Genomic DNA, 576716 nt, shown 5'->3' on the forward strand with positions numbered 1-576716 from the left:
TGAGCCAAAATGACAGTGACGTTTACAATTGCTGTACAGTTGAGGTCTTCATAACCGTATAAAGACACTCCGTAAGCACGTTTCTGACCAGTCCAGCTCGATTCAGCACCTCAAATGAGTGTGAACGCGGCTACCAGTTCAGTTTGACATAACTAGTGTTAACAGAGGTCATCAACATGCTTCAGCAAAGCATCTGCATTTGATAGCCTCTTCTCTCTCTCTTTTTTTACTGTAAGTGTTTTTCACCACCACTGCCTGCTCATAATGACAAAAGCTACAGCTGGTTAACATGTCTTGTATTTGGCAACAGCATGGCAGGACAGCCTAATACATTTGTAGCGAAGTCGCCAGAACAAGTTGTGGTACTATGTATTGCTGAACTTGGCATCACCGTATGAGGGTATTGTGAAATAACATTGAGTGGTAATAAAGTCTTGGTGCGTTTTCCTCAGATCTATCTGCTGTAGGCCAAAGTTTGGGCAGATGAGTGCAAAACAGATTTGTTGAAAATACTTTTCATGAAAACAGTTACTTACGGTACTGTGTACTGTGTAACAAGAAAGTATCTGCTGAGACTATGTTCAACTGTAAAAAATGTCTGGGCAGTGAAAAGTAAATCATTTCATAGTGTTGTGGCGCAGGGGTTCACTCTAACCCGGGCTCCGTTGGGTAACGTGTCCGAGCCTTCAGGTTGAAGAAATGTGGAACTTCAAGCTTGGGAAAACGAAAAACAAACGGGTTTACTGGCACTTTTCATGAAACTTGATTACATAATTTAAAAGGAAACAGAAAGAGCAAACAGTCAAGAATTAAAAGTTCATAGCGTCGAGCAACTGGATGAGCCTTGTCGTCAGGGCCCAGAGCGATCGTTCGTACTCGGGACACTCGTTAAATACACTGAGGCTCCACCGCTTTCACCACACGATTCACAGATCGGTAGAGTCGCCGCACATAGCACGCTGAGCCCTGTGGGAATGGGCGAGGAGGATACGGAGGTCCGCTGCTACTTCGTCCTCGGGAATGCGCTTCTGCCCGCTTCCTTTCGTCATCTTGTCCATCGTCAGTCGCGTCTCACGGTCCGACACAAGGGTAGCGTGCGTGGGAGATTCCACGGGTAGTTTCCCCGAGACATCTTTTTCTCTTTTTCGTAAGGTCAACGAGGGGTCAAACAACGTGCCCCTAGCAGGGTTGTAACAATAGTTAACAGCAAATTGAGATTAAGAAAAGGAGCATTACAAAAAAACCTGTGTTTACTTATAAGAACAGATAACACAGTGTCCCCAAAAATATCTGGGAGGAATGTATGCAAAAGGACGTAGCAAACATGTTACTGTAGAAGCTTGGGCAAGTTGGTGTGACATTGTTTTTTAGCAGCGCAGGGGACAAAGGACGTGACGAGTGCACAGACACGGCGCTGAACTTACAACTGGTTTATTGAGGCGATTTCCACTACTTAAATACAGTGGCAACCAATCTCAATTGAAAAGACAGATACACAAAACATATTGACGAAAATGACAATTCCTGAGCACAGGTCTACAGAGGCACAAGACCAGCTGCGCACGTTTTTCTATTCTCATCAAGGAAACGTAGTTCTTTATCAGAAAGAGCTATTGAGGCAACGCTTACGCATTCATCTTTGAATTTATGGATTTCATGAGCTTCAATGATTTCACGAGTGATTTTTGTTCTATTATCTGTGTCGAGACTGTCAGGTAATAGAACAAAAATCACTCGTGAAATCATTGAAGCTCATGAAATCCATAAATTCAAAGATGAATGCGTAAGCGTTGATCAATAGCTGTCTGATAAAGAACTAGGTTTCCTTGATGAAAATAGAAAAACGTGCGCAGCTGGTCTTGTGCCACTGTAGACCTGTGCTCAGGAATTGTCATTTTCGTCAATATGTTTTGTGTATCTGTCTTTTCATTTGAGATTGGTTGCCACTGTATTTAAGTAGTGGAAATCGCCTCAATAAACCAGTTGCAAGTTCAGCGCCATGTCTGTGCACTTGTCACGTCCTTTGTCCCCTGCATTGCTGAAAAACCATGTAACAAACATGTTTGAAGTTTTCTGCCAGCAACTTGCCTCCCCCCCCCCTCTTCCCAGAAAAAAAAAATCTTGAAGCATGTTATGAGTAATTCAAGAATGGGTACAAGTGTTTAAGTTCATTCTAAATATAGATTTTTTTAAAGTATTTGCAAGATACCAGGTTATCATGAGAAGTACTGGATATAGAATATTCAATCTCTGGTCGAAGAAGCAACAAAAGATATTGACAGAAGAACTAGGGGGCTGTGCTGATCCTGTGCCATTGTCTTGTGGTGCTGCTGTTGCCATGGTATACCAACAACTCACCAATGTACGGTTCTCCTCTGTTGTATGTTAGCTATGTGCATGTTTGACAGTTTTTTCCATGGCCACTTTTGTTAAATCCTATCATCCAGAAATGTTGAGTCACAGTCATGACCTTGTGCTGCACTGCTATCTTCTGTTTTGTCAGCCTCAAAGGTTTGCAGAATGTGGCTGTGTAGGAAAAACTTCAATGATGTGCTGGTGCCTTGTGTACCAGTTGCCTGGCATTATGCCAGTGAATGGAGCGTGCACGTTCCCTCATGATTACCTTGGAAATGTTGCTATGGGTTATCGCGCATGTATATGGGTTTTTCTGCGCACCCAAATTTCACTGAGTTTTGTAAGGATCATACATGTCAGAAGGGCTGGTAGTTATATCAGAGCAGTGTGAATGTGAAAAAACATACTGCGGTGGGTAAATGGAAACTAAAAAGACTGGTACGATGTAAAGCTGCTGAAACCGCTCACCAGTTCTTGAAAAAGTGAACATATCACCACTAAATTAAAGCTTGTGTTTGGGCGAGTTGGTAATGATCCAGTTGCTTCAGTGGTTGTGTTGCTTGTCTTCCTTTCATGTGTCCCGTCTTCCCGCACTCTTTAACAATGACATCACTACTACGCTTCACAATTTTTTACCTAATGTGTTTGTCTTGGGTGGCTTGCAAAAATGGCTCAAGCTTGCAAATCTGCAATGTCAACAGGCCGGCATATCAAGGTCCACAGAATGTTAAATTATGGAATAACTTGGACGGTGATCTGCGTGCATTGCTAAATAATCAATTTCAAAAAGAACTGCCTAAGTATGTTATTGACATTCTTGTAATCAAATGATGTGTAGCCCGCCCCTGTTATGCCTCTATGAGAAGAGACAGCAGTATGTGTAAATAAATAAAAAATACTCGAATGCTTCCTTCCCAAAAAATTGATGCCATGCAATGGCACCATTTTTTAGACATCACCTGATAATCCTTATCGCATGCTTTGTAGCATTTCCAGCCTTTGTAGCGTTTCCAGCACTGAGCCTGTCTGTAAAAGCGTTTTTTGTTATTGTTTCGGCGATGTCGGTGCCGATTAAACCAAGGCGCAGTGTTAGTGCATGAAGCTGTCAATAAGAACAGCATGTTTATTACTGTTTATCAACGTGTACTGTACGCGTTAAGTGGCATATGAACCAAGTCACTCACACATGGATAATCTAGTCCGCAGAAAATGTTGCTTATTTCGCACGAAACGCGATTATAGTCTGGAGTTTTTTTCGACATTGTGTCCCCATGCATGGATCTCATTTTTTACACCCACAACACTTCGATTACCTCTTCTCGCTGCTGAATTGGCTTTTTCCTACCTGTTGTCGTGTTTCGTGCGAAGTAAGCATTTTTAAAAGTTTGAATTAAACTTGAACCTTGCGTTGTTCTGTAATTTAATAAAAAGTACATAGATTTCTGCGGAAATGGCCACATTGAGGACCAGAAAACGCTATGTGGGTAACGGTGCTAGACAAAAAAATTAGCCAGATAGTCAACCCATTTAGTTTAACATATTAAAAAAACTAGAAAAATATTTTTTGTTGGCGAGAAATAAATTTTTATAAAGGAGTTCCAGCGATGTGGTGCCAGCACCTGTTATGGTCCGTCAGGTAAAAGGCTGCTTTGATTTCCGGCCTTGATAAACTCTAGCAATTGCCATTAGCATTGACATATTGTGAGAAGATGGCGCAATGGAGCCATTTCAGTGTTTTCATTTATTCTTAGAGAATATGTTTGGGCGGAATACTCATGGTATACAGGGTGTGCCACGTTATTCCCTATATATATGACTTAAACGCAGGATTTAAAAAGCCAATCTGAAAGTGTTATATGGATAAGCATTTATTATTTACATTGCACTTGACTGAGGCATGAGCCTCACTGATTATTCAACTTCCAAAGCTGTGGTGTACAGCAAATGCAATGTTTAATAAACCATTTGTATTGAATTAAATCGGACACCTTGTACATGCACAAAATATGAAGGGGAGACTGCATACTACAGCAAAAAAAAAGGGGTTATAACATCATGTGGTCTGAACTGGGAACAGCTGGGGATAACAGTTAATGGAAAATACCTAAATAATCTGTGATTTGCTGATGACATTGCCTTGCTGAGTCACTCACGAGATGAATTGCAAAGCATGCTCAATGATTTAGACAGGCAGAGCAAAACGGTGGGTCTAAAAATTAACATCCAGAGAAGCAAAGTAATGTTCAATAGCCTAGCAAGGGAACAGCAGTTCACAATTGGAAGCGAGATGCTGGAAGTGGTAAGGGAATATGTCTACTTAGGGCAGGCAGAGACTCTTAATCCGGATCATGAGAGGGATATAACTAGGATAAGAAGGGTGGAGCGTATATGGCAGGTTCTCTCGGATCATGAATAGCAGTTTACCAATATCCCTCAACAGAAAAGTGTACAACAGCTGTATCTTGCTGGTACTCGCCTATGGGGCAGAAACGTAGAGGCTAACGAAAAGGGTTCAGCTTAAGTTAAGGACAATACAGCGAGCTATGGAAAGAAAAATGTTAGGTGTAACGTTATGAGACCAGAAGCGGGCAGAGTGGGTGAGGGAACAAACACGGGTTAATGACATCCTAGTCGAAATTAAGAGGAAGAAATGGGCTTGGGCAGGGCGTGTAATGCGAAGGCAAGGCAACTGCTGGTCCTTAGGGGTAACGGAGTGGATTTCAAGAGAAGGCGAGCGTATCAGGGGACGGCAGAAAGCTAAGTGGGCGGATGAGATTAGTAAGTTTACGGGGATACGGTGGCTGCAGCTGGCAAAGAACAGGGTTAATGGGAGAGACATGGGAGAGGTTTTTGCCCTGCAGTGGGCGCAGTCATGCTGATGATGATAATGATGAAGATAGATGGCGTGCTCATATATTTTTTTCGGCATTCTTGGCGATATGAAAGCCTCAGTTACCTTCCTTTCAGCTTTACCTTTTGCCTTTGCAAAGAACACTGTGTTTTCAAGGGCAGGGCAGCAGCCATGTTTCTTGCATATACTACAGTGCATTGCCAAATGGGCATACTCCCACACGGTAGGCGAATCTCGGCCTGTATTCCAATTTGTTTCCCTTCAATCTGGCTATCCTACTCTGCTCAGTTGCCAAAGTGTTACTGAAAACGGTTAACAAAAGAAAAGTGTAATAACAGTGCAAAAAACGATGTTGCCAAACAGAAAACTAGACCTGTGATAATTCCTTATATTCATAAGATGGCACACAATCTGAAACATGTTGAGGCAAAGTTTAAAGTTCGTGTAGTTTTTCCACCCCCAAGAAGCTGTTCTCCTTGTGTGGCAAAATGGATTCAAACAAACCGAAAAAGCAGAATGCCAGAAAAAGCATGTGACCCCATTTGTGAAATGTGTAGCGGGCGTGGTTTATCAGATCACGCTGACGTGTGTGAAATCTTACATTGACCAAACGGGCTGATGTATTAATGATAGCCTTGCTGGCCATAATCACGCATTAAAGAATGGCACGGGTTCTTTCTTACCACGTTACTGTAAAGCCTGCAGAGAAAAAGAAGAAAAAATGCCAGGCGAAGCTGAAGGAAACAAAAATCCTAAACAGGGGCAAAGATACTACAGCCTGTGAACTTATAGAGGCGTTGCACATCAACAAAGGCGGAAGAGATTACGTAAGCACACCCTCGCTTACAATTGACAGAAAAGAAAGTGTCTTTTTAGATATGTGCGGAGACACATTTTTTTCTATAGCCATTTGTTACCTTTTTGTTTCTACTTGTGCGCATGTGTAGGTCCCTCTCTGCTCTTGCCTTTTTGTCTATATATTCACTTGCTTCAATAGGTCAATAAACAGTTGCACTTGTTTCGTATATCTTCCCCCAGCGTTGTCTGTTTTGCACGTCTGTTTTCAAAACCATGCACCAACTTAGCCCCATAGACAGTATTACCAAAGGGGATGTTTTTGAGTGAGCCTCAAGTTGGAATAAAGGGCCTTGTTGATGGCCGCGAGGCGCATTGTTTGCTTATGTCTTTTTTTGTTAATTCTTTCAGCTCTTAATCTTTTGCTCAACCTTGGGTACACCTTGGCAAGCCTACGAGAGGAGGTATAAAATTTGTGGCCGTTAGTTGATGGAACGAAGGACAAAGGTTGTACCAAAAGAGTCTATTCATTCAAACATCTTTCAACATATTTGCCATTGATGTCAGTGTGTTTCTTGTTGTGACAGATTAATCCTTTGTAGCTTTTGCAATTCACTGTTCCGAGTGGCAGTGGTCTCATTTCTGGAAATAAACAGTGGTCCTAGATGAATCTTCATTCACAAAATGCTGTTGGAATTCAACAAATCAATAGGTGGGCCCGAACTCATAGTGAAAATGGTACAGTATCCTTGTTTATTTTTGTTCTTTCATGAATGTCGCCGTTGTCTTTGCACTATCTCCCCATTTTTCTCATATTTATAGTCAGTATGTGTATTTGGAAAAGCGCCATGAAGCAGTTATGCCTCTAAAACGACATAGGAATGCCACTATAAGCTTGACAAGACAGAACATTCATGCAGCAAAATGTATTGCCAAATTCCACAAAAAGTTGGAGCTCCTCGCATAAATGGCATCAAAAACATAGGCTTACTCGTTACCTGCCTGCAGCTTTCTTGACGTGAGAAACATATTGCAGGTAAGGCATGGAACACACTCGCTTCCTCTCTTCATTGCTCTTCAAATGCTTTTTGTGTGTGTGTGTGTGTGTGTGTGTGTGTGTGTGTGTGTGTGTGTGTGTGTGTGTGTGTGTGTGTGTGTGTGTGTGTGTGTGTGTGTGTGTGTGTGTGTGTGTGTGTGTGTGTGTGTGTGTGTGTGTGTGTGTGTGTGTGCGTGTGTGTGTGTGCGTGTGTGCGTGTGTGCGTGTGTGCGTGTGTGCGTGTGTGTGTGTGTGTGTGTGTGTGTGTGTGTGTGTGTGTGTGTGTGTGTGTGTGTGTGTGTGTGTGTGTGTGTGTGTGTGTGTGTGTTTCTCATTTCTCCTCCTTCCTTTCTTGCTTTTTCACTGTTTTCTTTTACAGGACTATACCCACCAAATCTTTGCTTGCGTGTTTTCTTGTTTGAAACGATGCGTTAGAAATTAGTATATATGGATCACCCAACACATCAGAGTCGCTAAATGATTTACAATCGAATTTCCTCTTGATGCTGTTTTGATTCCAGCGGCTAGGAGATGGTTGTGATATCAAAGGTCGGTGTACGCCACATGCGGCATAAAAAAAACTGCAATATAACTGCTCCTTCTTTGTTTTCATTAACTGCAATGCTAAAACCAGCCTGTCTCAAGTGCGAGAATGACTACCAATGAAGAAGCAGTGACCTATACGACCTTTGATGTCATAGCCATTGTTCAGCTGCCTAAACCGAAACAGCATGAGAAAATAAATTGAATTTTAAATCACATAGCAGGCCTAGCTAAATACCATGTGGTGATCCGTGTATTCTAATATCTTATGCTTCACTACAGAGAAAACAAGATGTAACTATAATTAGGTGTCATTTTCGAAAGTGAGTGACAGTATGACATTTACTGTGTCCTCCCTTTATTCTTGTTTAACCATGTTCACAATACATCAACCTTTTCATGCAGTTCAGATTATAGTAACTGCATGAAGCTTATCTATGTAATAAAGTACACTACTTGTGCAATGTATGAAAGGACTCTGACTGGCACATACAAAATGTGCCAACTTTCTTCTTCTGTCATGAGCATGTTTGCAATTCGCAGCGGTTGGAGAAAGCTTAGCTAGCAGCACAAGCGGCCATCTCAGCAAGAATGAAACAATTAATGACCTCACTGACACCATGCCTGGCCTCATCTTTTTTTTAAATGCATATAATTTCATACATGTAAAATTGCAAGGGAAATTAGCACAGCTCAAAACGGGACTAAGCCTTTGCAAGTTTGTTCAGCGTTACACTATGTGTATGACCCTTTCAAATGCCGAGAACTGGAAGTGATTTCCTCACTAAATTCCCTTCAGATATAGTTTCATGCACCTACATTTCGAGCAATCTATCTCGAGTCAACATACACTGAAGCTGGGTGCAACACTAATGAGGTGTATATTTCAGTGTTTGCCGTTCAGAAAATTTGTACGCCACAGCTCTCTGGAATATGAAATTGCACATATGAAGGATCTGGTTTTTAGATGAACTAGCTTATTATTAGTCAATATACAACCTCACTTATACAGCTTTAGACTCAATATCTAAAATCAATCTTTGTACAACGTACAAGTTTTATTGCTCTCTCAGTGCATAGCAATCGTGAACCTCATGTTAACTAAAAAATTTAAGGAGAAAGTGCACTTTTGAGAGTAATTTTAAAGTGCTCTGAAAAATTTCAGCCCCCAAATGAATGCTGCATAATTACACACAATATAAGCTTCAGTTATGATTGGGCACAAATCAAACAAAACTTAAAAGAACATTGAGGATAAATTAAAGTTGACCTGCTACTCGGCACACTATGATATTCTATTGTCAAAGGAACTGCTGTCACCGAAAACTGAGCTTTAATAAGACGGAAAACACCAAAAGGTGAACTACAGGTGTTGTCATCACCAGCTGATTTTGCAAGTAAACTGCATGCGTGCGTAGGCACCAAATTTTGGGCATGTCCAAAAAAAGCCAGAAAATACCAGGAGGTTTTAAAACATTTCCATGATTGAACAAGATGAAAATAGCCCAAGTTGTGGCAAATTTCTAAAAAAAAAAGCATTACCCAGAATATTTACCTGTACCATTCACGGCGTTTAAAGCCAGAAAATACCAGGAGGTTCTAAAACACTTGCATGATTGAACAAGATGAAAATAGCCCAAGTTGTGAAAAATTTCTAATAAAAAAGCATTACCTAGAATATTTACCTGTACCATTCACGGTACCTTGTTCTTCACAACTTCTTTCTGTTCCGCTCTAAGAAGGAAGTCCACAGGGTAAACTGTTCTGTGGTCGTGGAACGCACTAAAAAAAAACGGACAGCCTAGTTGTCCCAGATAAATTGCTCAAACGGCACTCTTTTACGCCATGTATCCATGTAGTCTCTTACGCACTAAAAAAACGGACAGCACAGTTGTCCCAGATAAACTATTCACCTTCATTAAGCTTATCCCATACCACCCTTTCGGCAGACATCGTTGCTTCACCGCCTCACCGGCGTCGAGGCAAAGAATGAAAGCGAAAAAAATGCCCACCTTGAATTAAGCTTGTCCAAACGGCACTCGCATAGTCTGATAGTCGCCGCAAGCGGCAGTCATCGTTGCTGTCATCGAAAAGCACGAACACCCAGAGGCGGCTGGGCGCCGCCATTTGCAATTACCGGCGTCGCGTCTATTTTCCACACTTTGCCATGGGAACAGCTGCTCCGTGTGCGCGTTGGCGTAGGCAACCATGGCATGTACATAGTTGTCATGGCAACAGCTGCTCCGCGCGCGCGTTGGCGTGGGCAACATTGAGCTTGTCTGCAGCGGCTAACAAACGGAAATACGCTACCCGGCCACTGTTTCATGCTCGCACCCTCCTTCGTCCCCCGCATCTGCCTAGACGAGGTTTGAGGCGGCCATTGGTTAGATTCTTTCAGACGTCAGGCAGCTACCCTCGCTGCGGCCAATAAGCCGCCTATCTCCGGCGGGTCGGGAAGCTCCGCTCCCAGAGCGGAGCGGCTATTCAGAGGAAGATGATCCTCGTTGCGATTGGCCAACTGAAAACAGACGTCACTGCTCTGCGCTACGTCACTCTGTGGGGACTTTTGGGGAGCATTGTGCTTCAACCGATAGGGAGAATTTCAACTCTTTGCGAAAATCCTTGCTTGCGCCGCGTTCCTTGGTACGATAGGTGCCCATATCCCAAGGTGCATCTCTCTCTCTCCCGCCATTTCCTTTCGCCTCAAGCATGCAGACGGACGTGAGCGCTGGTGCTGCTTCAGCGGCCACCGGCAAAAATTCCGAACGGAAGTGGTGCAAGTTTTGCGACAAGGCGTTCTCCAACACTAGTAATTTAAGAAAACACGTAAAGAACGTTCACGGGGAAGGAGCTTTGCAGCATGTAAAATACGAGGAAGCGCTGACGATGAAGGTACGGTCGTTCTCGTGCGACTTGTGTCCGAAGCATTTTGTCATTCTTCGTGACCTGCGGCGGCACCATGTGGACGAACACAACTTCGAGGAAGAAGTGGAGAATCTAGTCTTCGACTCTAATACAGGTAAGAAACGAAGTCGATGCTATTGCATGCATGCACGCAGTGGTCACGACAACAAAGGGGCAGAGCGGGAGGCAGTCGGACGCTCGTTATAGCTTCGATTACTGTTTTAAAAGTTGCAGTTTACTGACCTTTCGAGTGCGCGCTTTTGAAGTGTGTTAATACAAAGCCCGTTCGTTTTTTATTTTTTATTTACGGGCTTACACTCACCCGGGGAAACGTGCACGTGGTTTTGCGCATAAAAACTTCGCGATGACATGCGCGTTTTAGTCAAATTTGAAACGCAGCGTACTATGACCTATGGACGTCATGATTGTAGTCAGTCATTCTGCAATGTATCATGACTCGGCACTTTACAAGCGACGTAATGACCGCCGCGGTGGCCAAGTGGTTGAGCATCCGCCTCGCATGCGGGAGGTGCGGGGCTCGATCCCCAGTGCCGCCGGGCACTCACCGGTGATACAATGGGTACAAGTTTTCCCCTGGCCTGGTGCTCGCCTTATCTGGGGTGAACTGCTTGGAAACGGGGTCTTTGACCCCAGCCTGAGAAGTCAAAAATACCTTGTGTCATGGCGCTCCTTGGCCATAGATGCCTTTGCGCCATAAAAATCGATAATCATCATACAAGCGACGTAATGAAATTTACAAAGTATGCGTAGTCATAGCCGCGACTCATAATGGTTATGAAGCATAGCATGACTCAGCACTTAAGTAATGCAATGTGTACAGAGGTTGTACAAAGTTTGCTTAGTTATGCTACGTAGCCGTGACTCAATGATTTCGCATTCTCGCTTAAGTGTGTTTGCAGATTTTTTTTTTGGTATCCTAGGTCCTCCATAAGGGGCTCTCTTTCATATTTAAATTAGCCACTGCAGGAAAAAAAACTGCTCGTGCAGCCTATCCTAGCAGCAAGACTCGGTGCTACAGGCCTTGCTTATGCTCTGTTGCACCTGCGATGTCTTGACCGAACTGCACTTCATATCTCCATCACAACCGCAATGTGACAGAGGTACACACATACAGGACATACGACATTGTCGCGGCATGCACTGGCTTGGCAGTGCTGTAGCCATTGCAGTTGCAACACACAGAAGTGTGCAGGAGGAATGCCCAGTGTTATTCTAGCCTCTGGAAGTCAACAAAGCTGCCCTGAATTTGTGGTCCAAGGACAGGGCCACGTAAAAGGTTGCCATGCAGGAATGAGCTTTGCAGAGGTAGACTATGTAACAGTTCGTGTAATCAGTTAACCTAGTATATTAAACAATATTCTCCAGAAATTGTTGCTCATGCACCAGTAGCATGAAAAAACCGTAAGTGAATGACTGATCAATTTTTTAATAGTAAAAATAAGCTGGGAAACGCAGTTCTGCACGACTGGCAAAAGGCAAAAAATGGTCAACTAAATCCGTGATTGTCATGTGGACTTGGCACAAGCAGAGCGCCAGTAGTAGCGCGGGAGTATTGCCCGTGTTCCCAATCCATAGTGCTTGCATTTTTCATTAGTCTATGTAAAAAGAGCAAACTTCACTTTGCACTTGCCTTTCAAAAAAATGAAAGTGGTGTGATGCACAAAAAAAAAGAATTTTTGCCAAAATTCTATAAACATGCAAAAGCAGAATTGCATGAACGTTGCCTTGTCTTGTTACTTCACTGTTGGCTTTCTAATGTTGCCTTATGCCGTTTTTCATGCACTGTCATTGTGTACATTTTTATCAAAATGAAGCACATGTATGTTTAGGCCTGTTTTTTCTTTTACTTTTTTAGTCATGGACTTCGATCACGTCATAACTATGCTGTAATGCTGCTATGACACTGTGGTTGCTATGTTGCCGTTGCTATGCTCTTGGCACAGACCCACATACTTCACAAAATCTTGCTCGGGTGTTTACGCATCAGAATAGTGCTCTTGCACCAATAATTAACTTCTACTGTGTGGAGTGCTTAGTTATGTTTATAATTTTTCCATTTCAGAATTTTGCACCTGGAAAGATGGAGAAGAAAGCAGAACATGCTGTCATTTCATAGCTTCAACAGGAAGGAAAGAAAGCGCATCAAGCGTTTTCAAACGCTACCTGCATTGCCACCGTTCCGGCACGCACAAAGAGCTTCCTATAGAACAGCGCCAAAGGCAGAAAAAGGGGCAAGGAAGCTGCAGAATTGGCAAGCATTGCTTTGCAACTCTGGAGGTTACGGAGAAAGACAGCAAAGTATATGTAGTGTTTCAAAAGAAACACTACGGACACTTCAATGAAGTCTGCCACCAGAGGCTGTCCCAGGATGAGGCCAGAGTGCTTGCAGGTTAGCCACTCCTCTTGTACAAAGCGTTTGTGCATGCAGTGTTCACTGTACCAGAATGTAAAAACATTTAGAGGCTACACTCTATCAACCCTTCATATGGTTTCAGACAAAAGTGCATTACTAGAAATTTAGGGAAATAATTTGTTCATTGAACTGAAGAGTGATCATTACAATGAATTTTCATTCTCCTGCAATGCACTCATGGCACAAAAGAGGTGGTACGACACATGAAAACACCTATTGTAAAGTGGGAAAAAGGTATGTCCCACAAAACGAGGGGGCAGAATAAGTTATAGTAGGATACAACTTAAGAACCAAGTGACCAATGCCCCTCAAAGGAAGCCTTCTAGGCAGTGGTGTCGACCAATTCTTATGATGTCACGTTAATCCTAAGGAGTAGCATTGCAGGATGGTGGCAGATGAACGGGGATTAGTTGCGGCTTAACTGCTGGGTCATGAAAATCAGCTGATACCATTGAATGGAGGGTCTTCTTTGAGGGCCATGCGCCACTTTGTTCTTGAGCTGTATCTGACTATAGTGCAATACACTTGAGCTTGCTTGGTCGCATGGAAGGGTGAAAAACAATTGATCCACAATGGCACATTGCAGGCGCATTGCGCGTACGAACTTCATGCTGTTTAGTTTAGAGATGCTTTGTGGAAGTGGTCCAGTCTTTCGAATTGAACATGATTAGGAATGCCGTCTAGAACTGAACCACTGCAGTGTCTGTTTTCTTTTGTAGCGACAGCTACATTACGGTAGCATTTCGAGCCTTTAGCGTGGTGGTGGCACGTGACCATGGCCACCGCAACATGGCCACGTGGTTCGTCACGTGACCAGCCACATGGTGCAGAACAGGCGAAACCGAGCTGCAACATTTGTGCGCATGCGCCATGTCAAGTGGGACGAAGGTGAAGATGAAACGCCCAGCAAAACGGAGCGGCGAAAGACTGACTTTGCAATTCGACTAAGCGAGTTCCACTCGGCCAGCTGTAGCTATCGCGTCACACCAGGTTTAACCAGAGCTAAACCACCGCCAATTTTTTTCTGCTGGTTTCATTGACTATCCTAGGTTTGTCTCTCAGTCGGCTGACATTAAACTTCAGCCACAAGAATTTGGCTTGAGCTCCATGAAATGCGTCTTGAATGACAATTGCAGCATCAAGAGCCAAATAAAAAATTAAATGCTAGCCCCCATTTTGGCCGCCTGTCGAAAGCGTAGGCATTTTGTTCTGATAAGAGCAACAACGCTACCAGGCTAACGGTTGTATAAGGGGCATGTTTTTTCTCACAAGACAGGTTCGTCTGCAGTGAACTTTCATTAATTCGGACTATTTCACTGTGTTGTCACTTCATTACTAATGCTCGCAGGAATGTCAGTAAGCTTTACAGCAGCCCCTCCCATTGTCATTTTCCCTACCATCGCCAACTGGTTGAGCATGCATTTAGAGATCCTGCAGCTTCCTTTGGTGTTGGCTTTGCACAATCTAATGTCTCCGTGAGGACCAAAGTGGAGGGTGCTCGAAAACCACTGCCCAAATCATTCAGTGCCTTGCTTTTAATCGTCTAGAAAGCTGAAGAACAGTTCTAAGGTCTCCTCAGTTATTGGATCCCCCTTAACTATGAACAATGAAAACCTGTTAGGTCACTAGGTGAATGCAATACCAAGAAAAATTACTAAGGGCGCTTAAACTACTTACATGGGTGTGAAAGCATTTTTATTTCAGTTCCTTTTCATTTCAAATTTTTCTCTTTCTATTTACACACCTACTCATTAGCATACATTTGTAAGGTAACGCATAAACTTGGTTCACCTCTGCTCGCCCAGACGCAACATGGTTTTGTGGCCCGTGGGTTCCCCGCTCGCTTTGCAATCTGGAAGTCCTGGGCTCAATTCCCTGCACCTTCGAAATTTTATTTTTATTTGATGTCACAGAGACATCATCTGGGATTTTTGGGATCACTGCTGGTTAACGCCGCTGCAGAGTTTCGTTGCATTAAAAATGTATGCCTGGAACAGAGTCATTGCTAATCGTAATGATTCCTCACTGACGCCCACACTTTCAAACATAAAACAGAGTAGTGTGCATCCAGTTACGAAATCCACTCACAAACAGGGTCCCGACATTCCTGTTGACATGCGGAATATAACAAAAATGTTCTTGGAAGCCCGGATCAAGATTGTGTCGCTTCCAAAAAATGCCAGCTGGAAACATCACTCGTCAGAAATGAGCACGAAGTTTAACTGCTGATATTGCTTTCACCATGACACAAAAGAAAAATAATACATTTATAGTTCAGTGCAGTGTTCATATGAGGAATTTCCGGTCCTAGAGTGGCAATGGCCATCTCACAAGCTATACACAAATTGTAAAGTTGTGCAGGTGGGAGACACCAGTGTCCGCTGTTGCCACATAAATAGTTAAAGGTTATTATGGTATCAGTTAAAGGTTTTGTTTTTTCATGTATTACTTTGCGTGACCATAACTGCATTTCTATCCTCTCCAAATTTTGTACTACGTGCAGAAAATTTTTGTTTCGTGAACCCATGTTAATAAGCCGTTTAGAGTACTTATAACAGGCTGCATTAAAGCAGTAGAATACCAAATTTTAGCTGTACGTTCAGTCTTTGCAACGATGCACAGCACATGAGAAGATATTGACAACCATGTGAATTGTGCCAACAAGCGACAATAACTGAATGTTTTTCTCTTATGCTGTTACGGTTTCAACAGCTGAACGGTGGCTGTGACGTCACAGATGATTTGATGGTCACTGCTTTCGTCGTTTTAATTCGCAGCATTTGTTATGCAAGCCTAACCCGCTGAAGTGGTTCAGTGGTTTGAATGCTACTGAGCCGGAATACCCGGGTTCGAACGCGGCCGCAACAGCTGCGTTTCGATGGAGGCGAAATGCAAGAGGTGCCCATGTGCTGCACATTGTCAGTGCCCAAAGATTCCAAGATGGTTGGAATTATTGCGGAGCCCTCCACTACAGCTTTCCCTTGCTTCGTTCACTCCCACGTTCCTGCCTTCCCTCATGGCACGTTCAGGTGCCCACAGTGCCATTTCCATTCCTCAAAAACCACTAAACACAAGCCTGGACAAGAGTTCAAATCACAAAAAAAGAACAAGCAGATTATATTGCAGTTTATGCATAACTTGCACACCCTTAAATAGTCTCTTACTTAGCAGCAGTCATTCGGTTGCTGAAGCCGAAACAGCTTGAGAAAAATATTCACTTAGAAATTATTCAGGATTTTACATTGCGCCTCATGCACAGTATTGTGCTCCAGTCCAAAGAAACAAAGAACGCATTCAGAAATTTGGTTTGTCTACTCCTTTAAAGGTGCAGTCAGGTCAATTGGTGCACTTTCTGAATATGTAGAATGAAACGGGACTGAATGAGAACCAGATGTCCTTGTTCTTTTCTTGTCCACATTTTCAGAGCTTTTATATCCTGCATTTATAACAGGCTGTATATAACTTTCCTGTTTTGCATTCTATGCATGTTTAAACACTCAAGCAGATAAAATGAATACCATCTGGCTGTGAAACAAGCATTTTGTCGTGTGCTGTGCAGTTCCACAAAAGTGAAATTAAAGTTATGATGTAATTTGTGTCATCTGTAAAAAAGGAACAAGGCTGAAGACAAAAGAATCTGACAAGAAGTATCTGTCACTTTATTACATGGCAGTAAGCAAATGTACCAGAGATGCTAAGTTTTTTTTTCTGTACAATTTTCAGGTCGGTTAGCAGAAGGAGTGCCCGCAAAAACCGTTGTGCACAACATCCGAGCAGGCACAAGTGGATCAAGCCCACGGATGCAACTTGTGACCACTAAGGACCTCCGCAACATTGCAGATAAGTTTAGGATTGGCAAAGAAGAGCAGAGAGATCCAGACGATTTTAAAAGTGTTGACTTATGGGTCGAAGAAATGAGGGCGGAAAACGAGTCACCACTGTTGTATTACATGAAGGGTGACCCCAACAGTCATGATGGTGACTTTGAGCTAGCGTTAATGACATTCCCACAACGAGAGTTACTTTCTAAATTGGGGACAGAGAAACTGTGCATTGAATCCACCCATGGCACAAATAAGTACAAATTTCAACTGACAACCCTGCTCACAATTTCTGAAGACGGATCTGGTATCCCGTGTGCCTATGTGATTTCAAAAAGGGTGAACATGGGCACCATGGTGAGGTTTTTCGAGGCCATCAAAGAAAAAACAAACACAGTACAGTGTCAGGCATTTATGTCTGATGATGCCCCTGTTTATGGCAATGCATGGGAGCAGGTGATGGGTACCCTGAAGAGTCGACTGCTTTGCAGCTGGCACGTGCTGCACAACTGGGGCGTGCGCCTGAATACGGTCACAAACAAGGACTACAGGGATACAATAAGGTACATGCTACACACTCTGATGAAGTGCACAGATGAGACAGAGTTTCAACAGTTGCTCCCTGCGTTTCTTAGCATTTATTCCAAAGAGCAGCAGCTTAATCGCCTTGCTCCAAAGGAGCTGGAAGAGCTGGATGGCTTCATCAGATATTTTGAAAAAACATACGCAAAGAGGGCATGTCAGTGGGCTTACTGCTATCGGCAGTACATTGGATTAACAACAAATAATCACTTGGAGTCAATGCACAAGACACTGAAGTACTCTCACTTTGGTGGCAAGATAAATGGGCGACTGGATAAATTAATCAAAGTACTTTTTTATTTGACGTCTGACAAGCTTTACAACAGGGCTATTGCACTTATGAAAGGAGGAGCAGACCACCGCAAATCTGCCCTATTTGGGAGGCATAAAGTGGGGATTGAGCTTTGTAAGACCAGTACTGAGAGAGTGGGAGATGGCCAGTGGCATGTAAAGTCACAAAGCTTGGTGAACTTCAAGCACACAGTGCAAAGGACTAGCAAATCATGCAGTGGCTGTGAGCTTCATTGCAAGCAGTGTGAGGCTTGCCACAACATGTTCACATGCACATGTGTTGACCATGCAATGCATGCGCAGATGTGCAAGCACATGCATGCTGTTGCTTTAATGGAGCTGCAGTCGCGCAAGTTGCAGAGCAGCCAGGCCACCTGTTCCAAATGTCCTTCCAAAGATGGCATCCAAGACTATGCTATCGATGATGCAGGCTCCTTAATGGCCAGTGCTCAACATATTATGCAGAGCACTCAGCAAGGCTCCACACTAAAAATATCACCAGAAAGAACTAATGTGCTGAAATTGAAAGCTGGGTCTACCTTCCAAATGCTGATTAACCAGCTTCCAGAGAAAACTGCCGAGGAGCAAAAGATGATAGACGAAGACCTGACAAAGTTTGCTGCAAAGCATAGCCTTGCAACCGCAAAGCATAGCCTTGCAACCGCAAAGCAGCCAACAGAAAAAAAACCACGGCTGGTGCCTGCAAATAAGAACGTTGAAAAGCAGCCACGGTATGGAGCACTGAAATATGGCAAAATCAAGCCTGCATTGGGCCGTCCTCCCACTATGCTGCAGCAGGAAACAGTAAAACGGCAGCTTCTCTCTCATGGACTGGACGAAGAAGTCTTGATTATTCATACCGGAAATGACCACGATTACTGTAAAGTAAAAAAGTAAAATAATGCTTCCTTGCTGATTGAACTTTGTCCAAAGCTGAGAAATGTGCAGTTTATCCCTGTGTAGCAAAATGTTCATGGAGTGCATTGACTGAAAACAGTAAATAGCAAGCATAAATAAGGGAAGTCATAGATAGTGCATCTGTTATAACATAAGAGGCATCTCGAACTTAATTTGTGCTGTTGCTTGTGTAACATACAAGTGCAACCATTATGAAAGGGAACACGCAAGCATGCCCCAAAGCGAGCCAGTGCTTTACCCAACATGTCTTTAAAAAACAAGTATGTCATGCTTTTCAGTTGTCTTCCATGAAAAGCGGAACAGCAGTGCTCACTGAATTGATAAATTGGAATAACTGTTCTTGACCACATGTTCCTTTTTGTACTGCCTGCACTTGTACATAGATGTGGTATGGTGTGCAGCCATGTGGCAGTGGCTTGGATGGTGTGTGCGTTAGAGCGCGAGAGGCACCTCCAACCTTGTCACGTGTGCTGCTGGTAAGTATGTGTGCATGGAGTGTACATAGATGTGTGGTATGGTGTGCAGCCACGTGGCGGTGGCTTGGATGGTGTGTGAGAGAGAGGCACCTCCAACCTTGTCACGTGTGCTGCTGGTAAGTGTGTGCATGGAGTGTACATAGATGTGTGGTATGGTGTGCAGCCACGTGGCGGTGGCTTGGATGGTGTGTGCGTTAGAGCGCGAGAGGCACCTCCAACCTTGTCACGTGTGCTGCTGGTAAGTATGTGTGCATGGAGTGTACATAGATGTGTGGTATGGTGTGCAGCCACGTGGCGGTGGCTTGGATGGTGTGTGAGAGAGAGGCACCTCCAACCTTGTCACGTGTGCTGCTGGTAAGTGTGTGCATGGAGTGTACATAGATGTGTGGTATGGTGTGCAGCCACGTGGCGGTGGCTTGGATGGTGTGTGCGTTAGAGCGCGAGAGGCACCTCCAACCTTGTCACGTGTGCTGCTGGTAAGTATGTGTGCATGGAGTGTACATAGATGTGTGGTATGGTGTGCAGCCACGTGGCGGTGGCTTGGATGGTGTGTGAGAGAGAGGCACCTCCAACCTTGTCACGTGTGCTGCTGGTAAGTGTGTGCATGGAGTGTACATAGATGTGTGGTATGGTGTGCAGCCACGTGGCGGTGGCTTGGATGGTGTGTGCGTTAGAGCGCGAGAGGCACCTCCAACCTTGTCACGTGTGCTGCTGGTAAGTATGTGTGCATGGAGTGTACATAGATGTGTGGTATGGTGTGCAGCCACGTGGCGGTGGCTTGGATGGTGTGTGCGTTAGAGCGCGAGAGGCACCTCCAACCTTGTCACGTGTGCTGCTGGTAAGTATGTGTGCATGGAGTGTACATAGATGTGTGGTATGGTGTGCAGCCACGTGGCGGTGGCTTGGATGGTGTGTGAGAGAGAGGCACCTCCAACCTTGTCACGTGTGCTGCTGGTAAGTGTGTGCATGGAGTGTACATAGATGTGTGGTATGGTGTGCAGCCACGTGGCGGTGGCTTGGATGGTGTGTGCGTTAGAGCGCGAGAGGCACCTCCAACCTTGTCACGTGTGCTCCTGGTAAGTATGTGTGCATGGAGTGTACATAGATGTGTGGTATGGTGTGCAGCCACGTGGCGGTGGCTTGGATGGTGTGTGAGAGAGAGGCACCTCCAACCTTGTCACGTGTGCTGCTGGTAAGTGTGTGCATGGAGTGTACATAGATGTGTGGTATGGTGTGCAGCCACGTGGCGGTGGCTTGGATGGTGTGTGCGTTAGAGCGCGAGAGGCACCTCCAACCTTGTCACGTGTGCTGCTGGTGTGTGCATGGAGTGTACATAGATGTGTAACATAGTGTACAGCGGTGTGGCAGTGGCTTGGATGGTGTGTGTGTGTTGAAGAGCATGAGAGGCATCTCCAACAGTGCCACAGGTGGAGCTGACATAAAGTATATAGCAAGCTCTCAATGCAAGCCCAGTTAAATTCTAGAATATGTTGAAGTGAGAAAACAGTCTTTTGGTTGCGTATATATGCAGTCTAAGGAAGCATGTGCAAATTAAACTCAGCTGTCACTTTTCTGTTAACCAGAACTTTCACAATACACATTGTTGCAATACTTCTGCCCAGGTATAACATGCCATTAAGGTCAAAAAGCATAGGACAGCAGATGTGTTAGCTCAAAACAGCGATGAAACATGCTCACAAGCTGTTGACGATTTGGACAGCACAAAGGGAACTAAGATTTAAAAAAAAAACTGGCTGAAAATGTCCATGAGACATGCTCACAAGCTGCCGATGATGACTCAGACACCAGAGATGCCGTTACTGAGGGAGCACCAGTGATGTGTATGGCTGTTCTCAAAGAGTCTGAATTTTATTTTCGCAGCATGACTGCACTGAACACTTTCCAAGGAAAGTGCAGCAAATGAAGTGTTAGCATGTTTCATCACTGTTTTCAGCTCACAAGCTGTTGATGATTTGGACAGCACAAAGGGAACTAAGATTTAAAAAAAACTGGCTGAAAATGTCCATGAGACATGCTCACAAGCTGCCGATGATGACTCGGACACCAGAGATGCCGTTACTGAGGGAGCACCAGTGATGTGTATGGCTGTTCTCAAAGAGTCTGAATTTTATTTTCGCAGCATGACTGCACTGAACAATTTCCAAGGAAAGTGCAGCAAATGCCATATTGTTGTTTTGATGGACCAGTTGCTGTGGCATAGGCAAGCTTACAGTAAAGACTTACCCTAAGTGCATATGAATGCATTGCTGGTAATGTACTGAAGTATTTGCCTAACTCTTTCCTAACTGTATGTTTCATTCTCACTTAGTAAAAACTATTTAAGCAAAAGGTTTGTGCAATGCCAGACAGTATTTGGGTGGAACTTTTAAAATTCTAATGTAGCAGGCCAAAGCGGGCTGTTTGTATAAAGTGCAGTCAGGTAACGGAAGAACCCTGGTGCCCTGAATTATAGTGAGCCTACCTTGTCATTCAAGTGGCAATATCAATGATCCTGAGTACAACTCCATTTAATGCTACGGGCTTGCAGGTTGCTGACTTGAGCCATGCTAACATCTGGGGCAATGTACAGCTGCAGAGCTGCGGGTTCAGGTTGAGGGAAGCCAGCACCTCCACTAACTATAAGGAGGCATTCTAATCCTAGGCATTGTTGATACAGTCCAGCAATACATAGTCCTTGTCATGCTTGCATTGCAGGAAGCTTGCTGTATCTTTGTGTGCAGAGCAGAATGGGCTGCAAAACTTTTTTATAGAGAACTAAATTTTTACACCAGACTAGCCATCCAAATTTTAGGCTGAACCACACTGGTCATAGGGACAGGTGCTCACTTGTCCTTGACTAGAGAAAATGTAGCTTTTTCACAAGTTGTGTGCTTGCCTTGCTTGTGTTTGTTTTTTGCAGATTTGATGAGGGAAAATATTTAATGCAGAAAGTAGCACCTGAATGTGCTGGCTGTTTGTAGACCCTGCCAACTGAAGATGGCAGATTTCAGGTGAGGATTATTTTGTGAGGTAGTTGCTGGGCTGCTTTGACAAAGTTCTTCAGCATAGCAAGCTCAAAACACAGCAGGGAAGAGGAGTGCCATTTGCTAATTTTCTTGAAGCCCGCATGGTCATAACAAGGGAACTGATATCCCATGTCAAGCAGCACCAGTAAGGGTACACTACAGGCCTCAAGTAATTCCTTTCTAGTCATTCATCCCGAACTTTTCCTCCTAGGAATGGAGAACTCATCCCGCTATGGCACCTCAGTGGCTCTGGCGTCTTTAGACTGCTTACCCCAGGGTTTGATCCTGGCCGTGGCGGCTGTATTTCAGTGAAGGAAAAATACAAGAATGCCAATATGTTGTGCAAAGTCAGCGCACGTTAAAAAGCCTCAGGTGGTGCAAATTAATCCGGAGACCTCCATTATGGTGTCCCTCATAGCCCATGTGTCGCTCTCAAATATAAACCCCACAGTTTAAAAAGATATTTCAGGCCCCTCATTCCCCACTCAGAATCTGCATGTGTGAGTAAATTTTCTCTGGTGCTGCTCAACAGAGAACCTCTTGACAATTAGCAAGCATTTCTCATCTTTAGGCAATTAGTGCACTCTGTTGCTTGTGCATACCTGCCTTGCATTCACTATCATTTTTGTTTGCATGTGGTGCACTTCAGGAAAAGCAGTATCAAGTGGCACTCCATGCTGCATACATACCTCTTTGTCATGTCGTGATGTCACAGTGAACTGCCCTTTTAGAGGACAGTTAAGAATATGTAGTTATCGTGGAGCACATAACTACCATTCATCTTATTTAACAAAGACAATACTGCTGCAGCAGACAAACAGTATTACTCATTTTTCGGAACATTGCTGGCGCAATGTGTCACACGGACTTATATTGCCGTGGTAGAACTAGTTGAGAATGGCCTTCCCTCACAATAGTAAAGCACTTCATAAATGAATTTGCTTGGCAGTCATAGGTATGGTGCTGTGGCAAAGTTGCTAGGAATTTGTTCCACTCATGCAGATACTTATTTCTATTTTTGTTTCAGGCTTTCGTACACCATATTTACTTACATAATGGATGCACTTGCATAATAAATGCCTTGCCTACTTCAGTCGCCAAAATTTGGGGAAGTTTAATTGACCACACCAAGTTTTACAGCATGTAATAAATGCACCAAAATTACCATTCAAATTTTTTCCCACAGACTGCATCCATTATGCAAGTAACTGTGGTATTAGGTTACAGAATGAAGCACTGTCAACCGTAATATGTGGCCGCAAAACTGCCTGGAGCCACGTGAAGAGGAAGGCTCCCAAGGCTCATCACACCACATTTTCTCCAGTATCCAGACATGGCACCCGTTTCATCCTGCACCTCACATTCACCTCGGGATATTGATAACCTGTCAGCTAGATAACGAATGTTGCAAATAAAATGTCTAACAGAAAGTTGCGGTTGTATGTATCATTAACAGCATTTTTGCTGCAACTTCCAGTTATTGTCCGAACACAATAATGATGGGAATACTTGAAGATTAGAAAAGTTTCTTTCATTTGAACAAAACGTGCCTGTAGGGTCAAAGCCTTTGTCAATATTGTTCACGTGTAGTAGTATCTCACTTCTTTTGCAGAAAATAGTTTCGCGCTAGTTCAATCTAAATGGTCACAATCAGCCTGTGGTGTCAGTATAAGGTGATGTCAAAATAAGGACTGTTACATTAATTAGGTTTTTTGAAATTAATCATGAAATATAGTACAAAATGCATGAGCTTGTTACTTGTAGCAAACGTGAAGATGGCATACGCATGAATGTCGCGAAGCTGGTCCCTGCAGTGCCGCATGAAAACCGATAAAATTTAATCACGAATGGTACATGTGTTAAATGCTGATCAATTAAGGCTAAAAATAAATCACAGACCATCAATGTGACTCATGCGGCACAGTATGCGTCAGCATTATGTTCCTGCCAGACGGAGCGCAGCAGCTGCTGACAGGTTCAGACTACGAATGGGTCCCATCAATCACCACGTGACACGCCCACTCCACTCACCTAATGAAATCCAGCTATCTGTGACACATCCACTCTCCCCACCCCTCGACTGTGATTGTCAACCGCTTGCCAACCATCTCCACCTACCCTCTCTTCTCTTTCCACTCTGCCACCTGAGGCTTCAGACGGATGGATGGACGAATTATTCCAACATGGGGGTTCTGATGCTGACGCATTACAATGATATTTTTGAATCACAGCTACAGTTTGTTACATGCCAAGTAGAAAAGTACTCGCTACACCATGCATCACAAGGAAGTACATTTGGCGCCTAAATTGAAATGTGCAGTGTAGCGAGCAGTTAGCACCAGGTGCTGTACACAGACACGAGCGCGAAATGGACAATGTTTATTACCTTATTAAGGCCTTTTCTGTGCAGCAGTTGCATGTGCACTCCCCCTGTACAGAGTGTGAAGACTGCTTTTGAAGCTAAGGTTGATCACATTGCAACGAATAAAGACAGCACAAACACGAGAACCGAACACACATCACTGACTCAACTCTTCGATGGTCAGTGCTATGCGTCTGGTTCCTGTGTCATCCCTTTTTGTTCTGCGACCAACCTTAACTAAAACAAACAACTTGCCCGAACCCTTGCTTTTGAAGCATACCATGCGCTAGCACGCAGTAGAGTGCACAGACTGAGCCATGTGTGCTATTGTAGCAGCAGTAAACCACGGGCAAAAAATACCTTTGTCCGTAAAGTTTCGAGACTGATTTATTTTCTTCTCTAGAAATAATTCCCCAAAACAAATGTTGGTGCGTATGTGTAGCACAATCTTTTCGGGCTAACCTGAGCTATTTATGTTAGTTGCTGAGGGAGCCGCTAGATGGCACTACATGTAAATACGTTGTCACTTGTCGTCTGCACATGACAGCCACACAGATGTAGCAGCTCCTTCGTGGCGCTTACGGCAATGAGACATTATCGCGGGCACAAGTTTTCGAGTTCCACAAGAGGTTCGTTTCGGGGAGAACGTCTGTGGAAGACAACACAAGGCAGGGGCACCCTTAAACCTCACAGAATGAAAACAACGTGGCTCGGATCAGGAAAATCATACAGCAAGACCGCACCATTACAAGGTACAATGCACCAACTGGCCCGCATTTCAACCCTTCTGCATACCAGCATGACACAAAGGTGTTCTGTGATGCCTGCAAACTTCTAAAACATTCTGCAAGACGCATCAGACTTGCCTACTAGACTTGCTGAGCTATTGCTGGCACAGCAGTGCCACAGAAAAGGTTACTGCACAAACACGACTACCAGTTTGTTACTATCACTCAGCAATGCAATGGTGCTAATATCAGCAATCAAAACCTGCCACATTTAAGAACATGATTATTTATCCAGCAAAATGGCAAATGAGCTTCCATACGATAAATTCAGAGCCAACGTCTCGTTGATGCAGCCAATATAAAGCTAACATCATGTGCTTGTAAACAACAAACGTATCCTTAAGGGACACAAGTGAGCCATACAGCAGTGGTTTCCACTAATGATGCATATGCCTAAGTATGGCAGGAGTCTACTACTACAGCTTCGTTTACAGGAACCCAAGGTAAGTCGGGAAAAGGCCTCAACAAGAACACTTGTACTTGATGGCGAATTTTCCTGAACTTAATCTTGGTGAGTAAGGACCGGCGTAGGTACAGTAATGCCCAGTGTTAAGCAAGACAGAACATGCAAAAGTGCCACCCACAACTGTGGCATGCTCCCTCTGTCCCAGAAGTGCCAGTACAAAACAGTTTCCGAATGATCTGACTCTATGACTTGACAATGCTTGTGTGCACATTGCCAAGAAGATGGGGCTGAGCAACGAACTGCTTGCAATTTGGTTGACTTAGCCCGACCCAACGATTACTAAGCATTTACACAAGCCTGAATGGCCAACTTGACCCGACATTGTCAGGTTCATGCAAACACCTAGTATTACACATGTGTAAACCCATGCAAGAGCCAATTAGGTCACATACAGTCCCAGGAGTGCCTACTCCGTGGTCCATTTGCCTAAAATTTCGGGCACGGCGCGCCCAGATGACACCACAATTGATTAATAAAAGCATAACAGAATATTAACAAAAGCATTACAACAGCACACAGAGCTCATAACAGGTTTGAAAACACAAATGCTAGGCATTATATAACACTTTCTTCTAAAGCACGAAAATTCCAATAATTCCGCCCTCCTGCACTTGCTGCAATAGGCTCTCGAATTTGCATGCATGCCATGCAAAAGCTCTTACGAGTCCCACTGCCCAGCAGGTGGTTACAACATACCGCATCACCAGCAGCCTTCACATGCATTCGCACTTCACTGGCTTCCTTGAGAACTTCGCTCACAGCTATACCATCTGCAGACAAGTAGGGAGTTCCGAACAAAGCTCAAAATCACACAGCCCGCCACTTCAGCCACCGGTGCAAAACCAGCAGAGCACAGTGCGGCCAGTGGAGTTGATGCGCGCTTGGTGCAGTCTGGCACAGCTGTCTTCACAACGTGCAACTTACCGGAATGCACCTAGAATGCCTCCTGACTTGCCTTACTAACGCTGAACACTAGTTAATTTCAGCACTACCTTCCCTCTTTTCCCCTTTCCTCTAGTCACGAAATTCACAGCAAAAACGACTCCAGATTCTTTTCCTCCTTACTCTGCTTGATTACAACTAAACCCTAAGATGCGCGACCATTTTTTGACAGTCTTCTAAATTAGGCTGGCAAGTATGACCATGCCAGCACAACTCCATCTAACGTCTGGTCTTCTGGTTATGTTGATGTTTGCTGCATTCACCGAAAATAAAATCAGATTTACAAATTTTTCCGAGCACTCGATTCAAACTCGTGATATAAACATAGAGAAGGGCTCCGTGATTACTGTTAGAAAGTGAATAGCAATGTTGTCTGGCTTTGGTGCACTGCGCTCAAAAACTTGGCACAGGTTGCTTGTAAAAACGGCCAGGATGATGACACTTCCATTTCACCTTTTGGCCTATTATAGCCTATAAAAGCTTCATCCTCAGCAAAAGCAGCCCCTTTTCATTAGAATGACGTAACCTATCATCGCTATGACCCAACTCTAATGTGTCCTCCTTGGTATCCCGTGAAGTCTGGCCGCACTGAGCTGCTCTGTAACGCAGTAAGCATAGCGCGGAAAGAACGCAGGACGAAGAGGAAACAGGACAAGAATAGTGCTTGTCCCCTCTCGTTCTTCCCGTGCTATGCTCACTGTGTTACAATGAATTACCAACCTGCCCAAGCCTATTCCATTCTGAGCTACTCTTTGTTATTACCAACTTTCTTTACATTGAACAAAAAGATGCCGGACACGAAGAATCACTCGCAGCTGAAGTCTGACAAAATGCGACACTTGTACATAGCATCAGGGTATGCATGGTCTGGGCACCTGTCTATCACCTACTTGATACACCAGTTCTGTCCCCACTCATAAACACCCAAACACTTGCTTCAGTCTCTTTAGCAATGAAGGCAAACACACTGGCTTACACAAACATCGAAATTACTTGCTATTACATCTTAACAAAAGTGTTCAGTGTCACATTGTTACTATGCTATTTTAATTTATACATGCCACCACATCATCTTTGGCAGACAATAAAAATCTCGCTTTTCAACAGTATGTGGGCAGTCACTGATTGCACAAACCAAATATGACTGTATACCAACAGAACGTGAACTCGCAGGATTACCTTAGAACTCCTACGTCGATGAAAGCGTGCAGTGAACATGGAAACACTTTTCACTTTTTCAGATGCGCCGCTCAGCGTGTGCACACGCGTTCAGTACACTCTGCCTGCGCCATGAAGGAAGACGGGTCACTCGGCCCCAAGAGCAGAAGTACGCATTGCCAGTGCATTCCGCAGAATACTCAATTCCAATAGCTACTATACGAGACGTAAGCACGGTTTTCGATAATCCAGCGTTCGCACTGTGCAGCTTTATTTCTTCGCTCTGTCCCAAGCATTCGGACCGCTGAGGTGGTTGCAAGCTACAGTCGGGTAAGCCTTGCGATTGTTCTGCCGACAATTGCTTCACTCTGCGATCTGGCAGATCAATGCAATTTCGCACACAAGCACCCACAACAGTCGTCAATCGGTACTGTCGCCATTTGGTGTCCAGATCAGTGCCTTGGACTGTTAGAGGGCGGGCTAGAAAAGACATGCTGCAACGTTCTCCAACCCTTGCTCCATGAGATAGTCACGGCGATGACGTATCACAGCCTACACACTGCATCGTGATGATTATAACAAGAGCTATATGTACAGATCTTTTCCGCAATGAGCTTGAAACACCCAGATCTGGGACGCCAATACTGGACGGCACGCGCTTGCATCCTGTTCACTCACCTTTAGGGACGCATGGGAGGTAAACACGCATTCTACGGGCGGTCTGCTGGTCACAAACAAAAAGGGCAAATTTAAATATCTACACAGGCCACAAAGACGCGACGCCGGCGAATTCTTCTCTCGCAACGACCGCCGACCGCGATTCGAAGCACGTAAACAACCGCCATGTTGTTGTTTTTCTTCTTAGCTCACTGACTGTAGGGGGCGCTTTAAGAGCGCTACCATCATCATCATCGCGATCTTCCTCAAAGAGGCGCAAATAAAAATAGCCTATATTGGGAATAAACTAGAAAAAAAACAATGAGTTAGAATTTACATTATAAATAAGATAGTCACTTATGCAGCTGTCGATAATCAACACACTCATTGAAAGGAAGCGCCAATAAAATTGATACAGCAGTGTCATTCACGAAAATAAAACCAAAACATTATGAATATGTGCGCTTTCTCCAAAGCTGCCTGGTTAGACTAAAGCTGAGACGTGCGACCATGTTTAGCAGATTTCTAAATCAGCCCATAAGAAAATTAAGCAAAAAAAACTGTAATAGGAGCTGGAAACGTACGACACAAAAGGGTCAACATTGCATGATCAACAATATGCACGCTTTGTCTCTTGCTGCGCATCCAAGGCTTCAGTGCATGTCTCTTTGCTGTTTCAAAGCAGCACAGTCTTCTATCATTGTAGCGGATAGAACCAAACCAAATGTAGTGTCATGAACAAAGCGGTCACATAATTTTCACTTATACGGCTCAAAATCACCTTATTTGTTATTCGAGTTTAGTTTCAATGACATGAAGCAACCACAAGAACCATTATAAAAGGTACTTTTCATCAGAGCACTTCGGATGGACTGGAAGCCTCACTCCCAACAGTGTACAATAAAACCACTCACACTAATCATGTTAATTGGCAGTAATGTGTACTTTACACTGCAACAGATGCAAGTCAAAAGATTTGACCATTCAAAATCATAGTGTGCTGATATATTGCTGCAATCTTCAACATAATCATGCTTGCCATTACAATGAAAATGACTCATCAGCACATGTAAACACGAGAATTTTTTGCTTTACACACATTTTGACACCACGCCTAGTTCACTACTTATAGGCTCCGTACAGTCAAGTTTGGTCACGAGCCCTGCGCCAACTAGCGCAGCTTTCACAAAACTGTGGGGCGGGGGAGCGGAAGCGCCGTGTGCTGCAGCACTCTCTCAGATGCTTTCACGGCACTGCAACTATTGCGAGTACTAGCGGAAACGACCTAAGAAATTTCAGGAAGCAAAATACACTACTGCCGGTTATGCTGCGTCCAGAATTATTACAGCCGGGCAGGAAGCTTGGCATCAAAATGTGCAAGTTTTCTGGTAGGCTGCACGACCGAGAGGTGGACTGTAGCAGTACGGAGAGTCAAGTCAACAACCTCTGTCAAGTTCAACGTCAGTCATACTGCCGCGCATTTAAAGCTACATTTTCAAATTGCATACACGTTACAACTCCTGCAACATGCATTTAGAATTTTGATAGCGCTAGAGCTACTTTCTAATTGTGGGCATCTAACCGCACTTTCGGCGTTTGTGTGGCTTCTCACCGTGCTTTAGTTTCTTTGATGTTTGTGATCATATCAAACACGTACGTGCTGTCGGAATCAGAAGCTAACGTAATGCGAGAGGGGGTGGGATTATTTCTGCACTGTGGGATTATTTCAGCACGCAAGCATATCACCTGAAATGTACGAATGCATGACGGGGCGTTCCTTCCACTGGTAATACTACCTAGCGACTGGGTAAGAGGTAGCGCTACAACTTCTTTTTAAATCCGAGAACTTGCGTCCTGTAACCTTTGCTGCCAATAGCACGTACTGACGACCACAAGTTTTCTGAATATCGAAATCACGAAAAAGCTGGATTTCCTCGCCTGCTGGAGGAGGGGTGCACTGTGCAGTTCGTGCAGGGAAGTGTAACGAACATGTTCCAGTTTGTGGCTGCATGCTTAGATCGAGTGCCAAGCAATTGCGCTTTTTTTAAATCTGTATGTCCCATAAACTTTAGTGTTTGCCTGTGTTGCGCGGCTTACGCATACCGCGCCATAGTGCAAATTAGCTGTTGTCGCTTTATTTCATCTTATTTTATATTCAGAGCGATGGCTGCAAATTTGTGTCGAATTAGTCAACAAGCATCTACACTAACCACCTCGTGAAAATATGCAAAAAAGTGCAATTTGAACGCATGCCAATTACTACAGTTAGCCGAGTCTATGCAACCAAGAGACCTTCAAGAGATGATAGGTATCTGACATGTTTCATACACCATAATCGTCCCTTAACAACCATGGTATGCACTACTCATTGGAGTCCTGCATTCCACTGATGCCAAAGAGTGAATTTCCGCAATAAAATAAAGCGCAACTGAATTAAGCCCTTCAGAGCGGTGGGAACAACGCATTGTTAAAAGCCTTTAATAGGCATAAAACCAGAAAAGGCCACTTGCGACATTGGAAAGCACAGCGCATGATGCAGCAAGAACACGGCCGGCGGTCATGTACAAAACGCAGCAAGGACTTGAGAGCAAGTAGTGCAGCCAGCGTGTTCGCCTTCCCAGTATCGTCATACCTGCCACGGTAGTGCTGAAAGCAGTGCTGCTCCGCAGCGCTCTCTGGCCACTGTATGGAGCCTGTGCTACTTACATTTATTTACATGACAGGCATGAATGCACACATGCATGCCAATCATAGCATGGGTGGCATGCATATGTAATAGTTGATATGCACCTCGTCAACACCACATATTGTGCATTTGCACACACAAATACTCATGAAAATTTAAGATAGGTAAATTTAATGAAACGAGGGCAAAGAGGTCGGCCAGAAAGATTGATATCTGGCCTGCTTCTCTGCACTCAGGAAGGGGAGGAGGAGAAGAAAGAGGGTCCTGATGGGTGCCGATCTGGTGAGAAGAGAGGTGAGAGTACGTGTACGCACATCTGATGGCGTCAAAATTCAAGAGTGCTAGCAATTACTGCAGCTTAAATGGTCAAGCACACAGAACACACACCAAAGTTATGGTATGGTATGGAATATGAGGTTTAATGCCCCAAGGCAACAGGGTTATAAGGGATACCATAGTGCAGGGTTACGGATTAGTTTTGACCACATGGGGCTCTTTATCGTGCACTGATATCGCTCAGTACACAGGCGCCTTGCATTTCACCTCCACTGAAACACGGCTGCCGCAATTGGGATTGAGCCCGTGTCCTTGGGCTCAGTTGTCAGGCACCCTAACCATTCAGCCACTGTGGCGGCACGACGGTGGCGGCATAGTGTACTTTTACTATACCTGCAATGTAAAAATTAACAAAAGGCAATTTCCCCACTTCATTTAAATTATTACAATTGCCCAAAGCCCTCCTTGGTTTCCATTGCTCTTGGTTTGCTACACACTTGAGCCTTTTAATTTTTCGTCAGTTCAGGTCCCGTGAGGCATGCAAAAAATTGAGATATAATCGTTGCCAGTTCACTTTATGTCATTCCAACTCTTCGCAGGTTTGTGTACGAGTTGATATAAATAACAACGAACAAAGTTGTGACAATACTGCAGTCTTTGCATGCCTCACGTGACCTGAACGCACCGCTGACTTCATAGTCGTCGTTCGGTTGTTTAAGCTAAACAGTGTGAGAGAAAAATACAGTTATAAATATACTGTCTCTTGTTGGAGCAATCCATGCAGTTGTCTAGGTTTTCCAAGCTACTGCGAATCATTCTAACTGAAAGAAAACAACTAAAATTTTGGTGCCTCTGCTCCTTTAATACCTACTGGGCCTTAACAATATAAAACGCACCTAAACATATCAGCAAACTGAGCTGTCTACCTTCAAAAATGTATCGATAAGCTCTTTTCTCATTGCACTTTTAACCATGTTGCCTCATACTTGTGGTGTGCATATGTTCTGACTGTGCATGTTACAGAACCAGTAATTCAAAAACCAGCAGATCCATCCATTCAGCAGCATGTCAAGTGAGGAAGTAAAAATAGAATGCAGATAGAAAGGAAAGGCACACAGTTTTTTCAGACCTTCCAAGTTGAAGACTTCATACTCATATGTGGCCAATTGTAACTGTTTCCTTATTGAAATTGCACTCCAGTCTAGACGTTTGCCTTAAACCATAGAAAAATTTGTCAACATGCTTCCTTCTACAAGGAATAACCAAATATAAGTAGACAAGCCATGCTTACATTTTCATGCATTTTTAAGCTCTTCACTATATGCACAGAAGCATGTCACATGTATGATGTGTTGATATTGGTTTATGCTGGTTCTTCACTTTATATTAAAAGATCATGGCTACTCTTTTTTTTAGCGTCCATTGCCCCATAGAGCTGCCATCTAAGGTGCAAGCTCATTTGAAGTTAAAGGTAGCTTGCCTAGTCACTTCTGAGTACCCATTCCAAAAAAAAAACAGATTTTCCACTCAAAAGTGGCAACATGCTGTAATACCAGGCATGCAATTAATGTGACACCTCATGCACTTCGTAATGATCCATAGACCTACATAAGGCCAAGCCAGCATGTTGTTCACGTACGTGCATAAATTATATTCACTTATACAGCGGTAACGTCAAAAAGAAACCCTTCTAGCTACAAATGCTAGCACAAAGTTCATGCAACAGATTACAGCATGCATGGCATCCAACGTCCATATGTACAGCATACTTTTACTAATAAGGCTAAAACGGCGCACCTCCACAGGGACAAAGGAAGATAAGACAAGACACAGTCTCGCCCTTGTACAGGTGTGCTGTTTTATCCTTATTATGCCATACTAACTAGCCTATCAGTCTGCGTTTTTACTAACTGCAGCAGCAGAAACAACAGCTGTGAAATTTGGAATGCATTCATGGTGTCTAGGAATTTAAGCTAAGAAAATGTTACACACAGAAGGTGCAAGAGACTGCTCATTCAGAGTGTTTACTTTTCTCTCTGTATTATGTTTTACTTACCATGCAATAACCCAACGTTTCCAAGCGAACCCTAAGGCCACATTGTGCTGACTCTGGCTACGCAGATGCTGAAAGCCTGTCATGCCTCCCACATTATCACAAACCACTACAGGAATGACAGAGCCAGCAAAACAAGTTTTAGCCTTGTCTGGCTTCATTCCAATGCTGAACGTTAGAAAAAATACACCAAGAACCATGTTACTTTCACAAGTTCTACTTATAGGTTATAAAAACACTTCACCAACAGCTTTCACAGATATTACAAGGTTAGGTGGTGTGACCATACTACAAAATTCGCTAAAAGCCTATCAGTGAAGAAAGCGGCGTAGGGACCACAGCTCATATGTGGCACGATGCGTCGCGTTGCGTGAGGTCTCTCCGCGGGAAACGCTGCGGCGTCGTGCAAAGCAGCTGTGGCCTACCGTGTGCTTTGCGCAACATGGGCGTCAATGCGAAGTAATCCATTACAGCTTGGCTAGTTGGTGGTTAGACTTTGCAGGCATATCAAACATGTAAGACGGAAGATATGTCCTTTCACAGGCTAGTGCAGTACTTCTTGTCCGCCTTCCTTCGGTACACAAGTGCCTTTTTTGCGCATAGCTTGCCGCCGGTGGGCACATATGCAGGACTATAGGAACATGGTAAATACCACAACTGACAAATGGGATGACAGAATACAGACATCGCACAGGGCATAGAGATGACATTATGCATGCGAGGTTGCCGTATCAGTACGTACAGGTCAGAATCAGTTACGCGGAACACAAGGAAACCATAATTCTCGACACACTCATTCAATGCAGGCACCGCCTTGCAAAATGTAGTCTTTACGAGCTTCCCATATCATACCACTAGCTGGAACCGGTCGCACTGCAAGCTTACATAATAAAGACAGCACTAGGGCACAAGTCCGGACGTTAGCGCGGTCAATATCACTCGCCTTTGCGCTAACCTTCCATGCCTTTGACGACACCACTTCTTTCACACGTCAATGCACCGCGCGCTAAACAACCATGTAAACAAACCACCGTGGCGATGGCAGCGATGGTCACCGTGGCAACCATGGAGACGCCAGCGACCTAGGAACTGTGGCTAGAGACGTTTCAAAAGTTTTCAGCGCCATTTTTACCTAATTTTGCGACAAAAAGTACCCAAAAAAGTACCGAGATAAACGCCATTTTGAAATGACGTCATTAAAAACCACGTGACATGAGGATCAGGTTCCTCCGTTTAGCCCTACGCCTCCCAGAGGGGGGTCGGCGAAGGAGCGCCTGCCTTCCAGGGTGCAAAATGTGACGAGAGGAGAGGGAAAGGCGCGGAGACGCTTAAATTCAAATTTTAAGTACAGATAACTCAGCTTCTACAAAGCGCATTTAAAAAATCCTTGCTGGACACTATTCGTGAAGCGGCGTGCATCAACATCCCAGGCATGCCGCAACTTTATTAGAGCCCCCTTCACAGCCCCTTTAACGTACACCATTAAGCTCGAGTTACGAGCTGATGCAGTTCAGTATACCTGAAACCATAGTATTCGGCTGGGGAGACATTTCAGGTATAGGTGTATAAGTATTGAAGGCCCCGTTGCACACAGAAAATAATTTAGGTTCCCAGTGAATAACATGCTTCAACGCTCGTTGAAGGACGAAGGGGAACACGGCGAGAAACTGACAGCAGAGCAAGTGCCATGCAGCCACTTAAAGAGGACAGGGAACAATTATTGCAAAGCTGCTCAGAGGGTCAGGGAAAATTTCAAAGGCTACTTCAACGATGAGGGACTTCTTGGGCCGCAGCGGTAGCGGAAGCATGGTCAAACGTTCTTATGCCTAAGCGCACCCCGCAAGTCATTGCAGGTTTTCGAAAAACTTCACCTCATTTCATGTACTATAACTCCAAATAAGCTACTGCTACTGCTGCTGCCCTTACCGTCTTGATCGGTTTTTGGGCCCTAACTTGCTAAATGTGTACTATGCCTGATAAGTGGTTGTACTGTAATGAAGTATTTGATGCAGACGACTTGACAATGACATGTTCGGAATGTGACCTGCAGTGCCTGATAAGTGGTTGTACTGCCATGAAGTATTTGATGCAGACGACTTGACAATGACATGTTCGGAATGTGACCTGCAGTTCCGTCTTGGCAAAGTGCAGTGGCATATCTATACAGTCGTTTCGAGCAATGAAAGAATCAACTAGAAAAAAAAACAAAAATGCTAATCTTACAAGCCTTCTGTTAGCGAACACGAAGCACAAAATTTGTCGGAAAATATACAGGCAGAACTGGCGGAAATCAACACAAAGCTGTCCCTAATTCCGGCACTCGGAGAAGCAAAATTGGATAAGTTGATGAACTTGCAGGAAACTGTAACAAGTATTGAGAAATCCGTTCGGAATTTGTCGGATACTTATGCAAGCCTTCTGCTAGCGAACACGAAGCACAAAATTCGTCGGAAAATATACAGGCAGAACTGGCGGAAATCAACAGAAAGCTGTCCCTAATTCCGGCACTCGAAGCAAAATTGGATAAGTTGATGAACTTGCAGGAAACTGTAACAAGTATTGAGAAATCCGTTCAGCATTTGTCGGATACTTGTGACGACATAAGAAGCACACAAGACAGGCACGAACAGGAAATTAGCGACTTGCGTCGACGGGTAGAGGCTATAGAAAATTCGCCTGAACTGAAAGCTGTACCCGGACTACAACAACAGATAAATGATCTAGAGCAATACAGTCGGAGGCAAAACATTGAAATCCACGGTCTTAAGCCACAGGAAGATGAGGACCTCTTGCAAGAAGTAAATAAAATAGCTGAGCACCTTGAGATCGCAGAACTGTCTAGAGATGACATTGAAGAATTGCGCAAACTACCCTCTAAACCTGGCAGGCCAGATGTGGTAATTGTCAGATTTCCGTCGCGAACTCTCAGATCAAAATGGTTTCAAACAAGGAAGCAATGGCAGACTAAGAAACCTGGAGTCATAATCTTTGACAACCAACAAAAGTCTGCGCTTGCTCGCAAAACGTAAAGCGAAAGAAAATGGGTATCCATATGTTTGGATTTCAGAAGGGCGAGTCTTCATGCGTAACTGTTGTCAGGATCTCAAATGAAGATGACCTCGAACGAATTGTCTAATGCTCAGTTCATGCCCAGTACCGCATTCAGATCAAATCATGGCCACTTTCACGGCAGAATCCTTTAACAGACTGCATAGCAGTGAAAACTGGTTGCGTAGGAAGCACGTTTTATATTTCATATGAACGCGAGAAGCCTCCGAAACAAACATGTGGAAATCGATACATATCTGTCTCTTATGGTGTGTGCTTTTGACTTTTTTTTCAGAAACCTGGTATTCTGATAGCGCTGAAGTACTCAGTTTTTGTGATTATAGGCACGCTTCTGTTTATCGCTCGGAAAGACGCGGTGGGGGCTGTTGAAGGTGGGGATCGGGGTCGCTTCTCGACACAACCTCGGTCAAGATGACGCCCGCTCCGTCCAGGACAGGAGTGCCGCTGAGTGAAGGATTCGTTAGTGGAGGAAGAAGACTTGGTTTATTTTACATATTTACAAGCTTTTGAGTTCTGAAGTGAGCTCCCTCAACTGCATCTGCAGTCGTTTTATACACTGCGTCTTCCCTAGATTCCCCAGGTAGGGGACGCCCTCGCAGTGGTGGGTGTGGCCAAAACTTTCACTATCACACACAAACAGACACCTCCGCACACATGGACAAGCCCCTGGCATAAGTTGAGTCCGAGGAAAAGGGATATGCGGCCAGGACCCCGTCGAGCTGGCAGGAGACGTCAGGTGGTTCGCCCGCTCTCCGCCGGTCGGTGAACTTCGAAGAAACCGAGGCACAGCCCCGTCGGGAGATAATCCCCAGGGCTGCGTTCCAATACTCTAGACGTCTAACAAGACGTCTAGTGTGACGTCTAGTAAGCCGTCTACATGTCCATGTACTGGAACTTGTCTACTTCTCACGCCGCCTCGCGGCGTAATAATGTAACTAAAGCTTATGAACAGTTGTACTACAATTTTTCTCAAACTGGGCAATAACGATCATTAATAACGTGTTTTCAACAAGTTTGCGCATTTTTTTCTGCAATGACTGCGCGTAAACCGGACTGATGGATGTGCCTATCGGTCAGTCTACTTGTAGCAGACTACAATTGTAGCAGACTACAATTTTTCTCAAACTGGGCAATAACGATCATTAATAACGTGTTTTCAAGAAGTTTGCACATTTTTTTCTGCAATGACTTTGCGCGTAAACCGGACTGATGGATGTGCCTATCGGTCAGTCTACTTGTAGCAGACGAGGCCGCTCTCCGAAGACGACGCTAAAGAGATATGCGATTTTTCTTTTATTATTGATACTAAACTGTACATGCTCCTCGAACGTGCTCGTCCAGACGGTCCTGTAAACATAAGAAAGAATACGAAAGACTGTAATCAATATGCGCGAAATGCGATACGGCTAATATACACTGCAACAGGAAAACATGCATGCCATTAAACCTGCTGTCTGCCGTACGTGGTACTCGGAGACGGCGAGAAAGTTAAAGACAGCAGCGAGCTTTAATCCTGCAAAGACTAAAATCAATTCGCAACATGCCGGCGTGTTTGTTCTGAGAGTGTAGAGATAAAAAGAATGTACGCGAAAGAGTTGATACAACTAATACAGCAACAGAAGGACACATTTTTTAACCGTCACGCCAGCCGTCTTAACGGCCGTCGAGGAACCCAACGACAGCGACGAGTATTAATCTCTAAAATCAAAGTGCTGACGATGCCGGATCACGTAAACAGACCTACAGCGTCCGCTGCTGTAGCAAAGCTCTCAACTGGACGATTTTCTCCTGCGTGATTCACTGCTAGGAATCGCACGTCCACGAAGATTAATTAGCCACTAGTTTGCGTACCAAATAACACAATGGAATGACTCACATTTTTTCTTTCCTATACTCCGTGTACAGTCCGACGCCCGCAAGAGCACGACTCGCTCATCCGCGTACATCAACTCCGCCATCTTTAGACAGCAAGTTAGCCTGCATCGATGTGGACTTCGGCGAAGCAGTCTTATTAGACTGCTTCGTGAGAAATGGAACGCGTCCCAAGATGGCGGCTGTCCGGTTAGACGTCTAAGTAGCCGTCTACTTGGGAGTATTGGAAAGCACCCCAGTTGTTCGGCCATTAGCGATGGCCGGCGAAGCCTGCAGACAAGCCACTCTGGCGATCCGTTCCCACGCTGGTGCTGTGCCCGTGAGGCCAGGGGTAGCCGGGTCGGTGGAGACGTCGGGGAAAATCGGAAGACAGCCGGCACCACTTCGCGGCCGGCGACAGCGACTCCTTAAAGGGATTTTCGCAGAACCTTGCTCCCCGCTTGTCCCACGCAGCAACGACCGGGCGAGCGCGGTAAATTCACCCCGCAGACATCTGACGAGATATTCTGTCTTGGTGGCAATCCTCGAGACAACGGCCGGGTGAGCGCGGCAAATGCATACTGCAGACACATGGCGAGAGATTCTGTCTTGGTGGCAATCCTCGAGACATGTTGGCGCCAATCCTAATACCAGCTGGCGGCCATTCCTAATAGGGTGTTTCCATTCATGTTCGGGAGCATCATCGGTTTGAATGTTTGCCAGATTTCACATGCGTGAACAACGAGTTTGAAACAGTTGAAACTGTGTGTCGTAATGTACTCGTTGTTGCAGTTCACCGCCATCCCCATGGCATCCTTGATAATTTTATTAGTCTTGTTGAAGGACTGCTGGTTCTTGCAAATGTCAAAAAATGGCATGCAGCTAGTTGTCGGCGACTTCAATGTTGACCTGTTTTCAGCTGAACAACCGAAACGCCAACTTCTAGAGGCTACGCTCGCAAATAGTTGTGAAAAGCTAATTACCGATGGCACTAGAGTAACTGCTATTGAAACACTTCGATTGATTTGCGTTTCACGAACATTCCAAAGGATACAACTTTGTCCGGTGTCCTGTGTTCTGATATTAGCGACACCTATCCATATTTGCAGCACTTCCAAAGATGGAAATTCTCAAAGTATAAAATACACTAGAAGACATATTAATCACCACATGTCAGTTTGTTCGCGTCTTTAGTTGCTAGCTCACAATGGGTAAATGTGTACTCTGAATGTGGTCCCTCTGAGTCATACGATGCATTCATTTCCACACTACAACATTACTATAATGTTGCCTTTCCTTTATCAACTGTGCCTCAGTACAAAAAAGCCCGGAAACCATGGATAACTGAGGATCTTTATAAGTGCATCAAACAAAAGGAAAAAATCTTTTGTGCTTCTAAAAACCTGTGACGTTGAAACACCGCATGAATTTAAACGCTTCAGGAACAGGTTAAAACCAGATTTAAAAATAGCCAAATTCGTGCTTTTTCAACATAAGCTTGAGAACTTAGCGCGAAATAGCAGCAGAACGTGGAAAGTTTTTCGTGAGTTGACCAACGCGCCGACAGCAGACTTACCGTCTGAACTACAAATAAATGGAAAAATATATTCTCGCGAATCGTTAGCCTGTCTGTTTAATAATTATTTCATAAATGTCTGAACTCCAGAGGCCGTGCACGATAACCAACCAGTGTGCAGCCCTTTACATTATATTAATGATGTCGTAAATGACAGTGTATTTCTTGTCCTACATCTGAAGATGAAGTTGTTTCTCTGTTGAGCTCCCTTGACAACAAATCCGCAGCTGGCGAAGATGATACTAAACCTTACCAATTGAAGTAGTTGCCAGTGTTATTTCAAAGCCCCTAACCCATATTTACAATCATAAGCTATCCCTTGGTGTTTTTCCACAAAGATTAAAAATTGCTCGTGTTACATTAATACGCAAAGGTGTTAAATACTGTGAGTTAAACAATTCCAGGCCAACCTCAGTCTTATCACTGTTCTCCAAAGTTGCATAGCGTATCCTATATAAACGATTTAGTACTTTTTTATTGTCAAAGAAAGTTATCGTCGAACAGCAGTACGGATTTCAAAAAGGAAAGTCAACTGAAACAGCCCTACTGCGCATTAAAGACAATATCATTTGTGATATGGAAGGTAAGTTTTTTAAATTTGGAATTTACTCAGATTTTCGGAAGGCATTCGATTCTATACAGCACCATATTTGTGTTCAACACGATCGAAACATATGGCTTTAGAGGCATCACACAAAGTCTTATACGAAGTTATCTACATGCGAGGTCCCAGTTCACATCCATCCGTACACGGCATTGCATCGGCGAAAGGTGACATCAGATACGGCGTTCCTCAGGGCTCTATCCTAGGCCTGTTGTTATTCGCTCTGTACACAAATTACCTCGTTAACATTTCGACAGCGGGAGAAGTGTGGCTGTATGCTGATGATGCAAGTGTACTTTCTTTCCGGAGGGAGCCTCGAGGAACTTGAGGCCACGTCAAACGCATGGCTGCATGAGCTCAGTTTATGGGTATCAACAAACAAGCTTCAAATAAATGCAAAGAAAACAAAATACATATTTTTTTTTTCAAAAAATAAGCCCAATGTCTTTAATAGAAACCTGAACTTTAATGATGCATTGCTTGAGAGCGTAGATCGTAATTCATTTTTAGGTGTTACTTTTCAGTCGAACCTAACGTGATCCTACATGCAGAAAATATACGAATGAAAGTAGCGAGATGTATTGGAATGTTATGCCGCCTTCGTAATCTTGTCCCTCTCAGGCTCAAAAAGCAGCTTTATTTTTCACTTGTACACTCACACTTTAATTACTGCGCCTTAGTATGGGGAACCGGAATTAAGACTGATAATGATAGACTGCAGCGAAGGGCAATTCGAACGCTATATAAAGATAATGTACACTGTGTAACCTTAATGAGAACCCAAAATATTCGACCTTTTCACGATATATACATGAAGAAATTATATGCGTGCATATTTTCTGAAGTATCAAGCAATTACAGTCGATTTGTTAGTCATTATCTAAATAGAGATACTGGTCACAATTTGCGTAGGACTTTCATTGTTATAGAAAAGCCAACGACAAATTATGCTAAACAGACAATTGATCAACAAATTATGAAATTATGTAATAATTATTCAGACATTCTCGAGATCGCAAAAACATGTAGAAGTCTCAGAACTTTCAAACGCAGAATGCGACTTCTGTTCACTTCAAATAGAAGGCCAAACGCTTACGAATAATGATTTCAGATTGCATAGTTATTGTGTTCTGATTTCTATATTTGCGCACAAAGTGTTAACAATAACATGTGTTTCTCTTTTTTTTTAACTTGCCACATGCTTCATGTGCATTTTTGTACGGTGATGATTGTTATGTCCAATTGTATATGCACTGTCTACATATATTTTGGAACCGCTGCTGTTGCACCCAGAGGGGCCAGGGCCTCGTTAGTAGACTAATTACCTCCTTTTGTCCTCCCCAAGGGCAGTACCATGTATTGCCCATGCAATAAGCAAATGAATAAATAAAAGTCAGTTGGCAGTGGATATCAGTGGCCGAGTATGTTCTCATGACTTTATTGCAGATCAATGTGACCAACATGTGCGGCGGTCCCATGAAGCGATTCGCTGTCGTTGATTAGTGACGGATAGGTTTGCAACATTGCCAGCTGTTCTCCCTCGTCATCTCCGTTTTTCCTTTTTGTTTTAGTCCTCGATAGGCATTTAGCCCTGGCCGGAGTTTCCTTCTTCTTCTTCTGTGATTCTATTCTTGTTGGAAATAGTTCTGTGCAGCGCGTGCAACTGTCTCTCTCAATTTAGAGATCACCTTCGCTGCGCGGCACATGGGGAGGGGGGAAAGGGGGAGAAAAGAGTAGAAAACGGCTCTGGTCGGGGGAAACTGACGAAGGGAGAGGGCACAAACAGCCCGGGGTCAACGCACGGCGGTGCGAGGGGGGCAGCGGGTCTGCTGGCATCCGAAGAGGGGGCGCACGGGCTTTGTGTCAGCGCTGGCGGGCACAATACGAGGAAGTGGACTTCTGTCAAAAGCGTCTGAGGAGACCCGCCTTGTCAATGTGGCGAGCCAGCGCGCAAAGTGCGAGCCCCTACGTTGTCCGAAGGGAGCCCTAGTTCTTTGAATGTCGCGGTCATTTCTGCTCGCGCACTCGCGTGGATGGGGCACGAACACAACAGGTGCTCCACAGTTTCTGTTGCACCGCAGTCCGCGCAGAGTGGGTCGCCCTCCTGGGTGAGGCGGTGTCGGCGTTCTGCTGTCCAAACGCAGCCGATTCTCAGCCGCAGGAGAGCAGAGACAGCGCGGTTGCCGAGGGCGAGGAATGGGAGCGGCCGAGGCATTCTTCCCGATGCCACTCGTGGGTCCGGGTGGCACATGTTTATCTTGTAGCGGATGATGTGGCGTGCCACATCGAAGGCTGTGATATTTGCGCAATATGGCACAGTCGGGTCACCGTGCGCAGCCTTCGCTAGTCGGTCGGCTGCCTCGTTGCCAGGGAGCCCCACGTGTGCTGGCACCCACTGCAGCACGATGTCGCAGCCTCGCGCACTTAGCGAACACAGCTTATGGAACAGCCACTGCACACACATCGCGGCGCGGTAGGGACGCTGCAGCTGCACGAGAGCTGATCGCGAGTCGCTGAGCATAGCGACGTGCTTCAGGTCTGGCGTCTCGGCGATCACATCAGCTGCCAGATGTAGCGCAGAGATTTCCGCCGTTGTTGACGACGCAAAGAAGCGCACGCGGCACTGCTTGGTGATGCCGATCGCGGGCGCGGTGCAGGCAGCTGTGGCCGAGTTGCCATCCTGTGAGACGGACCCGTCCGTGTAGAGATGGACACGGGAGGCGTAGTCCAATTCCACTCGCTGAGCGGTCTCCTGCCGGATTGCGCAGTGCGGCGTGCGTTGCTTGCTCTGCACTCCCGGGATGGTTGTCTCGATTCGGAGCGCCGGTGCTCGATGGGGCGGCTGGCGAGGTGGTGCTGGGGCTGGCTTCGCGCGAACAACAAAGTCGAAATCTCGTCGCGCCTGTCCCATGCGTGAGCGCGGCGACGCTCTCAGGTCGGCGATGATTTCTGCCGTGCCAGTTGCTCGATGCAGGCGCTCGATATGATTGAGCGCCGTGCGCTCCGCGCGAAGCGAGACCGGCCAGACACAGAGTTCCGCGTGAGTTGGACCGATGTTGAATCCCTTCGGGAGGCCCGCGAATCTCCGCATTGCTGTGCGCTGGTCGCGGTCCAGTTGTTCCCACTGCGCGGGGCGAAGCTGCAGGAGCGGCAGCGCGTATAGTACGCGCGCCGATGCGGTACCCTCGTACAGGCGAAGGGGAAGGGTGGGCGTGGCTCCCTCTCCGCGCGCGAGCAGACGGGACGCGAAAGCGGCGACGCGCTTGTTGATCAATCTCAGCTCACCTACCGCAGCCTTGTAGCTGAGCTTGGAGTCGATGCTCAGGCCCAGGTACTTTCCTCTGTGCTGCCATGGGAGGGGAGTGCCTTGTAGCTGCAGGGGCGGTGTGGTGTTGGTTGCCAGTCGCCTCGGGCTGAACAGCATCGCCACAGTCTTTTCCGGGGAGGCTGATAGGCCGATTCCCGTCAGATACCGTGAGATGGCATCCAGCGACGCCTGCACCTCTCTCCGAAGATCGGGTCCATGCAGGGTAGGGGCCGTAGCGACGATGGCGATGTCGTCGGCGTAGATGGCCACCCGGATGGAATGCTTGGAGCTCGGCAGAGAGAGCGGCAGCCGTGCGAGCGCCAAGTAGAACAGAAATGGGCTGATGACGCTGCCCTGCGGGACTCCCTTGGTGACCGCTCGCTCGGTGCTGCAGGTGCTGCCCACTCGCACTTGGAATGTGCGGCCAGTCAAAAAGGCCTCCACGTAGCGGAGTAGCCGCGCGGAAACGCCCAGCCAGCGGAGTGCGTCCATGATGGCCTCGTGCGGCAGCATGTCGAAAGCGCTGCGCACATCGAGAAGCACCAGATATGCCTCCTGGCGCTCTGCCTTTGCCTGCTCCAGCATACACACCACTTGGGCGATGCAGTCCGCTGTGCAGCGTCCGGCGCGGAAACCGCTTTGCTCGGGAGACAGGGCCTCGCGAACGGCGGCTATCCATTCCAGTCTGTGGAGCGCCACCGCCTCCAGGATCTTGCCCGCCGCTGAGGTAAGCGGCCGGTACGAGGAAGTCACAACACCCTGTGGCTTGCCCTTCTTGTGGATGGGGACCACGATCGCGCTCCTCCACTCGGCCGGAATGTCTCCACTGCGGCAGATCTCGTTGTACGCCGCGAGCAGAGCTGGCCGCTGCCCTCTGTCGATGTTTAGCAGCATCTTGTATGTGATGCCATTGGCACCGGGGGCACTGCGGCTGTCGCGGCGTGATTCGAGCGCACGCTCCAGTTCGTGGGCAGCCAAGTCTGCCCTGCACAGCCTCGCGATGGTGACGCCCAGCCGGCTGCTGACAGGTGGCAGAGGGAGGTTGGGGGGAGCGATGTTTTGCGCCCCGCAGTTCGGTGCAGCGAAGCTGTCTGCCAGCGTCTCCACGAGCGTCGCGGTGTCGTAGCCGTGGGCGATGGCCAGTGCAGGGCAGCGCGTCACAGGGGGGTGCAGCATGGCGTGGAGAATTCGCCACGCTCGGTCAGGGCGGCGAGTGTCTCCCAGGGCAGCGCAGAGGCGCTTCCAGCTCTGCTTGAGGTACTGCGTGGCGACGACAGGCCGCGTCCAACCGGTTGCAGAGCGTCCAGTGCTCCGGTTTGCGCGTCCGGATCGCGCTGCGCGGCTCGCCCGAAGGTTGAGTAGCTTGACGTCAGGAACCGGGGCGCCGATCGGTACCGTGCACCGGGCTGTCGCCGTGCGCGCAGATTGCGCTACGTGAGCGAAATAGTCCTTCCCGACGGGAAACGGGGCACTGGATAGTTCGCCGAACTTCACCCACCTCACCACACTGTAGCAGCGCGTTGCTGCTCGATCACGGTAGGAGGGGATGAGGGTCGTCGGGTAATGATCCGACCCCTGCGTGTCAGCTTCGCGCTCCCACAGGTAGGCGCCAGTGACGAGGGAGAGGTCGATGGCGCTGTGTTGCCCCACGCGCTGTATATGCGTGGGGCTGCCATCATTGATGATGTTCAGGCGCGCCGCCTGAGTCGCGGCCAGAAGCTCCCTTCCCCGTCGGTTGGTTCCCTGGCACCCCCAGTGTGTGTTGTGGGCGTTAAAGTCCCCGCAGATGACGGCGTCCTTGCCCAGGCGGTCGCTTAGCTTTTCCACGAAGGCCGCATTCCAACTCACGCCGGGACGCCACACTTGCCACAGCTGTGTCTGTGTTACGCACCCGGACGATCACCGCACAGCACTCGACGGCGTCGCTCACCAGGTCACCCACGGACACAACCACATGTGGTAGGGACGTTCTCACATAGATTGCCGTGCGAGGGGCCCCAGTTCGATGAGCGGCGTCGTAGCATGGCACAGCGCTGCAGGACGTAGTGGCGCAACTGGTTGGTCCGCTGTAGCCAATGTCTCCTGGTATTTTAATCTCCTCCGCGCGCACGTGCGTTTCTTGCAGAGCAAACACGTCGCAGTCGATACGCGGGAGGAGTTGGACCAGATCAGCGTGGCGGCGGCGCAATGAACGACAGTTCCACTGCCTTATGCGCGGCCTGGGCACGTTTCTCTCACTGGCCATCTCGGTTCAGGGCTTGGTGGGCCGCCAGGGCTGCGTCGCATAGCTGACGCGCTGGTGAGTCGACTGGCAGGAAGTCTGCCAGTGCCCTGACGGCTGCCGAGAGGGCGGCGATGACTGCGTCCTTGCGTTGTTCCGTCGCTTGGCTGCGCACCTTCGTCGTCGCACCGGTCCGTCCTCGCAGGGCGTCGCTGTAACTTGGCCCCATCTGCTGCAGTTGAGGGGGTCTTGTCGCGCCGTCTGTTCCGTTGGAGGATGGCTGCCCGGTGGTGGTGATTGTGGCGGGAGGTGCCGGATGTTTTGCCCTCACCGCTCGTAGGGCTTCGCGGCGTGTCATGGAATCACTCGCGGTGGCGAGGAGTGACGCAACCTTGCGCTCCTCCTGCCATCGTGGGCAGCGCGGCTCACTTGATGCGTGGGCGCCGTTGCAGTTCACGCACCTTGGAGATTCGGCACTGCAGTCATTAGTCTGGTGACCGCTGCCGCATCGGAGACAGCGCGCAGGAGATGTGCACGCCGCCGTCGCGTGTCCAAGAATCCCACACTGTCGGCACTGCACCGGGCGCGGGAGACAGGCGCGCACAGGGCGTCGGAGTTTATAGAGTGCCACTTCCTCGGGGGGGGGGGGGGGGGGGGGGGCACAAAGCGCAGGACAAGGTTTCGGCCTCTCCTTGTGCATCCGACGACTGGCACTCTGCTCTGGATGTTGGCCGCCAGATCGTCCTCCGTGATGGTGGGGTCAAAGCCGTATAGCACTCCCGCGCATGTGTTCGTGCGAGCCTCGCGAGCGCGATCCCGCACGCCGCACACCGTGTCAACAGCCAGGAGGGGCTGCAGGTCCGTTGCGTTGTTGGCATCCACCGCCACTACATTGCGGCGGTGGTTGACGCGCACGGCCTGTACTCCCGGCAGCTTGGACAGCTCGGCAGCTATTGCCTCCTTTGTTGAGGAAAGGAAGTTCCCCCTGCTGCCGATGGGTCTATATAGCAGTCTCAGAGCCACGGGAGACTTCTGTCTGCCGAAACCGTGCAGCGAAGCGGGCGGCTACGGCGGCGAACGGTGCGGCGGGCGCGCCTTCGCTAGCAGACGACGCTCGCGGGGAGTGGCCGCTGCTATCCGGCTGGCGCTGCTGTTGCGAGAGCGTTGGAGAGGGGAAGGTGGCTGCGCCTGGGCGCCGTGCGGTCTCGTTTTCCCGGCTAGCAGACGACACTCGCGGGGAGTGGCCGCTGCTATCCCGTTGGCGCTGCTGTTGCGGCTTCGTTAGAGTCACTGGAACTCTAAAAACACCAGCCTAATGGCGCCATCTGGTTGTTAGGACGTGAACGATTTCTGTCAACAATTATACAGTCTTCTAAGCCAAGGAGCGGCAAAATCGTCTCTAAATAAAAATAAACGAAATTTATCACTCATACGTTTTCTTATAGGCGAGATGAGACCAAGCGAAAGATCTGTGCCCCATTTATGACCAGTGAACGCAACAAAAAAAAATTTTGAGGACGCTTAAGCTGTCTTTAGTGAGGAGGGACAGCGTGTTGCAGCGTTGCCAAAATGTCCACGGAATGGCACCGCCCGTTCATTGCGACGCGTGGCCCGTTGCACAATTTAAGGAAAGCACGCCTGTCTCACATATCTCAGTGGACAACCGAACCGGGCCGTAAAGGAAGGAAAATGATCTGAAAATTGGTTTTAAGGAAAGGAAATGACGCCTGTCTCACAATTCTCGCTGGACACCTGTACCGCGCCGTAAGGGAAGGAAAATCTCTTCCCTTTCGGCGCGGTTCAGGAGTCCACCGAGATGCGACATATACTGCGCCATTCTTCGCTCAAGTCCAACGCCTACGACACCGGCTTTTCTGCGACACGGGGCCCTTAACGTTGTCGCGTTAAAAGGCAGTAACAAACGACGAATTGAGTCCGAAGCGAGGGGTCCTGCTTCGAATCGCGTCGCCATGTTTGTTGCTTCCTGCTTGCCGCGGCAGAAATCGGTCCCGGAGCGATCGAGCTTCCGCTGGGATTCCGCTTGCTCTAGCCGCGAAATGCCGAAGCGTGAACGCGCCATGAGAAGAGCGCTACTGCAAGCGGATAACAGACCTTTGACGTCGGGATGTATACCACGCCTTGTCGCCTGCTCTTTTGGTCCGTCGTGTGGATGCTGTCGACGGCCAGGACACGCGCGGTAGACCTCACGCGACCGGTCCTCGGTCTCGTCCGTGGCCCGCCGTCTGGATACGCCTTTACCATCTGTCAGTCCTGCTTAGCGAACAGGATTGCTTGCTAGGCTGAAGCTCTCACGTCATGACTTCACAAGTCGCGACTACCAATTGTAGACGAGGAAAAAGTTGAAGCTGGAAAAAAAGCTGTTCAAAGTGCGACTTTTGGCAAATGCTCCTTAATTGCCACCACCCGGGCTGTGCGAACTTACCTTGCTTCGCTGTTTAGGCGAGTCCCTTTCAGCTCAGGTGAACACTTAGAGCGATACAATTACCGTAACTCGCCCTACTCCATCACCTCTTACTTACACTATAGCGATAGGGAAGAAGGCTACGAAAATAACAAACGGTCGCCTCTAATCGATAGACCGACTATATGCAAAATATGTCCCTCCCTTGATTCTTATCAGCAATAAATGCAACGCATTAATGCCACAAATGCCCGTAGGGCTTAAACACGTTAAAAGAGCACTAACCACTTTACATCGGTCCATAGAGAAAGAACTTGCAAAAACAGCTGGAGAGCTCATTTTTAGCCCACAAACTCGGATGTGCAAAAAATTTATGGAAACTAAATTATAAAACGGAATAACAAATGGACAACCTACAAAATGAACTATTATTATCCATTGGAACTTATACATATAGGAGTGCTAAAGTGCACCTCCTTATATCACAGAAAAAGCACATGGAACTCGAAGTGCAGCGGGTTTTATTTAGCAGGCAAGTATCGGCAAGCGACCGGAGCTCAACGACGGCTGTGGATTGACTACATTCGAATAGACGAAAGCTCCGCGGAGAGACCAAGAATTTGCGCACAATCTCGGCTACGACGTCTTCGGCCCCACCATTTCTGTTACTGCCAAAGTTTCTGCCACCACCTAATGCATATTCAACAATCCGCAGTGGTCAAAATAATTGCACACTATCAACATGCAAAACCAACAAGCTTCAAACAAACAAATTACAGCAAATCACATCATTGAAACAGACGCTGTGAAATATACAAAAGGAGCAACCAGGGACAGTACATATGAAAAATCCACAATGGCGCGAACCCCAATAAGAAAAAATACAGCAAATCACATCAAAGAAACAAACACACTGAAGCTACATGCGCACTACCAACATGCAAACAAACTGGATGCACGAACGCTTCAACCGAGGCATTTTGTTACACGTAGACTTCACCATCGAAGGAGCCTGCGGTGTAAAATCTCGTACACAATACGCCTGCGCAAGTACGGTATGTGCCTCTGCTTGAACAAAATGGGTGCGTCCCGGGTCAGGCACTCGGCGTACCGACATATAAAGACACCACAGTCGCTGGCGTTCTTCTGGAGCGGCACTGTGCGAGGGTAAAAACGCCAGCCGCCCCAGTCCAGGTCACGGCCACGCAAGTGGCTCTCCTCTTGCAGGTAATGCGCCAATGCATCGATGCTTTCGGCATGCTTCTCGCTTGGGCCCAGACTGTCGTAGATGACCATTTCGTGCGTCCGGAAGTCCACCACGGCGAGACACCAGTGGGAGGCGTCCGCAAAGTTCACGGGCACCAGCAGAATATCGTAAGCGAAGAGGTCGACGCCTCGCGTCCAGCGTTTCACGCCCTCATATCCACAGCGGTACAACTTGGTGAAGAAATGTGTACTGAACGCGTACACGCGCGGACCCCCTCGCTTCTCTGAGCGTTCCGCGATCAAGGCCAGGTAAAAGTTCACGACAGTGTCATTAAGCCACTGTCCTTCCCTTAGCGTGGCTACGTCACGCCGACGGACCGCAATAGAGAAGGCCTCGACCAGCACCTGTTGCGGCGGGCCCGGCTTCAACGCTTCCGACACTTCTTCTTGCATGCCGAAAGTGAGTCGGCTATGGTGCTTGACGTCTCCCTCCAAGTGGGCGACGATGGTTGACGTCTCCATCTTGCTGTTGCGCGTTTGTATTACACGGGCGCTCAGAAGACTAGATCACTCTCCAAACAATCGATCCTGAACGGCCGTGGGTTCGAGCACCGATCGACGGACACACGCGTGCGAGGATAAAGGCTCCGAGGACGCGCAAGACGTGAACCTAGTCCACTCGCAAAATCTCACTAAACGCGGCTCGGGCGTCCACCGAAATATGCAAGACAGGAGGCCATATTACGCAACTGTCGATTACGAAAACTCAAAAAGGTGCCAATAAGCCTCGCTCCTATTGGTCGGTAGTGGCCGGCGGCCATTTTGCATTTTTGCGCCATGGGTGGCTGCAGATTACGTCACGGATGTGGCAGAAGTGGTGACGTTGCACAACTAATTATGCAAGCGCTGACAGTTTCTTGACAGTCTCGAGGCGGTCAATTTCACCGTTGCGTTTCTTACAGAAAATGGGGGCGGTGTACGCGGCCATACGACTGAGGCGGTGCGTCGGCGCGAGCAACGGCGAAGGAGGGCGCACGAAGACGCGTTTGACTTGCCGGACGAGCTGTTTCGACGCCTTTTTCGACTGGAGAAGCAGACGGTGGAGTGGCTATGCGACGAAGTCGCCGATGAACTGGGAGATTTGCGTGCGAGTGCGCTGTCGGTGCGGCGGCAGGTGCTGTGTGCACTGCGGTGCACACAGCGGTTCTTTGCTACGGGCGGCTTTCAAGCTGCCGTTAGTTACGAGGCGCACGTCGGCATCGCACAACCGATGGTAAGCAAATGCGTGCGGCAGGTGTTCGAGGCAATGTGCAAAGTTAGCGCGCACAAGGGGTTGGCTCCCGCGGTCACCTCTGTGCCACAGATGAATAAATAAAGCACGCCTATGCTGGCAAAGCACTTTATTTGTCCCAGGAAATCGCACTTCGTGGTCGTCTTCTGTTTCCCGAGGGAAAAGAAACAGACGACCACGCATCACATACTGCAACATCTCAACTTTTGGCATTTTTGTCATCGATCGAAAGAGCCGAAAAACGCAGACTTCAACAAGTTGTCTTCCTCGACTTCGCACCAAGTGCTTCTTGCAAGTTCGCTCGGTAGGCACGTAGCCTTCACTGCAATCGTTCAAATTTTTCTGCACACTTAGGTCAACTGCACAGTAGCTTAATTGATTTCAGACGCCGCGCAAAAAACAATAACAGGGCGTGGAATCGGTTGCTTTCTTGTTTTCGTGTGCTGTGCGATGTCAGTGCAGGTTAATGATCCCCAGGTGGTCGAAATTATTCCAGAGCCCTCCACTACGGCACCATCCCTTACGGCACCCTTCAGGTGTCCAACGCTATATGAGACATACTGCGCCATTTCCTTTCCCCAAAAACCAATCATATAATTCGTGCAAAGCGGCTTGACGTTTTACCGCCGTCAGCGCATCCCCGCGGGAACAAAAGTTGCCCAAAAGCAAATTTAAAGTACATCTTCGAACGCTTTTGAAGCAAAAAGCTTCACTACACCTCGACACTTGTACTCTTAATCCCTTCCCGCGTTATTTCAACTTTATTTTCGCGATATATTTCCCGTAGAAAATCAATTACCTCGTGACCGATACCTTCATCTTTCAATATGTTCCCCAGGAGTTCCCTGTTAACGTTGTCGTATGCACCGCTTATGTCCAGGAAGGCTAAATACAGAGGTCTGTTTTCCAACTTAGCTATTTCTATGCATTGGGTAAGCACGAACAAGCTATCATTTAAGCGCCTACTTCTGAACCCGTCCTGAAGTTCTCCGAGTATTCTATTACATTATACCCATGACTGCTTTTTCAATTTCACCGCCTGCATCGCCAGGTGGTTCATAACTGTTATCGTAATTGGTCGGAAGGATGTTATATGTTCATCTTATCGCCTTTCCCTTTATAAATGAAATTCATTTTACTCTGTTTCCAGCTATGCGGGATTTGCTTACTTCTTATGATTGCCTACAATGCTTTTATCAGCGTTTTCTTGCCTCTTGGGCGAAACTCATTAATGAGCTTGATTGGAATTTGTCTATTCCTGCGGATGTGCATTTTGGAATATTTGCTTCTGCCTTTTTCCAGTTAAGACTGGTCAGTTCTAAGCTGTTTTCAATTGTGCAGTCCTGTGTTGCTCCCTCGTTTGGGGAGATTACCCTTTCATCGCTCCTAAATGACTCATTCTATATATAACTGTGCAATTTATTTCACAGCATCGTCTCCCTCTAAACATTTTCCCTCAACATCTTGAATCTGTTCCTGGTTTCTTTGATTTGTTTTACCCAGCCAGTTTATATGGTTCCAGAACTTTCTTGACCCCCCCCTTTAGTTGCATCGCGAACTTCAGCCAGCCAGTGATCAGAGGAGTGCTTTATTTTAGCCTGGACGAGGACCTGCACTTGCTGTTTCTTTTGTCGATAAGATTCCCATTTTTGGCCTATTTCCTGTTCAGATAACTCAACCCTCTTTGCTTCTCTGTGTTCCCTTGAATCCAACCGTTGTTGTTCGATGGCCTCCCTAATTTTCTTATTACACCAACTTCGTGGCTTCCTCTTTCCACTCCAACGGTTTACTTCTTTTACTTGTTTTATTTTTGTACTAATGAGTAGTTCTAACTGATTATAATCCCACTTTTCCATGGGGCGTTTCTCGATTGCTTCCTCTACGCCGGCCGCCATTAACGCTATTTGTTCATCATTTAATTTTGCGTTCTCTTTTTGACTTCTATGCATTTGTCTTTTGATCAGGGCTCCCAATTTTAGACTAATACGCTTACAATCACTTCCCAGGCTGTGCTTCCCCTCTCGTCTATTGCCATTATTGCGAGCTTGCTAGATCTTCTGCGACATTAGGCAGTAGTCAATGGTCGTCTGCCTGTTACGGGATTCCCACGTGATTTGTCCCTCACACTTAGTTTCTTTATTTATAATAACTAAGTTGTATTGCTCACAGAAGTCTAGCATTAACTTCCCGCTACAATTTTCCGCCGACTGGCGCGCCGTGGTGCGGGCGTTTCTTTGAGGATCGCGGGACTGCGGCGGCTCCGCGGCGATTTAGTGCCCTTAGGGCGCTAAAGAAACATTGCCGAGCATACTTCCACAGCGCAGTTGTATTGCAGAAGTCATTGTGTTATCAAAAGGATGAAACTGATGCGTTAATCATGACATTCAGTTTGACATTTACGTTTATTGTGCCGGCACTTAGCATGTGCTCGTGCTAAGCGCCTTGGTGCTCAATCGCAGAGAAAGCTCTTTTGGTCAGTATCAAGCATTAGGTGCATGACTAGCCTGCAGTTTCAATTTTAATGCACTCTTATCCTTTGCGCGGGCCATAAACCATCCCCCACAAATAGGGCTTTGTTGTCGCCTTCGTAGTGGTGAGCCAGTTACATCAACAAATTATCGTTGTGAGCTCAACTATGGTGGCTAGAAGCTTCCAGCCACCATAGCTCAACTGAGTTGCAGGGTTATCATCAGGCAACAAATTTTGACAGTTTATGCTATCTGGCGGATAAAAACGTATTTTCGCTTAATTTATCAAGCTTGAATCAATATTCGCAGAGAAACCAGGTTTCATGAATTCTGCAGCCTGAAGCCGCATTTATTTTATCCGGAAGCTCTCGGTGCGTGTGACAGCGTCACGTATCCGTTTCGCTAATTGTCAGATCGTAAGAAAATCGTGCGTATTTTGCTGTGATTCCAGCAGATACGAACTGCAGAAAGATACTACAGGCAGTCCTTTGCTCCGTCAATCCCCCTGACATGAACACGGAAATAGCAACTTAAATAGGCAGCGGTCGTGCTTATATTCACCTACATGAAATGTGCTTAATGGGAACAATGGCAAGCTCTGCGCATGGATGCCAGAGACATACGGTGATCGAAAACATGCACTTCGCCAGGACAACCTTCAGTCTGCAGCTGGCCGATCTGGTTACTGCTTGCACATCGCTACACCACCGAGTCAAACCAATAAATATACATGCTGATGCATAAAATTATCGCAGACGGCAGTGCACGTAAAATACAGCAACAAACGACACGCCAGTTCAGAAATCTGCTTGTAAGCATTGGTTTCCAGTCCACAACCTACCTGGTCGACTACCCTCGGATGTCGCCTTAACGAGTAAAAATGCGCATCATATAAGCACAGAACAGTTTGGTGGAGGGAAAATGTGAGTAATGATGCACAGCACAAACATAGGTTAGGTGACGGAGCGCATCAACGACGGAAGTAAAGAAGACGTAAACATGTATTCTATGCGTGGCACCGGTGCGACCCGCAGTCCACCGGGCCGCGCGCACCGACAGATGGCAGTTGGTGTCAAAGAGTAGGAGCGCACCCAAAGCCTGCATGTGAGGGTAAAAGAATGTGGTGCGTGTCGGAGTAAGTGAAACGCAGCCATAGTGGGAGTCCAACAACCTAACTGCGCGAAGATCTATCCACTTTTCATTGACAATTGCTTTTTTTCAGTTAGTCCTCCAAAAATTTTCTAAAAACGTGTTCTATTGTCTCTGGTTGTTTCTAAGTTTAAAAAAAGAACCTCCATGGTACAAACAAGCCCGTTTCCACAAAGAATGTTTTCAGTGATAATTTTCCGCAAGAAAAAGCAGTTTACACCCCTTGGGGAACTAGCAGTTTACGATTCGCTTTAATATGTTCTGACCTGGGGCTCTGCTGTACAGTTATGTGCAAAGGAAAACCCCTTTTTCCTTCTAACACCTAGAATTTAAATTTTGCTCCAAAAAACTCGCGCACAAAAACCGGACGCTGCTTACCTCTTCAAAGAAACAAACAAGAAAAGAAAAAGTCCTTCTGCAGTGTTTGTAATGGTGACTGCAAAATTGCGGAAGGCCTTACTCGGAAAACCATGCAATATAGTGTCAGTGACATCGCGACAAAAAACAAATCCGTTTACAGTATGGCTCAATAAACCTGGCTTCCCTTCCCAACATCTAAGCTCTAACATGGAAAAAACTCCCTGTAACTATTGCACACTCTTATCCTCGAAGAGTACAGAATTTGCATGACACATTAGAGCTTTACTAAGCAGGTTGGTTGGGTCTTCAAACACTTTATGACAGTGCTTTTCAGCCTCCTATCAAGATATGCACGGTAGACTTTATGCCTGAAATCAACAAGAGCTGCTTACTTTAGTCACCTGTGAGAACAGCTTTTCCAAGCAAAAAGTTGCCGACAAGCGCGGTTGTCTGAAATGCACTGTCTGACCGCTGCAGCTGCACTGACAGCATCTTGTAGAGCATCGCAGAACAGACGAAGCCTGGGAACCATATATACGGTTCCGTTCAGTCAGTGGAGTGGGAGAAGGGGCGGTACCCTGATGATCCACTGATTTCCCTACACAACTGCGGGGTGTACAGGCCTCCTTGTTTTTGTAAAGGCGCCCCCTTAATTCGTAATGATTTTTTTTTACACAAGACGGGGAATTTTTGTCCTCTTTGTCAGGAGTGCTCCAGTCATAAACATTGCTAGTCCTACGCGACGCATTCATGACACAAAAAATTAAAAATGACTACCGCTTCTGCTCTACCCTCAACACACCGTCCCATGTAGAAATTTAGACATCCTTCCTAATCTCAATTCCTGGGGAAACTCCTGAGTCTGTCCCACACTAAAGAAGTGTGTCTCAACTGGTAACGTCGCTCACACTCGCAACATCTTGGGGATCCAAGCCTTCTGATACTGTACTGGACAGGCCTCATATATGTGCCTTCGGTGTAGTAGAACGTCAGGGAAACTGATTTCCCCCCTTTATACTGAGGAATCTCAGTAAGAAGGTCCGCTGGTACTGGACGCCACTCACCAAACACGGCCCTGCAACGCCTCGGCGGTTGGCCGCGCCGCCTCAATCACAAACACGGTGTGCATGGCCAGCGCTCCTGCTCTGAACACCACTGGTGGGCCGATCTCTTCACCGTTATGCAGCCACTGCTGCGGTCACACGTGCATTCACCTCGCTCCTGGTGAAGAACTTGCCATACATGCCCAGTGGTGTCACACCTGAGCACACATGCCTGCCCCCGAACGCTTCCGAATCTGCGCACGTGTTGCGCCCAACACATGGGCCCCACAAGGCCCACATGAAGATTTATGAATGAATGAATGAGGCCGGATCTGCAGCCTCCGATCAGGTTACGCGTGCTATATACATGCATGCAGTCACCACGAGCGGCTTTTATGGAACTTCCAGACATAGTAAAAATATGGATTGCAGAAACGGACACCTTTGTATCGTGAGGTGCCAATCATATTCTAAGCTGAAAGCCAAATGATATTGAACATGTGCTTTTAGATTGTTGGGACAGGGTGTTCCTTTGAAGCGTTATTACACTGTGCTTTACAATGATTTCTCTCTAAATCCTTAGAGAATTGGATTTTTACCTGTGCAAGGTGGCGCGCAGTGCTCCATATGATTTTGTAACACCAATAAAGAGGTGATGCTGACCACACAGAAGATAAGGAGAATCAGGTTGAGGCGTCTCGCGCTAAACTGGGCCCAGCTGATTTCAGTCACCGGTTATGGACTCAATGAACCCCTGCTTCTAACAATATGTTGATGCCAATAGTGTTACCTAACACGTGGGAACGCCAAATGGCTATTCGGCGTGGTGATGGTGACGTGATTTTAGCGAATCCGTGCACAAACTAAAAGTGAGGAAATTTCGTTACATAAACCTTACATAAAATGTGCGTGAGAAAATTACAAATTTCGAGCAGCTCTAATAACACTAAGTTACCCGTAATCGGCTGACTGTTGCGATTCGAACATTGTTTTCATTGTTTGTTTCCTGTGTAGGCAATAAAAGTAAGAGGGTGTAATTCAGCAGTAGAGCGTTCGCTTTGCACGTGAAAGGACTCGGCTTCAATCTCAGTCACCTCCACGTGGCGTGCACTCTTTTTTTGTTTCATCATTGCCCATGCGTGAAGAGGAGGAGGAAAATCATTTATTAAGGGTATAAATACTGGGTGGGTTCAGTAGGAGAACCCATTTGTCACCGTCATAATCCGGCCCCTCTCAACCAATTATTTCTGGTCGAGGGGACTGTGGTTATGAAGGGTTGCCTCCCAGCGCTCGTATGTCCGATCGGCGATATTGAAAGAACGAAAAAATCACAAATGCTACAAATTAATGTATACCGCCTTTGCCGAAAGTAACCAAGGTGTTGCGACCGCCGCCGCCCCGGGCCTGCTCTCGCCTGCTGCAATAGCCAAGGTAGATTGGAATAACCTGGAATAACACAGCATTTGCCATACAAATTTGCTGGGATTCTCCTCATACACGTGCATTTCGAGATGATCGCCTCGAAGGTTTCAACTCAACATGCATAGTTACGCATGCATGCATGGTGGTGGCGATCGACGTCGAAACTACTCCCTAGTCTGAGGCAGCTGTTGTGTAGTGCCTTGCACAATCACTCCTTGTGAGAAGGCAGTTAAGACGGTTCAGGGAAACGAAGTGTAAGCATGCATAGGTTACACCACTGAGGCATTTTCAGCGTGTTGCCCTCCACGGGTTCTGCCACCGTCGTTGGGACGAGCCGGTGGAGTGCACTGATTCACACACCATATCTTACAACGCTGCGTCGAGGAATACACATTCTTCACACAATGGGGGCATCACCTGAGGACGGACTGGATCAAGCTTCGATCTGTGCAAGGCACACAGCCTGCTCCGTTCTTGTGATGCGTTGGGTGAGCCACTAGGCCCAGAAAACCGGTCCCGCTCGGATTCCACGTCCAGCAATAGGTCTTCGTCCGAAGAGCCGCCACCACTGCAGCAGGGACTACGAACCCCGTGCTTCAGTGCGCGTCTTTCGGCCGAGGAAACGGCCCCGACAAGGGCGGAGGCGTGACTGATGGCCACGCTAGACCGCGCCCCGACAGAGATGGACAACGCTTGAGGCAGGGGCGTCGAGAATGCAGGCGGCAGAAGTGAGGGCAAACCGGCCACTACCAGCATGCTGGGAGCTGAAGTGGTGTGGCAGGGCACCTGCGGCCACAGCTGAACGGCAGCCGCAGCTGGTGGTCCCGCCGCGTCCTTCTGCAGCGCCTCCTGGACAGCCAGGAACTGGACTTCAAGTCGAGCTGCATCAGAAAGATCCAATGGGGGTCGGCCAAACTTTCGTGAAACGTTTCTCAACTTTCTGAACAGTGTGTCTAAAGAGAGTATTAACACTCCTCTTGGTCGGGCTCATTTCGCTGTAGGCGAAATGCAAGGACGCCTGTGCACTTCGCGATGTCAGTCAAACCTCAGGTGGTCGAAATTGACCAGCAACCATAGAACACGGAGTCTGTTATAGGCCCCATGTGTAGGTTCGGGGCGTTAAACCCCACACATCACTATGAAATACTCTACTAAATGTCAAACAGCATTTTTGTGAAGCGTCAACTGTCCAAAGAGACAGGTGGCCCTTTATAAAAATGTTCTTTGAAGAAACCACTTGGCAGTGTTCATTCTAACCCTTTCAGACACACATTATTTCCTATTATTGACAAACACCTGAAAATTTACGCGCATGTTTAGAACCTTATGTTTCAAAAAACGAACATGAATGGCTCAAGAACTTTAAGAATTCACGGACGCCGCACACTTGCACGCTCACGGAATGCCAAACTTATTCTTCTATGGAACACATTAATGCCCCAAAATTATTTTCCTTATCATCCAAAGCTGGTTCCGGAACTAAAACTCAGCTTCAGTGTCCTTTAGTAAAACATTTAACCGCGTAAGAGAAGCAATAAGTGAGAGCAACAGACAGCACGTCCTCGGCGCTCCGTAGAACTTTGCGACGTCTATCTGTATTCCATGTTTGCAAAAGCGATCCTTTTTTGCAGACCCGAAATGGCCCTGCTGTTCTGTCCAGTATGGATTTCAAATGTAGCCGGTATCAATTACTTCGTGAAAACAGCGCTAGACGCTCAGAAAAAAAATTATAAATCATGTGCACAATCATAGACGCCATTCCACAAATAGATAAGGAGCATATTTGCTTGTCTAGGCAAAAATTTGCTTCCCTGTGGAGACACTGAGTTAAGACAGTAACAAAGTGATCAAGTCATACTTTGGTTCTGGCTAGCTGGTTCATATTTTTAACGGATTGTGAAGGCGGTGTACATAAGAGAGAGTGGAACAGAGAAGGCTCGAAGGCACCAGTCCCGTCGTTTCTATCTGCCTTCTTGTCCCCTTTTGTGCAGTCTTCAGAATCCATTAGAGACTGAGTGAAACAAGAATGCGGTGATATAAATGCAACGAGAATAATTACAATATTTCGGTTCATGAAGAAATCAGCGGTTTGGTTTGCTTTCAGTTATTGTGCGAGATCGGAGGATCGGTACTTGTTCTCAAATTTGATTTGCGGCCTTTTCGGGTTTTATTACTTTAAACGGATTTATATTTGAAACGAGGAAATGGCGCAGAGACGATGCAAACTAAGAAGAACAATTCCTCACTTTTAATCTTTAGACTTGTCTCAATGCAGAGACTCCGTTTTAAATATAATCAGCAAGCCAGCACTTCCTAGCTGCCTTCAGCTACGTGCAAGTCACCTGTAACAATGAGAGGTTTACCAAGCTGTGAAAAATAACCTGCGTTCAATAAAACATAACATCTATTATGCCCGAAGGTGGCCTTTAAATAACTACAAGCATAACATTGGCACATTCGATAATCAGAGATTCGTAGTCTTCATGTATAACAGAGACATCAGGAATGACATCAAAGCATAAGTTGCATTTGACCCTAAAAGGCTACACCACCTTCTTTTTTATTTTTTGCGGACAGTGAAGAGCACCTATACCCCGAGAAGTGCACTGCATAGTAATTATCTCGAAACAAAGTCTCAGAGGAAGCTAAAATGTCAAATTCAGGATCTAATTCACCTAGGAGCATGCAAACAGAATTGTGCTACTTTTTAAACTTTGTGCATTCAATTAGAACAAGAAGAACTGGTTATTGTGACACAAGGCTCTGCTCTCTCTAAAAGAATGCTGACCATAGTACTTGCATCCTTGACAAAGGACTTAATTTGAGAGATGAGTAAGCAAATAACTAAAACTGTTGAGTCCCTCTATCATATTTTGTCGAAGTCATCCATGGTGACAACTCTAATAACTCAGGGCCGAGGACAGCGGCGCATGAATACTTGATCATTTTTGTGCCAGAAAAGTTTTTTGTAGCGTAAGCTACACTGGCCGAGGCTGACCAGTTTCGCGTGGCTCCTGGAGAGCCATGCTGCGCTTGTGCGAGGAGCAGTGACGTCACAAAGTGCACAGCTGGCGTGTCGGAGCCGCCACCGCGCGCGCCTGGCCGGTCTGCGCATCCTCTGGAAACTGCACCATGTGGCCAACCATGTGACTGGTTACGTGACCAACTGTGTGACAAATCACGTGACCAGCCACGGCGCCGCGCCGGCGGCAGCTGCTCCACACCATGTGACCAACTACGTGGCCAACCACGTCATCAACTCCCACCGCACACTCACTGAATAAAAAAAACCCTGTGTCGAGGCTGGAAATCGAATCAGGGCCTTTGGCATTTGAGGTGGAGACGCTGCTCTTTTTTCTTTATTGCATGGAAATAGTGCCGAAAAAGAAAGTATAATCATGCTTACGCCACAAAACACCAGGCCACCTTACCCCTGCAGGACCCCTCCTTCTAAAACATCAAAAGTCTGGGAGGCACAAACATGCATCCAGATAGGGGAGCCAGCTAGGCAGCTCTTGCAGGGTAGCATACACTCCTCGTGTCAAAGTGCAATGTTCATGAAACAAAGATTTTGACGACAGTGGTGATTCGGCGTGGTGGTCCTTCATGCGGCTCTTCCAGAGAATAAATAGTCCCAGCAACATAAATAGATCATACCGCACAACACTGTTTTTCTCCACAGGCAAAAAACGAATACTGTAGGGTGTGATGTCAATGTCCTTCTTAATTGTTCGTTGTGAAATGTCCCAGAAGAAGATAGCATCAATGCACAGAATAAAGAAATGGTCAATTGTCTCTGGTGTATTGCACAGGCAGAAATTCACCGTCCATGGCGCAAGCATCTCCTTAGCATGAAGCCATGCCTTCACAGGCAGCGTTGACGCGTGCAGCTTAAAAAAGAATGTTTTCACAGCAGAAGAAATGCACATTCGCCTAACAAGTTTTAAAATACCGGCGTCAAGGAACTCCAGAAAAGGTTGCTGATACAACGGTACAGGGAACAAATACTCTGTAAGTGCCTGAGTCATCTGCCGTCTGGAGAGGCTACACAGGTAGACTAAAAAAAAGTGGACAGTGAGGAAATTGAAGGTGTCAGCAACTTCCTTAAGGAGTCCCCATAAAGGCCCCTCAAGAGTGTGTCCCATCGGTGTGTATAGGAAAGGCAAATGAGCACTGAGACGCCTAATAAGCACAGCTACTAAAAAAGGGTGGTTTGACGATTTGAAAAAGAAAAAACACGAAACAAGCTGACGCACGATTAAGTGAACAAGGCCGATTCCACCAGATTCTAGAAAAAAAATAGGTTATCGCAACAAGAGTTCCGATTGGGAACGCCATACGAATGTAGCAAATATTCTGTGCATCACCTGCACTTTCTTCCTCGCACAGTGGAGAACCTGCAACACACAGGCAAATTTTGCAAATAAAAACTGTATCAGACTTAAGCCCAAGCAAACACTCATAGTTCCCTACCCATCCAAGCCAGGGTTCGTCACCTCATGGAGACTATCTGTGAATCCCAGTAGGTGCCACTGTTGCAAATTTGATGAAGGGGAACTCCCAGGTAGTGAAGGGGCCTGCAGTCCCAGCTTATGCTACCATAATGACTTGTCATTGTACCCCAATGACCCAACCAAAACCCCTTGGATTTATCTAGATTAAGAGCCGCACCTGAAACCTTGCAAATCTGTTCAGTCAAATGCAATGCCTCAAGCACGCTCTTTCTGTCAGAACAAAAGAGGGCGACATCATCGGCATAGGCTAAAATCTTAATTTCACACTGCGCCAGGGAGAAACCACGGATAGATATGCAGTTAATAATACTGAGGCAAAGGGATTCAAGGCAAACAACAAAAGCGATAAGGGACAGCCTTGGCGAACAGATAATTTCAATAGAATAGGTTTTGTTAGCCCTTGGTTAACAAATAGCATTGTATGAGACTCCTTAAAACACAGTCTTATGCCCCGAAGCAAAACATCTCCAATATTTGCATGCTCTAAGACCGCAAACAAGAAATCGTGACGGACTTTATCAAAGGCCTTGGCAAGGTCAATCTGAATTAGAGCTACTTGTCCGATCTCATCTGATACTGTCTCCACTACTGAACGTGCAGTATGAATAAGGGTTTGGATGCGGTGGCCTCTGATACCGCAGACCTGATGCGTGCCTGTTAAGTGAGCGACAACTAGCTGCAGACGATTGCAAAAAACCTTTGAAAAAAGTTTGTAATCTACACTACAGAGGGAAATCGGACGATATCCCTCAACTGTTTTCTACCAATTTGAATCTGTGCTTTTTGGAATCATTATAGTATGCCCAGAATAGAAAGTGGGGGGCAAAAAACCAACATTGTAAGAAGCCTGGAAAACCTCCATCAAGACAGGCGCTAGGCAAGTGGAAAATGTTTTATAGAACTCGCTAGCTATGCCATCTGGCCCAGGAGATTTCTGAGCCATCAGGTAAGAAATGGCAGCTTTAATTTTGTCCGAAGTGATAGGCCCCTCCACTACAGCACGCTGCTCATCGTCAAGTCGGGGCAAGGCTTCGAATAAGTGACTGTAATCTGATGTTGCATTTGTCCCCGCACAACCACCAAACAGCTTCCAATAATAGTCAAAGAAAGCCTCAATAATACCAGGACTACCGCTGTATGTGCAACCACCATACTGAATTTCCAATATTTCTTTAGCTAGAGCAGTCTGCCTTTCATCACTCAGGGCCCGACGAGATGGTTGCTCATCCAGAAATCTATGGGTCCTAGATCTTATCAAGGCCCCTTTGTATCTTTTGGTTTCAAACTGCTGAAGCTCTGCTTTTATGGCAGTGACATCTTCTACATAGGCACCTGGGCTAATCCTCTCTAACTCATGTAGCTCAACCAAAGTATGGCTGAGCTCTCGAAGGTGATGTCTCTTCAAAAACACGATTCTTGCTGAGGCTTCAATAGCAATGTTTTTTGTTTCTTGTTTAAATAAGTCACATTTTTGCAAAACTGAGAGATGAACGCGTGACCATGTGTTCTTCAAGCAATTAGATACAGCACGTTTGAAGGTTTCATCTGAGAGTAGGCAGCTATTCAGCTTCCACAGCTCCCATCGAGGATGGAGTATGCACCGACTGTACCTCCCTATCTGAAGAGACACCATGCAGTGATCACTGAAGAATATGGGCGGCATCCAGTAACCAAAAACGCTGGATAACATGTCTGCTGAAACGTAAATCCTGTCAAGCCGAGCACTAGAGGAGCACTGAAAGTGAGTGAAATGGATGTTATGTCCCTTATCTTGCCCAACATCCGGCAGGTTGTATTCGCATGCCAAATCAGTGAGTAAAGCAGCACTAGGGTCATATCGCTTACTTAACACTGCTCGGTCTTCATCCCTACAAACACAATTGAAATCACCCAACAGCATAATTTTACGATACGCGGACAAATGGTCGACTAATGACAAGAAAAATAGCCTTCTATCACTCTGCATTAGAGGGGCATATACACAAACAATTCGTCACTGTGCACCAGAAACTTCGAAGTCACAGCAGATAGGTCACCCGTCATCACCTTTGCTATACGCAGTAATTGCTATATTGCAGTAATCCCCAAAGTGACAGCCAGGAATAGCATGCACCCACCTGATAAGCCTCTCGAGTGACTAATGATAACATTGAATTTTGACATGAAAGGCTCGACAGCAGCTTCAGTGACAGCTTGGTTTCAGAGGACAGCTTGGTTACCTGGATGGCTGCCATTGTCACACCCCATTTCTTTAAAAGATGCCGTAACTGATGTTGCCTTCGACGACTACGCAAACCCCTAATGTTAAAGGGGCTGCGAAACACTGCTTGAACGGATGCCGGATACACTACAAATGAATTCTTTATGTCACACAGACGCTGACTCAAAAAGAATTACGAGAATCGATGCATAGGAACGTGAGTTATTCAAAGAAATTTAAAAATACAAGCAAACAAAATGCTGCCCTCAACTCGATTTTCGCACAGCTTCCCATTTCACTCTCCCAATGACGACACTTGGTGCGACCAATCAAGACATCCTATCTGAGCACGTGGCGGAAGTCTGCACTCCATGGTTGCCTGTTCTCTGTAAGTCGCTCATGCCAAGGCTGGCAGCGCCGTTTGCATGGTTACAAGAACCGTGTGAAAGCCCGGCTGGCACAGCGCTGCTTCATCGTCACGTCGACGGAGCAGAAGGGAACACTATCAGTGATGTTCCCTTATGGAATTGAACACGAGCGCGAGATACTGCAACGGTGTGACAGCCTGTGCAAGATATCAGCCACATTTAGCATAGCGTGTACAGCTACTGCTTACCGCCTACCATCGCTCGTCACTCCTAGCGCACTGGTTGGTCACGGCGAGCAAGGAGCGCGCGCTGTTGACTGGAACGTGGCGCCATCTGGCGCCGCCGCCCGGTGATCCTCAACAAGCTGACGATGCGCACTGTCTGCTAAATGTGAAATGAACGCATCCTTCCTTGGGACCGAAACGAACACTTATAGAGTGCAATGGCTTGATCCGATCGATTCTGCAAAGCCGCTCCCAAATATATAGAGTTCCATAAGTGTTGAGTGCTAGGTCGTAGGATGTTTACAGAGGCGCAAAGTCCTTTGATGCAAAAAGTAGCCAGAGCCTCTGGTGGTGTATTTTTGTTTTACTGGCTTACTGGCTTAACAGTGATTTTAACTAAGACAAACAAGTTGGTTTTGTTAATGTAATATAAAACACAAAACTTGACAAAACGTATCTCTAGTTATTAACACAATTTGTGGTATATTTAATCTTTGTCCAATCATCAAGCTCCCACTAAGTGATGTCATATCCGCTGCTAAAAACCGCCACTGTATGCTGACACCGTCAGCGCCACGAATTTGTTTTTGCAAGCTAATTAAAATATTAAAACCGCAGTATACATGGTACAAACAATGCTAATAGCATCACTATAACTCATTCTATGCAACCAACAGGCAAAACAATGCACTGAAAATGTGTTTCGGGGCCCCGTTAAGGGCAGTGACCTGAAATGCTGTGACGCCCGCCAGTTTTGGTGCTTTTCTTATTGAAGGCCATCCCCTGTACTGCGGTGGCCGGCCTGCAAATCGGCGGCTTGTAGGGCAGACGCCACCCTTCGTTTTGACGTGACCTTTCCCAATGCCACCACACCAGGAGCCTTTTGCACATCGCGACCTCATCATCTGCAGGACGCTTCAAAGGTGCACTGTTGTCCATCGCCTCTTCTGAGACAGCCAAGGCTTCGGCCTATGAAGCCGAGTGGACCACGTCCCTTGCAACCATGCTGACAGCCGACGGGGCACCGAACATACTAGAAGCTGACAGTTCAGGCAACACACTGCTGCACTCTGGTGACGCAGGGGCATCGCCAGTGCAGAAGGCATGTCGCACATTCACTGGCTGAAGCGCCTCCACTGACTCTACAGCAGGCGCGTTCTGCTCTCGTGATGGTTGGGTGACAGGTGGCTCCTGAGCAGCAAGCACAGGACTCACCAAGTAGCAGACCCGGGTAGACACGGGTCCGGTGGCTTTGGGTCCGGAGACGGGGATTCCTGTTTGTCCGTACTCGCAGGCGGGCCCCTGCCATTATTCGGTGCAGAAGCCTTTGGTTCATCTTCTGTTTGGAGCTCATGAGTCAGTTCACCCGACGCTTCCACAACATCCGACACATCCATAATGTGCTCTGACACCACTTTATCCTCATGTGCCCAGATGCCTTGGCGTAACCTGTCAGCATAACACATAACACAATTGTCTACTGCGTGCCCAAAGTGTCGGCACTGGGTGCATCGAGGCACACGACACTGACGCCGTACATGGCCCACACAATTACAACGAAGACACAGCGGAGGCCTGCGTGGGATCACAACGAAAGCTTGTACCCCGAAAAAGTTGAGCGTGTAAGGAATTGAACTCGCTGACACTCCATCCTGGAGCGTGAGCGAGATTACATGGTCCGCTCCAGGGCGCCGCCATATTGTACAGTTCCAAAAGGCTCCAAAGCTTCCACACTCCTCCGGTGCTCCATTTAGCACGGGAGCCAAAGAAGCTTAAACTTCACCTTTGTGGCGTCCGGGTCAAACACGATACATTTTACACCTTTGACATTTAACTATGCTTTGTCAATAAGCTTCTGTTTTGAGGAACTGCTCTCGCAGGTAAACATCCAAACGTGGCTCATTTGGTACTGGCCAATACACAGAATTTCACGGAGGTCCACAATCTGCACAAGCGTGTCTCGGAAGTCGGGAGCATGGTATGGGCGACCCTTGAGGTCAGCATACAGAAGGAAGGTGTTGAGGACAACATTACTGGTAGGTAGTCGAGGGAGGACAAATTTGTACAAGTCCGTGGCAACTTCAGGTGTCAGGAGACCTCGGCCTATGGCCGATACACTGTTTCCAGCTAGAAGAATTTCAACACACAGGCCGTTCAGAACGGCTTCCTCTTCCCCCACAATGGCTCAATGTTTAACTGGGAATAAAGGCGCAAATAAATAAGCGCAAGATATTTGACATAAGAAAGTTTAATATGGAGAGAATCGAGCATGCTCTAAAGAACGGAGGTAGCCTGAATGCGGTGAACAGGAAACTACGCATAGAGAAAAACCAGATGTATGCGTTAAGACACAAGGAGGGCAATGCCATTAGCAATATGAATAAGACGGTTAAAGTAGTCAGAGATTCTACACAAATCTATACAGTAACCAACGTAATCAGAACGTTAATGATAGAGATAATAGCGCACAGCAATGCGTCATCCCGCCAGTAATGAAAGAGGAGATAAAGAAAGCCTTAGTGGCAATACAAAGGGGAAAACCAGCTGGTGAGGATCAGGTAACAGTAGATGTGTTGAAAGACAGAGGGGAGATTCTGCTAGAAAAACTAGCCGCCATGTATACGCAAAGCCTTATGACCTCAACCGTACAAGAAGGTTGGAAGAACGAAATATAATCTTAATTTATAAGAAAGGAGACGCCAAGGACTTGAAAAATTACAAACCGATATGCTTACTGTCCGTTGCCTACAAGATATTTACTAAGGTAATCGCTAATATTTACTAAGGTAACATTAGACTTTAATCAAGCAAATGATCAGGCAGGCTTTCATAAAGGATATTCCACAATAGATGATATTCACACTATCAATCAGATGATAAGAGAAATGCGCAGAATATAACCAACCCCTGTATATAGCCTTCATTGATTATGAGAAAGCATTTGACTCAATGGAAACCTCAGCAGTCATACAGGCATTGCGGAATCAGGGTTTAGATGAGCCTTATGTCAAAATACTGAAAGATATATAGGTATAGGAACTGTACAGCTCCTCCATAAAGTCAGCAATGAAATTCCAACAAGGAAGGGCGTTGTTGTGTCTGCACTTCATTTATTGCACAACTAAGAACATGGTACAATACTGACACACAACATGGAAGCCATGCCGCCGGCACAACACACACACACAGCGTCAATACGCACGCATGCAGCTTGTGTCCACAGTTGCCAACACACGCACGGTACGCCGCTGCTTTTGGCACACAACACTTCCGCCCTTGTAAATTTTTTACAAGTCCAGTTTCGATGGTGGTCGACGTACCCTCACTGGGCGACCTGTGATAGGATCAGGGAGGCTCACGGGAACTGCTACCCGAGGAGTATTAAGTTTGTCTTCTGGTGCACTCACACATGGATCACGTTGAGGTGATGCAGATTTGTTTTCATCTGGAAACACAAGCAGGTGATGTCTCGTTGTCCGGGGAGGTTTGCATACTGGGTAGGAATTCAGGTTCCGGATCCAGATGGCGTTTGTCGTCCGTGTAACCCTTGCGCAGTTGATCAGTGTGACATTTCCAGGTTGTTCCTCCAACTTCCACTTTATATGATAGAGGCCCTGTTCTGGTTGTGATTGTTCCGGGCACCCATTTACTCGTACCCCTATAGGAGTGCACAGAAACTTCTTCCCCCTCAGAAAAGGAGCGCTGAGGCTTACTTGGTTGAGATGACCCTTGTTTCTCATACGTACGTCCACTGAGTTGTGGGCGTAATAGTGCTAGTCGAGTGCGTAGCTCGCGCCCGAGATAAAGGTTTGCTGGTGTCTCACCAGTAGCACAGTGGGGTGTCATACGGTATGCCAAAAGGAAGTTTGTCAACTTCTTGATGATGGATCCCTCTCCTTTCATGGCCTTCATACTGTGCTTGAAGGACTGCACGAACCTTTCTGCAAGACCGTTCGTCGCCGGATGATATGGCGCGCTAAATGTGTGTCGTACACCATTCTGCATGAGAAAGGTCCGAAGCTCTTCCGATGTGAATTGAGGACCATTGTCCGTGACAATGCGTTCTGGAATGCCGTGAGATGCAAACATAACGCGCAGTGCATCCACGGTGTGCTCTGCCGTAGTTGAACTCATCACATGTATTTCAGGCCATTTTGAGGATGAGTCAACAGCAATAAGAAACATTTTGCCCAGGAATGGCCCTGCAAAGTCTAAATGAACTCGGCGCCATGGTCCACTCGGCACTTCCCACGGGTGCAGAGAGACCTTTGGTGGCATGTTGCTCTCGCTGGAGCACCCTGCACATTTCTTAGTGATGGCTTCGATATCGGTGTCAACAGATGGCCACCACACAAACGAACGTGCAAGCGCTTTCATTTTTACAGTGCCTTGATGTCCAGAGTGCAGGTCGCTGAGGACTGCTTCTCGCAATACAGCTGGAATGACAGTTCTTATGCCCCAAACAATGATGCCGTGGTGTAAAGAGGGTTCATCTCTACGCCTGTAGAATGGAAGGATTTCGTTGTCTTGTTTGCACGAGTCCCACCCGTTCACAACATGGTAGCGGACTCTCAATAGCAGACGGTCAAGCTCTGTGGCTTGTCTGACTTGATGAGCTGTCACAGGTAGTTGCTCCATTTGGTTCAGGTAGAAAAGTTAAGCTTCATCTGGTTTGTCTTCAGGACTGTCTAGAAGAGGAACGCGTGACAATGTATCTGCATTGGCATTATCCGATGACTTGCGGTACTGTATCTCGTAGTCGAGCCCAGCTAGAAACAAGGCATAACGTTGAATGCGTGCTGTTTGCATCGCACGAACACTGCTGGTTGGGCCAAAGATATGTGTCAGAGGCTGATGATCTGTGATCAGCTTGAAGTGTCTTCCATACAGGTATGCATAGAACTTTTGTATACCCCAGACAATGGCTAGTGCTTCTTTATCTATCTGAGAGTACTGCTTTTCCGAAGCCTTCAAGGTTCGAGATGCAAATGCGATGGGTCTTTCACTCCCATTAGGCATTTTGTGCGAAAGGACTGCTCAGAGTCCGTGGGGGCCAGCATCACATGCTAGATGTACTTCCAGGTTTGGGTTGTAGTGCACAAGGACAGTTTCTGAGGCTATAATCTTCTCTGCTCGCTGAAATGCCACCTCACATTCTTTTGTCCACTTCCATGGTGATTATTTCTCCAGAAGCGCATGCAGTGGTCTGAGAAGATTAGCACTATCTGGAATAAAATTCCCGTAATAGTTCACAAGGCCAAGGAATGACCTCAACTCAGACGTGGACTTGGGTGTAGGGGCACGTATCACTGCTTTGATCTTGTCCTGTCTTGTGTAACCCGGTTCCATCGAGCTTGTAACCACAGTATGTTACAGAGTCTTCAAAGAACGAACATTTCTGGAGGTTAGCTCTGAGCCCATACTCTTGCAGTCTTCTGAGCACTAGCTCTAGGTTTTTGAGATGAGAATCTTCTGACTCACCAGTGACAAGAATGTCATCTTGAGTAGCATGGCACATTGGGATTCCCTGCAGGATTTGATCTATTGTTCTCTGCCACACAGCTGGTGCACGAGAGATGCCAAAAATCATTCTGTTGTACTGATACAGCCCTTTTTCTGTGTTGATGGTCAAGAGCGGCTTGGACTCATCTACTTCCATTTGTAGGTAGGCTTGTCTCAGATCTATCTTTGAAAACTTCTGTCCTCCTGCTAACTTTGCAAAGATGTCCTCAATGCAGGGTAAGGGATACTGGTCCACCACCAAGTGAGGGTTGATTGTGGTTTTGAAGTCTCCACATATGCGAACAGTTCCATTTGCTTTCACTACAGGCACTATGGGCGTGGCCCAATCACTGTGATTCACTTTTGCCAGGATGCTGACTGCTTCCAACCGTTCAAACTCAGTGTTCACTTTCTCCTTCAAGGCATAGGGCACTTGTCGTGGCCTGTAGAACTTCGGTTGCACACCACTTTGAAGACGCAGTTTCAGTTTGATGTGCTTGAGTTTTCCAATGCTATCATCAAAGACGTCCCTGTATTCTGCGAGGATCTTGTTCAGTTGATCTGCACGTGGCCCCAGTTGGTTGTCGATCCTCAATACACTGCTCAGCTCGAGAAGGTTGAGTTAGTTATATTGATTTTAATGGCGCAAAAGCAACTGAGGCTATGATGCGCCAAACACACGGTTAGAGCTCTTCTTAAAGGTTACGCTTTTTATATCTAAAGTTTGTTTAAAACATTGGCTTCTCTGAGAAACTTAAAAATGTTTGAAAAATCAACCAGTGCTTGATCTCCTAAAAGTAACATGGGGTGTAGTGTGATGTATTCATTGTAGAATGTTGTGAAATATTTTTTCCTCAGTTGCTCCAGTTTTGTGCATACAATTAAAATGAGGTTTACCGTGAGTTCATCACCACACATTTCGCAGAGAGGTTTGTCTTTTTTTGTCAGTAAGAAGTTGTGTGTAAGGTGTGTGTGTCCAATGCGTAGTCGACACAAAATAACATCTGTAAAACGCTCCTGATGTTTACATGATCTCCATTCTCCCAAAACAAGTTTTATAGAATGTAGTTTGTTGTTTGTCTGTTCGTCGCATGCAACCTGGCACTTATTTCTGAGTTCACTGTGCAGTAATTTAGAAAAATCCCTCTGTGGTATGCTAACTTGTTTCATATGACCAATTCGAGCTTGTGCTACGCAAGTATCTGCTCTCTCATTACCTAAAATTTTAACATGGCTAGGGACCCAGCAGAATATAATGTTATGTTTTTGCTTCGTGATTTTAACTATGTTATGTATGATTTTTCCTATTATGGGTTCAGCAGCATTTGTAGAGTGCAGCGCTTTGAGCATACTCAGTGAATCGGTGTAAATGATGCTATTTTTTATATTTTGTTATACTATTTGTTCTACGGCTACGAGGATGGCATAACACTTCGCAGTAAATACCGATGCATACTGTGGTAATCGTGTCATTTTTTCGTTTTTTCCTTGAATTACTGCACTTCCGACATGACTCTGTTTTTGAGCCATCAGTGCAAAAATTCAGTGTAGGTGTCATATTTTTCTTGTAAGGCAAAGAACTCTTGCAGTATGTGCTCATGTGGCATTTGCTCTTTGTTTACGTGTGTTAGTGTGAAGTCACACACCGTAGGAAGGCTGTACCATGGTGGCAGATATTCATGTCCTTGTGCAATATTCGGTATGGCATCCAGCACTGCTAACTCTTCATATTTATCTTCCAAGCGCATTATTAGTGGCCTGATGAAATGTGGTTTATTATTGAATAATCTTCTCAATGGGCACTTGGTAACAATGGGATAGCAGAGATGTTTAGGAAGAGAACGGGTTTTAAGGATGTACTTGCATGTAAGTGTGACTCTTCTATCCTCTAGTGTGGGCTCATTAGCTTCAACATAAATACTATTTACCGGGGATGTTCTACATGCTCCATTTGATAGGCGCAAACCAAGATTATGAACAGGGTCCAGTCGTTTCAAGTAGGATGCTCTTGCCGAACCATATACCACACACCCGTAGTCCAGCTTGGAGCGCACCAAAGAGCGATATATTTGCAATAAGCATGCTCTATCGGACCCCCACCGTTTTCGCGAGAGTACCTTTAATACATTGAGGGCTTGGGATGCTTTCTTTTTAAGGATGTTAATGTGTGGTAGAAATGTAAGTTTCTTGTCATAAGTGACGCCTAAAAATTTATGTTCCTGTTTGACTGGCAGTGTGGTTTGATTCAAGCACAGATTGGGATCAACCTGTAGACCTCGTCATAATGAGAACAGAACAGCTACTGTTTTTTGAGGGGAGAACCTGAATCCATTTTTCTCTGCCCAAGCAGCCAGTTTATTTAGTGATTTGTATTTGTCTCTCGCAGGACAGTATGCTGGAAGAAGTGTATGCTATCTGTAGGTCATCTACATAAACTGAATACATTACGGACTTGGGTATTACTTTGGCCAAGGAATTCATTTTTACTATGAAGAGTGTCGTAATTAAAATGCATCCCTGGCGTACGCCATTCTCTTGGGTGAATGTCATTGACAGAGTTGCTCCCAGACGGACTCTGAATGTGCGGTTGGTCAGGAAGTTGTCCAAGCAGTTCAGCATCCTGCCGCGGATCCCTAGCTCTGCTAGGTCATGGAGGATGCCGAACTTCCACGTGGTATCATAGGCCTTCTCCAAATCGAAGAAGACCCCGACACAGTGCTGTTTGTGGATAAACGCCTCTCGGATGGTGTTTCCTAGGTGGACAAGGTGATCAGTGGTCGAGCATGCTTTCCCAAATCCAAATTGATGTACATCTAAGAGTCGACGAGATTCAAGTGTGAAGGTCAGTCTAATGCTTATTATGCTTTCGAAAGATTTAGCAATGCAGCTGGTGAGGGCTATCGGTCTGTAATTGTTAGGACTTGTTGGTGGTTTTCCGGGTTTCAGAAAAGGTACTATTATTGCTTACTTCCACTCCTCAGGTATACACCCAGTTGTCCATATTTTGTTAAAGAATTTCAACAATGCCTGCACGGCAGCCTCAGAGAGATGGGCGAGCATAGTGTAATGCACACTGTCTGGGCCTGGTGCAGTCTTTTTACCCGAAGATAATGCCCTGATCAATTCCTGGAGTGTGATGGGTTGATTGTAGTCCTCGTGCATACCTGCTGCAAATGGAAGTTTTTGTTTTTCTGCTATTGCTTTGTGCTTCTGGAACGTGTTTGTGTAATTGGACAAACTGGAAACTTCAGCAAAATGCTCACCCAATATGTTGGCCTGTTCCTCTAATGATGTTTGTGTCCTAGGTGTAGTCAATAGAGGAAATGTGAAAGGGGTATGGTCACTACTGAATCTACGAACTTTTTCCCACATCTTTTTTGAGGTTATTGAGCTGTTTATTGAGGACACATATTTCTGCCAAGAGGATTTCTCGGCATTTCTTCGAATGAATCGCGCTCTGGCCTTGGCCCTCTTAAAGGCAATCAAGTTCTCCGCTGTTGGATACCGACGCAGAGAGCCCCAAGCTTTATTTTGTTGTTTTTTTGCTAATGTGCATTCTTGTGTCCACCATACTTTATGTTTTTTGTGTACGAGTCCTGTTGTTTGTGGTATGGCTAGTGTAGCGGCTGATATTATGCATGTAGTAAACCTTTCGTTAATTTCGTCTACGGTGAGGTCTTCACAAAATTTCTTTTCTAGTGTGGCATTAGCTGTAAAAAGTGACCAGTCAGCGAGGTGAAGTTTCCAGCGCCATGGTCTTGTGGGTGTGAATGGAGTAGACGATGAGAGGCTGATGATAATAGGTAAGTGAACACTTCCCAGAGGGTCATTTAAAATATCCCATTTAAAATCGTTAAAAAGCGATGGTGATGCGAAAGCTAAATGAGGAAGCTCATTTTTGCCGAGCTTGGGCAACAATAAGTGGCTTTTCCTGTATTTAAAAGACAGATGTTATTTGAGAGGATAAAATCTTCGATTGTTTGCCCCCTAGAGTCGCAGCGCTCGCTTCCCCAAAAAGGGGAGTGAGCGTTAAAATCCCCAACTACCAGATATGGTTCTGGAAGTTCATCTATCAATTCTTCTAGATCATAGACTGTTAATGTAAAATATGGAGGAATGTATACGGAACAGATTGTTAGTGTTTTATAGCTGACAATGCTGACTGCAACCGCCTCAAGTTTTGTATCGAGCTCGATTTCTCGAGCAGGGACGCCGCTTTGGACAACAATTGCGACGCCTCCCGAGAGTCGATTTGCCTGCTCGCGATCGCGTCTAAAAGTTTTATAATGTTTCAGGATATGCACATGTTGTGGACCAAGATTGGTCTCCTGAAGACATAAAACTATGGCTAAGTAGAACGTTCATTTGGGCAAGTTGGTATAGATGCATCTTTAGTAAAACAGCGCGAACAACGTAGGAAAGATCAAGGAGGACACAGGACGGGCGCTGACTCTCAGCTAAAGTTTATTAGGCAACACCTGGTGTTTATAAAGAAAAAATCACATAGACAAAGTACATGACATGTCACACTAAAAGCGATAAAACAAGAGGCAGAGATGCATACGACGCTCAAATGCCACCAAGAAAGGCTATCTCTTTGTCACAAAGAATGACTGACGGTTTGCTGACACAACTGGCCTCTTGACTGATATAAAAGGCTTCCATTAATTCCCGCGTGGTCTGTTCACTGTGCGTATAAAGCACCTTCGTGCTATGCCAGATGGCCGTGCATTTTTTCTTTTTCTTTTTCATTACCTCACACTTTTTGCAGTGGCTGACCAAGTAAGAAAGATCCTTGTCATTTTCCAGATTATTTTTGTGCTCCTGTAACCTTTTATTTAAGCATCGTCCTGTCTGCCCAATGTACTGGGCTCCGCAGGAGAGTGGAATTTTGTACACAACTCCTTTGCGACAAGCTTGTTCCTGTGCTCGGTGCCACAACCTTTCCTTTTTCTCGACCGTTCCTTCTCCCTTTGGATCGCCGGACACAACTGTTTTAGTTTGTTGGGAGCTGATATTGCTACATTAACCTTATATCTATTTGCCACATTTTTTAGCCCATGGGTGATACGATGTAGATAAGGAAGAATAGCAACTTTTTTTTTTTTTCCTGTTGGTTGTTACGTGTATGCTGAGTGTCCTGCTGTTTCACCCACTTGAGCAAACGAGAGCAGGCGTCGCTTACCGTAAAACTTGGGTACCCGGCAAGCCTAATTCTGGATAGCTGAGATTGGAAACTGTCGCTGAGAGAATGGTGGCAGGATTTTGTCAAGGAATTACGGAGGCAGGAACTAATAATACCATTTTTTACAATTTTGGAATGACCTGAGTGGGATCTAAGGAGCGGTTTAGTAGATCTGGGGTTATACTTCCAGCAGACATGATCGGGACTGAATTGCAGGCGCAAATCTAAGAACTGCAACTCTTCCTCGGAAGGTGCCTCGAAGGTGAATTCCAGCCCTGCTCCCCATTTTCTGAAAACATTCAAAATGTCAGCCATGCGCGTTGTTAAGCGATCGCGTTCAGTAAACACCAGGTAGTCGTCCACATACCTAACGGTCTTTAGGTGCATTCCCGATAGTTCCCTCTCGAGGTCCCTATCCACGTACATCAAAAATATTTCGCTAAGGACCGGGGCGACGCTTGACCCGATACATACTCCTGCCTTCTGTGAATACAGTTTGCCCTGCCAACCTACGACGGTCGAACACAGGTAAAAACGGAGTAGCTCTAGGAAGCTTTCAACTGTCAGACCACACAAGGAGGACACAGGACGGGCACTGACTCTCAACTGTGTCAGCAAACCGTCAGTCATTCTTTGTGACAAAGAGATAGCCTTTCTTGGTGGCATTTGAGCGTCGTATGCATCTCTGCCTCTTGTTTTATCGCTTTTAGTGTGACATGTCATGTACTTTGTCTATGTGATTTTTTCTTTATAAACACCAGGTGTTGCTTAATAAACTTTAGTTGAGAGTCAGCGCCCGTCCTGTGTCCTCCTTCATCTTGTCCTACGTTGTTCGCGCTGTTTTACTAAAGATGCATCTATACCAACTCGCCCAAATGAACGTTCTACTTAGCCATATTTCTTGTGCAACGGGCTCTGTTATTTGTGGGAACTTACCTTTCTACAACCCGGCAGTGATTGCGCCGCTCATCGCCGTTTGTGTCTGCCAAGCCAGGAAAGCATCTTGGTATGGGAAGCTACGAGTGGCTCCCCCGGAAGCCCTTGCCGCATGCGGGTTTTTGCAACCATCCGCCGGGCACAGCAGAAGGTTGTGCCGCATCTTGGCCTCGGAGTACTAGCAAAAGGCTCGACATTTCAAGGATTGCTTGCGGGTAGCCTGCGGACTTACGGACAGACAAAGAGCAGGGAGATCGTTCCGTGGATGGTGCGCAACGTCGGACCGGCTCACCCAGTTCCTTTGGAGTACAGTGCGTCCCCGACTGCCGCCCAAGAAGAAAAGGAACTACCCCCAAGAAGGCAAGGTTTTCATCTTTTGCGATGAACAAGTCCCGCCGGACTTAACTGACGTCCTGAAGCTCGGCCCCAAGCATGCCTTCGAGCCTAGACTAGACAAGGCGGAAAAACTTTCAATGTCAAGATCAATTGCAGGATAATGAAAGACATCGATGTATCACAGAGTGTGTGCAAGTCCTTGACCGCATGAAGGAGGAAAAGAAGAAGCCTAGTCCGGTACATGCCATTGCCAAGTGGATGTGTTCGAATGACATAAGGGCGGTTCAATCGGATAAAGAAGGCGGCTTTGCTGTTTTTTCTGAACAGCAATTCCAAGAAAAAGCGTTAGCAGCAGTGGTCAAGAACTTCGAGGTATCACCATTGAAGGAAGCGGAGACCAAGAAGCAAGCCGTGACGCTTCTCAACAACCTTGGCCTTGAACGGCTGTGCACACAGGTTGGCAAGTGCAAAAAACTCTACCTCGAGTTATTTTTCAATGCGAAAACGCATAAGGTCGACGTCCCGTTTCGGGCAATCGTCTCGGAGAAGAACACGTGGCAACAACATGTGTCACTTTTTCTGCAACGACACCTTTCGTCCCTGTGCCTGAATGATCCATTAAGGATTCCAAATTACGCTACGCTTGTTTCTTTCCTGAAGGATCACAACCCAGGAAGCCGTGTCGCCTTCAGTATTGATGTCATAGACTTATATTACAGCCTCCCGCATGACAAACTGTTGAAACGTGTAAAAATGTGCATTACAGAAGATAATGATGAGCTATAAATTCGTCATGAAGTGTGGTCTGACAGTTGAAAGCTTCCTAGAGCTACTCCGTTTTTACCTATGTTCGACCGTCGTAGGTTGGCAGGGCAAACTGTATTCACAGAAGGCAGGAGTATGTATCGGGTCAAGCGTCGCCCCGGTCGAGAGGGAACTATCGGGAATGCACCTAAAGACCGTTAGGTATGTGGACGACTACCTGGTGTTTACTGAACGCGATCGCTTAACAACGCGCATGGCTGACATTTTGAAGGTTTTCAGAAAATGGGGAGCAGGGCTGGAATTCACCTTCGAGGCACCTTCCGAGGAAGAGTTGCAGTTCTTAGATTTGCGCCTGCGATTCAGTCCCGCTCATGTCTGCTGGAAGTATAACCCCGGATCTACTAAACCGCTCCTTAGTTCCCACTCGGGTCATTCCAAAATTGTAAAAAATGGTATTATTAGTTCCTGCCTCCGTAATTCTGTGACAAAATCCTGTCACCATTCTCTCAGCGACAGTTTCCAATCTCAGCTATCCAGAATTAGGCTTGCCGGGTACCCAAGTTTTACGGTAAGCGACGCCTGCTCTCGTTTGCTCAAGTGGGTGAAACAGCAGGACACTCAGCATATACGTAACAACCAACAGGAAAAAAAGAAAAAAGTTGCTATTCTTCCTTATCTACATCGTATCACCCATGGGCTAAAAAATGTGGCAAATAGATATAAGGTTAATGTAGCAATATCAGCTCCCAACAAACTAAAACAGTTGTGTCCGGCGATCCAAAGGGAGAAGAAACGGTCGAGAAAAAGGAAAGGTTGTGGCACCGAGCACAGGAACAAGCTTGTCGCAAAGGAGTTGTGTACAAAATTCCACTCTCCTGCGGAGCCCAGTACATTGGGCAGACAGGACGATGCTTAAATAAAAGGTTACAGGAGCACAAAAATAATCTGGAAAATGACAAGGATCTTTCTTACTTGGTCAGCCACTGCAAAAAGTGTGAGGTAATGAAAAAGAAAAAGAAAAAATGCACGGCCATCTGGCGTAGCACGAAGGTGCTTTATACGCACAGTGAACAGACCACGCGGGAATTAATGGAAGCCTTTTATATCAGTCAAGAGGCCAGTTGTGTCAGCAAACCGTCAGTCATTCTTTGTGACAAAGAGATAGCCTTTCTTGGTGGCATTTGAGCGTCGTATGCATCTCTGCCTCTTGTTTTATCGCTTTTAGTGTGACATGTCATGTACTTTGTCTATGTGATTTTTTCTTTATAAACACCAGGTGTTGCCTAATAAACTTTAGTTGAGAGTCAGCGCCCGTCCTGTGTCCTCCTTCATCTTGTCCTATGTTGTTCGCGCTGTTTTACTAAAGATAAAACTATGGGTAACATTGACCCTAAAATATGTGTTTCTGAAAGAAAATGAAAGGGGATTTACTTATGTGGTGGGCCCGTTATGAGGGGCCTGTCTTTTTTTCGCTCAAGAGAGCTGTTCCGCCATTGTAATGGAGGCGGAGTGGGTGTTGTATCCATCACCTCAACAGAGGTGCTGGAGGACCGCGCAGCCGCGGTTAGTTTCAGGCTTCTCCCAACGGGGGGATGTCCTGCGGGATGCCGACCCATGGAACGGCAGTCCCTGCTTTGGCAATGACAGGGCAGCTTTCGCTGACCCTGCCTGGGGCGTGGATGGCCTTGCCATAGGCTCGGTAGCACCAGCCTTGGCAGGTGCCGGAGTGCTGTGTGGTGCTACGCCCCTGCACACCACATCAGCGAAGTTTTGTTTTGCTGTGAAGGAAAATGTGTTTGTAAGTGCAAAATGCCTTCTCGCTTCTTTAAATGAAATGTTTTCTTTTGTCTTTATGGTGATTATCTTTTTCTTTCTTCTAGGACGGACACGCCCTGGAGTATGCAGCATGTTCTCCTTCACAGTTTGCACAGCGCAGGGCTGCGTCACATACATCAGACTGGTGATCATTCGAGGCACATTTTGCGCATGTTTTGCGACCGCGGCAGCTCTGTGAGCCATGACCGAACCTTTGGCAGTTGAAACATCTGCGAGGGTTTGGTATGTATGGTCTTACATTGATTTTCAAATATCCCACGTCGATTGTGTCGGGCAGGGTGCTGGTGTTGAACGCCAGGATCATGTGTTTTGTGTCTATTTCCTTGTTGTCCTTCCGGATTTTGATTCAGTGGACATCTGTGACGTCTTGGTCGATGAGCCCTTCGAGCATTTCTTTTTCAGTTATGTGAAGAAAATCATTTTCCGATATTACGCCTCGGACAGTGTTAAGTGAGCAATGAGGAGTCATGGAGACCGGGATTTCCCCTATGGACGTTAGGTTGGAGAGCTTAGAGTGCTGGACATTGTCACACAGTTCGAGAAATAAGTCGCCGCTGGCCATTTTTGACAGCTTATAGCCAATGCCTAAGGTTTCAGTCAAGCACTTTGCCACAAGGAAGGGGGATATTATTCTTGCCTGTTTATCTTGTTGTTCACTGTGGATCACATGATATTTGGGGAAAGTTACTTTTCTTTTTTGAAAGAAGTTGTCTGCCTCGTTCCGCCCTCTTTTGAGAGAGCGATCAGGTTTTGAAAGTTGGGGAGCCATAAAAAAATTTTGTTTTTCGGTCATGGTGTCAGCCACCCACCACGGAGTCCAACAAGGGGACGGGACAGGAACTTGATAGCAAGTCCTGCCCACGCCAGCTGTACAGCTCAACTATAACCAAATATGACACAACTCAGGGTAGTTGGTCACACAACGTTAACCCTCGCCGCCAGGAAAAAAGGAAAAACCAAGAAGCGAGTAGGAGATAGCAGAGTTGTGAGAAAGACATAGGAACGTGAAAGATGGAGGGGAGGACAGGAAAAGGCGACTGCCCATTCCCCCCGGTCGGGTCAGGCCGGAGGTGCCGTCTACAGGAAGCTGGGGCCAAAGTGGTGTGTTGCCTCCGCCGAGGGGCCTTAAAGGTCCAAACGCTCAGCATCGGCTCAACCACCAGGATCCCCTTTTCCCCGGACACGGTGATGCCACGCACGGCTAGGTGCGGGTGCTCGGGTCCATGGTGATGCACGGTTCACCATCATCCCCTTGTGGGGATGTCCCTGCGGATGCTCGAGAACCCGCGGTGTCGCCACTCACTGACGCCTGCAAGCTGCAGGTGCCCCCCAGCGGGGTTAAGATCAGTGCATCCAAACAGCACAGGTTATGCCCTTGAAATATTGGTTTTAACTTGAAGCACCTTAACTTGAAGCACCCTACGCAGTGAAGCTTAAAGGGGCTGTGAAGGGGGCTCTAATAAAGTTGCGGCATGCCTGGGATATTGAAGCACGCCGCTTCGCGAATAGTGTCCAGCAAGGATTTTTTAAATGCGCTTTGTAGAGGCTAAGTTATCTGTAGTTAAAATTTGATTTCAGCGCCTTCGCGCCTTTCCCTCTCCTCTCGTCACCTTTTGCATGCTGGAAGGTAGGTGCACCGACCCCCCTCTGGGAGCGGAGCTTCCCGACCCACCAGAGCTAAGCGGCTTATTGGCCGCGGGCTTCGTAGCTGCTTGACGTCTGAAAGAATCTAACCAATCGCCACCTCTCACCTTGTTTACGCAGATGCGGGGGACGGAGGAGGGTGCGAGCATAAAAATGTCGCCAGGAAGGGCTCGTAAACTTTGGCGCATGATTGTGGGTCATCTCCTGCATGTAGAAGAGTATTATTTGGCTCTGGTTTTCATGGCAATACAGTGCAGTGATTAAGTGAGTTAATGTGTTCTCCTCGGAAGGCATTTCAGAGCCCCTTTAAAGGACCGTATACGTGCCCTACAAGCATCAACCAACAGGCAGGCCTTCCTTGCTTGCCCAACAACATGCGGTTCCTGTGCTTAACGGGAGCAATTTATTGGATGATGACGAAAAGAAGTAAAGCTTAGGGACAGAGAAAGAATTACAGGTTAAATCCCGGCCCGTTATGTGCGCTTCCGCCATGCAGACAAGGCCGAACTGGCACGCACAGTCGTCCACACACCTGTCTGTCAACGACAGCGCTCGAATTCTGTGCCGTCTGCACTCGACCGCGTGGAGAGCGACGTCTAGCGGCAGTGCCTGGTTCAAGATAGCGCATCTTTCTCAATATCGTCTGAGCATCAAACACGCCCTATCTCGAACCAGGCGCGCCACTAGACATCGCTCTGACCACAGAGGAGAGCAGACTGCATGGAGTTCGAGCGCTGTCGTTGACGGACAGGGCTGTGCATGACTGTGCGTGCACTGCCAGTGCCAGCCACGCCGGCCAGCGGGCAGGTGTGAGTGTGGGGTAGTGTGAGGAGCTGATGGACGACTCCTTTTCATTCCACTTAGAAGCTGGACACAGGGAGCGAGGATGAATTAACATATGGCATGAACAACTGAATGTTCATTCTGCACGCAACGGAATTTAAAGAACGAATTATGACAGAAGCTTTTGAAATCATCGCAGAATAAATTTTGGACCTGGGTTCGTCAGCGTCACTTTTAGACGCATAGTAAGTTCTCATTATGGAAGCAGCTCACTGTTGGAAGCCATCACTTTCTATGCACTATCCCATATGCAAGCATAACCAAAAATGCCTTGGACTTCAAAGTATGCACCCTTGTTCCGCGTAAATTATCATGGCACATGACCAACGCAATAATCATGTCTCTCACTTTACGAAATACACAAAATAAATCAGCATTATGCAGTATCAGCGCCTCTACCTAAAGTGCGCTCCTAGCGTTGGGCCGAGGTCACCAGATGCACGCAGTGACTGCCCATTGAGCACAGTGTTCCCAAATGGCCAGCGTGAGTGCTTATTACAGAATTCACATATTACTTCAAATTTTTGGAATTATTTGTTTGGCTCAGCAAGCCTATGCCGTAGTGAACACTCAAATCGACTATGAACGTCAGCTCGGTTGCCGTCGATGACGGGTGGGGTTGGAAAGCGACAGGATTTTGCCATATTAAGATACCGAGACTTGAGAAAACTGGAAACACTGAGTGCGCTTCTGTTGGGCTAGCTTAGACTGTCTTACTATTACTTAGAAGGAAAGCTGGTGCCCCGTCTATGGGAATTCGCATGGAGCTTCCTCGAGACCTCTTCAGCCACCATGGGCGCTCTAAGCATCATGGGACGGAGAGCTACCGACTGCCGAACAAACGTTTATTGTGCGGAACCACAACTTTTGGCCAAAAAATAATGCAAAAATAAATGTTCTTCTAACATTCAATATCCTGTCAAATTGCAACAAATGGCCACAAAACCATGTAAATGCAAAGTTTTCCCAAAATAATAGATGGCTTGCTCTCCTATTGACCAAGTACTGCCCACCACAAAAAACAATATTTCGGGCTTAACAGGAACATAATGTTGTTACTTAAACATGTTAAGACGTTTTTTTAAAGGGTCTTCTGAAAACAAATTTTTATTGGCGTCATGTGCTGTTGCGTTTTCGCTACTATGGCCTTTGCACACTACGTTCGCGCCAAAGTTGCCTGCGTGCGGGGCACGCCATGGACGGAATGACACATCTCAGTAACGCCACTGTGCGTTTCCGAAAAAATCCAACTGTCCCGCATTAGGTAGCTCACCGGCCCACGATGCTATGAGTGTCCATGGTGGCTGAAGTGCATCGCCGCCAGCTGTCCCTCTAGTTAATAGTAAGAAACTCTATGGGGCCAGCCTCCTAAAAACAAGCTTGACGCAAGTTCCCAGCACATGGTTTGAGAACTCAGTAGTACTGAGTGTAGCGTTGCTCAAAGAGCATAGAAAAAAAAAATCCTCTTGCCTTAATCGCTCGCTTCGTCAGGATGAAATTTCGCACAGAGGTGTTATTTGGTGGTCAGCTTTGTTTTATACTGACTACCAGCGCACTAAACTCTCGAAGGCCTTAGGTATGTTAAGGAAGTGCATGTTTTCTCTACCTGTCCACCAAAACCGTTAATATAAGTAGCCCTGTTTGAATCACATTTGCGATACTGCCATCTAGGGGAAACGGCACCAAGAAGGCAATGTTAACCTAAAAATAATGCAAAAAAAAGCACTACAAGTGGTTTCAAAGCAGCCTTATAATGACCACACATCTCCATTGTTCACTAAACTCAAAATTGTGAAATTACAGAAGTTGTATGACTAAGCAACTGTCAACACTTAAAACTGATATACGTAAAGACACTGATACTTTGAAAACATTAGCGAATCTAAGAAGTAGCACATCTTTATGCTCAATGAGGCACACAGAACTCTGGCATGTTCCAAGATCTTGCACAAATTATGGATTTCAGATGGTTCAGTATAGCACTCCACAGGCTTTAAATAAATACCACTTCACAATAGACAAATTGCGTGCACTTTCTAAGCTTGACTTGTATTCGCTTTTTGTATAATGCTTGCTAATATTTTGCTGTTTACTCCAATTTGCGAGGTAACAGGGTTGCTTGCATTTTATGTCAATTGTTTACAAACTAACATCGCAGTTGTGATATTTGTAGTGTGAATCTGTGCTACTCATCTCTGTCAAAGCATCCGCTGTCAGTTATTGGGAGGTGGGGCTAGTCAAGCTACTTGTATGTAGCTTTTTCTCACCTCCCCTACCACATCTCATGTATCATTTTGCTTTGTGGTAAAACAGACTTCAAACAAGAGAGGGCGCCGGCGTCACAGTGACAAGAACATCACGGACGGCGTGACTGCTGCATGCACACATGGGAGAGGACTCTCTCCGGCTCAGGAACACTGCGTGCATGGACTGTTTGGCGCGGCTCTCCATTCTCCACCAGCGGTGCGAGGCCCTGTGGTGGGAACATTTCCCTGCCAGCTTGTCCCGTCCAGCCTCGGAGTTTCTCTCTTGCCCTAACATGGGCGAACGTTCGCTCGTAACCGTGCTGGTCAGTCGGACGAACTCGATTCCGTAGCGTATTTTGTTGATAGCTAGTGCTGTTGTAGCAATAAATGCCTGTTTGTGTCAGCCAGAGTGTTGTTCTTTTGCCTCCCTCAAAGCAAGGGCCGCCGTGGCCATCATGCACTCGGTAGCGTACGCGATCATGGGGTGGGGTCTGGCACTACTGAACTGTGTCAGTCATGGTTAAGCGGGGAGAACATATTTATCCTCCCTTATAAAAACCCCACAGCTCATACGTGCCCATTAATTCTGATTCCACAGGGAATGTCAGCTGCACTATAGAAACTGTCTTTAACAGCCGTTTTTGGTGAAACCCAACAAGATACATAGGCATACGTGGATGCAAAAAAGAACAAAAAATCAGCCACTTACTCAAAAATTTTCTTGATGCGGAACCTCACTCTAAAAATTGTTCATTGTCTGGGGAAATAATTGCGTTTCCTTGTATGGTTTGCTGACGGGGATTCGAAAATACTTGGTTGTGGCAGAAATTTCGCTGTCGTAGCATTCGTTGTAGCAGGGGTTTGACTGTACAAGCTTTTACTGTACATAGAGGAAAGATTAGTCCAGCTGCTTTGCTCTGAGCAGAGAGGTTTAATATGCAGGAAATTAAACACCTTCATTGCACAGTTAAATGTGAATCATTCTGCTTGTTGCACTGTGTGCACTCAAACTGGTCCCTCTGCCTGCGAACTGCCAGGTGCGTTGACTCCTGTTTACACAGTTTCTAAATGCCAGGCAGGACACTTCTCTCTGGTGTTTGATTTTGCTGCCAGTGAGGTGCCAACAAAGCCTTGCTAGCTCAAGTCTCAGGCGCACGTTGGTCACATTACACAAGCGCACCACAAGTGCTCTCAAGACCAAGCTGCAACCACAGTCAGAGGTGGCCACTGACCAACAACCACATTTGCAAGCACTCGCACTTCTGTGCAGTCAAAGTAGTCCATCTGCAGCACTTGTCTCGCCACAACTTCAAAGGATGCACTCTTGGGTAACCAGATGTCAAACCTCACAATGGCCCTCTTTTCAGGGCTGATTCACACTTGAGAGTCGGATGCCAACAGTCACCTGCGACTACACCGCAGTTTGACAACACCGATGTTCACACTTCCAAGGGCGACCTGCGGGTCGCCTTCTCGTTCGATTCTCGTTTGAAATGAGAACTCTTGGGAATGATGCCGTTCGCACGCTTTCGAGAGTTTCGTCTGCTTTGGCCGCGTCTCCTGTGCTTGTGCTTGGCCCTCGAAAGTGCTCTGGTCCCTCGGTATTAGCAATGTGCTGCGACCACCTGAGCGAAGAGGGAGATATAGCGGCAACGTGCACTGCGGCCGTATGTACAAGCGGCCTGCCAGCCAGCCTGGACGCCAGCCGCTAGCGTGAGAAAAGTTCGCTATAATGTGGTTTGCTCGTGTTCATACGATGCTCTGGAAAGTAGAAATTCAAAAATGAATCAGTTTTGGGGGTCGTTGGCCAATACCGAGCTGTTGGATACAAGCAAATTTCTTCTCATAGCAGCTTTGCTGCTATTGCCCAAAGCGGCTCGATCGCCTGGCGTCTGCTTTATCCGCTGCAGAAGGCGTTGCGGAAATCGAGCATATTTTTATATAATCATGAGACGGTGTTCGCAATAAAGCCGTGACGAAAGTAGCATCTTGATTACAGCGCTGGTCATTTCCGAAACACCCTCAGCTGTGGCATCGATGTGAAACCGGCTTGGCTTAGCGATGACTACAGCAGCCAAGGAGCGGATAGCGGAGCTCGTCGCTCGGCGCACCCGCGAGCGGCATCGTTGCTGAAAGCTCAGCTTGCTCGCTGATTGGTTCAGCGGTTTGCGACTCGCAGTCGCTGGGCTGCAAAATCGAGCAGCGAGCGACTGGCCCGCGACTGTCGCTTTTCGACCAACACGACCGATTGCGACTGTCGCTTTTCGACCAACACGACCGATTGCGACTGTCGCTTTTCGACCAACACGACCGATTGCGACCTCTGCAACTCTCAAGTGTGAATGAGCCCTTAAAAGAAGAGAAATGCATTACTAACAGTGTAACTGAACTCTCATCTCAGAAGAGTTATTCTTGGAACAAAGGCACCCTTCAAAAGGTCAAGGCCTTGCTTTGAAAGCTCATCCATGCATGTGCTGACTGTGCAGCATTAAGAGGGTTCACCAGTGACAGTGTCCATAGCAAATACATGAGAACTCTCAGAAGCTATAACGTGTCTGAATATAGTTCAATTTTCATGAGGCTTGTAGCATCGTTTTCTTCTTTAGTGAATAGAGGAAATAATATGGACAGAATTTATTTTTTCAGTTTCTTTTTTTACAAACCAGAAGTAAATATCCAGAAAAATTGTGCTTTTACATATGTCAGTCTTTCATGTCATCTCGTAAAAAAGTAAGCTAAATATCAAGATTTCACCCGCAACATTTCTTCTTTTTCTTTCGTGACTATTTAGCCGGAATTTTCATCCATATCGAACCTAGTGTTTGCATTTTACAGGCTCTAAAAGTTATGTATTTTCTGCGGGAATTTGAAATTCGCAGCAAATTTAACTGGTGCGATGTGGCTCCATATGTGATCAGCCTATTTTGTCGCTACTACACTATCACCAACATCATGCTTGTCCGTGTGTTCGTGTGCACAGGTGTTTCTCAGAATTTCGACGAACTTGACTTCTTTCCTTTTCTTCTTGCTTGAGCTGTATTTCTAAAGCATTTCTGCCTTCCTTTTTTTGCTCGACCTTGTGGTGTGGTTTCCCATCTTTTCTTCTATGCAGATTGCAATTATTATTATTCTTAACCATTAATAGCAACCTCGTCGAAAACAGTAGGAACTCGCTTGTGCAAGGGCGAAACTTGCGTCCAAAATCACCATGAGTAGCAACAGGATGATCTCAGTGCTTTTAAAAACCACACCTCTCCCCCTTTTACCCAACTTTGATTTCTTTCGTTATGAAATTATAAGCACTGAAGGAGACATGAAAGAAAGTATTTCTGCTGTAATTCAGTTAAATGTTGTCACGAGGTGGTGACAATCCAGTGAATAAACAGATGAGCAGAGAACTGAAACAAACTTGTTATTGGGCTCACCAGCACCCATAAATAAACTGAAGAAATCGGCGGCGGCGATAGCAAGAAACGTGCTCGGCGGTCATCGAAGAAAACGCAGTCAGGTTCGTCACGGAATAAACATATGAAGTGCAGAAGGAGAGGTGTGTCCAAGGTGTGTCAAAAGATGACCCACACTTACCTGCTCTGGCTAGGTGAAACCAGCATTGCTCTTAGCTGCAGCCTGTATGCCCCACCCTACCACTGTAAATGAATTTTCACAGAAAAGATGCGAGGGAGCTTAGGGGACCCAAATTGGAAAATGTATTTCCTCTATAGGCAGACAGAATGGTGGCGACTGGAAAATGGTCCATTCTCTGACCCCAACCACTTCTTTTTCTTTTCTTAATGGCTTGAGAGGGGTTAATTCTTAGGTGCTTCAGTCCCCAGCTTTGGCTACATATCTACAAAGTTCTCAGCTCTGCTTTTTGTGGGCAGAAAAACTAATACTTTCGTGTCACGGTGAAATTTACATGCCTATAGGGGAAATAGAAGTTACTTCCTTTTTGTGATACTTAAGTGCTGCCACCTATCGACACAAAAAGTTGAAATCCGATTTGTCTTGTTGCTGGTGAGCCCCCTTAAACACACAAAACACTAATGATAAGGACTAGCGCCAACCACCAAATACATTTATTCATTTGACCATACGCAAATTTTTAGGAAGGCCCCATGACGGCCACCTCGACACCATCCGAGAGAGGATCAGCGCTTCAAAAGAAGTCAAGATTCAAAATGTTTTGGGCTTCAACAGTAATAATTTGTGGCCGTCCTCTGCCTTCACACCAATATTGTATAATACGCATCAAGATATGGTAAGTTTAATTGCTTAAAAACTTTCGTTTAGCTTGTGGTGTCTGATTTCATGCCATCAGTTTGCCTTCGGCCAAACATATTTCACGATTTGTTGGATTCTCAGCCTTTGACACGTTATTGAATGCATGGCCATTGTCAGGTGGACTATCTTAAAAACAAATCAAATGATAGCCTCTTGTTGCTTCAGAACACTTAGTACAGTCAAGCCTGGATATATCGATCCACGATATTTAGAATTATTGGCTCTATCAAACACAGAAATTAACCCCCTGAAAATATGTGTCGTACAAATTATCCCCTTCAAAATACTGCATAAAAGTGCTGGAAAGTTGTGTAGTACATTGAACTCCAATTTCGACGGTCGTTAGATATATCAAACTTCGTGCCATGCCCCTGGAAATGGCACTTTGCCTAACAGGATTCTTCGATCACTTTTTGCACACAGAGACAGGTCGGCTGCACGGCATTAGGCACCTGCCCATGTTAACGAGGTGAACAGGGCACTGTGCTGGAGGGTGGCCTTCATTCTATGGTACTCATTTTTCACAACACATCGCTGTCCTGTAACAAAGCCAACATATTTGACAGAAGCCTAGCGGCAGACTTCATCTGGCATGCTTCGTTGCCGAAGGTGTTGCGGGAACCAACTGTGGCTTAATTTTAATGAGCAATTATGCTATTTGTACTGCACTGGTAACAGGACCGTCATCTCATGATAGGCAATGGCTAGCCCCAAAGGACAGTCTGCTGCAGCTTCGATGCTAAGCAGGTTAGGCCTAGCAACGCTTACTGAGCGCTATGTGCTGCCCGCACACCAGAAGACTGCAGGCCGCTGTAAAAAGCGCGTCACTAGCATGGGTGCAACGCAGCGCATTCTTGCTCCTAGCTTACAGATAAGCATATCTATAGCCATTTTTATATGTATCGAATTATGAATACATCGAACTAATTCATGATCACCTTCAAGTTTGGTATATCCGGGTTTGACTGTACACGATTGCTTACGTTTGCCATATTAAGATGTTTTCCTATAACCTGGTGTGAGGTTCAAAGAATAAATTTAAGGAGGTTCGTACAGTAAAACCTCTTCAGACAGCCTATCCAGTCCCACCAACCACATATACTATTCTATTTACGTACACCTCCCGTTAATCTGGACAAATTTGGCCGTCCTTCGGTCAATTCGGACATGTGGCAGAGCTTGCATGTGTACAGGCATGCCATGAGTGCAGTGGAGGTGAGCTGCTGATGATGATACTGGGAGCAGCGCTGGTCTTAAACCGAAATGTAAAGGCGCCATCCGCATCGCTGTAAACATCAGCCAAGAAGACAGAGGATGGGTTATTTTTTGTTTTTTGTTGGGCTGCGCCGCTGCGCCTCGACAATTTTTTTTTTCCTGTATGCGCCGTGGAGCAAGATGTGCAGGTGCTGGAGGTGGTGTGTGAACAGTGTTCTTCTCGGCAACAATCCCATTAACTGCGTTCTTCGGCTCCTGCGATGGTCACCAGCAAAGGGGCCAAAGTATGTGGCGAAGGACTTTGCAGGGAAGGTCGAAATATTGAAGGCTATCAAGGAAGGAATTCCACGACAGGCCATCATGACAAGATTTAACGGAGCATGCTGAGCTCATACATGAAAAATGAAGCTCAAATTTTGCAAGCTTACGATGGGCAACAGTTCTCCGACAAGCGGAAGGGACTCCGAACGGCAGTGCAATCGAAGCTGGAAGAAGCACTGCTTCGATAGATTGTGAATGCGCAAAATTCACAGCTGCCCTTGAGCGGAACTCTCATCTGCGCACAAGCAGAAAACTATGCCCTAATGATGGACATCAAAGGTTTCAGTGCATCAGAAGGGTGGTCTGACCGCTTCAAGAAGAGGCATAACTTGGTCTTCCGCAGTGTCTGTGGCGAGAAAGGTGCTGTGGATGCAAGTGTGGAAAACAATTGGAGGACTGAGCTGCCAAGGCACCTTGCTGCTTATGAGTCCTGCAACGTATTTATTGCCGATGAGATGGCACTTTTCTACAAGGCCCTGCCACAGAACACACTCGCTTTTAAAGAAGACCCTTACATCAGCGGCAAGCAAAGTAAGAACAGGGTGACAGTTTTGTTTGCTGCGAATGTGGCAGGCACAGAGCGGCTGCCCGCGGCTGGTTATTGGAAAATCGCAGAAACCGCAGTGCTTCAAGAATATAAAACAGCTACCCACAGACTACCGATCCAACAAAAATGCTTGGATGACATCCAAAATATTTCAAGCCTGGCTATGCCAACTAGACCGCAACTTTTGTGCGAAAAAACACAAGGCACTGCTTGTCCTTGACAGCTGCAGTGCACACAACGTGTCAGGGCTGGAGAATACCGAGCTTCTCTTTCTGCCTCCTAACACCACTGCTTCCCTCCAACCCATGGATAAGCGAATAATTCAGTACCTAAAACCCTGTACAGCAAGCAGGTGCTTGAACACATGTTGTTATGTTTGGAAGCTGGTCAAAAGTATGACATCACTCTTCTTAGTGCAATGCATATATTAGTGCATGTGTGGCGCAATACACCACCTGCAGTAATTCAAACACAGTGGTTTCACTGAGAGCACTGGCACCACCTATGTGGATGAACCAGACGCCAACTACAAAGAGACTATAAAAGCATTCTGCCACCGAATGTTCAGCTGTGCGATTATGTCGCAATTGACAGTAACGTTGCTGTTGCCGACCATCTCACCGACAGCGAAATCGTTGAAGAAGCTTTAGGGAGTGAACAGCAGAGTTCCGAAGATGCCAACGCGTGTGATCTTGGGAACTATGTGCAGCTGGCAAAGAATAGGGTTAATTGGAGAGACATGGGAGAGGCCGTTGCCGTGCAGTGGGCATAGTCAGATTGATGGTGGTGATGGCTCTGAAAGGCTTTATGAGGCCCTGAGCGTTCTGGAAGACATACAGTAAACCCTCGTTAATTTATTCAAAATCCCGCGTAATTCGAAGGTTTGCGGTGGTTCCAACATTTTCCATGCGAATTTTGCCGGACAATTGGAACAGCCAGCACGCCCCTACCTGGATAATTCTTCTGTTTTGATCGTGACCTCCGAGATTTGTTGATGCCTCAGTGATCAGCACCAAGCATTGCCAGTCTCGAAGGCCAGTTCAGTTGCAGGAGCAGTAGCTAGGTGGCAGTCTAAATCAACTTTCTGTTTCTGGTGCTTTGTTGTGCCTCAATGACCCCGCATTCAGATCATACCAGTCTTGAAGGCTAGCTTTAGTTGATAGAGCGACAACCAGGTGACACTAGGTCACAATTTTTCTAGTTACGTTTTTGTTGTTTCTTTGTCTAGCTTGTGGCAGGCACTGCTCATGGTGTTTTGATTGTTAGGTTCTGCACCCAGACGTGTTCTGTGCTCTGCTAGTTATTCTTGACCACAGGTGCGGTATTGGTGTGAAGAAAATGACGAAGTACAAAACTCTGACTCCCTACCAGAAAGTGCGCCTAAATGATGAGGCTGAAAAAAAACGAGCTCCAAAACACAGCTGGCAGAAAAGCACAAGGCGCCTCTATCGACCCTTTTGACGATATTGAAGAATAAGACAAAGATCCTCGAGGCCTATGGGAAGACGCATTCAACGAAGCAGACAAGGATTCGTTTTCCAAAGTATCTGGATGTTGAAGACGCCTTGATAAAGTGGCTTCAGCATGCAAATGCAGCACGCCTGCCTGTGAATGGCACGCTGCTGCGCGAAAAAACCAACGAGCTTGCACTGCGGCTGCGCCATGAAGAATTCACATGCAGCAATGCCTGGCTGTCAAGATTTAAAGACCACAATAACCTCACGTTCGTGACAGTGTGCGGCGAAAGTTGAAGCGTCGACACCAATGTTGTCGACATTGGCTCCATTGCTTCAGCAGTACGCGGAGGACGATGTTTACAACTTGGATGAGGCCGCATCATTTTATAAAATGCTGCAACAAAGACACTTGCCCCAAAGGATGCTATAGTCACCGGAAAAAAACAACCTAAGGACAGAGTAACCGTTCTGTTTGGCACAAATATGTCCGGCAGTCAGAAACTCCCACTGCCGATTATCAGAAAAGTGGAGAAACCTTGGTGCTTAAAGAATGCATGACGTCCTCCTAAGGATGACATGCTGTACATGGGCTGTATTCTGTACCGCTCTCAATCATAAAACACTACTAAAACGCTCATAATGCTGCCATATTGCCCGCTCCCATTGGTCGGCCTTGGCCGACGATTTTTGCGTCACCAGCGGCTTCTATTTACGTAGTGAACACTGCTGAAGTGATGATGTTGCGCGCCTAATTATGCAGACTTATAATTAAAAGTGAAAAAGGTAGCTCCTAAACTGTTCACAATCTTTGTGAGCGAAAATGGCGGCTGTTTACAGCATCTAATACGCGGGTGGCCCAGCGAGCAACGGTGTAGGGGGGTGCATGAAGACGATTTTGACGCATGGGACGAATTATTTTGACGCTTCGACTTAGGAAGGAGACTGCAGAGTGGCTATGCGACGAACTCGCTGTTGAACTGGGAGGTGTGTGGATGAGTGTGCTGTCAGTGGAGTGGCAGGTGCTGTGCGCGCTGCGCTTCTTTACCACTGATGGGTGTTAAGGCACTGTACGAAATGAAGAAAACATCGGTGCAGCCGAACCAACTGTAAACAAGTGTTTGCAGCGGAAGGCGGAGACCAATGTCAATGCTGCATCACAGAAGGGGTGTGTTTGCTTTCTGGGAGACCCGAACAGAAGGCGGAGGCGAAGGAGAGCTTCCTTTGCCTAAACTTTCGCCGCGGCAACATCCCCAGCATCGTCGGGTGTGTCGATTGCACACTCATCGCAGTCAGGGAGCCACGAGGCAGTGCTACGTACAAGCCGCAAGGGGTTCTATGCTGCGAACATGACAGTGAGTAGACCATAGCCACTGTTTTTGACCGCATGAGTTTGGCTACAAGTGCAGGCCTCGAAAACGGGAGAAAGTTCATGCTGTGCGTGTTTTTTATCAGATCTGTGGCGTAAACATGCGCATTCTGGCCGCGGACACGCGCTGACCCGGATCCTTCCATGACGCGTTCGTCTGGCAGCACTCCAAGGCAGAGGGAGGCCGGATAGACGACGGTGAGTTTTTTCTGGGTAATGGAAAAAAAGAAGTGTCAACCTTCGGGCCACCTCCGTCACATATATTGAGCTCCAGCACTATGCATTTACCCGGATCTGCTAACGCTACAAGAATCAGTCTGGCTAGTTACACCTATGCAATCACGTTACAGTATGATACAGTGTATCATCGCACTTTTGTTTATAATTGCAGCAGAAACACAGGACACACATAACATTGTTGATATACATGTCTAAGAAACCAAGACAAAATGCACCTGACGGCCCTTGTGTCGTGCAGGCAATCATAGCACATCATTTATATCAGTATAATGGTAAAGGTCTGACCTTACAGCAGTGCTCACTTATACACCTCAATCATGCGTTGTCCGGCTGTGGGCTACTTAGCACGAATCTCTATTTTATAGTAGAACTTCCTGTAATGCTGTTGAGATCACCGAGAAAGGACATGCCTATCTGCGTCATTTTTTGTTATGCAGGAGACGATTTCTACCCACTGGAGCCATGGCTGCCTGCGCCACACGGTGCCATATACACAACCTCTCAATGCTAAGGCACACCATGGTGCTTTGGATTCTCACAGCACATAACTGCATCTGACTGCATGAAGTATTATGCAAAAGCAAACAACAAGACGCACAGCTGCGAATGCAAAATTAAGGCCGATTTCATAGCGTGCCCTACCTGCAGTCTTTTGCAACACACATTAAATTGGCAGTCAGGAACTCTGCCAGCAACTATCACACTGCTTACCAAGCATATATTCAGGCAGAGAGCAGTCCCACGAAACCAGTGGCCCCGAGATACCCACCTGGGAGATTCTGTACTAAGCCAGCCAGCAGACCCACAGGCGGCCAGGTGCAGCTGGTCTCTGGCCACACATGGATGCCATCACCACCACAGCTGGCCAGCGGCGTGCAGAGCCCAGCCGGGCCCACACCAGGGCACCCACCTGCATGCAAAGATTGCTCACGAGGGGCCTCTGAGTACTGCAGGCATGCTGTGTCAGTTCCACTTTATCGAAGATAAACCTTTCCCCTGGGCTGATTGATTGGTGACTTTGCCATCCTGGCAGTACAAAAAGGTTGGGATCAGGCAAAGACAAACACACAAGGATGGCACTCAGCTTTCAAGTGCATTTTGTTTCATGCATTTATGTGCGTTCTCTGACCAACCTTTAAGCATGCCCACTGAGTCATATCAAAATGGTATAACTGCAATAAAAATCGAAAGAAAACAGTGCCAGGAAACAGGCAGTACAAAAAAAAATTATGGGAAGACCATACATCTGAAGGGACAATTCTGCAAAGCAGCTGAATTTATCCCCAATGATTGCTTTGATGGTTTTACCCACACTCTGTGACTCAGCATCTACGATTCTGCACGCAACTGTTGGAACTTTTTTCGAAGCGTCTAGAGCTGTTTTCACGATGTCAGTGATCAGGATGCTGAAACATTTGGAAGACCTGCTCGACAGATTGGTAGGGCCATTTCGTGCCTAGAAAAAAAGAATCACTTTACAAAAACAAGAAATAAAGACTGACATCAAGAAGTTCTATGGTGCGCCTAGCAAGTGCTGTCTGGTGCTGTAACTTTTTTCTTCTCTCGTGCAGTGGAATGTTTTATTTTTTCAAAAACATTGTAGTTGATTTTTTGTCGCTGTAGCTACTGAAAAAAAAATAATTAACTGGGCATAAATGTTTTTTTTAGGATAGGCCTGGAATCGCATGAGCATGGAAGTGCGTGGTGTGCATGAATTTAAAAAATTTTTGAGGCGTTTCTGTTATCTCATTATAGCAAACACATAAAGAACTGCAATAGTCTGATATAGCCACAGATCATAACATAACATTTCATCAAAAACACGCACAACAGCAGAGCAGTTCATTTAGTCAAGGCATCACAACACAGACGATGTTACTAAAGAAACAGGGAGACATTTTCGCAAGTTTTAGCGGAGTTTCTGAAGGCATTCTTGGTGATTCCACAAGCCGAAAATGAACTGAGCGCCAGTTAGGATGTCTTCCCCCCATAACAATGCCAGTTGGTCAAAAACCAGCTAGAGTGGCATCCCCACACAGCTCTACCAGCTGGTCAAGAGCCAGCTATGGTGGCTTTCCCGCTTCACAACTGTGTTGCATGAAAAATGGTACGTCAAAGCGAAAGCTATCGGCATTTTCATCACTCCTGTGACGGCCGATAAGAGTACAGGACAGTTACTGCAATAGCGCAGCTGTCTACACCACTCTTTCCGGGGTAGTGTCGACAAACGCGAGAGGTTCAACACATGCTGACCTACCAACCTTCCATACCGCTCTGTCTCCCCTGGCGCAGCTGGCGAGTGCGAGATTTCAACACTAGCATGAGATCAAAGCGTGAACCTTGACATAAACTCTAGCCGCACCACCTCCGGTCAGCTGTGTAGAGTGGCGAAGTGTGCCACCTGCCTTTGTGAGTGGGTGCCGCTTATTACTGGGGGGTTAGATATATTCGTTTTAGGGCCAACCGTGTTTGATATATCAAGTGAAAATTACATGTGTCTATTCAGAATTCACAAAGAGTTTGATATAGCCAATAAATTGTAATATCCATCTTCGTGATATCAAGGTTTGCCTGCATACAAACAAATTTTCAGATTTTCCTGGATAGCAGAACATAATGCAAGTCTGAAAGGGCTCATGAATGCTTTTCTCAAAGATGAGGCTTCACACATGCAACAGAATTTTTCTGAAGGCTGGGGCCGACGGAGATGGGTGGGTGGGTGGTGGACGGCAATTCGGGAGGGTGAAAGAGTGGTGTGAAAGTGGAGTAAGGGTGGTGGTACAGTGTTCTCGAAGGTTGTGTAGGGGCAAAACCAGCACTCTCCCCATGAGGCTTTAGAAGAGGTTGCCGCGCCACGGCGCTGGCGTAGACTCCTGGAGCAGCAACAGCGCATCGTCAGTACGCATGCTGCGTGGCTAAGAGGGGCCGACAGGACAGTCGCAGACAGTTTTTTATTGCATCACCGCTTGGCTGCCAATGAAGATGCAAGAAACCAATGGAAAATTACTTTTAACCTTTCAAAGAGAAATCAGTGGCTGTGTTTCAGTGACGGCACCAACGGGAGGCAAGGGATGGCGGCCGCTACCTCGAAAATTTTCCTGGCGCTCCTTTCTGTCACTGGAAGAATTAATTTTGTTTGCTCACAAGCACCTAAGCAGCTTAATCTTTGCGTTGTGTTATGTGAAACCAATATATCACTGTCTCATACCGCAATTTGTTCTTTTTATTTCGTTTTGAAGAGGAACAATGCCCAAAAAATAACTCCCCCTTCGACGTACACCATCCGCGTACGATATCCTGGGCAGCCTTTGGAATGGTAAAACCATAACCTACAACGTTTGGCTGCAAATTTCTTCTATTTGAAAAAAGGCAACTGCCAATCTTGATTTTTCCGGGGTTTTGTTTCATTACTTTTTTTTTTCAAGAAGGTCAGGTGGAATATCTTCCGCACGAAATAGGATAGTGCTTGAACGACCAGTCCGCAAGTGCCTTTTACTGTTTCGCTCACTTGTTGAGGTTCACAACACAGGACACTGGATCCTTGATTTTTTTCCTATGCAATAATTTACCACCATTCTGAATGTCTTATGCTACGATGTATTAAGTTCATGCTATCTTTTAATGGAATATTTACTTTCTTTATTTGCTTGTCACGTCCTTGAGCAGCACATAAGTCTGCTCTCTCGTTGCCTCTAATTCTGATATGACTCAGTACCCAGCAGAGTTTTAGGTCTTGTCCTTTAGCTGTGGCTATTACTATGTTGTGTATGATATCACCAAGCATAGCAATGACTGCATTTCTAGAGTGGAGAGCTGTAAGTAAACATAGGGAGTCTGTGTAAATAATGCTGTTTGCGAGGTTCTCTTTTACTATTTTTTCAATCGCTACAGACACGGCGTAACATTCGGCGGTGAAGATTGATGCACACTATGGTAGCCTCACTGTATGATTGATATTACCTTGTACGACTGCACTTCCAACGTAAAGATCTGTTTTTGAGTCATTTGTATAAAAAGCTGTGAAAGTACTGTATTTTTCCTGAAGTGCAAAAAATTCTTGTATTATATGCTGTGGTGGAGTTTGTTTTTTGCTGAAATGTGCAAGAGTGAGATCATAGATTTCCGGGAAATTGTACCATAGCAGCAGTGAATCTAATCTTCCAGCAATGCCAGGCAATGTGTCCAGTACGCCGAGATTTTGGCACATCTCTTCAAAACGCAAGAGCGGTTTGTTGTTAAACAGTATTCTGGATGGGCACTTTGTGACTATTTGGTGACAGATGTGTTTGGGTACCGAACGGATTTTTAGAATGTAGGAACACGTGAGCATCGTTCCTCTGTCTGTAAATGATGATTCGTTCATTTCTGCATACAGACTGTCTATGGGCGACGTCCTGTATCCACCAGTGGAAAGACGCAAGCCTAAATTATGTACTGGATCTGGCCGTTTAAGGTACGATGGCCTCGCTGACCCATACACTATACATCCGTAATCCAGTGTGGAGCGGACTACAGAGCGATAAATTTGTAAGAGGCATGTCCTATCGGCTCAACAGTGTTTTCTCGACAGCACTTTGAGTATGTTTAGGGATCGAGAAGCCTTCTTTTTCAATGCATTTATGTGAGGTAGGAAAGTGACCTTTTTGTCAAATGTTATACCAAGAAATTTATGCTCATTTTTCACTGGTAACTCTATTTCGTTCAGGCGTAGGGTGGGATCTGTATGTATGCCTCGTCTGAGTGAGAACAGAATTGCCACCGATTTCTGTGGGCAAAACCGGAAGCCATTTCTCTCCGCCCATGCTGCCAGTTTATTTATTGTTATTTGTATTTGTCTTTCACATGTTGATACATTGGAGGATGTACAAGCTATTTGAAGGTCGTCCACATAGACTGAGTACATAACGGAGCTTGGTATTATTTTTCCAACAAAGAGAGTTGTGCTTAAAATACACCCCTGAGGTCCTCCATTTTTCTGAATGAAATTCCTCGAAAGGGTTGTACCCAGGCGGACATGAAATGAATAACGGTTAGATAAGAAGTCTTTTAGGCAGTTCAACATTCTTTCTCGGATGCCAAGCTCGGCAAGGTCTTGAAGAATTCCGAACCGCCAGGCCGTATCGTATGCCCTTTCTAAATCAAAAAATACAGCGAGACAGTGTTGCTTATGAACGAAAGCTTCTCAAACAGTATTTTCAAGACGGACTAGGTGATCTGTTGCGCAGCAATCTTTTTAAAACCACACTGATGGGCATCAAGAAGTTCAGAGGATTGAAAGACTAACGTTAATCTTATATTAAGGACACTTTCAAAGGATTTTGCGAGGCAACTAGTCAGGGCGATGGGTCTATAACTGCTGGGAGAGGTTGGGGGTTTTTCAAGTTTAAGGGACGGTACAAAAATAGCTTTTTTCCAGGCATGAGGTATTTTCCCCGAAACCCATACTTTGTTAAAAAATCTTAAAAGTGCCTCTACAGCAGGCTTGGAAAGATGGGCAAGCATTTCATGGTGTATTTGGTCAGGTCCTGGAGCAGTTTTCTTACCAGCAGACAGTACAGTGTTGATTTCTTGGAGTGTAATAAGACCATAATATTTTTCATTAGCACCTCCACTTGTTGGGAGCCTTTGTTTTTCGCCTATACTTCTGTATTTTAGAAATGACTGCATATACAGTTGAACCTCGTTATAACAAACACTGACATAGCGGACATCATCCGGACGTGGAAGCGGCTTTGCTTTCATGGTTTAACGACGTGAGGGCACGAAACTTGCCAGTATCGGGAGCACTTCTTCAAACGAAGGCCGTCAGCCTGGCCTGTGCACTAGGGCATGAAGGTTTTCGTGCGAGCAGCGGTTGGCTGCCACGTTTTCAAGACAGACACGAGATCGCGTGCCACACATTGTCTCGCGAAGGGGCTGCTGTCGACGTGGAGACATGTGAAAAGTGGCTAGAGGACTTTCGGCCTCTGCTTCAGGAATACGACCAGCGCAACGTGTACAACGTTGACGAAACCGGAGTGTTTTTCAAGTTGTAGCCAGAGCAGTCACTGGCAGTAAAGAATGAAACCTGCCATGGAGGAAAAAAGAACAAAGACCGGGTGACGGTTGTCGTTGCTGTGAACATGGATGGCTCACACAAAAGACGACTCACCGTAATCGGCAAGTCTGCACGTCCCAGGTGACTGATAGTCGTCCGTAATTTGCAGGTTGCGTACTTGTCTAACAAAAAGGCCTGGATGACGTCCAAGCTTTTCGAAGACTGGCTCAAAGATTTCGACCAGGACATGTAGAGGCAGCACAGGAAGGTCCTGTTGCTCCTGGACAACTGTTCGGCGCACAAAGTCTCGACCATGCTGAAGGCAGTTTGTTTGGTGTTTCTGCCACCAAACGCAACTTCTGCTTTGCAACCGTTGGACAAGGGCATTATCCGTTCGCTCAAGTGCAATTACCGGAAGCGTTTGGTGATGCAACTGGGTTTCGATATCGATCGACGCAGATCAACAACCATCAACATCAAGACGACGCTTGAAATGTTGTATGGATCTTGGAATGAGGTGAGGCAGTCAACAATAAGGAACTGTTTCGCGGATGCCGGTTTTGTTTTGCCTGCCGTCGAAGACAAAGCTCAGCCTGATGAAAGCCTGGTAGAGCTGCACAAACTTGGGATCGACTGGCACTCCCAGGCATCGCATTTGACAATTTCGTTTCGGCCGATGAGAACTTGGCCGTGGCGCCTGAGATGACGGATCAAGAAATTTTGGATCGCGTCGTGGTCCCCGAGGATAACAGCAGCAGTGATAGCGAAGGTGACAGCGAACGTGATGAACCACCAATAAGCAGTACGGATGCCGCGGACATGGCCAGGAGGCTGAAAAAGGCTATTTAGAAAAACTGCCGACGACCAAACTGCTGAGGTAGAAAAGACCCTCTTGTGCATGGACACTGTGGAAAACCTTATTCTGCTCAGTGTTGTGAAAACCCCCCAGACAAATATCACATCCTTCTTGAAATAAAGGAATGCAGACCTGTTTTGTCGAACCTTGTTCTTTTGTAATTCGACTTTCCTATACTACGCTCTATTTTGTTTTAAATGCCACAAACCATAAGGAGACAGGTAAGGATTACCTCGTTTATAGTGGGTTCGAAGCCCGGAATAATGCATTTTACTATTTAGAGTATTTGCGCGAGCCAAATTGTGGATTTGTCAGAGCCGATATTTATGCATACTGTTACAACGAATATCGAGTATAACAAACTCATTTACGGTCCCGATGCTACTTCGTTAAAACGACGTTCGACTGTAGTGTGATGAACCGGAAACTACAGCGAAGTGCTCCCCCGATATGTCTGCCTGTTCCCCTACACTCGTTTGTGTACCAGGTGTAGTGAAAAGAAGAATTGTGAAAGGTGAGTAGCGGCCATTTAATTTTCAAACTTGCTCCCACATTTTTTTTTGATGTGGTTGAGCTGTTTATAGAAGAGACACAAATTTGCCATGATGTTTTCTCTGCCTTGCACCAGATACCCCTCGCATGTGCTCTTGCCTTTTTGAAAAAAATAAGGTTCTCATGAGTTGGGTATCTGCGAAACACTCCCCAAGCATTATTCTGCAGTTTTTTTGCCTCCTTACAATCCCGTGTGTACCAAATTTTGTGGTTCTGGCACACCACTCCTGTGGATTTTGAAATTGATACATGTGCAGCAGAAAGAATGCATGTTGTGAACATTTCATTTATCTGATCTATGCTGTGGTTTTCTAAAATTATATCCTGTAAACTGGACTTTTTTTTTAAAACAATGCCAAATCAGCTAAATGTAGTTTCTAGCGCCGCGGTTTCGTTGAAATAACTGTTGGCGAGGATGACAGAACTATTATAACAGGAAGATGATCGCTTCCATATGGATTGTCTAAAACACTCCAGTTCAAATCGCTAAAAACAGGCGGTAAACTAAAAGACAAATCTAATACGCTCATTCTCCCCGAGGATGGGGAACAGTATGTGGGTTTACACAAGTTCAGCAAACAGATATTAGTGGATAGAAAAAAATCCTCGATGAGCTGCCCACTAGCGTCAGTTTTCTCGCTTCCAAAAAACGAGAATGTGCATTAAAGTCGCCAACTACCAGGTATGGCTCTGGTAGCTGCTTTCAAAGACCCTCCAAGCCAAGCAGTGTTATTTTCAGCTGTGGCTCGATATATACAGAGCACACCGTAATGGTTTTATGTGCAAGCAGAGTGGCTGCTACAGCCTCAAGTCTTGTTTATAGTTTAAGCTCACTAGCCAGGACATCATTTTTCACTATAATTGACACACCTCCTGACAGCCTGCTCGCCTGCTCTCGGTGGCGGCAGAAAACAGTATAATTCTTAAGAAAATTATTGTTTTGAGGCCCTAAATTTGGCTCTTGTAGACATAACGCAACAGGAGCGTGTGCTCCTAGGATATCTTTTATGTCACTATAGTTATTCATAAGTCCTCTATAGTTCCATTGCATCATGAAAGCCATCTTAATTTTGTTTTCCTATGTAGTTAAAACTAGATCAAGTTATTTATGGCCCCTTGATTCGGGGCCTGTCTGTTTTTGACCGATCCAGACAGCTCCGCCGACCACCTGACGTGGATGGCACGGGGCTACCGTGGGTCGTGTCCATTGCCTCTGCAGAGGCGCTCGACGACCGTGCAGAGGGCACGTGGACATAAGAGTTGGACCTCGACCTGTGGGAGGAGGTCTTGGGGGCCACGGACACGGGGGTCTGCGAGGCCTCTTTTTGGCTTGGCGGGGTAGTGTTACCTACTCCACCTGGGGGCCCGGATGGCCTCGCTACAGGTTCACTGCGAGTGGCCTGGGCAGGTGCCGAAGCCAGTTGTGGTGCACCGCGCCCACGCACCACATCGCCGAAGTTTGTTTTTGCTGTGAAGGAGTATGAGCTTGTTTGTGTGCATGACCTTCTTGCTTCTTTGAACGAAATGTTTCAGTAGTTTTGAGTGTGATTATTGCTTTTTCTTTCTTCCAGTACGGACACGCCCTGGAGTATGCAGCATGGTCTCCCCTACAGTTTTGCACAGCGTCGGGCACCGTCGCAGTCATCAGAAGAGCGATCTTTTGAAGCACATTTTGCATAACTTTTACGACCGTGGGAACTCACTGAACCGTGGCCGAACCTTTGGCAGTTAAAGCATCGTCGAGGGTTAGGAATGCAGGGTCTCACATTTATTTTTAGATAACCCACTTCATTTGAGTCTGGGAGAGTACTATGTGCAAATGTCAAGACTAGGTGCTTTGTTGGGATTTCTTTGCCCTCTTATCTTATTTTTATCCCGTGGACATCAACGACGTTTTGTTCAGCAAGCCCTTCTTTGATTTCTTCTTCAGTGAGGTAGAGAAAATCATTCTCTGAAATTACACCACGGACTGTACTGAGGGATCGGTGGGCAGATATCGATACAGGGATGTCACCTATAGACACAATGTTGGAAAGTTTTGACTGTTGGATGCTTTCTTGGAGTTCCAGTAAGAGGTCTCCACTAGCCATTTTCGTAAACTTATAGCCAAAGCCCAAGGCGCCCGTCAAACATTTTTCTACAATGAAAAGGGGGATTATTCTAGCAGATTTATCAGTTTGCTCACTATGAATCACCTCAAACTTAGGGAAACTTTGTTTCTTTTTTTTAATGAAATTCTGAGTTACATCGGTACTCCCTCTCTTGTTAGGGCGATCAGTTGCTGAGAGAACGTTAGCCATAGAATAAATGTGTTTTTTGGATACGATGCCAGCCACCCACCATGGAGCCCAACTTGGGGACGGGACAGGAACTTGCAAGCAAGTCCTGCCCACGCCAGCTGTACACCCCAACTATAACCCAATATGACGCAACTCAGGGTGGTTGGCCACACAAGGTTATCCCTCGCCGCCAGGAAAAAAGGAAGAAACTAGAAGTGAGTAGGAGAAAGGAGACTTGTGAGAAAGGGGTAGGAAAGTGAAAGATAGAGGGGAGGATAGGAAAAGGCAACTGCCGATTTCCCCCGGTCGGGTCAGGCCGGAGGTGCCGTCTACAGGAAGCTGGGCCAAAGTGGTGCGTTGCCTCCGCCGAGGGGCCTTAAAGGTCCAAACGCTCGGCATCGGCTCAACCGCCAAGATCCCCTTTTCCCCGAACACAGCAATGCCACGCACGGCGAAGCGCGGGTGCTCGGCTCCGTGGTGATGCACTGTTCACCATCATCCCCCTGCGGGGATGTCCTAGCTTGCGGATGCTCGGGAACCCGCGGTGTCACCACTCACCAACGCCTGCAAGCTGCAGACACCCCCCTGAGGGGCCCGGGATACTGTTTACACGTCCTGGCAACCTCGATTTTAGATGTTTTTAATTGTTGTTCTGCGACCCTTAATTTTACCCTTGAACTACCTCAACTTGAGTCACTCCAGTTTTTAGATATTCGTTTTTATTTCAATGACCCTGGGCATGTATGCTGGACGTATGCGCTGCGTACCAAGATGTCTTTGCTTCCTTTTGTCTCAGCCCATTCAAAGCTAGTAAAAAGAGGGATAGCCATGTCATGCCTTCATGCAGCACTCTTGAAATCGTGTCATCACAAAACAAACGAAAGCTTCAGCACCCAAGTCAAGCGTCTAGAAAATTCTGGATACCCTCTTGACGTGATTATCGCCGTGACGGAAACGTCGACAAAAAAGATAAAAAGACTTTCGCAAAGGCGTACAGAAGAGGAAAAGAAAAGAAGCGTCATTGTCACGCCGTACATGCATCATGTGTCCCGTAATCTCAAGAGAATTGGAGCAAAATTCGAAGTCGATGTCGTTTTTAACGCGCCGTGCAGAATATCGATGCTTTGTCGCATGGTGACAGGCAAGGGCCAGAAGAAATATGGGCGCTGTAAAAATCATGCAGAAAGTTTTGTTCTGTGCAACGAAGGTGAGAGAGAGAGAGAGCTCTTTATTGGAAGGCATAGAATTTAGCCTCGCTGACATGCTACTCTGCGTGGCGATGAGAATGTGGGAGATAAATACTGACGGAAAGCATTGCGGGAGAGGTTAAATTAAAGAGAAAAAAAAAAGAGGAAGAAGGTGTTGTTTATACTATCCCACTGAGCTGTGGTCAAGTCTACATCGGTCGGACGGGCCGCTGTCTAAACGACCAATTAAGGGAGCATGACGATTCCCTAGGTAACGGTTACGGCTCGAATCTATCGCCTCCTTGTAAGGACTGCAAATGCCACCCTCTGCTGACAAACACTTCTATAATAGGTCGGCACGAAAGAAAGCTCGAACGTGAGCTGTTTCAAGTGGTAAAAATCGCTCAGAGTGGCAGATGTCTCGGCACACCCTCAGTACTTGTGACTCAGAAAGAGCAGCGTTTTCTGATTTCTTAACAATCCCACTACTCTTGCCCTTTAAGTTTATTTTCACCATTCTTACGAATGAGGAATTGCGCATGCGTGACGGCTCCTGTGAGGTACTGCGTACTTCAATAAATGTTTTGAAAGTTTGCACTCGTCCCATACACTTCTCTGCTGTGTCCTTGTGTCTTCGCGCTACCAACACATCATCATGACCTACCAACAGGCTCGAATTTCTGCTCTATTAGAATGTTCAGCCACAACTGACCATATTCGTGGCAACGATAACCTAACTGTGTCTGAGCAGTGTAATCAAGTATGCAATCACTGCAATAAAGTGATGTGGGGCATGCTCCGGTGTGCAAGCACCGCCAGCCAAGTGCACACCTCACCCCGTGGATGCAGCTTGTTTTTCTCTTTTCCATGAGAGAATGAGGAGCTCGTCGGGTCGTCTGGAGGTGTCGCCATCTCATGTCACGTCTGTCATGGCAAGCATACCTGAGGCGTGACATGACTTGCAATGACTGAACAAGCGAGACATCACACATCACGTGACATCACTGTGATGATGTGGATTATGCCACTGTGTGGTTCCAGGCTGACAACGAAAAAGTGTGGCCGCGTGCGCTGCGAGCCGGTGTACATGCAGGATCGAATGTCAGAGCTAGGCTTCGAGATAGTCGTGGCAGTGTGTCGTTGAGTGGCATGATGTTCTTTTTGGAGCTCAGCGTTTTCCCCAAGGCCAGCTAGCCTGCACCGGTCGGGTACCGAGGTTCAGGGTCTGGCTGCCCGCACAGCACCACAGTACCCTGCTGCAGACTCATGCCTGCTTTTCCATGGCCAGGCAGCCTACCAACAAGCACCTGCCTGCTGATGCCAGCTTACCGGCAGCCAGGCGGCCCACAGACGCACTCCTGCCTGCTGATGCAGGTCTGCCGTTGGCCAGGCTCTTTCTGCCACCTGGCTACCTGCTGATACCGGCCTCCTGGTATCCAGGACGTTACCGCGAGCCGATTGCCTGTGGATACCTTCCCCAGTGACCACTCGTCGCCGACAACCAACGTCGACAGTCATCTACCTGCAGCACATGGTGGCAGCACAACGGAGCAGCACGCACCGGAACCCACAGTAGGACATTGGTGTTCCTCTTGTCGAACCCCTCTAGGCTGCTTTAAGTGCCCCGTAGTGTATGTGTGTTAGCGTGCTAGTGGGCTAGATATGCCGAATTTTGTCCTCGTTGTCGAAGAAAAACAGTGCTTCGATGCTGAATGCGACCTCTTTATTGCCCAGAGCTCCTGAACGGACCTGGACCCTTAACTACATCACAATATGGTGAGCCTGCCAGGATTCGTCAGTGAGAGGGCCAAGTAACAGCCCCATATTCACGCAAAGCGCTAAGCTTGAGCGACGATGGACCTAGAGCATTTAGCCACGTTGGGCGCGCAACTGGGTTTCTAGGGTGCTGAGCTGAGGGAGTGGGTAGACAATGAACGTGCAGCGCAGAGGGCAGAGCAGGCTGCAGAAAGAGAGGAAAGTCAGGCAGCCACTGCGAGAGAGAAAGAGATTCTGGAATTGAAACTCAGATTCCAAGAATAAACTTGCAGTAATGAGACTGATCATGTCGAAACCCTTCCAGCATCAAACCATGACATTTCTCTCAACCCACAAAAACTGTTACAGTTGTTCGGTCAGCGGCACGATGATTTGCATGCATACGTTCAGCGTTTTGAGCCTGCAGCAATGGGACAGGACTGGACTCAAGATAAATGGGCTTTGGCCGTAAGCATGTGCCTCACAGGCGAGGCGTTAACTGTGATCGGTCGAATGACTGCCACTGAGTCGGCAGATTATCAAAAAATAAAGAAGGCGTTCCAGCAGCGATTTAGATTCACTGCTCAGGGTTACAATGGCAAATTTCGGAGGGCTCGAGCTCAGGATGGTGAGACAGGGAAACAGTTAGCAGCCAGGCTTTCTCTTACTTCGACCACCGGATTGAAACGGCAAATGTTACCAAGATATTCGAAGACCTGCGCAACCATATGATTGCTGAGCAGTTCCTCCGATGTTGCCATCCGAAGCTCGTTATCTTCTTGAAGGAGTGAGAGTGCAAGACACTTGATGGGCTGGCCGACAAAGCTGATTGCTTCCAGGAAGCACACAACTTTTCTAATTCCAGCAAAGTCCCTGATGTAGCGAAAGAACCCAGTAAGGTCTCTGTCGACCCGCTGAAGAAGGCACAATTAAGGTGTGCATGCTAAGCAATCGTCCGGGGCATCGGGCTTCCGACTGTCACAGCTCCACTAAAGAGGTACCCAGATGCAATTCTTGCGGCAAGATCGGGCACCGGACGGAGAATTGCAGAAGTCGGCACCCGAAGAAAGAGCAGAGTGCTGCTTCCCGTCTTACTCGTGCTCTCCCACCTGCCCCGCCTGCCAGCACTAAACAGCCAAAACATGTAAAACAAAAAAGCTCCGTTCCTAGTGGTCATGACCAAAACATGGGGAACGTGCTTCAGCCTACAACGGGTAGGATGTGAGGTGCGGAATGATTAGCGACTACAAAACTCGTTCGCGTTCTTCAAGACAAGGGCAGTAATGCTGTCGTTATCCGCCGGAGTTTGGTTCCAAAGAACTGCGTGACAGGACGCACAGGGACACAATATCTCCTTGACGGTACCGTCACCCAATTAGCTGAGGCAAGAGTGCAAGTGCAAGTGCATACGCAATACTACTCTGGCGAGGTGACAGCACTTTCCATGAAATGCCCCTTGTACGACCTCGTGCTCGGAAACATCCCAGGTGTCAGGGAACCACACGACCCGAACCCAGGCTGGATGAACGCACGTGTTAGCATGACGCGGCACCAGTTCCCCAGGAACACCTAATGCCGGTAAAATCGGAGCGTTGTGTTAACGCCGTGGCCAAGACACAAGAGGACACGTTATCCCCGTTGCACGTGTCACGAATCCAGTGCTGTTAGCTGAAAATACCAGTTAGCTGAAGAGCAGCGGAAGGATGCAACACTCAAATGGCTCTTTCCTAAAATCAGTAAGGAGTTTATATCCAGTAAGGGTCATAAATACTTCTTCCGTGAAGAAGGAAATATTCTTTACCGGCATTACTCCATGTCGACTGGCAGGAATTTCGAACAGGTTGTTGTACCCCTTGCGTTCAGGTCGCCAATTCTACACAGAGCCCATGAAAGCATTATGGCCGGGCACCAAAAAATACGACGAACGACCGATCGTGTACCAGAGAATTTTTATTGGCCCCACCTACACGGAGATGTCGCCCGATTCGTTAAGTCGTGTGATAAATGCCAAAGAACAACACCAAAGGGCAAGGTTGGCATTGCACCACTCGGCAACATGCCACTGATCACTACTCATTTCGAGCATGTTGCCATCGACCTCATCGGGCCTTTCTCACCCAAGTCCGATAAAGGCAACTGATATATGCTCACGCTGATGGATTTTTTTACACGTTATCCTGACGCCGTCGCGCTTCCTGCCATGTGCACGTTGCGGAAGCGCTAGCCGAAATGTTTTCCCGCATTGGTATCCAAAAGGAAATTGTGACTGAGCAGGGGGCCATGTTTACCTCCGACCTCATGAAGGAAGTCAGCTGACTTCTCTCCATCAAGCTGCTCAAGAAGTCACCTTATCACGTGATGGCGAATGGCCTCGTGGAGAAATTTAATGGAACTTTAAAGACAATGCTTAAGAGAATGTGCCAAGAAAAGCCTCGGTCATGGGATAGGTATTTGGCACTGTTGCTCTTCACTTACCGTGAAGTTCCACAGGTTAGTCTTGGGTTTTCCCCGTTCCAATTGATCTATAAATGCCATGTGTGAGGGCCACTGACAGTACTCAAGGAGCTCAGGACAAATCAGATTATCGATGGAGAAAGTTGCTCAACGTACACCTATCTCATCGACCTCAGAAACTGCCTGGAAGACACATGGAAACTTGCTCATGAGAAACTGCAGAAAGCAAGCCAGAAGCAGAAAACATACTATGACGGGGAGAGTCACCCCAAAAGGTTAAGTCCGGGCACAAGGTTCTGATTTTTCTGCCCACAGACTCCAACAAGCTGTTCATGCAGTGGAAAGGTCCATACGATGTCCCTAAACGCAAAAATGACGTGGATTACCTTGTGGAGCTGGGGCAAAAGAGCAAAGTTTTTCACATAAATATGCTTAAGGAGTACAAAGAGCACAATCCTTTGGTGATGCAGCAAGTATCGACCGCATCCGAAACCGACCAGCCAGGGGCTACTAATTCGAATTACCGTAAAAACCCGCGTAGAGTACGAGGTTTTTTTCCAATAATTAGCACCTCAAATTTCCGCCTCGTATTATTTGCGGATCCGAACAAAAATTTCAGTTTTGCTCGAAGTTTTGGTTTTGTTATTGCCACGTGGCTACGGCTTGGCTTTGTTATTGATTTGTTGCTACGGCTTGGCTTCGTTACCCGTGACGGCGTGGCTTGGGCTAGCGTGGCCTTCCTGACAGCGTACGCGCCGACGCATAAACCACGCTTCGCGAAGGGAAGGTTCTTTTTTTCTGCCGTGGAGGAGCACGATGTCAGGGCCACGAAAACAGTATTCGGCTGCTTTCAAGAGAAAGGCTATTTTAGTTGCCGAGAACATCGGCAACAGTGCGGCCTGGAGGCAGTTCGGCGTCACCGAGGGAAGCATCCGCGGATGGCGACGACAAAAGGAAGCACTTTTCGCATGCAGCGGAACGCGAAGAAGCTTTCGCGGCTCGAAGAATGGGTCATACCCAGAAATTGAACTGGCCCTGACGGAGTTCATAAGAGAACAGCGAGCCGCACATCTACCTGTGAGCGTGGAGCTCATGCAGGTAAAAGCTAGGGAGCTTGCTAGAGAAAAAGGTATTCCAAGCACCGCGTCCAAAGCGAGCAAGCACTGGATATACCGCTACATGTGCCGTGCTGGCTTTTCGTTACGGCGGCAAACGTCGATTTCCCAAAAACTGCCCGAATCGTTTGAAGAGCTGCTGGTGGCTTTTCAGCGCCACATTATTTCTTTACGGAAGTCCAAGAACTTTCAGCTAGGGCAAACAGGCAACGCTGACCAAACGCGAGTTTATCTGGACATGCCATCACCCCTCACAGTGCACGAGAAGGGTTCCAAACAAGTTTGCGTCCGGTCTACCGGCAACGAGAAGATGCGGGTTACGGTCATGCTATCGTGCACAGCTCCCACCCTATGTCGCGTTCAAACGCAAAACAATGCCCAAAGGTGAGGAGCTGCCAAAGAATGTTATCGTGAGATGCCACAAGAAAGGTTGGATGAACGAGGGTCTTGTCCTTGACTGGGTGAAGTCCGTGTGGTGTAGGCGGCCCGGTGCACTATTGTCCTTCCTGTCGATCCTCGCGCTGGACGCGTTTCGCTGCCATTTGGCCGACTCGGTCAAGAGAGTTACGCGATTGCGGCACTGAACTTGTCGTCATCCCAGGCGGAATGACTTCCCAGCTGCAGCCACTTGACGTTTGCGTAAACAAGCCTTTCAAGGACGCGGTCAAGCGGTGCTACGCTGAGTGGATGCGCTCAGGTGAGCCTGCAGTGACGCCGACTGGGCGGCTGAAGTGGGCATCGCCAGCCATGCTGTGCAAGTGGATTGCGGACGCGTGGGCGAGCATTCCTGCGGACCTTGTGCGTCGGTCTTTCAAAAAGTGTGGCATATCAAACGCCCTCGATGGCACAGAAGATGAGTGCCTGTGGGAAGATTTGTCGGACAAGGAAATCTCCGAAGAAAGCGCTGTTGAGGATGAGAGCGATTGAAGTGCGGTGTCCGATTGCAATAAATGCCTTTCTTCGTGCTTACCTGGTTTACCTCACTCGTATTATACGCGGATAAATTTTTTTTTCTATTTCGTGTCTCTAAAATTTCACCTCGTATTATATTCGGGTTCGTATTATACGTGGGTTTTTACGGTAACTGTTGTGAATACCGACATCTTCGAATTACGGAGGTTTTGCCCCACTGAAATGCACAAGGCTGTGCTGGGACCCCAGCATCAGTTCGAATTAACCGTCAGTTCAAATTAATCGAGTCCGAATTACCGAGCTGTACAACACCTTAGAGAACAGTGACAAAAAAGCTCATGCGACATTTGTAGCTTGGTTACAAATATAATGCGAAGTGCTTCCTGAAACAGACAATTTGAAGGGGCCATGACATGGTCGTTCTTCATATTGCAGTTTTGTGCTTCAGTAACTAATACAAGAGCTTATGATTCAGTTTCTGAAATTTGGCTGCCCTGGACGCACTCTATATTCCGAAAAATGCAATCGAAACTGAGAACGGGAAACTCCTCCCACCGGCAGCGACCTCCATATTGAATGCTATCGCGACGTCACCAGGCCATACACGGAGCAACGTCGTCTGCTCTCGTCGCTGCAATGTGCGCAGCCAGGTGTCTTGCCCCCGTAATTCAGCGGACGATCGAAGTAGCAGTCCTCCCCCATATATGAGTGACTGGCGCCGCAAAAGCGCTAATAATAGTCACGCAGTTATTCTCCGGTATAGGTATAGGGTCTGGTTACACTAGGCCTATGGGACGGCAGTCGGCGGTCAGTTGGCTGGTCGGTATGAAAAATGCCATCACTGACGCACTGGTCTGTCAAGCTAGACCAACGACAACGCCAGAACGATCAACGACCCCGTATCGCAGTAGTGTAAAAAGTGAACTTAGTGGGAACCGGAATAGCGGACTAGTTGGTATGACATTCTAAAAACTTAAGAATTTTAAAACTTATTCAACCTGATGCTAGCCACGGCTACATACGCGATGTGCGTGCACCAGCGAAGAGGTGCTTTCATTCGGTGCCTGCGCATAGAACCTATCGGCGAGGCAATTGAGCGACACGGGCAGAAAACGCCGCACAACGGTGCCCCTCGTCGCCGTCGCCTGGGCTTGCGCAGCCGAGCGAAAGCTGCACTCCCGGTGAATAGACGGCCCGAAAAACTGCGCTTGTGTACCTTACCGTTATCGAAAAAAGCGAAACGAGCGGCCGCACTTCATATCTTCACACTGTCTGACTAATCAGCGGGGAACTCTTGCCAGATGCTTGAATTTCAGCTCGGATGGCGGACCACTGGCCCCTGTCGTGACGAGGCCTAGCGAGTGCGATTCGTGTGTGCGATTTCGGTGATTGCGGACAGCGAATTCGCAAGTTTTAGAGCCTGAAAATAGCTGTAGAGAGTAGTTTTGGCCAGAGTGCCCTCAAAGCGAACTCTACCTACATCGCAGGGCACGAGTACAATAAGGGGAAAGCGCAGATATGTGACCCGGTCTGCACAGCATGTGCTGAAGGCAGCCGGGAGCAGCCATCAGCGTCAACTGTGGACAACAAATCTCGTTGTTTTCATTAATTCAAGTAATTCCCGAACGTATCTTTAGCTAGAGTGCTTCAATATCAAATACTGATGACATAAGAGGAAGCAGATACAATTAGCGGGAAGCGCCAGATACGCGAAGCGTTTCTCGTGCAGGCGATATAGCATCAGCGGCAGTTCTTGCAGTGATATCATAGTGTGTAAATGAATAAAACTACAATTTGTGAGCAATACTACGTAATATTTAAGATAAGGAGAGCCCACCTGACGTTTTATCCCAAGCAAACGAGCAGTACTGTTGGCGCATAGCTATGTAAACAACCCCTGCGCGGGGCTGCAGTTGTCGTGATCGTCGCATTCCTAGGTCACAATGTGCACGCACAGTAAACGCTAAATGATGTACTATTTTTTTCAAGCACTCAATTAGCATTCGAGTCGCGTAGGGTTTTGCAAGCGGCTTAGTTCCTGCAAAACGGTTCTACGAGCCGAAGGGGATGTATGTTCAACTTACAAATGCACACACACCACGGGGAAGTCGTCTCATTCGGCACTTTTCTCTGCTCCTTTCGTGCCTCAAGGTTATTCTAGTGCCACCTTGTGATAACTTGTTTAATTATCGAACCGATGAATAGCAGACAAGAAATTGGTAGCCAGCTACAAAGCGCCGCGGCTTTCACGGTGCACATCGGCAAAGGCATGCACAGCACGTGCCGCTTTTCACATACGGGAGCACTTGATTGCGCAAAAGGGACCATACTCATAACATAAAACTAACATGTTTCACAGCGTAAATAATAAAGCAGGGGTGCATCGATTTCTGTTTCCTCAACAATCACATGTCGGGCGCCACGAGCAAGTCCGCTTTCTTAAGGATCACTCAGCTCGCGTACTACGCTGAAGGCTTCTGAAAAGAAAACACGGAAAATACATTTTATTTCGATAAGCTAAAAAAGGATAACTTTTCGAGTGACCGCCGTCTACGGTGTGCATGCAAGCACCTCAACAGCGCGCAGCAAACAACGCGGGGCGGGTATGCCCCTCTGACGTCAGTGATCAGAGGTTGCCAGACCAGCAAGCAGTTCGCAGAAGAAACTGAGAAAATTCGTTTTAAAAACGTTTACCGCACAGAATCAACTGAAACTTGGGGGAATTTTAATCTAACAATTTGAGAATTAAATGCGATAAACAGGGTATGCGCGAAAATAGGCTGTCATGGCTCCTTTAAGGAAACATTTGGTGTTATAATGTATGAATATGGCAACACTGTTTTGACAGGCGCCAATGTCGTGAATCTTCCCATACAAGCCGCCGCGGTGGCTGAGTGGTTATGGCGCTCGGCTGCTGGCCCAAAAGACGCGGGTTCGATGCCGGCCGCGGCGGTCGATTTCGATGAAGGCGAAATTCTAGAGGCCCGTGTGCTGTGCGATGTCAGTGCACGTTAAAGAACCCCAGGTGGTAGAAATTTCCGGAGCCCTTCACGACGGCGTCTCTCATAGCCTGAGTCGCTTTGGGACGTTAAACCCCCATAAACTAAACCAAACCATCATCTCCATACAAGCGTGTGGGCCTGTTACCACCAGAGCCATGGCATTTGAAGCACTAGCTGGCTTGAGCAGACGGGGGCGCAAGCATATTAAGACATAGACAGAACTTCATTCGTTACCAGGTTCTGCCTTTCAAGAGAACTCAGACAATTAAATTCATCAAATTTCTATCACTCCATTACTTCTGCTGATGTCCACAAACACAATACAATCAAAAAATAAAATGTTACCACTAACACACAATTTTGCAAAAAATGTAAAATGCATGAATTTTGGAAGAAACACTAAAAATATAGGGGGTTTTAAGTATCCCACACAAATTGCTAGAACCACATTTCATCGAAAAGGAAGGCATCATATTGCCGCACACAAGAGCTCGCACAGCGCGCAGAGGAAGCTCGCCAACTAGCGCGTGTGCGCACCAGACCTCAGCGGAGTATGATGCACGACGCTACAATCTTCGCCACAGACGTGTCATATATGAACCTGGCGACAAGGGGTGGGTCTGGACGCCTATTCGCCGCCGTGGGCTCTCCGAAAAACGATTACGGCGATACTTCGGGCCCTATGTTGTGCTGAGACGTTTAACCGACGTAACGTATGAGGTGGTGCCAGACGGGTTATCGACATCCAAACGACGCCAGCAACAAGTCGACGCCGTCCATCTTGTACGTATGAAGCCATACTACTCGGACCGATCTTGACCTCCTACTTCCTTTTCTTATCACCGAGACTATGCTTCCTGAGGAGGGGGGCAAGTGCCGCATGCAAGAAGACGCAAAAGATGACGACTGGATCTACGAGCGCAATGCTAAAAGAGGAAGAAGCTGTAAACGCGCAGGGACTCTGTCTGGTTGACCAGTAAACCGTTTTTATCCTCGGGGTTTTACCGAGTCGTGACAATATGAACAAGTGATGCGCTTATTGTTTCCTACGACAGCCCATAAGTTTCCCTCATGCAGTGATGTGACCATTTACCTGGTCTATGTCTATAAATGCCTCGCATGTGGACTGCTTTGTGGCTCACAGGCTGTGGAATGTGATGCACATGTGTGTATGAAATCGGTGTGCAGATCATATCAATTGAGCTAGAACTGCACAACCTCCAATCTGTTTTTCTACACAGTATTGTTTTCTGCATTCAACACATTCCGTGGCACCCCATCATGAAACGCAAGCCCCAAAGGAACCGTTTTTGGTAAGGGAAACACTTGCTGCAAGTGAAACTGACTATGCGATTTGTGTCACTGAGTCTATAGTATCAACCACATGCGGAGACCACATGCAAAGCAAACAGACAGCGCCAGCGCATACACTAAACCTGCAGTGCACCCAACCACCATGGCTACTGCAAATGAGCATCACCTGGTCCTGCTGTATGTGCCGCCACGGCCGCGTTGTGGGCCAGGAAAATGGCCTGGGCCCTGGCCATTGGATCAGCGCATGGAGACGTACATGACCTTGCCGCTATCTCCTGCAGAGAAACCAGTGTGGGAGCCACACATTATTACTACTAGAAGCACTGCATGTGGCAACAGGCCAACTAAATGACCAGCCAGCCCATCCCGTTTGCAAAGTGACTTTTTATCCAAGCAACATTCACACATATCCATCACTAGTGTCTCCGCTAAGATGCTGAAACATGTTAGGCACTTCACCAGCACCTTTCATCATATATGTACAGTGAAAGCACGTGAATTCAGATTTCATTAATCTGAACTTCTATATCATTCGAAAAGTGCGACATGGTCCGCCCACACACTATCAGAGTCTATGTAAACCATGCGGCGGGCTCTGTTGCGGGCTATATCTATGTGCCACCACGCCTAGGCAGCCTGTGCAAACGGGAGGCTCCACTGCCTCTAAGGAGGATATGTGGAGAGGGCAAAAACGGCAGGATGACCGGACCGGAGAGCGGGGGAGGCTCTAGCTCATGTTAGCGGCAGCATGGCAGCGGCAACTGGCTGCGTGACCTCCGAGATGTGTACCTGACTGTTGCTTGTAGCTACTGATTTTGAAGGCTTCAGTAGCTTGCTACGTTAGGCTTTGCTGTTGAGCAGTGGACGACACGACCAGTGCCAAGATACAACGAATAAGGCACATCGCAGTGTCTCCGGCACTCCGAAACCACAGCCGTGCACAAAACCCCGTGTGCTAAACCAGAGAATTGAAGCTTTCGCTGATATTTGCTGTGTGTCTTTGTCTCAATTTTCCAGTGCCCTCTGCATCATATTCCGTGCAATTGGTAGCAGCAGTCACCCCAAGTTAAACATACGGAGAGTACAAGTGTGCAGTAATTTAGAAATGTCATCCATCTGCGGTAAATACCTTGCCAAAACGCCTAAAAGGAAGACTGAAACCATGTGTGAAGTCAGCATTGGTCTGTTATCGAAACAGGATATTCCCTTTTAAAAAGCACACTCATTCGTTCAGTGCCTCACAGCAACCCGGGGTCAGAAGGATGGAAAATTGGGCAAAATGCAACTGCCGTGGAGACTTTTGCTTCTCAACATAAACGGTTGAGCAGCTCCCGCGGCTCAAAGGTGTGAAAATGCGAGTCGCAGAGGTTACATAGCCATTTTGGTCAAAAACCAGCAGTCGCAGAATGGCCACATGCTGCCGTATATTTCAGCCTTCCCGACCATGCTCACGGGCAATAGCCCTTCCTTCACGCCTCCGACACAGCCCTCCACTACAAAAATCGGATACGTTGAAAGTCGCCTGTCTCTTCTTCAGTTTTCTAGTTGAAGAGGAGGCCTTCTGCTCAGGTCCAGCTTTAGAACAGAAAGTGTTGGCCGTTACCTTCCGGGGAAGAAAAAAAAAGAAAGGCAATCGTGGAAATTTTTAGAACAATAAAAAGGGAAAATCTCACTACCTGGCTGCTTCACGATGGCAGTTAACCATATCTTTTGTTCGCTTTCATTTGTTCGGACTTTGAATTATTCAAACTGCGTGCATTACGAATTAATCAGTTTTACCTTCTTTCACACTAACCTGTACAAATATTCAAATCGCCAATTTAGTAAAGCTCATCAACATCTGCAATTCTTCAGGACTTACAAGACTTGACCTTGAAATTACCATTGATATCCTCATTTCTCAATCTTTAAATGTCCTTCACATTACTTGAGCTTTAATGCCTCACCTTACCACAGTTTGTCTTCAAGGAAACTCACCATTCTTGAACTCATCTCCACGTTTCTTCCAGCTACTTTTCGCTTGTCGCTACACTTCATGCCCCCACGATACCATGCTGGGGCTCCTTTTTCTTCTCTTCCACACAATGAGGCTTCCTACTCAATGCACTGCTTTTAGGAATCTGCTTTATGCAGCACATCCCCAGTCAGATCACACAATAGCCACACATCCCAATGTTAAAACTCTGCATAAACGATACAAATCGCACTGTCCATAATCAATGACAACCAACCCCAGTTTAAACTTGCTATCAAAGAAGACAAATACTGTGTATCCATTAATGCCTTTTAACATTAACAAAAAAACACACGGTGCCAAATACACAGCCTCTCAAAGCTGAGGCACACCATGGTGCTTTGGATTCTCGCAGCACATAACTGCACCTGACTGCATGCAGTATTACGCAAAAGCAAATAACAAGATGCACAGCTGCGAATGCAAAATTAAGGCCGATTTCGTAGCGTGCCCTACCTGCAGTCTTTTGCAACACACATTAAATTGGCACTCAGGAACTCTGCCAGCAACTATCACACTGCTTACCAAGCATATATTCAGGCAGAGAGCAGTCCCACGAAGCCAGTGGCCCCGAGATACCCACCTGGGAGATTCTGTACTAAGCCAGCCAGCAGACCCACAGGCGGCCAGGTGCAGCTGGTCTCTGGCCACAAATGGAAACTCCGTGACCACCACAGCTGGCCAGCGGCGTGCAGAGCCCAGCCGGGCCCACACCAGGGCACCCACCTGCATGCAAAGATTGCTCACTAGGGGCCTCTGAATACTGCAGGCATGCTGTGTCAGTTCCACTGTATCGAAGATAAACCTTTCCCCTGGGCTGATTGATTGGTGACTTTGCCATCCTGGCAGTACAAAAAGGTTGGGATCAGGCAAAGACAAACAGACAAACACACAAGGATGGCACTCAGCTTTCAAGTGCATTTTGTTTCATGCATTGATGTGCGTTCTCTGACCAACTTTTAAGCATGCCCACTGAGTCATATCAAAATGGTATGAATGCAATAAAAATCGAAAGAAAACAGTGCCAGGAATCAGGCAGTACAAAAAAAAATTACGGGAAAATCATACATCTGAAGTGACAATTCTGCAAAGCAGCTGAATTTATCCCCAATGATTACCTTGACGGTTTTACCCACCCTCTCTGTGACTCAGCATCTACGATTGTGCACACCACTTTTGGAACTTTATTCGAAGCATCTAGAGCTGTTTTCACGATGTCAGAAACATTTGGAATCCCTGCTCGACAGAATGGTAGGGCCATTTCGTGCCTAGAAAAAAAAGAATCACTTTTCAAAAACAAGAAATAAAGACTGACATCACAAAGTTCTATGGTGCGCCTAGCAAGTGCTGTCTGGTGCTGTAACTTTTTTCTTCTCTTGTGCAGTGGAATGTTTTACTTTGTTAAAAACATTGTAGTTGATTTTTTGTTGCCGTAGCTGCTGATAAAAAAAATAATTAACTGGGCATAAATGTTTTTTTTTTAGGATAGGCCTGGAATCGCATGAGCATGGACGTGCGTGGTGTACATGAATTTAAAAAATTTTTGAGGCGCTTCTGTTATCTCATTATAGCAAACACAAAAAAAACTGCAATAGTTTGATATAGCCAAAGTTTATAACATAAAATTTCGTCAAAAACACGCACAACAGCAGAGCAGTTCAGTTAGTCAAGGCATCACAAAACAGGTGATGTTGTTAAAGAAACTGGGAGACATTTTCGCAAGTTTTACTGGAGTTTCTGAAGGCATTCATGGTGATTCCACAAACAAAAAAGAACTGAGCGCCAGTTAGGTTGTCTTCCCCACATAACAATGCCAGTTGGTCAAAACCCAGCTATAGCGGTATCCCCAAACAGCTCTACCAGCTGCTGGTCAAGAGCCAGCAATAGTGGCTTCCCCGCTTCACAACTGTGTTGCATGAAAAATGGTGCGTCAAAGCAAAAGCTATCGTCATTTTCAACACTCCTGTGACGGCCGAGATGAGTGCAGGACAGTTACTGCAAAGGGCAGCTGCCTACTCCACTGCTTCCGGGGTAGTGTCGGCAAACGCGAGAGGTTCAACACGTGCTGACCTCCTAGCTACCAACCTTCCGTACTGCTCTATCTTCTCTGGCGCAGCTGGCGAGTGCGAGATTTCAACACTAGCATGAGATCAAAGCGTGAACCTTGACACGAACTCCAGCCGCACCACCTCCAGTCACTTGTGTAGAGTGGCGAAGTGTGCCACCTGCCGTCCGAGTGGGTGCCGCTTATTGCTGGGGGGTTAGATATATCCGTTTTAGGGCCAACCGTGTTTGATATATCAAGTGAAAATTACATGTGTCTATTGAGAATATTCACGAAGAGTTTGATATAGCCAATAAATCGTAACATCCATGTTCGTGATATCAAGGTTTGCCTGCATACAAACAAATTTTCAGATTTTCTTCGATAGCAGAACATAATGCAATTCTGAAAGGGCTAATGAATGCTTTGCTCAAAGATGGGGCTTCACACATGCAACAGAATTTTTCTGAAGGCTGGGGCCGACGGAGATGAGTGGGTGGGTGGTGGACGGCAATTCGGGAGGGTGAAAGAGTGGTGTGAAAGTGGAGTAAGGGTGGTGGTACAGTGTTCTCGAAGGTTGTGTAGGGGCAAAACCAGCACTCTCCCCGTGAGGCTTTAGAAGAGGTTGCCGCGCCACGGCACTGGCCTAGACTCCTGGAGCAGCAACAGCGCATCGTCAGTACGCATGCTGCGTGGCTAAGAGGGGCCGACAGGACAGTCGCAGACAGTTTTTTATTGCATCACCGCTTGGCTGCCAATGAAGATGCAAGAAACCAATGGAAAATTACTTTTAACCTTTCAAAGAGAAATCAGTGGCTGTGTTTCAGTGACGGCACCAACGGGAGGCAAGGGATGGCGGCCGCTACCTCGAAAATTTTCCTGGCGCTCCTTTCTGTCACTGGAAGAATTAATTTTGTTTGCTCACAAGCACCTAAGCAGCTTAATCTTTGCGTTGTGTTATGTGAAACCAATATATCACTGTCTCATACCGCAATTTGTTCTTTTTATTTCGTTTTGAAGAGGAACAATGCCCAAAAAATAACTCCCCCTTCGACGTACACCATCCGCGTACGATATCCTGGGCAGCCTTTGGAATGGTAAAACCATAACCTACAACGTTTGGCTGCAAATTTCTTCTATTTGAAAAAAGGCAACTGCCAATCTTGATTTTTCCGGGGTTTTGTTTCATTACTTTTTTTTTTCAAGAAGGTCAGGTGGAATATCTTCCAAACGAAATAGGATAGCGCTTGAACGACGAGTCCGCAAGTGCCTTTTACTGTTTCGCTCACTTGTTGAGGTTCATAACACAGGACACTGGATCCTTGATTTTTTTCCTATGCAATAATTTACCACCGTTCTGACTGTCATATGCTACGATGTATTAAATTCATGCAATCTTTTAATGGAATATTTACTTTCTTGATTTGCTTGTCACGTGCTTGAGCAGCACAAAAGTCTTCTCTCTCGTTGCCTCTAAATCCGATATGACTCGGTACCCAGCAGAGTTTTAGGCTTTGTCCTTTAGCTGTGGCTATTACTAGGTTGTGTATGATATCACCAAGCATAGCAATGACTGCATTTCTAGAGTGGAGAGCTGTAAGCAAACATAGGGAGTCTGTGTAAATAATGCTGTCTGCGAGGTTCTCTTTTACTATTTTTTCAATGGCTACAGACACGGCGTAACATTCGGCAGTGAAGATTGATGCACACTGTGGTAGCCTCACTGTATGATTGCAATTACCTTGTGCGACTGCACTTCCAACGTAAAGATCGGTTTTTGAGCCATCTGTATAAAAAGCTGTGCAAGTACTGTATTTTTCCTGGAGTGCAAAAAATTCTTGTATTATATGCTGTGGTGGAGCTTGTTTTTTGCTGAAATGTGCAAGAGTGAGATCATAGATTTCCGGGAAATTGTACCATAGCGGCAGTGAATCTAGTCTTCCAGCAATGCCAGGCAATGTGTCCAGTACGCCGAGATTTTGGCACATCTCTTCAAAACGCAAGAGCGGTTTGTTGTTAAACAGTATTCTGGATGGGCACTTTGTGACTATTTGGTGACAGATGTGTTTGGGTAGCGAATGGATTTTTAGAATGTAGGAACACGTGAGCATCGTTACTCTGTCTGTAAGTGATGGTTCGTTCGTTTCTACATACAGACTGTCTATGGGCGACGTCCTGTATGCACCAGTGGAAAGACGCAAGCCTAAATTATGTACTGGATCTGGCCGTTTAAGGTACGATGGCCTCGCTGACCCATACACTATACATCCGTAATCCAGTGTGGAGCGGACTACAGAGCGATAAATTTGTAAGAGGCATGTCCTATCGGCTCAACAGTGTTTTCTCGACAGCACTTTGAGTAAGTTTACGGATCGAGAAGCCTTCTTTTTCAATGCATTTATGTGAGGTAAGAAAGTGACCTTTCTGTCAAATGTTATACCAAGAATTTTATGCTCATTTTTCACTGGTAACTCTAATTCGTTCAGGCGTAGTGTGGGATCTGTATGTATGCCTCGTCTGAGTGAGAACAGAATTGCCACCGATTTCTGTGGGCAAAACCGGAAACCATTTCTCTCCGCCCATGTTGCCAGTTTATATACTGTTATTTGTATTTGTATTTCACACGTTGATACATTGGAGGAAGTAGAAGCTATTTGAAGGTCGTCCACATAGACTGAGTACATAACGGAGCTTGGGATTATTTTCGTAAGAGAGTTCATTTTTCCAACAAAGAGAGTTGTGCCTAAAATACACCCCTGAGGTACTCCGTTTTCCTGAATGAAACTCCTCGAAAGGATTGTACCCAGGCGGACATGAAATGAATAACGGTTAGATAAGAAGTCTTTTAGGCAGTTCAACATTCTTCCTCGGATGCCAAGCTCGGCAAGGTCTTGAAGAATTCCGAACCGCCAGGCCGTATCGTATGCCCTTTCTAAATCGAAAAATACAGCGAAACAGTGTTGCTTATGAACGAAAGCTTCTCGAACAGTATTTTCAAGACAGACTAGGTGATCTGTTTAAAATCTTTTTAAAACCACACTCATGGGCATCAAGAAGTTCAGAGGATCGAAAGACAAACGTTAATCTTATATTAAGGACACTTTCAAAGGATTTTGCGAGGCAACTAGTCAGGGCGATGGGTTTGTAACTGCTAGGAGAGGTTGGGGGTTTTTCAGGTTTAAGGAACGGTACAATAAGAGCTTTTTTCCAGGCTTGAGGTATTTTCCCCGAAACCCATACTTTGTAAAAAAATCTTAAAAGTGCCTCTACAGCAGGCTTGGAAAGATGGGCAAGCATTTCATGGTGTATTTGGTCGGGTCCTGGAGCAGTTTTCTTACCAGCAGACAGTACAGTGTTGATTTCCTGGAGTGCAATAAGACCATCATATTTTTCATTAGCACCTCCACTTGTTGGGAGCCTTTGTTTTTCGGCTATTACTTCTGTATTTTAGAAATGACTGCATATACAGTTGAACCTCGTTATAATGAACACTGACATAGCGAATTATCGGTTATAGCAAACTAAATTCGAACTTTGGTTGGTTATGCTTCAGTTTTACGAAATTTATTTTTTTATAACGAAACCGAAAATGCGAGATCCACCGCGATATCGGCTGTAATGAAGAAATATTAGGTTTACGCAAGGCTCAAAATGCTAAAGGTAGCATAAAAAGAGCAAAATAAATATTGGAAGCGAATTCACAAGCACACTTTTTTTTTTATCATTTGAAAAGGTTGCAGAAAGTTCCGCGGCCAGGCACATCAATTGCGCGTTTGACTGGTCGCGCCACCTACGAACAGAGTGCAAAAACTCTGAAAGCTCATATGACGACAAAGATCCGAAGGGCGGCACCACTTGTCCAGCGGTGAAGACAAGCGCGGCAACACTGGCAACAGCGAGGCGGCGGTGGCGAGCCGGCATTGCGTAGAGAGCCTGCTTTGCGGCACCCTCGACATCATCTCAGTGCAGCGCCAGGTCGACATGGCAACGAAGCGGAAGGCGGTCTCGCTCGAGACAAAACTGCAGATATTGAGAGCTGTGGACAGTGGCCGCAAGAAAAAGGATGTTCCAGCGGAGTTCAGCGTTCCCCCAAGTACCTTATCCACCATTTTAGCCGCAAGAAAGAAGATTGAGGGCAACACCGAGGACGCTATAAAAGCTGACCGTAAGCGAGTTAGGCTTTACCATCACCCGGACGTGGAAGCGGGTTCGCTTTCATGGTTTAACGAGGTGAGGGCACGAAACTTGCCAGTATCGGGAGCACTTCTTCAAACGAAGGCCATCAGCCTGGCCTGTGCACTAGGGCATGAAGATTTCCGTGCGAGCAGCGGTTGGCTGCCACGTTTTCAAGACAGACACGAGATCGCGTGCCACACATTGTCTGGCGAAGGGGCTGCTGTCGACGTGGAGACATGTGAAAAGTGGCTAGAGAACTTTCGGCCTCTGCTCCAGGAATACGACGAGCGCAACGTGCACAACGTTGACGAAACCGGCGTGTTTTTCAAGTTGTTGCCAGAGCAGTAACTGGCAGTAAAGAATGAAACCTGCCATGGAGGAAAAAAGAACAAAGACCGGGTGACGGTTGTCGTTGCCGTGAACATGGATGGCTCACACAAAAGACGACTCACCGTAATCGGCAAGTCTGCACGTCCCAGGTGCCTGATAGGAGTCCGTAATTTGCAGGTTGCGTACTTGTCTAACAAAAAGGCCTGAATGACGTCCAAGCTTTTCGAAGACTGGCTCAAAGATTTCGACCAGGACATGGAGAGGCAGCACAGGAAGGCCCTGTTGCTCTTGGACAACTATTCGGCGCACAAAGTCTCGATCGTGCTGAAGGCAGTTTGTTTGGTGTTTCTGCCACCAAACGCAACTTCTGCTTTGCAACCGTTGGACAAGGGCATTATCCGTTCGCTCAAGTGCAATTACCGGAAGCATTTGGTGATGCAACTGGTTTTCGAAATCGATCGACGCAGATCAACAACCATCAACATCAAGACGACGCTTGAAATGTTGTATGGATCTTGGAATGAGGTGAGGCAGTCAACAATAAGGAACTGTATTGCAGAATGCGGTTTTGTTTTGCCTGACGTCGAAGACGAAGTTCAGCCTGATGAAAGCCTGGTAGAGCTGGACAATACTTGAGATCGACTGGCACTCCCAGGCATCGCAATTGATGATTTCGTTTCAGCCGATGAGAACTTGGCCGTGGCGCCTGAGATGATGGATCAAGAAATTGTGGATCGCGTCGAGGTCCCCGAGGATAACAGCAGCAGCGATAGCGCAAGGTGACAGCGAACGTGATGAACCACCAATAAGCAGTGCGGACGCCGCAGACATGGCCAGGAGGCTGAAAGGCTATTTGGAAAAACTGCCGACGACCAAACTGCTGAGGTAGAAAAGGCCCTCGTGTGCATGGACACTGGAAAACTTTACTCTGTTCAGTGTTATATTCTGTTCAAGCAGTGTTATATTCAGCTGTGGCTCGATATATACAGAGCACACCGTAATGGTTTTATGTGCAAGCAGAGTGGCTGCTACAGCCTCAAGTCTTGTTTATAGTTTAAGCTCACTAGCCAGGACACCATTTTTCACTATAATTGCCCCACCTCCTGACAGCCTGCTCGCCTGTTCTCGGTCGCGGCGGAAAACCGTATAATTCTTAAGAAAATTATTGTTTTGAGGCCCTAAATTTGGCTCTTGTAGACATAACGCAACAGGAGCGTGTGCTCCTAGGATATCTTTTATGTCACTGTAGTTATTCATAAGTCCTCTATAGTTCTATTGCATCATGAAAGCCATCTTAATTTTATTTTCCTATGTAGTTAAAACTAGATCAAGTTATTTATGGCCCCTTGATTCGGGGCCTGTCTGTTTTTGACCGATCCAGACAGCTCCGCCGACCACCCGACGTGGATGGCACGGGGCTACCGTGGGTCGTGTCCATTGGCTCTGCAGAGGCGCTCGACGACCGTGCAGAGGGCACGTGGACATTAGAGTTGGACCTCGACCTGTGGGAGGAGGTCTTGGGGGCCACGGACACGGGGGTCTGCGAGGCCTCTTCTTGGCTTGGCGGGGTAGTGTTACCTACTCCACCTGGGGGCGCGGATGGCCTCGCTACAGGTTCACTGCGAGTGGCCTGGGCAGGTGCCGAAGCCTGTTGTGGTGCGCCGCGCCCACGCACCACATCGCCGAAGTTTGTTTTTGCTGTGAAGGAGTATGAGCTTGTTTGTGTGCATCACCTTCTTGCTTCTCTGAACGAAATGTTTCAGTAGTTTTGAGTGTGATTATTGCTTTTTCTTTCTTCCAGTACGGACACGCCCTGGAGTATGCAGCCTGGTCTCCCTCACAGTTTGCACAGAGTCGGGCGCCGTCGCAGTCATCAGAAGAGCGATCTTTTGAAGCACATTTTGCATAACTTTTACCATCGTGGCAACTCACTGAACCGCGGCCGAACCTTTGGCAGTTAAAGCATCGTCGAGGGTTAGGAATGCAGGGTCTCACATTTATTTTTAGATAACCCACTTCATTTGAGTCAGGGAGAGTACTATGTGCAAATGTCAAGACTATGTGCTTTGCTGAGATTTCTTTGCCCTCTTTTCTTATTCTTATCCCGTGGACATCAACGACGTTTTGTTCAGCAAGCCCTTCTTTGATTTCTTCTTCAGTGAGGTGGAGAAAATCATTCTCTGAAATTACACCACGGACCGTACTGAGGGATCGGTGGGCAGATATCGATACAGGGATGTCACCTATAGACACAATGTTGGAAAGTTTTGACTGTTGGACGCTTTCTTGGAGTTCCAGTAAGAGGTCTCCACTAGCCATTTTTGTAAACTTATAGCCATAGCCCAAGACACCCGTCAAACATTTTTCTACAATGAATAGGGGGATTATTCTAGGAGATTTATCAGTTTCCTCAATATGAATCACCTCAAACTTAGGGAAACTTTGTTTCTTTTTTTAATGAAATTCTGAGTTACATCGGTACTCCCTCTCTTGTTAGGGCGATCAGTTGCTGAGAGAACGTTAGCCATAGAATAAATGTGTTTTTTGGATACGATGCCAGCCACCCACCATGGAGCCCAACTTGGGGACGGGACAGGAACTTGCAAGCAAGTCCTGCCCACGCCAGCTGTACACCCCAACTATAACCCAATATGACGCAACTCAGGGTGGTTGGCCACACAAGGTTATCCCTCGCCGCCAGGAAAAAAGGAAGAAACTAGAAGTGAGTAGGAGACAGGAGACTTGTGAGAAAGGGGTAGGAAAGTGAAAGATAGAGGGGAGGATAGGAAAAGGAGACTGCCGATTTCCCCCGGTCGGGTCAGGCCGGAGGTGCCGTCTACAGGAAGCTGGGGCCGAAGTGGTGCGTTGCGTCCGCCGAGGGGCCTTAAAGGTCCAAACGCTCGGCATCGGCTCAACCACCAAGATCCCCTTTTCCCCGAACACGGCAATGCCACGCACGGCGAAGCGCGGGTGCTCGGCTCCGTGGTGATGCACTGTTCACCATCATCCCCTGCGAGAATGTCCTTGCTTGCGGATGCTCGGGAACCCGTGGTGTCACCACTCACCAATGCCTGCAAGCTGCAGACACCCCCCTGAGGGGCCCGGGATACTGTTTACACGTCCTGGCAACCTCGATTTTAGATGTTTTTAATTGTTGTCCTGCGAGCCTTAATTTTACCCTTGAACTACCTCAGCTTGAGTCACTGCAGTTTTTAGATATTCGTTTTTATTTCAATGACCCTGGGCACGTATGTATGCTGGACGTATGAGCTGCGTACCAAGATGTCTTTGCTTCCTTTTGTCTCAGCCCATTCAAAGCTAGTAAAAAGAGGGATAGCCATGTCACGCCTTCATGCAGCACTCTTGAAATCGTGTCATCACAAGTTCACTGCAGTTTTTAGATATTCGTTTTTATTTCAATGACCCTGGGCACGTATGCTGGACGTATGAGCTGCGTACCAAGATGTCTTTGCTTCCTTTTGTCTCGGCCCATTCAAAGCTAGTAAAAAGAGGGATAGCCATGTCACGCCTTCATGCAGCACTCTTGAAATCGTGTCATCACAAGACAAACGAAAGCTTCAGCACCCAAGTCAAGCGTCTAGAAAATTCTGGATACCCTCTTGACGTGATTGTCGCCGTGGCAGAAACGTTGACAAAAAAGAAAAAAAGACTTTCGCAAAGGCGCACAGAAGAGGAAAAGAAAAGAAGCGTCATTGTCACGCCGTACATGCCTCATGTGTCCCATAATCTCAAGAGAATTGGAGCAAAATTCGAAGTTGATGTCGTTATTAACGCGCCGTGCAGAATATCGATGCTTTGTCGCATGGTGACAGGCAAGGGCCAGAAGAAATATGGGCGCTGTAAAAATCATGCAGAACGTTTTGTTCTGTGCAACGAAGGTGAGAGAGAGAGAGAGCTCTTTATTGGAAGGCATAGAATTTAGCCTCGCTGGCATGCTACTCTGCGTGGCGATGAGAATGTGGGAGATAAATACTGACGGTAAGCATTGCGGGAGAGGTTAAATTAAAGAGAAAAAAAAAAGGAAGAAGGTGTTGTTTATAGTATCCCTCTGAGCTGTGGTCAAGTCTACATCGGTCAGACGGGCCGCTGTCTAAACGACCGATTAAGGGAGCATGATGATTCCCTAGGTAACGGTTACGGCTCGAATCTATCGCCTCATTGTAAGGACTGCAAATGCCACCCTCTGCTGACAAACACTTCGATAATCGGTCGGCACGAAGGAAGGCTCGAACGTGAGCTGTTTCAAGTGGTAAAAATCGCTCAGAGTGGCAGATGTCTCAGCACGCCCTCAGTACTTGTGACCCAGAAAGAGCAGCATTTTCTGATTTCTTAACAATCTGTTATGTATTCATTGTCTCCACCCTTCCCACAACTCTTGCCCTTTAAGTTTATTTTCACCATTCTTACGAATGAGGCTTTGCGCATGCGTGACGGCTCCTGTACGGTACTGCGTACTTCAATAAATGTTTCGAAAGTTTGCACTCGTCCCATACACTTCTCTGCTGTGTCCTTGTGTCTTCGCGCTACCAACACATCATGATGACCTACCAACAGGCTCGAATTTCTGCTCTATTAGAATGTTCAGTCACAACTGACCATACTCGTGGCAACGATAACCTAACTGTGTCTGAGCAGTATAATCAAGTATGCAATCACTGCAATAAAGTGATGTGGGGCATGCTCCGGTGTGCAAGCACCGCCAGCCAAGTGCACACCTCACCCCGTGGATGCAGCTTGTTTTTCTCTTTTCCATGAGAGAATGAGGAGCTCGTCGGGTCGTCTGGAGGTGTCGCCATCTCATGTCACGTCTGTCATGGCAAGCATACCTGAGACGTGAAATGACTTGCAATGACTGAACAAGCGAGACATCACATATAACGTGACATCACTGTGATGATGTGGATTATGCCACTGTGTGGTTCCAGGAGGACAAAAAAAAGGGTGGCCGCGTGCGCTGCGAGCCGGTGTACATGCAGGATCGAATGTCAGAGCTAGGCTTCGAGATAGTCGTGGCAGCATGTCGCTGAGTGGCAGGATGTTCTTTTTGGAGCTCGGCATTCTCCCCAAGGCCAGCTAGGCTGCACCGGTCGGGTACCGAGGTTCAGGGTCTGGCTGCCCGCACAGCACCACAGTACCCTGCTGCAGACTCATGCCTGCTTTTCCATGGCCAGGCAGCCTACCAACAAGCACCTGCCTGCTGATGCCAGCTTACCAGCAGCCAGGCGGCCCACAGACGCACTCCTCCCTGCTGATGCAGGTCTGCCGTTGGCCAGGCTGTTTCTGCCACCTGCCTACCTGCTGATACCGGCCTCCTGGTATGCAGGACGTTACCACGAGCTGATTGCCTGTGGATACCTTCCCCGGTGACCAGTTGTCGCCGACAACCAACGTCGACAGTCATCTACCTGCAGCACATGGTGGCAGCACAACGGAGCAGCACGCACCGGAACCTACAGTAGGACATTGGTGTTCCTCTTGTCGAACCCCTCTAGGCTCCTTTAAGTGCCCTGTAGTGTATGTGTGTGTGTGTTAGCGTGCTAGTGGGCTAGATATGCCGAATTTTGTCCCCGCTGCTGAAGAAAAACAGTGCTTCGATGCTGAATGCGACCTGTTTATTGCCCAGAGCTCCTGAACGGACCTGGACCCTTAACTACATCACAATATGGTGAGCCTGCCAGGATTCGTCAGCGAGAGGGCCGAGTAAGAGCCCCATATTCACGCAAAGCACTAAGCTTGAGCGACGATGGACCTAGAGCATTTAGCCACGTAGGGCGCGCAACTGGGTTTCTCGGGTGCTGAGCTGAGGGAGTGGGTAGACAATGAACGTGTAGCGCAGAGGGCAGAGCAGGCTGCAGAAAGAGAGGAAAGTCAGGCAGCCACTGCGAGAGAGAAAGAGATTCTGGAATTGAAACTCAGATTCCAAGAAGAAACTTGCAGTAATGAGACTGATCATGTCGAAACCTTTCCAGCATCAAATCATGACATTTCTCTCAACCCACAAAAACTGTTACAGTTGTTCGATCAGCGGCGCGATGATTTGCATACATACGTTCAGCGTTTTGAGCCTGCAGCAATGGGACAGGACTGGACTCAAGATAAATGGGCTTTGGCCTGTAAGCATGTGCCTCACAGGCGAGGCGTGAACTGTGATCGGTCGAATGACTGCCACTGAGTCGGCAGATTATCAAAAAATAAAGAAGGCGTTCCAGCAGCGATTTAGATTCACTGCTCAGGGTTAAAATGGCAAATTTCGGAGGGATCGAGCTCAGGATGGTGAGACAGGGAAACAGTTAGCAGCCAGGCTTTCTGGTTACTTCGACCACCGGATTGAAACAGCAAATGTTACCAAGACATTCGAAGACCTGCGCAACCATATGATTTCTGAGCAGTTCCTCCGATGTTGCCATCCGAAGCTCGTTATCTTCTTGAAGGAGCGAGAGTGCAAGACACTTGATGGGCTGGCCGACACAGCTGATTGCTTCCAGGAAGCGCACAACTTTTCTAATCCCAGCAAAGTCCCTGATGTAGCGAAAGAACCCAGTAAGGCCTCTGTCGACCCACTGAAGAAGGCACAATTAAGGTGTGCATGCTAAGCAATCGTCCGGGGCATCGGGCTTCCGACTGTCACAGCTCCACTAAAGAGGTACCCAGGTGCAATTCTTGCGGCAAGATCGGGCACCGGACGGAGAATTGCAGAAGTCGGCACCCGAAGAAAGAGCAGAGTGCCGCTTCCCGTCTTACTCGTGCTCTCCCACCTGCCCCGCCTGCCAGCACTAAACAGCCAAAACATGTAAAACAAAAGGCTCCGTTCCTAGTGGTCATGACCAAAACATGGGGAACGTGCATCAGCCTACAACGGGTAGGATGCATGGTGCGGAATGATTAGCGACGACAAAACTCGTTCGCGTTCTTCAAGACAAGGGCAGTAATGCTGTCGTTATCCGCCGGAGTTTGGTTCCAAAGAACTACGTGACAGGACGCACAGGGACACAATATCTCCTTCACGGTACCGTCGCCCAAATAGCCGAGGCAAGAGTGCAAGTGCATACGCAATACTGCTCTGGAGAGGTGACAGCACTTTGCATGAAATGCCCCTTGTACGACCCCGTGCTCGGAAACATCCCAGGTGTCAGGGAACCACACGACCCGAACCCAGGCTGGATGAACCCACGTATTAGCATGACGCGGCACCAGTTCCTCAGGAACACCTAATGCCGGGAAAATCGGAGCGTTGTGTTAACGCCGTGGCCAAGACACAAGAGGACACGTTATCCCCGTTGCACGTGCCACGAATCCAGTGCTGTTAGCTGAAAATACCAGTTAGCTGAAGAGCAGCGGAAGGGTGCAACACTCAAACAGCTCTTCCCTAAAATCAGTAAGGAGTTTATATCCAGTAAGGGTCATAAATACTTCTTCTGTGAAGAACGAAATTTTCTTTACCGGCATTATTCCATGTCGACTGGCAGGAATTTCGAAGAGGTTGTTGTACCCCTTGCGTTCAGGTCGCAAGTTCTACACAGAGCCCATGAAAGCATTATGGCCGGGCACCAAAAAATACGACAAACGACCGATCGTGTACCAGAGGATTTTTATTGGCCCCACCTACACGGAGATGTCGCCCGATTCGTTAAGTCGTGTCATAAATGCCAAAGAACAACACCAAAGGGCAAGGTTGGCATTGCACCACTCGGCAACATGCCACTGATCACTACTCCTTTCGAGCGTGTTGCCATCGAACTCATCGGGCCTTTCTCACCCAAGTCCGATAAAGGCAACTGATATATGCTCACGCTGATGGATTTTTTTACACGTTATCCTGACGCCGTCGCGCTTCCTGCCATGTGCACGTTGCGGAAGCGCTAGCCGAAAAGTTTTCCCGCATTGGTATCCAAAAGGAAATTGTGACTGAGCATGGGGCCATGTTTACCTCCGACCTCATGAAGGAAGTCAGCTGACTTCTCTCCATCAAGCTGCTCAAGAAGTCACCTTATCACGTGATGGCGAATGGCCTCGTGGAGAAATTTAATGGAACTTTGAAGACAATGCTTAAGAGAATGTGCCAAGAAAAGCCTCGGTCATGGGATAGGTATTTGGCACTGTTGCTCTTCACTTACCGTTGTTACGTCTCGCCTACAGCGCGCGGTATAGCCGGCGCGGATGCACCGGATGCCGCGGCTTCGTTCATCGCTGCCGCAACGCCTCCCGCCAAGCGCGTCCAGGCAGGTTTCAGTGCCACGTGTCGTCGTGCGTGCGTGTGTGTGTGTGTGCATGTTTTGCCCACGCTTGTCAAAGCGCGGCAGCCGGGGAGAGAAGCTCCCCAACTGGGAGGCGAGGAGGTCTGACCGGCGCCTGCCCGGCGGACGCGCACGTCACGCCTGAACATGTTCAAGCGTCGCCGTATCGGATGACTCTTCCCAAGCCGTTCCCTCTTGCCCTCGACTCCGAGCGTATAAAACGCCGCTGCCCCGGACGCCGAGAGGGACTTCGATTCCTTCCTTCGAGTAACGTGGTCGCCCTGACCGGCTGCTCTTTTGCGATGCCAGAATAAACAAGTTGTTCTGTTGCCAGTCGACTCATCCTTTGCCGGCACCTTCGGATGTTTCCAGCTTTGCCCCAGGCCGCCAGGCCAACGCTACCCTTGGGGCTTGCAACCCAAATGCAACAACTGGTTGCCAGCGGTGGGATCCCGACAACGGAGGCCAGCAGCGAAGATATGCGGTCAACTGTATGCTGAGCAGCACAACGACCATCCGGGAGCAGTGCAACGAGCCCTGTGTGATGACTGGTTGCCTGCAGCGGAACGACTGCGCTGAATTCTTGGCTGCGAGGTTTGGTGAGTGCGGGACTTTCTTCTTCTGAGTTTTGCCAGGCTTTTGTTAGTGTCAGAAACAGAGCTGGTAATTGTGTTGTCGTTGCTGCCGGGTTAGTTTGCGGCAAGACAATAGTAGGCAGTAGAGAAAGCAGCATTCGGAGCAGCCATGGATTTGAAGTCGTTGCGCAAACCGAAATTGCTGGAGCTTGCAAGAGAGTTGGGTCTGGATATCTCAGACAAACTCAGAAAACCAGAACTGCTAAGGGCTATTCTTGAGTTGGAGGCTGAGGATGACGAGCTGTCGGAATGCCTTGAGACCATTGAGGAGAGGGAGCAAAAAGAGGAGCGCGAACGTAAAGAGCAAAAAGACGAGCGCGACCGTCAACACGCTTTGGAAATGAAGCGTCTCGAGGTAGAGATGGAACGCGCTCGTAATGGAAGTCAGGCACACGGTGCAGGAGAACGGGTATCGTTCAAAATGACTGACCTGATGCGGCCGTTTAAGCTTGGAGAGGACATTGGTTTGTTCCTGGTTAACTTTGAGCGAACGTGCGAGAAGCAGGGGTTCTCTCGGGAAACGTGGCCACAGCGCTTGCTCACTTTGTTACCCGGCGAGGCGGCCGACGTAGTCGCTCGCTTGAAGAGAGAGGAGGCAGAGGATTTCGACCAAGTGAAATTGAGTCTGCTAAAAAAGTACAGGCTGTCAGCGGAGGCGTTCCGTCGGAAGTTTCGGGAAAATGAAAAAGGCAGAAATGAGTCATATACAGAGTTTGCCTACAGGCTTATGTCAAACATGCAGGAGTGGCTCAAAGAAGAGAAAGCGTTTGGTGACCACGAGAAAATTATGCAGTGTTTCGGGCTAGAACAGTTTTATAGTCGGTTACCTGAGAACGTGCGGTACTGGGTCTTGGATAGGCCAGACGTTAGTACAGTGGCTAAAGCCGCCGAGCTAGCCGAGGAGTTTGTGACGCGTCGGGCTCGCGGAGCTAAGGACGGTCAAAAGGGTGAATTTGGCTCCAAGTCTGAGAGGCCGAAGTTCACACCCATGAGAGCAAGGGGGGACACGCGTAGTGCGGATGCGAGTGAAAGCAGTCCGACCGAACGTAAGGAGACGGCGGCAGCCGAAGCCGAACGCAGAAAGCGGTTCGAGGCGAGGCAAGCGCGCGTGTGTTATACGTGCCAGAAGCCGGGTCACTTTTCGGCGCAGTGTCCAGAAACAAAAAGAGAAGTCGTGTGTTTGTCATTATGTAGCACTGACGAGAACATGAAGCTTCTCGAGCCTTACATGCGAGACTTCCTCGTGAACGGGAAAGAGTGCCGAGTGCTTCGTGATTCCGCAGCTACAATGGATGTAGTTCACTCCTCTTACGTAGAACCCGATATGTTCACGGGCGAGTGCGCATGGATCAAGCAAGCCGTGGAAGCTCATAGCGTGTGTCTGCCCGTAGCAAAAGTGCTTATTGAAGGACCTTTCGGAGCACTTGAGACGGAGGCCGTAGTGTCATCTAGGCTGCCCCCCCAGTACCCGTACCTATTTTCGAACAGGTCCGATCACCTCCTGCGCGAGAAGGGTCTTTTGTTTGGTGAGGCTAGCGTTCAGGCCTTAACCAGATCGAGAGTTCGGGAGCTCGCTGCAAAGGCGGTAGTTGCGGGGCCGACGTTGTCGAACAATGAGAAAGGGTCGGAGGCGCAGCAAGCTGATACTCAGAGCACGTCCGAACTGAATAAAATTGAGCCTGTAGCGTTGAAGGCACCAGGTACTGGAGAGGAAATGCCCGACACGGGAAAGTTAGAAGAGCTTCCAGTCGAGCTTCCGGGACTAGGCTCAGTGATGAACAGGGAAGACACTGATCAGGTCATTAGTGACTTAATCATTAAAGCACCGCTGTCGCCTGAGCAGAAAACCGAACTACACCAACTCTTACAAGAGTTTCAAGGTCAGTTCTCTGAGAGGCCTGGTAGGACTTCTGTCCTTACTCATGATATAGAACTTACCTCCCCAGAGCCAGTACGATCCAAGGCGTACCGGGTGTCACCCCGCCAGCGCGATATTATGGAGGCTGAGGTAAAGAAAATGCTACAGCTCGGTGTTATTGAGGCGGGTGAGAGTGATTATACCTCCCCTTTGATTTTAGTTGAGGTACCGGGCAAGGAACCTCGTCCTTGCGTCGACTACCGCAGGCTTAATTCCATCACTAAGGATCAAATTTATCCGATCCCTAACATCGAGGAGCGCCTTGAGAAAGTTAGTAGCGCTCAGTTTATTTCCACCCTAGATCTTGTCAGGGGTTATTGGCAGGTTCCACTTACAGAAGAGGCTAGTAGGTATGCGGCGTTCATTTCACCAATGGGAACATTCCGTCCTAAAGTTTTGAGTTTTGGTTTGAAGAACGCGCCATACTGCTTTTCAAGCCTCATGGACAAAGTGTTGCGGGGACAGGAAGAATTCGCTTTACCGTATTTAGACGACGTAGCGATATTCTCCGCCTCCTGGTCTGAGCATATGGCACACTTGCGGGCAGTGCTAACCCGCCTGCGCGAAGCGGGCTTGACAGTCAAGGCTCCTAAGTGCCAATTAGCACAGGCCGAGGTTGTCTACCTCGGTCACGTGATTGGACAGGGTCGTCGCCGCCCCTCTGAAATAAAGGTGGCCGCTGTGCGAGACTTCCCGCAACCGCGCACGAAGACCGATATTCGGTCGTTCTTAGGTGTCGCCGGCTACTATCAGAGGTACATCCCCAGGTACTCCGATATCGCGGCTCCCCTGACGGATGCTCTAAGAAAAACAGAGCCCCAAACAGTCGTCTGGAGCGAGACAAAGGAAAGAGCTTTTAGCGCCTTAAAGAGCGCCCTAACAAGCCAGCCTGTGCTACGATCGCCAGACTACACAAAAGGGTTCGTTGTTCAGTGCGATGCTAGTGAGCGAGGCATGGGCGTTGTACTGTGCCAAAGGGACAATGGAGAAGTGGAACACCCCGTCCTGTATGCTAGTCGTAAGCTGACCTGTCGTGAGCAGGCGTACAGCGCCACCGAGAAAGAGTGTGCGTGTCTCGTGTGGGCCGTTCAGAAATTGTCTTGCTACCTAGCCGGCTCGAGGTTTATCATTGAGACGGATCACTGCCCTCTCCAATGGCTGCAGACCATATCTCCCAAAAATGGCCGCCTCCTGCGCTGGAGCCTCGCTTTGCAACAATATTCCTTTGAGGTGCGTTACAAAAAGGGGAGTCTCAACGGTAACGCCGATGGCTTAAGTCGAAGCCCCTAACGTAGGAATCCGCCTCACAGTTGTTGGTTACTGATGTTTTCTTCCTGAGGCAGGATTTTTAACATATTGCTTTTGTTTAGTGTTTCAAAGTGATTATGTGCTTTCTAGTGCAATTTTCCAATTTGTGGACGCGTTCTGAGTGCTGCTTGACTACTGTATGGAACTAGGCAGTAGTATAAAAGGGGAAAGAGCCTGGCAGAGCTTAGTGAGGGTTGTCTCGTGCTTGCTGACTGAGCGGTTGCGTTTCGGCGTAGTTCTAACACTTGCTGGAAACGAGCACAAAAATGGCAACTCTCCCGAAGTGACTTTGCAGTGTCCTATGTGATCCTGAACCTGAGAACGAGGCCTTCTCTGTGCGCTGCGCTCAAGCAACGTCGAGGGACGACCGGTTTCGTTTACGAGCATCATCGAGCGACATCCCTCTGGACAGCGGATGCAGTCCCCTGACCATCGGGATCTCCTTCTCCCGGCGGGGCGGTCTGTTACGTCTCGCCTACAGCGCGCGGTATAGCCGGCGCGGATGCACCGGATGCCGCGGCTTCGTTCATCGCTGCCGCAACGCCTCCCGCCAAGCGCGTCCAGGCAGGTTTCAGTGCCACGTGTCGTCGTGCGTGCGTGCGTGTGTGTGTGCATGTTTTGCCCACGCTTGTCAAAGCGCGGCAGCCGGGGAGAGAAGCTCCCCAACTGGGAGGCGAGGAGGTCTGACCGGCGCCTGCCCGGCGGACGCGCACGTCACGCCTGAACATGTTCAAGCGTCGCCGTATCGGATGACTCTTCCCAAGCCGTTCCCTCTTGCCCTCGACTCCGAGCGTATAAAACGCCGCTGCCCCGGACGCCGAGAGGGACTTCGATTCCTTCCTTCGAGTAACGTGGTCGCCCTGACCGGCTGCTCTTTTGCGATGCCAGAATAAACAAGTTGTTCTGTTGCCAGTCGACTCATCCTTTGCCGGCACCTTCGGATGTTTCCAGCTTTGCCCCAGGCCGCCAGGCCAACGCTACCCTTGGGGCTTGCAACCCAAATGCAACACCGTGAAGTTCCACAGGTTAGTCTTGGGTTTTCCCCGTTCCAATTGATCTATAGATGCCATGTGCGAGGGCCACTGACAGTACTCAAGGAGCTCTGGACAAATCAGATTATCGATGGAGAAAGTTGCTCAACGTACACCTATCTCATCAACCTCAGAAACCGCCTGGAAGACACATGGAAACTTGCTCATGAGAAACTGCAGAAAGCAAGCCAGAAGCAGAAAATATACTACGACGGGGAGAGTCACCCCAAAAGGTTAAGCCCGGGCACAATGTTCTGATTTTTCTGCCCACAGACTCCAACAAGCTGTTCATGCAGTGGAAAGGTCCATACGATGCCCCTAAACGCAAAAACGACGTGGATTACCTTGTGGAGCTGGGGCAAAAGAGCAAAGTTTTTCACATAAATATGCTTAAGGAGTACAAAGAGCACAATCCTTTGGTGATACAGCAAGTATCGACCGCATCCGAAACCGACCAGCCAGGGGCTACTAATTCGAAATAACTGCTGTGAATACCGACATCTTCGAATTACGGAGGTTTTGCCCCACTGAAATGCACAAGGCTGTGCAGGAACCCCAGCATCAGTTCGAATTAACCGTCAGTTCAAATTAATCGAGTCCGAATTACCGAGCTGTACTACACCTCAGAGAACAGTGAAAAAAAAAGCTCATGCGACATTTGTAGCTTGGTTACAAATATAATGCGAAGTGCTTCCTGAAACAGACAATTTGAAGGGGCCATGACATGGTCGTTCTTCATATTGCAGTTTTGTGCTTCAGTAACTAATACAAGAGCTTATGATTCAGTTTCCGAAATTTGGCTGCCCTGGAAGCACTCTATATTCCGAAAAATGCAATCGAAACTGAGAACGGGAAACTCCTCCCACCGGCAGCGACCGCCATATTGAATGCTATCGCGACGTCACCAGGCCATACACAGAGCAACGTCGTCTGCTCTCGTCGCTGCAATGTGCGCAGCCAGGTGTCTTGCCCCCATAATTCCGCGGGTGATCGAAGTAGCAATTCTCCCCCACATATGAGTGACTGGCGCCGCAAAAGCGTTAATAATAGTAACGCAGTTATTCTCCGGTATAGGTATAGGTTCCGGTTACACTAGGCCGATGGGACGGCAATCGGCGGTCAGTTGGCTGGTCGGTATGAAAAATGCCATCACTGATGCACTGGTCTGTCAAGCTAGACCAACGACAATGCCAGCACGATCAACGACCCCGTATCGCAGTAGTGTAAAAAGTGAACTTAGTGGGAACCGGAATAGCGGACTAGTTGGTATGACATTCTAAAAACTTAAGAATTTTAAAACTTAATCAACCTGATGCTAGCCACGGCTACATACGCGATGTGCATGCACCAGCGAAGAGGTGCTTTCATTCGGTGCCTGCGCATAGAACCTATCGGCGAGGCAATTGAGCGACACGGGCAGAAAACGCCGCACAACGGTGCCCCTCGTCGCCGTCGCCTGGGCTTGCGCAGCCGAGCGAAAGCTGCACTCCCGGTGAATAGACGGCCCGAAAAACTGCGCTTGTGTACCTTACCGTTATCGAAAAAAGCGAAACGAGCGGCCGCACTTCATATCTTCACACTGTCTAACTAATCAGCGGGGAACACTTGCCAGATGCTTGAATTTCAGCTAGGATGGCGGACCACTGGCCCCTGTCGTGACGAGGCCTAGCGAGTGCGATTCGTGTGTGCGATTTCGGTGATTGCGGACAGCGAATTCGCAAGTTTTAGAGCCTGAAAATAGCTGTAGAGAGTAGTTTTGGCCAGAGTGCCCTCAAAGCGAACTCTACCTACATCGCAGGGCACGAGTACAATAAGGGGAAAGCGCAGATATGTGACCCGGTCTGCACAGCATGTGCTGAAGGCAGCCGGGAGCAGCCATCAGCGTCAACTGTGGACAACAAATCTCGTTGTTTTCATTAATTCAAGTAATTCCCGAACGTATCTTTAGCTAGAGTGCTTCAATATCAAATACTGATGACATAAGAGGAAGCAGATACAATTAGCGGGAAGCGCCAGATACGCGAAGCGTTTCTCGTGCAGGCGATATAGCATCAGCGGCAGTTCTTGCAGTGATATCATAGTGTGTAAATGAATAAAACTACAATTTGTGAGCAATACTACGTAATATTTAAGATAAGGAGAGCCCACCTGACGTTTTATCCCAAGCAAACGAGCAGTACTGTTGGCGCATAGCTATGTAAACAACCCCTGCGCGGGGCTGCAGTTGTCGTGATCGTCGCATTCCTAGGTCACAATGTGCACGCACAGTAAACGCTAAATGATGTACTATTTTTTTCAAGCACTCAATTAGCATTCGAGTCGCGTAGGGTTTTGCAAGCGGCTTGGTTCCTGCAAAACGGTTCTACGAGCCGAAGGGGATGCATGTTCAACTTACAAATGCACACACACCACGGGGAAGTCGTCTCATTCGGCACTTTTCTCTGCTCCTTTCGTGCCTCAAGGTTATTCTAGTGCCACCTTGTGATAACTTGTTTAATTATCGAACCGATGAATAGCAGACAAGAAATTGGTAGCCAGCTACAAAGCGCCGCGGCTTTCACGGTGCACATCGGCAAAGGCATGCACAGCACGTGCCGCTTTTCACATACGGGAGCACTTGATTGCGCAAAAGGGACCATACTCATAACATAAAACTAACATGTTTCACAGCGTAAATAATAAAGCAGGGGTGCATCGATTTCTGTTTCCTCAACAATCACATGTCGGGCGCCACGAGCAAGTCCGCTTTCTTAAGGATCACTCAGCTCGCGTACTACGCTGAAGGCTTCTGAAAAGAAAACACGGAAAATACATTTTATTTCGATAAGCTAAAAAAGGATAACTTTTCGAGTGACCGCCGTCTACGGTGTGCATGCAAGCACCTCAACAGCGCGCAGCAAACAACGCGGGGCGGGTATGCCCCTCTGACGTCAGTGATCAGAGGTTGCCAGACCAGCAAGCAGTTCGCAGAAGAAACGGAGAAAATTCGTTTTAAAAACGTTTACCGCACAGAATCAACTGAAACTTGGGGGAATTTTATTTTAACAATTTGAGAATTAAATGCGATAGACAGGGTATGCGTGAAGATAGGCTGTCACGGCTCCTTTAAGGAAACATTTGGTGTTATAATGTATGAATATGGCAACACTGTTTTGACAGGCGCCAATGTCGTGACTCTTCCCATACAAGCCGCCGCGGTGGCTGAGTGGTTATGGCGCTCGGCTGCTGGCCCAAAAGACGCGGGTTCGATGCCGGCTGCGGCGGTCGAATTTCGATGAAGGCGAAATTCTAGAGGCCCGTGTGCTGTGCGATGTCAGTGCACGTTAAAGAACCCCAGGTGGTAGAAATTTCCGGAGCCCTTCACTATGGCGTCTCTCATAGCCTGAGTCGCTTTGGGACGTTAAACCCCCATAAACTAATCCAAACCATCTTCCCATACAAGCGTGTGGGCATGTTAACACCAGAGCCACGGCATTTGAAGCACTAGCTGGTTTGAGCAGATGGGGGAGCAAGCATGTCAAGACATAGACAGAACTTCATTCATTACCAGGTTTTACCTTTCAAGAGAACTCAGACAATTAAATTCATCAAATTTCTATCACTCCATTACTTCTGCTGATGTCCACAAACACAATACAATCAAAAAATAAAATGTTACCACTAACACACAATTTTGCAAAAAATGTAAAATGCATGAATTTTGGAAGAAACACTAAAAATATATGGGGTTTTAAGTATCCCACACAAATTGCTAGAACCACATTTCATCGAAAAGGAAGGCATCATATTGCCGCACACAAGAGCTCGCACAGCGCGCAGAGGAAGCTCGCCAACTAGCGCGTGTGCGCACCAGACCTCAGCGGAGTATGATGCACGACGCTACAATCTTCGCCACAGACGTGTCATATATGAACCTGGCGACAAGGGGTGGGTCTGGACGCCTATTCGCCGCCGTGGGCTCTCCGAAAAACGATTACGGCGATACTTCGGGCCCTATGTTGTGCTGAGACGTTTAACCGACGTAACGTATGAGGTGGTGCCAGACGGGTTATCGACATCCAAACGACGCCAGCAACAAGTCGACGCCGTCCATCTTGTACGTATGAAGCCATACTACTCGGACCGATCTTGACCTCCTACTTCCTTTTCTTATCACCGAGACTATGCTTCCTGAGGAGGGGGGCAAGTGCCGCATGCAAGAAGACGCAAAAGATGACTGGATCTACGAGCGCAATGCTAAAAGAGGAAGAAGCTGTAAACGCGCAGGGACTCTGTCTGGTTGACCAGTAAACCGTTTTTATCCTCGGGGTTTTACCGAGTCGTGACAATATGAACAAGTGATGCGCTTATTGTTTCCTACGACAGCCCATAAGTTTCCCTCATGCAGTGATGTGACCATTTACCTGGTCTATGTCTATAAATGCCTCGCATGTGGACTGCTTTGTGGCTCACAGGCTGTGGAATGTGATGCACATGTGTGTATGAAATCGGTGTGCAGATCATATCAATTGAGCTAGAACTGCACAACCTCCAATCTGTTTTTCTACACAGTATTGTTTTCTGCATTCAACACATTCCGTGGCACCCCATCATGAAACGCAAGCCCCAAAGGAACCGTTTTTGGTGAGGGAAACACTCGCTGCAAGTGAAACTGACTATGCGATTTGTGTCACTGAGTCTATAGTATCAACCACATGCGGAGATCACATGCAAAGCAAACAGACAGCGCCAGCGCATACACTAAACCTGCAGTGCACCCAACCACCATGGCTACTGCAAATGAGCATCACCTGGTCCTGCTGTATGTGCCGCCACGGCCGCGTTGTGGGCCAGGAAAGTGGCCTGGGCCCTGGCCATTGGATCAGCGCATGGAGACGTACATGACCTTGCCGCTATCTCCTGCAGAGAAACCAGTGTGGGAGCCACACATTATTACTACTAGAAGCACTGCACGTGGCAACAGGCCAACTAAATGACCAGCCAGCCCATCCCGTTTGCAAAGTGACTTTTTATCCAAGCAACATTCACACATATCCATCACTAGTGTCTCCGCTAAGATGCTGAAAACATGTTAGGCACTTCACCAGCACCTTTCATCATATATGTACAGTGAAAGCAAGTGAATTCAGATTTCATTAATCTGAACTTCTATATCATTCGAAAAGTGCGACATGGTCCGCCCACACACTATCAGAGTCTATGTAAACCATGCGGCGGGCTCTGTTGCGGGCTATATCTATGTGCCACCACGCCTAGGCAGCCTGTGCAAACGGGAGGCTCCACTGCCTCTAAGGAGGATATGTGGAGAGGGCAAAAACGGCAGGATGACCGGACCGGAGAGCGGGGGAGGCTCTAGCTCATGTTAGCGGCAGCATGGCAGCGGCAACTGGCTGCGTGACCTCCGAGATGTGTACCTGACTGTTGCTTGTAGCTACTGATTTTGAAGGCTTCAGTAGCTTGCTACGTTAGGCTTTGCTGTTGAGCAGTGGACGACACGACCAGTGCCAAGATACAACGAATAAGGCACATCGCAGTGTCTCCGGCACTCCGAAACCACAGCCGTGCACAAAACCCCGTGTGCTAAACCAGAGAATTGAAGCTTCCGCTGATATTTGCTGTGTGTCTTTGTCTCAATTTTCCAGTGCCCTGTGCATCATATTCCGTGCAATTGGTAGCAGCAGTCACCTCAAGTTAAACATACGGAGAGTACAAGTGTGCAGTAATTTAGAAATGTCATCCATCTGCGGTAAATACCTTGCCAAAACGCCTAAAAGGAAGACTGAAACCATGTGTGAAGTCAACGTTGGTCTGTTATCGAAACAGGATATTCCCTTATAAAGAGCACACTCATTCGTTCAGTGCCTCACAGCAACCCGGGGTCAGAAGGATGGAAAATTGGGCAAAATGCAACTGTCGTGGAGACTTTTGCTTCTCAACATAAACGGTTGAGCAGCTCCCGCGGCTCAAAGGTGTGAAAATGCGAGTCGCAGAGGTTACATAGCCATTTTGGTCAAAAAGCAGCAGTCGCAGAATGGCCACATGCTGCCGTATTTTTCAGCCTTCCCGACCATGCTCACAGGCAATAGCCCTTCCTTCGCGACTCCGACACAGCCCTCCACTACAAAAATCGGATGCGTTGAAAGAGCCGCCTGTCTCTTCTTCAGTTTTCTAGTTGAAGAGGAGGCCTTCTGCTCAGGTCCAGCTTTAGAACAGAAAGTGTTGGCCGTTACCTTCCGGGGAAGAAAAAAAAAGAAAGGCAATCGTGGAAATTTTTAGAAGAATAAAAAGGGAAAATCTCACTACCTGGCTGCTTCACGATGGCAGTTAACCATATCTTTTGTTCGCTTTCATTTGTTCGGACTTTGAATTATTCAAACTGCGTGCATTACGAATTAATCAGTTTTACCTTCTTTCACACTAACCTGTACAAATATTCAAACCGCCACTTTAGTAAAGCTCATCAACATCTGCAATTCTTCGGGACTTACAAGCCTTGACCTTGAAATTACCATTGATATCCTGATTTCTCAATCTTTAAATGTCCTTCACATTACTTGAGCTTTAATGCCTCACCTTACCACAGTGTGTCTTCAAGGAAACTCACCATTCTTGAACTCATCTCCACGTTTCTTCCAGCTACTTTTCGCTTGTCGCTACACTTCATGCCCCCACGATACCATGCTGGGGCTCCTTTTTCTTCTCTTCCACACAATGAGGCTTCCTACTCAATGCACTGCTTTTAGGAATCTGCTTTATGCAGCACATCCCCAGTCAGATCACACAATAGCCACACATCCCAATGTTAAAACTCTGCATAAACGATACAAATCGCACAGTCCATAACCAATGACAACCAACCCCAGTTTAAACTTGCTATCAAAGAAGACAAATACTGTGTATCCATTAATGCCTTTTAACATTAACAAAAAAACACACGGTGCCAAATACACAGCCTCTCAAAGCTGAGGCACACCATGGTGCTTTGGATTCTCGCAGCACATAACTGCACCTGACTGCATGCAGTATTACGCAAAAGCAAATAACAAGATGCACAGCTGCGAATGCAAAATTAAGGCCGATTTCGTAGCGTGCCCTACCTGCAGTCTTTTGCAACACACATTAAATTGGCACTCAGGAACTCTGCCAGCAACTATCACACTGCTTACCAAGCATATATTCAGGCAGAGAGCAGTCCCACGAAGCCAGTGGCCCCGAGATACCCACCTGGGAGATTCTGTACTAAGCCAGCCAGCAGACCCACAGGCGGCCAGGTGCAGCTGGTCTCTGGCCACAAATGGAAACTCCGTGACCACCACAGCTGGCCAGCGGCGTGCAGAGCCCAGCCGGGCCCACACCAGGGCACCCACCTGCATGCAAAGATTGCTCACTAGGGGCCTCTGAATACTGCAGGCATGCTGTGTCAGTTCCACTGTATCGAAGATAAACCTTTCCCCTGGGCTGATTGATTGGTGACTTTGCCATCCTGGCAGTACAAAAAGGTTGGGATCAGGCAAAGACAAACAGACAAACACACAAGGATGGCACTCAGCTTTCAAGTGCATTTTGTTTCATGCATTGATGTGCGTTCTCTGACCAACTTTTAAGCATGCCCACTGAGTCATATCAAAATGGTATGAATGCAATAAAAATCGAAAGAAAACAGTGCCAGGAATCAGGCAGTACAAAAAAAAATTACGGGAAAATCATACATCTGAAGTGACAATTCTGCAAAGCAGCTGAATTTATCCCCAATGATTACCTTGACGGTTTTACCCACCCTCTCTGTGACTCAGCATCTACGATTGTGCACACCACTTTTGGAACTTTATTCGAAGCATCTAGAGCTGTTTTCACGATGTCAGAAACATTTGGAATCCCTGCTCGACAGAATGGTAGGGCCATTTCGTGCCTAGAAAAAAAAGAATCACTTTTCAAAAACAAGAAATAAAGACTGACATCACAAAGTTCTATGGTGCGCCTAGCAAGTGCTGTCTGGTGCTGTAACTTTTTTCTTCTCTTGTGCAGTGGAATGTTTTACTTTGTTAAAAACATTGTAGTTGATTTTTTGTTGCCCTAGCTGCTGATCAAAAAAATAATTAACTGGGCATAAATGTTTTTTTTTTTAGGATAGGCCTGGAATCGCATGAGCATGGACGTGCGTGGTGTACATGAATTTTAAAAATTTTTGAGGCGCTTCTGTTATCTCATTATAGCAAACACAAAAAAAACTGCAATAGTTTGATATAGCCAAAGTTTATAACATAAAATTTCGTCAAAAACACGCACAACAGCAGAGCAGTTCAGTTAGTCAAGGCATCACAAAACAGGTGATGTTGTTAAAGAAACTGGGAGACATTTTCGCAAGTTTTACTGGAGTTTCTGAAGGCATTCATGGCGATTCCACAAACAAAAAAGAACTGAGCGCCAGTTAGGTTGTCTTCCCCACATAACAATGCCAGTTGGTCAAAACCCAGCTATAGCGGTATCCCCAAACAGCTCTACCAGCTGCTGGTCAAGAGCCAGCAATAGTGGCTTCCCCGCTTCACAACTGTGTTGCATGAAAAATGGTGCGTCAAAGCAAAAGCTATCGTCATTTTCAACACTCCTGTGACGGCCGAGATGAGTGCAGGACAGTTACTGCAAAGGGCAGCTGCCTACTCCACTGCTTCCGGGGTAGTGTCGGCAAACGCGAGAGGTTCAACACGTGCTGACCTCCTAGCTACCAACCTTCCGTACCGCTCTATCTTCTCTGGCGCAGCTGGCGAGTGCGAGATTTCAACACTAGCATGAGATCAAAGCGTGAACCTTGACACGAACTCCAGCCGCACCACCTCCAGTCACTTGTGTAGAGTGGCGAAGTGTGCCACCTGCCGTCCGAGTGGGTGCCGCTTATTGCTGGGGGGTTAGATATATCCGTTTTAGGGCCAACCGTGTTTGATATATCAAGTGAAAATTACATGTGTCTATTGAGAATATTCACGAAGAGTTTGATATAGCCAATAAATCGTAACATCCATGTTCGTGATATCAAGGTTTGCCTGCATACAAACAAATTTTCAGATTTTCTTCGATAGCAGAACATAATGCAATTCTGAAAGGGCTAATGAATGCTTTGCTCAAAGATGGGGCTTCACACATGCAACAGAATTTTTCTGAAGGCTGGGGCCGACGGAGATGAGTGGGTGGGTGGTGGACGGCAATTCGGGAGGGTGAAAGAGTGGTGTGAAAGTGGAGTAAGGGTGGTGGTACAGTGTTCTCGAAGGTTGTGTAGGGGCAAAACCAGCACTCTCCCCATGAGGCTTTAGAAGAGGTTGCCGCGCCACGGCGCTGGCGTAGACTCCTGGAGCAGCAACAGCGCATCGTCAGTACGCATGCTGCGTGGCTAAGAGGGGCCGACAGGACAGTCGCAGACAGTTTTTTAATGCATCACCGCTTGGCTGCCAATGAAGATGCAAGAAACCAATGGAAAATTACTTTTAACCTTTCAAAGAGAAATCAGTGGCTGTGTTTCAGTGACGGCACCAACGGGAGGCAAGGGATGGCGGCCGCTACCTCGAAAATTTTCCTGGCGCTCCTTTCTGTCACTGGAAGAATTAATTTTGTTCGCTCACAAGCACCTAAGCAGCTTAATCTTTGCGTTGTGTTATGTGAAACCAATATATCACTGTCTCATACCGCAATTTGTTCTTTTTATTTCGTTTTGAAGAGGAACAATGCCCAAAAAATAACTCCCCCTTCGACGTACACCATCCGCGTACGCTATCCTGGGCAGCCTTTGGAATGGTAAAACCATAACCTACAACGTTTGGCTGCAAATTTCTTCTATTTGAAAAAAGGCAACTGCCAATCTTGATTTTTCCGGGGTTTTGTTTCATTACTTTTTTTTTTCAAGAAGGTCAGGTGGAATATCTTCCACACGAAATAGGATAGCGCTTGAACGACGAGTCCGCAAGTGCCTTTTACTGTTTCGCTCACTTGTTGAGGTTCATAACACAGGACACTGGATCCTTGATTTTTTTCCTATGCAATAATTTACCACCGTTCTGACTGTCATATGCTACGATGTATTAAATTCATGCAATCTTTTAATGGAATATTTACTTTCTTGATTTGCTTGTCACGTGCTTGAGCAGCACAAAAGTCTTCTCTCTCGTTGCCTCTAAATCCGATATGACTCGGTACCCAGCAGAGTTTTAGGCTTTGTCCTTTAGCTGTGGCTATTACTAGGTTGTGTATGATATCACCAAGCATAGCAATGACTGCATTTCTAGAGTGGAGAGCTGTAAGCAAACGTAGGGAGTCTGTGTAAATAATGCTGTCTGCGAGGTTCTCTTTTACTATTTTTTCAATGGCTACAGACACGGCGTAACATTCGGCAGTGAAGATTGATGCACACTGTGGTAGCCTCACTGTATGATTGCAATTACCTTGTGCGACTGCACTTCCAACGTAAAGATCGGTTTTTGAGCCATCTGTATAAAAAGCTGTGCAAGTACTGTATTTTTCCTGGAGTGCAAAAAATTCTTGTATTATATGCTGTGGTGGAGCTTGTTTTTTGCTGAAATGTGCAAGAGTGAGATCATAGATTTCCGGGAAATTGTACCATAGCGGCAGTGAATCTAGTCTTCCAGCAATGCCAGGCAATGTGTCCAGTACGCCGAGATTTTGGCACATCTCTTCAAAACGCAAGAGCGGTTTGTTGTTAAACAGTATTCTGGATGGGCACTTTGTGACTATTTGGTGACAGATGTGTTTGGGTAGCGAATGGATTTTTAGAATGTAGGAACACGTGAGCATCGTTACTCTGTCTGTAAGTGATGGTTCGTTCGTTTCTACATACAGACTGTCTATGGGCGACGTCCTGTATGCACCAGTGGAAAGACGCAAGCCTAAATTATGTACTGGATCTGGCCGTTTAAGGTACGATGGCCTCGCTGACCCATACACTATACATCCGTAATCCAGTGTGGAGCGGACTACAGAGCGATAAATTTGTAAGAGGCATGTCCTATCGGCTCAACAGTGTTTTCTCGACAGCACTTTGAGTAAGTTTACGGATCGAGAAGCCTTCTTTTTCAATGCATTTATGTGAGGTAAGAAAGTGACCTTTCTGTCAAATGTTATACCAAGAATTTTATGCTCATTTTTCACTGGTAACTCTAATTCGTTCAGGCGTAGTGTGGGATCTGTATGTATGCCTCGTCTGAGTGAGAACAGAATTGCCACCGATTTCTGTGGGCAAAACCGGAAACCATTTCTCTCCGCCCATGTTGCCAGTTTATATACTGTTATTTGTATTTGTATTTCACACGTTGATACATTGGAGGAAGTAGAAGCTATTTGAAGGTCGTCCACATAGACTGAGTACATAACGGAGCTTGGGATTATTTTCGTAAGAGAGTTCATTTTTCCAACAAAGAGAGTTGTGCCTAAAATACACCCCTGAGGTACTCCGTTTTCCTGAATGAAACTCCTCGAAAGGATTGTACCCAGGCGGACATGAAATGAATAACGGTTAGATAAGAAGTCTTTTAGGCAGTTCAACATTCTTCCTCGGATGCCAAGCTCGGCAAGGTCTTGAAGAATTCCGAACCGCCAGGCCGTATCGTATGCCCTTTCTAAATCGAAAAATACAGCGAAACAGTGTTGCTTATGAACGAAAGCTTCTCGAACAGTATTTTCAAGACAGACTAGGTGATCTGTTTAAAATCTTTTTAAAACCACACTCATGGGCATCAAGAAGTTCAGAGGATCGAAAGACAAACGTTAATCTTATATTAAGGACACTTTCAAAGGATTTTGCGAGGCAACTAGTCAGGGCGATGGGTTTGTAACTGCTAGGAGAGGTTGGGGGTTTTTCAGGTTTAAGGAACGGTACAATAAGAGCTTTTTTCCAGGCTTGAGGTATTTTCCCCGAAACCCATACTTTGTAAAAAAATCTTAAAAGTGCCTCTACAGCAGGCTTGGAAAGATGGGCAAGCATTTCATGGTGTATTTGGTCGGGTCCTGGAGCAGTTTTCTTACCAGCAGACAGTACAGTGTTGATTTCCTGGAGTGCAATAAGACCATCATATTTTTCATTAGCACCTCCACTTGTTGGGAGCCTTTGTTTTTCGGCTATTACTTCTGTATTTTAGAAATGACTGCATATACAGTTGAACCTCGTTATAATGAACACTGACATAGCGAATTATCGGTTATAGCAAACTAAATTCGAACTTTGGTTGGTTATGCTTCAGTTTTACGAAATTTATTTTTTTATAACGAAACCGAAAATGCGAGATCCACCGCGATATCGGCTGTAATGAAGAAATATTAGGTTTACGCAAGGCTCAAAACGCTAAAGGTAGCATAAAAAGAGCAAAATAAATATTGGAAGCCAATTCACAAGCACACTTTTTTTTTATCGTTTGAAAAGGTTGCAGAAAGTTCCGCGGCCAGGCACATCAATTGCGCGTTTGACTGGTCGCGCCACCTACGAACAGAGTGCAAAAACTCTGAAAGCTCATATGACGACAAAGATCCGAAGGGCGGCACCACTTGTCCAGCGGTGAAGACAAGCGCGGCAACACTGGCAACAGCGAGGCGGCGGTGGCGAGCCGGCATTGCGTAGAGAGCCTGCTTTGCGGCACCCTCGACATCATCTCAGTGCAGCGCCAGGTCGACATGGCAACGAAGCGGAAGGCGGTCTCGCTCGAGACAAAACTGCAGATATTGAGAGCTGTGGACAGTGGCCGCAAGAAAAAGGATGTTCCAGCGGAGTTCAGCGTTCCCCCAAGTACCTTATCCACCATTTTAGCCGCAAGAAAGAAGATTGAGGGCAACACCGAGGACGCTATAAAAGCTGACCGTAAGCGAGTTAGGCTTTACCATCACCCGGACGTGGAAGCGGGTTCGCTTTCATGGTTTAACGAGGTGAGGGCACGAAACTTGCCAGTATCGGGAGCACTTCTTCAAACGAAGGCCATCAGCCTGGCCTGTGCACTAGGGCATGAAGATTTCCGTGCGAGCAGCGGTTGGCTGCCACGTTTTCAAGACAGACACGAGATCGCGTGCCACACATTGTCTGGCGAAGGGGCTGCTGTCGACGTGGAGACATGTGAAAAGTGGCTAGAGAACTTTCGGCCTCTGCTCCAGGAATACGACGAGCGCAATGTGCACAACGTTGACGAAACCGGCGTGTTTTTCAAGTTGTTGCCAGAGCAGTAACTGGCAGTAAAGAATGAAACCTGCCATGGAGAAAAAAAGAACAAAGACCGGGTGACGGTTGTCGTTGCCGTGAACATGGATGGCTCACACAAAAGACGACTCACCGTAATCGGCAAGTCTGCACGTCCCAGGTGCCTGATAGGAGTCCGTAATTTGCAGGTTGCGTACTTGTCTAACAAAAAGGCCTGGATGACGTCCAAGCTTTTCGAAGACTGGCTCAAAGATTTCGACCAGGACATGGAGAGGCAGCACAGGAAGGCCCTGTTGCTCTTGGACAACTATTCGGCGCACAAAGTCTCGATCGTGCTGAAGGCAGTTTGTTTGGTGTTTCTGCCACCAAACGCAACTTCTGCTTTGCAACCGTTGGACAAGGGCATTATCCGTTCGCTCAAGTGCAATTACCGGAAGCATTTGGTGATGCAACTGGTTTTCGAAATCGATCGACGCAGAGAAACAACCATCAACATCAAGACGACGCTTGAAATGTTGTATGGATCTTGGAATGAGGTGAGGCAGTCAACAATAAGGAACTGTATTGCAGAATGCGGTTTTGTTTTGCCTGACGTCGAAGACGAAGTTCAGCCTGATGAAAGCCTGGTAGAGCTGGACAATACTTGAGATCGACTGGCACTCCCAGGCATCGCAATTGATGATTTCGTTTCAGCCGATGAGAACTTGGCCGTGGCGCCTGAGATGATGGATCAAGAAATTGTGGATCGCGTCGAGGTCCCCGAGGATAACAGCAGCAGCGATAGCGCAAGGTGACAGCGAACGTGATGAACCACCAATAAGCAGTGCGGACGCCGCAGACATGGCCAGGAGGCTGAAAGGCTATTTGGAAAAACTGCCGACGACCAAACTGCTGAGGTAGAAAAGGCCCTCGTGTGCATGGACACTGGAAAACTTTACTCTGTTCAGTGCTGTGAAAAGCCACCAGACGAATATCACATCCTTCTTCAAATAAACGAATGTAGACCTGTTTTGTCGAACCTTGTTCTTTTGTAATTTGACTTTCCCATACTACGCTCTATTTTGTTTTAAATGCCACAAACCATAAGGAGACAGGTAAGCATTACCTAGTTTATAGTGGGTTCGAAGCCCGGAATAATGCATTTTAGTATTTAGAGTATTTGCGAGAGCCAAATTGCGGATTTGTCAGAGCCGATATTTGCGCACACTGTTAAAACGAATATCGAGTATAACAAACTCATTTACGGTCCCTATGCTACTTCGTTAAAACGACGTTCGACTGTAGTGTGATGAACCGGAAACTACAGCGAAGTGCTCCCCCGATATGTCTGCCTGGTCCCCTAAACTCGTTTGTGTACCAGGTGTAGTGAAAAGAGGAATTGTGAAAGGTGAGTAGCGGCCATCTAATTTTCGAACTTGCTCCCACATTTTTTTTTGATGTGGTTGAGCTGTTTATAGAAGAGACACAAATTTGCCATGATGTTTTCTCTGCCTTGCACCAGATACCCCTCGCATGTGCTCTTGCGTTCATGAAAAAAATTAGGTTCTCATGAGTTGGGTATCTGCGAAACACTCCCCAAGCATTATTCTGCAGTTTTTTTGCCTCCTTACAATCCCGTGTGTACCAAATTTTGTGGTTCTGGCACACCACTCCTGTGGATTTTGAAATTGATACATGTGCAGCAGAAAGAATGCATGTTGTGAACATTTCATTTATCTCATCTATGCTGTGGTTTTCTAAAATTAAATCCTGTAAACTGGACTTTTTTTTCAAAACAATGCCAAATCAGCTAAATGTAGTTTCTAACGCCGCGGTTTTGTAGAAATAACTGTTGGCGAGGATGACAGAACTATTATAACAGGAAGATGATCACTTCCATATGGATTGTCTAAAACACTCCACTTCAAATCGCTAAAAACAGGCGGTAAACTAAAAGACAAATCTAATACGCTCATTCTCCCCGAGGATGGGGAACAGTATGTGGGTTTACACAAGTTCAGCAAACAGATATTAGTGGATAGAAAAAAATCCTCGATGAGCTGCCCTCTAGCGTCAGTTTTCTCGCTTCCCCAAAAACGAGAATGTGCATTAAAGTCGCCAACTACCAGGTATGGCTCTGGTAGCTGCTTTCAAAGACCCTCCAAGCCAAGCAGTGTTATTTTCAGCTGTGGCTCGATATATACAGAGCACACCGTAATGGTTTTATGTGCAAGCAGAGTGGCTGCTACAGCCTCAAGTCTTGTTTATAGTTTAAGCTCACTAGCCAGGACACCATTTTTCACTATAATTGCCCCACCTCCTGACAGCCTGCTCGCCTGTTCTCGGTCGCGGCGGAAAACCGTATAATTCTTAAGAAAATTATTGTTTTGTGGCCCTAAATTTGGCTCTTGTAGACATAACGCAACAGGAGCGTGTGCTCCTAGGATATCTTTTATGTCACTGTAGTTATTCATAAGTCCTCTATAGTTCCATTGCATCATGAAAGCCATCTTAATTTTATTTTCCTATGTAGTTAAAACTAGATCAAGTTATTTATGGCCCCTTGATTCGGGGCCTGTCTGTTTTTGACCGATCCAGACAGCTCCGCCGACCACCCGACGTGGATGGCACGGGGCTACCGTGAGTCGTGTCCATTGCCTCTGCAGAGGCGCTCGACGACCGTGCAGAGGGCACGTGGACATTAGAGTTGGACCTCGACCTGTGGGAGGAGGTCTTGGGGGCCACGGACACGGGGGTCTGCGAGGCCTCTTCTTGGCTTGGCGGGGTAGTGTTACCTACTCCACCTGGGGGCGCGGATGGCCTCGCTACAGGTTCACTGCGAGTGGCCTGGGCAGGTGCCGAAGCCTGTTGTGGTGCGCCGCGCCCACGCACCACATCGCCGAAGTTTGTTTTTGCTGTGAAGGAGTATGAGCATGTTTGTGTGCATCACCTTCTTGCTTCTCTGAACGAAATGTTTCAGTAGTTTTGAGTGTGATTATTGCTTTTTCTTTCTTCCAGTACGGACACGCCCTGGAGTATGCAGCATGGTCTCCCTCACAGTTTGCACAGAGTCGGGCGCCGTCGCAGTCATCAGAAGAGCGATCTTTTGAAGCACATTTTGCATAACTTTTTCCATCGTGGCAACTCACTGAACCGCGGCCGAACCTTTGGCAGTTAAAGCATCGTCGAGGGTTAGGAATGCAGGGTCTCACATTTATTTTTAGATAACCCACTTCATTTGAGTCAGGGAGAGTACTATGTGCAAATGTCAAGACTATGTGCTTTGCTGAGATTTCTTTGCCCTCTTTTCTTATTCTTATCCCGTGGACATCAACGACGTTTTGTTCAGCAAGCCCTTCTTTGATTTCTTCTTCAGTGAGGTGGAGAAAATCATTCTCTGAAATTACACCACGGACCGTACTGAGGGATCGGTGGGCAGATATCGATACAGGGATGTCACCTATAGACACAATGTTGGAAAGTTTTGACTGTTGGACGCTTTCTTGGAGTTCCAGTAAGAGGTCTCCACTAGCCATTTTTGTAAACTTATAGCCAAAGCCCAAGACACCCGTCAAACATTTTTCTACAATGAATAGGGGGATTATTCTAGGAGATTTATCAGTTTCCTCAATATGAATCACCTCAAACTTAGGGAAACTTTGTTTCTTTTTTTTAATGAACTTCTGAGTTACATCGGTACTCCCTCTCTTGTTAGGGCGATCAGTTGCTGAGAGAACGTTAGCCATAGAATAAATGTGTTTTTTGGATACGATGCCAGCCACCCACCATGGAGCCCAACTTGGGGACGGGACAGGAACTTGCAAGCAAGTCCTGCCCACGCCAGCTGTACACCCCAACTATAACCCAATATGACGCAACTCAGGGTGGTTGGCCACACAAGGTTATCCCTCGCCGCCAGGAAAAAAGGAAGAAACTAGAAGTGAGTAGGAGACAGGAGACTTGTGAGAAAGGGGTAGGAAAGTGAAAGATAGAGGGGAGGATAGGAAAAGGAGACTGCCGATTTCCCCCGGTCGGGTCAGGCCGGAGGTGCCGTCTACAGGAAGCTGGGGCCAAAGTGGTGCGTTGCGTCCGCCGAGGGGCCTTAAAGGTCCAAACGCTCGGCATCGGCTCAACCACCAAGATCCCCTTTTCCCCGAACACGGCAATGCCACGCACGGCGAAGCGCGGGTGCTCGGCTCCGTGGTGATGCACTGTTCACCATCATCCCCTGCGAGAATGTCCTTGCTTGCGGATGCTCGGGAACCCGTGGTGTCACCACTCACCAATGCCTGCAAGCTGCAGACACCCCCCTGAGGGGCCCGGGATACTGTTTACACGTCCTGGCAACCTCGATTTTAGATGTTTTTAATTGTTGTTCTGCGAGCCTTAATTTTACCCTTGAACTACCTCAGCTTGAGTCACTGCAGTTTTTAGATATTCGTTTTTATTTCAATGACCCTGGGCACGTATGCTGGACGTATGCGCTGCGTACCAAGATGTCTTTGCTTCCTTTTGTCTCAGCCCATTCAAAGCTAGTAAAAAGAGGGATAGCCATGTCACGCCTTCATGCAGCACTCTTGAAATCGTGTCATCACAAGACAAACGAAAGCTTCAGCACCCAAGTCAAGCGTCTAGAAAATTCTGGATACCCTCTTGACGTGATTGTCGCCATGGCAGAAACGTTGACAAAAAAGAAAAAAAGACTTTCGCAAAGGCGCACAGAAGAGGAAAAGAAAAGAAGCGTCATTGTCACGCCGTACATGCCTCATGTGTCCCATAATCTCAAGAGAATTGGAGCAAAATTCGAAGTCGATGTCGTTATTAACGCGCCGTGCAGAATATCGATGCTTTGTCGCATGGTGACAGGCAAGGGCCAGAAGAAATATGGGTGATGTAAAAATCATGCAGAAAGTTTTGTTCTGTGCAACGAAGGTGAGAGAGAGAGAGAGCTCTTTATTGGAAGGCATAGAATTTAGCCTCGCTGGCATGCTACTCTGCGTGGCGATGAGAATGTGGGAGATAAATACTGACGGTAAGCATTGCGGGAGAGGTTAAATTAAAGAGAAAAAAAAAAGGAAGAAGGTGTTGTTTATAGTATCCCTCTGAGCTGTGGTCAAGTCTACATCGGTCAGACGGGCCGCTGTCTAAACGACCGATTAAGGGAGCATGATGATTCCCTAGGTAACGGTTACGGCTCAAATCTATCCCCTCATTGTAAGGACCGCAAATGCCACCCTCTGCTGACAAACACTTCGATAATCGGTCGGCACGAAGGAAGGCTCGAACGTGAGCTGTTTCAAGTGGTAAAAATCGCTCAGAGTGGCAGATGTCTCAGCACGCCCTCAGTACTTGCGACCCAGAAAGAGCAGCGTTTTCTGATTTCTTAACAATCTGTTATCTATTCATTGTCTCCACCCTTCCCACAACTCTTGCCCTTTAAGTTTATTTTCGCCATTCTTACGAATGAGGCTTTGCGCATGCGTGACGGCTACTGTGAGGTACTGCGTACTTCAATAAATGTTTCGAAAGTTTGCACTCGTCCCATACACTTCTCTGCTGTGTCCTTGTGTCTTCGCGCTACCAACACATCATGATGACCTACCAACAGGCTCGAATTTCTGCTCTATTAGAATGTTCAGTCACAACTGACCATACTCGTGGCAACGATAACCTAACTGTGTCTGAGCAGTATAATCAAGTATGCAATCACTGCAATAAAGTGATGTGGGGCATTCTCCGGTGTGCAAGCACCGCCAGCCAAGTGCACACCTCACCCCGTGGATGCAGCTTGTTTTTCTCTTTTCCATGAGAGAATGAGGAGCTCGTCGGGTCGTCTGGAGGTGTCGCCATCTCATGTCACGTCTGTCATGGCAAGCATACCTGAGGCGTGACATGACTTGCAATGACTGAACAAGCGAGACATCACACATCACGTGACATCACTGTGATGATGTGGATTATGCCACTGTGTGGTTCCAGGCTGACAACGAAAAAGTGTGGCCGCGTGCGCTGCGAGCCGGTGTACATGCAGGATCGAATGTCAGAGCTAGGCTTCGAGATAGTCGTGGCAGTGTGTCGCTGAGTGGCATGATGTTCTTTTTGGAGCTCAGCGTTTTCCCCAAGGCCAGCTAGCCTGCACCGGTCGGGTACCGAGGTTCAGGGTCTGGCTGCCCGCACAGCACCACAGTACCCTGCTGCAGACTCATGCCTGCTTTTCCATGGCCAGGCAGCCTACCAACAAGCACCTGCCTGCTGATGCCAGCTTACCGGCAGCCAGGCGGCCCACAGACGCACTCCTGCCTGCTGATGCAGGTCTGCCGTTGGCCAGGCTCTTTCTGCCACCTGGCTACCTGCTGATACCGGCCTCCTGGTATCCAGGACGTTACCGCGAGCCGATTGCCTGTGGATACCTTCCCCAGTGACCACTCGTCGCCGACAACCAACGTCGACAGTCATCTACCTGCAGCACATGGTGGCAGCACAACGGAGCAGCACGCACCGGAACCCACAGTAGGACATTGGTGTTCCTCTTGTCGAACCCCTCTAGGCTGCTTTAAGTGCCCCGTAGTGTATGTGTGTTAGCGTGCTAGTGGGCTAGATATGCCGAATTTTGTCCTCGTTGTCGAAGAAAAACAGTGCTTCGATGCTGAATGCGACCTCTTTATTGCCCAGAGCTCCTGAACGGACCTGGACCCTTAACTACATCACAATATGGTGAGCCTGCCAGGATTCGTCAGTGAGAGGGCCAAGTAACAGCCCCATATTCACGCAAAGCGCTAAGCTTGAGCGACGATGGACCTAGAGCATTTAGCCACGTTGGGCGCGCAACTGGGTTTCTAGGGTGCTGAGCTGAGGGAGTGGGTAGACAATGAACGTGCAGCGCAGAGGGCAGAGCAGGCTGCAGAAAGAGAGGAAAGTCAGGCAGCCACTGCGAGAGAGAAAGAGATTCTGGAATTGAAACTCAGATTCCAAGAATAAACTTGCAGTAATGAGACTGATCATGTCGAAACCCTTCCAGCATCAAACCATGACATTTCTCTCAACCCACAAAAACTGTTACAGTTGTTCGGTCAGCGGCACGATGATTTGCATGCATACGTTCAGCGTTTTGAGCCTGCAGCAATGGGACAGGACTGGACTCAAGATAAATGGGCTTTGGCCGTAAGCATGTGCCTCACAGGCGAGGCGTTAACTGTGATCGGTCGAATGACTGCCACTGAGTCGGCAGATTATCAAAAAATAAAGAAGGCGTTCCAGCAGCGATTTAGATTCACTGCTCAGGGTTACAATGGCAAATTTCGGAGGGCTCGAGCTCAGGATGGTGAGACAGGGAAACAGTTAGCAGCCAGGCTTTCTCTTACTTCGACCACCGGATTGAAACGGCAAATGTTACCAAGATATTCGAAGACCTGCGCAACCATATGATTGCTGAGCAGTTCCTCCGATGTTGCCATCCGAAGCTCGTTATCTTCTTGAAGGAGTGAGAGTGCAAGACACTTGATGGGCTGGCCGACAAAGCTGATTGCTTCCAGGAAGCACACAACTTTTCTAATTCCAGCAAAGTCCCTGATGTAGCGAAAGAACCCAGTAAGGTCTCTGTCGACCCGCTGAAGAAGGCACAATTAAGGTGTGCATGCTAAGCAATCGTCCGGGGCATCGGGCTTCCGACTGTCACAGCTCCACTAAAGAGGTACCCAGATGCAATTCTTGCGGCAAGATCGGGCACCGGACGGAGAATTGCAGAAGTCGGCACCCGAAGAAAGAGCAGAGTGCTGCTTCCCGTCTTACTCGTGCTCTCCCACCTGCCCCGCCTGCCAGCACTAAACAGCCAAAACATGTAAAACAAAAAAGCTCCGTTCCTAGTGGTCATGACCAAAACATGGGGAACGTGCTTCAGCCTACAAAGGGTAGGATGTGAGGTGCGGAATGATTAGCGACTACAAAACTCGTTCGCGTTCTTCAAGACAAGGGCAGTAATGCTGTCGTTATCCGCCGGAGTTTGGTTCCAAAGAACTGCGTGACAGGACGCACAGGGACACAATATCTCCTTGACGGTACCGTCACCCAATTAGCTGAGGCAAGAGTGCAAGTGCAAGTGCATACGCAATACTACTCTGGCGAGGTGACAGCACTTTCCATGAAATGCCCCTTGTACGACCTCGTGCTCGGAAACATCCCAGGTGTCAGGGAACCACACGACCCGAACCCAGGCTGGATGAACGCACGTGTTAGCATGACGCGGCACCAGTTCCCCAGGAACACCTAATGCCGGTAAAATCGGAGCGTTGTGTTAACGCCGTGGCCAAGACACAAGAGGACACGTTATCCCCGTTGCACGTGTCACGAATCCAGTGCTGTTAGCTGAAAATACCAGTTAGCTGAAGAGCAGCGGAAGGATGCAACACTCAAATGGCTCTTTCCTAAAATCAGTAAGGAGTTTATATCCAGTAAGGGTCATAAATACTTCTTCCGTGAAGAAGGAAATATTCTTTACCGGCATTACTCCATGTCGACTGGCAGGAATTTCGAACAGGTTGTTGTACCCCTTGCGTTCAGGTCGCCAATTCTACACAGAGCCCATGAAAGCATTATGGCCGGGCACCAAAAAATACGACGAACGACCGATCGTGTACCAGAGAATTTTTATTGGCCCCACCTACACGGAGATGTCGCCCGATTCGTTAAGTCGTGTGATAAATGCCAAAGAACAACACCAAAGGGCAAGGTTGGCATTGCACCACTCGGCAACATGCCACTGATCACTACTCATTTCGAGCATGTTGCCATCGACCTCATCGGGCCTTTCTCACCCAAGTCCGATAAAGGCAACTGATATATGCTCACGCTGATGGATTTTTTTACACGTTATCCTGACGCCGTCGCGCTTCCTGCCATGTGCACGTTGCGGAAGCGCTAGCCGAAATGTTTTCCCGCATTGGTATCCAAAAGGAAATTGTGACTGAGCAGGGGGCCATGTTTACCTCCAACCTCATGAAGGAAGTCAGCTGACTTCTCTCCATCAAGCTGCTCAAGAAGTCACCTTATCACGTGATGGCGAATGGCCTCGTGGAGAAATTTAATGGAACTTTAAAGACAATGCTTAAGAGAATGTGCCAAGAAAAGCCTCGGTCATGGGATAGGTATTTGGCACTGTTGCTCTTCACTTACCGTGAAGTTCCACAGGTTAGTCTTGGGTTTTCCCCGTTCCAATTGATCTATAAATGCCATGTGTGAGGGCCACTGACAGTACTCAAGGAGCTCAGGACAAATCAGATTATCGATGGAGAAAGTTGCTCAACGTACACCTATCTCATCGACCTCAGAAACTGCCTGGAAGACACATGGAAACTTGCTCATGAGAAACTGCAGAAAGCAAGCCAGAAGCAGAAAACATACTATGACGGGGAGAGTCACCCCAAAAGGTTAAGTCCGGGCACAAGGTTCTGATTTTTCTGCCCACAGACTCCAACAAGCTGTTCATGCAGTGGAAAGGTCCATACGATGTCCCTAAACGCAAAAATGACGTGGATTACCTTGTGGAGCTGGGGCAAAAGAGCAAAGTTTTTCACATAAATATGCTTAAGGAGTACAAAGAGCACAATCCTTTGGTGATGCAGCAAGTATCGACCGCATCCGAAACCGACCAGCCAGGGGCTACTAATTCGAATTACCGTAAAAACCCGCGTAGAGTACGAGGTTTTTTTCCAATAATTAGCACCTCAAATTTCCGCCTCGTATTATTTGCGGATCCGAACAAAAATTTCAGTTTTGCTCGAAGTTTTGGTTTTGTTATTGCCACGTGGCTACGGCTTGGCTTTGTTATTGATTTGTTGCTACGGCTTGGCTTCGTTACCCGTGACGGCGTGGCTTGGGCTAGCGTGGCCTTCCTGACAGCGTACGCGCCGACGCATAAACCACGCTTCGCGAAGGGAAGGTTCTTTTTTTCTGCCGTGGAGGAGCACGATGTCAGGGCCACGAAAACAGTATTCGGCTGCTTTCAAGAGAAAGGCTATTTTAGTTGCCGAGAACATCGGCAACAGTGCGGCCTGGAGGCAGTTCGGCGTCACCGAGGGAAGCATCCGCGGATGGCGACGACAAAAGGAAGCACTTTTCGCATGCAGCGGAACGCGAAGAAGCTTTCGCGGCTCGAAGAATGGGTCATACCCAGAAATTGAACTGGCCCTGACGGAGTTCATAAGAGAACAGCGAGCCGCACATCTACCTGTGAGCGTGGAGCTCATGCAGGTAAAAGCTAGGGAGCTTGCTAGAGAAAAAGGTATTCCAAGCACCGCGTCCAAAGCGAGCAAGCACTGGATATACCGCTACATGTGCCGTGCTGGCTTTTCGTTACGGCGGCAAACGTCGATTTCCCAAAAACTGCCCGAATCGTTTGAAGAGCTGCTGGTGGCTTTTCAGCGCCACATTATTTCTTTACGGAAGTCCAAGAACTTTCAGCTAGGGCAAACAGGCAACGCTGACCAAACGCGAGTTTATCTGGACATGCCATCACCCCTCACAGTGCACGAGAAGGGTTCCAAACAAGTTTGCGTCCGGTCTACCGGCAACGAGAAGATGCGGGTTACGGTCATGCTATCGTGCACAGCTCCCACCCTATGTCGCGTTCAAACGCAAAACAATGCCCAAAGGTGAGGAGCTGCCAAAGAATGTTATCGTGAGATGCCACAAGAAAGGTTGGATGAACGAGGGTCTTGTCCTTGACTGGGTGAAGTCCGTGTGGTGTAGGCGGCCCGGTGCACTATTGTCCTTCCTGTCGATCCTCGCGCTGGACGCGTTTCGCTGCCATTTGGCCGACTCGGTCAAGAGAGTTACGCGATTGCGGCACTGAACTTGTCGTCATCCCAGGCGGAATGACTTCCCAGCTGCAGCCACTTGACGTTTGCGTAAACAAGCCTTTCAAGGACGCGGTCAAGCGGTGCTACGCTGAGTGGATGCGCTCAGGTGAGCCTGCAGTGACGCCGACTGGGCGGCTGAAGTGGGCATCGCCAGCCATGCTGTGCAAGTGGATTGCGGACGCGTGGGCGAGCATTCCTGCGGACCTTGTGCGTCGGTCTTTCAAAAAGTGTGGCATATCAAACGCCCTCGATGGCACAGAAGATGAGTGCCTGTGGGAAGATTTGTCGGACAAGGAAATCTCCGAAGAAAGCGCTGTTGAGGATGAGAGCGATTGAAGTGCGGTGTCCGATTGCAATAAATGCCTTTCTTCGTGCTTACCTGGTTTACCTCACTCGTATTATACGCGGATAAATTTTTTTTTCTATTTCGTGTCTCTAAAATTTCACCTCGTATTATATTCGGGTTCGTATTATACGTGGGTTTTTACGGTAACTGTTGTGAATACCGACATCTTCGAATTACGGAGGTTTTGCCCCACTGAAATGCACAAGGCTGTGCTGGGACCCCAGCATCAGTTCGAATTAACCGTCAGTTCAAATTAATCGAGTCCGAATTACCGAGCTGTACAACACCTTAGAGAACAGTGACAAAAAAGCTCATGCGACATTTGTAGCTTGGTTACAAATATAATGCGAAGTGCTTCCTGAAACAGACAATTTGAAGGGGCCATGACATGGTCGTTCTTCATATTGCAGTTTTGTGCTTCAGTAACTAATACAAGAGCTTATGATTCAGTTTCTGAAATTTGGCTGCCCTGGACGCACTCTATATTCCGAAAAATGCAATCGAAACTGAGAACGGGAAACTCCTCCCACCGGCAGCGACCTCCATATTGAATGCTATCGCGACGTCACCAGGCCATACACGGAGCAACGTCGTCTGCTCTCGTCGCTGCAATGTGCGCAGCCAGGTGTCTTGCCCCCGTAATTCAGCGGACGATCGAAGTAGCAGTCCTCCCCCATATATGAGTGACTGGCGCCGCAAAAGCGTTAATAATAGTAACGCAGTTATTCTCCGGTATAGGTATAGGGTCTGGTTACACTAGGCCTATGGGACGGCAGTCGGCGGTCAGTTGGCTGGTCGGTATGAAAAATGCCATCACTGACGCACTGGTCTGTCAAGCTAGACCAACGACAACGCCAGAACGATCAACGACCCCGTATCGCAGTAGTGTAAAAAGTGAACTTAGTGGGAACCGGAATAGCGGACTAGTTGGTATGACATTCTAAAAACTTAAGAATTTTAAAACTTATTCAACCTGATGCTAGCCACGGCTACATACGCGATGTGCGTGCACCAGCGAAGAGGTGCTTTCATTCGGTGCCTGCGCATAGAACCTATCGGCGAGGCAATTGAGCGACACGGGCAGAAAACGCCGCACAACGGTGCCCCTCGTCGCCGTCGCCTGGGCTTGCGCAGCCGAGCGAAAGCTGCACTCCCGGTGAATAGACGGCCCGAAAAACTGCGCTTGTGTACCTTACCGTTATCGAAAAAAGCGAAACGAGCGGCCGCACTTCATATCTTCACACTGTCTGACTAATCAGCGGGGAACTCTTGCCAGATGCTTGAATTTCAGCTCGGATGGCGGACCACTGGCCCCTGTCGTGACGAGGCCTAGCGAGTGCGATTCGTGTGTGCGATTTCGGTGATTGCGGACAGCGAATTCGCAAGTTTTAGAGCCTGAAAATAGCTGTAGAGAGTAGTTTTGGCCAGAGTGCCCTCAAAGCGAACTCTACCTACATCGCAGGGCACGAGTACAATAAGGGGAAAGCGCAGATATGTGACCCGGTCTGCACAGCATGTGCTGAAGGCAGCCGGGAGCAGCCATCAGCGTCAACTGTGGACAACAAATCTCGTTGTTTTCATTAATTCAAGTAATTCCCGAACGTATCTTTAGCTAGAGTGCTTCAATATCAAATACTGATGACATAAGAGGAAGCAGATACAATTAGCGGGAAGCGCCAGATACGCGAAGCGTTTCTCGTGCAGGCGATATAGCATCAGCGGCAGTTCTTGCAGTGATATCATAGTGTGTAAATGAATAAAACTACAATTTGTGAGCAATACTACGTAATATTTAAGATAAGGAGAGCCCACCTGACGTTTTATCCCAAGCAAACGAGCAGTACTGTTGGCGCATAGCTATGTAAACAACCCCTGCGTGGGGCTGCAGTTGTCGTGATCGTCGCATTCCTAGGTCACAATGTGCACGCACAGTAAACGCTAAATGATGTACTATTTTTTTCAAGCACTCAATTAGCATTCGAGTCGCGTAGGGTTTTGCAAGCGGCTTAGTTCCTGCAAAACGGTTCTACGAGCCGAAGGGGATGTATGTTCAACTTACAAATGCACACACACCACGGGGAAGTCGTCTCATTCGGCACTTTTCTCTGCTCCTTTCGTGCCTCAAGGTTATTCTAGTGCCACCTTGTGATAACTTGTTTAATTATCGAACCGATGAATAGCAGACAAGAAATTGGTAGCCAGCTACAAAGCGCCGCGGCTTTCACGGTGCACATCGGCAAAGGCATGCACAGCACGTGCCGCTTTTCACATACGGGAGCACTTGATTGCGCAAAAGGGACCATACTCATAACATAAAACTAACATGTTTCACAGCGTAAATAATAAAGCAGGGGTGCATCGATTTCTGTTTCCTCAACAATCACATGTCGGGCGCCACGAGCAAGTCCGCTTTCTTAAGGATCACTCAGCTCGCGTACTACGCTGAAGGCTTCTGAAAAGAAAACACGGAAAATACATTTTATTTCGATAAGCTAAAAAAGGATAACTTTTCGAGTGACCGCCGTCTACGGTGTGCATGCAAGCACCTCAACAGCGCGCAGCAAACAACGCGGGGCGGGTATGCCCCTCTGACGTCAGTGATCAGAGGTTGCCAGACCAGCAAGCAGTTCGCAGAAGAAACTGAGAAAATTCGTTTTAAAAACGTTTACCGCACAGAATCAACTGAAACTTGGGGGAATTTTAATCTAACAATTTGAGAATTAAATGCGATAAACAGGGTATGCGCGAAAATAGGCTGTCATGGCTCCTTTAAGGAAACATTTGGTGTTATAATGTATGAATATGGCAACACTGTTTTGACAGGCGCCAATGTCGTGAATCTTCCCATACAAGCCGCCGCGGTGGCTGAGTGGTTATGGCGCTCGGCTGCTGGCCCAAAAGACGCGGGTTCGATGCCGGCCGCGGCGGTCGGATTTCGATGAAGGCGAAATTCTAGAGGCCCGTGTGCTGTGCGATGTCAGTGCACGTTAAAGAACCCCAGGTGGTAGAAATTTCCGGAGCCCTTCACGACGGCGTCTCTCATAGCCTGAGTCGCTTTGGGACGTTAAACCCCCATAAACTAATCCAAACCATCTTCCCATACAAGCGTGTGGGCATGTTAACACCAGAGCCACGGCATTTGAAGCACTAGCTGGCTTGAGCAGACGGGGGCGCAAGCATATCAAGACATAGACAGAACTTCATTCGTTACCAGGTTCTGCCTTTCAAGAGAACTCAGACAATTAAATTCATCAAATTTCTATCACTCCATTACTTCTGCTGATGTCCACAAACACAATACAATCAAAAAATAAAATGTTACCACTAACACACAATTTTGCAAAAAATGTAAAATGCATGAATTTTGGAAGAAACACTAAAAATATAGGGGGTTTTAAGTATCCCACACAAATTGCTAGAACCACATTTCATCGAAAAGGAAGGCATCATATTGCCGCACACAAGAGCTCGCACAGCGCGCAGAGGAAGCTCGCCAACTAGCGCGTGTGCGCACCAGACCTCAGCGGAGTATGATGCACGACGCTACAATCTTCGCCACAGACGTGTCATATATGAACCTGGCGACAAGGGGTGGGTCTGGACGCCTATTCGCCGCCGTGGGCTCTCCGAAAAACGATTACGGCGATACTTCGGGCCCTATGTTGTGCTGAGACGTTTAACCGACGTAACGTATGAGGTGGTGCCAGACGGGTTATCGACATCCAAACGACGCCAGCAACAAGTCGACGCCGTCCATCTTGTACGTATGAAGCCATACTACTCGGACCGATCTTGACCTCCTACTTCCTTTTCTTATCACCGAGACTATGCTTCCTGAGGAGGGGGGCAAGTGCCGCATGCAAGAAGACGCAAAAGATGACTGGATCTACGAGCGCAATGCTAAAAGAGGAAGAAGCTGTAAACGCGCAGGGACTCTGTCTGGTTGACCAGTAAACCGTTTTTATCCTCGGGGTTTTACCGAGTCGTGACAATATGAACAAGTGATGCGCTTATTGTTTCCTACGACAGCCCATAAGTTTCCCTCATGCAGTGATGTGACCATTTACCTGGTCTATGTCTATAAATGCCTCGCATGTGGACTGCTTTGTGGCTCACAGGCTGTGGAATGTGATGCACATGTGTGTATGAAATCGGTGTGCAGATCATATCAATTGAGCTAGAACTGCACAACCTCCAATCTGTTTTTCTACACAGTATTGTTTTCTGCATTCAACACATTCCGTGGCACCCCATCATGAAACGCAAGCCCCAAAGGAACCGTTTTTGGTGAGGGAAACACTCGCTGCAAGTGAAACTGACTATGCGATTTGTGTCACTGAGTCTATAGTATCAACCACATGCGGAGATCACATGCAAAGCAAACAGACAGCGCCAGCGCATACACTAAACCTGCAGTGCACCCAACCACCATGGCTACTGCAAATGAGCATCACCTGGTCCTGCTGTATGTGCCGCCACGGCCGCGTTGTGGGCCAGGAAAGTGGCCTGGGCCCTGGCCATTGGATCAGCGCATGGAGACGTACATGACCTTGCCGCTATCTCCTGCAGAGAAACCAGTGTGGGAGCCACACATTATTACTACTAGAAGCACTGCACGTGGCAACAGGCCAACTAAATGACCAGCCAGCCCATCCCGTTTGCAAAGTGACTTTTTATCCAAGCAACATTCACACATATCCATCACTAGTGTCTCCGCTAAGATGCTGAAAACATGTTAGGCACTTCACCAGCACCTTTCATCATATATGTACAGTGAAAGCAAGTGAATTCAGATTTCATTAATCTGAACTTCTATATCATTCGAAAAGTGCGACATGGTCCGCCCACACACTATCAGAGTCTATGTAAACCATGCGGCGGGCTCTGTTGCGGGCTATATCTATGTGCCACCACGCCTAGGCAGCCTGTGCAAACGGGAGGCTCCACTGCCTCTAAGGAGGATATGTGGAGAGGGCAAAAACGGCAGGATGACCGGACCGGAGAGCGGGGGAGGCTCTAGCTCATGTTAGCGGCAGCATGGCAGCGGCAACTGGCTGCGTGACCTCCGAGATGTGTACCTGACTGTTGCTTGTAGCTACTGATTTTGAAGGCTTCAGTAGCTTGCTACGTTAGGCTTTGCTGTTGAGCAGTGGACGACACGACCAGTGCCAAGATACAACGAATAAGGCACATCGCAGTGTCTCCGGCACTCCGAAACCACAGCCGTGCACAAAACCCCGTGTGCTAAACCAGAGAATTGAAGCTTCCGCTGATATTTGCTGTGTGTCTTTGTCTCAATTTTCCAGTGCCCTGTGCATCATATTCCGTGCAATTGGTAGCAGCAGTCACCTCAAGTTAAACATACGGAGAGTACAAGTGTGCAGTAATTTAGAAATGTCATCCATCTGCGGTAAATACCTTGCCAAAACGCCTAAAAGGAAGACTGAAACCATGTGTGAAGTCAACGTTGGTCTGTTATCGAAACAGGATATTCCCTTATAAAGAGCACACTCATTCGTTCAGTGCCTCACAGCAACCCGGGGTCAGAAGGATGGAAAATTGGGCAAAATGCAACTGTCGTGGAGACTTTTGCTTCTCAACATAAACGGTTGAGCAGCTCCCGCGGCTCAAAGGTGTGAAAATGCGAGTCGCAGAGGTTACATAGCCATTTTGGTCAAAAAGCAGCAGTCGCAGAATGGCCACATGCTGCCGTATTTTTAAGCCTTCCCGACCATGCTCACAGGCAATAGCCCTTCCTTCGCGACTCCGACACAGCCCTCCACTACAAAAATCGGATGCGTTGAAAGCCGCCTGTCTCTTCTTCAGTTTTCTAGTTGAAGAGGAGGCCTTCTGCTCAGGTCCAGCTTTAGAACAGAAAGTGTTGGCCGTTACCTTCCGGGGAAGAAAAAAAAAGAAAGGCAATCGTGGAAATTTTTAGAAGAATAAAAAGGGAAAATCTCACTACCTGGCTGCTTCACGATGGCAGTTAACCATATCTTTTGTTCGCTTTCATTTGTTCGGACTTTGAATTATTCAAACTGCGTGCATTACGAATTAATCAGTTTTACCTTCTTTCACACTAACCTGTACAAATATTCAAACCGCCACTTTAGTAAAGCTCATCAACATCTGCAATTCTTCGGGACTTACAAGCCTTGACCTTGAAATTACCATTGATATCCTGATTTCTCAATCTTTAAATGTCCTTCACATTACTTGAGCTTTAATGCCTCACCTTACCACAGTGTGTCTTCAAGGAAACTCACCATTCTTGAACTCATCTCCACGTTTCTTCCAGCTACTTTTCGCTTGTCGCTACACTTCATGCCCCCACGATACCATGCTGGGGCTCCTTTTTCTTCTCTTCCACACAATGAGGCTTCCTACTCAATGCACTGCTTTTAGGAATCTGCTTTATGCAGCACATCCCCAGTCAGATCACACAATAGCCACACATCCCAATGTTAAAACTCTGCATAAACGATACAAATCGCACTGTCCATAACCAATGACAACCAACCCCAGTTTAAACTTGCTATCAAAGAAGACAAATACTGTGTATCCATTAATGCCTTTTAACATTAACAAAAAAACACACGGTGCCAAATACACAGCCTCTCAAAGCTGAGGCACACCATGGTGCTTTGGATTCTCGCAGCACATAACTGCACCTGACTGCATGCAGTATTACGCAAAAGCAAATAACAAGATGCACAGCTGCGAATGCAAAATTAAGGCCGATTTCGTAGCGTGCCCTACCTGCAGTCTTTTGCAACACACATTAAATTGGCACTCAGGAACTCTGCCAGCAACTATCACACTGCTTACCAAGCATATATTCAGGCAGAGAGCAGTCCCACGAAGCCAGTGGCCCCGAGATACCCACCTGGGAGATTCTGTACTAAGCCAGCCAGCAGACCCACAGGCGGCCAGGTGCAGCTGGTCTCTGGCCACAAATGGAAACTCCGTGACCACCACAGCTGGCCAGCGGCGTGCAGAGCCCAGCCGGGCCCACACCAGGGCACCCACCTGCATGCAAAGATTGCTCACTAGGGGCCTCTGAATACTGCAGGCATGCTGTGTCAGTTCCACTGTATCGAAGATAAACCTTTCCCCTGGGCTGATTGATTGGTGACTTTGCCATCCTGGCAGTACAAAAAGGTTGGGATCAGGCAAAGACAAACAGACAAACACACAAGGATGGCACTCAGCTTTCAAGTGCATTTTGTTTCATGCATTGATGTGCGTTCTCTGACCAACTTTTAAGCATGCCCACTGAGTCATATCAAAATGGTATGAATGCAATAAAAATCGAAAGAAAACAGTGCCAGGAATCAGGCAGTACAAAAAAAAATTACGGGAAAATCATACATCTGAAGTGACAATTCTGCAAAGCAGCTGAATTTATCCCCAATGATTACCTTGACGGTTTTACCCACCCTCTCTGTGACTCAGCATCTACGATTGTGCACACCACTTTTGGAACTTTATTCGAAGCATCTAGAGCTGTTTTCACGATGTCAGAAACATTTGGAATCCCTGCTCGACAGAATGGTAGGGCCATTTCGTGCCTAGAAAAAAAAGAATCACTTTTCAAAAACAAGAAATAAAGACTGACATCACAAAGTTCTATGGTGCGCCTAGCATGTGCTGTCTGGTGCTGTAACTTTTTTCTTCTCTTGTGCAGTGGAATGTTTTACTTTGTTAAAAACATTGTAGTTGATTTTTTGTTGCCCTAGCTGCTGATCAAAAAAATAATTAACTGGGCATAAATGTTTTTTTTTTTAGGATAGGCCTGGAATCGCATGAGCATGGACGTGCGTGGTGTACATGAATTTTAAAAATTTTTGAGGCGCTTCTGTTATCTCATTATAGCAAACACAAAAAAAACTGCAATAGTTTGATATAGCCAAAGTTTATAACATAAAATTTCGTCAAAAACACGCACAACAGCAGAGCAGTTCAGTTAGTCAAGGCATCACAAAACAGGTGATGTTGTTAAAGAAACTGGGAGACATTTTCGCAAGTTTTACTGGAGTTTCTGAAGGCATTCATGGCGATTCCACAAACAAAAAAGAACTGAGCGCCAGTTAGGTTGTCTTCCCCACATAACAATGCCAGTTGGTCAAAACCCAGCTATAGCGGTATCCCCAAACAGCTCTACCAGCTGCTGGTCAAGAGCCAGCAATAGTGGCTTCCCCGCTTCACAACTGTGTTGCATGAAAAATGGTGCGTCAAAGCAAAAGCTATCGTCATTTTCAACACTCCTGTGACGGCCGAGATGAGTGCAGGACAGTTACTGCAAAGGGCAGCTGCCTACTCCACTGCTTCCGGGGTAGTGTCGGCAAACGCGAGAGGTTCAACACGTGCTGACCTCCTAGCTACCAACCTTCCGTACCGCTCTATCTTCTCTGGCGCAGCTGGCGAGTGCGAGATTTCAACACTAGCATGAGATCAAAGCGTGAACCTTGACACGAACTCCAGCCGCACCACCTCCAGTCACTTGTGTAGAGTGGCGAAGTGTGCCACCTGCCGTCCGAGTGGGTGCCGCTTATTGCTGGGGGGTTAGATATATCCGTTTTAGGGCCAACCGTGTTTGATATATCAAGTGAAAATTACATGTGTCTATTGAGAATATTCACGAAGAGTTTGATATAGCCAATAAATCGTAACATCCATGTTCGTGATATCAAGGTTTGCCTGCATACAAACAAATTTTCAGATTTTCTTCGATAGCAGAACATAATGCAATTCTGAAAGGGCTAATGAATGCTTTGCTCAAAGATGGGGCTTCACACATGCAACAGAATTTTTCTGAAGGCTGGGGCCGACGGAGATGAGTGGGTGGGTGGTGGACGGCAATTCGGGAGGGTGAAAGAGTGGTGTGAAAGTGGAGTAAGGGTGGTGGTACAGTGTTCTCGAAGGTTGTGTAGGGGCAAAACCAGCACTCTCCCCATGAGGCTTTAGAAGAGGTTGCCGCGCCACGGCGCTGGCGTAGACTCCTGGAGCAGCAACAGCGCATCGTCAGTACGCATGCTGCGTGGCTAAGAGGGGCCGACAGGACAGTCGCAGACAGTTTTTTAATGCATCACCGCTTGGCTGCCAATGAAGATGCAAGAAACCAATGGAAAATTACTTTTAACCTTTCAAAGAGAAATCAGTGGCTGTGTTTCAGTGACGGCACCAACGGGAGGCAAGGGATGGCGGCCGCTACCTCGAAAATTTTCCTGGCGCTCCTTTCTGTCACTGGAAGAATTAATTTTGTTCGCTCACAAGCACCTAAGCAGCTTAATCTTTGCGTTGTGTTATGTGAAACCAATATATCACTGTCTCATACCGCAATTTGTTCTTTTTATTTCGTTTTGAAGAGGAACAATGCCCAAAAAATAACTCCCCCTTCGACGTACACCATCCGCGTACGATATCCTGGGCAGCCTTTGGAATGGTAAAACCATAACCTACAACGTTTGGCTGCAAATTTCTTCTATTTGAAAAAAGGCAACTGCCAATCTTGATTTTTCCGGGGTTTTGTTTCATTACTTTTTTTTTTCAAGAAGGTCAGGTGGAATATCTTCCACACGAAATAGGATAGCGCTTGAACGACGAGTCCGCAAGTGCCTTTTACTGTTTCGCTCACTTGTTGAGGTTCATAACACAGGACACTGGATCCTTGATTTTTTTCCTATGCAATAATTTACCACCGTTCTGACTGTCATATGCTACGATGTATTAAATTCATGCAATCTTTTAATGGAATATTTACTTTCTTGATTTGCTTGTCACGTGCTTGAGCAGCACAAAAGTCTTCTCTCTCGTTGCCTCTAAATCCGATATGACTCGGTACCCAGCAGAGTTTTAGGCTTTGTCCTTTAGCTGTGGCTATTACTAGGTTGTGTATGATATCACCAAGCATAGCAATGACTGCATTTCTAGAGTGGAGAGCTGTAAGCAAACATAGGGAGTCTGTGTAAATAATGCTGTCTGCGAGGTTCTCTTTTACTATTTTTTCAATGGCTACAGACACGGCGTAACATTCGGCAGTGAAGATTGATGCACACTGTGGTAGCCTCACTGTATGATTGCAATTACCTTGTGCGACTGCACTTCCAACGTAAAGATCGGTTTTTGAGCCATCTGTATAAAAAGCTGTGCAAGTACTGTATTTTTCCTGGAGTGCAAAAAATTCTTGTATTATATGCTGTGGTGGAGCTTGTTTTTTGCTGAAATGTGCAAGAGTGAGATCATAGATTTCCGGGAAATTGTACCATAGCGGCAGTGAATCTAGTCTTCCAGCAATGCCAGGCAATGTGTCCAGTACGCCGAGATTTTGGCACATCTCTTCAAAACGCAAGAGCGGTTTGTTGTTAAACAGTATTCTGGATGGGCACTTTGTGACTATTTGGTGACAGATGTGTTTGGGTAGCGAATGGATTTTTAGAATGTAGGAACACGTGAGCATCGTTACTCTGTCTGTAAGTGATGGTTCGTTCGTTTCTACATACAGACTGTCTATGGGCGACGTCCTGTATGCACCAGTGGAAAGACGCAAGCCTAAATTATGTACTGGATCTGGCCGTTTAAGGTACGATGGCCTCGCTGACCCATACACTATACATCCGTAATCCAGTGTGGAGCGGACTACAGAGCGATAAATTTGTAAGAGGCATGTCCTATCGGCTCAACAGTGTTTTCTCGACAGCACTTTGAGTAAGTTTACGGATCGAGAAGCCTTCTTTTTCAATGCATTTATGTGAGGTAAGAAAGTGACCTTTCTGTCAAATGTTATACCAAGAATTTTATGCTCATTTTTCACTGGTAACTCTAATTCGTTCAGGCGTAGTGTGGGATCTGTATGTATGCCTCGTCTGAGTGAGAACAGAATTGCCACCGATTTCTGTGGGCAAAACCGGAAACCATTTCTCTCCGCCCATGTTGCCAGTTTATATATTGTTATTTGTATTTGTATTTCACACGTTGATACATTGGAGGAAGTAGAAGCTATTTGAAGGTCGTCCACATAGACTGAGTACATAACGGAGCTTGGGATTATTTTCGTAAGAGAGTTCATTTTTCCAACAAAGAGAGTTGTGCCTAAAATACACCCCTGAGGTACTCCGTTTTCCTGAATGAAACTCCTCGAAAGGATTGTACCCAGGCGGACATGAAATGAATAACGGTTAGATAAGAAGTCTTTTAGGCAGTTCAACATTCTTCCTCGGATGCCAAGCTCGGCAAGGTCTTGAAGAATTCCGAACCGCCAGGCCGTATCGTATGCCCTTTCTAAATCGAAAAATACAGCGAAACAGTGTTGCTTATGAACGAAAGCTTCTCGAACAGTATTTTCAAGACAGACTAGGTGATCTGTTTAAAATCTTTTTAAAACCACACTCATGGGCATCAAGAAGTTCAGAGGATCGAAAGACAAACGTTAATCTTATATTAAGGACACTTTCAAAGGATTTTGCGAGGCAACTAGTCAGGGCGATGGGTTTGTAACTGCTAGGAGAGGTTGGGGGTTTTTCAGGTTTAAGGAACGGTACAATAAGAGCTTTTTTCCAGGCTTGAGGTATTTTCCCCGAAACCCATACTTTGTAAAAAAATCTTAAAAGTGCCTCTACAGCAGGCTTGGAAAGATGGGCAAGCATTTCATGGTGTATTTGGTCGGGTCCTGGAGCAGTTTTCTTACCAGCAGACAGTACAGTGTTGATTTCCTGGAGTGCAATAAGACCATCATATTTTTCATTAGCACCTCCACTTGTTGGGAGCCTTTGTTTTTCGGCTATTACTTCTGTATTTTAGAAATGACTGCATATACAGTTGAACCTCGTTATAATGAACACTGACATAGCGAATTATCGGTTATAGCAAACTAAATTCGAACTTTGGTTGGTTATGCTTCAGTTTTACGAAATTTATTTTTTTATAACGAAACCGAAAATGCGAGATCCACCGCGATATCGGCTGTAATGAAGAAATATTAGGTTTACGCAAGGCTCAAAACGCTAAAGGTAGCATAAAAAGAGCAAAATAAATATTGGAAGCCAATTCACAAGCACACTTTTTTTTTATCGTTTGAAAAGGTTGCAGAAAGTTCCGCGGCCAGGCACATCAATTGCGCGTTTGACTGGTCGCGCCACCTACGAACAGAGTGCAAAAACTCTGAAAGCTCATATGACGACAAAGATCCGAAGGGCGGCACCACTTGTCCAGCGGTGAAGACAAGCGCGGCAACACTGGCAACAGCGAGGCGGCGGTGGCGAGCCGGCATTGCGTAGAGAGCCTGCTTTGCGGCACCCTCGACATCATCTCAGTGCAGCGCCAGGTCGACATGGCAACGAAGCGGAAGGCGGTCTCGCTCGAGACAAAACTGCAGATATTGAGAGCTGTGGACAGTGGCCGCAAGAAAAAGGATGTTCCAGCGGAGTTCAGCGTTCCCCCAAGTACCTTATCCACCATTTTAGCCGCAAGAAAGAAGATTGAGGGCAACACCGAGGACGCTATAAAAGCTGACCGTAAGCGAGTTAGGCTTTACCATCACCCGGACGTGGAAGCGGGTTCGCTTTCATGGTTTAACGAGGTGAGGGCACGAAACTTGCCAGTATCGGGAGCACTTCTTCAAACGAAGGCCATCAGCCTGGCCTGTGCACTAGGGCATGAAGATTTCCGTGCGAGCAGCGGTTGGCTGCCACGTTTTCAAGACAGACACGAGATCGCGTGCCACACATTGTCTGGCGAAGGGGCTGCTGTCGACGTGGAGACATGTGAAAAGTGGCTAGAGAACTTTCGGCCTCTGCTCCAGGAATACGACGAGCGCAATGTGCACAACGTTGACGAAACCGGCGTGTTTTTCAAGTTGTTGCCAGAGCAGTAACTGGCAGTAAAGAATGAAACCTGCCATGGAGAAAAAAAGAACAAAGACCGGGTGACGGTTGTCGTTGCCGTGAACATGGATGGCTCACACAAAAGACGACTCACCGTAATCGGCAAGTCTGCACGTCCCAGGTGCCTGATAGGAGTCCGTAATTTGCAGGTTGCGTACTTGTCTAACAAAAAGGCCTGGATGACGTCCAAGCTTTTCGAAGACTGGCTCAAAGATTTCGACCAGGACATGGAGAGGCAGCACAGGAAGGCCCTGTTGCTCTTGGACAACTATTCGGCGCACAAAGTCTCGATCGTGCTGAAGGCAGTTTGTTTGGTGTTTCTGCCACCAAACGCAACTTCTGCTTTGCAACCGTTGGACAAGGGCATTATCCGTTCGCTCAAGTGCAATTACCGGAAGCATTTGGTGATGCAACTGGTTTTCGAAATCGATCGACGCAGAGAAACAACCATCAACATCAAGACGACGCTTGAAATGTTGTATGGATCTTGGAATGAGGTGAGGCAGTCAACAATAAGGAACTGTATTGCAGAATGCGGTTTTGTTTTGCCTGACGTCGAAGACGAAGTTCAGCCTGATGAAAGCCTGGTAGAGCTGGACAATACTTGAGATCGACTGGCACTCCCAGGCATCGCAATTGATGATTTCGTTTCAGCCGATGAGAACTTGGCCGTGGCGCCTGAGATGATGGATCAAGAAATTGTGGATCGCGTCGAGGTCCCCGAGGATAACAGCAGCAGCGATAGCGCAAGGTGACAGCGAACGTGATGAACCACCAATAAGCAGTGCGGACGCCGCAGACATGGCCAGGAGGCTGAAAGGCTATTTGGAAAAACTGCCGACGACCAAACTGCTGAGGTAGAAAAGGCCCTCGTGTGCATGGACACTGGAAAACTTTACTCTGTTCAGTGCTGTGAAAAGCCACCAGACGAATATCACATCCTTCTTCAAATAAACGAATGTAGACCTGTTTTGTCGAACCTTGTTCTTTTGTAATTTGACTTTCCCATACTACGCTCTATTTTGTTTTAAATGCCACAAACCATAAGGAGACAGGTAAGCATTACCTAGTTTATAGTGGGTTCGAAGCCCGGAATAATGCATTTTAGTATTTAGAGTATTTGCGAGAGCCAAATTGCGGATTTGTCAGAGCCGATATTTGCGCACACTGTTAAAACGAATATCGAGTATAACAAACTCATTTACGGTCCCTATGCTACTTCGTTAAAACGACGTTCGACTGTAGTGTGATGAACCGGAAACTACAGCGAAGTGCTCCCCCGATATGTCTGCCTGGTCCCCTAAACTCGTTTGTGTACCAGGTGTAGTGAAAAGAGGAATTGTGAAAGGTGAGTAGCGGCCATCTAATTTTCGAACTTGCTCCCACATTTTTTTTTGATGTGGTTGAGCTGTTTATAGAAGAGACACAAATTTGCCATGATGTTTTCTCTGCCTTGCACCAGATACCCCTCGCATGTGCTCTTGCGTTCATGAAAAAAATTAGGTTCTCATGAGTTGGGTATCTGCGAAACACTCCCCAAGCATTATTCTGCAGTTTTTTTGCCTCCTTACAATCCCGTGTGTACCAAATTTTGTGGTTCTGGCACACCACTCCTGTGGATTTTGAAATTGATACATGTGCAGCAGAAAGAATGCATGTTGTGAACATTTCATTTATCTCATCTATGCTGTGGTTTTCTAAAATTAAATCCTGTAAACTGGACTTTTTTTTCAAAACAATGCCAAATCAGCTAAATGTAGTTTCTAACGCCGCGGTTTTGTAGAAATAACTGTTGGCGAGGATGACAGAACTATTATAACAGGAAGATGATCACTTCCATATGGATTGTCTAAAACACTCCACTTCAAATCGCTAAAAACAGGCGGTAAACTAAAAGACAAATCTAATACGCTCATTCTCCCCGAGGATGGGGAACAGTATGTGGGTTTACACAAGTTCAGCAAACAGATATTAGTGGATAGAAAAAAATCCTCGATGAGCTGCCCTCTAGCGTCAGTTTTCTCGCTTCCCCAAAAACGAGAATGTGCATTAAAGTCGCCAACTACCAGGTATGGCTCTGGTAGCTGCTTTCAAAGACCCTCCAAGCCAAGCAGTGTTATTTTCAGCTGTGGCTCGATATATACAGAGCACACCGTAATGGTTTTATGTGCAAGCAGAGTGGCTGCTACAGCCTCAAGTCTTGTTTATAGTTTAAGCTCACTAGCCAGGACACCATTTTTCACTATAATTGCCCCACCTCCTGACAGCCTGCTCGCCTGTTCTCGGTCGCGGCGGAAAACCGTATAATTCTTAAGAAAATTATTGTTTTGTGGCCCTAAATTTGGCTCTTGTAGACATAACGCAACAGGAGCGTGTGCTCCTAGGATATCTTTTATGTCACTGTAGTTATTCATAAGTCCTCTATAGTTCCATTGCATCATGAAAGCCATCTTAATTTTATTTTCCTATGTAGTTAAAACTAGATCAAGTTATTTATGGCCCCTTGATTCGGGGCCTGTCTGTTTTTGACCGATCCAGACAGCTCCGCCGACCACCCGACGTGGATGGCACGGGGCTACCGTGAGTCGTGTCCATTGCCTCTGCAGAGGCGCTCGACGACCGTGCAGAGGGCACGTGGACATTAGAGTTGGACCTCGACCTGTGGGAGGAGGTCTTGGGGGCCACGGACACGGGGGTCTGCGAGGCCTCTTCTTGGCTTGGCGGGGTAGTGTTACCTACTCCACCTGGGGGCGCGGATGGCCTCGCTACAGGTTCACTGCGAGTGGCCTGGGCAGGTGCCGAAGCCTGTTGTGGTGCGCCGCGCCCACGCACCACATCGCCGAAGTTTGTTTTTGCTGTGAAGGAGTATGAGCATGTTTGTGTGCATCACCTTCTTGCTTCTCTGAACGAAATGTTTCAGTAGTTTTGAGTGTGATTATTGCTTTTTCTTTCTTCCAGTACGGACACGCCCTGGAGTATGCAGCATGGTCTCCCTCACAGTTTGCACAGAGTCGGGCGCCGTCGCAGTCATCAGAAGAGCGATCTTTTGAAGCACATTTTGCATAACTTTTTCCATCGTGGCAACTCACTGAACCGCGGCCGAACCTTTGGCAGTTAAAGCATCGTCGAGGGTTAGGAATGCAGGGTCTCACATTTATTTTTAGATAACCCACTTCATTTGAGTCAGGGAGAGTACTATGTGCAAATGTCAAGACTATGTGCTTTGCTGAGATTTCTTTGCCCTCTTTTCTTATTCTTATCCCGTGGACATCAACGACGTTTTGTTCAGCAAGCCCTTCTTTGATTTCTTCTTCAGTGAGGTGGAGAAAATCATTCTCTGAAATTACACCACGGACCGTACTGAGGGATCGGTGGGCAGATATCGATACAGGGATGTCACCTATAGACACAATGTTGGAAAGTTTTGACTGTTGGACGCTTTCTTGGAGTTCCAGTAAGAGGTCTCCACTAGCCATTTTTGTAAACTTATAGCCAAAGCCCAAGACACCCGTCAAACATTTTTCTACAATGAATAGGGGGATTATTCTAGGAGATTTATCAGTTTCCTCAATATGAATCACCTCAAACTTAGGGAAACTTTGTTTCTTTTTTTTAATGAACTTCTGAGTTACATCGGTACTCCCTCTCTTGTTAGGGCGATCAGTTGCTGAGAGAACGTTAGCCATAGAATAAATGTGTTTTTTGGATACGATGCCAGCCACCCACCATGGAGCCCAACTTGGGGACGGGACAGGAACTTGCAAGCAAGTCCTGCCCACGCCAGCTGTACACCCCAACTATAACCCAATATGACGCAACTCAGGGTGGTTGGCCACACAAGGTTATCCCTCGCCGCCAGGAAAAAAGGAAGAAACTAGAAGTGAGTAGGAGACAGGAGACTTGTGAGAAAGGGGTAGGAAAGTGAAAGATAGAGGGGAGGATAGGAAAAGGAGACTGCCGATTTCCCCCGGTCGGGTCAGGCCGGAGGTGCCGTCTACAGGAAGCTGGGGCCAAAGTGGTGCGTTGCGTCCGCCGAGGGGCCTTAAAGGTCCAAACGCTCGGCATCGGCTCAACCACCAAGATCCCCTTTTCCCCGAACACGGCAATGCCACGCACGGCGAAGCGCGGGTGCTCGGCTCCGTGGTGATGCACTGTTCACCATCATCCCCTGCGAGAATGTCCTTGCTTGCGGATGCTCGGGAACCCGTGGTGTCACCACTCACCAATGCCTGCAAGCTGCAGACACCCCCCTGAGGGGCCCGGGATACTGTTTACACGTCCTGGCAACCTCGATTTTAGATGTTTTTAATTGTTGTTCTGCGAGCCTTAATTTTACCCTTGAACTACCTCAGCTTGAGTCACTGCAGTTTTTAGATATTCGTTTTTATTTCAATGACCCTGGGCACGTATGCTGGACGTATGCGCTGCGTACCAAGATGTCTTTGCTTCCTTTTGTCTCAGCCCATTCAAAGCTAGTAAAAAGAGGGATAGCCATGTCACGCCTTCATGCAGCACTCTTGAAATCGTGTCATCACAAGACAAACGAAAGCTTCAGCACCCAAGTCAAGCGTCTAGAAAATTCTGGATACCCTCTTGACGTGATTGTCGCCATGGCAGAAACGTTGACAAAAAAGAAAAAAAGACTTTCGCAAAGGCGCACAGAAGAGGAAAAGAAAAGAAGCGTCATTGTCACGCCGTACATGCCTCATGTGTCCCATAATCTCAAGAGAATTGGAGCAAAATTCGAAGTCGATGTCGTTATTAACGCGCCGTGCAGAATATCGATGCTTTGTCGCATGGTGACAGGCAAGGGCCAGAAGAAATATGGGTGATGTAAAAATCATGCAGAAAGTTTTGTTCTGTGCAACGAAGGTGAGAGAGAGAGAGAGAGAGAGCTCTTTATTGGAAGGCATAGAATTTAGCCTCGCTGGCATGCTACTCTGCGTGGCGATGAGAATGTGGGAGATAAATACTGACGGTAAGCATTGCGGGAGAGGTTAAATTAAAGAGAAAAAAAAAAGGAAGAAGGTGTTGTTTATAGTATCCCTCTGAGCTGTGGTCAAGTCTACATCGGTCAGACGGGCCGCTGTCTAAACGACCGATTAAGGGAGCATGATGATTCCCTAGGTAACGGTTACGGCTCAAATCTATCCCCTCATTGTAAGGACCGCAAATGCCACCCTCTGCTGACAAACACTTCGATAATCGGTCGGCACGAAGGAAGGCTCGAACGTGAGCTGTTTCAAGTGGTAAAAATCGCTCAGAGTGGCAGATGTCTCAGCACGCCCTCAGTACTTGCGACCCAGAAAGAGCAGCGTTTTCTGATTTCTTAACAATCTGTTATCTATTCATTGTCTCCACCCTTCCCACAACTCTTGCCCTTTAAGTTTATTTTCGCCATTCTTACGAATGAGGCTTTGCGCATGCGTGACGGCTACTGTGAGGTACTGCGTACTTCAATAAATGTTTCGAAAGTTTGCACTCGTCCCATACACTTCTCTGCTGTGTCCTTGTGTCTTCGCGCTACCAACACATCATGATGACCTACCAACAGGCTCGAATTTCTGCTCTATTAGAATGTTCAGTCACAACTGACCATACTCGTGGCAACGATAACCTAACTGTGTCTGAGCAGTATAATCAAGTATGCAATCACTGCAATAAAGTGATGTGGGGCATTCTCCGGTGTGCAAGCACCGCCAGCCAAGTGCACACCTCACCCCGTGGATGCAGCTTGTTTTTCTCTTTTCCATGAGAGAATGAGGAGCTCGTCGGGTCGTCTGGAGGTGTCGCCATCTCATGTCACGTCTGTCATGGCAAGCACACCTGAGGCGTGACATGACTTGCAATGACTGAACAAGCGAGACATCACACATCACGTGACATCACTGTGATGATGTGGATTATGCCACTGTGTGGTTCCAGGCTGACAACGAAAAAGTGTGGCCGCGTGCGCTGCGAGCCGGTGTACATGCAGGATCGAATGTCAGAGCTAGGCTTCGAGATAGTCGTGGCAGTGTGTCGCTGAGTGGCATGATGTTCTTTTTGGAGCTCAGCGTTTTCCCCAAGGCCAGCTAGCCTGCACCGGTCGGGTACCGAGGTTCAGGGTCTGGCTGCCCGCACAGCACCACAGTACCCTGCTGCAGACTCATGCCTGCTTTTCCATGGCCAGGCAGCCTACCAACAAGCACCTGCCTGCTGATGCCAGCTTACCGGCAGCCAGGCGGCCCACAGACGCACTCCTGCCTGCTGATGCAGGTCTGCCGTTGGCCAGGCTCTTTCTGCCACCTGGCTACCTGCTGATACCGGCCTCCTGGTATCCAGGACGTTACCGCGAGCCGATTGCCTGTGGATACCTTCCCCAGTGACCACTCGTCGCCGACAACCAACGTCGACAGTCATCTACCTGCAGCACATGGTGGCAGCACAACGGAGCAGCACGCACCGGAACCCACAGTAGGACATTGGTGTTCCTCTTGTCGAACCCCTCTAGGCTGCTTTAAGTGCCCCGTAGTGTATGTGTGTTAGCGTGCTAGTGGGCTAGATATGCCGAATTTTGTCCTCGTTGTCGAAGAAAAACAGTGCTTCGATGCTGAATGCGACCTCTTTATTGCCCAGAGCTCCTGAACGGACCTGGACCCTTAACTACATCACAATATGGTGAGCCTGCCAGGATTCGTCAGTGAGAGGGCCAAGTAACAGCCCCATATTCACGCAAAGCGCTAAGCTTGAGCGACGATGGACCTAGAGCATTTAGCCACGTTGGGCGCGCAACTGGGTTTCTAGGGTGCTGAGCTGAGGGAGTGGGTAGACAATGAACGTGCAGCGCAGAGGGCAGAGCAGGCTGCAGAAAGAGAGGAAAGTCAGGCAGCCACTGCGAGAGAGAAAGAGATTCTGGAATTGAAACTCAGATTCCAAGAATAAACTTGCAGTAATGAGACTGATCATGTCGAAACCCTTCCAGCATCAAACCATGACATTTCTCTCAACCCACAAAAACTGTTACAGTTGTTCGGTCAGCGGCACGATGATTTGCATGCATACGTTCAGCGTTTTGAGCCTGCAGCAATGGGACAGGACTGGACTCAAGATAAATGGGCTTTGGCCGTAAGCATGTGCCTCACAGGCGAGGCGTTAACTGTGATCGGTCGAATGACTGCCACTGAGTCGGCAGATTATCAAAAAATAAAGAAGGCGTTCCAGCAGCGATTTAGATTCACTGCTCAGGGTTACAATGGCAAATTTCGGAGGGCTCGAGCTCAGGATGGTGAGACAGGGAAACAGTTAGCAGCCAGGCTTTCTCTTACTTCGACCACCGGATTGAAACGGCAAATGTTACCAAGATATTCGAAGACCTGCGCAACCATATGATTGCTGAGCAGTTCCTCCGATGTTGCCATCCGAAGCTCGTTATCTTCTTGAAGGAGTGAGAGTGCAAGACACTTGATGGGCTGGCCGACAAAGCTGATTGCTTCCAGGAAGCACACAACTTTTCTAATTCCAGCAAAGTCCCTGATGTAGCGAAAGAACCCAGTAAGGTCTCTGTCGACCCGCTGAAGAAGGCACAATTAAGGTGTGCATGCTAAGCAATCGTCCGGGGCATCGGGCTTCCGACTGTCACAGCTCCACTAAAGAGGTACCCAGATGCAATTCTTGCGGCAAGATCGGGCACCGGACGGAGAATTGCAGAAGTCGGCACCCGAAGAAAGAGCAGAGTGCTGCTTCCCGTCTTACTCGTGCTCTCCCACCTGCCCCGCCTGCCAGCACTAAACAGCCAAAACATGTAAAACAAAAAAGCTCCGTTCCTAGTGGTCATGACCAAAACATGGGGAACGTGCTTCAGCCTACAAAGGGTAGGATGTGAGGTGCGGAATGATTAGCGACTACAAAACTCGTTCGCGTTCTTCAAGACAAGGGCAGTAATGCTGTCGTTATCCGCCGGAGTTTGGTTCCAAAGAACTGCGTGACAGGACGCACAGGGACACAATATCTCCTTGACGGTACCGTCACCCAATTAGCTGAGGCAAGAGTGCAAGTGCAAGTGCATACGCAATACTACTCTGGCGAGGTGACAGCACTTTCCATGAAATGCCCCTTGTACGACCTCGTGCTCGGAAACATCCCAGGTGTCAGGGAACCACACGACCCGAACCCAGGCTGGATGAACGCACGTGTTAGCATGACGCGGCACCAGTTCCCCAGGAACACCTAATGCCGGTAAAATCGGAGCGTTGTGTTAACGCCGTGGCCAAGACACAAGAGGACACGTTATCCCCGTTGCACGTGTCACGAATCCAGTGCTGTTAGCTGAAAATACCAGTTAGCTGAAGAGCAGCGGAAGGATGCAACACTCAAATGGCTCTTTCCTAAAATCAGTAAGGAGTTTATATCCAGTAAGGGTCATAAATACTTCTTCCGTGAAGAAGGAAATATTCTTTACCGGCATTACTCCATGTCGACTGGCAGGAATTTCGAACAGGTTGTTGTACCCCTTGCGTTCAGGTCGCCAATTCTACACAGAGCCCATGAAAGCATTATGGCCGGGCACCAAAAAATACGACGAACGACCGATCGTGTACCAGAGAATTTTTATTGGCCCCACCTACACGGAGATGTCGCCCGATTCGTTAAGTCGTGTGATAAATGCCAAAGAACAACACCAAAGGGCAAGGTTGGCATTGCACCACTCGGCAACATGCCACTGATCACTACTCATTTCGAGCATGTTGCCATCGACCTCATCGGGCCTTTCTCACCCAAGTCCGATAAAGGCAACTGATATATGCTCACGCTGATGGATTTTTTTACACGTTATCCTGACGCCGTCGCGCTTCCTGCCATGTGCACGTTGCGGAAGCGCTAGCCGAAATGTTTTCCCGCATTGGTATCCAAAAGGAAATTGTGACTGAGCAGGGGGCCATGTTTACCTCCAACCTCATGAAGGAAGTCAGCTGACTTCTCTCCATCAAGCTGCTCAAGAAGTCACCTTATCACGTGATGGCGAATGGCCTCGTGGAGAAATTTAATGGAACTTTAAAGACAATGCTTAAGAGAATGTGCCAAGAAAAGCCTCGGTCATGGGATAGGTATTTGGCACTGTTGCTCTTCACTTACCGTGAAGTTCCACAGGTTAGTCTTGGGTTTTCCCCGTTCCAATTGATCTATAAATGCCATGTGTGAGGGCCACTGACAGTACTCAAGGAGCTCAGGACAAATCAGATTATCGATGGAGAAAGTTGCTCAACGTACACCTATCTCATCGACCTCAGAAACTGCCTGGAAGACACATGGAAACTTGCTCATGAGAAACTGCAGAAAGCAAGCCAGAAGCAGAAAACATACTATGACGGGGAGAGTCACCCCAAAAGGTTAAGTCCGGGCACAAGGTTCTGATTTTTCTGCCCACAGACTCCAACAAGCTGTTCATGCAGTGGAAAGGTCCATACGATGTCCCTAAACGCAAAAATGACGTGGATTACCTTGTGGAGCTGGGGCAAAAGAGCAAAGTTTTTCACATAAATATGCTTAAGGAGTACAAAGAGCACAATCCTTTGGTGATGCAGCAAGTATCGACCGCATCCGAAACCGACCAGCCAGGGGCTACTAATTCGAATTACCGTAAAAACCCGCGTAGAGTACGAGGTTTTTTTCCAATAATTAGCACCTCAAATTTCCGCCTCGTATTATTTGCGGATCCGAACAAAAATTTCAGTTTTGCTCGAAGTTTTGGTTTTGTTATTGCCACGTGGCTACGGCTTGGCTTTGTTATTGATTTGTTGCTACGGCTTGGCTTCGTTACCCGTGACGGCGTGGCTTGGGCTAGCGTGGCCTTCCTGACAGCGTACGCGCCGACGCATAAACCACGCTTCGCGAAGGGAAGGTTCTTTTTTTCTGCCGTGGAGGAGCACGATGTCAGGGCCACGAAAACAGTATTCGGCTGCTTTCAAGAGAAAGGCTATTTTAGTTGCCGAGAACATCGGCAACAGTGCGGCCTGGAGGCAGTTCGGCGTCACCGAGGGAAGCATCCGCGGATGGCGACGACAAAAGGAAGCACTTTTCGCATGCAGCGGAACGCGAAGAAGCTTTCGCGGCTCGAAGAATGGGTCATACCCAGAAATTGAACTGGCCCTGACGGAGTTCATAAGAGAACAGCGAGCCGCACATCTACCTGTGAGCGTGGAGCTCATGCAGGTAAAAGCTAGGGAGCTTGCTAGAGAAAAAGGTATTCCAAGCACCGCGTCCAAAGCGAGCAAGCACTGGATATACCGCTACATGTGCCGTGCTGGCTTTTCGTTACGGCGGCAAACGTCGATTTCCCAAAAACTGCCCGAATCGTTTGAAGAGCTGCTGGTGGCTTTTCAGCGCCACATTATTTCTTTACGGAAGTCCAAGAACTTTCAGCTAGGGCAAACAGGCAACGCTGACCAAACGCGAGTTTATCTGGACATGCCATCACCCCTCACAGTGCACGAGAAGGGTTCCAAACAAGTTTGCGTCCGGTCTACCGGCAACGAGAAGATGCGGGTTACGGTCATGCTATCGTGCACAGCTCCCACCCTATGTCGCGTTCAAACGCAAAACAATGCCCAAAGGTGAGGAGCTGCCAAAGAATGTTATCGTGAGATGCCACAAGAAAGGTTGGATGAACGAGGGTCTTGTCCTTGACTGGGTGAAGTCCGTGTGGTGTAGGCGGCCCGGTGCACTATTGTCCTTCCTGTCGATCCTCGCGCTGGACGCGTTTCGCTGCCATTTGGCCGACTCGGTCAAGAGAGTTACGCGATTGCGGCACTGAACTTGTCGTCATCCCAGGCGGAATGACTTCCCAGCTGCAGCCACTTGACGTTTGCGTAAACAAGCCTTTCAAGGACGCGGTCAAGCGGTGCTACGCTGAGTGGATGCGCTCAGGTGAGCCTGCAGTGACGCCGACTGGGCGGCTGAAGTGGGCATCGCCAGCCATGCTGTGCAAGTGGATTGCGGACGCGTGGGCGAGCATTCCTGCGGACCTTGTGCGTCGGTCTTTCAAAAAGTGTGGCATATCAAACGCCCTCGATGGCACAGAAGATGAGTGCCTGTGGGAAGATTTGTCGGACAAGGAAATCTCCGAAGAAAGCGCTGTTGAGGATGAGAGCGATTGAAGTGCGGTGTCCGATTGCAATAAATGCCTTTCTTCGTGCTTACCTGGTTTACCTCACTCGTATTATACGCGGATAAATTTTTTTTTCTATTTCGTGTCTCTAAAATTTCACCTCGTATTATATTCGGGTTCGTATTATACGTGGGTTTTTACGGTAACTGTTGTGAATACCGACATCTTCGAATTACGGAGGTTTTGCCCCACTGAAATGCACAAGGCTGTGCTGGGACCCCAGCATCAGTTCGAATTAACCGTCAGTTCAAATTAATCGAGTCCGAATTACCGAGCTGTACAACACCTTAGAGAACAGTGACAAAAAAGCTCATGCGACATTTGTAGCTTGGTTACAAATATAATGCGAAGTGCTTCCTGAAACAGACAATTTGAAGGGGCCATGACATGGTCGTTCTTCATATTGCAGTTTTGTGCTTCAGTAACTAATACAAGAGCTTATGATTCAGTTTCTGAAATTTGGCTGCCCTGGACGCACTCTATATTCCGAAAAATGCAATCGAAACTGAGAACGGGAAACTCCTCCCACCGGCAGCGACCTCCATATTGAATGCTATCGCGACGTCACCAGGCCATACACGGAGCAACGTCGTCTGCTCTCGTCGCTGCAATGTGCGCAGCCAGGTGTCTTGCCCCCGTAATTCAGCGGACGATCGAAGTAGCAGTCCTCCCCCATATATGAGTGACTGGCGCCGCAAAAGCGTTAATAATAGTAACGCAGTTATTCTCCGGTATAGGTATAGGGTCTGGTTACACTAGGCCTATGGGACGGCAGTCGGCGGTCAGTTGGCTGGTCGGTATGAAAAATGCCATCACTGACGCACTGGTCTGTCAAGCTAGACCAACGACAACGCCAGAACGATCAACGACCCCGTATCGCAGTAGTGTAAAAAGTGAACTTAGTGGGAACCGGAATAGCGGACTAGTTGGTATGACATTCTAAAAACTTAAGAATTTTAAAACTTATTCAACCTGATGCTAGCCACGGCTACATACGCGATGTGCGTGCACCAGCGAAGAGGTGCTTTCATTCGGTGCCTGCGCATAGAACCTATCGGCGAGGCAATTGAGCGACACGGGCAGAAAACGCCGCACAACGGTGCCCCTCGTCGCCGTCGCCTGGGCTTGCGCAGCCGAGCGAAAGCTGCACTCCCGGTGAATAGACGGCCCGAAAAACTGCGCTTGTGTACCTTACCGTTATCGAAAAAAGCGAAACGAGCGGCCGCACTTCATATCTTCACACTGTCTGACTAATCAGCGGGGAACTCTTGCCAGATGCTTGAATTTCAGCTCGGATGGCGGACCACTGGCCCCTGTCGTGACGAGGCCTAGCGAGTGCGATTCGTGTGTGCGATTTCGGTGATTGCGGACAGCGAATTCGCAAGTTTTAGAGCCTGAAAATAGCTGTAGAGAGTAGTTTTGGCCAGAGTGCCCTCAAAGCGAACTCTACCTACATCGCAGGGCACGAGTACAATAAGGGGAAAGCGCAGATATGTGACCCGGTCTGCACAGCATGTGCTGAAGGCAGCCGGGAGCAGCCATCAGCGTCAACTGTGGACAACAAATCTCGTTGTTTTCATTAATTCAAGTAATTCCCGAACGTATCTTTAGCTAGAGTGCTTCAATATCAAATACTGATGACATAAGAGGAAGCAGATACAATTAGCGGGAAGCGCCAGATACGCGAAGCGTTTCTCGTGCAGGCGATATAGCATCAGCGGCAGTTCTTGCAGTGATATCATAGTGTGTAAATGAATAAAACTACAATTTGTGAGCAATACTACGTAATATTTAAGATAAGGAGAGCCCACCTGACGTTTTATCCCAAGCAAACGAGCAGTACTGTTGGCGCATAGCTATGTAAACAACCCCTGCGTGGGGCTGCAGTTGTCGTGATCGTCGCATTCCTAGGTCACAATGTGCACGCACAGTAAACGCTAAATGATGTACTATTTTTTTCAAGCACTCAATTAGCATTCGAGTCGCGTAGGGTTTTGCAAGCGGCTTAGTTCCTGCAAAACGGTTCTACGAGCCGAAGGGGATGTATGTTCAACTTACAAATGCACACACACCACGGGGAAGTCGTCTCATTCGGCACTTTTCTCTGCTCCTTTCGTGCCTCAAGGTTATTCTAGTGCCACCTTGTGATAACTTGTTTAATTATCGAACCGATGAATAGCAGACAAGAAATTGGTAGCCAGCTACAAAGCGCCGCGGCTTTCACGGTGCACATCGGCAAAGGCATGCACAGCACGTGCCGCTTTTCACATACGGGAGCACTTGATTGCGCAAAAGGGACCATACTCATAACATAAAACTAACATGTTTCACAGCGTAAATAATAAAGCAGGGGTGCATCGATTTCTGTTTCCTCAACAATCACATGTCGGGCGCCACGAGCAAGTCCGCTTTCTTAAGGATCACTCAGCTCGCGTACTACGCTGAAGGCTTCTGAAAAGAAAACACGGAAAATACATTTTATTTCGATAAGCTAAAAAAGGATAACTTTTCGAGTGACCGCCGTCTACGGTGTGCATGCAAGCACCTCAACAGCGCGCAGCAAACAACGCGGGGCGGGTATGCCCCTCTGACGTCAGTGATCAGAGGTTGCCAGACCAGCAAGCAGTTCGCAGAAGAAACTGAGAAAATTCGTTTTAAAAACGTTTACCGCACAGAATCAACTGAAACTTGGGGGAATTTTAGTCTAACAGTTTGAGAATTAAATGCGATAAACAGGGTATGCGCGAAAATAGGCTGTCATGGCTCCTTTAAGGAAACATTTGGTGTTATAATGTATGAATATGGCAACACTGTTTTGACAGGCGCCAATGTCGTGAATCTTCCCATACAAGCCGCCGCGGTGGCTGAGTGGTTATGGCGCTCGGCTGCTGGCCCAAAAGACGCGGGTTCGATGCCGGCCGCGGCGGTCGGATTTCGATGAAGGCGAAATTCTAGAGGCCCGTGTGCTGTGCGATGTCAGTGCACGTTAAAGAACCCCAGGTGGTAGAAATTTCCGGAGCCCTTCACGACGGCGTCTCTCATAGCCTGAGTCGCATTGGGACGTTAAACCCCCATAAACTAAACCAAACCATCATCCCATACAAGCGTGTGGGCATGTTACCACCAGAGCCATGGCATTTGAAGCACTAGCTGGCTTGAGCAGACGGGGGCGCAAGCATATCAAGACATAGACAGAACTTCATTCGTTACCAGGTTCTGCCTTTCAAGAGAACTCAGACAATTAAATTCATCAAATTTCTATCACTCCATTACTTCTGCTGATGTCCACAAACACAATACAATCAAAAAATAAAATGTTACCACTAACACACAATTTTGCAAAAAATGTAAAATGCATGAATTTTGGAAGAAACACTAAAAATATAGGGGGTTTTAAGTATCCCACACAAATTGCTAGAACCACATTTCATCGAAAAGGAAGGCATCATATTGCCGCACACAAGAGCTCGCACAGCGCGCAGAGGAAGCTCGCCAACTAGCGCGTGTGCGCACCAGACCTCAGCGGAGTATGATGCACGACGCTACAATCTTCGCCACAGACGTGTCATATATGAACCTGGCGACAAGGGGTGGGTCTGGACGCCTATTCGCCGCCGTGGGCTCTCCGAAAAACGATTACGGCGATACTTCGGGCCCTATGTTGTGCTGAGACGTTTAACCGACGTAACGTATGAGGTGGTGCCAGACGGGTTATCGACATCCAAACGACGCCAGCAACAAGTCGACGCCGTCCATCTTGTACGTATGAAGCCATACTACTCGGACCGATCTTGACCTCCTACTTCCTTTTCTTATCACCGAGACTATGCTTCCTGAGGAGGGGGGCAAGTGCCGCATGCAAGAAGACGCAAAAGATGACGACTGGATCTACGAGCGCAATGCTAAAAGAGGAAGAAGCTGTAAACGCGCAGGGACTCTGTCTGGTTGACCAGTAAACCGTTTTTATCCTCGGGGTTTTACCGAGTCGTGACAATATGAACAAGTGATGCGCTTATTGTTTCCTACGACAGCCCATAAGTTTCCCTCATGCAGTGATGTGACCATTTACCTGGTCTATGTCTATAAATGCCTTGCATGTGGACTGCTTTGTGGCTCACAGGCTGTGGAATGTGATGCACATGTGTGTATGAAATCGGTGTGCAGATCATATCAATTGAGCTAGAACTGCACAACCTCCAATCTGTTTTTCTACACAGTATTGTTTTCTGCATTCAACACATTCCGTGGCACCCCATCATGAAACGCAAGCCCCAAAGGAACCGTTTTTGGTGAGGGAAACACTTGCTGCAAGTGAAACTGACTATGCGATTTGTGTCACTGAGTCTATAGTATCAACCACATGCGGAGACCACATGCAAAGCAAACAGACAGCGCCAGCGCATACACTAAACCTGCAGTGCACCCAACCACCATGGCTACTGCAAATGAGCATCACCTGGTCCTGCTGTATGTGCCGCCACGGCCGCGTTGTGGGCCAGGAAAGTGGCCTGGGCCCTGGCCATTGGATCAGCGCATGGAGACGTACATGACCTTGCCGCTATCTCCTGCAGAGAAACCAGTGTGGGAGCCACACATTATTACTACTAGAAGCACTGCACGTGGCAACAGGCCAACTAAATGACCAGCCAGCCCATCCCGTTTGCAAAGTGACTTTTTATCCAAGCAACATTCACACATATCCATCACTAGTGTCTCCGCTAAGATGCTGAAACATGTTAGGCACTTCACCAGCACCTTTCATCATATATGTACAGTGAAAGCACGTGAATTCAGATTTCATTAATCTGAACTTCTATATCATTCGAAAAGTGCGACATGGTCCGCCCACACACTATCAGAGTCTATGTAAACCATGCGGCGGGCTCTGTTGCGGGCTATATCTATGTGCCACCACGCCTAGGCAGCCTGTGCAAACGGGAGGCTCCACTGCCTCTAAGGAGGATGTGTGGAGAGGGCAAAAACGGCAGGATGACCGGACCGGAGAGCGGGGGAGGCTCTAGCTCATGTTAGCGGCAGCATGGCAGCGGCAACTGGCTGCGTGACCTCCGAGATGTGTACCTGACTGTTGCTTGTAGCTACTGATTTTGAAGGCTTCAGTAGCTTGCTACGTTAGGCTTTGCTGTTGAGCAGTGGACGACACGACCAGTGCCAAGATACAACGAATAAGGCACATCGCAGTGTCTCCGGCACTCCGAAACCACAGCCGTGCACAAAACCCCGTGTGCTAAACCAGAGAATTGAAGCTTTCGCTGATATTTGCTGTGTGTCTTTGTCTCAATTTTCCAATGCCCTCTGCATCATATTCCGTGCAATTGGTAGCAGCAGTCACCCCAAGTTAAACATACGGAGAGTACAAGTGTGCAGTAATTTAGAAATGTCATCCATCTGCGGTAAATACCTTGCCAAAACGCCTAAAAGGAAGACTGAAACCATGTGTGAAGTCAGCATTGGTCTGTTATCGAAACAGGATATTCCCTTTTAAAAAGCACACTCATTCGTTCAGTGCCTCACAGCAACCCGGGGTCAGAAGGATGGAAAATTGGGCAAAATGCAACTGCCGTGGAGACTTTTGCTTCTCAACATAAACGGATGAGCAGCTCCCGCGGCTCAAAGGTGTGAAAATGCGAGTCGCAGAGGTTACATAGCCATTTTGGTCAAAAACCAGCAGTCGCAGAATGGCCACATGCTGCCGTATATTTCAGCCTTCCCGACCATGCTCACGGGCAATAGCCCTTCCTTCACGCCTCCGACACAGCCCTCCACTACAAAAATCGGATACGTTGAAAGTCGCCTGTCTCTTCTTCAGTTTTCTAGTTGAAGAGGAGGCCTTCTGCTCAGGTCCAGCTTTAGAACAGAAAGTGTTGGCCGTTACCTTCCGGGGAAGAAAAAAAAAGAAAGGCAATCGTGGAAATTTTTAGAACAATAAAAAGGGAAAATCTCACTACCTGGCTGCTTCACGATGGCAGTTAACCATATCTTTTGTTCGCTTTCATTTGTTCGGACTTTGAATTATTCAAACTGCGTGCATTACGAATTAATCAGTTTTACCTTCTTTCACACTAACCTGTACAAATATTCAAATCGCCAATTTAGTAAAGCTCATCAACATCTGCAATTCTTCAGGACTTACAAGACTTGACCTTGAAATTACCATTGATATCCTCATTTCTCAATCTTTAAATGTCCTTCACATTACTTGAGCTTTAATGCCTCACCTTACCACAGTTTGTCTTCAAGGAAACTCACCATTCTTGAACTCATCTCCACGTTTCTTCCAGCTACTTTTCGCTTGTCGCTACACTTCATGCCCCCACGATACCATGCTGGGGCTCCTTTTTCTTCTCTTCCACACAATGAGGCTTCCTACTCAATGCACTGCTTTTAGGAATCTGCTTTATGCAGCACATCCCCAGTCAGATCACACAATAGCCACACATCCCAATGTTAAAACTCTGCATAAACGATACAAATCGCACTGTCCATAATCAATGACAACCAACCCCAGTTTAAACTTGCTATCAAAGAAGACAAATACTGTGTATCCATTAATGCCTTTTAACATTAACAAAAAAACACACGGTGCCAAATACACAGCCTCTCAAAGCTGAGGCACACCATGGTGCTTTGGATTCTCGCAGCACATAACTGCACCTGACTGCATGCAGTATTACGCAAAAGCAAATAACAAGATGCACAGCTGCGAATGCAAAATTAAGGCCGATTTCGTAGCGTGCCCTACCTGCAGTCTTTTGCAACACACATTAAATTGGCACTCAGGAACTCTGCCAGCAACTATCACACTGCTTACCAAGCATATATTCAGGCAGAGAGCAGTCCCACGAAGCCAGTGGCCCCGAGATACCCACCTGGGAGATTCTGTACTAAGCCAGCCAGCAGACCCACAGGCGGCCAGGTGCAGCTGGTCTCTGGCCACAAATGGAAACTCCGTGACCACCACAGCTGGCCAGCGGCGTGCAGAGCCCAGCCGGGCCCACACCAGGGCACCCACCTGCATGCAAAGATTGCTCACTAGGGGCCTCTGAATACTGCAGGCATGCTGTGTCAGTTCCACTGTATCGAAGATAAACCTTTCCCCTGGGCTGATTGATTGGTGACTTTGCCATCCTGGCAGTACAAAAAGGTTGGGATCAGGCAAAGACAAACAGACAAACACACAAGGATGGCACTCAGCTTTCAAGTGCATTTTGTTTCATGCATTGATGTGCGTTCTCTGACCAACTTTTAAGCATGCCCACTGAGTCATATCAAAATGGTATGAATGCAATAAAAATCGAAAGAAAACAGTGCCAGGAATCAGGCAGTACAAAAAAAAATTACGGGAAAATCATACATCTGAAGTGACAATTCTGCAAAGCAGCTGAATTTATCCCCAATGATTACCTTGACGGTTTTACCCACCCTCTCTGTGACTCAGCATCTACGATTGTGCACACCACTTTTGGAACTTTATTCGAAGCATCTAGAGCTGTTTTCACGATGTCAGAAACATTTGGAATCCCTGCTCGACAGAATGGTAGGGCCATTTCGTGCCTAGAAAAAAAAGAATCACTTTTCAAAAACAAGAAATAAAGACTGACATCACAAAGTTCTATGGTGCGCCTAGCAAGTGCTGTCTGGTGCTGTAACTTTTTTCTTCTCTTGTGCAGTGGAATGTTTTACTTTGTTAAAAACATTGTAGTTGATTTTTTGTTGCCGTAGCTGCTGATAAAAAAAATAATTAACTGGGCATAAATGTTTTTTTTTTTTAGGATAGGCCTGGAATCGCATGAGCATGGACGTGCGTGGTGTACATGAATTTTAAAAATTTTTGAGGCGCTTCTGTTATCTCATTATAGCAAACACAAAAAAAACTGCAATAGTTTGATATAGCCAAAGTTTATAACATAAAATTTCGTCAAAAACACGCACAACAGCAGAGCAGTTCAGTTAGTCAAGGCATCACAAAACAGGTGATGTTGTTAAAGAAACTGGGAGACATTTTCGCAAGTTTTACTGGAGTTTCTGAAGGCATTCATGGCGATTCCACAAACAAAAAAGAACTGAGCGCCAGTTAGGTTGTCTTCCCCACATAACAATGCCAGTTGGTCAAAACCCAGCTATAGCGGTATCCCCAAACAGCTCTACCAGCTGCTGGTCAAGAGCCAGCAATAGTGGCTTCCCCGCTTCACAACTGTGTTGCATGAAAAATGGTGCGTCAAAGCAAAAGCTATCGTCATTTTCAACACTCCTGTGACGGCCGAGATGAGTGCAGGACAGTTACTGCAAAGGGCAGCTGCCTACTCCACTGCTTCCGGGGTAGTGTCGGCAAACGCGAGAGGTTCAACACGTGCTGACCTCCTAGCTACCAACCTTCCGTACCGCTCTATCTTCTCTGGCGCAGCTGGCGAGTGCGAGATTTCAACACTAGCATGAGATCAAAGCGTGAACCTTGACATGAACTCCAGCCGCACCACCTCCAGTCACTTGTGTAGAGTGGCGAAGTGTGCCACCTGCCGTCCGAGTGGGTGCCGCTTATTGCTGGGGGGTTAGATATATCCGTTTTAGGGCCAACCGTGTTTGATATATCAAGTGAAAATTACATGTGTCTATTGAGAATATTCACGAAGAGTTTGATATAGCCAATAAATCGTAACATCCATGTTCGTGATATCAAGGTTTGCCTGCATACAAACAAATTTTCAGATTTTCTTCGATAGCAGAACATAATGCAATTCTGAAAGGGCTAATGAATGCTTTGCTCAAAGATGGGGCTTCACACATGCAACAGAATTTTTCTGAAGGCTGGGGCCGACGGAGATGAGTGGGTGGGTGGTGGACGGCAATTCGGGAGGGTGAAAGAGTGGTGTGAAAGTGGAGTAAGGGTGGTGGTACAGTGTTCTCGAAGGTTGTGTAGGGGCAAAACCAGCACTCTCCCCGTGAGGCTTTAGAAGAGGTTGCCGCGCCACGGCACTGGCCTAGACTCCTGGAGCAGCAACAGCGCATCGTCAGTACGCATGCTGCGTGGCTAAGAGGGGCCGACAGGACAATCGCAGACAGTTTTTTATTGCATCACCGCTTGGCTGCCAATGAAGATGCAAGAAACCAATGGAAAATTACTTTTAACCTTTCAAAGAGAAATCAGTGGCTGTGTTTCAGTGACGGCACCAACGGGAGGCAAGGGATGGCGGCCGCTACCTCGAAAATTTTCCTGGCGCTCCTTTCTGTCACTGGAAGAATTAATTTTGTTTGCTCACAAGCACCTAAGCAGCTTAATCTTTGCGTTGTGTTATGTGAAACCAATATATCACTGTCTCATACCGCAATTTGTTCTTTTTATTTCGTTTTGAAGAGGAACAATGCCCAAAAAATAACTCCCCCTTCGACGTACACCATCCGCGTACGATATCCTGGGCAGCCTTTGGAATGGTAAAACCATAACCTACAACGTTTGGCTGCAAATTTCTTCTATTTGAAAAAAGGCAACTGCCAATCTTGATTTTTCCGGGGTTTTGTTTCATTACTTTTTTTTTTCAAGAAGGTCAGGTGGAATATCTTCCAAACGAAATAGGATAGCGCTTGAACGACGAGTCCGCAAGTGCCTTTTACTGTTTCGCTCACTTGTTGAGGTTCATAACACAGGACACTGGATCCTTGATTTTTTTCCTATGCAATAATTTACCACCGTTCTGACTGTCATATGCTACGATGTATTAAATTCATGCAATCTTTTAATGGAATATTTACTTTCTTGATTTGCTTGTCACGTGCTTGAGCAGCACAAAAGTCTTCTCTCTCGTTGCCTCTAAATCCGATATGACTCGGTACCCAGCAGAGTTTTAGGCTTTGTCCTTTAGCTGTGGCTATTACTAGGTTGTGTATGATATCACCAAGCATAGCAATGACTGCATTTCTAGAGTGGAGAGCTGTAAGCAAACATAGGGAGTCTGTGTAAATAATGCTGTCTGCGAGGTTCTCTTTTACTATTTTTTCAATGGCTACAGACACGGCGTAACATTCGGCAGTGAAGATTGATGCACACTGTGGTAGCCTCACTGTATGATTGCAATTACCTTGTGCGACTGCACTTCCAACGTAAAGATCGGTTTTTGAGCCATCTGTATAAAAAGCTGTGCAAGTACTGTATTTTTCCTGCAGTGCAAAAAATTCTTGTATTATATGCTGTGGTGGAGCTTGTTTTTTGCTGAAATGTGCAAGAGTGAGATCATAGATTTCCGGGAAATTGTACCATAGCGGCAGTGAATCTAGTCTTCCAGCAATGCCAGGCAATGTGTCCAGTACGCCGAGATTTTGGCACATCTCTTCAAAACGCAAGAGCGGTTTGTTGTTAAACAGTATTCTGGATGGGCACTTTGTGACTATTTGGTGACAGATGTGTTTGGGTAGCGAATGGATTTTTAGATGGTAGGAACACGTGAGCATCGTTACTCTGTAAGTGATGGTTCGTTCGTTTCTACATACAGACTGTCTATGGGCGACGTCCTGTATGCACCAGTGGAAAGACGCAAGCCTGAATTATGTACTGGATCTGGCCGTTTAAGGTACGATGGCCTCGCTGACCCATACACTATACATCCGTAATCCAGTGTGGAGCGGACTACAGAGCGATAAATTTGTAAGAGGCATGTCCTATCGGCTCAACAGTGTTTTCTCGACAGCACTTTGAGTAAGTTTACGGATCGAGAAGCCTTCTTTTTCAATGCATTTATGTGAGGTAAGAAAGTGACCTTTCTGTCAAATGTTATACCAAGAATTTTATGCTCATTTTTCACTGGTAACTCTAATTCGTTCAGGCGTAGTGTGGGATCTGTATGTATGCCTCGTCTGAGTGAGAACAGAATTGCCACCGATTTCTGTGGGCAAAACCGGAAACCATTTCTCTCCGCCCATGTTGCCAGTTTATATATTGTTATTTGTATTTGTAATTCACACGTTGATACATTGGAGGAAGTAGAAGCTATTTGAAGGTCGTCCACATAGACTGAGTACATAACGGAGCTTGGGATTATTTTCGTAAGAGAGTTCATTTTTCCAACAAAGAGAGTTGTGCCTAAAATACACCCCTGAGGTACTCCGTTTTCCTGAATGAAACTCCTCGAAAGGATTGTACCCAGGCGGACATGAAATGAATAACGGTTAGATAAGAAGTCTTTTAGGCAGTTCAACATTCTTCCTCGGATGCCAAGCTCGGCAAGGTCTTGAAGAATTCCAAACCGCCAGGCCGTATCGTATGCCCTTTCTAAATCGAAAAATACAGCGAAACAGTGTTGCTTATGAACGAAAGCTTCTCGAACAGTATTTTCAAGACAGACTAGGTGATCTGTTTAAAATCTTTTTAAAACCACACTCATGGGCATCAAGAAGTTCAGAGGATCGAAAGACAAACGTTAATCTTATATTAAGGACACTTTCAAAGGATTTTGCGAGGCAACTAGTCAGGGCGATGGGTTTGTAACTGCTAGGAGAGGTTGGGGGTTTTTCAGGTTTCAAGGAACGGTACAATAAGAGCTTTTTTCCAGGCTTGAGGTATTTTCCCCGAAACCCATACTTTGTAAAAAAATCTTAAAAGTGCCTCTACAGCAGGCTTGGAAAGATGGGCAAGCATTTCATGGTGTATTTGGTCGGGTCCTGGAGCAGTTTTCTTACCAGCAGACAGGACAGTGTTGATTTCCTGGAGTGCAATAAGACCATCATATTTTTCATTAGCACCTCCACTTGTTGGGAGCCTTTGTTTTTCGGCTATTACTTCTGTATTTTAGAAATGACTGCATATACAGTTGAACCTCGTTATAATGAACACTGACATAGCGAATTATCGGTTATAGCAAACTAAATTCGAACTTTGGTTGGTTATGCTTCAGTTTTACGAAATTTATTTTTTTATAACGAAACCGAAAATGCGAGATCCACCGCGATATCGGCTGTAATGAAGAAATATTAGGTTTACGCAAGGCTCAAAATGCTAAAGGTAGCATAAAAAGAGCAAAATAAATATTGGAAGCGAATTCACAAGCACACTTTTTTTTTTATCGTTTGAAAAGGTTGCAGAAAGTTCCGCGGCCAGGCACATCAATTGCGCGTTTGACTGGTCGCGCCACCTACGAACAGAGTGCAAAAACTCTGAAAGCTCATATGACGACAAAGATCCGAAGGGCGGCACCACTTGTCCAGCGGTGAAGACAAGCGCGGCAACACTGGCAACAGCGAGGCGGCGGTGGCGAGCCGGCATTGCGTAGAGAGCCTGCTTTGCGGCACCCTCGACATCATCTCAGTGCAGCGCCAGGTCGACATGGCAACGAAGCGGAAGGCGGTCTCGCTCGAGACAAAACTGCAGATATTGAGAGCTGTGGACAGTGGCCGCAAGAAAAAGGATGTTCCAGCGGAGTTCAGCGTTCCCCCAAGTACCTTATCCACCATTTTAGCCGCAAGAAAGAAGATTGAGGGCAACACCGAGGACGCTATAAAAGCTGACCGTAAGCGAGTTAGGCTTTACCATCACCCGGACGTGGAAGCGGGTTCGCTTTCATGGTTTAACGAGGTGAGGGCACGAAACTTGCCAGTATCGGGAGCACTTCTTCAAACGAAGGCCATCAGCCTGGCCTGTGCACTAGGGCATGAAGATTTCCGTGCGAGCAGCGGTTGGCTGCCACGTTTTCAAGACAGACACGAGATCGCGTGCCACACATTGTCTGGCGAAGGGGCTGCTGTCGACGTGGAGACATGTGAAAAGTGGCTAGAGAACTTTCGGCCTCTGCTCCAGGAATACGACGAGCGCAACGTGCACAACGTTGACGAAACCGGCGTGTTTTTCAAGTTGTTGCCAGAGCAGTAACTGGCAGTAAAGAATGAAACCTGCCATGGAGGAAAAAAGAACAAAGACCGGGTGACGGTTGTCGTTGCCGTGAACATGGATGGCTCACACAAAAGACGACTCACCGTAATCGGCAAGTCTGCACGTCCCAGGTGCCTGATAGGAGTCCGTAATTTGCAGGTTGCGTACTTGTCTAACAAAAAGGCCTGGATGACGTCCAAGCTTTTCGAAGACTGGCTCAAAGATTTCGACCAGGACATGGAGAGGCAGCACAGGAAGGCCCTGTTGCTCTTGGACAACTATTCGGCGCACAAAGTCTCGATCGTGCTGAAGGCAGTTTGTTTGGTGTTTCTGCCACCAAACGCAACTTCTGCTTTGCAACCGTTGGACAAGGGCATTATCCGTTCGCTCAAGTGGAATTACCGGAAGCATTTGGTGATGCAACTGGTTTTCGAAATCGATCGACGCAGATCAACAACCATCAACATCAAGACGACGCTTGAAATGTTGTATGGATCTTGGAATGAGGTGAGGCAGTCAACAATAAGGAACTGTATTGCAGAATGCGGTTTTGTTTTGCCTGACGTCGAAGACGAAGTTCAGCCTGATGAAAGCCTGGTAGAGCTGGACAATACTTGAGATCGACTGGCACTCCCAGGCATCGCAATTGATGATTTCGTTTCAGCCGATGAGAACTTGGCCGTGGCGCCTGAGATGATGGATCAAGAAATTGTGGATCGCGTCGAGGTCCCCGAGGATAACAGCAGCAGCGATAGCGCAAGGTGACAGCGAACGTGATGAACCACCAATAAGCATTGCGGACGCCGCAGACATGGCCAGGAGGCTGAAAGGCTATTTGGAAAAACTGCCGACGACCAAACTGCTGAGGTAGAAAAGGCCCTCGTGTGCATGGACACTGGAAAACTTTACTCTGTTCAGTGCTGTGAAAAGCCACCAGACGAATATCACATCCTTCTTCAAATAAACGAATGTAGACCTGTTTTGTCGAACCTTGTTCTTTTGTAATTTGACTTTCCCATACTACGCTCTATTTTGTTTTAAATGCCACAAACCATAAGGAGACAGGTAAGCATTACCTAGTTTATAGTGGGTTCGAAGCCCGGAATAATGCATTTTAGTATTTAGAGTATTTGCGAGAGCCAAATTGCGGATTTGTCAGAGCCGATATTTGCGCACACTGTTAAAACGAATATCGAGTATAACAAACTCATTTACGGTCCCTATGCTACTTCGTTAAAACGACGTTCGACTGTAGTGTGATGAACCGGAAACTACAGCGAAGTGCTCCCCCGATATGTCTGCCTGGTCCCCTAAACTCGTTTGTGTACCAGGTGTAGTGAAAAGAGGAATTGTGAAAGGTGAGTAGCGGCCATCTAATTTTCGAACTTGCTCCCACATTTTTTTTTGATGTGGTTGAGCTGTTTATAGAAGAGACACAAATTTGCCATGATATTTTCTCTGCCTTGAACCAGATACCCCTCGCATGTGCTCTTGCGTTCATGAAAAAAATTAGGTTCTCATGAGTTGGGTATCTGCGAAACACTCCCCAAGCATTATTCTGCAGTTTTTTTGCCTCCTTACAATCCCGTGTGTACCAAATTTTGTGGTTCTGGCACACCACTCCTGTGGATTTTGAAATTGATACATGTGCAGCAGAAAGAATGCATGTTGTGAACATTTCATTTATCTCATCTATGCTGTGGTTTTCTAAAATTAAATCCTGTAAACTGGACTTTTTTTTTAAAACAATGCCAAATCAGCTAAATGTAGTTTCTAACGCTGCGGTTTTGTAGAAATAACTGTTGGCGAGGATGACAGAACTATTATAACAGGAAGATGATCACTTCCATATGGATTGTCTAAAACACTCCACTTCAAATCGCTAAAAACAGGCGGTAAACTAAAAGACAAATCTAATACGCTCATTCTCCCCGAGGATGGGGAACAGTATGTGGGTTTACACAAGTTCAGCAAACAGATATTAGTGGATAGAAAAAAATCCTCGATGAGCTGCCCTCTAGCGTCAGTTTTCTCGCTTCCCCAAAAACGAGAATGTGCATTAAAGTCGCCAACTACCAGGTATGGCTCTGGTAGCTGCTTTCAAAGACCCTCCAAGCCAAGCAGTGTTATATTCAGCTGTGGCTCGATATATACAGAGCACACCGTAATGGTTTTATGTGCAAGCAGAGTGGCTGCTACAGCCTCAAGTCTTGTTTATAGTTTAAGCTCACTAGCCAGGACACCATTTTTCACTATAATTGCCCCACCTCCTGACAGCCTGCTCGCCTGTTCTCGGTCGCGGCGGAAAACCGTATAATTCTTAAGAAAATTATTGTTTTGAGGCCCTAAATTTGGCTCTTGTAGACATAACGCAACAGGAGCGTGTGCTCCTAGGATATCTTTTATGTCACTGTAGTTATTCATAAGTCCTCTATAGTTCTATTGCATCATGAAAGCCATCTTAATTTTATTTTCCTATGTAGTTAAAACTAGATCAAGTTATTTATGGCCCCTTGATTCGGGGCCTGTCTGTTTTTGACCGATCCAGACAGCTCCGCCGACCACCCGACGTGGATGGCACGGGGCTACCGTGGGTCGTGTCCATTGCCTCTGCAGAGGCGCTCGACGACCGTGCAGAGGGCACGTGGACATTAGAGTTGGACCTCGACCTGTGGGAGGAGGTCTTGGGGGCCACGGACACGGGGGTCTGCGAGGCCTCTTCTTGGCTTGGCGGGGTAGTGTTACCTACTCCACCTGGGGGCGCGGATGGCCTCGCTACAGGTTCACTGCGAGTGGCCTGGGCAGGTGCCGAAGCCTGTTGTGGTGCGCCGCGCCCACGCACCACATCGCCGAAGTTTGTTTTTGCTGTGAAGGAGTATGAGCTTGTTTGTGTGCATCACCTTCTTGCTTCTCTGAACGAAATGTTTCAGTAGTTTTGAGTGTGATTATTGCTTTTTCTTTCTTCCAGTACGGACACGCCCTGGAGTATGCAGCATGGTCTCCCTCACAGTTTGCACAGAGTCGGGCGCCGTCGCAGTCATCAGAAGAGCGATCTTTTGAAGCACATTTTGCATAACTTTTACCATCGTGGCAACTCACTGAACCGCGGCCGAACCTTTGGCAGTTAAAGCATCGTCGAGGGTTAGGAATGCAGGGTCTCACATTTATTTTTAGATAACCCACTTCATTTGAGTCAGGGAGAGTACTATGTGCAAATGTCAAGACTATGTGCTTTGCTGAGATTTCTTTGCCCTCTTTTCTTATTCTTATCCCGTGGACATCAACGACGTTTTGTTCAGCAAGCCCTTCTTTGATTTCTTCTTCAGTGAGGTGGAGAAAATCATTCTCTGAAATTACACCACGGACCGTACTGAGGGATCGGTGGGCAGATATCGATACAGGGATGTCACCTATAGACACAATGTTGGAAAGTTTTGACTGTTGGACGCTTTCTTGGAGTTCCAGTAAGAGGTCTCCACTAGCCATTTTTGTAAACTTATAGCCATAGCCCAAGACACCCGTCAAACATTTTTCTACAATGAATAGGGGGATTATTCTAGGAGATTTATCAGTTTCCTCAATATGAATCACCTCAAACTTAGGGAAACTTTGTTTCTTTTTTTAATGAAATTCTGAGTTACATCGGTACTCCCTCTCTTGTTAGGGCGATCAGTTGCTGAGAGAACGTTAGCCATAGAATAAATGTGTTTTTTGGATACGATGCCAGCCACCCACCATGGAGCCCAACTTGGGGACGGGACAGGAACTTGCAAGCAAGTCCTGCCCACGCCAGCTGTACACCCCAACTATAACCCAATATGACGCAACTCAGGGTGGTTGGCCACACAAGGTTATCCCTCGCCGCCAGGAAAAAAGGAAGAAACTAGAAGTGAGTAGGAGACAGGAGACTTGTGAGAAAGGGGTAGGAAAGTGAAAGATAGAGGGGAGGATAGGAAAAGGAGACTGCCGATTTCCCCCGGTCGGGTCAGGCCGGAGGTGCCGTCTACAGGAAGCTGGGGCCAAAGTGGTGCGTTGCGTCCGCCGAGGGGCCTTAAAGGTCCAAACGCTCGGCATCGGCTCAACCACCAAGATCCCCTTTTCCCCGAACACGGCAATGCCACGCACGGCGAAGCGCGGGTGCTCGGCTCCGTGGTGATGCACTGTTCACCATCATCCCCTGCGAGAATGTCCTTGCTTGCGGATGCTCGGGAACCCGTGGTGTCACCACTCACCAATGCCTGCAAGCTGCAGACACCCCCCTGAGGGGCCCGGGATACTGTTTACACGTCCTGGCAACCTCGATTTTAGATGTTTTTAATTGTTGTCCTGCGAGCCTTAATTTTACCCTTGAACTACCTCAGCTTGAGTCACTGCAGTTTTTAGATATTCGTTTTTATTTCAATGACCCTGGGCACGTATGTATGCTGGACGTATGAGCTGCGTACCAAGATGTCTTTGCTTCCTTTTGTCTCAGCCCATTCAAAGCTAGTAAAAAGAGGGATAGCCATGTCACGCCTTCATGCAGCACTCTTGAAATCGTGTCATCACAAGTTCACTGCAGTTTTTAGATATTCGTTTTTATTTCAATGACCCTGGGCACGTATGCTGGACGTATGAGCTGCGTACCAAGATGTCTTTGCTTCCTTTTGTCTCAGCCCATTCAAAGCTAGTAAAAAGAGGGATAGCCATGTCACGCCTTCATGCAGCACTCTTGAAATCGTGTCATCACAAGACAAACGAAAGCTTCAGCACCCAAGTCAAGCGTCTAGAAAATTCTGGATACCCTCTTGACGTGATTGTCGCCGTGGCAGAAACGTTGACAAAAAAGAAAAAAAGACTTTCGCAAAGGCGCACAGAAGAGGAAAAGAAAAGAAGCGTCATTGTCACGCCGTACATGCCTCATGTGTCCCATAATCTCAAGAGAATTGGAGCAAAATTCGAAGTTGATGTCGTTATTAACGCGCCGTGCAGAATATCGATGCTTTGTCGCATGGTGACAGGCAAGGGCCAGAAGAAATATGGGCGCTGTAAAAATCATGCAGAACGTTTTGTTCTGTGCAACGAAGGTGAGAGAGAGAGAGAGCTCTTTATTGGAAGGCATAGAATTTAGCCTCGCTGGCATGCTACTCTGCGTGGCGATGAGAATGTGGGAGATAAATACTGACGGTAAGCATTGCGGGAGAGGTTAAATTAAAGAGAAAAAAAAAAGGAAGAAGGTGTTGTTTATAGTATCCCTCTGAGCTGTGGTCAAGTCTACACCGGTCAGACGGGCCGCTGTCTAAACGACCGATTAAGGGAGCATGATGATTCCCTAGGTAACGGTTACGGCTCGAATCTATCGCCTCATTGTAAGGACTGCAAATGCCACCCTCTGCTGACAAACACTTCGATAATCGGTCGGCACGAAGGAAGGCTCGAACGTGAGCTGTTTCAAGTGGTAAAAATCGCTCAGAGTGGCAGATGTCTCAGCACGCCCTCAGTACTTGTGACCCAGAAAGAGCAGCATTTTCTGATTTCTTAACAATCTGTTATGTATTCATTGTCTCCACCCTTCCCACAACTCTTGCCCTTTAAGTTTATTTTCACCATTCTTACGAATGAGGCTTTGCGCATGCGTGACGGCTCCTGTACGGTACTGCGTACTTCAATAAATGTTTCGAAAGTTTGCACTCGTCCCATACACTTCTCTGCTGTGTCCTTGTGTCTTCGCGCTACCAACACATCATGATGACCTACCAACAGGCTCGAATTTCTGCTCTATTAGAATGTTCAGTCACAACTGACCATACTCGTGGCAACGATAACCTAACTGTGTCTGAGCAGTATAATCAAGTATGCAATCACTGCAATAAAGTGATGTGGGGCATTCTCCGGTGTGCAAGCACCGCCAGCCAAGTGCACACCTCACCCCGTGGATGCAGCTTGTTTTTCTCTTTTCCATGAGAGAATGAGGAGCTCGTCGGGTCGTCTGGAGGTGTCGCCATCTCATGTCACGTCTGTCATGGCAAGCATACCTGAGACGTGAAATGACTTGCAATGACTGAACAAGCGAGACATCACATATAACGTGACATCACTGTGATGATGTGGATTATGCCACTGTGTGGTTCCAGGAGGACAAAAAAAAGGGTGGCCGCGTGCGCTGCGAGCCGGTGTACATGCAGGATCGAATGTCAGAGCTAGGCTTCGAGATAGTCGTGGCAGCATGTCGCTGAGTGGCAGGATGTTCTTTTTGGAGCTCGGCATTCTCCCCAAGGCCAGCTAGGCTGCACCGGTCGGGTACCGAGGTTCAGGGTCTGGCTGCCCGCACAGCACCACAGTACCCTGCTGCAGACTCATGCCTGCTTTTCCATGGCCAGGCAGCCTACCAACAAGCACCTGCCTGCTGATGCCAGCTTACCAGCAGCCAGGCGGCCCACAGACGCACTCCTCCCTGCTGATGCAGGTCTGCCGTTGGCCAGGCTGTTTCTGCCACCTGCCTACCTGCTGATACCGGCCTCCTGGTATCCAGGACGTTACCACGAGCTGATTGCCTGTGGATACCTTCCCCGGTGACCAGTTGTCGCCGACAACCAACGTCGACAGTCATCTACCTGCAGCACATGGTGGCAGCACAACGGAGCAGCACGCACCGGAACCTACAGTAGGACATTGGTGTTCCTCTTGTCGAACCCCTCTAGGCTCCTTTAAGTGCCCTGTAGTGTATGTGTGTGTGTGTTAGCGTGCTAGTGGGCTAGATATGCCGAATTTTGTCCCCGCTGCTGAAGAAAAACAGTGCTTCGATGCTGAATGCGACCTGTTTATTGCCCAGAGCTCCTGAACGGACCTGGACCCTTAACTACATCACAATATGGTGAGCCTGCCAGGATTCGTCAGCGAGAGGGCTGAGTAAGAGCCCCATATTCACGCAAAGCACTAAGCTTGAGCGACGATGGACCTAGAGCATTTAGCCACGTAGGGCGCGCAACTGGGTTTCTCGGGTGCTGAGCTGAGGGAGTGGGTAGACAATGAACGTGTAGCGCAGAGGGCAGAGCAGGCTGCAGAAAGAGAGGAAAGTCAGGCAGCCACTGCGAGAGAGAAAGAGATTCTGGAATTGAAACTCAGATTCCAAGAAGAAACTTGCAGTAATGAGACTGATCATGTCGAAACCTTTCCAGCATCAAATCATGACATTTCTCTCAACCCACAAAAACTGTTACAGTTGTTCGATCAGCGGCGCGATGATTTGCATACATACGTTCAGCGTTTTGAGCCTGCAGCAATGGGACAGGACTGGACTCAAGATAAATGGGCTTTGGCCTGTAAGCATGTGCCTCACAGGCGAGGCGTGAACTGTGATCGGTCGAATGACTGCCACTGAGTCGGCAGATTATCAAAAAATAAAGAAGGCGTTCCAGCAGCGATTTAGATTCACTGCTCAGGGTTAAAATGGCAAATTTCGGAGGGCTCGAGCTCAGGATGGTGAGACAGGGAAACAGTTAGCAGCCAGGCTTTCTGCTTACTTCGACCACCGGATTGAAACGGCAAATGTTACCAAGACATTCGAAGACCTGCGCAACCATATGATTTCTGAGCAGTTCCTCCGATGTTGCCATCCGAAGCTCGTTATCTTCTTGAAGGAGCGAGAGTGCAAGACACTTGATGGGCTGGCCGACACAGCTGATTGCTTCCAGGAAGCGCACAACTTTTCTAATCCCAGCAAAGTCCCTGATGTAGCGAAAGAACCCAGTAAGGCCTCTGTCGACCCACTGAAGAAGGCACAATTAAGGTGTGCATGCTAAGCAATCGTCCGGGGCATCGGGCTTCCGACTGTCACAGCTCCACTAAAGAGGTACCCAGGTGCAATTCTTGCGGCAAGATCGGGCACCGGACGGAGAATTGCAGAAGTCGGCACCCGAAGAAAGAGCAGAGTGCCGCTTCCCGTCTTACTCGTGCTCTCCCACCTGCCCCGCCTGCCAGCACTAAACAGCCAAAACATGTAAAACAAAAGGCTCCGTTCCTAGTGGTCATGACCAAAACATGGGGAACGTGCATCAGCCTACAACGGGTAGGATGCATGGTGCGGAATGATTAGCGACGACAAAACTCGTTCGCGTTCTTCAAGACAAGGGCAGTAATGCTGTCGTTATCCGCCGGAGTTTGGTTCCAAAGAACTACGTGACAGGACGCACAGGGACACAATATCTCCTTCACGGTACCGTCGCCCAAATAGCCGAGGCAAGAGTGCAAGTGCATACGCAATACTGCTCTGGAGAGGTGACAGCACTTTGCATGAAATGCCCCTTGTACGACCCCGTGCTCGGAAACATCCCAGGTGTCAGGGAACCACACGACCCGAACCCAGGCTGGATGAACCCACGTATTAGCATGACGCGGCACCAGTTCCTCAGGAACACCTAATGCCGGGAAAATCGGAGCGTTGTGTTAACGCCGTGGCCAAGACACAAGAGGACACGTTATCCCCGTTGCACGTGCCACGAATCCAGTGCTGTTAGCTGAAAATACCAGTTAGCTGAAGAGCAGCGGAAGGGTGCAACACTCAAACAGCTCTTCCCTAAAATCAGTAAGGAGTTTATATCCAGTAAGGGTCATAAATACTTCTTCTGTGAAGAACGAAATTTTCTTTACCGGCATTATTCCATGTCGACTGGCAGGAATTTCGAAGAGGTTGTTGTACCCCTTGCGTTCAGGTCGCAAGTTCTACACAGAGCCCATGAAAGCATTATGGCCGGGCACCAAAAAATACGACAAACGACCGATCGTGTACCAGAGAATTTTTATTTGCCCCACCTACACGGAGATGTCGCCCGATTCGTTAAGTCGTGTCATAAATGCCAAAGAACAACACCAAAGGGCAAGGTTGGCATTGCACCACTCGGCAACATGCCACTGATCACTACTCCTTTCGAGCGTGTTGCCATCGAACTCATCGTGCCTTTCTCACCCAAGTCCGATAAAGGCAACTGATATATGCTCACGCTGATGGATTTTTTTACACGTTATCCTGACGCCGTCGCGCTTCCTGCCATGTGCACGTTGCGGAAGCGCTAGCCGAAAAGTTTTCCCGCATTGGTATCCAAAAGGAAATTGTGACTGAGCATGGGGCCATGTTTACCTCCGACCTCATGAAGGAAGTCAGCTGACTTCTCTCCATCAAGCTGCTCAAGAAGTCACCTTATCACGTGATGGCGAATGGCCTCGTGGAGAAATTTAATGGAACTTTGAAGACAATGCTTAAGAGAATGTGCCAAGAAAAGCCTCGGTCATGGGATAGGTATTTGGCACTGTTGCTCTTCACTTACCGTTGTTACGTCTCGCCTACAGCGCGCGGTATAGCCGGCGCGGATGCACCGGATGCCGCGGCTTCGTTCATCGCTGCCGCAACGCCTCCCGCCAAGCGCGTCCAGGCAGGTTTCAGTGCCACGTGTCGTCGTGCGTGCGTGTGTGTGTGTGTGCATGTTTTGCCCACGCTTGTCAAAGCGCGGCAGCCGGGGAGAGAAGCTCCCCAACTGGGAGGCGAGGAGGTCTGACCGGCGCCTGCCCGGCGGACGCGCACGTCACGCCTGAACATGTTCAAGCGTCGCCGTATCGGATGACTCTTCCCAAGCCGTTCCCTCTTGCCCTCGACTCCGAGCGTATAAAACGCCGCTGCCCCGGACGCCGAGAGGGACTTCGATTCCTTCCTTCGAGTAACGTGGTCGCCCTGACCGGCTGCTCTTTTGCGATGCCAGAATAAACAAGTTGTTCTGTTGCCAGTCGACTCATCCTTTGCCGGCACCTTCGGATGTTTCCAGCTTTGCCCCAGGCCGCCAGGCCAACGCTACCCTTGGGGCTTGCAACCCAAATGCAACAACTGGTTGCCAGCGGTGGGATCCCGACAACGGAGGCCAGCAGCGAAGATATGCGGTCAACTGTATGCTGAGCAGCACAACGACCATCCGGGAGCAGTGCAACGAGCCCTGTGTGATGACTGGTTGCCTGCAGCGGAACGACTGCGCTGAATTCTTGGCTGCGAGGTTTGGTGAGTGCGGGACTTTCTTCTTCTGAGTTTTGCCAGGCTTTTGTTAGTGTCAGAAACAGAGCTGGTAATTGTGTTGTCGTTGCTGCCGGGTTAGTTTGCGGCAAGACAATAGTAGGCAGTAGAGAAAGCAGCATTCGGAGCAGCCATGGATTTGAAGTCGTTGCGCAAACCGAAATTGCTGGAGCTTGCAAGAGAGTTGGGTCTGGATATCTCAGACAAACTCAGAAAACCAGAACTGCTAAGGGCTATTCTTGAGTTGGAGGCTGAGGATGACGAGCTGTCGGAATGCCTTGAGACCATTGAGGAGAGGGAGCAAAAAGAGGAGCGCGAACGTAAAGAGCAAAAAGACGAGCGCGACCGTCAACACGCTTTGGAAATGAAGCGTCTCGAGGTAGAGATGGAACGCGCTCGTAATGGAAGTCAGGCACACGGTGCAGGAGAACGGGTATCGTTCAAAATGACTGACCTGATGCGGCCGTTTAAGCTTGGAGAGGACATTGGTTTGTTCCTGGTTAACTTTGAGCGAACGTGCGAGAAGCAGGGGTTCTCTCGGGAAACGTGGCCACAGCGCTTGCTCACTTTGTTACCCGGCGAGGCGGCCGACGTAGTCGCTCGCTTGAAGAGAGAGGAGGCAGAGGATTTCGACCAAGTGAAATTGAGTCTGCTAAAAAAGTACAGGCTGTCAGCGGAGGCGTTCCGTCGGAAGTTTCGGGAAAATGAAAAAGGCAGAAATGAGTCATATACAGAGTTTGCCTACAGGCTTATGTCAAACATGCAGGAGTGGCTCAAAGAAGAGAAAGCGTTTGGTGACCACGAGAAAATTATGCAGTGTTTCGGGCTAGAACAGTTTTATAGTCGGTTACCTGAGAACGTGCGGTACTGGGTCTTGGATAGGCCAGACGTTAGTACAGTGGCTAAAGCCGCCGAGCTAGCCGAGGAGTTTGTGACGCGTCGGGCTCGCGGAGCTAAGGACGGTCAAAAGGGTGAATTTGGCTCCAAGTCTGAGAGGCCGAAGTTCACACCCATGAGAGCAAGGGGGGACACGCGTAGTGCGGATGCGAGTGAAAGCAGTCCGACCGAACGTAAGGAGACGGCGGCAGCCGAAGCCGAACGCAGAAAGCGGTTCGAGGCGAGGCAAGCGCGCGTGTGTTATACGTGCCAGAAGCCGGGTCACTTTTCGGCGCAGTGTCCAGAAACAAAAAGAGAAGTCGTGTGTTTGTCATTATGTAGCACTGACGAGAACATGAAGCTTCTCGAGCCTTACATGCGAGACTTCCTCGTGAACGGGAAAGAGTGCCGAGTGCTTCGTGATTCCGCAGCTACAATGGATGTAGTTCACTCCTCTTACGTAGAACCCGATATGTTCACGGGCGAGTGCGCATGGATCAAGCAAGCCGTGGAAGCTCATAGCGTGTGTCTGCCCGTAGCAAAAGTGCTTATTGAAGGACCTTTCGGAGCACTTGAGACGGAGGCCGTAGTGTCATCTAGGCTGCCCCCCCAGTACCCGTACCTATTTTCGAACAGGTCCGATCACCTCCTGCGCGAGAAGGGTCTTTTGTTTGGTGAGGCTAGCGTTCAGGCCTTAACCAGATCGAGAGTTCGGGAGCTCGCTGCAAAGGCGGTAGTTGCGGGGCCGACGTTGTCGAACAATGAGAAAGGGTCGGAGGCGCAGCAAGCTGATACTCAGAGCACGTCCGAACTGAATAAAATTGAGCCTGTAGCGTTGAAGGCACCAGGTACTGGAGAGGAAATGCCCGACACGGGAAAGTTAGAAGAGCTTCCAGTCGAGCTTCCGGGACTAGGCTCAGTGATGAACAGGGAAGACACTGATCAGGTCATTAGTGACTTAATCATTAAAGCACCGCTGTCGCCTGAGCAGAAAACCGAACTACACCAACTCTTACAAGAGTTTCAAGGTCAGTTCTCTGAGAGGCCTGGTAGGACTTCTGTCCTTACTCATGATATAGAACTTACCTCCCCAGAGCCAGTACGATCCAAGGCGTACCGGGTGTCACCCCGCCAGCGCGATATTATGGAGGCTGAGGTAAAGAAAATGCTACAGCTCGGTGTTATTGAGGCGGGTGAGAGTGATTATACCTCCCCTTTGATTTTAGTTGAGGTACCGGGCAAGGAACCTCGTCCTTGCGTCGACTACCGCAGGCTTAATTCCATCACTAAGGATCAAATTTATCCGATCCCTAACATCGAGGAGCGCCTTGAGAAAGTTAGTAGCGCTCAGTTTATTTCCACCCTAGATCTTGTCAGGGGTTATTGGCAGGTTCCACTTACAGAAGAGGCTAGTAGGTATGCGGCGTTCATTTCACCAATGGGAACATTCCGTCCTAAAGTTTTGAGTTTTGGTTTGAAGAACGCGCCATACTGCTTTTCAAGCCTCATGGACAAAGTGTTGCGGGGACAGGAAGAATTCGCTTTACCGTATTTAGACGACGTAGCGATATTCTCCGCCTCCTGGTCTGAGCATATGGCACACTTGCGGGCAGTGCTAACCCGCCTGCGCGAAGCGGGCTTGACAGTCAAGGCTCCTAAGTGCCAATTAGCACAGGCCGAGGTTGTCTACCTCGGTCACGTGATTGGACAGGGTCGTCGCCGCCCCTCTGAAATAAAGGTGGCCGCTGTGCGAGACTTCCCGCAACCGCGCACGAAGACCGATATTCGGTCGTTCTTAGGTGTCGCCGGCTACTATCAGAGGTACATCCCCAGGTACTCCGATATCGCGGCTCCCCTGACGGATGCTCTAAGAAAAACAGAGCCCCAAACAGTCGTCTGGAGCGAGACAAAGGAAAGAGCTTTTAGCGCCTTAAAGAGCGCCCTAACAAGCCAGCCTGTGCTACGATCGCCAGACTACACAAAAGGGTTCGTTGTTCAGTGCGATGCTAGTGAGCGAGGCATGGGCGTTGTACTGTGCCAAAGGGACAATGGAGAAGTGGAACACCCCGTCCTGTATGCTAGTCGTAAGCTGACCTGTCGTGAGCAGGCGTACAGCGCCACCGAGAAAGAGTGTGCGTGTCTCGTGTGGGCCGTTCAGAAATTGTCTTGCTACCTAGCCGGCTCGAGGTTTATCATTGAGACGGATCACTGCCCTCTCCAATGGCTGCAGACCATATCTCCCAAAAATGGCCGCCTCCTGCGCTGGAGCCTCGCTTTGCAACAATATTCCTTTGAGGTGCGTTACAAAAAGGGGAGTCTCAACGGTAACGCCGATGGCTTAAGTCGAAGCCCCTAACGTAGGAATCCGCCTCACAGTTGTTGGTTACTGATGTTTTCTTCCTGAGGCAGGATTTTTAACATATTGCTTTTGTTTAGTGTTTCAAAGTGATTATGTGCTTTCTAGTGCAATTTTCCAATTTGTGGACGCGTTCTGAGTGCTGCTTGACTACTGTATGGAACTAGGCAGTAGTATAAAAGGGGAAAGAGCCTGGCAGAGCTTAGTGAGGGTTGTCTCGTGCTTGCTGACTGAGCGGTTGCGTTTCGGCGTAGTTCTAACGCTTGCTGGAAACGAGCACAAAAATGGCAACTCTCCCGAAGTGACTTTGCAGTGTCCTATGTGATCCTGAACCTGAGAACGAGGCCTTCTCTGTGCGCTGCGCTCAAGCAACGTCGAGGGACGACCGGTTTCGTTTACGAGCATCATCGAGCGACATCCCTCTGGACAGCGGATGCAGTCCCCTGACCATCGGGATCTCCTTCTCCCGGCGGGGCGGTCTGTTACGTCTCGCCTACAGCGCGCGGTATAGCCGGCGCGGATGCACCGGATGCCGCGGCTTCGTTCATCGCTGCCGCAACGCCTCCCGCCAAGCGCGTCCAGGCAGGCTTCAGTGCCACGTGTCGTCGTGCGTGCGTGCGTGTGTGTGTGCATGTTTTGCCCACGCTTGTCAAAGCGCGGCAGCCGGGGAGAGAAGCTCCCCAACTGGGAGGCGAGGAGGTCTGACCGGCGCCTGCCCGGCGGACGCGCACGTCACGCCTGAACATGTTCAAGCGTCGCCGTATCGGATGACTCTTCCCAAGCCGTTCCCTCTTGCCCTCGACTCCGAGCGTATAAAACGCCGCTGCCCCGGACGCCGAGAGGGACTTCGATTCCTTCCTTCGAGTAACGTGGTCGCCCTGACCGGCTGCTCTTTTGCGATGCCAGAATAAACAAGTTGTTCTGTTGCCAGTCGACTCATCCTTTGCCGGCACCTTCGGATGTTTCCAGCTTTGCCCCAGGCCGCCAGGCCAACGCTACCCTTGGGGCTTGCAACCCAAATGCAACACCGTGAAGTTCCACAGGTTAGTCTTGGGTTTTCCCCGTTCCAATTGATCTATAGATGCCATGTGCGAGGGCCACTGACAGTACTCAAGGAGCTCTGGACAAATCAGATTATCGATGGAGAAAGTTGCTCAACGTACACCTATCTCATCAACCTCAGAAACCGCCTGGAAGACACATGGAAACTTGCTCATGAGAAACTGCAGAAAGCAAGCCAGAAGCAGAAAATATACTACGACGGGGAGAGTCACCCCAAAAGGTTAAGCCCGGGCACAATGTTCTGATTTTTCTGCCCACAGACTCCAACAAGCTGTTCATGCAGTGGAAAGGTCCATACGATGCCCCTAAACGCAAAAACGACGTGGATTACCTTGTGGAGCTGGGGCAAAAGAGCAAAGTTTTTCACATAAATATGCTTAAGGAGTACAAAGAGCACAAGCCTTTGGTGATGCAGCAAGTATCGACCGAATCCGAAACCGAGCAGCCAGGGGCTACTAATTCGAAATAACTGCTGTGAATACCGACATCTTCGAATTACGGAGGTTTTGCCCCACTGAAATGCACAAGGCTGTGCAGGAACCCCAGCATCAGTTTGAATTAACCGTCAGTTCAAATTAATCGAGTCCGAATTACCGAGCTGTACTACACCTCAGAGAACAGTGAAAAAAAAAGCTCATGCGACATTTGTAGCTTGGTTACAAATATAATGCGAAGTGCTTCCTGAAACAGACAATTTGAAGGGGCCATGACATGGTCGTTCTTCATATTGCAGTTTTGTGCTTCAGTAACTAATACAAGAGCTTATGATTCAGTTTCCGAAATTTGGCTGCCCTGGAAGCACTCTATATTCCGAAAAATGCAATCGAAACTGAGAACGGGAAACTCCTCCCACCGGCAGCGACCGCCATATTGAATGCTATCGCGACGTCACCAGGCCATACACAGAGCAACGTCGTCTGCTCTCGTCGCTGCAATGTGCGCAGCCAGGTGTCTTGCCCCCATAATTCAGCGGGTGATCGAAGTAGCAATTCTCCCCCACATATGAGTGACTGGCGCCGCAAAAGCGTTAATAATAGTAACGCAGTTATTCTCCGGTATAGGTATAGGTTCCGGTTACACTAGGCCGATGGGACGGCAATCGGCGGTCAGTTGGCTGGTCGGTATGAAAAATGCCATCACTGATGCACTGGTCTGTCAAGCTAGACCAACGACAATGCCAGCACGATCAACGACCCCGTATCGCAGTAGTGTAAAAAGTGAACTTAGTGGGAACCGGAATAGCGGACTAGTTGGTATGACATTCTAAAAACTTAAGAATTTTAAAACTTAATCAACCTGATGCTAGCCACGGCTACATACGCGATGTGCATGCACCAGCGAAGAGGTGCTTTCATTCGGTGCCTGCGCATAGAACCTATCGGCGAGGCAATTGAGCGACACGGGCAGAAAACGCCGCACAACGGTGCCCCTCGTCGCCGTCGCCTGGGCTTGCGCAGCCGAGCGAAAGCTGCACTCCCGGTGAATAGACGGCCCGAAAAACTGCGCTTGTGTACCTTACCGTTATCGAAAAAAGCGAAACGAGCGGCCGCACTTCATATCTTCACACTGTCTAACTAATCAGCGGGGAACACTTGCCAGATGCTTGAATTTCAGCTAGGATGGCGGACCACTGGCCCCTGTCGTGACGAGGCCTAGCGAGTGCGATTCGTGTGTGCGATTTCGGTGATTGCGGACAGCGAATTCGCAAGTTTTAGAGCCTGAAAATAGCTGTAGAGAGTAGTTTTGGCCAGAGTGCCCTCAAAGCGAACTCTACCTACATCGCAGGGCACGAGTACAATAAGGGGAAAGCGCAGATATGTGACCCGGTCTGCACAGCATGTGCTGAAGGCAGCCGGGAGCAGCCATCAGCGTCAACTGTGGACAACAAATCTCGTTGTTTTCATTAATTCAAGTAATTCCCGAACGTATCTTTAGCTAGAGTGCTTCAATATCAAATACTGATGACATAAGAGGAAGCAGATACAATTAGCGGGAAGCGCCAGATACGCGAAGCGTTTCTCGTGCAGGCGATATAGCATCAGCGGCAGTTCTTGCAGTGATATCATAGTGTGTAAATGAATAAAACTACTATTTGTGAGCAATACTACGTAATATTTAAGATAAGGAGAGCCCACCTGACGTTTTATCCCAAGCAAACGAGCAGTACTGTTGGCGCATAGCTATGTAAACAACCCCTGCGCGGGGCTGCAGTTGTCGTGATCGTCGCATTCCTAGGTCACAATGTGCACGCACAGTAAACGCTAAATGATGTACTATTTTTTTCAAGCACTCAATTAGCATTCGAGTCGCGTAGGGTTTTGCAAGCGGCTTGGTTCCTGCAAAACGGTTCTACGAGCCGAAGGGGATGTATGTTCAACTTACAAATGCACACACACCACGGGGAAGTCGTCTCATTCGGCACTTTTCTCTGCTCCTTTCGTGCCTCAAGGTTATTCTAGTGCCACCTTGTGATAACTTGTTTAATTATCGAACCGATGAATAGCAGACAAGAAATTGGTAGCCAGCTACAAAGCGCCGCGGCTTTCACGGTGCACATCGGCAAAGGCATGCACAGCACGTGCCGCTTTTCACATACGGGAGCACTTGATTGCGCAAAAGGGACCATACTCATAACATAAAACTAACATGTTTCACAGCGTAAATAATAAAGCAGGGGTGCATCGATTTCTGTTTCCTCAACAATCACATGTCGGGCGCCACGAGCAAGTCCGCTTTCTTAAGGATCACTCAGCTCGCGTACTACGCTGAAGGCTTCTGAAAAGAAAACACGGAAAATACATTTTATTTCGATAAGCTAAAAAAGGATAACTTTTCGAGTGACCGCCGTCTACGGTGTGCATGCAAGCACCTCAACAGCGCGCAGCAAACAACGCGGGGCGGGTATGCCCCTCTGGCGTCAGTGATCAGAGGTTGCCAGACCAGCAAGCAGTTCGCAGAAGAAACGGAGAAAATTCGTTTTAAAAACGTTTACCGCACAGAATCAACTGAAACTTGGGGGAATTTTATTTTAACAATTTGAGAATTAAATGCGATAGACAGGGTATGCGTGAAGATAGGCTGTCACGGCTCCTTTAAGGAAACATTTGGTGTTATAATGTATGAATATGGCAACACTGTTTTGACAGGCGCCAATGTCGTGACTCTTCCCATACAAGCCGCCGCGGTGGCTGAGTGGTTATGGCGCTCGGCTGCTGGCCCAAAAGACGCGGGTTCGATGCCGGCTGCGGCGGTCGAATTTCGATGAAGGCGAAATTCTAGAGGCCCGTGTGCTGTGCGATGTCAGTGCACGTTAAAGAACCCCAGGTGGTAGAAATTTCCGGAGCCCTTCACTATGGCGTCTCTCATAGCCTGAGTCGCTTTGGGACGTTAAACCCCCATAAACTAATCCAAACCATCTTCCCATACAAGCGTGTGGGCATGTTAACACCAGAGCCACGGCATTTGAAGCACTAGCTGGCTTGAGCAGATGGGGGAGCAAGCATGTCAAGACATAGACAGAACTTCATTCATTACCAGGTTTTACCTTTCAAGAGAACTCAGACAATTAAATTCATCAAATTTCTATCACTCCATTACTTCTGCTGATGTCCACAAACACAATACAATCAAAAAATAAAATGTTACCACTAACACACAATTTTGCAAAAAATGTAAAATGCATGAATTTTGGAAGAAACACTAAAAATATAGGGGGTTTTAAGTATCCCACACAAATTGCTAGAACCACATTTCATCGAAAAGGAAGGCATCATATTGCCGCACACAAGAGCTCGCACAGCGCGCAGAGGAAGCTCGCCAACTAGCGCGTGTGCGCACCAGACCTCAGCGGAGTATGATGCACGACGCTACAATCTTCGCCACAGACGTGTCATATATGAACCTGGCGACAAGGGGTGGGTCTGGACGCCTATTCGCCGCCGTGGGCTCTCCGAAAAACGATTACGGCGATACTTCGGGCCCTATGTTGTGCTGAGACGTTTAACCGACGTAACGTATGAGGTGGTGCCAGACGGGTTATCGACATCCAAACGACGCCAGCAACAAGTCGACGCCGTCCATCTTGTACGTATGAAGCCATACTACTCGGACCGATCTTGACCTCCTACTTCCTTTTTTTATCACCGAGACTATGCTTCCTGAGGAGGGGGGCAAGTGCCGCATGCAAGAAGACGCAAAAGATGACGACTGGATCTACGAGCGCAATGCTAAAAGAGGAAGAAGCTGTAAACGCGCAGGGACTCTGTCTGGTTGACCAGTAAACCGTTTTTATCCTCGGGGTTTTACCGAGTCGTGACAATATGAACAAGTGATGCGCTTATTGTTTCCTACGACAGCCCATAAGTTTCCCTCATGCAGTGATGTGACCATTTACCTGGTCTATGTCTATAAATGCCTCGCATGTGGACTGCTTTGTGGCTCACAGGCTGTGGAATGTGATGCACATGTGTGTATGAAATCGGTGTGCAGATCATATCAATTGAGCTAGAACTGCACAACCTCCAATCTGTTTTTCTACACAGTATTGTTTTCTGCATTCAACACATTCCGTGGCACCCCATCATGAAACGCAAGCCCCAAAGGAACCGTTTTTGGTGAGGGAAACACTCGCTGCAAGTGAAACTGACTATGCGATTTGTGTCACTGAGTCTATAGTATCAACCACATGCGGAGATCACATGCAAAGCAAACAGACAGCGCCAGCGCATACACTAAACCTGCAGTGCACCCAACCACCATGGCTACTGCAAATGAGCATCACCTGGTCCTGCTGTATGTGCCGCCACGGCCGCGTTGTGGGCCAGGAAAGTGGCCTGGGCCCTGGCCATTGGATCAGCGCATGGAGACGTACATGACCTTGCCGCTATCTCCTGCAGAGAAACCAGTGTGGGAGCCACACATTATTACTACTAGAAGCACTGCACGTGGCAACAGGCCAACTAAATGACCAGCCAGCCCATCCCGTTTGCAAAGTGACTTTTTATCCAAGCAACATTCACACATATCCATCACTAGTGTCTCCGCTAAGATGCTGAAAACATGTTAGGCACTTCACCAGCACCTTTCATCATATATGTACAGTGAAAGCAAGTGAATTCAGATTTCATTAATCTGAACTTCTATATCATTCGAAAAGTGCGACATGGTCCGCCCACACACTATCAGAGTCTATGTAAACCATGCGGCGGGCTCTGTTGCGGGCTATATCTATGTGCCACCACGCCTAGGCAGCCTGTGCAAACGGGAGGCTCCACTGCCTCTAAGGAGGATATGTGGAGAGGGCAAAAACGGCAGGATGACCGGACCGGAGAGCGGGGGAGGCTCTAGCTCATGTTAGCGGCAGCATGGCAGCGGCAACTGGCTGCGTGACCTCCGAGATGTGTACCTGACTGTTGCTTGTAGCTACTGATTTTGAAGGCTTCAGTAGCTTGCTACGTTAGGCTTTGCTGTTGAGCAGTGGACGACACGACCAGTGCCAAGATACAACGAATAAGGCACATCGCAGTGTCTCCGGCACTCCGAAACCACAGCCGTGCACAAAACCCCGTGTGCTAAACCAGAGAATTGAAGCTTCCGCTGATATTTGCTGTGTGTCTTTGTCTCAATTTTCCAGTGCCCTGTGCATCATATTCCGTGCAATTGGTAGCAGCAGTCACCTCAAGTTAAACATACGGAGAGTACAAGTGTGCAGTAATTTAGAAATGTCATCCATCTGCGGTAAATACCTTGCCAAAACGCCTAAAAGGAAGACTGAAACCATGTGTGAAGTCAACGTTGGTCTGTTATCGAAACAGGATATTCCCTTATAAAGAGCACACTCATTCGTTCAGTGCCTCACAGCAACCCGGGGTCAGAAGGATGGAAAATTGGGCAAAATGCAACTGTCGTGGAGACTTTTGCTTCTCAACATAAACGGTTGAGCAGCTCCCGCGGCTCAAAGGTGTGAAAATGCGAGTCGCAGAGGTTACATAGCCATTTTGGTCAAAAACCAGCAGTCGCAGAATGGCCACATGCTGCCGTATTTTTCAGCCTTCCCGACCATGCTCACAGGCAATAGCCCTTCCTTCGCGACTCCGACACAGCCCTCCACTACAAAAATCGGATGCGTTGAAAGCCGCCTGTCTCTTCTTCAGTTTTCTAGTTGAAGAGGAGGCCTTCTGCTCAGGTCCAGCTTTAGAACAGAAAGTGTTGGCCGTTACCTTCCGGGGAAGAAAAAAAAAGAAAGGCAATCGTGGAAATTTTTAGAACAATAAAAAGGGAAAATCTCACTACCTGGCTGCTTCACGATGGCAGTTAACCATATCTTTTGTTCGCTTTCATTTGTTCGGACTTTGAATTATTCAAACTGCGTGCATTACGAATTAATCAGTTTTACCTTCTTTCACACTAACCTGTACAAATATTCAAACCGCCACTTTAGTAAAGCTCATCAACATCTGCAATTCTTCGGGACTTACAAGCCTTGACCTTGAAATTACCATTGATATCCTGATTTCTCAATCTTTAAATGTCCTTCACATTACTTGAGCTTTAATGCCTCACCTTACCACAGTGTGTCTTCAAGGAAACTCACCATTCTTGAACTCATCTCCACGTTTCTTCCAGCTACTTTTCGCTTGTCGCTACACTTCATGCCCCCACGATACCATGCTGGGGCTCCTTTTTCTTCTCTTCCACACAATGAGGCTTCCTACTCAATGCACTGCTTTTAGGAATCTGCTTTATGCAGCACATCCCCAGTCAGATCACACAATAGCCACACATCCCAATGTTAAAACTCTGCATAAACGATACAAATCGCACTGTCCATAACCAATGACAACCAACCCCAGTTTAAACTTGCTATCAAAGAAGACAAATACTGTGTATCCATTAATGCCTTTTAACATTAACAAAAAAACACACGGTGCCAAATACACAGCCTCTCAAAGCTGAGGCACACCATGGTGCTTTGGATTCTCGCAGCACATAACTGCATGCAGTATTACGCAAAAGCAAATAACAAGATGCACAGCTGCGAATGCAAAATTAAGGCCGATTTCGTAGCGTGCCCTACCTGCAGTCTTTTGCAACACACATTAAATTGGCACTCAGGAACTCTGCCAGCAACTATCACACTGCTTACCAAGCATATATTCAGGCAGAGAGCAGTCCCACGAAGCCAGTGGCCCCGAGATACCCACCTGGGAGATTCTGTACTAAGCCAGCCAGCAGACCCACAGGCGGCCAGGTGCAGCTGGTCTCTGGCCACAAATGGAAACTCCGTGACCACCACAGCTGGCCAGCGGCGTGCAGAGCCCAGCCGGGCCCACACCAGGGCACCCACCTGCATGCAAAGATTGCTCACTAGGGGCCTCTGAATACTGCAGGCATGCTGTGTCAGTTCCACTGTATCGAAGATAAACCTTTCCCCTGGGCTGATTGATTGGTGACTTTGCCATCCTGGCAGTACAAAAAGGTTGGGATCAGGCAAAGACAAACAGACAAACACACAAGGATGGCACTCAGCTTTCAAGTGCATTTTGTTTCATGCATTGATGTGCGTTCTCTGACCAACTTTTAAGCATGCCCACTGAGTCATATCAAAATGGTATGAATGCAATAAAAATCGAAAGAAAACAGTGCCAGGAATCAGGCAGTACAAAAAAAAATTACGGGAAAATCATACATCTGAAGTGACAATTCTGCAAAGCAGCTGAATTTATCCCCAATGATTACCTTGACGGTTTTACCCACCCTCTCTGTGACTCAGCATCTACGATTGTGCACACCACTTTTGGAACTTTATTCGAAGCATCTAGAGCTGTTTTCACGATGTCAGAAACATTTGGAATCCCTGCTCGACAGAATGGTAGGGCCATTTCGTGCCTAGAAAAAAAAGAATCACTTTTCAAAAACAAGAAATAAAGACTGACATCACAAAGTTCTATGGTGCGCCTAGCAAGTGCTGTCTGGTGCTGTAACTTTTTTCTTCTCTTGTGCAGTGGAATGTTTTACTTTGTTAAAAACATTGTAGTTGATTTTTTGTTGCCCTAGCTGCTGATCAAAAAAATAATTAACTGGGCATAAATGTTTTTTTTTTTAGGATAGGCCTGGAATCGCATGAGCATGGACGTGCGTGGTGTACATGAATTTTAAAAATTTTTGAGGCGCTTCTGTTATCTCATTATAGCAAACACAAAAAAAACTGCAATAGTTTGATATAGCCAAAGTTTATAACATAAAATTTCGTCAAAAACACGCACAACAGCAGAGCAGTTCAGTTAGTCAAGGCATCACAAAACAGGTGATGTTGTTAAAGAAACTGGGAGACATTTTCGCAAGTTTTACTGGAGTTTCTGAAGGCATTCATGGCGATTCCACAAGAAAAAAGAACTGAGTGCCAGTTAGGTTGTCTTCCCCACATAACAATGCCAGTTGGTCAAAACCCAGCTAGAGCGGTATCCCCAAACAGCTCTACCAGCTGCTGGTCAAGAGCCAGCAATAGTGGCTTCCCCGCTTCACAACTGTGTTGCATGAAAAATGGTGCGTCAAAGCAAAAGCTATCGTCATTTTCAACACTCCTGTGACGGCCGAGATGAGTGCAGGACAGTTACTGCAAAGGGCAGCTGCCTACTCCACTGCTTCCGGGGTAGTGTCGGCAAACGCGAGAGGTTCAACACGTGCTGACCTCCTAGCTACCAACCTTCCGTACCGCTCTATCTTCTCTGGCGCAGCTGGCGAGTGCGAGATTTCAACACTAGCATGAGATCAAAGCGTGAACCTTGACACGAACTCCAGCCGCACCACCTCCAGTCACTTGTGTAGAGTGGCGAAGTGTGCCACCTGCCGTCCGAGTGGGTGCCGCTTATTGCTGGGGGGTTAGATATATCCGTTTTAGGGCCAACCGTGTTTGATATATCAAGTGAAAATTACATGTGTCTATTGAGAATATTCACGAAGAGTTTGATATAGCCAATAAATCGTAACATCCATGTTCGTGATATCAAGGTTTGCCTGCATACAAACAAATTTTCAGATTTTCTTCGATAGCAGAACATAATGCAATTCTGAAAGGGCTAATGAATGCTTTGCTCAAAGATGGGGCTTCACACATGCAACAGAATTTTTCTGAAGGGTGGGGCCGACGGAGATGAGTGGGTGGGTGGTGGACGGCAATTCGGGAGGGTGAAAGAGTGGTGTGAAAGTGGAGTAAGGGTGGTGGTACAGTGTTCTCGAAGGTTGTGTAGGGGCAAAACCAGCACTCTCCCCGTGAGGCTTTAGAAGAGGTTGCCGCGCCACGGCACTGGCCTAGACTCCTGGAGCAGCAACAGCGCATCGTCAGTACGCATGCTGCGTGGCTAAGAGGGGCCGACAGGACAGTCGCAGACAGTTTTTTATTGCATCACCGCTTGGCTGCCAATGAAGATGCAAGAAACCAATGGAAAATTACTTTTAACCTTTCAAAGAGAAATCAGTGGCTGTGTTTCAGTGACGGCACCAACGGGAGGCAAGGGATGGCGGCCGCTACCTCGAAAATTTTCCTGGCGCTCCTTTCTGTCACTGGAAGAATTAATTTTGTTTGCTCACAAGCACCTAAGCAGCTTAATCTTTGCGTTGTGTTATGTGAAACCAATATATCACTGTCTCATACCGCAATTTGTTCTTTTTATTTCGTTTTGAAGAGGAACAATGCCCAAAAAATAACTCCCCCTTCGACGTACACCATCCGCGTACGATATCCTGGGCAGCCTTTGGAATGGTAAAACCATAACCTACAACGTTTGGCTGCAAATTTCTTCTATTTGAAAAAAGGCAACTGCCAATCTTGATTTTTCCGGGGTTTTGTTTCATTACTTTTTTTTTTCAAGAAGGTCAGGTGGAATATCTTCCAAACGAAATAGGATAGCGCTTGAACGACGAGTCCGCAAGTGCCTTTTACTGTCTCGCTCACTTGTTGAGGTTCATAACACAGGACACTGGATCCTTGATTTTTTTCCTATGCAATAATTTACCACCGTTCTGACTGTCATATGCTACGATGTATTAAATTCATGCAATCTTTTAATGGAATATTTACTTTCTTGATTTGCTTGTCACGTGCTTGAGCAGCACAAAAGTCTTCTCTCTCGTTGCCTCTAAATCCGATATGACTCGGTACCCAGCAGAGTTTTAGGCTTTGTCCTTTAGCTGTGGCTATTACTAGGTTGTGTATGATATCACCAAGCATAGCAATGACTGCATTTCTAGAGTGGAGAGCTGTAAGCAAACATAGGGAGTCTGTGTAAATAATGCTGTCTGCGAGGTTCTCTTTTACTATTTTTTCAATGGCTACAGACACGGCGTAACATTCGGCAGTGAAGATTGATGCACACTGTGGTAGCCTCACTGTATGATTGCAATTACCTTGTGCGACTGCACTTCCAACGTAAAGATCGGTTTTTGAGCCATCTGTATAAAAAGCTGTGCAAGTACTGTATTTTTCCTGCAGTGCAAAAAATTCTTGTATTATATGCTGTGGTGGAGCTTGTTTTTTGCTGAAATGTGCAAGAGTGAGATCATAGATTTCCGGGAAATTGTACCATAGCGGCAGTGAATCTAGTCTTCCAGCAATGCCAGGCAATGTGTCCAGTACGCCGAGATTTTGGCACATCTCTTCAAAACGCAAGAGCGGTTTGTTGTTAAACAGTATTCTGGATGGGCACTTTGTGACTATTTGGTGACAGATGTGTTTGGGTAGCGAATGGATTTTTAGATGGTAGGAACACGTGAGCATCGTTACTCTGTAAGTGATGGTTCGTTCGTTTCTACATACAGACTGTCTATGGGCGACGTCCTGTATGCACCAGTGGAAAGACGCAAGCCTGAATTATGTACTGGATCTGGCCGTTTAAGGTACGATGGCCTCGCTGACCCATACACTATACATCCGTAATCCAGTGTGGAGCGGACTACAGAGCGATAAATTTGTAAGAGGCATGTCCTATCGGCTCAACAGTGTTTTCTCGACAGCACTTTGAGTAAGTTTACGGATCGAGAAGCCTTCTTTTTCAATGCATTTATGTGAGGTAAGAAAGTGACCTTTCTGTCAAATGTTATACCAAGAATTTTATGCTCATTTTTCACTGGTAACTCTAATTCGTTCAGGCGTAGTGTGGGACCTGTATGTATGCCTCGTCTGAGTGAGAACAGAATTGCCACCGATTTCTGTGGGCAAAACCGGAAACCATTTCTCTCCGCCCATGTTGCCAGTTTATATATTGTTATTTGTATTTGTATTTCACACGTTGATACATTGGAGGAAGTAGAAGCTATTTGAAGGTCGTCCACATAGACTGAGTACAAAACGGAGCTTGGGATTATTTTCGTAAGAGAGTTCATTTTTCCAACAAAGAGAGTTGTGCCTAAAATACACCCCTGAGGTACTCCGTTTTCCTGAATGAAACTCCTCGAAAGGATTGTACCCAGGCGGACATGAAATGAATAACGGTTAGATAAGAAGTCTTTTAGGCAGTTCAACATTCTTCCTCGGATGCCAAGCTCGGCAAGGTCTTGAAGAATTCCGAACCGCCAGGCCGTATCGTATGCCCTTTCTAAATCGAAAAATACAGCGAAACAGTGTTGCTTATGAACGAAAGCTTCTCGAACAGTATTTTCAAGACAGACTAGGTGATCTGTTTAAAATCTTTTTAAAACCACACTCATGGGCATCAAGAAGTTCAGAGGATCGAAAGACAAACGTTAATCTTATATTAAGGACACTTTCAAAGGATTTTGCGAGGCAACTAGTCAGGGCGATGGGTTTGTAACTGGTAGGAGAGGTTGGGGGTTTTTCAGGTTTAAGGAACGGTACAATAAGAGCTTTTTTCCAGGCTTGAGGTATTTTCCCCGAAACCCATACTTTGTAAAAAAATCTTAAAAGTGCCTCTACAGCAGGCTTGGAAAGATGGGCAAGCATTTCATGGTGTATTTGGTCGGGTCCTGGAGCAGTTTTCTTACCAGCAGACAGTACAGTGTTGATTTCCTGGAGTGCAATAAGACCATCATATTTTTCATTAGCACCTCCACTTGTTGGGAGCCTTTGTTTTTCGGCTATTACTTCTGTATTTTAGAAATGACTGCATATACAGTTGAACCTCGTTATAATGAACACTGACATAGCGAATTATCGGTTATAGCAAACTAAATTCGAACTTTGGTTGGTTATGCTTCAGTTTTACGAAATTTATTTTTTTATAACGAAACCGAAAATGCGAGATCCACCGCGATATCGGCTGTAATGAAGAAATATTAGGTTTACGCAAGGCTCAAAACGCTAAAGGTAGCATAAAAAGAGCAAAATAAATATTGGAAGCCAATTCACAAGCACACTTTTTTTTTATCGTTTGAAAAGGTTGCAGAAAGTTCCGCGGCCAGGCACATCAATTGCGCGTTTGACTGGTCGCGCCACCTACGAACAGAGTGCAAAAACTCTGAAAGCTCATATGACGACAAAGATCCGAAGGGCGGCACCACTTGTCCAGCGGTGAAGACAAGCGCGGCAACACTGGCAACAGCGAGGCGGCGGTGGCGAGCCGGCATTGCGTAGAGAGCCTGCTTTGCGGCACCCTCGACATCATCTCAGTGCAGCGCCAGGTCGACATGGCAACGAAGCGGAAGGCGGTCTCGCTCGAGACAAAACTGCAGATATTGAGAGCTGTGGACAGTGGCCGCAAGAAAAAGGATGTTCCAGCGGAGTTCAGCGTTCCCCCAAGTACCTTATCCACCATTTTAGCCGCAAGAAAGAAGATTGAGGGCAACACCGAGGACGCTATAAAAGCTGACCGTAAGCGAGTTAGGCTTTACCATCACCCGGACGTGGAAGCGGGTTCGCTTTCATGGTTTAACGAGGTGAGGGCACGAAACTTGCCAGTATCGGGAGCACTTCTTCAAACGAAGGCCATCAGCCTGGCCTGTGCACTAGGGCATGAAGATTTCCGTGCGAGCAGCGGTTGGCTGCCACGTTTTCAAGACAGACACGAGATCGCGTGCCACACATTGTCTGGCGAAGGGGCTGCTGTCGACGTGGAGACATGTGAAAAGTGGCTAGAGAACTTTCGGCCTCTGCTCCAGGAATACGACGAGCGCAACGTGCACAACGTTGACGAAACCGGCGTGTTTTTCAAGTTGTTGCCAGAGCAGTAACTGGCAGTAAAGAATGAAACCTGCCATGGAGGAAAAAAGAACAAAGACCGGGTGACGGTTGTCGTTGCCGTGAACATGGATGGCTCACACAAAAGACGACTCACCGTAATCGGCAAGTCTGCACGTCCCAGGTGCCTGATAGGAGTCCGTAATTTGCAGGTTGCGTACTTGTCTAACAAAAAGGCCTGGATGACGTCCAAGCTTTTCGAAGACTGGCTCAAAGATTTCGACCAGGACATGGAGAGGCAGCACAGGAAGGCCCTGTTGCTCTTGGACAACTATTCGGCGCACAAAGTCTCGATCGTGCTGAAGGCAGTTTGTTTGGTGTTTCTGCCACCAAACGCAACTTCTGCTTTGCAACCGTTGGACAAGGGCATTATCCGTTCGCTCAAGTGGAATTACCGGAAGCATTTGGTGATGCAACTGGTTTTCGAAATCGATCGACGCAGATCAACAACCATCAACATCAAGACGACGCTTGAAATGTTGTATGGATCTTGGAATGAGGTGAGGCAGTCAACAATAAGGAACTGTATTGCAGAATGCGGTTTTGTTTTGCCTGACGTCGAAGACGAAGTTCAGCGTGATGAAAGCCTGGTAGAGCTGGACAATACTTGAGATCGACTGGCACTCCCAGGCATCGCAATTGATGATTTCGTTTCAGCCGATGAGAACTTGGCCGTGGCGCCTGAGATGATGGATCAAGAAATTGTGGATCGCGTCGAGGTCCCCGAGGATAACAGCAGCAGCGATAGCGCAAGGTGACAGCGAATGTGATGAACCACCAATAAGCAGTGCGGACGCCGCAGACATGGCCAGGAGGCTGAAAGGCTATTTGGAAAAACTGCCGACGACCAAACTGCTGAGGTAGAAAAGGCCCTCGTGTGCATGGACACTGGAAAACTTTACTCTGTTCAGTGCTGTGAAAAGCCACCAGACGAATATCACATCCTTCTTCAAATAAACGAATGTAGACCTGTTTTGTCGAACCTTGTTCTTTTGTAATTTGACTTTCCCATACTACGCTCTATTTTGTTTTAAATGCCACAAACCATAAGGAGACAGGTAAGCATTACCTAGTTTATAGTGGGTTCGAAGCCCGGAATAATGCATTTTAGTATTTAGAGTATTTGCGAGAGCCAAATTGCGGATTTGTCAGAGCCGATATTTGCGCACACTGTTAAAACGAATATCGAGTATAACAAACTCATTTACGGTCCCTATGCTACTTCGTTAAAACGACGTTCGACTGTAGTGTGATGAACCGGAAACTACAGCGAAGTGCTCCCCCGATATGTCTGCCTGGTCCCCTAAACTCGTTTGTGTACCAGGTGTAGTGAAAAGAGGAATTGTGAAAGGTGAGTAGCGGCCATCTAATTTTCGAACTTGCTCCCACATTTTTTTTTGATGTGGTTGAGCTGTTTATAGAAGAGACACAAATTTGCCATGATGTTTTCTCTGCCTTGCACCAGATACTCCTCGCATGTGCTCTTGCGTTCATGAAAAAAATTAGGTTCTCATGAGTTGGGTATCTGCGAAACACTCCCCAAGCATTATTCTGCAGTTTTTTTGCCTCCTTACAATCCCGTGTGTACCAAATTTTGTGGTTCTGGCACACCACTCCTGTGGATTTTGAAATTGATACATGTGCAGCAGAAAGAATGCATGTTGTGAACATTTCATTTATCTCATCTATGCTGTGGTTTTCTAAAATTAAATCCTGTAAACTGGACTTTTTTTTCAAAACAATGCCAAATCAGCTAAATGTAGTTTCTAACGCCGCGGTTTTGTAGAAATAACTGTTGGCGAGGATGACAGAACTATTATAACAGGAAGATGATCACTTCCATATGGATTGTCTAAAACACTCCACTTCAAATCGCTAAAAACAGGCGGTAAACTAAAAGACAAATCTAATACGCTCATTCTCCCCGAGGATGGGGAACAGTATGTGGGTTTACACAAGTTCAGCAAACAGATATTAGTGGATAGAAAAAAATCCTCGATGAGCTGCCCTCTAGCGTCAGTTTTCTCGCTTCCCCAAAAACGAGAATGTGCATTAAAGTCGCCAACTACCAGGTATGGCTCTGGTAGCTGCTTTCAAAGACCCTCCAAGCCAAGCAGTGTTATTTTCAGCTGTGGCTCGATATATACAGAGCACACCGTAATGGTTTTATGTGCAAGCAGAGTGGCTGCTACAGCCTGAAGTCTTGTTTATAGTTTAAGCTCACTAGCCAGGACACCATTTTTCACTATAATTGCCCCACCTCCTGACAGCCTGCTCGCCTGTTCTCGGTCGCGGCGGAAAACCGTATAATTCTTAAGAAAATTATTGTTTTGTGGCCCTAAATTTGGCTCTTGTAGACATAACGCAACAGGAGCGTGTGCTCCTAGGATATCTTTTATGTCACTGTAGTTATTCATAAGTCCTCTATAGTTCCATTGCATCATGAAAGCCATCTTAATTTTATTTTCCTATGTAGTTAAAACTAGATCAAGTTATTTATGGCCCCTTGATTCGGGGCCTGTCTGTTTTTGACCGATCCAGACAGCTCCGCCGACCACCCGACGTGGATGGCACGGGGCTACCGTGAGTCGTGTCCATTGCCTCTGCAGAGGCGCTCGACGACCGTGCAGAGGGCACGTGGACATTAGAGTTGGACCTCGACCTGTGGGAGGAGGTCTTGGGGGCCACGGACACGGGGGTCTGCGAGGCCTCTTCTTGGCTTGGCGGGGTAGTGTTACCTACTCCACCTGGGGGCGCGGATGGCCTCGCTACAGGTTCACTGCGAGTGGCCTGGGCAGGTGCCGAAGCCTGTTGTGGTGCGCCGCGCCCACGCACCACATCGCCGAAGTTTGTTTTTGCTGTGAAGGAGTATGAGCATGTTTGTGTGCATCACCTTCTTGCTTCTCTGAACGAAATGTTTCAGTAGTTTTGAGTGTGATTATTGCTTTTTCTTTCTTCCAGTACGGACACGCCCTGGAGTATGCAGCATGGTCTCCCTCACAGTTTGCACAGAGTCGGGCACCGTCGCAGTCATCAGAAGAGCGATCTTTTGAAGCACATTTTGCATAACTTTTTCCATCGTGGCAACTCACTGAACCGCGGCCGAACCTTTGGCAGTTAAAGCGTCGTCGAGGGTTAGGAATGCAGGGTCTCACATTTTTAGATAACCCACTTCATTTGAGTCAGGGAGAGTACTATGTGCAAATGTCAAGACTATGTGCTTTGCTGAGATTTCTTTGCCCTCTTTTCTTATTCTTATCCCGTGGACATCAACGACGTTTTGTTCAGCAAGCCCTTCTTTGATTTCTTCTTCAGTGAGGTGGAGAAAATCATTCTCTGAAATTACACCACGGACCGTACTGAGGGATCGGTGGGCAGATATCGATACAGGGATGTCACCTATAGACACAATGTTGGAAAGTTTTGACTGTTGGACGCTTTCTTGGAGTTCCAGTAAGAGGTCTCCACTAGCCATTTTTGTAAACTTATAGCCAAAGCCCAAGACACCCGTCAAACATTTTTCTACAATGAATAGGGGGATTATTCTAGGAGATTTATCAGTTTCCTCAATATGAATCACCTCAAACTTAGGGAAACTTTGTTTCTTTTTTTTAATGAACTTCTGAGTTACATCGGTACTCCCTCTCTTGTTAGGGCGATCAGTTGCTGAGAGAACGTTAGCCATAGAATAAATGTGTTTTTTGGATACGATGCCAGCCACCCACCATGGAGCCCAACTTGGGGACGGGACAGGAACTTGCAAGCAAGTCCTGCCCACGCCAGCTGTACACCCCAACTATAACCCAATATGACGCAACTCAGGGTGGTTGGCCACACAAGGTTATCCCTCGCCGCCAGGAAAAAAGGAAGAAACTAGAAGTGAGTAGGAGACAGGAGACTTGTGAGAAAGGGGTAGGAAAGTGAAAGATAGAGGGGAGGATAGGAAAAGGAGACTGCCGATTTCCCCCGGTCGGGTCAGGCCGGAGGTGCCGTCTACAGGAAGCTGGGGCCAAAGTGGTGCGTTGCGTCCGCCGAGGGGCCTTAAAGGTCCAAACGCTCGGCATCGGCTCAACCACCAAGATCCCCTTTTCCCCGAACACGGCAATGCCACGCACGGCGAAGCGCGGGTGCTCGGCTCCGTGGTGATGCACTGTTCACCATCATCCCCTGCGAGAATGTCCTTGCTTGCGGATGCTCGGGAACCCGTGGTGTCACCACTCACCAATGCCTGCAAGCTGCAGACACCCCCCTGAGGGGCCCGGGATACTGTTTACACGTCCTGGCAACCTCGATTTTAGATGTTTTTAATTGTTGTTCTGCGAGCCTTAATTTTACCCTTGAACTACCTCAGCTTGAGTCACTGCAGTTTTTAGATATTCGTTTTTATTTCAATGACCCTGGGCACGTATGCTGGACGTATGCGCTGCGTACCAAGATGTCTTTGCTTCCTTTTGTCTCAGCCCATTCAAAGCTAGTAAAAAGAGGGATAGCCATGTCACGCCTTCATGCAGCACTCTTGAAATCGTGTCATCACAAGACAAACGAAAGCTTCAGCACCCAAGTCAAGTGTCTAGAAAATTCTGGATACCCTCTTGACGTGATTGTCGCCATGGCAGAAACGTTGACAAAAAAGAAAAAAAGACTTTCGCAAAGGCGCACAGAAGAGGAAAAGAAAAGAAGCGTCATTGTCACGCCGTACATGCCTCATGTGTCCCATAATCTCAAGAGAATTGGAGCAAAATTCGAAGTCGATGTCGTTATTAACGCGCCGTGCAGAATATCGATGCTTTGTCGCATGGTGACAGGCAAGGGCCAGAAGAAATATGGGTGATGTAAAAATCATGCAGAAAGTTTTGTTCTGTGCAACGAAGGTGAGAGAGAGAGAGAGAGAGAGCTCTTTATTGGAAGGCATAGAATTTAGCCTCGCTGGCATGCTACTCTGCGTGGCGATGAGAATGTGGGAGATAAATACTGACGGTAAGCATTGCGGGAGAGGTTAAATTAAAGAGAAAAAAAAAAGGAAGAAGGTGTTGTTTATAGTATCCCTCTGAGCTGTGGTCAAGTCTACATCGGTCAGACGGGCCGCTGTCTAAACGACCGATTAAGGGAGCATGACGATTCCCTAGGTAACGGTTACGGCTCAAATCTATCCCCTCATTGTAAGGACCGCAAATGCCACCCTCTGCTGACAAACACTTCGATAATCGGTCGGCACGAAGGAAGGCTCGAACGTGAGCTGTTTCAAGTGGTAAAAATCGCTCAGAGTGGCAGATGTCTCAGCACGCCCTCAGTACTTGCGACCCAGAAAGAGCAGCGTTTTCTGATTTCTTAACAATCTGTTATCTATTCATTGTCTCCACCCTTCCCACAACTCTTGCCCTTTAAGTTTATTTTCGCCATTCTTACGAATGAGGCTTTGCGCATGCGTGACGGCTACTGTGAGGTACTGCGTACTTCAATAAATGTTTCGAAAGTTTGCACTCGTCCCATACACTTCTCTGCTGTGTCCTTGTGTCTTCGCGCTACCAACACATCATGATGACCTACCAACAGGCTCGAATTTCTGCTCTATTAGAATGTTCAGTCACAACTGACCATATTCGTGGCAACGATAACCTAACTGTGTCTGAGCAGTGTAATCAAGTATGCAATCACTGCAATAAAGTGATGTGGGGCATGCTCCGGTGTGCAAGCACCGCCAGCCAAGTGCACACCTCACCCCGTGGATGCAGCTTGTTTTTCTCTTTTCCATGAGAGAATGAGGAGCTCGTCGGGTCGTCTGGAGGTGTCGCCATCTCATGTCACGTCTGTCATGGCAAGCATACCTGAGACGTGAAATGACTTGCAATGACTGAACAAGCGAGACATCACATATCACGTGACATCACTGTGATGATGTGGATTATGCCACTGTGTGGTTCCAGGAGGACAAAAAAAATGGTGGCCGCGTGCGCTGCGAGCCGGTGTACATGCAGGATCGAATGTCAGAGCTAGGCTTCGAGATAGTCGTGGCAGCATGTCGCTGAGTGGCATGATGTTCTTTTTGGAGCTCAGCGTTTTCCCCAAGGCCAGCTAGCCTGCACCGGTCGGGTACCGAGGTTCAGGGTCTGGCTGCCCGCACAGCACCACAGTACCCTGCTGCAGACTCATGCCTGCTTTTCCATGGCCAGGCAGCCTACCAACAAGCACCTGCCTGCTGATGCCAGCTTACCGGCAGCCAGGCGGCCCACAGACGCACTCCTGCCTGCTGATGCAGGTCTGCCGTTGGCCAGGCTCTTTCTGCCACCTGGCTACCTGCTGATACCGGCCTCCTGGTATCCAGGACGTTACCGCGAGCCGATTGCCTGTGGATACCTTCCCCAGTGACCACTCGTCGCCGACAACCAACGTCGACAGTCATCTACCTGCAGCACATGGTGGCAGCACAACGGAGCAGCACGCATCGGAACCCACAGTAGGACATTGGTGTTCCTCTTGTCGAACCCCTCTAGGCTGCTTTAAGTGCCCCGTAGTGTATGTGTGTTAGCGTGCTAGTGGGCTAGATATGCCGAATTTTGTCCTCGTTGTCGAAGAAAAACAGTGCTTCGATGCTGAATGCGACCTCTTTATTGCCCAGAGCTCCTGAACGGACCTGGACCCTTAACTACATCACAATATGGTGAGCCTGCCAGGATTCGTCAGTGAGAGGGCCAAGTAACAGCCCCATATTCACGCAAAGCGCTAAGCTTGAGCGACGATGGACCTAGAGCATTTAGCCACGTTGGGCGCGCAACTGGGTTTCTAGGGTGCTGAGCTGAGGGAGTGGGTAGACAATGAACGTGCAGCGCAGAGGGCAGAGCAGGCTGCAGAAAGAGAGGAAAGTCAGGCAGCCACTGCGAGAGAGAAAGAGATTCTGGAATTGAAACTCAGATTCCAAGAATAAACTTGCAGTAATGAGACTGATCATGTCGAAACCCTTCCAGCATCAAACCATGACATTTCTCTCAACCCACAAAAACTGTTACAGTTGTTCGGTCAGCGGCACGATGATTTGCATGCATACGTTCAGCGTTTTGAGCCTGCAGCAATGGGACAGGACTGGACTCAAGATAAATGGGCTTTGGCCGTAAGCATGTGCCTCACAGGCGAGGCGTTAACTGTGATCGGTCGAATGACTGCCACTGAGTCGGCAGATTATCAAAAAATAAAGAAGGCGTTCCAGCAGCGATTTAGATTCACTGCTCAGGGTTACAATGGCAAATTTCGGAGGGCTCGAGCTCAGGATGGTGAGACAGGGAAACAGTTAGCAGCCAGGCTTTCTCTTACTTCGACCACCGGATTGAAACGGCAAATGTTACCAAGATATTCGAAGACCTGCGCAACCATATGATTGCTGAGCAGTTCCTCCGATGTTGCCATCCGAAGCTCGTTATCTTCTTGAAGGAGTGAGAGTGCAAGACACTTGATGGGCTGGCCGACAAAGCTGATTGCTTCCAGGAAGCACACAACTTTTCTAATTCCAGCAAAGTCCCTGATGTAGCGAAAGAACCCAGTAAGGTCTCTGTCGACCCGCTGAAGAAGGCACAATTAAGGTGTGCATGCTAAGCAATCGTCCGGGGCATCGGGCTTCCGACTGTCACAGCTCCACTAAAGAGGTACCCAGATGCAATTCTTGCGGCAAGATCGGGCACCGGACGGAGAATTGCAGAAGTCGGCACCCGAAGAAAGAGCAGAGTGCTGCTTCCCGTCTTACTCGTGCTCTCCCACCTGCCCCGCCTGCCAGCACTAAACAGCCAAAACATGTAAAACAAAAAAGCTCCGTTCCTAGTGGTCATGACCAAAACATGGGGAACGTGCTTCAGCCTACAACGGGTAGGATGTGAGGTGCGGAATGATTAGCGACTACAAAACTCGTTCGCGTTCTTCAAGACAAGGGCAGTAATGCTGTCGTTATCCGCCGGAGTTTGGTTCCAAAGAACTGCGTGACAGGACGCACAGGGACACAATATCTCCTTGACGGTACCGTCACCCAATTAGCTGAGGCAAGAGTGCAAGTGCAAGTGCATACGCAATACTACTCTGGCGAGGTGACAGCACTTTCCATGAAATGCCCCTTGTACGACCTCGTGCTCGGAAACATCCCAGGTGTCAGGGAACCACACGACCCGAACCCAGGCTGGATGAACGCACGTGTTAGCATGACGCGGCACCAGTTCCCCAGGAACACCTAATGCCGGTAAAATCGGAGCGTTGTGTTAACGCCGTGGCCAAGACACAAGAGGACACGTTATCCCCGTTGCACGTGTCACGAATCCAGTGCTGTTAGCTGAAAATACCAGTTAGCTGAAGAGCAGCGGAAGGATGCAACACTCAAATGGCTCTTTCCTAAAATCAGTAAGGAGTTTATATCCAGTAAGGGTCATAAATACTTCTTCCGTGAAGAAGGAAATATTCTTTACCGGCATTACTCCATGTCGACTGGCAGGAATTTCGAACAGGTTGTTGTACCCCTTGCGTTCAGGTCGCCAATTCTACACAGAGCCCATGAAAGCATTATGGCCGGGCACCAAAAAATACGACGAACGACCGATCGTGTACCAGAGAATTTTTATTGGCCCCACCTACACGGAGATGTCGCCCGATTCGTTAAGTCGTGTGATAAATGCCAAAGAACAACACCAAAGGGCAAGGTTGGCATTGCACCACTCGGCAACATGCCACTGATCACTACTCATTTCGAGCATGTTGCCATCGACCTCATCGGGCCTTTCTCACCCAAGTCCGATAAAGGCAACTGATATATGCTCACGCTGATGGATTTTTTTACACGTTATCCTGACGCCGTCGCGCTTCCTGCCATGTGCACGTTGCGGAAGCGCTAGCCGAAATGTTTTCCCGCATTGGTATCCAAAAGGAAATTGTGACTGAGCAGGGGGCCATGTTTACCTCCGACCTCATGAAGGAAGTCAGCTGACTTCTCTCCATCAAGCTGCTCAAGAAGTCACCTTATCACGTGATGGCGAATGGCCTCGTGGAGAAATTTAATGGAACTTTAAAGACAATGCTTAAGAGAATGTGCCAAGAAAAGCCTCGGTCATGGGATAGGTATTTGGCACTGTTGCTCTTCACTTACCGTGAAGTTCCACAGGTTAGTCTTGGGTTTTCCCCGTTCCAATTGATCTATAAATGCCATGTGTGAGGGCCACTGACAGTACTCAAGGAGCTCAGGACAAATCAGATTATCGATGGAGAAAGTTGCTCAACGTACACCTATCTCATCGACCTCAGAAACTGCCTGGAAGACACATGGAAACTTGCTCATGAGAAACTGCAGAAAGCAAGCCAGAAGCAGAAAACATACTACGACGGGGAGAGTCACCCCAAAAGGTTAAGTCCGGGCACAAGGTTCTGATTTGTCTGCCCACAGACTCCAACAAGCTGTTCATGCAGTGGAAAGGTCCATACGATGTCCCTAAACGCAAAAATGACGTGGATTACCTTGTGGAGCTGGGGCAAAAGAGCAAAGTTTTTCACATAAATATGCTTAAGGAGTACAAAGAGCACAATCCTTTGGTGATGCAGCAAGTATCGACCGCATCCGAAACCGACCAGCCAGGGGCTACTAATTCGAATTACCGTAAAAACCCGCGTAGAGTACGAGGTTTTTTTCCAATAATTAGCACCTCAAATTTCCGCCTCGTATTATTTGCGGATCCGAACAAAAATTTCAGTTTTGCTCGAAGTTTTGGTTTTGTTATTGCCACGTGGCTACGGCTTGGCTTTGTTATTGATTTGTTGCTACGGCTTGGCTTCGTTACCCGTGACGGCGTGGCTTGGGCTAGCGTGGCCTTCCTGACAGCGTACGCGCCGACGCATAAACCACGCTTCGCGAAGGGAAGGTTCTTTTTTTCTGCCGTGGAGGAGCACGATGTCAGGGCCACGAAAACAGTATTCGGCTGCTTTCAAGAGAAAGGCTATTTTAGTTGCCGAGAACATCGGCAACAGTGCGGCCTGGAGGCAGTTCGGCGTCACCGAGGGAAGCATCCGCGGATGGCGACGACAAAAGGAAGCACTTTTCGCATGCAGCGGAACGCGAAGAAGCTTTCGCGGCTCGAAGAATGGGTCATACCCAGAAATTGAACTGGCCCTGACGGAGTTCATAAGAGAACAGCGAGCCGCACATCTACCTGTGAGCGTGGAGCTCATGCAGGTAAAAGCTAGGGAGCTTGCTAGAGAAAAAGGTATTCCAAGCACCGCGTCCAAAGCGAGCAAGCACTGGATATACCGCTACATGTGCCGTGCTGGCTTTTCGTTACGGCGGCAAACGTCGATTTCCCAAAAACTGCCCGAATCGTTTGAAGAGCTGCTGGTGGCTTTTCAGCGCCACATTATTTCTTTACGGAAGTCCAAGAACTTTCAGCTAGGGCAAACAGGCAACGCTGACCAAACGCGAGTTTATCTGGACATGCCATCACCCCTCACAGTGCACGAGAAGGGTTCCAAACAAGTTTGCGTCCGGTCTACCGGCAACGAGAAGATGCGGGTTACGGTCATGCTATCGTGCACAGCTCCCACCCTATGTCGCGTTCAAACGCAAAACAATGCCCAAAGGTGAGGAGCTGCCAAAGAATGTTATCGTGAGATGCCACAAGAAAGGTTGGATGAACGAGGGTCTTGTCCTTGACTGGGTGAAGTCCGTGTGGTGTAGGCGGCCCGGTGCACTATTGTCCTTCCTGTCGATCCTCGCGCTGGACGCGTTTCGCTGCCATTTGGCCGACTCGGTCAAGAGAGTTACGCGATTGCGGCACTGAACTTGTCGTCATCCCAGGCGGAATGACTTCCCAGCTGCAGCCACTTGACGTTTGCGTAAACAAGCCTTTCAAGGACGCGGTCAAGCGGTGCTACGCTGAGTGGATGCGCTCAGGTGAGCCTGCAGTGACGCCGACTGGGCGGCTGAAGTGGGCATCGCCAGCCATGCTGTGCAAGTGGATTGCGGACGCGTGGGCGAGCATTCCTGCGGACCTTGTGCGTCGGTCTTTCAAAAAGTGTGGCATATCAAACGCCCTCGATGGCACAGAAGATGAGTGCCTGTGGGAAGATTTGTCGGACAAGGAAATCTCCGAAGAAAGCGCTGTTGAGGATGAGAGCGATTGAAGTGCGGTGTCCGATTGCAATAAATGCCTTTCTTCGTGCTTACCTGGTTTACCTCACTCGTATTATACGCGGATAAATTTTTTTTTCTATTTCGTGTCTCTAAAATTTCACCTCGTATTATATTCGGGTTCGTATTATACGTGGGTTTTTACGGTAACTGTTGTGAATACCGACATCTTCGAATTACGGAGGTTTTGCCCCACTGAAATGCACAAGGCTGTGCTGGGACCCCAGCATCAGTTCGAATTAACCGTCAGTTCAAATTAATCGAGTCCGAATTACCGAGCTGTACAACACCTTAGAGAACAGTGACAAAAAAGCTCATGCGACATTTGTAGCTTGGTTACAAATATAATGCGAAGTGCTTCCTGAAACAGACAATTTGAAGGGGCCATGACATGGTCGTTCTTCATATTGCAGTTTTGTGCTTCAGTAACTAATACAAGAGCTTATGATTCAGTTTCTGAAATTTGGCTGCCCTGGACGCACTCTATATTCCGAAAAATGCAATCGAAACTGAGAACGGGAAACTCCTCCCACCGGCAGCGACCTCCATATTGAATGCTATCGCGACGTCACCAGGCCATACACGGAGCAACGTCGTCTGCTCTCGTCGCTGCAATGTGCGCAGCCAGGTGTCTTGCCCCCGTAATTCAGCGGACGATCGAAGTAGCAGTCCTCCCCCATATATGAGTGACTGGCGCCGCAAAAGCGTTAATAATAGTCACGCAGTTATTCTCCGGTATAGGTATAGGGTCTGGTTACACTAGGCCTATGGGACGGCAGTCGGCGGTCAGTTGGCTGGTCGGTATGAAAAATGCCATCACTGACGCACTGGTCTGTCAAGCTAGACCAACGACAACGCCAGAACGATCAACGACCCCGTATCGCAGTAGTGTAAAAAGTGAACTTAGTGGGAACCGGAATAGCGGACTAGTTGGTATGACATTCTAAAAACTTAAGAATTTTAAAACTTATTCAACCTGATGCTAGCCACGGCTACATACGCGATGTGCGTGCACCAGCGAAGAGGTGCTTTCATTCGGTGCCTGCGCATAGAACCTATCGGCGAGGCAATTGAGCGACACGGGCAGAAAACGCCGCACAACGGTGCCCCTCGTCGCCGTCGCCTGGGCTTGCGCAGCCGAGCGAAAGCTGCACTCCCGGTGAATAGACGGCCCGAAAAACTGCGCTTGTGTACCTTACCGTTATCGAAAAAAGCGAAACGAGCGGCCGCACTTCATATCTTCACACTGTCTGACTAATCAGCGGGGAACTCTTGCCAGATGCTTGAATTTCAGCTCGGATGGCGGACCACTGGCCCCTGTCGTGACGAGGCCTAGCGAGTGCGATTCGTGTGTGCGATTTCGGTGATTGCGGACAGCGAATTCGCAAGTTTTAGAGCCTGAAAATAGCTGTAGAGAGTAGTTTTGGCCAGAGTGCCCTCAAAGCGAACTCTACCTACATCGCAGGGCACGAGTACAATAAGGGGAAAGCGCAGATATGTGACCCGGTCTGCACAGCATGTGCTGAAGGCAGCCGGGAGCAGCCATCAGCGTCAACTGTGGACAACAAATCTCGTTGTTTTCATTAATTCAAGTAATTCCCGAACGTATCTTTAGCTAGAGTGCTTCAATATCAAATACTGATGACATAAGAGGAAGCAGATACAATTAGCGGGAAGCGCCAGATACGCGAAGCGTTTCTCGTGCAGGCGATATAGCATCAGCGGCAGTTCTTGCAGTGATATCATAGTGTGTAAATGAATAAAACTACAATTTGTGAGCAATACTACGTAATATTTAAGATAAGGAGAGCCCACCTGACGTTTTATCCCAAGCAAACGAGCAGTACTGTTGGCGCATAGCTATGTAAACAACCCCTGCGCGGGGCTGCAGTTGTCGTGATCGTCGCATTCCTAGGTCACAATGTGCACGCACAGTAAACGCTAAATGATGTACTATTTTTTTCAAGCACTCAATTAGCATTCGAGTCGCGTAGGGTTTTGCAAGCGGCTTGGTTCCTGCAAAACGGTTCTACGAGCCGAAGGGGATGTATGTTCAACTTACAAATGCACACACACCACGGGGAAGTCGTCTCATTCGGCACTTTTCTCTGCTCCTTTCGTGCCTCAAGGTTATTCTAGTGCCACCTTGTGATAACTTGTTTAATTATCGAACCGATGAATAGCAGACAAGAAATTGGTAGCCAGCTACAAAGCGCCGCGGCTTTCACGGTGCACATCGGCAAAGGCATGCACAGCACGTGCCGCTTTTCACATACGGGAGCACTTGATTGCGCAAAAGGGACCATACTCATAACATAAAACTAACATGTTTCACAGCGTAAATAATAAAGCAGGGGTGCATCGATTTCTGTTTCCTCAACAATCACATGTCGGGCGCCACGAGCAAGTCCGCTTTCTTAAGGATCACTCAGCTCGCGTACTACGCTGAAGGCTTCTGAAAAGAAAACACGGAAAATACATTTTATTTCGATAAGCTAAAAAAGGATAACTTTTCGAGTGACCGCCGTCTACGGTGTGCATGCAAGCACCTCAACAGCGCGCAGCAAACAACGCGGGGCGGGTATGCCCCTCTGACGTCAGTGATCAGAGGTTGCCAGACCAGCAAGCAGTTCGCAGAAGAAACTGAGAAAATTCGTTTTAAAAACGTTTACCGCACAGAATCAACTGAAACTTGGGGGAATTTTAATCTAACAGTTTGAGAATTAAATGCGATAAACAGGGTATGCGCGAAAATAGGCTGTCATGGCTCCTTTAAGGAAACATTTGGTGTTATAATGTATGAATATGGCAACACTGTTTTGACAGGCGCCAATGTCGTGAATCTTCCCATACAAGCCGCCGCGGTGGCTGAGTGGTTATGGCGCTCGGCTGCTGGCCCAAAAGACGCGGGTTCGATGCCGGCCGCGGCGGTCGGATTTCGATGAAGGCGAAATTCTAGAGGCCCGTGTGCTGTGCGATGTCAGTGCACGTTAAAGAACCCCAGGTGGTAGAAATTTCCGGAGCCCTTCACGACGGCGTCTCTCATAGCCTGAGTCGCTTTGGGACGTTAAACCCCCATAAACTAAACCAAACCATCATCCCATACAAGCGTGTGGGCATGTTACCACCAGAGCCATGGCATTTGAAGCACTAGCTGGCTTGAGCAGACGGGGGCGCAAGCATATCAAGACATAGACAGAACTTCATTCGTTACCAGGTTCTGCCTTTCAAGAGAACTCAGACAATTAAATTCATCAAATTTCTATCACTCCATTACTTCTGCTGATGTCCACAAACACAATACAATCAAAAAATAAAATGTTACCACTAACACACAATTTTGCAAAAAATGTAAAATGCATGAATTTTGGAAGAAACACTAAAAATATAGGGGGTTTTAAGTATCCCACACAAATTGCTAGAACCACATTTCATCGAAAAGGAAGGCATCATATTGCCGCACACAAGAGCTCGCACAGCGCGCAGAGGAAGCTCGCCAACTAGCGCGTGTGCGCACCAGACCTCAGCGGAGTATGATGCACGACGCTACAATCTTCGCCACAGACGTGTCATATATGAACCTGGCGACAAGGGGTGGGTCTGGACGCCTATTCGCCGCCGTGGGCTCTCCGAAAAACGATTACGGCGATACTTCGGGCCCTATGTTGTGCTGAGACGTTTAACCGACGTAACGTATGAGGTGGTGCCAGACGGGTTATCGACATCCAAACGACGCCAGCAACAAGTCGACGCCGTCCATCTTGTACGTATGAAGCCATACTACTCGGACCGATCTTGACCTCCTACTTCCTTTTCTTATCACCGAGACTATGCTTCCTGAGGAGGGGGGCAAGTGCCGCATGCAAGAAGACGCAAAAGATGACGACTGGATCTACGAGCGCAATGCTAAAAGAGGAAGAAGCTGTAAACGCGCAGGGACTCTGTCTGGTTGACCAGTAAACCGTTTTTATCCTCGGGGTTTTACCGAGTCGTGACAATATGAACAAGTGATGCGCTTATTGTTTCCTACGACAGCCCATAAGTTTCCCTCATGCAGTGATGTGACCATTTACCTGGTCTATGTCTATAAATGCCTCGCATGTGGACTGCTTTGTGGCTCACAGGCTGTGGAATGTGATGCACATGTGTGTATGAAATCGGTGTGCAGATCATATCAATTGAGCTAGAACTGCACAACCTCCAATCTGTTTTTCTACACAGTATTGTTTTCTGCATTCAACACATTCCGTGGCACCCCATCATGAAACGCAAGCCCCAAAGGAACCGTTTTTGGTGAGGGAAACACTTGCTGCAAGTGAAACTGACTATGCGATTTGTGTCACTGAGTCTATAGTATCAACCACATGCGGAGACCACATGCAAAGCAAACAGACAGCGCCAGCGCATACACTAAACCTGCAGTGCACCCAACCACCATGGCTACTGCAAATGAGCATCACCTGGTCCTGCTGTATGTGCCGCCACGGCCGCGTTGTGGGCCAGGAAAGTGGCCTGGGCCCAGGCCATTGGATCAGCGCATGGAGACGTACATGACCTTGCCGCTATCTCCTGCAGAGAAACCAGTGTGGGAGCCACACATTATTACTACTAGAAGCACTGCACGTGGCAACAGGCCAACTAAATGACCAGCCAGCCCATCCCGTTTGCAAAGTGACTTTTTATCCAAGCAACATTCACACATATCCATCACTAGTGTCTCCGCTAAGATGCTGAAACATGTTAGGCACTTCACCAGCACCTTTCATCATATATGTACAGTGAAAGCACGTGAATTCAGATTTCATTAATCTGAACTTCTATATCATTCGAAAAGTGCGACATGGTCCGCCCACACACTATCGGAGTCTATGTAAACCATGCGGCGGGCTCTGTTGCGGGCTATATCTATGTGCCACCACGCCTAGGCAGCCTGTGCAAACGGGAGGCTCCACTGCCTCTAAGGAGGATATGTGGAGAGGGCAAAAACGGCAGGATGACCGGACCGGAGAGCGGGGGAGGCTCTAGCTCATGTTAGCGGCAGCATGGCAGCGGCAACTGGCTGCGTGACCTCCGAGATGTGTACCTGACTGTTGCTTGTAGCTACTGATTTTGAAGGCTTCAGTAGCTTGCTACGTTAGGCTTTGCTGTTGAGCAGTGGACGACACGACCAGTGCCAAGATACAACGAATAAGGCACATCGCAGTGTCTCCGGCACTCCGAAACCACAGCCGTGCACAAAACCCCGTGTGCTAAACCAGAGAATTGAAGCTTTCGCTGATATTTGCTGTGTGTCTTTGTCTCAATTTTCCAGTGCCCTCTGCATCATATTCCGTGCAATTGGTAGCAGCAGTCACCCCAAGTTAAACATACGGAGAGTACAAGTGTGCAGTAATTTAGAAATGTCATCCATCTGCGGTAAATACCTTGCCAAAACGCCTAAAAGGAAGACTGAAACCATGTGTGAAGTCAGCATTGGTCTGTTATCGAAACAGGATATTCCCTTTTAAAAAGCACACTCATTCGTTCAGTGCCTCACAGCAACCCGGGGTCAGAAGGATGGAAAATTGGGCAAAATGCAACTGCCGTGGAGACTTTTGCTTCTCAACATAAACGGTTGAGCAGCTCCCGCGGCTCAAAGGTGTGAAAATGCGAGTCGCAGAGGTTACATAGCCATTTTGGTCAAAAACCAGCAGTCGCAGAATGGCCACATGCTGCCGTATATTTCAGCCTTCCCGACCATGCTCACGGGCAATAGCCCTTCCTTCACGCCTCCGACACAGCCCTCCACTACAAAAATCGGATACGTTGAAAGTCGCCTGTCTCTTCTTCAGTTTTCTAGTTGAAGAGGAGGCCTTCTGCTCAGGTCCAGCTTTAGAACAGAAAGTGTTGGCCGTTACCTTCCGGGGAAGAAAAAAAAAGAAAGGCAATCGTGGAAATTTTTAGAACAATAAAAAGGGAAAATCTCACTACCTGGCTGCTTCACGATGGCAGTTAACCATATCTTTTGTTCGCTTTCATTTGTTCGGACTTTGAATTATTCAAACTGCGTGCATTACGAATTAATCAGTTTTACCTTCTTTCACACTAACCTGTACAAATATTCAAATCGCCAATTTAGTAAAGCTCATCAACATCTGCAATTCTTCAGGACTTACAAGACTTGACCTTGAAATTACCATTGATATCCTCATTTCTCAATCTTTAAATGTCCTTCACATTACTTGAGCTTTAATGCCTCACCTTACCACAGTGTGTCTTCAAGGAAACTCACCATTCTTGAACTCATCTCCACGTTTCTTCCAGCTACTTTTCGCTTGTCGCTACACTTCATGCCCCCACGATACCATGCTGGGGCTCCTTTTTCTTCTCTTCCACACAATGAGGCTTCCTACTCAATGCACTGCTTTTAGGAATCTGCTTTATGCAGCACATCCCCAGTCAGATCACACAATAGCCACACATCCCAATGTTAAAACTCTGCATAAACGATACAAATCGCACAGTCCATAACCAATGACAACCAACCCCAGTTTAAACTTGCTATCAAAGAAGACAAATACTGTGTATCCATTAATGCCTTTTAACATTAACAAAAAAACACACGGTGCCAAATACACAGCCTCTCAAAGCTGAGGCACACCATGGTGCTTTGGATTCTCGCAGCACATAACTGCACCTGACTGCATGCAGTATTACGCAAAAGCAAATAACAAGATGCACAGCTGCGAATGCAAAATTAAGGCCGATTTCGTAGCGTGCCCTACCTGCAGTCTTTTGCAACACACATTAAATTGGCACTCAGGAACTCTGCCAGCAACTATCACACTGCTTACCAAGCATATATTCAGGCAGAGAGCAGTCCCACGAAGCCAGTGGCCCCGAGATACCCACCTGGGAGATTCTGTACTAAGCCAGCCAGCAGACCCACAGGCGGCCAGGTGCAGCTGGTCTCTGGCCACAAATGGAAACTCCGTGACCACCACAGCTGGCCAGCGGCGTGCAGAGCCCAGCCGGGCCCACACCAGGGCACCCACCTGCATGCAAAGATTGCTCACTAGGGGCCTCTGAATACTGCAGGCATGCTGTGTCAGTTCCACTGTATCGAAGATAAACCTTTCCCCTGGGCTGATTGATTGGTGACTTTGCCATCCTGGCAGTACAAAAAGGTTGGGATCAGGCAAAGACAAACAGACAAACACACAAGGATGGCACTCAGCTTTCAAGTGCATTTTGTTTCATGCATTGATGTGCGTTCTCTGACCAACTTTTAAGCATGCCCACTGAGTCATATCAAAATGGTATGAATGCAATAAAAATCGAAAGAAAACAGTGCCAGGAATCAGGCAGTACAAAAAAAAATTACGGGAAAATCATACATCTGAAGTGACAATTCTGCAAAGCAGCTGAATTTATCCCCAATGATTACCTTGACGGTTTTACCCACCCTCTCTGTGACTCAGCATCTACGATTGTGCACACCACTTTTGGAACTTTATTCGAAGCATCTAGAGCTGTTTTCACGATGTCAGAAACATTTGGAATCCCTGCTCGACAGAATGGTAGGGCCATTTCGTGCCTAGAAAAAAAAGAATCACTTTTCAAAAACAAGAAATAAAGACTGACATCACAAAGTTCTATGGTGCGCCTAGCAAGTGCTGTCTGGTGCTGTAACTTTTTTCTTCTCTTGTGCAGTGGAATGTTTTACTTTGTTAAAAACATTGTAGTTGATTTTTTGTTGCCGTAGCTGCTGATAAAAAAAATAATTAACTGGGCATAAATGTTTTTTTTTTTAGGATAGGCCTGGAATCGCATGAGCATGGACGTGCGTGGTGTACATGAATTTAAAAAATTTTTGAGGCGCTTCTGTTATCTCATTATAGCAAACACAAAAAAAACTGCAATAGTTTGATATAGCCAAAGTTTATAACATAAAATTTCGTCAAAAACACGCACAACAGCAGAGCAGTTCAGTTAGTCAAGGCATCACAAAACAGGTGATGTTGTTAAAGAAACTGGGAGACATTTTCGCAAGTTTTACTGGAGTTTCTGAAGGCATTCATGGCGATTCCACAAACAAAAAAGAACTGAGCGCCAGTTAGGTTGTCTTCCCCACATAACAATGCCAGTTGGTCAAAACCCAGCTATAGCGGTATCCCCAAACAGCTCTACCAGCTGCTGGTCAAGAGCCAGCAATAGTGGCTTCCCCGCTTCACAACTGTGTTGCATGAAAAATGGTGCGTCAAAGCAAAAGCTATCGTCATTTTCAACACTCCTGTGACGGCCGAGATGAGTGCAGGACAGTTACTGCAAAGGGCAGCTGCCTACTCCACTGCTTCCGGGGTAGTGTCGGCAAACGCGAGAGGTTCAACACGTGCTGACCTCCTAGCTACCAACCTTCCGTACCGCTCTATCTTCTCTGGCGCAGCTGGCGAGTGCGAGATTTCAACACTAGCATGAGATCAAAGCGTGAACCTTGACACGAACTCCAGCCGCACCACCTCCAGTCACTTGTGTAGAGTGGCGAAGTGTGCCACCTGCCGTCCGAGTGGGTGCCGCTTATTGCTGGGGGGTTAGATATATCCGTTTTAGGGCCAACCGTGTTTGATATATCAAGTGAAAATTACATGTGTCTATTGAGAATATTCACGAAGAGTTTGATATAGCCAATAAATCGTAACATCCATGTTCGTGATATCAAGGTTTGCCTGCATACAAACAAATTTTCAGATTTTCTTCGATAGCAGAACATAATGCAATTCTGAAAGGGCTAATGAATGCTTTGCTCAAAGATGGGGCTTCACACATGCAACAGAATTTTTCTGAAGGCTGGGGCCGACGGAGATGAGTGGGTGGGTGGTGGACGGCAATTCGGGAGGGTGAAAGAGTGGTGTGAAAGTGGAGTAAGGGTGGTGGTACAGTGTTCTCGAAGGTTGTGTAGGGGCAAAACCAGCACTCTCCCCGTGAGGCTTTAGAAGAGGTTGCCGCGCCACGGCACTGGCCTAGACTCCTGGAGCAGCAACAGCGCATCGTCAGTACGCATGCTGCGTGGCTAAGAGGGGCCGACAGGACAGTCGCAGACAGTTTTTTATTGCATCACCGCTTGGCTGCCAATGAAGATGCAAGAAACCAATGGAAAATTACTTTTAACCTTTCAAAGAGAAATCAGTGGCTGTGTTTCAGTGACGGCACCAACGGGAGGCAAGGGATGGCGGCCGCTACCTCGAAAATTTTCCTGGCGCTCCTTTCTGTCACTGGAAGAATTAATTTTGTTTGCTCACAAGCACCTAAGCAGCTTAATCTTTGCGTTGTGTTATGTGAAACCAATATATCACTGTCTCATACCGCAATTTGTTCTTTTTATTTCGTTTTGAAGAGGAACAATGCCCAAAAAATAACTCCCCCTTCGACGTACACCATCCGCGTACGATATCCTGGGCAGCCTTTGGAATGGTAAAACCATAACCTACAACATTTGGCTGCAAATTTCTTCTATTTGAAAAAAGGCAACTGCCAATCTTGATTTTTCCGGGGTTTTGTTTCATTACTTTTTTTTTTCAAGAAGGTCAGGTGGAATATCTTCCAAACGAAATAGGATAGCGCTTGAACGACGAGTCCGCAAGTGCCTTTTACTGTTTCGCTCACTTGTTGAGGTTCATAACACAGGACACTGGATCCTTGATTTTTTTCCTATGCAATAATTTACCACCGTTCTGACTGTCATATGCTACGATGTATTAAATTCATGCAATCTTTTAATGGAATATTTACTTTCTTGATTTGCTTGTCACGTGCTTGAGCAGCACAAAAGTCTTCTCTCTCGTTGCCTCTAAATCCGATATGACTCGGTACCCAGCAGAGTTTTAGGCTTTGTCCTTTAGCTGTGGCTATTACTAGGTTGTGTATGATATCACCAAGCATAGCAATGACTGCATTTCTAGAGTGGAGAGCTGTAAGCAAACATAGGGAGTCTGTGTAAATAATGCTGTCTGCGAGGTTCTCTTTTACTATTTTTTCAATGGCTACAGACACGGCGTAACATTCGGCAGTGAAGATTGATGCACACTGTGGTAGCCTCACTGTATGATTGCAATTACCTTGTGCGACTGCACTTCCAACGTAAAGATCGGTTTTTGAGCCATCTGTATAAAAAGCTGTGCAAGTACTGTATTTTTCCTGCAGTGCAAAAAATTCTTGTATTATATGCTGTGGTGGAGCTTGTTTTTTGCTGAAATGTGCAAGAGTGAGATCATAGATTTCCGGGAAATTGTACCATAGCGGCAGTGAATCTAGTCTTCCAGCAATGCCAGGCAATGTGTCCAGTACGCCGAGATTTTGGCACATCTCTTCAAAACGCAAGAGCGGTTTGTTGTTAAACAGTATTCTGGATGGGCACTTTGTGACTATTTGGTGACAGATGTGTTTGGGTAGCGAATGGATTTTTAGATGGTAGGAACACGTGAGCATCGTTACTCTGTAAGTGATGGTTCGTTCGTTTCTACATACAGACTGTCTATGGGCGACGTCCTGTATGCACCAGTGGAAAGACGCAAGCCTGAATTATGTACTGGATCTGGCCGTTTAAGGTACGATGGCCTCGCTGACCCATACACTATACATCCGTAATCCAGTGTGGAGCGGACTACAGAGCGATAAATTTGTAAGAGGCATGTCCTATCGGCTCAACAGTGTTTTCTCGACAGCACTTTGAGTAAGTTTACGGATCGAGAAGCCTTCTTTTTCAATGCATTTATGTGAGGTAAGAAAGTGACCTTTCTGTCAAATGTTATACCAAGAATTTTATGCTCATTTTTCACTGGTAACTCTAATTCGTTCAGGCGTAGTGTGGGATCTGTATGTATGCCTCGTCTGAGTGAGAACAGAATTGCCACCGATTTCTGTGGGCAAAACCGGAAACCATTTCTCTCCGCCCATGTTGCCAGTTTATATATTGTTATTTGTATTTGTAATTCACACGTTGATACATTGGAGGAAGTAGAAGCTATTTGAAGGTCGTCCACATAGACTGAGTACATAACGGAGCTTGGGATTATTTTCGTAAGAGAGTTCATTTTTCCAACAAAGAGAGTTGTGCCTAAAATACACCCCTGAGGTACTCCGTTTTCCTGAATGAAACTCCTCGAAAGGATTGTACCCAGGCGGACATGAAATGAATAACGGTTAGATAAGAAGTCTTTTAGGCAGTTCAACATTCTTCCTCGGATGCCAAGCTCGGCAAGGTCTTGAAGAATTCCAAACCGCCAGGCCGTATCGTATGCCCTTTCTAAATCGAAAAATACAGCGAAACAGTGTTGCTTATGAACGAAAGCTTCTCGAACAGTATTTTCAAGACAGACTAGGTGATCTGTTTAAAATCTTTTTAAAACCACACTCATGGGCATCAAGAAGTTCAGAGGATCGAAAGACAAACGTTAATCTTATATTAAGGACACTTTCAAAGGATTTTGCGAGGCAACTAGTCAGGGCGATGGGTTTGTAACTGCTAGGAGAGGTTGGGGGTTTTTCAGGTTTCAAGGAACGGTACAATAAGAGCTTTTTTCCAGGCTTGAGGTATTTTCCCCGAAACCCATACTTTGTAAAAAAATCTTAAAAGTGCCTCTACAGCAGGCTTGGAAAGATGGGCAAGCATTTCATGGTGTATTTGGTCGGGTCCTGGAGCAGTTTTCTTACCAGCAGACAGTACAGTGTTGATTTCCTGGAGTGCAATAAGACCATCATATTTTTCATTAGCACCTCCACTTGTTGGGAGCCTTTGTTTTTCGGCTATTACTTCTGTATTTTAGAAATGACTGCATATACAGTTGAACCTCGTTATAATGAACACTGACATAGCGAATTATCGGTTATAGCAAACTAAATTCGAACTTTGGTTGGTTATGCTTCAGTTTTACGAAATTTATTTTTTTATAACGAAACCGAAAATGCGAGATCCACCGCGATATCGGCTGTAATGAAGAAATATTAGGTTTACGCAAGGCTCAAAATGCTAAAGGTAGCATAAAAAGAGCAAAATAAATATTGGAAGCGAATTCACAAGCACACTTTTCTTTTTATCGTTTGAAAAGGTTGCAGAAAGTTCCGCGGCCAGGCACATCAATTGCGCGTTTGACTGGTCGCGCCACCTACGAACAGAGTGCAAAAACTCTGAAAGCTCATATGACGACAAAGATCCGAAGGGCGGCACCACTTGTCCAGCGGTGAAGACAAGCGCGGCAACACTGGCAACAGCGAGGCGGCGGTGGCGAGCCGGCATTGCGTAGAGAGCCTGCTTTGCGGCACCCTCGACATCATCTCAGTGCAGCGCCAGGTCGACATGGCAACGAAGCGGAAGGCGGTCTCGCTCGAGACAAAACTGCAGATATTGAGAGCTGTGGACAGTGGCCGCAAGAAAAAGGATGTTCCAGCGGAGTTCAGCGTTCCCCCAAGTACCTTATCCACCATTTTAGCCGCAAGAAAGAAGATTGAGGGCAACACCGAGGACGCTATAAAAGCTGACCGTAAGCGAGTTAGGCTTTACCATCACCCGGACGTGGAAGCGGGTTCGCTTTCATGGTTTAACGAGGTGAGGGCACGAAACTTGCCAGTATCGGGAGCACTTCTTCAAACGAAGGCCATCAGCCTGGCCTGTGCACTAGGGCATGAAGATTTCCGTGCGAGCAGCGGTTGGCTGCCACGTTTTCAAGACAGACACGAGATCGCGTGCCACACAATGTCTGGCGAAGGGGCTGCTGTCGACGTGGAGACATGTGAAAAGTGGCTAGAGAACTTTCGGCCTCTGCTCCAGGAATACGACGAGCGCAACGTGCACAACGTTGACGAAACCGGCGTGTTTTTCAAGTTGTTGCCAGAGCAGTAACTGGCAGTAAAGAATGAAACCTGCCATGGAGGAAAAAAGAACAAAGACCGGGTGACGGTTGTCGTTGCCGTGAACATGGATGGCTCACACAAAAGACGACTCACCGTAATCGGCAAGTCTGCACGTCCCAGGTGCCTGATAGGAGTCCGTAATTTGCAGGTTGCGTACTTGTCTAACAAAAAGGCCTGGATGACGTCCAAGCTTTTCGAAGACTGGCTCAAAGATTTCGACCAGGACATGGAGAGGCAGCACAGGAAGGCCCTGTTGCTCTTGGACAACTATTCGGCGCACAAAGTCTCGATCGTGCTGAAGGCAGTTTGTTTGGTGTTTCTGCCACCAAACGCAACTTCTGCTTTGCAACCGTTGGACAAGGGCATTATCCGTTCGCTCAAGTGCAATTACCGGAAGCATTTGGTGATGCAACTGGTTTTCGAAATCGATCGACGCAGATCAACAACCATCAACATCAAGACGACGCTTGAAATGTTGTATGGATCTTGGAATGAGGTGAGGCAGTCAACAATAAGGAACTGTATTGCAGAATGCGGTTTTGTTTTGCCTGACGTCGAAGACGAAGTTCAGCCTGATGAAAGCCTGGTAGAGCTGGACAATACTTGAGATCGACTGGCACTCCCAGGCATCGCAATTGATGATTTCGTTTCAGCCGATGAGAACTTGGCCGTGGCGCCTGAGATGATGGATCAAGAAATTGTGGATCGCGTCGAGGTCCCCGAGGATAACAGCAGCAGCGATAGCGCAAGGTGACAGCGAACGTGATGAACCACCAATAAGCACTGCGGACGCCGCAGACATGGCCAGGAGGCTGAAAGGCTATTTGGAAAAACTGCCGACGACCAAACTGCTGAGGTAGAAAAGGCCCTCGTGTGCATGGACACTGGAAAACTTTACTCTGTTCAGTGCTGTGAAAAGCCACCAGACGAATATCACATCCTTCTTCAAATAAACGAATGTAGACCTGTTTTGTCGAACCTTGTTCTTTTGTAATTTGACTTTCCCATACTACGCTCTATTTTGTTTTAAATGCCACAAACCATAAGGAGACAGGTAAGCATTACCTAGTTTATAGTGGGTTCGAAGCCCGGAATAATGCATTTTAGTATTTAGAGTATTTGCGAGAGCCAAATTGCGGATTTGTCAGAGCCGATATTTGCGCACACTGTTAAAACGAATATCGAGTATAACAAACTCATTTACGGTCCCTATGCTACTTCGTTAAAACGACGTTCGACTGTAGTGTGATGAACCGGAAACTACAGCGAAGTGCTCCCCCGATATGTCTGCCTGGTCCCCTAAACTCGTTTGTGTACCAGGTGTAGTGAAAAGAGGAATTGTGAAAGGTGAGTAGCGGCCATCTAATTTTCGAACTTGCTCCCACATTTTTTTTTGATGTGGTTGAGCTGTTTATAGAAGAGACACAAATTTGCCATGATATTTTCTCTGCCTTGAACCAGATACCCCTCGCATGTGCTCTTGCGTTCATGAAAAAAATTAGGTTCTCATGAGTTGGGTATCTGCGAAACACTCCCCAAGCATTATTCTGCAGTTTTTTTGCCTCCTTACAATCCCGTGTGTACCAAATTTTGTGGTTCTGGCACACCACTCCTGTGGATTTTGAAATTGATACATGTGCAGCAGAAAGAATGCATGTTGTGAACATTTCATTTATCTCATCTATGCTGTGGTTTTCTAAAATTAAATCCTGTAAACTGGACTTTTTTTTAAAACAATGCCAAATCAGCTAAATGTAGTTTCTAACGCCGCGGTTTTGTAGAAATAACTGTTGGCGAGGATGACAGAACTATTATAACAGGAATCACTTCCATATGGATTGTCTAAAACACTCCACTTCAAATCGCTAAAAACAGGCGGTAAACTAAAAGACAAATCTAATACGCTCATTCTCCCCGAGGATGGGGAACAGTATGTGGGTTTACACAAGTTCAGCAAACAGATATTAGTGGATAGAAAAAAATCCTCGATGAGCTGCCCTCTAGCGTCAGTTTTCTCGCTTCCCCAAAAACGAGAATGTGCATTAAAGTCGCCAACTACCAGGTATGGCTCTGGTAGCTGCTTTCAAAGACCCTCCAAGCCAAGCAGTGTTATATTCAGCTGTGGCTCGATATATACAGAGCACACCGTAATGGTTTTATGTGCAAGCAGAGTGGCTGCTACAGCCTCAAGTCTTGTTTATAGTTTAAGCTCACTAGCCAGGACACCATTTTTCACTATAATTGCCCCACCTCCTGACAGCCTGCTCGCCTGTTCTCGGTCGCGGCGGAAAACCGTATAATTCTTAAGAAAATTATTGTTTTGAGGCCCTAAATTTGGCTCTTGTAGACATAACGCAACAGGAGCGTGTGCTCCTAGGATATCTTTTATGTCACTGTAGTTATTCATAAGTCCTCTATAGTTCTATTGCATCATGAAAGCCATCTTAATTTTATTTTCCTATGTAGTTAAAACTAGATCAAGTTATTCATGGCCCCTTGATTCGGGGCCTGTCTGTTTTTGACCGATCCAGACAGCTCCGCCGACCACCCGACGTGGATGGCACGGGGCTACCGTGGGTCGTGTCCATTGCCTCTGCAGAGGCGCTCGACGACCGTGCAGAGGGCACGTGGACATTAGAGTTGGACCTCGACCTGTGGGAGGAGGTCTTGGGGGCCACGGACACGGGGGTCTGCGAGGCCTCTTCTTGGCTTGGCGGGGTAGTGTTACCTACTCCACCTGGGGGCGCGGATGGCCTCGCTACAGGTTCACTGCGAGTGGCCTGGGCAGGTGCCGAAGCCTGTTGTGGTGCGCCGCGCCCACGCACCACATCGCCGAAGTTTGTTTTTGCTGTGAAGGAGTATGAGCTTGTTTGTGTGCATCACCTTCTTGCTTCTCTGAACGAAATGTTTCAGTAGTTTTGAGTGTGATTATTGCTTTTTCTTTCTTCCAGTACGGACACGCCCTGGAGTATGCAGCCTGGTCTCCCTCACAGTTTGCACAGAGTCGGGCGCCGTCGCAGTCATCAGAAGAGCGATCTTTTGAAGCACATTTTGCATAACTTTTACCATCGTGGCAACTCACTGAACCGCGGCCGAACCTTTGGCAGTTAAAGCATCGTCGAGGGTTAGGAATGCAGGGTCTCACATTTATTTTTAGATAACCCACTTCATTTGAGTCAGGGAGAGTACTATGTGCAAATGTCAAGACTATGTGCTTTGCTGAGATTTCTTTGCCCTCTTTTCTTATTCTTATCCCGTGGACATCAACGACGTTTTGTTCAGCAAGCCCTTCTTTGATTTCTTCTTCAGTGAGGTGGAGAAAATCATTCTCTGAAATTACACCACGGACCGTACTGAGGGATCGGTGGGCAGATATCGATACAGGGATGTCACCTATAGACACAATGTTGGAAAGTTTTGACTGTTGGACGCTTTCTTGGAGTTCCAGTAAGAGGTCTCCACTAGCCATTTTTGTAAACTTATAGCCATAGCCCAAGACACCCGTCAAACATTTTTCTACAATGAATAGGGGGATTATTCTAGGAGATTTATCAGTTTCCTCAATATGAATCACCTCAAACTTAGGGAAACTTTGTTTCTTTTTTTAATGAAATTCTGAGTTACATCGGTACTCCCTCTCTTGTTAGGGCGATCAGTTGCTGAGAGAACGTTAGCCATAGAATAAATGTGTTTTTTGGATACGATGCCAGCCACCCACCATGGAGCCCAACTTGGGAACGGGACAGGAACTTGCAAGCAAGTCCTGCCCACGCCAGCTGTACACCCCAACTATAACCCAATATGACGCAACTCAGGGTGGTTGGCCACACAAGGTTATCCCTCGCCGCCAGGAAAAAAGGAAGAAACTAGAAGTGAGTAGGAGACAGGAGACTTGTGAGAAAGGGGTAGGAAAGTGAAAGATAGAGGGGAGGATAGGAAAAGGAGACTGCCGATTTCCCCCGGTCGGGTCAGGCCGGAGGTGCCGTCTACAGGAAGCTGGGGCCAAAGTGGTGCGTTGCGTCCGCCGAGGGGCCTTAAAGGTCCAAACGCTCGGCATCGGCTCAACCACCAAGATCCCCTTTTCCCCGAACACGGCAATGCCACGCACGGCGAAGCGCGGGTGCTCGGCTCCGTGGTGATGCACTGTTCACCATCATCCCCTGCGAGAATGTCCTTGCTTGCGGATGCTCGGGAACCCGTGGTGTCACCACTCACCAATGCCTGCAAGCTGCAGACACCCCCCTGAGGGGCCCGGGATACTGTTTACACGTCCTGGCAACCTCGATTTTAGATGTTTTTAATTGTTGTTCTGCGAGCCTTAATTTTACCCTTGAACTACCTCAGCTTGAGTCACTGCAGTTTTTAGATATTCGTTTTTATTTCAATGACCCTGGGCACGTATGCTGGACGTATGCGCTGCGTACCAAGATGTCTTTGCTTCCTTTTGTCTCAGCCCATTCAAAGCTAGTAAAAAGACGGATAGCCATGTCACGCCTTCATGCAGCACTCTTGAAATCGTGTCATCACAAGACAAACGAAAGCTTCAGCACCCAAGTCAAGCGTCTAGAAAATTCTGGATACCCTCTTGACGTGATTGTCGCCATGGCAGAAACGTTGACAAAAAAGAAAAAAAGACTTTCGCAAAGGCGCACAGAAGAGGAAAAGAAAAGAAGCGTCATTGTCACGCCGTACATGCCTCATGTGTCCCATAATCTCAAGAGAATTGGAGCAAAATTCGAAGTCGATGTCGTTATTAACGCGCCGTGCAGAATATCGATGCTTTGTCGCATGGTGACAGGCAAGGGCCAGAAGAAATATGGGTGATGTAAAAATCATGCAGAAAGTTTTGTTCTGTGCAACGAAGGTGAGAGAGAGAGAGAGAGAGAGCTCTTTATTGGAAGGCATAGAATTTAGCCTCGCTGGCATGCTACTCTGCGTGGCGATGAGAATGTGGGAGATAAATACTGACGGTAAGCATTGCGGGAGAGGTTAAATTAAAGAGAAAAAAAAAAGGAAGAAGGTGTTGTTTATAGTATCCCTCTGAGCTGTGGTCAAGTCTACATCGGTCAGACGGGCCGCTGTCTAAACGACCGATTAAGGGAGCATGACGATTCCCTAGGTAACGGTTACGGCTCAAATCTATCCCCTCATTGTAAGGACCGCAAATGCCACCCTCTGCTGACAAACACTTCGATAATCGGTCGGCACGAAGGAAGGCTCGAACGTGAGCTGTTTCAAGTGGTAAAAATCGCTCAGAGTGGCAGATGTCTCAGCACGCCCTCAGTACTTGCGACCCAGAAAGAGCAGCGTTTTCTGATTTCTTAACAATCTGTTATCTATTCATTGTCTCCACCCTTCCCACAACTCTTGCCCTTTAAGTTTATTTTCGCCATTCTTACGAATGAGGCTTTGCGCATGCGTGACGGCTACTGTGAGGTACTGCGTACTTCAATAAATGTTTCGAAAGTTTGCACTCGTCCCATACACTTCTCTGCTGTGTCCTTGTGTCTTCGCGCTACCAACACATCATGATGACCTACCAACAGGCTCGAATTTCTGCTCTATTAGAATGTTCAGTCACAACTGACCATATTCGTGGCAACGATAACCTAACTGTGTCTGAGCAGTGTAATCAAGTATGCAATCACTGCAATAAAGTGATGTGGGGCATGCTCCGGTGTGCAAGCACCGCCAGCCAAGTGCACACCTCACCCCGTGGATGCAGCTTGTTTTTCTCTTTTCCATGAGAGAATGAGGAGCTCGTCGGGTCGTCTGGAGGTGTCGCCATCTCATGTCACGTCTGTCATGGCAAGCATACCTGAGACGTGAAATGACTTGCAATGACTGAACAAGCGAGACATCACATATCACGTGACATCACTGTGATGATGTGGATTATGCCACTGTGTGGTTCCAGGAGGACAAAAAAAATGGTGGCCGCGTGCGCTGCGAGCCGGTGTACATGCAGGATCGAATGTCAGAGCTAGGCTTCGAGATAGTCGTGGCAGCATGTCGCTGAGTGGCATGATGTTCTTTTTGGAGCTCAGCGTTTTCCCCAAGGCCAGCTAGCCTGCACCGGTCGGGTACCGAGGTTCAGGGTCTGGCTGCCCGCACAGCACCACAGTACCCTGCTGCAGACTCATGCCTGCTTTTCCATGGCCAGGCAGCCTACCAACAAGCACCTGCCTGCTGATGCCAGCTTACCGGCAGCCAGGCGGCCCACAGACGCACTCCTGCCTGCTGATGCAGGTCTGCCGTTGGCCAGGCTCTTTCTGCCACCTGGCTACCTGCTGATACCGGCCTCCTGGTATCCAGGACGTTACCGCGAGCCGATTGCCTGTGGATACCTTCCCCAGTGACCACTCGTCGCCGACAACCAACGTCGACAGTCATCTACCTGCAGCACATGGTGGCAGCACAACGGAGCAGCACGCATCGGAACCCACAGTAGGACATTGGTGTTCCTCTTGTCGAACCCCTCTAGGCTGCTTTAAGTGCCCCGTAGTGTATGTGTGTTAGCGTGCTAGTGGGCTAGATATGCCGAATTTTGTCCTCGTTGTCGAAGAAAAACAGTGCTTCGATGCTGAATGCGACCTCTTTATTGCCCAGAGCTCCTGAACGGACCTGGACCCTTAACTACATCACAATATGGTGAGCCTGCCAGGATTCGTCAGTGAGAGGGCCAAGTAACAGCCCCATATTCACGCAAAGCGCTAAGCTTGAGCGACGATGGACCTAGAGCATTTAGCCACGTTGGGCGCGCAACTGGGTTTCTAGGGTGCTGAGCTGAGGGAGTGGGTAGACAATGAACGTGCAGCGCAGAGGGCAGAGCAGGCTGCAGAAAGAGAGGAAAGTCAGGCAGCCACTGCGAGAGAGAAAGAGATTCTGGAATTGAAACTCAGATTCCAAGAATAAACTTGCAGTAATGAGACTGATCATGTCGAAACCCTTCCAGCATCAAACCATGACATTTCTCTCAACCCACAAAAACTGTTACAGTTGTTCGGTCAGCGGCACGATGATTTGCATGCATACGTTCAGCGTTTTGAGCCTGCAGCAATGGGACAGGACTGGACTCAAGATAAATGGGCTTTGGCCGTAAGCATGTGCCTCACAGGCGAGGCGTTAACTGTGATCGGTCGAATGACTGCCACTGAGTCGGCAGATTATCAAAAAATAAAGAAGGCGTTCCAGCAGCGATTTAGATTCACTGCTCAGGGTTACAATGGCAAATTTCGGAGGGCTCGAGCTCAGGATGGTGAGACAGGGAAACAGTTAGCAGCCAGGCTTTCTCTTACTTCGACCACCGGATTGAAACGGCAAATGTTACCAAGATATTCGAAGACCTGCGCAACCATATGATTGCTGAGCAGTTCCTCCGATGTTGCCATCCGAAGCTCGTTATCTTCTTGAAGGAGTGAGAGTGCAAGACACTTGATGGGCTGGCCGACAAAGCTGATTGCTTCCAGGAAGCACACAACTTTTCTAATTCCAGCAAAGTCCCTGATGTAGCGAAAGAACCCAGTAAGGTCTCTGTCGACCCGCTGAAGAAGGCACAATTAAGGTGTGCATGCTAAGCAATCGTCCGGGGCATCGGGCTTCCGACTGTCACAGCTCCACTAAAGAGGTACCCAGATGCAATTCTTGCGGCAAGATCGGGCACCGGACGGAGAATTGCAGAAGTCGGCACCCGAAGAAAGAGCAGAGTGCTGCTTCCCGTCTTACTCGTGCACTCCCACCTGCCCCGCCTGCCAGCACTAAACAGCCAAAACATGTAAAACAAAAAAGCTCCGTTCCTAGTGGTCATGACCAAAACATGGGGAACGTGCTTCAGCCTACAACGGGTAGGATGTGAGGTGCGGAATGATTAGCGACTACAAAACTCATTCGCGTTCTTCAAGACAAGGGCAGTAATGCTGTCGTTATCCGCCGGAGTTTGGTTCCAAAGAACTGCGTGACAGGACGCACAGGGACACAATATCTCCTTGACGGTACCGTCACCCAATTAGCTGAGGCAAGAGTGCAAGTGCAAGTGCATACGCAATACTACTCTGGCGAGGTGACAGCACTTTCCATGAAATGCCCCTTGTACGACCTCGTGCTCGGAAACATCCCAGGTGTCAGGGAACCACACGACCCGAACCCAGGCTGGATGAACGCACGTGTTAGCATGACGCGGCACCAGTTCCCCAGGAACACCTAATGCCGGTAAAATCGGAGCGTTGTGTTAACGCCGTGGCCAAGACACAAGAGGACACGTTATCCCCGTTGCACGTGTCACGAATCCAGTGCTGTTAGCTGAAAATACCAGTTAGCTGAAGAGCAGCGGAAGGATGCAACACTCAAATGGCTCTTTCCTAAAATCAGTAAGGAGTTTATATCCAGTAAGGGTCATAAATACTTCTTCCGTGAAGAAGGAAATATTCTTTACCGGCATTACTCCATGTCGACTGGCAGGAATTTCGAACAGGTTGTTGTACCCCTTGCGTTCAGGTCGCCAATTCTACACAGAGCCCATGAAAGCATTATGGCCGGGCACCAAAAAATACGACGAACGACCGATCGTGTACCAGAGAATTTTTATTGGCCCCACCTACACGGAGATGTCGCCCGATTCGTTAAGTCGTGTGATAAATGCCAAAGAACAACACCAAAGGGCAAGGTTGGCATTGCACCACTCGGCAACATGCCACTGATCACTACTCATTTCGAGCATGTTGCCATCGACCTCATCGGGCCTTTCTCACCCAAGTCCGATAAAGGCAACTGATATATGCTCACGCTGATGGATTTTTTTACACGTTATCCTGACGCCGTCGCGCTTCCTGCCATGTGCACGTTGCGGAAGCGCTAGCCGAAATGTTTTCCCGCATTGGTATCCAAAAGGAAATTGTGACTGAGCAGGGGGCCATGTTTACCTCCGACCTCATGAAGGAAGTCAGCTGACTTCTCTCCATCAAGCTGCTCAAGAAGTCACCTTATCACGTGATGGCGAATGGCCTCGTGGAGAAATTTAATGGAACTTTAAAGACAATGCTTAAGAGAATGTGCCAAGAAAAGCCTCGGTCATGGGATAGGTATTTGGCACTGTTGCTCTTCACTTACCGTGAAGTTCCACAGGTTAGTCTTGGGTTTTCCCCGTTCCAATTGATCTATAAATGCCATGTGTGAGGGCCACTGACAGTACTCAAGGAGCTCAGGACAAATCAGATTATCGATGGAGAAAGTTGCTCAACGTACACCTATCTCATCGACCTCAGAAACTGCCTGGAAGACACATGGAAACTTGCTCATGAGAAACTGCAGAAAGCAAGCCAGAAGCAGAAAACATACTACGACGGGGAGAGTCACCCCAAAAGGTTAAGTCCGGGCACAAGGTTCTGATTTGTCTGCCCACAGACTCCAACAAGCTGTTCATGCAGTGGAAAGGTCCATACGATGTCCCTAAACGCAAAAATGACGTGGATTACCTTGTGGAGCTGGGGCAAAAGAGCAAAGTTTTTCACATAAATATGCTTAAGGAGTACAAAGAGCACAATCCTTTGGTGATGCAGCAAGTATCGACCGCATCCGAAACCGACCAGCCAGGGGCTACTAATTCGAATTACCGTAAAAACCCGCGTAGAGTACGAGGTTTTTTTCCAATAATTAGCACCTCAAATTTCCGCCTCGTATTATTTGCGGATCCGAACAAAAATTTCAGTTTTGCTCGAAGTTTTGGTTTTGTTATTGCCACGTGGCTACGGCTTGGCTTTGTTATTGATTTGTTGCTACGGCTTGGCTTCGTTACCCGTGACGGCGTGGCTTGGGCTAGCGTGGCCTTCCTGACAGCGTACGCGCCGACGCATAAACCACGCTTCGCGAAGGGAAGGTTCTTTTTTTCTGCCGTGGAGGAGCACGATGTCAGGGCCACGAAAACAGTATTCGGCTGCTTTCAAGAGAAAGGCTATTTTAGTTGCCGAGAACATCGGCAACAGTGCGGCCTGGAGGCAGTTCGGCGTCACCGAGGGAAGCATCCGCGGATGGCGACGACAAAAGGAAGCACTTTTCGCATGCAGCGGAACGCGAAGAAGCTTTCGCGGCTCGAAGAATGGGTCATACCCAGAAATTGAACTGGCCCTGACGGAGTTCATAAGAGAACAGCGAGCCGCACATCTACCTGTGAGCGTGGAGCTCATGCAGGTAAAAGCTAGGGAGCTTGCTAGAGAAAAAGGTATTCCAAGCACCGCGTCCAAAGCGAGCAAGCACTGGATATACCGCTACATGTGCCGTGCTGGCTTTTCGTTACGGCGGCAAACGTCGATTTCCCAAAAACTGCCCGAATCGTTTGAAGAGCTGCTGGTGGCTTTTCAGCGCCACATTATTTCTTTACGGAAGTCCAAGAACTTTCAGCTAGGGCAAACAGGCAACGCTGACCAAACGCGAGTTTATCTGGACATGCCATCACCCCTCACAGTGCACGAGAAGGGTTCCAAACAAGTTTGCGTCCGGTCTACCGGCAACGAGAAGATGCGGGTTACGGTCATGCTATCGTGCACAGCTCCCACCCTATGTCGCGTTCAAACGCAAAACAATGCCCAAAGGTGAGGAGCTGCCAAAGAATGTTATCGTGAAATGCCACAAGAAAGGTTGGATGAACGAGGGTCTTGTCCTTGACTGGGTGAAGTCCGTGTGGTGTAGGCGGCCCGGTGCACTATTGTCCTTCCTGTCGATCCTCGCGCTGGACGCGTTTCGCTGCCATTTGGCCGACTCGGTCAAGAGAGTTACGCGATTGCGGCACTGAACTTGTCGTCATCCCAGGCGGAATGACTTCCCAGCTGCAGCCACTTGACGTTTGCGTAAACAAGCCTTTCAAGGACGCGGTCAAGCGGTGCTACGCTGAGTGGATGCGCTCAGGTGAGCCTGCAGTGACGCCGACTGGGCGGCTGAAGTGGGCATCGCCAGCCATGCTGTGCAAGTGGATTGCGGACGCGTGGGCGAGCATTCCTGCGGACCTTGTGCGTCGGTCTTTCAAAAAGTGTGGCATATCAAACGCCCTCGATGGCACAGAAGATGAGTGCCTGTGGGAAGATTTGTCGGACAAGGAAATCTCCGAAGAAAGCGCTGTTGAGGATGAGAGCGATTGAAGTGCGGTGTCCGATTGCAATAAATGCCTTTCTTCGTGCTTACCTGGTTTACCTCACTCGTATTATACGCGGATAAATTTTTTTTTCTATTTCGTGTCTCTAAAATTTCACCTCGTATTATATTCGGGTTCGTATTATACGTGGGTTTTTACGGTAACTGTTGTGAATACCGACATCTTCGAATTACGGAGGTTTTGCCCCACTGAAATGCACAAGGCTGTGCTGGGACCCCAGCATCAGTTCGAATTAACCGTCAGTTCAAATTAATCGAGTCCGAATTACCGAGCTGTACAACACCTTAGAGAACAGTGACAAAAAAGCTCATGCGACATTTGTAGCTTGGTTACAAATATAATGCGAAGTGCTTCCTGAAACAGACAATTTGAAGGGGCCATGACATGGTCGTTCTTCATATTGCAGTTTTGTGCTTCAGTAACTAATACAAGAGCTTATGATTCAGTTTCTGAAATTTGGCTGCCCTGGACGCACTCTATATTCCGAAAAATGCAATCGAAACTGAGAACGGGAAACTCCTCCCACCGGCAGCGACCTCCATATTGAATGCTATCGCGACGTCACCAGGCCATACACGGAGCAACGTCGTCTGCTCTCGTCGCTGCAATGTGCGCAGCCAGGTGTCTTGCCCCCGTAATTCAGCGGACGATCGAAGTAGCAGTCCTCCCCCATATATGAGTGACTGGCGCCGCAAAAGCGTTAATAATAGTAACGCAGTTATTCTCCGGTATAGGTATAGGGTCTGGTTACACTAGGCCTATGGGACGGCAGTCGGCGGTCAGTTGGCTGGTCGGTATGAAAAATGCCATCACTGACGCACTGGTCTGTCAAGCTAGACCAACGACAACGCCAGAACGATCAACGACCCCGTATCGCAGTAGTGTAAAAAGTGAACTTAGTGGGAACCGGAATAGCGGACTAGTTGGTATGACATTCTAAAAACTTAAGAATTTTAAAACTTATTCAACCTGATGCTAGCCACGGCTACATACGCGATGTGCGTGCACCAGCGAAGAGGTGCTTTCATTCGGTGCCTGCGCATAGAACCTATCGGCGAGGCAATTGAGCGACACGGGCAGAAAACGCCGCACAACGGTGCCCCTCGTCGCCGTCGCCTGGGCTTGCGCAGCCGAGCGAAAGCTGCACTCCCGGTGAATAGACGGCCCGAAAAACTGCGCTTGTGTACCTTACCGTTATCGAAAAAAGCGAAACGAGCGGCCGCACTTCATATCTTCACACTGTCTGACTAATCAGCGGGGAACTCTTGCCAGATGCTTGAATTTCAGCTCGGATGGCGGACCACTGGCCCCTGTCGTGACGAGGCCTAGCGAGTGCGATTCGTGTGTGCGATTTCGGTGATTGCGGACAGCGAATTCGCAAGTTTTAGAGCCTGAAAATAGCTGTAGAGAGTAGTTTTGGCCAGAGTGCCCTCAAAGCGAACTCTACCTACATCGCAGGGCACGAGTACAATAAGGGGAAAGCGCAGATATGTGACCCGGTCTGCACAGCATGTGCTGAAGGCAGCCGGGAGCAGCCATCAGCGTCAACTGTGGACAACAAATCTCGTTGTTTTCATTAATTCAAGTAATTCCCGAACGTATCTTTAGCTAGAGTGCTTCAATATCAAATACTGATGACATAAGAGGAAGCAGATACAATTAGCGGGAAGCGCCAGATACGCGAAGCGTTTCTCGTGCAGGCGATATAGCATCAGCGGCAGTTCTTGCAGTGATATCATAGTGTGTAAATGAATAAAACTACAATTTGTGAGCAATACTACGTAATATTTAAGATAAGGAGAGCCCACCTGACGTTTTATCCCAAGCAAACGAGCAGTACTGTTGGCGCATAGCTATGTAAACAACCCCTGCGCGGGGCTGCAGTTGTCGTGATCGTCGCATTCCTAGGTCACAATGTGCACGCACAGTAAACGCTAAATGATGTACTATTTTTTTCAAGCACTCAATTAGCATTCGAGTCGCGTAGGGTTTTGCAAGCGGCTTGGTTCCTGCAAAACGGTTCTACGAGCCGAAGGGGATGTATGTTCAACTTACAAATGCACACACACCACGGGGAAGTCGTCTCATTCGGCACTTTTCTCTGCTCCTTTCGTGCCTCAAGGTTATTCTAGTGCCACCTTGTGATAACTTGTTTAATTATCGAACCGATGAATAGCAGACAAGAAATTGGTAGCCAGCTACAAAGCGCCGCGGCTTTCACGGTGCACATCGGCAAAGGCATGCACAGCACGTGCCGCTTTTCACATACGGGAGCACTTGATTGCGCAAAAGGGACCATACTCATAACATAAAACTAACATGTTTCACAGCGTAAATAATAAAGCAGGGGTGCATCGATTTCTGTTTCCTCAACAATCACATGTCGGGCGCCACGAGCAAGTCCGCTTTCTTAAGGATCACTCAGCTCGCGTACTACGCTGAAGGCTTCTGAAAAGAAAACACGGAAAATACATTTTATTTCGATAAGCTAAAAAAGGATAACTTTTCGAGTGACCGCCGTCTACGGTGTGCATGCAAGCACCTCAACAGCGCGCAGCAAACAACGCGGGGCGGGTATGCCCCTCTGACGTCAGTGATCAGAGGTTGCCAGACCAGCAAGCAGTTCGCAGAAGAAACTGAGAAAATTCGTTTTAAAAACGTTTACCGCACAGAATCAACTGAAACTTGGGGGAATTTTAATCTAACAGTTTGAGAATTAAATGCGATAAACAGGGTATGCGCGAAAATAGGCTGTCATGGCTCCTTTAAGGAAACATTTGGTGTTATAATGTATGAATATGGCAACACTGTTTTGACAGGCGCCAATGTCGTGAATCTTCCCATACAAGCCGCCGCGGTGGCTGAGTGGTTATGGCGCTCGGCTGCTGGCCCAAAAGACGCGGGTTCGATGCCGGCCGCGGCGGTCGGATTTCGATGAAGGCGAAATTCTAGAGGCCCGTGTGCTGTGCGATGTCAGTGCACGTTAAAGAACCCCAGGTGGTAGAAATTTCCGGAGCCCTTCACGACGGCGTCTCTCATAGCCTGAGTCGCTTTGGGACGTTAAACCCCCATAAACTAAACCAAACCATCATCCCATACAAGCGTGTGGGCATGTTACCACCAGAGCCATGGCATTTGAAGCACTAGCTGGCTTGAGCAGACGGGGGCGCAAGCATATCAAGACATAGACAGAACTTCATTCGTTACCAGGTTCTGCCTTTCAAGAGAACTCAGACAATTAAATTCATCAAATTTCTATCACTCCATTACTTCTGCTGATGTCCACAAACACAATACAATCAAAAAATAAAATGTTACCACTAACACACAATTTTGCAAAAAATGTAAAATGCATGAATTTTGGAAGAAACACTAAAAATATAGGGGGTTTTAAGTATCCCACACAAATTGCTAGAACCACATTTCATCGAAAAGGAAGGCATCATATTGCCGCACACAAGAGCTCGCACAGCGCGCAGAGGAAGCTCGCCAACTAGCGCGTGTGCGCACCAGACCTCAGCGGAGTATGATGCACGACGCTACAATCTTCGCCACAGACGTGTCATATATGAACCTGGCGACAAGGGGTGGGTCTGGACGCCTATTCGCCGCCGTGGGCTCTCCGAAAAACGATTACGGCGATACTTCGGGCCCTATGTTGTGCTGAGACGTTTAACCGACGTAACGTATGAGGTGGTGCCAGACGGGTTATCGACATCCAAACGACGCCAGCAACAAGTCGACGCCGTCCATCTTGTACGTATGAAGCCATACTACTCGGACCGATCTTGACCTCCTACTTCCTTTTCTTATCACCGAGACTATGCTTCCTGAGGAGGGGGGCAAGTGCCGCATGCAAGAAGACGCAAAAGATGACGACTGGATCTACGAGCGCAATGCTAAAAGAGGAAGAAGCTGTAAACGCGCAGGGACTCTGTCTGGTTGACCAGTAAACCGTTTTTATCCTCGGGGTTTTACCGAGTCGTGACAATATGAACAAGTGATGCGCTTATTGTTTCCTACGACAGCCCATGAGTTTCCCTCATGCAGTGATGTGACCATTTACCTGGTCTATGTCTATAAATGCCTCGCATGTGGACTGCTTTGTGGCTCACAGGCTGTGGAATGTGATGCACATGTGTGTATGAAATCGGTGTGCAGATCATATCAATTGAGCTAGAACTGCACAACCTCCAATCTGTTTTTCTACACAGTATTGTTTTCTGCATTCAACACATTCCGTGGCACCCCATCATGAAACGCAAGCCCCAAAGGAACCGTTTTTGGTGAGGGAAACACTTGCTGCAAGTGAAACTGACTATGCGATTTGTGTCACTGAGTCTATAGTATCAACCACATGCGGAGACCACATGCAAAGCAAACAGACAGCGCCAGCGCATACACTAAACCTGCAGTGCACCCAACCACCATGGCTACTGCAAATGAGCATCACCTGGTCCTGCTGTATGTGCCGCCACGGCCGCGTTGTGGGCCAGGAAAGTGGCCTGGGCCCAGGCCATTGGATCAGCGCATGGAGACGTACATGACCTTGCCGCTATCTCCTGCAGAGAAACCAGTGTGGGAGCCACACATTATTACTACTAGAAGCACTGCACGTGGCAACAGGCCAACTAAATGACCAGCCAGCCCATCCCGTTTGCAAAGTGACTTTTTATCCAAGCAACATTCACACATATCCATCACTAGTGTCTCCGCTAAGATGCTGAAACATGTTAGGCACTTCACCAGCACCTTTCATCATATATGTACAGTGAAAGCACGTGAATTCAGATTTCATTAATCTGAACTTCTATATCATTCGAAAAGTGCGACATGGTCCGCCCACACACTATCAGAGTCTATGTAAACCATGCGGCGGGCTCTGTTGCGGGCTATATCTATGTGCCACCACGCCTAGGCAGCCTGTGCAAACGGGAGGCTCCACTGCCTCTAAGGAGGATATGTGGAGAGGGCAAAAACGGCAGGATGACCGGACCGGAGAGCGGGGGAGGCTCTAGCTCATGTTAGCGGCAGCATGGCAGCGGCAACTGGCTGCGTGACCTCCGAGATGTGTACCTGACTGTTGCTTGTAGCTACTGATTTTGAAGGCTTCAGTAGCTTGCTACGTTAGGCTTTGCTGTTGAGCAGTGGACGACACGACCAGTGCCAAGATACAACGAATAAGGCACATCGCAGTGTCTCCGGCACTCCGAAACCACAGCCGTGCACAAAACCCCGTGTGCTAAACCAGAGAATTGAAGCTTTCGCTGATATTTGCTGTGTGTCTTTGTCTCAATTTTCCAGTGCCCTCTGCATCATATTCCGTGCAATTGGTAGCAGCAGTCACCCCAAGTTAAACATACGGAGAGTACAAGTGTGCAGTAATTTAGAAATGTCATCCATCTGCGGTAAATACCTTGCCAAAACGCCTAAAAGGAAGACTGAAACCATGTGTGAAGTCAGCATTGGTCTGTTATCGAAACAGGATATTCCCTTTTAAAAAGCACACTCATTCGTTCAGTGCCTCACAGCAACCCGGGGTCAGAAGGATGGAAAATTGGGCAAAATGCAACTGCCGTGGAGACTTTTGCTTCTCAACATAAACGGTTGAGCAGCTCCCGCGGCTCAAAGGTGTGAAAATGCGAGTCGCAGAGGTTACATAGCCATTTTGGTCAAAAACCAGCAGTCGCAGAATGGCCACATGCTGCCGTATATTTCAGCCTTCCCGACCATGCTCACGGGCAATAGCCCTTCCTTCACGCCTCCGACACAGCCCTCCACTACAAAAATCGGATACGTTGAAAGTCGCCTGTCTCTTCTTCAGTTTTCTAGTTGAAGAGGAGGCCTTCTGCTCAGGTCCAGCTTTAGAACAGAAAGTGTTGGCCGTTACCTTCCGGGGAAGAAAAAAAAAGAAAGGCAATCGTGGAAATTTTTAGAACAATAAAAAGGGAAAATCTCACTACCTGGCTGCTTCACGATGGCAGTTAACCATATCTTTTGTTCGCTTTCATTTGTTCGGACTTTGAATTATTCAAACTGCGTGCATTACGAATTAATCAGTTTTACCTTCTTTCACACTAACCTGTACAAATATTCAAATCGCCAATTTAGTAAAGCTCATCAACATCTGCAATTCTTCAGGACTTACAAGACTTGACCTTGAAATTACCATTGATATCCTCATTTCTCAATCTTTAAATGTCCTTCACATTACTTGAGCTTTAATGCCTCACCTTACCACAGTGTGTCTTCAAGGAAACTCACCATTCTTGAACTCATCTCCACGTTTCTTCCAGCTACTTTTCGCTTGTCGCTACACTTCATGCCCCCACGATACCATGCTGGGGCTCCTTTTTCTTCTCTTCCACACAACGAGGCTTCCAACTCAATGCACTGCTTTTAGGAATCTGCTTTATGCAGCACATCCCCAGTCAGATCACACAATAGCCACACATCCCAATGTTAAAACTCTGCATAAACGATACAAATCGCACAGTCCATAACCAATGACAACCAACCCCAGTTTAAACTTGCTATCAAAGAAGACAAATACTGTGTATCCATTAATGCCTTTTAACATTAACAAAAAAACACACGGTGCCAAATACACAGCCTCTCAAAGCTGAGGCACACCATGGTGCTTTGGATTCTCGCAGCACATAACTGCACCTGACTGCATGCAGTATTACGCAAAAGCAAATAACAAGATGCACAGCTGCGAATGCAAAATTAAGGCCGATTTCGTAGCGTGCCCTACCTGCAGTCTTTTGCAACACACATTAAATTGGCACTCAGGAACTCTGCCAGCAACTATCACACTGCTTACCAAGCATATATTCAGGCAGAGAGCAGTCCCACGAAGCCAGTGGCCCCGAGATACCCACCTGGGAGATTCTGTACTAAGCCAGCCAGCAGACCCACAGGCGGCCAGGTGCAGCTGGTCTCTGGCCACAAATGGAAACTCCGTGACCACCACAGCTGGCCAGCGGCGTGCAGAGCCCAGCCGGGCCCACACCAGGGCACCCACCTGCATGCAAAGATTGCTCACTAGGGGCCTCTGAATACTGCAGGCATGCTGTGTCAGTTCCACTGTATCGAAGATAAACCTTTCCCCTGGGCTGATTGATTGGTGACTTTGCCATCCTGGCAGTACAAAAAGGTTGGGATCAGGCAAAGACAAACAGACAAACACACAAGGATGGCACTCAGCTTTCAAGTGCATTTTGTTTCATGCATTGATGTGCGTTCTCTGACCAACTTTTAAGCATGCCCACTGAGTCATATCAAAATGGTATGAATGCAATAAAAATCGAAAGAAAACAGTGCCAGGAATCAGGCAGTACAAAAAAAAATTACGGGAAAATCATACATCTGAAGTGACAATTCTGCAAAGCAGCTGAATTTATCCCCAATGATTACCTTGACGGTTTTACCCACCCTCTCTGTGACTCAGCATCTACGATTGTGCACACCACTTTTGGAACTTTATTCGAAGCATCTAGAGCTGTTTTCACGATGTCAGAAACATTTGGAATCCCTGCTCGACAGAATGGTAGGGCCATTTCGTGCCTAGAAAAAAAAGAATCACTTTTCAAAAACAAGAAATAAAGACTGACATCACAAAGTTCTATGGTGCGCCTAGCAAGTGCTGTCTGGTGCTGTAACTTTTTTCTTCTCTTGTGCAGTGGAATGTTTTACTTTGTTAAAAACATTGTAGTTGATTTTTTGTTGCCGTAGCTGCTGATAAAAAAAATAATTAACTGGGCATAAATGTTTTTTTTTTTAGGATAGGCCTGGAATCGCATGAGCATGGACGTGCGTGGTGTACATGAATTTAAAAAATTTTTGAGGCGCTTCTGTTATCTCATTATAGCAAACACAAAAAAAACTGCAATAGTTTGATATAGCCAAAGTTTATAACATAAAATTTCGTCAAAAACACGCACAACAGCAGAGCAGTTCAGTTAGTCAAGGCATCACAAAACAGGTGATGTTGTTAAAGAAACTGGGAGACATTTTCGCAAGTTTTACTGGAGTTTCTGAAGGCATTCATGGCGATTCCACAAACAAAAAAGAACTGAGCGCCAGTTAGGTTGTCTTCCCCACATAACAATGCCAGTTGGTCAAAACCCAGCTATAGCGGTATCCCCAAACAGCTCTACCAGCTGCTGGTCAAGAGCCAGCAATAGTGGCTTCCCCGCTTCACAACTGTGTTGCATGAAAAATGGTGCGTCAAAGCAAAAGCTATCGTCATTTTCAACACTCCTGTGACGGCCGAGATGAGTGCAGGACAGTTACTGCAAAGGGCAGCTGCCTACTCCACTGCTTCCGGGGTAGTGTCGGCAAACGCGAGAGGTTCAACACGTGCTGACCTCCTAGCTACCAACCTTCCGTACCGCTCTATCTTCTCTGGCGCAGCTGGCGAGTGCGAGATTTCAACACTAGCATGAGATCAAAGCGTGAACCTTGACACGAACTCCAGCCGCACCACCTCCAGTCACTTGTGTAGAGTGGCGAAGTGTGCCACCTGCCGTCCGAGTGGGTGCCGCTTATTGCTGGGGGGTTAGATATATCCGTTTTAGGGCCAACCGTGTTTGATATATCAAGTGAAAATTACATGTGTCTATTGAGAATATTCACGAAGAGTTTGATATAGCCAATAAATCGTAACATCCATGTTCGTGATATCAAGGTTTGCCTGCATACAAACAAATTTTCAGATTTTCTTCGATAGCAGAACATAATGCAATTCTGAAAGGGCTAATGAATGCTTTGCTCAAAGATGGGGCTTCACACATGCAACAGAATTTTTCTGAAGGCTGGGGCCGACGGAGATGAGTGGGTGGGTGGTGGACGGCAATTCGGGAGGGTGAAAGAGTGGTGTGAAAGTGGAGTAAGGGTGGTGGTACAGTGTTCTCGAAGGTTGTGTAGGGGCAAAACCAGCACTCTCCCCGTGAGGCTTTAGAAGAGGTTGCCGCGCCACGGCACTGGCCTAGACTCCTGGAGCAGCAACAGCGCATCGTCAGTACGCATGCTGCGTGGCTAAGAGGGGCCGACAGGACAGTCGCAGACAGTTTTTTATTGCATCACCGCTTGGCTGCCAATGAAGATGCAAGAAACCAATGGAAAATTACTTTTAACCTTTCAAAGAGAAATCAGTGGCTGTGTTTCAGTGACGGCACCAACGGGAGGCAAGGGATGGCGGCCGCTACCTCGAAAATTTTCCTGGCGCTCCTTTCTGTCACTGGAAGAATTAATTTTGTTTGCTCACAAGCACCTAAGCAGCTTAATCTTTGCGTTGTGTTATGTGAAACCAATATATCACTGTCTCATACCGCAATTTGTTCTTTTTATTTCGTTTTGAAGAGGAACAATGCCCAAAAAATAACTCCCCCTTCGACGTACACCATCCGCGTACGATATCCTGGGCAGCCTTTGGAATGGTAAAACCATAACCTACAACGTTTGGCTGCAAATTTCTTCTATTTGAAAAAAGGCAACTGCCAATCTTGATTTTTCCGGGGTTTTGTTTCATTACTTTTTTTTTTCAAGAAGGTCAGGTGGAATATCTTCCAAACGAAATAGGATAGCGCTTGAACGACGAGTCCGCAAGTGCCTTTTACTGTTTCGCTCACTTGTTGAGGTTCATAACACAGGACACTGGATCCTTGATTTTTTTCCTATGCAATAATTTACCACCGTTCTGACTGTCATATGCTACGATGTATTAAATTCATGCAATCTTTTAATGGAATATTTACTTTCTTGATTTGCTTGTCACGTGCTTGAGCAGCACAAAAGTCTTCTCTCTCGTTGCCTCTAAATCCGATATGACTCGGTACCCAGCAGAGTTTTAGGCTTTGTCCTTTAGCTGTGGCTATTACTAGGTTGTGTATGATATCACCAAGCATAGCAATGACTGCATTTCTAGAGTGGAGAGCTGTAAGCAAACATAGGGAGTCTGTGTAAATAATGCTGTCTGCGAGGTTCTCTTTTACTATTTTTTCAATGGCTACAGACACGGCGTAACATTCGGCAGTGAAGATTGATGCACACTGTGGTAGCCTCACTGTATGATTGCAATTACCTTGTGCGACTGCACTTCCAACGTAAAGATCGGTTTTTGAGCCATCTGTATAAAAAGCTGTGCAAGTACTGTATTTTTCCTGCAGTGCAAAAAATTCTTGTATTATATGCTGTGGTGGAGCTTGTTTTTTGCTGAAATGTGCAAGAGTGAGATCATAGATTTCCGGGAAATTGTACCATAGCGGCAGTGAATCTAGTCTTCCAGCAATGCCAGGCAATGTGTCCAGTACGCCGAGATTTTGGCACATCTCTTCAAAACGCAAGAGCGGTTTGTTGTTAAACAGTATTCTGGATGGGCACTTTGTGACTATTTGGTGACAGATGTGTTTGGGTAGCGAATGGATTTTTAGATGGTAGGAACACGTGAGCATCGTTACTCTGTAAGTGATGGTTCGTTCGTTTCTACATACAGACTGTCTATGGGCGACGTCCTGTATGCACCAGTGGAAAGACGCAAGCCTGAATTATGTACTGGATCTGGCCGTTTAAGGTACGATGGCCTCGCTGACCCATACACTATACATCCGTAATCCAGTGTGGAGCGGACTACAGAGCGATAAATTTGTAAGAGGCATGTCCTATCGGCTCAACAGTGTTTTCTCGACAGCACTTTGAGTAAGTTTACGGATCGAGAAGCCTTCTTTTTCAATGCATTTATGTGAGGTAAGAAAGTGACCTTTCTGTCAAATGTTATACCAAGAATTTTATGCTCATTTTTCACTGGTAACTCTAATTCGTTCAGGCGTAGTGTGGGATCTGTATGTATGCCTCGTCTGAGTGAGAACAGAATTGCCACCGATTTCTGTGGGCAAAACCGGAAACCATTTCTCTCCGCCCATGTTGCCAGTTTATATATTGTTATTTGTATTTGTAATTCACACGTTGATACATTGGAGGAAGTAGAAGCTATTTGAAGGTCGTCCACATAGACTGAGTACATAACGGAGCTTGGGATTATTTTCGTAAGAGAGTTCATTTTTCCAACAAAGAGAGTTGTGCCTAAAATACACCCCTGAGGTACTCCGTTTTCCTGAATGAAACTCCTCGAAAGGATTGTACCCAGGCGGACATGAAATGAATAACGGTTAGATAAGAAGTCTTTTAGGCAGTTCAACATTCTTCCTCGGATGCCAAGCTCGGCAAGGTCTTGAAGAATTCCAAACCGCCAGGCCGTATCGTATGCCCTTTCTAAATCGAAAAATACAGCGAAACAGTGTTGCTTATGAACGAAAGCTTCTCGAACAGTATTTTCAAGACAGACTAGGTGATCTGTTTAAAATCTTTTTAAAACCACACTCATGGGCATCAAGAAGTTCAGAGGATCGAAAGACAAACGTTAATCTTATATTAAGGACACTTTCAAAGGATTTTGCGAGGCAACTAGTCAGGGCGATGGGTTTGTAACTGCTAGGAGAGGTTGGGGGTTTTTCAGGTTTCAAGGAACGGTACAATAAGAGCTTTTTTCCAGGCTTGAGGTATTTTCCCCGAAACCCATACTTTGTAAAAAAATCTTAAAAGTGCCTCTACAGCAGGCTTGGAAAGATGGGCAAGCATTTCATGGTGTATTTGGTCGGGTCCTGGAGCAGTTTTCTTACCAGCAGACAGTACAGTGTTGATTTCCTGGAGTGCAATAAGACCATCATATTTTTCATTAGCACCTCCACTTGTTGGGAGCCTTTGTTTTTCGGCTATTACTTCTGTATTTTAGAAATGACTGCATATACAGTTGAACCTCGTTATAATGAACACTGACATAGCGAATTATCGGTTATAGCAAACTAAATTCGAACTTTGGTTGGTTATGCTTCAGTTTTACGAAATTTATTTTTTTATAACGAAACCGAAAATGCGAGATCCACCGCGATATCGGCTGTAATGAAGAAATATTAGGTTTACGCAAGGCTCAAAATGCTAAAGGTAGCATAAAAAGAGCAAAATAAATATTGGAAGCGAATTCACAAGCACACTTTTTTTTTTATCGTTTGAAAAGGTTGCAGAAAGTTCCGCGGCCAGGCACATCAATTGCGCGTTTGACTGGTCGCGCCACCTACGAACAGAGTGCAAAAACTCTGAAAGCTCATATGACGACAAAGATCCGAAGGGCGGCACCACTTGTCCAGCGGTGAAGACAAGCGCGGCAACACTGGCAACAGCGAGGCGGCGGTGGCGAGCCGGCATTGCGTAGAGAGCCTGCTTTGCGGCACCCTCGACATCATCTCAGTGCAGCGCCAGGTCGACATGGCAACGAAGCGGAAGGCGGTCTCGCTCGAGACAAAACTGCAGATATTGAGAGCTGTGGACAGTGGCCGCAAGAAAAAGGATGTTCCAGCGGAGTTCAGCGTTCCCCCAAGTACCTTATCCACCATTTTAGCCGCAAGAAAGAAGATTGAGGGCAACACCGAGGACGCTATAAAAGCTGACCGTAAGCGAGTTAGGCTTTACCATCACCCGGACGTGGAAGCGGGTTCGCTTTCATGGTTTAACGAGGTGAGGGCACGAAACTTGCCAGTATCGGGAGCACTTCTTCAAACGAAGGCCATCAGCCTGGCCTGTGCACTAGGGCATGAAGATTTCCGTGCGAGCAGCGGTTGGCTGCCACGTTTTCAAGACAGACACGAGATCGCGTGCCACACATTGTCTGGCGAAGGGGCTGCTGTCGACGTGGAGACATGTGAAAAGTGGCTAGAGAACTTTCGGCCTCTGCTCCAGGAATACGACGAGCGCAACGTGCACAACGTTGACGAAACCGGCGTGTTTTTCAAGTTGTTGCCAGAGCAGTAACTGGCAGTAAAGAATGAAACCTGCCATGGAGGAAAAAAGAACAAAGACCGGGTGACGGTTGTCGTTGCCGTGAACATGGATGGCTCACACAAAAGACGACTCACCGTAATCGGCAAGTCTGCACGTCCCAGGTGCCTGATAGGAGTCCGTAATTTGCAGGTTGCGTACTTGTCTAACAAAAAGGCCTGGATGACGTCCAAGCTTTTCGAAGACTGGCTCAAAGATTTCGACCAGGACATGGAGAGGCAGCACAGGAAGGCCCTGTTGCTCTTGGACAACTATTCGGCGCACAAAGTCTCGATCGTGCTGAAGGCAGTTTGTTTGGTGTTTCTGCCACCAAACGCAACTTCTGCTTTGCAACCGTTGGACAAGGGCATTATCCGTTCGCTCAAGTGCAATTACCGGAAGCATTTGGTGATGCAACTGGTTTTCGAAATCGATCGACGCAGATCAACAACCATCAACATCAAGACGACGCTTGAAATGTTGTATGGATCTTGGAATGAGGTGAGGCAGTCAACAATAAGGAACTGTATTGCAGAATGCGGTTTTGTTTTGCCTGACGTCGAAGACGAAGTTCAGCCTGATGAAAGCCTGGTAGAGCTGGACAATACTTGAGATCGACTGGCACTCCCAGGCATCGCAATTGATGATTTCGTTTCAGCCGATGAGAACTTGGCCGTGGCGCCTGAGATGATGGATCAAGAAATTGTGGATCGCGTCGAGGTCCCCGAGGATAACAGCAGCAGCGATAGCGCAAGGTGACAGCGAACGTGATGAACCACCAATAAGCACTGCGGACGCCGCAGACATGGCCAGGAGGCTGAAAGGCTATTTGGAAAAACTGCCGACGACCAAACTGCTGAGGTAGAAAAGGCCCTCGTGTGCATGGACACTGGAAAACTTTACTCTGTTCAGTGCTGTGAAAAGCCACCAGACGAATATCACATCCTTCTTCAAATAAACGAATGTAGACCTGTTTTGTCGAACCTTGTTCTTTTGTAATTTGACTTTCCCATACTACGCTCTATTTTGTTTTAAATGCCACAAACCATAAGGAGACAGGTAAGCATTACCTAGTTTATAGTGGGTTCGAAGCCCGGAATAATGCATTTTAGTATTTAGAGTATTTGCGAGAGCCAAATTGCGGATTTGTCAGAGCCGATATTTGCGCACACTGTTAAAACGAATATCGAGTATAACAAACTCATTTACGGTCCCTATGCTACTTCGTTAAAACGACGTTCGACTGTAGTGTGATGAACCGGAAACTACAGCGAAGTGCTCCCCCGATATGTCTGCCTGGTCCCCTAAACTCGTTTGTGTACCAGGTGTAGTGAAAAGAGGAATTGTGAAAGGTGAGTAGCGGCCATCTAATTTTCGAACTTGCTCCCACATTTTTTTTTGATGTGGTTGAGCTGTTTATAGAAGAGACACAAATTTGCCATGATATTTTCTCTGCCTTGAACCAGATACCCCTCGCATGTGCTCTTGCGTTCATGAAAAAAATTAGGTTCTCATGAGTTGGGTATCTGCGAAACACTCCCCAAGCATTATTCTGCAGTTTTTTTGCCTCCTTACAATCCCGTGTGTACCAAATTTTGTGGTTCTGGCACACCACTCCTGTGGATTTTGAAATTGATACATGTGCAGCAGAAAGAATGCATGTTGTGAACATTTCATTTATCTCATCTATGCTGTGGTTTTCTAAAATTAAATCCTGTAAACTGGACTTTTTTTTAAAACAATGCCAAATCAGCTAAATGTAGTTTCTAACGCCGCGGTTTTGTAGAAATAACTGTTGGCGAGGATGACAGAACTATTATAACAGGAATCACTTCCATATGGATTGTCTAAAACACTCCACTTAAAATCGCTAAAAACAGGCGGTAAACTAAAAGACAAATCTAATACGCTCATTCTCCCCGAGGATGGGGAACAGTATGTGGGTTTACACAAGTTCAGCAAACAGATATTAGTGGATAGAAAAAAATCCTCGATGAGCTGCCCTCTAGCGTCAGTTTTCTCGCTTCCCCAAAAACGAGAATGTGCATTAAAGTCGCCAACTACCAGGTATGGCTCTGGTAGCTGCTTTCAAAGACCCTCCAAGCCAAGCAGTGTTATATTCAGCTGTGGCTCGATATATACAGAGCACACCGTAATGGTTTTATGTGCAAGCAGAGTGGCTGCTACAGCCTCAAGTCTTGTTTATAGTTTAAGCTCACTAGCCAGGACACCATTTTTCACTATAATTGCCCCACCTCCTGACAGCCTGCTCGCCTGTTCTCGGTCGCGGCGGAAAACCGTATAATTCTTAAGAAAATTATTGTTTTGAGGCCCTAAATTTGGCTCTTGTAGACATAACGCAACAGGAGCGTGTGCTCCTAGGATATCTTTTATGTCACTGTAGTTATTCATAAGTCCTCTATAGTTCTATTGCATCATGAAAGCCATCTTAATTTTATTTTCCTATGTAGTTAAAACTAGATCAAGTTATTCATGGCCCCTTGATTCGGGGCCTGTCTGTTTTTGACCGATCCAGACAGCTCCGCCGACCACCCGACGTGGATGGCACGGGGCTACCGTGGGTCGTGTCCATTGCCTCTGCAGAGGCGCTCGACGACCGTGCAGAGGGCACGTGGACATTAGAGTTGGACCTCGACCTGTGGGAGGAGGTCTTGGGGGCCACGGACACGGGGGTCTGCGAGGCCTCTTCTTGGCTTGGCGGGGTAGTGTTACCTACTCCACCTGGGGGCGCGGATGGCCTCGCTACAGGTTCACTGCGAGTGGCCTGGGCAGGTGCCGAAGCCTGTTGTGGTGCGCCGCGCCCACGCACCACATCGCCGAAGTTTGTTTTTGCTGTGAAGGAGTATGAGCTTGTTTGTGTGCATCACCTTCTTGCTTCTCTGAACGAAATGTTTCAGTAGTTTTGAGTGTGATTATTGCTTTTTCTTTCTTCCAGTACGGACACGCCCTGGAGTATGCAGCCTGGTCTCCCTCACAGTTTGCACAGAGTCGGGCGCCGTCGCAGTCATCAGAAGAGCGATCTTTTGAAGCACATTTTGCATAACTTTTACCATCGTGGCAACTCACTGAACCGCGGCCGAACCTTTGGCAGTTAAAGCATCGTCGAGGGTTAGGAATGCAGGGTCTCACATTTATTTTTAGATAACCCACTTCATTTGAGTCAGGGAGAGTACTATGTGCAAATGTCAAGACTATGTGCTTTGCTGAGATTTCTTTGCCCTCTTTTCTTATTCTTATCCCGTGGACATCAACGACGTTTTGTTCAGCAAGCCCTTCTTTGATTTCTTCTTCAGTGAGGTGGAGAAAATCATTCTCTGAAATTACACCACGGACCGTACTGAGGGATCGGTGGGCAGATATCGATACAGGGATGTCACCTATAGACACAATGTTGGAAAGTTTTGACTGTTGGACGCTTTCTTGGAGTTCCAGTAAGAGGTCTCCACTAGCCATTTTTGTAAACTTATAGCCATAGCCCAAGACACCCGTCAAACATTTTTCTACAATGAATAGGGGGATTATTCTAGGAGATTTATCAGTTTCCTCAATATGAATCACCTCAAACTTAGGGAAACTTTGTTTCTTTTTTTAATGAAATTCTGAGTTACATCGGTACTCCCTCTCTTGTTAGGGCGATCAGTTGCTGAGAGAACGTTAGCCATAGAATAAATGTGTTTTTTGGATACGATGCCAGCCACCCACCATGGAGCCCAACTTGGGAACGGGACAGGAACTTGCAAGCAAGTCCTGCCCACGCCAGCTGTACACCCCAACTATAACCCAATATGACGCAACTCAGGGTGGTTGGCCACACAAGGTTATCCCTCGCCGCCAGGAAAAAAGGAAGAAACTAGAAGTGAGTAGGAGACAGGAGACTTGTGAGAAAGGGGTAGGAAAGTGAAAGATAGAGGGGAGGATAGGAAAAGGAGACTGCCGATTTCCCCCGGTCGGGTCAGGCCGGAGGTGCCGTCTACAGGAAGCTGGGGCCAAAGTGGTGCGTTGCGTCCGCCGAGGGGCCTTAAAGGTCCAAACGCTCGGCATCGGCTCAACCACCAAGATCCCCTTTTCCCCGAACACGGCAATGCCACGCACGGCGAAGCGCGGGTGCTCGGCTCCGTGGTGATGCACTGTTCACCATCATCCCCTGCGAGAATGTCCTTGCTTGCGGATGCTCGGGAACCCGTGGTGTCACCACTCACCAATGCCTGCAAGCTGCAGACACCCCCCTGAGGGGCCCGGGATACTGTTTACACGTCCTGGCAACCTCGATTTTAGATGTTTTTAATTGTTGTTCTGCGAGCCTTAATTTTACCCTTGAACTACCTCAGCTTGAGTCACTGCAGTTTTTAGATATTCGTTTTTATTTCAATGACCCTGGGCACGTATGCTGGACGTATGCGCTGCGTACCAAGATGTCTTTGCTTCCTTTTGTCTCAGCCCATTCAAAGCTAGTAAAAAGACGGATAGCCATGTCACGCCTTCATGCAGCACTCTTGAAATCGTGTCATCACAAGACAAACGAAAGCTTCAGCACCCAAGTCAAGCGTCTAGAAAATTCTGGATACCCTCTTGACGTGATTGTCGCCATGGCAGAAACGTTGACAAAAAAGAAAAAAAGACTTTCGCAAAGGCGCACAGAAGAGGAAAAGAAAAGAAGCGTCATTGTCACGCCGTACATGCCTCATGTGTCCCATAATCTCAAGAGAATTGGAGCAAAATTCGAAGTCGATGTCGTTATTAACGCGCCGTGCAGAATATCGATGCTTTGTCGCATGGTGACAGGCAAGGGCCAGAAGAAATATGGGTGATGTAAAAATCATGCAGAAAGTTTTGTTCTGTGCAACGAAGGTGAGAGAGAGAGAGAGAGAGAGCTCTTTATTGGAAGGCATAGAATTTAGCCTCGCTGGCATGCTACTCTGCGTGGCGATGAGAATGTGGGAGATAAATACTGACGGTAAGCATTGCGGGAGAGGTTAAATTAAAGAGAAAAAAAAAAGGAAGAAGGTGTTGTTTATAGTATCCCTCTGAGCTGTGGTCAAGTCTACATCGGTCAGACGGGCCGCTGTCTAAACGACCGATTAAGGGAGCATGACGATTCCCTAGGTAACGGTTACGGCTCAAATCTATCCCCTCATTGTAAGGACCGCAAATGCCACCCTCTGCTGACAAACACTTCGATAATCGGTCGGCACGAAGGAAGGCTCGAACGTGAGCTGTTTCAAGTGGTAAAAATCGCTCAGAGTGGCAGATGTCTCAGCACGCCCTCAGTACTTGCGACCCAGAAAGAGCAGCGTTTTCTGATTTCTTAACAATCTGTTATCTATTCATTGTCTCCACCCTTCCCACAACTCTTGCCCTTTAAGTTTATTTTCGCCATTCTTACGAATGAGGCTTTGCGCATGCGTGACGGCTACTGTGAGGTACTGCGTACTTCAATAAATGTTTCGAAAGTTTGCACTCGTCCCATACACTTCTCTGCTGTGTCCTTGTGTCTTCGCGCTACCAACACATCATGATGACCTACCAACAGGCTCGAATTTCTGCTCTATTAGAATGTTCAGTCACAACTGACCATATTCGTGGCAACGATAACCTAACTGTGTCTGAGCAGTGTAATCAAGTATGCAATCACTGCAATAAAGTGATGTGGGGCATGCTCCGGTGTGCAAGCACCGCCAGCCAAGTGCACACCTCACCCCGTGGATGCAGCTTGTTTTTCTCTTTTCCATGAGAGAATGAGGAGCTCGTCGGGTCGTCTGGAGGTGTCGCCATCTCATGTCACGTCTGTCATGGCAAGCATACCTGAGACGTGAAATGACTTGCAATGACTGAACAAGCGAGACATCACATATCACGTGACATCACTGTGATGATGTGGATTATGCCACTGTGTGGTTCCAGGAGGACAAAAAAAATGGTGGCCGCGTGCGCTGCGAGCCGGTGTACATGCAGGATCGAATGTCAGAGCTAGGCTTCGAGATAGTCGTGGCAGCATGTCGCTGAGTGGCATGATGTTCTTTTTGGAGCTCAGCGTTTTCCCCAAGGCCAGCTAGCCTGCACCGGTCGGGTACCGAGGTTCAGGGTCTGGCTGCCCGCACAGCACCACAGTACCCTGCTGCAGACTCATGCCTGCTTTTCCATGGCCAGGCAGCCTACCAACAAGCACCTGCCTGCTGATGCCAGCTTACCGGCAGCCAGGCGGCCCACAGACGCACTCCTGCCTGCTGATGCAGGTCTGCCGTTGGCCAGGCTCTTTCTGCCACCTGGCTACCTGCTGATACCGGCCTCCTGGTATCCAGGACGTTACCGCGAGCCGATTGCCTGTGGATACCTTCCCCAGTGACCACTCGTCGCCGACAACCAACGTCGACAGTCATCTACCTGCAGCACATGGTGGCAGCACAACGGAGCAGCACGCATCGGAACCCACAGTAGGACATTGGTGTTCCTCTTGTCGAACCCCTCTAGGCTGCTTTAAGTGCCCCGTAGTGTATGTGTGTTAGCGTGCTAGTGGGCTAGATATGCCGAATTTTGTCCTCGTTGTCGAAGAAAAACAGTGCTTCGATGCTGAATGCGACCTCTTTATTGCCCAGAGCTCCTGAACGGACCTGGACCCTTAACTACATCACAATATGGTGAGCCTGCCAGGATTCGTCAGTGAGAGGGCCAAGTAACAGCCCCATATTCACGCAAAGCGCTAAGCTTGAGCGACGATGGACCTAGAGCATTTAGCCACGTTGGGCGCGCAACTGGGTTTCTAGGGTGCTGAGCTGAGGGAGTGGGTAGACAATGAACGTGCAGCGCAGAGGGCAGAGCAGGCTGCAGAAAGAGAGGAAAGTCAGGCAGCCACTGCGAGAGAGAAAGAGATTCTGGAATTGAAACTCAGATTCCAAGAATAAACTTGCAGTAATGAGACTGATCATGTCGAAACCCTTCCAGCATCAAACCATGACATTTCTCTCAACCCACAAAAACTGTTACAGTTGTTCGGTCAGCGGCACGATGATTTGCATGCATACGTTCAGCGTTTTGAGCCTGCAGCAATGGGACAGGACTGGACTCAAGATAAATGGGCTTTGGCCGTAAGCATGTGCCTCACAGGCGAGGCGTTAACTGTGATCGGTCGAATGACTGCCACTGAGTCGGCAGATTATCAAAAAATAAAGAAGGCGTTCCAGCAGCGATTTAGATTCACTGCTCAGGGTTACAATGGCAAATTTCGGAGGGCTCGAGCTCAGGATGGTGAGACAGGGAAACAGTTAGCAGCCAGGCTTTCTCTTACTTCGACCACCGGATTGAAACGGCAAATGTTACCAAGATATTCGAAGACCTGCGCAACCATATGATTGCTGAGCAGTTCCTCCGATGTTGCCATCCGAAGCTCGTTATCTTCTTGAAGGAGTGAGAGTGCAAGACACTTGATGGGCTGGCCGACAAAGCTGATTGCTTCCAGGAAGCACACAACTTTTCTAATTCCAGCAAAGTCCCTGATGTAGCGAAAGAACCCAGTAAGGTCTCTGTCGACCCGCTGAAGAAGGCACAATTAAGGTGTGCATGCTAAGCAATCGTCCGGGGCATCGGGCTTCCGACTGTCACAGCTCCACTAAAGAGGTACCCAGATGCAATTCTTGCGGCAAGATCGGGCACCGGACGGAGAATTGCAGAAGTCGGCACCCGAAGAAAGAGCAGAGTGCTGCTTCCCGTCTTACTCGTGCACTCCCACCTGCCCCGCCTGCCAGCACTAAACAGCCAAAACATGTAAAACAAAAAAGCTCCGTTCCTAGTGGTCATGACCAAAACATGGGGAACGTGCTTCAGCCTACAACGGGTAGGATGTGAGGTGCGGAATGATTAGCGACTACAAAACTCATTCGCGTTCTTCAAGACAAGGGCAGTAATGCTGTCGTTATCCGCCGGAGTTTGGTTCCAAAGAACTGCGTGACAGGACGCACAGGGACACAATATCTCCTTGACGGTACCGTCACCCAATTAGCTGAGGCAAGAGTGCAAGTGCAAGTGCATACGCAATACTACTCTGGCGAGGTGACAGCACTTTCCATGAAATGCCCCTTGTACGACCTCGTGCTCGGAAACATCCCAGGTGTCAGGGAACCACACGACCCGAACCCAGGCTGGATGAACGCACGTGTTAGCATGACGCGGCACCAGTTCCCCAGGAACACCTAATGCCGGTAAAATCGGAGCGTTGTGTTAACGCCGTGGCCAAGACACAAGAGGACACGTTATCCCCGTTGCACGTGTCACGAATCCAGTGCTGTTAGCTGAAAATACCAGTTAGCTGAAGAGCAGCGGAAGGATGCAACACTCAAATGGCTCTTTCCTAAAATCAGTAAGGAGTTTATATCCAGTAAGGGTCATAAATACTTCTTCCGTGAAGAAGGAAATATTCTTTACCGGCATTACTCCATGTCGACTGGCAGGAATTTCGAACAGGTTGTTGTACCCCTTGCGTTCAGGTCGCCAATTCTACACAGAGCCCATGAAAGCATTATGGCCGGGCACCAAAAAATACGACGAACGACCGATCGTGTACCAGAGAATTTTTATTGGCCCCACCTACACGGAGATGTCGCCCGATTCGTTAAGTCGTGTGATAAATGCCAAAGAACAACACCAAAGGGCAAGGTTGGCATTGCACCACTCGGCAACATGCCACTGATCACTACTCATTTCGAGCATGTTGCCATCGACCTCATCGGGCCTTTCTCACCCAAGTCCGATAAAGGCAACTGATATATGCTCACGCTGATGGATTTTTTTACACGTTATCCTGACGCCGTCGCGCTTCCTGCCATGTGCACGTTGCGGAAGCGCTAGCCGAAATGTTTTCCCGCATTGGTATCCAAAAGGAAATTGTGACTGAGCAGGGGGCCATGTTTACCTCCGACCTCATGAAGGAAGTCAGCTGACTTCTCTCCATCAAGCTGCTCAAGAAGTCACCTTATCACGTGATGGCGAATGGCCTCGTGGAGAAATTTAATGGAACTTTAAAGACAATGCTTAAGAGAATGTGCCAAGAAAAGCCTCGGTCATGGGATAGGTATTTGGCACTGTTGCTCTTCACTTACCGTGAAGTTCCACAGGTTAGTCTTGGGTTTTCCCCGTTCCAATTGATCTATAAATGCCATGTGTGAGGGCCACTGACAGTACTCAAGGAGCTCAGGACAAATCAGATTATCGATGGAGAAAGTTGCTCAACGTACACCTATCTCATCGACCTCAGAAACTGCCTGGAAGACACATGGAAACTTGCTCATGAGAAACTGCAGAAAGCAAGCCAGAAGCAGAAAACATACTACGACGGGGAGAGTCACCCCAAAAGGTTAAGTCCGGGCACAAGGTTCTGATTTGTCTGCCCACAGACTCCAACAAGCTGTTCATGCAGTGGAAAGGTCCATACGATGTCCCTAAACGCAAAAATGACGTGGATTACCTTGTGGAGCTGGGGCAAAAGAGCAAAGTTTTTCACATAAATATGCTTAAGGAGTACAAAGAGCACAATCCTTTGGTGATGCAGCAAGTATCGACCGCATCCGAAACCGACCAGCCAGGGGCTACTAATTCGAATTACCGTAAAAACCCGCGTAGAGTACGAGGTTTTTTTCCAATAATTAGCACCTCAAATTTCCGCCTCGTATTATTTGCGGATCCGAACAAAAATTTCAGTTTTGCTCGAAGTTTTGGTTTTGTTATTGCCACGTGGCTACGGCTTGGCTTTGTTATTGATTTGTTGCTACGGCTTGGCTTCGTTACCCGTGACGGCGTGGCTTGGGCTAGCGTGGCCTTCCTGACAGCGTACGCGCCGACGCATAAACCACGCTTCGCGAAGGGAAGGTTCTTTTTTTCTGCCGTGGAGGAGCACGATGTCAGGGCCACGAAAACAGTATTCGGCTGCTTTCAAGAGAAAGGCTATTTTAGTTGCCGAGAACATCGGCAACAGTGCGGCCTGGAGGCAGTTCGGCGTCACCGAGGGAAGCATCCGCGGATGGCGACGACAAAAGGAAGCACTTTTCGCATGCAGCGGAACGCGAAGAAGCTTTCGCGGCTCGAAGAATGGGTCATACCCAGAAATTGAACTGGCCCTGACGGAGTTCATAAGAGAACAGCGAGCCGCACATCTACCTGTGAGCGTGGAGCTCATGCAGGTAAAAGCTAGGGAGCTTGCTAGAGAAAAAGGTATTCCAAGCACCGCGTCCAAAGCGAGCAAGCACTGGATATACCGCTACATGTGCCGTGCTGGCTTTTCGTTACGGCGGCAAACGTCGATTTCCCAAAAACTGCCCGAATCGTTTGAAGAGCTGCTGGTGGCTTTTCAGCGCCACATTATTTCTTTACGGAAGTCCAAGAACTTTCAGCTAGGGCAAACAGGCAACGCTGACCAAACGCGAGTTTATCTGGACATGCCATCACCCCTCACAGTGCACGAGAAGGGTTCCAAACAAGTTTGCGTCCGGTCTACCGGCAACGAGAAGATGCGGGTTACGGTCATGCTATCGTGCACAGCTCCCACCCTATGTCGCGTTCAAACGCAAAACAATGCCCAAAGGTGAGGAGCTGCCAAAGAATGTTATCGTGAAATGCCACAAGAAAGGTTGGATGAACGAGGGTCTTGTCCTTGACTGGGTGAAGTCCGTGTGGTGTAGGCGGCCCGGTGCACTATTGTCCTTCCTGTCGATCCTCGCGCTGGACGCGTTTCGCTGCCATTTGGCCGACTCGGTCAAGAGAGTTACGCGATTGCGGCACTGAACTTGTCGTCATCCCAGGCGGAATGACTTCCCAGCTGCAGCCACTTGACGTTTGCGTAAACAAGCCTTTCAAGGACGCGGTCAAGCGGTGCTACGCTGAGTGGATGCGCTCAGGTGAGCCTGCAGTGACGCCGACTGGGCGGCTGAAGTGGGCATCGCCAGCCATGCTGTGCAAGTGGATTGCGGACGCGTGGGCGAGCATTCCTGCGGACCTTGTGCGTCGGTCTTTCAAAAAGTGTGGCATATCAAACGCCCTCGATGGCACAGAAGATGAGTGCCTGTGGGAAGATTTGTCGGACAAGGAAATCTCCGAAGAAAGCGCTGTTGAGGATGAGAGCGATTGAAGTGCGGTGTCCGATTGCAATAAATGCCTTTCTTCGTGCTTACCTGGTTTACCTCACTCGTATTATACGCGGATAAATTTTTTTTTCTATTTCGTGTCTCTAAAATTTCACCTCGTATTATATTCGGGTTCGTATTATACGTGGGTTTTTACGGTAACTGTTGTGAATACCGACATCTTCGAATTACGGAGGTTTTGCCCCACTGAAATGCACAAGGCTGTGCTGGGACCCCAGCATCAGTTCGAATTAACCGTCAGTTCAAATTAATCGAGTCCGAATTACCGAGCTGTACAACACCTTAGAGAACAGTGACAAAAAAGCTCATGCGACATTTGTAGCTTGGTTACAAATATAATGCGAAGTGCTTCCTGAAACAGACAATTTGAAGGGGCCATGACATGGTCGTTCTTCATATTGCAGTTTTGTGCTTCAGTAACTAATACAAGAGCTTATGATTCAGTTTCTGAAATTTGGCTGCCCTGGACGCACTCTATATTCCGAAAAATGCAATCGAAACTGAGAACGGGAAACTCCTCCCACCGGCAGCGACCTCCATATTGAATGCTATCGCGACGTCACCAGGCCATACACGGAGCAACGTCGTCTGCTCTCGTCGCTGCAATGTGCGCAGCCAGGTGTCTTGCCCCCGTAATTCAGCGGACGATCGAAGTAGCAGTCCTCCCCCATATATGAGTGACTGGCGCCGCAAAAGCGTTAATAATAGTAACGCAGTTATTCTCCGGTATAGGTATAGGGTCTGGTTACACTAGGCCTATGGGACGGCAGTCGGCGGTCAGTTGGCTGGTCGGTATGAAAAATGCCATCACTGACGCACTGGTCTGTCAAGCTAGACCAACGACAACGCCAGAACGATCAACGACCCCGTATCGCAGTAGTGTAAAAAGTGAACTTAGTGGGAACCGGAATAGCGGACTAGTTGGTATGACATTCTAAAAACTTAAGAATTTTAAAACTTATTCAACCTGATGCTAGCCACGGCTACATACGCGATGTGCGTGCACCAGCGAAGAGGTGCTTTCATTCGGTGCCTGCGCATAGAACCTATCGGCGAGGCAATTGAGCGACACGGGCAGAAAACGCCGCACAACGGTGCCCCTCGTCGCCGTCGCCTGGGCTTGCGCAGCCGAGCGAAAGCTGCACTCCCGGTGAATAGACGGCCCGAAAAACTGCGCTTGTGTACCTTACCGTTATCGAAAAAAGCGAAACGAGCGGCCGCACTTCATATCTTCACACTGTCTGACTAATCAGCGGGGAACTCTTGCCAGATGCTTGAATTTCAGCTCGGATGGCGGACCACTGGCCCCTGTCGTGACGAGGCCTAGCGAGTGCGATTCGTGTGTGCGATTTCGGTGATTGCGGACAGCGAATTCGCAAGTTTTAGAGCCTGAAAATAGCTGTAGAGAGTAGTTTTGGCCAGAGTGCCCTCAAAGCGAACTCTACCTACATCGCAGGGCACGAGTACAATAAGGGGAAAGCGCAGATATGTGACCCGGTCTGCACAGCATGTGCTGAAGGCAGCCGGGAGCAGCCATCAGCGTCAACTGTGGACAACAAATCTCGTTGTTTTCATTAATTCAAGTAATTCCCGAACGTATCTTTAGCTAGAGTGCTTCAATATCAAATACTGATGACATAAGAGGAAGCAGATACAATTAGCGGGAAGCGCCAGATACGCGAAGCGTTTCTCGTGCAGGCGATATAGCATCAGCGGCAGTTCTTGCAGTGATATCATAGTGTGTAAATGAATAAAACTACAATTTGTGAGCAATACTACGTAATATTTAAGATAAGGAGAGCCCACCTGACGTTTTATCCCAAGCAAACGAGCAGTACTGTTGGCGCATAGCTATGTAAACAACCCCTGCGCGGGGCTGCAGTTGTCGTGATCGTCGCATTCCTAGGTCACAATGTGCACGCACAGTAAACGCTAAATGATGTACTATTTTTTTCAAGCACTCAATTAGCATTCGAGTCGCGTAGGGTTTTGCAAGCGGCTTGGTTCCTGCAAAACGGTTCTACGAGCCGAAGGGGATGTATGTTCAACTTACAAATGCACACACACCACGGGGAAGTCGTCTCATTCGGCACTTTTCTCTGCTCCTTTCGTGCCTCAAGGTTATTCTAGTGCCACCTTGTGATAACTTGTTTAATTATCGAACCGATGAATAGCAGACAAGAAATTGGTAGCCAGCTACAAAGCGCCGCGGCTTTCACGGTGCACATCGGCAAAGGCATGCACAGCACGTGCCGCTTTTCACATACGGGAGCACTTGATTGCGCAAAAGGGACCATACTCATAACATAAAACTAACATGTTTCACAGCGTAAATAATAAAGCAGGGGTGCATCGATTTCTGTTTCCTCAACAATCACATGTCGGGCGCCACGAGCAAGTCCGCTTTCTTAAGGATCACTCAGCTCGCGTACTACGCTGAAGGCTTCTGAAAAGAAAACACGGAAAATACATTTTATTTCGATAAGCTAAAAAAGGATAACTTTTCGAGTGACCGCCGTCTACGGTGTGCATGCAAGCACCTCAACAGCGCGCAGCAAACAACGCGGGGCGGGTATGCCCCTCTGACGTCAGTGATCAGAGGTTGCCAGACCAGCAAGCAGTTCGCAGAAGAAACTGAGAAAATTCGTTTTAAAAACGTTTACCGCACAGAATCAACTGAAACTTGGGGGAATTTTAATCTAACAGTTTGAGAATTAAATGCGATAAACAGGGTATGCGCGAAAATAGGCTGTCATGGCTCCTTTAAGGAAACATTTGGTGTTATAATGTATGAATATGGCAACACTGTTTTGACAGGCGCCAATGTCGTGAATCTTCCCATACAAGCCGCCGCGGTGGCTGAGTGGTTATGGCGCTCGGCTGCTGGCCCAAAAGACGCGGGTTCGATGCCGGCCGCGGCGGTCGGATTTCGATGAAGGCGAAATTCTAGAGGCCCGTGTGCTGTGCGATGTCAGTGCACGTTAAAGAACCCCAGGTGGTAGAAATTTCCGGAGCCCTTCACGACGGCGTCTCTCATAGCCTGAGTCGCTTTGGGACGTTAAACCCCCATAAACTAAACCAAACCATCATCCCATACAAGCGTGTGGGCATGTTACCACCAGAGCCATGGCATTTGAAGCACTAGCTGGCTTGAGCAGACGGGGGCGCAAGCATATCAAGACATAGACAGAACTTCATTCGTTACCAGGTTCTGCCTTTCAAGAGAACTCAGACAATTAAATTCATCAAATTTCTATCACTCCATTACTTCTGCTGATGTCCACAAACACAATACAATCAAAAAATAAAATGTTACCACTAACACACAATTTTGCAAAAAATGTAAAATGCATGAATTTTGGAAGAAACACTAAAAATATAGGGGGTTTTAAGTATCCCACACAAATTGCTAGAACCACATTTCATCGAAAAGGAAGGCATCATATTGCCGCACACAAGAGCTCGCACAGCGCGCAGAGGAAGCTCGCCAACTAGCGCGTGTGCGCACCAGACCTCAGCGGAGTATGATGCACGACGCTACAATCTTCGCCACAGACGTGTCATATATGAACCTGGCGACAAGGGGTGGGTCTGGACGCCTATTCGCCGCCGTGGGCTCTCCGAAAAACGATTACGGCGATACTTCGGGCCCTATGTTGTGCTGAGACGTTTAACCGACGTAACGTATGAGGTGGTGCCAGACGGGTTATCGACATCCAAACGACGCCAGCAACAAGTCGACGCCGTCCATCTTGTACGTATGAAGCCATACTACTCGGACCGATCTTGACCTCCTACTTCCTTTTCTTATCACCGAGACTATGCTTCCTGAGGAGGGGGGCAAGTGCCGCATGCAAGAAGACGCAAAAGATGACGACTGGATCTACGAGCGCAATGCTAAAAGAGGAAGAAGCTGTAAACGCGCAGGGACTCTGTCTGGTTGACCAGTAAACCGTTTTTATCCTCGGGGTTTTACCGAGTCGTGACAATATGAACAAGTGATGCGCTTATTGTTTCCTACGACAGCCCATGAGTTTCCCTCATGCAGTGATGTGACCATTTACCTGGTCTATGTCTATAAATGCCTCGCATGTGGACTGCTTTGTGGCTCACAGGCTGTGGAATGTGATGCACATGTGTGTATGAAATCGGTGTGCAGATCATATCAATTGAGCTAGAACTGCACAACCTCCAATCTGTTTTTCTACACAGTATTGTTTTCTGCATTCAACACATTCCGTGGCACCCCATCATGAAACGCAAGCCCCAAAGGAACCGTTTTTGGTGAGGGAAACACTTGCTGCAAGTGAAACTGACTATGCGATTTGTGTCACTGAGTCTATAGTATCAACCACATGCGGAGACCACATGCAAAGCAAACAGACAGCGCCAGCGCATACACTAAACCTGCAGTGCACCCAACCACCATGGCTACTGCAAATGAGCATCACCTGGTCCTGCTGTATGTGCCGCCACGGCCGCGTTGTGGGCCAGGAAAGTGGCCTGGGCCCAGGCCATTGGATCAGCGCATGGAGACGTACATGACCTTGCCGCTATCTCCTGCAGAGAAACCAGTGTGGGAGCCACACATTATTACTACTAGAAGCACTGCACGTGGCAACAGGCCAACTAAATGACCAGCCAGCCCATCCCGTTTGCAAAGTGACTTTTTATCCAAGCAACATTCACACATATCCATCACTAGTGTCTCCGCTAAGATGCTGAAACATGTTAGGCACTTCACCAGCACCTTTCATCATATATGTACAGTGAAAGCACGTGAATTCAGATTTCATTAATCTGAACTTCTATATCATTCGAAAAGTGCGACATGGTCCGCCCACACACTATCAGAGTCTATGTAAACCATGCGGCGGGCTCTGTTGCGGGCTATATCTATGTGCCACCACGCCTAGGCAGCCTGTGCAAACGGGAGGCTCCACTGCCTCTAAGGAGGATATGTGGAGAGGGCAAAAACGGCAGGATGACCGGACCGGAGAGCGGGGGAGGCTCTAGCTCATGTTAGCGGCAGCATGGCAGCGGCAACTGGCTGCGTGACCTCCGAGATGTGTACCTGACTGTTGCTTGTAGCTACTGATTTTGAAGGCTTCAGTAGCTTGCTACGTTAGGCTTTGCTGTTGAGCAGTGGACGACACGACCAGTGCCAAGATACAACGAATAAGGCACATCGCAGTGTCTCCGGCACTCCGAAACCACAGCCGTGCACAAAACCCCGTGTGCTAAACCAGAGAATTGAAGCTTTCGCTGATATTTGCTGTGTGTCTTTGTCTCAATTTTCCAGTGCCCTCTGCATCATATTCCGTGCAATTGGTAGCAGCAGTCACCCCAAGTTAAACATACGGAGAGTACAAGTGTGCAGTAATTTAGAAATGTCATCCATCTGCGGTAAATACCTTGCCAAAACGCCTAAAAGGAAGACTGAAACCATGTGTGAAGTCAGCATTGGTCTGTTATCGAAACAGGATATTCCCTTTTAAAAAGCACACTCATTCGTTCAGTGCCTCACAGCAACCCGGGGTCAGAAGGATGGAAAATTGGGCAAAATGCAACTGCCGTGGAGACTTTTGCTTCTCAACATAAACGGTTGAGCAGCTCCCGCGGCTCAAAGGTGTGAAAATGCGAGTCGCAGAGGTTACATAGCCATTTTGGTCAAAAACCAGCAGTCGCAGAATGGCCACATGCTGCCGTATATTTCAGCCTTCCCGACCATGCTCACGGGCAATAGCCCTTCCTTCACGCCTCCGACACAGCCCTCCACTACAAAAATCGGATACGTTGAAAGTCGCCTGTCTCTTCTTCAGTTTTCTAGTTGAAGAGGAGGCCTTCTGCTCAGGTCCAGCTTTAGAACAGAAAGTGTTGGCCGTTACCTTCCGGGGAAGAAAAAAAAAGAAAGGCAATCGTGGAAATTTTTAGAACAATAAAAAGGGAAAATCTCACTACCTGGCTGCTTCACGATGGCAGTTAACCATATCTTTTGTTCGCTTTCATTTGTTCGGACTTTGAATTATTCAAACTGCGTGCATTACGAATTAATCAGTTTTACCTTCTTTCACACTAACCTGTACAAATATTCAAATCGCCAATTTAGTAAAGCTCATCAACATCTGCAATTCTTCAGGACTTACAAGACTTGACCTTGAAATTACCATTGATATCCTCATTTCTCAATCTTTAAATGTCCTTCACATTACTTGAGCTTTAATGCCTCACCTTACCACAGTGTGTCTTCAAGGAAACTCACCATTCTTGAACTCATCTCCACGTTTCTTCCAGCTACTTTTCGCTTGTCGCTACACTTCATGCCCCCACGATACCATGCTGGGGCTCCTTTTTCTTCTCTTCCACACAATGAGGCTTCCTACTCAATGCACTGCTTTTAGGAATCTGCTTTATGCAGCACATCCCCAGTCAGATCACACAATAGCCACACATCCCAATGTTAAAACTCTGCATAAACGATACAAATCGCACAGTCCATAACCAATGACAACCAACCCCAGTTTAAACTTGCTATCAAAGAAGACAAATACTGTGTATCCATTAATGCCTTTTAACATTAACAAAAAAACACACGGTGCCAAATACACAGCCTCTCAAAGCTGAGGCACACCATGGTGCTTTGGATTCTCGCAGCACATAACTGCACCTGACTGCATGCAGTATTACGCAAAAGCAAATAACAAGATGCACAGCTGCGAATGCAAAATTAAGGCCGATTTCGTAGCGTGCCCTACCTGCAGTCTTTTGCAACACACATTAAATTGGCACTCAGGAACTCTGCCAGCAACTATCACACTGCTTACCAAGCATATATTCAGGCAGAGAGCAGTCCCACGAAGCCAGTGGCCCCGAGATACCCACCTGGGAGATTCTGTACTAAGCCAGCCAGCAGACCCACAGGCGGCCAGGTGCAGCTGGTCTCTGGCCACAAATGGAAACTCCGTGACCACCACAGCTGGCCAGCGGCGTGCAGAGCCCAGCCGGGCCCACACCAGGGCACCCACCTGCATGCAAAGATTGCTCACTAGGGGCCTCTGAATACTGCAGGCATGCTGTGTCAGTTCCACTGTATCGAAGATAAACCTTTCCCCTGGGCTGATTGATTGGTGACTTTGCCATCCTGGCAGTACAAAAAGGTTGGGATCAGGCAAAGACAAACAGACAAACACACAAGGATGGCACTCAGCTTTCAAGTGCATTTTGTTTCATGCATTGATGTGCGTTCTCTGACCAACTTTTAAGCATGCCCACTGAGTCATATCAAAATGGTATGAATGCAATAAAAATCGAAAGAAAACAGTGCCAGGAATCAGGCAGTACAAAAAAAAATTACGGGAAAATCATACATCTGAAGTGACAATTCTGCAAAGCAGCTGAATTTATCCCCAATGATTACCTTGACGGTTTTACCCACCCTCTCTGTGACTCAGCATCTACGATTGTGCACACCACTTTTGGAACTTTATTCGAAGCATCTAGAGCTGTTTTCACGATGTCAGAAACATTTGGAATCCCTGCTCGACAGAATGGTAGGGCCATTTCGTGCCTAGAAAAAAAAGAATCACTTTTCAAAAACAAGAAATAAAGACTGACATCACAAAGTTCTATGGTGCGCCTAGCAAGTGCTGTCTGGTGCTGTAACTTTTTTCTTCTCTTGTGCAGTGGAATGTTTTACTTTGTTAAAAACATTGTAGTTGATTTTTTGTTGCCGTAGCTGCTGATAAAAAAAATAATTAACTGGGCATAAATGTTTTTTTTTTTAGGATAGGCCTGGAATCGCATGAGCATGGACGTGCGTGGTGTACATGAATTTAAAAAATTTTTGAGGCGCTTCTGTTATCTCATTATAGCAAACACAAAAAAAACTGCAATAGTTTGATATAGCCAAAGTTTATAACATAAAATTTCGTCAAAAACACGCACAACAGCAGAGCAGTTCAGTTAGTCAAGGCATCACAAAACAGGTGATGTTGTTAAAGAAACTGGGAGACATTTTCGCAAGTTTTACTGGAGTTTCTGAAGGCATTCATGGCGATTCCACAAACAAAAAAGAACTGAGCGCCAGTTAGGTTGTCTTCCCCACATAACAATGCCAGTTGGTCAAAACCCAGCTATAGCGGTATCCCCAAACAGCTCTACCAGCTGCTGGTCAAGAGCCAGCAATAGTGGCTTCCCCGCTTCACAACTGTGTTGCATGAAAAATGGTGCGTCAAAGCAAAAGCTATCGTCATTTTCAACACTCCTGTGACGGCCGAGATGAGTGCAGGACAGTTACTGCAAAGGGCAGCTGCCTACTCCACTGCTTCCGGGGTAGTGTCGGCAAACGCGAGAGGTTCAACACGTGCTGACCTCCTAGCTACCAACCTTCCGTACCGCTCTATCTTCTCTGGCGCAGCTGGCGAGTGCGAGATTTCAACACTAGCATGAGATCAAAGCGTGAACCTTGACACGAACTCCAGCCGCACCACCTCCAGTCACTTGTGTAGAGTGGCGAAGTGTGCCACCTGCCGTCCGAGTGGGTGCCGCTTATTGCTGGGGGGTTAGATATATCCGTTTTAGGGCCAACCGTGTTTGATATATCAAGTGAAAATTACATGTGTCTATTGAGAATATTCACGAAGAGTTTGATATAGCCAATAAATCGTAACATCCATGTTCGTGATATCAAGGTTTGCCTGCATACAAACAAATTTTCAGATTTTCTTCGATAGCAGAACATAATGCAATTCTGAAAGGGCTAATGAATGCTTTGCTCAAAGATGGGGCTTCACACATGCAACAGAATTTTTCTGAAGGCTGGGGCCGACGGAGATGAGTGGGTGGGTGGTGGACGGCAATTCGGGAGGGTGAAAGAGTGGTGTGAAAGTGGAGTAAGGGTGGTGGTACAGTGTTCTCGAAGGTTGTGTAGGGGCAAAACCAGCACTCTCCCCGTGAGGCTTTAGAAGAGGTTGCCGCGCCACGGCACTGGCCTAGACTCCTGGAGCAGCAACAGCGCATCGTCAGTACGCATGCTGCGTGGCTAAGAGGGGCCGACAGGACAGTCGCAGACAGTTTTTTATTGCATCACCGCTTGGCTGCCAATGAAGATGCAAGAAACCAATGGAAAATTACTTTTAACCTTTCAAAGAGAAATCAGTGGCTGTGTTTCAGTGACGGCACCAACGGGAGGCAAGGGATGGCGGCCGCTACCTCGAAAATTTTCCTGGCGCTCCTTTCTGTCACTGGAAGAATTAATTTTGTTTGCTCACAAGCACCTAAGCAGCTTAATCTTTGCGTTGTGTTATGTGAAACCAATATATCACTGTCTCATACCGCAATTTGTTCTTTTTATTTCGTTTTGAAGAGGAACAATGCCCAAAAAATAACTCCCCCTTCGACGTACACCATCCGCGTACGATATCCTGGGCAGCCTTTGGAATGGTAAAACCATAACCTACAACGTTTGGCTGCAAATTTCTTCTATTTGAAAAAAGGCAACTGCCAATCTTGATTTTTCCGGGGTTTTGTTTCATTACTTTTTTTTTTCAAGAAGGTCAGGTGGAATATCTTCCAAACGAAATAGGATAGCGCTTGAACGACGAGTCCGCAAGTGCCTTTTACTGTTTCGCTCACTTGTTGAGGTTCATAACACAGGACACTGGATCCTTGATTTTTTTCCTATGCAATAATTTACCACCGTTCTGACTGTCATATGCTACGATGTATTAAATTCATGCAATCTTTTAATGGAATATTTACTTTCTTGATTTGCTTGTCACGTGCTTGAGCAGCACAAAAGTCTTCTCTCTCGTTGCCTCTAAATCCGATATGACTCGGTACCCAGCAGAGTTTTAGGCTTTGTCCTTTAGCTGTGGCTATTACTAGGTTGTGTATGATATCACCAAGCATAGCAATGACTGCATTTCTAGAGTGGAGAGCTGTAAGCAAACATAGGGAGTCTGTGTAAATAATGCTGTCTGCGAGGTTCTCTTTTACTATTTTTTCAATGGCTACAGACACGGCGTAACATTCGGCAGTGAAGATTGATGCACACTGTGGTAGCCTCACTGTATGATTGCAATTACCTTGTGCGACTGCACTTCCAACGTAAAGATCGGTTTTTGAGCCATCTGTATAAAAAGCTGTGCAAGTACTGTATTTTTCCTGCAGTGCAAAAAATTCTTGTATTATATGCTGTGGTGGAGCTTGTTTTTTGCTGAAATGTGCAAGAGTGAGATCATAGATTTCCGGGAAATTGTACCATAGCGGCAGTGAATCTAGTCTTCCAGCAATGCCAGGCAATGTGTCCAGTACGCCGAGATTTTGGCACATCTCTTCAAAACGCAAGAGCGGTTTGTTGTTAAACAGTATTCTGGATGGGCACTTTGTGACTATTTGGTGACAGATGTGTTTGGGTAGCGAATGGATTTTTAGATGGTAGGAACACGTGAGCATCGTTACTCTGTAAGTGATGGTTCGTTCGTTTCTACATACAGACTGTCTATGGGCGACGTCCTGTATGCACCAGTGGAAAGACGCAAGCCTGAATTATGTACTGGATCTGGCCGTTTAAGGTACGATGGCCTCGCTGACCCATACACTATACATCCGTAATCCAGTGTGGAGCGGACTACAGAGCGATAAATTTGTAAGAGGCATGTCCTATCGGCTCAACAGTGTTTTCTCGACAGCACTTTGAGTAAGTTTACGGATCGAGAAGCCTTCTTTTTCAATGCATTTATGTGAGGTAAGAAAGTGACCTTTCTGTCAAATGTTATACCAAGAATTTTATGCTCATTTTTCACTGGTAACTCTAATTCGTTCAGGCGTAGTGTGGGATCTGTATGTATGCCTCGTCTGAGTGAGAACAGAATTGCCACCGATTTCTGTGGGCAAAACCGGAAACCATTTCTCTCCGCCCATGTTGCCAGTTTATATATTGTTATTTGTATTTGTAATTCACACGTTGATACATTGGAGGAAGTAGAAGCTATTTGAAGGTCGTCCACATAGACTGAGTACATAACGGAGCTTGGGATTATTTTCGTAAGAGAGTTCATTTTTCCAACAAAGAGAGTTGTGCCTAAAATACACCCCTGAGGTACTCCGTTTTCCTGAATGAAACTCCTCGAAAGGATTGTACCCAGGCGGACATGAAATGAATAACGGTTAGATAAGAAGTCTTTTAGGCAGTTCAACATTCTTCCTCGGATGCCAAGCTCGGCAAGGTCTTGAAGAATTCCAAACCGCCAGGCCGTATCGTATGCCCTTTCTAAATCGAAAAATACAGCGAAACAGTGTTGCTTATGAACGAAAGCTTCTCGAACAGTATTTTCAAGACAGACTAGGTGATCTGTTTAAAATCTTTTTAAAACCACACTCATGGGCATCAAGAAGTTCAGAGGATCGAAAGACAAACGTTAATCTTATATTAAGGACACTTTCAAAGGATTTTGCGAGGCAACTAGTCAGGGCGATGGGTTTGTAACTGCTAGGAGAGGTTGGGGGTTTTTCAGGTTTCAAGGAACGGTACAATAAGAGCTTTTTTCCAGGCTTGAGGTATTTTCCCCGAAACCCATACTTTGTAAAAAAATCTTAAAAGTGCCTCTACAGCAGGCTTGGAAAGATGGGCAAGCATTTCATGGTGTATTTGGTCGGGTCCTGGAGCAGTTTTCTTACCAGCAGACAGTACAGTGTTGATTTCCTGGAGTGCAATAAGACCATCATATTTTTCATTAGCACCTCCACTTGTTGGGAGCCTTTGTTTTTCGGCTATTACTTCTGTATTTTAGAAATGACTGCATATACAGTTGAACCTCGTTATAATGAACACTGACATAGCGAATTATCGGTTATAGCAAACTAAATTCGAACTTTGGTTGGTTATGCTTCAGTTTTACGAAATTTATTTTTTTATAACGAAACCGAAAATGCGAGATCCACCGCGATATCGGCTGTAATGAAGAAATATTAGGTTTACGCAAGGCTCAAAATGCTAAAGGTAGCATAAAAAGAGCAAAATAAATATTGGAAGCGAATTCACAAGCACACTTTTTTTTTTATCGTTTGAAAAGGTTGCAGAAAGTTCCGCGGCCAGGCACATCAATTGCGCGTTTGACTGGTCGCGCCACCTACGAACAGAGTGCAAAAACTCTGAAAGCTCATATGACGACAAAGATCCGAAGGGCGGCACCACTTGTCCAGCGGTGAAGACAAGCGCGGCAACACTGGCAACAGCGAGGCGGCGGTGGCGAGCCGGCATTGCGTAGAGAGCCTGCTTTGCGGCACCCTCGACATCATCTCAGTGCAGCGCCAGGTCGACATGGCAACGAAGCGGAAGGCGGTCTCGCTCGAGACAAAACTGCAGATATTGAGAGCTGTGGACAGTGGCCGCAAGAAAAAGGATGTTCCAGCGGAGTTCAGCGTTCCCCCAAGTACCTTATCCACCATTTTAGCCGCAAGAAAGAAGATTGAGGGCAACACCGAGGACGCTATAAAAGCTGACCGTAAGCGAGTTAGGCTTTACCATCACCCGGACGTGGAAGCGGGTTCGCTTTCATGGTTTAACGAGGTGAGGGCACGAAACTTGCCAGTATCGGGAGCACTTCTTCAAACGAAGGCCATCAGCCTGGCCTGTGCACTAGGGCATGAAGATTTCCGTGCGAGCAGCGGTTGGCTGCCACGTTTTCAAGACAGACACGAGATCGCGTGCCACACATTGTCTGGCGAAGGGGCTGCTGTCGACGTGGAGACATGTGAAAAGTGGCTAGAGAACTTTCGGCCTCTGCTCCAGGAATACGACGAGCGCAACGTGCACAACGTTGACGAAACCGGCGTGTTTTTCAAGTTGTTGCCAGAGCAGTAACTGGCAGTAAAGAATGAAACCTGCCATGGAGGAAAAAAGAACAAAGACCGGGTGACGGTTGTCGTTGCCGTGAACATGGATGGCTCACACAAAAGACGACTCACCGTAATCGGCAAGTCTGCACGTCCCAGGTGCCTGATAGGAGTCCGTAATTTGCAGGTTGCGTACTTGTCTAACAAAAAGGCCTGGATGACGTCCAAGCTTTTCGAAGACTGGCTCAAAGATTTCGACCAGGACATGGAGAGGCAGCACAGGAAGGCCCTGTTGCTCTTGGACAACTATTCGGCGCACAAAGTCTCGATCGTGCTGAAGGCAGTTTGTTTGGTGTTTCTGCCACCAAACGCAACTTCTGCTTTGCAACCGTTGGACAAGGGCATTATCCGTTCGCTCAAGTGCAATTACCGGAAGCATTTGGTGATGCAACTGGTTTTCGAAATCGATCGACGCAGATCAACAACCATCAACATCAAGACGACGCTTGAAATGTTGTATGGATCTTGGAATGAGGTGAGGCAGTCAACAATAAGGAACTGTATTGCAGAATGCGGTTTTGTTTTGCCTGACGTCGAAGACGAAGTTCAGCCTGATGAAAGCCTGGTAGAGCTGGACAATACTTGAGATCGACTGGCACTCCCAGGCATCGCAATTGATGATTTCGTTTCAGCCGATGAGAACTTGGCCGTGGCGCCTGAGATGATGGATCAAGAAATTGTGGATCGCGTCGAGGTCCCCGAGGATAACAGCAGCAGCGATAGCGCAAGGTGACAGCGAACGTGATGAACCACCAATAAGCACTGCGGACGCCGCAGACATGGCCAGGAGGCTGAAAGGCTATTTGGAAAAACTGCCGACGACCAAACTGCTGAGGTAGAAAAGGCCCTCGTGTGCATGGACACTGGAAAACTTTACTCTGTTCAGTGCTGTGAAAAGCCACCAGACGAATATCACATCCTTCTTCAAATAAACGAATGTAGACCTGTTTTGTCGAACCTTGTTCTTTTGTAATTTGACTTTCCCATACTACGCTCTATTTTGTTTTAAATGCCACAAACCATAAGGAGACAGGTAAGCATTACCTAGTTTATAGTGGGTTCGAAGCCCGGAATAATGCATTTTAGTATTTAGAGTATTTGCGAGAGCCAAATTGCGGATTTGTCAGAGCCGATATTTGCGCACACTGTTAAAACGAATATCGAGTATAACAAACTCATTTACGGTCCCTATGCTACTTCGTTAAAACGACGTTCGACTGTAGTGTGATGAACCGGAAACTACAGCGAAGTGCTCCCCCGATATGTCTGCCTGGTCCCCTAAACTCGTTTGTGTACCAGGTGTAGTGAAAAGAGGAATTGTGAAAGGTGAGTAGCGGCCATCTAATTTTCGAACTTGCTCCCACATTTTTTTTTGATGTGGTTGAGCTGTTTATAGAAGAGACACAAATTTGCCATGATATTTTCTCTGCCTTGAACCAGATACCCCTCGCATGTGCTCTTGCGTTCATGAAAAAAATTAGGTTCTCATGAGTTGGGTATCTGCGAAACACTCCCCAAGCATTATTCTGCAGTTTTTTTGCCTCCTTACAATCCCGTGTGTACCAAATTTTGTGGTTCTGGCACACCACTCCTGTGGATTTTGAAATTGATACATGTGCAGCAGAAAGAATGCATGTTGTGAACATTTCATTTATCTCATCTATGCTGTGGTTTTCTAAAATTAAATCCTGTAAACTGGACTTTTTTTTAAAACAATGCCAAATCAGCTAAATGTAGTTTCTAACGCCGCGGTTTTGTAGAAATAACTGTTGGCGAGGATGACAGAACTATTATAACAGGAATCACTTCCATATGGATTGTCTAAAACACTCCACTTCAAATCGCTAAAAACAGGCGGTAAACTAAAAGACAAATCTAATACGCTCATTCTCCCCGAGGATGGGGAACAGTATGTGGGTTTACACAAGTTCAGCAAACAGATATTAGTGGATAGAAAAAAATCCTCGATGAGCTGCCCTCTAGCGTCAGTTTTCTCGCTTCCCCAAAAACGAGAATGTGCATTAAAGTCGCCAACTACCAGGTATGGCTCTGGTAGCTGCTTTCAAAGACCCTCCAAGCCAAGCAGTGTTATATTCAGCTGTGGCTCGATATATACAGAGCACACCGTAATGGTTTTATGTGCAAGCAGAGTGGCTGCTACAGCCTCAAGTCTTGTTTATAGTTTAAGCTCACTAGCCAGGACACCATTTTTCACTATAATTGCCCCACCTCCTGACAGCCTGCTCGCCTGTTCTCGGTCGCGGCGGAAAACCGTATAATTCTTAAGAAAATTATTGTTTTGAGGCCCTAAATTTGGCTCTTGTAGACATAACGCAACAGGAGCGTGTGCTCCTAGGATATCTTTTATGTCACTGTAGTTATTCATAAGTCCTCTATAGTTCTATTGCATCATGAAAGCCATCTTAATTTTATTTTCCTATGTAGTTAAAACTAGATCAAGTTATTCATGGCCCCTTGATTCGGGGCCTGTCTGTTTTTGACCGATCCAGACAGCTCCGCCGACCACCCGACGTGGATGGCACGGGGCTACCGTGGGTCGTGTCCATTGCCTCTGCAGAGGCGCTCGACGACCGTGCAGAGGGCACGTGGACATTAGAGTTGGACCTCGACCTGTGGGAGGAGGTCTTGGGGGCCACGGACACGGGGGTCTGCGAGGCCTCTTCTTGGCTTGGCGGGGTAGTGTTACCTACTCCACCTGGGGGCGCGGATGGCCTCGCTACAGGTTCACTGCGAGTGGCCTGGGCAGGTGCCGAAGCCTGTTGTGGTGCGCCGCGCCCACGCACCACATCGCCGAAGTTTGTTTTTGCTGTGAAGGAGTATGAGCTTGTTTGTGTGCATCACCTTCTTGCTTCTCTGAACGAAATGTTTCAGTAGTTTTGAGTGTGATTATTGCTTTTTCTTTCTTCCAGTACGGACACGCCCTGGAGTATGCAGCCTGGTCTCCCTCACAGTTTGCACAGAGTCGGGCGCCGTCGCAGTCATCAGAAGAGCGATCTTTTGAAGCACATTTTGCATAACTTTTACCATCGTGGCAACTCACTGAACCGCGGCCGAACCTTTGGCAGTTAAAGCATCGTCGAGGGTTAGGAATGCAGGGTCTCACATTTATTTTTAGATAACCCACTTCATTTGAGTCAGGGAGAGTACTATGTGCAAATGTCAAGACTATGTGCTTTGCTGAGATTTCTTTGCCCTCTTTTCTTATTCTTATCCCGTGGACATCAACGACGTTTTGTTCAGCAAGCCCTTCTTTGATTTCTTCTTCAGTGAGGTGGAGAAAATCATTCTCTGAAATTACACCACGGACCGTACTGAGGGATCGGTGGGCAGATATCGATACAGGGATGTCACCTATAGACACAATGTTGGAAAGTTTTGACTGTTGGACGCTTTCTTGGAGTTCCAGTAAGAGGTCTCCACTAGCCATTTTTGTAAACTTATAGCCATAGCCCAAGACACCCGTCAAACATTTTTCTACAATGAATAGGGGGATTATTCTAGGAGATTTATCAGTTTCCTCAATATGAATCACCTCAAACTTAGGGAAACTTTGTTTCTTTTTTTAATGAAATTCTGAGTTACATCGGTACTCCCTCTCTTGTTAGGGCGATCAGTTGCTGAGAGAACGTTAGCCATAGAATAAATGTGTTTTTTGGATACGATGCCAGCCACCCACCATGGAGCCCAACTTGGGAACGGGACAGGAACTTGCAAGCAAGTCCTGCCCACGCCAGCTGTACACCCCAACTATAACCCAATATGACGCAACTCAGGGTGGTTGGCCACACAAGGTTATCCCTCGCCGCCAGGAAAAAAGGAAGAAACTAGAAGTGAGTAGGAGACAGGAGACTTGTGAGAAAGGGGTAGGAAAGTGAAAGATAGAGGGGAGGATAGGAAAAGGAGACTGCCGATTTCCCCCGGTCGGGTCAGGCCGGAGGTGCCGTCTACAGGAAGCTGGGGCCAAAGTGGTGCGTTGCGTCCGCCGAGGGGCCTTAAAGGTCCAAACGCTCGGCATCGGCTCAACCACCAAGATCCCCTTTTCCCCGAACACGGCAATGCCACGCACGGCGAAGCGCGGGTGCTCGGCTCCGTGGTGATGCACTGTTCACCATCATCCCCTGCGAGAATGTCCTTGCTTGCGGATGCTCGGGAACCCGTGGTGTCACCACTCACCAATGCCTGCAAGCTGCAGACACCCCCCTGAGGGGCCCGGGATACTGTTTACACGTCCTGGCAACCTCGATTTTAGATGTTTTTAATTGTTGTCCTGCGAGCCTTAATTTTACCCTTGAACTACCTCAGCTTGAGTCACTGCAGTTTTTAGATATTCGTTTTTATTTCAATGACCCTGGGCACGTATGTATGCTGGACGTATGAGCTGCGTACCAAGATGTCTTTGCTTCCTTTTGTCTCAGCCCATTCAAAGCTAGTAAAAAGAGGGATAGCCATGTCACGCCTTCATGCAGCACTCTTGAAATCGTGTCATCACAAGTTCACTGCAGTTTTTAGATATTCGTTTTTATTTCAATGACCCTGGGCACGTATGCTGGACGTATGAGCTGCGTACCAAGATGTCTTTGCTTCCTTTTGTCTCAGCCCATTCAAAGCTAGTAAAAAGAGGGATAGCCATGTCACGCCTTCATGCAGCACTCTTGAAATCGTGTCATCACAAGACAAACGAAAGCTTCAGCACCCAAGTCAAGCGTCTAGAAAATTCTGGATACCCTCTTGACGTGATTGTCGCCGTGGCAGAAACGTTGACAAAAAAGAAAAAAAGACTTTCGCAAAGGCGCACAGAAGAGGAAAAGAAAAGAAGCGTCATTGTCACGCCGTACATGCCTCATGTGTCCCATAATCTCAAGAGAATTGGAGCAAAATTCGAAGTTGATGTCGTTATTAACGCGCCGTGCAGAATATCGATGCTTTGTCGCATGGTGACAGGCAAGGGCCAGAAGAAATATGGGCGCTGTAAAAATCATGCAGAACGTTTTGTTCTGTGCAACGAAGGTGAGAGAGAGAGAGAGCTCTTTATTGGAAGGCATAGAATTTAGCCTCGCTGGCATGCTACTCTGCGTGGCGATGAGAATGTGGGAGATAAATACTGACGGTAAGCATTGCGGGAGAGGTTAAATTAAAGAGAAAAAAAAAAGGAAGAAGGTGTTGTTTATAGTATCCCTCTGAGCTGTGGTCAAGTCTACATCGGTCAGACGGGCCGCTGTCTAAACGACCGATTAAGGGAGCATGATGATTCCCTAGGTAACGGTTACGGCTCGAATCTATCGCCTCATTGTAAGGACTGCAAATGCCACCCTCTGCTGACAAACACTTCGATAATCGGTCGGCACGAAGGAAGGCTCGAACGTGAGCTGTTTCAAGTGGTAAAAATCGCTCAGAGTGGCAGATGTCTCAGCACGCCCTCAGTACTTGTGACCCAGAAAGAGCAGCATTTTCTGATTTCTTAACAATCTGTTATGTATTCATTGTCTCCACCCTTCCCACAACTCTTGCCCTTTAAGTTTATTTTCACCATTCTTACGAATGAGGCTTTGCGCATGCGTGACGGCTCCTGTACGGTACTGCGTACTTCAATAAATGTTTCGAAAGTTTGCACTCGTCCCATACACTTCTCTGCTGTGTCCTTGTGTCTTCGCGCTACCAACACATCATGATGACCTACCAACAGGCTCGAATTTCTGCTCTATTAGAATGTTCAGTCACAACTGACCATACTCGTGGCAACGATAACCTAACTGTGTCTGAGCAGTATAATCAAGTATGCAATCACTGCAATAAAGTGATGTGGGGCATGCTCCGGTGTGCAAGCACCGCCAGCCAAGTGCACACCTCACCCCGTGGATGCAGCTTGTTTTTCTCTTTTCCATGAGAGAATGAGGAGCTCGTCGGGTCGTCTGGAGGTGTCGCCATCTCATGTCACGTCTGTCATGGCAAGCATACCTGAGACGTGAAATGACTTGCAATGACTGAACAAGCGAGACATCACATATAACGTGACATCACTGTGATGATGTGGATTATGCCACTGTGTGGTTCCAGGAGGACAAAAAAAAGGGTGGCCGCGTGCGCTGCGAGCCGGTGTACATGCAGGATCGAATGTCAGAGCTAGGCTTCGAGATAGTCGTGGCAGCATGTCGCTGAGTGGCAGGATGTTCTTTTTGGAGCTCGGCATTCTCCCCAAGGCCAGCTAGGCTGCACCGGTCGGGTACCGAGGTTCAGGGTCTGGCTGCCCGCACAGCACCACAGTACCCTGCTGCAGACTCATGCCTGCTTTTCCATGGCCAGGCAGCCTACCAACAAGCACCTGCCTGCTGATGCCAGCTTACCAGCAGCCAGGCGGCCCACAGACGCACTCCTCCCTGCTGATGCAGGTCTGCCGTTGGCCAGGCTGTTTCTGCCACCTGCCTACCTGCTGATACCGGCCTCCTGGTATCCAGGACGTTACCACGAGCTGATTGCCTGTGGATACCTTCCCCGGTGACCAGTTGTCGCCGACAACCAACGTCGACAGTCATCTACCTGCAGCACATGGTGGCAGCACAACGGAGCAGCACGCACCGGAACCTACAGTAGGACATTGGTGTTCCTCTTGTCGAACCCCTCTAGGCTCCTTTAAGTGCCCTGTAGTGTATGTGTGTGTGTGTTAGCGTGCTAGTGGGCTAGATATGCCGAATTTTGTCCCCGCTGCTGAAGAAAAACAGTGCTTCGATGCTGAATGCGACCTGTTTATTGCCCAGAGCTCCTGAACGGACCTGGACCCTTAACTACATCACAATATGGTGAGCCTGCCAGGATTCGTCAGCGAGAGGGCTGAGTAAGAGCCCCATATTCACGCAAAGCACTAAGCTTGAGCGACGATGGACCTAGAGCATTTAGCCACGTAGGGCGCGCAACTGGGTTTCTCGGGTGCTGAGCTGAGGGAGTGGGTAGACAATGAACGTGTAGCGCAGAGGGCAGAGCAGGCTGCAGAAAGAGAGGAAAGTCAGGCAGCCACTGCGAGAGAGAAAGAGATTCTGGAATTGAAACTCAGATTCCAAGAAGAAACTTGCAGTAATGAGACTGATCATGTCGAAACCTTTCCAGCATCAAATCATGACATTTCTCTCAACCCACAAAAACTGTTACAGTTGTTCGATCAGCGGCGCGATGATTTGCATACATACGTTCAGCGTTTTGAGCCTGCAGCAATGGGACAGGACTGGACTCAAGATAAATGGGCTTTGGCCTGTAAGCATGTGCCTCACAGGCGAGGCGTGAACTGTGATCGGTCGAATGACTGCCACTGAGTCGGCAGATTATCAAAAAATAAAGAAGGCGTTCCAGCAGCGATTTAGATTCACTGCTCAGGGTTAAAATGGCAAATTTCGGAGGGCTCGAGCTCAGGATGGTGAGACAGGGAAACAGTTAGCAGCCAGGCTTTCTGCTTACTTCGACCACCGGATTGAAACGGCAAATGTTACCAAGACATTCGAAGACCTGCGCAACCATATGATTTCTGAGCAGTTCCTCCGATGTTGCCATCCGAAGCTCGTTATCTTCTTGAAGGAGCGAGAGTGCAAGACACTTGATGGGCTGGCCGACACAGCTGATTGCTTCCAGGAAGCGCACAACTTTTCTAATCCCAGCAAAGTCCCTGATGTAGCGAAAGAACCCAGTAAGGCCTCTGTCGACCCACTGAAGAAGGCACAATTAAGGTGTGCATGCTAAGCAATCGTCCGGGGCATCGGGCTTCCGACTGTCACAGCTCCACTAAAGAGGTACCCAGGTGCAATTCTTGCGGCAAGATCGGGCACCGGACGGAGAATTGCAGAAGTCGGCACCCGAAGAAAGAGCAGAGTGCCGCTTCCCGTCTTACTCGTGCTCTCCCACCTGCCCCGCCTGCCAGCACTAAACAGCCAAAACATGTAAAACAAAAGGCTCCGTTCCTAGTGGTCATGACCAAAACATGGGGAACGTGCATCAGCCTACAACGGGTAGGATGCATGGTGCGGAATGATTAGCGACGACAAAACTCGTTCGCGTTCTTCAAGACAAGGGCAGTAATGCTGTCGTTATCCGCCGGAGTTTGGTTCCAAAGAACTACGTGACAGGACGCACAGGGACACAATATCTCCTTCACGGTACCGTCGCCCAAATAGCCGAGGCAAGAGTGCAAGTGCATACGCAATACTGCTCTGGAGAGGTGACAGCACTTTGCATGAAATGCCCCTTGTACGACCCCGTGCTCGGAAACATCCCAGGTGTCAGGGAACCACACGACCCGAACCCAGGCTGGATGAACCCACGTATTAGCATGACGCGGCACCAGTTCCTCAGGAACACCTAATGCCGGGAAAATCGGAGCGTTGTGTTAACGCCGTGGCCAAGACACAAGAGGACACGTTATCCCCGTTGCACGTGCCACGAATCCAGTGCTGTTAGCTGAAAATACCAGTTAGCTGAAGAGCAGCGGAAGGGTGCAACACTCAAACAGCTCTTCCCTAAAATCAGTAAGGAGTTTATATCCAGTAAGGGTCATAAATACTTCTTCTGTGAAGAACGAAATTTTCTTTACCGGCATTATTCCATGTCGACTGGCAGGAATTTCGAAGAGGTTGTTGTACCCCTTGCGTTCAGGTCGCAAGTTCTACACAGAGCCCATGAAAGCATTATGGCCGGGCACCAAAAAATACGACAAACGACCGATCGTGTACCAGAGAATTTTTATTGGCCCCACCTACACGGAGATGTCGCCCGATTCGTTAAGTCGTGTCATAAATGCCAAAGAACAACACCAAAGGGCAAGGTTGGCATTGCACCACTCGGCAACATGCCACTGATCACTACTCCTTTCGAGCGTGTTGCCATCGAACTCATCGTGCCTTTCTCACCCAAGTCCGATAAAGGCAACTGATATATGCTCACGCTGATGGATTTTTTTACACGTTATCCTGACGCCGTCGCGCTTCCTGCCATGTGCACGTTGCGGAAGCGCTAGCCGAAAAGTTTTCCCGCATTGGTATCCAAAAGGAAATTGTGACTGAGCATGGGGCCATGTTTACCTCCGACCTCATGAAGGAAGTCAGCTGACTTCTCTCCATCAAGCTGCTCAAGAAGTCACCTTATCACGTGATGGCGAATGGCCTCGTGGAGAAATTTAATGGAACTTTGAAGACAATGCTTAAGAGAATGTGCCAAGAAAAGCCTCGGTCATGGGATAGGTATTTGGCACTGTTGCTCTTCACTTACCGTTGTTACGTCTCGCCTACAGCGCGCGGTATAGCCGGCGCGGATGCACCGGATGCCGCGGCTTCGTTCATCGCTGCCGCAACGCCTCCCGCCAAGCGCGTCCAGGCAGGTTTCAGTGCCACGTGTCGTCGTGCGTGCGTGTGTGTGTGTGTGCATGTTTTGCCCACGCTTGTCAAAGCGCGGCAGCCGGGGAGAGAAGCTCCCCAACTGGGAGGCGAGGAGGTCTGACCGGCGCCTGCCCGGCGGACGCGCACGTCACGCCTGAACATGTTCAAGCGTCGCCGTATCGGATGACTCTTCCCAAGCCGTTCCCTCTTGCCCTCGACTCCGAGCGTATAAAACGCCGCTGCCCCGGACGCCGAGAGGGACTTCGATTCCTTCCTTCGAGTAACGTGGTCGCCCTGACCGGCTGCTCTTTTGCGATGCCAGAATAAACAAGTTGTTCTGTTGCCAGTCGACTCATCCTTTGCCGGCACCTTCGGATGTTTCCAGCTTTGCCCCAGGCCGCCAGGCCAACGCTACCCTTGGGGCTTGCAACCCAAATGCAACAACTGGTTGCCAGCGGTGGGATCCCGACAACGGAGGCCAGCAGCGAAGATATGCGGTCAACTGTATGCTGAGCAGCACAACGACCATCCGGGAGCAGTGCAACGAGCCCTGTGTGATGACTGGTTGCCTGCAGCGGAACGACTGCGCTGAATTCTTGGCTGCGAGGTTTGGTGAGTGCGGGACTTTCTTCTTCTGAGTTTTGCCAGGCTTTTGTTAGTGTCAGAAACAGAGCTGGTAATTGTGTTGTCGTTGCTGCCGGGTTAGTTTGCGGCAAGACAATAGTAGGCAGTAGAGAAAGCAGCATTCGGAGCAGCCATGGATTTGAAGTCGTTGCGCAAACCGAAATTGCTGGAGCTTGCAAGAGAGTTGGGTCTGGATATCTCAGACAAACTCAGAAAACCAGAACTGCTAAGGGCTATTCTTGAGTTGGAGGCTGAGGATGACGAGCTGTCGGAATGCCTTGAGACCATTGAGGAGAGGGAGCAAAAAGAGGAGCGCGAACGTAAAGAGCAAAAAGACGAGCGCGACCGTCAACACGCTTTGGAAATGAAGCGTCTCGAGGTAGAGATGGAACGCGCTCGTAATGGAAGTCAGGCACACGGTGCAGGAGAACGGGTATCGTTCAAAATGACTGACCTGATGCGGCCGTTTAAGCTTGGAGAGGACATTGGTTTGTTCCTGGTTAACTTTGAGCGAACGTGCGAGAAGCAGGGGTTCTCTCGGGAAACGTGGCCACAGCGCTTGCTCACTTTGTTACCCGGCGAGGCGGCCGACGTAGTCGCTCGCTTGAAGAGAGAGGAGGCAGAGGATTTCGACCAAGTGAAATTGAGTCTGCTAAAAAAGTACAGGCTGTCAGCGGAGGCGTTCCGTCGGAAGTTTCGGGAAAATGAAAAAGGCAGAAATGAGTCATATACAGAGTTTGCCTACAGGCTTATGTCAAACATGCAGGAGTGGCTCAAAGAAGAGAAAGCGTTTGGTGACCACGAGAAAATTATGCAGTGTTTCGGGCTAGAACAGTTTTATAGTCGGTTACCTGAGAACGTGCGGTACTGGGTCTTGGATAGGCCAGACGTTAGTACAGTGGCTAAAGCCGCCGAGCTAGCCGAGGAGTTTGTGACGCGTCGGGCTCGCGGAGCTAAGGACGGTCAAAAGGGTGAATTTGGCTCCAAGTCTGAGAGGCCGAAGTTCACACCCATGAGAGCAAGGGGGGACACGCGTAGTGCGGATGCGAGTGAAAGCAGTCCGACCGAACGTAAGGAGACGGCGGCAGCCGAAGCCGAACGCAGAAAGCGGTTCGAGGCGAGGCAAGCACGCGTGTGTTATACGTGCCAGAAGCCGGGTCACTTTTCGGCGCAGTGTCCAGAAACAAAAAGAGAAGTCGTGTGTTTGTCATTATGTAGCACTGACGAGAACATGAAGCTTCTCGAGCCTTACATGCGAGACTTCCTCGTGAACGGGAAAGAGTGCCGAGTGCTTCGTGATTCCGCAGCTACAATGGATGTAGTTCACTCCTCTTACGTAGAACCCGATATGTTCACGGGCGAGTGCGCATGGATCAAGCAAGCCGTGGAAGCTCATAGCGTGTGTCTGCCCGTAGCAAAAGTGCTTATTGAAGGACCTTTCGGAGCACTTGAGACGGAGGCCGTAGTGTCATCTAGGCTGCCCCCCCAGTACCCGTACCTATTTTCGAACAGGTCCGATCACCTCCTGCGCGAGAAGGGTCTTTTGTTTGGTGAGGCTAGCGTTCAGGCCTTAACCAGATCGAGAGTTCGGGAGCTCGCTGCAAAGGCGGTAGTTGCGGGGCCGACGTTGTCGAACAATGAGAAAGGGTCGGAGGCGCAGCAAGCTGATACTCAGAGCACGTCCGAACTGAATAAAATTGAGCCTGTAGCGTTGAAGGCACCAGGTACTGGAGAGGAAATGCCCGACACGGGAAAGTTAGAAGAGCTTCCAGTCGAGCTTCCGGGACTAGGCTCAGTGATGAACAGGGAAGACACTGATCAGGTCATTAGTGACTTAATCATTAAAGCACCGCTGTCGCCTGAGCAGAAAACCGAACTACACCAACTCTTACAAGAGTTTCAAGGTCAGTTCTCTGAGAGGCCTGGTAGGACTTCTGTCCTTACTCATGATATAGAACTTACCTCCCCAGAGCCAGTACGATCCAAGGCGTACCGGGTGTCACCCCGCCAGCGCGATATTATGGAGGCTGAGGTAAAGAAAATGCTACAGCTCGGTGTTATTGAGGCGGGTGAGAGTGATTATACCTCCCCTTTGATTTTAGCTGAGGTACCGGGCAAGGAACCTCGTCCTTGCGTCGACTACCGCAGGCTTAATTCCATCACTAAGGATCAAATTTATCCGATCCCTAACATCGAGGAGCGCCTTGAGAAAGTTAGTAGCGCTCAGTTTATTTCCACCCTAGATCTTGTCAGGGGTTATTGGCAGGTTCCACTTACAGAAGCGGCTAGTAGGTATGCGGCGTTCATTTCACCAATGGGAACATTCCGTCCTAAAGTTTTGAGTTTTGGTTTGAAGAACGCGCCATACTGCTTTTCAAGCCTCATGGACAAAGTGTTGCGGGGACAGGAAGAATTCGCTTTACCGTATTTAGACGACGTAGCGATATTCTCCGCCTCCTGGTCTGAGCATATGGCACACTTGCGGGCAGTGCTAACCCGCCTGCGCGAAGCGGGCTTGACAGTCAAGGCTCCTAAGTGCCAATTAGCACAGGCCGAGGTTGTCTACCTCGGTCACGTGATTGGACAGGGTCGTCGCCGCCCCTCTGAAATAAAGGTGGCCGCTGTGCGAGACTTCCCGCAACCGCGCACGAAGACCGATATTCGGTCGTTCTTAGGTGTCGCCGGCTACTATCAGAGGTACATCCCCAGGTACTCCGATATCGCGGCTCCCCTGACGGATGCTCTAAGAAAAACAGAGCCCCAAACAGTCGTCTGGAGCGAGACAAAGGAAAGAGCTTTTAGCGCCTTAAAGAGCGCCCTAACAAGCCAGCCTGTGCTACGATCGCCAGACTACACAAAAGGGTTCGTTGTTCAGTGCGATGCTAGTGAGCGAGGCATGGGCGTTGTACTGTGCCAAAGGGACAATGGAGAAGTGGAACACCCCGTCCTGTATGCTAGTCGTAAGCTGACCTGTCGTGAGCAGGCGTACAGCGCCACCGAGAAAGAGTGTGCGTGTCTCGTGTGGGCCGTTCAGAAATTGTCTTGCTACCTAGCCGGCTCGAGGTTTATCATTGAGACGGATCACTGCCCTCTCCAATGGCTGCAGACCATATCTCCCAAAAATGGCCGCCTCCTGCGCTGGAGCCTCGCTTTGCAACAATATTCCTTTGAGGTGCGTTACAAAAAGGGGAGTCTCAACGGTAACGCCGATGGCTTAAGTCGAAGCCCCTAACGTAGGAATCCGCCTCACAGTTGTTGGTTACTGATGTTTTCTTCCTGAGGCAGGATTTTTAACATATTGCTTTTGTTTAGTGTTTCAAAGTGATTATGTGCTTTCTAGTGCAATTTTCCAATTTGTGGACGCGTTCTGAGTGCTGCTTGACTACTGTATGGAACTAGGCAGTAGTATAAAAGGGGAAAGAGCCTGGCAGAGCTTAGTGAGGGTTGTCTCGTGCTTGCTGACTGAGCGGTTGCGTTTCGGCGTAGTTCTAACACTTGCTGGAAACGAGCACAAAAATGGCAACTCTCCCGAAGTGACTTTGCAGTGTCCTATGTGATCCTGAACCTGAGAACGAGGCCTTCTCTGTGCGCTGCGCTCAAGCAACGTCGAGGGACGACCGGTTTCGTTTACGAGCATCATCGAGCGACATCCCTCTGGACAGCGGATGCAGTCCCCTGACCATCGGGATCTCCTTCTCCCGGCGGGGCGGTCTGTTACGTCTCGCCTACAGCGCGCGGTATAGCCGGCGCGGATGCACCGGATGCCGCGGCTTCGTTCATCGCTGCCGCAACGCCTCCCGCCAAGCGCGTCCAGGCAGGTTTCAGTGCCACGTGTCGTCGTGCATGCGTGCGTGTGTGTGTGCATGTTTTGCCCACGCTTGTCAAAGCGCGGCAGCCGGGGAGAGAAGCTCCCCAACTGGGAGGCGAGGAGGTCTGACCGGCGCCTGCCCGGCGGACGCGCACGTCACGCCTGAACATGTTCAAGCGTCGCCGTATCGGATGACTCTTCCCAAGCCGTTCCCTCTTGCCCTCGACTCCGAGCGTATAAAACGCCGCTGCCCCGGACGCCGAGAGGGACTTCGATTCCTTCCTTCGAGTAACGTGGTCGCCCTGACCGGCTGCTCTTTTGCGATGCCAGAATAAACAAGTTGTTCTGTTGCCAGTCGACTCATCCTTTGCCGGCACCTTCGGATGTTTCCAGCTTTGCCCCAGGCCGCCAGGCCAACGCTACCCTTGGGGCTTGCAACCCAAATGCAACACCGTGAAGTTCCACAGGTTAGTCTTGGGTTTTCCCCGTTCCAATTGATCTATAGATGCCATGTGCGAGGGCCACTGACAGTACTCAAGGAGCTCTGGACAAATCAGATTATCGATGGAGAAAGTTGCTCAACGTACACCTATCTCATCAACCTCAGAAACCGCCTGGAAGACACATGGAAACTTGCTCATGAGAAACTGCAGAAAGCAAGCCAGAAGCAGAAAATATACTACGACGGGGAGAGTCACCCCAAAAGGTTAAGCCCGGGCACAATGTTCTGATTTTTCTGCCCACAGACTCCAACAAGCTGTTCATGCAGTGGAAAGGTCCATACGATGCCCCTAAACGCAAAAACGACGTGGATTACCTTGTGGAGCTGGGGCAAAAGAGCAAAGTTTTTCACATAAATATGCTTAAGGAGTACAAAGAGCACAATCCTTTGGTGATACAGCAAGTATCGACCGCATCCGAAACCGACCAGCCAGGGGCTACTAATTCGAAATAACTGCTGTGAATACCGACATCTTCGAATTACGGAGGTTTTGCCCCACTGAAATGCACAAGGCTGTGCAGGAACCCCAGCATCAGTTCGAATTAACCGTCAGTTCAAATTAATCGAGTCCGAATTACCGAGCTGTACTACACCTCAGAGAACAGTGAAAAAAAAAGCTCATGCGACATTTGTAGCTTGGTTACAAATATAATGCGAAGTGCTTCCTGAAACAGACAATTTGAAGGGGCCATGACATGGTCGTTCTTCATATTGCAGTTTTGTGCTTCAGTAACTAATACAAGAGCTTATGATTCAGTTTCCGAAATTTGGCTGCCCTGGAAGCACTCTATATTCCGAAAAATGCAATCGAAACTGAGAACGGGAAACTCCTCCCACCGGCAGCGACCGCCATATTGAATGCTATCGCGACGTCACCAGGCCATACACAGAGCAACGTCGTCTGCTCTCGTCGCTGCAATGTGCGCAGCCAGGTGTCTTGCCCCCATAATTCCGCGGGTGATCGAAGTAGCAATTCTCCCCCACATATGAGTGACTGGCGCCGCAAAAGCGTTAATAATAGTAACGCAGTTATTCTCCGGTATAGGTATAGGTTCCGGTTACACTAGGCCGATGGGACGGCAATCGGCGGTCAGTTGGCTGGTCGGTATGAAAAATGCCATCACTGATGCACTGGTCTGTCAAGCTAGACCAACGACAATGCCAGCACGATCAACGACCCCGTATCGCAGTAGTGTAAAAAGTGAACTTAGTGGGAACCGGAATAGCGGACTAGTTGGTATGACATTCTAAAAACTTAAGAATTTTAAAACTTAATCAACCTGATGCTAGCCACGGCTACATACGCGATGTGCATGCACCAGCGAAGAGGTGCTTTCATTCGGTGCCTGCGCATAGAACCTATCGGCGAGGCAATTGAGCGACACGGGCAGAAAACGCCGCACAACGGTGCCCCTCGTCGCCGTCGCCTGGGCTTGCGCAGCCGAGCGAAAGCTGCACTCCCGGTGAATAGACGGCCCGAAAAACTGCGCTTGTGTACTTTACCGTTATCGAAAAAAGCGAAACGAGCGGCCGCACTTCATATCTTCACACTGTCTAACTAATCAGCGGGGAACACTTGCCAGATGCTTGAATTTCAGCTAGGATGGCGGACCACTGGCCCCTGTCGTGACGAGGCCTAGCGAGTGCGATTCGTGTGTGCGATTTCGGTGATTGCGGACAGCGAATTCGCAAGTTTTAGAGCCTGAAAATAGCTGTAGAGAGTAGTTTTGGCCAGAGTGCCCTCAAAGCGAACTCTACCTACATCGCAGGGCACGAGTACAATAAGGGGAAAGCGCAGATATGTGACCCGGTCTGCACAGCATGTGCTGAAGGCAGCCGGGAGCAGCCATCAGCGTCAACTGTGGACAACAAATCTCGTTGTTTTCATTAATTCAAGTAATTCCCGAACGTATCTTTAGCTAGAGTGCTTCAATATCAAATACTGATGACATAAGAGGAAGCAGATACAATTAGCGGGAAGCGCCAGATACGCGAAGCGTTTCTCGTGCAGGCGATATAGCATCAGCGGCAGTTCTTGCAGTGATATCATAGTGTGTAAATGAATAAAACTACAATTTGTGAGCAATACTACGTAATATTTAAGATAAGGAGAGCCCACCTGACGTTTTATCCCAAGCAAACGAGCAGTACTGTTGGCGCATAGCTATGTAAACAACCCCTGCGCGGGGCTGCAGTTGTCGTGATCGTCGCATTCCTAGGTCACAATGTGCACGCACAGTAAACGCTAAATGATGTACTATTTTTTTCAAGCACTCAATTAGCATTCGAGTCGCGTAGGGTTTTGCAAGCGGCTTGGTTCCTGCAAAACGGTTCTACGAGCCGAAGGGGATGTATGTTCAACTTACAAATGCACACACACCACGGGGAAGTCGTCTCATTCGGCACTTTTCTCTGCTCCTTTCGTGCCTCAAGGTTATTCTAGTGCCACCTTGTGATAACTTGTTTAATTATCGAACCGATGAATAGCAGACAAGAAATTGGTAGCCAGCTACAAAGCGCCGCGGCTTTCACGGTGCACATCGGCAAAGGCATGCACAGCACGTGCCGCTTTTCACATACGGGAGCACTTGATTGCGCAAAAGGGACCATACTCATAACATAAAACTAACATGTTTCACAGCGTAAATAATAAAGCAGGGGTGCATCGATTTCTGTTTCCTCAACAATCACATGTCGGGCGCCACGAGCAAGTCCGCTTTCTTAAGGATCACTCAGCTCGCGTACTACGCTGAAGGCTTCTGAAAAGAAAACACGGAAAATACATTTTATTTCGATAAGCTAAAAAAGGATAACTTTTCGAGTGACCGCCGTCTACGGTGTGCATGCAAGCACCTCAACAGCGCGCAGCAAACAACGCGGGGCGGGTATGCCCCTCTGACGTCAGTGATCAGAGGTTGCCAGACCAGCAAGCAGTTCGCAGAAGAAACGGAGAAAATTCGTTTTAAAAACGTTTACCGCACAGAATCAACTGAAACTTGGGGGAATTTTATTTTAACAATTTGAGAATTAAATGCGATAGACAGGGTATGCGTGAAGATAGGCTGTCACGGCTCCTTTAAGGAAACATTTGGTGTTATAATGTATGAATATGGCAACACTGTTTTGACAGGCGCCAATGTCGTGACTCTTCCCATACAAGCCGCCGCGGTGGCTGAGTGGTTATGGCGCTCGGCTGCTGGCCCAAAAGACGCGGGTTCGATGCCGGCCGCGGCGGTCGAATTTCGATGAAGGCGAAATTCTAGAGGCCCGTGTGCTGTGCGATGTCAGTGCACGTTAAAGAACCCCAGGTGGTAGAAATTTCCGGAGCCCTTCACTATGGCGTCTCTCATAGCCTGAGTCGCTTTGGGACGTTAAACCCCCATAAACTAATCCAAACCATCTTCCCATACAAGCGTGTGGGCATGTTAACACCAGAGCCACGGCATTTGAAGCACTAGCTGGTTTGAGCAGATGGGGGAGCAAGCATGTCAAGACATAGACAGAACTTCATTCATTACCAGGTTTTACCTTTCAAGAGAACTCAGACAATTAAATTCATCAAATTTCTATCACTCCATTACTTCTGCTGATGTCCACAAACACAATACAATCAAAAAATAAAATGTTACCACTAACACACAATTTTGCAAAAAATGTAAAATGCATGAATTTTGGAAGAAACACTAAAAATATAGGGGGTTTTAAGTATCCCACACAAATTGCTAGAACCACATTTCATCGAAAAGGAAGGCATCATATTGCCGCACACAAGAGCTCGCACAGCGCGCAGAGGAAGCTCGCCAACTAGCGCGTGTGCGCACCAGACCTCAGCGGAGTATGATGCACGACGCTACAATCTTCGCCACAGACGTGTCATATATGAACCTGGCGACAAGGGGTGGGTCTGGACGCCTATTCGCCGCCGTGGGCTCTCCGAAAAACGATTACGGCGATACTTCGGGCCCTATGTTGTGCTGAGACGTTTAACCGACGTAACGTATGAGGTGGTGCCAGACGGGTTATCGACATCCAAACGACGCCAGCAACAAGTCGACGCCGTCCATCTTGTACGTATGAAGCCATACTACTCGGACCGATCTTGACCTCCTACTTCCTTTTCTTATCACCGAGACTATGCTTCCTGAGGAGGGGGGCAAGTGCCGCATGCAAGAAGACGCAAAAGATGACGACTGGATCTACGAGCGCAATGCTAAAAGAGGAAGAAGCTGTAAACGCGCAGGGACTCTGTCTGGTTGACCAGTAAACCGTTTTTATCCTCGGGGTTTTACCGAGTCGTGACAATATGAACAAGTGATGCGCTTATTGTTTCCTACGACAGCCCATAAGTTTCCCTCATGCAGTGATGTGACCATTTACCTGGTCTATGTCTATAAATCCCTCGCATGTGGACTGCTTTGTGGCTCACAGGCTGTGGAATGTGATGCACATGTGTGTATGAAATCGGTGTGCAGATCATATCAATTGAGCTAGAACTGCACAACCTCCAATCTGTTTTTCTACACAGTATTGTTTTCTGCATTCAACACATTCCGTGGCACCCCATCATGAAACGCAAGCCCCAAAGGAACCGTTTTTGGTGAGGGAAACACTCGCTGCAAGTGAAACTGACTATGCGATTTGTGTCACTGAGTCTATAGTATCAACCACATGCGGAGATCACATGCAAAGCAAACAGACAGCGCCAGCGCATACACTAAACCTGCAGTGCACCCAACCACCATGGCTACTGCAAATGAGCATCACCTGGTCCTGCTGTATGTGCCGCCACGGCCGCGTTGTGGGCCAGGAAAGTGGCCTGGGCCCTGGCCATTGGATCAGCGCATGGAGACGTACATGACCTTGCCGCTATCTCCTGCAGAGAAACCAGTGTGGGAGCCACACATTATTACTACTAGAAGCACTGCACGTGGCAACAGGCCAACTAAATGACCAGCCAGCCCATCCCGTTTGCAAAGTGACTTTTTATCCAAGCAACATTCACACATATCCATCACTAGTGTCTCTGCTAAATGCTGAAACATGTTAGGCACTTCACCAGCACCTTTCATCATATATGTACAGTGAAAGCATGTGAATTCAGATTTCATTAATCTGAACTTCTATATCATTCGAAAAGTGTGACATGGTCCGCCCACACACTATTAGAGTCTATGTAAACCATGCGGCGGGCTCTGTTGCGGGCTATATCTATGTGCCACCACGACTAGGCAGCCTGTGCAAATGGGAGGCTCCACTGCCTCTAAGGAGGATATGTGGAGAGGGCAAAAACGGCAGGATGACCGGACCGGAGAGCGGGGGAGGCTCTAGCTCATGTTAGCGGCAGCATGGCAGCGGCAACTGGCTGCGTGACCTCCGAGATGTGTACCTGACTGTTGCTTGTAGCTACTGATTTTGAAGGCTTCAGTAGCTTGCTACGTTAGGCTTTGCTGTTGAGCAGTGGACGACACGACCAGTGCCAAGATACAACGAATAAGGCACATCGCAGTGTCTCCGGCACTCCGAAACCACAGCCGTGCACAAAACCCCGTGTGCTAAACCAGAGAATTGAAGCTTCCGCTGATATTTGCTGTGTGTCTTTGTCTCAATTTTCCAGTGCCCTGTGCATCATATTCCGTGCAATTGGTAGCAGCAGTCACCTCAAGTTAAACATACGGAGAGTACAAGTGTGCAGTAATTTAGAAATGTCATCCATCTGCGGTAAATACCTTGCCAAAACGCCTAAAAGGAAGACTGAAACCATGTGTGAAGTCAACGTTGGTCTGTTATCGAAACAGGATATTCCCTTTTAAAAAGCACACTCATTCATTCAGTGCCTCACAGCAACCCGGGGTCAGAAGGATGGAAAATTGGGCAAAATGCAACTGTCGTGGAGACTTTTGCTTCTCAACATAAACGGTTGAGCAGCTCCCGCGGCTCAAAGGTGTGAAAATGCGAGTCGCAGAGGTTACATAGCCATTTTGGTCAAAAACCAGCAGTCGCAGAATGGCCACATGCTGCCGTATTTTTCAGCCTTCCCGACCATGCTCACAGGCAATAGCCCTTCCTTCGCGACTCCGACACAGCCCTCCACTACAAAAATCGGATGCGTTGAAAGCCGCCTGTCTCTTCTTCAGTTTTCTAGTTGAAGAGGAGGCCTTCTGCTCAGGTCCAGCTTTAGAACAGAAAGTGTTGGCCGTTACCTTCCGGGGAAGAAAAAAAAAGAAAGGCAATCGTGGAAATTTTTAGAAGAATAAAAAGGGAAAATCTCACTACCTGGCTGCTTCACGATGGCAGTTAACCATATCTTTTGTTCGCTTTCATTTGTTCGGACTTTGAATTATTCAAACTGCGTGCATTACGAATTAATCAGTTTTACCTTCTTTCACACTAACCTGTACAAATATTCAAACCGCCAATTTAGTAAAGCTCATCAACATCTGCAATTCTTCAGGACTTACAAGCCTTGACCTTGAAATTACCATTGATATCCTCATTTCTCAATCTTTAAATGTCCTTCACATTACTTGAGCTTTAATGCCTCACGTTACCACAGTTTGTCTTCAAGGAAACTCACCATTCTTGAACTCATCTCCATGTTTCTTCCAGCTACTTACCGCTTGTCGCTACACTTCATGCCCCCACGATACCATGCTGGGGCTCCTTTTTCTTCTCTTCCACACAATGAGGCTTCCTACTCAATGCACTGCTTTTAGGAATCTGCTTTATGCAGCACATCCCCAGTCAGATCACACAATAGCCACACATCCCAATGTTAAAACTCTGCATAAACGATACAAATCGCACTGTCCATAATCAATGACAACCAACCCCAGTTTAAACTTACTATCAAAGAAGACAAATACTGTGTATCCATTAATGCCTTCTAACATTAACAAAAAAAACACACGGTGCCAAATACACAGCCTCTCAAAGCTGAGGCACACCATGGTGCTTTGGATTCTCGCAGCACATAACTGCACCTGACTGCATGCAGTATTACGCAAAAGCAAATAACAAGATGCACAGCTGCGAATGCAAAATTAAGGCCGATTTCGTAGCGTGCCCTACCTGCAGTCTTTTGCAACACACATTAAATTGGCACTCAGGAACTCTGCCAGCAACTATCACACTGCTTACCAAGCATATATTCAGGCAGAGAGCAGTCCCACGAAACCAGTGGCCCCGAGATACCCACCTGGGAGATTCTGTACTAAGCCAGCCAGCAGACCCACAGGCGGCCAGGTGCAGCTGGTCTCTGGCCACAAATGGAAACTCCGTGACCACCACAGCTGGCCAGCGGCGTGCAGAGCCCAGCCGGGCCCACACCAGGGCACCCACCTGCATGCAAAGATTGCTCACTAGGGGCCTCTGAATACTGCAGGCATGCTGTGTCAGTTCCACTGTATCGAAGATAAACCTTTCCCCTGGGCTGATTGATTGGTGACTTTGCCATCCTGGCAGTACAAAAAGGTTGGGATCAGGCAAAGACAAACAGACAAACACACAAGGATGGCACTCAGCTTTCAAGTGCATTTTGTTTCATGCATTGATGTGCGTTCTCTGACCAACTTTTAAGCATGCCCACTGAGTCATATCAAAATGGTATGAATGCAATAAAAATCGAAAGAAAACAGTGCCAGGAATCAGGCAGTACAAAAAAAAATTACGGGAAAATCATACATCTGAAGTGACAATTCTGCAAAGCAGCTGAATTTATCCCCAATGATTACCTTGACGGTTTTACCCACCCTCTCTGTGACTCAGCATCTACGATTGTGCACACCACTTTTGGAACTTTATTCGAAGCATCTAGAGCTGTTTTCACGATGTCAGAAACATTTGGAATCCCTGCTCGACAGAATGGTAGGGCCATTTCGTGCCTAGAAAAAAAAGAATCACTTTTCAAAAACAAGAAATAAAGACTGACATCACAAAGTTCTATGGTGCGCCTAGCAAGTGCTGTCTGGTGCTGTAACTTTTTTCTTCTCTTGTGCAGTGGAATGTTTTACTTTGTTAAAAACATTGTAGTTGATTTTTTGTTGCCGTAGCTGCTGATAAAAAAAATAATTAACTGGGCATAAATGTTTTTTTTTTTAGGATAGGCCTGGAATCGCATGAGCATGGACGTGCGTGGTGTACATGAATTTTAAAAATTTTTGAGGCGCTTCTGTTATCTCATTATAGCAAACACAAAAAAAACTGCAATAGTTTGATATAGCCAAAGTTCATAACATAAAATTTCGTCAAAAACACGCACAACAGCAGAGCAGTTCAGTTAGTCAAGGCATCACAAAACAGGTGATGTTGTTAAAGAAACTGGGAGACATTTTCGCAAGTTTTACTGGAGTTTCTGAAGGCATTCATGGCGATTCCACAAGAAAAAAGAACTGAGTGCCAGTTAGGTTGTCTTCCCCACATAACAATGCCAGTTGGTCAAAACCCAGCTAGAGCGGTATCCCCAAACAGCTCTACCAGCTGCTGGTCAAGAGCCAGCAATAGTGGCTTCCCCGCTTCACAACTGTGTTGCATGAAAAATGGTGCGTCAAAGCAAAAGCTATCGTCATTTTCAACACTCCTGTGACGGCCGAGATGAGTGCAGGACAGTTACTGCAAAGGGCAGCTGCCTACTCCACTGCTTCCGGGGTAGTGTCGGCAAACGCGAGAGGTTCAACACGTGCTGACCTCCTAGCTACCAACCTTCCGTACCGCTCTATCTTCTCTGGCGCAGCTGGCGAGTGCGAGATTTCAACACTAGCATGAGATCAAAGCGTGAACCTTGACACGAACTCCAGCCGCACCACCTCCAGTCACTTGTGTAGAGTGGCGAAGTGTGCCACCTGCCGTCCGAGTGGGTGCCGCTTATTGCTGGGGGGTTAGATATATCCGTTTTAGGGCCAACCGTGTTTGATATATCAAGTGAAAATTACATGTGTCTATTGAGAATATTCACGAAGAGTTTGATATAGCCAATAAATCGTAACATCCATGTTCGTGATATCAAGGTTTGCCTGCATACAAACAAATTTTCAGATTTTCTTCGATAGCAGAACATAATGCAATTCTGAAAGGGCTAATGAATGCTTTGCTCAAAGATGGGGCTTCACACATGCAACAGAATTTTTCTGAAGGGTGGGGCCGACGGAGATGAGTGGGTGGGTGGTGGACGGCAATTCGGGAGGGTGAAAGAGTGGTGTGAAAGTGGAGTAAGGGTGGTGGTACAGTGTTCTCGAAGGTTGTGTAGGGGCAAAACCAGCACTCTCCCCATGAGGCTTTAGAAGAGGTTGCCGCGCCACGGCACTGGCCTAGACTCCTGGAGCAGCAACAGCGCATCGTCAGTACGCATGCTGCGTGGCTAAGAGGGGCCGACAGGACAGTCGCAGACAGTTTTTTAATGCATCACCGCTTGGCTGCCAATGAAGATGCAAGAAACCAATGGAAAATTACTTTTAACCTTTCAAAGAGAAATCAGTGGCTGTGTTTCAGTGACGGCACCAACGGGAGGCAAGGGATGGCGGCCGCTACCTCGAAAATTTTCCTGGCGCTCCTTTCTGTCACTGGAAGAATTAATTTTGTTCGCTCACAAGCACCTAAGCAGCTTAATCTTTGCGTTGTGTTATGTGAAACCAATATATCACTGTCTCATACCGCAATTTGTTCTTTTTATTTCGTTTTGAAGAGGAACAATGCCCAAAAAATAACTCCCCCTTCGACGTACACCATCCGCGTACGATATCCTGGGCAGCCTTTGGAATGGTAAAACCATAACCTACAACGTTTGGCTGCAAATTTCTTCTATTTGAAAAATGCAACTGCCAATCTTGATTTTTCCGGGGTTTTGTTTCATTACTTTTTTTTTCAAGAAGGTCAGGTGGAATATCTTCCACACGAAATAGGATAGCGCTTGAACGACGAGTCCGCAAGTGCCTTTTACTGTTTCGCTCACTTGTTGAGGTTCATAACACAGGACACTGGATCCTTGATTTTTTTCCTATGCAATAATTTACCACCGTTCTGACTGTCATATGCTACGATGTATTAAATTCATGCAATCTTTTAATGGAATATTTACTTTCTTGATTTGCTTGTCACGTGCTTGAGCAGCACAAAAGTCTTCTCTCTCGTTGCCTCTAAATCCGATATGACTTGGTACCCAGCAGAGTTTTAGGCTTTGTCCTTTAGCTGTGGCTATTACTATGTTGTGTATGATATCACCAAGCATAGCAATGACTGCATTTCTAGAGTGGAGAGCTGTAAGCAAACACAGGGAGTCTGTGTAAATAATGCTGTCTGCGAGGTTCTCTTTTACTATTTTTTCAATGGCTACAGACACGGCGTAACATTCGGCAGTGAAGATTGATGCACACTGTGGTAGCCTCACTGTATGATTGCAATTACCTTGTGCGACTGCACTTCCAACGTAAAGATCGGTTTTTGAGCCATCTGTATAAAAAGCTGTGCAAGTACTGTATTTTTCCTGGAGTGCAAAAAATTCTTGTATTATATGCTGTGGTGGAGCTTGTTTTTTGCTGAAATGTGCAAGAGTGAGATCATAGATTTCCGGGAAATTGTACCATAGCGGCAGTGAATCTAGTCTTCCAGCAATGCCAGGCAATGTGTCCAGTACGCCGAGATTTTGGCACATCTCTTCAAAACGCAAGAGCGGTTTGTTGTTAAACAGTATTCTGGATGGGCACTTTGTGACTATTTGGTGACAGATGTGCCTGGGTAGCGAATGGATTTTTAGAATGTAGGAACACGTGAGCATCGTTACTCTGTCTGTAAGTGATGGTTCGTTCGTTTCTACATACAGACTGTCTATGGGCGACGTCCTGTATGCACCAGTGGAAAGACGCAAGCCTAAATTATGTACTGGATCTGGCCGTTTAAGGTACGATGGCCTCTCTGATCCATACACTATACATCCGTAATCCAGGGTGGAGCGGACTACAGAGCGATAAATTTGTAAGAGGCATGTCCTATCGGCTCAACAGTGTTTTCTCGACAGCACTTTGAGTAAGTTTACGGATCGAGAAGCCTTCTTTTACAATGCATTCATGTGAGGTAAGAAAGTGACCTTTCTGTCAAATGTTATACCAAGAATTTTATGCTCATTTTTCACTGGTAACTCTAATTCGTTCAGGCGTAGTGTGGGATCTGTATGTATGCCTCGTCTGAGTGAGAACAGAATTGCCACCGATTTCTGTGGGTAAAACCGGAAACAATTTCTCTCCGCCCATGTTGCCAGTTTATATATTGTTATTTGTATTTGTAATTCAGACGTTGATAGATTGGAGGAAGTAGAAGCTATTTGAAGGTCGTCCACATAGACTGAGTACATAACGGAGCTTGGGATTATTTTCGTAAGAGTTCATTTTTCCAACAAAGAGAGTTGTGCCTAAAATACACCCCTGCTGAGGTACTCCGTTTTCCTGAATGAAATTCCTCGAAAGGATTGTACCCAGGCGGACATGAAATGAATAACGGTTAGATAAGAAGTCTTTTAGGCAGTTCAACATTCTTCCTCGGATGCCAAGCTCGGCAAGGTCTTGAAGAATTCCGAACCGCCAGGCCGTATCGTATGCCCTTTCTAAATCGAAAAATACAGCGAAACAGTGTTGCTTATGAACGAAAGCTTCTCGAACAGTATTTTCAAGACAGACTAGGTGATCTGTTTAAAATCTTTTTAAAACCACACTCATGGGCATCAAGAAGTTCAGAGGATCGAAAGACAAACGTTAATCTTATATTAAGGACACTTTCAAAGGATTTTGCGAGGCAACTAGTCAGGGCGATGGGTTTGTAACTGCTAGGAGAGGTTGGGGGTTTTTCAGGTTTAAGGAACGGTACAATAAGAGCTTTTTTCCAGGCTTGAGGTATTTTCCCCGAAACCCATACTTTGTTAAAAAATCTTAAAAGTGCCTCTACAGCAGGCTTGGAAAGATGGGCAAGCATTTCATGGTGTATTTGGTCGGGTCCTGGAGCAGTTTTCTTACCAGCAGACAGTACAGTGTTGATTTCCTGGAGTGCAATAAGACAACCATATTTTTCATTAGCACCTCCACTTGTTGGGAGCCTTTGTTTTTCGGCTATTACTTCTGTATTTTAGAAATGACTGCATATACAGTTGAACCTCAATATAATGAACACTGACATAGCGAATTATCGGTTATAGCAAACTAAATTCGAACTTTGGTTGGTTATGCTTCAGTTTTACGAAATTTATTTTTTTATAACGAAACCGAAAATGCGAGATCCACCGCGATATCGGCTGTAATGAAGAAATATTAGGTTTACGCAAGGCTCAAAACGCTAAAGGTAGCATAAAAAGAGCAAAATAAATATTGGAAGCCAATTCACAAGCACACTTTTTTTTTATCGTTTGAAAAGGTTGCAGAAAGTTCCGCGGCCAGGCACATCAATTGCGCGTTTGACTGGTCGCGCCACCTACGAACAGAGTGCAAAAACTCTGAAAGCTCATATGACGACAAAGATCCGAAGGGCGGCACCACTTGTCCAGTGGTGAAGACAAGCGCGGCAACACTGGCAACAGCGAGGCGGCGGTGGCGAGCCGGCATTGCGTAGAGAGCCTGCTTTGCGGCACCCTCGACATCATCTCAGTGCAGCGCCAGGTCGACATGGCAACGAAGCGGAAGGCGGTCTCGCTCGAGACAAAACTGCAGATATTGAGAGCTGTGGACAGTGGCCGCAAGAAAAAGGATGTTCCAGCGGAGTTCAGCGTTCCCCCAAGTACCTTATCCACCATTTTAGCCGCAAGAAAGAAGATTGAGGGCAACACCGAGGACGCTATAAAAGCTGACCGTAAGCGAGTTAGGCTTTACCATCACCCGGACGTGGAAGCGGGTTCGCTTTCATGGTTTAACGAGGTGAGGGCACGAAACTTGCCAGTATCGGGAGCACTTCTTCAAACGAAGGCCATCAGCCTGGCCTGTGCACTAGGGCATGAAGATTTCCGTGCGAGCAGCGGTTGGCTGCCACGTTTTCAAGACAGACACGAGATCGCGTGCCACACATTGTCTGGCGAAGGGGCTGCTGTCGACGAGGAGACATGTGAAAAGTGGCTAGAGAACTTTCGGCCTCTGCTCCAGGAATACGACGAGCGCAACGTGCACAACGTTGACGAAACCGGCGTGTTTTTCAAGTTGTTGCCAGAGCAGTAACTGGCAGTAAAGAATGAAACCTGCCATGGAGGAAAAAAGAACAAAGACCGGGTGACGGTTGTCGTTGCCGTGAACATGGATGGCTCACACAAAAGACGACTCACCGTAATCGGCAAGTCTGCACGTCCCAGGTGCCTGATAGGAGTCCGTAATTTGCAGGTTGCATACTTGTCTAACAAAAAGGCCTGGGTGACGTCCAAGCTTTTCGAAGACTGGCTCAAAGATTTCGACCAGGACATGGAGAGGCAGCACAGGAAGGCCCTGTTGCTCTTGGACAACTATTCGGCGCACAAAGTCTCGATCGTGCTGAAGGCAGTTTGTTTGGTGTTTCTGCCACCAAACGCAACTTCTGCTTTGCAACCGTTGGACAAGGGCATTATCCGTTCGCTCAAGTGGAATTACCGGAAGCATTTGGTGATGCAACTGGTTTTCGAAATCGATCGACGCAGATCAACAACCATCAACATCAAGACGACGCTTGAAATGTTGTATGGATCTTGGAATGAGGTGAGGCAGTCAACAATAAGGAACTGTATTGCAGAATGCGGTTTTGTTTTGCCTGACGTCGAAGACGAAGTTCAGCCTGATGAAAGCCTGGTAGAGCTGGACAATACTTGAGATCGACTGGCACTCCCAGGCATCGCAATTGATGATTTCGTTTCAGCCGATGAGAACTTGGCCGTGGCGCCTGAGATGATGGATCAAGAAATTGTGGATCGCGTCGAGGTCCCCGAGGATAACAGCAGCAGCGATAGCGCAAGGTGACAGCGAACGTGATGAACCACCAATAAGCACTGCGGACGCCGCAGACATGGCCAGGAGACTGAAAGGCTATTTGGAAAAACTGCCGACGACCAAACTGCTGAGGTAGAAAAGGCCCTCGTGTGCATGGACACTGTGGAAAACTTTACTCTGTTCAGTGCTGTGAAAAGCCACCAGACGAATATCACATCCTTCTTCAAATAAACGAATGCAGACCTGTTTTGTCGAACCTTGTTCTTTTGTAATTTGACTTTCCCATACTACGCTCTATTTTGTTTTAAATGCCACAAACCATAAGGAGACAGGTAAGCATTACCTAGTTTATAGTGGGTTCGAAGCCCGGAATAATGCATTTTAGTATTTAGAGTATTTGCGAGAGCCAAATTGCGGATTTGTCAGAGCCGATATTTACGCACACTGTTAAAACGAATATCGAGTATAACAAACTCATTTACGGTCCCTATGCTACTTCGTTAAAACGACGTTCGACTGTAGTGTGATGAACCGGAAACTACAGCGAAGTGCTCCCCCGATATGTCTGCCTGGTCCCCTAAACTCGTTTGTGTACCAGGTGTAGTGAAAAGAGGAATTGTGAAAGGTGAGTAGCGGCCATCTAATTTTCGAACTTGCTCCCACATTTTTTTTTGATGTGGTTGAGCTGTTTATAGAAGAGACACAAATTTGCCATGATGTTTTCTCTGCCTTGCACCAGATACCCCTCGCATGTGCTCTTGCCTTTTTGAAAAAAATAAGGTTCTCATGAGTTGGGTATCTGCGAAACACTCCCCAAGCATTATTCTGCAGTTTTTTTGCCTCCTTACAATCCCGTGTGTACCAAATTTTGTGGTTCTGGCACACCACTCCTGTGGATTTTGAAATTGATACATGTGCAGCAGAAGGAATGCATGTTGTGAACATTTCATTTATCTCATCTACGCTGTGGTTTTCTAAAATTAAATCCTGTAAACTGGACTTTTTTTTTTAAAACAATGCCAAATCAGCTAAATGTAGTTTCTAACGCCGCGGTTTTGTAGAAATAACTGTTGGCGAGGATGACAGACCTATTATAACAGGAAGATGATCACTTCCATATGGATTGTCTAAAACACTCCACTTCAAATCGCTAAAAACAGGCGGTAAACTAAAAGACAAATCTAATACGCTCATTCTCCCCGAGGATGGGGAACAGTATGTGGGTTTACACAAGTTCAGCAAACAGATATTAGTGGATAGAAAAAAATCCTCGATGAGCTGCCCTCTAGCGTCAGTTTTCTCGCTTCCCCAAAAACGAGAATGTGCATTAAAGTCGCCAACTACCAGGTATGGCTCTGGTAGGTGCTTTCAAAGACCCTCCAAGCCAAGCAGTGTTATTTTCAGCTGTGGCTCGATATAGACAGAGCACACCGTAATGGTTTTATGTGCAAGCAGAGTGGCTGCTACAGCCTCAAGTCTTGTTTATAGTTTAAGCTCTCTAGCCAGGACACCATTTTTCACTATAATTGCCCCACCTCCTGACAGCCTGCTCGCCTGTTCTCGGTCGCGGCGGAAAACCGTATAATTCTTAAGAAAATTATTGTTTTGAGGCCCTAAATTTGGCTCTTGTAGACATAACGCAACAGGAGCGTGTGCTCCTAGGATATCTTTTATGTCACTGTAGTTATTCATAAGTCCTCTATAGTTCCATTGCATCATGAAAGCCATCTTAATTTTATTTTCCTATGTAGTTAAAACTAGATCAAGTTATTTATGGCCCCTTGATTCGGGGCCTGTCTGTTTTTGACCGATCCAGACAGCTCCGCCGACCACCCGACGTGGATGGCACGGGGCTACCGTGGGTCGTGTCCATTGCCTCTGCAGAGGCGCTCGACGACCGTGCAGAGGGCACGTGGACATTAGAGTTGGACCTCGACCTGTGGGAGGAGGTCTTGGGGGCCACGGACACGGGGGTCTGCGAGGCCTCTTCTTGGCTTGGCGGGGTAGTGTTACCTACTCCACCTGGGGGCGCGGATGGCCTCGCTACAGGTTCACTGCGAGTGGCCTGGGCAGGTGCCGAAGCCTGTTGTGGTGCGCCGCGCCCACGCACCACATCGCCGAAGTTTGTTTTTGCTGTGAAGGAGTATGAGCTTGTTTGTGTGCATCACCTTCTTGCTTCTCTGAACGAAATGTTTCAGTAGTTTTGAGTGTGATTATTGCTTTTTCTTTCTTCCAGTACGGACACGCCCTGGAGTATGCAGCCTGGTCTCCCTCACAGTTTGCACAGAGTCGGGCGCCGTCGCAGTCATCAGAAGAGCGATCTTTTGAAGCACATTTTGCATAACTTTTACCATCGTGGCAACTCACTGAACCGCGGCCGAACCTTTGGCAGTTAAAGCGTCGTCGAGGGTTAGGAATGCAGGGTCTCACATTTATTTTTAGATAACCCACTTCATTTGAGTCAGGGAGAGTACTATGTGCAAATGTCAAGACTCTGTGCTTTGCTGAGATTTCTTTGCCCTCTTTTCTTATTCTTATCCCGTGGACATCAACGACATTTTGTTCAGCAAGCCCTTCTTTGATTTCTTCTTCAGTGAGGTGGAGAAAATCATTCTCTGAATTTACACCACGGACTGTACTGAGGGATCGGTGGGCAGATATCGATACAGGGATGTCACCTATAGACACAATGTTGGAAAGTTTTGACTGTTGGACGCTTTCTTGGAGTTCCAGTAAGAGGTCTCCACTAGCCATTTTTGTAAACTTATAGCCAAAGCCCAAGACACCCGTCAAACATTTTTCTACAATGAATAGGGGGATTATTCTAGGAGATTTATCAGTTTCCTCACTATGAATCACCTCAAACTTAGGGAAACTTTGTTTCTTTTTTTAATGAAATTCTGAGTTACATCGGTACTCCCTCTCTTGTTAGGGCGATCAGTTGCTGAGAGAACGTTAGCCATAGAATAAATGTGTTTTTTGGATACGATGCCAGCCACCCACCATGGAGCCCAACTTGGGGACGGGACAGAAACTTGCAAGCAAGTCCTGCCCACGCCAGCTGTACACCCCAACTATAACCCAATATGACGCAACTCAGGGTGGTTGGCCACACAAGGTTATCCCTCGCCGCCAGGAAAAAAGGAAGAAACTAGAAGTGAGTAGGAGACAGGAGACTTGTGAGAAAGGGGTAGGAAAGTGAAAGATAGAGGGGAGGATAGGAAAAGGAGACTGCCGATTTCCCCCGGTCGTGTCAGGCCGGAGGTGCCGTCTACAGGAAGCTGGGGCCAAAGTGGTGCGTTGCCTCCGCCGAGGGGCCTTAAAGGTCCAAACGCTCGGCATCGGCTCAACCACTAAGATCCCCTTTTCCCCGAACACGGCAATGCCACGCACGGCGAAGCGCGGGTGCTCGGCTCCGTGGTGATGCACTGTTCACCATCATCCCCTGCGAGAATGTCCTTGCTTGCGGATGCTCGGGAACCCGTGGTGTCACCACTCACCAATGCCTGCAAGCTGCAGACACCCCCCTGAGGGGCCCGGGATACTGTTTACACGTCCTGGCAACCTCGATTTTAGATGTTTTTAATTGTTGTTCTGCGAGCCTTAATTTTACCCTTGAACTACCTCAGCTTGAGCCACTGCAGTTTTTAGATATTCGTTTTTATTTCAATGACCCTGGGCACGTATGCTGGACGTATGCGCTGCGTACTAAGATGTCTTTGCTTCCTTTTGTCTCAGCCCATTCAAAGCTAGTAAAAAGAGGGATAGCCATGTCACGCCTTCATGCAGCACTCTTGAAATCGTGCCATCACAAAACAAACGAAAGCTTCAGCACCCAAGTCAAGCGTCTAGAAAATTCTGGATACCCTCTTGACGTGATTGTCGCCGTGGCAGAAACGTTGACAAAAAAGAAAAAAAGACTTTCGCAAAGGTGCACAGAAGAGGAAAAGAAAAGAAGCGTCATTGTCACGCCGTACATGCCTCATGTGTCCCATAATCTCAAGAGAATTGGAGCAAAATTCGAAGTCGATGTCGTTATTAACGCGCCGTGCAGAATATCGATGCTTTGTCGCATGGTGACAGGCAAGGGCCAGAAGAAATATGGGTGCTGTAAAAATCATGCAGAACGTTTTGTTCTGTGCAACGAAGGTGAGAGAGAGAGAGAGAGAGCTCTTTATTGGAAGGCATAGAATTTAGCCTCGCTGGCATGCTACTCTGCGTGGCGATGAGAATGTGGGAGATAAATACTGACGGTAAGCATTGCGGGAGAGGTTAAATTAAAGAGAAAAAAAAAAGGAAGAAGGTGTTGTTTATAGTGTCCCTCTGAGCTGTGGTCAAGTCTACATCGGTCAGACGGGCCGCTGTCTAAACGACCGATTAAGGGAGCATGATGATTCCCTAGGTAACGGTTACGGCTCGAATCTATCGCCTCATTGTAAGGACTGCAAATGCCACCCTCTGCTGACAAACACTTCGATAATCGGTCGGCACGAAGGAAGGCTCGAACGTGAGCTGTTTCAAGTGGTAAAAATCGCTCAGAGTGGCAGATGTCTCAGCACGCCCTCAGTACTTGCGACCCAGAAAGAGCAGCGTTTTCTGATTTCTTAACAATCTGTTATGTATTTCATTGTCTCCACCCTTCCCACAACTCTTGCCCTTTAAGTTTATTTTCACCATTCTTACGAATGAGGCTTTGCGCATGCGTGACGGCTCCTGTGAGGTACTGCGTACTTCAATAAATGTTTCGAAAGTTTGCACTCGTCCCATACACTTCTCTGCTGTGTCCTTGTGTCTTCGCGCTACCAACACATCATGATGACCTACCAACAGGCTCGAATTTCTGCTCTATTAGAATGTTCAGTCACAACTGACCATACTCGTGGCAACGATAACCTAACTGTGTCTGTGCAGTATAATCAAGTATGCAATCACTGCAATAAAGTGATGTGGGGCATTCTCCGGTGTGCAAGCACCGCCAGCCAAGTGCACATCTCACCCCGTGGATGCAGCTTGTTTTTCTCTTTTCCATGAGAGAATGAGGAGCTCGTCGGGCCGTCTGGAGGTGTCGCCATCTCATGTCACGTCTGTCATGGCAAGCATACCTGAGACGTGAAATGACTTGCAATGACTGAACAAGCGAGACATCACATATCACGTGACATCACTGTGATGATGTGGATTATGCCACTGTGTGGTTCCAGGAGGACAAAAAAAAGGGTGGCCGCGTGCGTTGCGAGCCGGTGTACACGCAGGATCGAATGTCAGAGATAGGCTTCGAGATAGTCGTGGCAGTGTGTCGCTGAGTGGCAGGATGTTCTTTTTGGAGCTCGGCATTCTCCCCAAGGCCAGCTAGCCTGCACCGGTCGGGTACCGAGGTTCAGGGTCTGGCTGCCCGCACAGCACCACAGTACCCTGCTGCAGACTCATGCCTGCTTTTCCATGGCCAGGCAGCCTACCAACAAGCACCTGCCTGCTGATGCCAGCTTACCAGCAGCCAGGCGGACCACAGACGTACTCCTACCTGCTGATGCAGGTCTGCCGTTGGCTAGGCTGTTTTTGCCACCTGCCTACCTGCTGATACCGGCCTCCTGGTATGCAGGACGTTACCACGACCTGATTGCCTGTGGATACCTTCCCCGGTGACCAGTTGTCGCCGACAACCAACGTCGACAGTCATCTACCTGCAGCACATGGTGGCAGCACAACGGAGCAGCACGCACCGGAACCTACAGTAGGACATTGGTGTTCCTCTTGTCGAACCCCTCTAGGCTGCTTTAAGTGCCCCGTAGTGTATGTGTGTGTGTGTTAGCGTGCTAGTGGGCTAGATATGCCGAATTTTGTCCCCGCTGCTGAAGAAAAACAGTGCTTCGATGCTGAATGCGACCTGTTTATTGCCCAGAGCTCCTGAATGGACCTGGACCCTTAACTACATCACAATATGGTGAGCCTGCCAGGATTCGTCAGCGAGAGGGCCGAGTAACAGCCCCATATTCACGCAAAGCGCTAAGCTTGAGCGACGATGGACCTAGAGCATTTAGCCACGTTGAGCGCGCAACTGGGTTTCTCGGGTGCTGAGCTCAGGGAGTGGATAGACAATGAACGTGCAGCGCAAAGGGCAGAGCAGGCTGCAGAAAGAGAGGAAAGTCAGGCAGCCACTGCGAGAGAGAAAGAGATTCTGGAATTGAAACTCAGATTCCAAGAAGAAACTTGCAGTAATGAGACTGATCATGTCAAAACCCTTCCAGCATCAAACCATGACATTTCTCTCAACCCACAAAAACTGTTCCAGTTGTTCGATTAGCGGCGCGATGATTTGCATGCATACGTTCAGCGTTTTGAGCCTGCAGCAATGGGACAGGACTGGCCTCAAGATAAATGGGCTTTGGCCGTAAGCATGTGCCTCACAGGCGAGGCGTTATCTGTGATCGGTCGAATGACTGCCACTGAGTAGGCAGATTATCAAAAAATAAAGAAGGCGTTCCAGCAGCGATTTAGATTCACTGCTCAGGGTTACAATGGCAAATTTCGGAGGGCTCGAGCTCAGGATGGTGAGACAGGGAAACAGTTAGCAGCCAGGCTTTCTGCTTACTTCGACCACCGGATTGAAACGGCAAATGTTACCAAGACATTCGAAGACCTGCGCAACCATATGATTGCTGAGCAGTTCCTCCGATGTTGCCATCCGAAGCTCGTTATCTTCTTGAAGGAGTGAGAGTGCAAGACACTTGATGGGCTGGCCGACACAGCTGACTGCTTCCAGGAAGCGCACAACTTTTCTAATCCCAGCAAAGTCCCTGATGTAGCGAAAGAACCCAGTAAGGTATCTGTCGACCCGCTGAAGAAAGCACAATTAAGGTGTGCATGCTAAGCAATCGTCCGGGGCATCGGGCTTCCGAGTGGCACAGCTCCACTAAAGAGGTACCCAGGTGCAATTCTTGCGGCAAGATCAACACCGGACGGAGAATTGCAGAAGTCGGCACCCGAAGAAAGAGCAGAGTGCCGCTTCCCGTCTTACTCGTGCTCTCCCACCTGCCCCGCCTGCCAGCACTAAACAGCCAAAACATGTAAAACAAAAAGGCTCCATTCCTAGTGGTCATGACCAAAACATGGGGAACGTGCTTCAGCCTACAACGGGTAGCATGCGAGGTGCGGAATGATTAGCGACGACAAAACTCGTTCGCGTTCTTCAAGACAAGGGCAGTAATGCTGTCGTTATCCGCCGGAGTTTGGTTCCAAAGAACTGCGTGACAGGACGCACAGGGACACAATATCTCCTTGACGGTACCGTCACCCAATTAGCTGAGGCAAGAGTGCAAGTGCATAGCATACGCAATACTACTCTGGCGAGGTGACAGCACTTTCCATGAAATGCCCCTTGTATGACCTCGTGCTCGGAAACATCCCAGGTGTCAGGGAACCACACGACCCGAACACAGGCTGTATGAACCCACGTATTAGCATGACACGGCACCAGTTCCTCAGGAACACCTAATGCCGGGAAAATCGGAGCGTTGTGTTAACGCCGTGGCCAAGACACAAGAGGACACGTTATCCCCGTTGCACGTGCCACGAATCCAGTGCTGTTAGCTGAAAATACCAGTTAGCTGAAGAGCAGCGGAAGGGTGCAACACTCAAACGGCTCTTCCCTAAAATCAGTAAGGATTTTATATCCAGTAAGGGTCATAAATACTTCTTCCATGAAGAACGAAATATTCTTTACCGGCATTATTCCATGTCGACTGGCAGGAATTTCGAACAGGTTGTTGTACCCCTTGCGTTCAGGTCGCAAGTTCTACACAGAGCCCATGAAAGCATTACGGCCGGGCACCAAAGAATACAACGAACGACAGATCGTGTACCAGAGGATTTTAATTGGCCTCACCTACACGGAGATGTCGCCCGATTCGTTAAGTCGTGTGATAAATGCCAAAGAACAACACCAAAGGGCAAGGTTGGCATTGCACCACTCGGCAACATGCCACTGATCACTACTCCTTTCGAGCGTGTTGCCATCGACCTCATCGGGCCTTTCTCACCCAAGTCCGATAAAGGCAACTGATATATGCTCACGCTGATGGCTTTTTTTACACGTTATCCTGACGCCGTCGCGCTTCTTTCCATTGACGCTATGCACGTTGTGGAAGCGCTAGCCGAAATGTTTTCCCGCATTGGCATCCAAAAGGAAATTGTGACTGAGCATGGGGCCATGTTTACCTCCAACCTCATGAAGGAAGTCAGCTGACTTCTCTCCATCAAGCTGCTCAAGAGGTCACCTTATCACGTGATGGCGAATGGCCTCGTGGAGAAATTTAATGGAACTTTGAAGACAATGCTTAAGAGAATGTGCCAAGAAAAGCCTCGGTCATGGGATAGGTATTTGGCACTGTTGCTCTTCACATACCGTGAAGTTCCACAGGTTAGTCTTGGGTTTTCCCCGTTCCAATTGATCTATAGATGCCATGTGCGAGGGCCACTGACAGTACTCAAGCAGCTCTGGACAAATCAGATTATCGATGGAGAAAGTTGCTCAACGTACACCTATCTCATCAACCTCAGAAACCGCCTGGAAGACACATGGAAACTTGCTCATGAGAAATTGCAGAAAGCAAGCCAGAAGCAGAAAACATACTATGACGGGGAGAGTCACCCCAAAAGGTTAAGCCCGGGCACAATGTTCTGATTTTTCTGCCCACAGACTCCAACAAGCTGTTCATGCAGTGGAAAGGTCCATACGATGCCCCTAAACGCAAAAACGACGTGGATTACCTTGTGGAGCTGGGGCAAAAGAGCAAATTTTTTCACATAAATATGCTTAAGGAGTACAAAGAGCACAAGCCTTTGGTGATGCAACAAATATCGGTCGCATCCGAAACCGACCAGCCAGGGGCTACTAATTCGAAATAACTGTTGTGAATACCGACATCTTCGAATTACGGAGGTTTTGCCCCACTGAAATGCACAAGGCTGTGCAGGAACCCCAGCATCAGTTCGAATTAACCGTCAGTTCAAATTAATCGAGTCCGAATTACCGAGCTGTACTACACCTCAGAGAACAGTGAAAAAAAAAGCTCATGCGACATTTGTAGCTTGGTTACAAATATAATGCGAAGTGCTTCCTGAAACAGACAATTTGAAGGGGCCATGACATGGTCGTTCTTCATATTGCAGTTTTGTGCTTCAGTAACTAATACAAGAGCTTATGATTCAGTTTCCGAAATTTGGCTGCCCTGGAAGCACTCTATATTCCGAAAAATGCAATCGAAACTGAGAACGGGAAACTCCTCCCACCGGCAGCGACCGCCATATTGAATGCTATCGCGACGTCACCAGGCCATTGACGGAGCAACGTCGTCTGCTCTCGTCGCTGCAATGTGCGCAGCCAGGTGTCTTGCCCCCGTAATTCAGTGGACGATCGAAGTAGCAGTCCTCCCCCATATATAAGTGACTGGCGCCGCAAAAGCGTTAATAATAGTAACGCAGTTATTCTCCGGTATAGGTATAGGTTCCGGTTACACTAGGCCGATGGGACGGCAATCGGCGGTCAGTTGGCTGGTCGGTATGAAAAATGCCATCACTGATGCACTGGTCTGTCAAGCTAGACCAACGACAATGCCAGCACGATCAACGACCCCGTATCGCAGAAGTGTAAAAAGTGAACTTAGTGGGAACCGGAATAGCGGACTAGTTGGTATGACATTCTATAAACTTAAGAATTTTAAAACTTATTCCACCTGATGCTAGCCACGGCTACATACGCGATGTGCGTGCACCAGCGAAGAGGTGCTTTCATTCGGTGCCTGCGCATAGAACCTATCGGCGAGGCAATTGAGTGACACGGGCAGAAAACGCCGCACGACGGTGCCCCTCGTCGCCGTCGCCTGGGCTTGCGCAGCCGAGCGAAAGCTGCACTCCCGGTGAATAGACGGCCCGAAAAACTGCGCTTGTGTACCTTACCGTTATCGAAAAAAGCGAAACGAGCGGCCGCACTTCATATCTTCACACTGCCTAACTAATCAGCGGGGAACTCTTGCCAGATGCTTGAATTTCAGCTCGGATGGCGGACCACTGGCCCCTGTCGTGACGAGGCCTAGCGAGTGCGATTCGCGTGTGCGATTTCGGTGATTGCGGACAGCGAATTCGCAAGTTTTAGAGCCTGAAAATAGCTGTAGAGAGTAGTTTTGGCCAGAGTGCCCTCAAAGCGAACTCTACCTACATCGCAGGGCACGAGTACAATAAGGGGAAAGCGCAGATATGTGACCCGGTCTGCACAGCATGTGCTGAAGGCAGCCGGGAGCAGCCATCAGCGTCAACTGTGGACAACAAATCTCGTTGTTTTCATTAATTCAAGTAATTCCCGAACGTATCTTTAGCTAGAGCGCTTCAATATCAAATACTGATGACATAAGAGGAAGCAGATACAATTAGCGGGAAGCGCCAGATACGCGAAGCGTTTCTCGTGCAGGTGATATAGCATCAGCGGCAGTTCTTGCAGTGATATCATAGTGTGTAAATGAATAAAACTACAATTTGTGAGCAATACTACGTAATATTTAAGATAAGGAGAGCCCACCTGACGTTTTATCCCAAGCAAACGAGCAGTACTGTTGGCGCATAGCTATGTAAAACACCCCTGCGCGGGGCTGCAGTTGTCGTGATCGTCGCATTCCTAGGTCACAATGTGCACGCACAGTAAACGCTAAATGATGTACTATTATTTTCAAGCACTCATTTAGACGACGGCGACTATTCATCGCTGCGGGCAGAGAAAGCATTCGAGTCGCGTAGGGTTTTGTAAGTGGCTTGGTTCCTGCAAAACGGTTCTACGAGCCGAAGGGGATGTATGTTCAACTTACAAATGCACACATACCACGGGGAAGTCGTCTCATTCGGCACTTTTCTCTGCTCCTTTCGTGCCTCAAGGTTATTCTAGTGCCACCTTGTGATAACTTGTTTAATTATCGAACCGATGAATAGCAGACAAGAAATTGGTAGCCAGCTACAAAACGCCGCGGCTTTCACGGCGCACATCGGCAAAGGCATGCACAGCACGTGCCGCTTTTCACATACGGGAGCACTTGATTGCGCAAAAGGGGCCATACTCATAACATAAAACTAACATGTTTCACAGCATAAATAATAAAGCAGGGGTGCATCGATTTCTGTTTCCTCAACAAAAACATATCGGGCTCCACGAGCAAGTCCGCTTTCTTAAGGATCACTCAGCTCGCGTACTACGCTGAAGGCTTCTGAAAAGAAAACACGGAAAATACATTTTATTTCGATAAGCTAACAAAGGGTAACTTTTCGAGTGACCGCCGTCTACGGTGTGCATGCAAGCACCTCAACAGCGCGCAGCAAACAACGCGGGGCGGGTATGCCCCTCTGACGTCAGTGATCAGAGGTTGCCAGACCAGCAAGCAGTTCGCAGAAGAAACGGAGAAAATTCGTTTTAAAAACGTTTACCGCACAGAATCAACTGAAACTTGGGGGAATTTTATTTTAACAATTTGAGAATTAAATGCGATAGACAGGGTATGCGTGAAGATAGGCTGTCACGGCTCCTTTAAGGAAACATTTGGTGTTATAATGTATGAATATGGCAACACTGTTTTGACAGGCGCCAATGTCGTGACTCTTCCCATACAAGCCGCCGCGGTGGCTGAGTGGTTATGGCGCTCGGCTGCTGGCCCAAAAGACGCGGGTTCGATGCCGGCCGCGGCGGTCGAATTTCGATGAAGGCGAAATTCTAGAGGCCCGTGTGCTGTGCGATGTCAGTGCACGTTAAAGAACCCCAGGTGGTAGAAATTTCCGGAGCCCTTCACTATGGCGTCTCTCATAGCCTGAGTCGCTTTGGGACGTTAAACCCCCATAAACTAATCCAAACCATCTTCCCATACAAGCGTGTGGGCATGTTAACACCAGAGCCACGGCATTTGAAGCACTAGCTGGCTTGAGCAGATGGGGGAGCAAGCATGTCAAGACATAGACAGAACTTCATTCATTACCAGGTTTTACCTTTCAAGAGAACTCAGACAATTAAATTCATCAAATTTCTATCACTCCATTACTTCTGCTGATGTCCACAAACACAATACAATCAAAAAATAAAATGTTACCACTAACACACAATTTTGCAAAAAATGTGAAATGCATGAATTTTGGAAGAAACACTAAAAATATAGGGGGTTTTAAGTATCCCACACAAATTGCTAGAACCACATTTCATCGAAAAGGAAGGCATCATATTGCCGCACGCAAGAACTCGCACAGCGCGCAGAGGAAGCTCGCCAACTAGCGCGTGTGCGCATCAGACCTCAGCGGAGTATGATGCACGACGCTACAATCTTCGCCACAGACGTGTCATATATGAACCTGGCGACAAGGGGTGGGTCTGGACGCCTATTCGCCGCCGTGGGCTCTCCGAAAAACGATTACGGCGATACTTCGGGCCCTATGTTGTGCTGAGACGTTTAACCGACGTAACGTATGAGGTGGTGCCAGACGGGTTATCGACATCCAAACGACGCCAGCAACAAGTCGACCCCGTCCATCTTGTACGTATGAAGCCATACTACTCGGACTGATCTTGACCTCCTACTTCCTTTTCTTATCACTGAGACGATGCTTCCTGAGGAGGGGGGCAAGTGCCGCATGCAAGAAGACTCAAAAGATGACGACTGGATCTACGAGCGCAATGCTAAAAGAGGAAGAAGCTGTAAACGCGCAGGGACTCTGTCTGGTTGACCAGTAAACCGTTTTTATCCTCGGGGTTTTACCGAGTCGTGACAATATGAACAAGTGATGCGCTTATTGTTTCCTACGACAGCCCATAAGTTTCCCTCATGCAATGATGTGACCATTTACCTGGTCTATGTCTATAAATGCCTCGCATGTGGACTGCTTTGTGGCTCACAGGCTGTGGAATGTGATGCACATGTGTGTATGAAATCGGTGTGCAGATCATATCAATTGAGCTAGAACTGCACAACCTCCAATCTGTTTTTCTACACAGTATTGTTTTCTGCATTCAACACATTCCGTGGCACCCCATCATGAAACGCAAGCCCCAAAGGAACCGTTTTTGGTGAGGGAAGCACTTGCTGCAAGTGAAACTGACTATGCGATTTTGTGTCACTGAGTCTATATCAACCACATGCGGAGACCACATGCAAAGCAAACAGACAGCGCCAGCGCATACACTAAACCTGCAGTGCACCCAACCACCATGGCTACTGCAAATGAGCATCACCTGGTCCTGCTGTATGTGCCGCCACGGCCGCGTTGTGGGCCAGGAAAGTGGCCTGGGCCCTGGCCATTGGATCAGCGCATGGAGACGTACATGACCTTGCCGCTATCTCCTGCAGAGAAACCAGTGTGGGAGCCACACATTATTACTACTAGAAGCACTGCACGTGGCAACAGGCCAACTAAATGACCAGCCAGCCCATCCCGTTTGCAAAGTGACTTTTTATCCAAGCAACATTCACACATATCCATCACTAGTGTCTCCGCTAAGATGCTGAAACATGTTAGGCACTTCACCAGCACCTTTCATCATATATGTACAGTGAAAGCACGTGAATTCAGATTTCATTAATCTGAACTTCTATATCATTCGAAAAGTGTGACATGGTCCGCCCACACACTATTAGAGTCTATGTAAACCATGCGGCGGGCTCTGTTGCGGGCTATATCTATTTGCCACCACGACTAGGCAGCCTGTGCAAACGGGAGGCTCCACTGCCTCTAAGGAGGATATGTGGAGAGGGTAAAAACGGCAGGATGACCGGACCGGAGAGCGGGGGAGGCTCTAGCTCATGTTAGCGGCAACATGGCAGCGGCAACTGGCTGCGTGACCTCCGAGATGTGTACCTGACTGTTGCTTGTAGCTACTGATTTTGAAGGCTTCAGTAGCTTCCTACGTTAGGCTTTGCTGTTGAGCAGTGGACGACACGACCAGTTCCAAGATACAACGAATAAGGCACATCGCAGTGTCTCCGGCACTCCGAAACCACAGCCGTGCACAAAACCCCGTGTGCTAAACCAGAGAATTGAAGCTTTCGCTGATATTTGCTGTGTGTCTTTGTCTCAATTTTCCAGTGCCCTCTGCATCATATTCCGTGCAATTGGTAGCAGCAGTCACCCCAAGTTAAACATACGGAGAGTACAAGGGTGCAGTAATTTAGAAATGTCATCCATCTGCGGTAAATACCTTGCCAAAACGCCTAAAAGGAAGACTGAAACCATGTGTGGAGTCAACATTGGTCTGTTATCGAAACAGGATATTCCCTTTTAAAAAGCACACTCATTCGTTCAGTGCCTCACAGCAACCCGGGGTCAGAAGGATGAAAAATTGGGCAAAATGCAACTGCCGTGGAGACTTTTGCTTCTCAACATAAACGGTTGAGCAGCTCCCGCGGCTCAAAGGTGTGAAAATGCGAGTGGCAGAGGTTACATAGCCATTTTGGTCAAAAACCAGCAGTCGCAGAATGGCCACATGCTGCCGTATTTTTCAGCCTTCCCGACCATGCTCACGGGCAATAGCCCTTCCTTCACGACTCCGACACAGCCCTCCACTACAAAAATCGGATGCGTTGAAAGCCGCCTGTCTCCTCTTCAGTTTTCTAGTTGAAGAGGAGGCCTTCTGCTCAGGTCCAGCTTTAGAACAGAAAGTGTTGGCCGTTACCTTCCGGGGAAGAAAAAAAAAGAAAGGCAATCGTGGAAATTTTTAGAACAATAAAAAGGGAAAATCTCACTACCTGGCTGCTTCCCGATGGCAGTTAACCATATCTTTTGTCCGCTTTCATTTGTTCGGACTTTGAATTATTCAAACTGCGTGCATTATGAATTAATCAGTTTTACCTTCTTTCACACTAACCTGTACAAATATTCAAACCGCCAATTTAGTAAAGCTCATCAACATCTGCAATTCTTCAGGACTTACAAGCCTTGACCTTGAAATTACCATTGATATCCTCATTTCTCAATCTTTAAATGTCCTTCACATTACTTGAGCTTTAATGCCTCACGTTACCACAGTTTGTCTTCAAGGAAACTCACCATTCTTGAACTCATCTCCACGTGTCTTCCAGCTACTTTTCGCTTGTCGCTACACTTCATGCCCCCACGATACCATGCTGGGGCTCCTTTTTCTTCTCTTCCACACAATGAGGCTTCCTACTCAATGCACTGCTTTTAGGAATCTGCTTTATGCAGCACATCCCCAGTCAGATCACACAATAGCCACACATCCCAATGTTAAAACTCTGCATAAACGATACAAATCGCACTGTCCATAATCAATGACAACCAACCCCAGTTTAAACTTACTATCAAAGAAGACAAATACTGTGTATCCATTAATGCCTTTTAACATTAACAAAAAAACACACAGTGCCAATACACAGCCTGTCAATGCTGAGGCACACCATGGTGCTTTGGATTCTCGCAGCACATAACTGCACCTGACTGCATGCAGTATTACGCAAAAGCAAATAACAAGATGCACAGCTGCGAATGCAAAATTAAGGCAGATTTCGTAGCGTGCCCTACCTGCAGTCTTTTGCAACACACATTAATTTGGCACTCAGGAACTCTGCCAGCAACTATCACACTGCTTACCAAGCATATATTCAGGCAGAGAGCAGTCCCACGAAACCAGTGGCCCCGAGATACCCACCTGGGAGATTCTGTACTAAGCCAGCCAGCAGACCCACAGGCGGCCAGGTGCAGCTGGTCTCTGGCCACAAATGGAAACTCCGTGACCACCACAGCTGGCCAGCGGCGTGCAGAGCCCAGCCGGGCCCACACCAGGGCACCCACCTGCATGCAAAGATTGCTCACTAGGGGCCTCTGAATACTGCAGGCATGCTGTGTCAGTTCCACTGTATCGAAGATAAACCTTTCCCCTGGGCTGATTGATTGGTGACTTTGCCATCCTGGCAGTACAAAAAGGTTGGGATCAGGCAAAGACAAACAGACAAACACACAAGGATGGCACTCAGCTTTCAAGTGCATTTTGTTTCATGCATTGATGTGCGTTCTCTGACCAACTTTTAAGCATGCCCACTGAGTCATATCAAAATGGTATGAATGCAATAAAAATCGAAAGAAAACAGTGCCAGGAATCAGGCAGTACAAAAAAAAATTACGGGAAGATCATACATCTGAAGTGACAATTCTGCAAAGCAGCTGAATTTATCCCCAATGATTACCTTGACGGTTTTACCCACCCTCTCTGTGACTCAGCATCTACGATTGTGCACACCACTTTTGGAACTTTATTCGAAGCATCTAGAGCTGTTTTCACGATGTCAGAAACATTTGGAATCCCTGCTCGACAGAATGGTAGGGCCATTTCGTGCCTAGAAAAAAAAGAATCACTTTTCAAAAACAAGAAATAAAGACTGACATCACAAAGTTCTATGGTGCTCCTAGCAAGTGCTGTCTGGTGCTGTAACTTTTTTCTTCTCTTGTGCAGTGGAATGTTTTACTTTGTTAAAAACATTGTAGTTGATTTTTTGTTGCCGTAGCTGCTGATAAAAAAAATAATTAACTGGGCATAAATTTTTTTTTTTTTAGGATAGGCCTGGAATCGCATGAGCATGGACGTGCGTGGTGTACATGAATTTAAAAAATTTTTGAGGCGCTTCTGTTATCTCATTAAAGCAAACACAAAAAAAACTGCAATAGTTTGATATAGCCAAAGTTCATAATATAAAATTTCGTCAAAAACACGCACAACAGCAGAGCAGTTCAGTTAGTCAAGGCATCACAACACAGGTGATGTTGCTAAAAAAACTGGGAGACATTTTCGCAAGTTTTAGTGGAGTTTCTGAAGGCATTCATGGCGATTCCACAAGCAAAAAAGAACTGAGCGCAAGTTAGGATGTCTTCCCCCCATAACAATGCCAGTTGGTCAAAAACCTCGCATGTGCTCTCGCCTTTTTGAAAAAAATAAGGTTCTCATGAGTTGGGTATCTGCGAAACACTCCCCAAGCATTATTCTGCAGTTTTTTTGCCTCCTTACAATCCCGTGTGTACCAAATTTTGTGGTTCTGGCACACCACTCCTGTGGATTTTGAAATTGATACATGTGCAGCAGAAGGAATGCATGTTGTGAACATTTCATTTACCTCATCTACGCTGTGGTTTTCTAAAATTAAATCCTGTAAACTGGACTTTTTTTTTAAAACAATGCCCAATCAGCAAAATCTAGTTTCTAACACCGCGCTTTCGTTGAAATAACTGTTGGCGAGGATGACAGAACTATTATAACAGGGAGATGATCGCTTCCATATGGATTGTCTAAAACACTCCACTTCAAATCGCTAAAACCAGGCGGTAAACTAAAAGACAAATCTGCAACACTCATTCTCCCCGATGATGGGTAACAGTATGTGGGTTTACACAAGTTCAGCAAACAGATATTAGTGGATAGAAAAAAATCCTCGATGAGCTGCCCTCTAGCATCAGTTTTCTCGCTTCCCCAAAAACGAGAATGTGCATTAAAGTCGCCAACTACCAGGTATGGCTCTAGTAGCTGCTTTCAAAGACCCTCCAAGCCAAGCAGTGTTATTTTCAGCTGTGGCTCGATATATCCAGAGCACACCGTAATAGTTTTATGTGCAAGCAGAGTGGCTGCTACAGCCTCAAGTCTTGTTTATAGTTTAAGCTCACTAGCCAGGACACCATTTTTCACTATAATTGCCACACCTCCTGACAGCCTGCTCGCCTGCTCTCGGTGGCGGCGGAAAACAGTACAATTCTTAAGAAAGTTATTGTCGTGAGGCCCTAAATTTGGCTCTTGTAGACATAACGCAACAGGAGCGTGTGCTGAGTAGCGTGAGCGTGTGCTAGAAGTGAGTAGGAGACAGGAGACTTGTGAGAAAGGGGTAGGAAAGTGAAATATAGAGGGGAGGATAGGAAAAGGCGACTGCCGATTTCCCCCAGTCGGGTCAGGCCGGAGGTGCCGTCTACAGGAAGCTGGGGCCAAAGTGGTGCGTTGCCTCCGCCGAGGGGCCTTAAAGGTCCAAACGCTCGGCATCGGCTCAACCACCAAGATCCCCTTTTCCCCGAGCACGGCAATGCCACGCACGGCGAAGCGCGGCTGCTCGGCTCCGTGGTGATGCACTGTTCACCATCATCCCCCTGCGGGGATTTCCTTGCTTGCGGATGCTCGGGAACCCGTGGTGTCACCACTCACCAACGCCTGCGAGCTGCAGACAGCCCCCTGAGGGGCCCGGGATACTGTTTACACGTCCTGGCAACCTCGATTTTAGATGTTTTTAATTCTTGTTCTGCGAGCCTTAATTTTACCCTTGAACTACCTCAACTTGAGTCACTGCAGTTTTTAGATATTCGTTTTTATTTCAATGACCCTGGGCATGTATGCTGGACGTATGCGCTGCGTACCAAGATGTCTTTGCTTCCTTTTGTCTCAGCCCATTCAAAGCTAGTAAAAAGAGGGATAGCCATGTCATGCCTTCATGCAGCACTTTTGAAATCGTGTCATCACAAGACAAACAAAAGCTTCAGCACCCAAGTCAAGCGTCTAGAAAATTCTGGATACCCTCTTGACGTGATTGTCCCCGTGGCTGAAACGTTGACAAAAAAGATAGAAAGACTTTCGCAAAGGCGCACAGAAGAGGAAAAGAAAAGAAGCGTCATTGTCACGCCGTACATGAATCGTGTCCCGTAATCTCAAGAGAATTGGAGCAAAATTCGAAGTCGATGTCGTTTTTAACGCGCCGTGCAGAATATCGATGCTTTGTCGCATGGCGACAGGCAAGGGCCAAAATAAATATGGGTGCTGTAAAAATCATGCAGAAAGTTTTGTTCTGTGCAACGAAGGTGAGAGAGAGAGAGCTCTTTATTGGAAGGCATAGAATTTAGCCTCGCTGGCATGCTACTCTGCGTGGCGATGAGAATGTGGGAGATAAATACTGACGGAAAGCATTGCGGGAGAGGTTAAATTAAAGAGAAAAAAAAGAGGAAGAAGGTGTTGTTTATAGTATCCCTCTGAGCTGTGGTCAAGTCTACATCGGTCGGACGGGCCGCTGTCTAAACGACCGATTAAGGGAGCATGACGATTCCCTAGGTAACGGTTACGGCTCGAATCTATCGCCTCATTGTAAGGACTGCAAATGCCACCCTCTGCTGGCAAACACTTCGATAATCGGTCGGCACGAAGGAAGGCTCGAATGTGAGCTGTTTCAAGTGGTGAAAATCGCTCAGAGTGGCAGATGTCTCAGCACGCCCTCAGTACTTGTGACCCAGAAAGAGCAGCGTTTTCTGATTTCTTAACAATCTGTTATCTATTCATTGTCTCCACCCTTCCCACTACTCTTGCCCTTTAAGTTTATTTTCACCATTCTTACGAATGAGGCTTTGCTCATGCGTGACGGCTCCTGTGAGGTACTGCGTACTTCAATAAATGTTTCGAAAGTTTGCACTCGTCCCATACACTTCCCTGCTGTGCCCTTGTGTCTTCGCGCTACCAACACATCATGATGACCTACCAACAGGCTCGAATTTCTGCTCTATTAGAATGTTCAGTCACAACTGACCATATTCGTGGCAACGATAACCTAACTGTGTCTGAGCAGTGTAATCAAGTATGCAATCACTGCAATAAAGTGATGTGGGGCATGCTACGGTGTGCAAGCACTGCCAGCCAAGTGCACATCTCGCCCCGTGGATGCAGCTTGTTTTTCTCTTTTCCATGAGAGAATGAGGAGCTCGTCGGGTCGTCTGGAGGTGCCGCCATCTCATGTCACGTCTGTCATGGCAAGCATACCTGAGGCGTGACATGGCTTGCAATGACTGAACAAGCGAGATATCACATATCACGTGACATCACTGTGATGATGTGGATTATGCCACTGTGAGGTTCCAGGCGGACAATGAAAAAGTGTGGCCGCGTGCGCTGCGAGCCGGTGTACACGCAGGATCGAATGTCAGAGCTAGGCTTCGAGACAGTCGTGGCAGTGTGTCGCTGAGTGGCAGGATGTTCGTTTTGGAGCTCGGCGTTCTACCCAAGGCCAGCTAGCCTGCACAGGTCGGGTATTAAGGTTCAGGGTCTGGCTGCCCGCACAGCACCACAGTACCCTGCTGCAGACTCATGCCTGCTTTTCCATGGCCAGGCAGCCTGCCAACAAGCACCTGCCTGCTGATGCCAGCTTACCGGCAGCCAGGCGGCCCACAGACGCACTCCTGCCTGCTGATGCAGGTCTGCCGTTGGCCAGGCTGTTTCTGCCACCTGGCTACCTGCCGATACCGGCCTCCTGGTATCCAGGATGTTACCACGAGCCGATTGCCTGTGGATAGCTTCCCCGGTGACCAGTTGTCGCTGACAACCAACGTCGACAGTCATCTACCTGCAGCACATGGTGGCAGCACAACGGAGCAGCACGCACCGGAACCCACAGTAGGACATTGGTGTTCCTCTTGTCGAACCCCTCTAGGCTGCTTTAAGTGCCCCGTAGTGTATGTGTGTGTGTGTGTGTTAGCGTGCTAGTGGGCTAGATATGCCGAATTTTGTCCTCGTTGCTGAAGAAAAACAATGCTTCGATGGTGAATGCGACCTGTTTATTGCCCAGAGCTCCTGAACGGACCTGGACCCTTAACTACATCACAATATTGTGAGCCTGCCAGGATTCGACAGCGATAGGGCCGAGTAACAGCCCCATATTCACACAAAGCGCTAAGCTTGAGCGACGATGGACCTAGAGCATTTAGCCACGTTGGGCGCGCAACTGGGTTTCTCGGGTGCTGAGCTGAGGGAGTGGATAGACAATGAACGTGCAGCGCAAAGGGCAGAGCAGGCTGCAGAAAGAGAGGAAAGTCAGGCAGCCACTGCGAGAGAGAAAGAGATTCTGAAATTGAAACTCAGATTCCAAGAATAAACTTGCAGTAATGAGACTGATCATGTCGAAACCCTTCCAGCATCAAACCATGACATTTCTCTCAACCCACAAAAACTGTTCCAGTTGTTCGATCAGCGGCGCGATGATTTGCATGCATACGTTCAGCATTTTGAGCCTGCAGCAATGGGACAGGACTGGCCTCAAGATAAATGGGCTTTGGCCGTAGGCATGTGCATCACACGGGAGGCGTTAACTGTGATCGGTCGAATGACTGCCACTGAATCGGTAGATTATCAAAAAATAAAGAAGGCGCTCCAGCAGCGATTTAGATTCACTGCTCAGGGTTACAATGGCAAATTTCGGAGGGCTCGAGCTCAGGATGGTGAGACAGGGAAACAGTTAGCAGCCAGGCTTTCTGGTTACTTCGACCATCGGATTGAAATGGCGAATGTTACCAAGACATTCGAAGACCTGCGCAACCATATGATTGCTGAGCAGTTCCTCCGATGTTGCCATCCGAAGCTCGTTATCTTCTTGAAGGAGCGAGAGTGCAAGACACTTGATGGGCTGGCCGACACAGCTGATTGCTTCCAGGAAGCGCACAACTTTTCTAATCCCAGCAAAGTCCCTGATGTAGCGAAAGAACCCAGTAAGGCCTCTGTCAACCTTCTCAAGAAGGCACAATTAAGGTGTGCACGCTATGCAATCGTCCGGGGCATCGGGCTTCCGATTGTTACAGCTCCACTAAAGAGGTACCCAGGTGCAATTCTTGCGGCAAGATCGGGCACCGGACGGAGAATTGCAGAAGTCGGCACCCGAAGAAAGAGCAGAGTGCCGCTTCCCGTCTTACTCGTGCTCTCCCACCTGCCCCGCCTGCCAGCACTAAACAGCCAAAACATGTAAAACAAAAAGGCTCCATTCCTAGTGGTCATGACCAAAACATGGGGAACGCACTTCAGCCTACAACGGGTAGAATGCGAGGTGCGGAATGATTAGCGACAAGAAAACTCGTTCGCGTTCTTCAAGACAAGGGCAGTAATGCTGTCGTTATCCGCGGGAGTTTGGTTCCAAAGAACTGCGTGACAGGACGCACAGGAACACAATATCTCCTTGACGGTACCGTCACCCAATTAGCCGAGGCAAGAGTGCAAGTGCATACACAGTACTACTCTGGCGAGGTGACAGCACTTTGCATGAAATGCCCCTTGTACGACTTCGTGCTCGGAAACATCCCAGGTGTCAGGGAACCACACGACCAGAACCCAGGCTGGATGAGTGCACGTGTTAGCATGACACGGCACCAGTTCCCCAGGAACACCTAATGCCCGGAAAATCGGAGCGTTGTGCCAACGCCTCGGGCAAGAAGACACAAGAGTACACGTTATCCCCGTTGCACGTGCCACGAATCCAGTGCTGTTATCCCCGTTGCACGTGCCACGAATCCAGTGCTGTTAGCTGAAAGGACCAGTTAGCTAAAGAGCAGCGGAAGGATGTAACACTCAAACGGCTCTTCCCTAGAATCAGTAAGGAGATTATATCCGGTAAGGGTCATAAATACTTCTTCCGTGAAAAAGGAAATATTCTTTACCGTCATTACTCCATGTCGACTGGCAGGAATTTCGAACAGGTTGTTGTACCCCTTGTGTTCAGGTCGCAAATTCTACACAGAGCCCATGAAAGCACTATGGCCGGGCACTAAAGAATACGACGAACGACCGATCGTGTACCAGAGAATTTTTATTGGCTTCACCTACACGGAGATGTCGCCCGATTCGTTAAGTCATAAATGCCAAAGAACAACACCAAAGGGCAAGGTTGGCATTGCACCACTCGACAACATGCCATTGATCACTACTCTTTTCGAACAAGGAACTATCATAGGCTATTACTACTATATGAACAGCTGCGATGACTACGGAAGGCAGAAGGATTTGGGTGCTTCACACTTGTAACATGTCTTAATGCCCAAGCAAAAAGCAAGTATTGCGACCTGAGTGCAGCATGTCGGATGCTGATTTTCTGAGTGTTTTACATGGTCGTGAAAGGTCTCCGAGGTTGCTCAGTAGCCAATCACTGCTTCAGCTCCCACTGCTACCCTAAAGCAAAAAAAAAGAAAAAGAAAACTATCAATATTTATAATCACACTTAACAAGACTGCAAGTGTATGCATTTTTGGTTTGATACACCATTTAAATCATAAATGCAGCACGCACTGAGGTTTACTGGCAGGCGCCTAATTTAAGATTCCTAGCCTTGCACACTCCAGAAGGGCAATCTGCACTCTGGGTGCCCTTCACATTTTCAAAAAAAGGAAGGGAAATAAGATGTACTCAAACTTCCCACAGGGCCAGATGGAGACCAGTTGATGGAATTAAACTTTAACGTGCTCGAACAATTGCGGCTAAGAGATAAGCTGTTGATCCCTAAATTAATTCCGGATCTCAACTATATCGCTTACAGATTTAATTATTCGTCCTCTTGGCAAGCGTCAGCATGCGCTAAACAACACGACTTTTAGTGAAAATCTACTATGGTCGGATACAGCTCTGCATGATGCTCCGCCCACATTCGGGACCGCTGAACAAAAGTCCTCCATGATTCTTGGGACCTAAACAGGAAATTAATCACTAGACAAAATTAAAAGCTCAATAATGGTTGCCTCTGACTTATTTGATAGTTAACCATTGAAAAGCTGATATTGCTCACTGCTGTGATTGGCCAGTGGAGAAATAGAGGACGCCCGCTGTTACCAGCTGTCGTTTTCTTTTGGTCAGTGTATCCTACTCTAGCTCAACTGCAGGGTGACTGATCCCTTACACCCGGTGTTCTTTCCCCGAAATCTCAATCCGCGGCATTTCTGCACTGCAATGTGAAGAAAAGCAACAGCCGCGGCAGGGATCGAACCCAAGAGCTAGGGCAAACTGAACGCTCGTCCAGTCAGCAAACTCGCAGGTCAACTATACTATAGCTTTCCAGCTGGATTATTTTGTTACAAGGCCGCTCTAAATAAACTTGCTTAATTCGCTGTCAAATAATAAACCAGTGACGAACACACTGCTTAGCTCTGCAAATCAAGTGGTCCAGAGCAATGACGCCAAAGTCTCCCAGTGACACCCTGGAGGAATCAGCTCGCAAATATGCTGCGCGCGCAGTCAAGAAAACCAGCCAACGCCAGCGAAACAGGCCCATGTCGAAGTGATCGCCGAATACATCACACGCGTTCTCCACTCGAACTTTTGCGCGCGCCTAAAGCAAACAAGGCTTTGCGGTGCCATTTCCTTTTTGGGAATACGCACTGGGACACGGGAAAACGAAACCATCCCTCCGTATGCGGTTGATGTTTGATTTTGCGAGTCCCGAACGATCTCCGAAGCACGACTCCTTCGGCGTGTCCCTCAGCGACAGAAGACTCTCACCGAGCAATTGCAGGGTTGGCCCAAGGCGCCCAAGGTTCCTTCAGGCGAACCAGCTTCCGGGTCACTGCGCGCAGACGAGGCGGTAGCAGCGATAGCTTGCATCGGCGCTGCACGCTGCGGCTGCGTTCGTGTGCCCAAGTGCCTCTTTCGCTCCATGGAGTCAGCTTGCAAAAACGTTAGTCAACTTTACAACGTGAATGTCTCCTTCGAACACGCCAAACGCCACAACAGCTGGAGAGCTGAACATGCAACGGCAAATACCCGCCGCAAAAGTCGACAACCATCCACAACAAATAAAAGATAGAAGCCAGGCCTGATTGGCTGAAAGTCGGAGCGTCGTAGCCATGGAGGGTCGTAGCATCGGCTTCAACCAATGCCCCCTGAAGAACATGCCTGAAGCGTCAGGGGTTTTTATGCCCGCCGTAGAGCGCGCGTCCGCCGTATGGCGGTGCTGTCAGTTGTCCATCTAGCAGACGACACGCAGGCAGCACAGAAATTTCTTGTGACTGCCGTTGCAGCAAAAAGTATGCCTTCTGGTGTGCTGTTTCTTATGTTATTTGTGGGGTCTGTTTAGTTTTACCGTTTGACAGGTGACGCATCGATGACTGCAGTTGCTGGAGGGAGTAGCGCGCGAAAATGCATTGCTGTTGCGTTCCGTTTTGCATGTTCAGCCAGCGAAACAAGAAACCCAGCTTTTCGTTCCATGAAATTTCTGCCGACTTACAACTCCGGTAAAAACGGCTCAAGGTAATTTGAAAAAAAAACGGGCAGCCAAACACAACATCAATTTATTGTGCAGTTTCTAGCTTGCATTTCCAGCCAAGGATATGCTACTGTCGACAGTTTGACTGCCCATCAAGACTGGGGTGGCCTCTTTTACCCGAAGTCAACGCTCCTAAGAGTGTTACAGGACCTCAAGAAGTTCGTCGATATCATGCTCAAAGACCGAACTCATCTTCAAAGGCCACTGGACGCATGCTTGCTCAACACCTAGTGTGAATAAAATCGCGGGTTTGCCTGTCCCGACCTGTGAGAACAAGGATAGCGGCCACAGGGAAGCACTACTGCATATTATATGCAAGAAGTTCATCAAAACGCTGCTAACAAACCATGCACTCTACATAACAGACATGCAATTAAGAATTAACGCAGTTGCGAAGATGTACAACAAGAAACCTCTTTCCCGAAAATTCTTGAAACTGCAGTAAGAAACGATTTCCGCCGCCTACATCGCACCGACGCATGCCATTTTTCCTTGTAAGTGCGCACGTGTCTGTGCCTTCCAGCACAGTTTTTCTAAATATTCACACGTCGGTCGGCATGTCTGATGCTCGATACCCTTGTTCCAGTTGTGATTTCATCAACGCACTTGCTGGTCATTTGGAGAAATCCGGTCAGTCAGGCCTGCTGTGTTACTCCCAAAGTCACTGTTTACGTGTGCATCACACAGGAAACCTATAGTGAGCTGTGCTTCTTGCGAAAAGAATAGAGAAGAGGGGCATGGGTTTATTTGAAATTTGTCAACGTTATTCAGGGAGGTACCGTTCGGCGAAAGCTCGTCGGAAAGATGACCAGAAACAGCGCAGGCTGGGCGTTGCAAGATCTGCTTCACCTGATTGAAACATTTCTCGCAATGCTCCGCAGCAAGATTGTAACAGGCGCGCTTCGCAAAGTTCTAAGAACATTAGATATGAGGGATGTGCCCCCTGCGGGCCAACGACTCCCCATGAAGGTTACCGCGACGTCTCCGGCTTCCATCCATTGAGCGCCATGCAGTCCTCCTTTGCCACGGGTCACCTGGCTACAGTTGAGCACTCGGGTAATTCCGGACTTCCTCCTGTCCTTATTCCATCTCATGGATTATTTTCTCTTTTTGCGTGTCCGATCGAAGTAGTTGATTTCTTGCCATTGGCAGCAGTACAATATACAACCATGCATCATGCAGTGTAAATACTAATTTTGCGGCATTTCTAGCCACTTCAAGCACTTGTTGCAATATGTATGTTTCGAGCATGTTCATTTTGTTGTAAACCGTCCAAAAGTTACTGCTTATGCAGCAGACAAAAGGTCTTAACAGCATGATAGAACGGTGTGCACAGCACGCTTTTAGATTTTGAAATCGAAACTGATGATCCGCTTTCAATATTATGTGGCAGTCAGCTTAGATTTTTTAAGCATTTGCTGCACTCTCAGACATCCAAGAACACGTTTTTTGTCATTAACAAAATAAAAGTTGTTGCTCAAAGCCCGAAACCCGAACAAAGGATGAAGCAGCCGTGACCTACTGAACTAGAGACCTGCACATTTGGCGGGGTCCTATGGGACTGCGTGCGCCAACTTTCGTTAACTTTTTGGCCGTTGAGGACGCTCAGTTGAACTGTTTTTTTGTCATCATCATCGTCTGCTTTTTTACAAATGATTTCTCTCCTCTCACTGTCTCCCTGTGACTTTGTCCTGTCTTATAATTTTGAAACGTAGTAATGAACGATGCAAATATGATATTTCTTTAAATCCTAGCGGTGAATATTCTGTTTGCGCGCATGCATGCGTGATACTTTCTCACATCTTTGCTAAGACAATGGATTAATGATGCGTACTCAAAATGTAGACAAATGACAAAACTATTACGTCCTTGAAGTAATATAATCGGCGCCACCTTGCTCAACAGGTAAATTGTAGCGCCACGCCGCCCGTAGTTGCCCTCCCCTAGCGGCAAAAGGCATGAACTAGAAGGTGCGCGCTGGAGCAGTGCGAAGTGTGCAGGTCTCTAGTTCCGTAGGTCATGGAAACAGTATTATCGGGAGCCGCGCATCTCAGTCTCCCAGCCATTGAAATCAAAATTGAGCGTCATCTTTCAGCGGCTCCTCGCGGCCAGTCTGCGCAACACAGTGGCAATCTGGGGGCCCATTGAAATCGAGGAGACGCTTCAGGCATGTTCTTCAGGAGGCATTGCTTCAACAAAACAGCAAACTTGTTTTTCAATACTGCAGATCACGATTTTCAAGGTGAACGTTGGGAATTAATAGGTAGCAGACAATTATAAGCGCTCTAATATAGAAGGATACTGCTAATGTATTTTATTCGAGACCTAACTGCAGTCCACGGAGGAAGACTATACCGTATTGTGCGTTTTTATCTTGGACTCAAAAATTTCCCTGCCTCAACCGCGGGCTCATTTGCTATGAAACTGCACACAGAGCTTGCGTATTATGGTAACTTTTGTATTGTAGCAAGTTTGACAACAGTATTTACTGAGTTGAGCCGTGCATGATGCGAAAACGTAATAGTCTGCGTAGAGATCGGCGAACCAAAACCTGCAGACGACGTTTTTTTTCGCTGAAGGGCGGCAGTGACGCCATCTGTTTTTGGCAGTGGAAAGCGTCACAACAGCCGATACGAGCGTTGCAAACAATATTCTTTGAAAGGTAAAGCCTCGTTAAATAAGTTGTTCTGATATTTTTCCCGCTCAATTAGCCGAAAATGTTGAAAGTGCTTCAGTTGAAGCAGACGAAACGGCCGGAACAGCATATTCAAAGGGCCCGCGCTTCTTGCAACGCTCGCCTCGGCGGCCTTGTCGTCACGCTTTCCACTGCCGAAAACAGATGGCGCTACTGCCGGTATTAAGCAAAAAAAAAAAGTCGTCTTTGGGTTTTGGTTCGCCGATCTCTACGTAGACGATTACGTTTTCGCATCATGCACGGCTCAACTCAGTAAGTACTGTTGTCAAACTTGCTACAATACAAAAGTTATCATAATACGCAAGCTCTGTGTGCAGTTTAATCCCAAATGAGCCAGCGGTTCAGGCTGGGAAGCTTTTGAAAGTCTTCACGATAAAAACGCACAATACTAGGTGTATAAACTCCGCTGTCTGCGGCGACCAGAATAGGTCACAAGCCCGCGGCGCCACTATCATGCTGGCGGCGCCTGGCGGCCTGGAAAGAAACTACCGCCGTTTCGGTTGCCAAGGCTATAGTGCCTAGAATATACTGGCTAGTGTGCCGAGCGCCAGCGCTGCGCAATGGGAGCAGGTGGCACCGTTTGCAATGAAAGCCCACTGATGGCGGCAGAGGGCGCTGCTTGTCGGGAGGGTGCTGCCGCAGCAGACGACGCGATTTTCTCGCTTCGGAAGGCAGCGACCTGGCCTTGTGCGCGCGCGATTAACCTGCTTGTGCACGAAATTTTGTTGACTGAGGTGCAGTGTATGTTGTCCTTTGTGGCTCCTTGCACATGAAAGTCGACGCATCCGCTCCTCCGAGCAGTTCTGTGGTGATTTCGTCGGTTTTGTGCGCGCGTTCTGTGCGTGCGTGTATCCGTTCTGCGTGCTTTCACCGTGTAGTCAAATCATGCACTGTGCTCTCGATTGTTTTTTCCCGTGTCCACCACTAAACGAGCTACATGTTACTGCACAAAAAAGATGTCAAAGCCAAAGCGACAGTGCAAAGAGAAGACTTGCTTTGTGCCAATGTGTAAAAGCGGTTACCGCTCGAACAAGGAACGTGTTTCCATGTTTACTGCACCATCTGATGCTACGCGGCTTGCAGAATGGGAAAGAAACATCAAAAGAGAGGACAGAAGGCTGACGCCAGCTGCTGTGGTTTGCGAGAAACATTTTGAGAGCAGTTGTATCGAGCGCACATTCAGTGCCAGCGTAAATGGTGTTACCAGCGAGCTTCCCCGCGATAAACCGCGCCTTAAACCCGACGCCGTGCCTTCGATACTCACGCATTACCCAGAACACATTCTGCCTAAAGTGTCAGCTAAAAGAAAAACTAGAAATCTGTGCCAGCAAGAGCCTCCAGCAAAGCGTCATAGGCGTGCTGCGTCGGAAGCCTCCGAGTTGTGCTCAGGCATTGATAATGCTGAATCGGTGAGCATGGAAGCATCTGACACCAACAGCGGAGCTGCAGTAACTGAAAAGTGCACCACCCCACGCTGTGTTTCTGCAGAAGGAAGCGCTGGCGAAGCGCAAAATGCTGGTGACGAACGACCACGAACAACCAACGATCGTCTCCATCCATTCTCCAACGTCGCTATTCCAGTGACATGGATGAAAGTGCCATCCGTGACAGTCGATTCATTAGCGTACGCCTATTGTGAGGCTGAAAAAAATAACTTCGCTAACCTCTTCATTGAAAAGATGGTAGCATTTGCAAAGCCATTACTTGATGGACAATCAGTGGTAGCCACGGTTTACCTCAGGGGAAGGGAAAAGTCAAAACACATCGTCACAACTTGCGAAGAGGCCGAAACTTTGATCAAGGAAGTTGCCTTGACAAATCTTTGTGATGGATGCAGCATAAAGCCGGCCTCAGGAAAGCACACCTCCTACAAAGGCATGATTTTTTTCTGAGAAGTGTTCATTATCTGTGAGGTCTGAAGGTGAATCCTGCGCTTTCTGCAAGTACCAAAGGATTCTGGCTCAAAACCAAGCGTGCAGAAAAAAGCAAAGCACAAGTGAAATTGCCAGAAAATCTGATGAAAAGAAACAGTGCAGGAACATTTCTCGAAGCCTGTCAAGAACCAAGAAACTATTGGTAAATGCAAGGATACAGGTGGCTCACATGAAAGAGCGAAATGAGGTTCTTAGTGAAGAGACATATAACAGCAAAATTAAATCTCTTCCCTCAAAGCAGCAGCTGGTTGTAAAGGGTTGTTTCCTTGCTGCAAGGCGAAAATCACACAAGGGAATGCGATACGATGATGAGTGGATTTTAGAATGTATGCTGATGAGGATGCGAAGCCCGAAGTTGTATGAACATCTCCGCAGACAGTCTATTATGGTTCTGCCAGGGCGAACTTGCCTGAAAAAGTACCTACAGCGCTTCAAGGGTGGCTTTGGCCTCAGTACAAAGGTCTTCGATGCCCTAAATGAAAAAACAAAGACCATGGATGCTTAGAGTTGTCACGGTGGCCTCGTCATTGACGAAATAGAGCTTTCGGAGCACCTAAGTGTTAAATCAGCTGGTGAGTATAGCTGCAATGAATTCTTGGACCGTTCTGTGTATACGGTAAAAGCTCTGATTCAAACCCCGCAATGCGAAAATCCGCATAATTAGAACTGCCGGCGCGGTCCCGGCCAACGCTATGCAAGTCTATGGCGTTGCACGCTCGCTGTTTCGGAAGCTACGGGTCTCGCACCGGTTAATTCGAACGGGCTCCCAAAGGAGGTTGTGTACATACAGGTATCGGTTCGGCAAGCGGTCGTCCAAATAGCCCCCCTCAAAGCTGAATTCTGTGCTGCAGAATCACTCGCGCACCTCTGACTTGCGCTGAACGGCAGTCGTGATGGCGGACGGACGGCCTCATCTACAAGAGCGGGCACACTGATAGTTTCGATTTTGCTTTTCTGAAACGTACGCCCAACCGCACTAGCCAGCCAGCCAAACCCAGCTACGCGCCGTTTATAGCGTTGGTTGGCTGTTTCGCTAATCTTCCCTATCCACATTTTTTTCTTCCCGCTTCGGAGCTGCTGAGTAATGCCGTATTCATCGCCCGTGAATCTTCCGCGCTTGCGGCGTGCGATGCACTAGCGGCAGAGCTCCACCGCTAAAAATAGTGATTGTTGCGCCGTTCTCATCTAAAATAACAAGCAACTACTGCCAAGTCTTTCACCAAATAAATTTACCGCGATGCAAGCGGTTCTTGTCAGTTTTTTTTTTCGCGGTCATTCGATAGTTCGAACTTAATTTCAGACTATGCGAACATTTTTCCCGGTCCATTGAAGCACGAATCAGCGAGCTTTTACAGTATGAGAAAAATACGATGTTCTGCTAAGCACTACAATATTGCTCGAGCCGTGCAGTGCTCTGGTAATATTCGATCGTCAAGTATTTTAGCGCGTGTTTCTTTTTATGCTGGTTTAGCACCTTTGCCATATTCTGATCTGTGTTGAGAGATGTCTGCGCATAAAACAAGGCGTTTTCCCTGTGCTTTTTTTTTTACAATTCAGGTGATATTGAAGGCTTTGTTGACCTTGGAGGTCGTACACCTGCTGACCAGAAGAATGTGCTGGCAGACCATGGGATGATTGTGCTGTTTCAGCCATTTACTGGTAAACTTTTTTTTTCTCTTGGTTACAGTTCACAACTTTATACGTAAAACGCACGTACATTTGTGAGAGATTACCTTTCCGCAGGAAAATGGACGCAAATCCTCGGTGCTTTTGCCTCATAGGGCAATGTGAAGGCCCCAACAGTGGCGAAAATCATTTTGGAAACCACAGTCCTTGCGGAAAAGGCTGGTCTGTTCGTGTATTGCATAACATGCGACGGCGCCAGCTGGAATAGGAGCTTGTGGCGGCTGTTTGGAATACAGGGTAAGGCTGTAATTTCACGCAAAATGCAAGATTGTTTAGAGTGTGCATGGTGCTAGTGCAGATTTCATGTTTTTAATGTTTAAATATTGTGATGAAGAAACTGATCGCAAGTTGTTTTGTTTTTTTCAAAGGTTCTCCAAGCCACGTTCGGAGCAGCACCAAACACCCAGTGGATCCTAAAAGGCAGCTCTATTTTTTGTCAGATTTTCCACCCCTTTTGAAGAATGTGAGAAATGGATTTGTTGGAAAAGGATACCTGACACCAGCTGGGCATGTTCACATTCGTATTGTACTAGCAGCCTTCGAAACGGATCGAGAAAATGTTACACTGAAAGTTATGCCAAGCCTGACAAATGCACACCTTAAGCCAAACTGCTTTGAAAAAATGAAAGTGGACATCGCATTTCAGCTCTTCAGCGACCAGGTCATCAAAGGACTTTTCATTTATAGAGAACACATTGAAGCCTCACATAGGACCGTGCAGCCGACAGTAGATTTCGTAAAAGAAATGAATCGCCTGATTCGTGTTATGACATCGCGAACAAGCGAGAAGGCACTCAAGCCTGACAGTCCAAATGTGCAATTTCTGAAAGGCTTCCTAGAGTATCTGCAGGAATGGGAGCAAACTGCAAAACCAGCTGGTGGTGGTTTTCTTACAGAAAGCACGTCTGCTGGGCTAAGGGTTACCATCAAGAGTACACTTGGCTTGTTGTCCTACCTGACGTCGACTCTGGGTTTCAAGTATCTTTTAACATCCAGATTAAGCCAGGATAAGCTTGAAAACCTTTTTGGTACAATTAGACAGTCGTCTGGCTGTAACGACCATACGACAGTGTCACAGTTTCTGATGACTGAATTTACTCGCATTCTACAACCTGGCAAAGCCACCTAGAGGAGTGAACTGCACCCCAGACGAAAGCAAAGCACTGCTGAGCCCAAAGGAGGTGTGTGAAACTACGAGTAAGTTCCTTTCAGACAAAATAGATGACCTTCTTGACCACGGAAACGTCAGTGAAGCTGAAGATGTAGTTCAAGCTGTCGTGTCTAGCAGTGACCATGCATCGTTCATAGAGAAGAAGAGCCACAGTGCTTTGATTTACTACACTACAGGCTACGTGGCAAGAAAGATCATTGCTAAGAACTGTTGTTCACAGTGTGCTGGCTGCCTATGTGTAAGCAAAGCTGAAGCAAGTGCCGACGCCGCTTCGTACTTTACTAGCCATTTTGACAATGGGGGCCTAGTGTACCCCAGCCAGAGCTTGTCAACTGCTGTAAAGGCCATGGAAGATGCCTTTACTGTGTTTTCTTAGTAAAAACAAGCTCCATGAAATGAGTTTAGTTGAATTTTCGAGTCAGCTACAGACACTGTCTTTTCCTCAACTTGGCTGCGCAGTTTTATCTACCGTTGTAAAGTTTTACGTTCTCTTAAGGTTTCGTTTTTTTGTCAAGGGCCTCAACAAAGAGAGGGAAGCGCAAAGGCAGCGGCATAAGTTTCTAAAACTGCGTCGCTGCCAATAAATGCTTCTCATGTGCACATATGGGCCCTGCTTGCTGTACTTCTGTAACATGTCCGCGATTGATATTGCACGCGAATAAAAACGAGTGTTGCACGACTGTGTTTCCTGCGTTATTCACATTGCATGTGTTTACTCGTTCGTAAATGTAGTACGTACACAGCGAGAACACCTAAATATAATCCAATAAAATTAACCGAAGCGTTTCGCCTACTTTATTAGAGAAAATGTTACCGAAAAAGTACTTCCTATATATATATATATATATATATATATATATATATATATATATATATAAAAGATATCTATGTACAGCACAAGTTTCGTGTTTCGAAACACGAAGTTGTGCTGAATTTCACAGCAGCTTTCGCGCAAGCGACAAGTGCTAAATGTGCAGCTCCTCGACAGAGACTCAGAACAAACCCTGAAACCTATAGTCAGCTGCCTCCATGACAGCTTTGGTCGATTACAGCTGAACGAAAGCAAAAATGCACTAGTCCTCTTGCCGATGTTGCGAGAGCGTTGCGGCTCGGCGGCACCCTCCCGACTTGCAGCGCTCCATGCGGCGGCCGTCGGCATTCATCGCTCGCGGTGCCACCAGGAAGGCCACGGTCGGCACACTAGCCAGTATATCCTAGGCTGTCAGATGACCCTCTAGCAGACGACACGCAGGCAGCACAGAATTTTCTTGTGACTGCCGTTGCAGCAAAAAAGTATGCCTTCTGGTGCGCTCCATCGTATATTATTTGTGTGGTCTATTTAGTGTTACCGTTTGACAGGTGACGCATCGATGACTGCAGTTGCTGGAGGGAGTAGCGAGCGAAAATGCATTGTTGTTGCGTTCCGTTTTGCATGTTCAGTCAGCGAAACAAGAAACCCAGCGTTTCGTTCCATGAAATTCCTGCCGACTTACAACTCCGGGAAAGACGGCTCAAGGTAATTTGAAAAAAAAAAAAACTGGCAGCCAAACACAACATCAATTTATTCTGCACTTTGTAGCTTGCATTTCCAGCCAAGGATATGCTACTGTCGACAGTTTGACTGCCCATCAAGACTGGGGTGGCCTCTTTTACCCGAAGTCAACGCTCCTAAGAGTGTTACAGGGCCTCAAGAAGTTCGTCGATATCATGCTCAAAGACCGAACGCAACTTCAAAGGCCACTGGATATGCATGCTTGCTCAACACCTTGTATGAATAAAGTCGCGGGTTTGCCTGCCCTGACCTGTGAGCACAAGGATAGCGGCCACAGGGAAGCACTACTGCATATTATATGCAAGAAGTTCATCAAACCGCTGCTAAGAAACCATGCACTTGACATAACAGACATTCAATTAAGAATTAACGCAGTTGCGAAGATGCGAAGATGTACAACAAGAAGCCTCTTTCCAGAAAATTCTTGAAACTGCAGTAAGAAACGACTTCCGCCGCCTACATCACACCGACGCATGCCATTTTTCCTTGTAAGTGCGCACGTGCCTATGCCTTCCAGCAGTTTTTTTAAACATTCACACGTCGCTCGCCATGTCTGATGCTCGATCCCCTTGTTCCAGTTGTCATTTCATCAACGCACTTGCTGGTCATTTGGAGAAATCCGGTCAGTCAGGCCTGCTGTGTTACTCCCAGAGTCACTGTTTGGGTGTGCATCACACAGGGAACGTATAGTGAGCTGTGCTTCTTGCGAAAAGAATAGAGAAGAGGGGCATGGGTTTATTTGAAATTTGTCAACGTTATTCAGGGAGGTACCGTTCGGCGAAAGCTCGTCGGAAAGATGACCAGAAACAGCGCAGGCTGGGCCTTGCAAGATCTGCTTCACCTGATCGAAACATCACTCGTAATGCTCCGCAGCGAGATTGTAACAGGCGCGCTTCGCAAAGTTCTAAGAACATTAGATATGAGGGATGTGTCCCCTGCGGGCGAACGACTCCCCATGAAGGTTACCGCGACGTCTCCGGCTTCCATCCATTGAGCGCCATGCAGTCCTCCTTTGCCACGGGTCACCTGGCTACAGTTGAGCACTCGGGTAATTCCGGACTTCCTCCTGTCGTTATTCCATCTCATGGATTATTTTCTCTTTTTGCGTGTCCGATCGAAGTAGTTGATTTCTTGCCATTGGCCGCAGTACAATATACAACCATGCATCATGCAGTGTAAATACTTATTTTGCGGCATTTCTAGCCACTTCAAGCACTCGTTGCAATATGGATGTTTCGAACATTTTCATTTTGTTGTAAACCGTCCAAAAGTTACTGGTTATGCAGCAGACAAAAGGTCTTAACAGCATTGTAGAACGGCGTGCACAGCACGCTTTTGGATTTCGAAATCGAAACTGATGATTCGCTTTCAATATTATGTTGAAGTCAGCTTAGATTTTTTAAGCATTTGCTGCACTCAGACATCCAAGAACATGTTTTTTGTCATTAAAAACTAAAAGTTGTTGCTCAAAGCCCGAAAAAAGGATGAAACAGCATGATCGGCAGCCGTACGTCACAGTCTCCCAGCCATTGAAACCAAAATTGAGGGTCATCTTTTAGCGGTTCCTCGCGGCCAGTCTGCGCAACACCGAGGCAATCTCGGGGCCCATTGCTTCAGGCATGTTCTTCAGGAGGCATTGCTTCAACAAAACAGCAAACTTGTTTTCAACACTGCAAATCTCGATTTTCAAGGCAAACGTTGGGAATTAATAGCTAGGAGACAATTATAAGTGCTCTAATATAGAAGGAAACTGCTAATATATTTTATTCGAGGCCTAACTGCGGCCCACGGAGGAAGACTATACAGTATTGCGCGTTTTTATCGTGAAGACTCAAAAATTTCCCCGCCTCAACCTCAACCCCGCCTCAACCTGCGTGTGCGCGCGCGTGCGTGCGCGGGTGCGTGTGTGCGCGGGTGCGTGTGCGCGCGGGTGCGCGTGCGCGTGCGCGTGCGTGCGTGCGCGTGTGTGTGGTACACTAAGCATGAAAAATACAAGGGTACAAAACACGCCAACCCATATGCAACAGCAGAAGTAAACTTGTCACATCTCAGTGACACGCGAATGAATGAAACCATCACTCAATAAACGCACTCGGAAGCAGACGAAGGCCTAGTGGGTGGCTACGTGTCTGCTTCTAGGTCTGTGTTTTCGCTTTTCGCTGTCTTCTCGCGTGTGGCGTGGGTCGGACAGTGCCCTCCGTGAGACCGAATGCTAACGACGCCCCTGCGGAGAAATTACCGGCAAGGTGGGCGCATTCTCAAGTGAGAAAACCCAACCGGAACCCTCAGGGGCAAGCTAGGCTTAGCTCGGCGCTGCCGAGCGAGGCCGCGCTACGCGTCTGCATGGATTCCGCGTTGTCGACGACAGCTACGCGGATGCCCGCTGTGTTGCCACCTGACGCAGCCTCCACGTCCACGCAATCGTCAGCGCCTCTGGGCCTCCAGCATGCACCGTCTTCCGATGCTACGACTTTGGCCTGTGACATGGACTGCTCCACCGCCTCCGTGCCCGTGGCACTCCCTCAAGAAACTGTGCCCGTCGCGCCAGTTCAGTATTCCCACCAAGGGCCGTCACCAGCGTCTGAGCCTCCTCCACAGATGCCTTCCGTGAGTCAAGGCTTTCTTCCGCCTGCTGCGAACTCGTTCCGCGTTACCATCAAGCCTACATTGCGCCTTGATATGACTGCCATCCCTGCCCGGAATGTTCAAGCCACAATTGACCACGCTCTTGGCTCTTCGAACTACTGCGGGTTTGTCGTCCATCGCCCATCGAACACCATCATGGTAAACTTGTCATCCTAGATGGACGCCCAGAAACATTGCGCAGTTAAACGGATCCCCCTGGATGACAGCAAGCATGTCCCGGTGCAAATATATTTTGCCTCTGGTCCTGACACACTCCGCTGCATGGTTTATCATGTCGACAGCACGAGCCCTCCCGAGGAGGTGCGCGCAAATATTCGCTGCTCAACTCACATTGTACTGCAAGCACGGCCTATGGGTCGCTGGGGCTCATACCTGCTCATCCTGCAAGGCCCGTTGACTCTCCCGAAGTACCTTACCTACTACGGTGCGATCGTCAAACCACAGCCCTTCCGACCTCGTCGTATTTTTTGTTATCACTGCCACAAAGAAGGACATATGCAAAATACCTGCCCTAATCCAGCAGCTGTGGCCGACATGAATGAACCAACAGTTCTTTGTGCCCTGTGCAAATCGCCGGACCATGACATTCGCTCTCCCGCTTGTCCAAATAAGAAGCAAGCGAAGAAGTTTCACAAGTCGCCTCCAAAAATGGATGTTCCTACAAGTAATCGCTTTGCAGCTCTCGCATGTGACAACGACTTCCCTGAACTTCCTTTATCTGAGCCCCCTGCTCACCATACGTCTCCTCAGCAGCGTACATATGGACAAGCGGCTCACCTTCCCGGATCAAATGGTACGCCAAAACGTCCAGTGCATCCATTACATGTGGATACCACAGATGAAGACACAGCTTTAGACAATGCAATCGCGGAGGCTCGCCGCCGACTAGACGAACTCACCCAGCGCCGGGAACAACGTCGTTCTCAATCCTCTCGAAGAATTCTAATAACTCGGGAGCAATCATCAGAGGAATCACCTAGGGTAAGCACTGGCCCACAATCAGGTGCCGACCACCTGTTAGCCGTGACTACCCCGACAGTGGATAAGATATTAGCGCTGATGAAGCAGGTGACATCCCTCATCGTGGAAGCTCTTCGACCTCGTCATGGATAGCGCATCATCATCGGTGGTGGTGCAGTGGAACTGTCGAGGATTCGCTAATAAGGCCTCTGAAGTGAACATCCGCCTTCGCGACGGAAAGCTGAGGGCATGGGCGTTCCTACTGCAAGAGCATAATGCACTCCCACGCCTTTCAGGTTTCTGCGCCTACCATTCACCCTCTATCCCTGATCACCGTTGCACCGCCTCCTCCCTCAGCCCAGGTAAATCTGCAATTTATATTCACAGTTCAGTTCCGCACACACCGCTCGACCTTTCACGGTGGTGCAACACACGTCAAGAGGTTGTCGCCCTTCTCGTAAAACCTGCACGCACACCCCTTGTCCTAGTTTCTTTTTATAGTCGTCCTGGCTCCGCATCTCCCAATCTGGGATGGGTTCGTTTTATACGTTCTACCAACTCGGGTATCGCTATTCTAGTTGGTGGTGACTTCAACGGCGCACACACTGCGTGGGGTTACCCATCGGATTCCTCAAGGGGTGCACACATCCAAGGGAGCTTTTCGGATCATTCCTTTCAACTTTTAAACCACCCGAATACTTCTACCCGCCCACGAGGTGGCCCGTATTCACCTGGTTTGACTTGGTGGTTAGGCCCCGGTAACCCTCGTTGGGCTGTTGATTCTGATACTTGGGGTAGCGATCACAGCCCTATTTTTATCTCCCTCACGCCCACGCGTCTACGGAAAATACGCCGCACTGTACGAATAACGTCATGGGACTCTGTACGCGCAGACAATCATTTATCTACATTCAAGCCCTCTTCAGCACTGCCTACTCTCTCTGCTGTTCTCGCTACTCACACTATTACCACTACTGTAAATGAGGACGACCCAAACCCGGACATACATCTCTTGAATCTGTGGGCTATTCGTCGCCAGGCGGATCTTTACGCTACTCGTCACCCCGATGACCCAACGGCTCTTCCTACTCTTCACCGCGCTACCGCACGGGCGCGGCGCTATGCAAAGCGTCTAGGCAGGCAACGCTGGGCTACATGGTGTGCCCGCCTGTCCTCTACGCAGGGCAATCGACATCTTTGGAGAGTGTTTCACGCCATGGAGCGCCCTTCTCAGGTTGCAGATTACACAGAGAGCATTCGCCTCGCGCTAAATGTGGATGAGGACACATTTGCACAACAAGCGGCCCGTCAATTTTTTCCAAACCATGACTGCACCGCTACGTCTCCACCTGACTTATCGGTTACAGAGCCCTCCGATGGGATTATTTTTGACCTCACCATGGCCGAGCTGCTGGCCTCCATTGAACGTTTAAAAACTACTACTACTCCCGGGCACGACGGCATACCTAACTCCTTATTCCGTAACATGGAAGGGAGCGCTTTGCAAACCCTACTTGATACTTTTTAACGAAGTGTGGCTTTCTGGCGTCATGCCGGGAGACTGGAAGCATTCTATTGTGGTTACAATACCCAAGTCAGGTCAGCCTCCAGTATCTCTCTCGGCCCTTCGTCCAATTTCCCTTACGCCTACCATGTGCAAGGTTTATGAAAACATTCTAGCCGCACGCTTGTCGTGGTGACTGGAATCCCATGATTGTTACCCAGATTCCCAAATTTGTTTCCGCCCACAAATTGGAACGGAGGACGGCCTTGCTACTTTGGCTGCTGACGTGCTTGACCACTCTCAGCAGAGTCACCATGTACGAACCGTAATCGCTACAGACATAACAAAGGCATATGATAACATCCTTCACTCTGCCATTCTTGCCTCCCTTCAAACTCTTGGTCTCCCTCACCGGTTCCTCCTCTCTATTCACGCCTTTTTAGCAAATCGAACCTTCAGCGTGCGTGCCCACGGAAAGCCCTTTGGTAACTTCACTTCCAACAGAGGAGTGCCGCAGGGCTCCGTTCTCGCCCCCACATTATTTAATGTGGCTTTAATTCCTCTTGTTCGAGCCCTAGAGTCCATTCCTTCTATCCGCGTGCTTGCGTATGCCGATGATATAACCTTGTGGTGCTGTCATCCAGATGCGTCTATTCATCAGTCGGTCCTTCAACACGCGCTGGATGTATTGACATCTCGCCTCCCACCTCTGGGTCTAACACTCTCTCCTACTAAATCATGTTCATTCGAATTGGAAATAAAGCCGGCTTACGGAAAGCTCCCCCTTTAAATTTTACGGTACATAATTCTCTGATTCCTCAGGTAGAAACTGTTCGTATTCTTGGTCTTCTCCTCCATACATCTGGGACTGGCACCCCGTGGCTGACAGCCACCCGTAAATCGGCTCACGCTACTCTAGGTCTGATTCGTCGCATAGCTATGCGCTCTGGTGGCGCACGTGCTCATACGGCCCGCCAGCTTGTGCGCTCTATCCTTCAGCCACGGATAGTATATCAGGCACAATTTCAACGTCTCACCCGTAGACAGTGGGACTCCCTTGAAGCTATCAATCGTGAGGCTATGCGCGTCATAACATATCTGCCTCGTTTAGCACCCATACCTGTGCTACAGGAGTTCGCACAACTTAATACACTCAGTGAAATCATCGACCAACGGGTGGAAAATAGAGCTCGAAAACAGTCGCTCAAACTTCATCGTTTAAAGACACTTCCACCGTGGTCCTATTGCCAGCTCACTGACAATCGCCTCGCTGTTTCCCCGTCGGTATCAGCAGCGTATCTGCCTGAAGGGTGCATATTATACACGGATGCATCACATTCTGCAGAGAGGGGAGTTACTGCTGTGTATAGTCCATCTCATCCGCATCTCAACTCTCGCGCGACGTATACTGCGGATACGTGCACTCCCCTGGCATTGGAACTTCAAGCCATTTATAATGTCATTGCTTCCCTTCCTCTCGTTCCAACATTCAATACAGTTCATATTTACACCGACTCCCGCGCCGCCCTTAAACAGCTTAAGGCTGTTCGACGAACGTTCCAGATTTCACAATCAATTCATGTGCTCTGCGCAAAGTATCCATGTCCTGTACGCATACACTGGATTCGCGGCCATGCCCAGGATCTACATAACATTCAAGCGGATGCTATGACTCATCTTCATACATTAGACGATCCGCCACCTTCCCCTCTTCCCCTAGATCCGTTCCTGTCCCATGTTTCCGATTCCGAAGTTCTGCGCCAGCGAACACGCGCTCTAATTCCTCCGTGTTCGCACCCTCTCCGCCGCAGGAGGAGGTATCCGTGCGCCGGATTCGGGCAGGGGCGGCTCTGACACCATCTGTCCGTCATCGGTGGCGTGCCAAAGATCTGCCAGCACCTGACAGGTGCCCTCACTGTAGCGCTGCACCGGACATTTGTGATGTGCTGCACTTGTTATGGACGTGCCCAGCGACGGCTGCTATCAGAAAACGGCTCCTCAGGGAGGTGGGCCTGCGGTGGAACCGCGAAAGTGACTACGTGAAGTGGACTATGGACAACCGTTTCATTAGCAACCTGTGCGACTACCTCAGCGCAACGGTTCTTCACTCAATCTTTTAACTTTCAATCCCGTGCATTCCTTCCCCCACCTTCCTTTTTCAACTTATGCCTCATGGCACACTTCTCGAATAAAAAAAAATAAACGCACTCACAAAAAAGAAACAAAAACCAAACAGACACGCGCACACATGAGATACTAATGTTCTATTTTCTATATGCTCCATTCCAGCAACTCTAAATGAAAGGAGAGAACAAGCAGGCAATCTTTAAAGGGACACTGAGGAGAAATTGAACTTGGCTTGTATCGTTAGAATACCAGCTCCTGATCACAAAAACGCCGCTCTTACTGAAAACAAAGCTCTTGTAAGGTAGAAAATAGCAAGAACCAAAATACAGGTATCGCCGCCACAGGCCAATCTCGCAAGTACAAGCGTGGTGACGCCATAGGACAAGAGACGCCACCTTGGAGGAAATTTCCTTCCTACATGTTGCGCGAATCTCTGAGGCTGACAAAGGTAGGTTGCGCAGATCAATAATGAAGTAAGTTTTGTTTTAAAACCAAAAGTGCACTTTTATCACACAAGGAAGGTAGGCAAAAGACAACCTGAATGTTGGAAGCAAAGAAAACAGATGCTTGGCGGCGCCACAGGCGGCCAGGAGAGTTTCGATTTTTTATGGCGCTTCGCGTCTATGAGCTTTGCGTGCCCCGTGGTTGTTTTTGACGCGCTTCGATTTACAAGCGCCGAACAGCAGAGGAACTCCAAGTGCCGCTTCAAGTGCTAGTTAACCTTTGAAGGAGCCTGTTAAGGCTTGTCAGATGATCGCCACGGTCGATGAAAAGCTATGATGGCATGATGGTCGGTGATCGTACAAGGCAGCACTTGTGTATTCGCACGCTTGCCCGGCGAAACATTCCCGGCTGTGCCAGTCAACTTCAAACTACCTAACGGAAATCGTTTATTAGGGACGGGAGACAAGGTACAAGGCAGTTCCGAAAAATTGGTGATGGCCTAGCTCTGTTAGGCCAGAATATACCTAGCGAAAGCGCGGAGATTTCTGCATCAGAAGAGTGCATTCACTAGATGCGCCTTCATTGACGACTAACTTGAGCCGTCGTGGCGGAGCGGTAGCGCTTCCGCCTCAAACGCCGAAGGCCCTGGTTCGATTCCGAACCTCGGTACAGGAGTTCTTTTTATTCAGTGAGTGGGCGGGGGGTTTCAGTGGCTCCCATAGATGCCGCCGCCGAATACGTTGGTCAGCGTTTAAGCGCAGGCAATGTTAAGGCGCGTTTATGCTGGCGCGCCCTGCACGGCGAAGTCACGTCGGTTAAAGCGAGACCCTCTATACTCCAATTGCGCTTGACCGCCGACGCGTTCGGCGGCTTCGGCGCACTCTGACCGCACTGGCGGGAAGATTGGAGCATGTATCTATTTCGCGCCGAGTGCGCCAGCCGCCGCCGGCCCGGCCTGACTGATTTGGCTCCGCGGCGAGGTGCGCGTTATATTCAATAGCTGCGGCAGTTGGGCGGAGCTGTTCTTTTCGAGCTCGGCTATTTTAATCCATTCACAGTACATATCTGAAGGTACATGCAAGTGGGCGAGAGAGCCCGATCCAGTGGACCCGTTGGATCTAGCGGAAGCCGTTGAAGCGTCGTGCGCCGGCTTAAGTTTCAAGCCGCCAACTTTAAACCCGACCGCCTTTGAGCACCCATCCGTTTTTTGTGGCAAAAAAAATAAATAACTTGGCCCTTGCAACCGTGGGAGACCTCGACGCCACCTGCTGCGCCGTGCAACCGCACCGTTCAAGGAATCACAATCCGTTGGCCCCAAAGCCCCGGCCAGCCTCCGATGGGCGCAAGGCGCCAACCTTGTCCTGGCCCCTCGCGACTCCCCGCACTGGGGTTATGACATTTAGTCTGCAAAGGCTGCTCACTGAGGAAGGGGGAAACGACCCGCCGGCGCCTAACCTAACCGTGCTCCCTCAAAAGCATCGCACGCTCTGTGGGGCGGAGGTCGCTGAAATGCAGGCAGTAGTCTTTGCGAAACTACGTCGTCGGGTTCGGGAACGGGATCCATCGTAACGCTGGCAAGACGCCGGTGCAAACGTAAACGAAGCGACGGTAGCGACCCCCGATAGATGCCTTCAAAGTGCGGCGGCGGTACCTTTCATTTCGGCAGCTGCTAGACCGCATCGCTAGCCGCCAGAAATCACGGAGTCTCCGTTTACGTCACGTTTCACGTCTCTCCGTCCTGTGGCGTCATAAGAGTTCTCCGTGTCGTCATAAGAGTTCTCGAGTTTGAATCGGAGCGGCGGGAAAAACTTTTTCAACTTCGAATCCAAATTTCTTTGAAATAAATGCATCTTTCGCTCCCGGACAGGCGGCAACAAAGCCATGAAATGCCGAACTATCAGATTTTGCTAACAAAAAAAATTTGATAGGGTTCTCCTCAGTGTCCCTTTGTGTTGGGAAGAAAGAATTTGTGAATTTACTTTTTGCAAAGTAAGGAGCCAAGGAGAGTGCATGGGAGTGGCAAGTCTGTCTGGTACTAAGATGGCGCATGTAAGGGCAGGGGTCAAGTGGGATAATAATTTTAGTTGCAGGAATTTTCGTCTTCTCTGGAGAGTGTGGATACCATTAGCTGCCATTAGTTCGGATACCGAATCGGTGCGACCGTAATTGGGAAAGATGACTGCTCAGGAAACTGGGAAGTTCGAGCTGCTTTAATTTCAAGATCAATTTGTCATGTGGAATACGATCGATATATGTTTGCTGTAGAATAAAAATATGGCACCAATTTGTCCAGCTCTATCCTGTAAAGATGCGAAAACGTGAACAACTCTTGTTAATTGTGCAGTGGTCGACAGCCCCTTCCTGAAGCCAGGCTGGTACGGAGATAAGATGTTGCGCTGATTTAAGAAGTCGGTGATGTGAGTGTTCACGAGAGGATTTTACAGGTCGATGACATCAAATAAACGAACGGTAACTTAATAAACACAGGGGTTCCCTTTTTTAAACGCAGGCACTGCTCTCGCTAATCTCCAGTCACCGGGTAAGGAGGAAGATGTGATTGAAAATTGAAAGATCCATAAGATGCACGTTGCTGATTGATTTGCGTAGCGTCGAAGAAATGCATTCGAAATATTATCCGATCCTCAGGACGATTTAACTTCCAACCTCAACAGCACGTTATAACAATGCCCTCATAGGAAATAATGTTAGCGTCAGAAATATCTCAAGGTGCATTTAAGACTGGTTTAGAACTAGAAATGGCACTGCTGAAATGCGATTTAAATGCAATGCAGTAGTCTCAGGATCTGTTGTTTTGCATGAAGATAACCTAATTCGATGAATAGGTTTCTTATTTTGGCTAAGATAGAAACTTCCTGAATTTTTGAGGACCTGATTTAATAAAATTACGTAGGCCAGTGTTAATATAAAAATGTTTGGTCTGACTTACTGGCGTCTAAAAGGGCAAGGCGAATATTGGTAAAATCAAATGACGCTGTACGTTTTTTCATTGCACACTTCGCTTTCCTTTTCAAATGTATTATCGCGAGGTGCACAACTAATCCTCAGGGGATTTTTGAACGCGGTGCGTCGACAGTCGTGCGTCGGACAGCGGGGAGCTGCGCGTGCCAGCCCAGCGTTGCGCGTGTGCGCGTGCGAATGGTGTGTAAAGGCGTAAAGGAAGACAGCGCAGCGGAGATCGGGTCTTTCAAGCGAGGAGGTGGCAGCCGTCGGACGTTGGGTCCGCGCTGCCGTGGACCTCCCATGGATCCCCGACGCAAGCCAACTGCGTTCCTCGCAAGCATGGAGGTGACAGCCGATGGACTGAGGGTCTGTGCTGCCGAAAGGCACTCTCGGATAGCCTGATTTAAGCCTCCGGCGTTTCGTGACGCCGTCGACGTGATCTGGCTAGAGAGAGAGAGAGAGCACTTCATTTGCACCCGTCAGAGGTTTACACATCGGGTGAGACGCAGCCTCCCCGTTTCACCGTCTACCCCCCCCCCCCCCCCACCCCCCTAGACGTCGGCCGGAATCAGTTGACTTCCGGCGGCGGCCTGGGCTTGACCGATGACTTGTTTTTGGGCTTGTTCTTCCAGAAGCGTTTGCGGGTCGGTAGGCTGGAAACGCCGATTGGTCGGTGGGATGCGTGTCTGCGTGACGTTTTTTTCGCTTCGCCCTCGTTCTCAACCGGATGTGGGGTCGCCGCGCCTCTCTCGGCCTGTCCCTAGAGGGCCTAGAGACTTCTCGCGCTTTGTCGAAATCGACGGCAGCCATGAAAATTTACATATTAGACCTCGCTACAGCATTATCCCAGCGCAGCGCGCCTTTGTTTCTTTGCGTTGGCAAGCGTTAGAAGCGCGCGCCGTCTCGCGCTTTGTCCAAGTCGGCTCTAAAACTCGCGCTAGGCCTCGTTACTGGGTTGACAAAGTGCATGGCTTTGTTCCTTTCAATGGCAAGCCTCTGCCACTACATTCGGCGGCCTTAATTTTTATGATCGCTGTCAGCTTCAACAGCAAGTCCAAGAAACGTTGTGACGATCGCGCGGTGTGGAAATCGGCGGTAGAGACAAAAAACTCGTGCTTGTAGCTACAGACTTACCCAGCTCCAGTGCGCCTTTGTTTATTTCCGTAGCGACTACTCGCGCTTTGTAGAAATCGACGCCAGCCGTGAAAGTTTGCATATTAGACCTCGCTACAGCATTAGCCCAGCGCAGCGCGCCTTCGTTTCTTTGCGTTCAAACTTGTTTGCAGCACACCTTTGTTTGCTCGTTACTTTTGATCTTTTCAGTCGTTTCCTGAATCTGTCCGAAGAGCCGGTCTAGGTGTATGATTATTCGCCGTCATTGGAACCACATGGCGATTGCACTGCATACAGCATGACTTTGGTCCCCGTGTTTTTTGAATAAAAACATCAGATGTCGAAGGTCATGGTCGTGTCCGAGGATTGCTTGGACAGCTAGGGCGAAACCATAAGGACCGCACACGCTGTGTCGCCGCTGCCAAGTGAAGAGGCACAAAACGGCTGTCAACCTTAATAAAGGCCCTTCTCGGGGCCGCCTCAGTGTTTCCTGGCAGATCACGCGCTTTGCACCCTGTGCACGTGTTCTCCACATTTCCAATTAAATAGGTCCTTCAAACCCTGCAGAAGGCTTAAATTAGGAACTGCTAATATCAAGATGGTGCATGGTACTTGAGAAACAATAGCGGCCACAATGGCAAAGGTGAAGCAGGGCTGGAGTTACACGCAAACAAAAAAAGGTTGGGGGTACCCAGATAACAAGCTGAAATGGTTTTGGACAGGACTCCTAGTTATTCGATATAAAAGACTCAAATAATGCATATTCAGAGTTTATCAAGGCTTTTGTAGAAATATACTCTAAGCCCTTTCCCTTCAAGAACAGTAGGCAGTCTAAACGAATAAGAAAACCATGGATCACGCCAGAGTTCAAAAGAATGATAAAGCGCAAAAACAAGTTGTACCATGCCTTTTTAAATAATCGCTCTCTAGAATCTCTAAACTTATTTAAAAAAAAACAAGAAATAATCTAAATGCTGAGCTTAGGCGTGCTAAGATTGTGTATCACCAAAAACTGTTCTCTGATGCTAGAATGAAATATTCAGACGCTGTCTGGAAAGTTGTAAATAACTTGTTACGTCGCAATACGAAAAATGCGCCAACTCAACGAATAATCTATAAGGGCTCTCAATTATCCGATCAGGCTCTTGCTGACCCTTTCAACAGCAATTTTTAACTACCCATTTATCTATTATGCATCGACCTGAAGTTCTTCATCTTGTAGCCCTTTCGAAAGCCTTTTCCTTGAGCCCACCAGTGAGACAGAAGTATGTACAACCTTTATGAATTTAAATAATAGCAAAGCCTTAGATGTTGGCAATATTCAGATAAAATCAGTCAAATATGTGCTATCTTTTATTGCACCTGTGCTTGCATACATCTTCAATTTGTTAATTGAAACGGGAGTTTACCCGGAAGAAATAAAGAAAGCAAGAGTGACAGTTGTGTTTAAAGGGGGAGATAAAGATGTAGTGTCTAATTGCAGACCAATAACTGTGATTCCAATGTTTTCAAAGGGCTTGGAAACAGTAATCTTTTCCCGTGCAGTGAACTTTTTTAAAGCAAAACAAATCCTGTCTGAGGCTCAATTTGGCTTCCGAAGGGGCAAGTCGACGGAAACAGCTTTGTTATCACTTAAGGAATGTATCCTGCAAAACATTGAGGCAGGTATTCTCACTATCGGACTCTTCATTCATTTTAGTAAGGCTTTCGATTCCCTAAACCATCAAATTTTAACTCAAAAACTTTCTCAAAACGGAGTTTGTGGAACACCTTTAGACCGCACGAAATCATACCTGCAAAATCGAAAACAATCTGTCTATATCCACAACCATCAGTCTTCTTTTCTGGCGGTAAGAAATGGTGTGCCTCAAGGCAGCATTCTGGGCCCGATGCTTTTTAACATCTATATAAATTACATTGTGCATATTTGGGACTAAGCGAAATTTATTATATACCCCGATGATTGCAGTTTACTAATCCCTGGTCACGACATAAACAAGTTAATTGAAGAGTGCAACGTAATCCTTACGAAACTAGAGAACTGGTCCTCTTCTCAGTTGTCTCCAAATAAATCCTACAAAGACTAAGGTAATAATTTTCCGTGCAAGGAACAATCCAGTCGAACTACAACGCGCTCCTAAATAGGCAGGTCAAGAAATTCAAATTGTTGACAGCCACAAAATCCTTGAAGTTACTTTCTCGTCGCATCTCAGGTGGGATCGGCATGTGGAAAATATATGCAAAAAGCTCTCTTGAGTAGCAGCTGTTCTAACACGATGTCGATGGCTCCTTCCAACTCACGTGAAAATTCAAATTTATCATGCTCTTTTCGGTTCCGTAACTCTGGGCAACCACCACAAAAAACAAATGTGATAAAAATACAGGTTCTGCAGAAGAAAATGATCCGCTATACATTGCAAACCTTCCTTATCTGTCTCTCCAACGCAAACTGCTTTTAGAAATTATAACAATTCGTTTTGAACATATGTTTTTGCATTTTGAGGTTCTTTTACCATTCTTCTCCTGCTTATAGAGATTTCTTAATACGTACTACACATTTAAGGACCGCTTCGAATCGACTCTACACCTGAGACACCGGATCTCTGGTATATTTTATATTTTCGAATTATAAACTACAAACCCTTGAACAAAATTTACCGACCACTCTTAATAAGCACAAAGTTTTGGCTAGTGTTAAACCAAGCGAGTTAAAAATTTATTTTGTTAATATATAGCCAGGTTGCATTTTATGTGCCTCTGTTGTCTGCCGGTGCCATGTATGCCTATTGAGTGTTCTTGTCTCTATTTTTCTCGGGTATTCTATTTGTTTTCATGCGTCTGTAAACTACTGTTAGTGAACATACATGCTCATTGTTTTCATTGCATTTAATCTATATGTCACTTGCTTCGTTGTTTTTGTGTTTGTTCTAATATATATATATATATATATATATATATATATATATATATATATAGAGAGAGAGAGAGAGAGAGAGAGAGAGAGAGATTTAAGAGAAGTGGGCACTTCTACAGCGACACATTTATTTATCAACGTTTCGACCGCGGTGCGGTCTTCTTCAGGACTGTAGTGGTCTCGCGTCAAATGGACGTTTTAAGTTTGTGAGCTGCAGAGGAGGGCAAAAGGAGTGTAACAAGCAAATTGCAACAACAGTTCAAAAAATTGAACAAAAAGTAAAAAAATAAAGATAGGGGTGCGGGGAGCAGACAGGGACAAGATTGGGGGAGGAAGCAAAAAATAGAAAGAAAAGAAAAAAGGGAGGGACTATTATAGTAAGGAAGGAGGGGGTAAAAAAAGAAGATGGCAAAACGAGAGAAAGGAAGAGGAGGACGGTGCGGGGAACATGGGCAGCGCGGCAACCGCAGCCGTACGAAAGCAAAACGTGCAAACAAAACACACAAACAAAATGCACAAACACAAAGATGGGCGCCGCTGCAGATGCGTGGCCAAAGAGGCGCCGCTGCGCAAATGACACTGGCAGCGACGAACAGGCCAAACCAGGCGCCTTTTGGGGGGTCTCACTAATTTCCGGTGAGCCGAGGGCTAGAACGTTAAGGAAGGAGTGGGCTACGTTAACGAGCACATGTGTAAGAACTTACTCAGGGGGTCTGGGTTTCACTGAACAGTGCATTCCTCTCCCTGGGCGGGTCGTTGAACCGACTTCGTCGGGAATACTTGTTTGTAGTGGAGGAGGGTTGGGCTAGCTGAGTACAAAGATTTCAAATTGTCGGAAAAAAGTAAGGAAAGAACGTCAAAGCTTATCAATACTGCACGAGGCAGGATAGTGTAAGTAAGGGTGGGTATGATTGCCTGGAATATACACTAGGAGTTATAAAGGGTATATCTGAGTTAGCCAATTAACGAGAGGTGTAGTATTATCTTGTTTGGAGGTCGTGAATAAAAGAAAGGCTACCAGGCTTTTCGTTATGATATTCTTGAATAGTATTAAACTTGCGGATAAAATAGAATTCACGTTGTTCACGTTCTCGCCTGTTTTTGAAGCCCCCTTAAATAATTGCTACTTTTAGTTGGTCAAATGGGTGTCCTGAGTTTACATGCTCGGATAGGGGAAGGTTTGGGAGAGACTTGGTGTGTGCGCGGTGATTGTTAAATCGAATGCGGAATGCAGTGTTTGTCTGTCCTATGTATTGCTGGTTACACACAGTGCATTCAAGAAGGTAAATAATGTTTGATGAGTCGCAGTCAAACTTGCCGTTGATTGAATGCTGGAAAACTGACCTCGTACTAGTTGCGGAACATGTAGTCTGCATGTGCTTGCAAACTTTGCAGCGACCTTTACCACAGGGCTGGCATCCATATTTTGGGGTTTTGTGTTCCTTGGAGTGGACTAGATGGTTCTGAATGTTTTTGGCACGCCTCTAAATCACGCGGGATGCGCATGTAAATATTTTCGATAGTCGTTGACTTTGCTGGAGTATATTAAAGTGCTTATTAAGAATTCTGTTTATGTTCGGTGCGTTACTGTTAAATGTGAGAATAAGGTTTGTAGTGTAATCATTTCGGTTATCTCTTCGGTGCCCCTGGAGTATTTTTTGACTACGGTTCAGATTTGAAGCTCTGCTTATGGCGTCATCAATAAAAGAACGTGGATAGCGCTGCGTTAAGAGCACGTAAACATTTTTAATGCTTTTTATACGTATATGTAAACATATTTTTTTTTATTGAAGTGCGTTTGTCGTGTACTGCCATTTCAGAGGCGCTTGGGCCCAGTCAAGGTGCTTTTTAGCAGCTTTTAGCTCTTGCATCTCTCTAGGATGTAACTTGCATACTGTAAAAATGAAATGAAATTTCATTTGGAACAGAAAGACAAGGTTTCATTTTGCAGTGCAAGCTTGCGTCTCTAGAATGAAAAGAGAACGTGACCTCGCACCGCTTGGGCCTGTCGTTTGACCCCTCGTTGACCTCACGGAAAAAAAAGGACGTCTCTAGGAAATTATTTGCGGGATATTTCCTCAGTCAACCTGAAGTGGAGCTTGCGTGAACGTAACTTGCGGAAGCTGATAGCGTGGCCAATGTTGCTGTTGTTGTTAGCCTATGAAAAGATGGCACATATCCACACTGGGCGATCGGCAAAGAATCCGGTGGCTATTCACCTGCACTCAATTAACAAAAAAGAAATCCACGCGGGAACGCAACACTGGTGGATGTGCTGCATTTCAGGAACAGACCGTGCAACAAGTAACAAAAATATTCGTGAATCAGATTTTACAATGCATAATGAACCATGACTGTACCAAAGCAATGAGATATAAGTGAAGCATTTCATTCCTTTCGTGACAGAAATAAGTTATGAGGTTTGTTGAATAATTAAAGTGATTTTTGATGGCAGCTAGTACGGGTCATTTCAAGTTATAGCTCAAGATTACAATCACATCTGATATAGATGACACGCATGCTATGAAAGCAAGATAATTTTTTTTCCTTTTTTTATGAGAAATGCACAGGCAGTTTCAAGGCTTGCTTCACAATTTGATTTCTGGCGTATACACAAAGGCATGCCTATAAATTATTCGTGTGTTACACCAGAACCAACACTACTTAAGTTGGTAAATCATGTTCATTACCTAGGTGTCATTAATAGCAAACATATACTAATGCTGCTAATCCTATAGAACAAACAGCGGTTTTATGAAGACGTTCAGTAATACATGATACAGTTGCGTCCATCAGGTAATAAACTGTGCGGCAGTTTCAGTTTCTCTTCTCTTATTTTCAAATTCAGTTCTCTTACTTTCAGTTTCTCTTCTTCAGAGTTTCAGTTTCAGTCACATGCATGTTGCTTGACACCACGTATACGTGACGCAGGAAAAGTAGAGGGGGGGGGGGGGTTGGCGGGAACTTGGCGTCAGCATGACATCGCTCGCTCCGGTGTGTCGTTCGATCTTGCATCTACAATACAACAACGTGCCGACGAGGTAAACCTTTACTATGAGTTTCACGGGATCTCATGCCCCCTCGTACATTCCTGGGAACCCCGGGCCAGCCACCAATACCATGGAACCAGTGGAAGGCACTGTTTTCTACCTACTTAGAGGCGTCTGGCGCCTGAGTTTGCTGCGTCCCGGCGCAAAGCTATGCTTCTGCATTCGCGCGGCGTCGAAGGTCACCGTCGTTGCGGAGCGCCTCCCGCCACGGCCGCAATTTTAAAACGAAGGAGACCTCAATTAAATGAAGTTACGAAAGGCGAAGATGCGTTTCTAACCGCGCTCAACACTTGCGACCGTCTGTTCTCAGCCACGACAGAACGCCATCGCGGTTGAAGATATGTTTACAGAACCCTGGTGAGCCTGTCAGAGGTTTATAATGCTCAGTTACGCGAACTTGCGAGGAATTGCGACTTCGACAATTCCTGCCGCTCCCCGCGACTGCTCGGTGAACAGGGGCGACATCGCGTTTTTCTCTCTCTCTTTATTTCTCTTTCTTCCTTTTCTAGTATTTCTCTTTTGTGCCCACCTTCTTTTCAGCATCCGATTGCTTGTTGCTCTGTTCATGTGGCGGACATGTGTGCCAATTCCAACTCCTTAAGAAGGGGAGGAAGATCGCTGTTGTAACTTCAGTCTTGAGAAAGGACAGGCTCTGTCAGAAACGTCGACTCAAATCTGTCTAAATGAATGAAATATATATATATATATATATATATATATATATATATATATATATATATATATATATATATATATATATATATATATATATATATATATATATATATATATATATATATATATATAGTTACCCTTGATGTACTGTCTCTGTACGCCAACATACCGCATGATGATGGCATCCGAGCTCTGGTCGCATCCTATGGAAAACACAGAAGCGCTGATGCTCCTGGCCAAAGTTCCATCGCTGCACTTACTAATCTGGTCCTCAAACTCAACTCTTTCGAATTCTACAACTCCTTTTACCTACAAACGAGTGGTACCACTATGGGAACGAAAATGGCGCCAAGCTATGCCAACATATATATGCATAGCATTGAATCGGAGTTTATCCGCTCACACCCAACAAAACCGGCTTTTTACAAACGCTTCCTAGACAACATATTAATGGTATGGACGAAAACCGAGGACCAATTCATCCAGTTTATTTCAGCATTTAACGACAAACATCCAAACCTCTGTTTCACACACACTTACTCCACCAGTCAAATTAATTTCTTGGACGTCTAAGTTCGAGTGGGAAAGGGTAGCTTAATCACCAGTGTCTATAGAAAGCCCACGGATAGATTGGTTTGGTTTATGGGGGTTTAACGTCCCAAAGCGACTCAGGCTATGAGGGACGCCGTAGTGAAGGGCTCCGGAAATTTCGACCACCTGGGGTTCTTTAACGTGCACTGACATCGCAAAGCACACGGGTCTCTAGAATTTCGCCTCCATCGAAACTCGACCGCCGCGGCCGGGATCGAACCCGCGTCTTTCGGGCCAGCCGCCGAGCGCCATAACCACTCAGCCACCGCGGCGGCTCCCACGGATAGACAACAGTACCTTCATTACAAGAACTGCCACCCACGCCACTGCAAAAGTTCGATTCCATATTCCCAAGCCATCAGATTCAAACGGATCTGCTCACGACCAGAAGACTTCAAAGAAAATTCTAACCGTATGCGGGAGGTTCTGAGGGAGCAATGCTATCCGCGGCCTCTATTATTGATGATGCCATTAGGAAAGCGGAAGCAAAAAGTCGCAACGAAATGTTTGGGGATCCCCCATCAGCAACCGCAAATGACACTGCTCTAATCTCGTCTTAACCTTCGCAAGCAATGTTCCTAATGTCAACAAAATTCTAAATAAAAACATTTCAACATAATCGAACAAAACGATAGACTGCCAACAGGCTACCAAAAAAACACATAATTATGTAGTTCACTCTACTCTCCATAAGGGAAAGCCTGTTGGTTGCCTACCTTGCCGGAAGACTCGATGTCAAGTTTGCCAGCACATGCGGACAACCACACTAGCTCAAAGCACGCACTCTAACTTCAAACACTCCATCCGTGAAAACTTGAATTGTGACAGTAGTAACGTAGCATACATGCTCGAGTGTGGTGATTGCCACATGCAATACATTGGCCAAACCGAGAATTCCTTCCAAATTAGATTCAACAACCACTGCGCGCACACCAGATCTCTTCCTCTCCTCCCCCTGTAGAACCATCTTTCCCAGGAAGGTCACGAGTTTCACAAACTAAAAGTTACGCTGCTACAGAGCGACTTCCAAAATACCCGTGAGCGTGAGCAACGAGAATCATACTTTATATATCAGTTTAATACTGTGCAGGTCAGTATAAATGAAAACCCTGACACTCTCTCCACACTTCAGAGGTCATAGTCCTAGCCCTACTGAAATTGAAATTCACAGCACCCCGACTGCATCGCCTGAGGTTATGCCAATTTGCGTGCTTGCTTCCACATTCCGCCCTTCTCCTCCCCCTGCCATTCTTTCTTGCTCATGACCATAGAAAACAGTTGTGACAGCAAAGTATATTGCCTATTCCCCCCTCAAAATTATATATTTTTATATATTTTATTTTTCTTTATTCCTTTTTTCCTGCTTTGCCGATAGTAGAGCGCGATGTTCCATATAGGACAGTTAACCCATTGCAATAACGGACACTTGGGCGATTTCGCGCCTTCGTTCCCCATTTTCTTTCTGTTACTCTCCTCTCTCTCTCAGTTTCTAGGAAGGAGCACTCTTTTTGTCTCCGCGACGGAACGCGGGGCGGAGGCGCCCTTCTGACGCGAGGCAGCGCGGAGACATTTGTGCTTTGCGGCGTCCGGCTGCGGGATCGGGTTTCTAAGGGGCGTTTGGCCGGCCGCACCACCGCCGTAACATTTTAACTGTTAACAGCCACACCCGCGGGGAGCGCATCGCGCTCTGAGGCATATGCGCGCAGTGTTGTTTTCCGTTTGTTTGTTCTTTTCTTGCTGCTTTCATGTTTATGATATTTTCTTTCCTCGTGTTCGAACCTCTCGCTACCACGGAAGGAAGCTTCCCCCAATAATAATTCTTGTCGGCGCCCCCCCCCCCCCCCTTATTTTTTTCTTTGCGGACAACTCACCCCTCTCCGCCCCCGCTGTCTCTAACCTCCGCTTTCTCCTTTCTGCCCCCCCCCCCTTTTTTTCGTCTGTTCCTATGACCACCCTACTTTCCCTCAGTCGAAGAGAGGAGTCTGGTCGCTGGCTGTCGCCCCCTGTCCATCGAGCAGCCGCGGGGAGCGGGCAGAAAAAAATAAAAAGAAAGGAAAACGAGGAGCGGGGGGGGGGGGGGGGACAATAGGCGCCCCTCAAGGCAGAGCGGCGGCGAGTCCACAGATAGACGGTGGAGGATTTGCGGAGATGCCTGTTCTCGAGTGCCGCTGGCCAGAACAAGTAAACAAATAAGCAGAATAAAACTCAGACAGGGCAGGAAACTTCCCTGGAGCCTCTTCGGCAGGAATAGTCAATGCGGAATAAGCGTCGCAGTTAGCTTAACTAGACCGTCCCCAACCGGACATGACGTCAACAAAAGTCACGTGACCATGACGTGCAGGCGTGACGTCACATTTTTTGACCAATCAGCGTTTCCAGCCAACCTACCCGCAAACGCTTGTGACTGCTTCGCCGAAGTCTACATCGATGCAGGCTAACTTCCTGTCTAAAGATGGAGCTGATGTACGCGGATGAGCGAGTCGTGCTCTTGCGGGCGTCGGACTGTACCCGGAGTATAGGAAAGGAAAAAAAAGTGAGTCATTACATTATGTTATTTGGTACGCAAACTTGTGGCTAATTAATCTTCGTGGACGTGCGATTCCTAGCAGTGAATCACGCAGGAGAAAATCGTGCGGTTGAGAGATTTGCTACAGGAGCGGGCCCTGTAGGTCTGTTCACGTGATCCGGCATCTTACGATGGCAGATCTTAATTAGCACCTTGATTTTAGAGATTAATACTCGTCGCTGTCGTTTGGTTCCTCGAGGGGCGTTAGGACGGCTGGCGTGACGGTTAACAAATGTGTTTTTCTGTTGCTGTATTAGTTGTATCAACTCTTTCGCGTACATTCTTTTTTATCTCTACACTCTCAGAACAAACACGCCGGCATGTTGCGAATTGATTTTAGTCTTTGCAGGATTAAAGCTCACTGCCGTCTTTAGGTTTATCGCCGTCGCCGAGTACCACGTACGGCAGACAGCAGGTTTAATGGCATGCATGTGTTTTCCTGTTGCAGTGTATATTAGCCGTATCGCATTTCGCGCATATTAATTACAGTCTTTCGTATTCTTTCTTATGTTTACAGGACCGTCTGGACGAGCACGTTCGAGGAGCATGTACAGTTTAGCATCAATAATAAAAGAATAATCGCATATCTCTTCAGCGTCGTCTTCGGAGAGCGGCCCCGTCTGCTACAAGTAGGCTGACCGATAGGCGCATCCACCAGTCCGGTTAATTTACGCGCAAACTCATTCCAGAAAAAATGTGCAAACTTGTTGAAAACACGTTTTTAATGATCGATATTGCTCAGTTAGAGAAAAGTTATAGTACAACTGTTCATAAGCTTTAGTTACATTTATACGTCGCGAGGCGGCGTGAGCAGTTGAGGTGAGGGTATTCGACTAGAAGGGGATGAAGCAATAAAACACATAGGAACAAGGATGACGGAAAAATTTTCAGCAAAGCACGTGGTACATAATTTATCCAAGGAGGATAGACCGGTTACAGCAATAGCTTCACTTGAGCAAGGAGAGTGGGAAAGGGCAGAGAAGAAGGTTCCTAGTGGCATATCAACAGGACCAGATGGTATCCCGATTATGTTGATAAAGAAGTTAGGACCAAAATCCAAGCAAACATTAATACAGGTAGTGAACAAAATGATAGTGGATGAGAAAGTCTCCGATGAATGGCGATTAAGTAGAATGAACATGATATATAAGGGAAAGAGGTACAAAGCAGACGTAAGTAAATATCGTCCCATAACAGTGACATCTGTGGTTTACAGGGTGGTGATGCAGATTATAAAGGATAGACTGCAGGCTTGGGTGGAGAACGAGGGGGTGTTAGGGGAACTACAGAATGGGTTCCGGAAACAAAGGAGGTTGGAGGACAATCTATTTTCATTGACACAGTGTATAGAAATTGCGGAAAAGGAACATAGGCCCTTATGGCTAGCATTTATGGATATTAGGGGAGCCTATGACAACGTTACTCAGGAGCATTTGTGGGACATACTGGGCACATTGGATGTGGAAAATGGAGTAATTAATCTTTTAAAAGATATATATAGAGGTAACAGAGTGCTCATAAAATGGGAAAAAAATGTATCAGGGCCTGTAGAGATACAGCGGGGGCTTAGACAAGGATGTCCTCTGTCCCCTTTGTTGTTCATGTTGTACCTGCAAGGGTTGGAGACCAAGCTAGAGGGGAGCGGACTAGGCTTCAACCTATCTTTTTTCAAGCAAGGGGAATTGATTAAACAGACATTACCGGGACTAATATACGCGGACGGTATAGTGATAATGGCTGACAACAAGGAAGACCTGCAGAAGTTGTTAGACATATGCAGTACAGAGGGAGATAGATTAGGCTTCAAGTATAGTAAGGAAAAATCTGCAGTCATGATATTTAATGAAGAGGGCGGCGAGCATAGAATACAGGAGTTCGTGCTAAATGTAGTGAATGAGTACAAGTATCTTGGGGTGTGGATAAATAACAGTGTTGAGTATCTGACAGAGCATGAAAAATATGTAATGAACAAAGCTAGTAGGAATGCAGCTGTCACGAAAAATAGGGCACTGTGGAATTACAATAGGTATGAGGTGGTAAGAGGGATCTGGAAAGGGGTGATGGTCCCTAGCCTGACCTTCGGTAATGCGGTCCTGTGTATGAGGCCAGATGTTCAAGCAAGGCTGGAAATTAGGCAACGGGGAGTATGGAGGTTAGCTTTGGGAACACATGGCAATACACCAAATCAGGGGGTACATGGTGATATGGGATGGGCGTCTTTCGAGAGCAGAGAGGCTAGCAGTAAGATAGCATTTGAGGAACGATTGAGAAAGATGGAGGAAAAGCGCTGGGCTAGGAAAGTTTTCAGATACCTGTATATAAAGAATGTTGACACGAAATGGAGAAAGCGAACTAGAAAATTGACAAGCAAATATCTGGACAGCAGTAAGGGGGCAAATCAGCAATTATCGGTTAAGAAAAAGGTTAAAGAAACAGAGAGAGCTTTGTGGAAAACAGGGTTGCTGACGAAATCGGCACTGGAAACATACCGGACCTTTAAACAGGAAATTGCCAAAGAAAATATCTATGATGATAGTAGGGGAAGCTCTTTGTTGTTTGAGGCCAGGGCTGGAGTTTTGCGGACTAAGACGTATAGAGTCAGGTACCAGGAGATAGACACTTTGTGCATTGCGTGCGGAGAGGAGGAGGAAACGGCTGAACACTTGATACTTTTCTGTAAAGGGCTTCACCCTACAGTGGAAGGCAGCGGGGCTGACATACCCAAGGCATTGGGGTTTAGGGATAGTGAAGGGAAAGTGGATTTTAAGAGGTTAGAAGTAACCAAGCGAAGGTTATCTGATTGGTGGCTAAAAGCAAGACAGGAGTAAAATTTCACAAGACATGGCTAGGTGGCTTGAGCCACCGCCCGATGTAAAGGGTTCAGCCTTATCCATCCATCCAATATATGGACATGTAGACAGCTTCCTAGACGTGTCACTAGACGTCTAGAGAATTGGAACGGACCATAAATGTATCGTGCAGTCTGGCAACACCGGTACTGCAGTCTGGCCGCCATTTAATTTACGCCAGCCGGATGACGAATCGCTGCCGCTTTTTCGTTGTCTTCCTGACTGCGGGAGTGTCGTCACCACAACGTGAGAGTTTGCATGAACATTTCATCATAGAAAATTTTAAAAAAGTAAGAATATAAAAGTTTGTAAATGAGCATTAAACAAATAACAAAATAAGCTCAAGGTCTTGCCCCCCCCCCCCTCAAGATATGTTCCGGTGTGAAAAATAAAAAATAAAAATTATATGATGTAAATGAGATATATAAAAATTAAAAAATAAGCTCAAAGTCCTGCTCCCCCCCCCCCCCCCCCCCTCGGAAAAAAGTTCCGCAGTCCCAGGACGCAGTCATGTTCGCGCACGGCTGCTGCGTGTACACAGCCCCGGACACCGGCGCGTTTGGCCATGAACACGTCGGACGAAGAATTGTCGTGTGCAACTCCTGCAGAAACAGCTTTGCTGCTGAATTGGGCCGTCGATTCTGGCTCGAGAACGCATGCGCATAACTGAAACTGCACCAGCACATTTATATGCCGCCTCCCTTCCGAATCGAGCATCGGGAGTGCGGTACAGACAGAGCTGCCTACGCGAGACGTGCTTCGTCGAAGAATGTGAAAAAGTGAGAGCAGGACAAGCAACTCGTCCTCACCTGCAAAATGCGGGGCCAACTTTGTAACGATCTCTTCAGATTATCCGTCGCTGAGCTCACGCCCCTGGCATTTCGAGTTGGTTGTATGCCGAAAGAATCGCCCTTCTTCGGCCATCATTACGGGTTGCTCTCTCGGCTGGACGAAAAGGACGCCAACATGGCCACATGAGCAATCCCAAACTTTTCTGCCGGCTTCCGGCGCCCGCGCGGAATCGTTGCTGGCTGCCGCGCTCTGTCAGAACATTGTGGGCGGCTTGGTGGTTGGTTGGCGCCCAAATTATAATTAATCGGGCCAACCTGCCCACCCCTGCACTCTCCGTAATTTAGGAGGGAGGGAAGCGACAAACTTCTCCACCCCGCGTGCGAAATATGAGGCTCGACTGCCGACCGGCGATAGGGGCCGCGCCAGATTATCCGCTGGTGAGGCGTACAGAAGTTCAGCAATAAACCCCTTCACTTGGCCAGAGAGCAACAACGATAGGTCACGAAACCAAGCGCAGCAAAGTGGGGTCCGTACAGAGGCGCGACGTAAAAAACAAGCGCAGAATTCGGACGCAAACTCTGACATTAACACACAGAAGACATAAGGGTCATTACCATACAACAATGCTACGCGAGAGAAGATTAAGACGCGGAACAGCGAGCGACAAGAGTGGGGACAAACGGTGGCTTAGCTGCGAAGTGGCGAGGTCCGGTCGCAGGGAGCGTCGGGGTGTGGGTGCTCGTTGCGTGGCTGACTGTGTGTTGCGTACACGGGCGAACTCGGGCCACCTCACTCACGTCCGCACGCACCGATTTCTCCAGGTCAACTGCTCGGCTAGCTCGGTAGCAGCGCGGCGGGGTACGCTGAATACCACCGTTTCAGGCGGAGCGTAGGGGCTGTTTGCGTCGGGGAGGCCGGAGGGCAGCAGGGTAGCCACGCTCGCGTCCAGGACCACACAGCAGGCGTCGAGGTGGTGAAGAACGAGCTGCCGCCATCGCAGTCAGCTGCGCCGGCTGCTGGGGGGTTGCAGGAACACGGGCCGTCGCTGCTGCAGCTGACGACGACGGCGCGAAGAGGCTCTCCCGGCGGGCGAGGGTTACGAGTAGAAGGGCGAGGGGCGCCTACGCGGGCGACGGGTCGGCCTAGCAGCTGGGGATGGGCGCCGGACGGCACTGGGCGGGCGCGGTGCTCATGGCGATCGTCGAAAGGAAGCGGGCGGGTGGGCCCGGCTGTGGCCAGACGGCGTCATCGACAAGCACGAACACCTCTCGGGAGGAGAGGCAGGAATCATCCGCTCCGCGTAGGGAGCGCCACCGTCGAAACAAGAGAGAAGGAGCGGCGGCGCACGAGTTTGGTCACGTGCCCGTTTCGCCATCGCCGGCCTTCGGGCCTTCTTCCCGTTCCGACGGCTGCCGGCGCGCTCGTTCCCGGCGGCAAGATCTCGCTGTGCATAACGAGCTGTCGGACGGCACAAAAACTTACTGTGAGCGCGCATAGAGCGTGTTGGTACTGGGAAATGCTTGGTTCAACCAGCTCATTTGCTCGTCTTGTTCAGACCGCCCGCATCCGCTCGAATGTACAACAAGCCGCACTACTCGTGGCCCAGCAGCACATTACAAGCGGGACAATGCCTGAAAGCTTGCTTTTTAGAGCTCGCTATATTTGCCGAGTGGAGGAATATGTGTTCGCAGCTATTAAGAACGCTCACTGCTCAGCACTGTGCACGCGACTTACAACCGAACGTGCGTGTGATCGCCGGCCGAATGCCCGGTGTTTATCCTCCGTCAACATTCTGGCTCCCAAAAGATAAATATGCATGCTTTTCAAGGGCCCCTCCAGAAGCTCGGCGACGTTCGACTGTGCTCTCTTGCTAAGTAAAGCTGAAAACTGCTCCGGAGTTGAGCACCCGAAGATGTAGCCAGCCGGAGTAAGCGGAAATATACATGCCTTGATAAATTTCACCGCTGTCCCGTGCATTAGCGCACCTCTAGAGCTTTGCACTGGGCGAGAGAATTGCATGTCGAAGCGCCTCCTCTGATGACTCTTGCAAAAGCTCCGTTGCCGCTTCCACCGTGCTAGCGCCAAGTACGCACGACAGTTTAGTGAGCACTGCGCCGACGCACAGGAAGAACTTGCTGCAAAGGTCCAAAATAGCACCGATTATATATTGAGAGAAACCCTCTAATGGAAACACAGAATTTAGCCGGCGTTTGAAAATCTCTGGCATGGTGCTCTGCATGGGGAAGGGACTTTGGGAGATAAAGACCGAAGGAGAGCGGTGCGGAAAAGGTAAGCAAAAAGAAATAGAAAGGAGAGACAGCTCCTCGAAAGACGGCGGCAATTGTGTCGCGAAATTTCCCACATGTAAAAAGTGCGTCTATTTTTCTGAGACTAGACCACAGGGACATTATTAGCTCTAGATATTAGTTCAATAACACGCACGACATCCGTATCACAGCCGGATTGCTTCAGAGTCGCTTGACGTTCGTACACAAGCTGTACAGCAGCGTTTCGCACTGCGCGCCGATGCTAACGACTGCTCCGAAGGCCATAAGTGGTGGTCATCCTAGTGGCGCCGCCTGTCTGTCGTGGACAGAGCAAACTGCGTCCAGGCGACAATACGAGTAGGGGGTAGAGAGTTCTTGACTACAGTGTTCTTACTTGAATGACCCTCCTGCACGAGGCCAAAATCGTCGCCGCCGCGCCGCGACATGCTTTCGAAAAACAGAGGCGTCTTCGCTATCTGGGCCGCCAAAGTAGGAGGAGGACAGGGCAGGCGTGAACTTTGTGACACCTCACCTGCATGGGTTAGCTGACCGCGCAAGGCGCCCAGCCGCTGCCGGTCAGACCGCAGAATACGAGGCCCGTGACAAACCAACGGACAAGGAGAGAGGGGGTGCTTGGCGCTGCGCGATGGCGAAGAGGCGGCGGTGAGGGGTGGTGGGTGGATGGGCCTTCAAACTGGACAGACGTCGGCATTTGGATGGAAAATGTATTTCTCGCTGTAGAAGAGCAGACAGCGACCAGCGCCAGTTACATGTCTTAAGAAAATTGAAACGCACGCTGCTTACGTTCGTGAACGCTTTTGACTCCGCACTTTGACAGCTATCTGCGTTGCAATGAATCGGCTCTTTCACATTAACACGTCTGGTTAGGGATCATTCGATATATAGATTTGGCATGAGTTCTGTGATTGTTCAAACGAATTTCAGGACGGGCGGCTTTTTCGACAGCGTGTTTACTGCACACTCGGCACTCTGTATTCGTGCCGATACGTTATGCTAGGTGCATCGCTATCAAGCGCTAACCGCATGAGGCGATAATTCTCTGCGACGCGACGCGTGATGGCCACACACGATAGCCAGGGCAGCCGCTGTCGCTGATTGCGTCGCTCAATTTATGGGTTTAAGGAAAATTTCACACATTGCCCAGAAGCGACTCGCGAGGCGGAAGGCATTGCGGGTGCGTGACTTCCTATCTAGTTTGCGAGCACAGTTCGTTTGTCTCGCGCAGTTTCAGCGGAAAGCTGCATGCGTGACACTCGCTTCGTCAAGAGTACGAGCCCTTGCGGTTGGAGTGTTTTCGACACTCGATTTCCGACTACTCAGCGGACTTTCTTCGATGTCTATTTCAGAAGGAATATTTCGTTTTTATTTTCCGGCGAATATTAATTTTTACAGCTGAATTAATGCCTTTTTCATCATGTGGTATTACAACCACATATACCGTGTATCACATATATCGTGTGGTGTACCACATATATACCACATATATCGTGTGGTATTACTACAGGGTCAAGTTTCATTTGCAGTTTATCGTGACATTTTTATCAAAGCACGTGTCGGGCGCGCGTTGTATCCCAACGTTGCCAGAAGAACGGTCGGCACGTTGTGTTTGTGTGCTTGCCGCTCAGCGGCGGCGGACGAGAGGACCCCCCCCGAGCATTGTGGAGGGAGGCCGGCGCCTGGCGGACGGCGAAGGCCCGAAGATGAACGGCAGCCACAAGGACGCCGCGATTATGTGCGCCCAAGAAACGGCCGCGTGCACTGACCGAGGAGGCGGAAGTTGACGGCCGGGGCGAAATGCTGGCCCTGCGAAATACGCCGTAGAAGGTTGTCGCCCGATAAGGCCACGGTCTGCGCGCCGCCTCCGTGACGACCGTCGGATTAAGGGAACCAGCGGAAGATGCCTTCCCAGGGAGCCGACCGAAGGGAGCAGCGGGGAAGCAAGGACGAGGGAGAGCGAGCTGGAAAGGAGGACCGGGAAGAGAGGAACGAGAAGAACGGTAGAGACGGGCGGTGGATGCGGAGACGAGAGGCCGCATCCCGACGGCAGAGTGGTGTCACCGCAATTGTGAATAGATGTGAATAAATTAGGCAAGACTGTGTAGTCGGAATGTTCGGTGTGGTCTGGCTGGATCGGGACGACAGGAAAACAAAATAGAGGAGGGAGGAGAGGAACCTGCCTGACTGCAGAACAGTCCATTTTTTCAATAATAAATTCACGAAGGATCCAACCTACAGCTGTGCTTGTGGACGGAAGTGTTACCGCCATTCAAAAAGTAATGAAGTTCAAAGATGGTGCCCTCTGACGATAATGCAAGTTTCCTTATAAAAATTGCGTTGTCTTGCTATATTTACGATGTCCAAGGTTGGGCTACAGTGCGATACATAACGTGATCTTCGTGTCGACAGCAGTGATGGTACTGCCGCCGCTCAACTGCTGCGATTGCCAGAACATGACATTTTCAGGACAGATGAAATGTACTTAATCGAGTAAATGCCCTAAGCGCGCGCCGACAGTTAAAGGAGTACAGACCCTTAATTTTTATGCCCCCGTTTCTTCGTGGCACCGATACGTGAGGCATTACCAAGCATGGATCACCACCACAGCGGTGGCAGAGTGGTTAAAATGAATGCTCTGTTGCTGACCCGAAAAGCGCGCTTTCGATACCGGCCTCTGCGCTCACATTTTGACGGAGGTGAAATGCCACAGACAAGTGCGATGTCAGCGCGCGCTAAGGAATCCCAGGTGTTCGATGTTATCCAGAGGCTTCCCTTCCCCTTCGTCATCCCTCACAGCCTGAGTCGCTTTGGAAAGGTAAACTTCATAAACGAAACCACACACGAATCACCATGCGGTATTCGCCTACGACTGCTAAATAATCTGTAATCAAGTGTTTCTCTCATGCTGTTTCGGTTTCAACTTTCTCTTAAGTCAAACAACTGTACAGTTATGTATGGATGCATAGTTAAGTAGTCCGCTCCGCGACTGTATGCAATTACTTGATGCTGTGCTTCTAGAAGAAATCGCTATGGTCATTAAAAGAGTGACTCAAGTTAAATGAGGCAGCACGCAGAGAAAAACGCTAGTTGGAGCTTAGTTCTAGGAACCAGGTTGACATATTATTTTTGGGTTGTCAAGCTGGGTTGAACGAATACAGATTTTAAATATCACAAAGCTGGCGCCACCGTCTATGCGAGTTTCTGAAATAGCCATGAAATAGCACTTCATCCACCTTGGGAATGCCGGGAATACATACAGCAAGGCGCACTTGGCTTGGCCCTAAAGAATGACTACGACTGCCGAAAAGCAAATTCTCGCAAATTATATGTTGCAAGGAAGCGTTGTTTTGCAATCAGTGTACCCTGTAATAAAATATGGTAACTGTACATCGCAATAAATGCGCAGAAAAAGAGACAAGTACCGAATTCGGTCATGGCGAGAGAGGACTTCCTCTTATGCCGCCAAATAACTAACCGTGGAAAATTATCCTTTGCATTTAACAGACACGCTTTTTAGAGCGAATATTCTTGCAAAAAAAGTTGTTAATTCTTAGAATACTACACTTTAGAAGCTTATAGTTCTGCGTTGTGAAAGATGGCAACGTTTCGTCTGCTATTGCGGGACGCGCCCTATGTCCGTGCATAATATATGCTCGTGCCGCGAGAAAATGCACTGCTTATACAACTACACCACCGTCGCATTTTAAACGTTGTGTTTCCCGGCTAGAATGTGGCGGCGCACTTTCGTTTACGATTGCTCCACGTAAACATTTTTAAACGCTGTTCCACTTTGCTCTACCATTTCGCGCACTCGGACGACGAAAGCGAGAAGTGGGGACAGCGGCGAGGCACGCCTGTTTCGGTGCCATCGGCATACCATCGGTTCGGGAGCATTCTTTCCCGCTCTTCACCCTCCCCCTGTATGGCGAACATTGGAGCAAAGCACCCCGGCGAAGCACCGTGGCACGGTTCTCAGTAAAGCACCGAGCTCCCCACCCGCGCGTCACTCGCAAACGCCCACAAAGGCGCCAAAGTCACTGTCCGCTTCACAGCATCGCTGCGACGCCTGAGGACAATCCACCAACGCACCAAGAAAGCATGCGTGGCGCGTAGAAAGAACAATAGTGGGCATCGGCGCCGCTCGACCCGGTCTGGCGTTCCCACGCCAGTGGTTCCCCATGCCAATTCCGCGGAAATATGAGAACCTGCCTGAAATGGAATTTGTGCATGAGTGAATTTGGTATGATATAGTTCACATTCACCACAATTCCAACTGCATGTTTTTTACAAAGCCGCAAATCGTGGTAAAATGTAAGCTCATTATCCAAGGGTTCACTCACAGCTTTGGGAATAGGCAATAAGTAAATGATTGGTCTTTATTGACTTGCTTTAGAAGGGTTAGGCAAAAAAATTGGATTTACAAGAACACGCCAACTAGGACAGCCACGAAAAGAGCCTATGCCTTTAGTACAGTCATTGCTAATGCAAAAAAGCCATAATCATCATGCTTTAATAACGACTGTATATGTAGAATTGGGACCAAGAAAGTAGGGGAAGATATGAATTTCAGCGGTGTTTGGCCTAAGCTCGTCATGTGATAGACATGCCTTTGTTGGGTGCATATGAGAGCTTTGGTTGTTTGCACACCAGTAAACAAAGCAGAGCACTTGCAGCTTTGCAGGAAGATTACACATGAAAATGGACCATTTGCCGAAATCGGTAAATCAGCTTCTCCGCAAGACTTGTTTTCCAACCAAAAGGTCTCGTTTCCAGACGGCACTCTCGCATTCTTTGTGGAAACGAAAAGAGTTCAGTTCTCCTTACTGAGTAGACTCGGGAACGTCGCCAGTTTACTTCAAGATGGCCCTGATAGAGCCGTCGAAAGAGTACAGTGGTACAGTATAGAAAGGGGGATTGCAGCCAACCTTCCGTAGCACTGCAGTAGAGGCTAGGCAGGAAATAGAAGGAAATGGGCCATTGCTCCTGTGCTGGCAGTAGTGAGCTGCCTCATACTGAACATTAAAAAATTTTTGTGCTGCACAACACTGTCACTCCAAATTCCTTTCTCCCCCCCCCCCCTCCCCTGCACCCCTAGCAAGAGCAAAGAACAACCCCCTCCCTCCCCACAGCACTGTGAGGAAGGACAGTCTCCTTCCTTTTCCTGCCTAGACTCAGCTGCAGGCAGAGTGCGACCATCCGGAGTTTTCATTCCCTCGAAGAATGTGTGTGTGCCGTGTCGGTATAGTCTGGGTTTGAGACCTTTTGGTTGGAAAACAAGCCTTGCAGAGAAGATGACTCACAGGATCCTGCAAATGGTGAAACTTGGCCTAGGTTCGAAACCCACTGGCGAAGAGATCTTTTTTTTTCCATTGGTTGCTCAAAGAAAGCTTCACAGCCGCCTCGGCGAAATCCAATAATGTGGGCAGTAATGCTTCTGCATTACAAAATACGTGCTTCTGCTTCCTAGTAGGTGGCGCCACTCATGTACACCGTGGTTATAAGCAGGTAGCGTAGGTGTTACTAATCTGAAAGAAACCAAACTTAACATACACCATTAAGCTCGAGTTACGAGATGATGCAGTTCAGTATACCTGAAACCATAGTATTCGGCTGGGGAGACATTTCAGGTATAGGTGGATAAGTATTGAAGGCCCCGTTGCACACAGAAAATAATTTAAGTTCCCAGTGAATAACAGGCTTCAACGCTCGTTGAAGGACGAAGGGGAACACGGCGAGAAACTGACAGCAGAGCAAGTGCCACGCAGCCACTTAAAGAGGACAGGGAACAATTATCGCAAAGCTGCTCAGAGGGCCAGGGAAAATTTCAAAGGTCACTTCAACGAAGAGGGACTTCTTGGGCCGCAGCGGTAGCGGAAGCATGGTCCAACGTTCGTATGCCTAAACGCATCCCGCAATTCATTGCAGGTTTGCGAAAAACTTCACCTCATTTCATGTGCTATAAGTCCAAATAAGCTACTGCTACTGCTGCTGCCCTTACCTTCTTGTTCGGTTTTTGGGCCCTAACTTGCTAAATGTGTACTATGCCTGATAAGTGCTTGTACTGCCATGAAGTATTTGATGCAGACGACTTGACAATGACATGTTCGGAATGTGACCTGCAGTTCCGTCTTGGCAAGTGCAGTGGCATATCTAAACAGCCGTTTCGAGCAATGAAAGAATCAATTAGAAAAAAAAATGCTAATCTTGCAAGCCTTCTGCTAGCGAACACGAAGCACAAAATTCGTCGGAAAATATACAGGCAGAACTAACGGAAATCAACAGAAAGCTGTCCCTAATTCCGGCACTCGAAGCAAAATTGGATAAGTTGATGAACTTGCAGGAAACTGTAACAAGTATTGAGAAATCCGTTCAGCATTTGTCGAATACTTATGACGACATAAGAAGCACACAAAACAGGCACGACCAGGAAATTAGCGATTTGCGTCGACGGGTAGAGGCTATGGAAAATTCGCCAGACGTGAAAGTTGTACCCGGACTACAACAACAGATAAATGATCTAGAGCAATACAGTCGGAGGCAAAACATTGAAATCCGCGATCTTAAGCCACAGGAAGATGAGGACCTCTTGCAAGAAGTAAATAAAATAGCTGAGCACCTTGAGATCGCAGAACTGTGTAGAGATGACGTTGAAGAATTGCGCAAACTACCCTCTAAACCTGGCAGGCCAGATGTGGTAATTGTCACATTTGCGTCGCGAACTCTCAGATCAAAATGGTTTCAAACAAGGAAGCAATGGCAGATTAAGAAATCTGGAGTCATAATCTTTGACAACCAACAAGAGTCTGCGCTTGCTCGCAAAACGTAAAGCGAAAGAAAATGGGTATCCGTATATTTGGATTTCAGAAGGGCGAGTCTTCATGCGCAACTGTTGTCAGGATCTCAAACGAAGATGACCTCGAACGAATTGTCTAACGCTCAGTTCATGCCCAGTACCGCATTCAGATCAAATCATGGCCACTTTCACGGCAGAATCCTTTAACAGACTGCATAGCAGTGAAAACTGGTTGCGTAGGAAGCGTGTTTTATATTTCATACGAACGCGAGAAGCCTCCGAAACAAACATGTGGAAATCGATACATATCTGTCCCTTATAGTGTGTGCTTCTGACTTTTTGGGTTTTTTTCAGAAACCTGGTATTCTGATAGCTCAGAAGTACTCAGTTTTTGTGATTATAGGCACGCTTCTGTTTATCGCTCGGAATGACGCGGTGGGGGCTGTTGAAGGTGGGGATCGGGGTCGCTTCTCGACACAACCTCGGTCAAGATGACGCCCGCTCCGTCCAGGACAGGAGTGCCGCTGAGTGAAGGATTCGTTAGTGGAGGAAGAAGACTTGGTTTATTTTACATATTTACAAGCTTTTGAGTTCTGAAGTGAGCTCCCTCAACTGCATCTGCAGTCCGGTCTTATACACTGCGTCTTCCCTAGATTCCCCAGGTAGGGGACGCCCTCGCAGTGGTGGGTGTGGCCAAAACTTTCACTATCACACACAAACAGACACCTCCGCACACATGGACAAGCCCCTGGCATAAGTTGAGTCCGAGGAAAAGGGGTATGCGGCCAGGACCCCGTCGAGCTGGCAGGAGACGTCAGGTGGTTCGCCCGCTCTCCGCCGGTCGGTGAACTTCGAAGAAACCGAGGCACAGCCCCGTCGGGAGAAAATCCCCAGTTGTTCGGCCATTAGCGATAGCCGGCGAAGCCTGCAGACAAGCCACTGTGGCGATCCGTTCCCACACTGGTGCTGTGCCCGTGAGGCCAGGGGTAGCCGGGTCGGTGGAGACGTCGGGGAAAATCGGAAGACAGCCGGAACCACTTCGCGGCCGGCGACAGCGACTCCTTAGAGGGATTTTAGCAGAACCTTGCTCCCCGCTTGTCCCACGCAACAACGACCGGACGAGCGCGGTAAATGCACCCCGCAGACATCTGACGAGATATCCTGTCTTGGTGGCAATCCTCGAGACATGTTGGCGCCAATCCTAATACCAGCTGGCGGCCATTCCTGATAACTCCTCCGCGGCCAGGAAAATCTCGTTCGGCCAGTGGTAGCAATCTCTTGCCGATGAGAGATGGGCTGGTCTTGGGAATGGGATGACCGGTTATCTTCTGCGAGCACCAAAACAACCCCCAAACCTCCCACAATGGCAAACAGCGGCCGTTCGGCCCCAGCAACAAGGCTCCACGCGACGCGAAAGCACCCAGTCTGTGCCCCTGATCCACCAGGCTTTTCCCAACAGATAAGGTAATAACATAACAAATTCCGACTCCGAGTGGTTCCGCCATCTAAGTCAACGTATCATGGATATTTGGGCCACAACAAAGTCAGAGCCGTGCATGAAATGGATCGAAGGAGATAACTAAACTTGAAAAAAAAACATACATAGGTCCGCTAGTAATATACACACACACACACACTCATAAAAACTGGAGGACCCTTTTCACCTTAAGCACTTCAGAATAGCCTGCTTAAACCATCGGCATTGCCATTCATATTCCCTTTCTTATACCTCACAGAGAAGTTGTACTCCTGAAGGATGAGGCTCCACCGCAGCAAGCGTCCGTTCTTTTGAGACATCTGCCACAGCCACGTGAGTGGGCAGTGATCCGTCTCAAAAACGAATTTTGATCCGTATAGGTAGCATGACAGTTTTTGTGCTGCCCAGAATAAGCATGCGCATTCTTTTTCTGAGGCGCTGTAAGCTTCCTCCCTTAGCGTCAGTTTCCGGCTTGCGTACAGGATGGGATGCTCTTCGTTGTCTTTTCCGACCTGACTCAATACAACGCCCATCCCCCTATCACTCGCATCGCACTGAACTACAAACTCTTTTGTGTAGTCAGGCGTCCGCAATACGGGCCGTGAAATGAGTACTTTCTTGAGCTCTTGAAAGGCGCTCTCCTTTGCTTCATCCCAAAAAACCCTTGCGGGCTCTCCCTTTCGTAGCGCATCTGTCAATGGACTCGCACGTTGAGAATAGTGAGGAATGTACCTCTGATAATACCCAACAAGCCCCAGAAAAGAGCGGATGTCTTTCTTTGTTCGAGGCGTTGGAAAGTCCGCTATGGGCTTAATTTTAAGTTCCGAAGGCCGCCTAGTTCCACGACCTACAACGTGTCCCAGGTAGGTCACTTGTGAACAACAAAAGTTACACTTTTCAGACCAGTGTGAGCCCAGCGTCCCGCAACCTTGCCAACACGCTTCTCAGATGCGCGATATGCTCCTCCCAGCTGTTCGAAAAAAATGGCTATGTCGTCCAAGTAGGGGACTGCATAGCTCTGCATGTCTAAGTGCAATATCCATTAATTTGGAGAAACTATACGGTGCGTTCTTGAGGCCAAAGCTTAAAGCTAGAGGTCTGAATGTCCCAATGGGTGAAATGAAGGCGACATAGCGGCTCGAGGTGTCTGAGAGAGGAACCTGCCAGTATCCCCTCACCAGATCTAACGTAGAGATGAACTGTGCCCCACTTACCCGCTTCACTCTCTCTTCAATATTGGGAATCGGATAGAGCTGGTCTCTGGTGATAGCATTGAGTTTTCGATAGTCCACGCATGGACGAGGCTCTTTAACTGGCACTTCGACGAGAATCATAGGGGAAGTGTAATCACTTTCAGTTGGTTCGATTACCCTGATTTCGAGCATTCGCTTAATCTCCGTCTCCAAGATCTGCCGTTGACGTGGTGACACTCGATAAGATTTTGACCTGATAGGTTCGGAGGAGGTCAGCTCGATCTCGTGAGTGATCAGGTCAGTTTTCCCTGGCCGACTGCTAAACATCGCTTTGAATTCCCCCAAAAGACCCTTAAGTTCATTTACCTGTTCCTCTTTCAGAACATCAGCCCTCGCACAGCGCGCAAGAATGTCCTGGACGCTGCAATCCGCATCGCGGTCTGTTGCTAACTCAGGTAGATCAGCCTGTACTTCCTCGGGTGCGTTTAACATCATATTTACCACCTCCTCCCTGCCTACATAAGGTTTCATCAAATTGCAGTGGTAGATGGTAACCTCATTTCTCCTGCCGGGTTTTTTCAGGACGTAGTTTGTTTCGGACAGCCTGTGCTGAACTTCCACCGGACCCTCCCACTGCACTTTCATTTTGTTTTTCCTGGATTTCCCGACTCCTTGACATGCGTCACACGACTTCACGTACCGCTTCACGCCTTTGAAGCACCCAGGCCAGTAGTACTCCATTAAAAGTCGCTCTTTCGTTTTCTTCATCCCCAAGTGTCCCGACCAGCTGTTCCCATGATAAAATCTCAGAAGGTCCGCCCGGTATTTTTCCGGAATCACCAGCTGATCAAACGTCTTGCCTTTGCGATCTCTGTAGTGCCTGTACAGCAGTCCGCCTTTTTCGAGTATCGTGATGTTACGCCTCGCTATGCCCTTTTCCGCGGTAGCATGCAGGCGCCTCAAACTAGGGCCATTCTTTTGCTCTGCTTTCAGCATATACCTGTCTATGTCCAATAGCCGCTCAAAACTGCGCGAAGTCGGGGCCAATATTGACGCTCCGACGGGCTCTATTTCCTGCGGTTCGCTTGGCGCCGCCGCTGCGTCGATGTCGCCTAATCTAGCGGCAACCTCGACCCCTTGTTCAGCCACTAGGTTTGGCTCCATGATTTCAGGTTCTGCTCCGATTTCTGCTTCTCGCTGTCCCAGGTCCTGTGTTAACTGAGCGGCGAGCTGGCGGGTTTTAGAGCGCGTTAGTGCCTGCACTTTTCCTTCTCCAAAGATCTGCCCTCGCTCACGCAACAGCCGGTCGGACCGGTTTGAGAACAGATAAGGATATTCCAGCGGAACTGTTTTCGAGACGGCTGCCTCCATCACCAGTTTCCCAAACGGACCTGAAATTTCAACCCTTGCCATAGGTAAGCAAACACTGTGCTCCCCCAACACCTGTTTAATCCACGTTACTCCTCCCGTGAAATCCTCAGACGTAACATAGGATGGGTGCACTACATCCATCGTAGCCGCACTGTCCCTGAGCACGTTACAAGGCTTGCCATTTACCTCTAACTCATGAAGGTAGGGGCGAAGCACTTCTAGGTTTTTTTCACTACCGTTTACATACGAGAACACCAATCGCTGGTTTCTACATCTTGCAGCGATGTGCCTTGTTTCTTGGCAGTTATAACACCGCAACGGTTGCCTGGCCTCGAACTCCTTTTTCCTCGCGTTTTCTACCCCTGTTCCTTCGTTTGACTACCGCTCTTCTCTGGAGCCTTTTCGGTGACTTTTTTGTGCTACTCCCTGCCCCACGTTTCCATTTAGAGCCGGCCGTCTAGAAGAAAAATACTTTCTTGAGGTAATTCCTCTTTCTGACTGGCCTTCCTCCGCAGTCGCCTTTCTCCGCGTCGAGAATTCGTCTGCGAGTTGAGCTGCTCGCTCTACTGTCTCTACCTTTTCTTTGTCCTGCATCCATAGTTTTACGGACGGTGGAATGCTGCGGAAAAACAGCTCCAGACAGACGCACTCAACTACCTTGTCCCTGCTTTCGTACACGCCTGTCCCCTTAAGCCACTCTACAAGGTTGCTTTTTAATGTGTACGCAAACTCCGCATAATCCTCATTGCTTTTTTTTTGTTGCCTCCCTAAAACGCTGCCGAAATGCCTCATCTGAAAGGCGGCATTTCTTCAGTAGAGCAGATTTCACCTTTTCATAATTTTCCGCGTCCTGTTCGCTGAGCCTGGCGATCACATTAGCCGCCTCGCACGGTAAAAGACCTAGCAGGCGTTGTGACCATGCCCTTTCATAGTTGATTAGATACAGACCGATGTCTTCGCCCAACTTGTAGGGATACATCCAATTGTCTGTACGGTGAGACTCAACCCTGTTTAATCTGTCACTAATGCTTGCTTCCCCGTTTTGGGCTGCCAGGCGCTGGCTTTCGAGTTGGAGCTCCATCATTTTCAGTTGTATCTGATCTGCGGCTTGCTTTTCTTTTCTTTCATCCTCTGCTTTATTTCTTCGCCGTTCTAGCTCTTTCTTTGCCATTTCTCACGCAATTTGCATCGCTTCTTCGTCCGCATCGCTATTATTGATTGCTTTTATGATTGCCCCTTTCCTCATTCCTTCCTCCACTTCCACATCCAACTCATCACACATCAGCAACAGCTCTTCCCTATCAACCTTCTTGAAGTCCATGATCGTTGCCCCAAATGGTGGCTTTGCCCACTCGCTAATGTTCTATGGTTCTGTGCAAACTACACTGTGCTACAGACACCCGATTACCAGCAGTTCAAACTTTTTACCCAGAGTTTAAAGCCTGGTGAATCATAGAACAAAGACAAAGCGCTCATCCGTATATGCAGAACGATGTCACCTGGTCCATCCCAAGCGCTGCCAACCAGTTGTTGAAGGTGGGGATCGGGGTCGCTTCTCGACACAACCTCGGTCAAGATGACGCCCGCTCCGTCCAGGACAGGAGTGCCGCTGAGTGAAGGATTCGTTAGTGGAGGAAGAAGACTTGGTTTATTTTACATATTTACAAGCTTTTGAGTTCTGAAGTGAGCTCCCTCAACTGCATCTGCAGTCCGGTCTTATACACTGCGTCTTCCCTAGATTCCCCAGGTAGGGGACGCCCTCGCAGTGGTGGGTGTGGCCAAAACTTTCACTATCACACACAAACAGACACCTCCGCACACATGGACAAGCCCCTGGCATAAGTTGAGTCCGAGGAAAAGGGATATGCGGCCAGGACCCCGTCGAGCTGGCAGGAGACGTCAGGTGGTTCGCCCGCTCTCCGCCGGTCGGTGAACTTCGAAGAAACCGAGGCACAGCCCCGTCGGGAGAAAATCCCCAGGGCTGCGTTCCAATACTCTAGACGTCTAACAAGACGTCTAGTGTGACGTCTAGTAAGCCGTCTACATGTCCATGTACTGGAACTTGTCTACTTCTCACGCCGCCTCGTGGCGTAATAATGTAACTAAAGCTTATGAACAGTTGTACTACAATTTTTCTCAAACTGGGTAATAACGATCATTAATAACGTGTTTTCAACAAGTTTGCACATTTTTTTCTGCAATGACTTTGCGCGTAAACCGGACTGATGGATGTGCCTATCGGTCAGTCTACTTGTAGCAGACTACAATTGTAGCAGACTACAATTTTTCTCAAACTGGGCAATAATGATCATTGATAACGTGTTTTCAAGAAGTTTGCACATTTTTTCTGCAATGACTTTGCGCGTAAACCGGACTGATGGATGTGCCTATCGGTCAGTCTACTTGTAGCAGACGAGGCCGCTCTCCGAAGACGACGCTGAAGAGATATGCGATTTTTCTTTTATTATTGATACTAAACTGTACATGCTCCTCGAACGTGCTCGTCCAGACGGTCCTGTAAACATAAGAAAGAATACGAAAGACTGTAATCAATATGCGCGAAATGCGATACGGCTAATATACACTGCAACAGGAAAACACATGCATGCCATTAAACCTGCTGTCTGCCGTACGTGGTACTCGGAGACGGCGAGAAAGCTAAAGACAGCAGCGAGCTTTAATCCTGCAAAGACTAAAATCAATTCGCAACATGCCGGCGTGTTTATTCTGAGAGTGTAGAGATAAAAAAGAATGTACGCGAAAGAGTTGATACAACTAATACAGCAACAGAAGGACACATTTTTTAACCGTCACGCCAGCCGTCTTAACGCCCGTCGAGGAACCCAACGACAGCGACGAGTATTAATCTCTAAAATCAAAGTGCTGACGATGCCGGATCACGTAAACAGACCTACAGCGTCCGCTGCTGTAGCAAAGCTCTCAACTGCACGATTTTCTCCTGCGTGATTCACTGCTAGGAATCGCACGTCCACGAAGATTAATTAGCCACTAGTTTGCGTACCAAATAACACAATGGAATGACTCACATTTTTTCTTTCCTATACTCCGTGTACAGTCCGACGCCCGCAAGAGCACGACTCGCTCATCCGCGTACATCAACTCCGCCATCTTTAGACAGCAAGTTAGCCTGCATCGATGTGGACTTCGGCGAAGCAGTCTTATTAGGCTGCTTCGTGAGAAATGGAACGCGTCCCAAGATGGCGGTGTCCGGTTAGACGTCTAAGTAGCCGTCTACTTGGGAGTATTGGAACGCACCCCAGTTGTTCGGCCATTAGCGATGGCCGGCGAAGCCTGCAGACAAGCCACTCTGGCGATCCGTTCCCACGCTGGTGCTCTGCCCGTGAGGCCAGGGGTAGCCGGGTCGGTGGAGACGTCGGGGAAAATCGGAAGACAGCCGGAACCACTTCGCGGCCGGCGACAGCGACTCCTTAAAGGGATTTTCGCAGAACCTTGCTCCCCGCTTGTCCCACGCAGCAACGACCGGGCGAGCGCGGTAAATTCACCCCGCAGACATCTGACGAGATATTCTGTCTTGGTGGCAATCCTCGAGACAACGACCGGGTGAGCGCGGCAAATGCATACTGCAGACACATGGCGAGAGATTCTGTCTTGGTGGCAATCCTCGAGACATGTTGGCGCCAATCCTAATACCAGCTGGCGGCCATTCCTAATAGGGTGTTTCCATTCATGTTCGGGAGCATCATCGGTTTGAATGTTTGCCAGATTTCACATGCGTGAACAACGAGTTTGAAACAGTTGAAACTGTGTGTCGTAATGTACTCGTTGTTGCAGTTCACCGCCATCCCCATGGCATCCTTGATAATTTTATTAGTCTTGTTGAAGGACTGCTGGTTCTTGCAAATGTCAAAAAATGACATGCACCTAGTTGTCGGCGACTTCAATGTTGACCTGTTTTCAGCTGAACAATCGAAACGCCAACTTCTAGAGGCTACGCTCGCAAATAGTTGTGAAAACCTAATTACCGATGGCACTAGAGTAACTGCTATTGAAACACTTCGATTGATTTGCGTTTTACGAACATTCCAAAGGATACAACTTTGTCCGGTGTCCTGTGTTCTGATATTAGCAACCACCTATCCATATTTGCAGCACTTCCTAAGATGGAAATTCTCAAAGTATAAAATACACTAGAAGACATATTAATCACCATATGTCAGTTTGTTCGCGTCTTTAGTTGCTAGCTCACAATGGGTAAATGTGTACTCTGAATGTGATCCCTCTGAGTCATACGATGCATTCATTTCCACACTGCAACATTGCTATAATGTTGCCTTTCCTTTATCAACTGTGCTTCAGTACAAAAAAGCCCGGAAACCATGAATAACTGAGGATCTTTATAAGTGCATCAAACAAAAGGAAAAAAATTTTTGTGCTTCTAAAAACCTGTGACGTTGAAACACCGCATGAATTTAAACGCTTCAGGAACAGGTTAAAACCAGATTTAAAAATAGCCAAATTCGTGCTTTTTCAACATAAGCTTGAGAACTTAGCGCGAAATAGCAGCAGAATGTGGAAAGTTTTTCGTGAGTTGACCAACGCCCCGACAGCAGACATACCGTCTCAACTACAAATAAATAGACAATTATATTCTCGCGAATCGTTAGCCAGTCAGTTAAACTTTCCTGCCATCCTACTGATGGGAACGGCGGTTAGCGGTACGAAGAGCACTTCGGGTCTTCGTCCGCTCGTCCGGCGACACGTTGCCGGTTGGGGCAGCAATTCCAACTTCTTAAGACAAAACTTATTTATTAAAGACGGGATTGATAAAAAAGGCATATGAGCAAAAGGCAGTTTAAAAAGGGCAGTTTAACAAAAGGCTGATAAAAAAGACTCGGCGCGCTCGTCCCAAGACGCTGTTTCCCACGTGTTTTAACCCCTTCGATAATTGGGCGGAGCTTGAGTAATCTAGCTCTCGCCCAATTTTAACCAACCGCAGTGCAGTGGCACCGTATGTGCAAAGGGTCAGAGCCCAAGGCTCGCCGGTCCGAGCCCAGTGGACCTCGCTCCTCCTGGAACGTGCTGGGCGCGTGACTCCGCGTACACAGCTCGCTGCATGCGCATTCCACCCATTGTCACGCATCGGAACTGCAGTCTCCGTTGACAGCAAAGGGATGTCTTCCGCGGGACAAGGATAACTGGGCGCCGGAACAGAAAGGATTAGTGCCGCAGCTCACCTTAAGCGCGGGCGTCACGCCTCGACGTACATTCCTCGATCCCCCCCCCCCCCCCCCCCCCCCCCCCGGGTCCCATCGGCCCTGTGGCCTTCCACTTAACAGTCTGTTTAATAATATTTCATAAATGTCTGAGCTCAGATTACCGTGCCCGATAACCAACCAGTGTGCAGCCATTTACATTATATTAATGATGTCGTTAACGACAGTGTATTTCTTGCTCCTTCATCTGAAGATGAAGTTGTTTCTCTGTTGAGTTCCCTTGACAACAAATCTGCAGCTGGCGAAGATGATATTAAACCTTACCAATTAAAGTAGTTGCCAGTGTTATTTCAAAGCCCCTAACCCATATTTACAATCATAAGCTATCCCTTGGTGTTTTTCCACAAAGATTAATAATTGCTCGTGTTACATTAATACACAAAGGTGTTAAATACTGTGAGTTAAACAATTACAGACCAATCTCAGTCTTATCACTGTTTTTCGAAGTTTCATAGCGTATCCTATATAAACGATTTAGTACTTTTTTATTGTCAAAGAAAGTTATCGTCGAACAGCAGTACGGATTTCAAAAAGGAAAGTCAACTGAAACGGCCCTACTGCGCATTAAAGACAAAATCATTTGTGATATGGAAGGTAAGTTTTTTACATTTGGAATTTACTCAGATTTTCGGAAGGCATTCGATTCTATACAGCACCATATTTGTGTTCAACACGATCGAAACATATGGCTTTAGAGGCATCACACAAAGTCTTATACGAAGTTATCTACATGCGAGGTCCCAGTTTAAGTCCATACACGGCGATGCATCGGGGAAAGGTAACATTAAATACGGCGTTCCTCAGGGCTCTATACTCGGCCCGTTGTTATTCGCTCCGTATATAAATGACATCGTTAACATTTCGTCAGCGGGAGAAGTGTTGCTCAATGCTGATTATACAAGTGTACTTTTTTTCCGGAGGGAGCCTTGAGGAACTTGAGGCCACGTCAAACGCATGGCTGCATGAGCTCAGTTTATGGGTATCAACAAACAAGCTTCAAATAAATGCAAAGAAAACAAAATACATGATATTTTCTTTAAAAAATAAGCCCAATGTCTTCAATATAAACCGGAACTTTAATGATGCATTGCTTGAGCGCGTATATCGTCATTCATTTTTAGGTGTTACTTTTCAGTCTAACCTAACGTGGTCCTATCATGCAGAAAATATAAGAATGAAAGTAGCGAGATGTATTGGAATGTTATGCCGCCTTCGTAATCTTGTCCCTCCCAGGCTCAAAAACCAGCTTTATTTTTCACTTTTACACTCACACTTTAATTACTGTGCCTTAGTATGGGGAACCGGAAATAAGACTGATAATGATAGACTATCTGCACTGCAGCTAAGGGAAATTCGAGCACTATATAAATATAATTTACACCCTGTAACATTAATGAGAACCCAAAATATCCGACCTTTTCACGAAATATACATAGAGAAATTATATGCGTGCATATTTTCTGAAGTATCAAGCAATTACAGTCGATTTGTTAGTCATTATCTAAATAGAGATACTGGTCACAATTTGCGTAGGACTTTCATTGTTATAGAAAAGCCAACGACAAATTATGCTAAACAGACAATTGATCAACAAATTATAAAATTATGTAATAATTATCCAGACATTCTTGAGATCGCAAAAACATGTAGAAGTCTCAGAACTCTCAAACGCAGAATGCGACTTCTGTTCACTTCAAATAGAAGGCCAAACGCTTACGAGTAATGATTTCAGATTGCATAGTTATTGTGTTCTGATTTCTATATTTGCGTACAAAGTGTTAACAATAACATGTGTTTCTCTTTTTTTTTAACTTGCCACATGCTTCATGTGCATTTTTGTACGGTGATGATTGTTATGTCCAATTGTATATGCACTGTCCACATATATTTTGGAACCGCTGCTGTTGCACCCACTGGGGCCAGGGCCTCGTTAGGAGACTAATTACCTCCTTTTGTCCTCCCCAAGGGCAGTACCATGTATTGCCCATGCAAAAAGCAAATGAATAAATAAAAGTCAGCTGGCAGTGGATATCAGTGGCCGAGTATGTTCTCATGACTTTATTGCAGATCAATGTGACCAACATGTGCGGCGGTCCCATGAAGCGATTCGCTGTCGTTGATTAGTGACGGATAGGTTTGCAACATTGCCAGCTGTTCTCCCTCGTCATCTCCGTTTTTCCTTTTTGTTTTAGTCCTCGATAGGCATTTAGCCCTGGCCGGAGTTTCCTGCTCTTCAGCGTCCATATCTGCTGCATTGTCACTGTAAGGGATCTGTGGATGACCGCGGCTTTGTTGGAACCATCAGTCGGTTTGTCGACGGCTCGGCGCCGAGAAGAGGTGACTTCCCTGTTAATCCCCGTCGGTGGGTGGGCAATAAGCGTCCAGGGCGAGGCAGGCGGGCGTTGACCGGCCAAGGCAAAGACCGAGCCAGCGGGAAGGAGGGGGAACGTTTTTCCCGGAACTCCCAGAGGGCCCCGTTTTGCGGCGACAATGCGGCTGCGTGCGGAGACACGAGCAGTGACTCTGTCGAATCCGTCACCCCCCCCTCGTCCGTCTAGGTCCGAGGGGTCATCACCGGCGGGCGAGACAGGTCTGGAGGCTAGCGCTTGACTGAGAACGATTGAGCTTAATAGGAGGTGGTGGCTTAGCGCGCAGACAGCGCGGACGCGAACGGCGACGAAGCCGGAGGACGGGGCATACCAACGGGTCCCGAGAAGCGGGCCGCCTTAATGAACTTAATGAAGCGTAGATGTACAGAGGGGATGCTGAAGCGCGTTCAGAGGCAGCGACGACGGGCTTTCCATATTTTGTGGGGACGCCTGTCAACAGTCGTCACGAAGACGAGTAGTTTGCTACTCGCGGCGGTAGCGGCTTGGTTGAGGTCGATAATTGGCGTAAAGCTGGGAGCCGCCAGGGTCACGGGTTCCCAGGCAGCCGGCGAACCTTGAGAATGTTTTGGTGTATTTTCATGTTTCTCTTTTCACTTTGTAAGGGAGAGAGTTTGAGCAACACAGTGGAAGTATGGGGCAGGGCAGGTAAACCTAGTGGACCAATCATTTCGAGGGTCCATTCCCGGAATTACATTTTCTTATAGCAATTTTGATGTGCTGTGTATATTATTAGGGAGAGTGTTTGAACCTTGCCGAAACTGGAAGGTGTGCCATGCAGTTTGTAAACCAATCATGAGTCAGTTTGTTGTGATTGGGTGATGAAAGGGGTTGGTCTTTAAAACCGGACCCCGGAGCCTGGGAAATTATTCTAGATTTAGATCCCTTGCATCTTCGGCGATGCCAAGGAGGGAAGATTTTTCATTAGCCAGTTCTATGTAATCATGCTTGCCGTTTATTCTGTTGCAAATATGTGAATTCCCGTATAAAGCCTTCAGTTTACCTTCCTCAAGTCAACTGTTGCCGGATCTCGTCTGTTATACCGTCTCGGACGGTGGGGCGCCCAGTGGTGGAGCCCGGTATAAGAGTTATACGAAACGTGCCAAGAACTTTTTGTGTCCCCTTCTAGGATGGCTCCAGTTGTGTCGATGTGGCTTCTTGGTGTCATTGCCTCATCCGTCCCCCTGAGGTGCTGCGAGCTCAGCTCTCTCTAGTTGTCCACATGCTGAAATGAAAGCCAATTTTGAGAACTGTGTCTTTCCTTCAGTTTTGTGCGCACTTAAATTTACATCAGTGCAGGTTGTATTTCGTTATTACTCAAAGTATAACAACAGTGTGAATGTTTTCAGTTCTTAGATAGTGTATGCGAGTGGCTCCCAAATATACATTTAAGGTGATGTAGCCCCAATAAAACATGCACATGTTTACTCTTTTAGGTAAACATGTGCACAATTCTTTCCATATGACATCTTAGGTGGAAAGAACATATCGACATTCAATAAGGCCACCAACCCTTAATAAAATTCCTGCAATAGAAAGCGCCCTTGTAAAATTCCTGTAACAGAACGTGAGGAATAAAGAAAACCTATGCAATAGTTAACCACAAACTGCCTCTTTGCTACACTGCAGTCGAGTTAATGCAAACAAATCATGCTTAATGATTCAGCATTAATGCACAGTCATGAGCAAGTTAACGAGATTAGGGTTCGTAGAAAAAACAGCATTTCTGCGCAACCAGGCAAGGAGTGTTAACGAAAAGCATGGACGCAGTCTATCCTCACGAGCAAATAGTGATTGGCTAGATTTTTATGAGCATCCACATCCTGTAAGTTTCTGCCAGTGATCCTACATGCTTCTTTTTCATTTTTTTTGGGGGGGGGGGCGGTATTCTGGCATGACAGCTGGAAGGGTTTATGTATTACTTCTACGTGGACAGCTACTAATCCTGAATCTCTTTAAAATTGTTTAGCAGGGTTGAAATGCACGTCTTTTACAACGTATCGCCCGTCAATGTCCGCCTGAGCGAAACCTCTCGCTCGTCTGCAAAGCATCTGAAGCCTTTGCAAAACGTCCGAAGAAAAAGTGTATGGTGTTGTCCTCTGCAAAGCAGCTGGCCAACATAATTCATGCCATACGAGAGAAGGACAGAGAAAGAAAAGAATGATGATGAACTCATGCCAATAAAAATCGCAAACTAAAAACAAGGCTACTACCGGACAAAAAAGGAGCGGACAACTGCGCGCCTATGAGCTGCCGTCCACAATGGCAATTTGCAACCAGTTCCGTTCACTAATTTTGAGTGAAAAAAAGAAAATGAACGAATAGGTTTGTGCGACACCGACCACGAAATTTTCACCCATGATCAGCGCATCTACATACAAAATCTGGCAGAAAAAAATGCACACCGTAGGTAAACTATATATTGACGTAGCATCTGGAATCTATATTTTCAGTGTCTAAATAATAGCTGGGAGCGCTAATGGTCCCGGAAAACGTGACGCTGTTTACGAAGCAACCGAATCAGGCAACGCTTGTGCATTAGGCGAGTATGTGAGTCGCATGGTGTTAGCCACATCGTCCTATCATACCTTCTTTATACATTTGCGTTGTTTACTCTCAGGCCTATTTTAGCACAATGCTATACTATATATTCATCAAATATAGCACAGCGTATCGCCGTTATCGTGGTTCGAGATTATATACAGCCGTGCCTCGTTAGTACGGACTTCGTCACTGATCCGCTGAATTTTGAACAATTTTCGCAAAAACTGCGGTTACGTCCGCTTTTGTATGAAAACTCAAACTTTGGGCAATGGAGAGTGCATTAATGTAAGAAATCTAAGCGCCTCATAGCGGCATTCATAATGCTTTCCTGCGTTTGAGCAAGCATTTCGACCAATCCAAAGCAGTAACCTCGTCTTCGTGGCAGCACAGGAGTAGGTTTTCTTTCTCGGTCCCCTACTCTAATTTGCCGGAGGCTGACGTAACTTGTGGCCGGCGAATTTCCTCACCAGGGAGGCACCCGCCAGGGACGGCGTTTGCTGGACACAGACAGAATGGTCTTGAAGACGTGGAACAGACTTAAGTACAACCAATATAAAACATTTAAAAAATGATAGCCGTCACGCGGTTCAACCAAATGAGCCCGTTCCTAGTGCCTGTTCGCTGCTGCCACCGGTGCGGCGGTTCTTCCAAACAGAGGTTGGCAACCTTATGAGGTTCCGACCTCATGGGGTTAGTTTGGTGAGGTTGAAATGAGGTCGGAGAGAGGCCTAATTTTTTTGAGTGAGATCAGCAATTTTGACCTCAACCTCACTTGTGAGTTTGAGGTTGAGTGAGGTCGTCATTTGGTGAGGTCAACTTTTGAGGTCCGGACTACTACGGTGCTTCGCACAGCGAAAAAAATCAGGTGGCGAAACGCCGCGTTGCGTAATCCTTTTTTTTTTTTGCAGGTCCATTGGGTTTACGCCTGCGAGCGGATACAACGGGCGGTGTGTCCGTCCGCGTGTGTCCGGGCGCGCGCGCGCGCGTGTGTGTGCGTGTGGGTGTGCGTGCGTGCGTGTTTGTGTCCGTGCGTGTTTGTTTTGGCTGCTTATGCCTAACAAATGAGTTAAAAAATCAGGCGGCGAAACGCCGCGTTGCGTAATCCTTCTTGTGCAGGTCCATTGGGGGTACGCCTGCGAGCGGATACAACGGGAGGTGTGTCCGCGGTGTCCGCGCGCCAGCGCGCGTGTGTGCGCGTGCGTGTTTGTTTTGACTGCTTATACCTAACAAACGAGTTTTATTTACGAATCAAGCGCCCTCTTTATTGCCGTTTTCTGCTTCTTGCTCCCACCCGTCAGTGCTTGATTTCCTAGAGTGTGTCCACGAGCGCTGCTCGCATACTTTCCGATGCGAGCGAGCGGTAAGAAGTAAAGCTCTGGGCTGGCCTCTCGGGGTGCGTTCACACACCTCCGAGTAGACGGCTACTTAGGCGTCTAGCCGGACAGCCGCCATCTTGGGACGCGTTCCATTTCTCACGAAGCAGTACAAGATGATTGCTTCGCCGAAGTCAACATCGATGCAGGCTGACTTCGTGTCTAAAGATGGCGGAGCTGACGTACGCGGATGAGCGAGTCGCGCTATTCCCGGGCGTCGGACTGCAGCCGGAGTCTGGATAGGCACCGTCCTTCAAGTGTGAGTCATTCCGTTAAGTTAATTGGTACGTCAACTAATGGCTAATTAAGCAGCCTTCGTGGACGTGCGATGCCTAGCAGCGATTTACGCAGGAGAGAATCGTGCGGTTGAGAGATTTGCTACAGCAGCGGACGCTGTAGGTCCGTTTATATGGTCTGTTAACAATCTGACGATGCAGGCGCTTAGCGCCTTTTTTTATGAATTAAAAATCGTCGCTGTCGTTGGGCTTCTCGCCGGCGTTAAGACGGCGGACGCAACGGTTTAAAAATGTGTTTTTTTGCTGCTATATTAGCTGCATAAACTCTTTCGTACACATTCCTTTTTATCTCTACAGCCTCACAACAAACACACCGGCATGTTCCGAATTGATTTTAGTCTGTGCAAGATTAAAGCTCGCTGCTGTCTTAGGTGTTTCGCCGTCGCCGAGTACCACGTACGCATGGCTGATAGCAGGTTTAATGGCACGCATGTGTTTTTCTGTTGCAGTATCACCTTTCGCGCATATTAATTTTGTGTTTGGTATTTATTATTCTTTTTTATGTTTACAGGTCTGTCTGGGCGAGCACGTTCGAGGAGCGTTATCCTCGTGAGGACAACAACAACAATAGCGTCATTAATAAAAGAATAACGGCATATGTCCTTAGTGTCGTCTTCGGAGAGCGGACACTACCGTCTGCTACAAGTAGACTCATTATTTTATGGCCCTTCCGGCCCCAGTTCATTACAGAGGGTAGTGGGCTACAGTGGTCAGCACGCTTGCTTAGAACGCTTGAACACCGCGCTGTCGCACAAAGTGAACAGGTACTTGGTTAAAGAGAGATTGCTGAAGCTAGACCGAATGTACGTAGCCATAGCATTTGCATGGACTCTCTACAATTTATGGAGCAGCAGTCAAAAATTTCACTTTGTTTTGCAGCACAGTGCTCTAGACGGGCATGTTGATTGCTGTGCATACAAAAAGCAGATAACAGAAAAAAGTGCATGAAGTGCAGACATAATTAGCTCATTTTTATGTATCCTTTGCTGTTTCAGAGACATCAACAGAAGAAAAGGCACGGGACAGGGGCAAATTACATGGCCCTTCTACTGGGACATTCACAGATTTTAAACTCCTTGCCAATGAACAATCAGGAAGAAATGCAGAAAAGCGACTGCCTTACTGTGGAAGAGGTGAGTTTGCATACATCGGATAGTATCAATGTTGTAGCGACAGATATGTGGTACTTCTAAATTCAATACGATAGCAAGGCGGGCGAGTTGGTGATACATAACCGCAAAATTACAGATGTTAGCAGTGGCATTTTAACTAGCGAAAAATTCATGGTGCTGTGGAGTACGTTTACGTGCAAGCATCTAGCATTGTACAAAATTGACCAAGGACATTGAAATTGAACATCAATACTATTTGTTGCAATATTATGTAACACTACATCTCGCCCTTTCGACAGTACAGAATTACGATCAAGCTTGCTCCCGCAAAGGAATGCTGTGATGACACTATATTTCCAATTCAGATCATTCATCGGATGGAGAGAGAGGACACGAGTGGAAGCGAAGAACCGCAGGCAACCACCACCGTGGACGAAAATATTGGGCATACTGCCATGGGTGCCTCAGCAGGCAATGACGATGGTGACAATGAGCTGACGACCTTTGACACAGAGGAGTCTCTGCAAGAAAATGCTAGAAGCCAGATTTTACCACGGCCTCAGCAAAAAAGAAAGAGGCAAGCCTCCAACAGCAACCTGCATGCGTAGCTCGTTCAGGAGCAGCGGCAGCTCCGTCTAAGCATAGACAGGCACATGCAAGGCGAGCAGGAATATCGACAAAAGCACATCGAAATGCAGGAGCAAGCGGCGCAGCGCGAAGAATCACTCCTGGCTTGCCTACAAGAATTGTGCAAAAAATAAAGGTTGTGTGGGCATGAAAATGCATATTTTTTTCTCTTCTGTACTAGCTGCAAGAAGCAAGATCATTCCCACTTTTTGCACACAGTTCATGTCGTACACAAATGCACACTACTGTTTCTCGTACGGTGTAATGCTTGATCGCTGGTGATGCTCATGTAGAACGCTGAACATGGTGCCAGAAGTACTCTGCAAGTGCAGCTCGAACTTCATGCCCTGCCCTGCTGGACACAGTGGTGTTGTGTGAAGGCTGCTGGTAGAATGCATCAAAAGCACGTACATCTTGCTACCATTGCTGCTCCACAGTGTCTCTAAACGATTCACAAATGTTATGGAGAACACATGATGCCCTGATTGCTTTCTTGGCATGGAGCACTTTGCATTCCATTCGCTTCACAATAAACCCGAAACGAGCTTTCAGCCTTCCGAACGCATTTTCGACTATGCGTCTTGTTTTGGAAAGGTTGCAGTTGAAGGTGCTTTTGGGGGTCCCTGGAGATGCGCTTGAAAATGGTTTGAGCAATGCTGATGTCAAAGGGAACGCCTGATCACACAGTATTACTGGTGTCACTGTGGAACCTCCAATCACTGCCACAGGTGATTTCAAGTGACCGCCTTCAATCAAGGTGCACAGCTTTGATCTTCCGTACACGTCGGCGTCGTGGCAGCGGCCTGGAGCGCCAATATTAATGTACCGAAAACGGTACTGGTGGTCCACCAAGGCCAACAGTATTATGCTGTACCTGCAGAGAAGAAAAAAAGCACAACTGTTTGTCACAAGTCCAGTTTTCAACTGCAGGCAGTCCTCATGGCGGTGTTTTCATCCACCAAGTTAACAGAACGCACAGTCATGCTGTTAAACTGTGTCTTTCAAACTACTGATAAAGAGAAACAAAACACATAAGCTGATAACCTGGTAGAAAGATAAATACATAAGCAGCTCCTTTTGCATTACAGATGACATACAGAGAACAAATACATATGGAGGTCTCGGATATAGCCAGTCTGAGCTCCCATTAAAATGCAAATGAACTTGAATAACTGACGGCACACAGCTCTTTGCATCTGTGGTATGAAAGTGCTGCATCTGACAATGACTGTTGGTAGGGATTCTTTTATAACGATCGAAGGCGATGCACATGATATTTGTATAATAGTGCCCGCAATGAAAAGTCACTGTTATGTGTTATGCCATCATAAATGTGACTAAAAGCATGTCATAAAAAAACTTACCAGCCCTTGTAGTTATGATAGTCAACTGAGTTGAGTTTCGGTGGTGACACTGGAAAGTGACATCCGTCAAGAGCGCCAATCCCTTGCGGAAAGCCGGTGAAGGCAAAGAATTCCTTCATGTGCTCCTTCAGTTCGCTGCGGCGGACCATTCGCAGCCACTCGCCTTCGAGGTGGTCGAGCACAGCTTGACAGAACTCTCTGAACATCACGTTCACTGTGGAGCGACCAACGCCGAAAAGATGTGCAATGGTCCTGTCTTCTGCACAGGAGCACAACCGGTAAAGCCCAATGGCTACTCTCTTCTCCACATAGCGGCTCCCTCATCCTCGTCGTTTCGTTCTGCAAATAGACTTTGCAGGACTCGACGATATACGTGAATGCCGTTCTTGAGACACGGAAGGCTTGTTTGAAGTTGCCCTCCCCTAGATGTGGCAGTGTATCTTCAAAGCAGCGTTCATTCCTTTGAAACGCCCAGCGTTCTCAATGAATTGTGGCTTAGTTAGCCACCAAAGCCGCAATCGTACAAGAATTTGCTAGAAACTGTAGCTGCAAGTTCCTGATGACTTTCGATAGAGCCTCCATCGTCATTTGTATTCTCCTCTATTCATTCTTCCTTCTCGCAGGAGATACATATACATCGCAATCAAGCGCGATATTTTTTCTTTCATTTCCATACCGAGCGTCGCCGCCTTGCCTTGCCATGTCAGCCATATTGTTTGTTTACCGTTTTTGGATTTTCGGTTAACTTCGATCTTGTTTTGGCTTGCGATGACCGATTTGCTGCAGCCAAGTAGGGGGTATATATTTAAGAGCTTAAAAACAGTACAGCAATGTCTTTTTGTCTTCTTTATATGTACTGCACAAGCATTACAAACACTTTATATGTGTTGTGACTTTTCTTATTTTTGCAATATTTTTTTACCTGATCGTCATTGCTATCATTTGCGAATGACATTATTTTTTACTGTGTAGCACGGAAAGCAACCGAATGACATTCGATGCATCGAATGTCATTCGATTCGAATGACATTAAATTTGCTAGTGTGACAGGGGTATGACTTTCAACTCTACAAGTATCGTTTCTAGCCACCAGCTACGGCGCTATCGCATTTACGGCTCACGCGTCGTAGAGATTTTTCTCCACGATATAGTGCACTTCTATGGGACGAGCGCAAAACTTTCGTTCTCCGATTTTTCATTCTCTTCGTCTTATCATTAACTTGTCATATAATCACAGGCCATGATACATGCGCAAAAAAGTGATCAGAGTATTTCCTTCTGGATTTAAAATCACAAATGATCGAGTTAGTAGTTCTGAGGAATGAGAGAGTGATTCCTCATTTTAAATGTTTTCATCGAGCAATGTTTGTGATGAAGAATCTGTGCACATGTGGACTGTGTTGCAGATAAGCAGCTTGAACTGAATTTAGTTTTCTTTGATTTCGGTGTTGCGCTCACCATGAACCAGCGGGCTCCAGCGCGAAACCAGGCAAAAGACACACGCCGCGCAGATGGAGGCATGTAGCCAGCGGTAGGGTTGTCGCGCCTCTAGCGGCGGCGGCGGCGTTTGAGTAACTCCCGGAGAAAAACTCGCATTGCTTCCGCGTCGAATGCGAAGGCCGTACGAAAGAGAGCGCGCGCGCGCACCCCTCGAGACTGTCTGATATCTTCGAATATTCGGTCTGCCGCTTCTTACAGGATGGCGCAGTGTGGCGTGGTGCGTGTTTTTATGCGCAGCCAAAAGTGGCGATGCGGCGCGAGCGGCGGCGGTGTCGCGGTCGGAGTGCCTGACATCCATGCGTCAAAGAGACGGAAAACCTGGCACACGCGGCAATGCGGCCATGCCGCTTGTCCCTGTGGCGGGATGATGGTTTAGTTTATGGGGGTTTAACGTCCCAAAGCGACTCAGGCTATGAGAGACGCCGTAGTGAAGGGCTCCGGGAATTTCGACCACCTGGGGTTCTTTAACGTGCACTGACATTGCACAGCTACACGGGGCTCTAGAACTTCGCCTCCTTCGAAATTCGACCGCCGCGGCCAGGATCGAACCCGCGTCTTTCGGGCCAGCAGCCGAGCGCCATAACCACTCAGCCACCGCGGCGGCTCTGTGGTGCGATGAAGCCGTTCAACGTGGTTGTGTGCAGTGCGCTCCGAACGTGGTGAGACAGGCCAGGAGGCGAATTCCGCGTACATGGGGCCCACCTGTGAGCATTTGGGAAGACTTGCGAGGCGTCTGATTGCTGCACGGTGTGATGAGCCGAGCTTCTGCCGCGGCTGTGCTTTTTGGGCTGACGAGCGTGCGCGCCGACGCGGTCCCCTCGTGCAGGTGGAGTCCCAATGGGTCTCTTCGATTGTCCGCCCCTGGCTGCCAGAGCGCGCAGCCAGGCGCTCGATTTTCTCGGGCTGTTCCGCGCACTTCCGGTGGCTGCCCAGAATGCGTTCGTTTTTCTCTGGCTGGGCAGTTTAATTCCAGCTGCCAGCGGGAAGCCAGACTCGCCAGGACGATTTTGAGCTGGCAGCGTTGTCTGCTGTGACTCCACAGCTCTCCGCTGTGGCGGCCAGCAGACGACAAAATGCAGGGAGGCGCATTCGCGACAGCTCGGGTGGTTAACAGCTGGCGCTCATAAAGGGCGTTCACATCTCTGCGCTGTTTTCCCGACATTTGCACGTCGTGCGGTGTCCCGAACCGGGGCTGCAAACCCTCGATTCCGGTGGTTATGCGCATCTTATTTCGAGTCGAATCTCCGAGCCGCATCAAGTTTACTCCTTTCGACTGACGCTTCGTATTTCGGCAACTAACTCCCCGCGGCGTCCCGTGCGAAGCGTCGTTACCTCTCTTAATTACTCTCGAGGATGGACTGGTTCCCGGTTGTATTGTACAACACCACGCGCGCGTCGGCATATCTCTGACATATACTGCGTGCATGCATGAGAGCTCTTGTTGTACGTTGGCTTGCAGCTGGTATATCTTCTTGCGTGCGGCGTCTACGATGTCTCCGTTCGTGTGTCAGCCGCATATATGTTTGCCTTGCAGTGTCAGCGGTCGCTCCCGATTTGTCTTGCGGACGACGATGGCCGCGCTTCCGATATCGTATCGCAAATTTCGGCACTTCTGCGTGGCGTCTCAAACGGGGGCGCCGTTCTCTCTCATGATTACTCGCGCAGCGCGTGTCGGCGCTGAAAGTCGTTAGCGCGCTTGTATCTTTTCGTTTGCACGCGGTGTCAGAAAGCCGCTTTCGTAGCCATTAAGGCACTACGGCGAATGGAAAATAGCGTCGATCGGGAACCTTTTTACAATAAAGCACGAACGTGAAAGAAATAAAATTTTCTGACTGAGGCACTTGCGCATTCCCATTGCCTTTGGCTGCTTTCCGGAGCTGAAAAGGGCATTAATATATATATATATATATATATATATATATATATATATATATATATATATATATATATATATATATATATATTAAAGAAGCCATTAGTCACCGAAACCAAGATGCATAGGGGAATGTTTGTAATTTTTTTCAAATTTGTTAAATTTGTAGTACCAATCAATTGGTTTAAAGAAAGTTACTTATAAAGCAGCAGAAAAAACAACCATGCCGCCGGTGGGATCCGAACCCACGACCTCCGAATAGCGCGTCCGGTGCTCTACCAACTGAGCTACGGCTGCCCAGTCTGCTGCTTTCGTGGGTGTTTAAGGTGGCGGTCCCACTCTGGCGGTGAGCGGGAACCATTTTTGGTGATATTTGTACGTCGACTGTACCTCGCTCGTTCGCTTCATAAATATGGTTCAGATATCTCCGAAAAGCTAGTTTTCTCTGCTTTCAAAAGATGCATTTGTTTTAACGGTAGCTGCAAATTTGTTTCAACTGTAAAAGAAAACGCAGATGAAAACTGGCAGTTGAGCTCAACTTGTCTCAGGAAATGCAAAATTGTGAAAAACCTCTTGCACCTAGAGAAATATCTTTCGAGATACTTTGAGATGTGATGCTAGTGCGCATATGTAAGCATTTAGAAGTACGTGTATAGATTAGTTTATTAGCCACGCTTGTTTGAAAAGCATAGAAAACAGAACAATATAATCTGCAATAACTTTTGGGATATGCATTGCACTGCGGCGAATTCTTGTACCGTTTGAGATCGTCTAATCGCTCATCTATTCTGAAAATTTCATTCATCTGCCTTGTTTAGTTTAAAAGTTATTCCTGATCAAAGTTAGCGTTTTTTCGAAATATTTAAAAACGGAATGCAATACTGTTCAGTTAACCAGCACTTCACAATTCTGAAATTTTGCGTGAAGAAACTTAGTACTGCGCTCTACGCGGCTAAGCATCGCCTTTACTCTACGGCTTTTGGGGAACGTGCACTGTCTAGTTGAAAAATTGTTGATTTTAGCTACCTTTTTCGTTGTGCTTATGAAGGGCACAAGCTCTCGGAACGTTCTGCAGCTTCTATTTTTCAGGTAAATATACTCTTAAAATATCGGGCTCTTATTCTTTTATTCAACTTGTAAAAATTATCGACTACAAAGTCCACAAATTACAAACAATAATAGCAATAACACAGCGACATGCGATAAATGTAGTAAGTATCGCCATCTACATTAGCGCACATGTACTAAATGGTCACAGTTCAGAAAAATGACAAGTGTGGCGAAGGAAAGATTCCGCAGGTAGGTTCCCAGAGACATACTTTTTTCACATGTTCAACGAGGGTTCAAACGACGTGTCCGCAGCAGGGTTGTAACAGCTTCCTCCCCCTCCAGACGAGGATCTGTAGGTAGCAGTCACCGCTGCTGTCCCAAGGGACGATTTAGTTGCTTGCAGAAGAGCCAACATTTCTCCGTCGCTCGTAACATTGTCTTCTTTGATGTTGAACAGATTCTTTGAGGCTTCGCTGAAACTTCAACCACATGCTCAAGTCAGCACTCAGCTCCCCTCCAAGAAAGCCACTTCGAAAAGGGATTACTACAATCTGGCTACTATAGCTGCTGGAGAAAAGCCCACACTAAAACTCTCAGGAGCCACGTATGCTGAGAAAACCAAACATGCTTCTACACACATTCACACGCAAAAAGCACGAAATAAAAACTTAAGTAGCCATTTCTGATACCTGAAGAGCACTCCGGACCGCTCAGAAAGAACGGCTAAGTGCGTCCGCGTTAACATTCAAATTGCCCTTCCTGTAATTTATGTTCAAATGATACTGCTGCAGAATCAATCTCCGCTTCAGAAGGCGATTCTTCTTTGATGTCGCAGTTTTCTGCCAGGAAAGGGGACGATGGTCCGTTTATACAGTGAATTTGGCGCCTACGGGATAGCATTGTAGTTTCTGGATAGCCCAAACAATGCAAGCGCACTCTTTTTTACAGCACGCAGTACTGCATCTCTCGAGCGCTCAGGTTTCGGCTCAGGCGGAGAACGGGATGTTCGTTGCCGTCGTCATCCTTCTGGCAGAGAACGGCATCAAGTCCTCGATCACTCGCATCACACTGGACCGTGAATTCTCGGTCGTAATCAGGAGCTCGCAAAACCTGGCGGCTAATCAGTACTGCATTCAGGTTTAAGAAGGACGCTTCCTTCTTTTTGTCCCAGACTACATTTGTCGGCTCTGTCCTGCGGAGAGCATCGGTCAGGGGACTTGCCAAAGCGGATAATCAGGGATATAGTGATTGTAGTATCCCGTAAGCCCTAAGAATGCTGCCTGAACGTCCGTCTCTGTAGAAAGGGGAAGTAGGGCACCGCAAATGCTTCACAGCCGTTTAGAACCCTGTCCATTAGGCCGGAAAAACAATATGGAGCATTTCTGAGCCGGAAGATCATCATTGTTGGCTGATAGCTTCCCGTTGGAACGAAAGCTCCGTATCTACTGGCGTGCTCAAAGAGCGGTACTTGCCAGTACCCTCGAGTAAGGTCTAGCGTAGTTAGATAGTTGAAAAAAAAACAGCGCCCCATAAGACACACGGACAGAGGCAGATAAAACGACAAAGCGCTGACTTCAACTAGATCGAAAACTAAACATTTTGACAGATTTGCCTGTCTGGTTGGGTTTGAAGACTTATAATAAACTGCACATCTCCAACCAAAAATTTTAAATTTAACCCAACGTTTCGAAGCCGACTCCGCTCCTTCACCAGGGGTGACTGAGGGCAGTAGCTAGCATCTTTTAAGTATGGAGGGGAGGGGGGGGGTGAAAAGAACGACAGCTGTGTCGCGAAAGGCGCGGGGGAGGGGGGTTTAGGCTGTTAGTCACGCTGGCGCACTTCAGGGAGGTGGTGAATGGCGACTTTTTTTCGTTGAGTTGAAGAGCGAAGTCACTGGGCATATACTGGGGGCAGGTTTCCTTTTGTGCGGTTGATATTGTGGTGTGGTTTCGATATGCCAGGATTCCAGGAGGAGCCTCTTGTGGTAATTTGTTTCGGTTCCGAGGATGCGGGTTTCTTCAAAGTTGATGCTATGGTCGGAGTTCTCGGAATGTTCGGCTACTGGATTGCGCTCTCTTGCGAATTTGCGGATGTCGTTCTTATGTTGCCGAATTCTTTCTTTGAAATTTTTGGTTTCGCCGATGTAGCTTGCGTCGCAGGCGGCGCATGGAATTTGGTAGACAATGCCTTGGGCTCTTTCTCTCGGCGGCCGGTCTTTGGGAACAGGTAGGCAAAGCGCAACAATGTTTGTGGGCTTGTGCGCATCCTGGAGACCCGATTTTTTCAGGATTCGGGCGATTATTTCGCTGACACCTCCGACATAAGGTAAAGTGACATATTTTGGTGGTGGCGCTGGTCTTTGAACGTTGATTTCTTGACGAGCGCTGTGTTTTTGACGGCGAATCGTTTTTTGAATAAAGTCTTTTTGGTAGCCGTTCATGATGAGTTCTTTGAATATCGTGCGTTGTTCTTTTTTTTCTCTCAAGTTCTGTGCTGCAGTGTGTCTCAACTCTTCTAAACAGCGTCTTCACAACTAATGCTTTATGGACTGTCGGGTGGTTCGAAGAGAAGTGGAGATACCGGCCTGAGTGGGTTGGTTTGCGGTATACGGAGAATTGAAGGGTATTGTGGTTTCGGGACGCGAGGACGTCCAAAAACGGCAGGGAGTTTTTCTTGTTCCACCTCTAGAGTGAACTGAATGTCAGGTTCTACGGAGTTTAAATGACGAAGGAAATTTTGAGTCTCAGATCTTTTGATGACGGCGAAGCAGTCGTCGACATACCTGAGGAAAATCATTGGTTTCGGGTGGAATGAGTTGAGGGCTCGTTGTTCGATGTGTTCCATGATTTCATTGGCCATGACGACAGAGGTGGATGCGCCCATTGGTGTTCCTTTCACTTGCCGGTAAAATTCCCCGCTACACGAGAAGTATGTGTTTGATAGGCACAACTTCAGGAGGCGGCACATATCATTTACACTCAGCGGGGTTCGTGCGCTGAGCGTGTCGTCGCGTTGGAGGGCGTCACGGGTAGCGGTCACCGCAAGCTTAACGGGGATGTTTGTGAAAAGGGACACCACGTCGAAGGAGACAAGGCATTCGTGGCCTAAAGGGTGGCACACCAGTTCGAAGAAGTGACTGGAATGACGGATATGGGTCGCTGTTTTTGCTGCGATTGGGGATATTAGTTTGCGAAGGTATTCTGACAACGAGCGAAGAGGGGAACACCGGAAGTCGACAATCGGGCGCAAAGGGATCCCCGGTTTGTGGACTTTGGGCAGGCCGTAGAATGCTGGAGCCGATCCGTTGGTGCTCAATAACTGAAGGTAGAGGTTTCGTAAGGTGGGGCGTTTTTGGAAAACTTCTTTCAATTTTTTGTTTAGCCTTGCTTGGGTAGTGGTTGTGGGGTCCTTCAATTTTTCATATTCTTGACTGCTGAGTAAGGTGGATATTTTCTCTTCGTAGTCCCGTCTGTCCAGAACGACTGTTGTGTTTCCCTTGTCCGCTGGGAGGATCACTATGTTGGTGTCTGTCTTTAGGTCTTGCAGGGCTTGCCTTTCATCCGGTGTTAGGTTTGATTCTTTTCGGTGTGCTTGCACTGAATTAAGTACACCTATTGTTTTGAGCCTGACCTCTTCTCGTACACCAGGTTCCAGTTGCCGGATACCGACTTCAAGCGCAGATACAATTGGCGGAGGGGGGGGGGGGGTCTGTTCACCTGGAGGTTGAATTGGTGTCCCTTGTCTAGGATTGACGTTTCGGCGGTTGTGAGCTTCCTGGGGGAGAAGTTGGCGACCAGGTCAGAATGGTCTGGTGGGGGTTGTTCGGGCCGGCTTTGAAGTTTCGACTTCTCTGTCTGATTGGTGCGGTGTTTGTCGGCTTCTGATGATGCGGTTTCTTTGGCAAATGCCTCGATTGACGTCACTAGGTTGGGCATCTTGTGCTCGAGTTGTCGGCGGGCCAAGAAGGCGTCGATTTCTTTCTTCCTAATCACGCTACGGCACTCATGTATCCGTGCCGTCACTAGGTGCTGTTCTGCCTTGTTGATGATGGTCCGTCCTTCCGGTGTGGGGACCAGGCGTCGTAGTCGTAGTCTTAGAAGAGGTCAGGCTCAAAACAATAGGTGTACTTAATTCAGTGCAAGCACACCGAAAAGAATCAAACTTAAATCCGGACGAAAGGCAAGTCCTGCAAGACCTCAAGACAGACACCAACATAGTGATCCTCCCAGCGGACAAGGGCAACACAACAGTCGTTCTGGACAGACTGGACTACGAAGAGAAAATATCCACCTTACCCAGCAGTCAAGAATATGAAAAATTGAAGAGGGACCCCACAACCACTACCCAAGCAAGGCTAAACAAAACATTGAAAGAAGTATTCCAAAAACACTCTACCTTCCGAAACCTCTACCTTCAGTTATTGAGCACCAACGGAACCACTCCAGCATTCTACGGCCTGCCCAAAGTCCACAAACCGGGGATCCCTTTGCGCTCGATTGTCGACTTCCGGTGTTCCCCTCTTCGCTCGTTGTCAGAATACCTTCGCAAACTAATATCCCCAATCGCAGGAAAAACAGCGACCCATATCCGTCATTCCAGTCACTTCATCGAACTGTTGTCCCAAGCCACCCTTGAGGTCGACGAATGCCTTGTCTTCTTCGACGTGGTGTCCCTTTTCACAAACATCCCCGTGAAGCTTGCGGTGACCGCTACCCGTGACGCCCTACAACGCGACGACACACTCAGCGCACGAACCCCGCTGAGTGTAAATGATATGTGCCGCCCCCTGAAGTTGTGCCTATCAAACACATACTTCTCGTGTAGCGGGGAATTTTACCGACAAGTGAAAGGAACGCCAATGGGAGCATCCACCTCTGTCGTCATGGCCAATGTAATCATGGAACACATCGAACAGCGAGCCCTCAACTCATTACACCCGCAACCAAAGATTTTCCTCAGGTATGTCGACGACTGCTTCGCCGTCATCAAAAGATCTGAGACTCAAAATTTCCTTCGTCATTTAAACTCCGTAGAACCTGACATTTAGTACACGCTAGAGGTGGAACAAGAAAACTCCCTGCCGTTGTGATGACCCCCATAATGCGCAGGTCCACACGGGACGGAGAGGCAAAGAGACACCGTATGGCTCAGTTTAAACAAAACAGGTATATTCAATAATTACACATGATTAAGGTTATACATCAGAGACTGGGGCGTCCGAGCTTACGTGCCGACGACTTCATGGGGGCGATGGAGTGGCTCCGGAGTTGGGCTCGAGCGGTTGCTGGCAGAAGCTGCACGCCGTCGGGCTTCGGCGCTGAAGGCCCTCTTGGCGAACGATGTCGTCCTGAGCGTTCTTCTTCCGTTTCTTCGAGGATGGTTCACAAACCCTTCCTCTAGTGTCGTTCGGCTTGGAAGATGAACAGGAGGCGAGCTTGTAGATGATGACAGCAGAGCATAATTTTTCAACAGAACAAACTTTGCACTACTTTACTCATCGACCGGGCAGGTTAGTGCCTAAGTAGCATCACATTACATGCTAAGCATGGAGCCCCAGCTCAGACTGGACTGCATCCGTTTACATGTGCTTTTAAGCACTTGATTAACAAAGGACTAAGGGCGGTCATTTCCAGTGGCCCGCCCAAAGCATCAATTATCCAATCCAAAATAACATGCGAGATGGGGACAACCCCTTTGGGTTGGGCTTAGCCTCGAACCCATAGTCTGTTAACAATACAAACTAAATAAACAACAAAAACGCCACCACTCTCTCTCAAGTGAGAGTATACACAGGCTCTCTCTTCGGAGCTAATTCACTAGCGCCTGTCTTTCCACATTCTTGGCGAGTACTGCCTGTCCGCCATGACAGGTGTCCGTCACGGCCCTTCTGGGAAGCTGTGGGTGCCTTCCCGGCGATAGCCCACGACAAAGGGGGGGGGGGGGGAGGGAAAGAATGTTGTCCCAGTGGCCCGGAAATTGGGGAGGATAAAGCCTGTTTCCCCGGGGCGGCGGCGGATCCGGTTTTTCTGGTCGTCACTCAAAGAGCATGGCTGGGTAATTGATGATGCCGCTGTCACGGGTCTCCGTCTACGCCGCGCCGTCGAACGTGGATCCTCGTAGCATACACGGAATGTCACACTCGCTCACCCTCCAGAAGAATGTTCTCCGAACATTTGAGTCCACGCAGCTCCCCTTGTCTTTCTGAATCGCCTCGCACAGTGCGTCCGACAAAACACTTTTCGCTGCACTCAACACCACTGCACAACACCATATGCCTCCGCTGTCAATACTGGCGTCTCCAGGGGCAGCACTGATCTTCTTTTACAGATAAACATGAAACTCAGCACCCAAGCCTCTCCTTTCTAGTCCAAACTGGACGAAATAAATTTACCACAGTTACAAAGGAGCTCCCACTTCTAGCACGATCACGGCACAGACAAAAATATAGATAACGAAAGGAAGTAGGGCAGGTTCTGCATGCGCTCCGCATGCTCTCCTGTGAAGGTGTTACTTAATGACAGAAAGGTTTAACTACCAACTCCGATAACTTAACACATAAGCACATAGCAATGTTATGAGCTGCGGCATCACACAATTCTAACCAGTTCACAACTCCGCTCTGTTTACGCCATTAGTCCGACTTAGCTTTCCGATTTCGCAGCGGATATCGGCCTTCATGAGTCATACTAAGTAAGTCTGTGCCCCTTTGTCTGCTTTGGGACTCGCGAGGGCTCGTGGCAGGAGCCTCTCCTGGCGTTATCTGCGCGGCAACCTCGCGCGCTTCTTCTTCTAGCAATGCATGAAGTAAATCCGGTGGCATTCCGGCCGTCACCTCGGGCGCCTGCCGAACAAATGCAGGAGAGGGCGTTTCTTGCGAACTATCTGCGCGCTCCGCTTCACTTCTGTCCCCATCAAAATCCGCGCTTTCCCTTTCCTCATTTCGTGAATACTGAATCGGTGCCGACTTGAGGCGATTTGCGTGTATCCTTATCAAACGCCGGTTCACGTCTCGGACTCTGAAGTTTACCGGAGAAAGCTTCTCGACAACCTCGCACGGTCCTCTCCACTTCGTCTGGAACTTACGAGCTAGCCCAATCTGCCTTTGGCAGTTTTCAATGTACACGCTGTCCCCCACATCAAACGGCGCGTCTCTAGCACTGCGATCGTGCACCTCCTTCCTGCGCTTCGCCGCTTTCTTTAAGGACTCCTTTGCGATGTCCCTCGCCACTTGCAAGCGCGATTCTAGCTCAACCTTATAGTCGTCCAGTGAAGCGTATGGGACACGACGGGGGCCCTCTGGCACTTCACTAGGCTGGTCCGGGTCTCGGCCGTAGAGAAGAAAGAATGGCGATTCGCCCGTGCTCTCGTGTGCTGCGGAATTGTAGGCAAACATTGCATACGGGAGCCACAAGTCCCAGTCCCGCTGGTCGCGCGAAACAAAATGCGACAGGAACCCGGCCACGGTTTGGTTCAGTCGCTCCACCGCGCCGTTGCAAGCCGGATGGTACGGTGTTGTCTGCTTCTTAGCGATCTTAAGCAGCTCGCAAACTCTCCTCATTAGCTGCGACACGAAGTTCGTTCCCCGATCTGTCAAGAGTTGCCTCGGGGGTCCATGTCGGAGCACGATCTGTTCGACAAATGCTCTTGCAACCGTGTCTGCCTTCTGATCGGGGAGTGCTACCGCTTCCGCGTATTTTGAAAGGTGGTCGACAAATACTAAAATGTACTTGTTTCCGGAAGTGGTCGTGGGCAATGGGCCCATTATGTCCATACCTGTCCGCTCGAAGGGAGCCGAAACCTCAGGGAACGGCTGAATTGGAGCTGGTCTTCGTCCCTTGGGTGTTTTTCTTTCGAGACAGGAATGACACTTCGCACAGTAGTCTCTAACATCCTGTCGCATGCCCCTCCAAAAGTACAAACGCTCCACACGCCTGCGTGTCTTCGCTACGCCAAAATGACCGGCGCATGGCGCATCGTGAAACGCGCGAAGAACCCTTTCTGTCCACGACCGAGGTATGACGACTCTCTCCCAAGCGGTTTTCTCTGGTCTCCCTTTCCTGGTTGGCCTCGTGCGCCGACACAGGGTGCCGTCTTTGCCAATGAAATAACCTAGCTGTTCGGGGTGAGACGGTGCGTCCTCTAAGCTTTCGATTATTCGCTTCAGGTCCGGATCTTTGCACTGCTCTGTGCGTAATTCGGCGGGGTCGACTACGGGGACAAACTCATCTATAGCTGCCACGGCAGCTGTGCGGCTGAGTGCATCAGCATTCAGATGCGTCTTTCCTGACTTGTGCTCAACTTCAAAGCAGTATTCCTGCAGGTGTAGATTCCATCTAGCGAGTCGCGAGCTAGGGTCCCTGACACTCATCACCCATTTCAGAGGATGGCAGTCTGTGACTAGCTTGAATTTGCGGCCGTAAAGGTAGCATCTGAAGTGCTTTACTGCCCAGACAACGGCGAGGCACTCCCTTTCCGTAGCTCCGTACTTTTGCTCTGTGGGGCTCAGCTGTCGGCCAGCAAAAGCAACGGGATGTTCCTTGCCCTCGATAACCTGAGATAGCACGGCACCCACTGCGAACTTTGACGCATCTGTGGCCATAACGAAGGGCAAATTAAAATCCGGGTGGCGCAACAGCGGTGCACTCATTAGCTTCCCTTTCAGGGCCCCAAAAGCATTCTCCGCGTTTTCGTCCCAGCGAAAGGCGACATTTTTGGCTGTTAAGGCGGTGAGCGGCTTAGCGAGCTTGGCGAACTCCTCTATGTGCCTTCGGTAGTAACCGATCAGGCCGAGAAACTGCCGGACCTGGCGGACGCTAGTCGGGGATGGAAAATCCGAGACACACCTTAGTTTCTCAGGGTCCGGTCGCACGCCGTCAGCTGAAACAACGTGCCCGAGGTATTTCACCTCGTTTTTGAGGAATTGGCACTTAGAGGGCTTCAGCTTGAGACCCGCTGCTCTTAGTCGCACCAAAACCTGCTCAATATCGCGCAAATGGTTATCAAAACTGTCACTGTATATGATAATGTCATCCATATACACGAAGCACAGCCTCCCCAGAAGACCTGCCAGGATAACATCAGCGGTTCTCTGCCAGACAGCAGGGCTGTTGGCCAGACCCATCGGCATTCTTTTCCATTCATAGTGCCCTGAGGGCGTGTTGAATGCTGTTTTCTCGGCATCTGCCGGATCCGTTGCTATCTGCCAGAATCCCGCCGCCATGTCCACTACCGTGAAGTACCTGGCAGAGCCCAGCTGAGAAAGCGTCTCCTGTATATTGGGGATGGGGTATGGATCGATGCGAGTTACGGCATTTAGTTTGCGGTAGTCCACTACCAATCGATACGAGCCATCTGGCTTTTCCACCAATAGTGCTGGTGCTCCCCAGGGTGACTTTGAGTGTTCGACAATACCGCGATCAATCAGGTCCTGCACCTGCCGCTCCATCTCCTCACGTTGGGAGTAAGGAATCCTGTACGCACGCTGGTAAACGGGCGATGAAGTGCCGGTTTCTATCCTGTGCTTTATAACGCCACAGCAGCCCAAATCCAGGTTGGACGCGGCGAATACCTCCGAGTAGTCGTTCAGCAAACCAGCCAGAGCCTCCCTCTCCCTGGATTTTACGTGAGAAAGATCGAACGACACCTTTGGAGCAGCCGAAGGACTAGCATGCTCTACAGTTGCGAGTACCGTATCGGTGGGCTCACGTTGCTCTATCGCAGAGGTGAAGAAAGCCAATGTTTTGTTCTTGGGAAGGCTCAGTGGCTGCTGGCTACAGTTAACCACCCGTAGGGGCACTCTGTGGGCGTCATTAACTGTCACGAGGCACGCGGCTGCCTTCAGGCCATTGCTGAGAGAGTCGACCGGCTCAAGCACTCCCACGGCGCCGCTCTCTACATCTGAAGGCACAAACGCGTACAAAATGTGCTCCGACCAAGGAAGGACGACCGCCTCATCGACCAGCCTGACGGCAACCCGCGAATATACCTTCTCCAATGATCCCACTGTTTGACGGGTGTCAATATCGGTAATGCGAATCTCAGCCCCTCTCCTGTTCAAAAACGGAACTTTTGATCCGCCCGCATTAACCTCTTCCTCAGAGAATGAAACTACTACCTTCCCTTTTCTCAAAAAATCCTGCCCTAATATACCTGACACTCCGTTTGGCAGAGACACCGTGTCCGGGCATACGTAGCAGGGGTGCTCCAATGCAATTCCGCCGAGAGAGAAGTGTAACCGGTAGAGTCCACTTATGCCAAGAGGATCCCCCGTTATGCCTACAAATTTGGTTGCCATACCACCAGACGCTTCCAACACCTCGCGGTCCCCCTTCCTTCGAAGCGTGTTAAAACTGCTCTCCTTAAGCAATGTCACCTTTGACCCCGTATCTATCAACAATTCCATACAACAACCATTTAACTTGCAACGCACAACAGGGCATGCCTCGTCGGCCACACAAACTACCACCACCTCATCATCTACTGCTCCCTCCCCACGCTCCTCAGGCTGGGGAGGACTAACTAGTTTTTTGTCTCGGTATCTGGAGCCCCGCTGTAGGCTTGCTTAGGGCGTGTCTCGCCTGCTTCTCTTTGTGGCTCCCCACGGCGCACGTTTTGGCAGAACCTGGCGATGTGTCCGCGACCCTGGCAAGCGAAGCGTACGATTTCTTCAAAATCTCGCATACCGCGCCTGTAGCTTTGTGGCGGTCTCCGGTTTCCAGCGAATGGGCGCTGTTGAGCGCGCGCTTCAACCTGGCATTCTACCTGCTGAGATAGCAGCTGTTCTAAGCGATCCAACCGCTCTGTCAAGAGAGCAACCTCAGGGTTGAGCACCGCTCTCTCTATGACGCGTACTCTCGCTGCGGCTGTCGTTAACGCCTCATTTTGTTCCTCATCCAATGCGGCCTCCACGGCTTGGTCGAAATTGCTCGGCTTGCGCGAGAGCACGAACCGGCGCACGGGGTCTTGCAGACCAGCCACGAACAAAGCGGTCATTTCCTCTTTAAGTATATCCTCCGCGTATTTCTTCTTAAGCTGGTCTCCTTCCTCCTCCCTGCTTAACGTATCGCGCGCTAAGCGCTGAAGCCGCGACGCAAACGTTCGCACGTCCTCCCCTACCATCTGTCCGGCGTCACGGAACCTCTGTACTCGCACGTGACGTGGTTCAGTGTCAAAATGCTCAAACGCGAGCTTCTTAAATTCCGCAAATGATTTTGTGGATTTTACTTTTTCGTCTCGCCAGGCAAAATCATGAGCAGCTCCTGCCATCTTACACCTCGCCATTCCCAGCATTTGAGCATCGGACCATCCCCCCATTTTCCCAATCTCTTCTAGCATGGAAAAGAAATCGCAGATTGGAACCCCTGTCTTATCTCCCGTAAACGTCGGAATGACGCTTCCTAATGCCAGCATGCTTTCTCCGAGCGACGGCTGTGGAGTGGGAGCTCCCTCAGATACAGTCATTTTTTTTTTCAAGCCCTCCAGTGCCTCAAGCCTCTCAAATGGGGGTAAAAGTCCCACAATCAGTCCCGTGATTCCCTTTTGATTACAATTTTGAAGTCATGAATGTCACAGCATTCAGAGGACATTTGCTTTTGAGACCCCACTTCTGACACCAGTGTGATGACCCCCATAATGCGCAGGTCCACACGGGACGGAGAGGCAAAGAGACACCGTATGGCTCAGTTTAAACAAAACAGGTATATTCAATAATTACACATGATTAAGGTTATACATCAGAGGCTGGGGCGTCCGAGCTTACGTGCCGACGACTTCATGGGGGCGATGGAGTGGCTCCGGAGTTGGGCTCGAGCGGTTGCTGGCAGAAGCTGCACGCCGTCGGGCTTCGGCGCTGAAGGCCCTCTTGGCGAACGATGTCGTCCTGAGCGTTCTTCTTCCGTTTCTTCGAGGATGGTTCACAAACCCTTCTTCTAGTGTCGTTCGGCTTGGAAGATGAACAGGAGGCGAGCTTGTAGATGATGACAGCAGAGCATAATTTTTCAACAGAACAAACTTTGCACTACTTTACTCATCGACCGGGCAGGTTAGTGCCTAAGTAGCATCACATTACATGCTAAGCATGGAGCCCCAGCTCAGACTGGACTGCATCCGTTTACATGTGCTTTTAAGCACTTGATTAACAAAGGACTAAGGGCGGTCATTTCCAGTGGCCCGCCCAAAGCATCAATTATCCAATCCAAAATAACATGCGAGATGGGGACAACCCCCTTGGGTTGGGCTTAGCCTCGAACCCAGAGTCTGTTAACAATACAAACTAAATAAACAACAAAAACGCCACCACTCTCTCTCAAGTGAGAGTATACACAGGCTCTCTCTTCGGAGCTAATTCACTAGCGCCTGTCTTTCCACATTCTTGGCGAGTACTGCCTGTCCGCCATGACAGGTGTCCGTCACGGCCCTTCTGGGAAGCTGTGGGTGCCTTCCCGGCGATAGCCCACGACAAAGGGGGGGGGGGGGGAGGGAAAGAATGTTGTCCCAGTGGCCCGGAAATTGGGGAGGATAAAGCCTGTTTCCCCGGGGCGGCGGCGGGTCCGGTTTTTCTGGTCGTCACTCAAAGAGCATGGCTGGGTAATTGATGATGCCGCTGTCACGGGTCTCCGTCTACGCCGCGCCGTCGAACGTGGATCCTCGTAGCATACACGGAATGTCACACCGTTTTTGGACGTCCTCGCGTCCCGAAACCACCATACCCTTCAATTCTCCGTATACCGCAAACCAACCCATTCAGGCCGGTATCTCCACTTCTCTTCGAACCACCCGACAGTCCATAAAGTCAGTGGGGAAGACGCTGTTCAGAAGAGTTGAGACACACTGCAGCACAGAACTTGACAGAAAAAAAGAACAACGCACGATATTCAAAGAACTCATCATGAACGGCTACCCAAAAGACTATTCAAAAAACCATTCGCCGTCAGAAACACAACATTCGTCAAGAAATCAACGCACAAAGACCAATGCCACCACCAAAATACGTCACTTTACCTTATGTCGGAGGTGTCAGCGAAACCATCACCCGAATCCTGAAAAAATCGGGTCTCCAGGTTGCGCACAAGCCCACAAACACTGTTGCACTTTGCCTACCTGTTCCCAAAGACCGGCCGCCGAAAGAAAGAGCCCAAGGCATTGTCTACCAAATTCCATGCGCCGACTGCGACGCGAGCTACATTGGCGAAACCAAAAAATTCAAAGAAAGAATTCGGCAACATAAAAACGACGTCCGCAAATTCGCAAGAGAGCTATTAGAATTCTGGCGACAGCCCGTCGGGGTTAGCTGCGTAGTCGGCCCGGGACACCTGCAGCCGGGGTCCCTGCACAGCGGTAGGGTCTTGGTTCCCACGGCCTGTCCCCGCTTGGGTTATTGGATTCGAGACGGACGACTCTGCCGCCGTTTGTAAACAACATTGCTACGGAGGCAGTTAGTGACCGCCAACCCGAGCAGGTGTGGCTCACGCTTCAACTGTGCCGGCTCGCCGGCGCCTCGCCCATTCGGACTTCCCGGAAGACGTGTCCGGCTTGACAGCGTGAGAACTCTCGTTCGGACGCGAAGACAACGCTCTCTCTGAGGGGGCGATGGTCCGGCGGCACCCTCTCTCTACGGCGAGACATGTGACGGGGGCGTGTCCCTATGTGAAGTGGTGTATGTGTGTACGACAGCGCAAGTTAGGCCACGCCCAACCTGGCGAAGACCTCCTCGAACCTGGGGAATCCTAGGGACCGGACCCTTTTAAAACCGGACGACGAGTGCCGTGAGAAGGAATCCTCGATCATCCTCAGATCTTCTCAGATCTTCCGACCTTCCCCCATCACCATCCAATGGGTTCCTAAATATTGTAAATAATGTAAATAAACCCCATGTACAGTTCCCTTCATAACCAAATCCGGCAGCGTCATTCGTAGAAGGGACCTGCGGCGCTGAAAGAGTCAGCTCACTCAAGGACCCCTCATCTCAAACAGAGCGCAATCCACTAGCCGAACATTCCGAGGACTCCGACCATAAAATCAACTTTGAAGAAACCTGCATCCTCGGAACCGAAACAAATTACCACAAAAGGCTCCTTCTGGAATGCTGGCATATCCAAACCACCCCGTACAATATCAACCGCACAAAAGGAAACCTGCCCCCAGTATATGCCCAGGGACTTCACTCTTCAACTCAACGAAAAAAAGTCGCCATTCAGCACCTCCCTGCAGAGCGCCAGCGTGACTAACAGCCTACACCCCCTCCCCCGCGCCTTTCGCGACACAGCTGTCGTGCTTTTCACCCCCCTCTCCCCTCCATACTTAAAAGTTGCTAGCTACTGCCCTCAGTCACCTGCGTCTTTACTATCCTGTCTTTCTATCCCCTCGTTCAACTCTCCTTCTATCTGCATGGGGTAGCGATTGTGGCTCGGCTTGAACCAGTGAGCAAGCCTGTGCACTTTCTTTTCTTCCTGGCAGTAACAGACAGACAGACCTCAGTCACCCCTGATGAAGGAGCCGAGTCAGCTTCGAAACGTTGGGTTAAAGTTAAATTTTTTGGTTGGAGATGCGCAGTTTATTATATAACTTCAACTAGTTCTCTATCGCCGAGTGACACAATACATAGAGGAAAAGCGGGCGAGAATACATGGGAAGTAGCTGCTTTGTTTGCACGCGACAGAAAGATAACTGAGGTGAAAAGACACGAGACAACAATGCGCACCTGGGAGTGAATAAAAGATAAGGATGGCGCCGAAAGGCAGTAACAGAGTGACAAATGACAATGTGCGATAACAACATGAAAAAATGGAGTAAAAGCCAAAAGGGTGTTAAAAGCAGAGTGAATATAGAATGCATTAATGTGCGATAACAACATGAAAAAATGGAGTAAAAGCCAAAAGGGTGTTAAAAGCAGAGTGAATATAGAATGCATTAATGTGCGATAACAACGTGAAAAAATGGAGTAAAAGCCAAAAGGGTGTTAAAAGCAGAGTGAATATAGAATGCATCAAAGAGCCAAAAAGGCCATTAAAACAGAAAGAAAAACCGATGGCAAAAGGGCCATTAAGAGCTAAAGGTTGGATTCTGAACCCATCCAATAAAACAACGAGGTTAGGATACGACTACCTAATTACTACAACGAAATCTGGATCAAATATTCTAATTCCCGTTTTGTTAGAGCCATCAATGGTGCGCTCACACAATCTTCTTCTAGCTTTAAAATGTGGGCAGCTTCTATGATTTCACGTATTCTTCACGATGACAGTGCATTCATGGAAAAAGGTCTAACAGGAACAGGAGGGGCATATTAGGCAGTGGACTCCAAGGTTTCTCTTTACAGTGTTGTAAACATTATTGGAATGCTCCATAAGACGCTCACTGAGGCAACGCCCGGTTCGACCCATGTAAACCTTGCCACAGCTCAAAGCAATTTTATAAGCCACACCAACTTCGCAAGGAATGAAAGGTGCTTGGAGTTTGACTGGGGCAGGTTGGCCCTCGCAACGCTGGGACATTCACTCTACGACAAAGCTTGGATTGCTTGTCGGGCGCCGAGAACGCAACACGGACACCTGCTGTTTGCCCGATCTTTTTGAGCCTGTGTGAAAGGTTGTGCAGGTAAGGCACCACAGCAACCTCGTGTTGGTGGTCTGGGCCAGCACTCCATTCTCTTCCTTTCAATTTCTTTAAGAGGGAGCCAGCTGATGAGATCAGCAGGTGCTCGGGGTAGCCAGCTTTTACCAGCCGATGAGTTTGCTTATTGAAGCTTTGGCCCACAGAGTGTGGACAGGATTTCATAAGAGCATTTGTGGAGCATAGACTCACGATGCTTCGCTTAATGATCTTCGAGTGAGCCGAACTGTAAGGCAACGGGGACTCGCCTCCTCTGGGTTCGCACCGCCAACTAAGGTGGTTTTCTGCCCTCAATCGCCTTAAGTCAAGAAAGCGTAAAGATGCACTCTCAGGTAACTCATGCGTCAGAACAAGGCGCGCGAGGCACTGTTCAAAGGAAGAAAGCACATCTGAAACGGCATTAGGAAAAGTTCTCTTGTTACTGGCCAAAAGGATTAGGTAGTCGTCGAGGAATCTGAAGACCTTAACAGCACCTGGCGAAGAAAGCGGCGCTTCTAGCAGCCGGTCATGATGCGCGAGAAAAATCTCGCTTAGGATTGGGGCAATGCAGGAGCCGATGCACACTCCGCTTTTTTGAATAAAAGTACTGTCACCCCATGAAACTAAAGTAGGGTTAAGGTAAACTGTCAAAAGTTCTAGGAAGCCGGCCACAGAGATACCAATAAAATTCTGAAAGGAGACGGATCAAAACGAGCCAATACAACTTTCAACGCACAAAAGAAGCTTGTCATGTGGAAGAGAGTAATAAAGGTCCATAATATCGACCGAAAAAGGCATGAGAGCGCCGCTTTCAGCTGCTAAAAATTAAACAACTTTTATGGAATCTTTCAAAAGGAAAGGATCATCTATTGTCAAAACTTTGAGTTTGGTTTGAAGGAATAGCATAAGGTATTTCTGCCAAGTTCTTTTCTCAGTGACGATTACCCGCAATGGGCAGTCAACTTTGTCAGTCAACAAGTTTGTCAAGAGATGCAAGTTACATTTCTGGTTCCTCAGGCCCTTTTATGTGTTTCTCTGCTGACCCTTCACGCCGCGTTGCCCTCTTGGCTGCTGCTGTTTGCCGTGGTTGTACTTTAGCTTACTGTATTCGTGTCAAGTTACTTTCTGTTTGGGTCAAAGCCGCCTGGGAAGTTTTCAGCCATCCCTTCACCATGGAACAAGAATCATGAAGATCATTCGGTCCGACAAGCTTGTTTCTACCGTGAAGCTCTGTACCTGCAGCTTCACCGCCTTGACAGCCCCCCCCCCCCCCCCCAAGAACAAAGATGAAGTGGCGTGAGCTTTCTGCACTTGCTGACAGAACTGCAGAATCCTTATGGCAGTACGAGCTCTGCTATCTACGAGCCAGCACAGCGAAGCAGCGCCCCAGCTTCCCCAACTATAGATGCACACACTCGGAAACGTGGTGCTGCCGAACAAAGTGACTCGCGTTCTCAGCCTGGACCCGAAATACGCCCTTGAACCCAAGAAGTCGCCCACAGAACTTCTAGGCATCGTGAGGCAAGTGGAAAATTGTGCTCCGGACTCTGAGTTTTTTAGCTGCTTGTCTGAAGGCACTCAGGTTTTGTTGCGCTGCAGGCTGAAGGACAAAACTAGACCATTTATTATGTCGCTTCATTTCTAAGAAGACATGATTTGTCGCTTTTAGTTGCGGACAAGGAGGACGGCTTCCTTGTCCTACCCAAAGACTTGTTTGGTAAAAAGCAGCTGAAGCGCTGGCGTCTGTTTTCGTTCGGCGTGAAAAAATTTCCCTTTCCAGGGTAAAATCTAAGGCTAAGTTTGCAAGCGACTATCTCTTGACAAACTTGTTGCAAGCATAGATGCGGCAGATAAGAAAAGCCTGGATGTATTTTTCGCAGCCATGACGCATAAAGTTGACTGCCTATTGCGGGTAATCGCAGCTGAGAAAAGCACTTGGCAGAAATCCCTTGGGCTATTTCTTCAAACCAAACTAAATGTTTTGACAATAGATGGTCGATCCTTTCCTTTTTAAAGATTCCAGAAAAGTTGTTGAATTTCTAGAAGCTGAAAGTGGTGCTCTCATGTCTTTTTCGGTCCATATTAAGTGCCTTTATTACTCTCTCCCACATGACAAGCTTCTTTTCTGCGTTGAAAGTTATTTGACTCGTTCGGATCCGTCTCTTTTCAGAAATCTATTGGTATCTCTGTGGCCGGCTTCCTAGAACTTTTGGCAGTTTACCTTAACTCTACTTTTGTTTCATGGGGGGACAGTACTTTTATTCAAAAAAGCGGAGTGTGCATCGGCCACGTACTCCTCTTTGGCACGCGGCGCTAGTTACGCGGGTCGCTACACACTAAAAGCGGGGAACGAAGCCGAGCGCGGGGTCCAGCTAAGAAAAATGGCTGATGACGTATTCTCCTCAAGACTCGAGAGTGGCTATCACCACTTAGTAGACACCCTAGAATGTGATGCGCCTCTCCTGCACAACGTTTCATGCTTGCATATACTGTCGACAGTGAGGTAGACCCAATCGTTTCCGTGCATTTCATCTGAGGCACACTATAAACGATGAATGCCACCTTACTGAAAAAATAAAAACGCCTTACCTGTGAGGGGTGCAGCTCTCGTCCCGCATGCAGTCGGCGTAAATGCAAATCCCTCGGATCGTAGTGTTGCGGTGAAACTGAATACCGAGGAGCGCAGCTGAAGCCCAGCCGATCGGCAATGAAAGTTAAGGCAGTTGTCTCGGAGCCAGTCGACGCCAGACGCTGTGAAAGGTGCGTGGAAAAGAACAGCTTTCAGAACCGCCCATCCGGAATCCGATGCTCTTGAGGCCAGTTGAGTTAGTGGCTGCCTGGCTCGTAGTATGACACCGACCGCACGGCTTCGGCTCTCGCTCCAATCTCGAGGGATGGTGGACATATCTGGGGCTCATGGTAGAAGCGGGACAAGACTGAACGAATTTTCTAAATACAAGGCATAATGAAAGGCGTCAAGGCGCAGTTCCAAGCAAGGGCGTGCCTTCAGACCGTGGCCGCTGTGGCACCAACAAGGCGATTTACATGACGTGCAAATGAAAACAGCTTATTAGCCGGACAGCCGCCGTTTTCTTCGGCGTAGGCGAAAGGGGAGGCTGGACTGCACTGCGAAAAGACATGCCGTTGACTACAATTGTACCATAACAGAAGCACGAACGACGGTTGGTTGGCTGGTTGGCCTCAAATAATGCTGGCACATACCCACTACGGGGGAGTGACCAAGACACTGGCCGTTAATTGCTGGAAATGGGAACGTTTTGATGGGAAAAGCAGCAAAGTATATAGGCTGATAGATTGGAAGACGAAAATACAGGGGTCCTGTTAACTTGCAGATCGAAAACGGGACAATGGCTTGATGTGGATAATAGTATACAATGCCTGTAATCTTTCAATTTCTTACTGACTGAGAGCGGGAAAAAAAGTTAGAATTTTACTCGCTGCGTTTCTTGAAAGAAATTTTGCACAACAGAGCGCACACTCCTGTTGCTTCGTCCAAGCAAAGAAGCGCCAATGGAAAGAACAACCGCAGAGAACACAGGCAAACCCAGCTGGTGAAACAGAATTTGCAAAAGACGCTTCCTCAAATGAGAGAGGCGGCGGCAGAACAGCAGGAAGTTATCTATTGTCTCAGGTTCGGCACAAAAAGGGCACGATGGGGAAACCGCCAGGCCAAATGTGTGAAGGTAGAAATTTAGAAGGGGAACCCGGGAAAGCAAACGCGTGAAAGAGACCTCTAGTCTGCGCGAGCGCCAGTCTTTGCTGCTCCAAGGATGCAGAAGATGCTGATATTCGGGAGATGATGCAAGAGCTGAGGCAGCAAATACCTGAAATATTGTATAGCTGCGAAACCTCACCGCAGCTGTGCATGCACAGGTTGGCAGGACATCAATAAATGGGTCGCAGAGAGAGGCTCTTGCTTAATGAATTTAGATGGAGCGGGATCAGGAACTTGAAGAGGCGTAATGCCCGAGACTCAGTGGATGAGGATAATGAAGAGCAAACGAACAGAGAGTCCGTCATAGCCACGACTTGGGAAACGGTAGTTTCTAATTTTCGTAAGGCGAAGATTACTGCTAATAATTCAGCCAGATAAATTGGATTGAAGTCAGGAAGACGGAGAGAAAAAGACCAACCCAGTGAAGGTGAAAAAATTCCTACACCTGCCTTTTCTCGATCCTGCGAGGCATCAGTAGCAATAAGAATATGACAGGGAAAAGAACTTAGGTGGTCCTGCAACAAACCCTCAAGAAGAAGAAAAGGCTGCAGCTTTGCATTCTATGGGAAAATGTCATCGAATTCAATCTGGACAGAAGGTGAGTTGTTATTCATTTGGCGGACATGTGAAATGAATGTTTAAGGGATCACGGAGGGACTGCACGAAACATATCTGCGGAGTATGCAAACGATACGAGACGGCGCTAAAGAAGGCTGCAGGTTGACTAAGAAATATTATACTGGAGGCGTGAAGAGGTGAGTCGCACAACTTTAAAAATGTTTTAACTGTTAAAAGGCGAAACCAAGCTGATAGTAATGGTATTCCCGCCTCAAGGTGCAGAACAGCATTGGCGACATATTTTGGAAGCCCAGACAGAGGCGCAACGCCTCACGCTCTAAGAGCACAAGAGGGCGAAGTTTATAGGCAGGAGCTCCTGAGAATAAAACACAACCGAACTCCAAAATTTTGCGGACATACATTTTATAAATCATCAGAAGTTTATGCCTTCTTATACCTGACCTAGCGCTACAAATCCTGCCCAGGATGTCAATGGCCCGAACTCCTTTTGCAGAAACGTGCTCAATGTGTGGCCGCCATGATAGAGTAGTGTCGTATATTGCTCCGAGATATTTCACCGTCTGAATTTGAGGAATTGTTATTTCTATAGTCCAGGCTGATATTTACAGGAACAGAAACCGGAAATACTAGCAATGCGCATTTCTTCACATTGAGGGACAGATGAATTCTTCATATCCAGCTGTCAAGAACATTGAGGAAATGTTGCAAGGTTTGATAAAGAGTGTGAATATCACCAGCTGATGCAGAAAATACAATATCGTCGGCGTACATATATGTTTTGTGGGGACCTGCCCTGCAGCCCCCTGAGTTTGCTTTCCCGCGAGGCACCGTGCAGCAGCAGTCGTACCCCGAGGATGAGCGCGTTCCCTTGCCAGTTACATTAACTGGCAAGAGAGGGCGCCAGCGTCGCTGCGCGGGAGACTGCTGAAGCCTGCCCGCGGGAGATGGGGTCTCTTGGGCCGGGATAATCACCCTGGGCGGACGCGTCGCTCGGGTCTCCGCTCTTCGCCGACGGGGCGAAGAAGCGACGGGGAGACAGGCTCCCGTACTCGTCCCGTCCGGCCTGCGGAGTTTATATCCCTTGCCCTAGCGCGGGCGAACATTCGCTCGGAACCTTGCTGGTGAGTCGGACGTCCTTGATTCATTAGCGTACCTTGTTGCTAGCTGGCGTTATTGTTTCTGTAGCAATAAATGCCTGTTTGTGTCAGCCAATGTGTCGTTCCTTTGTTCCCCCAGAGCAAGGCCCGCCGTGGTCGGCGTGCGCTCGGTAGCGTACGCGATCACGGGGTGGGGTTCGGGCGGCTTTGAACCGTGTCAGCCGCGATTGAGTGGGGAGAACGTACTTATCTCCCCAATTCAACCCCACATCTGGCAGCCCAACGTGGGGCCTGCTCTTGGAACATTGGACGACTGTCGGTTCGGTTCGAGGAACGCTCTTTGTCCGGACTTGACAAGTGCTAGGCCTAGAGTGAATTTTGATCGCTAGGACCTGCGGCATGCTTTCTTGAGTGCGAGGTGTATTGCGCTGCAGCATGTTTGAACTTTTCGACATGCTCAGCACATTTTTTTTTCCCTGGAGTTTCTTCGTGAGAATGACTTGGTCCGCATCGAGGGAGTTCGAGGCCTAGCGCCCGCGGAGTCGCCGAGCCCGAAGCGAGTGAGTACGGAAGCCGCGTGGGTGGTCCGAGTTTCTGTATATATTTTCTCTACTATCTCTTTTTCGACTCTGGGAGTCGCGGCTCCGGGAGCCGGGTGGCCTGGGGCCACGGGTGCCGCTACGAGCTCGCTGGTATTGCAGCTCGGCACCGGGCGCTCCGACACCGTCCGATACGGTGGGCGCCGACCGCTCAGAAGCTGCTTTGTGCAGTGAGCGGGGTAGGACCACCCCACAAAGCTGATGTCTCCTCGCGGCTGCGCGCACAAAACCCGTTTCGGGTCTTTGGTGTGGTCACGGTCGTTGTCGGAGTGGTCGTTAGGCCTGAGGCTTTTCGGAGCTGCCTGCACCACGTTAAAAGAGATGACCACCGGACCGTGACGTTGAGAGGGGGCGCACTTTGCTGCCCGTCCGTTTTTTTTGTAACCTCGCACGAACTGAGCAGTCTCGTTCAACTCAAGAAAGGGCTTTGTTCACTCGAACTTTGCGTTTGCACAGCCGCCGACACGTTTTGCTAGCGAGTTAGGCATTGTGCCACGAGGCCCTTGCGGATGCCGTTTCCCCTCCCGTGACCTACGTTAAAGGCACGCCGAGAGCGTTTCGACAATTTTGCAGATCCGGTGGAGCCACCCAGGCTTGCTGACCGGTGCACATCGTCTCGCTGCCACCTGCTGCGACGGAGCGGCCTGTATCCTGTTCGCCGCATCCATCCGGGGCAGCTGTGGCGAGACCAGTCAGCAGTCACCTCCGGCTGCTGCTGCCCTGGCGACTACTGCAGGATCCTGGCCTGCAGTTTTCCCACCGGCCTTCGATTCGCGGGCCTGCGGACACGGTAGTCCGCGGGCCATACGAGTCGTCCCAGCGGAGACCTTCACGCCGCCTTCGGAATACCGCGGAAGTCTGCGTGGACGCTGTCGGCGTGACCTCCGCTGCAAGACGTGCCTCAAAGACATGAAGACCAGGAGACTCCTCCATAGCATGTACTTTCAGGCGCGTGGGTCTATTTAAGGTTGGGGGGATGTGGGGACCTGCCCTGCAGCCCCCTGAGTTTGCTTTCCCGCGAGGCACCGTGCAGCAGCAGTCGTACCCCGAAGATGAGCGCGTTTCCTTGCCAGTTACATTAACTGGCAAGAGAGGGCGCCAGCGTCGCTGCGCGGGAGACTGCTGAAGCCTGCCCGCGGGAGATGGGGTCTCTTGGGCCGGGATAATCACCCTGGGCGGACGCGTCGCTCGGGTCTCCGCTCTTCGCCGACGGGGCGAAGAAGCGACGGGGAGACAGGCTCCCGTACTCGTCCCGTCCGGCCTGCGGAGTTTATATCCCTTGCCCTAGCGCGGGCGAACATTCGCTCGGAACCTTGCTGGTGAGTCGGACGTCCTTGATTCATTAGCGTACCTTGTTGCTAGCTGGCGTTATTGTTTCTGTAGCAATAAATGCCTGTTTGTGTCAGCCAATGTGTCGTTCCTTTGTTCCCCCAGAGCAAGGCCCGCCGTGGTCGGCGTGCGCTCGGTAGCGTACGCGATCACGGGGTGGGGTTCGGGCGGCTTTGAACCGTGTCAGCCGCGATTGAGTGGGGAGAACGTACTTATCTCCCCAATTCAACCCCACAGTTTTCACATTTTGAATGAATGAAATTGAGCTTTAAAAACTGTCGAAAAGAACAGGTGAGAGAACTGACCCTTGCGGTACACCTCTTGTCTGTTGTATAATCTCCTAGAGGAAACACTATTTTGGCAGCAATAAAATTCTCTATTTTCCAAAAAGGCAGATATCCAGGCTACAAAAAAGTTTGGCAAATTGAGTTCGTGTAATCTGAGTAATAGTGTCGAGTGCTCAAAGCTGTTCTAGGCTTTACTGACATCCAAAGTGACAAGCGCAGCAAACTGTTTTCTGTTGCGAGCTAATTTAATACGACTCTCTAGGTCAGTATGAGCACACCAAATTGAACAACCTGGCCTGAAACCAATTTGACATGGATTCAATAGAGCATTTTCAGAAATGGAAGGCATGGCACGGCTGAGAAGGACCCTTTCCACCAATTTCACTAGGTTCGATGTTAATGAAATAGGGCGTATGTTGTCTAAAGTAAAACTATCCTCTTGTTTTTTAAGCAATGGAACTATTTCAGCAAGATGCCACTCATGGGGTATCAAAGGACCTTTAATGGAATGGTTAACTAGTGCCAATCGGTGTTTAGGAGATTCATTAAACAAAATTTGATTTGATCATAGATGAAGTGACCTTATCGGGGCCAGGAGCTGCTGGGGATATGCGCAGAAGAATTTGCGACAGCTCACGCATAGAGACCTCAGTGAAATCACTTGAGGTGCATGTGAATATAGCTGGAGAAGGTAGCGCAGATGTAAAGCGAAGCTCTAGGCAGCACGCAATGTCCTCTAAGGCCTTGGCAATGTCAGCAGGGGACTCAACGAGGGATCCAATGTTGACAGCCGGTGGAGTCACTTCTTTGCACCTCATGAAATTAAACAAAGGTCGTTTATTTCCTGATTGGGAAAGGAAATCATAATGATTTGTATTATACTCATCCTTTGCGTGGGAGACAGTGCTCTTAAATGATGCTGCGACATACTTATAATCCAACCAACTTTTTAGGCATTGATTTATGAGAAGTTTCCTCCAAAGCGCGCCTGCCTTGGCGCGAAGAAGAAACAGCAAACAGACGCGGTCCGCGCCTATAAATGAGGGGCTGCAACCGCCGTCTGCCAGATTTAGATAAGGTGCGCGAATGTGCGGACCCCGTAGAGTATCTGTTACGGGTCCAAGTTGGACTTATTTTTGGAAATGTGGCGGAGAGTTTGAAGGATGCTTCACTCCCGCCACCGGTTGGCCCGGTATTGCAGTGCCTCCGGTATCGGCCTTGTCTTTAGCGCGTCTTTACTATCCTGTCTTTCTGTCCCATCTTTCAACTCTCCTGCTATCTGCACGTGATAGCGATTGTGGCTCGGCTTGGGCCAGTGAGCAGGCCTGTGCACTTTCCTTTTCTTTCTTCCTGGCAGCAACAGACAGACCGTCTGTTAGCCCGAGCCGCCGTTTAAGCTTCCGAGAAGCGCGCCCGCTCGACTCCCGGGAGAGCACCACTCGACCAGCCAAGGACCAGCGAGGCAACGTGCGCCAGCCTGCGGATCGGCCCCGTCGTCCTCCTCAGGTCGTCGGACTGTCGCAGTGCCCGGTGAAGAAATTGTGTTTTGTTTATTTGTCTCTCTCTGTGTTAGTGCACTTTAGGTGCAAAGATTTTGTTCAATTGTAATCTCTCTCTATTGTTACATTGCACGAGTTGCATTGTCCTTGTTAATCAGTTCGTATGTGCTCGTACGAGTGGTTGTCAAAGCTTCTGTATCGACTCTGCTGTATAAACTTTGTTTTGTTTTGTGAACCTTTGGCTCCGACCCATTCTCTGTGTTGCGACCGGCAAAAGCTGGGCACCAAACGATCAACCCCTTGACACTTCGTAGTTGGTCTCCGGCTGAGCTTGCCACGCCGAGTAAAGGGCATCTCCTCTGTGACCGAGGCCGCTACCCCCACACGCTCTAAGGGTGTCTGGGAGCGCACGCAAAAGTGCGCGAAGTGGTGACAGGCGTCCGCCTCGGTACCTTTCGCTTCTCGGCCTATTGGTTAAGATCATGTTTAGTACCTTTGAATCACTCTTTCCATCGCTTGAGCACCACTACAACGTGGAAACGGGGCAGTTTTCGCCAAGGCGCCCGTGTGCTGTGCGATGTCAGTGCACGTTAAAGATCCCCAGGTGGTCGAAATTATTCCGGAGCCCTCCACTACTGCACTTCTTTCTTCGTTTTTTCTTTCACTCTCTCCTTTATCCCTTCCCTTACGGCGCGGTTCAGGTGTCCAACGGTACATGAGACAGATACTGCGCCATTTCCTTTCCCCCAAATCCAATTATTATTTTCTGCATATATGTATCATGTGAACATAACAGCTGTTATTTTATTAGTGAATATGTCCCATCTGAGAACGTACGTCGAAGCCCAAAATGATTGGTTTGGTTTGATTTATGGGGGTTTAACGTCCCAAAGCGACTCAGGCTATGAGGAACGCCGTAGTGAAGGGCTCCGGAAGTTTCAACCACCTGGGGTTCTTTAACGTGCACTGACATCGCACAGCACACGGGCCTCTATAGAATTTCGCCACCATCGAAATTCGACTGCCGCAGCCGGGATCGAACCCGCGTCTTTCGGGCCAGCAGCCGAGCGCCATAACCACTGAGCCACCGCGGCGGCTCCCGAAATGAATACTCCATTAAAATAAATACTCTATTAAAAGCGGAAGTTCGTTGCGCTGTTAACTGCATCAAAATTAGCATTTTATAATTATAAAATTGCATTTATTTTGCTTGTGGTTACGTTAACTTTTAACCGAAAATTTGAAAAACAGTCATTTCCAAGACCAGGCAGGAGCAAAACATAGAACACAATTATAAGGTCTGCATTAATTAATTACTAGCGAAAATCAAAGCTTTGAGAAGTATTAGAAGAACCAGCAACAGTATGGGTTGGCCAGTATAATTAATGGCGCAACCAATTTAAGTGAATTAACTTGAAGAAAAAATAAGCACTGAAACCATGGGTAGGAAATGGCGCACTATAAGGCGAATTGCATGAATGGCATTCATTTTGAAAATAGTGGGCGTAGTACTCCCATGCAGCTGATGCTACATCCGCCCGTTCCACCAGGCATGAAATGTCCAGCTATGGAAGGGTAGCTATAAAATCTCCTAGTAGCGTTATAAGAACGCCTTGAGCGCATATTTTAATAGCATTATAAAATTTTCACGAATAAAAGTACAATCAGAACGATGGTGAATTACTGCATAGAAAAAGAATCAAGGAATCGGTGTCTTTTGTTGTGAACCTCAACGAGACAGCGAAACAGTTGAAGACACTTGCGGACTCATCGTTCAAGCGCTATGCTATTTCGTCTGGAAAATATTCCACCTGGCCTTATTGAAAAAAAAAATACTAATAATGAAACAAAACCCCGGGAAAACCAATATTGGCAGTTGCCTTTTTTCAAATAGAACAAACTCGCAGCCAAAAGTTGTTTTACTATTCCAAAGGCTGCCCAGGATATCCTACGGGGGTGGTGTCGAAGGGGGAGTTAATTTTTGGGCATTGTTCCTCTCCAAGTCCAAATAAAAAGAACAAATTGCGGCATGAGACAGTGATATATTGGTTTCACATAACGCAACGCAAAGATTAAGCCGCTTAGGTGCTTGTGAGCGAACAAAATTGATTCCTCCGGTGACAGAAAGGAGCGCCGGGCAAATTTTCGAGGTAGCGACCGCCATCCCTTGCCTCCTGTTGGCGCCGTCACTGAAGCACAGCCTCTGATTTCCCTTTGAAAGGTTAAAGTAATTATCCATTCGTTTTGTGCATCATCATTGGCAGCCAAGTGTGATGGATTAAAAAAAATGTGATAGCTATGTGATAACGCCATAACAAACAGCGTGACTGTCCTGTCGGCCCCTCGTAGCCGCGCGCCGCGGCTATCGCTTCCAAAGCCTCGCGAGGAGAGCGCCACTTTTGCCACTACAAAGCCTTCTAGAGCCCCAATGCACGGATCCGGACCAGCTTGAGCCACATGAGGACTGATACCGGACGGCACACGAGCGCTTTCAACTACGGCCTCATCGATAAGCGGCCGGGATGGAACCAGCGGTGTGGTGGCGACGCTTGCGCTATAAAACCGGATAGCACGATCAACATGTATGACATCCTGTGCACTGCGTATCGCACTTGACACGTGAACAAAATTCTGACATCCCGCTTTGAGTGTAATGCACTTGGAATCTGCCGCATGCATTTATCTTTCGGCCTGAACGGCTCCATACTGGCGCAAAAACGTCGAAGCTTCGTATGGCTCGCCGGTGGTCCTCTGCGCCGGCGTCTCATCAGATTTCAAAGTCAAGGTCAGCAGTCAGAACTTGGTGCACACGGTCTTCCGCTGCAAGAACGTACTACGCCTTCAGCCACCGATAACATATCAGGCTTTCCGACGCACGTTTGGCCACAGCGCTTCAAAACGAAGGACAGTTCCCCGTCAACTAGCAACTTGTCTACATACCGCCGACGGGCAATAACTTCGCGCACTCGGACAACTCCGTTCGGTTGTACGTATACGAACGCATTGGAGGCAAGACGAGGCAGGCACAGCCGGTATCGCACGCTCCGGCCGTGGACGAGAAAGAGCGACTTTGCCATCGCCGCTACGTCGGAGAGCGCTGCAGTCGCTGCACGTGCGTTCCGTGACGTCACGTTGTTTACTCGAGGGAGAGGTTGCCGGCGGGCGCCCCATTCTTGGAAACGACGGGGCAAGTAAAAAATGTTGGACGAGTCGGAACACGTTTGCCCCCCGCCTGTTCTTGCTTCCTCTGGTTAGGTTCGGTGCTGCGTTGACATGCGCTCTTTTCGTTTTTTGGTGAAGTGTCCTTGCGTTTGCGTGTGATCGTGCGTCTGGGTCTGTGTGCAGAAGATTCAAGTGTGAGTTGCGGAAACAGTGCGTGACACAATCATGTGGCGCTGAGCAACAGCAAACGCCTCAGTTTGAGCAACGTGAGAGGAGAGTGTTGTGCCCTTGAATGCCGCGGCGGTTATGACAGTGGGCCCACAGTGCGCGTTTCCCAAGAACGAAGGTCGGAGGCGGTCCTGGATTAGAGCCATTCCGCGCAAAGGTTTCGCACCCAGAATACACTCCAAGGTGAGGAGTCGAAATTTATGGCCTTACGTGGTGCATGACATTACTCGCGTTCTCGTTTAGTTACTCTTGAAGCGATTCAGTCCCGTTTGTGGTGAAAACGTTGTTCGTTTCCAGGAAGAACAGTGCGGTATAAACGAGCACAAATATTCAGGACAGTGTCAAACTGCATCACAACACATGTTTCATGCAATAGTGTGTCCATGTATCGACGATAATTCAGTCGTACACATTTTGCCGCGGCACCCTCACGCTTGCGAATAGGGATATAGAAGTTCAATGCATCAAAATGATTGCCAAGCTGTCATGAGGAGGGCTAAAGTTAAAGCAGCCATGCACTGTGCACATGGTGCTAGTCACGACGCTTGTTGAAAAAATCGTAACGGGTGAAAATGCAAAGTCGTTTCCTCGCATCCGACAACCAACGTGCCATTGTCAGCTCCATTGCCACCTCTATTATCGGAGATGTTGATCTAGAAACGCGAAAATGGCCACGCATCAGAGACTACGTTGTGACATTTAGTGCGTGCTGCAACGAACGTAGCCTTGAATAACTTTTGTAGACTGCAAAATGATACGATTCAAAGCACTGCACAAAAGAAGGCTGCAGAGAGAAAGATGAAAACATTAAGCAAGAAATGATTGGTTCTAGCCCTGCACTAAAACAATTTGTACAAACGCATTTTGCATGCTGTCGTAAAGTCTAAAAACAGCCTCATATATTCGCTGTGCATGCCTTGGAGCTACAGAAAACTATATTCTACTCGAGTGTACTAATCTGTATTGACAAATAATTTCTGAATGCAGAGAGCCTGCAAAAAAAAAAATGCGCGCCGGTTTTCATTCCAACAAGCGGCCAAGACATATCTAACGCGAACGCGTGGCGACCGAAAGCAGCTGCCGAGGGTGGCTGTCGGGCCACTGGAGTGACGTCACGGCCTTCGTGGAGGGACAGTGTCCAGGCAAGAAGGTGTTGCTCTGCCTGAGCTATAAATTCTCAAGGAAGCAGGTTTCATAGAGAAAAAAAAAAGGCATACAGCAGCGCCGGCGAGCCACTTGGGGAGGCAGAACAATGCCACGGTTCTCCCCCGCTCGGGTGCTTAACTCCCGCATTCGCTATACATGAGGGGGGGTCTCTGCTCTTCTACAGAAAGGAATACTTCGTTGTGGCTGCGCCTTTTGCAATCGACTAATCCTGGTTCCTGGCAGCGAAAGTTCCAACCTCTGTCGAGTTTGAAAACCCACCCAGCCCTACACAACGCCCGCGGCCATGAAGGAACACGTCCTCCCCTCCAGTCACTTTATAATCGCCCAGCACCAAGCAGCCCCTCCTACTCTGTCATGGGCCTCGCCTTCTGCGATGTGACCGACACCGGCTGGGCGCCTTGCGGGGTGAGCGCGACAGCGAGCAGCAATTCCGCGCGGGTGCCCAGACCCGGCTGAAAAGTTACTCGTGTGAAGGTAGCGTTCATTGCGGCGAGCCATTTGAGCAACCCTATCGTGACGGCCGAAGAAGAGCGGCCCTCCCTCACCCCCACTACAGTGTTTCAGAAGGAACACTGTGCCCCCACTAAGAGCCGTTTTAAAACTAGAGTTATTTTTTTGTAGGCGGCAACTTCTGGCGATATTAACGGCTGTGACTACTTTTTCTTCCCTGTATACAAAATGCAAGACAACGGATTACTTTCCAGTCGTAACTACAAATTTGCCCTGCGGAAAAGGAGTGGGATGAGGTGCGGCCACTACAAATTCCTTCACCATAGCCGCTTGGGTTTTTACCTCAGGAAATGTACTCCGTCTCGGTAGTCCCTTGAAGCCCTGCCGAAGCTACGATGAGTGAAAAAGCAACGTTCTGATGCTGCGGAATGTAGTGCCTGTATTAAATGGGCATACGGGGTAGCGTGCTCTAAACTGTGCATGCGTCAAACGCTATTTAATAAAATTGAGCCTTAACGTAGGCTCGGGTCATGTACGCTATTTCCCGAGTTTAGAATCAGCGACTCCTGAGTCTCCAACATGACAGCGCGCTTTGATGCAGGACCGCTCGCTTTGGAGAGAATCTGTCGTTGTGAATATCAGACCTTCGTTCTTGTCTCATCTCACGCAAGGCAAAATCCATGTGCGATAAATCTTCATTTCTGCGTCCTTAAGCCGTCGCGTGCAAGAACCCTGTGGTGGTTGTTGCTATGAAGGGGGGATACTGGCCCCGACGTATGTTGGCCCTCTTGGGGACCAGGGGAGGGGTGTGCGTAGGGGGGGGGGGGGAGCCTGTGCAAGGAGGCGGTGGGAGAAAGAATGTAGGAAGAGAAAGCAGAGGGACGCTGTTGCCAACGGAGAGATTGAACGAAGGGATAAACGCAGCCTCGCTATCGGAGCCGCGAAGGCAGTCACCAGCGCCTGTCGAATCTGCTCTGTGCTTCTCTCCCCCTCCATGCAGCTGCAGCTCGGAAGCGCGCGTGGGTGGCATAGCAGCTGGCCTTTTATTATTCCTATGAAGAGAAAGAATAAAAAATACATAAACGAAAGACTGACGGAACGGGGACCAGCACAGCTTTGCCGGGCTTAAAGCGAGTACAAAACGAGTAAAAGGACGCGCTCGCCGGACTTGCCGTCCACAAGACAGTTGCGCTCGCCGCCGAGCGAGGAGCGGCGTAGCCACGCTAAGGAACGGCGGGCAGCGACGCCGGTGATAACGCGTGGAGGGCGACTCTTACGGAACTGCCGTATCGGACGAAGTTCGGGCTATGGGGGCCGCGCTTAGCGATAGCGTCAGCGCGAAGCAGACGCTGCTGCCCAGCCACCCGCTCAAGACGATCGTTTAGCTGGGCCGTTGCCTAGTTCGGGATTTTTTTTATTTTGAATGACGATTCTGCCCATAAGCCTAAGAAAAAATGTCGGTTTGTTTACAAAAAAAAAAATGTTTCCGTTCCATGTGGCTAGCAGCGTAAAGTCCCGCTGTTGCATTTAGCGTACGCAAGTGTGCACACGTTATTCTAAATCTTCTTAATACTCCTTCAGGGTTCGGTACGTGTAGGAAGCGTCTATTTTATACTCTTTTGGAACCATATCAGCATGCGCCGCGAGCAGAAGACAAGCAGACAACGAGGAGTGGAGGAACGCATTGTTCTGATTGACTAAGGAAGTCTCTAGCTTCCTTAGTGCTGCAAAGAACTTGTGAGGTGCAGTATTCGCAACTTCCACACCGAATAGGGAGCGCCACTGGAAATCCAGAATGACTGCCCGAACATTGATTCGGAAGCCGCTCTAGTCTTGTTACATGGGCTTGCGCTGCTTGAAGCTGAATTAAAATGTCCGTGAGAGTCGAGGCTGGGCACGGTAGTACTTCTGAAAAGTACCTTCGATACCACAAAAAATTGTACTTTCGATTCGGTACAAGATACATTCAGGGAATTGATTTTCGATAGACACTCGATAACATATTCGGCACTTCGATACATTATCAAAATCGATAATACGATGATTAGCTAATTTCACCATGGTCTCTACATGGCTGCAGGCGCGCCGTCGGCGCCGCTGATTTTATAAAAACTTGAGCATTGGACTGACGCCTCATTTAATTGAGCAAACAAGGGAAGGAAAATTAGTGGGCATATTAGTAGACTACCAAAATCATCTTTATATAAAGCTAATGTTCTTCCCGCGAAGTTGTCTGTGACCACCCAACTACAATCGTATAAGAAGTGTTTTTGAGGCTCTTCCTTCGCTACATGCAGCATTCGCCTCAGCCGTTGCCCTGTGCTGACAGGTTCCTGCTACGGCGTTTGGGAGAGCCGATAAGTTATTTCTCTGGCAGTGAGCTTAGCAGACGTTTCAAGCTGAACATGCTGTGTATAAAACTGAAAAGAAGACAACAGAAATAAAAGGTCCAAAAGTATTTATCAGGGGAAACATAATCTAATGAAATATTAAAGGAAAAACGAAATAGAAAATAAAAGATCCTTCTAAACTCTGCAGTAACGATGTTACCCTTACTCAGAAGTCTTACCAGCCTGTTCTGCAAGCTCCCGAGCGCGATGGCGGGTCTTTCATTTCTGCTGGCAGCCATCGCAACTTGAAGAAAATCAGCAAGCGTTGCATCCTTTGCACTAGGTTTAAGATGCGAAAGATGGTCGAACCTGCAGGTGAAGCCATCCGTAATTGCCTCCAGAAATGTTATGCGGTAAATGTGGTCTGCTTCAGCTGTTTCGCCAAGCTTTGATTTTGCTGTTAAGAGAGTTGGAAGCCGTCCCCCGTGAAAGCAGTCAGCTTCAGCTCGGGGTTGAGAGAATGCATATGCTGTCGGTTGTACGTTGTACAACGTCGCAGTGCTCGAGAAGACAATTTCCTGGAACACTGGCAGTTTCAGTGTAGTGCATAGATCTCGTAGTCGGTTCTGTTTATTTATTTGTTTATTTATTTGAACCTCAAGGGTTCCACGTGAGACATCACATGAGGGGTGGGCGTGTGAATGGCGGTTGACAATGACTGTTCCGTGATAATCACAAAGATGTCATAGCTTCCTCAATGGCAGTCTTGAAATGAACAGGATCAGAAATTTGTCCTAGGCCGCTGGGAAACTCATTCCAGTCGTCAGCTGTATGCAGAAAAAATGACGCTTGGAATGAGGCAAAGCGGGCACGATGCGGGATGACGCTACTGGCTTGGCCTGTGCGAGGTGTTCGACGCGCTGGTTGAATGAGTTGACTGGCACGGGGTGAATAATGAAAGAAAAAAAAATTCAGGGAGCATTTTGTTGACCTAAAGTGCGGTGAGGCGAAAGCCATTAGCGCGGTGTTGCTGCTTGTGTCACTCATGTGTGGTTAAGATGTTGATTAAGTGCACAATTGTTTGTGAATGTTAAATGCTGGAGACACTGGAGGGCGTTTGGGAGGCATCCGTCTGATTCGACGCCTTTCCGCAAGCACTCTCCAGTGTCCTAGACAAGGATAACTACGTATGCGCTGGCAGGAAGTAGCGTAGTCGTTAGCACGCTCGGCTCCGGAACGGAAGGGTGGTGGTTCGAATCCCATCGTGACATCGGACGGACAGGCTCGTGGCCGCGAGTATGAGCCATTATAGGCTTTCGCTTTAAAATAAAGGCAGAGGCGCGACATTCGGCGACGGGAGGAGGAAGTTGAAATTTTAACGCACATGTGCTAGAGTGTCGTGAGTAGTTTGAAAGAATGAAGCGAGTGGCACGATTTTGAACTGATTCAAGGGCTGAAATGCGGATATACTGGTGTGGGTCAGCGACTGCGCTACCGTATTCAAGTTTAGGTCGCACAAATGTTTTGTAAGTTAGTAATTTTAAGGAAGAAGGCGTCATGAGCAAGTTACGACGGAAGTACCGAATTGTTCGATTAGACGAATTTATTATTTGGTTAACGTGGTAAGACCAAGCTAAATCGCTATTGAGGTTAATGCCAAGGTATTTAGAAGATTTAGTTGAAATAATTGTAGTATCGTAAATTTTATAACTTTGTGAGGTATAATTTCGGCGACGGTGAAAAGAGATGAGTACAGGCTGCGTAGTATTCAGAGACATTAGTCGCGTAGTGCACCATTGCTGTATGCTATGCAGGTCATTTTGTAGGACAAACATCGGCGGCGTTAGTTACAGGGCGGTAGACCACGCATTCATCCGCCGAAAGGCGGACTGTAGATGTTAGTATGGAAGGCAGGTCGTTAATGCATATTAGAAAGAGCAAAGGGCCAAGAACTGTGCCTTGAGTTACTCCTGAAAGAACATGTGTATATGGCGATGAGAAGCCATTAGCGGAAACAAATTGCGTGCGGTCGGTTAAAAATCATCTAATCCAGTTTAAGACACGCGGATGAAGATTTAAAAGGCACAGTTTGCCATAAAAGGCGGGGATGGCGTACTTCGTCGAAAGCTTTCTCGAAATCTAGGAAAAGTGCATCAGTTGGGATATTGCGGCCAAGATTGGAATGAATATCATGCAGTAACAATGCAAATTTGGTTTCGCATGAGTGGCCTTTCCAGAATCCGTGCTGGCCTTTCCGGAATCCGTGCTGGTCTGGCTGAAAGAAGTTCAGTGATGTTAGAAATGTAGCGACATTAGATTAGATGACGTGTTCTATGATTTTAGAGCATACGCTAGTTAGCGAAATGGGTCAGTAATTACCTGGAGATGATCGGTCACCTTTCTTGAAAATTGGAATGACCTTCCAAATTCGCCAGTCATGTGTGATGGCGCCAGTATCAAACGACTGCTGAAAAATGAGGGAAAGAATAAGACTGGAAACCTGCTTGAGCGTTTTTTAAACTTTTCGAATTGATTCCATCGATACCGCAGGAAGATGAACATTTTAGCGAGTCGATAATTTTCACAATATCATGGTGAGCCGGTGCTGTCACACAGTGATATTGTATTATTTACATCAGGGCTAATGGTTTTCCAGAAGCGCTTTGGGTTTGTTTGTAACATTTCCGGCAGGGTAGTAGTAAAGAACCGGTGTTTAGTTTGAGCAGTGAGTTCAGAATATTGCAGCAATGGTGTAGTATTTGTTCCATGCGTATTTGGAGTTAGACAACTTGGCAGAACGAAAAAGGCGTTTTTTCTTGTTGTTTAAGCGTTTTAGTGTACTATAAACCATGAAGAACGTGATCGCTCTGTTATGCTGATGGTGGGGATGTAAAGTCTTCTTAAGCGCAACAAATCGGACTTGCAGAGAGACCATTTGGACTCGGTACAACGTAGGGGATAGGTAGAGGCGAAATCGTTATAGAATACAAGATCACGATTCATGCTAATGTAGTCTCCTTGTCGTATAGCGTTATTACTTTTTTCTTTTTAATACTTTTGGTAATGTTACTGGAAGAGGTAGTGTGGACTACAATGTGGTCATTAAGGCCTGTAATATAAGAAGGAGCGCAGAGTTCGTCAGGGTGAGTAGTCAAAGTAAGGTCGAGGACGTCAGATGAATGGTCAGTCGTACGGGCGGGCTCAGAAATAATTTGAGACAGACCCAAAGTTAGGCATGTGTTTAAGAATTCACTAGATGCCTGATTTTTCGTTAAGGTGAGAGCAATATCACTCCAATCTATGGATGGAAAATTGAAATCGCCGAGAAGCAAAATGGGAGTGCTGGGGTAAGATGAGATTGGCGAATCGAGCATGTCATGAAAGAGCGTTATGAAAGAAGTGTCCATATCAGGCGGCCGACAGCAAATGGCGATGAGTAGGCGGTGGGGCGAAGCATGGCACCACACCCAAATCATCTACAACAGGGTTACTACGTTCACAATTGAACATTTTAGAAGACGTTTGGCAGCAGTGAGGACACCACCACCGCGGCAGCCGTCAGGTCTGTCTCCGGAAGATATCAAAATCAGGTAGTTCGGGCAGGATTTTGGAATCTGAGATTGAAGGATTTAGCCTCGTTTCGCTTAATAAACCGACGTTACTGGTTGATGAGCTCATAAGACTACACAAGGAATCGCGTTTGGCTGTTATACTTCGAATGTTAGTGTAAAGAAGCGACAGGTGAACATTCTGGGGCTGATTGCTACAACTGGGAGGAATTGGTAACTATGACGCGCTCAAGCACTTTCTCAGCTGCGTGATCAAAAACGGAAGTTTCACCATTAGAAACCAGTCTATTATGACTGAGCTTGTATGTCATGTGGTTAGCTTTCGCAAATTCAATAAGGCGCTTGCGGGCGAGCCGGGTGTTAGGGGGAAATCTTCACTAATGGCGTAACCGGCTGACTTGAGCTTAAAAGCTGACAGTCAAACGCGTTCTTTGTCCTTGAAGCGCCAAAACTTAGCTACTACTGGGCAGCGTTTTCCTTCCTTGAAAGTTCCAAGACGATGCGCTCGTTCAATATCATTGCTTTCGCGGGTTATACTCAGCTTCTCCTGACATAGGTCAATGAACAGCTTTTCGGATTCACTCTAGCTTTCGTTTTCTGTATCTTTGAGTCGATAGAACACCAAACTGCTTCGGCGAGACATGTTTTCGAGGTAGTCAATGCGGGCTGTCAGAGTAGCTACTTGAGCTAAGCAGTTAGTAGGACTGCTTTGAATATCGTCTATTTCAGGCCTTACATTTGAAATTGACTGGAAATCAGACTCAATCTTCGCAAGTCTAGTGTTAATGTCCGTGAATGCTCTCTCGTGGACTTCAAGGGTTGACTTAATAGTGACTAAGTGCTCCAGTATTGTTGACTGCCCGCACTGCAAGGAAGCGCGGCAAGTATATCACTGGAGTTGTCAGTAGCAGGGGGGGGGGGGGGTGCGGGGCACATCCCCCCGCCCAACAACAGTAATTTCAACATGTGGAGACACTCATAACAGGTAGCTATGAATCGCCGTGGGCCCGGCAGCACAATAAGACTGCGGTTACTGGAGCATTTGGAGTAAAGGCTATGACAGTTCATTACCTGCGTAACGGAGAAGTCAAGGCAGTTAGGGCGGTCCATGTCTGTAGTGCCGCCGAGCCCATTAAGCACTGCGATGGTTTGGTCTGGCTTTATGCAGTCGAATCCAGGGGAGGGCGCGGCGATTGTCGCAGGTGGCGACGAAGGTGGCCAGGGTCGATGAAGATACTGTGGCGGAGACAGAGTATCCGTGGCTGTTGGCAAAGGCTCGCACTTGGCTGTCGAAGCGTGACCTTGCAGCGGCTGTTCCATGTCGGTGGAGGCATGCGCAGAGGGGAGCGCATGCAACGGTTTGACTGTCGATGAAGTGCAGGCAGGCAGCACTCCAGCGCGAATTCCAGCGCGCCACACATGGCTTGTGACGAGAATGCCCTAGAATAGTCACAGTTGTTTTCGACGACTTGTGTCTTCGAACGCAGTTCCAAAGAGCTGAATAATAATAATAATAATAATAATAATAATAATAATAATAATAATAATAATAATAATAATAATAATAATAATAATAATAATAATAATAATAATTGGTTTTGGGGGACAGGAAATGGCGCAGTATCTGTCTCATATATCGTCGGACACCTGAACTGCGCCGTAAGGAAGGGATGAAGGAGGGATTCTGTGCACCGGTCCTAAATGTGGACGGAGCTTCACTGCAGACTTAAGTTGTATCCCACTCTATAGCGGAATCGTGTTCGTGACTGGTGAATGTTTGAGCTCGGCGACAGATCTCGCGACGACACAGTCAGGAGACTGGTTTTGTCGGTGTCGCGGGCGTCAAAGCATGTCGCACTGCGATGTCATCGGACGCGTTGGCGTCGTTGTCGGCCTAGTGTGACAGCTTGGTCTGCCAATGACACGGTCTGCCGACGCGGTCGGCCGATCATCGTTGTTGGGTATGCGTCGGCGTCGTGTCGGGCTAGTGTGACAGTTGCCTTACCGCCTACCATAGCCCGTCGGTCTTAGCACGCTGGTTGCTCACAGCGAGCAAGGAGCGCGCGCTCTTGACGGAACCATGGCGCCACCACCCGGTGATCCTCCACAAGCTGACGATGCGCACTGCTAAGGGCCGTCGTACGATCGGTTTTAAGCGGCTTCCGAGAGCTAGCGGGCGAGCAGATCCGCCTCGTCCGGCGAACGGACGGAAAGTTGGTCAACTTCAACTTTCGAGCGGACGAGCGGGTCCGGCCATAGAGTTGCTTACTAGAGGGAAAGCTGGCGGCGCTGCACCTGAACCTCCATGGGCGCGCAAAGCATCATGGGGCGATGAGCTACTTGGTGCGGGACAGTAGGTTTTTTTCAGGAACACAGAGTGGTGCTACGAAGCCGTCCCATTCCGTATCCACACGGTCCGCGCGCAGACGACTTCGGCTTAAAAGTAGTGTGCAAAAGCCATAGTAGCGAAAACGCAACAGCACACGATGCCAATAAAAGGTTCCGGTTTTCCGAAATGCTGTGGAAAAACCTTTTAAAATGTTGATGCGACAACATTTTTTTCAGAAACATATTTCTTTTTAAAAGCGCGCCTGTTAAACACGAAATATTGGCTTTTGTGGTCTGCAATGCTTGTCCAATAGGAGAGCAAGCCATCGCTTATTTTGAGCAAACTTTGCATTTACATGCTTTTCTGCTCGTTTGTTACGATTTATAAACAGGGTATTCAATGAGAGGACATTCTTGATTATTGAACAACGTTTGTTCTTCATTACTTTTTGGCCAAAAGTTGTAGTTTTGCAATCGGTAGCTCTCCGCCCCATGATGCTTAGAGCGCCCATGGTGGCACAGGTGGTCTCGAATAAGCTCCATGCAAACTGCCATAGGCGGGGCGCCAGCTTTCCCTCTAGTCAATAGTAAGTGTGATTCTTGTTTGACGACGAGGAGGGCAGGAAGAAGGGTAGTGCACAGCCGCGGTAATTGCCTCCTTTAGCTAGGGGTCACCGCAACTGGGCTGTGCTGGGAAAGGAGCACGGCAAAGAGCGGCGCCAAAAGCACTAATTATCGCAAGGTGTCATGCAAGCACCCACCTCGCGTTAAGGTTACCGCATAAGCGGTTGGCGGGCAAGGGATTTGGGCGCAATGGAAGAAGTAGGATGCCGCGAAGCGGCTGCGGGCATGGAATGCCAAACTCTATGGGTCCGGCCAACACCCCGGCCGGCGACCGGATTGCAGCTATTGGCTGCTTTTTCCGTGACGTCAGTGACGTCTCGAGCCCCTCCGCTAAAGTGTACTAAAGAGGGCAGCGGGCTCACTGCCCGTCGTTACCTGATGCCGTTCATGTCAAGCACGAAAGGTGGCGCCACCAGCAACTTCACTGTAGCTTCGTGCTGGTCGGCGCTGCTCGGTCGCTCACATATATGTACGCGCTGCTTTAATTCCTGAACCTACTTTTATGGGGGAAACGGCTGACGGACGCTCCGTACATGATGTGCAAATGAATTCATTAGTTAGCGTTTTTATGCCGAAAGGCCGCGGCGCGGCGCTGATGTCAACTTCACTGTAGCGGGCCGTGTCGACCGTGTTGGAGCACGTGCGTGAAGCAAAAATCGTTGACATTTCCGGCGCGCCCGCCAGTGGGAGCTTGGCTGGAGAGTAAGCCCACTGCCCCCTTCTAGTACACTTTACCTCCGCCCTCCGCCTCGCTTCTGCCGGGGCAGCGCAAGATGGCCGTCCGTCGATTGAACGGGAGAGCGAGACCTGGGCAGTGGCAGCCATGTCGCGAAGCATATTATATTGGCCACATGTTGATATTACGAGTGTTCAGAGCGACTGGGAACTTCGCTGCGTGCAGCAGCTAGTGGCGAGCGACAGTTCCATTAGTTGAATTCGGTAATCATCTACCCTGACAGAGTTGACAGAGCGTCTCTTCAAACCGACGCAAGACGGGTAGGGTTTCGTGAGATGTACCCGTCGTCTGCTGATCCAGTGTTGCCATACTACAGTGTTGCCAGCATGGAGGAAGGAAAACTCAGGAGAGGACCTTTTCATACAACATGGGAGTGAGTGAGTGAATAAACTTTATTGCTCTAATAAAGGAGTCTTGCTGCTTGCCCGGAGACTGCCGATGTCTTCCAGGCTGAGCGTGGTTGGCGCCCCTAGTCCAAGGCACCACTGTCCCTGGCCATCCGGCATGCGTGGCTCACTAGGTCTCTTTGGACCTTGAGCTGGCTGCTGGTTAGCCGGTCCTCCCACTGCTCCGCATTTGGCTCTTTGTTACCACGGAAAGCTACATTGTGTATGCATTCCCATGTGAGATGATACAGAGTGGGGGTTGCCCCGCACCACGGATATGTATCCCTATACTGCTCCGGATACATCTTATGTAGAATGTGAAGGTTGTGGAAGGCTCCTGTTTGGAGTCTTCTCCAACATGTCGCTTCATATTGTTTTAGCAGAGGATGTGTCTGGTGATATTTGCGTATTCTACCTTTGATGAGGTTGAGGATAGCTGCGTACGCGAGCTCTACCGTTATGGGAGAAAAGTGTGGAGGAAATCGCGTGTTTTTTTCTCGCTAGAGAGGCCATCTTGTCCGGGCAACGGCGTCGTAGTTTCTGTTTACAAACCGGGCGGCAGCAGCCGGCCGCGGCGTACCATTTGAGGTGCGCCTTAGGCGTACTTTCTTTAACTGCTCGAGTTTATGCAGATGAACGATGTGCGCAAAACATTCGACGAACCACATACACGGGAGAAACACAAGGACTGTACGTGTTTGTGGTTCGTCGAATGCTTTGCGCACATCGTTCATCTGTATCGCCATGCGCCAACTAGGCCCAACGTAAGTGTTATTGCTCGAGTTCGTTTTTGGCGGTGCTCACAGGCTGACGTTGACGGCGTTCAAGCATATCTTGGTGCAAAATTCTTGTTGCGCGTCCGGATATGAACGCTTCTGGCGACAACCATTCAACGACAACGTCTACTGCAGCGCTGCTCTGGACCGTCGAGAGACCGCCGCTGTTCACTAAAAGGAGCATTCGCAACTGTTCCTTCACCAGTGATTCGTAACGGCGTGCGCTACATAGCGGTCGTCGGCGTATTGTGCGAACGTTTCGTGTCTTGTGCGTGCCGCGTGCTATTCGCGTTCCCGTTTCGATCAGCAGTGAAACCTCGTTGCTATAGTTATGCGTGTTCTTGCAACGCTCCAGCGATTGCAACTGGTGTTGGTTATAATACAACTGGTATTTTTGTTTTTCGACGATTGCGCGTGTGTGAGCGGCGGGGTTCATGACATGGACGGAGAGCGATATTGTAAATGAAGCAGCTGCGCTCGCTTTGTTCTTAGAATATAGAAACTTTGTTGCATGCCTGTTTGAAGGGTTGGGCGAGCTATTTGCCTTTGGGATGTGGCGGGCTCGTCTATTCGTTCATATCGAGATTAAGTCTGTATTTCTGGTCGCGCGCTGTTTTTAGATCCGTTTCCTGTAGCAGGTTCAGCAATTGCTTTGTTGAGGTCATGGGAAAGAAGTGCGAAAAAGGCGAAGCATTTTCGCACTTCATGACAGCGAAAATGTTTCAACTACCCATATGGCTTCTTTTGCCACCATTCGCGCATTAATGGTATGAACGTTATTGCTCTCAGCTTTCACTGTGTAATGAAGCTTGAACTGAATTTGGGCGCCTTTTCTCACATGTGTTTATTTTGCCCATCATCGTAAAAACATTTTTGAAAAAAAAAACGACTTTTTGGCAGCTGTCCTGCCAGAAAATGTCTGTGCAGTTCTGTTTTCTGTTTTTCAGTTCTTTGGTGATCTTACAATGTTACTTTTTATTATTTACCGATAATCACTGTGAAATTTCTGCGAAGTTCCATTTTCTGTTTTGAAGTAAGTCTGTGATTTCCAAATTTTTCTTTCTCATTATTTACTGGAAGCTTGTAAAATATCTGTGAAGTTCACTTTTCTGTTTTCAGTTATTCTGTTATTTTACAATGTTTCTTTTCTATCATGTACAGGAAATCTGTGAAATGCACTTTTCTGTTTTCAGTTATTCTGTTATTTTACAATGTTTCTTTTCTATCATGTACAGAAAATCTGCGAATGAAAATTGAGTTAGGTTGTCTGTTTTTAGCTTCCCTGTTAATTTACACACAATTTTCTTTTTGGTTTGCAGAAAATATATTTCAAATTCCTGCAAAGTTCTGTTTCCTAGTTGTCCTTTTATTTCAAGTTTTTCCCCGCGCAAAATACGGTTTCTGTGCAAGCAAAAGTGCTCATTAAATTACAAATACGATGCTTACATCGTTTATACCAATGAAAGTGGATATTCCATAATTCGCTGCTCGAAGGAAGTTGCCTGTAGCTAATGTAAGAATATCTAAATATGAAACGTTTGCACAACACACTGATTTTCATCGGTATAGCATTGCCTGAGAATAAAAAAGCCAAACACCTTGATATGAATCATCATCATCATCAGCCTTACTACACCCACTGCAGGGCAAAGGCCTCTCCCATGTCTCTCCAATTAACCCTATCCTTTGCCAGCTGCATCCACTTTGCAGGCAAAGGGTGGATATGAATGAACACTTTATTACAATGAAAGTCACATCAGCAGTCTCCTATAGCTCGAAAACTTATTCTGAGCCCAACATAATAAAATGTGGCACAACAAGTGCAACAGAAGCCAAAAATCTAAAACTCGTAATACTTTAGTGCCGTTACGAGTGCAGCCGCTCTTGGTGGCAGGCAGTGCTGCTTCCCGCCATTCTTCTGCACCTTTGTTCCTCTTGCAGGATTAATGCCTGCAATAGCCCTGAAAGAAAGAGCCACGAGCTATGACTAACGACCAGGCACAAAAACTCAATTTTTATAGCTGAAAAACAAAAATATATACGTTCTACACTTCACAACCTCCTCGACAAGGGATGATGTGTTAAAAAAATCAGGTCTCATGTATGATTCGCTACGTTCTGAGGGGTAAAAGCTAAGTAAAAAAGCACTAATCGTACCTGTTCCCACCGAGAAGTAAAACTCTAGCTTTTTGAGGCGTCACTTTGCTGCTCAAAACTTCTTAGCAAGCTCCTCATAATGATAAAGCAGCAAGATTCGTTTTATCAAAAACCGTACATCAGCATGACTCACAGGTACTGCTAGGTGGAAAGAGCATAAGATGTTTCTACAATCTCATTGTTTACGAGGCGCATGTGTTGCAGTTTCCGGTCATACAGGTACCGTTGGAAACAGAAGTCTCTAGGATGCTACTGAAGTCATTTAAGCGGCTTGCTCCTCAGTGATCATCTCATTTTACTACCACATATTAAATAACTTGAGATCGACTTTCATCTCCACAAATTAGGTTTCGATCCAGTGGGTAATAATAAAACTCGGATTTGTTCGTGGCTCATGCGCCCTAGGAACTCATAGCCACTACAGTACATGTGGCCCTATGAATGAGGAGGATTTAACGTATAAAACAGGAGAACCGTGCTTTATCAAAACGTTAGGTCTTTTTTGCCTACCTCTTTCTACAGCAGTTTGCCAAGTCAGGACGCCCCCCCCCCCCCCCCCCCTCTCCAATAAAAAAACTAAGCCTGACCGCCGTACCCCGATTCCATTACCTTCAGTGTGTGTGTGAAATGCGACAAAGAGCGGGAGAGACACATTTTTTTCCTTCTCATTGACATTTTATATACAGAGTGATTTTTGTCACTTTTGCAGATATTTGTTTTAAATACTCAGTCACGTCGGTGTGGTCTTCTGAGCTGGATTGTACAGCAATGCAGACATTAGGTACCTCAAACGTATCTGTAGTTACATAATTAACCTTGACTTATTTTTCTTTTTTTGATCTCAGACGCAAGGTAGGTTATATTGCAAAAGTGATGGTCGTCAACTTTGAATATCAGCTGTTTTCAAGTATTCCTAAACAGCAGTATCATTCGAGACATTACCATCAAAAATATACATAAGAAAGCTCATTGAGTTGTCTTTCCAGCATTGCATATTTATAAAAAATCGCTTCTCGCACTTCTAAAGCATGCAGCAAATACAGGCACAGTTAGTGTATTTTTATGAAGTATAAGTTGTGGGAAGCCTGCTAGATTCCCGCCGTGGCGTCTGCGCGGCATCCCGCGTCGCTCTATTTCCCTTTCTCCCGCCTCGGGCGGCGGAGAGACGGCTGGTGGTTAATCGCTGTCATTCGGCCGCAGCTCCGCCCCCGGCTTCCCAAGGGCCTTTGCCATTGGTGACTTTTGGCGGGAATTCGGGACCCGTTTGGGGTGGTCGCGCTACCTTCCGAGCGGGGCCCGGAGGGAGAGAGACCCCTCCGAGACAGCGTAAGGTGCGTACGTTACTGTTCGTCCGGGCCGGCCTCTGCCGTTCGGACCAGTTCATACTCGAGCTCGCCAGCGTGGGTCCTCGACCCGCCGCGGCTCGAGCCTGTCCAGGGGTCCAACGACCTCTGACAGGCGCACCTTGCGTTGACTGCCCACTCTCTCTCGCAAACGGCCCAACGGCCGACACGAGAGAGATCACAGCACTGCCGCGGGGACAATCTCCTGCAGCGGCGTGCTAGCGGCGCGCATTTCTCTTGTTGCCCCGAGCGCGCACCGGAGCCTTGCTCTGAGCGCGCCCCCGGGACGGGGTGACTGTTGAGTGTGTGTGTGTACCGCTGGAGGACGGCGTCAATAAACGTCTCCTTTGTGAACTTGGAGGCCTGTTCCTTGCGGCGAGCCGCTCTCCTCTCTTCAGAGGTTGAACGCCGCCGCAGCGGTGCCCCAGGGTGCGTGTGGTGACGGCTGATCGGGGCCCTTGGCTCGCGCGAAGCTCGAACCCGCGGTGGGTAGTGGCCTGTGCCTACTGAGAAACCCACAACTAGTGGCCTGTGCCTACTGAGAAACCCACAAAGTTAACTAGATTTCGGCGGCAATACCAGGCACAGTTACGGCATTGTATAGTTAGGTAAAGTGGGCAAGCCAAGTGAACAAGCTTTCCTTCGATACTTCGAAATACATTGCTGAGTAACAAAATTTAAAAATAAGCCTAGCCTTCGATGTTGACAGATAAATTTTGCACTACAACCTTCCCTTTAAAGCGGAAATAGTGCAGCCTGTTAGCTAACTTAAGCTGATTAATCATCTAATTATTGATCCATATCAGGTAAATAATGTCCACTTTGCTGTACAATCCTGCAAAATAGAAAGCACCGGCGTATTTCTCACATCTGCAAAGGTTAAAAAAATCACCGTTTGTAATACAGTTGCGTGCTTGTCACTTGCTTTGTTTTTGGTGTTGCGCTTTAGGATAAAAAACAAATAAAATACCTGATCTCAGACCTTCACGTTTACTAGAATGCATCCTTCTCTCTATGGTCTTGCATTAACCTCCCAGCAGAACTAATAAACAACACACAGGTGTGATCCCAAGCTGCTACTTTACTGCTAACTATAGAGATAAAAGGTTTCTTTATGATGTTTCGCTGTTTGACACATATTTTCAAAAATGAGACTGAATAATGAGAGCATGTCATTACATCAGTCAATGGTAAAGCGATTATTAATTTCTAGTTCTACAATGTTGATAAAACTTCCTACCTGAAGGCAAATTTACTTCGGCGCTGCTCCTATAGTACAGCACACTATAAATGTATTTAACGTTACCGCGCCGCAGTGCTAGTTCAATGCCTAATTGAAGAAATGCCAACTTTCACCTCTATAAGCAAATTTCATTGAAAGTATGATATTCTCGATGAACACGCACACTGTTAAAAAACCTTTTACGTTGAAGTGCTTTTTCTTTCCGTACTCTCAGTTTAGCAGCGTAGTGACCACTTTTGTCAATAAGGTTTTGGAAGATTGGCAGACTGCAATATGCATTTGCACAGGGTGTGCTGTGACATCAGACAAGTGTACAAGTGAGTGAACATCGGGTTCAGTCCTTACCTCTGTGTGAATTCCAAGCACACGCTCGTCTCCTTCTGGTACTGGATGTTAAAAGCAAAATGGGCATAGAGCAGCAGCTTGAAGGCCTCGTCTGGCTTCGATGCATGAAGCACTGGATGGGTGTCCCCGCAGATTGTATATGAATTAGCACTGAGAAAAGTCCGTCCTGGAAAAGAGTTGGAAGGAAGAATTATTATTGGCCTTGTTCTTCCGTTTTCATTGTCTTTCAGTTACACGTACAGTTCCTTTATTCAGAGGGGTGGGTTGATGACCATTAGGTTTAGGAGGATAAGTGAAAAACGAGGAAGGGATAATAACGATGAAGATTGCATTGGCCCTGTTTTTGGCCCGTTTGCTGTACTGGCACCGTAATCTGCGTCGCAGCCCGCCCTTTACCTTTTGCTTGCTCGAAGGTCTGTAGGGCCTTTGATATTTCTTTAGGCTTCAGCCAACTCTCTCCTTCTCGAAGGCGCACATATTCAATACCCTCCGGGCTGCGGCTTGCCTTAATGCGATCGGACACCATGAGGTCGGTCAAAGCCTCTTTTGAGTCTACCTCTCTAGCCTGGATGTAGTACATTAAATACGTTTTCACGCGAGACGCAACTGAGCCCACGTCTCCTCCTTCCTTTTCGCTGCTTTCTCAAATCTCTCAAGGTACTCAGTCGGAGTGAGTTTTAATTCTTCTAGAACCGCTGTTTTTAAAGCCTCATACTCGGTGCATTCGGCTCGGTCAAGGTTACGAAGTAAGTATCTCACTCGCTCTCTCAGTGCCGGCAAAATTAAGTGCACTCGGCTACTGTCTGGAACATTGAAAGTAGTGAAAAGCTTCCCCACCTCCTCAAATCACAGTGGTACATCTGCATCGCATGGCATTCTGTAGCCCTTAAGGACTTTCACACATTGTGCTATTGAATCTGAGTCTATACGCCGTTCATTACTCAGTCCCGACCCAAGCGGTGACATTCGACCATTCGATAGCCCAAGCTCCATCTGCTTAAGTGCCAGTCGCTCCCTGGATTCAATTTCACGCATTCGTAGTTCCATCTCCACTTTTAGCCCCATACGGCGAATAGCCATTTTTTTTTCTGTATCAGTTTCTGTAGCGTGTAGTGACAATGTCTGTCTCTGGTCGCCGGCTTGTAACCTGCCTGCTCTCCACACTGAAATCATCCTCCATAGTCGCTCCCTCGTTCTGATCCATCCCCGTTTCTACACCACCCTCTAGCGATTGCTGCTCCTGGTGAGGATTAGACCTCATTTCATTCTCAGGATTAGATTCGCTATCTTTAGCGGCTAACGTTCTCCTTGTCTCGACCATGGGCCTCACAAACTAACCACCATGCCTGCTTCAACAAAACGCAAGAAATTCCACTCACCCGGCGCAGATCGGTTGTCTGCCGCCCAGAGCCCGGATGATGCGTCCGTTCCACCAGCGTTGGCAGCAGCCGAGGTTGAGTCGTCCCTTGACAGCTCCTCGCTGCTCCGTGTCGGATGGCCTGTGGTTGTTACTGCGATGCCTGCCCTTTTGGTGATGAGACGTGCCGAAGCCTGTCGTGCTGCGCCAGTAGAATTTCAATGTCCTTCGTTTCTTCGAGGAAGGTTTACGAACCCTTCCTCTAGTGCCGTTCGGCTTGGAAGATGGACAGGAGGCAAGCTTGTAGATGATAACAGCGGAGCATATATTTACAGCATACATACACAGAGAGTAAAGCCGGAAGGAGAACTGAATTTACAAAAGAACAAACTTTGCGCTACTTTACTCATCGACCAGACGGGTTAGAGCCTAAGTAGCATCACGTTACATGCTAAGCATGGAGCCCCGGCTCAGACTGGACTGGACTGCATCCGTTCACATGCGCTTTTAAGTACTTAATAAAGGACTAAAGACGGTCATTTTCAGTGGCCCGCCCTAAGCATCAATTCTCCAATCAAAAATAACATGCGAGATGGGAACTACCCCTTGGGTTGGGCTTAGCTTCGAACCCAGAGTCTCGTTAGCAACACAAACCAAATAAAAAACAAATATGCCACCTCTCTCTCTCTCAAGTAAGAGTATCCACACGCTCTCCCTTCAGAGCTAATCCGACTTGCCTCGGGCACACCGCCACCCATCATCGGTCCGCGTCGCCCGTCAGCAACAGGAGAGGGAGCGAAAGGGCCACGAAGCCGCCGCACTACCGACGGCGGGACACGGCTAATAAGCATGAATAGGTTTGTCAGCCGCTCCGGGAAACCAGATAAGGAACGGCCCTGTTTTCTCGCGGTTTGGGTGAGTACGGCATGTCCGCCATGACAGGTGTCTGTCACTGCCCTCCTGCAAATACGCTTTTGTTCACGAGGCAGGGCGGGACGCTGCGGGTGCCTCTTCGATGAATGCCTACGTCGTTAGGGGGCGGGAGGGGGGGGGGGCCCTCGGTGCGTCAAGAGACCCTTTTCGTTTCCCGCATGCACTCGGGGGCTCTCGCTTGTACTGGGGAGCCGCTTCGGCGTGTGCCGGCGTCCTGCAAAGGTACGCAGCTGGAAAAGAGTGGCGGCCTTACAATGGGCTTTGTGTTGGTAGTCCTTCTTTTGTCTATGATGTCATGTTTTAGTGTCAGCATGACATCCTGTGTGCTGAGGAGTCTTCTGAAGCCAACCATTTCATGGGGCCTGAGTCTCTCGGTCTCCATGTAGTTGGCGAGTCTTGTATGGATGACCTTTTCCATCAGTTTCCCTAGACACGAGGTGAGGGATATAGGTCTCATGTTTTCTAGTTTCTGTGGTTTTCCATGCTTGGTAATAAATATAATATCCGCTGATCTCCATTGTGGGGGAAGTTCTCCCCTTTCCCATACTTTCTGCATGTATTCGGTGAGGTTGGCGATGGAGTTGTCGTCTAGGTTTCTAATTATTCTGTTAGTTATGCCATCCGGCCCGGGTGTAGAATTCCTTTTGAGGCTGGTAATCTCTGATCTGAATCAGCTTCCGTTATGGCCTTGTCCAGCTCTGGATTTTCTAGTCCCGAGTATGTTGGAGGTACTTGGATGATGCTGTTTCCAACATAATTGTCTTTCAGTTTGTTAAAGAAGTCTGATGCTGAGCCCTCGAAAGAGTGCTTTATCTTCCGTTGGTTTATGCCCAAGCGTGTTTTGGATTGCTCGGGGCATAACAGGTGGCAGAAGATGCTCCACGTCTTGAGGAGACTCATTTGCTTCTCCATGTCGCATCGATTGAGCCAGTTTTGCTCGCATAATTTTAGAGCGTGCTTTTCTATGTCATTGTTAAGTCCGTGGATCCTTCTCCTCAGGTTTCGGTTCCATCTCTGTTCCTTTAATCTCCTTTCCATGCTTCTTTTGGCCTCCCACATGTGTAGGAGGTGCGAATCCATGATGATGGGGGCGTCTTCTTCCTCTATGATTTTGTGATGACCCCCATAATGCGCAGGTCCACACGGGACGGAGAGGCAAAGAGACACCGTATGGCTCAGTTTAAACAAACAGGTATATTCAATAATTACACATGATTAAGATTATACATCAGAGGCTGGGGCGTCCGAGCTTACGTGCCGACGACTTCATGGGGGCGATGGAGTGGCTCCGGAGTTGGGCTCGAGCGGTTGCTGGCAGAAGCTGCACGCCGACGGGCTTCGGCGCTGAAGGCCCTCTTGGCAAACGATGTCGTCCTGAGCGTGCTTGCAGTAGAATTTCAATAGTCGTCCGTTTCTTCGAGGATGGTTCACAAACCCTTCCTCTAGTGTCGTTTGGCTTGGAAGATGAACAGGAGGCGAGCTTGTAGATGATGACAGCAGAGCATAATTTTACAACATACATATACAGAGTTAAACTGGAAAAAGCAGAACTGAATTTACAAAAGAACAAACTTTGCACTACTTTACTCATCGACCGGGCAGGTTAGTGCCTAAGTAGCATCACATTACATGCTAAGCATGGAGCCCCAGCTCAGACTGGACTGCATCCGTTTACATGCGCTTTTAAGCACTTGATTAACAAAGGACTAAGGGCGGTCATTTCCAGTGGCCCACCCAAAGCATCAATTCTCCAATCCAAAATAACATGCGAGATGGGGACCACCCCTTGGGTTGGGCTTAGCCTCGAACCCAGAGTCTGTTAACAATACAAACTAAATAAACAACAAAAACGCCACCACTCTCTCTCAAGTGAGAGTATACACAGGCTCTCTCTTCGGAGCTAATTCACTAGCGCCTGTCTTTCCACATTCTTGGCGAGTACTGCCTGTCCTCCATGACAGGTGTCCGTCACGGCCCTTCTGGGAAGCTGTGGGTGCCTTCCCGGCGATAGCCCACGACAAAGGGGGGGGGGGAGGGAAAGAATGTTGTCTTCGCGGTAGCGCATAGCGTCGGCTGTGGTACGGCGCGCTCTGGCCCGCTGACAGCTCCCTTGTCCTGGAATGTGCCCGGAAATTGGGGAGGATAAAGCCTGTTTCCCCGGGGCGGCGGCGGGTCCGGTTGTTCTGGTCGTCACTCAAAGAGCATGGCTGGGTAATTGATGATGCCGCTGTCACGGGTCTCCGTCTACGCCGCGCCGTCGAACGTGGATCCTCGTAGCACATACGGAATGTCACACTCGCTCACCCTCCAGAAGAATGTTCTCCGAACATTTGAGTCCACGCAGCTCCCCTTGTCTTTCTGAATCGCCTCGCACAGTGCGTCCGACAAAACACTTTTCGCTGCACTCAACACCACTGCACAACACCATATGCCTCCGCTGTCAATACTGGCGTCTCCAGGGGCAGCACTGATCTTCTTTTACAGATAAACATAAAACTCAGCACCCAAGCCTCTCCTTTCTAGTCCAAACTGGACGAAATAAATTTACCACAGTTACAAAGGAGCTCCCACTTCTAGCACGATCACGGCACAGACAAAAATATAGATAACGAAAGGAAGTAGGGCAGGTTCTGCATGCGCTCCGCATGCTCTCCTGTGAAGGTGTTACTTAATGACAGAAAGGTTTAACTACCAACTCCGATAACTTAACACATAAGCACATAGCAATGTTATGAGCTGCGGCATTACACAATTCTAACCAGTTCACAACTCCGCTCTGTTTACGCCATTAGTCCGACTTAGCTTTCCGATTTCGCAGCGGATATCGGCCTTTATGAGTCATACTAAGTAAGTCTGTGCCCCTTTGTCTGCTTTGGGACTCGCGAGGGCTCGTGGCAGGAGCCTCTCCTGGCGTTATCTGCGCGGCAACCTCGCGCGCTTCTTCTTCTAGCAATGCATGAAGTAAATCCGGTGGCATTCCGGCCGTCACCTCGGGCGCCTGCCGAACAAATGCAGGAGAGGGCGTTTCTTGCGAACTATCTGCGCGCTCCGCTTCACTTCTGTCCCCATCAAAATCCGCGCTTTCCCTTTCCTCATTTCGTGAATACTGAACCGGTGCCGACTTGAGGCGATTTGCGTGTATCCTTATCAAACGCCGGTTCACGTCTCGGACTCTGAAGTTTACCGGAGAAAGCTTCTCGACAACCTCGCACGGTCCTCTCCACTTCGTCTGGAACTTACGAGCTAGCCCAATCTGCCTTTGGCAGTTTTCAATGTACACGCTGTCCCCCACATCAAACGGCGCGTCTCTAGCACTGCGATCGTGCACCTCCTTCCTGCGCTTCGCCGCTTTCTTTAAGGACTCCTTTGCGATGTCCCTCGCCACTTGCAAGCGCGATTCTAGCTCAACCTTATAGTCGTCCAGTGAAGCGTATGGGACACGACGGGGGCCCTCTGGCACTTCACTAGGCTGGTCCGGGTCTCGGCCGTAGAGAAGAAAGAATGGCGATTCGCCCGTGCTCTCGTGTGCTGCGGAATTGTAGGCAAACATTGCATACGGGAGCCACAAGTCCCAGTCCCGCTGGTCGCGCGAAACAAAATGCGACAGGAACCCGGCCACGGTTTGGTTCAGTCGCTCCACCGCGCCGTTGCAAGCCGGATGGTACGGTGTTGTCTGCTTCTTAGCGATCTTAAGCAGCTCGCAAACTCTCCTCATTAGCTGCGACACGAAGTTCGTTCCCCGATCTGTCAAGAGTTGCCTCGGGGGTCCATGTCGGAGCACGATCTGTTCGACAAATGCTCTTGCAACCGTGTCTGCCTTCTGATCTGGGAGTGCTACCGCTTCCGCGTATTTTGAAAGGTGATCGACAAATACTAAAATGTACTTGTTTCCGGAAGTGGTCGTGGGCAATGGGCCCATTATGTCCATACCTGTCCGCTCGAAGGGAGCCGAAACCTCAGAGAACGGCTGAATTGGAGCTGGTCTTCGTCCCTTGGGTGTTTTTCTTTCGAGACAGGAATGACACTTCGCACAGTAGTCTCTAACATCCTGTCGCATGCCACTCCAAAAGTACAAACGCTCCACACGCCTGCGTGTCTTTGCTACGCCAAAATGACCGGCGCATGGCGCATCGTGAAACTCGCGAAGAACCCTTTCTGTCCACGACCGAGGTATGACGACTCTCTCCCAAGCGGTTTTCTCTGGTCTCCCTTTCCTGGTTGGCCTCGTGCGCCGACACAGGGTGCCGTCTTTGTCAATGAAATAACCTAGCTGTTCGGGGTGAGACGGTGCGCCCTCTAAGCTTTCGATTATTCGCTTCAGGTCAGGATCTTTGCACTGCTCTGTGCGTAATTCGGCGGGGTCGACTACGGGGACAAACTCATCTATAGCTGCCACGGCAGCTGTGCGGCTGAGTGCATCAGCATTCAGATGTGTCTTTCCTGACTTGTGCTCAACTTCAAAGCAGTATTCCTGCAGGTGTAGATTCCATCTAGCGAGTCGCGAGCTAGGGTCCCTGACACTCATCACCCATTTCAGAGGATGGCAGTCTGTGACTAGCTTGAATTTGCGGCCGTAAAGGTAGCATCTGAAGTGCTTTACTGCCCAGACAACGGCGAGGCACTCCCTTTCCGTAGCTCCGTACTTTTGCTCTGTGGGGCTCAGCTGTCGGCCAGCAAAAGCAACGGGATGTTCCTTGCCCTCGATAACCTGAGATAGCACGGCACCCACTGCGAACTTTGACGCATCTGTGGCCATAACGAAGGGCAAATTAAAATCCGGGTGGCGCAACAGCGGTGCACTCATTAGCTTCCTTTTCAGGGCCCCAAAAGAATTCTCCGCGTTTTCGTCCCAGCGAAAGGCGACATTTTTGGCTGTTAAGGCGGTGAGCGGCTTAGCGAGCTTGGCGAACTCCTCTATGTGCCTTCGATAGTAACCGATCAGGCCGAGAAACTGCCGGACCTGGCGGACGCTAGTCGGGGATGGAAAATCCGAGACACACCTTAGTTTCTCAGGGTCCGGTCGCACGCCGTCAGCTGAAACAACGTGCCCGAGGTACTTTACCTCGTTTTTGAGGAATTGGCACTTAGAGGGCTTCAGCTTGAGACCCGCTGCTCTTAGTCGCACCAAAACCTGCTCAATATCGCGCAAATGGTTATCAAAACTGTCACTGTATATGATAATGTCATCCATATACACAAAGCACAGCCTCCCCAGAAGACCTGCCAGGATAACATCAGCGGTTCTCTGCCAGACAGCAGGGCTGTTGGCCAGACCCATCGGCATTCTTTTCCATTCATAGTGCCCTGAGGGCGTGTTGAATGCCGTTTTCTCGGCATCTGCCGGATCCATTGCTATCTGCCAGAATCCCGCCGCCATGTCCACTACCGTGAAGTACCTGGCAGAGCCCAGCTGAGAAAGCGTCTCCTGTATATTGGGGATGGGGTATGGATCGATGCGAGTTACGGCATTTAGTTTGCGGTAGTCCACTACCAATCGATACGAGCCATCTGGCTTTTCCACCAATAGTGCTGGTGCTCCCCAGGGTGACTTTGAGTGTTCGACAATGCCGCGATCAATCAGGTCCTGCACCTGCCGCTCCATCTCCTCACGGTGGGAGTAAGGAATCCTGTACGCACGCTGGTAAACGGGCGATGAAGTGCCGGTTTCTATCCTGTGCTTTATAACGCCACAGCAGCCCAAATCCAGGTTGGACGCGGCGAATACCTCCGAGTAGTCGTTCAGCAAACCAGCCAGAGCCTCCCTCTCCCTGGATTTTACGTGAGAAAGATCGAACGACACCTTTGGAGCAGCCGAAGGACTAGCATGCTCTACAGTTGCGAGTACCGTATCGGTGGGCTCACGTTGCTCTATCGCAGAGGTGAAGAAAGCCAATGTTTTGTTCTTGGGAAGGCTCAGTGGCTGCTGGCTACAGTTAACCACCCGTAGGGGCACTCTGTGGGCGTCATTAACTGTCACGAGGCACGCGGCTGCCTTCAGGCCATTGCTGAGAGAGTCGACCGGCTCAAGCACTCCCACGGCGCCGCTCTCTACATCTGAAGGCACAAACGCGTACAAAATGTGCTCCGACCAAGGAAGGACGACCGCCTCCTCGACCAGCCGGACGGCAACCCGCGAATATACCTTCTCCAATGATCCCACTGTTTGACGGGTGTCAATATCGGTAATGCGAATCTCAGCCCCTCTCCTGTTCAAAAACGGAACTTTTGAGCCGCCCGCATTAACCTCTTCCTCAGAGAATGAGACTACTACCTTCCCTTTTCTCAAAAAATCCTGCCCTAATATACCTGACACTCCGTTTGGCAGAGACACCGTGTCCGGGCATACGTAGCAGGGGTGCTCCAATGCAATTCCGCCGAGAGAGAAGTGTAACCTGTAGAGTCCACTTATGCCAAGAGGATCCCCCGTTATGCCTACAAATTTGGTTGCCATACCACCAGACGCTTCCAACACCTCGCGGTCCCCCTTCCTTCGAAGCGTGTTAAAACTGCTCTCCTTAAGCAATGTCACCTTTGACCCCGTATCTATCAACAATTCCATGCAACAACCATTTAACTTGCAACGCACAACAGGGCATGCCTCGTCGGCCACACAAACTACCACCACCTCATCATCTACTGCTCCCTCCCCACGCTCCTCAGGCTGGGGAGGACTAACTAGTTTTTTGTCTCGGTATCTGGAGCCCCGCTGTCGGCTTGCTTAGGGCGTGTCTCGCCTGCTTCTCTTTGTGGCTCCCCACGGCGCACGTTTTGGCAGAACCTGGCGATGTGTCCGCGACCCTGGCAAGCGAAGCATACGATTTCTTCAAAATCTCGCATACCGCGCCTGTAGCTTTGTGGCGGTCTCCGGTTTCCAGCGAATGGGCGCTGTTGAGCGCGCGCTTCAACCTGGCGTTCTACCTGCTGAGTTAGCAGCTGTTCCAAGCGATCTAACCGCTCTGTCAAGAGAGCAACCTCAGGGTTGAGCACCGCTCTCTCTATGACGCGTACTCTCGCTGCGGCTGTCGTTAACGCCTCATTTCGTTCCTCATCCAATGCGGCCTCCACGGCTTGGTCGAAATTCCTCGGCTTGCGCGAGAGCACGAACCGGCGCACGGGGTCTTGCAGACCAGCCACGAACAAAGCGGTCATTTCCTCTTTAACTATATACTCCGCGTATTTCTTCCTTAACTGGTCTCCTTCCTCCTCCCTGCTTAACGTATCGCGTGCTAGGCGCTGAAGCCGCGACGCAAATGTTCGCACGTCCTCCCCTACCATCTGTCCGGCGTCACGGAACCTCTGTACCCGCACGTGACGTGGTTCAGTGTCGAAATGCTCAAACGCGAGCTTCTTAAATTCCGCAAATGATTTTGTGGATTTTACTTTTTCGTCTCGCCAGGCAAAATCATGAGCAGCTCCTGCCATCTTACACCTCGCCATTCCCAGCATTTGAGCATCGGACCATCCCCCCATTTTCCCAATCTCTTCTAGCATGGAAAAGAAATCGCAGATTGGAACCCTTGTCTTATCTCCCGTAAACGTCGGAATGACGCTTCCTAATGCCAGCATGCTTGCTCCGAGCGACGGCTGTGGAGTGGGAGCTCCCTCAGATACAGTCATTTTTTTTTAAGCCCTCCAGTGCCTCAAGTCTCTCAAATGGGGGTAAAAGTCCCACAATCAGTCCCGTGATTCCCTTTTGATTACAATTTTGAAGTCATGAATGTCACAGCATTCAGAGGACATTTGCTTTTGAGACCCCACTTCTGACACCAGTGTGATGACCCCCATAATGCGCAGGTCCACACGGGACGGAGAGGCAAAGAGACACCGTATGGCTCAGTTTAAACAAACAGGTATATTCAATAATTACACATTATTAAGATTATACATCAGAGGCTGGGGCGTCCGAGCTTACGTGCCGACGACTTCATGGGGGCGATGGAGTGGCTCCGGAGTTGGGCTCGAGCGGTTGCTGGCAGAAGCTGCACGCCGACGGGCTTCGGCGCTGAAGGCCCTCTTGGCAAACGATGTCGTCCTGAGCGTGCTTGCAGTAGAATTTCAATAGTCGTCCGTTTCTTCGAGGATGGTTCACAAACCCTTCCTCTAGTGTCGTTTGGCTTGGAAGATGAACAGGAGGCGAGCTTGTAGATGATGACAGCAGAGCATAATTTTACAACATACATATACAGAGAGTTAAACTGGAAAAAGCAGAACTGAATTTACAAAAGAACAAACTTTGCACTACTTTACTCATCGACCGGGCAGGTTAGTGCCTAAGTAGCATCACATTACATGCTAAGCATGGAGCCCCAGCTCAGACTGGACTGCATCCGTTTACATGCGCTTTTAAGCACTTGATTAACAAAGGACTAAGGGCGGTCATTTCCAGTGGCCCGCCCAAAGCATCAATTCTCCAATCCAAAATAACATGCGAGATGGGGACCACCCCTTGGGTTGGGCTTAGCCTCGAACCCAGAGTCTGTTAACAATACAAACTAAATAAACAACAAAAACGCCACCACTCTCTCTCAAGTGAGAGTATACACAGGCTCTCTCTTCGGAGCTAATTCACTAGCGCCTGTCTTTCCACATTCTTGGCGAGTACTGCCTGTCCTCCATGACAGGTGTCCGTCACGGCCCTTCTGGGAAGCTGTGGGTGCCTTCCCGGCGATAGCCCACGACAAAGGGGGGGGAGGGAAAGAATGTTGTCTTCGCGGTAGCGCATAGCGTCGGCTGTGGTACGGCGCGCTCTGGCCCGCTGACAGCTCCCTTGTCCTGGAATGTGCCCGGAAATTGGGGAGGATAAAGCCTGTTTCCCCGGGGCGGCGGCGGGTCCGGTTGTTCTGGTCGTCACTCAAAGAGCATGGCTGGGTAATTGATGATGCCGCTGTCACGGGTCTCCGTCTACGCCGCGCCGTCGAACGTGGATCCTCGTAGCACACACGGAATGTCACAATTTGCATGTTGTTTTTGACGTGCGTGCGGATTTGTTTGGCCCATTTTTCGATGTCTGCAATTGCCCCGGGCGATGAGGCTTGAGTTCTTTCTTCCCTGAATTGATGCCAGTCTGTGAGACGCTGTGATGTTTCCTCTTTTTTGCCCCAATTTCTTGCCGTGTGGGATCGTGTGCTTTAGGATACAGTGGTCACTACCCAGGTTGTGAGTGGTGTTTTCCCATCTGAGGTCTGCCAGATTTTTGGTGATGGTGAGATCTGGCGACGTGCCTGTTGAGACACTGTTGCCGATTCTTGTGGGAGAGCTTGGGTCTGTGTGAAGGGTGAGCGTGAGTTTCTGTGCGTCCTCCCACAGCTGTCTACCTTTCTGGTCTTGCCTATTGTATACCCACTCTTGATGCGCAGCGTTGAAATCCCCTGTAATGATCAGGGGGCTTTGCCGGCTGCTTTGAAGGCGTTTTTGAAGAGAGATCTGAAGCGGATCTTCTGCTTTGGTGTGCTGTATGTGTTGAGAATAAAGATGCTTGGATCATTCTTGTCACCCGTGATGATTTCTACTAGCACCACTTCAATGTCCTTGGGGGTAGTTTCATGCTGGATGATCGCGACGTTCTTCTTGACGAGAACGGCTACTCTGGATTTGTCGCCCCTTTCACTGATGTAGGCTTGATAGTTCATCTGGTTTACGGAGTCTGTGCCCGTGCCTTGGAGTGTTATAGCTAAGGGGAAGGTTTCTTCTTCATCTATGTATTGCTGTAAGAGTGATTTCTTGCTCTTGTAACCCCTACAATTCCATTGCAGAATCGTAGTGGGGATTCGAGTGTTTCTCTTGGCGCAGGGTAGTTTACTTTTGTTGTGACTGTCCATTGTGGTCTGCTATGAAGTATCCTATGTCGTCTTTCTCGAAAGTTTTTGAACTCACTTGTCAAGCACTGCACTTGCGTGAAGATGGCTTCCATGGCTTGCTTCATCTCGACGATGATGTTTTCCATGCTGTCTATTCTGTTGTTTGTCTCTCAATGTTGCCTCGAATTGTTCATTCGCGACAAACTTGTCTTCTGGTCTCTCCGCGCACCTACGCTTGGTGGGTGGTGATTGAATGGGGTCTTTCCCTTCAGGACTGTCAGCTTGTTGCCGGGGAGAGTGTTGAATAGTGGGGGAGGGTTCCGGTGCTTCTTTACGTGGTGTGGTGGTGGGTGTTGTGGTGTTTTTAGGAGTGTGAATCTCCTGTCTAAGCGTCTGCATCTCCTGCCCAAGAGACTGAGCGACGTCTTTAAGCTCTTTAACTGTCGCTCTAAGTTCGTGATTTTCTTTTTCTAATGTTTGCTTGTATTGTGCAGGTTAGGAATCCCTCCTATCAAAGCTCACCTTCTTGTCGACTTCTGCTTTCTTCTTGAGGCACCATGGGTCGTCCGCCGCTCTCTTGGTCTTGTCTCCAGGAGGGTTGGCCTGGCCCATCGTTCTCCCTCTGGATGTTGATCTCGAGTGAGATCTGAAATTAGTGGAAGAGGAGGGGGACGAGAGGGGTTGGAAGCGGGATTGGGATTTGCTTCTGCTTCTCGATCTTTCTGCGAGGGGGTCTTGAGAATCAGTACGAGATCATGTTCTCTTTCTTTCGCTAGCGCTTCACCTGCAAGCTTCTTCTCCCAATATTCTTCTTCTTGACTTCGTATGGGGTTCTGAACATGGCCTTGCATTTCTTGTCTCCAAGTGGGTGCTCCTTGCCACATAGGATGCATCGGGTTTCTTTGCAGCTATCATTCTTCTTAGGGTCTCTTTCTCCGCAGTTTCTGCATCTCCGGATTGTGTTGGGATTCGGGCAGACGTCCACTCGGTGTCCGAGCTCTCCGCACTGATAACTTACCTCGTATCTCTTCTTGTAAGGAAAACATCTTTCGTAAAAGCTGAAGAGCTTTATTGTCCCTGGGACGCGCTCTTCTTGAAAGACGAGAAGAATCGTCGTTTATTTGGGGCTCAGTCTCCTGACTGCAACTACCTTTGGGTAGATTCCTTGGCTTGCGTTCTGCTCCAGGTCTTCGACTAACTCCTCGTCGGAGATGCTCAGGTGAACGTTATGTATCACCCCTTTCCCTCTCCGCTCGGGGTTTGTCATGTGCGCCTTGATCTCAGTCTTGGTTCCCTCCTCCGTGATGATGGATGTGATTTTCTGGTGTTTTACTGCCCTCTCTCCATCTTCGGTAGCAATTAGCAGGGTCTGCTGAGCTTCGTTGAGGGAGAGAATGTCTCTCTTGACGTCACCATACGGAATGCCAGTTTCCTTGCCAATGCAGTAGAGCAGTTTGGCTGTCCCAAGCTTGGTTAGAGGGCAGAGGCCCCCTTGCGGTCGCAAAATTACTCTAGTGGCGCCCTCTGGGATGCGCACGCACTGTTTTCCCACTGACTTCTCCGCTATCTTTCCCGCGGCGCGTTTGAAATGGTTCGGCCGCTCCCGCCAGGGGGCAGCACCTACTTCCGGTTTTCGCTGCATGTGCTGCTAAGGTTCTACTTTTCCATCTTTTTTGACTATGTACCAGCCTTCCTGCACTAAATCCTCTTCAGCGGGGATGTTGTTGACCTCTGCGTCCATTTCAACTGCCTCGATTTGCCGATCAAGGGACATGTCTGCCGTCATTTCGGGCCCGAAGGCCGCTGAGTTGATTAACAATACCGGCATGCTTAGCGGTCGGGCGTGGTCTGACCCTTTAAAGTCCAATAAAAATCGAACGGGTGGGCCCACCTTCAAAATCGAGGCGTCCTCTTGATCGCTGAGTGATCCGGCTGACGATTCTGCCAAAATTTCGGGTCGTGGGCAAGGGATTCTACAGATGAAGGTTTTCGACGGAGCCCATGTGGAACAAGTGATGATGATGATACTGGCTATCCCTTTGTATCGGGGGATCAACGGCACTAAAAACCGGATCAAGCCAAGAAGGTAACAAAAAATAAAAGTTAAAGAAAAAACACCTAACACACGCTCATGGCACGTTTTGGTCCCCTGAGCCATCAAGGAGCGTGACCGTGTCGTGTGCGCCACCAATTTTCCAAACGTCGCTTGGTTCGCTCAACCAGCTTCCATTGCGGTGGATCGTCGGGTTGGCGAAAACCGAGTGCCATCGCTAGTGTTCCGAGGCTGTTGGATCCGCTGATCGCGTCAGGTGGCATGGGGCCTACTGAGGAATTATTGTGCTGTGCATCCGAAACCGACGGGTGTAGGCCTGCACATTCCAACGCGATGTGCTCGATGGTTTCATCAGCGCCTACGCAAAGTTCACGCGTCGTGCTCATACCCTCCGTGTACTTTTCTCGAAGACATTGGGTGCGAGGCACACCGCTCCTAGCTTCGCACAACAGTCCACTGCCCCTAGTGTTGTCATATAGGGGCTCTTTTTCGACCTTCGATTTTTCTTGTTGGTAAATGGCCAGGGCTGGCTTCTCGCGGGCCGTCTGCTGCCAACGACGCTGCTCCTCGCATCGCACTTGTTCTTGGATCTTTTGCCGTCCGTTGGGTTGGAAACTCTTAAGTGGGGGGGGGGGGGTACCACTCCGTATTTATCCGCCAGACTCTTGGTTTGACGGGCCCACTTGGTGTTGACACACTTCAGGTGGACATACTTGAACACTTCCCGCGCCCAGCGGCCGTCCTGCATTTCGCTAAGACGGCGCTCGTAGCTCACTTTGGCTACGGCTTCCTGTGCCTCAAAGGAGGACCACCCCAGATCACCCTGTACCGCCTCGTTCGGCACACTGCCGTGAGCTCCCATGGCCATTCGTCCCACCTCTCTCTGCCGCGTCTCTAAACCTTGGCGAGTCACGGAGGATAAACAGATGACTGCGTTGCCGAAGGTAAGGCCTGACACCGCCACCGCCTTCCATAGCGATCGGGTGACTTCAAAGCGGTTGAAAGCCCATAAGGCGCGTGAGCTCAGGAAAGCCCGTTGTCTGATTGCCTTTGTCCGGAGTTACTTCTCGAAATCCTGCACATAGTTTTGGCCCGCCGAGGGTTCTATTCCCAGGTATCTGTAGGACGGCAACCAAATGACACTGCTGTTCTGAAGATGCAGGGGTGGGGTCTCTTGCCCACTGTCCTCGGACGCCTCCGGCGGGAACCTGACTGCTACAGACTTCGTGGCGTTGAAACGGAGCCCGAGGCCATCGCCCTCAGATGAGCATATGTCTAGGAGGCTCTGGAGATCTCCCGTATTTTCCGCAAGCAGTACTATATCGTCTGCGTACAGGAGGGCTGGTAGCCTGCGAGTACGAGTGGCGCCATCCTCCATGTAGGTGAGGCTGAACCCAACTCCGCTCTCCACAAGGCGCTGCTCCATCCCCGAGATAAACAACATGAACAGGATCGGCGACATAGGGCAGCCCTGACGGAATCCCCTGGACACGCTGATTGGCCTGGTGGTTGAGGCCCCCCAGTGGATCACAGCCTGGGTTTCAGTGTATAAAGCCTTCACCAAGTGTAGTAGCGGTTCTGGGATAGCCTGTGCCTCCAGGACCTCCCACAGTCGATTGTGCTCCACTGAGTCGTATGCCTGGGCTATATCCAGAAAGCCCAGTACCAGCTCTCGCTTCTCTTTGGCGGCGATCTCAATTGAAGATGTCACAACAAAAAGGTTGTCTTCCAGTCGGCGATTGGGTCGAAAGCCATTTTGCAGTTCGCCCAGAATTTGAGCACATTCCGCCCATCTCTGTATGCGAGTTCGCAGTATGTGGCAAAAAAAGCGATACAAAGCAGATGTTACCGCAATGGGTCTATAGCTCTTCAAGAGGGCCTTGTCTCCTCCTCTCTTTAGTACCAGCCGTATCCTTGAGCACCGCCACCCTGGTGGAGCAGTGCCTGTGGTCATTACATCGCTCAAGGCGTCCCTGAGCCGTTCCCGTGTTCTTTTCTCCATCTTTTTTATTAGTAATGGTGGTATGCCATCCAGCCCCGCTGCCGAGCTTCCCGCCATGAGTCGCAGTGCTCGCTTCAGCTCCCCCTCTGTGACTGTGTCACATCCCGATCCGGCAGGTGGGCTTGCGGGTGGTAGTGCTGCACTATCCTGGCCTATCAGGGATTGGAACTGGTGGGCCATATGTGTTTCAATGTAGCCCAAGCAGGCTGCTTCCACGTACTCCTCCCCTGTGGTTGGTTCTCGCAGGGTCACCGTGTCAGCTTTAGCCACTGGCTGAAGTGTCTGGATATATCGCCAGAATTTCGCTAGGCCATCTCTGCCAGCTGGTTTGATTTCATGGAGGAGCTTTCTGTTAACTGCCAGCATCATCTGTTGTACCAAAGCGGCCATATGCTTTTTCGCTTCAATGTATGCCTCCCACAGCCTATTTATTATTTCAGGTGTGCCCCGCAGTGCGGCATGTCGAAGCTCTCTACAAGCGACTTTACGTTGCTTTAGGGCATTGCACACCTCTTTGTTCCACCATGCTTTAGGTCTATGTCTTCTGCAGTACTTCTGGATTGGCCGGCTAGCTTTTACTGCAGTTATTGCCTTTTTTACCCAGAGTTCAGTCTTCATATGATTGCACATCTACACCCTCCGCCTCGCTCTCCAGCAGTGCCACAATGTCGTCAATTTCTGTCGTCAAATCATTTCGATGTTCTGGGTGTGCCCTGTCAACATGTGTATGACCCTCCCTTCCAAATGACAGCACAAAGCTGTTGTGGTCGCTTCCAATGCTTTGGGAGCCTTCTTCATCTATCACCATCTCTTGAAGCTGAGGTAGAAAGGCATGTGCTATTAAGCAGTAGTCTATGCTGCTGGTGTTCTTGTGCATAGTCCAAGTTGTCTTCCCCCTACACTTGTCTGTGGTATTGACAACCACTAAGCCTTGTATTTGGGACCAGTCCAGGAGCAGTCTGCCCATTCTGTCCGTCACACCATCTAGATCCTCGATGTGGGCATTGAAGTCCCCTAAGATAATAACTGGCATATTGCTCATGGCAGCTATATCGGTCTCTAGGCACTTCAGAGTATCAGTGTTTTTCTGATAGGCCCCCTGTCCTGTCCACAAGTAAACCAGACCCAGTGCTGTCTTGCGGGCGCCCAAATTTCCTGTCAGCCACATGTGTTCCTGACATTTCCCTGGAATCCTCTCCCAATTGGAACCGACCCTGTATAGAAAGCCTAGGCCACCCCCCCCCTCCTTTGTCCATCTAGGCGGTTTAAGCCTTCCCATATATAGTCTTTGTTTTGTGGTGGGGTTTCTTCATTGCGTAGATGGGTTTCGACAAGCCCTGCGACTGTGATTTCTTGCTTCTGTAGATTGTTGTAAAGTTCTTCCCACTTTTGCTCCCGTCGGCCCCCTTGCATGTTGAGGTAGAAAATCCTTTGTCTGTTTCTTATGCCTCTGCTCCGTCGTTGTCTTCTCTTTCTTCGTTGTGTGTGAAGTTTAGTAACATCACCTATATCCCCAACAGGCCCTACTCTTCCAACCATCACCCTTTCCCCCTGTTCACTGTGCTGCTCTGCATTGTGTTCTTCTAGGGGTTTCCCCCCCAGAACCTGTTCCTCCCTTTCAATCGGTTTTGTGAGCCCATCATTTGCTGCAATGTCTGGCCCAGGACCTCTATAAAGGGGGTTGCAGGGTGTACTCCTGGGGTGGGCCCTCTTCTGCCTTTGTTGCAACGGTGGATTCATAAAAAAGAGCAGGCTCTACGCCCGAGTCGCCGCCCAAGTTCATTTGCTGCTCGCTCGGTGTACAACATGTCCTGTTGCTGCTCAACCGCCCATGTCGTTGGTATGAACTCCACTCGATGTCCAAGGTCCTTGCATGCGTTTTTCGTTCCTTCATTCCACACTGCAAGCCCAGTAGGAGTGGTCGCCGTCTGGGGGAGACCGTATACTAAAGCGGTGCTGTGGAGCCCGCTGCAACCACGTATCCAGGTGGCGTTTCACTTTCTGAAAGGCATCCTCCGCTGGCCAATCCTCCTTTCTTGCATCATTTATCCCAGCATGTATTACCACTAGGGCCTCCTGCACCTGCCAGACATCCGTTGCATCATTGAGGGCCTCACAGGCCTTTTGGAGGGTTGCGTCTGCCTCTGTCCTGATGTGTACTCTCTTGTGCCAGTTTGAAGCCTGTAGTATAGCGGGCTTCATACGGTAGGCGTTGTGATCCCCGTATAGGAAAACACTTCGGTCTTTCCTTTCCTGTCCATGTGGGCTCCCATGTTTCTCCCTTTTTTTGTGTCTATACTCTGAGCCTCGTACTTCAGGTGTTTGGTGGCGCTGCTGCTGGATTTACTTTGCTGTTGTTTGGATACTTCCTCCTGTGACAGGTTGGGTAGTATCAGCTAAGCTCCTGGTCTTCTCCTCTTCACTTTCACTTGTATTCTCTTTTCCACTTCTGCATGGCTCTGGTGCGTGCTGTCATGGCCTTTGCTCATTTAGGGTGCCCACCGACTCCCCGGCCATTGGTTCGACAGCGGCTGGCAGCCGCACACGAGATGTCCCCGAACACAGCTAGCTCAGTGTCTGCCTTAGTTCAACTACTTGTTCTTCCAGAGCAGTCCTCTTTCTTCTCTCCGCCTTTAGGCCGCTTCTTTCTACCTCCATCGCGGTGAGTTCGGCGTCCAACCGCGCCTTGAGGTTGACGATCTCCAGCTTCCAGTTTTCCTTCTCTTTAGCCGCGTAGGTATTGAGCTCATCCCGTAAAACGTTCATCCTTATGCATTGGTGGCACTTGAAAGCAGGGTCTTCCTGAGCTTCGTGTACGGTGTCGTACGGCGTGCCCTCCAAAACGAGCCACGATTTGCATGTCGTACACTGGACCCACTCCTTGATCGCAGAGTCTTCCTCAGTGGTCTCCTTCGTCTGGCCACGACGCCCCATGGCAAAAAAAGGTGGTGGCGGGAAAAAGGGGGTGTCGTTCACGCACTCCTGACGATCTCACTCCTAACTCATCGCGTCGCAGCGCTCACACACATATTGTCGCACGCACATCCGCACCCCTACTCCTTTAAAGGCGGATCGGCAGTTCAAATTAGTCGCTAACGGACTTCAGCACACACGAAGGCACCGCACACTAACAGTAGTAAACCGATTCACATCAAGGTCGCCTGCCCTTGTGAAAGCCGGCCCATAGCCGTCGGAGCCCTCTTGAGCTGCGCCGAAATATAGGTGGTCCGAAATGCCCGATTGGATGCACCAAAAACCACTCAAACTTCGAACCCGTCACCTGCTATTCCACGCTACTAACCTCTAAAGAACTCCAAGTATAAACATTATTTAAAAACGGCACAAAAGCGATCGAGAAATAAACTGTCAATTCAAACGGAAATTCAACCGCAATTCGACTCCAGTGTTGCCATCCCGAGTTGGGCGATTTCCTTTCCTCTGAATAAACCAATTAGACAACCGCCACGGACGTGCTCTCTCGCTTGGCGAACAGAGGATGGCCGCTCCAAACAGCGCTGCTCGAACGAGCATGGCGCGAGAGCGAGGCAAGAATGCAAGGGGGGGGGGGGGGGGGCAATGATGCAGTCTGGCCACACTATGACCTGGCAACACTGGGATTTCTGTAGTGTGGCAACACTGTAGTGTAGCAATGCCTCCTGAATAACATGCCTGAAGCGTCAGGGATTTTTCTGCCCGCCGTTGAGCGCGCGTCCACCGTATGGCGCGCTGTCAGATGACCCTCTAGCAGACGACACGCAGGCAGCACAAAATTTTCTTGTGACTGCCGTTGCAGAAAAAGTATGCCTTCTGGTGCGCTGTTCTTTATATTATTTGTGTGGTGTGTTTAGTGTTACCGTTTGACAACTGACGCGTCGATGACTGCAGTTGCTGGAGGGAGTAGCGAGCGAAAATGCATTGCTGTTGCGTTCCGTTTTGTATGTCGAGTCAGCGAAACAAGAAGCCCGGCATTTCGTTCCATGAAATTCCTGCCGACTCAGAACTTTGGGAGAGACGGCTAAAGGTAATTTGAAGAAAGAACTGGCAGCCAAACACAACGTCAAATTATTCTGCAGTTTGTAGCTTGCATTTCCAGCCAAGGAAATGCTACTGTAGACAGTCTGACTGCCCACCAAGACAGGGGTGGACTCTTTTACCCGACGTCAGTGCTCTGAAGAGTGTTACATGGCCTCAAGAAGTTCGTCGATATCATGCTCAAAGACCGAACGCATCTTCAAAGGCCACTGGACACATGCTTGCTTCACAACTAGTATGAATATAAAATCGCGGGTTTGCCTGTCCTGTGAGAACAGGATAGCGGCCACAGTTAGGGAAGCACTACTGCATAATATCTGCAAGAAGTTAAACTGTTGCTAACAAACCATGCACTTGACATAACAGACAAGAACGCAGTTGCGAAGATGTACAACAAGAAACCTTTTTCCCGAAGATTCTTAAAATTGCAGTAAGAAACGATTGCCCCCGCCTTCATCGCACCGTCGCATACCATTTTTCCTTGAAAGTGCGCACGTGTCTGTGCCTTCAAGTGCAGTTTTTTTTAAATATTCACTAGTCACTCGCTAAGTCTGATACTCCCCTTGTTTCAGTTGTCATTTCATTAACGCACGTGCTTGTCATTCGGAGAAATCCGATCAGTCAGGCCTGCTGTGTTACTCCCAACGTCACTGTACGCGTGTGCATCACACACGAACATAGTGAGCTGTGTTTCTTGCGGAAAGAATAGAGAAAAGGGGCATGGGTTTATTTGAAATTTGTCAACGTTATTCAAGGAGGTACCGTTCAGCGAAAGCTCATCGGAAAAATGACCAGAAACAGCGCAGGCTGGGCCTTCCAATACCTGCTCCACCCGATCTAAACATCTCTCGCAATGCTCCGCAGCAAGATTGCAACAGACGAGCGCTTCGCAATGTTCTAAGAACATTAAATATGAGGGACGTGCCCCCTGCGGGCCAGCGACTCCCCAGGCAGGTTACCGCGATCGTCTCCGGATTCCATCCATTGAGCGCCATGCAGTCCTTCTTTCCCACGGGTCACCTGACTACAGCTGAGAGCTCAGGTAATTCCGGACTTCCTCCAGTCCTTATTCTATCTCATGGATTATTTTCCCTTTTTGCTTGTCCGAAGTAGTTATTGGTTTCTTGCCATTGGCAGCAGTGAAATATACAACCATGCATCATGCAGTGTAAATACTTATTTTGCTGCATTTCTAGCCACTTCAAGCACTTGTTGCTATATGGATGTTTCGAACATGTTCCTTTTGTTGTAAATCGTTCACAAGTTACTGATTATGCAGCAGACAAAAGGTCCTAACGGCATGATGGAGCAGCGATCATAGCACGCTTTCAGATTTCGAAATCTAAACTAATGATCCTCTTTCAGTATTATATGGAGGTCAGGTCAGACTTCTTAAGCATTTGCTGCACCTTGAGACATTCAAAAACATGTTTTTTTGTCATTAACGAAATAAAAGTTGTTGCTGAAAGCCCGAAAATAAGGATGAAACAGCACGATCGGGCGCCGCACAACGCAGTCTCCCACCCATTGAAACCGAAATTGGATGTATGTATGGATGGATTTTTCTGTCATCCTTGTTCCTATGTGTTTTATCGCTTCATCCCCTTCTAGTCGAATACCTTAGTTCTGTAACAATAAACCTTTGCTCTAGCCTAGTCTTATTACTCATTGCATTTAGATGTTTCCATAATTTTTGAGCTGCTTTTCTATCCTTTTTATTTACTTTTGACATCCATTGGGCACCCTTTTTTCTAATTTTCTCATTAATCAAATAGGATGCTTCCCTTCTACACTTTATGAAGGTATCCCATTTTCTGTCTACTTCAACTTCTGGTTCCCCCTCTTCTTGGAATATATGTGTTCCCTGGACGCTTCCTGACGTTTCTATGTCGCCCTCTTGACCTCCTCATCCCACCAACTCTTGGGTTTGCGTCTTTTCCCTTTTAGCTTTACTCGCACCTTAGCTAGCTCTAGCTCCAGTAATCGAGTTAATTTGGTATAAGTCCATTCTGTTTCATTATCCTCAAAAATTACTTTCTCAATTTGGCTGCTGCTTCCACTTGCTTTTCTGAGTAAAAATTCCCCTCTGATTGTTCATCTCGCTTCAGTCCTACATTGGTTTCTCTTCTGAAACTCAATGTGATACGTTTGTGGTCACTACCTAGACTTCTGGAACCATGTTCATCTATGCTCATTACCCCTAATCTATTATACATCCTCTGTGACATTAGTGCATAATCTATCGTCGAGTGCAGACTTCCTGCCTCCCATGTTATGCACCCTTCACACTTCTCGGTACTGTTGCATACAACTAAATCATGCCTGTCACACATGTCCTGCAGCATGCTTCCTGTCGAATCTGTGTACCCATCCAGGTCTTCTATATTTGCGTTCATGTCGCCTAATATAATTATCTCGCCCTGTCCTCGTAGCTCATCAATGTCACTTGCAATACATTCTAACATTTTCCTGCTTTCCTCTTTGGCATTAGCTCCTGTCCACAGGCATACAAAGCCAAGGAGTGCTTGCTCCCCTGCCACTTTTCCTTTTAGCCATAAATGTTCCTTGCATCCCAGTTTAACCCTTTTAAAATTCATACTTTTATGAATGAATGCCCCAATTTCACCCCTCTCTGCTGCCCTCTGTTCTATTGAAATATTCCCATGCGCAGTCTGGGTTACAGGGTGGTTGCTCTGTCTCTAATGATGTCTTCGGCTGAGCCGCACTACCTCCGTGCCGGTGCTTAGGAAGTGACGTCAAATACTACACGAGTGGCACGTCCACTTGCACCTCAGCCGAACGTGCAATACATTCTCAGAGTGCCGTTGGCCTTTCTGCTCTCTGTTCACCGTGGCCTCTGAGACTTTTACAAATCACAGAGGCCATTTTTACGAGCGGCCGACGCCAACGAGTGCAGTCAGCAATTTGTACAGTTAGCAACAACCTCTTCAGTAACAGCGCACAGGACCGGCGTTCATAGCGACGGTGGGCAATGCAGGAACCACGACCATGCTCATGAAATACTGCGACTGTGCTTGTGCAAGTTTGTCAGACACACCACAGCGTTATGCTTGCTGGCTTTGATGCATACGCTTTAGAGCAGCTAGAGTGACTTCCGAAAATATCTGCCGACGATTCTCAATCCAATCTCAGCTCCCCACATTGTCACTGTATTGACATATCTTTTAACCTATGCTCACGTTGACAAAAACTATGATGTCATAAAGTGCAGGCGTGCGAGATGAACCGCATTTGCCGTTCGCCGCACTAAAAATATTGACGAACCTTTAATTTTTTCAAACGGTCAAGGCACAGCGCTCGCCGGCCTGTGGCTGCATGATTGCAGCGCGAATAAATGCATTGCAGCCGCTACATATATTCAACATTTCTTTAAAATATGACCACTTCTGATGCTTCGTGTTTTTTCCTCTTCGTCGATGCTTCCTCTCGGCCACTGTGTAGTGATATTGTCTGCGCCAACAGCATCATACGCCCGCGACGTCTGCTAGCGCGAGCTGCACGACGGGATTGCACCATGCTCCACCGTCAGTCTCCACGGTGGCGCGGTGGCGCGCACTCGTGTCGTGCTCGTCCCAGCCGAACGTAAGGCACTGCACGAGTGGCATTCAGCCGAACGTGGGGCACCGCACGAGTGCATGGAAAACTCCACGAGTGCCGTCAGCCGAAGACACCATTAGATGCGTTTTCACTAAACCTTATACCATTGATTCCTCCTGCCTTAACTGTTCTTCTATTTCCTCCCATTTCAGACTATTCCTGCCACCTTGCATGTTGATGAAACATATATCTGAATTAACTTTGCCCTGGTGCTTGTGTCTATTTCTTCTCCTATGGTTCCATCGTCCCTTTGATCTTGGTACTTCTCTACACTGGTTCCCTAAGAACTCTGGGTCCCCCAAAAAAGCTGTTGCCTGGCGACCTATCCTACTACCCACCCTCTTGCCAGTGGCACCACCGTAGTCAGTGCCATCCTGTGCAAAAGGGTGGGGCCTGACCTCGTACACTTCCCTGTTAACTTCCATTACCCCGTATCTTAGTCGTCGACTCATTAACCTAATTACACGGTTAGCCTCAACGACCCTCCTTTCCGTTTCGCTAGCCTGCCTCTGGACCTCTGGGATTGTGCATATGGCCACATGCTCACTCTCAGAGGCCGCTCTAAGCCTACGCATCTCCACTTCTAACTGCTTCTCGAGATTCTGGCTCCTCCCCTTCAGCGCATCGTTGAGACCAGCATGGATAACGACAAGGTGTTCGCCATCCATGTTGCCGCCACCACCTCCTGGGCTTTGGCCATTGCATCTACCACGCACTTCCCTGACTGGACCTCCACCTGCACCCGCCTGTCCGCCTTCACTGTCGTCAAAACGCTCCCCTCAACCCTCGCTACGTTCGAGTCACCGACTACCAGAACCCTACAGCACTCTAACCTTTCACTTCCTAACTGCGACTGTTGCCCTCCGGATCCGCTAGCCGCCTCTCCCGCCATCGTACGCTACAGTCGCGAGTCTTTGTGCCCGTTTTTGAGGGTCATCTTTTAGCACCGCCTAGCGGCCAGTCTGCGGAACTTTGTGGCGATCTCGGGGCCCATTGAAATCGAGCGAACATTTCAGGCATGTTCTCCAGGAGGCATTGTATGGCAACACTGCTGCAATAGCAGCCGACGGGTACATCTCACGAAGCCCCACTAGTCAGAGATACGTTCATCTGCGAAAAACTCGTGACGCACGCCGTTTTCTGAATGCTGAAATGAGCTTGGTGCTGTGCAGCTGGTCGCGTCCATTGCGATGGTTGGAGTGATCGCGACCGAGGCGAGCACACGACGTTGTTTCTGCTACACAGAAAACTGCTGTGTGTGCGACTTGACACGATCTTGGCTGCACGGCTGTTTTCTGCTGCGACAACAGCAGCGTCACCAGTCTTGTGCGTCTTGGTGCACCATACATTTTACGATTATGGGTGCGCGGGTTGCGACAGTGTGCCAGCGGCATTATGTAGCCTGTGTGAAAAAATCGGTGCGCAGTGCAAATGTCAGTTCGGGTGCATCATCATTTTGTATGCGTGTGTGTGTGCCAGCTATGCGGACCCGTGTCTGCCATAAATATCTCTGTGATGAAATGGCGACTGCACACAGCTTCCTGTGCATGATGGTGAGCTCAGCCAGAGTAATAGTTTTCGGTTTAGGTTGTGACAACATAGTACCACCAGATGAACGAAATATTTTCAAGAATCATAGCCACAATTACGCCACGCCTGTGCAGCAGCTTTTGCTTCTCAAAGCAAGCAGCCACTCGTGACAATGTAGTTCTCGGTCAGAACTGACCACTACAGAGCAAGTTGCGCACAATGAGTGGTGTGAAATCGATACTAGACAAATGCTTGACAATATGCTGATGATCTTTAAGCTGCTTTTGTTGGAGACCTGTTTGCCAACTCGATTTTGCCAGTGGCGAGCAGTTGTTTAGGAGCAGTGCTTATTGCTATCAGCTGCATTAGTTTTTTTGTTGAGGCATTATCGAAGCCTTCAGCAAGAGAAGTAGTCCATGCAAATTTGCATGTTTATCTGCTGCCTTCATTTGCCTGTGACTGCCTATGAACACGATTATTTGCCTGCTGAGTGACAGCACTGGTTGGCCTGCAAGAACTTATGTGTCGGCAATGTAGTATGCTTCCGAGATTTGCTTAGCTCTCCTCGCATTTTCCACTTGCCGAAATTGATTTGCTCATACGTAAATTCCGCAGTTATCAGATAAGCTGCCTACAACACTTATCTGATCACGTTTGTTTCATGGTCATGACAGCACTATTCCTGCACATGTTCTCAAACAACAGTTACAAGGCTTTTTTAATTTCTTTAAATGTGCCATACACTGTTGCATGGTGGTTGGCTCTGCAATACCAATGCTCAGTCATTCCTGTGAGCCCTGCAGTACTGATGCAACTGTCGATCTGTTGAGGCTGACACCAGATATAATTTGAACCCATTTCTTTTTTGCTTGGATTGGCTGAAATGGGTGTGGCCGTTAGCATTCAGAGTCTCTGCTCTGCACTGGAGCCAAGTTCTGTTCCTGCCTAACGTGCACACCTGAAACCAGAGCATTGCATTCTTCCTCTCGCAGTCCACTGTGTTTGAACTTAGTGTGGGCTGCAGGAAATCATCTCTACGGTCATAAAAGTTTTAAAGTAAGCAAGCGGTTCTGTTGTTTTCTTTTTGAGCAGGTTTATTTGTTTTGTGAAATGAGTAGTGTGTACCAGGTAGTGAGTGGCCAAGCTGTGGTCATGATTTTGATACCAGAAAGAAAAGTGCTTTGCCAACCAGAAAGCATGTGAGCAGGAGCAATCAGTGTGCCTGGCAGTTTATGGGTTTAAGGTAAGGACAGTATGAAGAACCTAGTGCAACAAATGTATATGATTTAGTCTGTGTTTGGCTTGTCCACTCATATCCAAACATTTGTAACACTCTTTGCGCTGTACATTACTGTCTCGTTAGCAGAGTTGAGATTTTGTTCACACTGCTGTGCAGATTAACGCAAGAAGAGAAAATTCAGGGGGCACTTTGTTGACCTAAAGTGCGGTGAGGCGAAAACCTTTAGTGCGGTGCTGCTGCTTGTGTCACTGATGTGTGGTTAAGATGTTAATTAAATACATAATTGTTTGTGAATCTTAAATGCTGCAGACACTGGGGGGCATCTGTCTGATTCGACACCTTTCCACAAACACTGCCCAGCGTCCTTACACTAGATATATATGAGTGTGGGCAGAGAAAAAAAGAACTACATATGCGTTGGCAGGAAGTAGCGTAGTCGTTAGCAGGCTGGTGGTTCCAATCCTGCCGTGCACAAGGATTTTTTTCGCTGATGATGTCATCGGTGTGACATGACTTCAGACTTGACCATAGACCGGACAAGGTCATGGCTGCAAGTATGAACCATTAAAGGCTTTCAACTCAATACATGCAACAATAGGCTATATGCATTTTCACCCTGTCTACTGTGTGATCAGCGACTTTCTGTCGTAGCGAGGCGTACATGTATTGAAAAAGTGTGGTCTCCAGAAAGGACCCTAATTCCTGTCCATATTCATGAGCACTGTACTACCGAGGCATGACTGTAGAGATGGAGTTATGGCTAATTGTTTAATTCTCATGATGTCAGAAGCAATAAATTTTTGTGTACCCTAACTATGTGACACAAGAAATAAAATAATCTTTGCAAACTTTGAAAGCTGATAGAAGAATGCATTTTGTGGCATAGGAGTTTGGTGGTTGAAGAAAAATATTTGCCTTTACCTGACAGCGCTTTTAAAGAGCACATTGCAAAATGAGCCTTGTTGAGGTGGTAACACTGCATTAGGTACATAGATAATGGAAAGAACAAACACCACCACTGCACAAGGTGGCAGCTCTAGCTCCATTGGCTGCCAGTCACCCAGCAGTGTAAAGATATATTTATTGTATGCTATACAGATAGTTTCCTGCCTGAGCACATTTTGGCCTCTAGATGCATCCTACCAATGATCACCCAGCACCTGTCGCCCTATTCCTGCCATTGTTGTGTGCTGCAATCGAATTATATTTTGTACTCTTAACCTGCTAATTGTTTTGCCGCATTAAGTTGTTTCATCCAAATTGGCATGGCTTTAGAAAGCATCCCTGTAGTAGCCAGCGTGCTCTCGTTCTTCTTGACATGCACTTGCACCTTGACTGCAACTTCCCCTTCAATTTTTTTCTGGGTTTTGAAAAAGCATGTGATAAGATCCCTCATCTGTGTAGGCTGATTCGCTCATGCTTTAACTTGCATCTAATCACTCCAAACTGGATCCATTTGTTGGCAGCCAGGCATCTGTAATTTGCCCGTACTAATTCTTACTCATCCTGCTTTTTTCCTGCAATCTCGGGCCTCCCCAAGGCCTTGCCTTTGGCCCTCAGCCTTTTATTACATATATTACAACCTCCCCTTCAATGTTTCGTCTAACAATTCTTGATTGGTAACACTGTGGCCTCTCATCTTTCAATTAATACCAGTGTTTGAATTCTGCAGACCGTCCGTTTACATGCACTTGAATAGCGCACTTCTCAATGTTAGGAAGACAGTGTGCACAACATTCTTTACTGTCAGCTTAACTAAACTGTGCCTACTTGTAAGGCCTTGCTGAGCAGGGAATATTCACTGCATACTTGTTCCATTGCTCGGAATTAAATAAGGCGCACAGTGTAACGTGCTCTCGCTTATAAATCCTTGTACAGCCGCCCACAGCCTTGGACATTTACACATGTTCTTAGCATTATCGTCTTCCAAGTCTCTTTCAAATCTCCTGAGCAGCATCAGGTTGGGTATTGTAATGCCATATGCCACAAATCTAGCTTCATTAAAATCCAGGGATGAGTTCAGACCTCAGCCGCTTGTTTTATTCTCTCGGACTATTTTTGAAGGTCCAGTGTCACAGCACTAAAAGTGCATTTTTAAATCTCTTGATCTCAAGCAGAAACTGCAGGCTTTTTGCTCCTCACCAACACACCACCATCTCAACTGTTCTGATTTGTGGTTGCTTCTGCACTGGCCACACTAACACTCTTAGCTCATGCCACGATCCACTGCATTTCAAGATTCATTTTTGTTCATGCCACGAAAGGCTGCAATTGTCTTGCACCCCACAAGCCTGTGCAACTTACTGTCCTTCGAAGTGGTCACTACAGAAGTCATGCTATAAAAGACGAACTCTTCGAGCTCCTACCTGGTACACCATTTCAAAGCTCGCCACTCATTTCAGACCACTAAGGTGTACTACATACTAAAAACGGTGCGCAGTCACTCGGTCACCTCGACAAACCAATACAATGCTCTCTTATGCATAATGTGGTCATCGAGACCTTACTTCTTAAATTATTTCAAGCAATATCGGGCAGATTTACACAATATTAGCATTTGGTGGGCTAACCTGCCCACTGCACAAGCTAGCACTATCTACCTACATTTGCACACTGCAAAGCTAAACATGCATTAGTGCACCCATCTAAACAGTCTTCCCTTTGTGCTTGTCTGTTCTGTTCAGTTATTTCTGCGACATATCCATTTGCATTTTGATCACCATTCGTGCGGGCACTATGCTTGAGTACTGCCGTGTGTGCAATGTGACACGATCTTGGCTGCACAGCCGTCGGACTGTTTTCTGCAGCGACAAAAGCAACGCCGCCATCCTTCTGTGCCTTGGTGCTCCATTCAGTACATTTTGTGATGATGGGTGCTCTGGTTACAAGTGGCTGGCGGCACTGTGTAACTTGTGTGAAAACATCGGTGTGCACTGCAGATGTACCTTCAGGAGCGTCATTTCTTTTTATTTCCTGCCGACTGTGCGGAAATTTGTCTGCAATAAATATTTGTGTGATGAATGGGTGACTGAACACTTCCTCTAACCATTTCAGTTTAGGTTGTGACAACATGGTATTACACGATTACTAACAGGAATCATTGCCGCATTTAAATCACGGCTAGTTCACAGTGCAGAATATCTAATACATGTTAACTCATGAGTCTGCTTTTCAATGAGCATTTCACTCTATGTTACGCAAGAAAAAAAAACTGGCAGCAGCTTATGGGATCAGAACTGTCCACGGAGGAAGTTGGGCATAACAAGTCGATGAAAAAATATATATATGAAGCAAATCTTTCCCATTGCTTTTTTTTTCTCTTTTTGTTTTGACAAATGCTTGGCAATATGAAGTTGTGGAATCTTAATTTCCATTGTAATAAGAAAAATGCGGCGATCTTGAACCGCCTCATGGGCCATGACACTGTTTGTTGTTTTGCTCACAGTCCCTTTCGATTGGGAGATCAGCAGTACCAAAGTGGATGATGTGTGCACAATTCTATTGTTGCAGAGTAGCTCGTGAACTTTGCTTTACTGGTGTTAAGCGGTTGTTGAGCAGCACTCCTTGGGACAGCCGCACCAGTTTGTTTAAGAAATTTTCAAAGCCTTGAGAAGGAGATGTCATGGATGCACATGCACCCTGCTACCTTCATTTACCTGTGACTGCTTGCTACGGACATGATTACATGTCTGCTGAATGACAGGGATGGTGAGCACAATCAGCTGTGTGTCAGCAGTGTAGAACACTTCCCAGATTTCTTTAATCCTCCTTACAATTTACACAACAAAAATTTATTTGCTGACATATAGATGCATATTTGCACCTTCCTCAGTGATTGGCTGGGCTTCCTGGCCCACTTCTCTATTCACATTTGTGTGGTCACGACAGTACCATTCCTGCACACATTCAAAGTTACAATAACAACGCTTATTTCATTTCCTTGAAATGTGCTAAGCACTGTTGCATGGTGGTTGGCTCTGCAATATTGACGTTGACCTGTTTTTTTGAGAGTCCTGTATTATCAATGGAGCTATTGATGTGTCAAGGCAAAGACCGCATTTAATTTGAACCCATTCCCTTACTCCTCGGATTGAATGATATGGCTGTTGCTGCTTGCAATAGCAGATGCCCCGCTTTGCACCGGCGCCTAGTTCTGTTCTTGCCTGCCGCACATGCCTGAAACAGGACCATTCCATTTTTCTTTTCTTCTGCGGTGTACTCTGTATAAAAAGAGCTAACATAGCCTTGAGGGCTGCGGGTAGGCATCTGAGAGGTTTTAATATAAGCAAGCGGTTCTGTTTTATTTTTAAGCAGCTTAATTCATTTTGTGCAATTAGTAGTCTAAGCCATGAGCAATCTAAGCCAGGATGTGAGTCGCCGAGCCCTGACAGTGATTTTTACACTAGAAAGAGAAGTGCTTTGGCAACCAGAAAGTGCGTGAGCTGGTCAGAAGTCAGTGTGCCTGGCAGTTCACAGGTTAGCATAAAATTCTGTGCAGACAGTGGGGCAAGCATTGTGATGGCAATTCCAGTGTGCAAGAGATATATGATACAGGCAGTGTTTGATTATCTGCTCAAATCCAAAGTTTTAAGTCTTTCCCCTCTGCACATTAATGAGACAAGAACACATGCGACAATAGGCCATACACATTTTCACTCTGTCCGCTTTGATGAGCAAAGTTTCCATCTTAACAAAGTGCATTGAAAAAAAGTTTTTTCCCCAGAAACACTGTAAACAGTTTGAGTCCATATTAACGAGGCCTGTACTAATGAGAAATGGCTGTATGTATGAAATTATGGTTATTTTTTATGGTTAAAAATTATGGTTAATTTTTAGTTCTGATGATGACAGAAGCAATTGATCTGTGTTATTTTGACTATGTGACTACAGAACTACATTTATCTTACAAATTATGAAGGCGATTGGAAGGATTTGTATGGCACAGCAGTTTGCTGGTTGAAGAATGGCAATTGGCTTTACCTGACAACACTTTAAACAGTAGACTGCAAAATGAGCCCTGTGGAGCTGGTAAAGATATGTCAGGAACAATGAGGATGGAAAACAACACCACTGCACATAGTAGCAATTCTTGCTCTGTTGTCCTCGTCCCTTAGCGCAGTTTTAGCATGCCAACTTACCGCCGGTTCACCCGACAGTACACTCATATCAAGTTTTGTGAAATTTGCAGCAAGCATCAACAGGACAGGAAGCTCAGTGTACACATATCTGGTGCATGCTGTGTAGATAGCTTCCTGCCTCATCATAGCTTCACCCCTCTCTGTTTCTTGCCCATCATTACCCAGCACCTATGGCCCTATTTATGCCATTGCCATGTGCTGCAAACCACCAAACACATTTTGTACTCTTGGCCTGCTAGACTGTTTTGGCCCATTAAGTTGTTTCACCCAAATTGGCAAGCTTTTAGAAAACATTCCTGCAATAGCCAACTTACTCTTGTTCTCCACCACATGCACCTTGACTGCAATATCCCCCTTGATGCTTTTTCTTGGCTTTAAAAAAGCATGCTATTCGCTTATTTATGTATAGCTTTTTTTGTCGTGCTTTAACTTGTATCCAATAGCTCTAAACTGGATCCAAGCTTAAACAGCCAACCGTCGGAAGATTTCCCTTGCCAATTCTTATGCATCCTGCCCTTTCCTGCCATCTTGGACGTCCCCCAAGGCATTGCCCTTGGGTCTCAGCATTTTATTACCTAAATTATGACTTTCCCTTCAATGTTTGTTACATGCCTTCACTGATGGCTATATGGGGTCTGCCTTCTTGCAATACATACCCGTGTTTTAGTTCTCCAAAACAGCATTTTGCATGGCACAAACCTAACTTAACTAAAATCCTAGAATGAGTTCTGACCTGAGCCCTCGTTTTATTTTCTCAGACTATTTTTTAAGCTCCACTGTCACAGCACCAAAAGGTGAATCTTCAAATTTCTTCGTGTTGTGCACAAACTGCAGGGTTTTTTTTAACTCTTTACCGTAACATAACCAACTAATCTGTTCTGACTCATGTTTCCTTCTGCACTAGCCGCACCAGTACTGTTGTGCCTAGTTAGCTCATGCCACTGCATTTCAAGATTGATTTTTGTTTTTGCCACTAAAGGCTGGAATGGCCTTCCACCTCACAAGGCTTACTAGCCTCTTGTCCTTTGAGCTGGTCACTGCAGAAATCCACCCAGTAAATGATGATGTCCATCCACTGATTGAAGTAATTTGCCCAGGGCAGAGAATATTTGTAATAAGGGAATAATTAGTCATTAACATCCGCCCAAGTGTAGCCATAAGGCTACAAAAAAGAGCCACAAAGCTTTCCTTTGTAGCCGTATGGCTGTGCTTGGATGCTAATGGTTGATTATTTCTTATTAGTAAATTACAAACTCATCAAGTTCCTACTTGACACATCATGTCAAAGCTCACTCCAAGTATTGTCATTTAGTACTAGTTAGGTATAATAAACGTTAAAATAAATTGTTCTAATGAAGTGCTTAGTTGCTTGCTCAGCTCAGCAAACCAATACAATCTCTCTTATGCGTAAGAACTTTCCTCACAATCTATTTCAAGTAATATTGGGACAGATTTACACAATAGTTTTGTCGGACGTCATATAGTTGCATTTACACTAACTTGTACACTGTGCACAAGCTAGGTCTAGCCAACTGAATCTGTGCACTCAAAAGCTAAGCATGCATTATTGTGCCTATCTAGGTCAGATTTTTCTTGGTTTCTCTCTCTTATCGTCTCTTCAGCTTAGCAACACACCACCTTCATAACATGGCTCAGTGAGAATGCTACGAATGCATGTTTATGCATGTGACTTTTGTATAGTTCAGGATCGTGTTAACAGGGTTGTTGGTTCATCTTGAACACAAAAGCCGTCAACTTCAAGTCGCAGCAAAGGGACACCAGTAAAGACAAAAGCCATCACTGCATTTCTGGTTTTTTCGACATTCTTTGGCCTAACTTCGAATTGGCTGTTTTCCAAATTTCTGATGCCTATCGATGCCTCGTTTAATTTCTTTCTTAGAAAACCAGACTGGCAGTGGAGTAGGTATATTTTGCTGAAGATATTGATAGTCAGCAACTAATAGCACACACTAAAATTCAAGATGTGTTCAGTGGTATACACATCAGTTAACAGTCAGCAGTGCTCACTTTTACTGGCTAGATTGGGAACTGGTCACCTTTACATTCTGTCTCTCTACATTTTACTAATGAGTGAAAATAACTCTTAAACGTTGCTTTAAAGTTGTATCACAGAACATACGCATATATGCCTGTCACATACTTAAATGCCTTAATTTTTATTTCATTTTATTGCGCGACATCATAGCTCTCATACTGGAAATCCAATTTTACAAATTCTGCTTGAGATGGTGTTTGCTCGAGATAATCAGATTATATGGTCATCGTATCCTGTTTCTCTGACTGTACAAAGTATGCTTTCCCAGCCTAAACCAGAAGCCGTTGCCATGTAAACCCTCCAAATTGGTTCTTGCATTTCCTCTACCTGTAATCCAGTTTACTGGATCCCACATCTCATTACGTTAATTTATAGTAACGAGAAAGATGTGTAGACTTTTATGCAAGACAAAGGCACCCACTTTGTTTTGAATTCACAACAACATTTGAGAATGTTTGGAGTTGCACAGAGTTTATGCCAGCTACTAGCAGACTGGTTAACTAATATTGAATAGTTAACTTTTTAACTGTTACTGTTAGGCACCTTTATTGAGAAACATGTAGCCCACCATAGGTAATATTCATATTAGTTTTTGGAATTTTGAAAATGCGATTACCCATGGCACTGTGGCTCAAAAAATTTTGGCTATTTCAACGAGTTACGTGCATTTGAGAGGTTTCTTTGCCTGCAAGCTTCTCGAAAGCAGAAGTATTTTGCACAATGTATCCAAATTTGTTGGCCCACAGTGGCAAAGGTAACCGCGTTTTCTAAATTCTAAAACTGATATGGATATTACTCAAGGTGGGCATGAAGATGTAATGAAAATGACACGACGAACGAGGACAAAACTAGAACACACAGGACAGGACAAGCACCCTTTTGGACCTGAGTATTATACATACACGCCTGACGTATACTCAAGATGGCCCTAAAATGCCAGACAGATTGTGCTTCCAATGGCACCTTCTCAAGCAATACGATATCACATGAGACTGGCAGGTTGAGACGGCAATCAGGTTAACGCACAAAATGGGGGGATTGGTGCAGAAACTTTGATACATAAAAGGTCCCATTGTAGAAGTGTGGGCAAGTAAAACTCTTGCTTGGGCTCGTTGGTTCATGCTTGAAGCATAAGCCAACTAGCCCAAGCAAGAGCTTTACTTAAGGTGGGCTACACACCTTTTAATAATTAAGGAGCCTGACAGTAATAGTTAAAAAGTTAACTATTCGATATTGTTTAACCAGCTTACTAGTTAGCACATTTTAACTCTGTTTCGATGTATTACATCGCTGACAATGCCATGCCAAAAAAAGTGACCTTTTAACTCAAAAGACTTCAAAAATTGTGTTAAGTCTTAGATGAAACACCCTGCATAATTTGGAGCAGGGAAGTGTGTTCGCTAGATGCGGTATATTTTGAGCTAATACATGCTATTAGTGTCTGAATGTGAAGTGTTTCTTGTGTGTGATGTATACGCATTTGTTGGTTTTGATTCCCATAAAACTATGCGATTTCCAATTTCATAGTAAAAATGTTTATTGGTATCAATCAGTATCTCCCTGCAGTCCTCACAAGTCTGAGCACATTAATAATATGATAAGTTGTAGAAATATTTCTCACATTGTGTGTTTTCTGCAACTTAGTTTTGAAGTATATATTGTGTGAATATTTTCTGGATGCAATAACTGCATGCCTATTATAGGGCCTAATGAGTACAATTAGTTGGTCCAGTTGGTTCCAATCGGTAGGGTGGCTAAAACACAACTGGAACCAACTGGAATGCCCAATTTGGTCCAATTAAAATTTCAAATTTTTTTTACTGGGAATGAATTTGAGAAATCGAGAATGGAAAAGCAGATTAGCCTCCTCAAGCAACTCACGTGCCGGTCTCACGAAGGCGACCTCATAGCGCTGGGATGAGGATTTGGCAGTTTAGTCACAGTCGATGTCAGATAAAAGAAAAATGTAAATAAAAACGGGTGACTACATAGAGAGTCAGCTTAATCCCAAATAAAATAAACAAGAAAGTATATGTCGTCTCACGTTAAATTTTCCTCTCGCCACTTTATTTTCTGGTGCATGTGCAGAAATATAGGGAGCATTCCAATAACGAAGGTCTGGTCTACAGTGTTCAAAATTCTAGACTACGGTGATAGCTAAGAGAGCGTGAGGATGAATGCAGAGAAGGAGGGAACGGTGTCAGTGTGAATCATTGCACAACCCCAGAGGTACAGGGGCAGTCTAGTGGGATAGAAAGAAGGATCGTTGAGGCTAACCATGTCACTGGGGTAATAAGCCAATGACTTGGATATAGCGTAATGGACGTTAAAGGACGTGTATGAGGCCAGCTCCCACCTTTTTGCACAGGATGGCATTCACTACTACAGTGGTGCCACTGGCAAGAAGGTAGGGGGTAGGATAGGTCGCCAGGCAAGAGCATTTTGGGGGGGGGGGGGGGGCAGAGCCCTGAGGGCACCAGTGTAGACAAGGACGAACCAAGGAAACAATCAAGATCAAAGAAACATTGGAGCCACAGGAGAAGAAATACAGGTAAGCGCCAGTGTCATGTTAATTCAGACATTAACATGCAAGGTGGCAGGAATAGACTGAAATGGATGGAAATAGAAGAACAGTTAAGGCAGGAGGAATCAATGATATATGGGTTTGTGAAAACACATCTTAGGGACATGGAGCAACCACCCTGTAATCCTGACGCATGGGAACATTGAAATAGAACAGAGAGCAGCAGAAAGGGGGTGGAATTGAGGCATTCATACATAAAAGTACGAATTGGCAAAGGGTCAAAAAGATTCCAAGGAACATTGATGGCTAAAAGGAAAAGTGGCAGGAAAGCAAAGGCTTCTTGGCTTTTATACGTGTGGACAGGAGCTAATGCCAAAGAGGAAAACAGGAAAAATGTTAGAATGTATTGCAAGTGACATTGATGAGCTAGAAGAAGAGGGTGAGACAATTATGTTAGGAGACATGAATGCACACAGGAAAGACCTGGATAGGTACACAGATTCTACAGGAAGTATGCTACTGGATATGTGTGACAGGAATGATTTAGTTGTATGTAACAGCACTGAGAAGTGTGAAGGGCTCATAACATGAGAGGCAAGGAGTGTGCACTCGATGACAGATTCTACACTTATGGCACATATAATGTATGATAGGCTAGGGGTAATGATCATAAATGGACATGGCTCCAGAGATCTAGGTAACGACCACAAATGCATCAAGCTGAGTTTCAGAAGAGAAACCAGTGTAGGAAAGAGGCAAGATGAACAACCAGTTGCAATTTTTTACTTGGTAAAAAAAGTAGAAGCAGCAGCCAAACAAACTGAGGAAGTAATTTCTGATAATAAAGCGGAATGCACTGATACAAATGTAACTCGGTTGTTTGAGCTAGAGCTCGCAAAGATGCTAATCAGGCCAAAAAAAAAAGATGACACAAACCCAACAGCTGGTGGGATGAGGAAATCAGGAAGGCCATAAAGAAACATCAAGAAGCCTCCATGGAAAACAGATAATCCAAGCAAATGGGGGAACTAGAACCTTAAGTAAACAGAAAATGGGATACCTTCATAAACTGTAGAAGGAAAGCACCCTACTTGATCAATGAGAAAACTAGAAGGGGGCTCGATAGTTAAAAGTAAAAACAAAGGACAGAAAAGCAGCTAAGAAATTTTCGAAACATCTGAACTTCATGGGTAATGAGTAATAAGACCAGGCTAGACCGGAAATTTATAGTTACAAATGAAGGTATTCGGTTAGAAAGGGATGAGAAAAAATAGAACATATAGGGACAAGGATGACAGAAAAATTTTAGAAATGAAGAAATGTTGCATACAATTTATCGAAGGAGGATAGACCATTCACTGCAATTGTATCACTTGAACAAAGAGAGTGGGAAAGGGCAGAGAAGAAAATTCCCGGTTAGTAGTACACTGACAGGACCAGATGGTATTTTGACTAAGTTAATAAAGAAGCTAGGAGCAAAATTTGAGCAAATATTATGTAGTTAGCAAAATGATAATGGATGGGAAAGCTCCCGAAGGCAACAAAGCAGGATGAACATGATATACAGGGTGTTTTACCTAAGACTTTATGCAATTTTTAAAAATAATCTTTTCGAGTTAGAAGAGCACTTTTTTCGGCATAGGATTGTCAGCGGTGCAGTATTCAGGGCACAGCTAAGACGTGCTAACTAGAAGGATGGTTAACTAATCTTGAAGAGTTAACTTTTTAACTATTACTATTGGGCTCAATAATTATTAAGAAGCGTGTAGCCCATCGTAAGTATTAACAATATCAGCTTTTAGAATTTCCAAAATGCAGTTACCCTCGGTGCTGTGGCCCAAACTTTGGCTATTTTGACGGGTTATGTGCACTGAAGAAGTCGCTTTGCCTGCAAGCTTCTTGAAAGTGCATGTATTTTGGTGCAATGTAGCCTTAATTTGTTGGGCCACAGTGCCAAGGGTAACCGCATTATAGAAATTCTAAAAACTGATATGGATATTACTTATGGTGGGTTACATGCCTCTTAATAATTAAGGATACTAACAGTAATAGTTAAAGTTTTAACTATTCGATATTAGTTAACCAGCCTGCTTGTTAGCACGACTTAGCTGCATTCTGATGTAATACGCCACTGATAATGCTATAATGAAAAAATTGCTCTCATAACTGAAAAAGCCTACTTTTAAAAATTGTGCAGTGTCTTAGGTGAAGCACCCTGTATAAGGGAAAGGGGGATAAAGCTGACATAAAGAACTACCGTCCCATAACAGTGACGTCAGTGGTGTACAGGGTGGTGATGCAGATTATAAACAACAAGCTGCAGGCATGGGTGGATAACGAGGGGATGCTAGAGGAGCTACAAAATGGGTTCCAGAAACAAAGGAGGTTATAGGACAATCTGTTTTTATTGACTCAGTGTGTCGAGATTGCTGAAAAGGAACACAGGGCACAGTGGCTACCATTTCTGGATATGGACGAAGCCTACAACAGCATTATTGAAGGCATTATGAGTGGGACAAACTGGGCACTGTTGCAAATGGATTGCAAGCCCCAAGGGTAGCGTTGGCCTGGCGGCCTGGGGCACAGTTGGAAACAAAGGTCCTGGCAAAGGATGAGTCGACTGCCAACAGAACAACTTGTTTATTCTAGCATCGCAAAAGAGCAGCCGGTCAGGCCGACTGAAGTGGAGAAACGGGCGACCACGTTACTCGACGGAAGAAATCGAAGCCTCTCTCTTGGCGTCCGGGGCAGCTGCCTTTATACCCTCGGAGTCGAGGGCAAGAAGGAACGGCTCGGGATGAGGCGCACGCGACTGCGACGCACGGACACGTTGAGACGTGACGTGACGCGTCCGCCGGGCCGGCGCCGGTCAGACCTCCTTGCCTCCCAGTTGGGGAGCTCCTCTCCCCGGCTGCCGCGCTTTGACAAGCGTGGGCACCAACATGCACACACACACACGCACACACGAAGACACGTGGCATTGAAACCTGCCTGGACGCGCTTGGCGGGAGGCGTTGCGGCAGCACTGAACGGGCCAAAATGAACGCCACTTTGAACGAAGCCCCGGCGTCCGTTGCATCCGCGCCGGCTATACCGCTCGTCGTAGGCGAAACGTAACAGCACATTGAATGTGGAAGATGGAGTGAAAGTAACAATCTGCGCAAATCTCTTCTTCGCCCGCCAGCACATTCATCACTATGTTTGTTCAACAGCATAAGTGTGCAGAGTCTGCATGGTCAATGCCTGCTTTTAATAAATCATTTCTACCAACAGCAATACAGGAATAGAATGAATTACCAGAGTCTACTGTCATGAAACGTGGTCCTGTGAAATTTAAAGAGCTGTTACAGTTTTCCTTTGAGCATTAAAATTACCTTTATTTCATTGTATTGTATTGGTGTTATACTTATTGTACTCATTGTATATTTAAACTTTTACTAGATTTTTATTTTAATTTGTGTTCCAACTTGTTTGACTGTGTTCCATGCATTGTAGGATGTATGTCGCCCCCCACCCCTTATGTCATACCCTGTAAAGGGTTCTTAAGGGTCCGATAAATGATGATGATAAAATGGGAAACATGTATCAAAGCCTTTAGAGATACAGTGGGGGCTTAGGCAAGGAGCAGACTAAGCTTCAACAGTCATTACAGAGACTAATGAACACGGATGATATAGTGCTAATGGCTGACAAGAGGAAGATTTGCAGAGGTTGATGGGCATCTGCGGTACAGAGGGCAATAGATTAGGTTTCAAGTTTAGTAAAGAAAAATCTGCAGTCATGACATTTAATGATGAGGGCGGTGATCATACAATACAGGCAATCATGCTAGAGGTAGTGGATAAGTACATGTACCTTGGGGCAGGGATAAATAACTGTGCTGAGTATCTGACGGAGCATGAAAACTATGTAATGACTAAAGGTAGTAGAAATTTTGCTCTCATGAAAAATAGGGCATTGCGGAATTAGAACAGGTACGAAATGGTAAGAGGGATCTGGAAAGGGGTGATGGTTCTTAGTCCGACTTTAAGCAGTGCGTAACTGTGCGTGAGACCAAAGGTTCAAGCAAGGTTAAAAATCAAACAACACGGCATAAGGAGGCTAGCTTTGGGAGCACAAGGCAATACACCAAATCAGGAGATACAAGGTGACAAGGGATGGGTATCGCTCAAGAGCAGAGAAGCTAGCAGTAAGATTTTGAGAACCGGTTGAGAAAAATGAAGGAAAAGCAGTGGGGCGAGAAAGTTTTCAGTTACCTGTACATGAGGAATGCAGACACAAAATGGAGACAGTGACCTAGAAAACTGAAAAGAAAACATCCGGACAGCAGTTGCGGTGCACATCAGGAATTATCGATTAAGGACTATAGACGCCTAATTTTATTGTGCATTTTCTTCTGTCAAATGATTCGTTAGACATTAGAATACATGGATTACTGGGTGGTATTTGCCAACTGCTAAACAATTTGTAATTAAATTTCTTCTCTCATGATGTTTTGTTTTCAATTTCATCGACCGAATGACGACTGACGTCAAGTTGATGTCTCGTCACGTGATCCACTAGAAATCTGTAATATAATCACTGATGTGTAGTTTTAATTCACTATGACATTTAAACCAGCCTCGTCCAAGACCCGGAATGACAAAAAATGACCTGTCAGCAATTATACCACAGTTTTTCTAGTGGATCACATGATCGAAAGATCAACTTGACATCACAGTCGTCGTGCGGTTGATGGAACTGAAACCGAAACAGTGTCAAAAAGAAATTCAATTATACATTATTTAGTGTTCATACACAAATACCTTAGGGTGCTCCATGCAAGGAAAAATTTGGTGTCTATAGTCGTTTACGAAAAAGGTTACAGAAACAGTGAGGGATGTGTGGAAAACAAGGATGGCGATGAAATCGGCATTGGGAACATACAAAATGTTAAAGCAGGAAATTGCCAAAGAAAATGTCTACGATAATAAGAGGAAGCTCTTCGTTGTCCGAGGTCAGGACGGGAGTATTGCGGACTAAGGCCTATCGAGTCAGGTACCACGAGATGACATGTTAGCAGTGCGTGTGGAGAGGAGGAGGAAATAGCTGAACACTTGATACTTTTCTGTAATGGGCTTCATCCTACAACTGAATGCAGTGGGGCTGATTTATGCAATATGCATTGGGTTTAAGCACAGCAAGTAAAAATAGATTTTAAGCAGGTAAAAATAACCAAGGGACGATTATCTGATCAATGGCTAAAATCAAGACAAAGTGGCACAAGTCTTGGCAAAGTGGTGAGCCCGATTTGAAGGGTTCAGCCTCCATCCATCCGTCCGTCCTTTCGTCCAGCTTCCCAAAAACTGGATCCGCGGGTGACACTATATTTCAGTAATTACAAAAAGAATTGGGCAAGTACTGATGTTTAATTACATCGAAAAGAATGTAGGCAATAATATGCTACCTTGTGAGTAACGTTTTCTCTTGATTAGATCTGTAGTTGGCAGACAGGAATTTTAATTTTAATACAGACTGCTTAAATATGGAATATATGAAAAGAGCACACTTTTGCGATATACAGCCTGGCCTGCTCAAGAAACCGGTTGCAATCGTTACTTACGAAGAACAAATTGTAAAGGGCCCTCGATACATGCGCGTTAATTTTGTTAAGACAAATGCTGCTGAGCCATATACCCAGCCACAAACGCAACCAGTGCCAAGTGTCATACGCTCAAATATCCAGAGCCATCAGAGCCTCTGAGTCATAATCACACAGCAGATATAGCACTTAACAAACACTCTCTGAAGTTGTCCATGAAATTTGCTTTGTGGGGGTTGGCACAAAGAAGAAAAGGACGACGTTCCCTCCAGTATCATCATCAGTGCACATGTACATGCTTTGTTCCCCCCCCCCCCCCTGATGTTCCGATTTTTTCGATTTGCTCCACCTTGACCACTGTGCCAGAGAGTCGACGCTCGGGCAATGCATTTCAAACATATGCCCGGCTGTGCCTTACACACCTAGTAAATACATATGTATTGCTGTAATAATGATTGACAATGAACGCAGTGTTTACCCGCTCTGCCGTCAATCTTCTCTTAACTAGTTGCTAACATCAGAAAGTTCTTGGACGACGCTCGGGCGTCTTCCATACAAGTTCAACAGAAATGCTCACCAAAAAGGAGCTTATATAATTGGCGGTATGAAGGCTGTCAAGGCCACATTAAAACTTGCGTCGGCGCTACCCACTTCAGTAGTAAAAGCTACTTTGAATGTATCTCTCAGCTTTTGCATTGCATAGCTGCAGCATCACTCCATTTTCAACCGAAGACGAAATTATACACAACTAAGCTTTCGTGTGTCCAATGATCTGAACCATAGTCTGAACAAAGATTGCTTCTGCTACTGTCTCCACCTTGCTGTCACTAGCAGCACTAGTGGCTTGGCTGGGGGATAAAGTGGGGAAATCAGCACTTATTGTCAGAGGCAATAGGAACCAAATTTTTTTTTGCACTTCCTGTACCAAGAGTCAAAAGGAATTAGAATGTCCCTCTTTACTCGCCGCAGTGGCTCAGTGGTTACAGCGCTCGGTTACTGAGCCGGAGCTCCTAGGTTTTAAACCCGACAGCGGCGGCTTCGTTTCGATGAAGGTGAAACACTAATGGCACCTGTGTGCTGTAGTAGTTGTAGTAGTGCTTATTCAAAAATAAAAATAAATATAAAAATCAAAAGTATGGAAAAGATTTTTGCTAGCCCCATCTGCCATCACTACGGAGGCACCTGAGCTGGACAGTGGAAATAAAGGATAGCAGGCAGAATGGAAAAATAAAATAAAATAGGTGAGGGGACAGTAAGAAAGGATAGAAGGAGTGCAATGTCAGTGTATATTAATCTATTGTAGAGTGGATGAGAAGGACATAAAATTGAAAAATTGTTTTTTGAGGAAAGGAAATGGCAAAGTATCTGTCTCATATCTGGTGGACACCTGAATTGCACCATAAGGGAAGTGATAAAAGAGGGAGTGAAAGAAGAAAAGAAGTGCCATAATGCTTTTAACTATGAATTATGATTTTATGGGACTTAGCATCCCAAAACGACTTGGGCTATGAGGGACGCCTTAGTGGAGAGCCCCAGATAATGTCAACCACCTGGAGTTCTTTAACGTGCACTGTCATCACACAGTACAGTGGCCTCTAGCATTTCACCTGCATTGAAATGCAACCACTGCAGTCGGGATCGAACCCGCGTCTTTATATCCTCCAAATAATTATTTTGCTCTGTGAAAGCAAATAAACCATATAGGATATGTGCCCTGGCACGTTACCCGCCCGCTTTGGTGAGGACACAAGTAGTTCCCCTTTGAGGCAATATCTGTGCGATATAACAAATTGTGAAGAAAAACATACAGTGTGTCCCTGATAGATCCCTGTGATATCCAATACGGACATGGAAGGGATCTCCTTTGGTCACCCGGCCATAAAGTTATGCATGCAACACCCCCGGTAACATTTTTGTACTTCGCAGAGACATCTGATCGCCCATATGGGATATCCCTTGGATGCAGCTTAGATCATTCAGCTCTAAAAAACATATTTACTTCTTGTTATGAACATCTGTCTTGTCTTTTTGTTTCTCATTATTGACCGGTATCCAGGTTTCAAAGGAAGACTTCTTCCCAACCCAGCTCATAAGGATGGCTGTTGTGCAGAAGCTTTTTTTTTTATAAATGCGCTTATTAACAACACCATTTCTGATTATGTTGTGGGCATAAGACTTGGCCATATGCAAATAAAGCACACATAATGGTAAAAATATACTATAATCGGATACAAGTAACGCCAAAATCCCCTCATAAGAGGCCGTACAGTGAATGGCGACAACCAATGTTTTATGAAGTCACGACTGAACTGTGGTTAATCCCCTGTCGCACTGGCACAACAATGGATTTACCAGGACGTCATGAAAATCGGTTGATGCCACTGGCTGGAGGGCCTCCTTTGAGGGGCACTTGCCGCTTTGCCCTTGAGTTGTATCTTGCATTAGTGAGAAGGCCACAAAGCATACATCTGAGAACGTGTTTATTTACAGTGAACACATGAACATCAATCTAATAGCAGCTATTCACAGCTGCTTCACAGGGCACTTCTGTAAGCTTTGAAGTACATAGAAGTCAGACTTAGGTGCTGCCTTAAAATATTGCACAGAAAATTAATCTGTAAATTAAAATAGTAACTAGTTAAAGTAGTAAAAGGAACAAGAAGAAAGACCAACAGGAAATATCTGTTTTTATGCTGAACATGTGCACAAGCATGTAGTGGCAGTCAGTGCAGCTGCTTTACAATATGATTCTGAAGAACAACAAAAATAACAAGCACCATAGCTTCTAGGCTGCCATCTGAGCAATTCACGCACCACATGTAGAAAACAAATAGAAGTGCTGTTACATGGCAGTCAAATTATTATCCTAATATGTTAATTTAAGTGAAGCAGTTTTATCTGTCTGCAAATAGCATTCACCTTCTAATGAGGAGCATGAGGATAAGTTACCGCAGTTATGCAACTGCCAGCATACAGGCTGCGATTCCTTCACTGCAGCTATGAAGGAATGCAGCAAGGAAGATAGAAATGCAGTGAGAAATAAATGAGAGATGTGTGACAGTGCCAGCTTTAACTTGACGAGGTTCTTCGGATATATTCTGGAGTCGCTGTGTCGTAGCCATCGAGAGTAAACAACTTTTTGGAGTTCTCAGCCATGTATCTAGATGAAAAATAACAGTTCGAGCAATTTAAATTTTTGCACGTGAAGCGCAGAAGCAGAATGTAAGCAAAGTTTCACTGCGTTCTTAACAATACATATCCACGCAAAATTTGAACCCTCATGAGTAGCAACATATAGTAACTTATGACTAAGCACAAAAAAGCAGCACTTTTACATTTCGCCTATGGTAACAGTTGACCCGTCCAAAAAAATGCTAAACAGACTATTACAGTTCATTCAGCAACAAAACTGGCATGGTTTGAAAGGCATGAAATTAACAGACAGACGGAAGTAGATGCCGTTGCTGTGCACAGAACAGACTCGCAGTGCACCAAAGCGTAGTGTATGCGAGTTTCAGTAGGTACGAGTGCCAGCACTGATGTCATGCGAGAAGCATTAAACGTCCCATAATTCTTTCAGCTCATTTCAACAAGAAAAACTGGGAAGTACCTTCCATATCCACAGCGCTAAAGACGGGACAAAAGGAACACACACAAGTCACACAACAGAGCGCTGCTGACAACTGAATTTTATTGGATGGCTATCAAGCTTTTATACTTACTGGCTACCAGAAAGGAAAGAAAGCACAAAAACCACAGAAAAACACACACGGAAGTGAGTAGTGCTGGCAGAAATGTGGCATGTGTCAAATCTCGCAATCAAGATACTTCATTTCTTTTTGTGACAATGCTATTGAAGGTGAGCTTATACAAACATCCTGCAATATTGCAATCATATGTGCCTCCATTATTTCTCTTGTCAGAGCGTCACGATGTTTTCCTATCACGCTGCATTCTCTGTACAGCGGTTCACAGGCTTCATTATCACTTTCTTCCGTTTCTTCTGTTTTGCAGTTCTTACAATGTTTGGCTATGTGGCCTGAAGTGGCCACACGTGTGACATTGTCATGGTGCTCTTTTAATCTTTTGTTGAGACAGCAGCCCGTCCAACATACCTCTTCCCACAGGACATGGGCAGAGAATAGATGACCCCTTCTTGACAGGTAACAAAACTTTCACTGTGCCTAACTGGACACCCGTGCATTCAAAATTTGTCATTTACCTTCCTGCACATGCTGAACAGTTTCTTGGGCGCTGAAAACACGACATGAACACCTGCACGGTTTCTAATCCTTCTGAGGTTGTGCGAAACCTGATGGAGGTATGGCACAACGGCAATCTTTCTTTTCTCTTTTTGGCTAATGCAGTCCCTTGTGTTCAGAGCTTTTAAGCTTTTTTTTTTCAGTTTTACTGCCACTGAAGTCAGAACTTCGGGTGGCTAGCCAGCCTTCGTTAGGCGATCGACTTGTATTCCAAAGCTTTGTTCCATGCCGTGTTCACAATACTGTTTTAAAACATTATTAAAAACAGAGTGAACAATGGCTTGTTTTACGTGTTTGGAATGGGCTGATGAGTATGGAAGGATGGGTTTTTGAGCTCGGGGCTCGTAAGAACAACAGACGTAGGAAGGAGTGAAATGCAATGATATATCCAAGAACCTGTACAGAGAATGTAGTGTGATAGGAAAACATCATGACGCTCTGACTAGAGAAATAATGAAGGCACATATAATTGCAAGATTGCAGGATGTTTGTATAAGCGCGCCTTCAATAGCATTGTCACAAAAAGAAATGAAGTATCTTGATTGCGAGATTTCACACATGCCATGTTTCCGCTGGCACTAGTTACTTCCATGCATGTTTTTCTTTGGTTTTTATGCTTTCTTTCCTTTCTGGTAGCCAGTAAGTATAAAAGCTTGCTGGCCATCCAATAAAATTCAGTTGTCAGCAGCGCTCTGTTGTGTGACTTGTGTGTTTTCCTTCTGTCCCGTCTTTAGCGCTGTAGATATGGAAGGTAAAAGCCAACTCGCCCAGCATACTGTATTGGGAAGTACCATTTGCAGGAAAAGTTTACAGTTCACCGCACCATTGAAATGAATGGCGCGGTGGATTAATAAACTTTTGCAACAGACGGTACGTATTCAGCAGGAAATTAGTAAACACCAAAGCTCCTACAGGCTGTATCTAAAATGTATTTTCCCCTTCCACTCAGCGGCTGTACCTTAATGCATCTGTGCCATAAACAAACCTAGTAATTAAAAAAAAAACTGTTTGCATCAGGACACACACCAGACACTATCTGACATTCCAATTTCAACTGACTTTTGGTACTTCTAAAGGGTGTAGATAACTTGATTACTGTAGGAGAAAAGAACAGCAAATGACTCACCTCAGGAGGTCCTCAATTGCAGCCACACAATTCTGAAAGCCTGGTTTCTCCAATGATACGGTCTTAAGCATGCTGTCAAGCCTGACTGAAAAGAGAGGAAAACCTTCGTGGTCATTTCAAGACTGTACCAAAGAGTTCCCAGTTATCAGTGGATCCTTCTTCTACATGGCTCTTTCATTCCTGCTATGGCTCTCCCTGAGCAACTGGCAGCAATTACCTGCCAAAAAGCAGACTGGTTTGCAGCACTAACTACCCAGTGAGTGCACATCAATTGCAGATGCTGAAAGACATCGTTAACAAAAATAAGAGCTGCTTTTTTTTCTTTTTATGCTGTATAAGTGCTACCCCTTGTACCTTAAAAGAAGGTGCTTGCATTATTAAAAGTGGAACTCTGATTGTTTGGGTGAAAGGTGTGAAGTATACTAACTAGGTAGCTGGTGCATTACATGGAGCTTTTTTTTAATTGTTGAAATCATGAAATATGGCAGCTTCACATGTGGAAAAGCAGTGAATGCAAGGATGGGTAATTTCTTTACTCTTAAGCCATGGTGACTTGTATCAGTGTTGCTCCTAGTATAGATGTATCATGAAGCTACTCAACAGCCCTGAAATAAAGATAAGATGCTGCTTTTCACAGCCAGATTTAAGTCCATGCCACCTGATAACATTTTATTTTTGAGATCAGCATTTCATCATTTCAGCCATGGCACATCTGGCAACAGCAAGGACTTTAAAAAACCATAAGTGCATGCCAAGAGCCTTAGCATGCAAGAAAAGAACATGAAATATGGGAGGCATGCAGAGTGTTTGTTTTCACAAAGTCATGCTTATTCAATGCTTCCTAACAATGCTTGAAGACAAAGCACAAGTACTGGAACAGCACTCAAGCCAGCACACAAGAGGGCCACCAGGCAGATTCTTGCAAAGCTGTAGTGCCCCTGCCCCTCGCAAAAGGCATGGACAGTGTTGTAGGCAAATAGCACATTCCTTACACTCACCTCTGTTGATGAGCATAGAGCATGACTAGGGTTGGACGTTTTGGTTTTTATTTAACGAAAACTTGGCTGATTTTTTTTTGGTATTTCAGAATGCAAGTATTGGCTTTTTTCGACAAATATTATATTCAACAAATGAATTACTGTCTTTTTTCGGTGATTTGATGTGGCAATCCTGTGTGGGCAAAAGTCACTTAGAGTACACCTCAGCAGTTTTGTCAGCATAAACAGTTCATTTGCCAGTAATTAACATCATTTAGCAGTAATTTTGAACTTGGAGGTGTGCTTGTAGAAGGAATTGCTTTTATCATTAAAAAAAAGCATTGAAAGTTCAATGAGACAGCCAGCAGACAAAAACGCATGTGGAAGAAAAACTAGGCTGACAAGTTTTCTTCGATGAAAGCGATGAAACTAGGGCTCAATCGTCGCATCAGCCACAACAACGATAATTTTCATGACGACCATGCATGGTTTCGTGTCAGTATCCTAAATGCCACTGATAAACCAACTTAGCCGACTAACTGCTCTAAGGGGGTGATGACGACAGGGAAAAAACAGTGCTTATAGCTAGGAAGTGACAAGGAGGTACTGCTTCCCGATCTGCAGAGGCGTGTAAGCAAGCAGAAAAATCCTCAAATCTCACAACTGCGTGACTTGTCCAACAATACCACCATCTCGTCATGTCCCTAGCTTCCTCCCTTAGTTAATTTTCAACTTGGAATGAGTGTAACTCGTACTTAACAGACAGCTAGTTATGCCTTGCATGCTAAGAATAGCGACCTTTTTGAGTTAAAAACAAATTTCAAAAAGAATACTGACCTTTTCCAGTTAAAGCCTAATTTCAAAAACTAAATATAGCATACTTCTGTTTTTTTCACTATAAACTGAAAAGTGCAATCCCTATGTACAACTCATAAATGAGTGTACAGTACCCTAAGCAGCACATTTCAGGCCTCGTTAGCCCTCTATACCCCAGTGTTGCACTGCATCGCTGCCATGATACCATCTTTGCTACAAGTAACCAGGCAGCTGCAGGGTTTGAGGTGGAGTGGCTGCCTGCCCTTGTCAGCTATGATGATAACCTATGTGATGTAAATCTACCCCTTCACATGCCTCCTCCTGAAGACAGCCTAATTACTTTGGTAAAGATGGTATAGGTCGTAAAAAGTGAACTGAGCTAACCAATACACGCTTCACCAGGGCAAAACTGCGGCATAGTAATTTACATGACATCAACAGTTCAACAAATTTAGATTAAGCTTGCATGTTGGATGAACAACTAATTATCAAGCTGATGTGAATGCTTAGCAAGTCAGGTAAAATAGGCAGCAAGGCAGGTTGGGTTAACTAACCTGCAAGCATCAAGTTGACTCGCTAGACTCGTTCAACAAACAGCATTTAACCTCAATCATGTTTGGAGTCAGCTCAGCAGCAGCTGAGAGCTGAAACAAGATACAGTTTGTTCCTTGTGCCTTAGCGACTCCAGCAGTGCACTGCATTCTTGAACACCTTGTTTGAAGGCTCACACTTCCTTCCTTGTCCAGCTCATGACTGGCCCAACTCACTAGCTCTCGTTAATGCAGAGACTTTGAGTCCATAAGTTTTGTTTGGTCTGACACCTAACTCAATCTGCTTCAGTTGGTTTTAAACAAATGGCTTTAATGTAAAGCAATAGGGATGAAGACCACAGCTCTCCAAGTGCAAACACTGTGCAGAGCAATGGTGCTGCACACCGATCATATCATGGGCACCAAGCAAGCAGCTGCTGCCACTACAGTGTTTAGAATACAAGGCAAAGGCAGTGATCGATTTTTAATTTTTGTTCACAATCTAAAAGGATCAGGCATAGAGTGCTGCATATAACAAGTGCATAGCAGTCAGTGAAAGTGTGCACAGCATGACAAGCACAGATGTCATGCTTCACTAGCAAGTAGCATGACATCAATTCAAGAATTAAACTCTCATCGAACTGTGAAGCCATTGAACAGATTTTCTACTGCAGAGTAAATCATTAAACACATTCTGCAATCATCTTCACACTACAGCAATCAAATCAGCTGTCTTAACAGCTGTAGAAATATCTGTTATAATACTGAACATGAGCATAAAGAGCAAACAAAAATAAAGTTTGCATCTTACCAAACAGCCTCAGCAGGTGAATGGCACCATATATTTGTGACATAGGCGTGCCTCTCCTCTCCTCTAGTATCTATGTACGAGAAAGTATGAGAATTTAGAGTACAGGACATTTTCTCCACATTAACTACAACACATTTTGAACATTGTAAATGAACTTGCCCAGTCGTCAGATCACAGTGTCATGAACACCTACGCTAAATATTACATCTTCACATGCAGCAGAAAACAAATCATCACACTCAACAGCTGGCTTGCTCTTTCCTTCAACTTTTTTAAGCCAATCCCATCTTCAAAAATTGCCAATTGTGGGTTTTTATGTTCTGAGTTGACACAGTGAAGGATGCTGTAGTGAAATATTGCAGATTAATTAAGACCACTTGGGGTTCTTTGACATGCGCTGGCATCATACAGCACATGGTCCTTTCTTATATTTCACCTCCATCGAAATACAGCTGTCACTGCCGGGATCAAATCTGTGACCTTACGCTTAGCAGGTGAACACCACAGACACTAGGCTACTGTGGCAAGTTTTTCACCATCTTCATGTAATGTGCTTGTCTCTATTGGCTTTTAACAACTACTTCTGAGATATCATCAGGGGTCTCACACAAACAGCATGCCTTAAGTACAGTGAAGTAGAATCTAAAAGAACGCGAAGATAAACTGCTGTCGTGCAGCGTCGGGAGTCCAGCCAGTCACATGCGATATCACTGGACGTGGCTGCCTTGCAAGAAAAAGGTAAAAAAAAACATGACAGGCATTTCACTGGGTGGGACCGAAGGGCAGTACATAGATATAAGCGTGCTAGGAATCATGTGGAAAAGGAACGTGTTAGAAGAACAAACACCAGTTTCTCCTGCAATTCCTCCAATTCCTGCTAAGCATCCTCATCATCCATCAATAGATACCCTTTTATGCCCCGTAGCAATAAACATCGCTGAAAAAACACCGATTCCTAACTAATCCCCTCCTGCGAAATGCATGAAAAAATTCTTGCTGGAGGAGATCAGTGAAGGTTTTGCAACACCAAATGGCATGCAAAACATATTTTTGAAACACCTTCAGGGCATCTTTAAATACATGCTCTACAAAAGCATCTGCGTGTCAGGCACAGCATGGCTCTTGTTCATCATCATCATCAGCCTCACTAAACCCACTGCAGGGCAAAGGGTTCGCCCGTATCTATCCAATTAACCCCGTCGTGTGCCAGCTGCAGCCACCTTATCCTCGCACAGTTCTTAATCTCATCCACCCACCTAACCTTCTGTCACCCTCTGCTACATTTGCCTTCTCTTGGAATCCAGTCCGTTACGCTTAAGAGCCATCCGTTCTCTTGCCTTAGCATTACATGCCCTGCCCAAGCAGATTTCTTCTTGATTTCAAGTAGGATTAACACTACGCCTATCACTTTCCTTTCCACAGACTGCTGCGTTGTCCTCAGTTTAAGCTGAACCCTTTTTGTTAGCCTCCACGTTTTTGGCCCATAGCCGAGTGCTGGTAAGATACAGCCATTATATACTATTCTCTTGAGGGATACTGGTAAACTGCCATTGATGATCTTGGAGAACTTGCCAAGTACACCCCACCACATTCTTATTCTTCTAGTTATTTCACTCTCGTGATCCGGATCTGCAGTCACTACTGCCCTAAGTAGACATACAGCTACTCAAAGCCCCAGTACCATGCTTACCCTAAAAGATGTGTTACAATGTGCCACAACAAAATACCACAATGCAATTCTTGTTTAGTTCCTTGTTCTCTAGTATTTGCAATGACACAGAGGTTTTCAAAAGTGAGGACTTACATCAGCATACTGTGGTCTCTCAAATTTATACAACAGTTGGCTTCCTAGCATCATATTGAAATACTTCTTGAAACAATCTGTCCGTTCAGTAATCCTCGCCCTGCATGAAAACAGTCTGCTGTAGATTTGCAGTCAGCTGCTTCACATACACAAGAAATCACATAAAATGGCAAATAAGCATTTCAACAGCAATGCAAGAGAAAAGACCTCCAAGAATTACAATGCACATCATGTAATGCTACTCACTGGTGAGAAGAAGTGTTTGCCTCTGACGTCTTTTCTGTCAGATAATCAGCCAGGATCTGGTCAACAGTGACACTGCAAGGAATCTGCACAAGCTGCACACAAACACAATTACATTTTCTATTTCATTCCTTATAAAATAACATCTCAGAACAGTGCCAGGGCCCATTTACTGAATTGGTTTTATTCTGCTTATATATAAAACGAAGTCAAAGTGTCACATTTGTCACTAGCCCTCTCCAGACTGCTATGATCACAGCAAGGTGCACGGTGTCTTACAATGAAGCAAGAGCCACTAACTTCTTAACAAATTTACTGCACATCAGACAAGCAAAAAATTAGAGGTGCATCTTTTTCACGCTATCATATCTACAAAAACGTTTTCCTGCCAAATATTGGTGTTTTAAAGATCACATTTTGATTTCGCACAATGCATTAATGCCTGAGAAGACACCAGTATGGTTGCGATGGAAATATATGGTCAGAAGAAACAGTGCATTAAATCTTCCTCACACTAAAGTTGATTTTGTAAGAGGACTTTCAAACTTGTAGAGTGGTGCTCCTTGGACATATTTTAGTAGAGAGATGATAATGATACTATAGCATGAGTGCACTTCAAATGCACACTTGAGCTAATGCCATATTTTGCTGCATTATGTGAAAAACTAGTTATCATTACTTGATAGAAAGAAAAGTTTGCTTTCCAACACATGGGCTTCCATGAGACAAGTATGGTGGTGCACTATTGAAAAAGAACTAACTTCCAGTCTAATAAATGTATATTACCATGTGTAATATGCGATGCCTATCTGGAATTAAGACTCCAGAAATGTCTTGAGTTTCACACCTTTCTGAAACATGGTAAGTTGACACTAAAACTTTGAAACATAATTTAGAAATAATGATTTACTTCCTGTTTACATGGTGACAGTGGATAGAAAAATCTTGAAAGACAAAAAGAAGTCGTGTCTCACTTCAACTCACATACAAAAGCAGTCAATGTAATAGTGGCTTTTTTGAAGGACTACCTTGCATGACTCCAAGTATTCTATGAATTAACTATGCTCACTGAAGGTTTCATTTTAAGTGTCTGTGTAAATTTTCTGTGACTTGAATCTGGACTGTTCAACAAGGTTTCCCTTCACACTCCTTCTCATTCAAATATCCTGCTTTGACATAGCATTTCTGGAGGAACAATACTTATTTGGAATACCAGTAGACTTTGCTCTGCCCAAAATCAAGATTAAACCCATCAAAAAATTCCATAACAGTAACTTCGTGGTACACATATCAGATCTATAGGGGCCACAGTGTCACGTGTTTTTTTAAAAAGTGCCTGTTTTTTGCATTACTGGGCACATCATGAGTGATCCCAAATAAAAGCAGAGGCCCTCAACAAACATCACTCTTGCTCAAAGCTTTAGGCTGATACTATGATTACTGAAGTATTTCATGCTGTGTCAATAGTTTTGCAATCACATTTTTGCACCGTGCAAGCTTGCATCATAGAACGGCTGCTGCTCTCTGAATTGCAACTACTCTCTGAGGTACTTGCAGAGATCTGCAAATTAATGTGGCAAGCACATGGATATTTACTTCAAGGCCAAATCATCGGCAATAGAACACACAAAAGCAAAGAAGGCTCCAGTATCCCTTCATGGCACCTGCTGTCCACAAAATCAGGACTATGGCCTTCCAAAATGGAATGAGACCTATGAGAGCTACATAAGACACTACAACAGCAAAACAGGAAGCTGTTCAAGATTTTCTTACACAATGTTCTGCCGAAAATACTCAAAGTTGTAATTTCAGGAACCTTAGACTGAATGGCCTGAGACCACCTTGTGCGTGGAATCGACAAGCTTTGGGCCTGGCTGTTGCAAGAAAAATATTCCATTCAAACAAGGCCACTGAGCACTGCAAAACCACAAGAGTTTGCTGCAGGCCAAAAGAAAGCTTGGAAGAAAGTTGGAACCCAGCTAAATGTCGCATAGAAAATGTAAACACACCAGGAATGTGGCACAGATGCATTGGCTTATCTGCCAATGCATCTACCGTCACTGATCAGGAACCACTTAAGTGCTGAGTGCGAGGCAAAATGTGCGCCACTTGCCAGAAAGGGAACTATTATATGGTACACTGCAGAGCAAAAAAATGCATTCAAAAACATGGCCTTCCAACTAACATGCAAGAGGGATCTGATGACTAATTACAAATTCTTAATGTGTAAGTGATTGGTCAAAAAACCAACCCTAGGGACAGCTGTGGCGAAATTAGCTGATCATGCTGTCTACACAAAAATCGACACAAGGGCACAGACCAACCTGCTGCCTCATGTCCTTTTCCTGAAGCTATGTGAACAACGGCACTCAGACCATCTCCCAAGCTCCTGACAAACTATGAAGGGGCAATGCTGAAGCACTTCAGAATGGTGACACTTCCACTTCACATCGGTGAACTGAGGAGATGACGGATTTCCTTGAGGACAAGAAAGAATTCCAAGTGCTACAGAAACTTCAGGTTTCCGGGCGATTCAAACTAATTTAAAAGTCCCAAGCCATGCAAATACTAGCAGACTTAAATGCAAAGATCTGTAGACAGTTTCGAGTTTTCCATAGGCCTAGGTTGCATGAAGGAAACCTGCAGCCTCAGCCTGAAAGAAAACGTGCACAAGACCAGTTGTGCTATCCTTATATTAAATACCACATGGCCTTAAGAAGCCACTGCACTAAAAAAATGGTCTGCACGGAACACTAGGGAATTATGGAAAAAAATGCAGGAGTCCGTAAGGTGAGTCCCCTAGTCAATGAGAGAAAACAACATGGCTGTCCACACATTTGCATGAATCTTAGGCACGTGAACTGCTGCGTGAAGCAGAACATTATCAGCTGCCTTTCCTGGAAAAAACTGAGTAAAAGTTCGCCAGAGCAAAAGTATTTAACAATTAAGGTAGATGCCAGCTGTGACTTTTACCAAATTTCCCTGAATGAGAAGGCTTTCAAATTGCCTGTAGATGGACAGCAGACTGGCCGAGTTCATGCTCCATGACAAGAATTATTTTTCAACAGCACTAGACAACAGGACCCATGCCTGGTCTTGTTGTCTAGCGCTGTTGAAAATTAATTCTTTTCAAATGGCCACATGCACTGTTTGAAAGTATCGCTATCTGAATTTGCACCCCGAGTGAAGTGCTTCAGGAGGCAACAAGTAACTGCTCCGGTGGCCAGTAAATAAGAGTCCAATGGATTTCACTTCCATTATGCATAATCAGCATTCCAAATCTTTCAAAAGTAAGATGAACTCTTGTTCTCACCCCGCAGAAAGGTTTTACCTCTTGCGATGCTAGAAGAGTTGCATTGTGTTAAGTGATTAAGACTATCATGAGCCAAAAGCAAGGTTGATTTTGTCTGCTTTGTGGGAAAGAGCTAAAATAATTTTAAAATCTCATAGCTCATTAAGAAGCTTTGCCTTTAAAAATGTAAAAACAGAAGAAACATTTACCAGTGAATTTTCTTCTAAAAGTAAGCAAGGGTGAAAAGGAATCCATTCAGAATAAAACTGTGAGAAATGTTTTTTCCTTAGCGTCTTGAGCTTTGAGTTTGATCGCAATATGTGATTTATAGTGATCACCTCTCCACACAGTTCACTTGTTGGTTTCTCGTTTTGCATGAATAAATTGTGTATAAGGTACGTGTGCCCAATGCAAAGGCAATATCAAATCACTTCAATAAAACTTTCCTTATGTGAGCATGACTTCCATTCTCCTATGATCAGCTTTGCTAGGCGTGTACAGGACATGTCGTACAGGACAGGCAGTGTCATGAGTGGCGTGTACAGGATGTGTCGGCAGAGCGTGTCCGCACGAAAATGACCATTCGAAACAAGAAATTCGCCAGCATTGCAGTCCAAACCCAGACCCTCTGTGTGCCAGGTGGGCACGCAACACATACATTGCGAAGGGTCATTGGTTCGTGCTAGAGGGCCACAAAGTGAATGCGTTGTGTGAACGACCATAAACTATGTTAGGATGTGTACTGATGTTAGGCAATGATGACTTGCAAAAAACGTTGCTGACATCATCCAAGGGTTATGTAATAACTGTCACATGGCAACAATGACTTGCAAAATGTTGCAGAGGTCATCCAAGAACCACGTGATAAGTGTCACCTGAAAACGGTGACTTGCAAAAAAAAAAGTTGCTGGCATTCAAATGCAAAAGCTTTCGCATTTCTCAGCAGATGAACACCAAAACCACTGAGCCACTGCAGCTAGTCTTGGAAGAAAACTCATTTGCCTCCACATAAAGGCTTGCTATGGGGACGTTCTGCCTGCTCCACACAAAAGGCGCAGACCCAGATTATGTACTGGATTGAATCGTTTTAAACATGATGGCCTCACTGAGCCATATACTACACACCCATTATCTAAACAAGAACATACCAGTGTGATAAATGTGCAGTAGGCATGCCCCCCCCCGTGTTCGTGACATTTGAGGATGTTGAGGGCTTGGGTGGCTTTAATGTCTAGATTTTTTAAGAGAGAGAAAAGCAAATTTTTTACCAAAAATCAACACTAAAAATATGTGCTCATCTTTCACTGGTAGTGCAGTTTCATTCAGGTATAGGGTTGGATGAGTTTGTGAATGCTTTATAAGAGAAAACAAGAGCCACTGACTTTGTGTTGAAAAAATGAACCCAGTTTTGCCTACCCATGTCACTCATTTATATAGTCAACTGTACTTGTCTTCTGCTGGGTGAGATGATGAATCATATGCATGCTACCTAGAGGTCATCTACATAAACTGAATACAGAATGGACTTGAAAATTATTTTGGCTATTGAGTTCATTTTCGCTATATAAAGCATAGTGCTTAGAATACACCCTTGTGGTAGCTCACTGTCCTGGATAACGTTTTTTGAAAGGATTGAGCCTAGAAGGCATCAAATGAGCGGTTGGACAGAAAGTCACTAAACAGTTCAGCATCATAAAACACATGCCTAGGCCTCCCATTCTGTACCACCAGGTTGTGTCATTATGCCCCTTCCAGATCGAACAAGACTGCAAGACTGTGTTATGTATGTATTACCACTTCTCCAACAGTATATTCAAGGCGGACTAGATGGCCAGTCGTTGGGCATGCTTTTTTAAAACCACACTGATGAGTGTCAATAAGTTGAAGGGTTTGAAGAACAAAGGTTAATGTTATATTCTGAACACTTTCAAAGATTTCGAGAGACAACTTGTAAGGAGTACGAGCGTATAGCTATCGGAGAGTTTGGTGGCTAACCGGATTTCAAGAATGGAACAAAAATCACTTTTTTCCAAGCCTCAGTTAGTTTTCCTATTGACCATATTTTTACTTTAAAAATTTTAAGTGCCTCTACGGCAGCTTCGGAGAGATGGGCCAGTATTTACTAATGCATTTCATTAAGACCTTGTGAATGCCATTTACGAGAAAACAGTGCTCTATGAATTTCTTGAAGTGCAATTAAATTATCCTAAGGTTCATTAGTGCTACCACTTGTTGGAAGTCCATCTTTTGGATGTGTTCTTGTACTTTAAAAAGGAGCCTGTGTAGTGCAAGGAACTAGAAACTCGAGAAATGTTCCCCTATTGAGTGTGCCTGTTCCTCTAAACTAGTTTGTATACCAGGGGTTCATGAGAGCAATTGTTAAAAGGAAGTAGTTGCCATGAAGTTTATGAACCTGCTCCCCAATTTTTTCTGATGTGATTGAGCTGTTTATGGGTAATTATTAGCTTTAACTCTTGCCTTTTTAAAGTTTAAAAGGTTCTTATGTGTCAGGTATTTACAAAACACACCCCAGGTAAATTTTGTTGTTTTTTTTGCTACCTTGCATTCTCATGCCCACCACACTTAGTGGTTCTGTCACATTGCTACCGATGATTGAAGAATAGCTAAGCAGACAGCAGCAATGATATAGTCGTGAACATTCCACTGAGTTTGTCAACGCTAAGATTCTCCAAAAATATTTTGTCGAGACTGGCTTTTGCTAGAAACAGTGCCCAGTCAGCTATGTGGCGCTCCCAGTAGCGTAAATTGCTAAGGATGATTGATGGCGAGGATGATAAATTGACTAATACAGGCATGTGATCACATCCATGATGGTTGTCAAGAACATTCCATATAAAAAATGTAAAACCAGAGGGTGGACTAAAAGATAAACCTATGCAGCTTATTTTTCCTAAGCTCAGAGAGCAGTATGTGCATTTGCCAGTGTTGGTGGTAATGCGCTACAAGTAAGTGTTATCGGTAACGCGTTACTTTTTTGGTACCTTAGTAACGTACTCGTTACCATTTCGGAACTGTAACGGGTAACATACTTCCCTAACATTTTTCGGTAACGTGAGGCGTCGCGTTACTAGTTACTTTTTATTCTAATTGTCTGCCCCATCCGCCCTTTTTTTAGAGAAAAAAAGTGCAGAGCACCTGAAGTGATGTTGCAAATAAACAAAACATACAGGTGCTTTCCACGACCCTTGTTGCGGCTCACATGCATGCCAGAAAACACCTGCCCTTGACGACGCACCCAACTAAAAAAAAAAAGAATACCGTAAAGTATGAAACACGTGCACGAACACGCATTCACACACTTTCCTTCACCTACCTCCCCTTCCCAAACCACTCACACGCACAACTCCCTGAAGAGTGGAAGCATGCCGAGCATTTTGGAACATTTTTCAGAATTGCTGTATATTTGTTGAGAGTTCAGCAATGATTTCTTTGTGAATTTAGAAACGCAGCTTTGACGCCACAGCCGCCGTTTGGCTGTTGAAACCGAAATCGAAAACACATGAAAAATATTCGATTCTATATTATTTACGGACCCGCCGCGGTGGCTCAGTGGTTAAGGCGCTCGACTACTGATCCGGAGTTCCCGGGTTCGAACCCGACCGCGGCGGCTGCGTTTTTATGGAGGAAAAACGCTAAGGCGCCCGTGTGCTGTGCGATGTCAGTGCACGTTAAAGATCCCCAGGTGGTCGAAATTATTCCGGAGCCCTCCACTACGGCACCTCTCTCTTCCTTTCTTCTTTCACTCCCTCCTTTACCCTTCCCTTATGGCGTGGTTCAGGTGTCCAACGATATATGAGACAGATACTGTGCCATTTCCTTTCCCCCCAAAAACCAATTATTATTGATGAAGTGTCATTTTATGTTTATAATATCACATTCAAAAAATGGCTTCACCCTGTGCCACAGAGTTATAAGTTGGATACAACTTAAAAAACAGCAGTTCGTAACACTGGGCCGCCGTCCGCTGCGTCCTGTATTGCTCTGGTAGCCAAATGTTAAGTGTTTGGCTATATCAAATAATTCAGATATGAAAATTGTAAAGCTCAAAATTAATTTCTTGTGATAAGCTTCTTGTTTAGGTAACAGCGGTCTACTTTTTCGTCGTGGAGGAATTCTGTGAGCGGCGGCTGTATGTGGGCAGAGTTTCACTGCATACTTAAGTTGTATCTGACTCCTTTAGGCCACTATAACATTGCTAAGCTCTTGCACATTTGTACAAAGTATGCTCGTTAAAAATTTCGGCTGCAATCGTTTTTTGGGCTAGATGTTTTATATTAAATATGAGCTTTATCAAATTGTTATCATGAGTTCTCGCAGCGAAGATGCACTGAATAAAATATATGACCATGGAGCAGTAACGGCAAAGTAACATGCGGTACTTTTTACGGTAACGGTAACGCGTTAGCTTTTTCTGTAGCTGACATAGGGTGGTATCACATTCCTTTTTTTTAGTGCTACGAGTAACGTATTTAGTTACATTTTTTTGGTAATGGCTACAACACTGGCAATTGCCTCTATTGAGCAAGTAGACAATATTGCACAGGATAAAATCTAAAATATGGTCCCTAGTGTCAGTTTGTTCCCAAAAGCAGGAGTAAGCATTAGAATCTCCAACTACATGAAGCATTACTGTCAGATGTGACTCGAGATATACAGAACACATTACGGTCCCTATTGTCAGTTTGTTTCCTTCCCCAAGAGTGGGCATTAAAATCTCCGACTACATGAAGCGTTACTGTCAGAAGTGACTCTAGATATACAGAAGACATTGTGATCGTTTAAAAGTAAACAGTGACTGCAACAGCTTCATATTTGGCTTTAAGTATGGTATTGCAAGTTGAAACGCCACTCTGAGCTACAATACCAATGCCTTCAGGGGGTCTGCTTGCTTGCTCTGTTTAAAAGTTCTGTTACAACCCTAGTTTTGATAAGTCCAGGACAGTTCTAATGTATTAGGAATACTGTTTTTAATGCCCTTCTAAGGTTAGGATGAGTAAAAACATAGGTTCCTAGTTTTTTGGGGCTCGTTATTTGGATTGTTTTCTTTTCTGCACACTCAGAAGAGCAGCGCCACTACTGCAGCACAGGCGAGATGGCAGTTATGCCCATTACCTAACTAAGGGCACTGGATTTCTGTGGAGAAGCCATGAGTGTATGGGTTTTACGCCTCTTTTCCTTCTCTTGTGTGTGTGTGGTTTTGGCGCCTAAAAAGTACAATGTTCAAGTACCAACTTGCCCAACAAGAAGTCCTCTAACGCCTCTTCCAATGGGGAAGCAGCCTTACGGGCTGCCTACTCAGGGGCAATTGGCACACCTTGTTTCAGAGATGGCAGGGAAACTTATGCTGCATGTACCTGCGGCATGGATGCCTCTTCCAGTTGCTTTGTCTGGGTAGTAGGTAGATCCTGCAGCATTATGCCGCCCCCCCCCCCCCCCCCCTCCCCTGAACCATATTGGCGAAATTTGCTTTACTAGCGAACAAGAATATGCTCTTATTTAGGTAGAATCATCTTTGTGCTCCTCTAAACATGATGTTTTCTCTGGCCTTGAGGATTATAATCGAAATTTCCGGAGCCCTTCACTACGGCGTCTCTCATAGCCTGAGTTGCTTTGGGACGTTAAACCCCTATAAACCGAACCAAACCATTCCTCCAGGATGGTTATAGCCTGGAGTATGCAGGGTGCTCCCCCATCACAGTTTGTGCAGTGCGGTATAGCGTCACAGCTGTCAGAAAAAAGGTGGTCATTCAAAGCACATTTTACACAGGTTTGGCAGCCGCAACAACATTCAGAGTTATTGCCATATTGCTGACCTTTAATCATTGCAGGAAAAGGCGACTGCCAATTACTCCCGGTTCATGACACGCATGTGTGTTGGGCGTACAATGGGAGATCAAAGAAAGGTCTCCCACCCACCGACAGCACGCATTCTAAACTAGTAACTCAGGCTATTGTGACTGCTGCACTCCAGGCCTCTTTAACAAAGAGTTGCGAACATAAGGTTGATTCCAGCTTGGACAACCAGATTCAATGCCTGTACTGCACTGGCTACTCACCTTCCCTCATTTCTGGCCTGTGCGAAGCCTTACTCCAGGAGGTCAAGGAAGAAGAAATAAGCTGATAGAAAATGTGTGGCAGTTGTTTCATACATCCACAAACTGTTGCATAACATCAGAAAGGTAGCAGCAAGGTATGATGTGAATGTCTTGTTCTCAGCCCCATAGAAATTGGCTAAAATTTGCTCAATGGTTTGTCAAAAGAAACAGGCGGAGTGTTTCTAGTAGTAGTTTCTAGTGTTTCTAGTAGTATTAGTAGTAGTATTATTAGTAGTAGTAGTATAGTGGTAGCAGTAGTAGTAGTAGTAGTAGTAGTAGTAGTAGTAGTAGTAGTAGAGTTTCTAGCCAGTATTCCGAATGTCTTTCCAAAGTGGTATATCAGATTTTTCTCACATGTGGAAAAGTGTATATTGGTTCGACAGGGTGCTGTTTCAATGAGAGAGGTGGTGCGCATATTCTAAATGCGAAAAACAAGTTTGGGGATCATATGTCTCACCACTGCAGTCCTAGCCACGTGCCAGCCCTTAATCTTGGACACAAAGTTCTTGGCGACAGCAAAGAACAAAACAGAAAGAGAAATTATTGAAGGTTTTTTTTCAATGAAAAGGCTAGGGACACCTGCATCAGCATGCCACCAATGTTTCTCTATGAAAAAGAACAGTCTTTCTTGGAAAGCGCTCGATATTGGTGTTACAGCCACCATTTGGGTGCCTGAGTGAATGTTGTTCTCTAAACAGCTCTGTGTTTCACCTGTTTTTAGTTTTTCTTTATATTCTGTATTTGTACATAGTGTATATTATCTCCTACCCCTATGCTTTCTAACTATTGCTCCCCCCTTTTTTTCCCTCTCTCTGTACTTTTATTCCCGCTAGTTGCAGCTCAGGTGCTTAGGCTTTCGATGGCAGTTGCCGCGGCTAGCAACATCTTTTCCTTCTACTGTTATTTTACTAATAAATAACCACTAACAACACAGTTTTTTGTCTTTGCTAAAGTACCCACGTTGTTTACTTCTTTTTTGCTTTTAAGTGTTTTTATAATTTTACTATGTTAACTGTTGGCTGTCGGCAGATCTGTTTCTAATGTTTATTAATTTTTTAATTTTTCCGCCAGGTTAATTGTTGGCTGTTGATGGATCTGCTCTTTTAGTGTATTGACTCTCTCTTTTGCCTAGCCGGTATTAAATTCTTTTACATTTGCTTCGCACTCATCTTAGCAGTCTTTCACCTCTCCTGTTTTTTTCTGCTGTCTTTTACATGCTATGGCCATTTTCTGTTTGTCATTTGCACTCTGTTGTTATTTCACATCATCCGTCATAATGGTTTGAAGTGCTGCACAGCTGAACTGCTGTTTTTGTTTTTATTTTATTTGCATTTGTCATGTGGCCGTATCTGAGCTGTGCAGGTAAAAACGTTTGTTCATAGCTGTCTCATCTTTCAAATGTTTTCAAGGCGCTCTTCCCACTATCATTTAGCCGGCCACACTATGTGGTCCAGTGTAAGTGGTATCTATCGCGCTGGTTTTGTGAAAAATAAAGAGTTCATAATTCAGTGCCCATCCGGTCTTGTACATTGTGGTTGCTGTCAATCAGGTCATCTCTGGGGAGGAGGTATGTTACAAGATTCTGTCCACATGACTTAGAAGCAAATCTCTAGGGCTGTGCTTTACTTTTTACAAAGGCTATACATGTGATGTTGAGTATGAAATGCATCTGCTACTGCTAGTGAGCGCAACTGCATCCAGCGAAATATTTTCAATGCTCATATCAGACCTGCCTTGGCAGACTAAGAACTCACAATCCTTACTAAAACTTGACTGTATGTTTGATCATGATAAAAGTGGAAACTATGAGAGACTACCAACAGCATAAATGCTTGTAATACTCCATTCATCGAAGCAGTTTAAAGCAACAGCAGTTTGCACTAGGGGTGTCACACAACACTGGAGACCAGTTTCTTACACTTCACAGATGCAGTCACATGCAGAATCAAAGTATGTACAGACTGGAAAAAAAAGAGCTGAGAAAGAAGCCCCATTTGTGTGTTATCAATTGTGCAATTTCATGACTAGCTTCAGAATGATCACTGAAATGATCACAAACTTCTGATAGCAATTGCAGCAAAGAACCTGTTGAACATGCTCCCTCACTTTCAACAATTCTTTCTACGCCCTAGGGCATTTAACTTTTCCCTGAAGTACATTCCAGAGAAATGTCTAGCTCGTGCCAATTCACCATCAAGATCTGGATGCGACAGCATCTGATCCATATACAAAAGCTATTATTGCAACAATTGTCCTCAGTGCCCTTATCATTGGCACAACAGCCAAATGCCTGGTGAATAAAGATACTGAAGACAACGAGCTGAGGTAATTCATTGAAGTGCTATAAAATGAATACTACATAAGAGATTAACTTTCTCCAAAGCAGGGCTACCATGTGTAGATGGCAGACAGCTGCATGGTTCTACAGTTGTAATTCCAGTCTCTAGCTGCACAATGAAATGCTGCAGCACCAATGTGAGGCCATTTAGACACCAGAAAATGCAAAGCAATGGCAAAGTTTTTGACACATGGGATGGTGGTAGAAATAACAGAGCAAGTTGTAGAAATAACAGAGCAAGTTCTGATATGCTCAACATTCTGCTCGTTTGTTTTACAGCCGCCTGTGAAGCACTGATGCAAAGGAACTGTCCCACATTACCATGGGCTATGGTCAGAGTAGACTTGTTTAAGCATACTGGAAAGACTTTCTGGGTGCTGTACCATGACTGTTCAAATTGCATTAAGTAGAGCTGCATTCGAGTATTACCATTCACGGTGTGATAGGAAAATTGGCTAAGATACCTGCACGCCATGACATTCTGCTCATCCATGAACATTGGACTAGTTTTTACTGCAGGAGGCGTTTCAGACTTTTGCAAGGAAATGTGACTGCACTGATGTCATTTTTAGCCGAGGTTTTAGCATGACATGCAATAAAAATCACTCTAGGGAATACTAAGTCCAGTTAAGCAGAGAGATTAGAGCCCAAAAATTGCAAATAAGCCATTTTAACAAGATACAGCTTGATAAGTCAGAAGAATACATAGAAAAAAAAGACTGTATGATACCCCTCAATAATTCCTGTAAATACACCTGGTCAAGCAACTCCTTTGCTTGCCACGAGTGGCTCACTACTTTCAGATGCACCACTGTCTTGGTAGGGACAGAAAGTATCATGGAATATAAAAGTAGTGCGGTGAGTGCTGTTGACATGAGAATGCGAGAATGCCTGCCTGATTGGCCTGCGTGAAGCTGTCTCATACAGCATGTTCACAAGCACAAGCCAGACACAAGGTCTCAAGGTCATTGGTGCTCTTTTGCTAACAGTGATGCCGCCATTAGCATGAGAGATAATAAATTAGCCACCATGACTAAGAGTATGGTACAGAGGCCCGTGTGGCTGGGAGTGGCTTTGTGTTTATTCATCTGAGACATTCACCATTTGAAATATCATTTGAGACAGAGCAAGATTCGAGGCTGAGATATTCATTATTTTCTCTGATTTGGTGAAGAGATGACATTGTAAAAATGATGTAACAGCACTGGCATTTCATGGAGGTGTGAAGGCGAGGAAGAAATCTGGGACTTCATCTGCAATTTTTTGAATAATGCAGCCCCCTTTTTGTGAAGAAAGATTGCTGGTAGTGTGTAATCCACCAGTCTAGGCTAGCTTTTTGTTCCACTGCTCATGCCTGCACATTTGTGCAGGCACGAGTGAGGCTATTTAGATTGAGCTTCTGCATTACAGAACAGCACCACAAGGGTAGAAAAGTCCTACATAAGCTGCAAAGCAGAGTGCCACAGCAGTAAAACCCACCAAAGTCCACCCTGAGAGGAAAAAAGGGGTTGCCTAGGAAAGCACGCCACCCCACCTGTCCCGTGCAGTGTCGGCATCATTTATGAAGTGCCGCTATGCTGTGGACTGGAGCAGTACACATTAAGCAGACACAGGGTAATGCATTCTTCTTGGACTAAGGGAGCATAGGCATTTCCTTAAAGCCGATTCCCACTCGCGTATCAGCATTAAATGTGGCTTCTGAAAGTGTGTTCCCATCTTCTCTAATTTTATCATAATCTTCAGACAAGGACATCAGTAAAGGCGTAAAATAATTGAAGCTTTTCATATTCACACCAGCAGATATATGCATCAGTCGTTCATTAGTGGCTTTAGCAGAAAGAAAAACTGCCTTATCGTTCAACATGTAAATAGCGAGCTTGTTTTTTTGTGTGGTTTTTGAACTGGTATCACACACAGATATATAAGGCTTTTAATGAGCATTGAGGTCAACTTTTGTTGTACATTCTCATTTTAACTCTCTATCCTTTTGCTGCTGTTTCCTTTTTACAGATTTTGTACTTCTCTTTACATTTCTTTAAAAAGCTCTGTTCTCTCAATACTTCCAGCTACTGGTTAGCACTAGTCCCATCAGCTTCTTCCTCGTAATCCTGTCTGATCTGCACAGATAGCTAGCATTTCAACTTCCTCAACTTTCCTCACTGGTTGAAGGCAAGTTCATTGTGAAGCAAGTGGCTCTTGGTTCACGAGGTGCTGCCATATTCCCTGCTGCAATAACATTAGCACGGAGATGCATGGCAACAAATCTCACATGTTGTCCCTATTTTATTTGGGAAGTAAAATCATCATAGCAAATGGATGCACAAAAATTTCAACCCCTGCCAAGTGCTAGCCTCCGCATTAATTATTCCAAATGATGGCTGACATCGCTTTCAAAAGAAAAATGTACACAACACCTTTAGCTTCTAATGCGAAAAAAGCAAATGTCACCATTCAACACAGAAAACTAAATAAGTTCTGTGAAACCTTGATTGTTCTCCTAATGCTTGTTCCAAATTATTAATCTGGAAAACCCCTATTGTTCTCCTTATGCTGCAATGTTTCAAAGAGGCCTCACTGTGGTGCCGGCACCAGAATGAGGAGTGCAGCATGGCAGACTTATGTAATCAAGCCCAGAAACAAAATTCCTCCTCATTGATATGCTGAATATTTAAAAAACAAACATGTCCATGCTGAAAGATTTCAAGCTTTGAGCGCCTGCCCTAGGTAAGCTATATATTGTTGTCATCAGTGATGATCTTGCTTCCACCACCTGCTATTAGCGGGACGATGGTGCTCATGGCCACTCCTATGAGCTTTTGCCTAGTATTGACACAGCAACACCACAGACATGCAACAGAGTGGAAGCTTGGGTGAGTTGGTGACGGTTCACTAGCCACATAGCACTAAACAGACATGGTCATGCCCATCCTGTTTGTCTCCCTTCGTCCGTGTCTGTTTAGCACTATGTGGCAAATGCAACACAAAGTGCTGTCATTAGACAGTAATGGGGATGCAATGACACTGCTGTTATGGCCTGGATCACCTGAATTGACTTAGCCGCTCTAAAAGTCTCAAACACACTACCAGGTAGTGGATGTTCAAAAACTGAACCATTCATTATTTTGTCACTTGGGGGCACAGACGCAAGCATACAAATGTGAATGTAGTGCTGTACAGCCAGAAAACACATCCTTGTTGGCAACCTTGGAAGAGAGGGCGTCCCTACACGCTGGGCCAGCATGGACCCAGAAAACAGTGCAAGAAAGAGGTGAGCCAATGGTAGCACAATGCAAGACCAGTCAGTGTGTGACTTTTATGCATGGCGCAGCTGCAAGGGCACCGCCAGTACTAGGGGCCTTTTTTGTCACTCGTTTTGCTGGCATTTATATGGGTGTGCTTGACAAGGGCACTTGATTTTGATGCACATATAATATTTTCCTTCTCAAAACGACTCTTCTTGGTTGGAAGAACATCCCTTCATATCTTTGCCCACATTCCGGGCTATAGTTCGACTTGAGATAGCATGAGTGACCACGTAATTGATGGTGCTAGCAGCTGCCTTCTCAACACATAATTGCATTCAATTCAACTGTAACTTAAAAGTTATGAGAAACACTAGTAATGGCTGCTGAACAGTCGGATTCTTATCGCCTCCCTCTTCCATATCCATCACTACCTAGTTCGACGGGCTTGGCGCTGAAGGGGAAGAGGAAGAGTATCGACCGGCCACCCAGGCGGTCGAGATGTGCGGCCTGTAAATTATGGCTGAATAGAGGTCTTGTACTATTGCTGTATTGGCATTTATTAGAGATGCGAGAGCACCAGATAAAAACCTGCACAGCTGCCAACATGTGCAAGCTATACTTTGCTCCAGCTGTTATGCGTCTCTAGTTATGGCACAAACAGAACGCTGCTGATTTCTGATTTGTATAGGCAGTGTCATAACCAGAGGTAACTTTGTAGTAACTATTTCATTTTTATCTTAAAAAAAAAGTGATGTCAAACATTATAAGCAGGTCATCACTAATCTCGTTTAAAGAAACTCGCATCCGTGTTCTTGAATGCTTAAAAGAAAACTTCAAAGTCAGAAAAGCTATATTTGGATACAACTCAAGAATGAAGCTGCTTTTCTCCATTTAAGGACCCCCTTCCAGCCAATGGCGGCTGATACTCATGAGCTTGCTGGTGTGGCAATGCAGGGAGAGGCAGATGAAAGGAGATAGTCCCCTTCCTCTATTTCCACGCTGCTCCCTGCATTGTCACTCTAGCAGGTTCATTAGGATTGGCTGATGCCATTAGCTGGAAGGGGGTCCTGTGATAGGGAAAAGCCGCTTCGTTCTTGAGTTGTATCCGAGTATAGACGCAGAACAGAGAAATACAAACCAGCACTTTATGTGTGGTTTCTTAGGCCAACACACATATACACTAGGGCAAGCTAAGGCCATTATAACTACAATACAACCTCGATTAAATGACTTTCAGGGGACCGTGCGAAACCGTTGTATAATCCAGGCATTGTAAAATAAATATCTCGCACAGGCATGCATTCGCGTAAAAAACGTGTCTGCCACTCTGGCTTTCAAAAATTAGTTTTTTAACAGTGCGTTATAAAAGTTTTCATTTTCGTTCCGCAAGAATTAGTGTCCAGACCACGCACAGCCAGACTTCAACATCGAAGAGGCGGCTATAGATGAGGCGCATGAGCGCTCCTGTCCCTGCTCGTTAAGACATCACATGCACCTTAAAAATGATGATTTCAGTGACGCGCCAGAAATATGGCTGCTCCGACCCTTCGAATATGTTTTGCGGCATGCAGTATACACCGTTTTCCATCTTGACCTGCGACCCAGTTCGTGGGCAGGATGCCAACTGCCTTCCTCCTCTCTGGCCTGTGCAATCGGCAGTGCCCTCGACATGTTTTCAGTGCGCTAGCTTGGCGCTTGATGCCTTTTTGTCAAGTTTTTGCTCTTTTGTGAATTTAGCCCTACAACACTGAACTTGAGATTCACTGTGAAACACTGGGTCTTCTTCGGATGCAACAACTACCGAAATAAAAAAAATTGGAAATGAAACATCCGAAGCTCATAGCCAGCTGCGCCAGCACTGTGGTTGCAAGCTTTTTCAGCTGCATCAATTTCCTGCGGACGAAGAGCAGCGATGGATAATTGTTACAAACATTGCCAGGAAAGACTTCTTGCCTTCTTTGTCATCTCGTCTGTGGAGAACACGACAATGGACAGACCATACATAAAACAATGCCAATTTTTCATCCTGGGTACGAACGCAAGGGAAGTACGAGTTTCAACTATGTTTGAGATAATTATGTTTTTAAGCAAATTATACCTTGAAATCTACTTTAACTAAGGTGAAAATTGGACAGCAACGCATGCACAGGGAAGCTTATGTACCGACAAAACGATGAAAGGCAAGTACCACAGGCTGGTCAATAAATGCTGGCTTGTAATTTCTTAACATAGTTGTCTAATATGGACTCGATTTTTTGAGAGCTAAACTCGCCAAAGCAATGCGGCGAGGCCACAAAAATGTGCATAGCATTTTCCACATAACATTTAATAGTGACTATTTTTATCCAAAAGTATTCAATCCTACGATCGCAGTCTTGCCTAATGACATATAAAGCAATGCAATGGGCATATTGTCACGGAACCAGAAGGGACCAGAAGACCAGAAAAGAAGCAGGACTGCAGAGCTTGATTAGGCGAACGGCTAAACGACAGCTGCTCAACCGCTTACTTCAGCATCCTCACCTCGAGGAGAAGCGTGCTCGAGAAGAGCGCAAAGACGAATGCACCGTTTCATTGGCCCCCGTCGAAAATGCTTAAAGAGGGCACCTGAAAACGAAATGGCACAGAGACGAGTAGCTCTCGGCACAAAAAAGAAAAGCCAAACTCTACTGGTCATAATAAGGTTTGAGGCATACCACGTGGACCACCTCAGGTAGCACGGATCGTCGGGACTTTTGAGAGGCATCAGGGACAGCCTCTTAGTTGAGGTCCCCAACTGGTCTTATCACTCGGTACAGTCCAAAATGTCGGTAGAGTAGCTTTTCGCTGAGCCCTCATTGCTGAATACGAAATCAGACCCACACATGATCTCCAGTTGTGTACCGAGCATCAAGGCGTCAGAGGTTATAGCGCAGAGCATCCTGGTGCTGTTGAATCTGAATTTGCACTCTGGCAAGTTGACGGGTATCTTCGCTGATGTGCAGAAAGGTGTTAACATCAGCATGCAGGCTGTCGTCATTCAGATGGGGTAACAAAGCGTCCAGCATCGTGGATACTTTGTGTACGTGAACTGGGCGGAACGGTGACATGTTCATTGTTTCCTGTACCGCGGTATTGTACGTGAAGATGACGAAGGGTAGCACTTAGTCCAATACTTTAAGCACGATGCCAGCATACAATGCGAGCATGTCAGCAAGCGTTTTGTTCAGTCGTTCTGTTAAGCCGTTCGTTTTAGGATGGTATGATGATGTCTCCCGGTGGGTTGTATAATTGTGCAGCAAAATCTGCCTGCAGCAACTGAACCATCAATGCCATACAACGGTAGGTGATTAGAATTTCCAGGACACTATGGCACAGAACAATGTGATGGACAAAGAATTTGGCAACTTCCATGGTTATGCCACTTAGGAGAGGTAAGGTTTCCATGTATTGGGTGAGGTTGTCCGTAGCAACAATGACCCTCTTGTTACTTGAGTGTGAAACTGGGAAGGGTCCTAGTATGTCCATGCCGATCTGTTGGAAGGGCCTCTACGGTGGTTCTACTGGCTTCAAGAACCCAGTGGCTTTTGTTGGGGGAACCTTGCAATGCTGACAGCTGCGACATGTCCTGACATAGTGGGCAACATCTGCAATAATTCGAGGCCAGTAATACTTTTCCTGGGGTGCATGATGTTGGGCGAGTCAGTTGTACATCGTTGAGTAAAGGTACTGCTCAAAATAATACAAACATGGATGAGAAGGGCACAAGGACGGGCGCCCGTCTTTGTGCCCTTCTCGTACATGTTTGTATTATTTTGCGCAGTACCTTTACTCAATACTTTTCTTGGATATGCAACACGGTGAAGCCACAATAAATGTGCATGGAATGTTTTTATGCAACTTTTCGCACTGACTGTTTTTATCCAAAAGTATCCAATCCTATGACAGTGGTCCTGCCTAATGACCTATAAAGCAATGCAATGGGCATATTATCATGCAACCAGGAAGGACTCGAAGACCGGAAAGGATGCAGGACCATAGAGCTTGGCGAGGCAAGCAGCTGAATGACAGTTGCTCAACCATTTACTTCAGCTTCTTTGCCTCGAGGAGACGTGCACATGAGAACAGCGCAAATACGAAGAATGCACCGTGCCAATATGAACAGTACTGCCAGCAATGGATCGGCCATGATCGATTCAGCCACAGTTATGATTGGTGTGAAATAGAAAAGCAAATTCTGAAGAGTAAGTATAATTCTCAGGACGTGCAGGTGTATACTCTGAGGGTGGAAGTGCAATGAGTCTGTGCAAACTTCCAGGAATACACATTCAATCGAAACGTAAGAACCACTGCAGAGCATCCCGATTCCGATCTGGAACCAACATGCTTGACATCATGTCTGCCAATAAAGTGCTTCACCAGCCTCTCTCGCTCTGGACAGTTCCTGCCGGTGGTTGTACGAAGCGGGGGGTGCATATTTTCCATCATATAATCGAGGCTTTAATACATTATCGTTGAGGGAAATGCACTGGGCCCAGGCCAATTCGCCGTAATATGCGAGTCGTCACACGAACGAGGAATGCATAATCGTGGTTACACTTTATTAGCTTGCACATGCCCTTGGTTTTCCCAAACCTGCTCTACTGCTGTTTGGTTCTGTGTTACCATGTGGTGCTGGAAATTTGAAGCCTTGTAGAAACCGCGGGAGATGAGCCATCATTCTATCACTCGACGGTCAGCCTGTCTTTCACGTTTGGCGCTCTAGCTGCCAGCTTCGCAAGCTTTTTGAAGTTTCACGACTTGCTGGTGACAGATATTTTTCATTTGCTAAATTGTCACATTTTTATGCAACACAGTAATTTAGATGACCAGCCATTAGATCCACTTTGCGCTCAGCGCACGAAATGTGATGCAAGCTTTTCAATGATGGTGAGATTGCATGCGACAGGCTTCACAGCATGTTACCGAAAAATGCTTCGACTGAAGTAACCGCTGTAAAAATGTTTTCGTACTCCATTTCATGAAAACAAAGTCAGTACAAAGAATGGCCTTTCGCCAAGCAGGCAGGGAGCACTGAAGAGTGATATTTGCTCCTTGCAGGTTGCGTAGCCGCTATTGCTGACAGGGACAAAGAATTTCTTGCCCATATTAAGACATAGTTATACATTTCTCACAGTAGCCGAATGCACAAAAAAATTCAAGACAGTGGATCAAAGCACGTCTCTACAGTCACAGTAAAAGGAAACGCACAGGAAAGTCCTGCATATATCATGGTACACCTGTAAACTGAGCTGCCAGTCATCCAATCAGAAATTGCTGTCGATGAGGAATTGTGATAAAACGGCTGTTTAATTTGCAAACCAAAGCAACAAATCACTGCGTGCACCTCCGGTGCCTGCTCCAAGATGCAGATGCAGCGAGCAGCGCGCGTCGTCAAGCAGACGACACGTCTTTCTGGTCACAAATCGAAGTATTTGAAGAGTAAGCAGTACGAAAGCTTTTACCTGCTCAGAATTGGGCAGTGAAATAAAGAAAACAAGCATATATAAAGTTCGGGGTCTTTGAACATCGACTGACGGGCTGCAAATACTCTGAGCATGTGCCGCTGCTCCAGACCAGCAGAAAGGATGGCCCCTGAACATGTGCTGCCCCTAGTGGTGGTGCTCACTTCCAGCCACAATAAGTGGCCGCTCTCTCATCACAGCATGGCTGCATCATTGGACAACCTCTCTATCTTCCACTGTAGTCCAGAATGCTGTGTCCCTTAACCAGTTTTGTAATAAATAATCTTTCATACACAACATATACAGCAATGAGTACGAGAATATCAAAGTTTCAAGTATAACTCAAATATTAGCCATTGTGCCATAAAAAAAGGCATTGAGAAGCACAAATAGTTAAGCTTAACTTCATAAAAACTGCTCCGGACACAATTGCAGTACAAGTAGCACTTACTGGAAAGCTCGACAACTTCAATGAAGCTGTGGAGAACTGGCCATTGTACATTAAAAGAATGGATGAGTATTTCACACTGAACAGCTTAAAGAGAACAAGGTTGCAGCCATCATCAGTATGGGAGCCAAAGCGATCCTGTCCAAGCTGGCGATGCCAAGCAAACCATTCTGAGAAATTGTACAATGATACATTAAGCAAAGCGAGAAATGAGGACACCGAAGAAACACAGACGACAACTGCCAACTTAAACTTCAATGCCTTTGCGGTTCTTCGTGAATGCAGGCACATCAAGAGGTACCTGGGCAACTATTTTTCTTCAGCACTGCTTGAAATATCCAAACAGCATCAATTCCACAAGCCATACAAAAAGAAGGGCAGACTACCAATAAGCTTGCGGCAGAATTACATTGCCTTCCGCAAAACAAACTCTGGGCCACTCTCAGACTAAGTGTTACAGGAAAAGCTTGTGTAGCCTCCACTTGGCACAATCAGCAGTGGTTACGAACCACAAAGAAACTTACAATGAAGCATGCACTTGACAGCACTGCAGCCCATGAACTCGCCATGAAACGAGTTCAAAAGTAAGGAAGTAATGCCTGAATGCATGCATGAAAGAAGGGAAACGCGCCACCAAGGAGACAGTAGTGCTTTTTTTTCCAAAAGGAGAAAAGAGTTTTTGTGTGCCCCTGTGAAGGCAGAAGCAAAAGTCTGCCTGGAACTGTTCCATACAAAACAGGTCTCCTGTTGCAAGTTGAAGGAGCCATTTGCAGCGGTCAAGTCAACCAACTGCTTGGCAGCCGCACAGACTACCAAAGCCAAACAGAGCACAAAAATCCAGTTCGACCTCACACACAAACTGGCCCAGAAGTCAAAACAGCCAACGGTGTTCCAGACAAGGCCACAGCCCTATCAGCTCAGCGTGATCAGCTTGATGGTGCACCTGGGAAGAAATGTCCTACTCCTTGTGAGGAAGCATCTGTGAACACCCTTGTTCCAGCAACTGGCTGACCAGTAAGAGGACACCTGCCCCTACGCAAGCTGTAATTGTGGCTTTGAGAGGTAGGAACTGTAGTGCACTATAGCCAGCAAAAAACAAGAAACAAGTACATTGGTGACGTTGGGACAGAGTGTGTGTTCACATGCACACAGCCAACATGGTCTGTCACAATGGTGGAGGTGTGCGCTATATATGAAGTAACATCTTCGGCAAAAACTTCCAGGCCAAAAGTAAAAGCACACATAGCACATCATCCATACCAAAAAGATAAAACAAGAGTGACAGGCTAACAGAAGTCCTAACTGATGCAAACCCTGGCATTTACCTCTCAGTCTGCTTTAATAATTTAATGTCTGCAACTGTACCTCTCCAGATTTTTTGGTTTACATATTGGTTTCTTAACCTTTTCTAGCATGTTTTAAAAAATGATGCAAGAGTAGCACTTATTTTCTTTGCAAGTCCTAGTAGCACCTGTGAGATAAGCAATTCATGGAAAGTTTCAGAGTAATGACACATTGAAAAAATGGCCTTCTACAATATGAAATTAAACATACTAATACAGTTAAAACCTGATCTAACAAAAATCGATTTTACGAAGTTTTTAGGAATAACTGAGTTAAAAAAGGTGATTTCTCACTTATTTTGTCCACGATGCTTCGCAGCTTGCTGGCAGCGTGCCAATAGTAACACCTAGGCAGCCAAGTCACGGCCCTGGTTTTGTTTTGACAGGGCTGCAAGCTGCGCCGCTCCACGGAACAAAGGACTAGGCAGTTGGCGACGCTTGTCATCTTGATTTTGAATCAGTTTTACCAGAAAGCGCCTTCACGCATAAGTGATTCGGGCTGCTTTCGCGGATTTTCATACGTGCACGCGCAGGTCGTCGGCAAATACGATGCCACAGTATAGCTTACGGGTGCCGCTACATTACTATTTCGGATTTAGAAGGGCAGAAAAATGCCTTTCTCGATTTTATACACTTCCCAATTTAACGAATTAATTTGTGGCTGCTCTTCACTTTGTTAAATTGGGTTTTAACTATATATTTGGAATGCTACCTGACAGTAGACACTTCCCAGTCAAAAATCCATTAGAACCAATTGTATTTCCAAGTGGTTCCATGTTCCAATTGGATAGTCCAAATAGACTATGCAGTTGGACCAACTGGGTTTCCAATTGGTGATCCTGATTGGTCTTACTATAATTGGATCCAACTGGTCTGCCCAACTGCACCCAATGTATCCATATGAATGTTTGCACACTTGACAAACAAGGCAGACCTAATGTGGTTCTTATAAAAATAGCGATCTGCAACTTAACCTCCTAAATTGTATTCATCATCTGTACCACCACTGGGGTCGAAATTAAATAACTGTGCTCAGTGGGCAAGTGCCACTGGCCCCAGCATGAGAGCCTCATAAATGGGGTATATGAGTTGGAGCAGAAGTGCGTTTGCTGGATGTACATACTGAACTAATATATGCTACTACTGCCTGAATGTATAGTGTTTCTTGTGTGTGATGTCTACATGTCTGCTGGCCATGAATTCTATAAAAGCACGTGAATTTCAATTCCGTAGTAAAAATGTTGACTGGAACCAGGCAGAGGTTCTCCCTGCAGTCCTCACAAATCATATCAGTTTTCCTTTTTCACATATTAATAATATGATAAGTTGTACAAATATTTCTCACACTGTGTATTTTTCAAAGCCTAATTGTGTTATACTTTGTGAATATTTACTGGATGTAACAATTGACTGGCCTAATGGGTCCAATTGGTCAGGCGGCTAAAAACACAAATGAAACTGGTTCAAATTAGAAAATCCAATTAAAATGTCCAATTGGTTCCAGTCTTTTTTTTACCGGGTTCACTGGCTGCTGCTGCATAAACCACCACAGATCGCTTTTCAGAGCACTCCCCAGACTAAAATGTGGCATTTCCTTTCTCCTCGCTATATGATTATTTTACTCTCGCATTTGTTTCCTCAAGTCTGCCCACAGGGCACAGGGGAAGTTCAAAGTAACTTGTCCAGTCAGTCAGACAGAGACAAAGACGACATGCCTTGACTGGCATCTAAGCTTGCCAAACTTAATGTAGGCAGGTCCAAAGACTGACAATTTGATAGAGCTCCTTACGGCTTGAGCAAAGAGTAAATTTCTGCACAACAGAATCTCAGCCGAACCAAATGCAGCTCTGGATTGGAGGTACATGCAATTAGGGCAAATGTAGGAATCTCCATACAACACATAAGCATGCAGACATATCAATGTGAAGTTTTTGCACCAACAATGAAAAAAAAAGTAGTCTCCCAGAAAAATGTAGTTTACAGCAAAAACAGCATGCACTGACCCAAAGTAACACCCATTCAAACCAAAGTAATTCTGGCTAAAACAGCTGCAGATGTCACATGCGTGATGACATACACAATTCTGCTTCACATGTAAACAGCTATTTTTACTACAGAGCAGGCCAACATAGTTAGAAGGCCACACCACAGCCTGTTTACACTTATTAACAGGTGTACACATTGCAAAAGTGGAAAGGCCTCACTCTTCCTGTACCACAAATTGCTTGCTGGATCAGTGAGCCTCCATGGTACCTCCTATGCCAAAATCAAAGAAAAGAACAAAGGGAAACACAGCTTGAGCCTTGACTAGTATTCCTTACACTTCACTGCAGCCCTTGTCAACAATCCCAGCATTTTTTCTTATCTATGCATGGCACGAGGCTTTGCCTGAGTGATAGTATTATGGAAGGTCATGGGTGCTTGGCTGTAGTCTGAAAATGTATAATAACCGATCTGTTTATGATGAGATCTGCTCATGTGCATGAATGCGCTCCTACTGCATATTAGGCACCAGGAACAAAACAACTGCAAGTGGAAACACATCTGGAAACCCATTTTTTGTCTCTGCTCTCAGAGAACCATTTTAAAATCTGCTGTCTTGGTTAAGGCCAGTGTCTCATCACAGCAGCTGTCAAAAAGAAATCAGGTTGAAAGCAAAACTGGGCTAAGGACAAAATGAAAGAGCTTGCAGATATACCTTTGCAGAAAGGCATAGCTTTCAAACAGTGTGGTACAGCTGCCAAACCTACCATTTTGTGTTGAGTTACAAGGTACCGGTCATCCAAGAGCCAAGGCTTCAGTTCATCTGGTATACGCACCTTGAACTCCTCACCGAGCAAAAATGTTTCCCCCTTCACAAAAAGAAAGATGTATGAAGAGAGTTAGCAAAAAGTGAGAACTGAGAGGTAATGAAAACAGCAGTTTCACCCAACGCTCTGAAGGCCTGGCCTCCTTATCATACTACAGATACACTTCTCACATGAACACAAACTCTCCCAACAAATACAAAACATGTAAAAACCTACTGGCTCAACATGAGTGTCCCGATGACTTCGCTTCCTTCCTCCACCTGATTCTGCAGCCCGAGTAGTAGACAGCTGATTGGAAGCAACTGAAGATGCAACTCGAGTGCCCGTAGCTGCACAAATGATACAACCACAAAACAAAGTGATTCTCAATGTCTGCACTGCACAAAATGTCCTTGTAGCCAATAAGCCATGCTACACAATAAATAAATCAATGGCTGATTGGCTTTCTTTTGGACAAAAAACTAATGGGCCAAAATTTCACTTTCCTCTCAGCCTCACTCTCTTACATTTTTATTATTGCTGAAAAGTTCCCTCTTGCCAGCTGCAAGTGCAAAATGTATACAAACACTGTGCTAACCCTAGTGCATAGGAGATGGATCACGACACAAAACAGCGATTTTTTTTAATAGAACAGACATTTGGGCTTGTTGGTACCGAGTCATGGTCTTCTTTTGCAGCACATGAGGACAAAACATGTGGAAGGCAAGACTGACACGGCACTACGTTAACAATAGAAGCTTTGACAAAACACACAATGCATCTTTCCAATACATATTTTGAATGTTTGTAATATATATTTTACAGATTGATCTTGAAAGGACCACGAGAATTTGTTATGGGAAGTTCATTTCACAGAAGTGTCTCCCCTAAAAATATGCAAGCATGCTAGGTATGTGTTACATGCAAAATGAAAAAATGGCCTCACAGTGAGACGATAGTCGAAAACAGAGCATTTACTGTATTATGGGTGTGAACTGAAAAGGTGAAGGCATGAAACAAACATTGTGCTGCCTGAAAAAAGCGCTGCCCTAGTTTTCTTTGTCGCCCTTTCTTTTTCTTCCCCTCTTCCACAGTGCCAGCCATTTGTTTTTATTTTCTGACATGTGTATTCCCTTCAGCTTGCAGGGCTCCCAAGGTGCCCAGCTGGGTAGCCCTGCACCTCGCTCTTATCTTGCTGTTTCTCTTTTATCTTCCTGCTTCTTCGGCATATTTGTTATCGGCTAAGAGTACATGCGTCATGCACCTTCCCATCCGGAAGGCGCACATGGTGCTGATATATGGTCACATCTGCGCTGTAATAACGCATTGCGGCGTATCAGTTGAAAATTCAGCTCCCAAGGGTTTAAGCCCCAAGTAAACAAGAGGGTTCACTCTGCACCTACACTGCCAAAGGCAACACGTGCTATAGAAGCATTTGTCCCTACTCAGTAGATGCATCTCTTTCAGTTATTAGTTCAAGATGCCTTACTGAAAAAGAACAGATGGCAATAAAAAAGCAAGCAATGCAAGGTGAAACAGTTTTCGAAGGCAAAGTTGAAGCTATAAGGTTATGAAGCTTAAAGCTCAGACAGAAACTGCACTCTGAAAAGAAGTTGCATTTGAAAACATTTCAGCAGGTGAAACTATAGAACATAAATCCCTAAACTCTGACAGTGATGCCTCTGGCCTATGTGGTTTAATATCCCAAAGTAACTCGGGCTACGAGGGATGCCGTAGTGGAGTGATCTTCAACGTGCACTGGCATCGCACAGTACATGGTCCTCTACTGTCTCCATTGAAATGTGACCGACATGGCCGGGATCAAACCCGCGTCTTTTGGGTCAGCAGCTGAGCACCATGACCACTGAGCCACCGTGGTGGCTTTTTGACACTTCTGCAGTTTAAAAGAGCTAGAATGGATTACAAAACAAAACTAGCAGAAGTATATTTACAAGAAAATATTTTGGAATGTGCATGTAGCTAAACAAGCAGGTGAATGTGCTAAAAAAATTCACAGGATGTTTACCACTGCGTATCACGAGATTCAGCAATAGCTGTTAAAGGGGGACTCTACCCAAAAGAGTGAACTTTTGAACCGCTTGCTCGGCTTCATTGAAACTTGCTGGGCTGGTTTATATCACTGCTGGAACCATCTGACAATATTTAATATTTCGCTGGTGAGCTTTCTTGAACATTGGAGCAGTGAAAATAAAGTGGGGTGATTTTCAATCTTATGAGTTCATTTTTCTTCTTTCCTGTTTTTTCAGTAAACTGTCAGCTTAGGAAAACTATTGTTCCAATATTACTATATTACTAGTTTTAGCACATATATTTAATCGAAGTCTAGAATCTGGAGTGTTCCCACGGCACATGCAAACTGCTAAAATTACAGCTCTGTATAAGAAAGACGATAAACTGTATTTCGAATTATAGACAAGTTTCAGTGCTGCCAGTCTTTTCTACGGGATTGGAAAAAGTCATTCACACTCAAATAGCATGCTTTTGTGACACACAAAATAATCACGGGATTCACAGTTTGGTTTTATTAAACATAAGTCAACTGAGACCGCATTACTCAGCCTGAAAGATTATCTCTTGCAGTGTTTCAAAGACAAGAATCTTGCTCTTGGTGTTTTCATAGATTTTTTGCAGGCATTTGACTACATCAATTATAAACGACTTTTGGCAAAACTGTTTGACTACGGTGTCAGGGGTCCTGTTCATGCACTTCTGGTGACTTATTTCGAGTACCGCTTTCAGTTTACTAGTATTAATAGCTTCCGATCCTCGGTAAAAAAGGTAACCGCTGGTGTATCTCAAGGCAGCATTCTTGGGCCTCTACTTTTTAATTCATACATTAATGATATTGTTAATGAATGCCCTAATGTGAAATGTGTTATGTATGCAGATGATGTCTCACTTGATTTCTCCTCAGCCACAGGTGAAGAAGGCATAAACCAGGCAAACAGACCATTGAGGACACTACACCAATGGTCACTTACAAATCAGTTGAAAATTAATGCAACTATAACAAAAGCTATTATCGCCAGACCAAAAAATAAATGCATTATGACACCATGCAATCTTACGCTAGGTCTGGAAAAGATTGAGGTTGTAGAAAATATTAAGATACTAGAGGTAAATTTTAACAGCCAGCTGAGTTGGGACAATCATGTTGACGCTGTCACTAGTCAACTTTCTCGTGTCACAGGTATCATCAGCAGGCATCGTCACATGCCTCCATACAAAGTTAAGCTTCTCCTGTATAACTCCCTATTTATGTCCCGCGTGAACTATGCTCACATAGTTTGGGGAACAACTACAGTTGCAAATAAAAATAAAATATATATTCTACAGAAGAAGGCTCTGCTTGCAGTACATAACATCGGTTATAAAGTAGATACTTGCGATCTATTCAACCAAATCAGTGCTGTAAAAATATTGGAAATGTACCACGTTAGGCTGGCTGAAAGATACAAAAATGAAATAAAACCAAATATAAATCACATGAGCGACATGGCGCACCTTTCGCTAAAAGTACAAACTTACCCACACAGACATAGCGAATTGTGGCACATTCCAACATGCCGCACAATGTATGGTACACTTAGGCTAGCAAACACATTGCCCCGTCTTTTAAATATGTTTCATGTTGCAAATGTTCACGTGTCCCAAATATGCTACAAAGATATACAGTGTATGTGCTACATTTTAGATTGTAGCATGCATATTTCACTCCTTCTCTTAGAATCTTTCATGAAATGGCATTCTTGAAGTAACGTCAAATGCACTTTGTTTGCGATATTTCCTTTCTGTTCCTTTGTTTATTATTATTGCTGTTTGATCCCCTATCTTGATTGCATATGTTGCTCTTCATGTTGCCTGCTGCCTTGTGTGTAGGGGCCGAGGGGCACGTCAAGCCACATCTTACTGGCTTTTTTTCCTCGACCCTCTCTATGTGTACATGGGAAATAAAGAATTGAATAAATATATCACTATTACAGCAGACTTTCTGGAGTGAAATTTGTGAGGAACACAACTCTGTCCTCAAATTGTCCATTTTTTTCTTTTTCATACCAAAAAATGAGTTTTAAAAAATGGTGCGAAATGAAAAATGAATGTCATTCTTTACTCTTCTTTTTAATTATAGTGAAACTAAGCAAATTACTTCCACAGTTGCACACTCTGGACATTCCTAAGGCCACATAACACAAGAAATTGGGAAAATTAGCCTTATTTTGTGAACGATAGCTTTCCTAAGCAAGCATAGCCATTCTTGTCATAAAAGTTGCATAATGTGCTTCTGCATAATGTTATTATTCTAGAATAATAGCATTTGGCAGATATGGTCCCACCAGTGATATAAGCTAGCCCTTCATATTTTAATCAAATCTAGCAAGCAGTTCAAAAGTTCATTCTTTAATGTAGTGTCCCCCTTAAAGGTATTTATATTACACAATTTGTGGAGGTAGAGAATATTAGAGTGATTTTATATCTGTATAGCTCTAGAGCACTCTTTAGTTTTTCACACATGCTTGCTTTTAGGCTAGCTCTCCTCCCCAGTTCGTCGCTCTAGGTGTGCCTCAGGCGGCGTGTTACTCAGCAGCTGCCCTACGTGGATAATGTTACACTCCTCTGTTCCCGCCATACTCGCCCTCCTTCTTCCATAGTCGCTGCCCTTCAGATGGCTATCGTGGTAACCACCCTCTGGTTATGCATTGCGACGCCCTCACCATACCCTCCTCCTTCCAGGGTAATTACCCTCCGGGTGCCTCCCGTGACAACCACCCTACGCTTGCACCTTACACTCCTGCTATACCTTCCTCCTTCCATGGTAACCACCCTCCGGTTGGGAATTCCTCCGCTCTTGTCATACCTGCCTCCTTTCATGGTTACCACCCTTCGGTTAGAGATTCTTCTGCTCCCACCATATCCTCCTCCTTCCATGGTAACTGCATTCCGACGCTCTCACCGTACCCTCCTCCTTCTGCACCAACCCTCCTGCTCCTTACACGGTAACTACTCTCCGGTTGGTTCCCATAGCAACCACCCTTTGAGTGGTTTCTATGGCAATGCATCCACTGGTTACGCCAACAACTACAACATGCTACTAATACTACTACGATGCAAAACCCAGGAACAGGTGCTTAACAGCTGTTGTTGTAACAATCGGTTGTCTCTATAACTGAAGTTTCTTGGTGCCACAATGGCGAAAAAACATTCATGCTTTACCATAAACCTAACATTACCAATCCAAGCTTAACATATAGTTAAGCTTGTCTGGGGGCAATCACTAGTATGAAATGAAACAAATCACACTGAAAAACAAAAAATGTCTCCAGCGTATACAAAGAGAACTGTGGACACTAATGAGTTATAAACCAGCCCTCTATTTAGAAAACACAATGGTAAAAGCTACTCAACTGTATTATATTAAGCTGCTGGCCTCCATTTTATTAAAAGCAGTAAACTGCACATTGCTAAGGTCACCACCATCTCCAGTAACAAAAAAATCCGTGCCCAGAGCAGTGGCACCACAAAGATGCTTCCACACGTGGCTGTGATGTAAAGCATGCCATTGGATTCATGCTGTCTAGCACTACACATGAAAAAATGGCTGGTTCATTAACATTTCTCAAGGAGCACAAATATATTCATTAACGGCAAATGCAGCCTCTCACTTGGTGATGCAATGCTGAGGATGCGGGTGGTCTCCTCATTTTGATAAGAGGCTGAGGTGCTCTGATACATGGCTCTCCTGACTACAGAAATAGTTATAGGCATACGAAAGCAGCAAGCAGCATGAGCCCTTTGTCAGATATCCACCCTTATATGGTAGCGAAAGTTCGCATTTTGATCAGTGAGGTATCTACCCCTGTGGTTTTCAGTTTTCTCTTAGCTATTGTTTTTTAATTTCTTACAAATCTTTGCACATGTGTCACGTAGTTTACATTTTTCACACTTTTTCTAAATAAATTCAGTTGCAAGTTCAGCATCTGTGGCGTCTGCTTCTCCTTTTCTCTCTCGTATGACAAGCTGTTTAAAGGGGCCATGACAGCCTATTTTCACGCATACCCTGCTTATCGCATTTAATTCTCAAGTTGTTAAATTAAAATTCCCCCAAGTTTCAGTTGATTCTGTGGGGTAAATATTTTTAAATATTTTTAAAACAAATTTTTTCCGCTTCTTCCGCAAAGTGCTGGCTGGTCTGGCAACCTCTGATCGCTGACGTCAGAGGGGCATACCCGTCCCGCATCGTCTACTGCGTGCTGTTGAGGTGCTTGCATGCACACCATAGACATCGGTCGCTCGAAAAGTTTTCTTTTTTTTAGCTTATAAAAATAAACTGCATTTTCAGTGTTTTCTTTTCAGAAGTCGTCAGCTTAGTACGCGACCTGATTGAGCCCTAAAAAGCGGACTTACTCGTGGCACCCCTTTTCTGATTGTTGATGAAGCAGAAATTGATGGACCCCTGCTTTATTATTTATGCTCATAATCATGTTATTTTTATGATATGAATGTGGTTTCTTTTGAGCAGTCAAGTGCTCCTGTATGTGAAAAGCGGCACTTGCCGTGCATGCCTTCGCCGATGTGCGCCATGAAAGCCGCGGCGTTTTGTAGCTGGCTACCAATTTCTTGTCCGCTATTCATAGGCTCGATAATTAAACTCAAATTATCACAAGGTGGCACTAGAGTAACCTTGAGGCACGAAAGGAGCAGAGAAAAGTGCCGAATAAGATGACTTCCCCGCTACATGTGTGCATTTTTAAATCAAACATACATTCCCTTCGGCTCGTACCCCTTTTGCAGGAACCAAGCCACTTGCAAAACCCTACATGACTCGAATGCTTCACTGCCCGCATCGATGAATAGTCGTTGCCGTCTAAATGAGTGCTTGAAAATAAAAGTACATCATTTAGCGTTTACTGTGCGTGCGCATTGTTGCCTAGGAATGCGATGATCACGACAACTGCAACCCCGCGCTGGGGTTGTTTACATAGCTGTGCACAAACAATACTGCTCATTTGCTTGGCATAAAACGCAATGTGGGCTCTCCTTATCCTAAATATTATGTAGTATTGCTCACAAATTGTAGTTTTACTCATTTACACACTATGATAACACTGCAACAAGCGCCGCTGATGCTATATCGCCCTCTTGGGAAACGCTTCGTGTAGGACCGGCGCTTCTGCTAATTGTATCTGCTTCCTCTTATGCCATCAGTATTTGATTTTAAAGCACTCTAGCTGAAAATATGTTCGGGCATTACTTGAATTAATGAAAACGTCCAGATTTGTTGTCCACAGGCGACGGCGACGGCTGCTGCCGGCTGCCTTCAGCACATGCTGTGCACATGCGATGATCACGACAACTGCAACCCCGCGCTGGGGTTGTTTACATAGCTGTGCACAAACAATACTGCTCGTTTGCTTGGCATAAAACGCAATGTGGGCTCTCCTTATCCTAAATATTATGTAGTATTGCTCGCAAATTGTAGTTTTACTCATTTACACACTATGATAACACTGCAACAAGCGCCGCTGATGCTATATCGCTCTCTTGGGAAACGCTTCGTGTAGAACCGGCGCTTCTGCTAATTGTATCTGCTTCCTCTTATGTCATCAGTATTTGATTTTAAAGCACTCTAGCTGAAAATATGTTCGGGCATTACTTGAATTAACGAAAACGACCAGATTTGTTGTTCACAGGCGACGCCGATGGCTGCTGCCGGCTGCCTTCAGCACATGCTGTGCAGACCTTGTCACATATCGACACTTCCCCCTTATTGTACTCACGCCCTGCGATGTAGGCAGTTGTCGCTTTGGCCAAAACTACACTTGACAGCTAGTTTCAGGTGCTAAAACTTGCGAATTCACTCTCCACAATCGTCGAAATCGCACACACGAATCCTGCGTACTCGCTAGGCCTCATCCCGAAAGGGGCCGGCGGTCTACCGTCAGCCGAAATTCAAGCATCTGGCAAGAGTTCCGCTGATTAGTAAGACAGTGTTAAGACATAAAATGCAGCTGTTCGTTTCACTTTTTTCGATAAGAATAAGGTACACAAGTGCAGTTTTTCGGGCCGTCTATTCACCGGGCTCGAAGCTCGAAAGCTCGGCTGCACAAGCCCAGGTGACGGCGGCGAGCGACGAGTGGCACCGTCGTGCAGCATTTTCTGCCCGTGTCGCTCAATTGCCTTGCCGATAGGTTCTATGCACAGGCGCCGAATGAAAGCACATCTTCGCTGGTGCACGCACATCGCGTATGTCACTGTGGCTAGCATGATCAGGACCAATAGGGTTAAAAGGTCTTTAGTTTATAGAATGTCATACCAACTAGTCCCCCCACACTTTGCCAGTTCCCACTAAGTTCACTCTTTACACTACTGCGATATGGGGTCGTTGGCCGTGCTGGCGTTGTCATCGTCAGTCTAGCTTGACAGATCAGTGCGTCAGCGATGGCATTTGCATACCGACCAGCCAACCGACCGCTGATCGCCGTCCCATCGGCCTAGTGTAGCCAGACCATATATACATATACCGAAGAATAACTGTGTTACTATTATTAACACTTTTGTGGCACCAGTCACTCATATATGGGGGACAACTGCTACTTCAATCGCCCGCGGAAGTACAGGGGACGAGAGACTTTGCTGCGCACATTGCAGCAACGAGAGCAGACAACGTTGCTCCGTGTGTGCCCTCGTGACGTCACGATAGCATTCCATATGGCGGTCGCTGCCGGTGGGAGGAGTTTCCTGTTCTTAATTTCAATTGCATTTTTTTGGAATGATGAGTGCGTCCAGGGCAGCCAAATTTCGGAAGCTGAATCATAAGCTCTTGTTATTAGTTACTGAAGCACAAAACTGCAATATGAAGAACGACCATGTCATGGCCCTTTTAACTGCCACAGCTGCCTGTTCTTATTACTACTAGCCCATGCTGCCATCACTCTGCAATTCTGCTAACATGCCAAAGTGTTGCATATGTATCTTTCCTGGTAAAATGAAAACACTACAGGCATTCATTTTCCCCAAAGACAATGTGTCATTGAATGAGGGTTTGTACAATTCTGCAGAACTAATACCATATTTCCTCGTGTAATATGAGCACTCTTTTCTGCAAATTAAGGTTTCATGAAGGGTTGCACAAATTCAGCAAAAAATTTGTGAACACGTGACTGTTTGTCTGGGAAAGCGACAGCCAGCACGAGCATACATGTATCATCCGCTCACCATCACATCTTTTGCAGCCACACACGGTGACGTGGCTGACCCAACTTCCCAAGCCTGCCTTATGCTCAGCCACGTGCTTGCTGGTGGTCTGGCGCTGCCGGCAGCATAAACTATGTGGGTAAATGTTGTTTTCTAAACCTGGGCAACAAACTTCGGGTGCGCAAATTAGGCGAGTGAATATGGTGCAAGCCCACAAAGACGAAGTACGGGAAATAGAGATCTTGCAGCTGTCAGCAGGCTGCAGTTACCCAGCCCACAGGTTCTGATACGTTGAAACGTAGTAATGCAGTTAGGAGCACATTGATTCTATTTCTGTCAACACAATTACAGAACTAAATTACAACACTCACAATTCTCTGCAACTGTGCCTGGTTCTAGCTGAGAACATGATTTTCCAGTTATCTTGAATGTATCCATTTTATTTTGATTTCACTTTCAATTAAGGGATAAATGCTTACAGCAAGAAGAACGACTAAAGTATAATTTGTATTGTTTGGAAAATAGACTAACTGATGCATGCATCGTTATTTGCGAATGAAAGTAAATGTACCTTTGTGGTTTCCTGTACATAAAGTGGTTATTCCTACAGCCAGTTTTTGAACTTATGCTCTGCCTTGGAGTTCACTGACAGAGGACTGAAAGCCATGAGTGCTTACAGACTTGTGTGTTCGGCTCACAAGCCTTTAAGAACAGCACACTTATGAAAGTCATCATGCTACACACATAACTACCACTTTACTCGGAACAAGTTGTGTGAGAAAATATAAATAGCATTTACAACAAGATTGTCAGGCCGTCAGTCCTTGCTGCAAATTTTTTGCAGTGTTCGTGCTCATACACATGCATGGGGCTTTCTAATCATGTTTTCAAAGTGAGAGAGTCAGTAGTACAGTAGCATATCCAAGTGCAATCACAGGAAAAGATAAAATGCTCGCTAATAATTACAGACCCTACGTCACATCACCGCAGGTTGTAATTATGCATGTGGGACATTCATACTGACTTCCTTGCCACACAACAGAATGTGAATGAAACCAGCTGTGATCAAACCTGCAGTGCTCTACAGAACCTTGCTACAGAACCATGGTGTTCTGGGCCAGAGAACCATGGCAGAAGTGGCAGCCACAATGTGTGGTGATGGAGCTGACACCACAATATCTGACATGTAGGCCTTTTCTTCTAGCCACCAGCTTGTGGATTGCAAAAACAGATTCACCTAAAACGCACAAAAGAGCTCTTTACTTTGAGAAATGGCACCCAGAAGGAAGAAATATTTGAAAGTGACATTGAATTTGCCTAAACCTTTTTGAGTCTCCAGTGGGTAGTTTTTGTAAATGAATTAAAAAATAGTGAAAAAAATTACTACATTCATGTCCCCTTAAGTTTTTTCTTGTACGCTTTGTACGCAACTTTTCTGCATTTTTTTGTATGCACAGCATTTACAGTATGCTGCACAATTGTGTAACCCTGCATCTGCATAGTTGCACACACTTGTATTCTAACAAATTAGCAGTCTTATTGCATTCTTAGCATCTGTCTCCTGTGCATGAATTTTGGCCTCAAATATGTTTTTAAATAAGAACTAAACAAAACTAATAAGGAAAAATAAGTTATGTAACGTTACTACACTGCATTTTGGGAAGTCTGGGAGCAATTGTCTTGAATGGAAATATGACATCCTTTCTGAGAGAATCAAACAATGCTTCCAATAGTCCCCCTAAAGCAATACAGAAATTTTAAGTCGTTTTTATTTAAAAATCACCTGCGCATTTGATGAACCAGACACACCACATTTAGAGAGCAGGAAGACGCTAAGAAATGCCTTTGTTACGGTGAAAAGCAAAAAACGATAGCACTGACACTGACAACACACTTTTTAGCAAAACTGTTTGTGTCAAAAAAGCACTCTTACTACACCTAACAATAAAACTAGCTCGAGAAGGTGGTTTACACTTCAGTGATTTGACCTCTACAAAGCACAAGATACTCCTGAGAGTGTGCCACCCGAGGTGCCATGCGAGATGCAGATAGCAGTCGTAGGTCTGTTATGCCTCTTTCCAAAGCATCCATGTTAGGAGAAAAAGCTGCCAGTCTAGCCTGCAGAAGCCATTGGCTGACACTGCAATGGAAATGGGCGGTTATTCTACGTGTGTATTTTTGGCTGTTGAACTAAAGTTTCATTGAAGACTAGATTCTATCGCAGCAAGTGTGAACAAGCTTGGAACTTCTAATCTGTCTGTATTGAGACTTATTTGAACAGAATACCCATTGTCTGAGTGTGATGGTGCTGTAGGCTGGAGATGTCACCAGTCACTGGAACCATCTTCTCGACATTAAAAAAACTGCCAAAACTGAAGATTGTGATCTGGCAAGATAAATTATTTTTATTAAAACAATTACCCTGCACAAAAAGAAAGCTCTCAAACTGAAAGAGTAAACTGAGCAAGGCTCTCAGCAGTAGCTGAGTTCTAAATGGCACTGAGGCATCGGCTTCCCCATAGTGCATGAATGCTTTGGAACCATGTGATCCTGTTTGCCTATATAAATTCAGTGGCACATGGAAAATGAACACACTACCTCACTATAGGTAGCTAGTGAGGCCTCGAGTTCAGCATAGTGTGGAGCTGTGAGTCTGCCATCAACTGATGAAGAAATGAACATGGAGCTGCAGATATGTCCCACAAGTATTGTGTATGACCTCACCAGAACGTGGCGCATCACAACTGCAGTGAATGAGCTACTCACCTATGTTTTGCAAATGCTGCCTCCAAACTGGCTCCACTCCCCCCACACTATTCAGTAACACTCTGGCAATGGCTCACTTAAAGCTTGACTCACTCTAATGTTCTTTATTAGCCTAGAAACATCATCTTTTAATCGCTGAAATTTTTAACTTACACAACTTCATAGAACCAGTTCCACTTCCGCTTCCATCGCACCATACTCCTTTCAAACATCATGTGCAACACTGTCATTTGTGTTGAGCAAAAGATAGTAAATGCTTTCCTTTTAGGCTTACCACATGACACATTTGTCATGATCTTGATTAAATGCACCGTTATTGCTGACAAAACTCGCTTTCTCGTGCTATAGACCACTCCAGCACAGAACAAGCGCGGAGTAACACACCTCTCTTTATTCTTCCCATCCGGACTACTTCCGTACCATTCATATATGGAACGGGATATATGGAACGAAGTATAGGTCTGGGTGCGTACAACAGCTCGGTGAGCAACGTGACGACGCCCAGGGAGCCATCATTAGAAATGTCTATACCAGCCACAGAAGAAACATAAAAAGTTTCGACTAGAAAAAGTCATCAACAGCCAAACTAATAAAGAAAAGACACTCTGACTGTTATTTTTCTTTGGTACTCTAAAAAAGCACATAAAAGGAAGAAACATATGATTATAGGCACCGTGCACTCGCCAGGCACCTCCACCGGTGGCGCTATGTTCAATGCCACCAACGGTTAATTTGACATCCCGAGTTAGATGGCTGCGCACCGTAGCAGACAATTTTCCATGACTGTATATCAGCAGGCGCCTGCGTGCCGCTGCTTATAGAAGCTGGGTTCTGTCTGCCTTTGGGCTGACAAGTTCATTTTGAAGAGAATACTCGGCTAAAAGAATCAAGCTTTTTTAATGCTCCCGTGTTCACGATGTGAAAGCAATTTTGGTGGAAGACGGGCGTGGAGTGTCAGCCCAGTGCATCGCGCATACATGCTTCTCTGCACCCTCAAAATCAATCAACTCGAAGGAATATTCGTTTGTTCGCTTACGCAAGTTTTAACATTTCCTCTTTCTTACACAGCTGTCACCGACCAGGAACCTGGTCGAAGCAACCTGCAGTTGCAGGGCAGGCATTGCAGGAAAATGAAAACATGATGCTGCTTTGGTAGCTTTTTGGAGTGGAGAGACCAAGCTGCAGGAAAGAGTACCCAAAATTTTAAAGGTGGCCAAATCAGATAAACTGGAATGTATTAAAAGCCATTATGAAATCCTGTTCTCCTCAGCAGTGACAAGCCTTTACATTTCATGTGTGTGAGGTTAATTTATCTCATGGCATCCTACAATGCATGCTAAGTATTTGGCAAACAGTGATGGTCCTAAGGTATATTTGTGGGTGGTGTGCCGCATGTTCGTTGTTTTTTGGAACTGCAAAGCCAGTGAAGATGGAGTATGTGCTCAACCATTTTGGAGGCATATTGAGTACTACTGCCTGAATCACCTCTTGCGAGTCGAATAATTCGGAGAGTGCAAAGACCTTCCTACTAGCAAAAACAATCAAGGAGGCACAGTAGAACTGTTTGAAAGGGGCTTGCCCTGGCTAGGAGACACAGCCGAACGGCTGAACTTTGATACGAAAGAAACTGCATTTTTCTCAAATTTTTGTGTACTTTGTATAAGTTTGTGTAATGTATCCTCTGATTATGTCTGAGTCTGTCAGATGCAGAAGCAAAAATTATCAAAAACAATATAGTAGCTCCAAAGAACACGGCAGAGCTCTCTGTAAGCACCCAGAACAGAGTTCACTGGAAAGAAGAAAATATTCAGCACATAGCTACAACTAAGGTGGGCAGTCTTAAACTAACAATTAATCATAGATTAATTATATAATCAGTGGTATAATCTGTGGCATGACGTGACATAATATCCAGTAGCATGTCGCGTGACAACTACAAGCATCCTGCATCCCCCTGTCACTTTTATCTGAAAGCCGAATTTGTAAACGACACTCACGAAACTATGCGCTGCTTAGAAACAAAAAGGCAAAAAAGTGTTTTTTAGCAGCCGCATGGTAAGGGGCACATATTGTGCTCAGTAGAAGCGCCTGAATGCGATTCATTACCAAGCGCAGTACACAATGCTTTTATTTTTGTCAGGCACACATTCCTGCCTACCCCAAACGTCAGAAGAGAGAGATCTCTTATCTTCATGAGATATTTCACAGGGCCAGCTGTGCGATATGGAACTGTAATGGAAGTAAAAGCTGGACCTTCATCCTAGAATGAAAACAATGTTTCTGTCTCAGTTTTCGGTTGAGAAGATGCACGGAAAACTGGGTCCCGGGTGAATTGCAGTCAGTGCTATTGCAGCCAACAGCACAGCAATTCCTTGCACTCTTTACAAAGTTCATTGGTGCTTGAAATAGCCTCACTGGTGTACCGCAATATTCTGATTCACTCGCTGCCAATCCAGCGAGTTTGTGTCGCCGTCTTTCTGAATGCGCACCTCCTTCTCACTCTGGATGCGCGTGCCACTAGCGGCGGCGCACGCGTCGGTCCGGAGTTGGATGCGCACAGTGCCTATAGCCACTTGCATACACTGATACAGACAGCGCTAATGCTAAATTTGCTGCACTGTGTCAATTGCTCACAGGGGATCACTGTCAGGTGCAGTATGTTCAAAACAAACACTCCTACCATAGTTAAGTTGGAGTACATATGCTTTGTTCACAGCACACAGAAAACTTTTACAATAAAGCTGAGTCATTAAAATTACAGCATTCGTGGTTTTCCTGGTGCAACTTTTTAACTGTCACCTCTCATATACCCAAACATTCGAAAAGTACTTGGTTTTCAGTAATTACTACACTAGCATAAATTCAAGACATTTTTGGTTGGTTTAAATGACTGCCAACACAGCTGTTTAGGTTTCACTGCCCAAACACATCCCAATTTTGCTTAAATCCCCAGCTCATGTTATGTACAATTCCCTGTATAGTATTCAGCTTTTCATGATTTTTAATTAAGGAAGTAATGGAGTTCATAATGCAGGACAGAAAATTCTGCAGTGCTGTCACTCTTCACAATAGGCTGTGTCAATTAGCAAAAAAAAGTACACACCTTTCTTCTTTTGAGGCTTTTCTTCAGAAGAAACTGAGGAGTCGTCCAAGTCTTTTTCTTCCTCTGGTTCAGGTTCAGGTTTTTTTTTTTTCATTCCCCTGAAAGTATGAACAGAGCACTCTTATGACAGCAAATTTTAACTCTCCACTGCTCCTCCACAATGAAACGTTTTGCACCCGGAGTGGGTGTTTGAAGAGACCAGACTAATACTGACCAGTGTGAACCTAGCTGTGGCTAAGTGTTGCCCACTCTATGAAAGCAAAGGCATGAGTATACACACAAATATGCAAAGAACAAATCACAATGAGGTCAAAATCGTGCATGTTTGAATAATAAAAGTTCATTGATGGAGAGGGAAAAAATTATTGTGTATTGCGTGTTTTTCAAGGTTGTTAAACAATTTTGCAAACACACTGTCCACAACCTGCCAAAAAAATCCGAGTATAACGAGATATTTCTTTTAGGCAACCGGTAAATGACCAGTAATCACAAACCATGCACACTGGCGATCATGCAAACACAACCAATACCGTGACGTGCTTATGTCTACAATGCGCCAAAAGACCAGTAGTGTCAGAAGACAGCAGACAGGAATCTATGATTTTGGCAAGAAAGTCAACCTTGCTTTCATGTCAAAAAAGTCTTCTTGTTAGCCGTTATCAACTGAAAAATCGCACAGTGATACTTCAGGGAATACTCAGAATTATTTCACAGCAAGCAAGCGAGCAGTACAAAGAAAATTGACAGTCAGAAAAGATGATGATTAGTGGACTGGCTGTCTGGGACCAGTCCCTCATTTTCCGTGCTTTTTCAGTTAGTGAGTTCAATTCGCACTCACTGGTCGGTGTCATCGATGTGCAACAACCAGCGGTTCCCATCCACTGAGAGAAGCACATGAAGTGACCTGCTAGGCACCCTTCACAGAAGCAGCCACTTTGCACAGCAACCCTACTGGCTGTACGGGAAAAGCACATCAAGTGACCCCCTCGGTGCTCTGCGCCGAGTCGGCTTTGACTGGTTTTGGTTTTATGAAGTGACTCAAGCTATGAGGGACGCAATGTTGGAGGGCTTTGGATAATTTCGACCATGAGGGTCTCTTTAATGTGTACTGACATTGCACAGTACATGGGCCCCAAGCATTTCGCTGCCATCGAAATGCGACCATCACAGCTGGGATTGAACACGTGTCTTTCGGATCAGCAGCTGAGCGCCACAATCACTGAGCCATCGCGGTGGCTTTAGCCACCGGGTGAATTGAAATACGATTCACTGCAGTGCAAACATGGCGATGCTTGGTAATGCAGAAAAGTACAACAACAAGGAGCCATGATCACAGTGAAGAATTAAAACAGCCAGACAAGTTCTTTAATTCAACAGCATGAAGGATGATGAAAAAGAAAGGAGCGGATATTATCCGCAATTTGCTAGCCCCCATAAAAACAAAGTAGATGAAGGAAGTAATGGTAACCCTTAACCACCACTTTAGTCCACCTCAGCCCAAAATTGCTGAAAGTTTTCACTTCAAAATAGAACAGCTTGAGAACAAAACCACTGTGGTGTACATCGCTGAACTCCCACAAATGGCAGAACACTGCAACTTAGAAACAGCTTTCAATTGCATACTGAGAAACTATCCCGTGTGTGGGGTCCATGAAAAAGTTGTACAGTAGCGACTGTTAAAAGAACCTCACTCAAGAGAACGCTCTTGAGATCATGAGAACAGAAGAGGTGGCAGAACGTAAAACAAGTGAGCTGCAAAAGGACCATGCAATAAAATTGCAAGAAGGGCAAGGAAGAAAAGACATATATGCAGTGCTGTGTCTGTGTCTTGTATGTGTAAAGACCATGTAGTCCACATACTTTCCCATCTGATAATGCAACACACTATTGCAGTAGTGCTAGTTTCAACAAAATCCTTCCTGAATGCTTGTTCTTGAGCTATATCCCCCCCTTTGTACTCTGTGTGGAAGCTACCGCATTGGCTGTAGTAGGAGACAAGTTATAGCACCATGGCAGGACGGAGGGTCTCTACATAGAGGTCACATAATAGTATTTCTTGGGACAATAACTGCCATAAAAGACGGCGGTGACCCAGTTGTTGTCTGGACATGATTGTGTTTGATGCTTCTCCGTAGTCCGTTCTCACTCTATCACAGAGGAAACTCTGCTAGCACCAGTGCTTGCCATCAGGCTGAAGTTCTTAAAGCTGTGCCGTTGGTTACAACTTGTTTTGGAAAAAAAAGTAACTGATTAGCTGGAACGTTACCACTTGAAAAAGTTATCGATAAATTACAAAAAGCTGCATTCGAATACAAGTAGTGTATTATTACTTGTGGCGCGTCACATAAAACTTTGCCCCCACAAACCCACCTCCATTCACCAGAGGCCCATGCAGCAGCGGAACAAAAAGCGGTGGCAGCCTCTCGGACAGCACTGCATCACCACAGCCAAGATACAGTGGGCTACAAAGGCTGTGTAGCAGTGAGAGCTGCACCGGTTACAATGCGAAGACGCCTTCAACTGCTGTCTGAGATGAGGTTCATGCTAGGAGAGCCTCGCAACAGCAAGACAGCAGGAAGCGTTAGCTTTTAGCCGCCAATGTCGCGTGAGAATGGATAACTTGCAAAATTTTTCAAGTCAACTTCCATGCAAAGATTTTTTTCCTTTCACCCTCATTCACAGACTGCGTTACCACCACCTGCTCTGGAAACAAAAAATTGGAGGGGACACCTATGCTCTGCCTTAAGGGTATGATGTGATAACATATATGCAGAATTGCTCATTAACAACTTTGCATCCACAGATCCCTGGAAGCCCTGATACCGCTCTTGGCATAGTGGTTAAGCGATGCCTTGCGATGGCAGGTGCTGCCACTGGTGGGGCTTGTGCTTTCCAGGTAGATGCACCGAGCAACATCTCACGACTGTTCATTAATTTACTGCCACCTGTCATGGTGGTCAGTTTGCTCACAAACCAGGTAGGGCAGGTTGTGATGATGCCACAGCATCCTATGATCTAGGTGGCCCACCTAGGTTGCATCTCCAGGAGTTTTTCACTCTCTTTGCCACCACTGAATTTTCCGCAGAAAGGGAGCCTTAACGCTGTCACATTATAGCAGTAGTGCATGAGGAGCAAGTCACTGTTCATTGCAATGTCTTTGAAACTCGTGTAACAAGAATAACTTGTTTACTTTTTTATTTACTGAGAATAAGCTAGAGACAGGTAATGGTGAGTGGAAGGCACCACTGAACCCATTCAAAAACTGACCTCTTTGAGCGATCTCGAAAGCAGATGGCAACCGTTCAGAGTTCAGGTTCATGCAGATTAGAGGGCATCCGTCCTGTCCTTTCCAAAGAGGAAAAAAATGTTCGGGACAGACGCATCTCTCCTCCCGCTAACCTTTTTTGTGGGCCATGTATAATGGTGTTCTCAAACAGCTTTTTAATCGAAAAAATAAATCTCCTGCAGGTCCTGATGACATCCCATCCCAGGTAATAAAATCTTGCTCTGAGGGAATAGTGCACTTCTTAGTCGTCTTCTTTAACAAATCATTATGCAGCAATTCATTACCTGCACAGTGGAAAGTAGCAGATGTCATTCCTATTCATAAAAGTGGTCCCAAAAATAAGTACAAAACTACAGGCCCATCTCTCTTATGTGCACATGCTGCAAAACAATTGAACGCATTATCTGCAGTGCTGTGATGAAACACCTTGAAAATAATCATTTGTTTTCAAACGCACAACATGGATTTAGACCTGGCTTGTCATACACGACTCAGCTGGTGGTATTCTGCCACGATCTGTTTTATTCTTTCGACACTGGATTTCAGGTAGACAGCATATTTTTAGATTTTCAGAAAGCCTTCGCTATCATTCCTCATGCCTTGCTTTTGCATTATTTATCTTGTCTCTATACATCTTGCCACAGTCGCATGGATTAGAAAGTACTTGTCCGGGCGAACACAGCATGTTTTCATCTACAGATCTAAGTCAATGCATGTCACCGTTACTTCTGGAGTGCCTCAAGGGTCTGTTTTGAGGCCTTTCTTATTTTTAATTTTTATCAATTGTATTGTAAAAGGTCTTAAGTGCAAAGCTCGATTATATGCAGACCACTAAGCCATTTACAAGAATTTTAAAAATGACTGTGTAGTCACCAGCCTACAGAATGATTTTTAAATACAATTCATGGTTGGTGCACAAAATGAGACATGTCAGTGAACTGTGCTTAATGTCAAATCATATCATTTAACCAAAAAAATCTTCCGGTGATATCTTCAGGTAATATCAGACTATAATTTGAATGGACCACCTCTTGAAAAGGTTAATCATTGCAAATATTTTGAAGTCTATTTCTCAGAAAACTTAACATGGAATAGTTATACGTAATAGTCGACCTTAATATCATCTAGAACCCTTATCCTCATTGGACGCGTTTTTTATAATGCCCCCAAAAAAGTAATGCAACAGCTTTACAAAAAAAATTTTTGCCCAATACGTGAGTACGCTTGTGAAGCATGGGTTCCTCAAACCTCTTATCTTATAGAAAAACTTGAGTGAATCCAAAACCGCGCTGGCAGATTTGCTTCCGGAAACTATAACTTCAGCGACAGTATTACATTATTCAAAGAAAACCTCAGCTGGAAAACGCTAGCTCACTACCAATTAGCCGCAAGATTAGAACTTTTTCTGCTCCAGTCTCACAGGAATAAACAAGCACTTCTACATTTCACCTTCCCCCATCTCTAAACGATCTGAACACGAGCTGAAAGTTCTTGAAATGTGCTGCCGCACCGATGTTTTCTGCAATTAATTTTTTTTGCGTACTTCCGCTCACTGGAATAAGCTTCCCAAGGATATTTATTGCCCAATGTAATTTTTTACTATGGTGCCTGCAAGCCTACTGTTTTTTGCTCACTTTTCAGTGTAGCATTTTTCTTTTTTTTGTATGGTGTATGTTTTACTATTACCACCTCATTTTCAAGCATATGTTTTTGTACATTGTCCCCCCTGCAATAATGCCCTTGTGCTGCTGCAGGTACTTGAATAAAATAAAATAAATAGCAGGGAGTGCAAACAAGTGTGTCAACGATGTTTTGTTGGAAAAAAGTTTTGCGGTTAAGCTGGCCTACAGAACTTTGCAAGCTGCCAACTGCCACCGATGATAGCTCTCACCGAATGTTTTAACTAAGCCGTAACCTTGTTTAATCACTTTTTACTTTGGGGGCATGAGATCTATAAATAAAGCTAGACTTCAACCAATGAGAAAATACAGAGAAGCCATCATTGAAGCACCCAAGCCTGATGATGTCGGCAACATGAGATCCTACAGTGTACTTCTCTAGTAGTTACGGAAATGTCTGCTGAACATGTCTACACTACTAGCACCCTTGTAAGCATCGTTACATGCATACTTGAGTTGAATAGATAAACGAAGAGCCTTCATCCAAAGCGAACAAGCCATTGTGGAAACAAGGCTGTTGGCACATTATGACAATGTCTATTAGTCTGAGATGCATTGCCATATGATGTTGCTGCACTGCTTTCACATTGAATAGGGGATGTGGAATTCCCAATCTCATTTTCATCTCAAGCACTCAAGCAAGCAGAACAAAGCCTCTTGGAAATGAGGTACAAGCCATATATTTTGACATCACCTGATTCAGAGGCTACCTGCTGTGCTGCAGCTCTGTCCTAATCATGGGCAATAAGCCGTAGATCAGCATCTTTGCTGCAGAAACGGCAACCCCAGCCATCACTGCTTCACACACCCAGTGCCGAGGAATCACAGTTGGAACTTACATGTACACCAATGAGCACTGACCAGGATGCCTAAATGGGAACGCAGATTCTATCAGCAGGCTGCCACTGACAGTGCTACACATTAACCTACCACAGCCATCAGAGCTGGTGAACTCAACCTTGAGCTTGAAAGAGCCAACAGTGGCAGCCAGGCAACTGCAACAGTACACTACCTGTGACTAAACTCTCAGCCAAGTGTTGCATTAGGCAGAGAAGGATAGCCACAAAGCATCCTCAGTATGTTTTTACAAGCATACTGGCAAAAGATGTGACAAGCTTAGCATGAACAGGAATTTCTTGTACAGGAGAAGCCAAGCCATCGTGCTACCTCCAGCTCAGAACCACACCTTGAGCCTGCTTATGAAACGCATCAAGGGAGGCCGACGCCCTCCACTATGGCCTATCTTTTTCTCTTCTTTTACTCTCTCCTTCCTCCCTTCCCTCACGGCACAGTTGAGGTGTCCACCGAGAAGTGAGACAGTTACTGCACCATTTTCTTTACTCAAAAAATAAAAAATGGTGGCCTGGAATGGATGCTTAGACAGAAAACTGTGCTCAACAAAATGCACTATGCCTAGAGGACTCTCCAAAGCCAGCATTGACATACAGAACCAGTGTCCGTGTCTGAGCCAAGTGAATGCTGGGAACTCATGAATCTGGATTACACTGGACATCTTGAGAAAAACTGTTCCTCACACTTGTAGATGCAAAATCAAGGTGGCTCGAAGTTTCTGTCATGCCAAGTGACACAGCTTAAAATGCAGAGCACCTGAGGACATTATCGCAAGGTATTGGACATCAAGCTGCATAGTGACAGACAATAACATGCCCCCTATTGGCCAATCTTTTCAAAAATTTGTGCTAGGAAATGGCATTAAGCATGTGTGGACATCGCCTTCTCATCCAGCACAGAACTGCTCAGCAGAACCAGCAGTTTGAACTGAAAATGATGGCCTCAAGCAAACAACAGATGGAGGACTAGAGCTCCGGCTCGCCAGATGGCTGTCTCTGCTTCACTGAGCACCCCACCCAAATAGAAGGTCTCCATCTCAGCTGAAGGTATTACAGCCAATGAAAGCAGCGCTGAACCTTTGAACCTCTACAAGGGTGAAGAGAGGGTTCCTTACTAATTGCTACCAGATTTTAAGCAGCACACCAGAAGGAAGCAAAATGGACCCCAACCGAAGGGAGACAAGGTAGTTCGCAATTTTGGTATGGTACTTAGTTGGTGGTTTGACAATGCTGAAGAAATCAGTGGGACTTCCATGATAATTTTTCAATGCCTCAAGAGAATGTCTGACACCACAATGATCAGGTGAAGAGGAACTTGGTTGCTACAACAGCAAGTCCTATGGATCTCCCATTTACGTTAAATAAAAGCCATGTAGCCAGTGCAAAAGCAACAGTGAAGGGAGCAGCGACACATCCAGGCACATTCTTCAACATGAACAGTCTCCATGCCTCTGGGGTACCGATGACCTTTATTAGGGGATTGCTGCATATACATGTCCAGAGCATCTCACTCGATGGCACCACTGCCCCAGCATGTAACAGCCACACCGTTTGTAGTAAATAACTTTGATTTTGTTAAACTGCAAACAATAGCACCAGCATTAAAGCTCATGAAAATAGCCTCGAGAGACTTTTACTACATCTAAGCCAAGCAATTATGCTTTCTCCTCCACTTCATGGCTTCTAATTGGCTGAAAGCCTACATCTTGACATTCCATGTTGATGCAGCTTTTTAATACATGTCATCATGCCATGTTCCTAAAAAGTTAACAGCGTTCACACTTCTTGGAACAGAACAGAGAACTACTTTGAAGCAAATGATTAGTAGTAACAAGGACCAGAGTCAGCTCTCAATATTTCTAAATTGAAGGATATCTATTTATTTTATTTATTTAGTACATACGGCGGGCCCTTGGGTCCAAGCAGAGGGGCATACATAAAAACAATAATGAACAAGTCGAAAACAAGCAAGCACCAAATTAGACAAATTTTTTTATCACACTAAGTAGTTCAAACTTGGGCAATCAGGGTTCAAAATTTTTAATGCATGTAAAGTGTTGATAGCAGAGTTGACAGAGTTCAAATTAACAACAGTCTGCCATATTCTACCTAGAGTCAAAACTTCCCCTCAATGGCCAAACACTATCTTTAGCTCCTGAATTCCATTATGGAGTGAAAGACATACTTTCAGACACTAGACAGCAGGACCATGATAGCTTCAATGGATGCGCAGCAGAAGAAAACCTACATTTTCAGGCAATGAGCATATGAGAGAATTATGTGGAACAGCTTTCCCTGTGTTCATGATATGCTCATTTAGTATTATGTCAAATACATTAAACATGCACAAGCATCTGCTGGAAAAGTCATAAAAATCCTGCAGCTGCAAGATACATGATGAACATGGTGATTGATATACATTCCTTCACATGCAGGCATTCAAAGAAAGAATAATGAAAAAAAAACTCACTTATAAGCCTCGTCAAGCTCTTTTTTCTTCTGGAGGTTGATGTCGTCATATTTAAGCATCCTGCTCTCCGGAATCCACTCGTCCCAACTGCATCAAATAAACAAAAGAGAATAAATGCTATAGTATGATACAACTTAAAAACAGCAGTTGGTAACACTGGCCACACTCCATTGCGTCCTGTATTGCAGAAAGAGCCTTCTGTGCTGTCACCGCTAGATGCTTATGCTGGTAACCGGATACCCACATGCAGATGTCATCAGTGCAAATCGACATTTGCAGCAGTGTATGGACACTTGGCCACGTTAAGCCTCTCCCTTTCAATAGAGAAGCCCTGCTTTGTGCTGTTCTCAGGACAAAGACATCACTGCATGCATTTAGACCTAATATGCAAGGAGCCCAGATTAATCGGGCCCTGTGGTGCAGCCTGAGCTCGGTGACCAGAACTGACAACGCACTCCCTCACCAGAACAGGATTTGGCCACCCTAGTGTAGTACTTGGCCACAACCTTCTATGATCAAACCAATTAACCCTCAGCCCTCAGCGGCTGCGTAACAACTGGCCAAAGCGGTGGTCAGACCAGTGACGCAGTGGAGGGTGCTAAGAATTTCTGGCTCCGGACAGGCCGCCACTAGAACCTGAACGTTCAACGCTAGAACCTCATCCAGTAAGGATAGCCTAGCAGTGCTGTTTGAGGAAATAGCGGGATTTAATGGGATGTCATAGGGCTCAGTGAAGCTAGGACAAGTGAGGCGTATATAGTACAGAAGGACGAGCACATACTGTGCTATCACGGATTAGTGGATAGACGAGAACTAGGTGTGGGATTCCTCATTAATCAGGATATAGCTGGCAACATAGAGCAGTTATATAGTATTAACAAGAGTGGCAGCTATCGTAATTAGGCTCAACAGGAGGTACAAGCTGAAGGTGGTGTAGACCTATGCGCATACATCCAGCTGTGATGACCATACCGTTGAGTTTTTATGAAGACGTGGAATTGGCAATGAGCAAAGTAAAATCACAGTCCACTGCACTGATGGGTGACTTCAGTGCGAAAGTGGGTAAGAAGCAGGCTGGTGGCCAGGAGGTAAGCAACTATGGCATAGGTTCTAGGAATAGCAGGGGAGAGTTATTAGTAGAATTTGCAGATAGAAATAATTTACGGATCATGAATACCTTCTGCAAACGAGAGAACAGGAAGTGGACCTGGAAGAGCCCCAATGATGAGACTAAAAATGAAATCGACTTCATACTGTGCGCTCAACCTGGCATCGTTCAGGATGTGGTCGTCCTCGGAAAGGTGCGCTGTAGCGACCATAGAATGGTAAGGTCTCGAATGAGCTTAGACTTGAGGAGGGAACGAAAGAAGCTAGTCAAGAAGAAGGTCATTAACCAGTTAGCGATCAGAAAGAAAATAGAGGAATTCAGAATATCGCAGCAGAACAGATATTCAGCCTTAACTGAGGAATACTATTATACAATGAACGATAATCTGACAGTTATCATTACGGAGTGCTCAGCAGATGTAGGCGGTAGGACAGTTCGACAGGATACTGGCAAGCTAGCTCAGGAGACGAAAGATCTGATTAAGAAATGCCAAAGCATGAGGGCATATATCAATACAGACAGGATAGAACTAGCAGAGCTATCGAGGTCAATAAATAAGCTCAAGGTAGCCGACATAAAGAAGTTCAATATGGAGAGGATCGAGCATGCTCTAAAGAACGGAGCTAGCCTGAAAACGGTGAAGAGGAAACTAGGCATTGGTAAAAATCAGATGTATGTGTTAAAAGACAAGGAGGGCAATGTCATTAGCAATATCGATAAGATAAAGTAGCCAAAGAGTTCTACACAAATCTCTACAGTAGTGAATGTAATCAGAGCACTAAAGAGAGAGACAGTAGTGCATAGCAATGCGTCATCCCGCCAGTAACGAAAGAGGAAGTGAAGAAAGCCTTAGAAGCAGTGCAAAGGGGAAAAGCAGCTGGTGAAGATCGGGTAACAGCAGATCTGTTGAAGAACGGAGGGAAAATTGTGCTATAAAAACTAGCCACCTTGTATACGCAATGCCTTATCACAACCGTACCAGAAGCTTGGAAGAACACAAACATTATCTTAATTCATAAGAAAGGAGACACCAAGGACTTGAAAAATTACAGACCGATCAGCTTACTGTCCATTGCCTACAAGGTATTTACTAAGGTAATCGCTAATAGAGTAAGGAAAACCTTAGACTTTATCAACCAAATGATCAAGCAGGCTTTCGTAAAGGATAATCAATAGATCATATTCACACTATCACTCAGGTGATAGAGAAATGCACAGAATATAACCAACCACTATATATAGCCTTCATTCATTACGAGAAAGTGTTAGACTCAGTGGAAACCTCAGCTGTCAAAGAGGCATTGTGGAATCGGTGTAGAAGAGCCTTATGTGAAAATACTGGAAGATACCTATAGCAACTGCACAGCTACCATAGTCCTCCATAAAGTCAGCAATAAAATTCCAATAAGGAAGGACATCAAGCAAGGAGATACGATCTCGCAAATGCTATTCACCGCCTGTTTACAGGAGGTACTCCGAGGGCTGAATTGGGAACAGTTGAGGTTTTAACTAAAAGTTAATGAAAAATACCTAAATAATCTGTGATTCACTGCGATTACATTGCCTTGCTGAGTCACTCACGAGATAACTAGAAATATAAGAATGGGGTGGAGCGCATATGGCAGGTTCTCTCCGATCATGAATAGCAGATTACTAATATCCCTCAAGATAAAAGTGTACAACTGCTGTATCTTGCCAGCACTCGCCTACAGGGCAGAAATGTGGAGGGTAATGAAAATAGTTCAGCTTAAGTTAAGGACAATGCAGCGAGCCATGGAAAGAAAAATGATAGGTGTAACGGTAAGAGACCAGAAGCGGGCAGAGTGTTTGAAGGAACAAATGCAGGTTAATGACATCCTAGTCAAAATCAAGAGGAAGAAATGGGCTTGGGCAGGGCATGTGATGTGAAGGTAGCACAACCGCTGGTCCTTAAGGGTAACGGAGTGGATTCCAAGAGAAGGCAAGCGTAGCAGGGGGCGGCAGAAGGTTAGACGGGCGGATGAGATTAAGAAGTTCGCAGGCATAGGGTGGGTGCAGCTGGCAAAGGACTGGGTTAGTTGGAGAGACATGGGAGAGGCCTTTGCCCTGCAGTAGATGTAGTGAGGCTGATGATGATGACCAACGCTAAATGCACTGAAACATTTAGCAGGTGCGACACAGTGCAGTGGTCCTTCAGCAATGTTAAAGCTGCACTCAGCAGCTGGGACCAGCAGAACTCGTTACTCGCTGCCTTTTTCAGTTGCCACGAGACAGCCAGTATAAGTGCCTTGAGGTTACCCACAGAAAATGCCTGAAGACTGAGCTGGGGGTTCCACACTAGGCTTCCTCTAGCAGGGTCTTAGAAGAAGGCCATTGCCTTCCCTTACGTCTGCAGGTCTCCAAAAACTGCTTCTACAATTACTTCGCCTTGAAGAGACCTAGACAGGTCATGTCTGGCTCTGTCAGCTACTAGCTAGAATGCAAAGTCACTTCTTTTCAGCCCTTCATACCCTAAGCACAGTGGGTTGGTCACCCACATGACAAAGGTGCCAGCAGAACCTGCCATAGTTTTATGATGACATTCACTGCCACCTCAACATCCCTGGCTTATGCACAAGATGATCGCTGCCTTTGGCAGAAGTAAGATCCTTGGTTCTTGAACACCTAAACAGCATCTACAGTGGCCACCTGCAAGTCCACGCTGATGGCTCTTTGAGCAGGCATGCACAGTCCTGCTAGGTCTCATTTGTAGTGCTGTGATGTCTTGGGCTGGGCGCCTGCAAAGAGTAGTGTCATCCACTATGGCTGAATCACTGCCTATTACAAGGAACCCCAAATGTCTGTCTTTCTGCAAACCACAGACAGTAGTCATTCTGTCAAACTCCAAGTCTGCACTAGTGCACCTGCAATGAGGGACTCCCACTAATAGCCTCTGGTCTCAAACCTGGCTGAGGAAGCTAAAGTTTAAAAAATTTACATTTTGCTTCCAGTAGCTCTCATTGGCATTGCTGGTAACACAGCGGCAGACCTTTAGCCCAAGAAACCTGGTCTTATCCATCTTCAGTGGCTCTCCCAAAGGATGAGAATTTCGCAAGGCAGGCAGTAGGGCAACACTTTTCTGCACTTCGGCCACCTTTGTACCTCTCTTGTGTTACACAAGGCTTGTCTCGCGACAGAGCTACTCTCTTGAATCGACTATGCACGAACTCTGCCTTACACCGGTAAGGATGCACAATATTCACCACACCACTTCCCTTATGTGCATACTGTGATGTTGTGGGTAATGTGACCTATTTTATTTTATTGTTGCCACGTTCTTGTGCCAAACATGAGACTCTCCTGGAAAAGCTGAGGTGATTGAACGCTGCCCTGGACGTCTTTCACTTTGTGCACTCTGAGCACTCCCGAACTGAGTGGCAATCAGTGTCACAGCCACTCTTGAAGTTTTTAGAGGACACTGGACTTAATGAACAGTGGTAGTCAGACAATCATTAAAATCAGTGACCTAGACGGAGCAACTGGTGACAGCCCACAGAAAGGCTAATCCCGCCTGTACATTCACACCACCACCATCCACACCGTCCTGAGTAACTCCAGCAACCAATTACAACAGTGAATAAAATCATCTTTTTAAGGTTTGACTGTATCAAACAGGCCACATACATCAAAATTCTTGTGCTCATAATTTCGTGTTGCGATTAGCTTCTCGTTTAGGTAACAAGGAAAACATTAACAACGGTCTCCATTTTTGTCATGGAGGAATTCTGTTTGATGGTCCTGAAAGTGGGCGGAGCTTCACTGCAGACTTTTCGTATCTGACTATAGCGACAATATTTCAAATCGCTGTTCTACACAACAAAGGAGTAGAGACACCCAACTTAGGGTGCATGTTTTCGTGTTTGTAAAATGCGTAAGGAATTATTATACAGATTACTGCGTGGTATTCTCCTACAATCGCTCAATAATTCATAATCGAATTTCTCGTGATGGTCCGGTTTCAGTTTCAACAGCCGAATGGCTGTGATGTCAAAGAGTCATGATAGGTCACGTGAGGCATAAAAAACTGCAATATAATCCCTGCTTCTATATTCCTTGTCAAATTGGCTCTTAAAGAAGGCTGGCTTCAGCACTGCAGTGAATTAAAACAATGAAGCAGCGATTATATCGACATTTGTCCATGCCTCATGTGATATATAACCAAACTTTGATGTCTCAACCATTGTTTGGATATTGAAACTGAAACCAAAACAGCATTACAGAAATGATTATTATTTAGTTAGCCTTTGTAAGAAAATACCACATGGTGAATCATGCATAATAGTGACTTCCGCATCATTGTACAGATGAAAAAAAAAACCACTAAGAGTCTATACTCATTTAAAAGTTCAGCCAGTCATGCCATTCCATATGTATTTGTGATTGTGACACATTATGTAAGTGCAAAACCATTGCAACAGCAAAGGAGCAGAAACGGAGGCCATGTGCAGGACGAGCTGACCAAGGCACTCAAAGAGTGATATCTTACCGCTTGTTCCATCCTATGTAGTGGACAAAGTACTGGGCTTTCTTGTTTCTAAAACGAACCTTGAGGCACTGGAAAAGAAGTGGGCGGATAGATGGGCGAGAGTGCCGCACCATAAAATACCTAGTGACTGAATGCATGAAGAAATTACAAGAGTGCTCACCTTGGCTTCATAGATGAGCGGCCCGTCGAAACACAGGACCTTTTCATCTAGAGAACAAGCAATTGTCTCCATTATTGCGCTCAGCATATCGCGGGCTCTAACGCCACCGTAGTGTATTTCTGATTAATATCAACCACCCGGGCCTTTTTAACGTGGGCTGACATCGCACAACAGACAGGCGTATTTTGTATTTCACCTCCATCGAAATGCAGCCGTCGCGTCTGGGATTTCCCGTGTCCTCGGGGCTCCGCCGCCAATCGCCAAAGCCAAAAAGCCACCGCGGCGGGTTAAAGCAGAACAATAAAATCATTCTGATCGGGATCATAACCCGTTCTGGGCGCATCACAGCTTTGTAAAAGCAGTTCGCAATTCTGTAAACTGACACAATGCTGCCGCCATGCTTACTAAGCCTAAACAGCGGTTCCCTTTCTCGCAACCTAAGCCACGTGAGAACATTCATTATAACTCCAATAATTAGCGCAAAGCTAAATCAACTCACGAGGTCATATGCAGCCATACAGTAATGAATAGTTCGTCGTCTTACCTTCCTGAAACCGACTTGTCAGGTCCATGACTTACGGCAAAACCGACTCACGCCGTATCGCTGATCACCAACCAGTGTTGCCACGACACATAAAAAAATAGTAGTAAATTTTTTCGCGAAAAATCAGTAGAAATCAGTAGATTTTTAATTTAAATTTTTGTACTCAGTTTATGAGCCCACGAATTCAGCGCTTATATTAGTACTCTGCTGTTGTATTGTAGCTTCTAAGAAATAGTACAAAAATTGGCCACGAGATTCTTGGCAATACTTTTGAAAAACCCGGGGATCCAGAGAGCCATTGTCAAGCACGAAGTGAAAAACAGTGAAGCCCTCTGATGGCATATTCAAAGGCGTTAGATGGTAGTTAGTACCTGAAATCTTTAGAGTATAGTATCTTCCAGACAGGGGTGATTGGGAGATCGCTGGGCGAGGCCTCCGTGCTGCAGTGGACATAAATATAGGTTGATCACGATGACGACGATCCAGAAATAAGAAAACATGAGTCCCTTATAGCTTACGCAAATAAACTTTATTGCGCGTGAACAGGCAACTTCAAAACGGCCATGTATATGACTAGATATGCTGTGAAATTCCACAAGTGGCTGTGCCAGCAAAGCCGCATTAAATACTCTCATGCTTAACCTTGTGCCAGTCGTCCATTCTCCTTATCAGTGGCCTGTCAATGTTGAAGCTGTGACATGCTGAAGACGTCATCAGGCGTTTCGTGTGCAGAAGGCCACAGATAGTCTCCGTGCAAAGCTTGTTCCGGAGTTTTGTCTTCAGGTTGTTTACAGCAGAAAATACCCGCTCAACTGCTGCACTGGAATGCGGTAAGCACAGTATAGCCGTCACAAACTCGGTCAATGCAGGAAAAGCGGCGCTTCCATCACAATGTTTTTGAGAAAACACGACTCCCCAGAACTCGTGCAACGAGGTATCTTCGCTTGTAGGGATATCAGCGTTTCTTAAGTATCGCCATTCGGTATCCAAAGATTGCAAGCCTTTGCCGGAGACTAAATTCGGAAAGGCTTGCGCCAGTGGTGCAATTGACGCTGCCTTCCCCGTCACGGACACAGTAGGATCTAGGAGTTCGAGATGTTTTAAAACCGGATCTTGAAAAGGAATACGCTTCAGAATTTGGTCGACACTCTCAATGTAAAAATCAAGGCACCTTAAGCGGAAGAATTGACGTTGCTCAGTGGTAACTGAACATTCTCCGGATGACAAGAATGCAGTTGCTTGACCGCCGACGTACATGTCTTCCAAAGACACAAAGCATTTGGGGTTCTTGAATTCAACTTTTGCCACCTCAACTCCCTGTGTGCAGGATCGCTTGAGATAACAATCCATAATTGTCCTCACGCAGGCTTCTGCACTTCTCAAGAGCTTGTGCAACTGTGGAGCATCACTTTGCATTTGTTTGTTCAAATTGTTAAAGAGAGGCAGAACGAAGCTGAGGAACATCAAAAACAACTTGTTCAGAGGATCCTGTAGCCTCCGGTAGATTGTTTCCGTTGCCAAAAGCCTGTCTGTGGAAACCGCAGATGCAAAGTATGCCTCTAGGGCATCATACTGCTCTAGAAAGCGGTCGACTGCAGCAAGCAATGAGAGCCACCTTGTTTGACTTGGATGAAGAAGTTTGTGCGGCTTTAGTTCAAGAAGAGCCTGAAATTTCTTCAACGTGCCCTCTCTTTTCGGACTTGAGTTGAAGTAACTGTAGACGTCCCGCACGAGATCTTCAACAACGCGTGGAAGTTTCGAACAAGCGTACGATGCGCACAAGTGAAAAGAATGACACGTGCACTTAAGAATGAACAAGCCGGGAATCTCCTTCTTCAGCAGTACCATCACAGAATGTTTACTACCCATCATGACACTTGCGCCGTCTGCAGCAAAGCCGACTAAATTTTCTTTATAAGGAATACCCGCTCTCTGAAAAGTACTTGTAAGGGCACTATAAAGGCCATTAGCACTCACATCCGTCACAGGGATGAGATCAAAGAAGGCATCAGTCACACTATCTTTTTCGAAAACCCTTGTAACAACACACAAGTGCTTGGTGCAGCTGACGTCCGTTGACTCGTCAACCATGACTGAAAATTTCTTCTCTCGAAGTAGCCTACACAGCCGCGATTTGCTCTCCTCGCCTGTCACAACCTTTGTTATCACTGATGTTTTTGTTCTGCTGCAGGCAATCTGCTTTGCAATATCGGAGTCCGGGCAAATTTTTTTCACCAGCTTTGGCAGATGGTCCATGACTGTAAATGGCACGTTATGCTCGGCGACAAACAAAGCCAATCTTACTTCAGCTTCTTTTACCTGTGAAGAGATAGCAATGCTAGGCATTGCTTGCATCAGCGTTGGCTGGGACATAAGCTTTCTTGTATTTTCTTCATGTTTCGCAGATTTCATGTGCCGTTCCAACAGTTTCTTGCCGGCAATTAGGTTCATGTCGCATGTTTTGCAGTACGCATAACGGTTGCTCTTCTTGCTTGGTTGCAGCCAACTTTGAAACGCTTTCTCATGCTCCCAAGCTTGCTTGTACTTTTGCTGGTATTTTCTTTTTTTCGGTTTTGGACTGCTCTTCTTCCGGTCTGAAGACTCTGAACTAGTGTCACTTCCACTTGTCATTATGCTGAAGCTTCCAAAACACCTGTAATGCAAGTACCAATGCACTTAATGAGGGGCAGATAAATGACATAAGTATGACTGGCTACTGCTACAAGCAATGTCACAACGCGCTGTCGCCTATCTGTGATGGTATGAAGGCATGCAGTCAGACAGGTTGACGAACTTGAACAATAAACTGTAACCAATTTAACCTGTGCTAGGTGTAAAAAGTGAAGAGAGCTCGGCGGCACAGCAAGCGCGATCGCCGAATTCATTCACCGGCTGCACCATTCCACTATGTCTACTGGCATCACCTCACTTCATAGAAGCTAAAACAATGTCGGCCGAGTAAGCAACAATTTCTTATTCTTACATACATATGCTTTCTTTACGGTTGAAGCGTGATAATTGAAAGCGCAGCATGTCAGTCATCAGCAATACGCAAGCAATACCAGTCCTATGCAGCTTGTCGACGCTTAATTATAATGCGCGCCGCCTTGTTTTCAGCGTCGGCCCAAAATCTGGCGCCGAGACAACCGGGAATAAAGCACTACAGTAACAATTCTGAAGTTTTGCATGTCAAAACCACGATATGATTATGAGGAATTCCGTAGTGGGGGACTGCGGGTTAATTTCGACCACCTGCGGTTCTTTAACGTGCACCAAATGCACAGTACACAAGCGCCATTGCATTTCGCCCCCATCGAAATGCGGCCGCCGCGGCCGGGATATGGTTTCGAAATCACGCACTTTAAAGCTCAACGCCAAATCCAATAACTAACCTCGACGGGTGAATCACTAAATAATTAGTACTAACATATCGAGAACTCAAGACATACAGATATTACTTACCTGGTGAGCTCGTAATGAAGCGCGCACGCTGAACTTGATGCGTGACCTGCCACACGCGGTATGTAGGTACTGCGGTACACAAGCAGCAACCGACAACTTGACTGGACTATTCAGAACTGTAAGTGAGTGGGGTCCTATTCTCCTGTAGAACGGAGTAGGCGCTCGAAGCGCCATTGGTTCTGGTCCGATAGTTTTGGTTTCATAGTTGTGGATTACGGTAGTGCACCCACTTTCACAAATTCACCGCCTCACCTTTTCCCCACTTTGCTCAAAGACAGAGGCAGCGCCACGTTTGAGAGTCTGGAAACGCAAGAATGTATGTTAACCTCTGAGCCAACCGCATTTTTTTTTTCGCTCGCTAGGTGGCATCACATTAATACAAGTTCTGTACTGAAAAAGTAGCAGCTTTTGCTTTCGTTTCAGTAGAAAAGCAAGAAAATCAGTAGATTGAAGCGCTTTATCACTGAATCAGCAGAAAATTTTAAAAATCAGTAGATCTACTGATAAATCAGTAGCCGTGGCATCACTGTCACCAACGCAGTCCACGGCCGGTCTCGAGCGGAACGCGCGTCCAGACCGGCCTTGCGTAGTCTTACGTCCTACCGTCCAAGACTTCCCAGGGGGCGCCACAAAAACAAAGCTCGATAGCGTCCAAACACTGACGCCACCTAGTGGAGATCAGTGCGTCCAAAACACGTGTGCTGTGCAGCATTGTGGCTTGAGAAAAATCTTTGGGCGGAAATATATATATATTTTTTCAGAACCTGGAGACTTTGGAAAGGTGAAAACCTAAGTTGTACACGAAAAGTATAGTCTTGGTATGGACCTCCTTCACCCCGCGACGTCACGAAGATGCGGTGGCGCTGATGTTAGCAGCGACTTTCGCATGGTAGGCAAAACAGGTTCCGCTTGCCTGTGCCTACCGCAGCTGCCGCAGCTACCGGCGGCTGCTTCAAGCCTGTGCACTGCAGAAGCAGCATGTATTGACCAGCTGCGTCACTGCTGGATCCGCGTAGTAGCATAAAAAATATTAAATTAGCCTCGATAGGTTTCTCGCGCATAAATGTCGCATTCGGAAACTGGCTAACAGGCATTGGGCCACGGTAGTAAAGCGCGAAGTCTGGGAGTCGATAGGCACTGCCACTCAATGCACTTAATAGCATGCAAGTTACTGCGTTCATTCACCTGAACTTCAGGATAGTAGGCTGATAATTGCTCAAGGAAAAAAAAGACATGTAGCTGCACACGTACTTATCACCTTGAGCCGGAGTGCACGGGTCGCCGACAGTTCACACGCCCCCAAGGAATGCGTTTTTTTTTTGTTAATAGCACACCATGGTTAAATGGCGCGTTTTGTGACATTTAATAGTTACTTGAAACTGCTTCTTGATATGACGACGTAATTATTTCATTCGAGTAGAAAGAAGTCTGGTAAGTTGTGTCAATCTTGCGCGGTCGCGTTGGTGTGCTTAGAATAGCGTACCTTAAGTGTGCTAAACGCCATATGCTTTTTCATTGGATCATGCATGTGTCATGTTTCATGAGGTAATACATGATCAGAAGCTTGTTTGGAAAGAAGCAGCCGCAGGCGTGCTACTAACAGACACGTGGCGAGATTGAGAGGGGACGCGGCATGAAAAGTGTTTTCGTTATTCATGCATGCGATATGTAACTAAACTTGGTGCAAATATGAAATTCCTACGCTAGTTTCAGTCATTCCTTTTATTTATAGCTATACCTGGTGCAGTTCTGGGTAATTATAATTAACACCGTCGTCAAGTCCCCCAAGCTAGGTCTCAAATAATTGAGTAGATAGTGCGCAGTTTTTTATGCCAGCATGTGCATAAAGCCCTGTTCTGTATGATGACGCGATTAGTTCTTTTTCTATATGATCAGTACTTATGCATGCATAGTTACATGAAAACGTTTCTTACAAAAAATAACTAACACAATACTGCACGTGTAGGGAAAAAAATCGAGAGATTTATTACGCTCCTCAACGTCTCAGGAATAGTTTGCGACAAATGGAATCATTTGATTTTCATGCGAATTACGAAGGTGCACTGTGATCCAGTCGCAGAAAATGTGAGAGGTCAGAAGAGAGAGAGAGAATGAAAAGGAAACGCAGGGAGGTTAAAAGAAAACGAACCTTAAAGTATATTCCCTCGTTTATGGCATCTTCGCTTTCGCTTTGGTCAAAATGCGGCACTGAAATCAAAGAAATTACCTCACAATTTTTGACGACCACACTTCTAAAAAGCGTAATTTATAAATTTGTACTCAATATTTTGCTATAATTTTTCGTCACGAAACTAGACTTCAGGGCTAGGAAAGAAAATAATTCTAGAAATCAAAAATTTTCACCAAATCGACCAGCTTAACAAGAGGACAAGTCAGCCTGGCTGGTGCGTGGTCATGCGGCTAAAAACACCGCTAAGCGAGACAGGAGGTCGGGGACACGACGCTGTCCCCACTTTTCGCGCAGCGCGACACGTAGTACGTATGTCAGCAGACGATAAGCGCATGTCTGCTCCGACGAAACAACGCCAGCACTTCCCCCACTACTGTCCCGAAGTAAAATCATTCCGGCTAGTGCAGAGTGTCAAAACTTGTTTTATTCAATGCCTAGCGCATAAATAAACGGCAGGAACGCTTTCTACATGCTTACTACTAACCATATATACAATACACAGTGGCAAACTATTTCTCTTTATAGGCCGCACGTGGACAACGCGAGCTCATGTACTTCGACAAATTACTAAGTTGGAAGCATCGACCATTGCTATGATTCGCAGAAACTGGAAACGCGCCTACAAGCCTTGAAAACCTGCGCACAACACCTATCCGCGACGCCACACCCCGACCTTTTGCCTACCACGAGCTCGCTAGCGACTGCAGCGCCACCTCGTTTGTTTACAAACATGCAGGAGGTCCATAGGGAGTTTGCACGAAAGCCGGCGGCGCTATGCATTCTGGGTAGCCCGCCATTTTGTCGTCCTTGTTAGCAGCCGACGCACCCAGACCAGGCAGCAGTGTTTTTGTCCGAGTGCCGTATCGTGTTCTACAGTCAT

The 576716-nt window shown here is 47.1% G+C and overlaps 2 protein-coding genes, 1 long non-coding RNA gene and 1 other non-coding gene across 7 annotated transcripts; 1 reads left to right on the plus strand and 3 right to left on the minus strand.

The window, feature by feature from the left end:
* Positions 1-21261: 21261 nt before the first annotated feature.
* On the plus strand, positions 21262-23462 carry LOC144115753 (uncharacterized). Its single transcript, XR_013311531.1, has 2 exons — positions 21262-22017; positions 23060-23462. It is a non-coding gene; the product is annotated as an uncharacterized LOC144115753 (long non-coding RNA).
* A 33664-nt stretch (positions 23463-57126) lies between these two features.
* Positions 57127-386054, minus strand: LOC144115754 (uncharacterized). Of its 4 annotated transcripts, XM_077650248.1 has the most exons (25): positions 385639-386054; positions 384975-385110; positions 349965-350128; positions 341361-341503; positions 338931-339039; positions 318964-319106; positions 316533-316641; positions 291449-291591; positions 289018-289126; positions 267431-267573; positions 265000-265108; positions 243413-243555; positions 240982-241090; positions 219395-219537; positions 216973-217081; positions 191882-192024; positions 189451-189559; positions 167854-167996; positions 165422-165530; positions 143834-143976; positions 141400-141508; positions 117496-117638; positions 115065-115173; positions 94205-94345; positions 57127-58290 (listed from the first exon to the last, which is right to left on the minus strand). In XM_077650248.1, the coding sequence occupies exons 23-25, from the start codon at positions 115129-115131 to the stop codon at positions 57776-57778; spliced, it is 723 nt and encodes a 240-aa protein (XP_077506374.1). In that variant the 5' UTR covers positions 115132-115173; positions 117496-117638; positions 141400-141508; positions 143834-143976; positions 165422-165530; positions 167854-167996; positions 189451-189559; positions 191882-192024; positions 216973-217081; positions 219395-219537; positions 240982-241090; positions 243413-243555; positions 265000-265108; positions 267431-267573; positions 289018-289126; positions 291449-291591; positions 316533-316641; positions 318964-319106; positions 338931-339039; positions 341361-341503; positions 349965-350128; positions 384975-385110; positions 385639-386054; the 3' UTR covers positions 57127-57775. The 4 variants fall into 4 exon arrangements, with proteins under 4 accessions (XP_077506374.1, XP_077506375.1, XP_077506376.1 ...); XM_077650249.1 differs by lacking the exons at positions 289018-289126; positions 291449-291591; positions 316533-316641; ... (4 more) ...; positions 384975-385110; positions 385639-386054 and having other exon boundaries at positions 267431-268066; XM_077650250.1 differs by lacking the exons at positions 115065-115173; positions 117496-117638; positions 141400-141508; ... (18 more) ...; positions 384975-385110; positions 385639-386054 and adding an exon at positions 81027-81123 and having other exon boundaries at positions 94205-94331.
* A 30577-nt stretch (positions 386055-416631) lies between these two features.
* Positions 416632-416704, minus strand: TRNAA-CGC (transfer RNA alanine (anticodon CGC)). Its single transcript has one exon. It is a non-coding gene; the product is annotated as a tRNA-Ala (tRNA).
* Positions 416705-507341: 90637 nt separating this feature from the next.
* On the minus strand, positions 507342-570259 carry LOC144102402 (mortality factor 4-like protein 1). The gene is made up of 12 exons (XM_077635685.1): positions 570184-570259; positions 569640-569686; positions 569480-569547; positions 563868-563954; positions 555582-555679; positions 540737-540849; positions 540461-540562; positions 515449-515540; positions 515203-515302; positions 513399-513468; positions 510265-510349; positions 507342-508036 (listed from the first exon to the last, which is right to left on the minus strand). Exons 1-12 carry the CDS (start codon positions 570209-570211, stop codon positions 507946-507948), a joined length of 981 nt encoding a protein of 326 aa, XP_077491811.1. The 5' UTR covers positions 570212-570259; the 3' UTR covers positions 507342-507945.
* Positions 570260-576716: the final 6457 nt, after the last annotated feature.

The sequence above is a fragment of the Amblyomma americanum genome, chromosome 1 (assembly GCF_052857255.1).
Source record: "Amblyomma americanum isolate KBUSLIRL-KWMA chromosome 1, ASM5285725v1, whole genome shotgun sequence".
Taxonomy (NCBI): Eukaryota; Metazoa; Arthropoda; class Arachnida; order Ixodida; family Ixodidae; genus Amblyomma; species Amblyomma americanum.

Coding starts and splice junctions, on each gene's coding strand:
- LOC144102402 (XM_077635685.1), bottom strand. CDS start 570,211: ATGGACCTGACAAGTCGGTTTCAGGAAG. Junction 540,850..555,581: donor AAAGCCTCAAAAGAAGAAAG/GTGTGTACTTTT, acceptor TCATTTGTGCAG/CTACGGGCACTCGAGTTGCA. Junction 540,563..540,736: donor GGGACACTCATGTTGAGCCA/GTAGGTTTTTAC, acceptor CTTTTTGTGAAG/GGGGAAACATTTTTGCTCGG.
- LOC144115754 (XM_077650248.1), bottom strand. CDS start 115,131: ATGGCCAGGGCCCAGGCCATTTTCCTGGCCCACAACGCGGCCGTGGCG. Junction 94,346..115,064: donor GGCACATACAGCAGGACCAG/GTGATGCTCATT, acceptor CTTTGCATGCAG/GTGGGTGCCCTGGTGTGGGC. Junction 58,291..94,204: donor CTTAGTACAGAATCTCCCAG/GTGGGTATCTCG, acceptor TTTCTGATGCAG/CTCGACTTGAAGTCCAGTTC.